This window comes from Rhynchophorus ferrugineus, unplaced genomic scaffold, assembly GCF_030347505.1.
Source record: "Rhynchophorus ferrugineus isolate W39M unplaced genomic scaffold, kcgeb_rfMv2 rfM2, whole genome shotgun sequence".
NCBI lineage: Eukaryota > Metazoa > Arthropoda > Insecta > Coleoptera > Curculionidae > Rhynchophorus > Rhynchophorus ferrugineus.
Genome location: NW_027472581.1, coordinates 87,161,998 through 87,738,713, shown reverse-complemented (window position 1 = coordinate 87,738,713; position 576,716 = coordinate 87,161,998). Strand labels below are relative to the sequence as shown.

Here is a 576,716-nt window from a genome sequence, read left to right as displayed (position 1 = left end):
AATATTAAGTTGACCTGACAAGTAAATTAGTCTATCCAATAAAATAATCAATGCACGTCATCAATCGTTATGACATTAGCAAGTCAAGTTGTTGTCACATCAAATCTGACTTTGATATTACAATATATAAATGTAAATAAAATAATGAAACAGTAATAATGTTGTAAACTATGATTTATTTTAAGATTATATTACCTTTAATATATTATAGAGAGACTGAAACTACAGCCACAATAACTTTTAGATCAGAGTTGTTTAATTATATTTAAATTGAACTCTTTTTCACATAACTAATTCACCTAACTAACAAATGTATATACGTGTAATATATGTCAGTTTCATTAGATAGCAAGTTAAGTTATTTTGATATCATCGTGTTCCTTCTTAGTTTCTTATACTGCTGCTTTTATATATTTTTCATTTGTCATATTTAGCAAACAGACAGTATCCATTCTTTTTTCATACGTTCTAACTAAATGCTTATGCATATTCCGAAAAATTACATATATCTTTATGTGCACAAGTCTTTCACACCCTACAAAAAGATTTTCTACTCTTATCCTATATTTATTTAGTTGTAAGTATCTTTAGTTGTTTCCATTCTCATCAATCTGTCTAGGTTAGTGTCAGCTCTGAATCACTATTCATGTTAATAACAACTGTTAATTTCCAATCTCTCTAGCACTTGTCCACGATTCCACCATTTGTCAGCTTCCTCTTCTGTGTAGACACAGAAGAGTACATGGAGTGTATACATGCTGTTATAGGTGTTATTGTAGATAATGATTTTTTACATATATACAAAAAGTTTTTGCTGGTATATCTTTCTGCAGCTGCATGTCCTTTGCGGTAATTCCTTGCCGTACTCCAAATCAATTTGATTGGATTGAATATGTTATGATAATGAGGAATACGTAATACTTTATGGCAATTTTGTTCATTATTATCTACAGTGTATCTTTTCAGGCCTGTTTCTAAAATGTAAATTATTTAAAACATAATTAGACATTTCATTTTCCGAGTCGCAATTGGAAATATTTCACTCTGTAGCATGGTATTTTTAAAAAGTTAATTTATCTTATGCAAGACATTCCTTTATCTATGCACTTGTCGACATCTTCAAATACTTTAACAGGTGGTTTTCAAACTAGAGCAAAGACATGTTATGGTTCATTTCCATAAGGTAATTGTTCTAGTGCTTAGAGGAATTCACTAGTTCTGCTCCAGGAACAAATCCATTCATTTTTCCAGCATGAAGAGCAATACATTTGCAATTGATGATATAAAAAATATTATACCTAACAAAACCTAATTAAATTTTATCATAAGAACATAACTTCTTCTAGGATCTAATGGGATAAAAGGCGAGATAAAATCTAAATCGTCCCTATATATTAAGCCGATTACTTTGTTATATCTAAAAGTCAATGGATTATTATTTATCTTACTTTATAATTATGTTTAAGGGTGTAGTAATTTAAACTTATTTTAATATTTTGTTGATTGTTGAAGTTTAACGGAAATTCGATTTAATTAAATGCCATTTAAGAAAGTTTGGTGAGTGTTAGTTCTTAGTTAGTTCTAGTTTAATATGTTATATGTGTATATATAGACATTTATTATTTTAATTAATATTATATATCAAATACATTTCCGATCTCGGCCACAAGGTGATCACTAGTACTACTTATTTTTCATAAGTATACAAATATAAATAACTTAATTCTAATGAATTATATTTTTTTTATCATATATTTTATTACGAAAGCAATATAATTATAATTAGAGCAAAATTATATTGGATTTCTCTATCAAATCTTGCTAATGAAATGCAAATAAATGTACAATCTTAATACAAGAAATTAAACGAACGCTTTCATTTGAATGGCTTCATTAGGAAACTATCCTTCAGGACCCTGGATTCCCAAAATACTTGACTAATTCACCAATTGATGTTATACGCCTTTAATAGTAATAGTTTGATTTAACCTAAACTATTATATCGGGGATCTTGTAATTTCAAATTAGTTTGTTCTGAACAACTTCGTAGATCAATTTCGTTTATTTAAGTAATTTCGTCGTTTAGTTAGATATTTGTTTAGTTATTAAAGTTTTTATAAGGATCAAGTCTTATCTACATTATTTTTTATAGTGCTTTAGATGCTTAGATGCGTAGATACTAGCACGTGGCATATATATAACAAATGGTTTTCACGATCTGGTAACTTTATATTAACACTTTTTCTAAACTTAGTCGGAGGATTTAAGGTTCCAGACTCAAACTGGAATGTGGAAACAATAAGTTAATTGAAAAAAAATATACAATAAAATAAATAAGTTATGATATATTTCCTACATAATTTGGACAAAGTTTTAAGGTCGTTTCAAAGGATTCGATTATTCTGAAGAATGTTCATATAGTCTTCCCTATAGTGCTTTCCAGCAACTTTAGTTATCTGGACGGGCTTATTATTACCATATTATCCTCCAAATATCACGCTACCACTACCACTATGGTTCTGCCTGTACTTCTAAAGTCCATTCAAATCTATGATTCATTCCTCCATAGGATTCTAGCCTACTCCAATCTATTTTACTTTTGAGTAATAATGAGTGTTTTTTTTGGCTGGTATGGATTCATTATTTGTATAACTATATATTAGACGGGACCAATTAAGTGAAATAATACATGTTTAAATATCATACGCATCTGAATAATTTCCTCAAGGGTAAAGGTACTTCTGTAAAGGATGTTTCTGTCCTATTATTAATAAAAATTAATTTAAAATAGCAGTTATCTTAAAACAATTGTTTATTGATGCTGGAACATATCTTAGATGCACAGTAGATAAACTGAGATATCGAAAGTCACAATCGTCATCAAAACTTATTACGTCACAAAGTCGCAATGTTGCTACATCAACATTAACTTTTAGTTAAGTTTGACTTTGACATATAACAAAATGCTAGAATAAATGGAATAATTAATCAAATAGAACTGTATTTAACATTCTAGTATATCTAATGCACATATCTTCGTCGGACTTAAACCGCAGTTAAATATACAGTCTGAATAGTTTGTAAGTTAGGGTGGTTTTATGATATTTATATTAAACTCTCTTTCACACAACCTTGAGCTGGTGGTATCTGTAATATGTATCTGTAAGTGTCTGCAATAATGTATTTAGTTATAATTGCAGAGAATACTTAGTTTGTTGTTTCTTATTTCATTGCAGTGTTTCCATCTTATGTTTCCTTGTGAAATTCTGGTGAAAATAGGTATATATTTTTTTTAATTTTTTTTTCTGCTACTACCTGTGTACACTTTTCTTGCAAATTTATGAATGCATGAATATTACATATTCTCTGTAAAAAAGGTAGTATGCATTCTTTGTTTATAAACTCTAATCAAATGTTGAAGTATATTCTGAAGACTTATACACATATCAATATTACAGTCACTGCCATAGTTACTATCAGAATCATTATTTAGTCAATCAAGTCAATTACTAAATTGTTAATTTTTAGTTTATGAAACATTTCTTCACGATTCCACTATTTCTCAATTTCTTCTTCTGCGTCTGGTGGAGTTCACTTAAACACTGAAGGTGTTATTGTACATAATGTTTTGTCCACAAATTTAAACAGTTTCTCATTGTATATCTCTCTCGACCAGTATGTGCAATATAATAATTATTTGTCACTGCCCATCAATTCAAGAGAATTAAATATAGATACGGAGGAAGACTCAGTGGCCATATGCTTCTCTGATTAATCTGAAATACTGTATATTATTTTCAGATATGTTTCCAAAAGAAGTATGTGTTTTCTCTGTGACAATTTGAAATAGTTCTGCATATTCCTGACTTGACTTTCGAACAATTGTATTAAATTATGATTATATCTAGAACACAATATCGAAAAAATTATTTACTATTTTATACAATTAATATATATTGAATTATATTAAATGCATTGGGATGCATCAGACCGCATTTTATTTCTTTTTAACTAGAATAGAATGGTTGAGAAAGGTACGATCCGATTTTAAAACAAACTTCACATTTTTTGGACGGACTATGTAGGAATAATCCCATATATAGCCCGATTTGAATTTCTAGAAATTATCGTTGATTATAAATCAGTTATACTTTTATTGGGAAATTTATTATTTAGAATAATTCAGTCAAAATACACCAAACTGTGTTTTTATAGTTCTGGCCTATTAGCGCGAATTATATAGATTCTTAGCATAGTTAGTCTACTGTGAATTTTCCACATTTTCACTAGCGTTTTCACTCAACTGGAATATCTGTCTAGATACCGCGGTTTTATCGAGCACAATAGCACCGGCGCAAAATTCGATTCTGATAGTTAAAGCGTCTAGGCGAGAAGAGTTTGCAACAAGTAACGATTTAGTAATTACCACCGATATCTGCCGGAGTTTCCACTGATTTCGAAAAATGCTTTTAGGTATTTAAATTATAACCACGTTTAGATTTTTTGCATCCTATAGCCCTGTTATTTCGTGTTTAAATAAACAAATGTGGCTACACTACAAAAACTTATGTTTGAAGGTTCTCGTGATAGTAATGCGTCACGTATATTTGTGACGTCGAAACATTGCAATGTTGCCGCATCAACTCTGAGTTTTAGTTCAGTTTGGCTTTGACATACTAGAAAATTCTCATCAAAATAAAATGATTGAACAAAAATGTTATCAAATATTATTTATTTTAACATTATAGTATATATGAAAAATACAGTTAATTATACAGCCCCAATAATTTATAGGTAAGAACTAAAACCTCTTAACACTATTGCATTAAAGAATTTTGCATATGATAAATGGACGGCGGCCGGTTGTCAGACGTACGCAAAATTATTCAAAATGTTAGTTATTATTACTACAGATTGAGAAGAACCGACGTATGTTATTTTAGGTCTTTGATTATTTTGATAAATTTGAAATAGCTCCGTAATATATGATATTACTTCGTTTGAAAATACATAAAACAATAGTCAGGGTCACAAATTGATTGCGGTTTTAATAAAATATTTCGAAAAGGAACGATATAATGGAGGCCCCTTTTGCCTATAATTTCCATTAGAGAGGTAATTATTAGTGATTATTCGTGTGGATACTGTGAATAACACTGCTTACAAAATGAAGAATAATACGTTAGATTCACCCAAGAAAACCTGTCTACATACAAAGTGGGTGATGAATCTTAACCATCTTGATATTGGCTCTATTCGGGACCAAATATACGAAATGTATAAGAACAGTAAGTACACAAACTACTATATCGATAAACATAATTTAAGAAAATTATTTTAGAGAAAATTATCTGTCTGGAAAGTATACATAAAAGAGTCAGGGTCACGCAGGGGAGTGACTTTGTGAGGGACACTCTTACAGGGTATAGGGTTTAAATGAAGACAATGACAACAAAAATTCATGGAAAATGTAAAAGTTACAATAGCATTCGTTTAGGTTTTATTGGTTATTATAGTTATTAATAACTAATTGCAGATATATTAGTGGTCGAAAAGGATTTTCCATCAAAAATTGTTTGAAAGGAAGTTTTGTCAACCATAACACTTTCGGTTAAGATGAACTCTATAAAACGTACAATGGAAGTAATTTATAAATGTTGGAATCGTGTGCATGTTTTAGACAGATTAGAAATTAACAGTTTAGTGATTGAATTGGGTAGTGAGTCGGAAAGTTAGAACTTATGAGGAGAGAATGAATAATAACTGTCTTGTAGATATGGTAAATGCATTGGACAGAATTCAGTGATTAATTTTGTGAAGGTGTACACAGATAGTAGCAGAAGAAATTAAATATACAGTGATACCAAAATGATTTGAGAAGTAAACACACCATCGAAGGAAAGAAGAACTAAACTTAAAAAGGTAAATATGTTCTCGAATGAAAGTAAAATACGTTTCTCAGATATACAATTGTAAATTAGGTGGATTAGGCCTCCAGGGGGATACCACTACATAAAGAACGCACCTAGAAACTCTGCCGCATAGGTGGTATGGAAAAGAGTTAAATGTAAACAAAACAAATCCAACCTACAAACTATTATACCTGCCTTCTTAATCGTAGTTTTAACTCCTTAGATATGTACTAGAATATATGTACTAGATGTACTATAAAATTTGTTATGTTAATGTTAAAATGTTTAGTTCAATTATTTTATTTAGATTGGAATTTTGTTGTATGTCAAAGCCGAACTGAACAATAACTCCGAGTTGATGCGGTAACATTGCAATGTGACAAATATCCATGACGCATTACTAAAAAACATTTGAATAGACTATATATAATATTAACATTATAACATCATAATGTTAAATGCATGCGCAAAATTAACTTTTTCATTAATAAACAATAAAATTTTACTTTCCATACAAAGAACTCATTAATCCCATATATTGATGCTGCATAAGGTCGACAGCATTAGGTCTGAAACAAGGCCTTTAAATTCGGCTTGATTCAGTCAGTATATTTTATAAATAATTTCCTCAAATTCAATCAATATGGAACATTGATGGATTCTTTTACTACTCAGTTTTGCAATCCTGGTAACTGCGATATTCTTCAGTTCTAACCGGCTCACTTACAAGACATTAAATATACAAAAGTATACTGAATTATAATTTAAATTAAACAATTTTAAAAATACACTTTGTTATGTTCTAGTTAGTTGAAAAATAGTGCTTATTTATTAACATTTATTTACGTTGAGTTTACTGAACTATACGAATCAATAAAAATAAACATTTTCATTAATTTTTATTTACTCTACTTACTGATTATATACTGGAATAACTTTTGTAGCTAAAACTAATAATATATTTTTGGTAAGCCACTGTTACTGACAAATAGTTCTCTCTCCTGCAGAAAACGAACATAATTGTTCACGTTAATTGCATTATAAGATACCAAGGGGCTCTACCGCTTTCCTGTTATACTCTTCGGTGTGTGGAAAACTTTTAACTGAACTTCAGAGTTCTATAGAAGACGAGTGTATATTGTTCAGCAAGAATAACCTCAGATATAGAGAGAAATTAAAATATTTCGAACGGTTCTAAAAGTGGAAATCGGTAACTGCACTATTTTTATGCCTTCTTGGTTTTGTTATATATTATTTTTCTGAGATTCGCAAATGTTTTATTACTTTAAGAACTGCATTATATTAACGCCTTTTCATATATAAAGTAAAATTTACTAATTGCATTTTAATGTGTTGTTGCCTCTTGTAACTAAAGTTTATGTTACTTTTTATATTCTAAGAGTTGAAGAAAAGAAACGTTTGGATATTAATAATTAGATGATATAGATGATGTAGGCGATATATATATATATATATATATATATATATATATATATATATATATATATATATATATATATATATTTCAATTGACCTGTTATTGTCCTTTTTGCAGAAAATCCGTCGATATAGATTTCAATACTTGCTTATTAATAGCAATTGATTGCATATTGATAATTTTGTTCCAATTAACCAATAAATTTACCAACATTTTAACATGAATTTAAATATTTGACATTTTTTTTATAGATTTTACTACCAACTGACATTTGGGGGTCAGAGGGACAGAGTGGGGTCTTTTAAAATACCCTGTTTCATGATAATAGTACTATTATTAAACACTCGAATGTACAACTATAACAGCAATATTTAATAGCTCATATTTGTCGAGAAAATTTTTATTAGTAAGTTCCAATGATACTTTCCACCTGACATGTTATATTTAACAAGAAAGCACATCAATGAAAATATGTCAAGTATGTTAAAATCTATTTCGCAAATAGTCTAAACGTTGTAAATCGAATAAGCAATTTTGGTGGGCGGAAATTGCGATCAATATCGTTCACCGAAAATAAAATGGCGTTTTAGAGAAATTACCTCATTTTATATATAAAAAAAGAGGCCGAAATTGAATTCAGCAACAATTTGATTTGGATCGGCGCATATACGGTTAGCATGCGAGGAATATTTAACTTGTGCCAACCGTCACAATACACAATACATATATTTCAGTTTACAATACAATTTTTCAATTAACTCCACACGTAAAAATCGAAAACGCCGTGAAATATACAAATATGTGTTAGAGCGATGCACTGTTACATTACGACTCAGTTATTTGCGGGATTACATCTACATACGGCAATTGTTTTATTTGAATATTTTTCTGGAGTTGGACGGACTGAACGCATTTGTTTTTGTCAATTTTTGTTTTGTTCGTACACATGCCGGCATATTTTTTAAATTAAAAGAGTTTATAAGAATGCCGCGTGCTTTTTGTTTTTTGTTAAAAATGCGAAATCAAAAAAGTTTTTATTGTTATCTTGAAGAATGTTTGTTACCATCTTTCTGAATAATTTTCTAGTTGATCTTAAACTGATGGCGTTTAGCTGGTTGTAATGAAGTTGTGGGTGTCAGAAAGCTATGAACAAAAAAAAAAACTCAAGCTCAATTTTCAATCAAATTTCAAGAATAAATTATATATTAGAATGGGCAGAAAGTAATGTCGGCTTTTCTTCTAACAGGTGGCTGTTGGGGCTTTAACCCATGATTTTGGATCACCAAATATTTCATTATATAGGATTTAAAACCTGCATCAACTCGAAGGATCAATTTGCTCTTAATAAGCTTATTTAGCTTTAGCAAATAATAAACTATTTTCTCCACTGTTTACTGTGTTACTGTTTCGCATTTTTTTACACACTACTGGTTTCATTTATGATATTTTTCTGATACTCACATAACCTAACTATTTTTTTATACATGTAGAAATTTGCATCTAATTATGTCGAATCCAAACTACTTTGAGCCATTGGAGAAAGAAATCCCTTTAAGAAATTCCAGAAAGTCCATCAAGGTATTGATCATAGATAATATCTGCGTCTCTAAATATAAAACACAACAGGCACAAAAGGCTTTACAGTTTTATATGTATCTGTAGTAATGCCTATTCCATTTTAACTTCACTCATTCATTCAACCCATATTATACGGCGTGTAATGTATAGTCTATTCTAAATCACAGTGAACTCACATCATCACAATATTTTGCTTGCTATGTATTATGTGTTATGCTTTGCAATGTAGTGCTTATCCCAAAAAAATTGTAAATTCATTTTAATAATACACATTATTTTTTCTTCTCATTTTATTCTAGTTAACAAAAGTTGTAAATGCTGTTTGATACGTCCAAACATTTAACCGAATCAGCTTATAAAATATATCTGATCGTGAAATATCTGCAATATTCTTTAAAACGTTACTAACAATTAAAGGCTGTAAACTGGAAAATGTGGCTTTGGGGTTTTGTTTGTTTTGATAACTTTCAAACAGCTGCTTAGTATTTGTGATTAATTTAATTGGAAATTTCGAAATCTAGAATCACGCCTAAAACTATACCTCATAGAAGCGTTGGGAACTATCGATTGAAAACAGCCGAAGTACTCGATAGTCGCAAAAGAGTCCAAACAGTCGATTATCAAAAAATTAATTTACTAATTGTAATTACTACTACTAATGGCAAAAACTAAAAAAACTAAAAGAGTAGGAAAAAAATAATTACTGAATACTATTAGCTTGCAATGAATCATTCTATTTTAAAGGAAGTAGCTACATTGAAAATAATATTCTATTAATTAAATAAACATTATATATAAAATATATGTGTTGTATATATCTTCGTCAAACATTGAGTTAGAACATCCAAATATAATGTTATCATGCATGAAAATAATGAGAATTGTTTTTCCTCAGCCAGTTTTATCCACTATTAAAAACCGATTAATAGCAGAGATGTTGTGTTTTATTTCGACAACGCTTGAATAGACATACATGAAGTAACTCTGCAAACATTGGGGGGACTTTCTGCGAATTTCTGAGGCATCCACCATTTATTAATATATTTATTAACACAATTTATTTATTATTATAATAATTGTTATAAAGAAGACACAAAAATTGATTGATTCCGATCTTATAACATATTATCACTGAAATTTCAAATGATTAATTAATATAATTTATATTAAATTAACCTATTAGGAAAACTTACAAGCCTACAAGCTATAATATATGTTCTATATTGAGTTTTATACTGTACTGGTTATTGCCTTATACAAGTTTAAAGATTATCTTCCAGCGTAAGCGCCGTTAAGATGTGTTACGACATATTCTAAAGTGCGTAATAAATCAAAATTAATATCACTTCTGCCGTAGAACTTTATATAGGTAAGCAGAATCCACATGCGTCGATTTGAGGGGTCTAAATATTTAATATTGCCGGAAAACATTAGATGATTTAGGGAAGTTCAGCTTAAGTAATTTAAATTAGATATTTCAATAATCCAACTTGGGTGCTAGGCTTATATGTAACCAAATATTACTTAGATGTACCCTTAAAATGAACAATTGTTTCACCTTTTATTTTCAATATTCACCTTTTATACTTTTGCTTTAAATCTCAACTTGTTTAGCATTACATACACATACTGTCATTTAAATATATAGTTTCTGTCTTGCTTTATATATGTAGAGTTAGAGTAAAATTCACCTATTTGGAAGATTTATTTTGCCAGTCCTGTTCCAGTCTCATATCTGTTAGTTTAATATCTTCCAAATATGTTATGGTGTTTAAATCATATTCAACATGTATACGTGAAATTATATCAGAAATGAGAAAATTCAAATTGTGACAATGGAGTGAATAGTTGTGGAATAATTCTAGAAACGCAGATTGCAATAGTTTTAGCACGTATGCCGAACGAAAGGCGAACGAATTTCTCACAGACGTCTGTAGCGACTTCGACATTTTCGATGGAGAACTCAACCAAAATCTCCGAAAAAGACATGGATCGAGACCCAAAATGTTCTACAATATTGGAAAGCGAGACAGTCTGAGACTTGCAGCAGCCGTGACCGATCGCCACATGCATAGGAATCTATATAGCTTGACTGGAACCGGCTATTATTTTCAACATTGGCTTGATTTACATGCTTTTGATTTAACTGTTCCTATATAAAATTATATTTAATTACAGCATTCTCCATTATATTATTTAGAGCCATATCTGCAAAACAGTTAGTAGTGATTCTTTCCTCATTCTAGGGGTGTCGTCACCGAAAAAATTATCTATATATGAAAAAATATCGATATACCGATATATTGGAGAAAAAAATCGATACAATTAAAACGTGGCTCAAAATCCTTACAATTAAGTAGCAAAATATAGACAACCTTGAGAATTAAGTACCAATTCTCCGCTCCAAGTATCCTGTTTCCAGCTCGAAGAACAATAGATCTGCGATGAATAATTAAAACATATTGTGACTAACAAAGCTTAATCAAACATCGTTCTTAATCTACATGTTCCCTTTACTTTTGTATCTTCTATATCTAGATACACAAGTTGTTTAAGTTTCATTAGACCTCTTCATACACTTTAAATGCTATGTTTCCTAAGTATATAAAGGAGCTCATATCCTTATACTTATATCCAAAAAACTACTCACTGTCTTCGGTCATGATGTTCGAATGCATTAGACAGCATTGTATCTCTTTTTAACTAGAATAAAATGAGAAATAAAAACAGTGTTTCAGTTTAAAACGAATTTAAAATTGCTATAGACAATAAGTTCTAGAGCATGATGATCCGAGTTTACTGTTATTTTAACACTGTATAAATCATGACTATAATAGTATAATCTCTAACATTTTTGTTCTTAAAAAGGGATAAAAATCTAAGTTTATTTTAAGCAATGCATCAGCAACTTATCAACGTAAGAGAAACTTAATGTGGACGAATGGGTTTCCGTAGATATTAGTGGTCGGGGCGAGGGAATCGTCTACGACCGACCTGGTCATCACTCATAGCAAAACAAAACAAAGCAATCAGTCATTCCGTTCCGGAAAATCCACCTTCCAAAGATGCGGAACGCTCACGTCTTTTAACCACCTCGGAGAGCGGACGAAAGAGGAGCCCACACGTAGAGAGTGGCGTCCAGCTGAGCAAGCGCAATAATTTAGCGCCCTATCGGGCGTCTCTGTGCACCAGTAGCATCGCGACGTCCCGATTGAGCTTTTCTCCGGATCTGATTGCGAGTTACGCTCCGGGTAACGCGCGTCTTTTTCGTTCTCGTCCGGGAATTCGGCGGAAGTTTTGCGCGGATATTGGATAGTGCTGCTTGCTGTGTTTGTTGGTGCGAACTTAACCAGAAACTTGCAGTTTTGTTGTTTTTTTTTTCATACGGAACTTATATATTTCTGTAAGTGAATTTCATTTTCAGATTTAACTAATTTATGATAATATATAATTTAACTATTTTACATTAATATATAAGCTATTTTTTCCTTTGTAAAAAAATTAATATTAAAATGAGAAAATTTACGTATTTATTTAATACACAACTGCAGAGTTTACACATTATTTTTTGTCGTACAATATTTAACGTAAAAATAACCTATAATAGCTTAGTATACAATATATACTTTCTTAAAAGCAGTTAATAAATTTTTAGTGTTTAATAATGTAAGAATATTGATAGATCAAGAATTAGTTTTAACACCAAATATTAAAAAATTGTGTTATATTATATAAATAATATTATAATAATATAATTATTCACATCTTTATTAACATTCAAATATTTATTATTAACATATATATACACATATATATATATATATATATATATATATATATATATATATATAAGCATTATATTTAAACATTACTATTATTTGCAGTACACTAGTAGGCATCAAAATAAAATAAGTATACTTATTTATTAACATAAAGCTGCTTAATTGCTAAAAAGTTAAAAAATGTTTTTATTTCACCAGTATTTTACATAACAATAAACTATAAGTAATTTAATTATATTTATGTTTTAATATTTTATGTTATGGCAGATGACTAGTGCTATAGCTATTAACGACAAACCGTACCCTACAATAATTCAAAATCAGTTTTTAAATACCAAATATTAGAAAATATATAACTTATAATGTATTCAAAACTAATTTAAATTTAAATAAACTGAATTAAATTCAATTAAGTAAATTAAAATTAATTTAAATATTATTATTTAGATATCATTATTTATTTATAAAACGATTTTGATTTGAATATATATTATTTAATTAACATAATTAAATATTATTTAACTTAATTTAAATATTATTCTGAGCTAAATTAATTTTTCTTTAAAACATCTAAAAAGCCACAATAAAAAGCGCATTGAGTTATTAACATAATTTTTAACTTTCAAGCCTAAGAAATACCAAGAAAATAGAAGAAATAGAAATAGAAATGAAAATATATTACAGAAAAATTCACCGTATATTAAAAAAATAGCATTGAATACTACCTGAGTACGCCGACATAATAGTTCTTATTAAATAGCGTTAGTAATTATTTAAAATGATTAAAGGTATTATCAAGTTATTACACTTATTTCGAAATAATGTTAATGAATGAAAAAATATATTTTTGTTTAGTGTAGTGTAGGTATTAGATCTTATACCTAAAATTAAAAATATGCCTCTATATTCAGTAGTAATGATATTGAGGCAGATTTTGCCTTAGAAATTATAGTAACACATTATTATTCGTATTAATTTCTGAGTTTTAATTGATAATTCGTTTTTTTTTGTGATATAATAAATATACAAAGAATTGAGCAAAATAGTTTTATTATACATACTTATAAATAATAAAACATATATATATATATACATATATATATATATATATATATTTATATATATAATGAATAAATCTGGTGTAACACCAGGGTATCCAATAGAATAACTATATATATACATATACATAGTAGTAGTCTCTAGATATGAAAATCTGCACCAACGTTGCAGCTTCAATTTAGTATTGTTTTAATCGATCTATAACGTGGTGAAATATCAGATCTCCTACACCTAGTTACAAATATGCTTAAAATACTAAAGAGTTAGAATGATGAAGATCTTGTGAGTTATTTTGAACTTTTCCTTGGTTAATAGTTTTAAACAATTTCTGTAGAATTTCAAAATCTAGTCTAATGTTTCTTATAATTAGTGTTGCAGCTTTTTCTTGAATAGATTCTTAGTATATTGTTTTATTGTTTGCTTGGTCAATTTTAAATGGACAGCGCTCCAAGTATTTTAAAACTTGTGGAATTATAGCTAATATGTTCAGTATTTTAAGATTCTCTGAAATACTCTAATAATAAAACGTATTTAGATTAAATTAATTTGGGAAATATGTTTCATTTTACAATATAAAAAAATGTGATTATTGAAATTATATTGTTCGTGAACAATAAACATAATAATTAGTTATTACGTAAAATTGTAAATATATTGTTAATTAAATTTATATAATTTGTTGTTAATTAAAATTATTGATGATAAACATATTTGACTAAATTAAACTAGAATTATAAATTTATCACATATAATTTTTAAACTATCAGCTTTAAAAATATTATATTCCTGCACAGTTTTTACAGTATATTATTGCTAAAATTATAAGTAAGTATAATTGAATATTATATATTATAATAGTAACACTAAAGGAATGGTAGTTTAGACAATAATGTCTCAAGGATATTACATTACTACAAAATGCTAATGTGCGTAATTAAATTAGATATTATGAGATATATATTAATTTTTAGCAAAATATTCAATAGCATATCATAATTATTCAAAATAAAATAGTAATAAATTTTAAGCTTAAGCATTAAGCTAGATTATATATTTTCATATCCATATGATTCTGAATAGAATATATATATATATATATATATATATATATATATATGTTATATACGCCCTAATCTATACTTAAATAGATATAAAATCTCAAGGTTACACGAGGAGCTCCGAAGAAGTGATACGTGACTAGATTTATAACTAACACAAAAGGTTTAATTAGACCTCAGTAGACCTGAAGTCATCAAGGAGCTTTAAAACCGGAATAAAAGTAGACAAATCTCGACGAGAATAAACAACGAAAGTCGTTTAGGGCCAAGCACCTTTGAACATCAAGTATCCATCAAAGAGAACGAAGACGTAATAGTAAAAAGTAATGTTTTACTACCGCATACAGACTCTGTTGGAATAACATGTGCCCCTAATGAGTTCCCATGTTCTATATATATCTTAGTACCATCTAAATGTGATATTTTAATAATATGAGGAAATGCATATATTTGTTAATTATTACATAATTTATTGTTGTATGATAGGCAGGTTCCAATTAAATTTTGGAGTAACAGTTTTTATTGTTAAAATTAATTATATCGTTGAATTAATAAATTGTTTAAACACTTATTCATTAAAAATGAATCCATAATACCATATTTTAAGTTAATTAAATGATTAACAATGTAATAAAAATCAATATTTTATATCATACCAATAAATTTCATTATACATAATATAGATGTGGTGAATATTCATAATTATCCACTGTTGATACTTAAAATTATTCAAATCTTTCTTCACTCGCTTAAAAAAATAAAATGGTTACAGTAAAAGAGATAATAATTGAACTTGGGACGATTTGGGTTTGTAATATACCTTTTCATCAGTTAGCCACCAAGGAGGTTCTCGTTTAAAATATATAGATAGTTTGGAATAGGAGTTTTAAGTAAATAATATGCGGGATCATACAAAAGAAATCATTTAGTTCACATATGTAACATTTTTGCACATATTTATCAACAATATTCAGTCTGTGATTAATTGTTGTCTGTGAAGAATCACTTTGCTTTTAATACATCAATTTTTTACCTTTGTATCGTAGTGTGTATCGACTAACCTACTTTTGTTACAACATCTTAAGTTTAGGTATATAACTATGAGGACCCATTAGCTCTATCTTAGTCTCTGGTGTAATAATGTGTATGTATTGACACTACTGTCTTTCACTACACTACACATTCATTAATTACAGTGTAATAATTTACTACATATGATCAAGTGGTTTCATTCTTTTGAGTCTATTCTGTTGTTATCCAAAGGTTGTGATACTTGAATATTGACATAAGTATAGAGTACCTTCTCATGTCATCTTGTAACTTTTTTGAGTTCCTGAGTGACAGTTGGTATTCGAAAGTGTCGGTGTAAATAATCAGTCCTGTAGTTTATGGGTGTATCTACAATACTTCTTAGGATTTTATTCTGATGAACGTGTCCCCATAATTAAATTCCATATGCCACTAATTTCAATACTTGCTTGTACAATAGCAATTTATTATGTACTGATAATTAAGATTTCTTATTAATCAAATGAATCAATATATTGCCCTATATTTTAACTCTAGTTTTTTTCCTGTACTTGAAATATGGGCCCGAGAGATTCTTATTAGGCGCTTCATTGTATTTTAAACAACGATATATGCCGGTGGAAATTTGATTAAAATGAACAACTGATTCCGACAATTATCTATATAAAAAGAGTTCACCAAACATTAGAAAAATTGGTGATTTTGACATCAGTTACAAAGATGCTGCACCTTGCTGTGCATATGGTAGAATGAGTAAGATGTAGTGGGTGTACCTCCTAATGTGTGTTCTAATGTAGTGTACGAGCTGCTAAAATAGAAAAAAAGTGGTTGCAGTTCGAATGGGATGATTTGCTGAGTATTCACCAGACATAGCACCTTCTGATTACCACTTATTTAGTTTGATGCATCATAGATTGACTCCAGCACGGTTAAGAAATATTGAAGCCGTATATATATAGATAGAGCTGGTTCTCTTTCAATGTATGATTTATATTTAATTTAACTTTATTTATATTTAATAAAACATATAATTTTAAAGAATTTGTTATGTATTCGTCGCAAGTGAAAAAATATTAATTTATAAAAAATATTATACATTAGTGGATGTAGATATAATTAAAATAAAACTTTGATTTTATAGTAAATGAAAATTAAGTCTTAAAGAAGAAAAATTGAAGACAAGTTCGCTCGCATTCTATTGTGCGCTAATTTATTTTCAACATTATAATTATAATATGAAGAAAACCGATTTAAAAATTAGGCAAACTCGAAGACAATGTAAGAAATACTTTTATTTCTTTGTAAATAAAATACAAATATTCAACATTATAATGGTTACTATCTTGATAATATACAAGGTATTACAACGGTGATTACATTAACAATTACGTCATCAAGAAACTCTTCAAGAGACTCTAAGAAACTATATGATTCCTGGTCAAGGCGCCGATGCGCGGATGCCGGCTTGCATCCAAAAAGTGTAGATCTCAGCATTCAGATCGCCCGGTCCTGATTAGCGAATGAGTCATCAGGTGCCCTTTTCGCAATTCCTCAGAAATGCCGTTCTATATGTTCTTACACGTTCTGTAAATGTAGTATATTTAAATTTATTTTCTAGATACGTCATTTAAATTTGTGACGTCAAAACGTCGCAATGTTGCCACATCAACACTGAGTTTTAGTTTGGCTTTAACATACAACAAAATTCTAATTTAAATAAAATAATTGTACAAAAATATTATGAAACATAATTTATTTTATCATTATAGTACATCTAAAAACTACAGTTAATTATACAGCCGCTATGGTTTATGGGTATAGTAATAATCTCTTAATTACCATTAATCTTACTATTAATTTCAAGAATTTTGCATTCGTCTGAAAACCGGAAAAGCGTTGTGTCTCTTTTTAACTAGAATAAAATGAGAAGGAAAATATTGTCTGATTCTGAAACGAATTCACAAATTGCAGGAGGCAATATTTTAAAAATCTACGAAAAAGCTTTGAATAGATTGTCGTATATTAATGAAGTGTACATGTGCATTTTACTTAAAGAGTCGTTATTCAGCACTTCTTTACGGGGGTGATAAATTGTAAAAAATAAAATCAAGGATATTTTTAATTGGCAACAAACACTTATCAGAAATACTTGGTAATATTAAATAGAATTGATAAGTATCTCTAAATTCATCGATATATATTATTAAACGATATAATAAGTGAAATTTTTAGACAGAAAGAAGAAGACAGAAGACAGAAGAAGTCTTAATATGCTTTTCATGTTATATACTGTTCTTATAACTGCTTCATTAATATAAATGATTAGATAACCATTAAAAGTGCGAAAATGAATCGCAATGTTGCCACATCAACGCTGAGTTTTAGTTCAGTTTGGCATTAACATACAACAAAATTCTAATTTAAATAAAATTATTGAACAAAAATATTATGAAACATAATTTATTTTTCATTATAGTACATCTAAAATCTACAGTTAATTATAAAGCCGCTATAGTTTATGGGTATAGTAATCTCTTAATTACTATTAAACTTACTATTAATTTCAAGAATTTTACATACGCCAGAAAACCGGAAAAGCGTTGTGTCTCTTTTTAACTGGAATAAAATGAGAAGGAAAATATTGTCTGATTCTGAAACGAATTTACAAATTGCGGGAGGCAATACGTTAAACATCTGCGAAAAAGCTTTGAATAGATTGTAGGATATTAATGAAGTGTACATGTGCATTTTACTTAAAGAGTCGTTATTCAACACTTCTTTACGGGAGTGATAAATTGGAAAAAATAAAATCAAGGATATTTTTAATTGGCAACAAACACCTATCAAAAATACTTGGTAATATTAAATAGAGTTGATAAGTATCTCTAAATTCATCCATATATATGATTAAACGATATAATAAGTGAAATTTTTAGACAGAAAGAAGAAGACAGAAGACGGAAGAAGTCTTAATATGCTTTTCATGTTATATACTGTTCTTATAACTGCTTCATTATTATAAATGGTTAGATAACCATTAAAAGTGCGAAAATGAATCGCAATGTTGCCACATCAACGCTGAGTTTTAGTTCAGTTTGGCATTAACATACAACAAAATTCTAATTTAAATAAAATAATTGAACAAACATATTATGAAACATAATTTATTTTATCGTTATAGTACATCTAAAAACTACAGTATAGTAATAATCTCTTAATTACTATTAATCTTACTATTAATTTCAAGAATTTTGCATACGTCCGAAAACCGGAAAGGCGTTGTGTCTCTTTTTAGCTAGAATAAAATGAGAAGGAAAATATTGTCTGATTCTGAAACGAATTCACAAATTGCGGGAGGCAATACTTTAAAAATCTACGAAAAAGCTTTGAATAGATTGTCGTATATTAATGAAGTGTACATGTGCATTTTACTTAAAGAGTCGTTATTCAATACTTCTTTACGGTGGTGATAAATTGGAAAAAATAAAATCAAGGTTATTTTTAATTGGCAACAAACACCTATCACAAATACTTGGTAATATTAAATAGAATTGATAAGTATCTCTAAATTCATCGGTATATATTATTAAACGATATAATAAGTGAAATCTTTAGACAGAAAGAAGAAGACAGAAGACGGAAGAAGTCTTAATATGCTTTTCATGTTATATAATGTTCTTATAACTGCTTCATTAATATAAATGATTAGATAACCATTACAAGTGCGAAAATGGATCGATAATTGGGTTGTTTCTAAACCCATATCATTCTTTTGACACAAAAAAATCCAGTATTTCCACTATTATTGTTAAAATGAGTTATAAGCGATTTTTTTTCATAAATAAATATAAATGGTCCGATAAAAATGAAATAATATTGTTCCGCTTTGATGAAAAAATAAATGGTTGAGAAATTATTTTAGCACAAAAAACGGAGACCTCTCTTTATACCAAAGTATTGTAATTTTCCGAAACACGCCTATTACCGATTTTCTGCGACGGAAAATTGCCGCTGATAAATTATTTCCAATTTCTACTTTTTTTCCAGTTTAAATATTTTATTCTGGCAGGAAATATTATGATTGGTATCGGTCCATTTATTTCGACGATCTTAAAAACAAAATATCACCCGTGTTTTTGGGGGCAATACCTGCTCGATTATTGATATAATGGAATTGCGATTTTTTGCAGGATTATTTATTCGGTATTAAATCAAAAATATTGCTTTAAACAATCTCTATGATCTGTCATTTCTAGTTTAGAGGATTTATGATCATCACACATCATTTAAAACTACATAATAGGGTCGTGAAAAAATAAGCCATGTTTTTAATTTTATTTTGTTTTTGTCAATTAAATTTTTCATTGAAATGTGCATTCAAGATCATTCTATGATGACAAGAGTCTAGAAATTATATTTAGCTCTAGGCTATGAACTATATTAGTGGGGACAATCTATTAAATAGGTTGCTATATGCTACTTGAAGCAAAATACAGTTTTTGGGTTTACCAATAATGCACATTTTTCAGTGAATATTTTTCATATTGCTTCAGTTCTCGAATTATAGAAAATAAATTCGACCACACAAAATATATTTCCTATAAACAACCAAACAAATCATTAAAATTGTTTTAATTAGTGTTAGTAATTGTGTATTGATCTTGCAATTTAGTAACAAATGAACCAATAAATAGGTCACTAGATAAAAATAACAGTTGTAGATTGTAGTGTTGTAGTTTGTTTAGCTTAAAGGTCGATTGGTATCATCATTTCTTTATTACAATTTTAATAACAAATATTGCGTTAAATAAACTCTTTAATCTATCATATTTATTTTAGAGGATTTATGTTCATCACATATCATTTAAAACTACATAATAGGGTCGTGAAAAAATAAGCCATGTTTTTAATTTTATTTTGTTTTTGTCAATTAAATTTTTCATTGAAATGTGCATTCAAGATCATTCTATGATGACAAGAGTCTAGAAATTATATTTAGCTCTTGGTTGTGAACTATATTAGTGGGGACAATCTATTAAATAGGTTGCTATATGCTACTTGAAGCAAAATACAGTTTTTGGGTTTACCAATAATGCACATTTTTCAGTGAATATTTTTCATATTGCTTCAGTTCTCGAATTATAGAAAATAAATTCGACCACACAAAATATATTTCCTATAAAGAACCAAACAAATCATTAAAATTGTTTTAGTTGGTGTTGGTTATTATGTATTGATCTTGCAACTAAGTAACAAATGAATCAATAAATAGGTCACTAGATAAAAATAACAGTTGAAGATTATAGTGTTGTAGTTTGTTTAGCTTAAAGGTCGATTGGTATCATCATTTCTTTTTAACAATTTTAATTTTAATAACAAATATTGCGTTAAATAAACTCTTTAATCTATCATATTTATTTTAGAGGATTTATGTTCATCACATATCATTTAAAACTACATAATAGTGTCGTGAAAAAATAAGCCATGCTTTTGAATTGTAATTTGTTATTGCCAATTCAATATTTCATGGAAATGTGCAATCAGGATCATTCTTTCATGTTCTTGAATTTATCAAAGTAATTTATCAAAAAGATAATTTGTAATATTTAAGCTGTTATTGATAGTTACATTACAATAAGCTATATTATTAATACTTGTTACTATTTTTTTTATACAAAATTATATCATAATCATCAACCATGCATTGTGTCCATCCAATCTTCTTAAATCATATAATTAATAAAACCAAAATACTATTTCGAAAATATCAGGTAATTTAAATTAAAAACACACAAAGAAACAAATCCCTTTTTATTTCGATATTTGTTTGCTTTAATGGGTATATATATTCACAACTCAATTTAATCAATATAAACAAAATATCACCCCCGGTTTTTTTTGGGGCAATATGGTACTATACGATTGCTGAATATAACTAAACTGCGTTTTTTGGAGGATTATCTATATTGTATGAAATCAAAAATATTGTTTTAAATAATCTCTATAATCGGTTATATATAGTTCAGATTATTTATCTTCACAAAGCCATTTAAAATTAAATAGATTGTGGAATCAACAGCGCTTTTTTATAAAATTTTATTTTATAACAATAAAAAAAAGTAAAAAACCTTCTGCATTTGAACTTATTCGTTCTATTGGAGAAGCAACTTAGTATTATTATAATAATTACAATAATATACGTGCATTTCTCGGAGTTCTTTGTGTGATAATTAATATTTTATTAAAAAATAGCTGTAGAAATGTTTAATTGAAATCGTGAATGTATAGTTCTGTATAGAAAGGAAAACAAATGCAGACGATATGCAAAGTTTGGTGAATAAAACGTGTTGGCTAAGACCTCTAATAGAACATTTCTGGTTACAAGCAGATTTTCTGTATATGATGTTAGAATTATCTGCAAGAGCTTTCTTTAACAGGAAATTCAATATATATTAATACATTTTTAATAAACGACAGAAGCTGAGTTTCTACTTGGCTTGTAGCCTTCAGTATTGGTAATGCTGGCGATAATATAGCATCAATCGGCTCGTTGTAAATAATGTCATGAGTTTAAATATTGCCATTGGAATGTATATTTGTGGTTATTTATAGATAAGGGTGTGAAATATTATTGCAAATAATTATATTAGCACATTCTGGTAATCTGCGTAGATAAATCTGAACCATAAGACTTTTTGATATGATCTAAATTTAGGCAAAAATAATCTAACACAATGATGCACTGGTCCCTAGATCCATTTGGTTACTAACATTTCTTAAGCAGAATAATTTTTCCATTATATATCTGTTTTCCCTATATTACTGTAACTTTATCGTGAAGAAAATTATTGTATATATGTTTTTTCTTTTTTTTGCAGCTGAGATATACTTTTCCTCAAAGCTGTCGCGTAATTATTTTTGGACACTACGAAAATTTTGTTCTACATTCTATGCTCTTATACTATTTATAATATTCAGATCAAAATGTCTTTGTTATCCCAAGTTGCCCGAAACTTCATAACGCCGGATTAATTGGCGCAGTGATAAAGGCGACAAGACGGTCCCGCTGCTGTTGGAATAGTCGCAGGTTCTAATCCTGCTGAGACATGGTCGTAAATTTATGTTTACGATTGTTCTAGGCAAAAGTGTAAAACCTGACAAGGAAAATGATCCCAGTCACACTAGTAAACTGGCTGGGTAAGACCGGATGTCTTCTGAGATGGTTTCTAATTTGGTCACTTGCAACAGTAGACTTAATGTTGAGGACCGTGGTTCGGAGGCCACGTTAAACTGTAGGTCTAGTCCAGATGAACCTTCGTTGGTAAAAAGGAAACTTACAATCATAACTTAAAAATAATATATATTACTACACGCAAATTCACTTAAAATAAAAATTCTTTTTTTATAAAAATAACCTACAATCTAATTTATTTTATTGATAATTAATGAAACCAATATTAAGTCCTAAAAAGAAAAATTGAAGACAAATTCGCTCGCCTTCTGCTGTACGTTAATTTATTTTCAACTATATAATTATAATATAATGAAAACCGTTTTAAAAATTACGCAAACTTGACAACAACGTCTTGTAAACAGGATATTAATCATCTGTACATGTACATTTTCCTTAAAAAGGCGTTATTCAACAATTCTTTATGGGGGTGATAAATGATCCTCTGTAGGAGAAAATAAGATCGAGGATATTTTTAATAATCTACAAACACTTATCAAAAGTACTCGCTAATATCAACGAGAATTGATTGATATTTCTCAATTCGTCGATGGATATCTGTAAAACGATATAATAAGTGATATTTTTAGGCAGAACTGGTTGGAAATTTAGATTACAACTCTGTTATTCCGGTGTTTTGCTTCTGCTTTGCTATTTGTTTAGGACTGTGTTCGTTTCTGGTTCTGTAAACATACAGGCTCCGAAAGTCTTAATAGGCTTTTCATGTTATATACTGTTTTTATATCTGCCTCATTGATATAAATTATTAGATAACCGTTAAAAGTGTTATTTGTCGATTTTTTCTTGCTCCTAATTTGTTTACATAATTTCAGTTTATCAATATGAAATCTGTAATTGGTTTGATAATAAAAATCATGGACGTTATGAAAGAATGTGAGAAAAATTCACCTGCTTCCTAGGTTCAATAATTATTTGTTAAAGTTCTGGCGAACTTTTTACTATGTTTTCATAAAAATATACTTCCTCTTCCATATTACTTAAATAAAAGTAATTAAGTGTAAACTTTTATTTATTAACTTAAGAATAACGGTTTAATGTAAGATTAGTTTCTGAAGATTTTGAATATGAACTATTGACCAAATATTGTCCTATTAGATGGTATGAAGAGGAACAAAAATCTGTCATCACATCCTGTATTTTGATTATAATATTATTTTTGTACTTTCAGATAGCTGTAAAATTGTAAGCATTGAAATGTGTGTACATATTTTCCGAATAATTGAATTTATTATGACATTTGCCGCTACAATCAAGATTACTTATGTCATGTAAATAATAATTAGTATATCATTATTTAATTTTTTAAGGTATTAGTAACTATAAATCAATTAAAATCACTGTAGGATAAGTATTCGATATATGACAGTTTTATAAGATTCTTTAAAGTAATTATTAACATTAATTATTAGTAATAATAAAGTAAATATTAAATAAAGTAATTATTACTAATTATTATGCTTTCAAATAATTTTGGTCAATTGATGATGATTTTTTTGAAGAATTTTTGTTGAATTTTAGCTTTTATATTTATTGCCTTTTAAATCGATTTTTTTAGATTTTATGGATTATGTTGTTCCGTGTAACAGTACCCTTGAAGCTTTTTATAACTGTCTTTATTGTTAAAGTATTAAAATTTTATTATTTGATTATAAACAGTGTCGCTACATCTACGAAAAATATTACTAAAATAATTATGGAACATTGTTCTTTGTGGACATCAAAATCACTACTTTTAAATGATTTAAAACAAAACCGACGATTGGTATTTAACGAAATACCATTACCACCATACCAAATTCGCTCGATCTTGAAATTTTGTTGAACTTTAGAATTATTGGTCCTAATAATTTATCCCCTAATATATTTTCGAGAAATCTTACTTATAATTATTAGAAGCACATAATTTAATACTATGTAATATTACTTTATATTACTTACATTCAAATAAATATAAATGGAAATTTATTATGTTGCATTTTCCATTTTTAATGCCATTAAATATACTGACATGTAAATAAAATATCTTTCAATGATCACAAATGAAAAATTATGCATATATATGAATATATACATACATATATGAATATTGTTTAACTTTTTATGAATTTTTTCTTTCCTTGTTTAAATGATGTTTTAATTAATACGTTTGTTAATACGTTACGTAATATAAATATAATTATAAAATACATAACTCGATATTTCTGGCATTTTAATTTCCTTTTACGTCAATAGCAGCGTCCGCCTGATATCCAGTTTGATTTAGATTCTTAGTCGTTTTGCAAACATATCGGGCGTGTTGATGCCGCCAAAGCCGTTATTCGAAATAAGCGCATGGATATGTTTGAACGGCATACGCATTTCAATTTTCATTGTAATTTTTCTTTGACGTTTCTGTCATTTTTTGAGTGGCGAATTTTTGATATTAGGGCTTTAGTGGCATTTTTGTAGCCCGTTATTTTAACTAGAAACCACTCAAACAAATACTCCGTTAATAGAATTTTATATACAGCAAGATTACCAGGTATACAGGTTTGATTTGGCTTTTTAAACAAAAGAATTAACACAGAGGGAACTGTCATACATTAAACTTGAAAAGTTTATGTTTACTTTGGTCCCAGAGGGCATTACATAGGTTAAATATAATAATAATAATAAATATAATAATAAAATAAACCCATTAATAATAATAATAACCTAATAAAAGTAATATAATTATGAAACATTTAAGTATGACTAACATATTTACAAACTATATCGAAAGTAAATTAAAAAGAGAAAACAAAGTAATTTTACAATTTTTATATATAACAAATACTAAAAATTTTAGGACTTTTATAAAATTATATTAGTTTAAATAGGAACTTATACTTATTATTGGCATGTAAGTAAGTTCTCTTTTAATGAACATGAATGAAACATTTAGCATTTTTATATTAATAACATTTCATACCAAATAAAATAAATATAATAACTTTAAGTGATAACTGATTTCCTTTTACCATATTGTAGGCTTAAATATAACACAAGACCAATATTACTAACAGTTCAATATCAAAAATGTTCCATATTTGCTCATAATTACACCTGATGATACTCTAATCTATCAAAACCAACAATATTTATTTATTATCTTCCTAATTACAATATAATTTTAATGAAGCTTTTTTATAATTTACAATTACAATATATTAGAGTCAACATTTTTGTCCGTGTATAATATAATATTAATAATACTAAGGTGTCTTATATTAAGTGTTATATATAATTTTGGCATCAAATAAAGACAACAAGATAAAGCTGCATTCTCTAATAAATTAAAATATGTCCTCAGCTTTGATAGGTTACAAGTTAAATTCGACATCATTTCCCACTGGTATTGCTACCTCCAATATTTCGAAAGAACCCGTAATAAAATACATGTTGTGTTACCTCAGTTAAATTTGAAAACGACCTCATTATAATAAATTGGCTTTAAACATTGTGTTTGCACTGAATAATTCTTTTTACAGATTCCTAACTTACTAATGTAGACATAATGACTTCTGCTGATGCAAAGGGATCTGTAAATCAGTAAGTCAGTTTCCATAATGAATGACTCACTGTTTAAATTGCAAATAATAACTGCATCTTTGTTAAACAATGGTCTTCCCCATTTGGGTTTGCAGGCACACTATTTGTCTCATTGGTCCTATTTAAGTCATTAGACTTGTTTTGATACATAAAGGGTTACCTGAAAAATGCGCCATTGTATTCGAACCACTATAACATAGAAGTTGTAGGGAATTATATTACTGCTACATGAAGCATTTTAATATTCTAACTATAGAATATATGTAATTACCAAAATTTTTCAAAAACCAGTATTTTTTCAAAGGAATAAACATAAATTTGTTTATTTTGACATTTTTTCTGAAAATTATTTTCGTCAAATTCATCATTCATGTTGATTTTATACTTCCAGCCCCCCAGCGGAAAAATAAATGTCAAACTTACGGTAACTTTTAGTGCGGTCTAGGTTTTTAGACCTTCGATTATACTCGGGAGGCGTCGGAATAAATGGGAAACATTTGGAGTGGAGATTTTACACAGAAAATAATATTCATTAATAATGTGAACATTTTAATAAATTTAATCTTTTGCTCTCGATACATTGTATTAATAATATCTTAATATTTCAAAGCCTGGACTATTTCAAGCTTTCCATAATTTTAGTAATCCATTAAGATATTAAATCAATATAGATGACCAATAGGCTATTAAATTCTGCTTCGGTTTGTGTTTATACTTCCTGGTACGGTCCTGTGTTTTCGACTTTCTGGTATCATCCATCAATCTTGATTTTCTCTCCAGTGGGTATTTACAATTGCGTGAAATTCATTCTAATTTTCGTTCGGTTTATCGCTACGTCATGTTCATCTTGATTTTGCTGTTTACACTGCCTTAATAATTCGAATTAGAATAAACAGAATTAGAGGTTGAAGGTGTAATTCTAAATTCGTCTTTAATTCATAAATACATTTTAATTTCTATTTATCATCATAATAAAGTTTGTAAAAAGATATTGGGTTCTTTCCTGTGGAAGGATTTATAAATATTTGAACTATAAGTTGAAAAAATAAGTTCATGCCCCTTTAAAATTCTTTTAAAATGTGTTAAAGCGTGAATAACAACCGGGTGTGTGTTCTAGTCATGTCAATCGTTATATGAGCAAAAGTATGTGAGAAGTTCAGCGGTTCTTTTTTTAATTTGTGAGTGTGATATTGTGTGAAGAGTGCCCATTCTCTATCAATAAAAAATCACGAGTATTGGATCCGGAATTTTATAATATATAAGATAAAATGTATGTTCGTTTCGCAGCAATTTATCATTGGTCCATATTTGCGGCGTTTTTCTTTTCAGCATTTTTAAATGACGTGTCAACCTAGGCAGTTTTTGTCTAACAGGAAATGATCTGTGATGATAAAACAGTTCGAAGTGGCATTTCATTTTTATTTAGGTATCTTTCCAAACTCATTTAAAAGTCTGGTAACAGCTGATTTACCAACTGTTAAGCTGTGTTAATGCTATTTGAGAGCTTGAGTAGGATTTTTGTCCAATAAGTTTCACAATTAATTGTCTTCGGATTTTTTTATCCTTCGGCCCCTTCTTGTTGTCACTAATCTCAAGATGCTGATTTCTAAAACGTTGAAAAGAAAACCGAGCAGTGGTATATGACGCTGCAACATCACCGTATGAATATACTTACTAGCTCAATAGTACTAAATAGAAAATTGTTTTTTATATAGAGGGTTATTAATACCATCAAATTTGACAGGTTTTAACGGATGCCTTCATTGAGATTTCGCATTTTTACCACAATATATAGTACTGATCAAAATTTTTGCAGATATGGATTCTTTATCGGAGATCTATCTCCAGATTAGTCTTACAATGTAAAATAGGTAAATATTAGATATATTTGTATGTAACGCCTTTCCTTTCTCTTGCCGTGGTATCTTTTCTGATATGAAATTATTATTTTAGGTTAATTTAAGTTATATGATCCTGTTTACTTCATCATTTTCGAATATCAACATCCTTAAAATCAAATACAAAAAAAAAGTTTAAATATTTTCAATGATTGTGCACTTTATTTTCGGAAACCAACTTTATTCATTAAACCGTATAATTCATTAATTAATGAGACCAATCAGTCATAAATCGGTCCGTGCCACGTATGCCAAACGATAGCCGGAATCAATTTAATTATTCTATTTTTAGCTTAGTGAATATCGCTCTGTTTTCGGGCCAAATATCGCGTTATTGCCCACGGAAGTGAAACTTCCGTTAAATTAAATTCGGCTTCCTTTAATGAAAAAATATCCTACCTTATGGAACTGTCGAAAAAAAAGTTAACAGCGAATTTAAAGCGATTTAATCGAAAATATTTTGCCGTTTGTTTGAATACCAGGTTCTATTTGTATTTATTATGTAAATATAGGAAAGCAACAGACAGGTGGTGTTTTACGTCTACAGGATCTTTAACTATTTAGCTTTTTGCTACTTGAATTGCTTTTGAGATTTTTTGAGGTGAAATATAAGTCATATTAGTGGCATTTTATGATTTCGTAGTCGACGTATTTGTTCACGGTGAACTTGCAATTACAATGTTCTAATTCCCCGCAACTAAGTTAATTTGGGAATTCATTTTTCTGATAGTGAAAGTTTTATTGGTTACATTCTCCACCATATTATAACCTGTCTTTCTCCTCTTCTTTTTACGATAATATATTAGGCGTTTACAGTGATATCTGGTGGTGAAAAACAGTATCAGTGAAAACAAGCTAACCTAACTGTCGATGTCGAAGTCGATGGTTTTAAAATTTTAAATATAAAATGATACATTATTTTAGCAGTATTGAATTAGTCAATGTATTCAGACGCTAATAGTGGAACCCTCATATTGCAGTTTTGTTTTAGTAGTTTAATTTGAAGAAATTTGCTGCCGAATTCTATTAAACAATTTTAGAAACGTTCGATGAAGGTGTCTCATCATATCTCAATTTTCGAATTTGTTACATTGATTTAAAATCTTAATTTGTATATAAGAATAGTAGTTACAAAGAAAGTCATGAATGACCAATAAACTCAAAGACAATGAATTGCAAGATTTGGATATTGGACAAGTTGTTTGCTAGCAAGGCAAGTTTGCAAGTTTTCTGTAGATTATTGTAATTGACAATGGGGGAGCTATCCATTTCGAAACCACAATGGAATATTCATTAGCAGCTAAAATCTGATTGTAAGTGTTACTGCATATATCTAGCGATGTTAACTAAACATATTGCAAGACATATTGTTGGAGCAAAAGACCAGCAATAGCAAGGAAAAGACACGCAGTCATTATCAGATTCATCAAGCATAATTGTTTTTGATTACAATTGTTCAGTTTAATACTGCATGTCATGGCTGGCACACCATATCGCTATGTTGTAAAAAAGATAGGAACAAGCAAAATAGAATATTCATAACCTATAAGCCATAAAAGTAACGGGTAATGAGCAGCGACTAGAATATTTGTTACCCAGAGTAGGGTCAATGAAATTAGTGCTTGACATAATAAAAATGTTTTGATTCCACGCAGTGTCAAGTTTTAGAATAGAAAGAAAACAATTTAGAAGAAAAAATGAAGTGAACAGAAGAACACAAGAAAAATTCTTCATATAAATCGTAGTTATTTTGATTACTCTTATTTATTTCAGTATATTTGTTTCTTAAAGGTATGCTGCTTCTCATTCTAATTCAATATCATTTATCAAAATAATTTCGTAACATAATAAGAAACATAAACGTAGTTTTTTCGCATGAATCTTTTAATATTTGAGAACAGAACTTATATAATGATGGAATTAGTAGTAATGCTTTATATTTATATTTTTTGCTTGAAGATAAGTGTATCACAAAATGAACATTGGAGGCCATCTAACGCAGACTCTTGTGGTTATGAAACCATTTTCTTATATATTAAAAATTAACTCGCTTTTAATTTAATTATTATAACGTGTCACGGGAGCATTAGATGCTTGCATTTACTCTCTTTGTGTTGTCACAATATATATTAACCAAAATATTTCTTGCAATTTATATTTTCCAACTAATATGGCAATATCATTTCCATTTTGCTTGACTTTCAATGAAAAATAGCTAAGCAATCAACTGCTAACCTGCATGAAAGGATTTTGAATGTTTGACCTTTGTCATTGGTATTAAACTTGTTACTTTTGAATCACTTAAATCTAAACCGACAGTTGGAATATGATGGACAGCATCATAAGTTTCTAAAAGCTTTTGGTGGGCAGATTTTTTCTTCAGAGGAGCAATTAAATTAAAAGAAGTAAATTTAATTAATACCATATGTAAAAAAATCAAACTTTCGAACGGTTTGAGATAATATTGATGAAATGTTTTCGTTTGATTTTTTATGTTAACTCAGCTCCTAGTTTACCATCACCGCTTATATTTGACATATAATTGAAGATGATTTTAATAAATGAAAACTTTTTCTACGAATAGCAGGATATATTTCAATAAAACATCTTTACTTCTTTGAACTACCACGTAGTTTCTAGCGACGTAATGTAACTCTTAATTTATAATTAGCTACTCCCGATGTCGAATTTAAATTCTCTTAAATAAATAAGCTTCATAAACTTTACCATTTCCATCTGTTTAATGTTCTTAATTAAATACCTTGTAATCTGCTTTAATAAAACATACAAAAACAGCGTCGCGGTTTTTTTTCTCTCTGGCCTCCCCATAGATGGGATAAAATATAATTAAAATTTTAAGCAGTCCCGCTCGCTGTCGCGACGTAACTTGAGCGAAAAATCAACACGAAACAATTTGTTGTCGTTAACTTAAAATTTAGCGTGTCGGTGAGTTGTGGAGTTTTTGGCGAGGTCAGTATTACAAAACATTGTGATGTCTAAAGCAGCCTGTTTGAACGTTTAACTTTTAATGAGCGTTTCCACTTGTCCAGTTTAATTACGCCATATGGACCAGACATGTTCTAACTATGGCGTACGGTGAATGAAATATGCATGAGCTATTATTCGCGTCATAATCTGGGGAAATATTCCGATTGTTTAGGGGACAATATAGTAAATTTTACCTTCTTCCTTGATAGAATATATACATTGGGTTTAGTGCATTTTCCTGCACATTACGGTAAATAATTTACATATTTCTGCAAGCAATAAGTCGTCTAAATTTTGATGGATCATGAAAGACGGGATCCTTGTGTTAATTATTGTATATTTTTATTAATAAGACCGAAGTTTGCCGCAGGATTTGTTAACTATGTATTTATACAAATCTGTCGTAACCAAATTCGCCCATACAGAAAGGAACACAACCGAAAACGATTGTCTCCAAATGGTAATTTGAGTGTTGGAAAGAGAGAAAAGTCCGCAGGAAGCCAGGAATTCATTCGCAACATTTATGTGAAATAGTACGTTACTTTGACGAGACATTTGAGAGTATTATTTCTACAAACTCATCCTCTTTTCAGCCTCTTAGCATTATAATGCTTAGATAAAATAATGTATTTTTTTCTGGCCTACTTGTAAGAATAAACATGATGACCAACTTTGAAAAACATTTTAAATTTTATTACTTCTACAAATAAATGGATTTTTGAAAGAAACATAGAATAATTGTAAAACGGTCCTAACATAATTAAAAATGATGCAAATGCGTGTGATCTAGGTGTTTTGCATTGCTTGGTCTATTTACAAGTCTTATTTATACATTATTTTCATAAAACTAGACGATATAAGTTTAAAACATAGCTGGAGTAAGGGTTTTTAAAGCAATCGTACGTAGTATAATGGAGACAAGTTGTATATTTTCGATTCAAGCGTTAGTAAAATATAGTTAAATCTTATATAGCAAAGCGAAAACCATCAGATATAGCTTCAGTAATTTATTTTCGTGGAGATTATTCTGATGTTAGTATTTACTATTTTTACAATTTTTTTATCGAGGTAATGAATATTGTTGAAACAATCTGACGATGAGTTTCATTTGTTTCACTTGTTTCATCTATTGAGTATTTCAGTAATTTTTCGTACCATTGGTAGCTCAAAAGCGATTTTGTAACTATGAAACATAAGATGAATAATTGAAATATAATAGAAAAAGAAGAAATGAAATAGTATACACATTTTCAAATGATGTAATGTGAAAATGATAGTTAACTAACGCTAACTGACGTCAATATTTCGTAATACTTTCGATGGATGTTTGAGCTATGGTGATTTTTCAGGTTTTATACTCTCTTCAATCACAGTGGTAATTTAAAAATAAATGTTTATTTGTAGTCTCTCTATCTGATATTATTATTATAAATTATAATTTTGTTATTCTTTGTAACTCTAATCATATCTATTAACTTTTCAAAACAATTAATGAGGAAACTGGCTTTCAGTGTAAAAAACAGTTGTGGCAACTTTGCGACAAAAGTAATTTTAACAATAAATTACCCGTATATTTTCTATAGATTCCTCAATACTCTAATATTTTATAACTAGCGACCCGCCCCGGCTTCGCACGGGTGCAATGCTGATACTAAATTAAATACACTACAGAAAAAATATGAACGTTGTATATAAAAACATAGCGGCCCGCTCCGACTTTGCACGGGCATAAAATATATATGCCTATGTCACTCAATGAAAACATGATTAAAATCGATCCAGTATTTTTGGTTCATTCATTACTGCCCTTGGCCTGCACGCATTAAATTTGGAGTAAAACAATTCCTCTTCCCCTATACTTACTATGAAGATTTCCTGCTATCTTTGGAATATCTAAATTCATACAATTTTTATTACATTACACATTTTTAAAAGCAAATTTTAAATTTGTAATATTTCCGAAAATATTTGTTTAATTTACATGCTGTAAGGAACCATATTGATCTATATTAATTGCACACTGTATTTAAGGTACTTAATTCGATAAGGATTAATGCCGTATTGCTTAAAATAGCTTCGTAAATAAGCCATTTTCTCACGTAAAAAGTAAACAATAAAAATGGTTAATGTGGGTTATATAAATTTTAGCGAATTATATAATTTTATAGTTTACAGTGTCTTATTTCCAGTATATTAGTATTACTAGTTTCCAATATAACCTTAAAAAGGTATACAATAGTTTATGTAATATTTTATTTACATTTTTTACAGTACCAAAATGTTGAAGATATCGAAGTAACAGCTGACTATTTTAAACTATCAGATATGAAACTAGTCATTAGGATTAAATAAAAATCAATACCCTTTTACAAAAAAAACCACAAATATAATAACAGTCAGTAAGATTCTTTAACTTTTATGTTTACTTTTAACTATTTTGATTTCATTACTCTGAATACTATGGATAATAATAATAATAATGAACTATTATATAGCACTAGTATTTATTGCAGTGTATTGTGAATTGACCAAATGTTTAGAGACAGGAATAAATTGTAGACGTATAGAGTAAAATCTGCACTATATTGTGGATGCGTCAAAACTTCATTGCCAATGCCATTGATTGTGGAGGTATAAAATATATGTGTAGTCTAAATGGTTGGCCCATTTCTTGTAAAGTTTCCTTTCCAATCTCACTAGATACTTATGTTCATCTTTATTAAGCAGCCATGCAGTCTTTGAAACCACTTGTAAAGCTTCTCCGAGCTTCCGCTATCGCTTTTTCGGACTTTATATTTTTATTATTGAGCAACAGTCAATACACGTAATCCACAAGATGGATTCCAACAAAAACATAAAATCTGCGCGTTCAATTATTTACTTTAAGTTCTGAAATAAAGGCTTCCAAGTAATTTTATGGTCGATATTTATTTAGTTCCTTGCCGATATCTTGTGATCAAAAGATTAGTCGCCCAGAGCGATGTTCATCTTTAATATCAAAATTATCGAAAAAAAAAAACAAAAACAAAATTGCTCTGTTATTGGAATAAGTGTCTTGAAGTTGATTGACATTCCGCTTCCGGAAATTTTCTCTTACTGTCTCCTGGAACTTATTGTATAACCCAATCCATTTATATAACACGGAAGTTTTGTCTGGATAATCTTAGAATTTTAATGAACCGGTATTTTGCACAGGCACGTGTCGGCAAACACTAGAATATTAACGGATGTAATGCTACTGGAACAAAATCGAGTTTTCGGATAATATTCGACTACATGAATTAATATTAATTCAAAAATTAAACAGCGATAGCATCTTAAGACCGAATAAATAATTAAATTCCGAAGCGATACTACGCGTTACAAGAAAAACAATGTTCCCTTTAAAAATTTAATTGAATTCCAACTGTGCGTTTCAAGATCAAAACATTTAACACAAATTAATATCGGGGATAAAAATTATATATTAGCGGGATTGAGTATCAGATGTTTTGTAAAACATACATTTTAGTCTGTAGATAAACCTTATAACTAGAACTAGAACTTAAATAACAGGTCAATTGAAAAGTCCCCTGCCTACCATAGTAAAACACGTTTATTGGCAATTTTTTTTATTCAACATAATTCGTACGATTAGTCCTTTGCTTCAAAATAGGCCTCAGTTTCGGCAATCACCTTTTCATTCGACGAACGTTTTGCCATCGTTTTCACTGATTTGTGACACGTTGCATTGTCTTGGTGAAGCATCACTTTCTTTTTCTTCAAATGCGGCCGTTTTTCGGTGATTTCGTCCTTGAAACGGTCCAATAATGCTATGTAATAGTCGCTGTTGATGGTCCCTCCTTTTTCAAGGTAGTCAATGAAAATTATTCCATGCGAATTCCAAAATACAGACGATATAAACTTGTCAGCTGACTGTTGTGTTTTCCCACGCTTTGGAGCTGGTTCATCGTGTGCAGTCTACTCGGATGACTGTAGATTGGACTTCGGAGTGAAATAATGAAGTCATGTTTCATCAATTGTCACATATCGATGTAAAAACTCGGGTTTATTACGCTTGATCATATTCAAACATTGCTCCGTATCATCAACTCGTCGTTGATTTTGGTCAAAAATGAGCTCGTGCAGCCCCTACTTTGTATAGAGCACATTCACGTTGTACTCGTTCAGTTGATATCTTTAGAGTGTCTGCTACTTCATTCAATTTCAATTTACGGTCATTCAATATCATTTTGTGGAATTTTTTAATGTTTTCGTCGGTAATAACTTCTTTTGGGCCTTCACTTTGTTCACCGTCTTCGGTGCTCATTTCACCACGTCTAAACTTAGCATACCAATACTTGATGGCTGATTTTCCTGGGGCAGTGTCCGGAAACTCGACATCAAGTCAAGTTTTTGCTTCAACTGTATTTTTCCTTTCAAAAAGCAATATTTTATCAACACCCGAAATTCCTTTTTATCATTTTTTTTTCACAATAACAAAAGTTGCCTCACTCAAAATGCTATAATTTACAAATTAATGTTCCGACAGTTGTCAAATTTAGTCACGTATCTTTTGAGGATTAGGGCTAACTAAAAACATTTGGATTTAATTCTAATAGCACCATCTATATGTCAGGCTGGGGACTTTTCATTTAACTTTTTATTAGTGAGTTTGGTCTTAGACTACTATAATAAGCAATAAGAAAGGGGAATGAACTTTTCGTTTGTGATCTCTTTTGTAGTCCATTTTTACATCTTAAACACCCGTTGCACGCAAATGGAGATAGAGTTTTATTGATTCTTTTTTAGGATTTTCTATTTCTTCTCCAAGCTTTAGAGTTTTATTTTTTAATCTTGGGATCCCACATTTATTCCTACCTAATTTTCTAATTGCCCTGTGAGTTTTTTAACTTCTAGTTGCGCTATTTTGAGACTGTTTTTCTCCTTGGCCGTTTTGTTAGTAATGGCGAATTTAGTTGTCCTTTTATTATATTATCCATTAATTAACTGATTAATTACTTTCTATAAAATATCGAATACGTAGATAAAGATTTTTTATTATTATTTAATAATTACATTGTTACTAGTAGTTTCCAAGTTACTTAAAATTTGTCTTTATGATCACTTAAATCTACATATATATCTAGGAGGACCCACCGGCCCCATCTCAGTCTCTGATGAAATAATGTTTATATATGTCACTGCTGTATTTTTTATTATATGCACCTCACTACTCAACAAGATCAGATGGTTTGATTCCTTTGAAGCTGTGTCGTGTTCTGGTGGTATCTAAAAGCTTAAATACTTCAATATTCTCATGATAATGGAGCTTTTCCCCATGCCCCATTGCAATTCTTTTGATTTATTGACTTATTGTGGTTATCTGAAGGTCTCGATGTAGCTAATTGGTCCTATAGTATTTGGGTGCACCCACAATGCCTCTCAGGACTTTGTTCTGAAAAAATTGTATTTCTTTATATTACTCCTTGCAAAACATCCCCATAATTGAACTCCGTATGTCTATATAGGTTTTGGTATTTGCTTATATAACAGCAATTTATTATGTACTGATAATTGTGACTATCTTCCAATTAACCAGTACATTTTCCTATATTTCAATTTCGGTACTTTTCTATTCTTCTTTATATGTTCCTTCCAGGGAAGTTTTGCATCAAGATTCATTCGAGATATTTAGCGTTGTCGCTATATGCAATGATAGTATTATTTAATCTTATAGGTGCTCGTACGGTCTGATTGTAGGTGAACTGCACATGCACATATTTACTTTCGTTAATTTTTGTTTTCCAAGCTTGTATCCAATTATTTATATTGTGACTTGCCTGTTGTAATTATCGTGAGGCTTCATCAGCAAATGTAGCCATCGTGATATTCTCCATTTGTGGTATATCACAGGTGAGGAGTGTATAAATCATTGGCCCCAGTACACTTCTTTATGGTACACATGTTTTAGCTTCTTTTATCGTAGAGTTAGCTTCTTCTTTTTTGAATGTAAACGTTATGGTTTTAATGTACGATTTTAATAGTTCGGTGTGTTGTTTTGGTAAGATTTTCTGTAATTTATGAAAAAGGTCTTCATGCCAAACTTCCAAGAACCGCCTTAGAACCAAACTGGTGTGTTTGTATTAGGTTTTTGCTCTCTATATCGATATAATCTAAGAAAACAAGCAAAAAAAATCAATAATCATATTAAGATTGATCTGTTAATAAATTATATTAACCATATTTGGATTTGAACTTAAATTATTTAGAATTTAATAACACTACATGACAATTCATGAATCAATTCCATCTTCAATCTCCATCCAGAAAACTAATTTATATTTGTCTTACATAATAGCTGCTACACGGCTTTAATTTCCAAATCAATACTAAGCTGTGAAGCAGAAAATTATTCGCAGTTCTATTTCTGGTCGAAATATTTGTCAGTATAGTTCGCCGCGGTTGTCTCATTGAAATTCCTTAAATACCCGCTGTCTATGTATATAATGTTCTGTCGGAATTAATAGAGTTTTAATTGATTTTAGTTCGGGAGATAATTAGAAATTATTATTAAATTTATATTCTAGTTAAGATTTATTTTTTTTATCAATATTTTTTATAATTTTAGTACGAATTGGTTTAAATGTAATTAAAGAGTAAATGGCATTTGAAGGAAGTAAAAAATTTGAAAAAGTACTTTATTAGTTAAATTTTGAAAAAAATGTACTGAAGGTCATCAAATGCTGTATGAAGCCTCTGGAAACCACGTTCTATCGATTTCAACATTGGTGATTTTGATAGCGAAGACAAAAGCGTCCTGGACAAACAAAAATTTTGAAGATGAGCCATTATTCGACGAAATTATTATTGGAAGTCACTATTTATTATAACTGATACGTTTGAGCTGAGAGCACTGCGCGAAAAAAGGACAGAATATGAGTAAAGATTCAACAATGTCATTCTTCAGTATGACCACGCTCGACGATATATTGCAAAATCCGTTGAAACATACTTGGAAATATTAAAGTTAAACATTTAAGTTTAAAGTGGAAGTGTTACACCATCCACTATATTCTCCAGACCTTGAACTGTCTGAGTAGTGTTTCATTTCTTGTGAAGATCTTTCTTAAAAAAACAGTTTAAACTAGTTCACTGGACTAAAGAAATTTAGTTTCTTTATATTAATGCAAAATATTCAAAAAAGGTGTAATGTTACTGAAATATTTATTGATTGAACATTGCACATTTTGTTATAATTACAAATGTCAATGTATAATATAGAAATAAAATGAATTTATCACAGATAGTGTTCCAAGTATCGTGAAAACAAGAGGAAACAATACTATTTAGTACTACTAGTAATTTATATTATGAATATTCTCAAAACAAACTAAGACATAATTTACAATGATGAAATTCAATAATTAGCAATAAGAATATTTACTGAGTACTGCATACGAATTAACAATATTTAGGTTATTGAAGCTCAAGCTGAATAATTCATGTATAATTCCGACATTTCAATGTCATTTTGCTTGACAGCAGTGATGAACCTGCTATTATTTGTATTAATAGGTAGTTAGATTCACGAGAAATTTTGTTGAGCATCGACATATATAGCTTCTTTTGGTCGGTCTATTTTGATATGTTTAAAGAATTTCTTCGACTTGCAGCTAAATAGATGAGGTAAATCACTAATATCTAAATTTATGAAATTAGGACAAGCTTTCGTTTAAAACTTCATTACCATAGAACGACACCAACGAGACTGCGTAAAGTATATGTTCATGAGGTAATTGAATGCATATATTTCATGAGAACATTATCTTTCATAGATCAGTTTGTTATATTATCGCTGTAGTCTGGATACCAGCTTTAGTTGCTCCTTCAGCAGATTTAGGTCTGGCCCAAGGACGAAGACTTTACTAAAAAATGTTATTTTTTAGACGATATTGTCTAAAGACAATCACAAACAGAAATTTACGACCATGCCCCAGCAGGATTCAAACCCGCTGATATAGTAACAGCAGAAAGACTGTCCTGTCGCCTTTACCACTGCACTAACCAAGTCGGATTTTTATTTGTTAATTCCAATTTTTATTATTTCCAACAAAAATTTGATTCTAACAAAATACTGATTATAATTAATATACTAGTTTAATTTTTTTTCTCTTTGCTTGGGCGAAATTATTTCTATTACTTGGTAAATATATTGCTTTAGTTAACATATAATTTCCTTCTCTAAAGGGGCCCCATCAAAAGAAATATAGTAGACTGTTAGCCGAATTAGAATTTGTCAGCTTTTTTAAACTAAAATTTAATTTAATTTTAAATTTTAAACAGCTGGATTTTTTCAATGCAGTTACAAATTAAATGAGTAACATTCATTCACTCAGTAAGCTAAGTAAATATATGGTATTATTCACAACATTTTGTATTAAACTGGCTAAAACAAAACATTCTGAATGAAGATTTAGATATGATACGTTTCCATATAGATTTCGAATTGATTCATTTAGAGATTTAGATTTGAGCGCAATAGACGGCTGGCAAGGTTATACCATCTGTATTTTGGGATGCGCATGAAATAATTTGAAATCTGACTGAATTTTGAAGAAATTTGACGATCTTGAAAAAGGAAGGACCATCAACAGCGACCATCAATAGCGTTATTGGACCATATTGAAGGACGAAATCGCCGAAAAATGGCCACATTTGAAGAAAAAAGAAAGTGCTGCTTCACCAAGACGATACACCGTGTCACAATTCAGTGAAAACGATGGCAAAAATACATGAATTGGGCTTCGATTTGCTTCCTCATTCACCGTATTTCCTAGATCTGGCACCTAGCAAATAGTTTCTGTTCTCAAAGCTCAAAAGAATGCTCGCTGGGAAGAATTTTTCGTCGAATGAAGAAATGATCGCCGCAACTGAGGCCCATTTTGAAGCAAACGACATATCGTACTACAAAAATTGCAGCGAAAATTTGGAGGTTGGCTATAATCAGTGTACCACCCTTGAAGGGAATTATGTTGTATATATATATATATATATATATATATATATATATTTGTTTGGTTGATGACTTATTATCCCATATTATCACATTTTACAAGATATTACATGATATATCCTTGGTCTTTTATACGTACGCGTTAACAGCCCCGTCTCGCGTAAAGCAGATAACGCTGAAGGTTGCTAATTAGTATTTTAAACGCAAAAGATTTAATTAAGCAAAATATAAGTCAAACATATCGCCGTCAACAAAGTTGCCCATACGCGCGTGACGTAATCGACCTAGTTCGGGGTGCCTTGCTGTAACACGGAGGGAAGGTCGTGCATTTTTGATATGGGGGGTATAAAGTCCATGATCCGTGTCAGTTCGGTTTCATTCAAAACTTCCCTCGCCCCCGAAAACAAGAAGTTCTGACATTTAGTTTGTTATTTTCATAACGACGTTTGAAAGGTTGCGAGCCAGTTAACGTGGCTAATTTCAATTGATGTTAAATATAGGATACGTAAATGTGTGATACTTGACCATACACCAAAAAGTATAACTTTTAGAGTAAAGAAGCAGTAGACGAAAATAATATGAAATGTGCAAATTACTATTTTCCTAATATCCGATATTATTTAATGATAAATAGGAGAAAGGAAACAAGTTTGTAGACATCAGTGGGTGGTATCTTGACTTATTTAAATTATTTACAGTTTGGGTCAATAAAATAATATACTTCTGAATGCTAACATGCAGTTTTCAATCTCAAAACTTGCTAAATCAGGATCAGGAAACTGACGGAAATATCACAGCCACCTTAACAAAGTGCAGGAAGATAGCCAAACATTTTCATGCTTGGAATGTTGAATATGAGTTTAGAATCTTACACAAAAGAGAAAGTGAGGGATGAAGATCACCCCTTAGTAATATTCAATATTGTTTTGCTAGTTAAAATAACATATTTTTTTATATAAAAGCTTATTTTATTAAGTTGTCTTATGTATGAGAACGTTTTAAACACAGAAAACTGTTTTATTCTACAACCACATGATGTTCGTTGTCGTTGCAGATGCTTGAATAGCTTACAGTTGTTGTAAAATCTATTGTACACTGTTTTTATGTCATGTCGCTTGTACCTTCGTCCGCTAGTTTGCCAGTAAGCATCTTCGAAATGGCACTGTGTCTACCAAAATTTCGGAATCATTTTCCAAATCTTGCTGACTTCAGGATCCATAAGTCCATGGCTAAGAAATTGAGGTATAACGATCCTTGTGAAAGGATTATAAACATAGAAGAGCTATTAAATTACTTTAAAAATAGTTTTATTCAAAGAAAGAAGAGTCTAAATACCTCGATGCATATCCCGGTGATAGAATAAATTAGAAATATTGTGTTAGATAAAAAGCAGAGCAGATTTGACTAAAAATCAAGAAACTGTACTGGTTAGTCGGGAGATACTCTCAACTTGGGCTAAAATTAAAGACATTCGTTTATCAGACATTGATAAAGCCAATTTGCACCTATGGAGTGCAAATATAGAGTTGCACTAAAACATCAAACCAACTAGTAATCCGACGTACCCAAAACAAAGTTCTAAGGTTAATTACCAACGAAGAGGTGCACGATAACCTCTAAATCAAATAGATATACGAAGTGATCCAAGATTTCGCCTTAAAATATGAAATAAGCTTAATAAATCACAGAGACGTGGAATCAACACAGAAGATATAAGTAAACGAAACCACACGAACTTGTATAGTGTATAAGTGTATTTTTAACTTTAGCTTAAGCAGATTAGTGTTATTCCAATTTGGAAATTACATACTGATGTATAATCCCGTACCCGCCTTGCATTTGTATTAACAGTACAACAGAACGCTAGTAATAAATTGATTTATAAATCAAGATTATACTAAGCTTATCTTATCATCTGGAGAACTAACAAAATAAGAGTATACTATGCTCGTGTATGATCAATAATTCCTTTAATTATTTCTTAAGAAGTTATGATCATTTTTATACTCTGAAGATATTATTGGTGACATGACAGTTGTTCTAAAACACAAACAACAAGACAACATATTTCTTAAAGTTGTAGAGAATAAAATATTGTTTATCACATTATTAGTTCAAGATATAAGGTCTATTTTTTACACTATAACTAAAACGAGTACATAAACATACACATTATCGTTTTCGTATATAAAATTCAAAGCCTCATAAGGTATTAAGTGCTTTAATTTAATTTGACCGGCAATTGGTATCTATTGGTAACAAAATGTAAAGTACCTATATCCATCAAGCTAACGAAAATGCTAAATCAAAAGATATTGACATATTTCTATATAAAATAATATTTTCCATTTTATTTCACTATAACTCAGTTATTCAGCGTAGACAGGCATTAGTCATGGAATACTCAAAATTGTATTTTAGTCATTCATTATTCTTGTCTGATTCAGGAACTTACGGTGATGGCTCTAACTCAATTGTCGGTTTTGGTTTAAACTATTTAAAAGTAGCGAATTTAATGTTATTGATAAAGAACACACATGAGGATTAAAAAAGTTTGAAGTCTGTAATTCATGACAAGACTTATTGCACGAAAACTCAGCTGAAATTCTCAAAAAGCAGACATAAAAGGCAGCGTTTTCTGTAGTGTACTATGACTGGCGATGAAAAGTAAATATACTGCGACAATCCCAAGTAGAAAAATTCACGGGTCAATTTAGGAGAGACATACATATTGATACAGAATCTCTTCTGTAGTACATTATGGGCTAATAAAACCGAATGAAAATTACTAGAGAAATTTACCGAACTCAATTGAACAAAAGCAACGACCCATCTCTGCAGAAAAACACCGTCAATGGAGAACAGTTATCAAAAGTCATCATGTTGCATGTTACATTTCGGACACACGTAAAAACTTGTGAAAAATTATAAAATATTATGGATGTAATATGACAAAATAAAACTATTTTATATGAATTGTTTTCTAAAATAAGTGTAATTATGGAAATGTTTGTTTCGTTGTCTATTTTAATATTTCTGCCATTATAAACGAAGGAGATTATTTTAAGTTTAAAGGCAGAATTTATATGTTTTTATTTCTTTTTTTTTGTGATATTTTAGTATCCTTTTCACCAACTAGCATATATTTTGTTTAATTTGGGCTCCGAACGGTCTTTGGTGGTCAGTGACCAACTTGATGATCATATCAGAACACATTCAGTCTTACCTAGCCTGATTGATGGCGTGGCTGGGATCAATTTCCTTGTTCAATTTTCCACTCTTGGCTAAAGACAATCACAAATGTTAAACAATCACAAACAGAAATTTACGACCATGCCCCAGCAAGATTCGAACCCGCTGCTATAGCAACAGCAGAAAGACTGTCCTGTCGCCTTTACCACTGCACTAACCAAGTTGGATTTTTATTTGTTAATTCCAGTTTTTGTTATTTCCAATAAAAAATTGATTCTAATAAACTAATGATTATAATTAATATAATAGATTGATCCTTTTTTGTTTTCTTGGGCGCAGATTTTAGAAACTATTTCTATTACTTGGTAAATATATTGCTTTAGTTAATATATAAGTTAATTCTCTAAAGTGGCCCCATGAAACGAAATATACTACACTGAACGCCGAATTCGAATTTGTCACCTTTTCTGAAGTAAAATTTAATTTAATTTTAAACTTTAAACTGCTGAATTTTATCATTGCAATTACAAATTAAATGAGTAACGTTCATTCACTCAGTAAGCTAAGTAAATATACAGTATTATTCACACATTTTGTATCAAACTGGCTAAAGCAAAACATTCTGAACATTATATTTAGATTAATTAATTTCCAACCATAATAACTGGATATATTAACACGTTTTTTTTATGATCAGACTCTTTTTTATACGAGATTAAATGTTACGTTCGTGACAAAGAATGGGATAAAACATAATTTAAACAAAAAATAAATAATGTGAAACAAGTAAACAACAATATGGTTTCGCTTGTCAGGATTCCTTGTCAAGCAAACAAAAATTTAATAACATGCCATCAAATTTTCCACTCGCCGGGACTATATACATGTAACCATATTTTTACTGCGTGTTTGTTTTTGTCATGACTAACCGATGAAGAGAAGCCCTTTCTAATATTCGGCGTTAAGAGTCGCTATATAAAAACTTGTTGTGTTTTGGGGGGTGTGGAGTACTAAGTGTACTAAGTGTACTAAGTGTGTGTACTAAGTGTGTGTACTAAAATATATAATCCAATCTTTAATTTAATAAATATGTTACTTTTTTTTATAAATTTAAGGTCTCTTTTTACCAATGTAAAAAGTACCAACCACCACGTCTAAACTTAGCATACCAATCCTTGATGGTTGATTTTCCTGGGGCAGTGTCCGGAAAGTCGGTATCAAGTCAAGTTCTTTCTTTAACTGTATTTTTGACCTTCAAAAAGCAATATTTTATCAACACGCGAAATTCCTTTTTATCCATTTTCATCACAATAACAAGAATTGCTTTACTCAAAATGCTATAATTCACAAACTAATGATCCGACAGCTGTCAACTTTATACAAGTATCTTTTGAGGGTTATGGCTAACTAAAAAACATATGGATTTAGTTCTAGTAGCGCCATCTATGTGTCAGGCCGAGGATTTTTCGATTCAGCTGTTTATAATTATCCGGTGAAAAATGGAAAGAGGAAACCTTTTTCTACTTATGCGGAAGCTTATAGCATATACTCTGTTGTCTGTAAATATTTGATTTCTTGTTGAACTGATGATTGATGATGATTTCCATAGAAGCATCATTAGAAATGCCATTAGAAAATTTGTTAAGAGTCATAAACCGAGACTTCTTACAGGGACAAACCTATTGAAGAATGGCCAGTAGTTTTAATTAAATCAAATCGTCAAAACTTATTTGTGCATCTTACATGTGCATGAGTATATATGAATGATATTTAGTTATGATAGCACTAATTGTTATAGAAAAGACATTGCTAATTTATACGTCAGGTCTCTCTATTTATCTTGAACTCGGTATAATTTCCACCCTATTTGTTTATTTGGCCCGACGCTTTGTCAACTTTGTTGTTCCCTTCATCTTCGCGCTAATAGAAAACGCTTGACGCATTATTAATGTATCTCGATATTGCCGAGCACTATTGTCCAAGATAGACACAACGGAATTTCAATTGTAAAAATAATTCTTGTTTGTTATAGAACCTTGGGTCTAAAATAAACATCAGCACCATCGGTAAATACGAAATTATCGAAGTATATTGATATTAAAAGCAAACAGTATTTCTAAATAAACAGACACTACTCTATTTAACTCTTTCACTGATATATTCGAATAATAAGGTGATAAAACTGTCATTCATAATTTACTAGCTCTTTAAATAATAAATAATAAATGTTATTTATGCAAAATTTTATTTATTATAAAATGCAACTCAGAATTTCTAAAATAAAGTGTAGTGTCTCTAATAGGAATTGATTTTTTAAATTTATTATTTAATTAAGGCATTGTTACTAGACGTTTCCGTGTAACCTACAATTTGTCTTTATGCTAACTTAAATCTAGGTATATAACTAGGAGGACCCATCGGCCCTAACTCAGTCTCTGGTGAATTAATGTTTATACATGTCACTGCTGAATTTTTTAATATATGCACGTCACTACAAAACACTACAAAAGATCAGATGGTTTGATTCTTTTGAGTGTGTGTCCTGTTCTGATGGTATCCAAAAGTTGTAATATTTCAATATTTGTATGAGAATGGAGTCTTTCCTCATGTCCTCCTTGCAGTTCTCTTGATGTCTTGACTAACTGTGAGTATCTGAAGGTCTCGATGTAGGTAATCAGTCCTATAGTATTTGGGTGCACCCACAATACCTCTCAGGACTTTATTTTGAAAAATTTGTATTTGATTATGTTACTCTTTGCAGAACATCCCTATAATTGAACTCCGTATGTCCATATAGCTTTCATTATTTGCTTATATAATAGCAATTTATTATGATTTTCTTCCAATTAGCCAATACATTTTCCTATATTTCAATTCCAGTTCTTTTCTTCTGTTCTTTATATGTTCCTTCCAGCGAAGTTTTGCATCGAAATTCTTTCCGAGATATTTAGCGTTGTTGCTATATGGAATGATAGTATTATTTAATGTTATGGAAGCTTGTACTGTCTGTTTATAGGTGAACTGCACAAGTACAGATTTACTTTCATTAATTTTTATTTTCCCAGCTTGTGTCCAATTATTTATATTGTCACTTGCGTGTTGTAATTTTCGTGAGGCTTCTTAACTATTGTCTCCCACAGCTATAATCGTAGTATCATCAGCAAATGTAGCCATCGTGATATTTTCCATTTGTGGTATATCACAAGTCTAAAGTAGATAAAGCATTGGTCCCAGTACACTTCTTTGTGGTATACCTGCCTTAGCTTCTTTTAATAATTGTTCAGTTGTTTTAAGGGGTACATTTAGTTGAATTCCTTTGTTTGAATTGAAAATGAAACACTGAATTTAAGTCACAGATATCTATTAAACATTCCCCATTTTTAACTACCGAATAATTAAAGTAACATTTCTTTTAGATAATATAAATGATAAAAAAAGGCTTGATCTCTAGTTGATAGATTGTGGAATAAATAATATGTACAGAAGGCTACCCAAAATACAATGACAAAAACCGAAGATTTTGTATTTTGTATTGTGTATTTTGCACTGAGTTTCGTTGTTAATTATTGTGAAGTAACCTAACCTAACTGTTAAGTAAAATAGTTTTGATATTTATCTGCATAAAATAACAGTTTATAACTAAACCTAGTATTATTGTGTTATGTCATTCTAGAGATCCATTAATATTGTTTGATTTCAAGAAACTTACCCAACCCATCAACCCATCAACAGCTTTAGAAACTCATTCTTATATACGGGGCTGGGTTAAAATATTTAAGATACAATACTCTACTATATATCTCTGCATAGAATAAACTATAGAAAAGAATAAACTATATTGTCTTCCTTTTCTGATGGTGATACATTCTTTTCTTGGTGGTTTAACATACATTGGTTTAAAAATATGAAAGAACAAGGGTAACTGTAGAATGTAGGGTTAAATTTTTAAAAGTTATAAAATCCAAAGAGCGCCAGCTTTATTTATTGTGGGAATGTTAGCTGACATATTTATAAGACGTCATTTTCAACGACATCGAATAGGTATCAGCATATGCCAAAATTTAATGATAATAAGAACAGAGATGAAAATGATTCTTGTTGTGATGGAAGTGATCAAGTTATTAGTAGCACATTTGTAGTAACTGATAATAATTACATTTATTTTAAATATAATATACTTATTTTATACTTATTTTATATATAAGTTATAGCTAGAATTTGTTGAGATTGATTGAAAGTCGAAGAATGTACAATTGAGAAAATCAAGGATGAAGAAATTAGACAACATTTTGCTCAGATGTAAGACTAATGTACAGTGATATTATCCAATAATTAAATTTGTTAATGAAAGTAGGCCTGGATCTAATAAGTAAAAAAAAAGAAACTATCAGCGACACAGTAGCGATGTAATGACAAGGAATTTACAATGCATTATTATGTAAGAGTATACGTAAATAATTTATTGTTTTGTAAAAATAATGATGTATTGACTGAAATTTCTTTCGGTTTAAAAGTACGATAACCCATTTATTTTAGGCTAGAAAATGTATAATGTGTTAATCGAAATCTCGAGGTAATCAATTGATTAATAGGGTTTGTGGATCAAGAATAGTAGCGATTATAGTTGATCATTTTTGAAGATTTTTAGAAGAATTTCACTGTTTTCATATACAGTGGTGGTACTTTCGCTTAATTTTAACTATATCGACTGTGTTTGATATAAACGATTTTTGTCTTTTTTTATGGTAATGTTTACATTTATGATTCTTGGAGATATTGTTAATCGTTCAAATATGTATATTAAATTAAATATAATGTTTTTATAAAAATAGAGAGGCATATAGAAATTATTTTTATTGTTTCATTTTATTCAATCATTTTTTATTTAAAATGTGTTACTTCAAAAAATTTGCAATGCTTATTTCCCTCGTTATATATAGTTTCAACATTAAATCAATTAGTTATCACATTTGTGTGTATTTGTTTATAAAAAATAATAATGATATGTAATATGATGTTTTTATCAAATTTGAATGGCTGGACATATATTAATTATATTTTTATTATTCCGTTTTATTTAATACTTTTTTAAATAAAAGATGTTTTTTCCGAAATTTTACCATTTTTGTTTACCTTCCGAATCTACTTACCTGCTTATATATACTTTCGGCATTAAATCTAATAATAAGTATAAAAAAATGTAATGTTTAAATGAAATGGAGCTCAATATACGCATGTGCCAAATATTTGCCCGGAAATATAATGTATCCTAAGATATTCCAATTTTTACCTAAACTCAGCTCAAAATCTTAATGAATTTTCAGACAGTTTAGCAATTGATTAATGACGTTTACATGCGGTGACAGCAGTTGTTAGAAAAAGTAGAAGGCATAGTACATGAGGGCCCACGGTATCGACATCCAGTTAGAATATTTACGGTTACAAGTTCTGATACAGTCAGCAAAATGTAGCATAAGTGTCCCTGGTATTACAAATAATTCATGGACGCACAATCATCAAAAAATTAGCGACACGATTAAAACTTATTTCTATCGATGGAAGATGTCTTTTTATGGAAATGAGGGTTGATAATTGGATGACTGCCAAACCAACATAGTATTTTTGATACGATATCGCCATTTTTGCAGAAATATCCGAAAAAGTTGTTAAAAAGATGATGAATATTTTTGAAAAAGCATCAAAATGCATGCCACAATAGAGCCAACATTCCAATAAAATCTTCCAATAAACAGTCAATGCACGTCATAATTTACATCGAATGTAATGTTAAATGCAGTTTTTAAAAACGTAAAATTCGTTTTAAACTCGCAGCAGATTTTTTCGTCTAATTTTACGCTAGTTAAACAGAGACAGAATACTATCCGATGCGTCGGTACATGTAACAGAAACTGTCGGACAATTAAATATATTTTTGCAACTATATATTTACTGAGTAACTATTTGAAATAATTTTCTTTAAAACTAATTTTGAGTACTGCAAGCATACACCTTAATTGCTATTTTTGTTATTGAACTTGGTGAGTCTTCTTCAACAGTGTATAATAGTATGGTGCATTATCCATAACAATAACGGTTCCTTCAAGATCTTTAAGAACTATTTTCAAGACATAGCAAAATCATGTTATAGTTTATTTCTCCATGGTAGTCACCATTCTATATCGCTCAAAGAGCTGCTTATCTCTAAGCTTTCCATAAATACTTTCCAGGCTGACAGTTTCCTCTAAAATAATTGTATTAATTTATGTTTATAATGGAAACCCTATTCATTGTTCTTCACTGCTTCGTATATGGATGCAAACTTTTCCCTGCACACAAGATTATATTCTTTTAAATTGCTGAGATATTTTAGTGACTGTATCCATACTGATATCAGTGCAGCTGTAACACGCTATTTTTCTAGCAGAAACCACAGAAACTTAATAGTAAAATCCTTACCTCCCTAAAGCATCTTACTGTTATTTTAAAACAGTGATGCCACTTCATAACCTGTAGTTATCATAACTAATATTTTGAAAAATATTGCAGACATTTGACAACCGGACAACTTTCATGGGCTGACTCGCCTACATCTTCGAACGTACTAGACAGCATTGTACCTATTTTTAACCAGAATAAAATGAAAAGGAAAACATTGTCTGATTTTGAAACGAATTTACAAATAGCGGCAGGCAATATATTAAACATCTTGGTGACATAAGATCACTATCATTTGTAACAGAATATAAAACAAGTGGCACTAAAATTCTATTACCACCAAATGTTTATTTTTTTCTGGTGTATTTAATTTCAATATTTCAAGCACCACCAAGTTTTCGCGCTTATGAAGAGTCATCAAAATGTCTCCAATACTACATCGAATATTAACCATCAAATATATTTCTCATCAAAGTTGTTGTTGTTTGTTTTTAACTCCGGTGATAAGTCTGTTACGAATCATTCGGTTATATGTTTTCGCGACCCGTCAGACTGTTTCTATTAGCGCGGACATGAAGGGAACAACGGAGTTGACAAAGCGTTATGTCAAACAAATAAATACGACGAACATTATTCGAAGCGCAAGTAAATAAAATGAAACAAAGTAAATATTGCCGTTGTCTTTCTTGCGAGCTTCCCTCGGCAAATCTAATATAAATTTCGTATTATTGCATTAGGAATAACAAGTTGGGATGTAAAACTTCGGATGATGAATTTACTTTTCGGTATTGGTATAGAATCGTTGAAGAGCAGATTCAAAAACACAACGATTTATACAGCCTATTTGTAATATAACTTGTTTCCGTTAAAATAAATTGGCTTTGAAGTATATTAAAATTTGTCGACAACACTGTCATTATGTCAAGACATATATCTATCTGGGGCAGTAAAAAAAGCTCAAGAGGCAGTAAATAAGATCTGCAAATGCGCTAAAGGCTGTAAATTACAGCTTGATAGCTTAAATCATTTGGCGGATGTACGATTTCTCAAGCAAAATCAGCGAAATTCCTTTGAAACTTGACCTAAAATCAAAGAAATTTATATGTCAGTTAATTGTAAATCTTATTCGGACTTATATTTTCAAATAAATCAACACTGCCAAGAAATTCTTCGATTAATTACCGATGATTAACGCTAATTAACTAACGAACTACTCGTTGACCACCAAATCAAAAGCATAGAAATGTATTAAAGCATGAAATGAGGTTATTAAATAAGAACATCATGAAATTGATACAGCTACAGGACAACACGCGGGAAATCAGGAGATTTCAATCTACCATGATTGAAACAAATCTCATAAACTTGTAGTTGAGAAGTGTTTACTCTTAACTTAACGCAAACGTAGTTTAAGCAATCTATTTTAATTATTTAATTATAGTTTGATAAATATGTACTGATGATCCTTTCTTATTTCGCTTGTAGATAGATGCAAGTACAACAGAGTATTTGTTATAAATTAGGTAAGTAAATTCAAATTAAGGTTGTACTAAGTTGTAATAAAAAAATTATGGTTTAATTAGAGAATACAACATAATAGTACAAAATATAAAAATATAACTGACATTTTTAGATTACTTAACTAGACTTTTTAACTCACATAATTACTTCTTAAAAATGTTTTCAGTATAATCGTTTCTAACTAATGGTAAACGTGTTATAAGAAGTTGATATTAACAATATTGATCTCATTCTCGACACAGGAGATGGGCAGATATGTCTTGTTATAATTTAATAATCTGAAATGGCGAAAATAATGCCTTAAGAAATAATAATTGGATGGGTAATACCAACATACATTATGAGTTTTTAGAAAGTATTTGCTGTACCATTCTGGCAAATTAACAGTAATTAGCATTTTTTAATCCTAATTTGCTAGAGTTTTAAAATTATAAAGTACTTGTCCTACAATAAGCATTTTGGTCTTAATATCTATGTCACTGTTTTTAATGTACACTGAGTTTTAGTTATAAATTCACCGAACTAGATCAAATTTACTCTATTTAATTTTCTGACACTGATATACAGATGAGGTTTTTGTTCATGTCTTTGGCCATAGTCCTTGATAATGTTATTGATAGTCTCTACCTTCAGGTTCTTTTAGATGCAGATTGTATTTACTTACGAGTATAAACTATTTATATCTTTTCAGTTGCTTCAGTGTTGTCCATGGTTAGAATTATAGCGTCATCTGCAAATAGAACGAACATACGAACTCTACGTTTACTGAAGGTTAACTATTTTATTATTATTTTATATTTAATTTAATAATTTAATAATTTATATTAATGCTAAACAATTTCTTTCATATTATTTCATTTATATTAATTTATATTTGTATATATATATTTATATATATATATATATATATATATATATTGTATATAATTTTGTTTAATTTTTTCAGGTTTAGAGGATCATTTCTTCTTTCTATAAATCTGCTGTAAGTATAAAAATTATTTCACAACATATGTAGAATATATTTATTTGATTATTACGTTTTTGTTTTTTTATATTCTAAGTTTTCTTTTACCAATGGTGGTTTATCTGGACTGGACCTACAGTTTAATGTGGGCTCCGAACCAAGGTCCTCGATATTAAGCCTACGAACTGGTTAGTGACAACTTAGAAATCATCCCAGAAGACATCCAGCGTGACTGGGATAATTTTCCTGTATGTAAATGCAATTATATATGCTTGTTTGAACTTATATAATATAATGATATTAAAATAATAATAGCCGGCTTGGTTGGCGCGGTGGTAAAGGTGACAGGATGGTCTGCCTACTGTTGAGATAGTTTCCTGGTTCGAGTCCTTCTGGGACATGGTTGTAAATTTATGTTTGTCATTGTTTAAGTTTAATATTTGTGATTGTCCTAGACAGGAGTGTAAAATCCGACAAGAAATATGATCCCAGTGACCCCAGTAACCAGGCTGAATGTCTTCTGGGGGGAAGATGGTCACTTGCTAGTCAGTAGGCTTAATGCCGAGGACCGTGGTTCGGAGTCCACGTTAAATAGTAGGTCCAGTCCAGATAAACCCTCGTAGGTAAAAGAAGATTTTAGGTTATAAAAAAACATTTTTTTTATAATTTGTTATTTATTTTCAAAAATATAATAATATATTTTACGAAAATATTTTCGGATAACGATGAAAATCGTATGATATATGAGATAATAAAAAACTTTTTTAACTGTACGTAAACTGACTAAAATATGCTTCTATCTGGATAGGGATTTAAATCATCGCGGAAAATAGTAATACCCTTTGGGATCGTTTGAGAGAACGTAATTTTTAAGGATTATAAATAATGGCTTATCCAGTTTACGCTCGGCGCTTCAAACCATCGGTTATGAATGTTGTGAATTAACAGTATGAATTTATTGAACATAACATCGCCTTTTTCGAAGTACGCGTGTTTGTATTGTCGCAGTTTTTTGTGACGAACGTAAGTCTTTTTACAAACTGTTTAAAATTATACAGAGGAAAGTAAGTAAATATGGGCTACCATTGTGCTTTTGGATCAAAAGTAAAAGATTATTTAAAAATAAACATTTTGTTAACGTTATATTTACCATTAAACAAAATTGGCAAATATATGCTAGATATGGAACAGTTACTTAAATGGGGTTTTAAATGATATAATAAATTCATAATTATTATCTAATAAGAAATCTGAAAACTTTGATAATTGAAAGAAGTTAATTATTTTACTTAGAAAAATCACATATCCAAGTGCCAGCTTCAAGCCCAAGCCCTGCTCAGTCACTAGGTGCTCAAAGCCCATACCTCAAGCATTTTAATAAGCCTTCTTGTGTTTTCTGAGAAAATTTTCTGGCAGAACATACATTTTGCATCTATAAAGTCATCGGTTTCTTTCGCTATTATGGCATCTGGCTTAGTGTTTGAATGCAATTCCTCTACACCTTTGCTGTCTATCACTTCATTATAGTTTTCTTATTTTTAGACTTTTTTTCTATTCTTTGAGTTAATTTCTCTTATACACCTCGGCCGAGAGTTAAAACTGTAGGCTTTCAAAGTGACGGTTTATCTTTAGGTGGTTTCTGAAATAGTGTTTTACTTGTTGTGACAGATTCGCATAATGAATAATGCAAGTTGTTACACTCTGCCGACATATATGTGAAATGAATAATTAAATAAAATATATTCCACTAAAATATTTTGAAGTGTGTATCTAACACTGTGCTCAATTTTCAATCTTGAGCATTACAAAGTCGTTCTTGCTACTTTTTGCCTGGATTTTGGAAAGTTTTTAAATATTTTATCCTCCGCCGTCCCCTATTACGTGAGCAATACAAGGTTTGTGCTGGCCGGTGTGCTCAAGAAATCAATGGACTTGCGCTCGCGGTTGTACTAATGTGTGTCGAAATGGGAATTTTGATAAAATGACGGACAAAACCATAAAAATAATAATAATCAAACTAATTTATAGGCCTGATATATAAGTTAAAAAAAATTAGATAATACTGATATTGGTTATATCTGAATTATTGAAAAATAGAGATATTTTATTATTTTAAATTGAAAGCTGATCTGTAACGAATGACAATTTGGACAGAATATCGGCCTACTGTGTGGTCCGCATAGTTCTTCTGGATTAATTAATAATATTTTTCCACGTTCGATCGCTGCAGGGTAATGGCAAAATCGACATGTAAATGAGTCCTGCATTTTTTTGATTGAACTCTAAAATAGATATTTCGGTTTTTGCATTGGAACGGTATGAAATTGAAAAATTTATTGCCAGGAAATTTTAAAACATTTATTAGATTAACGTAGAAGAACATTTAGGATTTATTTGTTAGGGCAAATATTTCGATGTGCGTCCTTCTACGTAAACATACTGAATATATAATGAAATTATAACAGATAAAAGTTAGCCAAATATATAATTACATATAAGGAGGAGAATTAAACTTTTCCAACACGGTATATATTAAATAATTTTCCTAAATTTGTTATTATTTTCATACACTTTCCTTTGAACTGATAATTTCGTCAAATAAGAACCTATAATAATTTATTTTGTGATTATTGTTAGAAAGTGTTGTAAAACAGAGATATAAATTTAACAAATACTTGTTTATTAAAATGTAAACATATTTAGGTTATTTGTTTCTTAAATAAAATATTATTATTTCTATGTACAACTCGAGCTGTATTTACTTGAGAACTGGCTTTAGTAATTTTGTAATTATGAATAAACTTGTCATTTTATTTTTTTACCCTAATAAAAATATTCAAAGTATATACAGTATAGTTAATGTGTAAAATTTATATCAAAACTTCTGGTAGGCTTTTCAACCACCGACTGGGCTTGGATTTCAAATTCTTCTACTCTAAAATTAACATTTTCTGGAGTTCTCAGATATGTGAGTTATTTCAGCTTCTTTAAAAGCTGCTGAAGTTCATAGTTTATTATTTTGGGCTTTGTTACCTTTGACAGAAAATATATGAGATGATGTCCATGATGTTTATTTTTTAAAGCCTAGAGTATGTTTGGGATCAAAAGAAAAAATTAAAGAATTTGGTGGTTCATTTTGTTCAATCAGTTTTCCGTTGCCACATTATAAAATTCTGCTGTAATATAAAGAACAAAAACAAAGAAGGACGAAATTTTAAAAACATGCAATTTCCTGTCGATTGTTTTTCGATTTCCTAGGCGACAATGATGATTATTGAAGTGACCTATTAGTGACTATGAGATTCATCTTTTAACATTAAATTAAAAATTATCACAGTATTTGAAACCTTTGAAGATTCCACTAGTTAGAATAAACCACACAGTTTATTTTAAAATTGGTAAACCAACTAAAGGTGCAGTCCGTATGAGGAAATATACGAACAAAAAATAATGATGGAAAACAAACAGCGCTTTAGGCACTGGAGTCCGCTACCTAATCTAGGTGATTTGTTAAATGTTTTAACTAAACAACAACCAAAAGCTGGACAACAACAAAATCGAACCCGCGACCTCTGTTTGGCAGCTAAACGCTTTAACCATTATCCCATAGATGTAGGATATATATTATCATATTTATCACTCTGGCTCATATATTAAAGTTCTACATTAGTCTTCATTACAATAGTAATTCCTTTTTTATTAAAAGTCGCTAGCAGCGTCTCCGTGATATAACGTTCACTGAATCTTGGAATATTTTTCAATCTAATTACAGAAACCTGCATTATAATTTAATTTTACGCTTTATTATTTCTGAAAGAGAAAAACCAACGAAACAAAATGGAAGGAAAAAAGCTCGGATAAAGACGCATAAATCAATCATGCGATGCATTAAGCAAAACCCTTAGCATCTTATAATAGATAAAGTTCTTGATCTCCTGTATTCATTTTAGTCGCCCAGCTCAGCGTATTTTCGAGGAACGAATTTAATGAATATTTTACCGTAGTCTAATTTTACACAGGGTATATTTTCATTTAGAAAGAAGTGCTTTCTCATTTACATGCTTACGAAAATAAGTGAAACTGCACATAGACGTTTATAATTATCTTAAAAGATATTATAGATGAAGATATTACAATGTCCAAAAGTGTGTTTGCCGGTTCAAAACCTTTTATTATCACTAAGATTTTGAAAAACACGATTGAACGTATCATTTGGCATTGTACCTTTTTTTAACTCGAACACAATTAGAAGGATAATGTGGTCTGGTATTAAAACTAACTTACATTATACATCTTGATGACGTGAGTTCACTGCTAGTTTGGATAGACTGTATATACTTTACATATTATGTCTTTAGTCACTTGTCTTGATATGTAATCTTATAACGAAATGCAGTTTATTTTTATATGCTTGTGAGAAGATATGACATCCATTGCATATACAGTAATATATGAGGGCTCGAATTTTCAGTTATATTATGAATGAATAGATGACAATAGTTTACTAATTTCTGTGGCGACCGCCACGACCCTTTGGGCCACCACGCATTCATCTTCAACAAGTTCAGAGGCTGGCAACGTCGATGGGTTTGTACCACGCATTTTCAGGCTATAAAAGACCATCACGACCACGTCTCGCTCTCTTTTCTTTTCTGCACCCCCATATAATACTATAATACTACCATTTCCAAAGCACTACCGTACTTCCTCTACCTAAACTAATATCCTGTCCATTCTCCAGTCGACCACATGTATCAATTATAAGTTAAAATAAACAAGTTTTATTCAAGCAGTGTTTTCAGTTCTCGTGCAAATTCCTTTCCAAAATTAGTAGTGAGTGTTGGGACAAACAATCGTATCGACAGCCACACATTTGGACCCACCGACCGACCTGACGAACATTCCTACAAGTGGTGACCCCGACGTGATAAAAGTGCCTAACAGGTAAATCAGCTCAACATAAGCTACTCGACAGGTGCTTGACACGTGCATGGAAGGACAGCACGAGGAATGTAACCCATCAATATTACATGGTCGACGATATCCCTCGAGACTAGCCTGATGGACGAAAACCACAGAAGCCCATCATGTATAACCTCAACACATGAACACCCTTGCACCACGTAATGGGACACGTAAGGCACCACACTTATAGGTACCCTCAAACAAATCGAAATGCCCCAAGACGAACGACGACCTGCTACAACTTCGATGGCAGCTGATCCCGTAAAACTCCTCGCTCAGGTTGGGATCCCCATCTCATCAGCAGTCCCTGGGCGTTCGTTTGCGTGATTGCGGGTGCATTCCGGAACCTGCACCACATAGAGGTACGTTCCACGGCAGTTCCACCAGGAGGGGAGTTATGTGGCGACCGCCACGACCCTTTAGGCCACCGCACATTCACCTACAACAAGTTCAGAGGTTGGCAACACCGGTGGATTGGTGCCATACAGTTCCAGGCTATAAAAGACCATCACGACGACATCTCGCTCTCTTTTCTTTTCTCTACCCCCTTGTAATAGTACCATTTCCAAAGCGCTACCGTACTTCCTCTGCCTAACCTAATATCCTCTTCATTTTCCGGTCGACCACATGTATCAATTATAAGTTAAAATAAACAAGTTTTATTCAAGCAGTGTTTTCAGTTCTCGTGCAAATTCCAAAATTAGTAGTGAGTGTGGGACAAACAATCGTATCGACAGCCACACATTTCGACCGACCGACCGACCTACATTCCTACATTTCTTTACAATATCTGCTTATATGTGTAAGAAAATTGGCGTCCGAATGAAATACATCAGCACCAGTTAATTATCCTAGAGATTTTATACTCTAACTTACCTAGGAACATTTTAATTCAACCATATATTATTCCAAAATTAAATTAATCACTCGCTCGGTATTCACGCACACAACTTGTCGATATAGGGAGACAGAGGGCGCAAGAAATTGCTTTTAAAATTTTTACAAATCAGCGACAAAATAAAATACGGCTTAAGCTTTAACCTAAAAGCGAATCGATATTCGCAAATTCAAGATACAGCGTCGTGTTCTGAATTTTAAAAGGATTTTAAGGCGCCGAAGGTAAAGTTGTTGACGATCTCCTCCGCAAAGGATCAGTTTATATCTTCGTATACAATTTAAATTCTCTAATAAACATTCGGAATGGAACCGAATCTGAATTTAAAACAATAATTGTCGCGCTTGTTCTCTAACAAATCGTCTTGTCATTAGCTCTGCTTGTCATATAACGTAATACTGGAAAGAAATTAAAAGTAGTATCACTTTTCATTCATGTTTTTCTAAATGAATTTATTCATAGAACTTTCAAATGCTAATTACGAAAAGGACGCCTGATTTTGTTGATCATTATTTGTCACTTTTGACTCGGTTAGTTTGGCAAAATATATATTGCTATCTAGTGCAAAAATCCAAAGTACAAATGGTGGTCAACAAGATCTACGAATGGATCTAGAGGACCTATTTCCATGTTAATTTTGCTTAGTGAGGAAATGACATAATCCTAATTATATCACTTAACATATACCTGATTGATCAAGAAAAACTGAGCCAACTGGTATTGATAAGCCTCTCTTAAAGATATGTTTTCACTATTAAAATTAAAATGCTTTTGAAGAGAGATAGTGAATATACTGAAGATACCAAAGATGTGTATGCTGTAGTATTGTCGTAGTGGAAGACATGATCTTTCTTATTTATGAATGCCATTTTGTTTTTCTCTTTTAGGATATAAAAAAGCAAAGTTTAGCGAAAATTATCAGCTGGAGTAATGAAATGAATTAATTTAGAATGCTTGTTGAATGTCCTAAGTTATATGTTATTTAGTATCTATAATATTCTATAAACTTTAAAGCAAACTTGTAAGGAAAACTGATTTTCCTATTAACATTATATATTATGAAACATATAAGGTTTAAAACACTTTCAATTTACTTGAAAACTGTCTTATTTTAACGGACATAAGTGACGTCTTGTTGAAGCGACTGTACAAGCAACTTTTGTGATATAATGTTGTACTATAAACTATCTATTTTGATAATTAAGGCAGGAGCATTAATTAAAGCCAAAATATAAATTATTAACACATCGCCTGTACTTGTAAATCCCAACGACATCAAGTTGAAGTAGTAAGTAATAAAGTATAAGAAATTATCATTATCTAAATTATCTAATCTTTAATTTCCTAATTTCCATTATAATTTTTAATTTAATTAAAATGTTATTTAAAAGTATTTTTCAAAAGAGTTAACGGTTGTTGCAGATATGGTATAATTTGTCTTGAATTGATGAATCTTGACCAATCATTTATAGATTATTATTATAAATATTATGTCAATTCAATAAGCTTTATTTTGAATAGAAAACATCTTCCAGTTTGCAAAAACACTTTTGAATTGGAAATCGTTCAGATCTTTTTTAGATCAATGCAGCATATATTGGCTGTGACGCAGTTTTGAAAAACCGAAGAAGTGCGAAAATGGTCGTTCTTTCCACCGTTATCGCCACGAAGTCAGAAAGATGAGAGAACGTCATGTAGAGTGATACGAAATATTTGTTTTAATATATGTTTTACCAGTTTTTATCAATAAGGAAATGATGATAATAATACACTAGCTCAAAATTCATAGAAATCTTAGTTTATCGCTCCAAATACTAATACTTATGCAGACTCATTGTCTCTCTAATTAATAGTTATAGACTACGAGTTAAGAACTAATTATAATATAAAGTGGAATGTACAATTAATTGATATATGTTTATTGAAGATATTTTAATAAAGGGGAAATATAATAAATTAAATAACAGGTTAATCGAAAAGTCCCCAGCCTACCATAATAAAACACATTTTCTTTATTTAACATAATTCCCTTCAAGGGTACTCAATGATTATAGCGACCCTCCAACTTTTCGATACTATTTTTGTAGTACGACTTGTTCTTTGTTTCAAAATGGGCCTCATTTTCGGCGATCATTTCTTCATTCTAGGAAAATTTATTCCCAGCGAGCATTCTTTTGAGATTTGAGAACAGGAAATAGTCGTTGCGGGCCACATTTGGAGAATACATGGTAGATAGGGAAGCAATTCGAAGCCCAATTCATGGATCTTTGCCATCGTTTTCACCGACATGTGACACGGTGGATTGTCTTGGTGAAGCAACACTTTCTTTTTCTTCAAATGCGGCCGTTTTTCGGCGATTTTATCCTTCAAACGATCCAATAACGCTATGTAATAGTCATTGTTGATGGTCCTTCCTTTTCAAAGGTAGCCAATGAAAGTTATTCCATGCGCGTCCCAGAATACAGACGCCATAAACTTGCCCGCCGTCTGTTACGTTTTCCCACGTTTTGGAGCGGATTTATCGTGTGCAGTCAGGATGACTCTCGATTAGACTTCGGAGTGAAATGATGGAGCCATGTTTTATCCATTGTCACATATCGAGTCAAAAATTCGGGCTTATTCCTCTTGATAATCTTCAAACACTGCTTCGAATCATCAACTTGTAGTTCTTTTTGGTCAAAATTGAGCTCGTCGGCACCCACTTTGCACAGAGCTTTCTCATACCCAAATATTCGTGAATGATATGATGAACAGGTTTATTTGATATCTTTAGAGTGTCTACTATTTCACTCAGTTTCAATTTACAGTCATTCAAAATCATGATGGATTTTTTAAATGTTTTCCTCGATAACAACCTCTGTTGGGCGTCCACTGCGTTCACCGTCTTCGCTCGGCAATTGGCTTAATACTGAGGATAGTGGTTGGGAACCGACGTTTATCGAGTCCAGATAATCTCTATTTGATAAAAAGGACTTCAAAAAATATATAACTGAATTTGTAAAAAAAATGTAAATCAATAAATTTCCTATAATATAAAATTTCTTCAGGGATAATCTATTATTCGCCTTGTATTTAATAAGAAGGAAGTTTTCGTCGCTTGGGAAGGCTTCATATATTGCGATATAAAATATGCAAACGATGTATCACCTAATTTCCTCAGTCACGTCATCCAACCGCGTAACTTTACGTTTTACACTTTTTTTACTCGCATTTCTTCTATCTCCCCTTCACATATATTATCAACTCTTCAGAATTAAACAAAGTATCGAAAATTACACAAACTATGGTTTCTAGTTTTGTTATATTATATCGGTTAATTAATCATGAATAATGGTATAATTATTTAGGTTTTTGCAGTATCTATCGATATAATGCAAATTTTGATTAGCCAGTTTGAATAGAAGCTGAAACAACACGTTGTTAGTTTAAATTTTTAAAGGGACGAGAACTGCCTGTGTTAACAACTGTAACTTTTAGATTAGAAATTATATAATTAATGTGTTTCATTATCGAAGACTGTAGAAGTTGTATTAATAGCTAAACGTATGTTTTTTTTTTCATTTCTCTCTTTCAGTCTCTTTCAAGAGGCATTTGTTGAAGAAAATTGCTAAAATATGTATTAGTTAATATATTTTACATGATTTTATAAAACTTTTCCCTCGTTTTGTAAAGATTTTCATACCCCATCGAAGGAACTACTTTAGTTTTATTACGTTCGATTTCTACACCCAGATAGTTAAAAACATATACCTGTTGAATTTTTACAACTCCATATATTACGCTTCGAATAATTATGATTTCTGGCTCACGCATCATTATGTTCCATCTGTAGGTATACTGGCCTATCGGTTGTTATTATTTCATCATCTGGAAAAGCTCCTACTGATAATTCTTTTTTTCTTAAATATCCGTATATATCTGTTTTGACTATTTAACACTTCTTTATTATCTCATCAATTAATATTATAATCAGGGGTCGGTCTTAAACTTTAATTTTTTCTTTGGTCTTACTTGAATTTTGAAAGTTCTTGATTTGATCTTGTTTACAAAGACGGCATTCGTGTTCACCCTGTATATATCTTGAATTATTTTGCTCACTCTCCATAGTATCCCTTTTTAGTATCTCTATTAAATATATTTTCTTAATCAAGGAAAACTAGGTCTTTAGTTCCCTTCTTTATTCATGTATTTTCTTATCAACACCTGATGTTTCTGTGATTGTAGTGTCATGCAGAAGAAACACATTAACAATGGTTTTTCTGTTGTTATTTCTCAGATCTCCATATTTTCCGATAAATGTATCTTTCTATCATTTTGCCTTATATATTTTTTATAGTCCTACCAATAAAACAGCCAATGCAATTCATAAATATTTATAATGCAACGTTGCCGCGTCAAATTTAGGTTTCCGATATTTAACAGCAGATAATAGTTAAACAGCCACCATAGTTTGTAGGTTAGATATGTTTTATTATATTTATATTAATATATAAGAACGGTGTCGATCAGTACCAAGACGAATCATTCAGAATTCATTCTATCTCTTTTTAACTAGAGTAATGCTAATTCTTAAAATGAGATAGAAAATGCTCCGGGTTTGATACTTTCGATGGTATCGATGACGTGCATTGGCTGTTTTATATCTTCTTCTGTTTATCTTTTATCTGTGTTAGATCCTCCATAATTTTTCTATTTAATTAATTAATACCATAGTAAGCATTAAATGAATTCCTTAAAATTGTAATGGTCTTTCATTATTATATTATAATATACTTTTGAATAATAAGTCAGGTGTCATGTTGTCTTCTGTTAGATCCATCTTATCCTCTAACACAATCTTTTAACGAAAAAGTTCCCAAATAAAAAAACCGTGTTCCGAAATAAGAAAACAAATAATAGTTTCCCGAAGCCTATTTTTCATCAGGGCGTCAGCGTCTTTCGGAAGGCTGCCTTGCTCTCAGACCCGATTGTTATTCAAAAAAGAAAAGGCCGAAATGGGTTTAAAAGTTTTAATACATTTTTTGAATAAATATGAGGCTCGGCCTACCATGCGGCCTGCTCTTCCAGGATCGCAACGAAAATTTCGAATGAAAAGTTATGTATTCGTCTATAGAATTATATTTATTTTTGTTTTTATCATGATTAATTTTTTTATTTTAACGGAAATAAAAGAAACATTATTGTTTATAACATAGTTGTTAAATGATTTAATTTTGCAATTAACTCTCTTAAACTTTGATAACCTTATTTATTTTTTAATACACTGTTTTTTGCTTATTAATCTATTATTACTAGTCGTTACCGACTAAGTTAAAATTTGTCTCTACAGTGACTTAACTAGGTCGATACTAGGAAGCTCAGTTAGTCCTTACTTATTTCTTATAAAATGAAATAAAAGTTGGTAGTACTTTTCAGTGTTTTTAAAATTAGTATACAATACTTACAACACACTTTACAATAGTGTACTTCACTACACAACTACACCATATCACACGATTTGGTTTTCTTGGGTCCGCGTCCTCATTCAGTGTTGGCCAAGAGTTGCAACACTTCGTTGTTTGCATAGGACTGCAGTCTTTCCTCTTTTCTTGTTGCGAATCTCCTAACTTCTTCTATGACGGATAGAATCTGAAGTATTTGGTGTATATAATTATTAAAGTAGCATCTCAGTGCATTCACAGGAATTCTCGTCCCTATAAATGAATACCGTGTGTCAATATAGGTTCTAGTATCTGCTTGTACAGCAGCAGCCTCTACTTTCTACAAAATAACTTAATTTTTTTTACTAACTTCAGGCATTTTGAACATCCTGAACATAGTTCTTTGTAGATTATTCAGCACTTGTCCAGTTACTAAATCGTAGCTTGATGATTTCTTTGATTTAATGTCACTTTTGAAATAACAAGTTTAATCGGATTATTAACACTCAGTGATCGGTAACTATCAGTAACTCAGTAACGGTTGAAACTTTGATTATTTTTCATTTTTCTCCGATATATACGTCTAAGAAATATATTTTTGATATATTTCTTAGACGTATATATCGTTCATTCACTCAATATCACTGCTGCCAGTAATATCTAAGGTTCTTGAAAAACTGCCGTTGAAAAGAATAAAACCGATCATAGAGAGAAAAAACCTAATACAAACACACCAGTTTGGGTTTATTAACAAGCACTCAACAATTGACCAGGTTCACAGAATAAGAGATGTTATTGAAAAAGCCTACGAAAGTCAAAAAGTATGCTCAGCTTATTGTTAGATGTAGCACAAGCCTTCGATAAGGTTTGGCATGAAGGCCTTGTTCATAAACTACAGAAAATGCTACCAAAATAACACACCGAACTATTGAAATCATGCATTACAACCAGAATGTTTAGAGTCAAACAAGAAGACGATTACTCTACAATAAAAGAAGCTAAAGCAGGTGTACCACAAGGAAGTGTACTTGAACCAATGCTTTATCTACTTTACAATTGTGATATACCACAAATGGAAAATATCACGATGTCTACATTTGCTGATGATACTGCGATTATAGCTGTCGGAGACAATAGTGAAGAAGCCTCACGAAAATTACAACAGGCAAATGACAATATAAATAATTGGACACAAGCTTGGAAAATAAGAATTAATGAAAGAAAATATGTACATGTGCAGTTCGCCTATAAACAGACCGTACAAGCACCAATAACATTAAATAACACTATCATTCCATATAGCAACAAAGCTAAATATCTTGGAATAAATCTCAATGCAAAACTTCACTGGAAGGAACATATAAAGAAGAAAAGAAAAGAACTGGAATTGAAATATAGGCAAATATACTGGCTAATTGGAAGAAAATCGCAATTATCAGTACAGAATAAATTGCTATTATATAAGCAAATATTGAAACCTATATGGATATACGGAGTTCAATTAAGGGGATGTTCTGCAACGAGTAACATAAATGAAATACACATTTTTTAGTCCTGAGAGGTATTGTGGGTGCACCCAAATACTATAGGACTGATTACCTACATCGCGACCTTCATATACCCACAGTCAGTCAAGAAATCAAGAGAATTGCAAGGGGCATGAGGAAAGACTCCATTCTCATACGAATATTGAAATATTGCAACTTTTGGATACCACCAGAACAGGACACAGACTCAAAAGAATCAAGCAATCTGATCTTGTGTAGTGTTGTGTGGTGAGGTGCATATATTAAAAAATTCAGCAGTGACATGTATAAACATTATTTCACCAGAGACTGAGTTAAGGCCGATGGGTCCCCCTAGTTATATATTGTAGGTTAGACGGAAATGGCTAGTAACAATGTATTATATAATTATAAAAAAAGTTACTCTATATAGGTATATATATTTTAAAATACTATATAATTTTATGTTTACAGGCCCTATTTGCTAGATATTACTAGATTAAGGAATAATTGTGGTAACTTTCAGAACTAATGACCCCTCATTTTTAAGATTCTTTCTAACGCTTGTTTTAATCGCTAATAATTAATTTAATAATTAAATTTAATCTATCTAATATGTTATCTTATGACTTTGCTTTTATAGTTGTATACTTTATAGTTATATCACATTTATCATAATTATTCAACTGTCAACATCTTATTCTAGATTACTGAGAACTTAATGGTTTATTTCTTTACGTAGACATTAGTCTGTTTTGACAAAACAAATATACGAAAGTTTTCTTAAATAAAATTGAAAGAGAAGATAATGGATATCAAGTTTTTACCTTCGGAGCAGACCGTCGACATCTCCTTGAAATCTGCTTTCAGGCTCGATTGTTATTCACTCAAGAAAAACTTGAAAATGGGCTTAAAAGTTTTAATACATTTTTTGAATAAATATGAGGGCGGACCTACTATTATGCGTGCTTTTTGGGGATTGAGTTGAAAAGTTCATACACCCTTACCCCAATAAGTAAAGATTTTCGCAAAATTCTTTTTAAAATGATCACTATTATAATCAAGCTTCAACTTTGGGAATGATTTCTTCATTTGAGCCTTTTCTTTCCCATTTACATATTTTCAAAGTTCGATATCTCTATTAACATAAATTAATATTAATTTTAAAAAATAGTCTAGTAATCTAATTTATATTTACATATATTTCAATAGACTATTCAATCATAATCAATTCAATACTTTAATACTTTCTTTATTTATATATCAAAACAATCAAATTTATATTTTATGTAAATAAACTCTGCTTTCTTAACAAGATTTGTTCTCCATAAATATTTATGTCTTGCATGCTGTCATTGCTCTCCCTTAGATTAATTTTCAGGATATATAATATATTCGGCTAGTTATAATTCTTTACTGGGATACAAGAATATAGCAATGTAAATAACAAAAGTTTTCTAGTAATTGTAATATATTCTTGGTTTATTTTTAGTTATATTTGGCAGGGTTTTGAACAAGGAAACAATGTAGCAAAATTAACATTTTTTTTGTTACCTGCGAATGACTGCAAAACTGAAAATTGTCTTTATGATGCTTTTTAGTTATAAGTAGCCATCACAAGTCAGTAAAATTTACAATTATCCATTGGTTATTACGTTATATCATGTGATAGAGCTCTACTGCGAAAAATGATATATAAATTAGAATTAATATTACATATAATGTTTTTTTACATATATATTTTAAAGTTTCTTCTTACCAACTATGGGTTTATCTGGAGTGGGCCTAAAGTTTAACGTGGGCTTTGCACCACGGTCCTCAGCATTAAGCCTACCGACTGGCAAGTGATCAACTTTAGAAATCATCCCAAAAGACATCCGGTCTTACCCAGCCTGGTTACTGGTGTGACTGGTATCATTTTCCTTGTCGGATTTTATGCTCTTGCCTAGAGCATTCACAAATTTTAAACAATCACAAACATAAATTTACGACCAAGCCACAGCAGGATTCGAACTCGCGGCTATTGCAAGAGTAAGAGGACCGTCCCATCGGCTTTACCATTGCGCCACTAAGCCGGCCATATAATGGTTTGATGGTTTAAGTTAGTAGTCTAACAAAGTACCTACATAAATAAATATTAGTTTGAAGTTGTGTATATCCTTTTTTTCGTTTCATAACTAAGCAAATCTCTGAATAATATTTACTCCGTATGATTATAAGGTGGCCCTTTCCGATTAATATGAACTAGAGCAACATTTTTGGTTTCGTAATTATTCAGATGCGAAAAAAAGTATTCGTTTTGGGTATTTTTAAATAACCAACCAATGGGCGTATATGTTATTTAGAATATAATGAAATATATAGCGCTCTTTCTATGTCCACAGTATGCATAAATGGCCACTAAATATACTGGCTGTCGAGTTAATACAACAAAAAAATGAAAATATTTAGATTTCTATACCAAGATCAACTGAGGATCAACTGAGCTCTATAACAGGATCAATAGAGAAAATACCCAAGCAGCACCAATTTGTTTATAGTAGGAATATTAGCTGCCAAATTTGTATAAAATATTTTCAACGACATCACATCAAAATCAGCATATGACAACAAAAAGCTGATCAATTCATTATTGGGGTGTGTCAATCAAAACCAAAAGTAGCAAAAATTGCGTGAACTGATAAAAATTAGACATTTACTTTAATTATGGTATAATTTAGTAGCGACGTATTTATTTTTCCATAGCTGAAACGTTGCTAGAACTTTTTGAGCGAAAGCCGAAGAAATCGAGTTCAGAATAAGAGAAAAAATATAGCATTTTGCAGGATAGTGGAGAACGATTCTTTGAGAGTTCCAAGTTTACTAATAAGCGTTGACTTTTATGAAATAAACAAAAGATATAACGTTAACTATCAATAATCTAATTGCTACTGCTCTGATGGTGGAAGAGTGAAACAAACACGAAAATAATATATTTTTATACAATTGTATGATCTAATACTTATATCTTACTAGATCTTACTCTCTCTCTCTCTCTCTCTCTCTCTCTCTATATATATATATATATATATATATATATATATATATATATATATATATATATATTAGTCTTTTGAAGGGTAATATACAATTTAAAATATTTCATAAAAAAAATAATGATAGCATTTCGTTTTACTATATTTGCTAGTCTATAAAGGAAGATAGAGGAGATATAAGGAAGTATTATCACTTATTGGTTTTTAATTTTATGTGACTACATTTGACCACCACTGAGAAATACGGCGATATGCAAAAAACTACAGTCTAAAATTTTAGTTAACACCGCCTAAAAAACAAACGGTATGTGCTTACGCAAAGCTTGACAGAAAAGCCCTCGTTCTCTGAGACTGTATTTGTTCAAATTAATAAAAGCGAGCATGTGTTAATCAGAAAATTGCTTCTAACTAATATATGTTCCTAAAAACAGTTGTATAATGCAGAAAATATTTTAAAACAATGTGTTTATAAGTACTAACTTAAATTCACAGTGCCTAAAAATTTATAACTTCATTTAATTAATTTTATTTTGTTAACACATGTTAATTCCTCCGATATTGCGCTATTCATTTTTCCGTAACTAAATTTGCGGCACTCCATTCACCGAAACCGAACCAATCGATTGATAATTCCCCCGGACGATCAATTGCATTGCTGTTTGTTCAGGAGTGAACTATTACTAATAAAGGCCAGTTCAAACTCTTGGCATAATAAGTTTTCGCGAATAAAGCTCGGAACGCATAATTTCACCACACGGCGAAATTAATGCCCGCAGAAAACAATGACGTAAATAGCCTCGCAGAAAACCCACGGGTGCTTCAATGGAAGACATAAACCATCAATAATAGACGGAAATGCTCATGGTATATGAATAGGGTGGTTTGAAGTTCAAAAGGCTTTACGATGTTACAATAAAAATATATTTTTCAAAATTTTTACTCAATAATCACAACTAATTTCATTAAACGGCCGATGTTCTTCTTCTATATGTTAATAGGCTCAGCTAACAAGTTACCTCCATTTTTGAGGAAGACGGGGGCACTTGGATGCTTGGTATTTGGCACGGTTAATGTTTACAGCGAGGAAGAATTTTTAGGAATACAATTTCTGTGCAATATGCATTACAAATAAATAAGCGTTCTGGCCGGCGCGCTATCAGCTCCACCTCTTATGCGGTAGATAATTCCTCCTTTCTGTTATACGTAAATCAACTACGGACGCGTAATTTAAAACTAAAATCTGGCTACGTTATACCTGGCTACTAATCTTGGCTTTGAAACAGTATTAAACGAACTTATATTCAATTTTAAGTTATGTTTTTTAATATTTTGTTTTACTTTCAGTTATTCTCGTTTGTTGGGATTATTAAAAAATTACGGCAAGTTTCGACAAGAAACTATCAAGAATAAAATGATCATGTAAAATTATATTTTACATTTTTGGTAGTAAAAACCTTCCTTTGTAAAAAAGAACTCCTACATATGCAAATATTTCATCCCAACATAGATATAAAAAAGTCGAGAATAATATCAATCATTTATCCTCTTTGTTTACAAGATATTTGCAATTAGGAAATTGTAGCTTTTGATTTTATTTGATGTCTGGTAAATAGAAAAGAGCTAAGAAAAGTTGTTTTTGCTTAAGAATTGGTAGTAGTTGATAGGGCTTTAAAGATTTGTTCCTTACGTGTTACTTCCCACGTGGTACACAACATAAAGTAGAAAACAGTAGATAAGCAAAAGCCACAATCCATTAGAAAGAGTGAGGCCCAAGGGTGGCAAAAATAAAGGAAGGACTATGTAATTTTGTATTAAAATGTTGGTAAAGAAATTATTCCTATATTAGCTTGATGTGTTTATTATGTTTGTAAGATATATTTTAGGTAAGACATATGCATAAAATATAAATGCCATATGAATACATAAATGAAGTAATAAAAATATGCAGCAGTTAAAATGTAACTAACTACATAATTTGCATAGATGAAAAACATATGAACAATAGTAAAAATTATGAATTACTAACACAAAATCTGTAAGATTTTAAAATAATGATAAATGTTAAAATGTTTAAGAATTAATCTTATAAAATATGAAAAGGTATGAGATTAAGAATATCATTTTATTGTTGGAATTTTGTATCAATTATTTTATTTATTTACTTTATAGGCTTTAAAAAATAATTAGTTAATTTAATAATTGTAAACACTGTGGTGCTAAATTGTACTAAAACTATATTACCTAATAGTGTTCGTTACTGTTTTAATATGCATGCTAAGGCCAAATATTAATGTAAAATAGTTTTATTCATATATTGTCTGTTTTCATATACAGACATGTATTACTTCATTTATTATTCCATATACCATTCCATGTTCATAACATAAAAGTAAAGAAAGAACATGTGTAATATTTAATACGGTTAAGTTGTTACATCATGATTAACACAATTTGTAAATTCGTTTCAGACATCATTTTTTTAATCAGACAGTATTTTCCTTCTCATTCCATTCTAGTTAAAAAGAGACACAATGCTGTCTAATTAGTTCGAACACGTAAACGAATGAGCCTGTCAAAGTTATCCGGTTATCAGACGTATGTAAAATTATTGAAAACAATAGGGATAAGAGGTTATAACTATAACCTATTAACTATTGTGGCTGTATAATTAGTGGTGGTTTTTAGATGCACTACAATGTTAAAATACCCATAACATTTTTGTTTAATTGTTTTATTTAGATTAGAAATTTGTTGTATGTCAAAGCCAAACTTGGAGTTGATGCGGCAACATTGCGACGTTTGGTGTCACACATTTAAATTACATATATACAAAATAACTTTGAATAGACTATATTTTCGCTCTTATATTGAAAAATAAGTTTTAGTAATATATCATTCTTAATTATTAACATTACTCTTATAGGATATTAATTTAATATATTGTGGTCGAATTACGACCAGAGGAAGATCACTAGTTATTATATATTATATTATTGCAAAATGTTTCCATACCACAACTGGAGTGAACTTTACATAATGTCTTAAAGGTAATATTTGCTAGTCTTAATCTTCTATTTTCATTATTTATAGTCGTGTGCTTAAATACATAAGTCGAGAGACATATTTTCGTAAAATTTCGCCCCCTAAAGCTCCCGAGAAACTTAAATTATAGCTTATTGCATACATATATGTATTTAGAATAAATTTATATCACAACATAAAGTTACACAACCGATGTGTTTAAATCGGATAGCTTTAAACCAATCCTTTTGTTAAGAGCAAGATCCGAATTAGCATTTTCTAATTAACGCGTATTGTCTTATAAAGGATATAATTTAGTAAAATATATGGACGGGTAAAGCCATAAATGAGTACGTTGGGTGCGTACAGAGACCTTTTAAATGCGTCGCCTGAATATCAGGCCTCACCTCTCCCTCTCCCCTTCCCCCTCCCACACACCGCGAACCCTCCCCCCCAGATCTAAATTCAAATCCTTGCTCGCTTGTTTACATAATGTTAGCTATACCTCTAATGTGCTTGAGCTAAATGTCATTTAGAGGTGGTTAGAGAATTATGTTAATTAATGGGAAGAAGGTGCTGCCTTAACTTATTAAGCATTAGCATATTTTTGCATCAGCGGCGAGGATAATTCGCGACACACTCGCTGTATCCGAAACGTTTAGTTGAATTTAATTGTTGAAGGCAAAATAATCACTGTTTCGTTGAGACTAATATGTGGGAAGTTAATTTTGTCAGTGGTCTTTTGAATATCACTCGCAGTGGTTTAAAAATGCTGCTTAAAACTGCTGCCTACAACTATCATCTGTTAATAAACTACTACGAGACTTTCAGCAAGCTGCGTCACTTAGTCTGGGTGTGACAGACCTGATTTCCTTGTGCTTATTTGTTTTTGCGTAAAACATTCCCGAAGCAAAAAAAAGATTGATAATTTATTTATTATTAATTACTATTAATTAATATTAAATTATAATTATTACTAATATTAATTAAGTTGACATTATAATGAAATTATTTTTTATTTGTTTCTTTGTAAATAACAAATTTTCATCGCTACTATCTAACCTGTAACTGTAATTTAAAGTGTAGTCATTATTACAATTAATACTATTAATTAATAATTATTATAATAATATTATAACTTGTAAACTAACAGAAATAAGGTGGATATTTTATCACGTATCATTTGGAGGGTAATGTAGAGAAATTTTGTGAGTTCAAATGTTAGAAAAGGGAGACTTATTGAGTGTTGTGCTTAAGTACACAAAATTAAAAAGAACTATCTATATTTTGTTATATCAATATGACAAAAATAGTATATTGCTAGAAACACTTATTTTCTGACCTTCGGGATTCCTTGAACTAACTACCTGGAAACATCCGTTGAATTAAACAAACAAAGGATGCAACACATTCACTAATTTTCAATTACATTTCTGATTATTTTGTGAAATCAAATAATTATTGATTAATAACACTATACTCACACTGTATCTGATTACTTGATAAAATGTTAAATATCAATTTATAAAAATAAATATGTAAATTTTCTTAAGACTGTTTTTAAAATGTCTTGTTATCCTTAAATTTTTTATTTGATGTTTAATGATATAAATATTTTATCAACCATATAAATATTTAATTTACATATACCATAATGTATAAATAATTAATAATATCATTTAATAGATTTAGTCATTTATGATCATAGTAAATGATACTGTGATAAATACTATGAACACCATCAACATCACTGGTTAATAAGTGGTTTACTCAGTTCTTTTTATATATACATATATTTAATTCTCCTTTTTTGCCAACGAGGGTTTATCTGGATTGGCCCTACTGTTTAACGTGGGCTTCGAACCACGGTTCCCTGCACTAAGCATACCGACTGGCAAAAAACCAACTTAGAAGACATCCGGTCTTACCCAGCTTGGTTACTGGCGTGACTGAGATCATTTTCCTTGTCGCATTTTGCACTCTTCCCTAAGGACAATCACAAATAATATAAAATCACACAGACTATCGCAAAAGTTGGTGAAACGTCCTATTGCCTTTACCACTGCGCCAACCAAGCCGGCTTTACATATTTCTGTTGTGGCCATATTAGATTAGCAGAAATGACGAATTCAGGTCATCCATACGAGGTATTTAAACTAGAAGTTGTCGATAAAAACCATGAGACAATATTGGACGGTCGGAGAATTAATGTACGTGAGGTGGCTGAGGCTATAGGCATTTCAACTGAGCTGAATCCGGAGCAATTTTACATGGATATTTGGACATGAAATCCGCGCGATGGGTGATGCGATTGCTTTGTTTGACGACATAATACCTTCTTTCATAAGAACCATTGTTTTTGAAGCAATACTTATCAATTGCTCTGCGTAGTATTTAGGTATAAAACATTGAAACTTTGTCGCGTCCAATCGTGAACTCTATAGTTAATTGTTTGTAAGATTATAGAAGTTTCATTCATATGGTCTAAATAGGTTACAAAACATTTCTGTTATGTAATAATATACAATTTATACTACTTTTATATTATAATTCAAAATAATAAATAAATTCACAGATATGCATAGAAGAATCGATTATCAAAATCTAGTTTTTATGTAGTTCAATGATATTTTAAATTCATTCTATCTTTCTATAATTTCCGTTAATATGCATTTGTCAAAAAGTGGTAAGTTTCATTTCAATGCCAAATGATTCTATTGGGGAAATTCTATTGAGGAAAATCTATTACAAGAAATTTTGCGTCCTTTTTTATCTAATTGTTTAACTATTAGCCTAAAAGGTCAACTGAACTCAAAATTCTATGAGCAATTCTTTGGATTATTCAGCAAATATGTATTCTCAGATCATTTCTTGGTGATTTTTTTGTAGTCCTACTTAAACATAGTTTAAAAAATAATATTTAACTTTTATATCCTGTATATAAAAGTACTAAGGGTAAACTTTGTCTTTAAAAGTGTGCCTTAGTAAAGAACGTAATATTTATTTTGGATTAATTATCTCTTTTCAGTAATATGATTAGATTTGGTTGGGCGATTTTCTTAGAGGACTCAGTCAGATACGCCGTGTGTGTTTTTTTGCGTCCAATTCGGCTTTAGCAATTTAGGCAAACCGTCTTAGTTATATCGATCCGCTTTTTGTGGACATGTTGTGATGGATTGTCTTTTTTTTTGACGAAAGTGAGGATTGGAGTGAGATTGGAGAACTTACTGAATATCACTCGCACCTTGCTAAAGCCTGATATATTGGGTTTTTTTTATAACAAAGCTGTAGTTATTTCCTATGCTATACCATATATGTCGCGTAATTCTTGGGTAATTGCCAATCTTCATAATATCAAAGGCATTTTTTATCAGCATATTATTTTAGGATGATTATATACAAACTTTTTAGTATCTTCTATTTTAATTTGCATACAATAACTTGAGAAATTAGAGATTTATTTTGTTATTTATTTATCAAATTGCTCACAGCTCTTCAAAATGTTCTAACCTTATATCATCAATTTATTTCACACATTTTATTGAACTACACCTTACATTTATATTATTTTGAAAACTATGAAATTTCATTCATTATTTTTCATTCTTATCTTTACTACAGTCTACAAATAAGTTCTATTTTCATATTATTTGACATACGCATCTGTTTATTCCATAGCAATCTACAAAACTAGTGTTGCTAAAGTATAACATTAAATAATGCACACTTTACATACCTATTTTTCTATTGTGTGCTGATAATTTTCTTTATTAAATATTAAATAATTATATAAAGCAATTATGGCTAATTAACAAAAACCTTAATATAATTACCAATAGACTTAAGAAATAGAATGCATGACAGATTTTTTGTAACATAAATAAGTTTTTGTGTCTTAAAATACTTACTGCATTGTTAAAAATACTGTCTATTGATATGGTTGTCTAATAAGTCACGTTCCTTTGAGATAGTTTAAATACTATTTACCTTTAAAAGCTGTATTACTCCATAATATCCTTTCATACCCATTGCATATTCAGTCATTTCAAAAGAAGCTTATGAAAATATGAAACTAATTCTAGATTTACTTAATGACAAAGAATACAACCGAAAAGTTTATGCTGGTTTAATATTTGTTTCTATATTGTTTGTACTACCGGAAGGTTTCACGAAATATTGTTTTTTTGCCCTGTTTGTGGGTCCGTACAGACACCAAAAGTCACTATGAAGTTAAAGTTTAGCCGAAAAGAACTAACTCTGTTTGTGGTAAATCAAACGTTAAATATAAACCATTTATTCCACAAGTAAATGTCATTCTTCTACTCTTAAATATAAAACTTTGTCAAGGCCATGGATAAAAATATTAATGATTTCTTTTTATTTAAAAAATGTTCTCTCTAATGTAAGAGACGCTAAATTAAAAAAAAAAGGTATTTTTGTTGCCCCACAAATAAAGTTTATTGAAAACTTCGAATGAATTCGATGAAAATGTTGCAGCAAAATAGTTAGCGGCTTGGTTATCTCTAACGAAAGTAATTCATGGATTTTTAGACAATCAAATTGTTACAGAATGACTTTTTACGAAAATCTAAAACGATGGGATGTAGAATATCCTTAAAAATATATCTCTTGTATTCCCATTTCGAGTTTTAACTCTAATCTTGAAATGAGTGACGATCAAGGTTAACGCTTTCACCAGGATATAGAACAGATAGAAGAGCGTTATCAAAAAAAATTGAATGCTTAAATGTTACTAGATTACTGGTGATTTGTAATGAAAGAGGATTCTACTGACCACAAGCGGAAACGTTAATATTTCGTCATTTTCTTTCAGAAGATATAGATTTTTGATATTGACCACTTAAACTGGAGCTATTTTGATTCATTCTCTATTTGTATGTTAATAAATTTTTAACACAGTTAATAATAAAAACAAATACATACGATTTAAAATTTTCATACTGTCTTTATTCATTTATAGTACTTTAATGTATCATAATTATATATATATATATATATATATATATATATATATATATATATATATATATATATATATATATATATATATATATATATATATAGAAAATCAGAAGACGTCTCCTCTTATCGTTCTATAAGCTTGTTAGCTGTGATCTCTAAACTATTCGAAAAATTATACATTAAGAGATTCAAAATAATCCCAGAGGAGGGAAATATTATTCCAATCAGTCATCAATTTGGCTTTCGTAATAAAAATAGAACAACTGAACAATACATAGATTAGTTAACTAAATTGACAAAAACTTAAACGATAAAAAATATTGCTCCGTTGCATTTCTCGATATTTCTCAGGGCTTCGACAAGGTGTGGCACATTGGACTGCATGTAAAATTGAAAAAGGGTTTGCCCCATATGCACCTTCATTTGCTAAAATCGTACCTCACAGACAGACATTTTATTGTCAAACAGGGTGACGAAATACACTGACCTACACCCAATATATTCGGCTATTCGGCAGGGCAGTGTTCCCAAGGCAAGTTCTTGGCCCATTGTTATATCTTATGTATAAAACTGACCTACCAACCTTAAGAAACACTACTGTTGCAATATATGCCGACGATACAGCGGTTTTATCGTCACACGAGGATCCAATAGCAGCCACAAGAAACCTCCAACTTCATCTTAACAAAGTCGAATTGTGGTTGAAAACGTGGCATATCAAAGCAAATGCGACAAAATCTACCAATGTGACATTCACCCTTTGTAGAAGAACATGTCTCTCCGTAAAAGTGAATAATCGTGAATTTCCGCAAGCAGATAACGTTAAATATCTGGGAATGCATTTCGATCGATGTTTGATATGGAAAAAACATATAGTTACAAACAGCTTGGGCTTAAACTATACCAAATGTATTGGCTGCTAGATTATGAAACCATAGTATCATTCATTAATAAGGTTTTGCTCTGTAAGTCAATACTTAAGCCCATTTGAACCTATGGTATTGAACTGTGGGGTACTACTAGCAAATCTAACATAGATGTCCGCCAGAGGTTCCAGAATAAAGTATTGCGAGTCACCGTCGATGCCCCATATTACGTGTCCAACAAACTGATTCAGCGTGATATCCCCATAGAAGACATACCGAGTGCAATTCGGAGTGTTAGTGCGAAGTACTCTGAAAGACTATTAGTCCATCCCAATGCACTTGCCAAACAGTTAAATGTGCGCGAGTATAGTGACGTGCGTAGGCTCAAACGCAAACTGCCATACGAAGTGATTAATAGACACATAGAGTGAGATTTAATAATCTCTAGATTAAGCTAGAATAGTCTTTAGAATAAGTTAGGATATACTCTTCAATAAGTTAGAATAGTATATCTAATAAGAATTAGATTATAAGTTGTACAGTGGATGTAAGTACTGAAGTAATCTTCTACATGTCAGGATAGTTATATTATATAACTGAAATCATATAGTAATACTTATTGTCCATAGGCAGATTGTTGACATTCTAGGGGATTAATAAAAAAAATTAATGTTTTAGAATATAAACAATTGTCAAACAGTGTAATGAGTTACTGAAATAGGGCCGATTGGTCCTTCTAGATATATACCTAGATTTAAGTTAATGTAAAGACAAATTATAGGTTAGTGGGAAACGACTAGTAATAATATAGTAAATTAAATTAAGACAAAACATTGATTAATTATGGGTCTTTACTTCAACAGCGTATAATTCCGTACCCTTGGTTTATTTTTTCACTCTACTAATACCAAAGTAATATCGATAGGATTCAGATTTCGTAACTCAATCTCATCGAAGAATATAATTCGAAATATCGCCGTCTAAATTACCTAAGGAGTAAATAAAAAAAGGTAATAATCTTGGTCGGTACACGTCGAGAAAAAGAAAATATGAAAATGTTGTTTTCCGAATACGGCATCCTTATCCGTTTCGGTTTTTAATCTACTTTCAATCGACTTTTTTTATTTCGAAAATTTTATGTTAATACCGTCTGAGAAAACAAGATTTCTCCAATAAAAAATATGCTTTTATAGAGCTATATAAACTTTATACGACTCCGTTTTTTTACGGCAGAATTCTATAGAATTTGTTGTAAATATAAAATATTGATAAAAAATATTTATGACTAAGCAATCTGCTTCTGAGCGAGAGATGACAGAATACGGATGTCTCCGAAAATAATTTGAAAGTCACGCTTGACTGAAAAATCCCTTAAAAAACAGGAGCGGATTTATCTGCAAGTATATTCGGAATGATCAAGATCTCTTGTCGTATAAAAAAAACGGCTCTTTGATCTCGGGCATGTTATATTGTTTTTTTGCTATACCATAAAGTTTTGAATGTTAGAAAAAATTGTGTGTATACTCTGTGAATGTGTTACAAAAATATATTTCAATAGAAAGAAAATACATTTCAGCTTTGCTTTCAGTCAGTGCTTTATATATGGTTAGTTTAAAATTATAAAACAAAAAATTACTACCAACTAATCGGTGTGAAGTCGGTATGAGCAACAAATTAGATTTGTTTTATTCGTAATTTAATTTTGTACTCGGTACCAATTTTAAAGTGATTAGTTGGTAGTAGTTATATAGAAATAATATTGATAAAAAGATAAATAGGTTTAGGTAGATATTACGCTGAATTGTGTGTATTTAATCGAATACAAAATACGTGTAATAGATAGGTAGGTAGGATAGGTAGTAGAAAAACCTTATTTATTTTTTTATTTAGTTATTACAAATATTATTATGTACATATTTTATTTTAAAACGGTTTTGAGTGTTAAAAATCCAAGTTTTATCATTTTTTTATCTTTTAGTGAGGACCTTATTTATGTTTTGAAGTCGAATGGGTAGATCAAGTAAAGGTGGATTCAGGCCCCGGGGTCCACTACCTAGCCTAAGACATTTGAAAAATATTCTAACCAAACTAGAGGAACAACAAAAAGCTGTTGCACCGCCAGTAATCGAATCCGCGACCTCCGCATGTGAACCGAACGCTTTAACCGTTACACCGTAAAATCAGCCACCTGTAATATTCCTACAACTTCTCATATATAGTTTGTACAATGCAAACAATGGTTTTTGCATTGAACGACTTCCGATTTTCCGTCACATCAGCTCAGTAAGAACATTATACGCAAATATTTAGTTATTTTTGATAAAAACTATGTGAAAATATTGTACATGCCTTTGAAATTTGAGAGTGTCTCTTGATATCCCCTTCTTCCCCCAACAGATCCTGACTTGATTCTAAAGAGACCACCTTGGAACTGCATTAGTTCGAATAAGAAAAGAATTTTGAATATCGGTTTATAATTGACGAAGAAATCGGCGAACATAAATTAACAAAAAATATACAGTCGAACATAGAACCTCCTCCTTTTTTGGAGTCGAGTAATAAGCTCAATTAATCAGATTGGATGACTATGACAAAGAGAACTTTGTGAAACCATTCAGTGTGCTGTCTAACAGACATTTAGACGAAATGGGCCTAAATCTTGATGTCACGAAACAATATATTAGTGATTTTAGGTTCCAGTGTACTAATGTTAACGAAACCCCATAATGTCGAGCAAAACTTATCATTTTCTTAGAAAAGAGTACTATTAGATTGTTATCTTAAGTGAAAGTGAATATAATTTGGACATGGAATATAAAACTATAGTTGCTTCAGCAAGGCAACAATTACGAATATATGCGAATTTATATAAGAAATATAATGTAATTCATTAATTTTTTGTAGTTATTTGTAGACATTGATATATTGACGAGTATATATCGTTTTTATAACTAATAAAAGTTCAGGTTACACATTTTTCGTTCCGTGTTTTCATCTTGTTTATAATAGTTAATTATTAATCTTATTAGGATTTATTTATTCATGTAAAATATAAACTTTAATTGTACTTTTTTTTTTGTATTGTTTTAAACTCAATTTATTTTAATTGTCTAATTAAACTAGAATCTAACTAAAAGAATTTAACCAAAAACTAAATAAAATAATATGTCTTGTTAGCTAGTAGCAACACATTTGTCCTCTTGTTTTAATTAAAATAACAAATTTTTAAATTACAGCTCTAGGTAGAATGGGCAACTTTACAAACATTACTTCTCACATTTTATTTGCTTGTCATTGCTTGTTTGGTTTGTTTATATAATGAGATATACATTTCAAAGATAGTCTTTGCGTATTTTAAAAATATTTATTTACAAAATAAGTTTTTCATTCAACATTATCAAAAAGCACCGTTTGGGAAGAATATTTCTTATTTTCCCTAATAAATGGTTTTACAGTATTATGTATCTAAAATAACCAAAAATATCGTAGATAAGACGGTAGACTGATTCGTTTCCTCACTTAAATGTTATGGTATAAAGGAAATGAAGACTTCAGAGGATTACTGTTGCCATATTTGGCTCTTTTACTTTGACAATAATTGGAATGGTCATAGATATTTGTATGATATTTTTCCTATAAGATTAATTCAATTTAAAAGAACCCCAATGACAGGATTGATTTTTATCGTGGTTCTTCCAGACATTTCACTGTAAAAGATGTACCTTCGACCAAGCTTGAGAAGAACTGAACTTTTATTGTAATTATATTGTATTTCTATTATATTCAATTATCAAAAGTTCTTTTGTAACACAAACAGTATTTTTCTATCGTAAAATGGTAGCAAGTGGCAAAACAGTATTAGAAAATAAAGTTAACAGATTAAGCAAGACAGAATAAAATAGAGAACTACAGAATAGAGAACGTAGTACCAGACATTAGGTATTGGGTATTTAAATAATAGAGGGATTGAAGCCACACTTGCTTAGTGTAACAAACATTTTATTAAAAAATTACTTGTACTTTTCAATCAAGATTAAGCACATGAGTTATATAAAACATAAGGACGTAAAATGATAATGATATTAGAGAAGAAACTTGAGTGATAGAGCAAGAAAAATGGAGTGTTATTAGAAAAAGTAGAATAGAATATTTAGAAAATAGTATCAGACGACAGATACTGTGTAATTAATTAATGAGGAGTTGGAAGACACTCTGTATAACAGATATCTTATTATAAAATTACTTGTACTTTTCAATCAATCATCAGACACAATGAGTTATATATAAACCATAAGAAGACACAATGATATCGACATAATACAACAATAAGTACATTTTTTATATAAGAAGGATGACTAAAAAAGAAATCTTTGATAACGATTTAATTTTTTTCTTCTTCGGGCGAACAAAAAAATCTCTTTTTTTTCCTTAACTTAATACCCTGCGAATCTGGATCTTTTTATATGTCCCGCCTACTGCTTAGTTGGGCCAAATTATCCACCTGTTTTTTTTTTTCGTTATTGGAGAATTTGGATCATTAGAGTTATTTAAGACATGGTCATTCGATTGATCCACTGCTATCGTTATTTCTCTTCACAACGCTCTGATTATCGTAAATTGCGAATTAGGGTGTTTTCTTAGGTTCGTTTTGTTGGAATTAAATTATTCGTTGATATTGCGTCTTTCCGTTCATATACGAAAAGCAACATTGACTCGATAACAATTCTAAGGGACTGTTTAGAAGTGTTATTTTCGATAGAAACTCAAATCAAGGAAACTATATCGATTATATTAACAATTATATATATATATATATATATATATATATATATATATATATATATATATATATAATTATAAATCAACATTAATGTTAAAAATAGGCAGAAATAGTTTTATGGTAATTATTGTTACGGATTATTAGTTTAAGCTCTGAAAGAATATTAGATAGAAGCGAACTATGGGATATTAAATTATCAAACGTATCCAAAGTTAGATTAAGAACAAACAACTTAAACCATTTACAAGATTAAGAATTTAAAAGAATTTGTTTTACAGAAATCATTGAAAACTATTACTGGATATGACAGGAAAATAATATGTAATAAACTTCAGTGCAACTGGCAAAATTTTAGTGCAACAGCCTCACGAATTGACTCTATTCTATTCGATAAATGATTAGTCCCTAAAGAACGTAATAATCTGTAATCTGGGCCATTTTCATGGTTACTTGGTCAAGGCTTTGATGGAGATAAGACTTTGAAGACATCTTTAGGAGAAAACATAAACCAATTCGCAAATTTTCAGTCGACGGATTATTCGCTGCCTCTTACGAATGTGAGAAATTCGTTCACCCTTCAATCGACAAGTCCAAGCTAAACTATAGCAATCTGAGTCTTTGAATTTGTGCGTATTATTATTTATCAAAGAAAATTCTGACAATATGCGTGTAATTTATGAATTATAGGTAAAATGTTTTAATTTAGTAACATTAACTTTGTAGAATGCCAAGAGAAAAAAGTTTATTTATGATAAATAATATAAAAGTACTGAGTACAAGTAAGTACTCCAAAGTAAAGTACTCCAACAAGTAAAAAATATGTTTAAATCTATATAAATGCCAGTGCTATGAAAATAGTATCAAAAATAATAAGACACATCCATGTTAACTGTTTTTTCCAGGTATAACAGCAAAAAGGTGAGTGGAATAGGTGAAGATTACTGAACAGCGCTTTACTTACATCGTTCTTTAGAGAGAGAATCGGTGAATTGTATGAAAAATGAGAAGAAGTAGCATGCAGCTATCGATGGACGGTACTTTGAATAAAATATATTTTACCGATTTTCCACAATAAAGCTGCATATTAAAAAAAATCCGTTAAAACTATGCATCTAATATATGGATATTTTTAAAAGGAAAGCCCAACCCTACCGTCTATTTTACTCAGAAATTGCTTCCCTTGACTACCACTTGTTCAAGTCGAGGACTCATGGTCTAACTGAATAGCACTAAACTACTACCGAGGATGATTTTTCGATAACTTGAAAATGCCAATAATTGTATCAACACGGAATACGAAAGTTGGTAGTTAGAAACGGAAAGTACTTTATATCAAATACATTATATGAATTTGCCTAAATAAAGCATCGAAACTCTCAGTTTTACACACTGTACTGGAATAAAACATTTATATTTAGCAACAAATTGAAACCTATAAAATAAAGCGAGCAGAATTTATTCGTCAAATATTTTGAGATGAAAATATCTAAAGTCGACTAAAGCGGTATCAATTTGTGATATAGTGGAAGAAACCAATTTTAGTGTAGGGTTGTAATTGGGCAAGGGCACGTTCGTAGCGTAGCACGTGTTCCTAATATACCCCATATATGGTCAGTGAAAAGCTGGAACGGTTAGCTACCCGGTATCCTTAAATTGTCCAGCTAGGACCCACATCTTTAAATTGCTTTCGCAACTGCCGCTACCATCCACCATAACAATAAATTTAATTTTACTAATTATTATAGTAAACTGGGCATTTTAAAGGTATAGGGGCTGAAAACACTATATGTAAGTTACTCATATTTTAAATAAATGTCGGCTATATAATCGAAAACTAAATATTGTATTCACCGGTTTTTACATTATCACATAATACTATTTAAATTATTTGTTTGATTCTAAAATGTTTCGGTTTAGTTCAGTCTAGTCTATTTTTATTTAAAACCTTGTAGTATACTTCCAGTAGAATCCAGATCTAAGATTTCAGACCCAAAATTAATTTAGCGTTTGATGAATGTACTACCACTGATACGCTGTGTTAGTTTGAAGGGTTTTTTTTTTATCTTCAACCTCCAGGTAAGTCCGTTGTTGTCTAGTATGGTGTTTTTTCGCAAACTATTAATTTCTTCTCCCACCAATGGCACATTTAGATTCTGGTGGTTGTCCTCCTTCTAATATAGTATGGGGTGTTAATAATGCTCTGAAGAACTATGTTTTTACAAGACTAAATCAATTTGATAATTGATTCTATTGTCAAATCACATAGTAGCAAACCGTAGGTCCACACTGTCTTCAAAATTAGTTTATTTAATAATGGTTTGTTGTAATGCACAATCAAAAAGTTTCAAAGAGTAAATAATCAAAAATAAAAAGTAAAAAATTGCATCCTGTTCGATATGCTGTATCAAAACTCTTTCACCGTTTTAAATCAAAAAATCCTTGAATGGAACCTTTTTTAAATAGTAATAAAGCTAGAAATTCCATACTCTCAGGTACAGAGGAATATATAAAGATGATCTCCACTAAGTTTGAAGCAGATTGCTATTTTGAACCTGAAATAGTGACCGTATCGTAAAAACAGAGTTTAATACAAAGTTAGAGAAAGTGTAACTCAGATTTTGGTACTTAATACTCAGATTTGTTTAATTAGCGATATCTGATTCGTACATCGGATCAATTCTGTTTCTAAGTCAACATTTTTTCAAGTTTTTTCATCTAAGCGAGCTTCTTTAGAAGCTTTAGAACTTTGCAAATCAGAGTGGTTAATTCCAGTCTTCTAGTTTTAAAAATTGATAAGTACCGAAGAGAACGTTGAAAATAGTTAATAGCTCAATTATCAATTATTTATCAATTATTTAATTATATGTATCTCAAATTGTATGCCGTGGAGCAAGAATTTATATGGAGTTAATAAAATCTGAAAAAATAACTTGTATTTTGAGAAATCCGCTTGACCACATATTTTCAATCATTTTTTCATTTTTCTAAATTTCTATAGTCTTAGTATAGTTTCACATATTTAGTCAAGGGAACATATAATTTGTGCCACTTGACTGTTTTGATAGTATCGTTAAGTATATCTAACAGTTCCTCGATAAGATGATTCCATTATTTGTCAATTTCTTCTTCAATGTATCGGATCAAGTTCATCCAAGCCGAGAGTGTTGTTAACCATTTGTGTTTCCAGCATGAACAACAGTATATAGACAATGAATTATTAATACATGATTTGACTAATAAAACCTAATCAATTGATATTCCAATGTATACCTTTGTTCATCAATTTTTGTTACCTTAAAACTATTTTAATTATCATCTTGCCCCGAGTGACCCAATGTCCCACTCTGAATTATCCGTGTCTCATTTAAATACACAAACGGAAATAATAAGTCTTCCTTGATTTTTATTATTTGTTTTTAGAAATTGTATTGCAATGTCTGAAAGCTCCATTAGACCTCGTCGTGGGTTATCTTTACCCCATATAAATTCTATATTACATCTTATCAAAGTCCCACATCCCTCAAACAGCTGAGTTTAATATTGAAAAAATTACTCGATCTTTTTATACATTTCATATATTTGATCTCTGATAGAACTAATATCAAGCTGATCTTCATTTGTCACCCGCTTCATATGAGGATGGTTTCTTTTCAGTGAATCGAAGATTATAATTTTCATTATTTGAGTTATTTTAGTGAATGTTCCCGTACAAATATTCAGTGTAAGTGTAGCCATAACACGCTGGAAAATATATTCAATAAAATCAGTAAAGCAATAAAAATGCTTACCTCTTTAAGTAACAAACAATTTTTTCAAGTTTCTATTATAGAAAACTGATTAGAGATGCAATATATTCTGTTTGGCTTCGTCGATTTCATTCAGGGTAATAATAAGCAGTGATTTGAAATTAATCTAAACAAGCGAAGCGGTGAAATAACCTACAACACCCTGTAATTGTTATAAATAATACTTTAATAATTTTGCAGACATTTGACAACCGGACGACATTCGTAGACTGATTCGGTTAACATGGTCGAACATATCAGACAGCATTTTATCTCTTTTTAACTGGAATAAAATGAGAAGGAAAATATTACAAATTGTGGCAGGCAATACATTAAATATCGTAATGAAGTTAGCTCACTGTTATTTTGAATAGACTATATATGCCATGGTTTTCATATACCTTTTTCTATCCCCTATACATTAGTGATCATAATGTGGCTTATATATAGTCACTACCTCTATAGACATTAAAGAAACTAACCAAAAAAAAGTGGAAACATATCCTTCTCGTGTTCATCTACCTCGAAAATGTGCTCTAAAAGCGAAGGCAGGCTCAAAAACAGAAAGGCAAGCGAAAACGATACTATCAAAACAGTCAAGATACGTCCTGTTTAAAGTCATTTTAAAAGATTAGATCTAAGATAAAGCGAGGGCGATACGGCTGACATTATAGGGACCATTTAATCTCTGCAAAGTACGTAAACCGTTTTACGGACTAGATTAATATCCAGATAATGCCGGCGGATAATTAAATATAAATTCAATTATATTCTTATATATTACCTTGAAAAATTGCGGCTCGCTGTGCTTCCTCCTGATTTTTCAAGTCCAAAATTTCATTCGTTATATAAATATTTTCTCTGTTCTTATAGAAAGAATTATTCAGGACCACATTTTTCTAGTTTTCGTAATACATACTTATTCAATGAAGCCAAACTATAGCTCATATGAAAGCAAAGAGTTTATATAATATATAGTTTATTCATTTGAACAATGAACTCACATCATCAATATATATTACGTCAAAATCTGTCAATTTTTAAATATAATAAAACTAAAACTATCAAAATTGTAATATAAATACACAAATGAGACAAAAATAATATTGCAAATATAATTAATTTTAACATTATAGTATATCTAATGCACATATAATCGAAGGACTTAAACTACAGTCAATTATACAGACACAATAGTTTATATGTTAGAGTTGTTTTGTAATATGTAAAGCTCTAAGCGTGCTTTTTATGTAGTGATATCCCCCTGATACCTGAGTCCACATAATTAACGATTACTTATCCTGGAAAAGTATTTTACCGACACTAGAGAGTTTAATTACCTTTTTGCGTTCAGTTCTTGTTCTCATAAATTCGAACTAAATCAACATCTATATTCTGAGCAATTACGCGAATATCAGTGAACTCTAATCTTTCGCGCTCTACATTTTTCTTATTGAGTCATTGAGTCATTGTAGCATACCAATCCTTGATGGTTGATTTTCTTGGGGCAGTGTCCGGATACTCGGCGTCAAGCCAAGTTTTTGTTTCAACTATATTCAAAAAAGCAATATTTTATCGACACGCGAAATTAATTTTTATCCATTTTTTTCACAATAACAAAAGTTGCTTCACTCAAAAAGCTATAATTCATAAACTAATAATCTGATACCTGTCAGATTTATACATGAATCTCTTGAGGGTTAGGGCTAACTAAAACCATATGGATTTAATTCTAGTAGCGCCATCTATGTGTCATGCCGGGGACTTTTCAATTTCCCTGTTTTATAAAGTGTTATTTTCTTAATTTCCTGTATTTAGTTTAGATATTTTATTAGAGTTTATACAGAAATATGGTAAAATAGTTTCGTTCTGTAGTTTCCCTTTTTTAGTTCGGATCAAGAATTTCGTCTAATTTACTAGGGCATAATTTCATAAAATCCAAAATGTCGAGCGCCCGCCGAATAAACCGAATCTTTGTTCGCGTTCAACTCAATTACAACAACTTTGGAACGCCCTATTTAAAGTTCTATTTTCGACATCTTGGGATAAGCCAGGCTAGCCACTTCCCTTCAGTAACATGTAGTCCGAATGGACAATCCGCAGGGGTTACACGACATCAAATGTAGAAATACTACGGAGAAAAGTAATAAACACGCCTGCCTGCTTGTAGCTGAATATCGTAAATGTTAACGATGCAGAGATATTTAGGAGTCGTCGTTCGTTTTTATGGGCCAAAATGAAATGTACCGATAAAATTAACAAAATTAAGATATCATCATAAATCTAGTTACGCATCTCGTGAAAGGATCCAGACAGACGTCGCTTCAGTTCCAATTCGGCTAATGTACTCTGAAGCTACGGGGGTAAGTTCGACATAGAAATATCCTTCAACAATTACCGGTTCAAGATATTTAACGAATGCAGTGTTGCCAGTTAATGAAAAAGTAATATAAAGAAGTTTGGCAACATATGGAGAAGAAAGGCATATAATGATAGACGTGGATGATATAGAGGTTAAATTACAGAATAGACAGAATTAATCTATAAATTTTTAACCAAGTTTTTTCGTTACTTTGTTTAAATATTAGTTAACATTTGTAAAGAGCATTACCAAAATACCTTAAAAAAAATCTCCGTTCTGACAACGAATAGCTAATATTCTAATTCTAACAGCTTATAGTGCTTGTTAAATTACGTTTGTGTATCGCTTGTACCTCGCATAATTTGCCTTCCATTATTTTTAAAACGATGTCCCACTATGGAATAGTTTTGCAACTTTTGGTGACTCCAGGTACCATTAGTCTACGGAATCTCAGGAATCTGCAATCCGACTTTGGTGGCCATTCACTCTGAACTACTAGCTTTTGTACAAATTTCGGTACACTATATTAATTCATAGTAACCCCAGTCCGACTCTGGTGACCTTACAGCTTGAACTGTGATGCATGTGCAGGGAATCCTCTGACTAGGGGTGTTTTTCAAAATTTCAATGTTTCTTACTTGGAATAGTCTATGGCTATGGGTCTTTGAGTAACTTCTTTCCAGCTTTTGTTACCCAGCAGCATCAGCTGAGATGCACTTGCTCAATCTCCACTAAAACACATTAAGGAATGCTTTGAGTACTTGCGGAACGATTGCCAACTCAACGTCAACCCATCTTATTTTCTTGGTAGTTAAATATTAGTTAACCTTTGTAAAAAGCATTACCAAAATACCTTAAAAAAAATCTCCGTTCTGACAACGAATAGCTAATATTCTAATTGGACAACGTGGGGCAAATTTCCCGCTACTATTTTGATTATTTATAACTTTATTCAAAAGATAAGTAAGTTTGGTTGTCATAAAAAGCTTATTAGGTCTTTAAATTTTTTCATTATTATTGAAAAATTATATCAGGTAAATCGTGACCGCGATTCCCTATATAATTTTCTACTCCTTTTAACGCATTTTTCATGACATCCTTCAACATCTAAGGCTGAATTTCTTCAATTTCGTGATAAATATTGTCTTTAAAATGTTGAATTGTTTGAGGCTTATTCGTATATACTTTTGATTAAAAAAAACCCAAAAGAAAAAGGCTGGTGCTGTCAAAAAAAGTCTTTCGTGGAAATATGTCATTCAATAATAGAATTGTTGAACGAGCTGTGTGTGCTGTGGCCCCATCCTGCTAAAACCACATGTCCAAACCACAACCAATAGTCTTTGCTCTTTCATTTCAGACACAAGAACATTTCAAATCATGCCTAACCGTTCAGCAGTAACAGTAAGAGCAGTGTCATTTTCAAAAAAATAGGAACCAATGATTTTTCCAGCACGAATACGACACTATACAGTGTTTTTAGTGGATTCAATGATATGTCATGCATTAACTGAGGATTCTGTGTTCCCCAAACCCGATTCTTCTGTTCGTTAATAACGACTACTGAGAAGACAATGGGCTTCATCGCTAATTATCAATTTAGACGCAAAACCTTCAATTGCAGTAGACAGTCTTAGGATTGCATTAGTGTACTTAACTTGTTGGTCAGGATCTGTCGGTTGGATTAATTGAATTATGTACGGAAACATTTTGAAAACAGTTTTCAAAATTCGCCTTAAACTGTTTCAACCGTCACAGAAATGTGTAACTGGGAACCACAAACTGAAGTTTCTGGGGACTTTGCAACACTATCGCGTGTCCGTTCTTTTCCAGAATGGGGCCTGTCTACTGTAGCACCGTACTCTGGAAAATTTGTATGTAAACGATAAATTGTGGTTTTTTGAGGCACTGGACGATTAAGATATTTTTGACGCAATTTTTGCTGAGTGGCAATAATGGAACGATTATGTTCAATAAATATTTTCACCATTTCTACTCGTTCTTGTGGCGTATATTTATCCATAATAAAATTTAAGCGTCTACACAACACAATGCTTAAAGCCAAACGGAGCTAAACGTCACATAACCAAGATGGCGTGCAATCAAAATGTTAGCGGGACTTTATCCCCACCCATTACCTTGTTATTGCCTTAAATATTATAAAATAAAAAACTATAAATTATAAAATTGTATGTCTATTATATGTCTATTATATGTCATACCTGTTACTATTTTGATTACAAAACCACACATTTTTCTTTATGTATTTTAATAGGTACTTAATTACTCAATAATATAAATTGCCCAAAGTATATCACAAGATTTAACATCGACAGAAACTAATCTGAAATATTTTACTTTCGGTATCTGGTAATTTTGACGAGCAAAACATGGTTACAGGTGTGGCTTACATATTTTTGGTTAATTTTAGGTCTACATTTTTTCTAGAAAAAATAGAAACAAATAATGAGAAAAGACGCTTATCAATTTAAATAAGTGTAAGGTAGAAATTGTTGGTAAAATATTACACTTTTTTATGCATAAATGGACATTTATGTTAAGTAATATTAAAGTACAACCTATTTTAAGATGATAGCAAATATTATAATGGAAATCTGATATACCTATAAACATTTCATACACCTGTCCGACTGTATAAGTATCTTTATGATACGGAATTTTTCAGGTAGTTATAATAGTTATAACACTAGGCTCCAAATTATTATATTTTTAGCATATAAATTGTTAAATAATCTCTTTAAAAACTTTAAAATTTAAACTTTTCCATTGGACAAACTGTACAGCGCATCATTCTTCAATCATTTAAAATAATTTCTGTTAAAAGAAGTAATTGGCCTATGATAAAATAGAATATATGCGTTGGTAGCAATATCATTAGTATTATTGTTACTAACTATCAAATAGTTAACTTGTTTTTATAATAGATGTCATATCAATAATTTTCACCAAAATATTTAAATGTGAAATATCATTATCACTTAGCATAATACCGATTTTTATTATAATAATATTATAATCCAATACGTATCCATTTGGCTGGTCCCTCAACAATAAGCAAGAAAAAACGTAATAATAATATTATATGACTTCTGCCGCTGACGTTTTTTGAATTAAATATGCCTTCCGAGATGGCTTCCTGCGATTCTTGACACTTCCATTCCTTTATTATTTAATCCGCATAAAATATACGCGATAAAAATGATATATTTAAACATACAAAACACTTAAATGTAATAGGGAAAAAATATATATATTGCCGTTAGAGACGTTCTCATAAAATATGTGAGTATGGAATTTGGAATCTGCTCAATTCATATAACAAAACAATTCCGCCAAAGAAAAATCGACCTCGTTTTGTCATAACTGGGAAAACACGAAAAGTTGTTGTAGAAATAAAGCAGAAAAACGTTACCGAAGCCTTAACGTAAATATTTCTTTGAAATATAACAGTTTTTGTCGTCAGACGAAATAATAATTCCAACTACAAACACTATAGGCTCTTTCTTTATTTTAATAAATTATTTATTTGGATATGTTATAAAGTAAATATAATATTCTGTAAAAATTCGAACACTTGTTAACCTAAAGTAATATTTTGTAACTTATAATATACTTATATATAAGTTTTGCGACATATTACAAGGAAACAAACAAGATGTAGTGTATAATTGAACTGAGAATAATTTCAAAATGATATGTTAATATTACTAAAACTTGTTTTGACAGTATTTTCAATAAGAAATACAGTAACAAGTGTCTGTATAGTAAAGTATATGCCAATTATCTCTATAACTAATACTCGCTAACCATTAATGAAATCTAATTTTAACGAAAATATAATAAGCAACATTAAGTTTAATTAATTACAATCACTCACTAATCATCAATTACACCTTCATGATCTCTATTATTCTGCAGGTGAAATAAGGAAAAAAGAATATATTTTCATAAAAGAGCATAGGTAAATAACTTGTGGTTTGGTAAAAATAATGATGTATTAACAGGGGACTTCTTTCAGGTGAAAAGTACGATGGTCTGCAAGATGAAGGTCTTGCTAGATTGAATGAAGATTTAAATATGGTTTCTGGAATTTTTGTAAATAATATTGGACAATATTAAACCTTTATGTAGATAAATATTCCCATGCTTCATGGACTTCTTGTGAAATTCTCATGTCACAATGTTTGTTTCCATACTCCTCGGAAACGGCTTGTCCGATTCTTATGAAATTTTTTATGCATATTCAGTAGCCCTGAGAATCGGCTAGTATATATTTTTCAAACACCTAAGTGATAAGTGGTGTCCACCACAAATATTTTTAAAAAATTTTGGATCATTTTTTTTTTAAATTTTATTATGTGGCATTAAAATACATACAACCCTAAATGTTTACTTGTCTATCACTAACTCCTGCTTTTTAATAGTCATTTTAATAATTTTATCAATTTTTATCCCTCTTCATAACATCAATTATTATCACTTGGTAACTTAACCTCTCCATGTCTCTACAGATATCACTTCTCACTCTCTATTTCTCTCAAACAATAAGCCTTCTCTCACTCGCTCTACTGTTTTCGGCTAGTATTAGTGTTTATGCGTCAAGCGTAGTAGTTAAACGTTTTTGCTATCTCAGTGTAACTCTGATTATTCATAATGTCATCATTCATGTACTCATGATTTGATTTTCAATTAACTTTATTATTAATTTATTAATAACCAATATTATTGAATATAATTTATTATTAATAACTAATAAAATTATTAAGTTTGAACGTAATTTGCAGGATCAGTTAATTAAGTGATTCACACATGAATTACATAAATCTCGAGTGGCTTGCAGAAACAGCAATTTTAGCGGCAAAAATGTGAACGTTCACATTTTGAATCTGAAGATACGAAAGTTAGTGCCAGTTATTGCCACCGCATAACTTGTAATTGAAAATGGTATTTCGCCACAGCTGTGCAACGGTACGCGAAAAACGTTGTCGGAGCCACCATTTTAAATGGCAAGCTTCGAGGTGAAAATATATTTATACCACGAATACCTATTATACCCACAGATGTGCGAATTCAATTTAAACGTATTCAATTTCCGATTAGATTGGCATTTGCTATGACTATTAATAAATCCCAATGACAAATAGGGTCTGTTTCCGGCTTAGATTTAAGCACACCATGTCTTTCACACGAACAAATTATACGTTGGATGCTCTCGAGTGGGTAAACCATCAAGTTTGTTTGTATTAGCTCAAGACGGGCTAACAAAAAATATTGTTCACGCTGTAGCATTGAGAGATTAATATTATGTAATGAATTAATGATATAAATAATTATTACTTAAAATAAATTATAATAAATTAAAAAAATTAATGTTTGGTGTTTTGTTATTTTTATATTCCCTCATTGTTCACAGCCCTCCGTGCCTTTTTCACTCCTATATCACATCCTTACACACTTCCAACAAGATAGTTTTATTTTTCTATACTAGATATTCTCTAGAAATTATTTAGATACTAAAACATCGTTTGCTGGATCAGCTAGTAATCTCTATATAAATATGGTGTGATGGGTGAACAACATTTTGTGGGTTAGACTTTATTTTCAAATGTTTCCCAATGTTTATTTACCCGGTTAACAAAATTTGAACCCCTTCAATTATTCGAAAGTGCACTTGTGAAGATAAAGGTTCATATTTCTACCTTTGCTAGTCATTACATGAGTTTCCAACATTTTCTTGACCATAGCAATATAAGCTTGGTTATTGTTCTTTAAATTAATGGAGCTATATTTTTCCACCGCGTAACGCTATGCGGTGAGAAAAACTTATTAGACTAAATAAAAGTCTTAGTTACCAAACAAAATATATGCGCTTGTCGGAAGATTGCTCGTTCCCTCAAACTATTGATCCAAATAATTGAAACTGCGCGTGCACTAAACTGAAATTACCTTCTGTTTATCATATTTTGATGGAAGTTAGTGAAGAATGTTCTGCGGCACCAACAGCAGCATATTGGTTAAGAAGAAGATATTTCAACCGAGTAATATAAATTGATTTTGACGAAATCGTTTATTAATAGGTACGCTATACCAAAAAGACATCAAAGTTGTTTTTGTTTCAATATATACATAAATTATACGGCTTTTACACAACGAACCGGGACTTATCAAAGGAACAAAAGTTTCCGAAAGTTTCCCGTAACCTGTGTCGGAAAAAATCGCATTGCCAGTCGGAATTAATGAAGGTAGCTGTTCTTTCCCATTAACACTAGCGTAAAATTAACCGGCATTGTCCCTCTTGCCGAAAGGTATCTGGTAAATATATCAACCTTATTAATTATTCAGTTTTAATTAGGGTAGTTTTGCTACGGACTAAATAGCGAATTTATTAGAAAGTTTGCGGCCAGAACGGAGCAGCGGGAGGACGGGAAAGGTTAACAGTTCTAATTATTTCAAATGGGTCTTTGATGTGGCCGAATTTATTTGTTGTTGGTGTCGCCTGAAACCCGTTCGCAAAACTGCTTGCCCTTCCAACCCATTTAACCGATTCCTGATAATATATCTATCTAATAGTTTGGTTCCATTACGGTCCTGTCGGTCGATTTATCTACGGAGGCCGATCAATACATACTAGTGTTGGAGCTGTATATGCCATAGTATATTAAATGGACACTATATATTGAGCGAATATCTATTGACGAAGAATTAAAATGTAAAGAAATGTTAAACAAACTACCCTAACTGTTAAATTGAAAGGTTTTAACATTTATCTACATAACAAGTCAATTGAAAAGTCCCCCAGCCTGACACATAGATGGCACCACTAGAATTAAATTCATAAGTTTTTTAGTTAGCCCTAACCCTTAAAAGATGCGTGTATAAATTTGACACCTGTCGGATCATTAGTTTGTGAATTATAGCATTTTGAGTGAAACAACTTTTGTTATTGTGAAAAAAAATGGATAAAAAGGAATTTTAGGTGTTGATAAAATATTTCTTTTTGAAGGGAAAAATTACAGTTGAAGTAAAATCTTGGATTGATGCCGAGTTTCCGGACACTGTCCCAGGAAAATCAAACATCAAGGATTGCTATGCTAAGTTTAGACGTGATGAAATGAGCACCGAAGACGGCGAACGCAGTGGACATCAAAAATAGTTTGTTACCGACGAAAACATTGAAAAAATCCACAAAAATGATTTTGAATGGCCGTTTATTGAAATTCAATGAATTAGTAGACACTCTAAATATATCAACTGAACGTGTACATCATATTATTCACGAGTATTTGTATTCTCTATAGTATATTTGAATTGTGTATAGTATTCTCCAAATCGTGGGGAAAAGCAACAGAAATCTCTGAAAAACGGCCGCATTTGAAAAAAAAAGTGCTGCTTCACCAAGACGATGCGCCGTGTCATAGGTCAGTAAAATAGATGGAAAAAAATCCATGAATTTGGCTTCAAATTGCTTTCTCATCCACTGAATTCTACAAATCTGGTCTCCAGCCACTATTTCCTGTTCTCAGATCTCAAAAGAATGCTTGCTAGGAAGAAATTTTCGTCGGATGAAGAGGTGATAGACTAAACTGAGATCTATTCTGAACCAAAGGACAAATCGTACTACAAAAAAGCTATCGAAAAGTTAGAGAGTCACTATAGTCAGTGTATCACCCTTGAATATTGAAAAAAATGTGTTTTGCGACGGAAGGCCGGGGACTTTTCAAAGGACCTGTTAAAATAACAGTTTTCAGAAAATGAAGAGGTATTTGATTCTGAAACTGACCCAGATGCCGCAATAGCGAAAAAAGCCCTGACTCTCTAAAAGCAAATTGTGTATTCTGCCAACAACTTTTTTCAGAAGGCATAAGAGGATACAACCCAGATAACCCATAACTCTTGGTTAAAATTTCTTAATGTGTCGGATTTGGGCACATAACAACTATGCAGCGCCAGAATTTGACACCTGGATATGCGATTTTTTTTTATTTATGTGCCCAGAGTTATTTGATTTCTTACTAGATCAGTATTATATGAATGCCATACTCTTAGAACAAACTTAACTTCATAACTTTTTAGACCATATTTATCATCTATTGTGCAATTTTGTTTAATGATCAATTTTGATAATATATTTTATATCACCCAAAATATAAAAATGTTACTCTATTATCTAAAAATATATGACTGATTACTATTACTTTAATAAAATGTTGACTTTTAAATAGATTTTGACTTTTGACCCAAAAACAAAATGGTAGCTCATATTTATTTACTTTAGAGTAGGTTTCTCCGTTAGAGCTTAGAGAACGTTCCTGGTACATGTTGCCGACATAAAAGTTCTTCTTATATGGGATTTTTATTAGGATAGATGTGCCGAGCTAACGTCAATCATTTGTATAATTCCGATATATAAAAAAGTATAAATCTGAATCTGAATGCAGCAAGAAAAACTGGGTCAACGAGATATGGGGAAACGGAGAAAGTTCGCCGGTGATATTCCGCATCTGAAATATGCATGAAATATCGAGCTCATCACATTTCCATCATCGATATACAAACACATGTCATCCGTTGAATTTGCCAAAATGGATATTTTTTTCTTTTTTAAGTTCAATAGGTACATTAAATATTTTGATGATTATAAAGATTTTAAAGATGCTTGTCATATTAAATATTCAATATAAATCATTGATTTATTATTCTAATATCTTCATACTTTATTGTGAAGAAAATAATTATGATTTTAAACACAGAAATTATTAATTTACTTGAAAAACTATTTTACTTAACGGAAGGAAGAGACCACTGATTGAAAGGAGATAAAAAATGACACTGTCGGTAAAAACAGATAGAACTTATCCCGACGGTAGATATCAAGTTTGCAACATCATTCAAAACAGATGGAGAGCCCTCAATTGCAATAGTAGTCTTATAATGTAGCCCGTTCCTAGTATAAGAATTAGCGTGGTCGTTGTTCCGCTTTGACAGCTTATAGTTTTTATTAAATTATGTTTGTGTATCGCTTGTACCTTCGCACAATTTGCCTTTCATTATCTTTGAAACGATGTCGCTCTATGGTTTAATAGTTTTGCAATTTTTGGTGACACCAGGTACCACTAGTCTACGGAATCTCAGGAATCTGCAATCCGACTTTGGTGGCCATTCACTCTGAACTACTAGCTTTTGTACAAATTTCGGTACAGTATATTAATTCATAGTAACCCCAGTCCGACTCTGGTGACCTTACAGCTTGAACTGTGATGCATGTGTATGGAATCCTCTGACTAGGGGTGCTTTTCAAAATTTTAATGTTTCTTACTTGGAATAGTCTATGGCTATGGGTCTTTGAGTAACTTCTTTCCAGCTTTTGTTACCCCGCAGCATCAGCTGAGATGCATTTGCTCAATCTCCACTAAAACACATTAAGGAATGCTTTGAGTACTTCCGGAACGATTGCCAACTCAACGTCAACCTATCTTCTTTTCTTGGTAGTTCATTTGGCTCCTGTTCAAAAGAGCACAGTAATTTTTTGCCTTCTCTTTTTTAAAGTTAGTACGTGAAGGAATGTATACATCTTCGTCTCGCTTATACTACCATTGGAAAATATAACCATATATAAATATAACTGCCCCAAGCAATTATCTCCGTCCTTTCCTCTGTCACAATTTATACAGGAAAGGATTCGTACATCTTCGTCTGACATAACAAATTGAAATAAACAAACGAACCGTGCTTTTGACCGAAAATAGTAATTACTATTTTCAGTCGCTAGATTTTTAACTATCGACTGTTTCGACTGTCGATAATTATTAGGGTTTTATTTTATTTAAGTTTACAAAAACTCATGCACATTTTACGTATGTTATCTAAGTGTTACAGTGGGGGTATGATAGTTACCCTAGACGGTCTGAAACTTAATTTTTGTAGCATTGTCCCGGAAAGGTTAAAGTAGATAATTTATTTATCAGAACTATCTAATATATTCTACTGAAATTACTAAAAACAGTAAATTATAGAACGTGTTAAATAAATTCATGCCTTTTGTACATATGGAAGAAGCTGACACAATAGGAGACAGTCCATTGGTTTCATAGAAACCGCAAATATACCTCGGGAGAATTTAATATCAGCCTACGTGCTGGTGCATTAGGGAATGATTTCCTGTTTGCCGCAAATATTTTGTTACTCCCGGAGGGCCTTCAGGAGAGCCTTTGACTTCAGACCACAATTATGTAGTGGCTACTACATCGCCAGGGTGTTTCAGCGAAAAAAATCCTCTCTTCTGGGGAATTTCGGAAATACACTTTTTAAGAGTGACCTGGAATAGAAAACAATTAACGAACTGATTTAAAGGTAACCTAATGTATATACAAAATTGAAAAATATTATACGGAATAAAAAAATGCCATAAGATATATTGAAAAAATAAAAAAAATAAGTTCCAAACAAAGGAGATTTTTTATCCGAAGTGCTGAATCACTCCCCATGGCTTCAGAATATAGGTTGCAAAACCTAAAATTTACATAATATAACATGTCAGAAGAGTAACTGTTCATTATCAAACTGTATCCTGTGATATTTTGACTGCTATTCTTACCATTTTAAATTAAAACTGCTTTAATATGTTCTGTAAAGTGAAGAAACAGTTACTTGTTTTGTCATTCCGTGTTGTTTTATCAGACTTTTAAACCAATTATTTCTTGAACACTATACATTAACATCAAAAACACACAGACTTCTCGAATGAAAAGCAAGAACGAGTTTTTTGCCTGATTATGGAAATGTTTTTGTCTTTTATCATCCATACAATATCTTCTGAGTACTTAGGATATAAATTATATGGGGCTAAATAAACCGAATGCGATAAATATTTGATAGTGAAAATATGATTTTTGGAATGATCAATAGCGAAATTTAAAATAGCCTACTGTTGCGATAGCCACGGGTTCGAATCCTGCTGGGGCATTTTCGTAAATTTACGTTTGTGATTGTTTCAAATTTGTGATTGTCCTAGGCGAGAGTGCAAAATCTGACAAGGAAAATGATCCCAGTCACGCCAGTAACCAGACTGTGTAAGACCGGATGTTTTATGGGATAATTTCTAAAGTTGGTAACTCGCCAGTCGGTAGGCTTAGTACTGAGGACCGTGGTTCGGAGCCCACGTTAAACTGTAGGTCCAGTCCAGATAAACCCATATTTGGTAAAAGGAGACTTTAAAATATATTTAAAAAAAGTAACAAAATAGTTTTTAATTTGGAACTACTTGCATTTTGCACAGACAGAAATATTAAGTAATATTTTTTACTCTTGTATTAAAGAAACATAGAGCTGAAACGGGCTTCTGAAACTATAAATAAAATAAAAGTCTATATTCAAACACGTCTAGCAAGAATATCAGGTTCTGGCACACGTAAAAGATTTTTAATTTGATCAAAATTCTGAGGAAAGAAGAATAATATTCTTAACCAAATGTCTTAATTTTAGACAATATTCATTATTTTATATCCACTGGATTTCTATTTAAGCATCTATAATAATCTTCAAGTTTTATTAACTTCATTATAAACACAATAAAGCAATTTAAATACTAGACATCCGGTCTTACCCAGCCTGGTTATACTGGAGTGACTGGGATCATTTTCCTTGTCCGATTTTATACTCTTGGCTAGGACAATATCAAATTTTAAACAATTACAAACATAAATTTACAACTGTGCCCCATCAGGACTCGAACCCGCGGCTAACGCAACAGTAGTAGGACCGTCTTATCGCCTTTACCACTGCGCCACCAAGCCGGCTAACTAATACATTATACGTAATCTTAGTATACTCCAATTATATATCAAAAGTTTTTGCAAATGTTGTAGACGTAATAAAAAAACGTATAAAAAACGTTAGCCTTTAGAAGCAGAAAATGAAGCGGCGTCATTTATGACCAGCTCTTCAGAATAAAATCACGAAAAAGTTAAAGAAATTTAACAACAAATAAAAGTGGAAATTTTCGATGCTATAGTGTTAATGAAGCGTGTTTTTCTTTAAGATTTTGAAAAAACTATCAGTATAAACTTATCTGTATAAATATACATAATATATATTGCGAATCATAATTTTAAAGAGAAACGATTATTTGTCATATTTTCGATAAATGCCAAATAAAAAAATAATTATATTGTCTTATTAAGCATAAAATTATACATGAAAAGTAATACTTTCATTAACTTATTATTAAGAGTTTAGAGTTATTTGAGAATATCCAAAAGAATTTCTACATATTAATTTTTGAGTAAAATTATTTTTATGTTTTGAATTTAAAAACTTTTAAATTGACGAAAAATAAATGACGCTATCGTATTAAATATTATATTCTATAAAATTATTGACATTTTTATTGTTATATGGCTGTTTGTTCCAGAATTATTCGGAATATTCTAAAGAAAACTATTAAAATGGAGGGTTTTAAAATGTTATACTTTTGAATTTTCTTATGTTATAGAGAAAGTAATTGCACTACATTGTCATGGGTGTATTTTTATTTATATTTCGGTGCCTGTATGCTAATTTATAGGATAGTTGATCTGATTTTAGTTGATCCCACTTTATGCATAGCAAAATGGCCTTTAATATTTCGCTTATATATATATATATATATATATATATATATATATATACATATATATATATATATATATATATATATATATATATATATATATATATATATATATATATATATATAAATTTTTGGCATCATCTATATGTTTTTGGCGACATATAGATGATGCTACTTCTTACTTTCCTAAACCTGTTTTCTATTTCCCTCGCTATTTTTACATTAGATATAATATTTTGAATGATGAGGAATCTTTTTCAGTTCGAAAAACTTGTTATTGTTGAGTTGTACAATTATCAATTGTTTTTGATATTCACACTGAATCTTATTTCCGAGTTATCTGTCAGTTAATTATGACCAAAGGTTCTGAAACTTTGGCGAGATCCCATGAGATTGGTATCACATATTTGGTTCAAATGAAACAATATTTGTCTTAACGATCCAACATAGCGTAAAAGCAACTTTCGTAAAATAACTTAAAATAGTTCATTCACTAAAACGGGTCTACTTTGTTAGTTTAGAGGGACTTATATATCACACGTGTTATCAAGAAATCTACAATTTTATGGTACAGCATTTTTCAAGTAAAGAATGTGTTAAACTCCGGGAAAAGTTTTATGAAATTTCTCCTTTTATTTTGGAAAGAATTTGCAAAGTTAGCGTACCTTGTCGCAGTAGCAGACAAAGGTGGGTCAATTTTTCTTATTCTCGAATATGAACGTGTAGAACGCGGAATAGTTTGGATATTTTTACGTTTTCTTCTGAATATTTTAATTTTCTTCAAGAACGTGGGACATAATTCTGTTTATTTCACTTATTATTCCAGAAATATTTCCGTAGAATTCGTTTACAAACTTTTCAAGTGGCATATCAGGTTTTTTTTTCATATATTAAAGTCACAACGAGGGTTTTTTGGACTGGACCTACCGTTTAACGTGGGCTGTAAGAATCACGATCATCGGAATTAAGCCTATCTACTGGCGAGTGACCTAATTAGAAATCATCCCAGAAGACTTCCGGTCTTACCCAGCCTGGTTACTGGCGTGAGTGGGATTATTTTCGATGTCGGATTTTTGCGCCTAGGACAATCGCAAACATACATTTACGAGAATGAGCCAGCAGGATTCGAACCCGCCACTATCGCCACAGTTGGTGTCGCCTTTACCATTGCGCCAACCAAGCGCCAACATTATGTTAGGTTTAGTGATAATTATAGAACGGTGTCATGAAAATAATCATAATGTCATATGATATTATAGTAAGTCATTGAACATAAATAAAAAGCAGTTGATATGTAGCAATGGATGGAATGAAACCAAACAAAAGCAACCAATACAGCTAAAAAATATTGTTGGATAACAAGGTATCGAAACATTAACATTATTGAAACATTAACATTAAAATATTAAAATAAATGTTTTCATCTTTAGATGGCAGTAAAATATTTTTTTCTTAGATATAACATAGTTATAACATTTGTCTCGATAGAACCTAGTTTTCAATAAAACATAAAATATCAAGAGAATCGTATTTTTGATTAACTAAATTTATCACGGAAAATGAAATTCTTCGTTGTGTCTATAAAAACAGTAATTTATTCAATTCCATTAAAAGCTGATGTGATTTAGCAGACGGATAGTACGGTAAAATTTACGGGCCAATATAGCCAAACTATAATATTAACCAACGTCTATATATAACTGTAAAAAATATATCAATTTTAGGTTTGTTATGTTATTTTCGCTTACGTATTATTGTTATAATAAATCTTGCAGGTATAAATAAATCTTGAGGATCGATGGACTATACCTTTATCATAGAATCCGTATGGTTTATATAAAAGCCTACATGAAATACCAGGGTAGTTTCAAAGGTTTTTGTCACATTTTTATTATATCTAAGTTCAACTAAACACCAACACTTAATAGAACTAGTATAATTATCGTATAATAGAAGTTATATTTTATAATAAATCATTTATTTCCAATTTTATAATAGCCTTCTGTTAATTAAATTTAGAATATAACCATATGGGTTAACTATTTTAGGTATTATAGCATACGTTAAAGAAATATTCCGTTCAATTTTGAAGATTTTATACCTGAAAAACAAGTTTTTACTAACTTGAAATTATAAATTTAAGAACCTATATAAGAGGTCAATTGGCAAACATTTTTTGGCAAAATTAGTTTTTTTTATTCAACATAATTCCCTTCAAGGGTGATACACTGATTATAGCGACCCTCCAACTTTTCGATATCATTTTTGTAGTACGATCTGTCCATATTCGAACTTATTCACAGAACTTGGATCGAATAGGGGAAGAACAATGTTCTCTGTTATAAAATTGACATAAGGATGTGTTTATGAAGGGGGTAGTGAAGGTCCAAGGGGAAAATTGGGGTAGATGACAAGGAGGGTATGCAACAAACCAATTCCAGCGCTGGAAAAATGTCTAGTGATCTCCAACCTGGTAATGTTGGAAATAACATAATAATAAAGTAGGTCAATGTCACATATATCTAGGCCTTAGATTAATATATTGATCGTATTTTTGTTGATATAAGAAAACAAGCCAATCCTGGCTCTGAATGAAAATTAGAATTCTTACAATGAGAAAATCAGTTTTGATAAAAGAAAGAGAAAAAAAGTTTGATAATAAAATAAATAAGGCGAAAACTGTAATGGAAGTTTTGGCGTATCAGAACTATACGGCTGTTTAAAATGAAGCTTGCCTCGTAAAAATTCGGAACGGCGCTAATACAAACAGTAAACGAGTAAAATAAAATGGCGGAACTAATGTAAGTAGGCAACTACCATTATTTTTAACACGTTCATGTACTGCTTATTGAAGAAAATGCATATATTGTAATATTCACTGCGTTTCCCATGTAGTGGTCTTGTTAATTTACCCTTTTGACTTTTGATCATTTTCTTCTTCAATCTATTTGATCTATATCACAGTTACATGTTGTTGGGCGTCAATTGTACTGCTTTTTATTATGTTTGTTGTCTTTAGATAAAAACTGCTAGTTTATACTTGATCCATTTTCTTTCAAAAGGATTTAGAGAGAATTGGACTTAAAATCAGACTGAAATTCAAATGGAAAGCTTCACTCCTCATAAATATAAATATCAGTTTTTCTTGAAAAAAATTTTGAACTCGAAAGTTTGCTTCTTATGATATTTATACAGGCATCTTATATTTAAAAACTAAATGAAAAAACTTGAAAATTTTTCAATTAATATACGTTTTGAATAATTAAAGTGTATGCTGGAGGGGACCTTTTTCGACTAATAAGCGATCTTAATTGCTTATTTAAAACGATTTTGGCAATTTCTTTTGTTCCGAACATTTTATGTCTAAGTAATAGCCATCAGCTATAGACATTTTTGGTATAATATTAGTCTTACTATTTAATTAGACTTGTTTAAGGCTATTTGGTTAGGTTGGTAGAAAAAGAATTTTTATGGGGTGAAACAGAGATTATGTTTTATAAAAAAGAAGTTTTATTATTAGTATTTATTTAAAATTTTGTGATAATAATTTTATTTGTTATGTTTATTTGAAGTACAAAATCCAATACTTCTGTTTCAAATAATGACAATTACTCCGCAGAAAGTAAAAAATAACCTGAAAAAATCAAATTGAGTTGTATTTTTTGACACTATGATTCTAAATACGGTTTGATCATGTTTGTGTCTAATAATTTTCTTTGGCATTGTGCACCTTATAACTGATAATCAGGTGATTCGACTTTTTATAATGAAAATATTTTAATGCCTGTCAAGTGATGAAATCACGGTAGAGAATGTTGTTGCACCAAAATATGAAAGTATTTGTTAACTGAAAAACTGATTACTCAATATTTCAGCAACTAAAAATATGTTTGTAGAAGCTTTTTTAACCCAATTTGCATAAATGTATGTATTTTTGAATGCTAAAACTGTATTTAAACAAGGATTTTTACTTTTACAAGGCATAATTTTTACTTTAGCATCAATATATCTGACATAATTACAAAAAAAAGGAATACCAGGTGCTTTTTTTTAGTATTTCCATTCCATTTTTTCCACAATATCGCTTAAATTGCAGTTTTTTGATGTGATGAATTTTGTTACCTGTAAAGCGGCCAACAGTAATCACCCATCTTAGTCTATTATCTATTGCATCCTTTCGTTGCATTATCGTCTCTTTTATGCTCCAAGAAATGTATACCCCTGCTCTCATACCAATTAAGTTTTCAAGAAAATATGCAAGTTTGTTTTACAGAAAGTTGATTTTAATACAGAAAAATGTTGAACTTATCGCATTCATCATAATAGCTATCATAAATTTATTGATAGAGGCCTGAAAGTACAATAGTATATATTACATTTCTTCAATAAGCAATACATTATTGTCTTTACAGATATTTTTTACACGTTTTTGAAATCACTACATAGTATAGAACAAAGTCGCCTTTTCTGTCCCTATATCTCTATGTGCGCTTAAATCTTTAAAACTACGTAACGGATTTTGATGCGGTTTTTTTCAATAGATAGAGTGATTCAAGAGGAAAGTTTATATTTATAATACATGCATAATATACTAAGGCAACATTGCTAATTTTAGAGGTTTCTGACATGATGTCGTAAATTAACCTATTTTTTAGGCTTATTTAGCAATTAGCAAAAACGCTGCCTAACCCTACGAGTTAGATCAAATTAATGTACTACAGTATTGTACACCATAAAAAGGTCTACAAAAAAGTCCGCGATGGTATATGTTTATCTTTTAGGGATAACCCACACTAACCATTTTTATTGTTTACTCTTTACGTGAGAAAATGGCTTATTATGGCGAAGCCATTTTAAGCAATACGGCATTAATCCTTATCGAATTAAGTACCTTAAATACAGTGTGCAATTAATATATATCAATATGGTTCCTTACAGCATGTAAATTAAACAAATATTTTCGGAGATATTACAAATTTAAATTTTGCGTTTAAAAATGTGTAATGTAATAAAAATTGTATGAATTTAGATATTCCAAAGATAGCAGGAAATCTTCATAGTAAGTATAGGGGAAGAGGAATTGTTTTACTCCAAATTTAATGCGTGCAGGCCAAGGGCAGTAATGAATGAACCAAAAAGACTGGATCGATTTTAATCATGTTTTCATTGAGTGACATAGGCATATATATTTTATGCCCGTGCAAAGTCGGAGCGGGCCGCTATGTTTTTATATACAACGTTCATATTTTTTCTGTAGTGTATTTAATTTAGTATCAGCATTGCACCCGTGCGAAGCCGGGGCGGGTCGCTAGTTGTTATATATATTTAAATATAGTGGGTGACAGGACTTATGCATTATTATTTTCACAGCGAAAGTAAAAATATAATACATGAATAAATAAAACTTTTTTGAGAACGTTTTTTAATATTGTCCTAATTATTCAATGTAAGTTGAAATGTTATGAAAGGGTTCTAAACAAAATGAACTATTAATATACTTTAAAAACTGTTTTATTTTACAAACAGAAGAGGGGACTGGTTTAACGGCGATCGAAACTGTGGGTAAAAGCAGACCCACCCGTCTCACTCGTTCACCACTGGATAGTTAAAAAACAGATGGACCGTGTTATAAACCATATATCCTTCTAGAGGTACTCGATATGTGTCGATTGTCTCGAAAATTATATTTTCAATGGCAAAATTTAATTGAGTAATGTTTGATTTGATTTAGTAATAACAAGGCTTGGCTTGAACTCAAATACTATCAATAATTGTTTTAAATGTGTAAAGACATTTATTTTGAAATTCAATTTTTAGGCCATTTAAAATAAATATTAATAAAACATTGGAAATAATATTGTTAACTTACGAGATTAGACAATTTAATAAACAATGATAAATTATTTAAATGAATTCGATAATTTCCGAGCAGAATATCTTCGGAAGCAAATGACTTCCGTTTAGTCCGAACAGAAGTCGGTACAATGATCACTGATGCAAAATAAACTGAGCAAAGCACCTTAAATATACAATTATCGCTTCTTATTAGCTCGGAGGGGTCGCTTTTTAATTTATTATAATTGCGAGAATACATTTCGTCGGCAACATCTGGATTTTTTCCCTTTCCCTTTCCCTATTCCTTTATTCCACCCGGACCAATTCAGGGCCGAGATTCAATCTGAATTCCTGAAGATATCTTCCCATCTTTTACATTGTTGAAATGTTAATTTTTTTAATATAGTATATTTTTAGATTCTTTCAGGATTCTAATTGCATTTTTAACTACTACGAAGACGCTGAGTTAATTTTCTGTTATTTTTTTTGCAAATTATGAAAATAAATATATTATGTATAGTTAATAGGTATCTCTTGTTGTCTTTCTAACCGAGTTTGAATTATAGGTCATAAAAATAGAATACATTACTCCACATTTATCTCCGGATTTGGCACATGAGTACATACATCTTTATATATTTAAAATTTTTATGGTGATTATTAGATTAAATGTCGAAAATATATAAATATGTAAATTTTGGAAGTAACATATTTTAGCTATAAAAGTATTGAATAAAACAAAATAATAAATATATAATTATATCTATTTCCAAACACATTTTTTTTATATGGATCAAAAGAAAATTAAAAAATACTTTTTACATTTCTGTAACAATTGTACTAAACGTAATAAAAAAATTAAGATTTTAAATGAGTGGGTCTTACATGGAAATGTGAACAAAGACCGCTTAATAGTCTTGAAGATCCCGAATACAAAAGAACAAAATAAATAAAGAAAATACAGAATTTTAATTGGCCGGTATAAAATTAACGTCTTTTGTCGTCCAAGACAAATTGACAATTTATGCTAATTGCCCGGATGACACGAGGAACAATAGGGAATCGACACAGTTTTTCAGTTGATGTTGCCAAGATTTTATTTCGTGACTTTCCTTTTGTATTTAAAATGTATTGTTGAATTGTTAAAAATGAAAAGGGGTATTTTTTCGAGGGTGCAGGAATTGGCAAGATAAAAGAAGCCTCAGAAAAAGTAGTTGTTTACGAAAATTATAACTTATAAATGAAATCTATTTATTTCTTCGCATTAATTCCATTCAATGGAATGTTCAAGATTTGATTAAATAACACCTCACATATTATGAAGAAGCTAATAGTCGATGCTTCAAAACACAGCACCTGAATAAAATGTACTTTAATTGCACCAATTTCTCTGTATAAAGCATCAAAATGTATGGTACAAAAAGGAAACTGTTGAGTTGTTTGATGTGATACATGTGCGAGAAAATAAACATGTTAATTGGGCTAAGAGCATTTCTGGGAGTTTCTAACATATGGAATACCACAAGGTTTCATATTGGGCCTCTGTCTTCCTATATTTTATACTAATGATAATGTAACATACAAGGAATAACGAAGTAAGCTTGTTCGCAGACCCTATTAAATTTTCTTTCGTTCTATTTTTATGGTAATTTTTCTATTCTATTTGCAAAACAAAACTAATGGAAGGAACTCAATATATATTTCTATTCATACTATTCTATTTCTCTATTCATACTCTTTTAGTACAACAAAATATCACCAAAGGTCACGGTTATGTATAGAGAGTAAATTGTAAACATCAACCAAATCTAACAGATAAAACATAATTTTATTGAATAAACTATATTAACAGTCTTAAAAAATAGAAAAGAACGAAAAAACACCAAAACAGTTTATATCTGATATCTTAGATCTGGACTCGATATAATAAAGAAACATATTTTTTTTTATTACTCTTCGTGAGTCCACAATCTGCCCTATTGGCAATAAGTATTTCTTCTGTTTATATTATATATACATGGCATGTAGAAAATCACTTCAATAAGCAATTTTCTATAAAGAAAAATAATGAGGAGAACATTGTTAAATAACTGTAATTAATAAGTAGTGGTAATAGGTGTGTCATTTGTTTATTGTTGTCATTTTCTAAAATAAAAAAATGTTTCTTGTAGCTGTTAACTAGTAAATAAATAGTATCACTTAATTATTTTTGATTTTTTTTTGATAACATATTTATTAGAAACCCCTAGTACAATATTAATTATAAATAAATGTATTACTACATTTAATTTTACTTGAATTAAGTCACAAACAAGACGAGTGCGAGAAAATACATCAATATGTACTCCTCAATTATAAAATTATAATAACTTAAGCTATAGCTTACACTAAAGCTATACACTTTATATAAGTTCGTATGGTTTGGTTCGCTTCAATCTTCTGACATCCTGCACGCTGTCCAGCAGCTGTATTGCTTCCACGTTAGTATGATTTAGTAATCTTCTTTCGTGTTTCAAGGCGATATCTTGGATAACTTCGTAAATCCATTTGATTTCCAGGTCATCGTGCAGTTCTTCGTTGGTTACGCAGCGATAGGCTATGGTAATCAATCGAAGAATCTTATTTTGACAGCGTTGGATGACTAGTTGATTTGAATTTTTAGTGGAACCCCATATTTGCACCTCGTAGGTCCAAACTGGCTTTATGATTGTCTTATAATCAACCTGTTTGATTTTAGATTAAGTTGAGACTATCTTCCGACTAACCAGTATTGTTGTTTTATTTTGGTTCTAATGTGTTTAGCTTTTTGAAAATTAAAACAATAAATCGATACCGTATTAGGAACTTTAAACATAATATACAACTTCTAGTTCATCAATGTATAAATAAATACTTGTAAAAGTATTCCGCCTCATTGTTCTCATAAGTAACCCGAACAATTCTCGCCGGCATTCTATTCAGAGACGTACATTCTTTATGTCCAACATCTCTGGAGAATGTGTGCGTGCGTGTATGAGAGAAAAAATGTTTCACGATGCTCAAAACGTTGAAAAATACCTGAGCTACAAAGGTAATGGAGTGAGTTTTATGTGTGCGCAATTTAGCTTGTGACAAATAACAGTAAGAAAGTAACCAACGAGGGGATACGTTTTCTCGGTTAAGGTACGGCGCAATTGTTTAGAATATCTTTCGATTTTTTTACAAGTTACAAGATAAATTTTACTTCGCACGATAGATAAGGGTATTGGAGCGACGAGCGATGAAATTTGTTTATATATTTACTCAGTCTGTATAAAAATATTCAAACATTTACGGAGTTTGTATCGATTTATTTGCTATATATTTGTTTATCTATATTACTTCTTACATGATGATTTTGTCGAGTTTTTTTGTGCGAAATTGTGAGTTAAAATATATATAGTCTTTCAATAAAACAGCCAATGCACCTCGTCACAATTTATAATTCATCGTTGCCCCATCAAATTTAAGTTTTGGTTTATTTTGACTCTTACATAACAAAATACTAATTTAGATAAAACAATGAAATAAAAATAACGTTATCAAATATAGTTTTTTTAACATTGTAGTACACCTAATGCATATATTACTGAAGGTCTTAAACTACAGTTAATTAACACAGTTTTTAGTAGTTAGGTAAACAGTGTGTATGTAAACAGAGTTGTTTTGCTTACCTATGAGATTGACACATGACAAATGTATATCTAAGTATACCTTTTTATATTTAGTTGTTTGTTTTCTTTTGTTGCCAAGTCATTTTGACATCTCTGAATTTCTTCTGGATTTCATCTGTTGATACATTTATAAAATTAGATTTAACATTTGTTCTATATTAATTATACACTAATTTTTGTTTCTGCTCTTATCATCCTGTGTTGGTAATTATCAGCATTGGGCCTTAAGAGTATAGAAAAATTTCATTCGGTCATTTTCACTATAAGATTTCTAATTGTTTCTAATCACTTATTAACGATTCCACAAACTCTCAATGTCTTTCTTTGAATGTCTGATGGGGTTTACCTAAAGCGAAGGTATTATTGTAGACTGTGCTTATTTCTGCAGGGTATCTTTTTTCAGGATTGTTTCTAAAAAAGTAAATTACATAAGAAAACATAGATGGCATCACTGGAATTAAATCCATAAGTTTTTTAGTTAGCTCTAACCCTCAAAAGATGCGTGTATAAATTTGACAGCAGTCGGATCATTAGTTTGTGAATTATAGCATTTTGAGTGAAGCAACTTTTGATTTTCTTTAAAAAAATGGATAGAAAGGAATTTCGCGTGTTGATAAAATATTCCTTTTTCAAGGGAAAAAATACAGTTGATGCAGTTTCCGGACACTGCCCCAGGAAAGTCAACCATCAAGGATTAGTATGCTAAGTTTAGACATGGTGAAATGAGTACCAAAGAGGGTGAACGCAGTGGACGCCCAAAAGAGGTTGTTAGCCGACGAAAACAGTAAATAAATCCACAAAATAATTAGGAATGACCGTAAATTGAAATTGAATGAAGTGGCAGAAACTCTAAAGATATCAACTGAACGTGTACATCATACCATTCACGAATATTTGGGTATGAGAAAGCTCTGTGCAAAGTGGGTGCGGCGCGAGCTCACTTTTGGCCAAAACAACGAGTTGATGATTCTGGGTAGTGTTTGAAGATGATCAAGCATAATAAACCCGAGTTTTTGCGTCGATATGTGACAATGGATGAAACATAGCTCCATCATTTCACTCCGAAGTCCAATCCGCTGCAAAGCGTAGAAAATGCAACAGTCGGCTGGTAAGGTTATGGCGTCTGTATTTTGGGATGCGCATGGAATAATTTTCATTAACTACTTTGAAAAAGGAAGGACCATCAACAGCGAATATTATAGCGTTATTGGACAGTTTGAATGACGAAATCATTGAAAAACGGCCGCATTTGAAGAAAAAGTTAATTCTGCTTCACCAAGATAATGCACCGTGGCAAGAAACAATGAACCGGGTTTCGAATTGCTTCCTCATCCACTATATTCTCCGAGTCTGCCCCCAGCGACTATTTCCTGTTCTCATATCTCAAAAGAAATCTCGTTGGGCAGAAATTTTAGTCGAATGAAGAGGTGATCGTCGAAACTTTGGCCTATTTTGAAGCAAACGACAAATCGAACTCCAAAAATGGCATCGAAAAGTTGGAGGTTCGCTATAATGTCGGAATTATGTTGAATAAAAAAAACTAATTTTGCCAAAATGTGTTTAACTATGCTATGCCGGCGCCTTTATTGACCTGTTAAATATTGTGCATATGCCAGGTATTTATATTATTTTGTTGATATAGCAGCATTTACATAGTACCAGCTACATTATCGAATATAAATCATCTTAGAGATTAGCATGTAGCATATTAAAACTTAATATCAAAATTACATTATCTCTCTAATCACTTTTATATAACAAAATATTTAACATAATTTATATTAGTAATAACATTTATTTCCAACACCTTAGCTACTACCGATTCCCTGAATATCTGACAAAATATTTCGGTCTATATTGCAAATATATTGTCAAGAGCCATCTAAAACTTTATTAGAGCACTGAACATCCGACCGTTATGTCTCCAGTTATTAAAACCAATATATATGTTGTTCATTTACTAAAGCTTCTCTGCCTTAGCATCCACGTCACAAACGTTTAACGATTATTAAATTGTTCTCGTTATTTCCCGCATTAAAATCCGTTAAGAGCACCTTTAAGATTATCATAAAGTTTTTCGTTTTCCATTATATCCACTTACTGTTGGAATATTTGAATATCGCGAGATAACTTTGAGCTTATACATTTGCATGTAATAGAATTGATATATTCCGGCCGTATGGCGGATTATAATATCGAATAAGGTAAATTGGAGGATGTTTTTTAAGTTTCGAGTACGGATTTTTTAATATATATTAAAATTTGTTCAGTTGAAATTGCCAATTTGTTTGAAACTCATTATTACGTCCATATTTGGAACAAAAATACGGAAAGGCATATTGTAGACTAGAAATGGGAATAATCGAGATAATTTTGCACAAAAACGTTTTAAAACAGATTTCTTCTATCCTTAAATAACATTTAGATAATATAATATAATAGCAGAAACATATAACTACATGCAATAATTTTTGCTTGCAATTTTACTACATATACACTAAGTTTTTAGTCGGTTTGGAGTTACACCGTTCGGTACTTATCAGCATGCTTTCATCAGCAGTTTTCAAAACCATCTGTGGAGAACTATGTGTTATAACAGGTCAATTGAAAAGTTCTCGGCCTACCATAGTAAACAATATTTTTTTGGAAAAATTATTTATTTTAATCAATATAATTTGAGGGTGATACACTGATTATAGCGACCCTCCAACTTTTCGATACCATTTTTGTAGTTCGATTTGCCCTTTGCTTCAAAATAGGCCGCAGTTTCGTCGATCACCTGTTCATTCGACGAAAATTTCTTCGCAGCGAGTATCCTTTTGGAATCTGAGAACAGGAAATAGTCGCTGCGGGCCATATCTGGTGAATATGGTGGATGAGGAAGCAATTTGAAGTCAAATTCATGGATTATTGCCACGGTGCATTGTCTTGGTGAAGCAGCACTTTCTTTTTCTTCAAATGTGACCCTTTTTCGGTGATTTCGTCGTTCAAATGGCCAATAGTGGTATGTAATAGTCGCTGTTGATGCTCGTTCTTTTAGTCAATGAAAATTATTCCATGGGCATCTCAAAATACAAACGCCATAACCTTTCCAGCCGTCTCTTGCATTTTCCCATGCTTTGGAGCTTGTTCATCGTGTGCAGTCCACTCGGATGACTGTCGCTTGGACTTCGGAGTGAAATGATGAAGCCATGTTTCATCCATTGTCACAAAAACTCGGGTTTATTATGCTTGATCATCTTCAAACACTGCTCCAAATCATCAACTCGTCGCTGTTTTTGGTCAAAGGTAAGTTCGCGCGGCACCCACTTTATACAGAGCTTTCTCATACCCTAATGTTCGTGTATGATATGATGTACATGTTCAGTTGATATTTTTGGAGTGTCTGCTATTTTATTCAGTTTCAATTTACGGTCTTTCACAATCATTTTGTGGATTTTTTGTATGTTTTCGTCTGTAACAACCTCTTTTGGGCGTCCATTGCGTTTACCGTCTTCGGTACTCATTTCACCACGTCTAAACTTAGTACATCAATCCTTGATGGTTGATTTTAATGGCGCAGTGTCCAGAAACTCGACATCAAGCCAAGTTTTTGCTTCAACTGTATTTGTTCTCTTCAAAAAAGCAATATTTTATCAACACGGGAAATTCCTTTTTATCCATTTCTTTTACAATAGAAAAAGTGGATTCACTCAAAATGCTACAATTCACAATATAATGATTCCACAGCTGTAAAATGTATACACGCATCTTTTGAGAATTAGGGCGAACTAAAAACATATGAATTTAATTCTAGTAACGCCATCTAGATGTTAGGCCGGGGAGTTTGCAGTTAACCTGTTAAGGAAAATAATCCGTTAATATACACATATTATGTATATCAATTCATTTGTCGATATAGATTTTAATGAGATACTTACTAAAATTACAATTAGGACTATTACCATGGTTAAGTTATGATCTACCACACATTTGGTCCACAATCCTCCGCTCGGCTTGTAATGCAAGACATATTCCTATTTGGAAGCTTGATATAGATGATAACAGATTTTCTGAATTTCATAACTGTTTACTTTTGTTAAACGCTAGATCAGAATCCTGTGAAGAATAATTAATTTTACTTGAACATTCACATCCAAAATAAAACTTTTTATGGTTTTGCAATTTATAAATAATATTTACATTAAATTCTACAAAAATAACATTATAGCAATACATCTTCTTGAGGTTATACACAAAGAATACAAGAAAATGCGCTTAAGGTTATTTTAGTGGAAGATCTCATTCTGCATTTCTGTATTTTGTGGTCCTTTGGCATATATAATATAAAGAGGCTTGGTAATGATAGGCAGATAAACTAAAGATATATTTCAAAGTTGATACAAATACATTTCCCTGAAACTATTTTAAAAATCACTGTTGGTACGGGTGTATATATATGGTAAGAAATATATATATATATATATATATATATATATATATATATATATATATATTTTCTTCTTCGTTTTCGAGAAAATAAACTCTAAATAATAATGACTAATATCAGGAGACCAAGGTACCAATCAGTTTTTCTGTAATACAGAAATCAAACGTAATTTAAATACTTATTTTGGTGAATGCCGTAAGTTTTTAATTAAATCGCCCATTATCATTAAAATATTCACTATATATTCTCGGTTTATGGGTTCCATATAACGCAAATAAATTAAATACTAAAACTCCGTAATGATTGCAATTTGAAAATAATTGTGTAGCTATCTCCGTTTCCACATTCATAAATATAGAAAATGGCAAACGCTCATGCCTCCCAGCGCACGTAATATTATATTAAATAATATTTGAACTGTTGTACTATTTGTTATCGTTTTATTTGCTCAATAGAATAAACACAATTAAATCGGTTAATTATCAGCATCAATCCACGTGACGTTTTATTAGTTGTGGTAGTTTTTGCAAATCATTGTAATATCAGGTCGTTAAATAAGCTCCCAGAGCAGCATTTATACGTTAACATTAAAAATACAGATTTGATGCAATATATTATTTTTAGGATCATAAAATTTCATTATTCATAAGGTGTTGCTGAAATCAAAAGTCCGGATTAGCTGCCTGTGAGTCTTGACTTCAATTCTTTGTTTCTCTCAAAACAGTCGGTGAACAAAATAGCAAGGGAGCTTTGCTAGACTATTTTCCAAAATATGCGTACATTTAAAAAATGCCTAATTACTTCGAGATGGATTAAATTCGCCTTTTACTCCAAGGAGGAAATACAAATGTGTGATATTTTCGTAGCCCTTTGAACCAGCTGTGTTTGAAAATACTTAATATAAAAATTTAAATGTGTAAAAAGAATTAGGTTACACGGCAAACAACTTTTTTAAAATAGACCGAAAATATTTTGAAATTCATTTAGAACAATAATTTAGCTTTATGACCAATATCTAATATCCCTGGCATTATAGCAGCATAATTAATAATTAATACACTCATTAATACACTTGGATATATGTAAATTAGTAAATTTTCCATGTTTTTAAACATTTTATTAATTTATATTATTCGATAAATTTATTCCATATATATATAGTTATTATATAAGTTGTTTAAAATAATTAGAGATATTTAACTTATATGAGAATTTGGAGCTGGAAGACTATTCTTGTTTAGTGCTTTCTACATAATAAAAATTGAGAAAAATAAAAACAAATACACCCTAATCTATATTTATTAATTCAACAAAAACTTCAACAACATAAGTAAAATAGAATTAACATAAAATAGAACATCCGATAATACTATACTGCTAAAAACAATTAGAGAATAAAAAAAAATTAAAAACTGCTTATATAGAACATTAATCCTGTTGAATCATTAAACATGTAATTTGTTATAATATTTAATTAGCCAGTCTATTAATAGAAAAATAACATTACAAGGTAATTCACCAATTAAAATATGTACACAAATACTTCAACACAAGCTAAATTTTATGATAGTATGATATTAGCATAAGGTAATACTAAATATATATAAAATAAAAATATTTCTACTAAGAAAAGTGCTTAAAAACGTGTATTGATAGAATATATGAAAATTAATATAAATATTTTAATGACTGATTTAGGTAAAATATTTTTACAAGTCAAAAAGTAGTAGCAAATAATGTAAACGTTTAAATGTACTATTAACAAAGAAGGTATTATTGGATGTGGTATTTAATTATAAATTACCTCCAACAGATGGCGCTACTACTGCTTAATAAGATTTTGGTGAGCACCATCCCCGTTAAGAGAATTTATAGGTTATAATAACTTCCTTCTGTGTACGGATGGAAAAGGAAACATGTTTTTTATTCCATTAAAATATCCTATTATATATCAGGGTGGCAAGAAACTAGAATATAATAATCTTGGTATAAATGAAGTAATTTGCAAGGCCGTTCAGTAAAATATATTGAGAATTATATAAAAATAAGGATAATTGATACAATTGTATCAATTATCGGGAAATTGTTTAGCGATTTTCACATATATACAGATACATATTTGCAAATATAAATTAAAAAAGTAAAAAATTTCAAAATACTGGATTACAATTTTTAAAATTAAATCAGTTTGCAGCTTCTTTTGATTCAAATTTGTATTAGCATCATAACGGCAAAAGTATTTTAAATAACTAATTTAACTACGGGCCTGTATAATGGCGTTTTAAAATTGTATTTATTTTCTACTGCAGACTTTTGAAATATTAATTAATATTGCATGATCTAACGAAAGCAAATATACTCAGTTAACGTCCCTACTGATGAGATATCATTTGAAATGAAGTAATGAAGTATGTTAAAAATCGGATTGTATAGGAAAAGATGAAAATTCCAGTTATCGTTCTAATTTAAGTTATATTAATATTATAGGAATTATTAATATTATAGGAACTATTAATATTATAGGAAAATATTAAAGGAGCTTTCAAGAATCAAGATGCATCATTGCATCATGCATCAGATACATCATCATTCTGATTGGAAAGTGTCTGAAGTAATTATAATTCATAAACCAGGAAATCCACTTCATAAAACACCGTTGAATCGGCCAATAACACATTTTATCGTTGAAGAAAAGTATCTTATTCTGGATTAGTTTTGCAGAATTATCGATGCCATAGAAAAATTACAAGAAAAAATTTGTTCTCCAATAATTTTAGATGTTGCTCAAGCTTTTGATGGCATAATGCGTTAGAGCATAAAATCGAAATTCCTTTCCTTGACCAATATTCAAAAAAAATAGAGGCATATATATCTTATAGATACTTCAGAGTCAAACAAGAAGATGCCTATTCTAATTTGAGAAAAACACAAGTAGGTTTGCCACAGAGAAGTGTATTGGAACGATTTCTTTATCTGATATACATTGGGGTTTAACTGGGTAACCACACTCCCCGGAATTAACTCTGGTTGGCGAGTGACCAACTTTGAAGATCATCCCAAAAGACATCCGGTTTTACGCACTCTGGTTACTGGAGTGGCTGGGATTATTTTCCTTATCGAATTTTGCACTCTTACCTAAAGACAATCTTGTTAACAAAGACACAAATAGTAAATAATTACAAACACAAGGACCATCCTCCAACAAGATTCGAACTAACGACTCTCGCAATAGTAGGAGGACCGTCCGCAGCAACTGATCACGTATGGAAATCAGTATGGGCTTGAGGTGATCAACGTTGGTTTTCTACCAGTAAAAGAAACAAAAATGTTGTAGATAGTTTCCAAAATAAGGTCCTTCAAGCTATTGTTGATGCTCCATGGTACATGCCTAATGATGATCTGTATATTGAGGTAGAAACTGCAGATAAACTTGTAAAGAAATATGCCTAAATATATGAACAGAGGCCCCACCAGCATATCAATGTCAATCTTTGCCAACTCCTAGTTAAAAAAGGCAGCTTAGTCAGAAGATTAAAAAGAGTAAAACCATTTGATATGGTTCAGTCAGGTTACAAGTTAAGCTTAGAGCACATTGACAGTGACGTAGATGTTAAGCTCAAAGGGTATATATTAATAAATAATTTCAAAACTGTAGAGAAGTAGAATAAAAACAAACAGCTTATTAGTTTTAATTTACTCGATTGCTTAAAAACATATTATATTATATATTAAATATACAAACAAAAAATCGAATTTCAAATCTTCTTATGATTATGTACCTTTTACTCACTTTATATTTATTCAGAATAGAACACGTAACAATAGAATTATATTTCAATAGAGATATATTTTAAATTAAATAAACACCTTTATCAAAGCATTTAAAAATTGTATTCATTATATATTTCCAACCACTGTAAGTTGTACTGATTTTATGTTTCCATTGTTTCAGGAATAGAAACGCGAATAGCCGCAACACACAAAAGCCTTCTTTCCAGTTTAATTCTGAGGTTATTGTTCGGGGCCGAGCCTTTAGGTGGAACGTGTTTATGCCGGATCTGTGGACAAAAAAATCCGTTGTTTCGTATTAGTGCGAAAAACGGAAAATGTGAAGCTCGTCGGCGAGAGAAAAACTAACGTTTGTCTATCGCGTCAACATGTACCTCTGGGTATTTATAAAGTGCGCTATTTTGTGCTTGACTTTACAGCTGACCAGTGGGAAAAGTGTCACGTCGAAGAGTCAACAGCAAGAAAAGTTAGAAGGTAAGTTTGAAATTGTTTTAGCGAAGTTCCATACACAAATAAGTGACAGTTTAATGCCGAAGTGTAAAATTCTGACTGCAGTAACCAAGACTATAATTTTTTAAAATCTAAAATATATAAATGCAGATACGATATTTTTTAAAGAATGGCGATAAGTTAATTTTTACGTTAACCCATATAAAAATTTTTGGAGATTATTTTCCTCTATTTAAGATTTCTTATCTCTAGTTATTAACTACAACTGTCTCCATAATTTTCCCTTATACTGTTCTTAAAGAACATTGCTAATATTTCTGGCCTACATTTGAGTAGCTTTTTGTATAACATATGGTATGTTCAAAGTTATTTTGTACCTACGTCACCTAAATTTGTGACATCAAAACATCGTTCTTGCCGCATCAACTCTGAGTTTTAGTTCAGTTTAGCTTTGATATACAACAAAATTTTAATCTGTATAGAATAATTGAACAAAATTGTTATCAAATATAATTTATTTTAACATTATAGTACATCTTAATACTGCAGTTAATTATAGAGCCACAATAGTTTAGAGGTTAGAGTTATAACCTCTTATCTCTATTGCTGTCAAGAATTTTTCATACGTCTGACAACCGGACGAGTTTGACATGCTGAACAAATTGGACAGAATTGTGTCTCTTTTTAACTAGAATAAGATGGGAAGGATATATATATATATATATATATATATATATATATATATATATATATATATATATATATATATATAGCGGCAGGCAATACATTAAACATCTTGATGACACATGTACAAATATAGATTATGCACTCTAACTGGTGCATTTCCCCATAGTCTTATAATACCGTACAGTTTTTATGTATGGTCTTAGCTTAATGGCTTTTTATCTCTTGAACCTTCAGTTCAGGCCACTGTCGTCGACCAATTTTTTTCACAGACCAGTTAATGAATTTGCTGACTGTATATATGCAAATATATACCTGAATACAAGTCTCTATGGATATCACAGCCATTTCTTGATAAATATTTTCTTTCAATATAACTAAAGTTTCACTTAACATACAGATGGAATAAATGTTTTGTAGCGCCCGCTACAACTTTTTAGGTTATCACTATTACATCTATACTACTTTCAAAGGTCAGCAACGCTGGTGGATTATTACCATACGGTTCCCGGCTATAAAATACCACCACGGCGGCGTCTCTTTCTCTTTTCTCTACCCCTTGTAACCACTTTCATAGCGCTTCCCTACTTCCTTTACCTAACCAAATGTCTTGACCATTCTCCTGTCGAACACATGTATCGTTTAAGTTCTTATGCAGTCGATGTATTCTGTTCTCGTGCGAATTCTTTCTACAAAAATAGTTGTGAGTGTTTCGACAAACAATCGCGTCAACAGTCACATATTCCGACCGATAAGATGAACATTCCTATGGTTTATTTGACAGAGTTAGTGAATTACATTCATTAAGGGGTTTTTTCAAACTAGCAGAGCAGTTATATCGATTTTCCATTTCAAGTGATTTATGTATCCATTTTTGTATTGCCCTAAAATATTCCTACAGTTAACATATTGAAGAAATCAAAAATTGTTCATAATTCAAGTTTGTGAAGTAAACAATTAAAATATTTCGTAAGATGTCGTAAAAAACTTGTGTTATACATAAAAATAAACATACATGTGCATTTCACGTATAATTATATACAAGACACAATAACAATAAATAATATTATCAGTCCATATAGTTACAACGATAAGTATCTCGGAATGAATCTTGATGGAAAATCTCGCTCGAGGGAACATGTAAAAGATGGTAAGAACTGGACGTAAGACATAGGAAAACGTATTGGTTAATTGGAAGAAAATCACAGTTATTAATACAATATAGCAAGTATTGAAGCCTATATGGACATACAAAATTCAATTATGGGGATATTCCGCAAAAAATGTTCTAAATACAATACAAACTTTTCACAACAAATTCCTGAGAAGTATTTTAGATTCACCAGGATTACAAGACTGTTTACTTACAGCGAGAACTTCACATATCATTGTCACTCAGGAAATCAAGAGATTCGGTAATCGAGAATCAGGGAGGCATAGACTTTCTTTTTATGTCAGTATCGAAGTATGATAACTCTTGAATAACACCAAAACAGGACACAGACTCCAATGAATCAAACCATTTGATCTTTTATAATGTAGTCTAGTGAGGTTTATCTGAGCTCTGTTAATACATAAACATTACTACATCAGAGACTAAGATATGGCCGATAGGTTCTCCTAGATATATAATAAGATTTAAGTTATTGCAAAAACAAATTATAGGTTAGTAGAAAACAGCTAGTAACAACGCATTAAATGAAATGGAATTTTTTAACAAAAATTGACGCAATATATATTAACAAAATTATTTTCTATTACTTTCTACCGACATGTTTTATATTTCTAATTCACATTTCATTTTCACACTTCGCGCAGCATTTATCTGACCAGATAATCAGAAGGCTCTGCGTGTGGTGAGTTCGAGGGGTGAGGTTCTGTTGTTCTTTATTCTTGGTCTTTTTTCAACAGTTTTCAATTTATTCATTTGATGTCGGTAGCCACCTTCAGTCACAGTTTAATTCAGTCTTAGTACCTTCTAACATACTACACCTTGTTGATTCTGTTATTTTCACAGCATTTCCACTTACCGCTGTTATATCGCTCATCAAAATATATGCAAGAACCTAATCTGGAGTCTTTTTGCCTTAATTGTAAGGAGAAAATATTGAAACTAGGAAAATCTATATAAGTTTCTTTTAATTTAGTATAGGGCTAGGAATTTTTAAATATATTAAAACTGAAGTTTTACTTGAAATAAGTGTCCAAAATTACATTTATATTATTTTGAAATTTCAATAACGTGTACAACTAAAACAGACATACCGCAACGTGATGATAGGATTACTAAGACTGGTAAAATATTGCTAAAATCTCTTCGTCGATCTCGTATTTGTAAAAGCAAATACTTAATAATATTTACGGAAACATTTGTGAAATGTTTTTCCTAAATTTAATTGGATATATTGAGACCAATAACCTGAGAGTTTTTTGGCCAATACGAAAACCATGAAACAGGAAGAAAATGAGATGAAACATCTTTATATAATTCTACGTGGGGTTTTTTCAAACTAGCACAGCATTTATATCGATTTCACATTTCAAGTGATTTATGTATCCATTTCTGTATTGCCCTAAAATATTCCTACAGTTAAAATATTGATAAAATAAAGACATAGTTCATAATTTAGGTTTGTGAAGTAAACAATTAAAATATTTCGAAAAATGCCGTAAAAAACTTATTATATTTTCTACAGTTTCTTAAATTACCACCAGAAATGTTGATATTAAAAGAGGATATTGACAAGGAAATGAGATATTTCCTTCTCCGAGATTTTATCTATACATCAAAAAGGTGACAAAATTTGACAAATGGTAAAACCATAGCGATTGTTCGGAAATGATGAATTGAAAACCATTTATCTCTTTTTCGTTGAAATGCATCGATACTGACCTTTTTATGTTGTCATGTGAGTAATAAATTACCGAATAAAATAAACTGAATATGCTGCAGGAAAGCATATCAACTTACAACGTCTCTTATTTCCATTTTAAACTTTATATAATTTTTTACATAGGCTACGATAATAAAAAAAATACAGGGGATGCACAAAATAATTTGAACACCATACGATATAGTACATCTTGTAGCATGTTGGCAACCGCATCCGCGTAAATAGGGCTATTTTTCAGTGTACTATACACTCTAGCTTGTAACTATTGAAACAATCAATACACAAAACATGGTCAAGCTGGTTCGAGGTGGAATAAAAAGTTAACTGACAGAGACCGACTAACATAAAAATGGAATTTCGCCAGAAAACATAAAATATTCGCGGAAAAAATGGAAACAAAACTCAACAGTAATTAAAATAGTACTGTTTTATCAATAACAATATGGCGGGAACTCCACAATACCAGATACAGCGAAAAGATGGCAGTGCGATACCCTTAATAGTGAAAGTCAACGCTAAAAATAAAACGCTATAAATAAATAGTGAAATGACCATAAAGCTTTGGCCTTTGATGATTGGAAGTATATAGTATATCCATTCGATTTAGAGGTTATGGTTCAGCTATTCGTTGTTTACACAGCGATACACTTTGGTAATTAAACGTAGAACTTCGTTTTACGATTAGTTTGATTGATGCTTTAGAGCAATGCCTTATTTGCTCCCATAGTTCCAAACTGGCTATATGATTGACTAATAAAACATTCATGCTTTCAATATTCTTTTTGGTTTTAGGTTAAATTTAGAATATCTTGCGACTAGCGAGTCTTAAAATAGTAAATGCCTACATCAGAATGATCTTAATGCTGTGAATGAAATAAGCGATGCTTAAACTGTACTGACTGGTTCCCGTCTTGTAATATTTAATAACATTTTACTTCTTGGAACGAACATGCAGAATTTTGTTGCAGTTTTTACCAATTTATAATTATACTAGCGACCCGCCCCGGCTTCGCACGGGTGTAATGCTGATACTAAATTAAATACACTACAGAAAAAATATGAACGTTGTATATAAAAACATAGCGGCCCGCTCCGACTTTGCACGGGCATAAAATATATATGCCTATGTCACTCAATGAAAACATGATTAAAATCGATCCAGTATTTTTGGTTCATTCATTACTGCCCTTGGCCTGCACGCATTAAATTTGGAGTAAAACAATTCCTCTTCCCCTATACTTACTATGAAGATTTCCTGCTATCTTTGGAATGTCTAAATTCATACAATTTTTATTACATTACACATTTTTAAACGCAAATTTTAAATTTGTAATACCTCCGAAAATATTTGTTTAATTTACATGCTGTAAGGAACCATATTGATCTATATTAATTGTACACTGTATTTAAGGTTCTTAATTCGATAAGGATTAATGCCGTATTGCTTAAAATAACTTCGTAAATAAGCCATTTTCTCACGTAAAAAGTAAACAATAAAAATGGTTAATGTGGGTTATCCCTAAAAGATAAACATATACCATCGCGGACTTTTTTGTAGACCTTTTTATGGTGTACAATACTGTAGTACATTAATTTGATCTAACTCGTAGGGTTAGGCAGCGTTTTTGCAAATTGCTAAATAAGCCTAAAAAATAGGTTAATTTACGACATCACGTTAGAAACCTCTAAAATTAGCAATGTTGTCTTAGTATATTATGCACGTATTATACATATAAACCTTCCTCTTGAATCGCTCTATCTATTGAAAAAAACCGCATCAAAATCCGTTGCGTAGTTTTAAAGATTTAAGCGCACATAGGGATATAGGGACAGAAAAGGCGACTTTGTTTTATACTATGTAGTGATGAGGGACCCTTACCCCATCTACACACATTAGGATGTCTAGATATAACAAAAAATTATTAAAATAATATATAAATAAGACCTGAATCCAAGCAAACCGTTGATTGCGGATAACGTTGCTTGACTTTAACTTTTTCTTGAGATAAGATTTTTTGTTAACAAGATATTTTCAATTTAACCTACCGCGTATGGAGATGTATGCCGAAATATTTAACTGATTCTGCTTGACGAATCGTTCAGACGCCAAGTAATATAATTAGGTTTTTGTCATTTTGCCGTCACGAAAAATTAACATCGACAGATCTGGAGGTATTAAACTGTGTTTTCCAGTTTCTAGTCTATTTGTAGATCTTGTTATATGAAACTTGTACTTTTTCTACAGCCTTATGCATACATATATATTTTGCCACGATAATGAGCATTATTTCTTTTGTTGTTGGAATATCAGTGGTATAGAACAGATACAGGAGTAGTCCCAAGACACTACACCGTTGAGCTCCAGACAGCTCCTCCACCTACTTCATGCAAGACAATGTTATTTTCAAAAATATATGATTCCCGCACTAGAAAGCGGTATTAATTTGTTCCTTTTGTAGATTAAACCGAAATGCTATACCCAGACAAGAGATTTTGCGCGCTTGAGGAATATTTTAGGACAGTCTTTATTTTCTTCGAAGGCTTTCTCAACAATCACTCTTACTCTGTGTATTTGGTCGAATGTCGAGTGTTGGTTTCGAGATCTGGAGATCTGATGTTTCTATAAATGATACGTTTCAATTCGTTTTAGCAGCAGTTCTTGAAATAATTTATTGCAGGTAGTAGCGAAATAGGCATGTAAGATCCAACTTTGCCCGTTTGTCAAGATTTGTAAGCATATTTATTCGAGAAACTTTAACGTTAAGTAGAACATGCTTCAGTCTCAAACAAGCATTTAATTTGTATATCAACATGATGATTGCTTATCGTGGCAGATATTTTAATAATCAATAGAAATAACATCAATTCCAGGAGTCTATGTAGGATAGAGTTTTTTATCAATTTCTGTGTCAACTTCTATTGGAGAAATCAGATTTCATCAGTAGCGTCGAATCCATTCATTTCAATCATTTTTAGTAGGTGGTACTAACAGCAGTCTTTTAAATCTCCGAGTTGCTTTCCAAGTAATCTAAGTAACATTTGAATGGAGCACAATTTATCGAACAATATATAAAAACTAGATAATGATTGCAGAAATATATATATATATATATATATATATATATATATATATATTCACATAAAGATAAACCTGCCATCCACTCCAGATTCATTTTCTATGGTCATTTACGAACCCGAGGAGAAATATCTCGTCTGCATATCATCCTCACTATGTCTGCGGCAAAACTTCGGGCTTTATCTGCTTTTTCCTGCTTATAAAATATCGAGGGCGAGAGGTTAAAGCAGAGAACCTGGCCGTATTTGTTGTCGCAACTATCGTCTCTTTTTCGGTATAAGAGACGAACAAATTTCGTGTGTTTATGAATAATTCAAAAAGTCGGGCCATTTCCCAGTCGTACGTCAAGCGAAACCTTTGCGCCCTCGGGAAGAAAAAATATCGAAATGGAAAATATTGGCCGCGCTCTGGGATTTACAGTTCAAGAGGTTTCCGCCAACTGAAAAAACTTCCAACGGAAGGAAACGAAATCAAGACCTTAGATCGTTTTAAATATATGTGCATTTTTTAATATAACCAAAAACACTATTTATAAATACTATTAAAATAAAATAATTAAATAAAAATGCTGTTATCAAATATAATTTATTTTAACATTATAGTAAATCTTATGCAAAGTACACAGTTATAATAGTTTGTAGGTTAGGGTTGTGTTTGATTATATTTATATTGAACTCTTCTCCATACCTCCTATGAGTGTTTGCAAGGAGTGTTTGCAGTTTTATCCCCTGGATGCCTAATCCCCCTAATCATCAATATTCAAGTAATACATATTACATTCATTAGAGAGCATATATACCTTTTACGCTTAGTTATTTCCTACAAGTTCTTTTCTCTGATTTACTAATAGATTATATTTTTAATTACCCTTAAATAGCGGTAACTATTCAGCCATATAAATAAACATGCAATAAAGAAAGCATTCACATTTAAGAAACAACATATGTTACATTATACGACTAGCAGTATTGCTAATATTCACATATGTTAGCTAAGAGATGGGTAGTTATTATAGTGATTATTTTCTACAAATTTTATTTTAAAATGATTTTTTTGTGTTAAAAATCTAAGTTTGGTTATATTTTCATATTTAGTGAGTTTCTTATTTATTTATTGAATTCGGTTCAATTTTTTTGTTAAAATATTTTATTTTTCTCTCTTTAGTGGTAGATAATTACTCAACAAATCACGCAGTTATTTTATTTAATATTAAAATGGGTTGGCCATGTAAATATGCATGTATGAGGAATAATAGGACTAAAGAAACAATTATTGAAAATAAGTAGCTCTTCAGGCCCTGGGGTCCGCTACCTAGCTTAGGTGGTTTGCAAAAGTTCTAGTTAAACAACAACAAAAAGTTATTGTCTCCGCCGGAAATTGAACCCCGACCTCCGTTTGGCAGCTAAATGTTTTAACCATTAGACCATAGAAGTAGTTTTCTACAATATTTCTACGAGGTCTTATATGCTAGAGTTAGTGCTTAAAAAGTAAACTGAATGGCTTTTGCACTGAACGACTTCCGATTTTCCGTCATATCAGCTCAGCAGTAACATTATATATAAATATCTGATTATTCTGGATAAAAAATGTATGAAAACTTTATACGTACCTTTGAAATTTAAGCGTTTCCCTAAGTATCGTAGTTGAAGTTATAAGGTCACAAACGGTGGGTTGAAGGTGCCCAAAAATCAATAACTCAAAATCTATTTTAAGAAAGAAACATTGGAGCAAAACCCCTAGTCCGTGGATTTTTAGTCGTCGATAGATATGGGTAAGTATTGGTTAGTCGATATATTGTGCATCACTACTAACAAAACAATACTTTGCGTTTGAACACTCGTAATAATGATATTGTGACGGTTTGAAATGAAGTATCCAACAAATACGAAAATGGCGATATAATACTATTCATATTGTATCATTATTTTTTGAAAATGTGTAAAGTATGATTGAAAGTTCTTATTCAACTAGAAATAATGAATTAATTCCTATTCCTTGAATATCATCCTGTGTAATAAAAATAAATAGTTAAGATATTTGAAAAGTCGTAAGCAAGCACGACACGGCTTATAAAACAAAACGTCCTAGAAAATAAGCCAAAATACGTTTTCCTAGCCTTAAAATTACTCCGGTTCCTGTAATAGATTATATTATTTTATATTACTCCCCGGGACACAGTAATAATATAAGGGAAAAATCTGGTTAGGGATATTGAAATTAATTTGCCTCGTGCTGAAGGAATTTCCCCAAGGGTTTCTGTTTAAATTCCCTGCTTAGCTGTACATTTGCAATTTGCTAGGACGTATCAATGGGCCTTTTACGAACATCTTAGAGATAATACGGCAATATCTTTACATAATTGAAATAAGTACGTAATTAGCTTTGTCCCATCAAAATAAAATCAAATTTCGAACATGTGTTAATTTTCAGAAGTTTAACCAAAGTCTTGAATCTTGTTTGAAAAATGAAATAGACCGGCTTGGTTGGCGCAGTGGTAAAGGCGACTGGACAGTCCACCTACTTGTGCGATAGTCGATTTTAGCATGGTCGTGAATTTATGTTTGTGATTGTTTAATAATTGTGATTGTCCTAGGCAAGAGTACAAAATCCGACCAGGGAAATGATCGCAGTCACTCCGGTAACCAGGCTGAATAAGGCCGGATTTCTTCTGGAATAATTTATAAGTTGGTCACTCGCCAAGCAAAAGGCTTAATGTCGAGTCCAGATAAACCCCTAGTAGGTAAAAGGAGGCTTTAATATATATTTAAAAAAATAATCTATATATTTTTTCTTGCTTGTTTACTTTGATTTAACTAATAATATTAATATATCATTTTTGAGTTCTTCTCTTTACTGTATTATGCGAACATGATTAACTTAATATATGATAAGTGATAATCTTCATATATATAAGCGTTCAAAATATGGCCTACATATTTTTACCTTAATCTCGACTATAAAATCTGCTAGAAAATATCCGTTTGGATTATATAAAAACCCTTCTTACTCGAATTTGGCTCTTTTTAACAAGCGAAAATCCTAGTCGTACTTGGTGTGGCGAAAATCGTCTTTTACCCGTCATAAAAGATGAAAGGCAGCGGTGAAACTCGCAACCTTGTGAATAATTCAGAAATGCGAGGCTTCCTCGCTATCGGGGGGTAGAAAAAATATTGAAAGGGAAAAATATCGGTCTGTCTGAGGGATGTTCGGTTAAGTAAAGCCCATCCCGACAGAGAGAGGCGAACCAATTTTCCGGGAAAAATCAAAACAAAATTTTCAGTTTTTCTTCTCTTTGAACGCATTGGTTGAAATAAAACGTTTCATGAAAAAAAATTCAATAGCTCACGGATATTATCTCGTTAATGTAAGACCATTATTTATATGTCAGGTTTGTGATTAAGTTTTAAGGTATTTGTTTATAAATTTCAGTATTAAACATAAATAGTATAAACACTTTTTCTTACTTTTCTATACAATGTATTATGTCCCTTTCATAAGTTTAGATTCAGTTAAATATTACTATATAAGGTTTGAGAGTTTTTTCTATACATTCCAGTATTGAAAATATCCTAATAAATCTATATATATATATATATATATATATATTTATATATATATATATATATATATATATATATATATATGTATATATATATATATATATATATATATATATATATATATATATATATATATATATATTTTCTCCGGTATCTATAGGGTGGGAAAAAGTCCCGCTACCAATTTGGTTCTGTGACGTTTAGCTCATTTCCGCTTTAATCTTTGTGTTGTTTAGACGTCCTACTAAATATATGTCACAAGAACGAGCAGAAATAGTGTCTGAATGCTGTCTGGTGAAATTGAAGATTTTTTGTCTAAATTGATAATGAGCGATGAAGCTTATTTTCTTCTCAGTAGCCACGTCAGTAAACAGAACAGTCGGTTTTGGAGAACACAGAATCCACAATCCACATCATTGCATCCACTAAAAACAACTGTAAGGTGTAGTATTCATGCTGGAAACATTATTGGTCCCTATTTTTTTGAAAATGATCAAGGCGTTACAGTTACTGTTACTGCTGGATGGTACCAAGACATAACACGAAATTTTCTTGTGCCTGAAATGGAAGAACAAGAACCAGAGGACATGTGACTTCAGCAAGATGGGGCCACAATATACACAGTTCGTTTAACAATTCAATTATTCAATGAAGTTTTTCCACGAAAACTAATGTTACGAAGTGGTGATTTAGCATGGCCATCCAAATCCCCGGATTTAACAGCACCAGATTTTTGCTTATGGGGTTGTCTGATGGTGAAAATCATGTCTATAAAATTCTTTTTCCATTACTGCACAGAAAAAGTAAAATCCCAAATTCTCAGGAAATAACCCTATAAAAATACTGGATCGATTAGCCTGCTCCACTGGAGCACAAGTGTGGTACAAGTGTAGTTCTTATGGTAACGTGAACACCCATCTGGAATCCGGCATCCCATTCGTGAAATATTTCACGATTATGTTCAGTATGAACTGATCTCTTGGCACCGCAACACTTAATCCGTTGACTAAAGCCCTATTATTCTCTCACCATTGGCAATAAATAAATAATGTACGGCAATCCCAGCCAACTATAATCCAGAGTCTCTGTAACCAGTATCTGCAAAAGACCATTTGATACCAGCCGAATAACATGGTTCAAACAAAAAAGCGTTACTTATTCTACGATTAATATCTTGGACTTAATATCTATCTCAGTTTTTATAATGTACGTGAGTATCAGTTTTACGTATAACTTCATTGTACTAGATAAAATGCTTTTATTTTTTTTAAGTCTTCTGACTAAGTAATCTATGAGCTGGACAACCTCATCATTGATGTGCTGATGGAGCTTCTGTTATCAAAATTCCAGAGTTGACAACCGTCAAAAGTCCATGCTAGTTTCAAAAATTGTTCGTAAAAAAAAGCATATTATATACTGAAGGGCTGTATATCTATCCAACAAACAGTAAATTTTCCCACCGGATTTTAGCATCAAGTCAGTAATATATTGGGCTCTATTTCTATACGGGACTACTAGCTGATTTATATATAGACTGGCCTGTACTTGGTTCTTTTGCTGGTTAATTCAATACGCAATGATTAATTTTGATTCATTTTGATACGCCATTTTTGTGCCCAACATTTTATTTCGGCAATAGCTGTTTGTAACTTTTCAGTTGATTTAGTGTTAACTTCAATGGCTAGAATTGCAGAGTTATAAATGTCGCAACGACATTAGGAATATTGCTAGTATATAGCAGGTATATAATTTTTCCTAGTACAATCCCCTGTGGCACTCCTGCTTTCATTTTCTTCAAATTAGAATACGCATAGAGATTCTAGTTTGACTATGAAGTATCCATCAGCTATATGTGACATTTTAATACTGATAAGAGGGAAACCCTTTAATCTTATACTTTTTTTACCCTCATGTCAAACTTTGTCGAAATCTTAGGCAATATCTACAAATATTGAAAAACAAATTTTCATTATTTATAGAGATTTTTCTACTTTGGTGATTGCATGAACGTGACCAATAGTGGAATGTATTTTTCTGAAATAAAATCGATGATCAGCTATAAGATGCTTTTCTTTTTCAAGAATTTTCAAAAGAAGATTTTCAACTAAATTGGACATTGTCGGCAATAGGAATATTGGCCGGTATGACATTATAGTTGAAGAAAAAATACGGAAGAATCAAAAAAGGCAGGATTCAATGAAAAAAAAAACCTTAGCACGTCTTTTGCCTAAAGCGCAACGGAAACAATTAATTTATGTATCTGATAATAAGATTGTATAATAATTATTTCCAATATAAAGCAACTAAATATGGAGATAAAATCGTCAAATTAGGCAGCAAAAATGTGCCACTAACGTTTTTTTAAAGCTCATAGTATTATAAATTTGTCTCTATTTTTATAACTTAAAAAATTAAAACGAATCCATACATAGCAAATTTAATGGCAACTACCATTAGACGACAGTGTAAAATCTGAGGAGAAGGAATAACCATTCCATTACGCCAGTAACCAGCTGGGTAAGACCGGATATCTTCTGGAATAGCCTGTATGTTGGTCACTATAGTTAGGCTTATTAGCGAATGCTCCAGTTCGGAGCCTGAATAATATTCAAAATATAATTTTAAAGATAATTAAATAGAATAATATATATATATATATATATAATTGAATAAAAATAAGATAAAGAAAGTAATTAAATACTTTTAATATTGTAGAACATAATTTCTTGGGAAATAAAAAAAATGGAGATAAATTCCCAATTGTTATTTTCATGGAACAGACACCTTGTCTCAAATAAAATCACGACCACGATCATTTTCAGGATGTCTATAAATAATATAAAAACAAGGGACCCTCGCCGTCATCAAGTGTCAAAACAATCCCTACGCTCGAGCGAGATATATTGAAAAAAACAATAAAACGCGCGCGGATTCGTTTCAAGGGATGTAAGTTTATAGGTGGCGTAAATACAGAATCGATTTGGCCGGAAACTTTTCTCCGATTTTAATTTTTAATGTTAAAAATAAAAGATAAAGATAAAATATCGAAAATAATTTTTTTCCAAAATTGAAATAAATGTAAACTATGTTTTCTTTGAATTTCTTCAGCTTATTTTTTAGAAATGTAAAGCGTATGATGTATAACCCTTTTAAATTTATGACATCACAACATTACATTGTTACCACATCAAATTTAAATAACTTTAGGTCTATTTTAACTCTGACAACAAAATATTAATGTTAACAAAACAATGAAACAATTATAGCACATTACACGGACTTAGACCAGTTTATTACAATAATTTTGGGTAATCCTCTTTAATAGACTTCAATATACGATTTTTTATGTCCTTTATTGACAGTTGTTTACGTACTTTGAAAAAGTAACGATATTTCTACGATAAGGAGGACAATTGAATGTCTTTTTGAATATTTTAAGGCAGAAAAAACACACAAAACTCACTCAAAATCCAAAATTTTGTCGACGATACTGTATGTTAATTAAAACTTTATGTTATTCTTAATTAACCCTGTCGGATTATATACGTTCCCAGGTGACAAAGTGTTACTTCATTACCGAAATAACAAATTGATGACACACAATTAATAATTAAATAATTTATGTACCAACGATAACGAGCAAGTATTCATATATCTAACAGTTTCATAAAGAGATATCCATAATTAAGCGTAAGGCGTATAAATATTACAAAGTTGGATAGCTGGCATTAATTCTAATTTATTAAAGGTATAATCCCGGCGAATGTGATAAAGATAAATGGACAAAGTTTTATTAAGATACTAATGTGGCACTCGAAATTACTGTGGCGGAAATTGAGAAAAACAAACAGTAATAACAGGAAGGTTGTTGCTCTATGCTGGATTATATTACGGTACATGGTTGGCATGTATGTGGATATTTGTGTTGTAAGGTATGTAATTTATCTTATTGCGAACATCAACTTTCCAATTAGCTAAACGTTATGGTATGTATTTTCTTTTTTCTATAGTAATTTCTCTAATAAACCATTCTACTACTGTTCCGGTAACGCGTTTAAAAGAATATCGGGATATAGTGAGTAATAAATAAATCGAGAGACAATGTTTAACCAGTCTTTTAGGCAGTCTCGAAAGTATTTAAAAAGTCAAACTGATCTGAATCTTGACGGTTTTGACCCTTCTCGATAAAAATGACAGTTTTCCAGTGAGTATTATTGACTTGTTGAATCTATACAGACGCTGATCATGGGATATTGGAAAATGGATTTTCAACATTAATTGTTTTTAAATAAATAACTAAATTAAATTTTAGATCTTAAAACAAAAAAAATTATTTAGTCCAATTATTAACCGACTTCAAAAAAAGCAGGAGGTTCTATATTCGGCTGTATATATTTTTTTAAAATTATTTTTTTGCTTTCTTGTATTCTAGAAATATACTGAAATTCCATAGAGGCAATCCTTATTTGCATTCATACTTTATAGAAACAAAAAATAGTAGGAAACATAAAGATATACATAATATATAACATATTATAGAGGTTCCAGTATATTACATAAAATAATAATTTGAAATAAATACATTTACTGGCAGGAAAACATGTGATGAAAATTTAATAGTAGAATAATTAAGCAAAGGACAATTCAATTTTATTTAAAAATTTAGGTAGAGAAATTATTCTAAAATTTGTAATATATATTATAGGTGAAAAATATGTATAAAATATAAAAATTAAATAAATCAGTAACTTGGTAAAGATTTTAAACCAAAGATAAAAATTATGTTATGTATGTGTATTAAATTATTATGTTAAATTAACAAAAAGATGTTTAATGATTAATAGAATAAAGTAAATAACTATATGACGATTTATTCTTTAAACCTTTTATTAATTATTTTTTCAATTTATGAATATAGATACATTACTTTAATATGGTTTACATATAATAATAAATAAAGTGTCTTATTGTGTTTGTTATTGTTTTAGTTAATATACAAATATGTATTACTTTTTTTAAGATTCCATGTTATATAGCATAAACGTAAATAAAAACTATGTATATTTATATTTCATACTCTGAAGATTTTACAGTTCTGAAAATAATCTTACTCATGATACTTTTGTTATAATGTTCAGTGATGTAGTAGTTAAATTTTATTAATACTATTTTGACCATTAAATCTAAATGGAAGTTAGATTTAATTATATTTCATTTAAAATTCGTAGCGAGTGTTACTATAATTAATGTTGTATATCAAATATTTTTCTCTTGTATTGAAAATTTTGTCAAAACAAGTGTCGAAACATAATTAATTTTATAAATTGTGGTCGAATTTCGACCAGAGAGACATCACTAGTAGACATATATTGAAATAAAAGTATACTGTGAAGGGGATCTGACAGAACTTAATCAATCTTAAACTAATATCAACTAAATTTTATTTATTATTAAGATAATAAAACTATATGTTAGATATAAGGAATATACGTATAATACTATAATAATATGCAATTTGTTACTTCAATGAAATGTGAAGCATGAACTACACACACAAACACACAATTTCAGTAAATCAAATCAACTTCCAGGAATAATAGACATAAAAGTTAAACATGGGAAAATAGGACAATGGGTGAAAGGCGTACGTCCCACATGCATTTAATTGAACCAGACCTAACAAATTGCTTACCATTCAATTTATCTTTGTTAATTCACAATACGTTACCGATATAGACCGTTGGAATGAGAATATTGACTTTCATTTATATTGACCGGCCTAAACATATTGCTTTAATTCATCGGCGACATGATATTTTTATATATTGGATATAATTGGTGATAAAAATTCGAAAAATTACTTTCTATTTTTATTTATTTTTATTTTGAATATGCATATAGGGATGCCAAATGTGTATTACAAACATTACTTAAAACAGATTCAGATAAGGGACAAATGTAGAAGTCATTACAATCACCAAGAAGTGTTTAGTTCTATTTTAGAAACCTATATATCTATACTGGATAGATATTTCGATACACATAACAGGTCAATTGAAAAGTCCCCGGCCTGACACATAGATGGCGCTACTAAAATTAAATTCATATGTTTTTTACTTAGCCCTAACCCTCAAAAGATGCGTGTATAAATTTGACAGGTGTGGGATCGTTAGTTTGTGAATTGTAGCATTTTCAGTGAAGCAACTTTTGTTATTGTGAAAAAAGTTGATAAAAAGGAATTCCGCGTCTTGATAAAATGTTGATTTTTGAAGCGAAAAAATACAGTCGAAGCAAAACTTGGCTTGATGCCGAGTTTTCGGACACTGCCCCAGGAAATTCAATCGTCAAGGATTGGTATGCTAAGTTTAGACGTGGTGAAATGAGCACCGAAGGCTGTGCAAAGTGGGTGCCGCGCCAGCTCACTTTTGATCAAAAACAACGACGAGTTGATGATTTGGAGCAGTCTTTGAAGATGATCAGGCGTAATAAACGCGAGTTTTTGATTCGATATGTGACAATGGATGAAACATGACTCCATCATATTACTCCGAAGTAAAATTGACCGAGTCATCCTAGTGGAATGAACACGATGACCCCGCTCAAAAGCGTGGGTAAACGCAACAGTCGGCTGGAAAGGTTATCGCGTCTGTATTTTGGGATGCGTATGGAATAATTGTCATTGACTACCTTGAAAAAGGAAGGACCATCATCAGCGACTATTACATAGCGTTATTGGACCGTTTGAAAGACGAAATTGGCGATAAACGGCCGCATTTGAAGAAAAACAAAGTGCTGCTTCACCAAGATAATGTACTGTGTCACAAGTCAGTGAAAATCATGGTAAAAATCCATGAATTGGGCTACGAATTGCTTCCTCATCCACCGTATTCTCCAGATCTGGACCCCAGAGACTATTTTCTGTTCTCAGATCTCAAAAGAATGATAACTTGGAAGAAATTTTCGTCGAATGAAGAGGTGATCTCCGAAACTGAGGCCTAGTTTGAAGCAAAAGACAAATCGTACTACAAAAATGGTATCGAAAAGTTGGTGTGTCGCTATAATCAGTGTATCACCCTTGAAGGGAATTATGTTGAATAAATAAAACTAATTGTGCTAAAAAATGTGTTTTACTACTTACTATGGTAGGCCGGGGACTTTTCAATTGATCTGTTAGAGACTCAGTCACAAAATAATTGAGAAGTGGTTTTAGGAAAGTTTGGCAGTAGAGAACGGAATAAAAATGATTCACGTTGATTGTAATTTGCCTTATTAAATTCTCTGGTGTGAAGGACTGTATCACAACACCATTCGAAGCATCAAGTAACATGACTAACATTGATTCAGAACGGTTTCACATCTTGGAATGGATCTCAAATTGAAGAAAAGCGATAATAGTTCCTATACTACAAGAAAAGAAAAAGTAAACATAGTAAAAAGTACACAGGTTAAATCTACTATAATTCGTCTGGAACGTGTTTATGAGGATCACACAAATTATACTCGAGAGCTCGTAAAAAAACTAGCCAGAAAGCACAGGCGAGTATTAGAAAGCCTTAGAGTGATGCCAGCAGAAACATATTAGGTGTAAAAAGCGTGCGACAGTCGTTTTTATTAATCTTCTCTCTTTGGAAGCTGAACATATTCCGCTAAAAATTATATAAACGTCTGGACTTGAGTAGATGAGAACGATTCTTGACGTTATTATCCTGTTGCAGAGATCTTCAGTCCGTGCGTTAATAATGGTTCTAGTTTCCGATTATGCGCATAGAGGAATAACTGCAGTCTTATAATGGCTGTAAGATAACGGCATTACATTAAACATTATTTGCAATCTGTTTTTATGCTGTGATTGATATTCGTGCGTAGATATAGATACATAGAGACAACGGTACAACAATTCTCGGTAAGCATGAAGAATCATAAAAAATGCATTCAAAAATGCGTATTTGCCATACTTTGGCTGTGGTAGTAAACACTGACAAACCATGGGTACCGAAATTGTTTTGTAATGCATGTAGATGACTTGACTTGATGAAAATGTATACGTTTAATTTTCGGTGTCAATATTAAGAAGAGATCAGAAATACTATGAGGATGATTGCTAATTTTTCCCGATGGATTTCATGGGTAAAAATAACACAATTTAAATCCCCTAACGTAGCGTCAGTGTCCAATCCAGTACCATGTACGGACAGTGATTCATTACCCTTTTCTCTAGCTATTTTTTCTCTAAGTGCAAAAAATGCCTTAAAAACTTCGTCTGCAATACCGACAAACGAAGAGAACCATTTCATCATGGAAGAAAATTATTTAAGTTCACAAAGTGGACTGGGTGATTTGAATTTATCGAAACAAGAAGAAAATTTGCTTACATTGCAGGAATGAAAATATCTTGACCCTAAAACCAGGTCACTTTACAGAGAAGTAGAAATCACGCAATTTTATCGTTATTTAAATACGAAAATGATATGTGTTTCTGCAATGGTATCATATTATTAGATATCATAGCTGCCATGTGATCAAAAAGAATGACGTTTCTTCATAGAAAAGTCTCCGCATTGGAAATAATAGAATATCCATTTTGATCTCTCTGGTACAAACTCTTACTTAAGATCCAATACAATGAGCTTTAATAAAATTATCATCAATAACCTGTGGTGGTCTAAGGGTTATTGGTCTATAGGTTTGGATAAAATCTGGATTAACGAGATTTTGTTACTACGGAACAGCCGTGCAGTTAATTATTATTATGTGAAAAAGATATGGCAGAGTCGTACCCATTACAAGCAAGTATAACAAAACGTCTCCTATATACCACCCTCTTGAAACTTGGCCTTATGAAGAACGAGCATTTAACTCCTTTAATTATCTCTTTAATTTTCTCTCTTTAATTATAGGAATGTAATCGGTAACTTGTTGCAAAATTACAGCATTATATTTGCAGCATACATATCCCACAAGACTTGGGAGACATAAGCGAAGGGCAAAGAGGGGTGTGATTGTAAGATATAGCAAAAATCCAATGATAATACTAAGGATTTTCGGACAAAGGCATACTGAGTGATTACTATGGGACCCTAATGCGTGAAATACATTCTAATCAGTATGAAAGACTCAGTTTAACCTGTGGTTATTTCTGAATAATACTTTTTATATTCATAAATAATAAAATAATGAATGTATTAACTATCTCCAAAATTAGAACTTATTTGGTTTGGACTAATTTATCTAATGAACAGCTTTTTTTTGCTCAGGTCGGAAACCGTGTATACTTGTGTTATTAAGTTTCTTCAGGCGTCTTAACGTAGTTACCTATGTGCGAGAGCCGATCTTAGCAAAGACGTTTTGATTTATTCACTGCACCTCAACAATCAACAACAAGCAAGTTAGATCGAAGACTTTTCAGTCCGCTCTAGTCCAGTCTAGCGATTTTTGGATAATTTCGAGAAAAAAAATCCTTTTTGCGATATTATGTTTTAATGAGAAAGACGACTAGTTAGTGAATAGCAAATTATAGCTAAAAATAGTAAGTTCCATAAAAATATGTGAATAAATTCTGGCAAATATTTTTTGTCACGTCGATCCGTCGGAAGGGCAATCAAAACCGAAAATGTCACTTTTTATAATTCGTCCTTAGATTTATTATCTCTCGCCCCGAATGATCCAAGATCAGTCCTTTTATTGGAATGTAAATGTATTCAGAAATCGTTTCACTTTGGCGCAAACTTCTCGAAGTGTAAATTTTCAAGCCGAGCTAATACTCCTATTCCCCTTTCGAAATTTTTTATTCGCTCCCGTCGCAAAAACTGCTGACTTTCCGTTGGAAATATATCGATTCTTTGAATTATTCATACATTATGAAAATCGTCTTTTGTCCTCGTCACAATACAAGGGGGCAAAACGGTCTTAATCGGAATTAAAAAAATGCAAAATAAGTAGGAATAAGTGACTGACCTAAAGTAAATCTCCGTCAATACTATATATATATATATATATATATATATATATATATATATATATATATATATATATATATATATATATATAAAGAAAATGCATCAAATACTTTTATTAAAACTCATAGAGCATCATATACTCGTTAAGCAGACATATAACAAGCAACAAATAACGTTAATATAATGGGATTAATCATTTCGCTTAATTTCATTGGTTAGTTTTAATTACCATTACAGGCACCTGTAATGGAAATATTAATTAAATATATATATATATATATATATATATATATATATATATATATATATATATATATATAATTATATTAATAAATGGTTACATTCTGTACAAATAGATGTTTAATTATTAATAAAATAAAATAAATAACTATATGATGATTTATACTTTGAACCTTTTATAAATTATTTTGTACTATATATACTATTTTGACTATTAAAGCTAAATGAAGATTAGATTTAATTATATGCCATTTAAAAAAGGTAGCGAGTGTTCCTATAATTCATGTTGTATATGAAATAGTTTTCTCTTGTATTGAAAATTTTGTCAAAATAAGTGTCTAAACATAATTAATTTTATAAATTGTGGTTGAATTTCGACCAGATAGCCATCACTAGTGGACATATATTGAAAAAAAACTATGCTGTGAAGGGGATCTGACAGTACTTAATCAATCTTAAACTAATATTAACTAAATGTTATTTATTATTAAGATAATAAAATTATATGTTAGATATAGGTAATATACATTTAATACTATAATAACAATATGCAATTTGTTACTTCAATGAAATGTGAAGCATGAACTACACACACAAACACACAATATCAGTAAATCAAATCAACTTCCAGGAATAATAGACATAAAAGTTAAACATGGGAAAATAGGACAATGGGTGAAAGGCGTAAGTCCTACATGCATTTAATTGGACCTCTTGTATTGAAAATTTTGTCAAAACAAGTGTCGAAACATAATTAATTTTATAAATTGTGGTTGAATTTCGACCTGATAGCCATCACTAGTAGACATATATTGAAAAAAAAGTATGCTGTGAAGGGTATCTGACAGAACTTAATCAATCTAAAACTAATATCAACTAAATGTTATTTATTATTAAGATATATATATATATATATATATATATATGTATATATATATATATATATATATATATATATATATATATATATATATGTAATGTATATAAATATAAAATAATTAAATGTGGATATAAAAATTGCCTGCAGTCTAATTGAAAACATAACATATCTCATAGCAAATATAATCAAAATTGTCTCTAGCTCTTTTCCTTTTTTATATATTTTTAGTGCTATCAATTCAAATAAGATGTATTAAAGTTTCTGTCTTATTGTTCCCTCACACTGAAAGTAAAGCAGCACAGCTGAAAGTCTATGTCTGCTAATATTTTACCTACTTGTTCAGCACAAAAATGTATTGAGGCAAGTTATTATTATTTTTATAATCTTATTGCGAAAATTATGGAATGGATAATTAAAACAGTTAAGTCGTATGATATGCGTCAGAATGGAGAAAACATAAAAAAGCAATACTTGAAAAAACAACAACAAAACATTAAAACATGATATATTTCAAAATTACTGCTGTGCTCTTATTATGGCAAAATCAAGGAGTTAAAAATCGGTTAATCTCAGTTAAGAATCTTGACCAGTATACATCTATTTCAAGCAAATGAACCCCATCAAAATAACAACTTTTTAAAGGATAACAAAAGCTTTTCATGTAGTATAATTACATTAAACTTCAATGTAGTTTTACCCTTGTTATTCTCTTCGAGTCGATCGGTACAGCCGATTAAAGCAAAACAACAAATAAATCTAGAATATTTAGAATTTGTGTTACATTAGTAATTCTATTGTAATAATAATTAAATTGTTGTGTTATTCTTGGTGGTCTAACATACGTTGGATTTAAAATATGGAAGAACAAGGGTAAGTGCAGAATGTAAGGTTAAGTTTTGTAAAAGTTATAAAATCCAACCAGCATCAGTTTTATTTATAGTGGGAATGTTAGCTGCCAATTTACAACACATTATTTTCAATGATCTGGAATGGGTATCAACATATGCCAAAATTTAATGATAATAAGAACAGAGAAGAAAATGATTCTTGTTGGGTTGGAAGTAGTCATTAATGAGGTTTGTCCATCAAGAACAGTAATAAAAATTGTAGTAAATGGTAATAATTAGACATTTAATTTTAGAATTTAGACATAAAATTTTATAGCTAAGATTTTGCTATAAATTGTTGATAGTTAAAGTCGAAAAATGTAAAATTCAGGGAATCTGAGAAGAAGTTAAAAAAATGCCATGATATAAACTATATCCATTAAAATACATTGCACCAATTTTTTTAAAATAAACATCTATTTTTATCTATTATTATTATTACTATTAATGTTTTAAATATTCTTACATTATTTGGATCAAATATCCATTACTTGATTAAATATAAATTTTTAATCAACCTTTATGGCCGTAATTAATTGTATTTATTTTAATATATAAAAGCCTTATTACACTATGTTGTACAAGGGTTTTACTAATCGTGATTAATTAATTTGCGGTATTACATTGCGGATATAGACTATTAATATCATTATAATTTATTTCATATTAGGTATATGGCGACTTATTGTATCATCGTTTTTATAGTGATGTTAATAACACCAAACATGGAAGGAATTTAATTTAATTATAATATTATTAACTTATTATAACAGCCTAGAGTTGGCTGGGTAATCGTTGAAAAAGTTTTTTAAATCCTTAAACATATCTGGTAGACCGATATACTACGAAGCGTGGACTTTAAAATGGTTTTGATCCATTTATATAAGATTGGATAACAAAAGAAGCTCGATAGTACTCGAAGGTTCCACATGAAAACTATAAATAAATTCTGGAATGCCCGGATTCTGTTTAATGTGCGTGGAAAAAAATATTTGCAATAATATGTGTTATTTTTATTAAAAATTAGTGAATAACTGATACTGCTGTATATCAAAATAAAAACGGTTGATTAAATAATTCTTCAAATAATCAGTTAATATCCATATTGCAAATTAATGTTTCAATCAATTATAAACTAATATCAGACGAATAAAACTACATGGCCCAATATAGCAGAAAAGCTAGAAATCAATATATTAATATAAATTACACTATACATACCACTAATACTAGATAGCATATTTTAATGCTTCTATGATTGAAAATTAATAACGTATATTATAATAGGATTAAATTTGCATGTAGTATTATGTTATATTCGATAATGGCCGATGTTTATGATTACGATCCTAGAAAACCATCAAACGAAGTAAAATCTGTAATATTTAAAGTATTCGAAAAACTCATATTAAAACAAATCATAGATAGAAAGAAATCTCAAAAAACCAAAACAGTTTAGTTTGAACAATTGATTGCATAGATAGAATACCAGACATTATTGAAAATAACGGAAACTTTTGATAATGACATAATCTGGTTCAAAGAACTCGTGCATAAACTTTATAAAATGTTATAGATTATCAACTCCTAAAATCTTATTTCACAAACAAAATCGTTAGAGTTAAAAAACAAGAAGTTTAGTTAACAATAGGAGAAACAGTAGCAGGTGTCCCACAAGACAGTGTTTTGGAACCAAATCTTTAAATTTATACATATGGTATACCACGAATAGAAAATGTTACGATAGCTGCATTTTCAAGCAAAGAAGTAAACTGAAATTGCTGTTCGAGTAATAATATAACTAAGAGGAGCCAAATATGGAGATTAAAACACAACGAGGGTAAATAAGTATATCTGGACTCCACTCCCGTGTAAACACCGAAATGCTGTAACTCTTGGGCAACACTGAAATTGCAGGCTCTAGAACTAGAACTAAAAGTGCACTAAATGGCAAAAATAGTGAAAAGTGCTATTAAACTTTTTATTATATTATACTATTTTATTAGGGACCAAGTAAGCACCAATAGGTCTTCCTTGATAAGTACCTAGTTTTAGGTTATTATAGAGATACTGTAAGTTAGTCGGTAATGATTTACAATAACATATTAATTAAATAAGTATGCTATATTTATGAATTCTTATTTGATTGCTATTAAATTTTTGTTGCAATTTCATATTTCTATTCTTTTTTAATAACGTAACTGATTTTAAAAGCACATAGTACATCGTTTTCTTTTCTTATTGTGGTATATATATATATATATATATATATATATATATATATATATATATATATATATTGTTATTTTGCTATGTCCACCATAATATAATTCATAATTTCCGTTTTTGTTTCTTGGTTACTCTGTCTTCTATGCCTTGTTCCATTCCATTCTAAATATTGTCTTTTTTTTCTTGAAACATGAAAACTATAAATATATTCTGTAATGCCCGGATTCTGTTTAATGTGTGTGGAAAAAATATATTTGCAATAATATGTGCTGTTTTTATTAAAAATTAATGAATAACTGATACTGCTGTCTATCAAAATAAAAACGGTTGATTAAATAATTCTTCAGATAATCAGTTAATATCCATATGGGAATTAATGTTTCAATCAATTATAAACTAATATCAGGCGAATCCAACTACATGGCCCAATATAGCAGAAAAGCTAGAAATCAATATATTAATATAAATTACACTATACATACCACTAATACTAGATAGCATATTTGAATACTTTTATGATTGAAAATTAATAACATATATTATAATAGAATTAAATTTGGATGTAGTATTATGTTATATTCGATAATGGCCGATGTTTATGACTACGATCCTAGAAAACTATCAAACGAAGTATAATCTGTAATATTTAAAGTATTCGAAAAACTCATATTAAAACAAATCATAGATAGAAAGAAATCTCAAAAAACCAAAACAGTTTAGTTTGAACAATTGATTGCATAGATAGAATACCAGTCATTATTGAAAATAACGGAAACTTTTGATAATGACGTAATTTGGCACAAAGAACTCGCGCATAAACTTCATAAAATGTTATAGATTGTTATCAACTCTTAAAATCTTATATCACAAACAAAATTGTTAGAGTTAAACAACAAGAAGTTTAGTTAACAATAGAAGAAACAGTAGCAGGTGTCAAAAGACAGTGTTTTGGAACCAAGTCTTTAAATTTATACATATGGTATACCACGAATAGAAAATGTTACGATAGCTGCATTTTCAAGCAAAGAAGTAAACTGAAAGTGCTATTCATGTAATAATATAAATAAGTGGATCCAAATATAGAGATTAAAACACAACGAGAGTAAATAAGTACATATTGACTCCACTCAGATATAGTAAACACCGAAATGCTGTAACTCTTGGGCAACACTGAAATTGCAGGCTCTAGAACTAGAACTACTAAGTGCTATTAGACTGAAGTGCACTAAATGGCAAAAATATTGAAAAGTGCTATTAGACTTTTTATTAGATTATACTATTTTATTAGGGACCAAGTAAGCACCAATAGGTCTTTCTTGATAAGTACCTAGTTTTAGGTTATTATAGAGATAATGTAAGTTAGTCGGTAATGATTTTCAATAACATATTAATTAAATAAGTATGCTATATTTATGAATTTCTATTTGATTGACATTACATTTTTGTTGCTCTTTCATATATTTATTCTTTTTTAGTAACGTAACTGATTTTAAAAGAACATAGTAGATCGTTTTCTTTTCTTTTTGTCGTATATATATTGTAATTTTGCTATGTCCACCATAATACTATTCATAATTTCCGTTTTTGATTCTTGGTTACTCTGTCTTCATGCCTTGTTCGATTCCATTCCAAACATATGAGAATATATATATATATATATATATATATATATATATATATATATATATATATATATATATATATATATATATATGTTTAGTTTATATAATCAATATCTTTCTATATTTATTATATTAGCAATTCTATGAAAATAAAAGTAATATTATTTAATGAATTTCGCAAATTATGCAAGATTTAATTAAAATATCATCAGAAACTTATAGTAATTGATGTCGAGGATCGAGATATTTTTATTGGATTTATATCGCATTTCGAAATATTTCATTTCGGGAAGCGGGAGAGCTTCAAAGCGAATCCATTAATTTCTTATTTAGAAAACACTCGAAATATAGAATTCTACGGACGCGAAATTTTCATTCCAGTGTTCGACGGCAAAACGCGTGGACTCTCTGAATAATTCATAAGTTTCGGAAATTACAAAATTTGTCTTTCCCTTTTTTTCAGACGCGGAAATAGGGCAGAATCGCTCTTATCCAACTAGACAATAAAATATAGGACAGTTCTTTAAATTCTTTAGCAAGTCTACGATAAAGGAAATGAACACACTCACAGCGGGGATGTGGTTCAGGTGGCGGCTAGATTAGAACAATATATTACACTCTAACTGAAAATATACAGGAGATTGAATATTAGGAAATATCATGTTGAACCAGTGTTAAAACAAATTAAATTCTTCGCGGATTCGAATTCGAACGGAATGTTATCACGTTCGTGTACCAAAAACATCCTCAAGTTGCTTCAATGGTGTTGGAGATGGAGATCTACTCCTCACTGTCTGCTAGAAAACTCCCCATAACGGTTCAATAATGTTGAGGCCTGGCGATTGAGGTGGCAAAAGGAAATGTCTAATGATGTTTTGGTGCTTCTCGAACCAAGAAACCAAGAACCAAAGAACTTCGAATTATTGATCACCCTTTTCCAAATTTATATTTTCTTCCTCTTATCTTCTCTGAGGGTTTTTTCTCGCTTGATGTTCTTCTCGCATCGATATGCAAGTGATATGTGATCTTTTCAGTTTCATAGTCATTATTTGAGAATGGCCCATGTTCGAGTTTAACAAGAAGAAACAGTAGCAGGTGTATCACAAGGCAGTGCTTTGGAGCCAATTCATTAAATCCCGTTCATAACGGTTTATTAGTGTTGAGGTTTGGCGATTGTGGTGGCAAAGAGAAATGTCTAATAATATGCTGATGCTCCTCGAACCCAGACTGAACCTTTCAAGCTCTGTGTATGGGTGTATTATCAACCTGGAGTCAGACAGTGCTTAATGGTAATATGCAAAGGTTCTTGGTATAAAACATTTTTTTTAAATTTACTCGTTAGTCCTTGAAGCAGTTAACAATTTCCATCATTATAATCATCCTTGATTTTGAGATCGATCTCCTCGAACATAATAAAATTGTACATAATAAAATAAAGATTAAAATTTTTATTGAAATGTTGGAGAAACAGCAATGATGTAAATAAAATATGTATTATTTTCTCTTTTACTTGAGTAAATTAATACATTTAAAGATATTAATCAACACATCTGTAAAATCAGGAAGATATAAGTATAATCACATATAATATATAAGTATAATAACAAATAAAGTATAATAACAAATTGACAGAAAATATATACAAACATGACCATATTTTATTCTTACCTTTACTATAACCTACAAATAAATACTGTTTCCATATTATTTAACATAAAAATATATCCTTTGATCCACAACAATCTACAAAATTAGTGTTATATAACTGTATTTTAATAATAACTAGCGACCCGCCCCGGATTCGCATGGGTGCAATGCTGATACTAAATTAAATACACTACAGAAAAAATATGAACGTTGTATATAAAAACATAGCGGCCCGCTCCGACTTTGCACGGGCATAAAATATATATGCCTATGTCACTCAATGAAAACATGATTAAAATCGATCCAGTATTTTTGGTTCATTCATTACTGCCCTTGGCCTGCACGCATTAAATTTGGAGTAAAACAATTCCTCTTCCCCTATACTTACTATGAAGATTTCCTGCTATCTTTGGAATATCTAAATTCATACAATTTTTATTACATTACACATTTTTAAACGCAAATTTTAAATTTGTAATATCTCCGAAAATATTTGTTTAATTTACATGCTGTAAGGAACCATATTGATCTATATTAATTGCACACTGTATTTAAGGTACTTAATTCGATAAGGATTAATGCCGTATTGCTTAAAATAGCTTCGTAAATAAGCCATTTTCTCACGTAAAAAGTAAACAATAAAAATGGTTAATGTGGGTTATCCCTAAAAGATAAACATATACCATCGCGGACTTTTTTGTAGACCTTTTTATGGTGTACAATACTGTAGTACATTAATTTGATCTAACTCGTAGGGTTAGGCAACGTTTTTGCTAATTGCTAAATAAGCCTAAAAAAATAGGTTAATTTACGACATCTGGTTAGAAACCTCTAAAATTAGCAACGTTGCCTTAGTATGTTATGCATGTATTATACATATATGAACCTTCCTCTTGAATCACTCTATCTATTGAAAAAAAACCGCATCAAAATCCGTTGCGTAGTTTTAAAGATTTAAGCGCACATAGGGATATAGGGACAGAAAAGGCGACTTTGTTTTATATTATGTAGTGATGATTCATACCTTATACACTTACTTTCGCATTATATGCCGCTAAGTTTCCCGTGAAATAATTTTACTACCTCAACAAAATGTAAATACAAAATTAACCTAAAAATGACTTCCAACCACAACTGTGGTAAACAACAAGGTGCATATAAAAAAGGCCGCCTACTAGTGAAACAGGCTGAGGCTTCGTCTAGCAGCCTCGGTACTTGAAACAGCATTACCCGAAACACTCGACAACGAGCCGATGGGATAACCCTCTCTTGGTTGGTGTGTTATTACCAGACATTCGATACAATGCGATATTATGTTTTGTCTCAAGTCGTAATTCTTTTCCCATAAATATCATAAATCATGCTATAAATATTACGAAAAACAGAAGAAAGAATATTACAATTTTCATAAACTTAAATTTAAACGACTTCGACAATTTTATTATCACCATTACAAGTTTTCCATATAGGATTTTGTAGACCTATCACTCATCGTTAGGTAGTTTTTGATGCACAGGCATACAATTTTTAATGTCGTTGTTGGTCAAGGCAGAAACCAATAACACTGAACCGTCGTTTTTGTGAAGATTATATAACGTGTTGTATTATTCAGCTAGTCTTCTTACAGCATGAAAATTAATTTATTAGGAAAGAATGTTTTATTTTAAAACGTTTTCCTGATTATTGGTGGTGAACCTTCGGATTTCTTTTGATGCAAGCTAACTTTACAGAGCGGGCATCTTCTGATCTAAGTTATTATATTTTTAAATTTGTGTAATTTCTCTAGTTGCTCATAGTACATGCGGTTAACAGCCAGTCTATACATGCACATGGCATACAATTTTTAATGTCGTTGTTGGTCAAGGCAGAAACCAATAACACTGAACTGTCGTTTTTGTGAAGATTATACCATTTTCTTATTATTGGTGGTGAACCTTCGGATTTCTTTTGACGTAAGCTAACTTTACTGAGCGGGCATCTTCTGATCTAAGTTATTATATTTTTAAATTTGCGTAATTTCTCTAGTTACCCAAATATAGTTAGTTTTCGGTGACAATTTGGACTGTTTAAAATTAGAGAATGGTTTCCTTAATTAGTAATCTTATTTACAGATCAAAACGTATATTTTATTTATAATGTGATGTACGATATAGCCACAATTTAATTTATTATAAATAAAAGTTTCCAATTCAACTTTAATTTCTTTATTAACTCGTAATAAAAAAAACAAATCTCTCTTTAATAGTATCAAATTCTCGTATAACATGAAATATAATACATTTTTGTAATATCTTACGCTCGATATATTGAAATCCATTTAACTAAAATATCAAGCCAACTGATATGGCTTTATATAACTGAAAATATTTAAAGAATAAAATGATTTTGATTTTAAATTATCTGTCATCGTATTATGAAAATTGACAATTCAAACAAAAACAATTTATTTATGTAAATATATTATATATAAATATAAACAAATATTTATATTAATATATGATGATTTAACGCTGTGTTTATCTATATATAATTGCTTTATAATATTTGCAAATACGAATATGAATGCTCATTTATTTAAAGTTACAGTCGATTAAGAAAAAGACAAAAAATATGTAATATTTTTATATTTTGTGGATATAATAGAACTTGAGATATTATGCTGTTTTCATTTTCTTTTTAGAATTTGAAAAGGCATCTTAAGAGCATATTCTCAAAGGATTAAGCTTTGAAAATGTGAAAGAGAAATGATTTCTTCAAATTTCTATACGGGAATTTTATTTTTCTCTGCGACAAAGAGCTAATTTTATAGGCAACAGTTTGTAACCAAATTCTAACACGAACTCCTATTTTAATATCGTTAATAAAAAAGCATTAAACATGCCGGAAAAGCCCCGAAGCGTTTGACGGAAGTTTCTAAATTATAAAAAGATCTACGGCGAAGTAGCTCTCCATTTTATGTAGAAGCACTTAAGTTTACGAGTATGTTGGTCAGCTTCTGTCGGCTAAACAAAGTCTGTTGTTCGAGTTTAATTAAATAACCATCCCATATTCTGCGAAGTTTGAAAAACTAAATTATTTTATCAATAGTTAGTATAACATTGAAGTGGACGAGGAAAGTTCAGCTTTAGAACATATTTAAAATTAATTACATCTACGATATTTTAATTTAGTAGTTTTATGAACAAAATTCATCATGTTTAAGTTTGTATGCAAAACATTGCATTTTAGTTGAAAAATATTTATATTTACTACTAGTTCTTTCTACTGTCTACATTTTATTCAGAACTGCAAATTCAAGAGGTAAAAAAATAAATTATGTATAACAAATTACTATACATTTATGATAATATGGCTACCTCTAATGTTTTCAAATATGCCTAAGCATTAATATTAAATATTTAGATATTGCTCATGTTTTCAGTGAAGTTTGGTATATGGGTTTAAAGCAAAATACTTCTTCTTGGAAAATATTCAAATGCTTTAGCCATATATAACTAGCCAATACTTCAGAGTCAAACAAGAAGGTGCTTGCTCCAGCTTGAGCAAGAAAACTTTTTAATTAAATTTTCGGACAAAAAATCAGTGCACATTGATTTCACCAACATAAGAAACAAACACAAGCAATACAGAGAAATATCTCGGCATGAATCTTAATCTTATATATAGGTGGAAGCCACATGTTCTAGACTATGAACAGAGGCCTCATCACCATATCTACGTTAAGGTTCTCTAGTAGTCTTAGTCAGAATACTAAGGACAGTGAAACCATTTAATCAACCTCGTGAAGTCTTTAACAATACTCAATGCCTATTGACATATGTATTAAATCCAAACTGTTTATCGTAGAATAAACATTTTTATAATCATAGAAAATAAGGTTACAAACAAACAGCCTTTTAGTGATAATTTACCAGATTGTTATAATAAATAATAAAACTATTCCAAAAACAGAGAAAGATGGGCTAAATAATGGTTACAACTGTGTGATTTCTAAAAATAATAAAATTACATTAAAATGGAACTAATTACCTAATGTCAAAATGGTTGGAGTTAAGATATTATTTGGAACATAAAATTGAATTTAAAGAGCCATCTTTAAACCATTCGACTAACGATCCTTAGAAAACTAGTAACTAAATATATATATATATATATATATAGAGATATATACCAACTAAGGGTTTATCTGGACTGGGCCTAAAGTTTAACGTGGGCTCCGAACCACGGTCCTCAGCATTAAGACTACAGACTGGCGAGTGACCAACTTCAGGAATCATCCCAGAAGACATCCGGTCTTACCCAGCCTGGTTACAGGCGCGACTGGGGTCATTTTCCTTCTCGGATTTTACACACTTGCCTAGAACATTCACGAAATTTAAACAATCACAAACATAAATTTACGACCATGCCCCAGCAGGATTCGAACCCGCAGCTATCGCAACAGTAGGAGGACCGTCCCATCGCATTTACCACTGCATCACCCAGCCGGCTCTAACTAAAAATTGATGCAACTGACAGGGAGATATTGAACAGCATTAATATTGCTGTTACTATTTTAGATTCTGATATTATATCAAGAAAACAGTGGTGCAATATATTTGTTAATTTAGTTGGCATATTTATTATTTCTTAAGAATTATTAACCATATATTTTGATAATTTTTTTACTTTTAAATTGCTTTTACCGAGAGAAGCTGATAAAATATATGTTAATTTACATAGGTTCTACTATTGTCTATGGCTTTTCTAGTTTTTTTTGGCAATATCGCTATAATCTGTCGAAGTGGAGTCGCAAACAGCGTGCCAGCTAAGACATGCTGTATCGATTAGAATAGGTATTCGACTCGATATCAACTAAGTTGATGGATGAATAATAAAAGTAATCGATGTTGAAAATGCAATTTGGAGTCTTCCGTGATTAACTCCAGTATATATTGAATAACTCAATAATGTTAAATGGGAACCGTTATTTTATGTAGAAAAATTTAAAAACACCTTATTAGAGAGTTGAATTTCGTTTCTTGATAGTTGTCTACATTCATATCTAGAATTTTCATCAATATATATTTGTGACTAAAATACATAGAAGGAACTAATGTAATAAAAAGCACATTTTGTTCTATGTTTCGTATAGGCTACTATTATATGTAGTATATTTTTATATAGAAAAGAAAACGGGACGCCAATTCGAAATTTTCCGAAATTTCTGTGTCAGAAAAATACTATCAAAATACCTTCTGACATGACATATAGTTAAATCGGCATTTACACCATAACATAGTTTATTTAGTAACTATATTAGAAATCCCTTAGGCTGCTACTACCATATCTAATATATAAATATCTTGCTTTAATGCCTCAAAATAATTTAATTTTCATTATATAAGTTGATATAAAGAAAGTGTTTTAATATTTTAACAATAGTAATACCGTATTAAATTTATCGGCCTTTTTCCTTTCTTTCAAGCTGTTGTGTATTAAAATTAAAGAAATGGTAATTTCGAAAACGGAATATATCTACATTTTGTTTTTGCCGGAGATAATTAAACCGTTAGATGGAGTTTTTTCATCCCTTTTATTAAAATGTTTAAAATATTAATTTCCGCTTTGGGCTAATTGCGTTTTTTCTCTTCCAGTTTGGCTTTAAAAATAGACACGATCTGAATTAATTTAAAGCGTGTTTAAACAGATGTACCAAAGCAATCCATCAAACATAAACATACTGATGATAAAACCGAAGTCACTGGGATTTAATAGAGGTAAAATGTGCCATAAATGCGAATTTAAAGGCGCTTTATTGAATCGATTTTTGCGATGAATGTTTCTTATGCAATTAATGGAACTGGTATTTGAACTGAGTCATCAATATTGATGAAAAATATACCAGTTACGTTGCGAAGACGTCAGTTTATTATTCAGAAATAGTACTTCATTAAAACGTAAGGTATAATACTAAAAGCATTCTTCTTCCTCACAGTTTTTTAAGAATTAATAGTAAATATTATTATATGTCGTCTATATTTTTACGATTTGTGGTTATCCAGCGTTATGTTTTTTTTGTTGACTGTTGGTTTTTCTTGGATCGAATAATATATACTATGTATGATACTGTCGCTGATGATATAAGAATAAGCCAAAAGTATTGAATAATGAATGTATTATGTTAATTTTCCTTCAAGAATACGTTGTTATATATAGAGAACATTTTCTGAAACATCAGTCTGTAAATTAATTTTCTGGTAGCATTTTAAAATCGATCTGAGCTAGTGATAATCAGAGGACGTCCGTATCTTGTGAGTATACCTGATGCGGCAGTACCTCAAACTTCAGCAATACCTACTATTACTTTAGAACTCTTACAACTTGCAGACCAGTGTTACTATTCAAGAGGATGACTTTGTCACTCTTTATTGCTCGTTTTTCGAGCCACAAGTTGATTCTATCAGTTGATTTAATTGACATCTGTAGAAATCTAATATCTAGTACAGTTTCAACCTATTTTAGTAGCTTTCCAAATACCATACCTTCCTGATTTTATTTTATAAGTAGACTAAGAATATTCCACATTGATGTCTATGGCATTTCTCTTTAGGACAAATTTGCAAAATTTTTGTATTTGGGATTACCTTACTAGATCCACGTTTCTTTTTATTTGTCGCACAAGCAGTGAGACGGCAACATTCACACTTTGAACGACGCAATATAGATGCAAATCCGTGCAGTAACTGTTCTTTTCCATATTGATCTGTCTACTCTTTTAAGCCTTCCTACATTTGGAAGTAAATCATTAAAAGAGAAGCTGTCTAAAAATTATTTTAAAGTTTGATCAGGATTATTGTTCAATAAATCTTGCAGTTTACTGTATTCAAACTTTTTTTAACTTCTTCAAATCAGAAGAAATTTTACTTAGTACTTTGACATTTCTCAGTTTTCTCATTCTCTCTACATAAATATCTAGACCAGATGATCAGACATTACAAATAACACTAAAAAAATAATCGAACATGTTAGAAAATGTGTTTGGTTTCGCTTTCGCCTAACGCTTATTATCGAAAACGATTGAAAATAATTTATTACCTGCGTATTCCGGAGAGTGCTTTCGCCCACTATGTAGAACGAAATCCGGTGGGGCGAACAATAAACCACTTTCCAGTCACCTTAGATATGCACATCTGCGATCTTTTTTGTTGTAAATTTATGTATACCAAAAGAAAACGGGTCTGGAAAGAGGTAAATGCGTTGGAAACTTCCTTTTTTTGCAGAGGTCAAGTTTATTTGTGTAGTTTTTTTGGTGTTATGACTGAGGGCTCAGATCAAAACAAATTTCGTCTGCTCCATTTATGCAGAGAAAAAACTCGTTAAATTGAAAAAGTCAAAGGAATTTTTCTTCTAAGGGCAAGTTTATTATCGTATGTAAAAGAACATTTAATTACGGCTTTTACAAGTAGATTGCTTTAAAGTAAACTATCTCTAGTGAATTTGTTCTTATTTCGTTTTATAGTTGAAGCATTTTTGAGAATCCAAAAATTGAAAAATTTGCTAGGTTATAGATTTCAGCGCTAAAACAAAGAGGTTTTAGGTTAATGTTATGTTTACATTATTCTTTAATTAGTTTACAAAATTATTTGTTACTAGTATAGACAATTAGCATGAATGAATTACTAGTAAAAGGTTTAATATGTAATTTAGTAACAATAATTTTATAGATTGCTAGTAACCAAGGGGTTTTTATGTCAAACAGTCAGGCATAACAAGACCACAGAAATTGTTTGAAGATTATAATAAGGGAAGAATGAAAAATAGACATATTTGTATATGTTTATACTTATAGATTGCTGATATTATAAATATTTGAAAAGATTAATGAAAGATGAAGTTGCCCAGAGGAAAAATCATGAATTCTTAAGGTAGTATAAATATAAGATCTACTTAATAGAAAGTGGATGAAATAAATTGATAACATAATATTTGTGATCTTTAATTTCTTTTATTTTATATCACTGTCTAGAGCAGATAAAAAGGCAAGATGTATTGAAATAATATATATCATACTACACATTTTATTGCAATAAATGAAATAATATAAAGAAAAAATAATTAATCTAAGTAAAATAAAAGTGAATTTTTAACCAATTATTATAATTTTAATTATTTTCACTACATTCTTTACGAGCCTACGTTTTTATATAATATTTTTAAATAGGATAATAAAATATGGTAAATTACGAGATGAATTGAATTTGGTTTACGAAATACGACCATATATTTTAATTGGTTCGCTGAAATTATTAAAGCATATGAGAGTATTTAAAATGCAAATTTGCTGCTCTTAAACTAACTAATATTCATTTTACGCTTAAATAATTATTTAATTCCTCAACATGTTCTATTACCACGCGAATTTTAATATAATAAATATAATTAAATGAATAACTTTAAATTCTTTAGATTAAACATAATTATTGATCGAATTGCAGCTGTTTTCTGTTTGAATGTTAATTTAAAAGTGATGTAATTTCGTTATATCTATAAGCTTTTTCAGCAAATTGCTGCAATATCACGTAGTTTTCGGTACTAAAATATTTCTGGTCAAAAGAGCTATATAAACATAATAGGTCAATTGAAATGTCCCCCGCCTGACATATAGATGGCGCTACTAGAATTAAATTCATATGTTTTTTAGTTAGCCCTCACCCTCAAAAGATGCCTGTATAAATTTGAGAGCTGTCGGACTCTTAGTTTGTGAATTATAGCATTTTAAGTGAACCAACTTTTGTTATTGTAAAAAAAATGGATAAAATGGAACTTCACGTGTTGGAGAGGGAAAAATATGGTTTAAGCACACTGTGTAGGGACACTGTCCCAGCAGAATCAACCATCAAGGCTTGGTATGCTGAGTTTAAACGTGGTGAAATGGGCACCGAAGGCGGTGAACGCAATGGATGCCAAAAAGAGGTTGTTACCGATGATAAGATTAAAAAAATCCACAAAATGATTTTGAATGACCGTTAATTGAAATTGAATAAAATAGCAGGCACTCTAAATATATCAACTGAACGTGTACATCATATCATTCACGAATATTTGGATAAGAGAAACCACTGTGCAAAGTGGGTGCCGCGCGCGCTCACCTTTGACCAAAAACAACAACGAGTTGGTGATTTTTTGCGAGTTTTTGCGTCCATCGTTTCACTCCGAAGTCCAAGCGACAGTCGTTCGAGTGGAGTGCACACGATGAACCCGCTCCAAAGCGTGGGAAAACGCAACAGTCAGCTGGCAAGGTTATGGCGTCTATATTTTGGGATGCGCATGGCATACTTTTCATTGACTTCCTTGAAAAAGGAAGGACTATAAACATCGACTATTACATAGCGTTATTGCACCGATTGAATAACGAAATCGCAGGCATAAAGGCCGCTTATGAAGAAAATGAGAGTGTTCTTCACCAAGTCAAGGCACCGTGTCGCAAGTCAGGGCAAAATACATGAATTGGGGTTCGAATTGCTTCCTCATCCACCGTATTCTCTAGATCTGGCCCCCAGCGACTATTTCCTGTTCACAGATCTTAAAAGAATGCTCGCTGGAAAGAAATTTTCGTCGAATGAAGACGTTATGGCCGAAACTCAGGCCTATTTTGAAGGAAAGGACAAATCGTATTACAAAAACTGTATCGAAAAGTTGGAGGGTCGCTATAATCAGTGTATTACCCTTGAGGGTACTTATGTTGAATAAAAAAAATTAATTTTGTCAAAAAAATGTATTTTACTTTGGTAGGTGGGGGACTTTTCAATTTACCTGTTATACTTCAAAATATTGTTTACATTATTTTTTAAATCGAACTGGCTGAAGCATATTTCAAGGCAAGTATTATATATACTGGACAATATCCAAAAACTTCTTTTCAAAGAGAATATGTTGTATTAACTTATATCTAATTAAAGGTGATTATTTAAAACAAACTTCCTTTCAGTTCCAGTAAATAAAAAAACCGATTTTAGGTTTATTTCATTTGAAGATATGACGAAATAGTTTTTCTGACTTAACAGACAAACTATTTCATCCTGAGAAATAAACTAGTAACTAATCGAGAAAGCTCTCTAAAATATTAATAAAATTTTTCGAGGAGGTGAAGCCTTTCCATTTTCTTTTGAAACTAAATCAGGAAAGTTCAGAAACGTAACTGGAACCTGTTTAATACATCCGGTCTATTGACATTTACTTAGTACGAGATGAGATGGCTTTAAACTTACTTTAAAATAAACTGAAAGATTTTTATTATACAAAAAAGAAAAATGAGTTATACTGCATAAACCTAAGACTTCTCTTTTAATTTACAACATGGAAAGCTGCGAATGTTTTTTGCTGTTATAGAAATATTATGAATGTCTAACAAACAATAAATCATGAAGCATTGACCAAACTATATTAATGTACCAAAACTTATATTGACAATATTTTCAATATAAGATAAAAAAATATTGATATATTGATATTTGTTCCGAACTAGAATTAGTATTGAAAATTGAAATAGGTTAGAAATCAATAACATTAACATAAAATTTACAAGAAAAATGTTAATAAGTTTTGTTAATACATCTAATATAATGATATACTATGGCTCCAGAACCTTATCAATTACTACCAGTTCTTAAGCAAGACAATTTCAATTAAAATCTAAATACCTTGTAAGCAGATGGCAGCTGATTTATGCTCTTCTGGAATTATATTAATCTACAATAGGACGAAATTTTCGCACATGTCGTGTGTTTTTTCACAGCTGAGTATACCTTCCGATAAAACAGACACATTAATTTGTTTTCTCTAGAACTAATGTAAAATATAACTTTATATTTCCATATTTTACTTAATCGTTTAATAATAGTACAACCACAAGTAATACAAAATATTAAACAACACTTCTTAATATAAAATAAAATCAGTTGGTAATACAAAATACAAAACTCAAGGATCTGGCCTGGTTGGCGCAGTGGTAAAAGCGATATAACAGTGCTGCTGTTGCGGAGGGCTGTTGGGTTCGAATCATTTCTAGGGGATGGTTGTAAACCCATGTTTTTGATGGTTTAACATTTGCGATAGTTCTTAGGCTTTTTCTTTGCCAAATCCGGCAAAGAAAATGATATTACGCCAGTTATGCCAGTAACCTGGCTGAGTAGGACTGGATAACCTCTGGGATGATTTCTAAGTTGGTTACTCGCCAATCGGTAGGCTTAATGCCGAGGACCGTGGTTGATACAAAGTAGACTTAAGATATGAAAAGAAGAAACTTAAGGACTTCTCTTTTGATTTGAAATTAATCTACCGGGATTTTGCCTTACAGCGCTGCCATACTTACGTCACAACGTACAATTGTACGTTGGTATTCGATTTACGTACAACAGAAATGAGGAATAATCTACCGTATTAATATTGGAGCTGGCAACTCAACTAATATGCCCAGCTCCAATGAAAGTAGAGGCTAATAAATTTGCATATTTTGTGTCACCGATCTAAATTTCATTTTATTGGAATTTACTTATCTGTAGGGCATATTACACAAATATTTTAGGCCTAAAATTTCTTGTTCTGTAAGTTATATCCGTGCCAAAATTTGCTTCTCGGGATATTCCCGTTTTCCTCAAAAACGGAGGCAAAATTTTCGCTAGGTTGATTAATATATAGATTTATTACAGCACTACATTGAAACCGCTAAGTAGCAAAGTTCATATATGAACAATTTATTATTATAACAGTGTAAATAATGGAAATCAAAATATTTTGAATTTCCCGCCAGGCTATCAATTTGTCTGGCCTCATTTAAACCCATTTAGGCAAACGTTTGGTAATTTATAACACCCTCTTCCAGACACCATCCCTGGGGGAGGGTGCGACTGTGACATATTAAGGCAATCCGCTGTGTTTTCTGGGGACTTTTGTGTCCAAATACAATTGAGTCCTCTGGCAAGTTCGTTAAAAAATAAACATTTTTGTTAAAAAAAGGCAACGAAAAAAAATGCTATCCATCTATCAGAATTTGTTAGAAAGGCACAAAATAGATAATAAACAACTAATTAAATTTTTTTTCTATATTTTAAAGTCTCCTTTTAACAACTAGTGATTTATCGGGACTGGACCTACAACGTATGTGGTCGTGGATGGAACTTAGAAATCATCCCAGAAGACATCTGGTCTTACCCAGCCTGGTTACTGGCGTGACTGGGATCATTTTCCTCGTCGGATTTAGCAATCTTGCCTAGGACATTCGCACATATCAAACAATCACAAAGATAAATTTACGACCATATACCACTGCGTCAATCAAGCCGGATAATTAAAGTTTTTCTTTTGATTATAAAAAATAAATCATATTAAAGACTATAAATTCCCACATTGTTTTCTTGCCCCGCCAGTGTTAACCATTAAACCATGACCAATTATATTTACGACAAACTTTATGATAAATTGTACCCAAAGAAATAATAAACACCCATAAATAACTGATTAATTTATTATTAGGACGTCATTGGCTGTGTTATAAAAAATATTGAAAAACTTCTACTTCGTCAGAAAAAAGCGAAAACTTTTAATGTAATTGACATAATTTTTCTCGTTATCTTCTTGTTATCAAAGCAACGAGATATATTAGGGACAGTTTCGAAAATATTTTCGAACTTTATTTTCAGATTATTTAGAATATTTTTGTTGGCTCAAGTAGGTAATTAATCGACGTTGTATTATGTTTTTATACTTAATTGGTTTTGTAGAATATTACGGTATGTCAGATTATTTAAATTTTATTCACGTAGTAAGCTTTATTGCTTTAGACATGCTATAATAGATTCGTGATTCCTTTAATGCCATATGAAGTTTTTAACATTTCTTTTTAACCATTAATTTTTGTTAAATTGGTTGATGATTGTAAAGACTGTAGAAGTCATCATATAGCAATATTTTCTGTTAAAATTTCATTTACACCTTCATACCTCAGCACACACGATGTGATTTTAATATAAATAAGCAGCTATTATTATAGAGTATATCGATATAATATGTTAAGCACAATAGATACCACTGCACTTGATCCACTGATACAGATAGTTTGTCTAATAATATAAACAATTACCTTAACATATTTCATTCATATTTATTCATGAATTATCTAATATTCATGTTTGAAAAGGTATCCTAATCTACTAAATTGATTTTTAAAACTCCTTTTTCCAATGATTTATATCGACTGGACATACCGTTAAACGTGGGCTCGATTCGCGGAACCTCGGTACCAACTGGACAGTGACCAACTTAGAGATCATTCTAGAAGACATCCGGTCTTACCCAGACTGATTACTGGCGTGACTGAGAAGTTTATTCCTTCTCGGATTTTACACTGTTGACTATAAATATCTTTTTTTTTATTTATTTATCTTTTTTTTTACAATTACAATCACAAACAAGTACATCCTTGTCCCAGCAGTCCTGTCGCCTTAACCACTGTGCGAGCCAAACCGGCTAATTAAAAAATCTCAGAATATTTTCAGATATTTTAAAATCTTAACATCTTAACAATATTTTTTTGAGGTTTTTGATGTTTTAGTGATATATAAAGCGTATCATCTATAAACGAAGATTTAGAAGCTTTATTCTAGAAATTAATTTAAAGTTCTTCTGAACCGATTTATTTGAAATTCGTATTCTATCTACATATAGTAAAAGCTATATATTATATTCTATCGTATATAAATGCAAAGGAACTTGAACGAGAAGGCCTTTTACTGTTTTAAAGCTGTTCCAAAAAACTATATTTTAAATATATTCTTGACCTTTCTATCAATTTCTTAAATATCCAAACATTTCTTTGATTTTAGTATGGTTGGTCCTTTTGTAAGGAGGGTCTGTTTGTTGTTGGGTTTCCCCAACACAACTGAAGCCATAGAAAGCTAATTAAATATAAGCTAACTGCGAGGCTTTTTGCAACATGTATTTTAGGTGTTAAAATATAGATGATAACGACACGTAGAATAAAAAAAATAATGAAATTTGTAGTAGTTAAAATGAAGCTAACTACATGGATAGAACACATAGGACAAATAGAAAACAACATGAATAGTAATAAAATTATACTATTGAAACTTAATGGAAATTAGATTGTTTCAATACCACTTAAAAAAGTATTGTGGGTGTTAGTTCTTGACATAGTTATTTTAATATGCTTTAATATACAGACATTTGTTATTTTAATTGATATTATGTATCAATTTCATTCTGATCTTATATTGAAAATACTGTAAAAACAAGATTTAGTAATATATAATTTTTAAATGTCTTCGAAAAAGGAGGAAATTCTATGTTATATATATTGATTGATGTATGTTCGCCGATTTCTCCGTCAATAATGGACCGATATTCAAAATTATTTTTTATTCGAAAGGGTGCCCTTCGTAGGTGATCTCGTTGGAACTAAGTAAGGATTACATGGGGAGAAGGGGGGTAAATCCAGGGAAACCCTCAAATTTCAAAGGCACGTTTTCACATATTTTTTATGAGCTGATGTGATGGATAATCGGAAGTTGTTCAGTGCAAAAGCCATTCAGTTTGCTTTTTAATCAGTAACCATAGCATACAAGGACTCATAGAAATATTGTAGGCAACTATTTCTATGGTGTAACGGTTACAACGTTTTTCCCAAAACGGAAGTCGCGGGTTCGATTCCCGGTGGGGATAATAACCTTTTGTTGTTCTAGTTTAGTTAGAATATTTGTTATATCACCAAGGTTAGGTAACGGATCCTCAGGCCTGAAATGTTCCTCATTTTTAATCAATGTTTCTTTATTCCTATGATCCCTCATTCCTATTTACCTCCTAGCCATTGTAATATTAAATAAAGTAACTGCGTAGATTATTGAGTATTTATTAAGTACATATCGCACCGACTTCAAACTGATCAGTTGATATAATATTGTAAATAGATGAATAGGTTTAGGTGGGTATTAAACTAAATTGTGTGTATATAAGAGAATATAAAATCCGTGTAGTAAATATGTTAGGTTAGATAAGGCTTTTATTATTTTTTTTACAATCTTTTGTTATTATAACGATTACTATGTACATATTATATTTTAAGACGTGTTGTTTTGTGTATAATTTTGTGTATAAATAATTTTTGAGTTATAAGAGAAACATAATTAATGTGTGATAACTAGTAAATGTCTTTTAAAGCCCATCCACGACGCTAACACCCTATATATTTCGAATTTTGCATCAACTCTGATTAAAACGAACGCGATGGAAATTCTCATAAATTCGTCCGTATTTTATCTCACCTAGAAGTGTAGCGCCCCCTTCATTACCATTTAAAATTTAAGAGGCAGCCGAGCGATGAAGTCAAGCCGCAGAGTAATCAACTGCCGACTTAAATCATCCCCCGAAACCTTACACCAAACAACATATCGGTTATACTTAAGCGCCCCGCAGCCCAGCAGGATAAATGCAATTTGTTGCCAGTAATAAACTCCCCAAATAACGAAGAACCTATGCCGGAACGAATTAACCCGAGGTTATGCTCCATAATGCAAATTCCAGTTAATTTAGTTGGGCCTCGTTTTAGAGGCCGTTTAGAGTTCTGTCTCATAATTTATAACAGAGCGTCCTCCTTTTTTATTCAAATTTCCTCAAGAATGGCGCGACTGTGACATATGAGGGCAATCCGATGCGTGTTTCCAGGAATGTGTTGTTGGTTCGGGAACAATTGAATTGTAAAGTTTCACGACTACAAATCACCGTTCATTTTTCTTCAGACTTATTTGTTTAAAGAAATGTTCCAAATATAACAGTTTTCTAATTTGAAAGTAATTCTTTCACAATTCTAAAATTACAGAATATCAAAGACGATTCTTCGAGCATTTATATTAACCCAACGATCGAAATTCGGTCACAATTTATTATGTTAATCATGCTTCTGTCATAGTGGAGTAAAGAAAGTAATTTAAAACTCATATGTTTTTACTAATGAAACTTGTTTCCAAAAGAATTTCGATATAAATTCAGAAATATTTCGATAAGTTTCTAGGCTATAAATCACTGTTCATTATTGTTCAGGCTTATTTGTTTAAATTAATGTACCAAATATAACAGCTTTCTATTTTGAAAATATTTCTTATACAATTCTAAAATTGCAGATTATTCATTGTGTCAATTTTACTTGGAGTATTTATATGAACCTAATGATCGAAATTCGGTCACAATTTATTAAATTGCTCATGCTTCTATCATAGTAGAGTAAAAAAAGTAATTTAAAACTGATATATTAATGTTAGTAAAATTTGTTTCCGGATTATTTTCAATATAAAATCAGAAACAGTTTTGACAAATAACATTAATCAAAGTAATACATGTCTGTATAATAAAACATATTAAAATATATGCAAACTATGTCTAAAACTAACACCCACTAACTTATTTCAAATGGCATTTAATTACATCTAATATTCATTAACTTTTAATAACTAACAAAATATTGACGAGTTGTACTATTGAACATTATAACAAATGTAACCTAAGTAATATTATTATGAGCTGTAACAACTCTAATTAACAAGCGTTCTTATGTTATTTTTATTTATAATTTTTATGTTATGTAAAGATAAATATGGAATGTGTGAAGAATATATGTTATTGTTTGATTTAATCGTTACACCTTAATATAGATCAATGATTTCAAATATTTACGAAATTACAGTCAATAGTTCACAATATCTTCTGTTTATACCATGTGTTCTATTTATACAATTAATAATTTGGGTTCATTTTATCTCCACATGTAAATAACTTAATTAAAGTATTCATATAATTCATCCATCTTTCATCATTCATTTCATTTTTCACATAAGAGAGATACTGAAAAACTATAAATACACCAGGATTATTTGATAAAAGTACAATTTATTTAATTTAAAAAAATGCAATGTCGTTCTTTACTTCTTTATTCCACTTTTCTTACAATTCAATTTTTTCGCGGCAGAAAATTTATTTATTTGAATTTTATGTAACATTCTGGAATGTCACTATTGCAGATAGTTCACTTTTAACTTGTCTTCTATGGCCTTCGTTGAGGTATTTAGAAGATAAAAACTCTTAGAATATCTAACATTCATTACAATATGGACTTTAACTCTTGACGCACAAGTTAATATATTTATTACCTGCAATATTTGGTTACTGTTTTGTTATGAAATGCGTATGCGTTACTCATGAAACCTGAAATGGATTATTCAGTTAAATATTGATTGATTGGGGAGATATTCAAGTTCAGAGGCAAGAAAAAACAAACAATATTCCGAAGTTTCCGAATTTCTTTTTTAAATTGTAAATATCCAAGTCTTCTTTTTACTACTTACTAGTCAAGCCCTAGAACTGAACCTACTACTTGGGGGTGGGGGAAGGGGAACGTGGTCATCGACTTCTCAGCATACTGATTGGCAAGGGATCAAGTTACAGACTAACCCAGAAGATATCCGGTCTTACTCAGCCTAATTGCTTACCTTTTAGAATCACAATTGTAGAATAACACAAACACTAAATATGAACCCAGCAGGATTCAAACTTGCGACTATCGCAATAGCAGGAGGGGCATCCTGTTGCCTTTCCGATAACTTCATTTAAATCAAAATGTAAAAGTACATTTTCTCGCAAATGATAATTTAGAAGAAAAAATATATATGACTATATTAAATATGCTGTTTACTTTATTATACACGAGACTGTAAATGGTTCCAGTGCGCCTTGATTTTATTTCTAGCCCTCGCTTTTTTAAATTTTAAATTTTACTGGCCCGTGACATTTTCAGCCTCTCTTGGTCTCCATATGGGGGGATAAAATAATAACAAGCCTCCGTATAATTTGTATATGTTGCATTATTCATTAGTTATCGAATATGTATCTAATTAAATAACATGCAATATAGCATAAATATCAAATTAATTGTTTAGTATTTTTTATGGATTTAAGCAGTCTTGGGTAGTAGATAATATTTTTTGGCCTTCTTTTTTTATCATTTGGATCCATTTTTCATTATCATTAAGATTAACATTTGAAATATCTATCGAAGTTTAGTAAATATATCATTATGTTTTAGAATGTTCCTTTAATTGTCGTAGTTATTAATAATTGTTAAAATTATTTTTTCTTCAATCTAATGTTATAGAGAAGATTTCAATATTTATCATGGTATAATATGTATATAAAATAATAATTTCCTAAAGGAATTCTACGAAAATGATATGTTTTCCAAAAAAAAAGAGAATATAATTTACTCTAATTAAACCGTTCTCGTATTTAGAAATAATTATTTCAGCGTTAACCTTGTAACTTTTGCGTAAAGTGAATGAAGTACTCAGCTAAGACAAGAAATTCAATCCAATTGATAATTTAATGAAAATATCTGCTCCAAGCTTATTAAATGAAAAAATAATATTTACGTTAAATTAAAATTTTTAGCGGGACGACAGATCCCCAAGAAATCTAATTAAGACTTGCAGCTCGCGAAATAAACACGATGATTACCCAAGGAAAAAATTCAACAAAGCTGAGAGCAGGTTAATTTCCATCGAAATGATTTTCGAATTAATTTTTTTCTTGAAAGAAATAACGTTCGGTTTGTTCAAATTGAGAATATTAATTAAATTCATGTCCATTTGTTAATTAATATAAATTTAAAATAGAACAGATCAAGGAATGAGGCCAAGAAAATAACAGCAGTGTAATGTTCTATGCTGAGTCTAAACAAAAATATTGTCCTATTGCATATTACTGTTTTGTTCATAAGTTGGTCAAGCGATATGTGATGATTAAGGATAGAAGTATATTAAGTAGAGTCCATCCAATAAAACACTCAATGCACGGTATCAAAATTTGTAATGCAACAACAAATTTGAGTTTTGATTTAAGTCAAAATACTGTGACAACAAAATACTAATGTAAATAAAACAATGAAACAAAACTAACGTTATCAAACATTAATTATTTTTTGATACTATAGGCATAGAGTAATAGAGATGCAACTCAATAGGGGACTCAGGGGCAATGTTTTGCTTTGCCCAACATCCAGAGGTCGCATTCATGGCCATTCAAGTAATTTGATTGGTTGATTTAAATCTCAATTATAGGCACCTATAAGAAAAATATTTTACTGTGAAGACATTTGATTGGCTTATTAGTAATGATTGGCACTTTAAATAGTCTTTTGTAATATAAAATCCTGGATGAAAGATCATATATATTTCAGGTATCATTAAGACAGAAAATAATTTCAAAGTATTTGCTGTCCTGTTAGACAACAAACCCGCAGAGAACCAGCAAATATTTTCATTAAATTTCCAATTGGGTTAAGACGATTCTCCTCTTTTGATTATTTCCTTTCGCCACCCTTCTGCAGGTATCCAAGATATTAAACTTAATATTGAAGGAATATGAAATTCAGATGTTATCGAAAACTCGGGCTAAGTATTTTAGCGTTCGGCATAAATTTAAATTTTATTGGCTGAAAAAGATTAGACTCTCTCTTCGGGATACTTGCGGTTCCCCAGCAAGCTTATGTCGGAAACTATCGCCGGTATTTTGTTTTAAAATTTAAATCGAATGTACCATATATGATAATATGTAGTACATATTATGTAGTATATATATATATATATATATATATATATATATATATATATATATATATACTGCATAAATTTGATGGCTGCCGGATCATTGGTTTGTGAACTATAGCAATTTGAGTGAAGCAACTTTTGTTATAGTGCAAAAAATGGATAAAATGGAATTTCGCGTGTTGACAGATTATTGCTTTTTGAAGGGAAAAAATACACTTGAAGCAAAAACTTGACTTGGTGCCGACTTTCCGGACATTGCCCGAGGAAAATCAACCATCAAGAATTGGTATGCTAAGTTTGGACGTGGTGAAATGAGCACCGAAGACGGTGAACGCAGTGGACGCCCAAAAGAGGTTGTTACCGACGAACTCATTAAGGAATCCACAAAATGATTTTGAATAACCGTAATTTAAAATTGAATGAAATAGCAGACACTCTAAAGATATCAACTGAACGTGTATATCATATCATTCAGCACTATTTGGGTATAAGGAAGCTCTGTGCAAAGTGGGTGCCGCGCGAGCTCACATTTGACCAAGGACAGCGACGAGTTGATGATTTGGAGCAGCGATTCAAGATGATAAAGCGTAATAAACTAGAATTTTTGCGTCGATATGTGACAATGGATGAAATATGGCTCCGTCATTTCACTCCGAAGTCCAATCGGCAGTCATCCGAGTAGACTGCACGCGATGAACTCGCACCAAAGCGTGGGAAATCGCAACACTCGGCAGGTAAGGTTTGCGTCTGTATTTTGGGATGCGCATGGAATCATTTTTATTAACTACCTTGAAAAATGAGAGACCATCAACAGCGACCATTACATAGCGTTATTGGACCGTTTGAAGGAGGAAATCGCCGAAAAACAGCCGCATTAAAACATAAAGAAAGTGTTGCTTCACCAAGACAATACACCGTGTCACAAGTCAGTGAAAACGATGGCAAAATAATAGAATTGGGCTTCGAAATGCTTCCTCATCCACCGTATTCTCCAGATATGCCCCCCAGAAACTATTTCTTGTTCTCAGATCTCAAGAGAATGCCCGCTGAGAAGAAATTTTCGTCGAATGAAGAGGTGATCTCCGAAACTGAGGCCTATTTTGAAGCAAAGGACAAAATCATCTGTGGATTTTTTTCGTCAATAACAACCTCTTTTGGGCATCCACTGCGTTCACCGTCTTCGGTGCTTATTTCACCACGTCTAAACTTCCTTGTTCTTGATCCTTGATGGTCGATATTTCTGGGGCAGTGTCGGGAAACTCGGCATCAAGACAAGTTCTTTAATCAACCGTATTTTTCGCTTCAAAAAGCAATATTTTATCAACACTCTAAATTCCTGTTTATATTTTTTTTTTACAATAACAAAAGTTGCTTCACTCAAAATGTTATAATTCACAAACTAATGATCCGACAGCTGTCTTATAGACGCATCTTTTGAGGGTTAGGGCTAACTAAAAACATATAGAATTCAACGTTTCAATTGACTTGTCATCTTTCAAATGAAGTGTTACAACGGGATATTCCTCTAAATCCAATAACAAGTGTAGTTTATCGTATTTGTGTGAACTACTTCGAATATTAATGTTCCAATGTGCATGCCGTTCTACTCACTAATCGGTTAATTATGCGAAGTGACAGTGAGTAGTGAGTAATAAAAGTAATAAAAAAAATTAAAAACTGATTTATTCGATTTATTGTGATGAATTTTTATAGAATAGGGGATATAATTCGGCTCTCAATACTGGGATCCTCTCTGCACCTTCAGCTAGCACAAGGAATCGATTTTCCTTTTTGTATATTGGTATATAATTTTTAATATGACTGCGAATTTTTAAAGACAATGCGGGCGAGGTATTCTAGTCGAATTTATAATCGATGGAAACCTTTGTTTGACTTTACCAAAAATTAATCAACCGTACATTTAATATTTAATTTTAATTTAGAATTGAATTTATAATAGTGGCTTAATTTTAATTAAAAAGTTTGCCGTAACCTCTGCGTTTAAATAAAATATTGTGTGAGGTATATATTTACAGATAGGTAGCTGAAATTAATACATATCGAAAACCTAATTGGGTTTATTAACAAACACTCAACAATTTACCAGGTCCGCAGAATAACAGATGTTATGGTAAAAGACTACGAAAGTCAAAAAGGATACTCAGCTATATTCTTAGATGTAGCACAAGCCTGCGATAAGGTTTGGCATGAAGGCCTTATTCATAAACTACAGAAAATGCTACCAAAACAACGCACCGAACTATTAAAATCATACATTATAACGAGAATGTTTAGTGTCAAGCAAGAAGAAGCTTACTCTATATTAAAAGGAGCTAAAGCAGGTGTACCACAGGGAAGTGTACTGGGACCAATGCTTTAGCTACTTTACACTTGTGATATACCACAAATGGAAAATATCACGATGGCTACATGTGCTGATGATACTGCGATTAAAGCTATCGGAGACAATAGTGAAGAAGTCTCACGAAAATAACAACAGGCAAGTGGCAATATAAATAATACGACACAAGCTTGGAAAATAAGAATTAATGAAAGTAAATCTGTACATGTGCAGTTCAGCTATAAACAGACCTTACAAGCAGCAATAACATTAAATAATACTATCGTTCCATATAGCAACAACGCTAAATATCTCGGAATGAATCTCGATGAAAAATTTCGCTGGAAGGAACATATAAAGAAGAAAAGAAAAGAACTGAAATTGAAATATATTAAAATGTACTGGCTAATTGGAAGGAAATCACAATTATCAGTACATAATAAATTGCTATTATATAAGCAAATATTGAAACCTATATGGACATACGGAGTTCAATTATGGGGATGTTCTGCAAAAAGTAACATTAATAAAATACACATTTTTCAGAACAAAGTCTTGAGAGGTATTGTGGATGCACCCAAATACTATAGGACTGATTACCTACATTGAGACCTTCAGATACCCACAGTCAGTCAAGAAATCAAGAGAATAGCAAGGGGGCATGAGGAAAGACTCCATTCTTATACTAGTATTGAAATATTGCAACTTTTGGATACCACCAGAACAGGACATAGACTCAAAAGAATCAAACCATCTGATCTTGTGTAGTGTTGTGTAGTGAGGTGCATATATTAAGAAATTCAGCAGTGACATGTATAAACATTATTTCACCAGAGACTGAGTTAGGGCCGACGGGTCCTCCTAGTTATATACCTAGATTTAAGTTAGCATAAAGACAAATTGTGGGTTTGGCGAAAACGACTAGTAAAAATATAATATTTAAATAATTAAAAAGAAATATATAAATTAAAAAGTTATAATAAATAAAAAAAGGCGACAGGACTGTTAACCCCTGGGACATAGTTGTATATTTATGTTTCTTATTATTTCTATTTTTGATTGAGGCTAGGTAACACTGGCTGTCTTCTGTGATAGGTTTGGAGCCGACATTAAGCCGTAGGTCTAATTCGGAGGAATTCTGATTTTTTAAAAAGAAACTCTGAAATATTTTGAAAATAAATAATAATTACAAAAGCCGACGGACAGAAAAACAAATTCAATTTATGGGAATTCTATCCATATATATTTCTAAACCGAAAAACCGTTCAAAATTCCGATGGATTTTATAGTGAAAATAGAGGAATGTAAAATAAAACGTTGCATTTTAGTATTTGTCTAGTTCGGGTGTTTGTGTTTTTATACTTATAAAGTAGAATATGTATTTTATTTTTATATGAGCCAACCTGGTTCTATAATACTAGAGGCAAATATAATTAATTTTAATATATAATAGCATTACAATATTATTTGTACATACAGTTTTGTAATATGTTCTATACTATAATCCACCTATTATTTCTGATTATGACCCTTTAACTGATACTACTTACTGTTGGTAAGGAGGGTTAGTATGACCGGCTACATCGTTAAGAAACACGAGGATCAGACAAGGACATGGCGTCATTATCAAGCTACTCAGCTCGTGATACCTGCGTTAGTTGCTTTACGGGAAAGATCAAGGTAATTGGGAGCAAGAGCAGTATGGGACAGTGTCGGCTGCAACATAATAAGGCCACGAAGAGCCGAATGAGTTATTGGCCTAAAATATCGACCAGCTCGGTAATACATTTAATAACCGATAGACGAAAAGTGGATTAATATCTCCAGTTGAGTTTGGATATAAAGTCGTGTTCTTGGTGGACATCTATTTCTCCATGAATTTGATTATTCGTGACGAACTAGGACGCATTGATTCATCTAGAATTCTCATGAGAATGTGGTTCATAAAAATGTGAGTTAGACAACATGGAATCGTGGGATTTGGGTGTTCTCGATTTTAAGACGCGAAATACTTGATGCAAGACGCTTCTTGTGGAAGAAGATTGGCTTGGGTGTTCTGTGGTTTGACTTGCAACCATCATAAATGTATCCTCTGGACTGATATGATATGCGGTGCTACCGTTGAAGAAGCAAGGTAACCACTTTCGTCTGCGTAAAAAGCTACCTTAGCTTGTAGTGTTTTAGCGATATCTGAAAGGAAAAGGTTAAGAAAAGCGAGTGCCGCCTTGTGGAATTTCTTCGTCGATGGTTTTTCGGCTTGAGAGATTATCTTTAATATTTTCTTTAAACGATCGTCCTGGCAGAAATTTTTTGATAAGAGCTGTTAGGTAATCGGGTAGACCTAATCGGATGCATTTCGCCACTAAGTCTTCGTGCCAAACCTTGTCAAAGGCTTTGGTTAGGTCCAAGAAGACCGCTCCACGTCTTTTATAGTGGATTAAAGGACAGTTGATATCTGCGGCCAGCCGATGGGACTGACAAACGACTGAGTGTTTGACGTGGAACCTGAATTGCTTATTTAGAGTGACAGAAAAAGGGATGATTTATTAAATCTACTAATGCTACTGCTGGTTTAGCTCTGTCGTGATGTGCGCTCCTTACATATCACTGGCTGACATAAATACATTGTTTCTTTTTATCAGTACATAAAATTTGAGTGACTAATTTAGGAAATTGATACACTTTTATATTCCGAAAATAAACATATTTATATGTAGACTTATAAAAGGGAACGACCGGCACTTCCCCGAAAACCCATATAAATATTATGATATTAAAGTCGCATGTTTATTCATCTCGTCATGTTTTAATAAAATTTTACATCTTAGCCTTTTATATTTTCGGGCAGGGCGAGGTGCGCACACACACACACACACACACACATATCCAAAGTATATCGGGGCCTTCGGAAAACATTTACGTTTCAGTAACACAACACAAAAGCGAAACCATCAACGTTTCCGATATCCCGCGGCACAAAAACAAATCTACCGGCAAATACCTTATCAAAACTTTTCCAAAACCATTTAGAAGGAGAACGAGCAGAGAAAAATATTCTTTCATTTGCGCTTTTTCCTATTTCATTTGCATATAAAATTTTATTCGAGGCTGTTTAACTTGCCGCTTTTGTTTTTTCAATATCCTTATTTTTATACAAGAAAAAACAGTACAGTATACGGCACAATAACGGAAATACATAAAATTTTCATACCTTGGTCCATTCAGCAAGGTTTTCTTGTTATAAAGCCTTAAAGTACGACATAACTTCGATATCCAAATTGCCTGAACCTAATACACAACTAAAAATATATAAATGACGGTGACTTCAATGAAATATATTTTTAATCTATATGAACGTTGATAAAACTGGGACTGGGAAGGATTTGAAAATGAATTCGCCAATTGCATTCAGTTCAATATATCACTCGATAAAAACTTTCTATAACAATACTGCTAATTTATACATTATAATATATTAAACTATAAAGAAAGTATTGGTAGGTAAATTAATGGTAATAGTTGGAATTTTTAGACCTATTATGTGCTTTCTGATCGTTACCAACTAACTTATAATTTCTTTTACAATAACATAAGAACTAAAAGATATATTTAGGATAAACCATAAGTCCTTAATTAGCTTCTGCTGGTATTCACGATAAAATAGTTCGATTCTTTATGTAGTATGCGTATATATGTGTCCTGCGCGTGTTTTATTCTCGATTTGCTAGACTTCAGTATTAACATGAGAGTGGAGACTCTCTTGATGTAATGGGTATCAGTCGATATCTGAAGGTCTCGGTGTAAGTAATCGTTCCTGAAGTATTTGGGTCCTATTTTATCTGCTATAGCTCCTAGGATTTTTTTCTGCGAAACATCTACATAGCTCTCAAGAACACATCGGTTTTATAAATCGCTTGCACATGGCATCACCAGCCCTGCTTTTTAATAATCATTTTAATAATTTTATAATTTTTTATCCCGCTAGATAACATCAATTATTATCACTAAAAACTAATGATATCACACAAAAAATGTGCATTCAAGCGGCATAAAGTTTCGAGGTGAAAATATATTAATACCGCGAATACCTATTATACCCACAGACGTGCCAATTCAATTTAAGCGTATTCAATATCCGATTAGATTGGCATTTGCAATAACTATTAATAAATGCCAAAGCCAAACAATGTCTGCATGTGGCTTAGACTTGAGCACACCATGTTTTTCACACGGACAATTATATTTTGCATGCTCTCGAGTGGGTAAACCATCAAGTTTGTTTGTATTAGCTAAAAACGGGCCAACAAGAAATATTGTTCACGCTGTAGCATTAAGAGATTAATATTATGTAATGAATTAATGATATAATTAATTAATAATAAATTTAAAAAATTAATGTTTGTTGATTTGTTATTTTTATATTCCCCTCTTCGTTCACAGCGCTCCGTGGCTTTCTCAAGCATATACCACATCCTTCCACACACTTCCAATAAGTTTTTTTTTTATTTTGTTTCTACACTAGAAATTCCGCCAGGGGAGCCTAGTCAGTATTATCTAGCCAATTATATAATAATTATAGAGAGAAAAAACCTAATACCAACACACCAGTTTGGGTTTATTTACAAGCACCGAACAATTGACTAGGTCCACAGATTAACAGATGTTATTGAAAAAGCCTACTAAAGTTAAAAAGTATGCTCAGCTATATGCTTAGATGTAGCACAAGCCTTCGATAAGGTTTGGCATGAAGGCCTTGTTCATAAACTAGAGAAAATGCTACCAATATAACACACCGAACTATTAAAATCATACATTACAACCAGAATGTTTAGAGTCAAACAAGAAGAAGCTTATTCTACAATAAAAGAAGCTAAAGCAGGTGTACCATAAGGAAGTGTGCTGGGACCAATGCTTTATCTACTTTACACTTGTGATATACCACAAATGGAAAATACCACGATGGCTACATTTGCTGATGATGCTGCGATTATAGCTGTGGGAAACAATAGTGAAGAAGCTTCACGAAAATTACAACAGGCAAGTGCAAAATATAAATAATTGGACACAAGCTTGGAAAATAAAAATTAATGAAAGTAAATCTATACATGTGCAGTTCACCTATAAAAAAACCGTACAAGCACCAATAACATTAAATAACACTATCATTCCATATAGCAACAACGCCAAATATCTCGAAATGAATCTAGATGCATAACTTCGCTGGAAGGAACATATAAAGAAGAAAAGGAAAGAATTGGAATTGAAATATAGGAAAATGTACTGGCTAATTGGAAGAAAATCACAATTATCAGTACATAATAAATTGCTATTATATAAGCAAATATTGGAACCTATATGGACATGCGGAGTTCAATTATGGGGATGTTCTGCAAAGAGTAACATAAACAAAATACACATTTTTCAGAACAAAGTCTTGAGAGGTATTGTGGGTGCACCCAAATACTATAGGACTGATTACCTATATTGAGACCTTCAGATACCCACAGTCAGTCAAGAAATCAAGAGAATAGCAAGAGGGTCCGAGGACAGACTCCATTCTCATACAAACATTGAAATATTGCAACTTTTGGATACCACAAGAATGGGACACAGACTCAAAAGAATCAAACCATCTGATCTTGTGTAGTGTTGTGTAGTGAGGTGCATATATTAAAATATACAGCAGTGACATGTATAAACATTATTTCAACAGAGACTGAGTTAGGGCCGATGGGCCCTCCTAGTAATATACCTAGATTTAAGTTAGCATAAAGACAAATTTTAGGTTAGACGGAAATGACTAGTAAAAATATATTAATTAAATAATAAATAAATATATATATATATATATATATATATATATATATATATATATATATTAAAGTGTCCTTTTTACCATTACCAACAACTCTGGACCGGACCTACACGTTAACATGGACTTCGAATCACGGTCCTGGGCTTAAGCGTACCAACTGGCGAATGACCAACTTAGAAATAATCCCAGAAGACATCCTTTCTTACCCAGCCTGGTTGCTTGCGTGACTGGGATCAGTTTCTTTGTACGACTTTGCACACTTACCTAGGACAATCACAAATATGAAGCAATCATTAACATAGATTTACGACCATGGCCCATCAGGATTCGAACCCGCGACTATCGCAACAGTAGGTGGACCGTCCTGTCGCCTTTACCTCTGCTCTAGCCATGCCGGCCTAAATTAGTTCTGTTGGCCAGTTTTGAAAGATAAATTAAAAGTTCCTATTTGGCATCAGTTTTATTTCATTTATAACAAGGAAATTATCACAATGCTATCTTTTAATCATGAACTAAACCCAAATTAATACAATTGTGATTAACATTCCTGTATGTCTTCGAAAGAAAATATTGATGGTGGTTTTGGCGCACGAAATGAGCAAAAAATAATTCCGGCAACCAGAAATATTTCGCGAGGCGTTCGACCGCAAATGTTTTCGAATGGAAATTCAATTTAAATACTTGGCGAGTTACGAGGCGGGGCCATGGAAAATATTTTGATTAAAATATTGAATAAATTTTCTTCGTAAAATACCCACATTAAGCAAATAAAACGTCGGCTAAAAGTCAGGATATATTTTTCGATTGTTCCAGCGAGAAGAAAATTGAGCGTAAGGTTGAGGGGGAGGGGGGTAGGATAATAATTTCAATCATTTTTAATATTTGATGAGATTGATTTTGCCAATCAAATATACCTTTTGTACGGTTCCTTATTGAAATCGCAAATTATTATTGATATTAGAATATTTAATAAGGAGTCGATGGTATAAATCAACGTCTAATTTCAACATTTCAATAATTTATCCCAAATTTATTTTGGTAATTTCCTTCCAGTTGAAAATTACCGTAATGATGTACTTTCTAATTAAAAAATATATTTTTAACAATTACCTCTATCATTATAGCAACAAAGTTTCGTAATTTATTTCTTAAATTTTATTATAAAATATAATTTTTGAATATTTTTTTTATTTAATTATTACATTGTTACTAGTCCTTTCAGACTAACCTACAATTTGTCTTTATGATACCATCGGCCCTATCTCAGTCTCTGATGAAATAATGTTTATAAATGTCACTGCTGTATTTTTTTACTATATTCGCCTCACTATATAACACTAGACATGATCAGGTGGCTTGATTCTTTAGAGTCTGTGTCTTGCTCTGGTAGTATCCAAAAATTGCAATACTTCAATATTCTCATAACGATCGAGTCTTTCCTCTTGTCCCCTTGCAAATCTCTTGATTTCTTGACTGACTGTGGGTATCTGAAGGTCTCGATATAGATAATCAGTCCTGTAGTATTTGGGTGCGCCCACAATACTTTTCAGGACTTTGCTCTGAAAAATTTGTATTTTGTTTACGTTAATCTTTGCAGAGCATCCCGATGATTGAACTCCGTATGTCCATATAGATTTCAGTATTTGCTTATATAACAGCAAGTTATTATGTACTGATAATTGTGATTTTCTTCGAATTAGCTAATATATTTTGCCATATTTCAATTCCAGTTCTTTTTTCTCATCTTTATATGTTCCTTCCAGACAAGTTTTGCATCAAAATTTATTTCGAGATATTTAGCGTTTTTGCTATATGAAATGATAGTATTATTTAATGTTATTGGTGTTTGAACGGTCTGATTATAGGTGAACTGCACATGCACAGAATTACATTCGTTAATTTTTATTTTCTAAGTTTGTGTCCAATAACTTCGATCATTTTTAATCTTTGATGAGATTGATTTTGTCAATCACATATATCTTTTGTACGGTTCTTTATTGATATCGCAAATTTTTATTGATAATATATATATATATATATATATATATATATATATATATATATATATATATATATATATATATATATATATATATATATACATTGATACAAACATATGGCAGTAGTATTCTATGATGTAGTATGCCGAGTCCTAGTGCTTGAATGATGTGAGTGATAATATTTAACGCAATTATTTTATCTTTGTGATTCTTTTAATAGTTTATATCTGCCTTTATAAACCAGATTCATTGACGAAGGTCGAATTATCCAGATTGCCTATATCAACGGCGCCCTTTAGAATGTCCCCAATACCTTATTTTTGTCTTAGTTGTGAGTATTTCCTGCATCATGCCAGTAAACATATACTATAATAGTTTAGGTGTATACAGTGCAGATTGGTGGAGATTCGCTTTATAAGAGGAAGCTATGTGTCAGCAGAGTGTACCATCTTCAGCTGGGAAAGTATTAATCATTTACTTCTTAATATATATTAATTTTTGACATTGATTCTTAACATAATCCTGATAATATGGAGACTGTTTCTGTGTGTTATTCTGTAAAATTAGAATAATTGAAACTTTATAGTATCAATTTTGACAAAATGAAAGTAACCATTGTCGGATAAAGGGTAAATTTTATATTAAAAATGCAATATCTTGAAAAATATTTGCTAAAAGAACGCTGTTGCAGCATATATACATTTACATACTTTCTAAAATTATAGTACAACAGTATTAAATTGTACAATATTAATTGTTTTAATAATCAGGGAGCACCTCGTTGTCTAAGTGTGACAACTATTGCTTAAAATTGATGGTATTGAGCAAGGAATTTTAAAATAAAGAAGAGAGTTCTATAAAACACAAGAAAATATTATTTCGGGACATAAACAAAAGAAAGTTTTTAAAATGTGCTACACTATTGGTGACTAATACCATACATTTTTATTCTGATCATCATTTTATTATCATTTTTTGATAGATAATTTGAAAAACAAGCATTTTGAAGCATTTTCGAAGATATACTTGAAAAACAAAATAGTCAAAAATAGTACAAAATAGTAATAGTAATCGTAAGACTAATAGTAAGAGTCGATTCCAATGTATGAGTACTGTAAAAGTAGTTATTTTGGCACCGAAGATAAAAAGCCTTTTGGACAAAATCAAGACGAGGATTTGAAACCAGTACTAGATAAAACCTTTAATGGCAATCGCTATTCACTAAAAATGATGAGTTCGAACCGAGATTAGCATAAGAAACGGCAGGAATACGAGCAGAGGCGCAACAATGGTACCACATGTTGCAAAATTGTTGAAAATATACTAGGAAATATTAAAATGAGACGACCTTACCCCTTCTAATTACCACTTGTTCCGACATACGAATTGTTCTTCAGCTAGTGGCGCTTCACAACTTGTGAAGATACGAAAGAATAGGTAGTTTAAGTGCGAAGTATATTCGCGAAGAAATCAGTGATATTCAACAAAGATGGGAAAAAGAAACAGCTATCGTTGGACAATATTTTGAATAAAATAAATTGTACCCATTCGTCACAATAAAGCTTCAAATGAAAAAAAAATCCTTTAACACTAATTTGTAGGCTAATAAAGAGAAAATAAAACAAATATTAAACGTGTTTCAAGTCCATTAATACTACTTCTCGGCCGATATAATAATCTTTTGGTCAGAACTGTCTCAAAGCAAAGGAAGCCGGAATTTATCAAGGCATAATCAAAAGAAACAAGAAGGGGGAAAATCTCGCGAACTTCGCTATCAAAATGTATTGCTGACAATTAGAATAAATTATAAAGAAGCCCTTTCAGCTAATAAGCGGCCGTAATTGAAAATTTAAATGTTCTTCGGCAGTTTAAGTTTCGTCCGCTATCCCTGCATTAGCCCAATTCATTCTGCGAGTCCATTCACTGTCGTTTTATTTTAAACAAACGAACGATCCGTCAAATATTTCGTTGCGTAGTATGCGTTGTCTTTGCAAGGTTTTGTGTTTAAAGCGAAAAAATATTTTCGGTTCTAATCATTTAGCTTCATATTCAAATATATATATATATATATATATATATATATATATATATATATATATATATATATATATATATATATAGCTTCTATTTAAATCCTGTTTTTATTAGACTATTTAAAAGTTAATTTTCTCTCATAATAAACAGTTATTTTTAAGACAAACTAACGAACCGAGCTCTTATAAACTTTATATGCATATTATATGATGTTTTCTGTAAACAATGTGCTCATTAAAAGTTTATTTTTTTAACAATTTTGCATTTGTAATCCTTGAAGGCAATTAGTAACTAAAATGGATATAATGTGTTTATGCAAAGAGGCTTTTAAAAGTTCACGTAACTCTTATGGCCGTGTATATATAAATTTTACTTCTATCTACATATTTCAGTACAGAAAATTCGCATTTTGCCGTTCGTAACTTTTAATCCAATCAAAACGTTTTCCATCGACTTTACTATTCAGTGCGAATAAAGCAAATAAACCCAATTCAACAATACAATGAAAACTAATACAAAAGAATAAGACTTCTAAAAGTTTCTTGTCATGACAATCATAATAAATTATATGGAAACTCAGTCAGTTATTAAGTAAATGGAATTGCTTAAACCATTCTGCATTAAATCTTCGGTCTGGTAATATATGTTATGCTCTGTCGATTCTCAGTTTAAGCTCAATATAATAATTGCCACTTATGTACTGGACGTTTCTCGGTATTTTGCTGCATTAATTGTTGAAATTTGGATCTATGTTCGAGGCTGTTTAATTTGGTTCTACTAAAATATAATAATAATACATTAGTATTTTATTGCTTATTTTTTTTAGAAACTACAGGTTTTAGAATACATTGAAAAATAATGCCGAAGGTGATTTTGTTCCCTGCACAAGTTTTTTCTCAAAAGTTTTTATTCAAGATTTTATTCTTGTTCTAGCACTTAACATCTCTTTTGATATCTCGAAAAGTAGACCACAGAAGATTCTATAAAGCTCGATAAAAATTATTTGAAAACAAAACCTGACTGATTGCTCTTGGCATTCGAGATATCATGCTTCAACCATCAATTGCTATTCATTGAGAAGCGAGTGAAGGTGAACTACATATAGAGTTAGGCAGTATTTGAATTATATGTGACTAAAGTAACTAAAGTACGTAACTGAAAAACAAATAGAAAATATGCTAATAAAGCTATTAAAGCTACTAAAGCTAATTGTTTCAATTTTAGATTACATTTAGATCAGCACTTCTAACTATGGTAAAGTTCTGCCCATTTGAATATTTGTACAATTCTGATTAGATTGGCTGCAGGATTGTAATTTGCGACATTTTACTGATATTGAATCACAACTAAAAGAAGGCTGAGAATGCTACCACTCTAGTCACAAAATGCTTTGATTATCAGAAAGTATCACAACAGATGACTGGCATGGAACTCAAAAAAGATAAGCTTTAAGAACATGAAATCATGCCTGGACTAGCAGTAGCAGCAGTGCTAGTAAAGAAGGTGGTTTTATTATTATTGCGGACAAGGACAGTGATCATACACAGACGCCAAAAATTAAATTTTGCTTTAACTTATTAATGGCTTGACTGGATTAGTTTTATTCCATTTACATAATCACCTGATTGCATTTTGTAATTTTTGTTTTGAATTCTAAACAAAAATTGTTACGGAATAACTCTATATGTTACAGGTAAACTACATACTGTATTTTGAATTTTAAATACACAACTAAAAAGTATTTTGTATTTCGTATTTTAAATATATGCTTGATTTTGTCAGAATAGGTTACTCCACAACATCTCTGCACTTGGTGCATGTGCACTCTCCTGCCTAGAATAAACCATAGAAAAGAATAAATTATATTGTCTTTTTTTTGTAATAGCGATATATTATTTTCGAGTTCATCGGTACAGCCGATCAAGCTAAAAAAAAAAAAATTTTGTATATTTACATTTTGGTTTACCTTAATAATTCTATGGTAATAATAATTAAATTGTTGTGTTATACCTGGTAGTTTAATTTATATTGGTTTTAAAATATGGAAGAACAAGGGTAAGTGCAGAATGTTAGGTTAAGTTTTTCACGAGGTAAGATAAACTGTATTAATTATTATAATAAAGTTAGCTAAAAATTTGAGATTAAGTAAATCAGAGACCAGTTTTACCCTTTTCTTCCATTTTTTCATTAACACAGAAAGAAAGTTGGCAAATAACTTAGTTAGAAAGAATACAATAGAATAGAACCCACGTAGCTGGGACTCTAAACGCAACCCGAAAAAGTTTCATAATTACACTGACAAATTGAACATAACTAAGCTGCCTTTCAACTTTAGCTAGCAGATTTCGGGATAAGCGCCTCTCCTGCTAGTCGATTTACTGTCCATTTTAATTCATGGGATGGTTCTTCGGTGGACATTAAGATAACGAAAGAAGATATATTGGGACTATGGTTATTGTATGTATTCCAAAATATAATTTAGGCGAATATATTAATTTTAATTGTATTTCTATGAAGTATTTTTTATGAAATTTCAACGGAAATCACTACATAGTATAAAACAAAGTCGCCTTTTCTGTCCCTATATCCCTATGTGCGCTTAAATCTTTAAAACTACGCAACGGATTTTGATGCGGTTTTTTTCAATAGATAGAGTGATTCAAGAGGAAGGTTTATATGTATAATACATGCATAATATACTAAGGCAACATTGCTAATTTTAGAGGTTTCTAACGTGATGTCGTAAATTAACCTATTTTTTAGGCTTATTTAGCAATTAGCAAAAACGCTGCCTAACCCTACGAGTTAGATCAAGTTAATGTACTACAGTATTATACACCATAAAAAGGTCTACAAAAAAGTTCGCGATGGTATATGTTTATCTTTTAGGGATAACCCACATTAACCATTTTTATTGTTTACTTTTTACGTGAGAAAATGGCTTATTTACGAAGCTATTTTAAGCAATACGGCATTAATCCTTATCGAATTAAGTACCTTAAATACAGTGTGCAATTAATATAGATCAATATGGTTCCTTACAGCATGTAAATTAAACAAATATTTTCGGAGATATTACAAATTTAAAATTTGCGTTTAAAAATGTGTAATGTAATAAAAATTGTATGAATTTAGATATTCCAAAGATAGCAGGAAATCTTCATAGTAAGTATAGAGGAAGAGGAATTGTTTTACTCCAAATTTAATGCGTGCAGGCCAAGGGCAGTAATGAATGAACCAAAAATACTGGATCGATTTTAATCATATTTTCATTGAGTGACATAGGCATATATATTTTATGCCCGTGCAAAGTCGGAGCGGGCCGCTATGTTTTTATATACAACGTTCATATTTTTTCTGTAGTGTATTTAATTTAGTATCAGCATTGCACCCGTGCGAAGCCGGGGCCGGTCGCTAGTATTTTTAATATATTTACTATTACAATTACTTTAATTTTATTGGTTGGATTGCTGATACCATGTACTTCTAGAATCAGTAAATGTGTCTGTTCTGGCTGGCTGGTTTCTAGTAAGTGCTCATTTAACTCGAAATTTTCCAAATTCGAGAAAAATTTTAAGGTTATATTTATGTATTAAGGATAGAATATTTTACCACATGATATTTTCAAGCAGAGAATATTACACTACTTAGTGTATACTTTCTGGTTTTTATGATATATTTCGTTATTAGACAAAAGCATGCAACGTTATTATTTGATATATCTGTCTAATTATTCTACTTACATTAACCTCAAAGCTACACAAGATATGTTGTGCCAGAATAACAAAACTTGCCGTTATTTCACGCGTTACTTCTTTTGTTTCATCAAAAAAGAATAGCGTTCATTAAAACTAGAGGACATCAGTAATTAAAGACACGATAAAAAATTTATCATATCCGCTTTATAGACCAGACCTGGCTCCATCGGTCTGGCACCTTTTCGCATCGATTCAGCACTCCGTCGTTGTAAAAGAAGCAAAAAATTGCTCAAGGAATAGTTTAGTTCAACGGAGAAGCTGTTTCTTTTAGAATGGCATCCATAAATTACTCAGAAGATATTTAATGATCAATACTTTGAGTGAATACATTTTAAATCTATGTTGTAAATAATGTGTTTTCTTCAGTAAAATAAACATGAATTGGCAACACATCTGTAACACCTAACATTTGAAATTGAAGGTCAGGATTATACTTGTATAATCATATACGTAACTGGAGGAAATAACTAATTAATTGCTATGGTCCTGTACCCTAAAACGCCCACTAATGTAGAAATAAATGGCAAAGAAACAATATGACTGTGAATATATAATTTATTGCATCCAGCGGACATTATTTGTCTGGAATCCTTTAGGAGCCAGTCTTCAATTTACCCCAATAGGGAGAACGAAAAGAACTCCCATAAAAACAAAAGAAGCACACACATTGACCCTTTTTTGTTCCAATAATTCATACGAAAGAAATATACGGCCGTCATCTGACTAAAAGATAAATTTCCGAGAATCCGAAGATTCTTGTTGAACAGCTCCAAATATTTTAATATAAGACAACCGTTTTCGCATTTTACGGCACGGAGTTCTGGCCGAACTATTTCACTATTGCGGACCTCAAATTCGACTCGACTCCGGACTCTCGACCAGGTCCAGAATTTTTAAGCAAGAAATTTTAATATTAGGAAAAAGAAAAAATAATTTTGTTATAATAGATAGTTCTATCTCTGTTAATACGTATTTAATTAGCTATTCACTGATAGTTTTTCTAAATTTTCTATATAAAGCAAATGCAACAAAATTCGTTTTCAAAAATAACAGGTCAATTGAAATGTCCTCTAAAGATGAGCAACGATGATTTTGAGTGAAGCAACTTTGGTTATTATGAAAAAAAAATGATAAAAAGAAATTTCGCGTGTTGATAAAATATTGCTATTTAAAAGGAAAATATAGTTGAAGCAAAAATTTGGCGTGAAGCCGAGTTACCGGACACTGCACCAGCAATCAATTCTCAAGGATTAGTATGCTAATTTTAGATGTAGCGAAATAAGCAACGAAGGCGTTGATCGCAGTGGATGCCAAAAAGAGGTTGTTACGGAAAACATTTACAAAATCCACAAAATGATTTTAAATGGCCGTAAATTGAAACTGAATGAAATAGCAAACACACTATAGAAATCAACTAAACGTGTATATCATATCATTCACGAATATTTGGGTATGAGAAAGCTCTGTGTAAAGTGGGTGCCGCGCGAGCTCACTTTTGACCAAAAACAACGGCGAGTTGATGATTCGGGGCAGTGTTTGAAGATGATCAAGCGTAATAAAGCCGAGTTTTTGCATCGATATGTGACAATAGATGAAACCTGGTTCCATCATTTCACTGCGATGTCCAAATCGACTGTCATCCGAGTGGACTGCACATGATGAACCCGCTCCAAAGCGTGGGAAAACGCAATAGTCGGCTGGCAAAGTTATGGGCTCTGTATTTTGGGATGCGCATGGAATAATTTTCATTCGCTACCTTGAAAAAGGAAGTTTGAAGGACGAAATTGCCAAAAAAACGGCCGCATTTAAGTTGCTGCTTCGCCAAGACAATGCAGCGTGTCACAAGTCAGTCAAAGCGATGTCAAAAATCCATGAATTGGGTTTAGAATTGCTTCCTCATCTACCGTACTCTCAAGATCTGGCTCCGAGTGACTATTTCTTGTTCTCAGATCTCAAAAGAATGCTCGCTGGGAAGAAATTTTTGCCGAATGAAGAGGTGATCAACGAAACTTATTCCTATTTTGAAGCAAAGTACCAATCTTACTACAAAAATGGTATCGAAAAGTGGAAGGCTCCCCTATAATCAGTGTATCACCCTTGAAGGGAATTATGTTGAATAAAATATGCTAATTTTGCCAAAAAAATATATTTTACTATGGTAGGCATGGGACTTTTCAATTGACCTGTTAATAAACGCGGGGATATTTTTTAATATATATCGTTGCAATGTTGTTTTGACTTTACGTAGTTATAATGTCAACAAGACAATGAAACAAAAGGAATATATAGTCTATTCAAAGTTTTTTGTACATACGTCATCAAGATGTTTAATATATTGCCTGTAAAAATTTATAAATATTACAATTAGACAATATTTTCCTTCTCATTTTGTTCTAGTTAAAAAGAGACGCAATGCTGTCAGATTAGTTCGAACACGTAAACGAATGAGCCTGTCAAAGTCATCCGGTTGTTAGACGTATGCAAAATTCTTGAGGTTAATATTAATAACTCTAACCTATAAACTATTGTGGCTGTATAATTAATTGTAGATTTTAGATGTACTATAATCTTAAAATAAATAATATTTGATAACAGTTTTGTTCAATTATTTTATTTAGATTAGAATTTCTTTTATCTCCAAGCCAAACTGAACTTGAACTCAGAGTTGATGCGGCAACATTGCGACGTTTTGATCTCACAAATATTGATGACATAGGTTCAAAACAACTTTGAACAGACTATATATATGTATATATCTATATATCTATATATATATATATATATATATATATATATATATTAATCGGCTTGGTCATTTTGCCTCCCTTCTTGAGGATAACTGGGACACCTGGAGGCCTGAAGTCTCATATGATATGATTGGTATATACATATATATATATATATATATATATATATATATATATATATATATACATATATATATATATATATATATATATATATATATATATATATATATATATATATACATATATATATATATATATATATATATATATATATACATATATATATATATATATATATATATATATATACATATATATATATATATATATATATATATATATATATATATATATATATATATATATATATATATATATATGTGTGTGTGTGTGTACATGCCTTTGAAATTCGAGGTTTTCCCTAGATTTCAAGCCCCCCTCCCTCTCGTGTCATATCCTAATTTGGTACCAATGGTACATTAAAAAAAATATACAGCCGATCATTGAACCTCCTCCTTGTTTGAAGTCGGTTAATAAAAAAAAATATGAACACTTTTTAGCAAACATATAAAAATCTCCATTATACCCTAAAGCTACGCGAACATGAAGTGATTTTTTAAATATAGCGTAAAGCATAAAACAACATTCAGTGGTTGTTCTTTGAAAAATAACTGCAATGAGAATGTACGCCGGTTAAAAATGGAGAGCCGAAACCTTGCGGCGTTCACTCTGTATTAGAAGGCCAATAAATAACGGACAAGAACATAGATAAAATAAAATTATGTTCTTTATGTCCTCTGTTCTAGTTGTTCCGGAAGAAAAATGCCGTAAAGAACGCGTTCCATGTCGGTTAACGGGCAACAAGCCAGTGGAAATGGGCTCGCGGTAAAACGTGCAACCTCGACAACGCAGACCGTTTGTTTTGCGTTCATCCAGGGCCGGATTTTTCCTTTATTGACTGCTTTAATGCTTCGTCCTCTAAAACTACTTAAGTGCGATTTATGAATGCGTTGTGTGTCGTCTACTTTGACTTTGTTTTCAAACCGTTGCTGCTCTCGATATAGCTGGTTTCAACTTTCATGGTTTACTATTTTGACCTATTTTTCTTATCTGAAAATGTAAGTTAAAGATAAGTATACCATACAAATTTTGCTTCTTACTAGTTATTTTTACAACTAAAACTAACAGGTTAATTGAAAATTTCCCGGCCTACCATAGCAAAAAACATTTTTTTGCCAAAATTAGTTTTTTTTATTCAACATAATTCCCTTCAAAGGTGATGCACTGATTACAGCAACCCTCCAACTTTTCGATACCGTTTTTGTAATACGATTTGTCCTTTGCTTCAAAATAGGCCTCAGTTTCGGCGATCACTTTTTCATTCAACGAAAATTTCTTCCCAGCGAGCATTTTCTTGAGATCTGAGAACAGGAAATAATCGTCGGGGGCCAGTTATGGAGAATACGGTGGATGAGGAAGTAAATCGAAGCCCAATTCATGGATTTTTGCCATCGTTGTCACTGACTTGTGACACGGTGCATTGTCTTGGTGATGCAACACTTTCTTTTTCTTAAAATGCGGCCGTGTTTTGGCGATTTCGTCTTTCAATCGGAAAAGTAACGCTATGTAATAGTAGCTGTTGATGGTCTTTCTTTTTCAAGGTAGTCAATGAAAATTATTCCATGGGCATCCCAAAATTCAATCTCGCCAGCCGACTCGGATTTATTATATTTATTATATTTTTAGACCACGTCTAAAGTGAGCATACCAATCCTTGATGATTGATTTTCTGGGGAAGTGTCCCGAAATTCGGCATCAAGCAAAGTTTTTGCTTCAACTGTATTTTTCCTCTTCAAAAAGTTATATTTTATCAACACGCAAAATTCCTTTTTACCCAATTTTTCAAAATAACAAAAATTCACTCAAAATGCTACAATTCACAAACAAATGATCCGGCAGCTGTCAAATTTATACACCCATCTTTTGAGAGTTAGGGCTAACTAAAAAACATATGAGTTTAATTCTAGTGGCGCCATCTATGGTGTCAGGCCGGGGACCTCTTATATAAATCAGAAATTGGTCCCGTATAGAAGTACAGGCAAATATCTTGGCATTATACTTAATATTAAATTCAAATGGAATGGTGTTTATGTCTCATGTTAAAAAAAAATTGAAAAAATTCAAGCTGAAGTACTAAAAGGGTGGTCGCTATTGGGTTGATATTCAGCACTGTCATTTTATTATAAGCTTTTACTCTATTAACAAGTTTTGAAACCAGTGTGGACTTTTATTCAACTCCGGAATTGTACCAGCCAATGAAATATAAATATCACATAGAGATTCCAAAATAAGGCACTGCAAAATATTGTTGATGCTCCATGGAACATTTGTACTAACAATCTATAAGTACCTAAAGGTATGAACTGTCAATAACGTAATTAAAGTCCATACCCAAAGACATGGACAGAAGCTTTGTTCAGTGTCTGCATTCCAATATTGAAGTTCTTCAGCTTGTACACAAGTATGGCCTAATCAGAAGATTATAGAGAGTAAAACTTCGTCTATCGTTGAATAAATACTTAGTAATTTTAAACTAGAAAATTAGGATAAAAGCAAATGGCTTATTAGTATTATTGCATAGATTGCTATAGTAAATAATTTTAAAAATTTCCTTTGTTTAATGAGTATATTTTTTGACTTACCAAATACTGTATATTGTTTTTTTAAATGGTAACAGAAAAAGATTCGTTTATTCCCTTAGTCTACTATGTGCCAACTTAATATGCATAATTTAAAACATATAGATACATTTCAATTTTACACTGTTCTTTGTTAAAATGGAATAGTACACGCTAAAAGGCAAAAAGGATTTTAATAATGTAAAATATGTTCTACGCTTCAACCAAGTTTCTTGTTTTTTTTTTAATGTTTTATTATATTTTCCATGGCCTAATTTATATGTTCGTTGCTTTCAGTTATTTCAAGCGTGTTAAAAAATAACCCAAGCAATTAAATGATATGAAACACGTTTCATAATATACTATTTTGAAATGTAAATAAACGGGAAGCGTTAAAGAAGACTAAAAGTTATTATGTAAAAAAAACGAGCCAAGAAAGAAAGGTACTAGAGAGTGCATGATTATTTCAAAATGAAATAAATCTTACAAGTTATTTTTCTTAAAGTTACTATATAATATATATATATATATATATATATATATATATATATATATATATAAGTATAACTTATAAGTGTTAGTCTTAACCTAGACTTAAGTGGCCTAATTTAGTTTTAATTAGGCAATAACTACATATAAATATTTATCCTTCACTTGTTTGGACTTGGATCTAAGCACAATTAAAAAGAACTAGCGATTTAGTTCATAAAGTAGATTTGTGGTATCTATAAAGGGGACTAATAGAATCTGCAATAAATAATATGTTATATACGTAAGTTACCTTTTACCTTAAAATATTTGAGGCCAAAACCCAATGATATTTAGAGTAAAATAAATTTATTATGGCATTTGGCAATAAAAATAGTTAAATATATGTTACATTCCCAAGATACTCTAATCTTAATTTTATTTTTACTACGAAAACAAACTTGATTGATTCGTAAAGATATTTAAAAATCTTAACCAAAGTTGCGTTAAAAGTGGATATATATATATATATATATATATATATATATATATATATATATATATATTTATCCACTTTTGTCAAGTGACAAATAATTTCCTCAATTACGTAAACAAAACTCAAATCAATTAAAATAAATCATGCAAATCAAATATTTGCTCAGTTTATAAAATAAATGTTATTTGTTCAACATATATTAGGATTATATAAATCGTGCATATTTTCAACCCACATTGATAAATAAATTAATAACAATAATATACGCGGTAAACTTCTAAAAAATAACATTTTGAATTTCAGCAATATTCCCATAACATAAATCTAATTATTGAAACGAAAGCAGAGTTACAATTCATGTAAATTGATAATTGTTTTTGTCGACGTGGTTTCCTCATATTTAATATTTTGAAACTTCGAATATTTGAAATATATCAAAAACTGGGTAAGTTCAGAATTTGCATTGTTTTCTTTGTTGCATAGCAATCATTAAATATAAATGTTAATGTATAAAGGAAATATGTAAATATGGAAATAACAAAAATGCAATTGAAAATTAAAAGAGCTATATCTAAAAACTGTTTTTTGTTGGCGAAGCTTGCTCATCCAATATTCGAAAAATATCAAAAATCGAATAAGTTCAGGGTTTGCATTGTTTTCTTTGTTGCTTAATTAAATATAATTATTAAATGTTATCAATCTGCAAGTATCAAAAATGTAATTTAAAATAAAAAAGGCTATATCTAAAAATATATTCCATATATTTTGTTACAGGAGAGAAACTTTGTTATTTCTTATTGAAAAAGTTATCCAGGTTTATTGGATATATATGCTAAGCTGGGATAATGGCGAACTTCGAAGGTCAACGATGAGTCTAGCCAACAAGTCCCTGTTTGTTCTCGGTGAATGTTTTGCTACGTGATTAAATAAATAGAATTAAATAAAAGAATAAAAACAGGACTCTGGGATATCGAACTAAATATAAGAGATAAAAATAGGAAATAAGATACACGTCGTTTGTAGATTCTACCATGCACAGTTTTGAAGAATATATTTTAAGTGTACTGACTCTATTAAAAAAGCGATGATTGGGTAAAAAGCCTATGAACTGGTACAAGCAGTAAACATTGATTGTCTTATAGAATGTAATTAATGAAAGCTATAGTATATTTTGGGGCGATATTTAAAAAAAAGTATATTTCTTAAACATTATAAAAACCATTTAATTATTTTTAATACATTTTAAATTGGTACGTAATTTTAAAGATTCAGTGTATTTTGGTACTTAACTGAAGGGTTTATTACAAATATCAATATATATTGCAAATAAATATCGATATTCTTTTTCTCCGAAGATTAATGTTAAATGATTTTGAAAAAATGTTTGTTGTGAAAAATTCTGCAGTAACTGTTTCCAATTTATTTTGGTTGTAGAAGCTCATTCTTCACTACATTTTTCGGCCCGACAAACTACATTATGTGGCAGCGAATATTATGCTTCATTTTCTACGTAGCTGCCTCCTGGGAATTTTGTAGTAGATTCAGAGATCGTCACTCACAATATGACAGATAAAACTCTTTGTCAGTCTTTCCCATCGAACAGTTAACTCACCAATCTCCAAATTGTCTGATGTTTGTTTGAGTGTTTCAGCTATATTATGATCCAACAAATTTTGCAATGCTTCACTAGGATCTCGCAGTTTTAGTAGATTGGCAAGTGCACTATTGTGCACTCAAACACTTTTCTCTATCCCATAGTTGGTTTATATATATATATATATATATATATATATATATATATATATATATATATATATATATATATATATATGTATATACATGGTTACCTAATAATAAATTGGATTTGTCCCTGATAAACCAAAGTTATTAGAGGAATATAACTCGTTTCCGAATAAGGAAAAGAAAACCGACTCACCGCTACTGTATGTATCCACCCAAGAAAGCTGTTCGATAGTAATTACTGATACAATTCAGGTTTGATCTGAAAATAGTGAATTTTCAAGTTCTTTTAGTAGTAGTTCAGTAGTAGTGATATGTGGTTACATTTAATTGAAGAAAGGAATGAGAACTAAACGGAAAAAAGGTCCTGATGCCAATTTTACTAATAAAAGTAATAGTCCCATACCTATTAGAATGATATCTAGAAGGAAGAAAATATACCAGCTAATAGGTTGCGGTCACTTACATTCTTCATCAGTAGTTATTCTACATTTTGAGAACTATAGAACTATAGAACTGAATATATATAGAATTAACGATTTCCAAAACATGTTAATAATACTAACTGAATGTTGCAATTTTCTGTCTTCTTTTTACAAATTAATTCGTTAAAGCTTATTCGACATTAAAATATTTATAAGGACATTTAATGTTCAAAGTTTAACTTTCCATAGATAAAATAAGACACGACACATATTTTCAGTTCAAAGTTTACCTTTTCGAGTTTATTCCTATTGTTTATTGATTGATCAAAGGCGGCGTTGAGTTCGATTGTATTGTTGAATATTCAGTTTAAATACCTTATCTGCTTTGGTACAATTAATTGATTATTATCTCGATACAAAGCAATCAAGGTATTTAGATACTTTATTAACGCGTGTTATAAAGAAGTGGAACAATAAATTGAAATTTTTAATAAACTATTGATGTGTCGCAACATATACAGCAGATAGCAGGTCAAATGTATTTAAGTAATAAGAGTTTGATTTAGAGAACCAATTAACACATGTACATATATTTATAATAAATTTAAAAAAATATTTCAATAGTGTTTATTATCTATATCTACATTTAGCTGGAGAAAAAATAATAATAAAAATAAGAATTTCAGTCTGCCTTAATTGTCTTTTAACATTGTTTTCCAAGAAGTAAAATATCTTCTTTTTCCGGAAGCTTGGTTAAAAGTTTGTATAACTTGCGTGTCAGTCACTACATTTCTAAATTTAATCCTATAGAATTTTATTCTTTAATTAATGGTAAAGTCCTGATCAGTGTTGCCCCACAATTTAATACGTACGAGTATCAGCTAGAGAACAAGCAATATGACAAAATCAAAAACATCTAAGGACGTACTGACAGGGATATCCGTTCCCTAATTACACTTAAGGGAACATCGCCATCTTCATCACTGGTACAAAAGACATTGTTACGACATTATCCATTAGTTTCTTGAATAAGAAGCATCAGTTGTTTTGTCCGGATTTTTTGGTAGAACAGATGGATATAGAAACTGTCAGTAAAGTAGTTTGATAAGTCTTATAATATTCTGGTCAATTGGTAGGACTAATCAGATGTTTACATTCATCCTCGCTCCTTGCTATTCTGAAGGATGATGAACCTTTTGTAAGACGATAATAATGTAGATATTAACAATATTATGTGAAATTGGTACCATAGCTCTGTTTTATTAGATAATGTGCTAACTATATATTAAATGCATATATATGTTTAAATCATGCAAAGAACATTTACGATTAAAAAATCACTGTTATACCTGAAGGACAAAGCAGATTGAAAAATAAATTCAGATAATTCAGCAATGTTTTTTTTTCTGGGAACATTTTCTAACAGAGACATGAACACTTGTTCTATTCTTTGTAAATTTTTTCTATTCTACTTCATTATAGGTTTTCATCAATATTTCTTTGAACTGTTATATTAATTTTGGTTGTGCTGATAACTTTTCACCGGATATAAATAGCAGTCAAAATTCATTTGTTGTTTTATATAGTTGTAGTTAGTCATCAGTAGTTACGGAATTTTCAGTTTCTTTCAGTTTATCATTATATACTTAGTAACTTTTTCTTTATATATCTTTTCGCTCATTGTGCGATTATTTTTCCGTTATTTTATTTAAATCCACTTATAAAAGGATTGAAATTCTTGTACTACTTTTCCGATTTAATGGTTACTATGCCTACCAAATTTCCAGTTGTTTTGTAATTTCTTCAATCTCTTCTTGGTCTGTAAGCCAACTTTTATTACACACAGCCAAGTTTTAAGTAATCGAGCATTAGAATAATAATCGAGCATAGTAATCGAGATATTGCGAATAGGCGAATATTTTACATTGAATAATCTAAAAGTAAATTGTCTTAAAACTTTAAACAGCGGTCCAATTTACAAGAAAGACCCCGAAAATTTATCACTGTCTAAATAAGATATCCTCGAAAAAATTTATGACCAGCACAAATCCAAGAGAATACGAAATATACCGGAAAAAAGGCACCTTCATATTTCCATGAAAACAAATACAAACACACATCTTTTCGGCGGCAATATTTCAATATATAGGGAACAAACAGACACGGTCGTCATCTGAGGGGAATATAAATTTTCCGGCAAGGGGAAAATTCGAGGAAAATTGTTTCCAATATTTTAATACGGAACAATAGTTTGCGGTGTCTGTCTTTTTCCCTCAATAAATATTGTGTCGTTGGTTAAACCTACCGTTGGTTAAATATACTCTCTATAATATATAATATATATAATACGTATAATACATCTAATATAAGACATGGCCTGAAAAGTCCCTGACCTAACACATAGATGGCGGTAATTTTATTACCCTTACCGCTTTTTGCAGTTTGTACTAACCTTCAAAAGAAAGCTGTTGAAATTTCACGATACTCTAATCATAAGTTTGTGAGTTGTTGTACTAAGAGTGACAGTACTTTAGGTATTTTCAAAACAATGGAACAAAAATAATTTCGAGTTTTAATTTTACACTGTTTCTAGAAGGGAAAAATACAGTCGAAGGGAAGTAGTGACTTGAGAAGTTTTATAAGGACTCCGCTCCATCAAAGACAATAAAAAACATAGGTTTGCCGACTTCAAACGTGGTTTTAGAGACACCGATGATGCAGAATGCAGTGGACGACTAAATAAGGTGGTAACACCATAAAACTTACAAAAGCCACAAAACTGTTTTGAATTATGGAAAAATAAAGTTGCGTGAGCTAACATCATAAAGATATCAAAATAATGTCTTGGTTTGTGTTGGTCAAAGAGGGTGCCGCGTTTGCTCACTCTTGACCAAAAGCAAGGACGTGTTGATGATTTTGAGCTGTGTTTGGTCATGTTTAAATGTAACAAACCGGATTTTTTTGTTGTAGATTATGTTTGTTATATTTAGAGTAAACCTGTATTTAGAGTAATCAATTTGCTATATCACCTGTACGGAGTAAATAGCCTTCCTCTTCTCATATATTCTGTGGATTCCTTCGCACGTTGGTGTACGTGGAAATGGGCGCGCGGATAGTGCGTCTAAAGAGGCAGCCTTTTGTCCCCCGCCCATCACAAATGTTTGTGTCCACATTGACGTTGTCACCTTAATTTTGAGTTTTACTAATGGCGAGGTACAACGTCGTAAGAGTAATAGGCCAACCTTAACAAGCCCTTTGAAACTAAAACTGACTTTATCTCCTCTCTTTACGCTCCTTCCCTTCGTCACCTATAGCTTTCACAGTATTGTCATTTCTCGCAAGATCACTGGATGACCCTCTCCACCTGCTCACTGTGATTACCTGCTCACTGTGAATTTTGTCACCTTGTATACTATCAATCTACCACATACTAGACGACTGTCCACGACTGCAGATTAGAGCTATGTATGGGCTGTAAAATGGAATCCCTCGATTTTTATGAGTGTGTCGGAATGGGTACGATTGTGTTTGTTGACTTGAATTTGTGTCTGTTTGTACACTGTGAAGTTGTAAAACTATTAAGTTAAAAAACTATTAAAATATGTAGCCCTACTGCTTGTGTTACTAATTTTATTTTATTTATTATTTTTTATATACATTTTGTATATCAACCCCATACTTACTAAACTTTACGTAACTTTATAGTCGTGAAATGACAACAAAGAAAAACTTCCAGGCCATTCCATTAAACTTTCTATTTCATTCCTTCAATTAAAAAAAAACTTTTGATTATCACTCAACAAATTATGTTGACAAATTATTCCATAAAATGCATGTAATAAAAAAATAATTAAGTAATATTCTATAGAATAATATAATAATATTAAGATATCAAAACCAAAAACGTATTTTTCTATAAGAACATATACTAAATAAATTTAATTTATAACGCCCATCAAATATTATTATTTATTCGACATAATAATGAAAAGCCAATAAAACGAACTCACGTTGATGAGAGAATATCACAACAACACAAAAAAGAAACGAGATAATTGAAATTTTGCCAATCGAAGTATGGTTGACGTGGTATAAAACTGGATTCCATTCAGATGCTGACAGCTGCGTTGGTTCAATTATTGATGGCCTTTCGGTAAGGAAAACAATCCCAAATAAATAGGAGAGTGCACTTTGAGTGATAGGCAGAAAATGGCGAACGAGTAGAAAATTGAATATGGCCTATATTTTTATTATAAATGACTGGTTCATTTTCTCTTAGCTATTTGATTGATTTAGATGCGTAGTTTAAATATTACAATCGGAAACATAATTAGAATATGCTGATCTTAGATAAAAATTTAAATAAAAATCATGTATATAATTTGTGTTCCTAAAGTTTGATAATTTAAGTAGTCCATGTCTATAAGGAGATTTAATTCAACAGAATTTGAAAGCATTTATCAGTGATACAAGTTATGAAATGGGAAAGGGTTTAGATTGTAAAGACTATTAATTTTCTTTAAAATCTGTTTTATTTCAAGAAAGAAGAACCACGCCATGCCGACGGTTTTTATCTATTAGGAAACAGACCAAACTATTCTCATTCACCCTCACTCACTCACTCAAAACTGTAATATATAAAAAAGTAATTTGTAGTAAATTATAGATTTATCAAGACGTTCATAGTTTCTGCCTCTTTTATTTTTGTGTAAAATACTTCTGTCTCTATTTTCTGTTCGATTATACACAATTTTTAACCGAGGGTATACAATCTTAAATAATACCAAGATGTTATCATTGGACTATGTAACAATCCCCGAGTTTTCTATAATCATATTCAAGGTGTTTAAGGGTATCACAGGTTTTCCTTTTGAATATTGAGTATTTCAGTAATACATAACCATTTTTCCTAATAAAACGTAGCTGTCATATACGTATAATTAATTAATCACTATATATGTTATCAGGCTCCATATTTAATTTTATTATGTGTCTATTAGATCATGTAATTTACAAAAGAATAGTGGTAGTTTTTATGATATAATTGTCAGTGAACCAAGAACAACATTAGAACTAAAATTGATTTCAATCTTTCAAAAAATACTGTTATAATAAAATATTTTTAACAAAAAAACTGAACCGTCTTCAAAAATAAATATAAATCTTTTAACACAAAAAACAACATTTTAATAAAATATGTACGTAATAATCATTGCAATAACTAAATAAAGATCAGTTTGAAGTCGGTACTGTGCCCAAATAATTATATTAAATTAGATTTTAATTTTATGTTTATGACACAAAAATTGTATTATTATTTTTGTATTGTGTCATTTCCATAAACATGAACTTTTTGATTGATAATTATTTAAATTGAGTTAAGTAAACAATAAGTGAATTGTATTTAAGAGAAAAAAACTGCAATATTAATACCTGAACATTTTTGCTATAGGGACTAAGTAAAGACCGATGGGTTCTCTAAGATATACATTTTGAATTGTGAAAAGGTTTTACTCAACACAAATACACTTATATACTTTAAAATTATAACATAATTATGAACAAGCCAGGCTCTTATCAGTTGCGATATATAACGCGTTATTATTTAAAGAAATGAATTATTAAAATAATCTTAAAAATATCGTGTATTTGCTTTGAGTAAAGTCACGGGTGATGCAAAATTTGACTGTTATTTAAGCATTTATTTCTCAAAGGCTTCTACCGAAAGATCTACATTTTGTATGGGAAATAAAAAAGGTAAGGATTGAGACCATATAAAGCTATTTGAAGAGCACCAGGGATGGTGGAATACACATGAATATTAATAATAGATAATAATTAAGAAGAATGTAGTTCACCATTATATCATTTGTTTAAAATAATGTTGGTTTATTAATTATTGTTTATAAATTTTAATAAATCTTAAATCAATATAGTTTTTTAAAGTTATTTTAAAGTCTCCTTTTACCAACTATGGGTTTATCTGGAACTGGACCTACAGTTTAACGTGGACTCCGAACCACGGTCCTCAACATTAATCCTACCGACTGGCGAGTGACCAACTTTAGAAATCATCCTGTCTTACACAGCCTGGTTACTGGCGTGACTGGGATCATTTTCCTTGTCGGATTTAAAACTCTTGTCTAGGACAATCACATATTTTTAAACAATCACAAACATAAATTTACGACCATGCCCCATCAGCATTCGAACCCGCTATCACAACAGTAAGAGGACCTTATCGCCTTTACCACTGCGCCACCAAGCCGGCTAAAATCAATATTATATTTAAATATAAAATTTTTGAAATTTTCTTACCTCATAAAATATAATTTACGTTAAACTGAACCAATACATCTCGCTACGAAAATATTTTTTGCCATTTGGGATAAAAACTAGACATATTGAACCACCGTGCGAGCGCTAAAATTAATGCTGTAATACATTATGATGAAAATTTCGTTAAAATGATGCGTTACACTAGCGTCACCTGTCCCATAAAGTACGAAATTACTTTATGAGCTGCACTGTGGCAAAACGTGCATTATGAAGCATGGTGGAGGTGACAATTTAACAGTCCATAAATATCTGTCATTCCGGAGGTGGCGACGTTAATTTAAAAACGCCTTTGTGCTATAAAAAGTAAATTAAGCTTCCAAGCTTTTAATTAAAATTTTTTACTCTAAGAATAATTTAGAGTTGAGAACTGTTTCACATTTAAAATCTTTTCCTAATATAATTGCTATTTCCTGTATATACATAATAGTATAAATATGTTTAAATGATTTACATCTTATTACTCGAGATGATATTGAGGAAAATTTCAAGTGATCTACTATTTTATTATTACCAAATTCGGTTATTTTTCCTCACCTGAAGTATTTACATATAAAAGGTGGCAACCAAATTTCCAAGATTCTAAAATCTAATCTTAATACACATTAGAATTTATGGTTAGGGAAAAAGAAGCTTAATGAAAAAATATTAGTCCTAAAAATAGTTTTAAATTTTTTTAAGTTTGAAGCCTTATTGACAAAAATCAGTACAATATATGTAAATTCATATATTGTCCATCGATAACGATGTATATTTTTCAAGCTATCCGCGATTCGACCAATTTTATTGTATATTTAGAAGAGCTGAACTTCTTTTCAGACAGTTCACAACTCATATGTCCGAACAAGTAGTAATCAGAAGAAGTAAGGTTTTCCCACTTTAGTATTACCAAGTATATTTAACGATCTTACAACATGTGGAAGAGGATTGCCACGCTGGTGAATTAAGTTATTGTTTCGTATCAATTGTAACTGATAGCGATCCCTATTGATGGTTTCAATGAGTAATACTTCAAACCATGATTATCAATTTTATTGTTATCCGAAACGCTTTCTGTCATCGATAACCACTTTTAAAGTGTCAAAATCAGAATTAACATGTTGAAATTGATGGACCTATAAGCTTAACATAATACTCGATGACTTTTAACCGTCTTTTCTTGAAATTGAAGTGAAGGACTTCCCAAAAATGCCATTTACTCGGTATAAATTCAGACATTTTCCATGTTTCTTTTTACACTTCTGCGAACTAACACACACAGAAAAATGTTGGTGTTCGATAGGAAGTTGGTTACAAATATACGTAAAGCAATTAATTGAACAATAACTCCCTCTGTCGTAAACTCTTTTATGTAATATATATGATTTTTTTGGCAGTTTACTTGTAAATAACAATATATTGTATACTAGCGACCCGCCCCGGCTTCGCACGGGTGCAATGCTGATACTAAATTAAATACACTACAGAAAAAATATGAACGTTGTATATAAAAACATAGCGGCCCGCTCCGACTTTGCACGGGCATAAAATATATATGCCTATGTCACTCAATGAAAATATGATTAAAATCGATCCAGTATTTTTGGTTCATTCATTACTGCCCTTGGCCTGCACGCATTAAATTTGGAGTAAAACAATTCCTCTTCCCCTATACTTACTATGAAGATTTCCTGCTATCTTTGGAATATCTAAATTCATACAATTTTTATTACATTACACATTTTTAAACGCAAATTTTAAATTTGTAATATCTCCGAAAATATTTGTTTAATTTACATGCTGTAAGGAACCATATTGATCTATATTAATTGCACACTGTATTTAAGGTACTTAATTCGATAAGGATTAATGCCGTATTGCTTAAAATAGCTTCGTAAATAAGCCATTTTCTCACGTAAAAAGTAAACAATAAAAATGGTTAATGTGGGTTATCCCTAAAAGATAAACATATACCATCGCGGACTTTTTTGTAGACCTTTTTATGGTGTACAATACTGTAGTACATTAATTTGATCTAACTCGTAGGGTTAGGCAGCGTTTTTGCTAATTGCTAAATAAGCCTAAAAAAATAGGTTAATTTACGACATCACGTTAGAAACCTCTAAAATTAGCAATGTTGCCTTAGTATATTATGCATGTATTATACATATAAACCTTCCTCTTGAATCACTCTATCTATTGAAAAAAACCGCATCAAAATCCGTTGCGTAGTTTTAAAGATTTAAGCGCACATAAGGATATAGGGACAGAAAAGGCGACTTTGTTTTATACTATGTAGTGATTAATATAGCAGAATTTTAGAACGATATTTTTTTAAGATAGTTAATGTAATAGGGTAAAAAGGTTAAAATTGTGAATGAGAAATAATAAAATACTTTTAACTGTTTTTATGATAATAATATGTAATATTTCGATTTCTCTCTCGAGTTTTGTTGAAAAATATTTTCGTCTGATAATAAATAAAGCATTTATCTTATTTAAAAAAACTCTAGTTATTGTGCGATCATTTTTAATTATGTCATGGATTACTTTTGTTTTTATGATTAGGTAAATGTTTAAATTTATTTAGTATTTATGGTTATTGTATATCTTTGTTTGTGTTTAAGTTCTACTGTTTTGTTTATATTCATTATAGTATACTATTTAAAAATAGCAATTAACATATTAAAATACGATAAAATATTCATTCCTTTTTACAGATCCACAGAACTTTTAAAATGAAATTATTAATTGCATGTTAATAGCATTCATAATTATTTCTTTACTTTTCTTTTTTAAGGTTAGTACGTGTAGGAATATATACATCTCCGTTTCGCTTATACTACCGTTGGAAAATATAAGCACATATAAAATTAACTGCTCCAAGCCATTATCTGCGTCCTTTCCAATCTCAAAATGTATACCGCAAAGGTTTCGTACAACTTCGCCTGACATCACGAATTGAGAAGAACAGTCGAACAATGTATTTTTTCAGATGTATGGTTGCATCATTGACTCCAATGTACAGTTACACAGAGGTTCTCAAAATAAGCCGAAGAGTCTTGTAAATCCATCTTGCCATGTATGCGTTTGTAGCCTTCATCGTGACCTAGAAATTAATATGGAATCACGTCTATACGGAAGCATCCAGAACTCTAAACGTAATTAGACGTCTCGAATGGAAAGAATCCTTATGATTTTATAAATGTTTGGACGCTAAGCGATTCACTGAGTTAGTTGTAGTTGTTTGTTAGTATGTTAAGTATAATTAAAGTTAATTCATATTTGTATAAAAGTTCTATTAGATAAAATTTTTAAAAAAATTGTGTCAGCGAATTTAGTAACTGCATATACAGAAAATATCTGTAAAAATAATGATTCGAATTAAGAAAATGTTACAGGAACAAAACGTCTAGAAAATGTGACACCAAACATTTAAATCTCTCTCAGGATTATACTATGAAAAGGCGTTAAAATATGTTTTTAATCTCGTAGAAGGCCGAACCAGAACCAAAACCGAATAAGAGGCCGACGTTTCAAAAGACACAATTTGGCGTGACATCAAATAATCTCTGGATCACGTCTCGGCCAGAGATGCAAAAAGCAACGCCATTAAAACCGGAACAGTAAAAGAAATCCGGCAGAAATATTTCCGTAAATTTACATATCTGGAAACAAAATAGAGCGGAGCGTCCTTTGCATATTTTTCAAATTCGTTTGGTCTTTTGCTCGTTTGTCCTTTTCGGTTTTATTGTTACTCTTAACCTGAAGTGTGGACTCGAGCGAAGGAAAAAAGCAGATTTAATATTCCAGATATTTTTGTTATTTTCGTACTTCATATTTGGCGATGTTTTTTACAAAGATGAATATTTTTAATAAATCCTCTATATTAAATATAATGTTTTGCTTACCAAGGTTTTGTGTTTTCGATATTTCTTTGCAAAATGCCAGAATATGAGCTAAAAATTGATTATTATTAAAAATATCTAAAAATAGATGAAGGAAAAAGAGATCTCCGACAACTACAATATCGGAAAAAATTGGGTTAGTACGAGACGCAATTTTTAGGTTGTTGACAAAATAATTTCGACTTTCCTTGATCGGTGATTTTGAAACCTCATATATGAAATATTATTGATTCATTGAAGCCATACTATAGGGCGTATCAGAGGTACTTGTCCGCAGAAGAAATGGAGACGGTCTCCTTACAAACTGCGTTTTTCTGAGCTAAACTAATGCCTTAAGGTGGACTCTCAATGAGAGTCCTAGTCATTAAATATACAGACTGGCGACTTAAAGACCACTCCAGAATACATCTGGTCTTACCCAGACTGATTACTTACATCTCTAAGATTGTTTTCCTTGATATTTTCTTTCTGACTGCTATTTTCTCCATAAAACTCTCTTAATGATACAAGTTGTTTCTAGTGAAACTTGTGAAACTCCTATTCCATTAAATATTTTATTAGTTTCATTGATTCAGTTTTTCTCCTAGATATCTCGAAATTATACAGTTTGACGATAAAAGTGGCATAGGGATATGGATTAATATGGCCCATATATTTTATGTAATGCTGCATCTGTTTTAAAGTTCTCTGAATGGTGAACAACTGACACGCGGAGTTTTGTTCTCTAATAGATAACAGCCCTCAATATTGTTTCGAATCGCCGTTGAACAAGTCCGCTCTTCTTTCCGGGATTTATTTTAAGTAAACCAGTTTTCGCAATTATATCCGTTTTCTGTTTTATGACTTATATCTCTGTCAATATATGTCATTATAATGTCTGAAATATATATGAATTCTTTTTTAGTAACATTAACAAAAAATCATTCAAATCCTATTGACTTGTTTCATCTGGTGGATGAATAAGAGACACATAATTTTTTTAAATTAATTAATCGTTTAAAAAAGTAACGCTTTTTTCTAGCGTTATATGTGATAGGGCATTTTATTAAATATGATTTTTTATTTACTTTTTGCAATAAACAAATGTAGAGTAGATAACAAATATATGGAACAATTTAGTTGCAATATTACAATATCTGTAATTTGTTCTTAGCTTTTGGTATTGTACTGTCGTCTAGCTCCCATCGGTATGAAGTTGAAAACGTAGCTTTGTCTCTTTCAAAACAAACTACGGAGAAAGATGTGTTGTAATTTTCAGTTTTTAAACTTCACAATTTGCTTCTTTTGCCATTAATTTCAAAAATAATTTCTGCGCAAGAGCAGAGTTCTGGAACAAATTACCTTGTGCTGTTTTTGCTTTCAAACAAATAATGTTTCACTCAAACACTATGAAAGTGACAATGACATACTTTATTAAGATTATATACTCAAAAATATAAAAAAAACACATTTATAACCTTTCAAACTCTACAAATTTTTAATCAAAAGAAATTAAATCTCTCTCCTTGCTGTTATTCCTTCGGCCCTCATTATATATATTTATATTTTGTGGGTCCAGCGAAATTAAACCTAGTTTTTACCAACAAAAAGAGAGTAAATTATAATTAACGAAATGTTGTTAGCATGTGTAGTGAATATATATAGCATTTTCTTTAAAACGAGAAGCTTTTATATACTGTACAGTAACAAAAACCAAAGCAAAAATATGCTTCTTTGTACGGTTGGTTTTTGGGAATGTTTTGAAAGAAAATTTAGTAGTTATTTTCACTTACAACGTTAACATTAAAAGGAATTCAAATTATATAATTTTGAAAAAACATTGTATTCAACAATAAAACTGTGTGAATTAATCCCAAAGGTAATAAATATTATCGAGCGGTAATAAAAAAGGTTTTTGTTGAAAACGCGATTGATAAAATGCAAATTTCGGGCCAGTAATGACGCTGTTAGGAGGATATATCGAACAGCGTTTTTTCTCTGTGCAATAACGCGGAGTTAATAGAGCGGTAAGTAAGATTGTGACATTTATATCAGATTTAAGGTTTACGGTATGCGTAAAAGCGGCGATATAATCGGTTAATGATAGGTTTTCAATCCTTGTCACGCAATTTTATTATATTTTTTTTTCAGCGATAGCATCGGCTCATTTAAAGTTACTGCTTAAGAATTAAATTGTAAATTACACGATAACGGTATTTATGACAGTACCGAAGGTTATTTATAGATCAATTTAGATTTTCTATTTATGATTCGATAACGTTAATAAGTTTCAGGTAAAAATGTTCAACAAAAAAGATGTCACCAGTTAAGTAATGTATAAATTAGATTACACATACGTGAACTACGTAACCCTTAACTATTAGTGTTTTTCTGCCAGCATCGCTTATATCCATTTTGTCTTCTTTTAGAATTTTGAATACACCCCTTTAATTTTAATTTAACGAAATTTGTTTATGAAACTCATCCATTCTCTTTATAACGCTGAGTTAATACTGACGTAAGTAATACAAACAATATCTTCATTATCCAGGAAAATCTACAGGAAATTACTTAAATGTTACTTTTAATGTTTCACTATATTATAAGAATGGCTGAAAATAAAAAAATCAATTGTTTTTGGTCTGCTAAGATATTGGTAACGGTATACAAAAACCTGCAAAGGTTTACAAATTTGCCGAATTTTCCATCTACTATTCGGTCTATTCTAAATTCAGACCAGTTACTAGACTGAGAAGAAAACTTGGCGAGGCTTCAGCATTCCTTGACCCTGTGTTTGAAGAAAAAGATGATCGACGAATGAGGGTTTAAATTCTGCGGTTTAAGTATATTTTCTTTTACCTGTTTAATTTGAAGACACCTGCTGATATAACATATACATTTTTAAAGGCATACGGGTTTGGTTATTTGTATTCGGTGAATATCTATATGATAATGTTCAAATCTAAAGCACTGCTTCACAGGTTGTATTAATCCGATGAATTACTCATGATCATGCTAAGTAGCACTTCGCTGCTTACATGAATTGTTTCTTCTTTAGATCAATTCTTGGATAATCTGATAGCACTGATAACCTGATAACCTGAAGAACGCATATTGTATAAAAGATATAGGTAACGACGAATAGCGTTTATTATGTTAATATCTTTGAATAAAGTACAATAAATTAGTAGTGAAATTACCTACAGTAAAATACAATACTTTCAACCTTTTATTTTGTATATTATTTTGATGATCTTTTGTCACTTAATTGTTAAAACCACAATTTTGTTACTCTTGAATTTACGATATTTCTGGATGAAAATTATGCTAAAATATTTTTGTAGCCCTTTCTTGAAGCCAACAACAACAAATTATCGACATCGATCACATCGATTCACAGAAATCCTGGTTTTGGCCTGCCTCTAAATATGCCTGTTGTCTACCATACTTTTGATGGATGACAGTGCCACTCTTATTGATCAAGTCTAATAGATTTTTTTAATTGCCTACCTCAATCATTTTGCGAGGTTTGAGCAGTTTTTTAAGGTATACTGAATGCTTAGAATCACCTTTTTCGTATCAATGCAAGATTTATTACCATTTGTGAAGATTCTCATCAAATTTTCCGAAATAAAAAAGAGCAAACCAATTTTATCTAAGTAAAATATTACAGATGAATATTACTTATTAAACATTCTGATATTTTCGACGAATAAATATACGCCATAAGAACAAGCAGACAGGTGACAATATTTATTGAATATAATAGTTCCATTATTGCCACTCAGCGGAAATTGCGTCAAAAATATTTAAATCGTCCAGTGTCTCACTGAACCACAATTTATCGTTTACATGCGAATTTTCGACAGTACGGTACGATAGCAGACAAGCCTCGTTCTGGAAGACAACGGATGTCTCATAACATTGAAAATGTGGCTCTGGTGCGCGATAGTGTTGCAGAGTCTCCAGAAACATCAATTCGAAGACGCCGTTCCCAGTTATACATTTCTGAACGCAGTTTAAGGCAAATTTTGAAAACTAATTTGAAAATGTTCCCCTACAAAATTCAATCTCAAATTTTCAAGTCCAAAAATTGCTACCCAGGGATCTTGATCAACGATTTAGTACAGTAATGTAATCCTAAGGCTATCTGGCGAAATTGAAGATTTTTTGTCTATATTGATAATGAGCGATGAAATCCATTTTCTTCTCAGTGGACACGTCAATAAGCAGAACAGTCGGATTTGGGAACACAGAATCATCAATTAATTCATGAAACATCATTGCATCTACTAAAAACAACTGTATACTGTGGTATTCATGCTGGAGATATCATTGATCTGCTGAACGGTACCAACACATGATTCGAAATTTTCTTGTTCCTGAAATGGAAGAGCCTGAAGAAGGACCGGAGGACATGTAATTTTAGCAAGATGGAGCCACAGTACACACACCTGGGTCAACAATTCATTTATTATTGAACGACGTTTTTCCACGAAAAGTAATTTCGTGAAGTGGCGATTTAGCATGGCCAGAAATATCTCCGGATTTAACAGCACCAACCGTTTTCTTATGGGATTTTTCAAAATCAAAAGTTTATGTGAATAAGCCCCAAATGATTCAACATCTCAAAGACAATATTCGTCACGAAATTGAAGAAATTCAGCCGCAGATGATGCAGGATGTCGAAAATTCCTTAAAAGAGCCCAAAATTGTATAGCGAATCGCGGTCACAATTTAGACTATATAATTTTTCAATCATAATAAAAAGAAATATAAAGACCAAGTAAACTTTCTATGAAAACCAAACTTACCTAACATTTCTTTGAGTAAAGTTATAGGAAATCAAAATAGGAGCGGGACTTCTTCCCTATATTCTATATAGCAGAAGAATCCTATAATAAACGTTAATAATAACTGATGGAATAATGAATAACCAATAATACTTGATCTGAAAGTTTTCAAAATTCTGAAACAAGTATTTGTAGAATAAATTTTTGGCATTTTGTTAGATAATTAAAATGTTCAAGTATATTATAAGCGTAGCAACACAATTATATTTAGATATTGGAAGTATTTTTTTAATGAGTTAATTTTTTTTGTATTTGGATGGATGTCGTTTAAAATATATTAAAAGGTAATTATTTACACTTTATACAAATTGTTTTAAGAAGATAACAGCAAAAGTTATGAATTATTTCAATCTTGGATTTATATAGCTCAAGGTACTAAATAGTCGCCTTTTACACATTGAATAACATGTGATTTATAGTCCACAGTAAAAAAGTTAATCATAATTTCTGCTATGCCGATCTACAGGAACTTATTTCATTACATTACGCATTTGTCTAAGTTTTACCCACATAACAATAGCTAAAAATATAATAAAAAAATGGAGAGAAATTTGCTCTTTATTATCATTTTTTAACCGAAGCTGAAAATATACTATGATATCTATGGGAATAACTCCTTTTTTATATTTAAGCAAGTCTTGAATACGTATGAAGCAATGTAACTAGTTTATCAAATAAATAACAAAGACGTTCATTAAATACATCAGTAGAAATAATAACATGAAATGATGGATATTCCTTAAATCTTTACCTATAAAACGTTGAATGAAATAACAATGATTTAAGATCCAGGTATCCCATACCAACAATATAATATATTTATCCCATCTAGTCCCACATATATAAAAAGAAAACGGTATCCTTAGCTTCCATTCCATATTTAGGATAAAGTCTTCTATTCTGTCCCTAAAGCCCCCTAAAAATGTAATTCATCAAATTGATGTCGGCAAACGGAAGCCACACTGTAAATTCCGAGGGAAGGGAATTTCGAGCCTGATATATTTCTTTTGTTTTTAAATAAAAAAAGCCGCCGGAGGGTTGCGGCTGTTCATTAGTCTTTCGCTGGTAGGCCATGAGGATTATATTGGAATAATATTTTCGCGCGAGAACATGGTGGTAATGGCGGAAAATTCGGTTTTGTTGGCAGACGAAGCATCATATTGGGACGTAAAGTAGATTTATTAAAAGAAATAGAGTCGAAATAGACATATTCCGGAGAAAATATTTCTTCTTTTGTCTCCCTCTTGAAGAAGTTGAACTTTTTAATATTTTTAGGTAGGCCCACATAAAATAATTTCGAATCATTTTTGTTTTTTACAGGGTTTTGCATGTTCATTACTGTTTTTTTTTCGGAAAAACTACATAATTTTCAATAAAATGATAAAATTTATGTATTCAAAGTATTGACCATTTGATTATATATATCTTGCCCATATTTGTTTATGAACCGGCGCCTTGTCTTGCGCTGAAACCACTTTACCGTGTCTTCGGGCCCATTATGGACGTTTTTCGATAACTGCATGGTTAAAATTGACTATTTATTGTCGGTACCGATCACTATTAATTGCAACATCAGGTTTCAATAGCTCGTATACACCACGCCATACTTCTACACCAGAACACACAGCATTGTCTCAAAGCCAAAACGATTTGGCCTTGAAGTTCATCGACCGGCTTCGCCAGGTAATAACCATGAATTTTTGCGCTGTGGTTTTCAAAACAAATCCATTTTTCATCACCTATCTCTAATTGATGCAGATATTTCATATGCCATTCAATTGATGTGGAGTCGCTCTTTCTATCTTTTGGATTTTTGCCCATTGCTTGTAATCGGTCGTTAATGGTTTCTTGGACAACATTTAGCGCTTCTGCAGTTAATTTTGAGTTTGGGTTTGGTCTTCATCTAATAACTCTTGCATCTTCAAAATTTTTGATATTCCAGAAGGTTCTTTGTCTAGCACGAATAATAAGACGAAGATGTCTAAATCTATGATGGTGTTACTTTTGCAAAATATAACATGTATAGTTTTAAAGCTTGATGTTAGTAGAATAAAATGACACATGTATCAAATCATGATATTGCATACTTATGCCTAGCTACATCTGTTAGGCAAACCGGTAATAACTTTCCATTATACCTGGTATTAAGAGTAAAAAATTAAATAGATGGAATCTCAATTTATTAATTTTACCTGAAACGAATTATTACAGGTGATGAAAAGTAGACCAAGCATAACAACAGTGGAGAAAATCCTGGAGAAGTCTCATAAATGATTACGAAGTATTAATGCGCTAAAAGAATTTGACTAAAGAATTTAAAATGTGGTAAGATTCTACAGAACTGATGATGTTACTAAAAAATCTCGTTAAACATCGACAAATAAGGCAAAATTATGGGTGCAAAAATATACATTATAATTATGTTTTTACAATTATAGTTTCTGGGTATCCACATCTAGTTTAAGCAAGAATATTTGACTCTAATAATAGTCAGTAAAGGAGAATACAAGATATTTATTAATTTCAAATTATTAACGGATAATAATGCACCTATAACTCTCTCTAGAAACTTTGGTTCTATGTTTTAATATTTATATTTTTTATTAAAATATAGTGTATAATTATTATGTTACATCCTGTTTCTATTCATTTATCACATATCTATTTTTATCTATAATAGAAATATTTGATTAGATTTTGATAAAAATTTCTTGACACTACATTGAACATATTATAGATGATGTTTGAACAAATCTAAGCCTTTTTCAGCTTAAGAACTAATTCTAGAATGACACTATCGTTATTTTGCCAAAAAAAGTCAAACATAGTTAATAAAAACGACGTATTTTATGAATAAATACATTTTGAAAGATATTTTTCCTCGACTTTATATATTGTTGGTGTATTGTAGACCAAATAAAATTGTAAGTTAAAAGCCCGTATCGGAAAACCTATACTATATTCATATATTGACCAGAAATACGGCCAGTGAATTGATAGAAAGTGCATTCTGCGCTTAAAATGTCATACGGACGCAAGAGTCTTATATTCTACATGTCTTAAAATGTGGTTCAAATAAAGTGAGGTTTTTCAGATAACTATACCCGGAGCCGTATATTTTGTACTAGACGGTTCAGCCAACTAAGCTGCAGGCTTTGCTTATATCGTTTTCAAAAAGGCCGTTCACTATACATTTAAATTTATTTTAAATACGAACGTAGAAAATAAATTACAGAGCTTTATAAAATTAGTTGGAATTTAAGGTATACTAGCTGGACTAGTATTGTATATGTATGCATGTAGATATGGGAAATTGCTTTATTGAATGGAGTTCAGTTATTTATTTATTTTATTTTAAAAATATGTTTTTAAATCTTCTTTTTGCCAAGTGGGTTTAAAATTAATGGGAAATCAAGTCACATCTAAATAATTGAATTTTAAAAAGGCAATCCAAAGAGATTTCATATACTTTTTTATTAAACAAACAGATTACAAATTCTCTGAAGATACTACCTTACTCTGCTACAAGTAACAACATTAAGATAACTGTAAATATATTATTAGTACATGGTAATAATATTACTGATTACTTTAAGAAACTGTGAAACAAATATATATATATATATATATATATATATATATATATATATATATATATATATATATATATATATATATATATATAGAAAAGAAAACATTTGGAACCTCATTAAAACCAATATTAAGAGAGAAGAGTGCAATATAAAAGTGAATGAACTGATTGAATGAAACGATGACCTGTAGAAAGAAATGAAAGCAGAAGTAGGAAAAACTGTAAATTCAACAGATAGTAAGCTGAACAAGGGGCCAAAATGTAACCAGGCTTAGTGGAAATCGTGAGTAATAGCAGGAAATAGAGAAAAAGAAAAATCAAAATTGAAATAAAAGTAGTATTTATTGGAAATCGGAATGGGATAAAATAAATTAAAAAAACGTTTTCCAGAAGCGCTATTATCCATTTATGTAGTGTTAAGCCAATAATTCATGTGAACAAAAATCTCTTGGATCATTGAGAATTATTCAAACTATTTTTTAATGCTATTTTCGATGTCAATTTAGTAGGAAAGTAGCAGCCGCTAGAGATTAGAATGACCCGGAAATGGGATCTGACAAAATTTTTTTTTTAAAATCGTGGAACATCAAAAAAGTATCTAAATCCATAAAAGCTCCTAGTCTATTGTATGTTCCCGTATGTATGCTATTTTATAACCTTTCATTCGTTTGTAATAATGCTATTATCACTGGGGTCTAAAAAGCAAATCGCTGTTATATTTACTAGATAGGAAACGTAACGATGAAAACAGGTGTTAAGTTCTTTAACCCTTGGAGTGGCATTTCTTGTAGGGGATAAAAACGTATTTTTTCCACGCCTCTACCCTCTTCCTTTCGACTAACATTGGTCGGTAATACGGTGTAAGTTTTATTTTTACGAACAGGAATGGCTAAATATATTTTTGTTACATTATTCGACGTAATATATGAAACAACATAAGAAGAAATATATAAATATTTTACACAGAACTTATCCAGATATTTGGCAAAGAAGCTTATATTTATTATTACTGCCTGGCATAGTTGGTTTACAGATTTAATTTATTTTATAAGAAAATGCCTTATCAGTTCGATTCGATCAACAAACATTCAAATAATAATGAATCCTTCTTATTCTGGTATAATCGAAAATGTCTTAGGAAAGTTATAGTAATCATCCTACCAGAACGCAAACGTGTCTGTCATCATAATCTTATGCTTGAGTATACCTTCAGAAAGAGTGAATAACGTACCATTTGATTATGAATTTCCAACTGGGTTTACATTTATGGCCTCAGGTTGATAGCGAGGGACTAAAGACAATTTTTCTTAAACACAGGGTACCTATTATCTCTAGCACACCGATGTATTTGAATTCACCTGTAATATCTTCTAATTTTTCCAATAGGCCCTCCTTTATAATTAGAGGAGTACCCTCAAAGTTTTTCTTTAATGTATTATATTAAAAGTTGATTTAGTTAACAGGTATCCTGTCCTTTATTCCATCTGAACCACACAATTTAAATTTCCTTATGATAAATAACATACATTCTTGTGCGGTGTTGCATATATAAGCCTAGTTGGTATCGTTTTCTTTGAAATGGAAGCTTTGTTGGTTGATTGTGTAGCAGATATTTCTCTATGACATCGCTATTTATATCTTTCCTTGCCTTTTTGAGAAACTACCTCAATTCTGCTAGAATTAGAACTTTATATCAAACAAAAAGACTGACATGAATATTTAAATATAATAATTTTTGATAATATGTAACATTATTATTATGTAAATTATTAAAGTATACTCCGCTTTTACTATAGGACATTTCAATTAATTGACGGGACATTTTGGTCACTTATTCTTGAAGTAGCATGGTTTGGAACTTGACTTTAAATCGTTTACAATTAAACGGAAAATTCCAGAAGGAAGGAAACTGCAAGAAACCTGATAACAAGCAAAAACAAGAAAAAATCAATAAGGTAACGAAATAATTGAAAGAGCCAATTAATACTGAACAAAATCAAGGAATACAAAAATGTTTAGAAAATATAATGTAAACTAATGCAACGAAATATTCTCTCTGCAAAATATCAAGAAAGATCAAAAGGCCCTAACAACACAATTCACCCATTAAAATTAACGATAAGATCTGGCCCAGGAATTTATTATTATGTAATTAATATATTGTTACTAGTCGTTTTCGTCTAACCTACAATTTATCTTTATGATAACATAAATCTAGGTATATAACTAGGAGGACCCATCGGCCCTATCTCAGTCACTGGTGAAATAATGTTTATACATGTCATTGCTGAATTTTTTAATATATGCACCTCACTACACAACACTTCACAAGATCAGATGGTTCGATTCTTTTGAGTCTGTGTCCTGTTCTGGTGGTATCTAATAGTTCTAATATTTCAATATTTGTGTGAGAATGGAGTCTTTCCTCACGCCCCCTTGCAATTCTCTTGATTTCTTGACTGACTGTGGGTATCTGAAGGTCTCGATGTAGATAATCAGTCCTATGGTATTAGGGTGCACCCACAATACCTCTCAGGATTTTGTTCTGAAAAATGTGTATCTTATTTATGTTACTGCAAAACATCCTCATAATTGAACCCCGTATGTCCATATAGGTTTCAATATTTGCTTATATAATAACAATTTATTATGTACTGATAATTATAATTTTCTTCCAATTAGCCAGTACATTTTCCTATATTTCATTTCCAGTTCTTTTCTTTTCTTCTTTGTATGTTCCTTCCAGCGTAGTTTTGCATCGATATTCATTCCGAGATATTTGGCGTTGTTGCTATATGGAATGATAATATTAGTTAATGTTATGGGTGCTTGTACGGTCTGTTTATATGTGAGCTGCACATGTACAGATTTACTTTCATTAATTCTGTTGTGATGCTGGTTCGCGGTCGACGATCATGCGGCTCATTTTCGACGGTTTCGCGGCCAGCCCTGAATGCTTTGTCCCATTTAAACACGGCAGCCTTACTCAGGCTCTCACTATCGGACTGATTTGCAAACGCAAAAAAAATTCCGTCTTTTTAACACTTTCCTAGACTAGAAAACGAATGAAAATACGTTGCGCTACGCGGTCGGCGTTTGACATTCACACATGGTCATAGCATGCGCGTGGAATATTCGCTCTCGACGAAAACTATGCTGTTCATAACACTGTTCGTAATCACATACACAAGCCACCACTTTCAAAATATACATAAACCTGTATATAAACTTCGTATATATTTATATAACTAAATGATGTTATTTTTAATAGAGTATAGGTATGTGAAATATTCATTGACTTTTTCGCACTATAATTACATTTGATAATCATTGGATTCGGTTCATTAGATAAAACATACCAGTTACAGTTCAGAATTGTTTAGCTACGCGGTAATAATTCAGCAAAATGTCAGACAGCTGTCTATCAAAACTAGAGATACCTGGAAACGGATACGGCGTCATGCCTTCGAGAAATTTCCGGTCGCTGACGGGGAATGAATTGCACAACGCCAAATCAGATGTAATCTACCTTGAATTTCGTATTACAGGATCGCACTAAGTGCCGTTGTGGCTAAACTATATAGATATAAGCACGGCTTGCGTTTTGAATACAAATATTTCAAATTGTTCGTGTCCCTGAATACGTAATGTCGTACCATGTAATACGATTTTTCTAATGTGCTATAGCGGGCTTCAGATTTGATCTGCAATTAATCGGATTCGACTGATGATGTTTCCCCAATGAGATTCTAAATATCCATAAATTTCCTTGTATTTATTATGGCCGAATCTGTCATCAATATGCACGGTACCAGTTTAATTTGTTCTTCAACAATAAATCATGTATTTGAAAGCCATAGCGTAGATTGCATTTATCACATTAATATTCAGTAGTTTACAATAATTGGAACAGGACCGTAATTAAAGTGAAGAAACAAGTTGGAAAGTACGACAGATGTAGAATGATTAGATATAATCAAAAACTAACAGTACAAGTGGGAAAAACGAACAATGAAATAATATATATGGACAAATAATACAAACCAAAAAATAAACATAAAAGTTACCAAAACTAGGGTAAGAGGAAAATGTAGGTTTACGTATAGCAGTTATACACGCGACTTAAAGTTATCCATGCGCGAAACAGTGAAATTCCAAGTTGATTCCGCAAACTTCCAACGACTGACCTTGTTATTAATTTATGGTCATCGCAAAAGCCAGACGTACTGGAAGTTGTAAATGTTTAAAATTCCTGTAAATGTATCCATTGTGGCTTTATTATTTATAATGTCTAACAACTACTTCACAAATATATTTGCGGTTTCATCTTGCTGGACAAATAATACAAACAAAAAAATAAACAGATAAGTCACTAAAACTAGTACTTATTGCTGCAAACTTATTGCTTGCAGTAATGACACAAGAGCTGGAAAACCTCGAATAACTAAAAAATGACATCATGGAATATATAAAGTAAATAAAGCCGGATATAACGAGGAACGAATTTTTAATAGGAAACACTATAAGAGAAGATCACAAGTTAATCGATTTAACAACGGCACAGACAAAGATTGTACGTAAACTATATAGACACGAACATTACTAAAACCATATATCAAATCTTACATTATTTTTGATAAATTAAGATCATAAAATAGAGACGGAATGAAAGAATCAGGGGAGGAGAAAGAGATATAAATTGAAGAAAGGATTTAAAACATAAAAAGTTAATATTAGAACAAGAAACAAAGAAAAGAAAAGGTGGTACAGAGAAAAATATTACCAAAATAAAATGGAAGTTAAATGAAATAGACCAAAGGACCAAGGGAACTCAGAACAATATTTGTGCGAGACAAGCAAAAAAATCAGATAAAGTACGTGTAGTAAGAAAGCAATAAATGTAAACTTAAAAACTTGTCCTTAAAGCAAGAGCACAGAATATATATAATAAATAAAAATCACGCCGCTAACCAGACTAGGTAATGAATATAATATAAATAAGAAATATAAGTAAATTAAGGGGATTAGGCAAATGTCGCAAAAACTAAATATAATTAAAAATCCAGTAAAATAGTCGGAATAAATAACACTTGCAATAAACAAGAGTAAGACATTTTAGTTCCTTTTTCAATGATAAAAATGGACAAGCACTAGCTCTGTATTAGAGTAGTCAAAATGAACCAACTTTTTATAACTCAGAAAGTGACCAAAGTCGAGTTGAGATGTCATGACTGAAAGTAATTGCGAATGCGAAGGATCCTGTAGTTTAGCTAAAGATTTTGGTGAATACTTGTTTTGTTCAGCGAGAAAAGCAAAAGTGTAGAGGAGATAAGTCGATAATTGAAGGTAAAGATGCATAATTCATATTTTTAATGCCAGTTAATGTTTAGTGGTAATTACTGTAAAAGTGTAGCACAATAAGGTTTTCTCATTAATAAGTTGTAAGAAGAATAATAACAAAATTCAGAAGAAAATCCTGAATTTAGTAGTCAAAGTTGTTGTACAACATAAAACATTTTTTTTGCAGAGATTAGAACCACAACTAGAGGAATAAACGGCTACATTATTAATCCCTTAAATAAAGAATCAATTTCAACCGTACAAAAGTTCCCCTTTTCCACCAAAGGGCTAAATTGTATTAATCCCGCTTCATTCTGACGTTTTAATGAAAAATCTCCGTTCGTAAAAATAACGAGGCCGTTAAATTAGTAGAAGCGGTTTCATACCACGGGCGAAGGCTTGCGTAATGGACGCTCTAACATTAAAAGAATGGAAAGAACATATAATTTATTGTTTTATAAGACGACACTAAGATGACATCATTTATAACGTTTTTGGGTTGGTAAAGTAATGAATGTTGTCGTATTGTTGCCGGGTATAAAATGTTTGTTTGGGGGCTATTTACACTTCTTCTTTGTATTAAGGAAATTACGGATCATTCCACGGACAAAAACATGGCGTTCCCTTTAAAATTAAAAACTATTTATATTGTTCAGGAATATTCATAAAAAGAACGAAAAATAGGCTTGATGACTGGATGATTGGAAGAAACGTTACGAAACAATGACGTCACTTAACATTACCTAACCATCATTTTTGTATACGAACGTTTGAACTTTTTGAAGCCAGTATTAGTTTATTTGCACTATTATTTATCGAAATAAATATGATCGAAAAATTGAACGCATAAATTTGTCCATAATTGATTTTTCGTTGGTGATTGTGCTAATGTGCATCTGTGAGTGAAATAATAATTTCCAATAAACAAGAACACTTGACACACTAGCTATTAAGTGTGGTAGAGTGTTAAACATAATAAATTATAAAATTAATAAGTGTAGATAATTAGTCAAAGCAATACCCATTTATAACACTATCGCTAGTTGGGAACTATGAGAATAGAATTATCGAAAGCAAATATCGTACCATATTTGCAAGGTATGGATCGAGGGCAAACTTACTGGAATATTTTATGATGGCCATTTTAAAACAGTGACGCAAATGTGTTGAACATGGCTACCAAAATGTTAATTTATTACAGCTGATATTAAATACAATACAGAAAAGTTAAAATGAAAGACATTTGATGACGGATCTTTGAACTGATCTAGATGATTTGATGAACTGAGAAAACCTATATTCGGTCATTTGCATTAAATTCTTTGTAATATTTGGGTAAAGGCAATTTTCATATTGTAATTTTGAAGTAGTGCCGAGCCCAAATAATACAAAAATAATATAATTTTGTGATATATACACAAAATTAAATTACGAACAAAATAAATCTAATTTGTTGTTCGGTACCGACTTCAAAGTAATCAATTGGTAGTACTTGAAATAATATTTTAAATACCTAAATAGGTTTAGATAGGTATTAAGCTAAATTGTGTGTATATAGTAGAATATAGAATACGTGTAGTAGATAGGTTATATAAGGTTTCTGTTTAATTTAATTTGGTTATTACAACAATTATTATGTACATAGTTTATTTCATAACATCATTTTAAGTGTTAAAAATCTAAATTTGATTACCTTTTACTTTTTAGTGAGTTCCCTATTTATTTTCTGAAGAATTTTTTTTTGTTTAAAAATACTTTATAATATAGTAGCTGACCCGGCAGACTTCGTACTGCCTCAATAGATAAATAAAATACTTAATAATTTGTAATTAATAAAAAAATGCTCGATATGAATGAATCTTTATAATTTTTTTTGATTAATGACACATAATGTTTCATACTTAAATAACAGAGCTTTCCTGAAATACTGGCTATTTATAATTTTTCACTTAGATATTTACAGACACACACAGTTAAGATACAGTTTGTTAATTAATTTAAAGCTTTCTTATAAGCCATATTTTTTGTTTTGTTTTATGGTGCGTAAATAAACGAAAATGACGGTTTTTCCACGCACGAACCCGCGACTTATAATTGTCCATGCGCGAAGCAGTGAAACTTCAAATTGATTTCACAATTTCCCAACGACTGACCATTTATGAATTTTTAAATTTAAAATTCCAGTAAATGTATCCACTGCAGCTTTATTATTACCAATGTCTAACAACTACTTCACAAACATATTTGCGGTTTCATCTAGCCTTGTTCAATCTAGTTACCTGCTACTTGATTTACCATTCTTATATTAAAATGGTGTCCATCTTCCCCCTGCCTGAAGTTTAAATGATATTGTAACGCATCATAAGTCCTGTGTGTTTCAGACACACGTTTTAAATCATTACTCCGACGATGAAGCACAATATCTCTAGATTGTAAATTTTCTCTCACAATGACAACAGCGTCAATGGCGGGTGAATTAAATCTCCTTGTCTTACGAACCAAAATTATCCAAATCGGTCGACCCGTTCTAGAGTTTTAGCGAGACTAACGAACAACGATTAATTTTTATATATAGATGGGAAAAATCGAAATAACATTTTAATAACATTGTGTATTCTATATAATAAATAGATAAAGTTTCGTCAAATTTACGTAAGGTGTAATATAGCCCAGAACAAGATTTAGTTCGTAATAGTACGGTATATAACCTAAAATTACACTTTTATATCATGGACGGTTCTATATAGTCTCTGCCAGAACTTATCCAATTTTTTTGGCGTACATATTCGCATCGCGTTTGTTCCATATTTTAATATCAAAAATTTCTTCTGCCTCTATCCTCTAAGGGAATCAATTTCTGCTAACACCAACGGAAGGTAATCTTTTTTCGCGGCGATTTACGTAATAAACCTCGACGCGATTTAATATATAAATTTTAACGTCGCTCGACTTTTATAAACCTGAATTCGGCGACGTAAGTTCGCCATACCATTTCGCGGACTCGTCAATCTTGCTCTTGGGCTTTGTCATGTCGGAAAACAATCTGATTTCTATTTTTAGATGCCATAACCCCCGGTAGGTTTAACAAATAACGCGGCTAAATAATATTTCTGTCGTTATCTAAATATAGCTTAGCAGGGGCTAATATTTTGTAAATAAATTGAAGTTAACACAATTGGAGAAAATCTAATATTGACTGGATGAAATAAGGTATATATAGTCTATTCAAAACAGTAGTGACACACGTGACCTGTCAATACGCCGCAGAAACTCTGAGTTTTGGTACATTTTGGCTCTGACATATAACAAAATTCTAATCTGAATAAAAAAAATTAGACAAAAATTTAATATATTTTAATTTATTTTAACATTACAGTACATCTAATGCTTATATTATCGAAGAACTTAAAAGTGCAATTAATTATACAGCCGCAATAATTTATAGGTTAGAGTTGTTTTATTATATATACATTGAACTTTTTTCCATACTGGGATAGGTAAAGTTTTAAGCGCGTTTTTTTTATATAGTGGTATCCCCCGAATACTTAATCAACTTAACTAACAATTGTATATCTGAATAATGTATTTTACTTTCATTGGAGAGCATATATATGTTTTATGCTTAGTTCTTGTTTCCTTGTAAAGTCATTACGATATTACTGTATTTCTCATTGGTTTGTCCTGTTACTGCCTGTATACATCTTTCTTGATATAACTACATTTAGTTAATTCATTCTCCTTAATGCACTTGCCATATTTAGAAAACAGTTAGAGTATTATTTCTCTCCTCATATATTTTAACTAAATGCTCATGTATATTCTGAACAATAAAAAATGCTCATAAAGCTTTCTCTAATACTCTATAATACAATTTTCTACAATTAAAGTATATTATATATATGTATAGTATACTGACTTTTAGTTGTTTCCTGTTTCATCACCCTGTCTGGGTAATTGTCAGCAATGAATCATAAACCAAGATTCATTAAGTTTTACCTCTTATCATCTTAATACCTTAACCTCTTATCTCTAATGTTTTAAATAATTTAGCATACATTGATAATCGGACGACTTTGACAGGCTAATTCGGTTATACATTCGAACATATCAGACAGCATTGTGTCTCTTTTTAACTAGAATAAAATGATAAGGAAAATATTGTCTGATTCTAAAACGAATTTACAAATTGCGACAGACAATACGATCTTGACGACGTCTATCATCAAAAAAACTTTGGATATACTATATATATACCAGCTCACTTGTAAACTCTTTGTTTTATATACCTTATCGTTAACTACACATGATTTAATGTGAGAACATGTTCCAAGAAGAACTGCTGTTTTTCCCTCGGAACATATCGCGTATCGGACAAATAGTCACGAATGTAGATTTCGAGTTGAACGATAAATTTCGGATGCATTTCCAGGCAAAACACAAAGCCACGCTTCGTCAAAGCTAATTTATCGACTAGATTTATTAGGGCATTATTCCAGCGAGTACTTGAAAACTCAGCAAACCAGAGATCAAAAGCTCTTGCCCTAGATTTATTGGTTTTCTAATGTTACTTTTGAGCTGTAAACGCTAAATGAACAAGCGATCAATAAAACAACCGATCGATAAGCTGGAGAATTTTATTAAACAGACCAATTAAGAGGACTAGAATAGGTATTTTGCATTAGTTTTATCGTTAAGTTGTTATAATGACATAAAAATGTTGAGTGCTTGTATGTATTTAGATCTACCACCTGTATCTATCAGCGAAAAATCTAAGTATCGATGTAAGCAAGTGTAAAATGCGATTTACATCTTTTTTATATTTCTTTACATAAATTAATTGTTTTCGACTTAATATTATAGAGTCATTCAGGGCAAATGGATTATATGAAACGTATGGCGTTAATACTCTATCATACTCCAATACTCAGTTTTGGTTTTAGGAACTAGAAAGTGGTGATTTTGATGCAAATGATACAACACAATGAACTGAAAAACTTTTTCAGTGAAGTTCCAGCTCAAGCTGTCAAATACGTTCCATACAACCTAGATGGAAATTTATGGAAGAAGGCTAACACACATATAAACTGAAAATTTTATTTTAAACCTTTTCTACTTCATTGTTTTATTTCTTGTAAGGTATATCTTGGGTATATTGCGATTGGCTATTATTGGATTCACTGTAACAATTCCAAGTGTAGAATGACATGGGTTAGGCCAGAAAAGCCATCGACGGTCATCATCTACTACTGTGGATAGTTATCGACGTAATAAGAACTCAAGTGACATATATTAGCAAACTACAGCATCAGCTAGCTATACATTGGAAAAATAGTAAAGGATGTACTGTTTCAGCACGTATGCGATACTTACCAGATATAGAGCTTTTTGATTTCCAGCACTTGCTATATATTTGAATCACTGATAAACTACAATGGTGGAAATGATGTGACATATCTTGATTAATAGATATATAGCATCAATTTATTTCAATAAATGCCTTACTAATACAATGATCAAATACATACCCAGTATTTCATCTTATAACTTTTTCTCAATAATTATAATCGAAGCTTTAGTTTCAAATAATTTGCAGCGAAACAGCTGACTTAAGTAATCAGGTTTTGTCCTTTCAGATGAGAAAATTTGTCATGTCTTCTTGGTAAAAGTCTAGTCTCTAGGAATCACTGGAGATATAAGGTTGTTAGAGCTGTTTAATTCCTCCATCCTATAATTTCACAATATTTTGGAAAAATTAAATCAATGCCATTCCTGTATTCGTTAAATTAAAATTTTCGTACATTTGGTTTTGGGTATCCAAACATCTAAATGTCTAAGAGGTATTGATAAACCACATTTTGGAAAATTATGAAATGGCTTTGATAATAATGCCAAATCACTCCAAAAAAGTCCGCATTATGAAGTTCTTTAAAAACATGGTGATCGATTTTTTATCCAAATGTTCAAACTGATAAATACAATTTTCTCGTCAGTACTTATAGTACTATGTATTGCCAGTAACTCTACAACTAAATTATACACTTCATAACCCTTAAGGATAATGATTTAACAAGGGAACACAACAACGAAGGAAACCAGAACTCTACGTAAAAAGTAAATATTTTGTCTAATGAAAGTAGAATACATTACTTGGGTATACAGTTATTAGACAAGCGGATTAGGACTCCTGTGGATATAAATATAATAAAACAACTGTAACCAACAAACTATTGTGGTAATATAATTAATTGTAGCTTATGTTCTTCAATAACATATGCATTAGATACTATGATGTTGAAATAAAATATATTTTATAATATCTTTGTTTCGTTACGTTTCATTTACATTAAAGTATATCATTACAAATTGAAAGCCAATGTTAGGTGCGGCAACTGTGTGATGTTTTGGCGTCATTATATTAGATTAGAATTCACTGTTTCATCGAATAGACTATAATTATAATTGTTTCCAATAAACCTTCTTAAAAATACAATTCAACAAATCTCTAGATTTCTTTGGTATTGGATTGGACATGCTCCTTATCTGGTCGAGGTCGAAGATGCCTCTGTTGAATACAGATATTCGCAAGTTCTCGAACAAATACGTCAAAAAGCTACAAATTGAGCAATTATGAAGTTCCTGCTTTATTTAACAATGTAACTGGCTTACATTTTTTGCTCACTTCTGTTTGAATTGTAATGTAAATCTCACAAAATCAGCTACAGTAAGTCTTTCACTGGAACATGGAAACAAAACGTTTCATAATAAACTTATTCGCTTTATCGTTGACAGATAATTAACGAATCCAGTGCGGGAAGCCACGTAGAAGTTTTAATTGAAACAGCGCCAATACTGCGCAAAACTTCGCGCCCTGGAAATTTAATCCTCAAGTGGTGTGTGACATTTCCAAAAACATGCGAAAGATCGAATTCAATTTTCAAACGGCTGGAGTACCGGAAGCGAAAATTAACAAAACTTTCAGCTGGAATGCGTTACCCTCTTGAAACATTTAACGAGAGGTAAGATTTGGTATCGGGGAATGATTTAGACATTCAACAACATCGAAAATCAGGCCTTAATGTTTGGGAACAGACGAGCCATCCAATGCAACTAAAACGTTATTGAGTAAGCAAGTTTTTTGTCATCGATTTATTTTTCAGTCACGTATTGTTAAATCCGGTGAGTAAGGAGGATGCTGCTGTTTTTTGCAGGTAGTATAACTTAAGTGGTGGCATAACATAAACTCGTAATTATAATAAACACTGATTGTCTAATTTTTGATACACACAGTCATATAATAGACATTCTATAATGTAAAAGCTGTAAAAATAGCATGGAAAGTGAACCTAGGCCATTCTATTAGTCCTTGCTTAACCTCTACAAAAATAAAGCTATCTTAATCATATTCTGCTGTCATCTACTATATATATTTTACTACATATGTAACTGCTTAGTGTAAATATGGTTTCGCTGCACATATTACTGAATAAGCTTCATGTTCTTTAACTGAAAATATTACGTGACTATATCTAGACAACTTCATTGTTTTTCCGATATTGTTCGTGACAATGTGCACATAAAACATTGTTGAAAACCTGTTTATACATTTTTAGGTTTGAATAGTTTTGGGCGTGATCATGGATCGTTATCATTTCAGCAGTATTTTGCAAATGTCTTAGTATCAGTTTATATGGACTACCAGTCGACGAAGTGGACAGTGTAAGAGTGAATATTGAAAAGGTGGTTGAACAATATAAGGAACTGAATAACCGGACAGGTGCTAAAATATCTACCAAGAAAGAAACTTTTGAAACTCACCGGTAGATGTAGCATTTCGATTAAAACATATCCCGAATGTTTAGAAAATTGCTATTATTAGGTACTATGATTCTATAAACTCGAAAATCAGCGAATGAAATAAAATCTTTTATACCAGACACAGAATTATAAAACCACAGAAATGATTGAAATACCCTAAGAAGTTAGAAAACGACTTTGACCAGCTATTTCTTGGACGTAGCACAAGCCTTCGATAAAGTTACACATAACAGACTCATGTGTGAACTCCATAAATTGTTACCAAACCAATACGTTGACATCTCCTATATCTCAGCCAGAATGGTTAGAATTAAACAACAAAAGGGTTACTCAACAATGAAAGAAACAAAAGCTGATGGACCCCTAAGAAGTTTTTGGGTCTTACCGGCTAGACACAAGTCACATACCACAACTAGAAAATGATGCCATGCTTACATTTGCTGACGACATTCTGATATTTGCTGCTAGAGACAGCAACGAAGAAGCAACACGCAAGAAAACTGCAACACGCAAGTTATAATATAAATAAGTATATCCATATATACATAATAAAACGATAGTAAATCAGTGTTCATACACCAATAAGTATCTTAGAATGAAACGTAATGTAAAACTTCTTTGGTAGAAGCATATCGGAAAGAAAAGAAAATATCTTGAATTAAAATACAAAAATAATGTATTGATTATTTGGAAGAAAATCTGAATAATAATTGATTCCAGAATAAGGGCGTGAGAATTATTGTGGATGCACCTAGGTACTACAAGAACAATAATGTCTGTTAAATGGGCTATCAGACAAAGGGCTGAACAAAATAGGATCAAAATAGAAAAATATATTCTCATTGGCCGGAAGATACTCCCAACTTGACCGAAAATCAAAGAGAATTGTCTAGCAGCCAATTATAATATTGTCTGGGTTTATTGGGTGCAAATATGGGGTTAAGATAAGATATCCACCAGGGTAGTAATCAAACTCTGACAAAACAAAGTTTTTCGAGTAATTACCAATGTTTATCCCTGCGTAATTGACGAAGAACTGCACAATAACCTTGAAATCAAATGGGTCTTGATACCTAACCAAGATTTTTTCATTTAATATTTCTTTTTTAACCTTATATTTACAAACCAACGAGACAAATAGCAGACTTCATAATTTCGCTGTTATATTTAACACAGACAGAGAGAACCAAACTGTCTATACATATTTAGACGAGCTGAAATTTTGCGGAATTTATTTGTGCGTCACGGGCGTATAAAACGTCTTAAGTAACGCCCACCTACTTCTTTTGACAATGCCACATAATCGCGTAATACGTCTTGCTACTTGTGGGTTTCACGTTAATTTTACATTAGATTCTGCGGTTTCGAAGTTTTGTTACCGGCATTGCTCGTAAGCCGAAGCCCTAAAGAAGATTACGGTTGAAATCGCGAACAAACCGACATTTTATTAATTATGAACCTGTACGAATTCAATATTACATCGCGCGTATACGATTAAAAGTGAGCTTCTAAAATTCCCATCTAAAAAGCAAACTTCTATATATATTAAGTATTAACGCCGTAATCCCCGTTCGAAACCTTCATCCACTACACATCCGATGAAATTATTACCTGTACAACCATCGCGTCATTAGCATAGTTCAGTCAAAATATATCATGTGTATGACGTGTTTATAAACATCAATGTTTACGATGTATTAATGGCTATATAAACCACTCCGATATAGCATGAGTGGATGAGGAAATGTACAGAAAACTTAAATATTCAAAATATTATAAATGCAGGGTTTGTTGGCCATATATTCGGGTCTTTATTCGAAAACAATTGCAAATATTCAGTGCAGCGATATCTAGTGGTCAAAATACGAAGTATTACGATAAATAACTGTTAAAAAACCTAACCTAACTGTTAAATTCGACTATTCAGTCATTTGTCTACATTAAATAAAAGTTCTCCATTTATAATCGTTAAGTTATTAAATGTATCACTACATAGTATAAAACAAAGTCGCCTTTTCTGTCCCTATATCCCTATGTGCGCTTAAATCTTTAAAACTACGCAACGGATTTTGATGCGGTTTTTTTCAATAGATAGAGTGATTCAAGAGGAAGGTTTATATGTATAATACATGCATAATATACTAAGGCAACATTGCTAATTTTAGAGGTTTCTAACGTGATGTCGTAAATTAACCTATTTTTTAGGCTTATTTAGCAATTAGCAAAAACGCTGCCTAACCCTACGAGATAGATCAAATTAATGTACTACAGTATTGTGCACTACAAAAAGGTCTACAAAAAAGTCCGCGATGGTATATGTTTATCTTTTAGGGATATCCCACATTAACCATTTTTATTGTTTACTTTTTAGGTGAGAAAATGGCTTATTTACGAAGCTATTTTAAGCAATACGGCATTAATCCTTATCGAATTAAGTACCTTAAATACAGTGTGCAATTAATATAGATCAATATGGTTCCTTACAGCATGTAAATTAAACAAATATTTTCGGAGATATTACAAATTTAAAATTTGCGTTTAAAAATGTGTAATGTAATAAAAATTGTATGAATTTAGATATTCCAAAGATAGCAGGAAATCTTCATAGTAAGTATAGGGGAAGAGGAATTGTTTTACTCCAAATTTAATGCGTGCAGGCCAAGGGCAGTAATGAATGAACCAAAAATACTGGATCGATTTTAATCATGTTTTCATTGAGTGACATAGGCATATATATTTTATGCCCGTGCAAAGTCGGAGCGGGCCGCTATGTTTTTATATACAACGTTCATATTTTTTCTGTAGTGTATTTAATTTAGTATCAGCATTGCACCCGTGCGAAGCCTGGGCGGGTCGCTAGTACTATATAAATAAGACGCTAAAAATCTTCTGTAGATGCCCAAGCAATATTTTTAGAAACTTAATTACTGTAGTGTCATATACCAATTATCGATTTTGAAGGATTTAAAAGTGACGATTGCTCGGTTTCGAATATTTTCAACATCGTGGGTTCATTGACTACTAGGAGAAAAAAAAGAGTTTTCCGTAGCGAATTTTCATTTTACTGTAATACACAATCATATAAGTAGATCACGCATACATAAAATCTGTTTAATTTACAAATTCAATGACAAATTCGCCATTATGCAGGAGCATTATTGCCATTATTCAATAGTGATTACAAATTTGTTCGTACTTATTTCATTTGGAATTCTGATAATAAAGTATCTGAACCTCTTATCGTTAATTGTGTTAGTAAGTGGTAGATTACTTTTTAAAGAGAGTTTAATTGGTCCATCTGTTCAAAGCAGAATGGGGAATTATGAAATTATGAATCTTATATAGAATATAAATAAAGATATACTAGATATCTAGATATATAGAATATATAAACTAGGGGTATATCTGGACTGGACCTAGAGTTTAACGTGGGCTTCGAACCGCGGTCCTCAGTGTTAAGCCTACCGACTGGCGAGTGACCAACTTTAGAAATCACCCCAGAAGATATCCGGTCTTACCCAGCCTGGTTACTGGCGTGACTGGGATCATTTTCCTTGTCGGATTTTACACTCTTGCGTAGGAAAATCACAAGCATAAATTTAGGACCATGCCCCAGCAGGATTCGAACTAGCGACTATCGCAACAGGACCGTCCTATCGCCTTTACCACTGCGCCACCAAGCCGGATTTTTTCAAATTTCTTGACCGGAAGACCCATTTTAATCCGACCCTAAGCAAAACAACAATTATCTGTTTAAATCCCATAGATACCTGATCGTGTTCGAATTATTCTCCAATCTCGAGCGAAAAGAGCGTGAACCGACCTTGATTGTTTTTATTCTGCCAACGTCCCGAAGCCAAATAAACGGGGAAAGAGTCTATTTTTCAAATTGTAAGATCCACCGCATTTAGACCCTTGATACCGGATTAATTAATTCGGTATTTTTCAATGTTCCCGCCGGTAGAATAAAATTAGCGAGGGATTTGCGGGTATTCGGTGTGCAAATTAGGCAACAATAAAACGGCATCCTTAAAATTAACCGGCCAGACCTCGGTCGGTCGGTCGGTCGGAGGGGGAAAAAAATAAAAAGAGAATTGACTTCGGTTTTACTTCGGCGAGCGCGCGTAAACCTTTTCGCCGCCGGGGCATTTTTTATGATTGTGTTCGGGTTCGGTTCGGGATTGTTTGAGATGGAAAAAAGTCAAATCTTATCGGACAGAACGCGGAAAAAAAGGAAGGATAAAACGGTCGCAGCGTTGGCGAATATTTTACGAGAACTTTGCACTAATTGTTTAAGTTCTTTTTCTGTACAATTAATTATACGGATTGGCGAGCACATTTTGATTAATTTGCCATAACCATAGTCTGTTCAATAAAACAGTGAACTAACGTCATTTGAATTGGTAATGTCAAAACGTCGCAATGTTGCCGCATCAACTATGAGTTTTAGTTCATTTTGGCTTTGACATATAAGCACTTCTAATGCCCATACTAATATTAAGCGCAGCTGCAGCCCGCCAAAAACATTTTCAATAAAAATCACAGCAACTTATTTTTAATTTAATGAATTTTAACGAATTTTTAACGAAGTAACCGGCTTGGAAATTTCAATAAGAGTCATAATAAGCAGCGATTTGAAATTTATCGAAACAAGCAAAGCGTCGATTTTTAACGTGTAATTATTAAAATTAATATTTTAGAGAATTTTTTAACCACTGGACGACTTTCGTGGGCTAATTTGATTAAATGTTCGAACGTATCAGACAGAACTGCATCTCGTATTAACCAGAATGAAATTAGAAGGAAAATATTGTCAGGTTGTAAAAACAATTTACAAATTGCGACAGACAATACTAAAAAAATTATATTAACAAATAATGTTAAGTAATCATCTGATGATGATGATAATGGAACAGGATTTGATTAATGTAACACTTATTTTAATGGCTTTTCGAGATTTTCTCTTCAATCCTCATATCATATTCTTTGGCCAAGAAATACAAATTTTTTTGGTTGGTCCCAAAGTTCATTTAAAATTACATAATAAATAATAAAAATTAAAAGAAAGGTTTCAATAAATTTCACTATTAAGATGATATGAAGAAAATTCCTTGCAAATATCCTCTTTGCCGAATACTTGATTTTTTTTAATTTAGTAAAAAGTGATGTTATTCCTAAAAAGTACTGATTGCTCAGCTTGATCTTATCAATAAACTGACAGTCGATGTTGAAGTATAATCCTGCGTCTTTTTCATTCTTTGACTTATTGCTTCTTTGAATGATAGTAATAGAATCATTTTCACCACAGAATTTTTTTAATACCTGAATCCAATTTCCTTGCTTTCTATTCGTTACTAATTATATTCAATGATATAAAATTGCTTGCCGATAAATACGGAGTGATATAAAATTATTTATTTGTACAAAGATATAATTATAAGGCTGTTAACTTCATTAACATTATATACAAATATATTTGTGTCGCACCTTCTTTCGTACTGTAACAGTAATAAACACAATTTAAAATGATCAATAAATTCGCTTAAAGTAAATTAATTAAGGAATAAATATTATTAATTCACTCTATATATTATTGATATAATGAAAAAATAGAAAGACGTAAAATTATGATCAGTCGTCTAGGTTAAACTATCAACGTAGAACACAATTTCAGTCGTTTGCAACTTTTGTGAATTTATTCGGTCCAAAGGGCAAGAATATATGGGCTATAATCGACTATAGCTACAATTTTTCTTTCGTCGCCATAATTTACATTATCTGCTCTACACTGCTGATATTTCAACAAAAAAAGAAACACTTCTTGGAAGTTTTGCTGACGATACAATTATTATGGCAAATGATATATCTCTGCCTAGGGCAATAGAAAAAGTGCAAGTGGCAGTCAACAAAATCTACAAATGGACGAAAGATTGGAAAATTCTACTTAATAGCACCAAAACTGTCTACGTTAATTTGGATTGAGGCGAAAAAATAAAAACTTAATTATATCACTCAATGGATGCCCGATTCCTCAAGCAGAATCAGCTAAATATCCTAAACCTTGGAATCCATCTTGACTGTAGATTAAATTGAAAGCATCACATTAGACAAAAGGCAAAACACATTAGAACGAAAATAGAGGCAAAACACATTAGAACGAAAATAGAACAACTATACTGGTTAATCGGAAGATACCCTCAACTTGATCTAAAATCAAAGAGGCTTGACCTATAATACAATTATAAACCCAATTTGGACCTATGGGGTGTAAATATGGCTTTGCATTAAAAATTCAAATCAACTAGTGATACAACGCTGTCAAAACAAGGTTCTTCGATTGATTACCAATGCCTATCGCTATGTAAGCAATGAAGAACTGTACTATGGCCTGGAAATCAAATGGATTTGCGAAGTTATCCAAGATTTCGCCTTGAAACACGAAAGAAGATTACTAAATCATACTAACGTGGAAGGAATACAACTGCTGGATAGCGCACAGGATGTCAGGAGATTGAAGAGAACAAAACCAAACAAATTTATATATACTATATATATTTAGTAAACTATAGCTATATGTTAATAATTAACAAATAATTATAATTTTATAATTGAGGAATACATACTAATGTATTTTCTCGCACTTGTCTTGCTTGTTAATTAATCCAAGTACATAGGGAAAATAGTAATAAATTAATTGTAAATTAAGTTTGTACTAAGCGTATCTAATAAAGATGTTATAAAAAATTGCCTTCTCACACAAACCTTTTCATCAAAAATCTAATTCATTAAGCTGAAAAACTACTTCGAGGCCATTGGTTTCAATAGATTCAAGGGTTTAAAAATGAAACGAGGAAAAAACTAATGTCCATTCGCATAATACAATCATAAGTTGCCCAGACAAACACATAAGTTTGAATATTCTTTTATATGGGTAAGATATAATTAATTCTCTTTAATAAAAATAATATAATATACAATAAAATATAGTTATTATATCATTAAAGCATAATGAAAGGGTGATGTGTATAAACAACAAAACACATCCGTAAAACAGATTAGATTAGTGGAAAGGTGAAACAGATTACATCAAGTCAGATAATCCCAAACGGTTCATAAACTCCGTGGGTGGATTTAACTTAATGACCCACCAACCCTAGAAAGGTAAAATTGACCCCGTACACATTAGATATTTTACTATCCCACTCAATCTGCATATCTATATTATCGCAGATTAAAACGATACGTGACATATATTGTATAATTGGATTTGAAGCAGTTTAAAATCGACGTAGTCTGCTTCTTGGTGGTAATTCAATGAGGGAAGTTCGTTAATTGGACTGGAGTTGCTAAAATCACGACTAGATTAGCAACAGTAGCGACGTAGGAATTTAAAATATCTTAAACTCAATACATGTTGTAAATTATTTTAGTTAATATAACAATTTATTTACAAAATCGTTGATGATGCATATTTTTTCTAATAATTTAGATTTCCATCGTATTATGGATATGATTGAAAAGAAAGGAAATATATTCATCTCTATTTCTAGACGTGGATGAATCCACTTATAAAGTATGAGACTAGGGCCTCGAATAAAAAATAAGAAAAATTACTAAATAAATTACTTATGACCATAGAATAGTATATAGAGTGTTAAGTTAATACATTTAATTTCTGAAATGTTTTGCGTGGTCTTGACAGGAAGATGCTACATCGCTACATTTTATTGGTTAGTTTAAATTACCATTACAGAGACCTATAAAGAAAATATTTTATTAGGAAGGCAATTTATTGATTGGTTTTACTGTCCAATTAAAATCGAATTTTTGAAAAAACGTGTAAAATGGAAATATAAATAAAAACTAATTAACTATAAATATGTAAATAAAAAATAATTAAAGGTGAATATGAAAAAACTGCAACGTCTAATTGAAAACACAACATAAATCCTAGGAAATATAATTAAAATTGTCTACAACCCATTTAGTTTTATTATATTTATTTAGTACTTTTAATTTAAATAAGATGTATTAAAGTACCTACCTTTTTATTCCATCATACTAAAAGCAGACTGGGTATGTGTCACTTAATATTTTATTTACTTATTCAATACAAAAATGTATTGAGGCAAGTTATAATTTTGTCTACAATTTTATTGTGAAAATTGCGAATAATTAAAAGCGTTAAATTGTATAATATGCGTCAGATTAGAGAAAACACGAATATATATCCCACCTATCTCGGTTAAGCGGTCTCAGGCCAAAATATTAGTTATAAGTATCTTAACAAATGCACATTTGTTTAAGGAGTTCATTCAAAACAAAAATGCTGAACGTACTGTATATCAGGCGTATGTCTATATCAATCAATAATTGGTCTCAGTGCCTACATTGGTAACATTTGAACATTGAGATAGCTACAAAAAAAATACAGCAAATACATTAATAATAACAGCTGTCAATAGCAATACTGATTAGACCAAGGAATTCCAGTGAAAATTGACACATGACACATGATACTGGATGCTAAGCTAAAGTAGAAAGAGCAAGATAAGAGAAAATCTTGATAATCTTGAAAAATACTTGATCAACAATCCAAACTGTCTCCATTATACAATCAGTTCAACATACATTTTTATTGTTTAAACAAAGTTTGAAGCCAGTATGGCTCTACGTTGTGCAAGAATGGGGTTGCATGTCGACATCCGTTAAAAATATAATTCAAATTAATCAAAAGAAAATGCTTTGGAGCATTGTTCTCCTTGATATATTAGAAAGGAACCTCGAAGTTCTTACCATGAGGTTGAATAGACAAAAACTCCTCAAACTAGTACAAATGAATTGTGCAAAAATAAGCGTTCTTTTCTAAGCATATGTAGAGGGCATACAGAGTTAACTTTTGGGTGAGTTTTGAACAAAACTTTGTGTGCTGAGTCACGAACAATATTGTAGAAGAGGTAGGCATTATCGTAGGACCATAAACATTGTAAAATAAATAATTTAGTGCATAAAATATAATCAAAATATATTCAAAATATAAATGTGGTATAAATAAGGCCAAAAAAACTTTTCAAGCGAAGTATAATCAGATATTGAATTTAAATGATTTGTAATGATGAATTCTTGGTATGTCTGGTTAACATGAAGGTAAAGTATCAAAGTATCCATGAACTTATTATGACTATATTATTATAAATTTCTATTTGGATTTTGTTCAATTATTTTTTAACATTTTCGATAAAACAGTCAGTGTAACTGTTTACTAGTTTAATTGCTTAGAAATACTAGTATTAATGTTCCTGATAGAGCACTATATTTAATGAAACACTGTTAAATATTTTCTTAATATTAGTTTTAAGCATTTACAATAAATTTTCCTAAAACTATTTAACAGTTTTCCTTCATTTTTGCATAATTTGTATCTTTTATATTAGTTGCTTAAGCAGTAACAGAAGCTATTGCCATGACCTAACTCTAGAATATACCGCAAGTTTGTACATCAAATAGCTGAAGTTTTATTATTATAGTTTCTGACGGTTCTGGAAGTTTGTCTGTTTTATAAAACTGGGCCAAGATATCCACTTATTTATACCGCATTTTGTTTTATATTAGCATATTAAGAATAATATATTACACTATATAATGAAAGTTTTCTGATTCAATATTTTTAAAACTATTTTATGTATACACAATATTGTAATTCCATCTATGAGCTTGCATTAATGTTGCCTGAATTTTCTAGCTTATAAAATAACTGAAAATAAAAATAATCTAATAAAATAATAAAGTATTTTAAATCCAAAAATGCTTTGACGTACATTGCATTATATATATTTTTTGATTTCATGGCAATATAGGTATTGTAAATTTAAGTATACAAGTGCATGTGTGTACGCAGCGAAGATTTATTCTAATAGCTGCGTAAAGAGAATAATTTTAATTTTGCTCTTTTAATACTTTGAGATATTTTAGTAATGGCATATATGTGATGACCATTATGCATATAAAAATTTGTTTTATATTTTATTAGTTTGCTTCAAATGATATAACTGTATTATTAATATATTAAATTATTGAACAATCACATATAAAGCTGTTTTTGAAAATTATCTTGTGGAATGAAGTATAAAACAGGTATTCTTGTCTAAACTAGTAAGTTTGTATGCAGTTCAGATGTTTTTTATATTCACCTGCCAAAATATGAAAACATTTATTAGAGAAAACATTATCCGTGGAAAACTATAATATTTACCTTTTGATCAGACAGTTTAATTTAGAAAAAATATATAAATAGTATAAATAAATAGTTTGAAATATAGAAATAAAATATTTCTATTTTTCAAACCCAGTGATGTATGAAGCCAATTTTTGATTCCTTGGCAGAAAATGTATATCTGTAAAAACAATCTCCTTTTTAGGGCTATCCTTTATATTCTCTACTTCTATTCGAAATTTAATTTTCCCTCAGTTTTTGCAGTCAATATTACTACACAGTTTTCTTGTCCTACTAGAGGGAGTGCATAAACTTGGACGAATGCATATTCAGCATTCATTCCATGCTGTCAGTAATATTACTTGCAAAAATGGTTCCTTTTTGTGTCACTCAGCATCATTTACGAAATAAACTCAACTTCAATTCATATGACCCTTCTGAATTGTTTTAGTAACTTTTATTCTTTTTTTATTGATCAGCATTTAATGGTATGGCAAGTATTACTATTGCCTATATACCTATCATGGTAATAACGTCTCCGGGAAATACTGTACACATTATTTTTTCTTAACTTATACATAAATATTATAACAATGCAGCAACAAACTTTATTATTATAAGAAACGAGAATTATTCTTGGCCATATTGAAAGAGTAGGTAGTTTTATTAAGTTGTGTTTTAAATCCAAATACGCATTGCTGTATATGCTAAGTATATGTACGAGTGCGTGTATTCACAGTGAAGTTTTATACTAATGGTTGATATGAGACATTTTAGAAATGACATATATATGTGTATAAAAATTTATTTTATGTTTTGTTGGTTGGCTATAAAAAATATAACGGTTTTAATATTGTAAATAATTATTGAGGAAACACAAATAAAGCTGTTTAAAGCACATTATTTTTTCCTAACTAATACATAAATATTACAACAATGCAGCAATAAACTTTATTATTATAAAAAACGGGTATCATAACAACACATTTTATATTATTTTTAAAGGAATAATGTCTGAAATTCACTTTGCTCAGTAGCTTTGAAGTTGCTACAGTCTCTTTATTTCCTAGCCACACGTATTATGCCACTGAACAAAATTTAGCAACATCACCGCTACTCTTGTTTGAATGCAGAATATAATTAATTAAGTATACATATGAATATACAAAGCAACTACATGAAATTAAATAATTCAAAATGCCCAAGGGTATTATTCATGTTCTCTAAAACTCGAATATTTCACCGTGCTTTACAAAATTAGACGCGAATTATACGACGCTAAATAAAGTTGGTCAGCTATAAATTGAAACTGATCTTCAGCGCCAAAAAAATAAGGACGGAAAGGCACTTTATTAAATTAAATTTTATTCCGGCCATTTTCCACCATCCGAATAGCAAATCCCGAAAAAATAATGCCGTGGAAGCTTAAGCGTTTATTCCAACCGGCTCCGGCCTTTCTTGGTGTTAAAACTCCCTAAAATTATTAAATATCGTGTTCCTGTTTAATTTTTACTTGTTTTACCCCGTTATAGTGAGGTTTTATGCCGCATAATACGCCGGTTATTAGAGATGCCTTATATAAATAATTTTAACTAATTAAAATGTTAATAATAAATGTTGCTCTTGTTTTAATAATAAAATACCAATTTGATAATTATATTAATTAATTAGTTGGAGTAATTTAGAAGTAAAAAATATAAAATATGTCTTCTTTTTTGTTATCTTTTCTCAATTTAAAGACCATCAAGTACAGGGTGGGCCCTTGGTGGCCAAGTTTAAAAATTAAAGACATTCTATTTATTTTATATATTTGGACTGGACCTGCTGTTTAACGTGGGCCCTGTACCACGGTTATCAGCATTAAGCCTACCGACTGGCGAGTGACCACCATAGAAATCATCCTAGAAGACATCCGGTGTTACCCAGTCTGGTTACTGGCATGACTGGGATCATTTTCCTCCCGGGATTTTACACTCTTGTCTAAGGAAAACTACAAATTTTATACAAACACAAACATAAATTTACGACCATGCCTCAGCAGGATTCGAACCCGAGAGTATCGTAACAGCTGGAGGACCGTCTTGTTGTCTTTACCGCTGCGTCAACCAAGGCGGCTCTTCCTTTCTTGATATTTTCAAAAGAAAATAAGTAATAAAAGGTAGAGATTCATTATTATCCTTCTTATATTGTAGAAGGTTTACCATAAATAAATAAAACAGGACAAATTAAAAATAGTTTAGTGGATTCAGAATAGTCTCCAGAATTTTAATTCTAGGCCCGTTTTATTGCAATGAAGGAATAATGCTTTTTCAGAAATAAAGGGACAAAACATGACAAAACTCTCTAATCTTTTAGTAATTAACTGGCAATAGAGTACCATTTTGCCTGCGGATTGTTCCCTTTTAAGTACGGCTTCAGTGAAAAGTGTCAATGTAGACATTGCGACTTTAAAATTGTCCAGTAAGAAAAACCGAAATTACTTAATCTCCAAACTATATCTACAGTACAAAGTCTAAAGTCACACATAATAGTGAAATGGTCCTATGTGTGTTGTAAACGTATTCAAAATTACTAATTTAACAACATATAATTGGAGGCGTCCCATGATATACAGTTTTTATGAAAACTTTGCAGCAAGGGTTAATTTGAAACAAATGAAACCAAATGGAGCGACTGAAAATACCGAACAGCATCCAGCAAAAGCAAAAGTCATTAATCATTAAATGTCAAACATATATTTGCGTTTGTATTTGCCGAGGTACGTTTGGGACGAAGAAATAAAAGAATTCTATATATAAACATTGCCAGTGCATTAACTCCCCTTTATTTTGATGTATTGTATTTTCCCAATATATTTGTTCATCCAACAGAAACGCGATTTAAAACGATCTGTTTTCTATTATTATTAATAAAATTAAACGTCGCTCACTAGGTAATAATTTTTAACGTTTTTTTAAGGTTTCACAGAGTAATAGAACCTTGGTATATATAATGTTTTAAGTAAATATATGCTTTATTTGAAAAATAAAACTGAGGCATATTTGATTTTAATTAAAAAAAGAGAAATTAGGAATCCGAATTTTAAAACAACAATCGCGGATGATTTTTAGTAAAACAATTGGGTTACGGTTTTTTTAAATTATGGGAAAGCTACAATTTGTTTGTACTTTCATCATTTTATTAGGACAATAACTGAAACAGGTCATTATAAAACAAGAAATTGATGTGTCAGGGTTGTCTTATACTTATGTAGGTAAGCAAATATAACTAATTTTGACCAACGTCCTAATATGCGCTATCTGTGGGAACTGTTACTTTTAGCTTATAACTGAAGAGAAACTACAGCTACAGTCGAGAAAGAACGAACCAGGAATAGTTACATAGATTAAAATCATACCATTTTCGTATGGCAGGCAAAGGGTCTCTTGAAGCAGTAAGAAAGTATGATGATGCGTAATTAAAGGACGAGGATTATTACAGTACTCAGAATTCATTAGAGAAGGGTTTTAATAAGACGGTCTAGAAGGACTACCATATGTATCAATCCCTGTAGACATTGAACATTTATATTTAATCTGTTAGAAGTTTCTACACCGGTTGAAGATAAGCGGATTTTTGAATCGCATGGTTACTGAAGACTCACAATTATGTGTTTTGGGATTTTCACACACTAAAATAGACCAATCCATACCATCCGCGGTATTCTCCATATATTAGGCCTCCTCCTGGACTCGCAGATTACTTCTTTTGAAGGTATGAAGATTTTAGTCAATTCTTGGATCCAATCAAAAGAAGATGAATTTTATCGACGCACGCTGCATTTTCTCGAGTAAATATATAATAGCTTTTGTGTAATAAAACACCCTAAAAGTTTCAAAAATTGCACTTGCATCAATATGGGTGACATTCCTAGTAATTTTTCTAGAATTGGCCAAAATTTAATAATAATCAATGATAGTCAATGAAAACGAGTATGAAACTTAGCGAGTTGTGCTTTTAATTATTTCGTTATCCTCCCTTTGGTTTGGATTTAGACCCCATCTATTTATTGATCTCAAAAGAACGATAAACCTGATGCAAATAAAGAAATTAAGAATGTGAAGTTAAACACTACTTTGAAGCATTAATTTTTGTTTTTAAAATTTTAAATCAATTTACGAATTACGAACTTTTCCGACTGCATAAGTAGAAACATCGAAATACTTCGGTATCCATCTCGATGTTAAATTGGAAAAAAAGCACAGCAGATAATATTCCAAATCAAAGAACTATATTGCTTAGTCGATTCTCCCAAATTAACCTAAAATTAGAGACTGGTTTATAATTCACTTATGAACCCTAACAGGTCAATTGAAAAGACTCCGGCCTACTATAGTCAAACATATTTTTTGGCAAAATTAGATTTCTTTAGCGACCCTTCAACGTTTCGATACCATTTTTATAGTACGATTTGTCCTTTGCTTCCAGCGAGCATTCTTTTGAGATATGAGAACAGAAAATAGTCGCTAGGGGCCAGATCTGGAGAATACGGTAGATGAGGAAGAAATTCGAAGCCTAATTCATGGATTTTTGCTATAGTTTTCACTGATTGTGACACGGTGTATTGTTTTGGTGAAGCGATACTTTCTGTTTCTTCAAATGCGGTCGTTTTTCGGTGATTTCGTTCTTCAAACCGTCCAATAACAATATCCAATAATCGCTGTTGATGGTCGACCATTTAAAGGTAGTCAATGAAAATAATTCTATGCGCATAACAAAATACACACGCTGTAATCTTGCAAGCCGACTGATGCGTTTTCCTACGCTTTGGAGTGGGTTCATCGTGTGTATTCCACTCAGATGACTGTCGATTGGACTTCGGAGTGAAATAATAGAGCCATGTTTCATCCTTTGTCACATATAGAAGCAAAAACTCGGGTTTATTACGCTTGATCATCTTCAAAAACTGCTCCGAATCAGCAATCCGTCGTTGTTTTTGGTCAAAAGTGAGCTCACTCGGCACCCACTTGGCACATAGCTTTTTCACACCCAAATATTCGTGAATGATATGATGTACACATTCAGTTGATATCTTTGATGAGTGTCTACTATTTCATTCGGTTTCAAGTTACGGTCATTCAAAATCAATTTGTGAATTTTTTAAATGTTTCCGTCGGTAACAACCTCTTTTAGGTGACCACTGCGTTGACATTCTTCGGTGCTCATTTCACCACGTCTAATCTTAGCATATCTATCCTTGATGGTTGATTTTCCTCGAGCAGTGTCCGGAAACTCGGCGTCAGGCCAAGTTTTTGCTTCAACTGTGTCTTTTACGTTCAAGAAGCAATATTTTATCAACACAAATTCCTTTTTATCCATTTTTTTCACAATAACAAAAGTTGCTTCACTTAAAAAGCTATAATTCACAAACTAATGATCCGACAGCTGCCAAATTTATACACGCGTCTTTTGAGGTTTAGTGCTGACTAAAAGACATATGGATTTAATTCTAGTAGCGCCATCTATGTGTCGGACTTTTCAATTGACTTGTTATTTGGAATTATGGAGTTGTACTGAAATATCAATCTAACTAGTTTTCCAACACTGCCAAAACCAAATTTCTCTGATTAATTGCTATTGCCTATCATTATCTAACCAAGGAAGAGCAGTGGCATTGAAATCAAATGTTTTTATGAAACTAGCCAATATTTTTATCCCTAAAGTATGGAAGTACGGTTATTAAATCATAACAACGTGGAAGGAAACGAACCTAACTATGCTTATGTATTGATGCAAGTATAACAGAATAATAGTAATAAATCATTTCTATAAAAGAAGTTTTACTCAGCAGGCAGCACTAGAAAACTACTTAATCACAGAACTTATTGAGCAGTCTTTTAAATAAAAGCTTGGCAAGAAATATTTGATTAATTTACACATTCTGATCGTCAAAATAAGGAAACAATATCGTTAAAAAGAGCATTAGAGATAAAGTTCGTCCTATTTTCCGTGAAATAAAACGGGTAGTGCGCCGTTTTCCACCATGAAAATAAAAACAGGCAATTACTTAGGCCCTTGTGAAGCATGTCCGAGATTTCCAGTACCGTTTTAAAGTTATGGCCCCATCAAATGTAATTAATGGTTATGTTTTATGCTTTTTTTTGCGGTCGCGAAATTTTAGCGACTTTATTTCGCCATAGTTAAACTAAGTAATTATTTTTAAATTCTGGAAATAAGACATTATTTTATTTTTATTCAAGTACTATAATTATAATAGCGTAGATCAGCTTTTTTAAATTCATTAAAACTAAGATGAAATTAAAATTATTATTCGATTTTTAATATAATGAGAATACGGGGGTTCACAAAATATTGATAAGAATTAAAAACTGCATAGTTATACTGACTAGTGACAGCCCTGCGGTGGAAATTCGACCACAATTTATTAAATTAATCATGTTACTAAAACTTGTTTTTACAGTATTTTCAATATAAGATCAGAAAGGTATTTGAGATATAATATTATTTAATATATTAAGAGTTTGTATACTAAAATAACTATCACGTAATTAAATCTAGTTTCCATAAAGTTTCAATAATTTACAAAGTATTTATAAGTTTAAATTTCTAGACCTACAAACATTAAACAAAGTATCATAAATAAGATTATTTTCAGAACTAAAGAGCGTCAAATATAAATACATATGATGTTTATTTACCTTCATGTTATAAACGTACATACGGAATAATAAATGAAGTAATACATGTTTATATTAAAACAGTGAATATTTGGATAAAACTATTTTGAATTTGCAATTTGAATATAGCATTATATTAAAACAATAACGAATGGAATTTAGTTATTGTTTCTTAAAATATAGAAACAACGTATTTAAAATCTTTCAATTAGCTACTGATTTTTTAAAACCTATGTTTATAAAGTAAATAATCAATATAATTCATACAAAGTTCATACAATAAAATGTCATCTAGTCTCATATCTTATAACATTAATTGTTAAACACCTTAATGTTTATAAATGCTTTGAAATGTTTGCAAATTTACGATTGATAATATCATCTATATATTAAAAATATACTATATGTGATATAACAGGTCAATTGAGAAATCTCTGGCCTGGCACGTAGATGGCGCTTCTAGAATTAGATCCATAGGTTTTTTCGTTAGCCCTAACCCTCAAAAGATGCTTGTATAAATTTGACAGCTGTCGGATTATTAGTTTGTGAATTATAGCATTTTGAGTGAAGCAACTTGTGTTATTGTGAAAAAAATCTGTAAAAAGGAATTTCACACGTCGATAAAATATTGCTTTTTGAAGGAAAAAATATAGTTGAAGTAAAAACTTGGCTTGATGCCAAGTTTCCGGACACTGCCCCAGCAAAATCAACCATCAAGAATTGGTATGCTAAGTTTAGACGTGGTGAAATGAGCACCGAAGACGGTGAACGCAGTGGACAGCCAAAAGAGATTGTTACCGACGAAAACATTAAAAAAATCTACAAAATAATTTTGAATTGCCGTAAATTTAATTGAATGAAATAGCAGACACTTTATATATATATATATATATATATATATATATATATATATATATATATATATACATATCAACTAAACTGAATGTGTAAATCATATCATTCACGAATATTTAAGTATGAGAAAGCTCTGTGCAAAGTGGGTACCGCGTGAGCTCACTTTTCACCAAAAATAACGACATGTTGATGATTCGGAGCAGTGTTTGAAGATAATCAAGAGTAATAAATCCTTTTTTTGCTTTGATATGTGACAATGGATGAAACATGGATCCATCATTTCACTCCGAAATCCATTCGACAATCATCCGAGTGGACTGCACACGAATCAGTGTATCACCCTTGAAGGGAATTATGTTGAATAAAGAAACTAATTTTGCCAAAAAAACTGTATGTACTATATTTTACTTTGGTATGGTAGGCCGGGGACTTTTCAATTGACTTGTTACATATGCAAATTATGTAGCATGTTTCATTTAAATTTCTGCATATTTTCATTATTTTATTTATGTATTCATATATTATTTATCATATATGCAGTCTATCAAAATTATTTAATATGTCAGTAATTTCTAATAATCATTATGTATTACATTAATTAATTGTATACAAATATATGTACAGCATTATATAATAAATAAATTCTAATAAAAAAAAAATGCGCACACATCAAGCAACCAGGAATAACCGTCGGATCGCTGACCATGATTGGGTTAGATCGCTGATTAACTTTTACCTTAAAATTCACATAGTTTTATCCTTGATAACTAAATATGATTAATATAATATAGAACATGAAATTGAGGGAACCTTTAAGATGGTGAAAGAAAGAGAGAGAAATGAAACCGAGGTTTTTGGAAATGACAGAATTTCTATCATATTTCTAAAGAGCGAAACATATTTATCAACTACTACGTCAACACTATCTCTTCGGTGTTTAATTGAAAATAAAATTGTATATATAGGACATACTTTTTATTATACAGATTTAGTTTCATGTGATTTTTCTAAACGTTCTCAAAGGAAACTGTATATTTTATGAATGAAAAGTATTTTTAGATGACAAATGCAGATTTTATAAATTCCCGTATATTATTTTCAGATCGAGAGTATTGGTACGAGCAGGCACGAATAGCACTCCGAAAACGACTGCAATATGCACCGGACGGAAAGAAGCCGCATGCAAAAAACGTCATCCTGTTCGTCGGTGATGGAATGGGCGTCGCCACAACTACAGCTGCGCGGATCTTAAGAGGTCAGAGGATGGGGAAAAGCGGCGAAGATCATGAGCTGGCTTGGGACTCGTTTCCGGCGGTGGCATTGGCGAAGGTTAGTGGAAGAAAATATAGTTGTGTATATATAAAACCGGGAGCTTATAGTCGAGACTCGTTCTGAAATTTTATTAGATGAAAAATGTAAATTTTTCCGCTTTAGTGGCGTTTGCCCGGTTTAAAGGGCACCCTAGCTGTCTACGATAGAGATTTCTGGAAGGAAAATATTTTCGCTTACAATTTTTAAAAGATGACGTTTTATCTAATTTAACTATTCATTTTCAAAACCGAGATTTTATTCGTTATTGTAAAGGAGTATCCTTTCTGAGAATTATTGACCATAATTAGTGAACAGACTTTACTTGAAACCTGAACGTATTTTTAACTACTTGCGATAGAATGATGACAGCATTCAACAGTCATAGGAATACTGTACTCATCCAACAAAATCAGATTAATAGATTTATAAAAAACGATCATATTTAGGCCGAGATTGATAATATATTTTATAGAATATTGAGTATAGGAAAATTAAAATATTTGTAACGAATAAATTGAACCGACTTCAAAAAACAAATAAGGTTAACTCGGTAAAAAGTAAATAATAATCAAACTTAGATGTTTAACACAACAAACCACGCTTTAAAATAAAATATGTACCTAATAATTGTTGTAATAACTAAATAAAAATAAACAGAAACCTTATTTAACTTACTACACGTAGTTTATATTCTACTATGTACACACACTTTAGCTCAATACCTACCTAAAGCTATATAACTATTTACAACACTATTTTACTACTACCAACTGATCTATTTGACGTCGGTACGAGAAAATTAGATTAGTTTTGTTCCTAATTTAATTTTGTATGTCACTAAATTATATTATTATTTTCTTATTATACATACATAAAAATATTCTGAAAAATCCAACATATAATTACTAGCAGATACGGCCACGCGTTGCTGTAGCTATTAATATATTCTGTATATATTCTATTAATCTTATATTCAAGATTATAACAAATGAGTAAATTAAAAAGTTGTTTGTTGATAATGTGTAACATTTAATTTTATAAATGAGGTAGGTAGGGTAGGTAATTCTTTATTTTTAAGAATAATATTTATTATTTTGAATTATAAACATGTTCAATTTGATGCATTTTGTATCATTGGAATACATTGGAAGAGGTCCGCTTCTTTTTTAAACTTAATAGTCAAAATGATATTGCTTCAAGAATATTTCCGGTCATCTTTTTGATGACCAAACGTGTAGCGTTGTATAATCGATGTGGATTCAAATTACGCAGAAGAATAATTGGAAAACCAATCTTCAACCGAAAATTACGTGGTAGCATTCCGTGTGTAACTAGAGAATTTAAAAATTCGCTTGAAACATTTACAAATTTTTTTTCATCAAAAACAGTATCGATTGATTTAAAAGACAGACATCAGATCTCTTGGCGACAACTGTTGTATCTGGAAGTTAACTTTTTCAACATCATCAATTTCTTCAAATTCATAAAATGTTTACAATAAATATGCAATTTAGAGAAAAAAGGTCTATTAAAAATAAAACATGCCAGTTACGATTACCAATATCAAACAAAAAACCAGATACCACAATCAACCGACTCGATAGGCAAAAAAACCAGCAGATAGCAAAAAAAAAAACAATTAACGGAGGAACATAAATGTTCATAAATCAAAGTCAATCAATGCATATTTTCGGCTTTTTAATTTAAAATGTTTTATTCGCGCGGTCAAAAATAAAACCCGTGAAATGGGATTTGCCGTCAGCGAAAAAAATGTTCATTAAATTTAAAGCCCTTTAATTTGAAGATCCTGGTTTGGTTTTTTTTTCTCTCTCGTATAAAGGGGGAAAGCTGCCAAGTATCTTTTGTGGGATAGCTGAATAAAATCGGAGCTACGATGAAAAAATTTTGATCCTATTTATTGATAAACTCGACATTTTTTTATCCGAATATTTCTCTCCGCCAGTTAATTGACAATGGCTAGAAAGTCAATGAAAAATGGGGTCTTTTTTGTTTTAGAAATGGGATTATAAATGCTCAAGATATTTTTGTGTTTCAGCGAATTTTAACAGCTTCTGTATAGGATTTGAATTATGTATATTATGTATATTAGGTGGACTTATATGATGTATATGATGTATATGATGTATATGATGTATATGATGTATATGATGTATATGATGTATATGATGTATATGATGTATATGATGTATATGATGTATATGATGTATATGATGCATATGATGTATATGATGTATATGATGTATATGATGTATATGATGTATATGATGTATATGATGTATATGATGTATATGATGTATATGATGTATATGATGTATATGATGTATATGATGTATATGATGTATTGTTTATCAAAATCTTAAATTCGTTTGACCTTTATTGTATTACAATTTTTGATTTTCCCTTTTGGGATAGTCACGGAGCAAGATCTATTCATTTGCTTGTTTACTTAAACTGTTAAGTGAAAATGGGCTTCACTCATTGAAGATAATGAGTTAGTATGTTGTATAGTTGACGTTTTTATTTGAGAGCAAATATTGAAGAGTACCACAGTTTATTTAAACCTTGTAGTAACTGAATTTTGTAAGAAAACTTTCCGAATGGAAGTAAATCAACTTTTAAACAGAAAAACACTGTTAAAATACTAAACAAAACTTTAAGGGAGCATCTTAATTCCTTTTAAATATATTTAAAATAAACCTAAGCTAACTTACAAAAATTATTAAAGAAATAATAGTACATTGAATATACTTCCTTACTATTGAACTTCGTGCTACTTTCATCTCACATATTATACGATAATGGACTATATCATTTGCAGAAAATTAAATACGTAATTTAGGGATTTTAATCCAGGATTAATCTGTGATACATCAGCGAAAATTCGGATTATTTTTCATTTAAGGCAGGCACCTATCATGGTCAGCATACCTAACCGGAAGAGAATTTAAATTGCTACGTTATTGCTTTTCGGATATTAACTCGAAACAATTACAAACAGCTGATGGAAAGTTTGCGATACTAATAGCATTTGAAATTTCATGTATATATTTCGGTATTGATTTGTTTCGTCCAAATTCTATTGAAACTGTATGATTGATGTATTCTATTGAAACCATTTCGATTGACAACTTCAAAAAATAAATATTTGATATAGTTTTTTGGTGTTTAAATAGTCATTAGTTGTTATAAAATATCTTAATTTTAATACTTTTTTTGTTGGTGTTTGAAATAATGTAGGAATTATCTCCTCTTCAATTTCCCCAACAAAGTTAACTTAATTAAAATTACATATTATATCAAGAGCTACTCATAAAAGAGACGAAATCATATATCCAAAATAAATTGAGTATAATATTAACATAACTTGGAAAGGTTTTGACAGAGTTTCAAGTCATATTCCCTTAAAACAACGTTATAAAGGAAAACTCATTATTCAACTTCCGAACATATTTAACATTAAACAAATAATTACATATCACGACCTAATTTTAGTTAATACCTTTCTTTATTTGTTTAATAAACATGAATAAATGGGAATTTTAAAAAGAGTTCATTATTATTAAAAAATTACTACTTTCCTTCTCATAAAGATTGTATACAACATCGTCTCCGAACTTCTTTACTAAATCAGCGGGAAGTTCATAACAGAAACTACGAGATGAAAAGTGTTGAAGCCAAGAAAATGTCTTTAATAAGTTTTATATTAGACAAACTTTATCTCCGTAATAGACCTTTAATATTACCTTGACTAGTTATGAATTTATTTTTTGCTTGGCATATTAAAGTAGTAAAAATATCTCTAACTATAATATTAATCATTTCTAATATCATTCTTTGGCTTAATGAAATATAAAACATGTAAATTGAAAAGTCCCAGGCCTACCATAGTAAAACACATTTTTTTGGTGAAATTACTTTTTTTTATTCAACATAATTCCCTTCAAAGGTGATACACTGATTATAGCGACCCTCCAACTTTTCGATACCATTTTTGTAGTACGATTTGTCCTTTGAACAAAGCTTCCTCATATCCAAATATTCGTGAATGACATGATGTACACGTTCAATTGATATCTTTAGAGCGTCTGATGTTTCATTCAATTTCAATGTACGGTCATTCGAAATCACTTTGTGAATTTTTTTTCGTCGGTAACAATCTCTTTTGGGCGTACACTGCGTTCACCGTCTTCAGTGCTCATTTCACCACGTCTAAACTTAGCAAACCAATCTTTGATGGTTGATTTTTGCTGGGCAGTGTCCGAAAACTCGGAATAAAGTCAAGACTTTGCTTCAACTGTATTTTTTCCCTTCAAAAAACAATGTTTTATCAATACGCGAAATTTCTTTGTATCCATTTTTTTTCACAATAACAGAAGTTGCGTCACTCAAAATGCTATAATTCACAAAAGAATAATCCGACAGCTATATTTTGAAGGTTAAGGGTAACTAAAACACATATGGATTTGATTCTAGTAGCGCCATCTATGTGCCAGTCCGTGGGCTTTCGAATTGAGCTGTTATATTGTATTTAAAATATTAATGATTTGCTGTTGTATTTGGAGAATATTATTTCAAAATAATGGACACATTAAACCTCCGCAACTGAAAATTTGATTCAACTTGGTACAAAGTTATAATTATTATAGTCCTCGACTGACTGTGTATCTCAGCATATAACCAGTTGAATTTCAATAATGCACAGTATTATAAATGTGGCAATATAGAGAAAATATTATGTTCATTGTTTTATATGTTATTTATATATTTTTATTGTATAATATAAGAGATTCTAATTTACCTAGTGCCTATTAAAGTAATTCAAAATTTAAAAAATATATATTATAGCAAGAATGAGGATTATATTTTAGGAATTTAAATAAACATATTTAATATTCTCATAAATAATTCATTATAAAAAATGTATGTATTTATATTTTTTTATAATGATATATTAAAAATACTAAAAAATTAAGAGTTTTTTTGCGTATCACTAAGTATGTATATTGTTTATATTACAGCTTGTGTTTTCTTATGGTGAAAAGAACTAAACAATATTCATCATAGAATATGAAAAGTAAACGTTCAAACTTTTTATTTTTGTATTGTTTAAACTTGCGTTATTAGGATAATTCTCTAGAATTATTTTAAATATAAAGAACCTTTAATATGTTTTATTTGATGTATTTCACAACTAACAAATTAACATGGAATGGCTTACATTTGAATGACACCGAATATTATGAAAATAGTTACAATAATTGCAAAAATCTGCACCTATTCAACGTATATAGAATATAATCATTGATACCATGGTTTTGGTTAACCTCTTATAAACAGGCAGAATTACTGAATTGGCTTGAGTGGGTACAATCCTTACGATATTAATGAGAGTTTATTAGAACGTCAGTGATACTAGGTGTGGTATCATTTATGTGTTGGAATTACTAGAGATGGTAATCGTTGATAAAATTGTAATTATATTTAAAATATTCCTACATTCTACTAAGTACCATTTTCCTGAAAATATACTTTTTAATATCACTTGGCTAATAAAGAAATGTTTCAAAATGTGATTCTTGATATATATTTTATTTTTCTCAAATATTGGAATTAATTTTGTATATGTAAATCATTAAATAATTTAGGGTACGAGCAATTGTCACCACTCGATGTCTCGAAAGTAATGGGGATTGATGGTTTATTCTAGAAATATTCTGATGAGAATTTAGATAATACCTGTCAAGGGATTTTCCAATGTATCACAGTATATATGATATCACGTGAGACAAATAGCAAATATATATTAGAACCAAAATAAAACAAGTATACTGGTTAGTCGGAACATAGTCTCACTTTGATCTAAAACCAAAGAGGTTGATCTATAATACAATTATAAAGCCAATTTGGACCTATGTAATGCAAATCTGGGGCACTAAAAATTCCAACCAACTAGTCATACAACGCTGTCAAAACAAGGTTTTTCGATTGATTACCAATGTCTATCGCTACGTAACCAAAAAAGAACTGCACGATGAACTGGAAATCAAATGGATTTGCGAAGTTATCCAAGATTTCGCCTTGAAACATGAAATAAGATTACTAAATTATACTAACGTGGAAGCAATATAACTGTTGGACAGCGCGCAGGATGTCAGGAGATTGAAGCGAACCAAACCATACGAACTTATATTAAGTGTATACCTTTAGTGTAAACTATAGCTAAAGTTATTATAATTTTATAAATGACAAATACATATTGATGTATTTTCTCCCTTGTGTATGTGTACTCGTCTTGCTTGTGTATGAATGTTGATTGCTTGTGAGTAATACATTAATTGTAAATTAAGATTGTACTAAGCGTATCTAATAAATATGTTATAAAAAAAACAGTAAATATGGTCAGTTAAAATGATTAAAGGGTTCTCGAGTGTATTCATTTTAAGTCCATTCTAATAAAAATGAGCTTCACCCAATGTTTTCAAGATGTGTAAGTTTTATCTTATGAAACAGTTTTAAACAAAACAAACTATTTTACGCAATATCTGATTTAAATGATTGATGAAAAGAAGACGCGATTGGTTGAAGGGCGATAAAAAACGACACTGAGGGTTCTCATCAATTAGAAAACAAACCCCTCCGTGTCACTGGTTCACTACTCAGGCAGTTTAAATAACAACTACAGGGATGTATGTGTGGTGCTTATTCCGTCTGGAGAGCTTACAGTTGGTGCAAAATTATATTTGAGTATCACTTATATCTCTCCCAGCAGTTTGTTTTTGAAGATCTTCGAAGAAGCACTATTTCTACCCAAGCTTCCATGGTACCACTCCAAGAAATGATCGTCCAAATTTTGGTAACTCCAGATTTGAATAGTATATGTCTAAGAAAGCCACTGAGCTACTGTAATCCGGCTTTGGTAGCTGTTCTTTGTCTTTTAAGATTCTTGGTATCAAAACTTAATTATTTCTTAATGAAAAGTAAAGTGGTCATAGCATGGAATAAAATATATTATTCTTGCAAAAAAACCTAATTTAAATCGACAGTTTTTCTACCTTAATATATATATTTTTAATGACTCGTTTATATATCAGTTTTATGATCTTTCACAAATGTAATGAGAAAATTCTCGACTAAATCGTTCTTTTTGGTTTAGTGTAGAAATTCCTCTAATGTCTCTACGTTGTTATTGGTTTGTATTTAGACATTAATCAAAAATGAAATGTCTGTACGTTTAGGAATACAAACCTACAAAAATGGAGAAAATGGATTTAAAATAGGAGGTGATGTATGTTATTTGTGTATAATATTATGAAATTAAAGTTGATTGAAGATAATAACTTTTTATTTATATTATTTTCTATTTATATTCCAAATTTATGTACAACAGTAGCAAAATAAGATAAAACAACTTTATATATATAATTAATTTATTATGTACTAGCGACCCGCCCCGGCTTCGCACGGGTGCAATGCTGATACTAAATTAAATACACTACAGAAAAAATATGAACGTTGTATATAAAAACATAGCGGCCCGCTCCGACTTTGCACGGGCATAGAATATATATGCCTATGTCACTCAATGAAAACATGATTAAAATCGATCCAGTATTTTTGGTTCATTCATTACTGCCCTTGGCCTGCACGCATTAAATTTGGAGTAAAACAATTCCTCTTCCCCTATACTTACTATGAAGATTTCCTGCTATCTTTGGAATATTTAAATTCATACAATTTTTATTACATTACACATTTTTAAACGCAAATTTTAAATTTGTAATATCTCCGAAAATATTTGTTTTATTTACATGCTGTAAGGAACCATATTGATCTATATTAATTGCACACTGTATTTAAGGTACTTAATTCGATAAGGATTAATGCCGTATTGCTTAAAATAGCTTCGTAAATAAGCCATTTTCTCACGTAAAAAGTAAACAATAAAAATGGTTAATGTGGGTTATCCCTAAAAGATAAACATATACCATCGCGGACTTTTTTGTAGACCTTTTTATGGTGTACAATACTGTAGTACATTAATTTGATCTAACTCGTAGGGTTAGGCAGCGTTTTTGCTAATTGCTAAATAAGCCTAAAAAAATAGGTTAATTTACGACATCACGTTAGAAACCTCTAAAATTAGCAATGTTGCCTTAGTAGATTATGCATGTATTATACATATAAACCTTCCTCTTGAATCACTCTATCTACTGAAAAAAACCGCATCAAAATCCGTTGCGTAGTTTTAAAGATTTAAGCGCACATAGGGATATAGGGACAGAAAAGACGACTTTATTTTATACTATGTAGTGATGATAGATGTCAATATTTCCTCAAAATATTTGCAAAATAACTTTACAACAAGTCAGCGTAAAATTGGACTTGCAAACGAGTCTGCTTATTATATTCAGCCTAAGGAAAGGTGCATAATAATTTACATATTACCGTAACTTGCGCCTCATAACTTAGTTTGACATGTCACTTTAACGGGCCGTGAAGTTTATTTACTCTATGCTGGAAATATTAAAGTAAGTAACGAACGACAAACGCTTTTATTAAAATTAAATCATATCTCACAAAAGCGGCAATTTTGTTAATTACGTCGGACAGTAAATTTTACCCTTAACAATTTCTAGCAAACAAGGTTAAATATCGATTATTGTGGTATATACTATGATGGTGAATTCATTATTTGGACTTACACTGTGACACTAAGACATCAAATAGACTAGCTAATTAATGCTGCTAAAATGATGATTTTCAATCAAGAACCGCATAATTTTTTTAATAATCAATCTCTTGGATTTTCAATAACCTGCAAGTGGGCAATAAGTATAATTATATGATTTACATTATATTATATAACTATTCTGACATGTAGAAAATAGCTTCAGTAAGTGATCTGCTGTACAACTTATAATCTAAATCTTATTATAGATACTATACTAACTTATTTTAAAGTCTATACTAACTTTTTCTAAAGACTAACTTATTCTAGAGATTATTAAATCTCACTCTATGTGTCTGTTACTCAGTTCATGTGGTAGTTTGCGTTACACTGTGGTAGTTTGTTTACACACTACACTGTCATCGCGTACATTTAACCGTTTGGCGAGTGCATTGGAATTCACTAACAGTCTTTCAGAGTACCTCATACTAACACTTCGAATCAGACTCGTTATGGGTTTTAAGGGGATATCGCGCTGAATCGATTTGTTAACGTAATATGGGGCATCAACGATGACTCGCAACACTTTATTCTGAAACTTTTGAAGGATAGCTATGTTAGATTTGCTATTTGTACCCCGTAATTAAATACTATAGGTCCAAAAGGGCCTAAGTATTGACTTATAAAACTAAACCTTGTTATCTAATAATATTTTTGATTTACGCCCTAATAGCCAATACATTTGATTTAGTTTAAGCCCAAGCTTTTTTGCGTTTTGTAACTATATGTTTTTTCCATGTCAAACGTCGATCGAAATACATTCCCAGATATTTAATGTTGTCTGCTTGTGGAAAGTTCATGACTATTCAATTTTACTGAAGGCCATATTCTTCTATAAAGCGTGATTGTCACACGGGTAGATATTGTCTCATTTGCTTAGATACGCACACATTTTCTACCACAATTCGACTTTGTTGAAATTAAGTCAGTGGTTTCTTGTGGCTGACATTGGATCCTCGTGTGATGATAAAATCGTTGTATTGTCAGCATATGTTTCAACAGTAGTGTTTATTGAGTTCGGTAGGTCAGCTGTATACAATGGATATAACAATGCGCCAAGAACACTGCCCTGCGGAACACCCGAATCAATTGGGTGTAAGTTTTTGTATTCATCAAACTGTTTGACAATAAAACGTGTTTTTTTGAGGTATGACTTCAGCAGTTGAAAGTGCGTATAGGGTAAAATGTTTTTGAATTTAACATGCAGTCCAGTGTGCTAGGCCTTGTCGTAGGCCTGAGGTATATCGAGAAGGAATCGCACAAGGACCGAAAGTAAATGGACCTACGAGGTTATTCAAGATGAATGATGCTTAATAAATCTCAGCAACATGCAACCAATTCAAATACTGTATAAGACGTAGGATATTAGAAAATTGAAGCGAAATAAGCCACACGAATTTTTATAAGCCGAATAAAGAATGTCGTTAGTTTTCCACCCTTAGTTCGATTACAGTTAGTTGGAACTTACCATTTTATAGACAATTACTTATATCATTACGAATTAATTGAAAGAACTGTAAATGAAAGGCTCTGTTCTACATATGATACTAATTGGAGACAAAGTTTGGACACCCGAAAGTTTGTGAATGGCTTGAACCTTTATCAGACGAATATGTTCAAAATATTTTATGTTTGGTGTTTGTATCTCTTCTTCGATGGTAAATTTATTGATTTCCAACATTTTGGGAGGAAGACTTTATAATCTGTGGCCATATTGTTCAGCTATCTTATTTGTTCTATTGTGTATATTTTTTCAGGTATATTCGTAAAAATGTAAATAACATAAAAAAAATTTATATCTACATTTAATTATCTTTTATTTTCATGTCTATAGTAAATTATTTTTTATTTATATATTTATATTTCATTATATATTTATTAGTATACATGCCCACCTAATAATATATTTTCTTTACGGATGTCTGTAATGGTAATTTAAATTACCCAATGAAATGTAGTGAAATGGGGTTCTCAGCACCATAACACTTACGTCTTTTCCCTAAGCTTTTTTTACAAAGCCGTTTTCCCTAACAATAACAGATACAAGAAAAGGAGGAAGTTATGCACATAGGTACATTTCGGCCATTCATTTTTATTTATATACATGTTGTCAATTTCAGAGAGGTTTCCTTCTTAATCAAAATAATTTCTCCTAATCTCTTATTATAATGTGTAAATAAAAATAACCTAATACCCATTTAAATACCTCATGATTATCACAATTTAATCGCTAACATCGGGGTAGTTTTATGAAATTTTATTAGCGTACGTTCGGTCGAATTTCTCAGACGATAAAACCGACGAATGACCTCATATGAGGGACGCTAACGCTTTTGTACCCGCGGGATTAGTCGCCGTTGTCGACAACACGGGACCGTAGTTTGCATGTGGTCAACTAGGCGCTCGTATTAAGGCCAAGTAATTGAAGTAAATAAGCGCGTACGCAGGGGGCCACAATTAACTGCAAATGCACTGGTTATGTGGCCAAGTCGACCGACAAAAAAAACCGCAATGCATTTAAATAAAACATTTCGCATGATTTACGTTACGAGGGTTTTATTAACTATTAGGATTCCTGTAAGGTTATTGTTATATAACTCTAAGATTGATTTATTTATTTCTATTATATATTAAGTTTATATTTGCTGTTCTTTATTTATCTTACAGTTGTTATGTTAATTTTGTGTGTAATAAAAACACGTTTTGTACCATATAGGTGTGTTATGTTTAGTGTCTTACTCGATCTATACTTATTTTTTGTCTTTGTTTTCTATATTGATCTGAGTTTTTCCAATTTCTGAAACATTTTTCGGGTGCAGTCCTTACTTCCTGTATTCTCTTTAACTCTCTTCAAGTTGTTACCTGTCTGTAACAACTGACTTATCTCCTTTCTATATCACTGATTCAGTATTGTGGTATTTTCTTATTTCCTTACTTCTCAACCTATCCATCTTTATTACACCCCGTACTTAAACGCCTTTATTTGTTCTATTTTTACGCTATCAATTTGGATATTGATCGACTTCGGTTTTCGACTCGAGGTCGATTCATTATCTCCTCAACGATATTTTAACAGTTTCCATATTTTTTACCATATATGTAGTCCTTATTTATTTATTTATATTTGCGAAGATATTAATAATAATGATGATATAATAAAAGATTTCTCTTAGTTGTTTAAGAATTTCCCAGGTATTTATTGTCCTATTTATTATAAACTTGATACATAGAATATGACTTCAGTAGATGATCTTCTGTGTAAAATATATTGCTTTAACTCTTGCCCATAAACGTTTCAGTTACTCCTACATTATTTCGAAATACTTAACAGTAACTCTATATTACACTATATCACTCTATATTACTTTGTTAGAGTACGGAGAATTGAACATAAGAAGCAACACTTTTTTTTGTTTTGGTATTCTTGAATGATGAGTATATTAGATTTGTTAGAAGTACTCTATAAATGGATTCCGTAGGACCAAATTGAGCTAAATATAATGAGGCACCAATTATTGGTTTGTAAAATTGTAATGTTGACAAGCTACGATTTATTATAGTTTAGTTTAATGTCAATACATTGTAATTTTATTCGTTTAACAAGATATTTAACATCATCTACGCGGGGAGGTTGGCAATTAGTAATATATATTAATGTGCATGTTATCCTAAGCAATGTAAAAGTTGTACAGTCAGATATTCTTTCATTGGCTGTAATACACCACGTTTTCAACCACAGTCCCCTTGATGCTAACGTTAAGACTTCATGAGATGCTAACACTAGACTCAATGATCTGCCTTGTTGAAAAATGTAGAAAAAAATCACAGCAAGACTGAAGAGAAATATACTATAGGTAATGTAAAGGGAACTGAATGGAAACAAACACTAAATAAATCCAGATATTTTTAAATATGTAATGTTAATTACATAAAATATTTATAAATATTTACATAAATAATTTTTTTATTCAATATTTATATGAGAAATGTCCTCAAAAATCGATTAAATGGAGAAATTAGAAGAAATATAATATAATGAAAAAAGGTGGGAGCACAGAAGCTATAAAAATTGAGAAAAGCGTTATAAAAGAGTGAGCAGAATAGATTCGAACGAGGAGGAAGTGCAACATACCTTATATTTAGCTTTAGACAAATAGTAGGAAAAGTAAAGCCTAAAAAAGGACAGATATGCTAGCATTCAGATATTTGGTCAAGGTATTTGTCAGAGTAAGAAGAAATGGTTATGATTCATAATTGAAATGATTCATATCTCTACTCCATAAGAGGAAATTTTTAGTAAGTACTCTCTCTTCTTGTCTAAGTAATCCGCTCTTTCATTTTCAATGATTCCAGAGTGAGAAGGGAGTCACATATAGGTGACAGTTTTGTCGCCCTTTTTAGAGGTTAGTTCACTCCAGCGGGTGTAGAGGTAGATATGGTTGGAGGCACTTTAAGGAGCTCATTGAATCGGAGGCGATAACTAAGTTCAACCGTCAATAAACTTGATGAGATGGGGAGCCTGAAGTGTCTTTCCGACATCACCGATGTAAATGATGTCCCACATAGTCATTGATTTTGGAACCGTCCGGGAATATGAAGAGGTGTTCAGGAGAAAAATATGGAACGCTTCACGATTTTGCTTGTCATCCTTGTGTAGTGGCCATGCTAATCTTCTCTGTATCGTTCCAATTTTAGTTCCAATTTAGATTTTAGATCAATTGAAAAGTCCGCGGCCTACCATAGCAAAACACATTTTTTTATGCAAAATTAGTGTTTTTTATTCAACATAAATCCCTTCAAGAATGATACACTGCTTATAGCGACTAACCAACTTTTCGATACCATGTTTGTAGTAAAATTTGTCCTTTGATTTAAGATAGGCCTCAGTTTCGAAGATCACCTCTTCATTCGACGAAAATTTCTCCCCAGCGAGCATTATTTTAATATTTGAGAACAAGAAATAGTCACTGGGGGCCAGATCTGGAGAATACGGAGGATGAGCAAGAAATTCGAAGGCCAATTCATGGACTTCTGACACGGTATATTGTCTTGGTGAGGAAGCACTTTCTTTTCCTTCAAATGAGGCAATTTTCGGCGATTTGAGAGTTGCGTTTTTCCACGCTTTGGAGCGGGTTCATCTTATGTGACTGTCGATTGGATTTCGGAGCCATGTTACATCCATTGTCACATGTCGACGCAAAAACTCGGGTTTATTACGTTTGATCATCTTCAAATACTGCTCCGAATCGTCAACTCGTCTTTGTTTTTGGTCAAAAGTGAGCTCGCGCGGCACTCATTTTGCATAGAACTTTAGAACCCAAATATTCGTGAATGGTATGATGTACACGTTCAGTTGATATCTTTAGAGTGTCTGTTATTTCATTTAATTTCAACTTGCGGTCATTCAAAATCATTTTGTGGATTTTTTTAATGTTTTCGTCGGCAACAACCTCTTTTGGTCATCCGCTGCGTTCACCGTCTTCGATGCTTATTTCACCACATCTAAACTTAGCATATCTTGATGGTTGATTTTCCTTTGGCAGTGTCCGGAAACTCGGCATCAAGCCAAGTTGTTTCTTCAACTGTATTTTTTTCCTCAAAAAGCAATATTTTATCGACACGCGAAATTCCTTTTTATCCATTTTTTTCACAGTAACAGAAGTGCTTCACTCGAAGTGCTATAATTGTGTTGACCTGTTAATTAAAATGTATAGATTAACTCGCTCGGCATGCTTGTAACGGCGAACAAAAAAAAACAATGCCAATTAGAGTAGTATGCTTATCATTTACAAAATTTAAAAATTATCGTTTTATTTTTTTGACCAGATCTCATATTAAAGCCTCTCTATCACCTTTTTGGCACATATATATTCCTGTAAGTTCGAAAGTGGACTTTGTCATTTTCTAAATGCTTTCCAACATTATTCCATAAAAATATCCACTTCAAGTGTCTTTATAAAGTAAATTTCTAAATACTTTCAGTTTGAAATAGATCTCATCCGGTCACAGTTTCAGGGAATTTTTTAATTACCAAACCATGTTATTTTTCCCCATTTTTTTGTCGCCGCAAGGTTAATTCGAAACAAGAAATTTTCAGAAAATGGGAAAAGTTTTCAAGTTTCTTTAAATGCGACGGGGTTTTATTCCATTTCGGGTATTTTTTTCTGTGGGGAATCAGGAGAGAACGACAGAGAGAAAAAAACGGATACGTGTTTTTCGGACATAGATCCATTAAACGCAACTTTTTTTATTCATTACATGTCGAGCACGTGACGAAACTACGAACGGGCACATTAGCATAGAGCCAACGACGGTTTAAACAAAAGATATTAAACTCGGTTTTACATCATCCGCTCCGGTGCCAGTCACAGAAATATTGCCAACTTTTTCTACGATTCGAGGCTATTAGTGTTTTTCGGGTATCGATTGAAATGCGATTTTTTATCAAAGATGATTTTTCCTATCTCTGCCATTAGGCTTGACGTTCGTATTTGCTCCATTTTGTTTATCTCGAATGTTCTCGTATTTTCTGTTGTTACGGTAAAAACTGGAATAATAAATACGAAATATAACCAGAGATATAGGCTACGATAACAACATAACTTATAAAGGACAATGTTCCCGATTATATTGTAGCTCTTATTTATTTTTCTTTAAGGTAAAAAATGTCCGTGTCTAGCAAAAGAAGAAATTTATTGACTTTTTTTAATAATTACGTATATATTTTATATAGCACAAATAATAATAAAGAGAAATAATAAAGTAACTGTTTTTATAATGTTTTTGTAAGTTGAGTACAAGGGTTTCTTTTATTCGTTATTTTTTTGTTTCATTTAGTCACTTAATTCTACACCTTCTGCAGCATTTTCAAATTGTCTACCACCAAACTGTTCACTAAAATGGAACTATAAAAAGAAACTATTTGTTAAAGACATATATATATATATATATAATGTATAATCACAAATATACTAAAATCATTGTTAATTAAATTTAGACATTTTTGCATGTTTCATGCAATAAGTGTTATTTTTTAAAATACTCCATATAGTTTATTGACATTCCATGATACTATAGTGACTAATAGTAACAGTACCAGTATAATAGTCTTTGATAAAGTATTAACAAAATATAATATTTAACAAAATATCTGCCATTGAACTAGATTCTCAAATCCTACATTTCTCAATAAGATATAGTAACGAATATGAATTTTTAAAACTTATCTACGTGGGTCCTTGGGTTATAACAGGTCAATTGAAAAGTCCCCGGCCTGACACATAGATGGTGCTATTAGAATTAAATCCATATGTTCTTCAGTTAGCCCTAACTCTCAAAAGATGCGTGTATAAATTTGACAGCTGTGGGATCATTAATTTGTATTTTTATTTGTATCTTATCTGTATTTTGGGATGCGCATGAATTCAATCAATTTTCATTGACTACCTTGAAAAAAGAAGAACTATTACATAGCGTTACTGGATCGTTTGAAGGACGATATCACCGAAAAAGGGACGCATTTGTAGAAAAAGAAAGTGCTGCTTCACCAAGACAACGTACCGTGTCAAGAATCCATGAATTGGTCCTCGAATTGCTTCCTCATCCACAGTATTCTCCACATCTGACCCCCAACGACTATTTCCTGTTCTCAGATTTCAAAAATGCTTACTGGGAAGAAATTTTCGTCGAATGAAGAGGTGATCCCCGAAATTGTGGCCTATTTTGAAGCAAAAGACAAATCGTACTACAAAAATAGTATAGAAAAGTTGGAGGATCGCTATAATCAGTGTATCACCCTCGAAAGGAATTATGTTGAAGAAGAAAGAAACTAATTTTGCCAAAAACATGTATTTTACTATGGTAAGCCTGGGTTCAATTGACTTGTTAATTACATTTCCCTTATCTCAGTGATATCCTTAAATGTGAAGTAGTAATAATATTACTACTTCAGACTACTCACTACATAGTATTGAGATAACTGTAAGTAAAGTACAAAAAGTTGTCATTATGATTACGGAGTCGACTACAATATGGCGATTGAAACAACCAGAGATATTGCGTGAACATACAATTTAAAGAAAAGCATTTCAACGACAACACTGTTTGAACTAACATAGCTAATTTATGTATGAAAACTGTGCTGAGCTTTAAAACAATGTGGGGTGCACCAATGAGAGTAAATTAATCAAATACTAATTCAGTTTAGGTCTAAAACCTTAGATCAGGATTTTAGGACTAATATGAACGAAAAATTACTTGATAGGTTACGGTTAAATGTTGTCATTGTAATATGTATGGTAATATTGAAAATGAATTTGCAGAACATGGAAAATATATACTTTTATTGCCAAGCAGTAGTTTATCGATAAATTTTATGGTGATTTATAATGTTAATCAAAATTATTTTCATTCTCGGGCAATGTAGTCATAAAAAGTATAACATAGATCTGGCTAATACTCTAGGTGTGTTAGAACTTCTTTTTTCTAATAGAGAATGTTACATAGTGCAAGAGTTTGACATTTTCGAAAGAATTTACTAATTAAATTTTTATTTGTTTCTCAAAGTGTCTTTTTTTAGAATCTGTAGTTTTATTTAGTCCACAAATCACAAATCTACAATACTAGACATGGAATAAGATACAGATACTAAGACATAACAAGTTGACTTGGTCTCAATCAATTACTCTGGTAGTATTTCTCCTTCCCTTTTGTTATTTGCCAAGTTGTACTAACATTATACTCGCATATCATAATATCGTCATGATAATTACCAGCCAACAAATATAAAATATAAAATTAATTCACAGTATTTATATTACTTGAATCATAACCAAGATATATATTTTGATGTATTTTAAATAAACCAGTTAAAAATTTACATTTCTTGTAGAAATAATTCATGGTGACGTAACTTTTATTACTATACTTGTATATACATTTCTCGTATATATGTTTGCAGTAATTTTACACGTACTTAAACAATCATAATGAACAGGGATTCTAATTACTTGAGAACTGCAAGACGAAGATTGTCTGAAAAGTTTTTCCATTAATATTAAGCAACACAAGTAATAAATTATCTTTTTGTTTAACATTTTCATGTATTCCAGACGAGACTGAGTTATTAAATCTGCTAGAAAAACTAACATACCATATATTATTGTTTAAAAAATTATAATTTATATGTTACTAGCTGACCCGGCAGACTTCCTACTGCCTCAATGGATAAATAAAAGACCTAATAATCCATAACTAATTAAAAAAATGCTCGCTAAGAACGAATTTTTATTATTATTTTCGATTAATTATACATGATGTTTCATAGTTAAAAAACAGAGTTTTCCTGAATGACTGGCTTTTTATAAAGTTTGAATTAGATATTTAGAGTCACATCGTTATGATACAGTTTGTTAATCAATTTAGAGCTTTCTGATAAACTATGTTTTTGTTTTGTTCTGTGCGTAAATAAACAAAGATGACGGTTTTCCGACGTGCGAACACGTGACCTATAGTTGTCCATGCGCGAAACAGGGAAACTCCAAGTTGATTCCGCAAACTTCCAACGACTGGCCTTGAGATTTATTTATGGTCATCGCAAAGGCCAGATGTTCTGGAAATTGTAAAAGTTTAAAATCGAATGGTAAATCCTTTGAAATCATTGGTATACGCGGGATCAAAACATCCTGTCCTTTGTATTTTCCCTTTATGATTGTTGTCTCAATGACGTTATTCATCATCTTTTTCACAGCCAGTCTTGTTCCATTGCACAGTCGAGGTTGATTAACATTACGCAGCATGATGACAACTTTGAACTTCAAATTGTGAGTTGGTAATCCAGGCAATTCCAGTGAATTTAAAAACTCCGTGGAATAGTTGACTACGTCGCCCTGTTTTATAATGGTGTCGACTGATTTGAAGGAATTATCCCGGAAGAAAATTCTGAAGACGATTCTGAAGAAGAAGATGTGAGAGACATTGAGATCCTCGACTTTTTTCCTCCTGACCATATTCTGAATGGACTACTGTAGGGTGTCTTTCATAGATCGCAAATGAAAAGGTATTCCAAATTGCTTAGTTGCTACTTACCTAGCGACCCTTCTGGTACTGTGATATTTCGTCATTTGCAGTGGTTATAGCGAAGATGGATATATCGCCACCTTTGTTAACATATTTATATATATATGAACTTTATCGACTTCATAGAGTTACAATATCTTACATTTGTGTGAGTCTCAAAAGCTTTGAATAATAGTGGCGAGCATGGCACGATCTAACGATTATTTACATCAACATTTTGTCCTCTTGCCTTCACAACTACCGATAGTCCATTGTCCGCAACTGATCGCCGACGATACAACGGGTATCCATCATTTCCCGTTATGGTTTCAGCAGTTAGGTCTCTTGGGTATGGCTTGGAACCCTTGCCGTCAACCATACAAAATGAATTGTAGTTGAAAACTCCGCAAGGTTAATGTATGATGTGTTTGGATGCAATTTTGGGTCAACTGTGGGAAAGTGGGCATGGAATTGTCCTGTATATTATGTATAGCGCCAAATAATGTCATCTGGAAACAGCTGTTATATTTCTGCGGTCTTGTCACTTAGCAGTAAAGTGTCACTATCACAAAAAATCAACAAAAAAAAGAGCACATAATTTGAAATGTCACTATCACAAAGGATCACCGAAGGAAGAAAGTCCTCGGGCACGTAGATTGTCGGATTCGATCCTCGACATCAAAGAAAAAACAAAATAGTTGTTTTTATTTAACTGCAAGCACCCTCATATTTATTCGCCTTTTAAACCTTCGCTGGACTTCCAGCCGTTCCCGGGTTTTAGCGGGACTTACGAACGATTCATTTATATATATATATATATATATATATATATATATATATATATATATATATATATATATTTGCTTTTCTAAAGTATTATTAAAACTTACGGAGGTTTCTCATGAACTGTATCAACTTCAGATCAATAAACATTTGTATCATATATTAGAAAGTTATATTTGGTCGAAGTCAGATGAAATCTTCAGCAGAGTGAGTTTATGATATTTCTGGTACTACAATCAGCCTCAAAAGAACATAGTGTCATTTAAACTACTCTTTGGTTATCTGTTGATTTTGATTAGCGTGGTACTTGTAGTTACCTATTTTATTAAAAACATGTGTTTCCACACACTATTTTCAACAAAATATTCAGCAAAATAATGGCTTTGTTCTTTCATACCTTTAATATTATTTCACTCTAATTAATAACACAACCTTAATGGTACAATATTTCAGTTTAAATCAGTTTTACGAGAAACTAATAGATCCAAAGCCTAAATATGTCGGAAATATATAGTTATATTACATCGCTAAATGCGAAATTTTGATCTCGTGTTAGACTGCTTAAGTGTTGTTAACGACATACCTTCAAACCACATACCGCTGACTGCTCCCCCATGAAACACAGAAGAATTTCTAATATAATTCCTTGCAGCCCTAACGTCGTCATATAATATATTAATATTTGCCACCGTAATAGCGTTTCCTATTAAATTTAAGACGAGATGTTGTTCATCAAAAGTAGAGAAATCTATCACGACTGTTTATTAAAATTAATTTAGTTATATGGTATCATTCTTAATGGATAAATAAATTAGTTCCATTGGCTAAAAACAGCATATTTCTCTGTACTCTTAAGGTCACAAATAAACCTATCATAATAAAATGAGGGAACAGAAAAAGCATAAATGTGTATTTGTTATAATGAATACTTAGCATATACTTTTACGGTGTCTTACCTAATTCAAACATATTTGTATCAATATATGTACCAAATAAAAATGTTTGTATCAAAAAGGGGATACTATGTTATCTAATAGGTGGTCAGGTACTTAAATAACTGACAGGACATGGTATAATAAAATAGTTAATAAAATTTATATGAACCGTAGGTCCAAGAGCGTTTTTAATCTGAATATTGCAGTTCTTAGGTTCTTGCTTTTCTCTGCTGGGATTTATGTTTGATGGTGGATGCTAAACAATATTATCAGAAAAATTCAAGGTGATATAATATATAAATTACTTTCTAATTAATTTACACATTTTTCCATAATTAACGATCTCTTATTTTGTACGGCTCGTAATTACAATTAAGGACGGCGAAGGGAAGACAAGCTAAAATTGATCGGCTAAATGGGTTGACGTGTGACGAAGGTCCTCCATTTATTTTTGGAGTCGATATTTCATTTTTTGTTTGACAAAATCTTCCTGAAATTGTCACTCAGGTGATATATTTTTCGCCACATTCTTACGAAGAGTTATTAAGTTTTTTTTAGGCGCCGATATTCTCTAATAGAAAATGAAATTGGGATTCGGCCTTCTTTTTTGACAAATACGAAAATTATCGTTTAAACTAATTATCATTTTGGAAAAAGAAAGTTAGATTTATTTGTTTGGTTGTAGATTTAATGTCTTGAGAAATTTTAGTTAAATAGAGTTCCGAAGATTACTAAGAACACATTTTCCGGGCTTCTTTTGAATCTTAATGAGAAAAAACTCACATGAATATGTTGTTCCTTTAATGCAATTTCTTGAAGTTTTATTTACATTGATAATATTTTGAGTTGGTACGTAGCCGTGGTACAAAATTCTTTTTGTTCCTAAATGTTAACTTTTTCTATGAATTGTCCTTCTTAAATGTTTAACGAGTTTTAGTTACCATTTCCGTCAGATTAACTGTACATACTAATATTCAGTGCAGCTGCAACACGCTAAAAATTATTTTCAATAAAATTCTAAACTATATATATATATATATATATATATATATATATATATATATATATATATATATATATATATATAGATCCCATGTATTTGGTTCCAAAGGTTGATCGGAATTTGTAATCTTGTTGTAATTATAATTTAAAATAGTTAATTGAGCAAAACTAAAATGTCATATATACACAGAAAAAAATGCATTAAGAACTACGGAGAACTGACAGCGATTCGCAACTGCAATAAAATCGGGAGAGTTATGGACGTTTGGTAAGTTCTGTCAATAAAAACAATCCGAGAATGGAACCGTTTCCAAAATTAATTCGTCGACAAACAAAGTTCGCGCACTAAAACACCACGTTCCGCATTAATTTCCGTACGGTGAATTAAATTCGCCCTAAACTGAGCAGAATTTACCTGTAATCGTTTTGCCTTCACTTGCAGACTTACAACATGGACGCCCAGATCGGCGAGTCGTCGGCTTGTGCAACGGCGCTCATGTGCGGCGTGAAAACGAACTTCGAGACAGTCGGCCTAGACGCCAGGGGCAAGTTCGAGAATTGCTTTTCCAGTTTTTCCTCGCGGGTGCCTTCTTTGATCGACTGGGCGCAGGAATCAGGTAACGTTCATTTTTATCAATGTTGTTACTTTTGCATGATTGAAACGCATAGAACGGGGAGCGGAATTGGATGTTTTGAAGTCGCCTTTACACTTTTTCAACGAGTATTTGATGCGTGAAATGACAATTCTTCAAATATTTATCGTAAACAATTCAAAATTCGGCTTGGTGGCGCAGTGGTAAAGGCAACAGGACGGTTGTTTAATATTTGTGATTGTACTTGGTGTAAAATCCGACAAGGAAAATTAAAATAGTCCAGTAATCAGGCTGGGTAAGACAGGATCTCTTTTGGGATAATTTCTAAGTTGGTCAGTGGTTCGGAGCCCATGTTAAATAGTATGTTCAATCCACATAAACCCATAGTTGGTAAAAGAATACTTTAACAAATGTAAAAAAAATCGAAAACCATTATTAACTTTACGAATTTAATTATTTTTCAAATCTAAGCCAACATTATTAAGTAATTTCCTAATAATTGTACCAGTCATGTTCTTAGATGTAGCACAACAACACACCGAACTACTAAAATCGTACATTACAGCCAGAATGTTTAGAATTAAACAAGAAGAAGCTTACTCTAAAAAAAAAGAAGCTAAAACAGGTGTACCATAAGGAAGTGTACATGGACCAACGCTTTATCTACACTTGTGATACACCACAAATAGAGAATATTATGATGGCTACATTTTCTGATGATACTGCGATTATAGCTGTCGGAGAGAATACTGAAGTAGCCACGAAAATTACAACAGGCAAGGGACAATATAAATAATTGGACACAAGTTCGGAAAATGAAAATTAACGAAACTAAATCTGTGCATGTGCAGTTCACCTGCAATCAGACCATGGTGCATCAGACAAGCACCATGAACCTTGAATAATACTATAACTCTACATGGCAGCAACGCTAAATATCTCGGAATTAATCTTGATGCAAAACTTCGCTAGAGGGGACATATAAAAAAGAAAAGTAAAAACTGGAATTAGAATTTAAGAAAACTGTATTGGCCAAATGGAAGAAAATCACAATTATCACTACATAATAAATTGTTATTATATAAGCAAATACTGAAACCTATATGGACATACGAAGTTCAATTAAGGTGATGTTCTGCAAAGAGTAACATAAACAAAACACAAATTTTTCAGAACAAAGTGCTGAGGGAGTATTTATAGATACCTAGAGCCAGTCAAGAAATCAAGATAATTGTAAGGAGGCATGAGAAAAGACTCCATTCTCATGAGAACATTGAAGTATTGAAACTTTTGGATACCAACAGAGCAGGATACAGATTCAAGAGAATCAAACCATCTGATCTTGTATAGCGTTATGTAGTGAGGTGCATATATTAAATCACAGCAGTGATATGTATAAACATTATTTCACCACAAACTGGCCGATGGGTCCTACTAGTTATATACCTAGATTTAAGTTATCATTAAGACAAATTATCGGTTAGTCGGAAACGACTAGTAACAATATAATAATTAAATTAAAAAAATGTTTGATACTACAGTTTAATCCAACTCTCAATAAGTTGATATAAGACATATTTTATTGGCGAAAGAATAATTCACAAAACTCTAAATTTCAATGAAATTTAAGTCGAAATTGGTGATGCCTAGTTTTTTAAAATGAAATATTCTAATTAATTAAGGTAAAAAAGAACGTGTCTAAAAATATTTAATTATTAATGAGCCTCTTCAGCTTTCTAATGAAAGACAAGTTAATTTGAATAGCGCTATTAAACGTTTTTAAAATTTTTAATGCCAAAAGGCATATAAAAAGTTAATATGAAGTTGAGTTTATTCGAAGCAGACAGTTTTTGATTTCATTAAACAAAAAAATGTTTAACTTTTTAATTTTTTAGTCAGTTAATATTATCTAAACTAGTTTATTGATGAAATCGACTAGTAAATAATTAAAATACGAACTTTATTAATGAAACTAATTACGTAAAATATGAGATTCCCTCGAAATTCTGGAATATATTGGAAATTGAGGAAGGCTGGGGATCTAAATATTTAAAATTCAATTCGTTTAGAGCACTCGACAAAGAAACTAAACAAAACTCTCTATCTATACCTCAGAGTATGATATTATAAAAATATAAAATTATTGTTTTTGTTGAGTTTTTATCGATATTATATGTTAGATTATTGTATGTAAGTTACTCATTATGTATTAATAAAACCTTTTAAATTTACCATTAAAATGTTGTTTAAAATAGGTATATTGTTTTTATATACATACAAACATTGATGTAAGCAAATATAGCAACAGCTATACAGACATGCGTACATGTACACGAACAATAAATCATCTTGATTCCATAATATTTGAAAGCAATATAACTTTACGCTAATATAGACGGAGTTAGTGAAGGATATAATGATCGATTCAGATTGTATTCAATCATCTATTATAGCGAGTAGTATTACCAATAGTCGACTAATCAACTAATCCAATTATGGCATTCGAACGCTTTGCGAGCAGATGGTGGTGTTTTGTTACTTTAAGATAGCAGTTAACAATTTGGTTTCACATAAACCTTGCGTGTCGTGTTAGGTCTGAAGGATATATCTATTTCTAATTAGTAATATGAAGTTGCGTAGATATAATTGTGGAAATGCTGAACAAATGTTAACAGTTATTAAAAATAATAACATTCAGTATCAATTTGGAAAGAATAAAAACTAAAAAATCATTAAGAGAGTAACTAATTTCCTGAAAAAAAAAACGGCGGGAAAAAGATATATTTGCCGTATTTAATCTGATAATGAATTTTGAATCATGACTAAACTAGAAGACATAGCCTTTGAAAATGCCTAATCAAATTTTTCCAAATAGTCAATACTAGCTGATAAATGTTATTCCATTTGTATGAATTCCTTCTTGTATTAATTTTCATAAAGAAAAGGCATATTTAATGGTTTGGATCTATGTTGTGTTGTAAAATTCTATTCGTCTTAATGAATGTGAATTGACAAGTGCCAGTGCAAAGCTAATTTTATATTTTAGTGCTACTGGATTGTTCTCCTCCTAATTTCGACTTTTGCTTTGTGCTTCGCTTTTTTTTGCGCGAATTTTCACTTTTGACCAAAGACAACGTTGCTGATTCGGAGCAGTGTTTGAATATGATCAAGCATAGGAAACCTGAGTTTTTGCCTCGATATGTTACAGTGAATGAAAGATAGCTCCATCATTTCACTCCGAAGTCCAATCGACAGTCATCCGAGTGGACTGCACACGATGAACCCGCTCCAAAGCATAAGAAAACGCAACAGTCGGCTGGCAGGGTTATGGCGTCTGTATTTTGGGATACGCATAGAATAATTTTCATTGAGTACCTTGAAAAAGGAAGGACCATCAATAGCGACTATTACATAGCCTTATAGGGCAGTTTGAAGGACAAAATCGCCGAAAAATGACCGCGTTTGAAGAAAAAGAAAGTGCTGCTTCGCCAAGACAATGCACCGTCTAACAAGTCAGTGAATACGATGGTAAAAATGAATTGGGCTTTGAATTGCGTCCTCATCCACCGTATTCTCTAGATCTGTCCCACAGCGACTATTTCCTGTTCTTAGATCTCAAAAGAATGCTCGCTGGTAAGACATTTTCGTCGAATGAAAAGGTGATCGCCGAAAAAATGGCCTACTTTGAAACAGAGGACGAATCGTACTACAAAAATGGTATCGAAAAGTTGGAGGGTCGCTATAATCATTGTATCACCCTTAAAGGAAATGGTGAATAAAAAGAAAAAATGGCAAAAAATTTCTTTTAGTATGGTAGGCCGGGAACTTTTCAATTGACGCGTTAAATCTGTTGGTTGAAAATGTAATAGGATTTCAAGATGGATAGAGTTAGAAATTCGGAAATCTAATAATTGCCAAGACAATATAAAACATAAATATATTAACATAAAATGACAAAATTACTTAATAATATATGCTATATATATGAATAAATGTTATATCAATCAAAATATTCTTCTTGTTACCCTATTAACATACATTACTGAACAGTCTTGAAAAATGTATTCCGTAATGCTGTTTTAATGTACTTTATTATTTACAATTATTTTAGAAACAAAATGTAAGAACAGATATTACATTCGAAAGTTTAATTTTATAATAAAAAGTGGCCAATTACTAGGTGTGTCGGTAATTACTTTCCAGTTTGGTCTCACCGATTTTACTAATCATAGGTATGTAGTAATGATTAGGATACATATGTCATTTTATTCTACTGATATTAATCTCTTTACTACAAAAGTGAAATTCGGCCAAAATCAAACCGTTATAGATTTGATTTTTTTTTCTAATGTCAAGTAACGGTCAGCATATTCCCACTACAAGAACATGTGAAAGGTAATTTCGACAATTTGAATGTGGTGATTTCAAAGTATAGGCAAAAGTAGGTCCTGGTAGACCGGAAACGCTTGAAGATACGGAACTGCAGGAATTACTGGATGAAGACACAACCGAAACTGAAAAAAAAATAGACCGAAAAGTTAACTATGAGTGACGAGAAAGATCCAAAACATGGAAAGATAGGTGCTACATGATCTAAACGACAAACATTTAGAAAATAGAAAAATCGTTAATGATATGCTGCTTTAAAGGTATAAAAGAAAGTCCGTTCTGCAACAAATAGTACCGGGTAATAATTTTTAGAGAAATAGCCCATGGTTATCACCTATCGAGGCCCATCAGCTGCAAGGTCATGCTCTGTGCCTGGTGGGGTTCGGTTAGTGTCGTATATTAAAAACTACTGAACGGGAGAAACAATTAATAGTGATCGCTGGCGATAGCAAATTACCTATTTGAACCATGCATTGATTGAAAAACTTCCACAATATTATCAGAAACATAATAAGGTGTTTCTGCAGCATAACAAAGCGCTGTTTCATACAGAAAAAGCATTTAAAAAAGGGTGTTCAAATCACTTGGATGCCAATAGTTTAGTTCAAAGAGAAACTATTTTTTGAAATGTTATTTATAATCAATATTAGAGATGGACAAAGAATTAAATGACCAATATTTTGTATAAATAAATTTGAACATTTGGTTATGCATAACATGTTTTCTTAGCAAAAATAAAACTGAAAGGTATTACCGACGCAACTCATTGAGTAGTCGGGATTCATTTTACATTTTGTAATGTAGAATATAAAGATATTTTTTAAAAAATTGAACCGAATTCAAACTATAAATAAGGAACTCACCAAAAAGTAAAAAATTATAAAACTTAGATTTTTAATACAAAAAAAATATTTAAAATAAAATATATATACATAATAATCGCTGTAATCACTAAATTAAAATAAAAATAAACCTTACTTAGCCTATCTACTGTTAGATTGGTTTTGCTCGTAACTTAATTTTGTGTATAGGTCACTAAATTATATTATTATTTTTGTATTATTTGGGATCGGCACCGACTTCAAACTGATCAGTTGGTAGAAGTAGTAGTAGGTTTTAAGCTAAATTGTGTATATAGTAAGCAGCAAAGGTTTATTTTTAGGTGAAAATACATAAGGTTTATTTTTATTTTTATTTAGTTACTACAACGATTATTATGTATATGTTTTACTTTAAAAACTTTTTTTGTGTTACAAGTCTAAGTTTGATGGAGAAATCTGCGAACATACGTTACATTAAATATATGTATATATTTTTTTCTTGAGGTTGGTTAAAAAATTATATCGCCTTGTTGTTATATGGCACACTTTCAATAAGTATTGCATTATGACAATAAAGATAAAATTTTAACAAGTCATTGATATCGAAAAAGTCGGAGCCCTAAGGGCGGACGGAGATGGCGATTACTTATCCCCTTTTTGTTTGTCGGTGCTTATCTTGGCCGTTTGCTGTTTTTGCATTAAACCGTTGATTGTATGGTCGAAGTCGAAAACCCCAATTTTCTTTTTGTCCTACATTTGATTCGTTTTTACATCTTCTGCGTATCTGTAATGTTATTGGAAATCGGATTGGATTTTTCCAATTTCCGCGTTTCAAAAAGACATCAGCATTGTTTCCCCGCACAACACGATGCCGGCCGATCAGATAATGCTTACGTATCTGTATAAAGACATCATTAACGATTGCGGACGATACACGATGCATCTGTGCAATGTTACCTAGGGCCTAAAATGTATATGACAGCTCTATTAAGATAACATCGGAAATGTAATGCAGCTACTTTGCTACGTTTCGTAGAGAAAATACATTAACCATATGATACTCTATTATCATGTATGTGTATATGTGTTAAAAATTAGTTCGTGTTCGTTCAACATAATTCCCTTCAAGGGTGATACACTGATAATAGCGACCCACCAACTTTTCTATAACATTTTGTAGTAATTTTTGTATTTTGCTTCAAAATATGCCTCAGTTTCGGCGATCACCTTTTCATTCGACGAAAATGTCTTACCAGCGAGTATGTTTTTGAAATCTGAGAACAGGGAATAGTCGCTGAGGACCAGATCTGGAGAATAAAGTGGATGGGGAAGCAATTCGAGGCACAATTCATGGATTTTTGCAGTCCTTTTCACTGACTTTTGACCCGTGCATTGTCTTGGTTAAGCAGCACTTTCTTTTTCTTTAAACGCGGCCGTTTTTCGGCGATTTCGTCCTTCAAACGGTCCAATAACGCTATGTAATAGTCGCTGTTGATGGTCCTTCCTTTTTCAAGGTAGTCAATTAAAGTTATTCCATGCGCACCCCAAAATAAAAACGCCATAACATTGCCAGCCGACTGTTGTGTCATCCCACGCTTTGGAGCGGGTTCATCTTGTGCAGTCTACTCAGATGACTGTCGGTTGGACTTCGGAGTGAAATGATGGAGCCATGTTCCATCCGTTGTCACATATCGATGCAAAAACTCGGGTTTTTTACACTTTATGATCTTCAAATACTGTTTCAAATCATAAACTCGTCGTTGTTTTTGGTCAAAAGTAAGCTCGCGCCGCACCCACTTTGCACAGAGCTTTCTCATACCCAAATATTCGTGAATGATATGACGTACACGTTCAATAAATATCTTTAGAGTATCTACTATTTCATTCAATTTCAATTTGCGCTCATTCGAAACCATTTTGTGGATTTTTTAAAATATTTTCGTCGGTGACAACCTCTTTTGTGCTTCCATTGCGTTCACCGTCTTCGCTGCTCATTTCAAAGGGAATTCGAATAAAAGAAATTCTGTGCTGTAATATTCTTGAGGAAATTCTATTGAGGAATTAACTGGAAAATTGTCGAGTATTGGAATCATATATTTTCGGAAGAATGGGATATTTTCAACACTTACACCTATTTCGGTTGTAGTGTCACAGGATGGTGTTTTGGGACCATTGCTATATCTACTCTATACCGCTGATATCCCAACAACAAAATACGAGTATTTGGAACATTTGCCGTTGCGACAGTTATCATAGCAAAAGATGTGTCTCTATCTAAGGCTATAGGAGACATATAAGCCGCGGTCAACAACATTTACAAATGGACCAGAGACTGGAAAAGATTAGAAAATACGACTTAATAGCTCCAAATAGGTCCATGTTATTTTTTTGATGCGGCGAAATGACAAAAATCTAATTATATCATTTGATGGTTGTCCAATTACCCAAACAGAATCAGCTAGATACCTCGGAATATATCTCGATGGTAGCTTAAACTGAAAACAGCATGTTAAACAAAAAGCAGAGCAGAATGCACTCAAAGTTAAACAACTATACTGGTTAATCAGAAGATGCTGTCAATTTTACCTAAAATCAAATATATTGGTTTATCAGTCAATCACCAAAATATCAAGCTAACTAGTATTTTAAAGCACCCAAAACAAAATTCCACGTTTACAATTCTTATCAACATAACCAACGAAGAGCTGCACAAGAGAAGCATTTTAATTAGGGACAAACGTATTGATGTATTAATCCCATACTCGCCTTGCTTGTGTATTAACGCAAATACAAAATAACAGCAGTAATGAATTAATTTGTAAATTCAGATTGTACTAAACATATCTAGTGTAAGATGTAATTAATTTTAAAAAATTAAAATATCTTGTCGTCCTTAGTATATAAATGAAATAAAATTAAATAAAAAAAAATCAAAATCAAAATCGAACAAGTGGAAATGCAATATCTGTATTGAAAGCTGTAAAGAAAGACTTCCCAATGCGGAGGAAAGTTCGGGCGAGGCCAAAACAGCCGAAAGAAATAAAACAAACATAACCGAATTTCCTAAAAGCATCGTTCAATTCCACTTGACGTTACTGTTAAAATGTCCGCTTTCGGGATTTGCTTAGAAACTAACGATGAAGAGTCGATTGGATGTCCTACTTGCCAACTGCGGATTCGCAGGACCCACGCCACGCTATCTCGAAATGTTCTCGTTATAATAGACATCAATGGGAAAAAACTTTCTATATCTGAATAGTTCTCGGATACTGATTTTTCGATTGAATATTAGGAACGGAATTGTAAGGACTCCGTTTCGGACGTCAATTTTTTTCTCTTTATTCGATTCCTTCCTCTTCGTTGTATTTCGCAGCTATTCACCATTTTTAATATTTAACCAACCATAAGTAATACGTCTAAATAAATGAGAAATAATAACTGAAAACAATGACGTTAAACGCCAAAATGGGGAACTAATTTCTGCCCAATAATTGTTAAAGTTGGAGAAAGACTCTTATGAAAAAAAAAGCATTGTATGGAAAACCATAGAAAAGCATTATTCCTTTAACCCATTCAAATTATTATCAAGGGCACCTCAAAAATAATATACACCATTAACTAAAGATACATATAGTCCTTCCAATAAACAGCCAAATTTAGGTCTTGGTTTATTTTAACTCTGACATAACAAAACACTGATAAATGTAAACATAATAATGTAACAAAAATAACGTTATACGAATAAATTAAAATAAAATAACGAAGAACTTAAACTACACTTAATAATACAGGCACAATAGTTTATAAGATAGAGTTATTTTACTATCTTTACATTAAACTCTTTTCAACTATAGAGTTCTAAGCTCGTTTTTTTATGTACTGGTTTTGCTCTGGAGTCCTAACCTACCTAATTAATTATAATATATCCGAGTAATGTATTTTTACTTCCATTAGAGAACATATTGACAGTTTACGTTTAGTTCCTGTTTCCTCGGTTGCAGTGTTTCCTTGTTAAAACATTTTAATATCACCGTATTTCTTCTTAGTTTCTTCTATTTCTTCTAATGTATATGCTATATCTGCAAGACTTTTCTCATAAATTCTATTTCTCATTCTCATTATATTATATTATACCGTTATTCCCTTCTCATGTATGTTCTAAACAATTACACACATATATGCACAGATATAAGTAAATTATAAAAAGCACGATAATTTAATTTATATTTACCTATTAACAAACTCATGAAAAATAATGTAACTTCATTGAATTATTAACAAATATTATTGCAAACACATCCTGATAAAATGCTACTCTAATGTTTACCTTCTTCTATGAGTATTTGTGGTCTTTACATTCTTTATTAGCATTTTGCCCAATGAGGAGTAGCCCAATGCTCCATTTTACAATAAATATCTCATCTAGATACATAAACTGAAATAATAAATCCTCCTTAATATTATTACATGATTTTAGAAATTGTATTCTTTTAAAAGCAATGTCTTGAAGATCCATTAGACCTCTTCGTGGTTTATCTCATTATGTTTTAAATGCAATATTCCTTGATATCCGACGAAGGTTCTAATGAAAGAAAATTTGGTAAACTTGCATAGAAAAGCGTAAAAACCATTTTCCTTTTACCCAGTCAGACTATTATAAATATAAAATTAGTATAAACCATAGAATGCAATCTTCCACATATAAAATTGTAATTCAGATTTGCGCGCTTGAGACGCCAGAGGGCGCATAAGGCATGACAATATAAAGGAAAATAATTTAATAAAATCAGATAACACTTATATTAAAGACAGTCTGAAACATTTTTAAATGTACAAAAAAACATTTGAAGAATTATTAAAAAAAATATGAAACATCATTATCCCAATAATATAATTTTAAATGAAAGTAATGTCATTTTGATGATGCTCCAGGCAATCGATTATATTTAAACTTAATTAAACTTAAATTTAAACTTAAGCTGAAGTAAAGTATGATTGGAAATTTTAATTACGTTAAAGGTTGTACATAATTTTGGTACCTAATAAAAAATTAAGATGCATAATCACTACATAGTATAAAACAAAGTCGCCTTTTCTGTCCCTATATCCCTATGTGCGCTTAAATCTTTAAAACTACGCAACGGATTTTGATGCGGTTTTTTTCAATAGATAGAGTGATTCAAGAGGAAGGTTCATATGTATAATACATGCATAATATACTAAGGCAACATTGCTAATTTTAGAGGTTTCTAACGTGATGTCGTAAATTAACCTATTTTTTTAGGCTTATTTAGCAATTAGCAAAAACGCTGCCTAACCCTACGAGTTAGATCAAATTAATGTACTACAGTATTGTACACCATAAAAAGGTCTACAAAAAAGTCCGCGATGGTATATGTTTATCTTTTAGGGATAACCCATATTAACCATTTTTATTGTTTACTTTTTACGTGAGAAAATGGCTTATTTACGAAGCTATTTTAAGCAATACGGCATTAATCCTTATCGAATTAAGTACCTTAAATACAGTGTGCAATTAATATAGATCAATATGGTTCCTTACAGCATGTAAATTAAACAAATATTTTCGGAGATATTACAAATTTAAAATTTGCGTTTAAAAATGTGTAATGTAATAAAAATTGTATGAATTTAGATATTCCAAAGATAGCAGGAAATTGAAAAAACCCGAAATTTCTTTTTCCCCAACTTTTATAAAAATACAAAGTAAATACATCGACAAACATTTTCTTGTTGTACCATCAATTCTAATTCAAACACTGTTAAAAGAATTGGGTAGGACTTCTACCTATGATTGAAGCACGATTCGCACATTTGTGTTAAAAGCTCCATAATATCTTGTAAAGCACAATAGATAGAGTTTCCTCGGAATAAGATTGAATTAACTTGCCATGACACGAAATGCATCGTTTAGGATATTTCAGTGTCTTAAAGTTAGCTCCAAAAAGGCAATTAAAAAGTTCATCTTCATGTTATCAGCTAAACAAGTCACGTAAACAGAAAAAAGTAAAAGAGATCGTTACCCGTAGTCATTAAGCGTTAAAGGATAAAACTTGAGCTGAGTGGATTGCCTCGGAGATAATGTTATCAGCCTGACTTAGTTTTATATGGAATATTACTTTTTGCATTTTATATTTTAGAATATATTGAATGCTAATAGACTTTTTATTTTTTATATCGAATTATTTGGATCATTTCAATTCAATATAGAAATAAATGATAACTTGATGTTATAAAATCCGCATTGTTTACTTCCATATAATATTAATTAGATTTCTCAATATATTATTTTAAGAATGCGACAAGTACATAAATAAATCATTTAGAATTAATATTGATTTCATTAATTTTTAAAAAAATTTTAATCAGTCCCGGAAAGATATATTTTAAAACATATTTTTACATTTTTACCATTAATACTATAAAATGGAAAGGATTTTTAAAAATTATTCTTCAGTTTTGGATTAAAAAACATGGATATCTATTTTATTAATATAAATATTCTATTTTTAAATTTAGATGTATAAAAATTGGTTCAATATTAACTCCAATCTCTTTAATTTTAGGCCAAGTTAACAGTATCTTCAGACTAATCAGTACAGTTGATTGATTTTAGCCTAATCTGCTCTGCTTTTTGTCAGACATGATGTTTTCAGTTTAACCTGATCACCGAGATATATTCTAAGGTATTTAGCTGATTCTGCTTGAGCAATGGAGCACCCGTCAAGTGATATAAATATGTTTTTGTATAATTTTGGCAGATTGGGAGATATTAAGCTCTATTGTCCACTCTAGTCCATTTGTAGATATTGTTGACCACTACTTATACTTTTTCTATAACCTTAGACAGAGATTAATATTTTTCCATGATTACTGTTTTATCCCAAATGTACCAAGTACTGTTTCTTTTGTTGTTGAGATATCAGCAGTATAGAGTAGATACAGGAGTAGTCTCAAGACACTACTCTGTGGAACTCCAGTATAAATAATTTTATTTGCCTCTTCATGCGTGATTCTATATTTTTTATCGAAAATAAATATTTCCCGCAGTCTACAGTAATCCTGCGATAGCAATTTACTCATTTTGTAGATTAATCTCAAATACTACAACCAATAAAAAGCTTGTTAGGCGTCCAGGAATATAGCAGCGCTGTAGTTCTTTTCCTCGAGTGCCTTTTCAATAATCGCTTTTATTCTGTGCACTTGGTTGATTGTCGAGTGGTGATTTCGAAATCAAAACTGGAAACTTGGTATTTCTATCAATAGATTAATACGTTTTAACAGCAATTCCTCAAATAATTTTAATATCGCAGGTAGTAGTGAAATAGGCCTTTAAATTAAGATATTCCGGAACAAGCTTCAGTATAAAACAGGAATTGAATATATAGGTCTACATTGTTATTGCTTTTCGGGGTAGCTCTTTTAATAACACAGGTGAAATATCATCAATTCAGGAGGATTTTTAGAATTGAGGTTGTTTTTCAATTCATATGGGAACTTCCTTTGGGGAAATCAGATTTATAGCTACATCGTGCTGATAAACAAGATTTATATCTATTGCAGACTCTATACCACTCAGTTGAAATACGTTAGCTATATATTCGGCGAATAATTCAGCATTTTAATCATTACCACGAACCCATTCATTTCAATCACTTTTAATATACGGTACTCTAAGTTGCTTCCCATACCGAGTAAACTTTGTCCACTTCCGAGTTCATATCACTTACATATTTTTCGAAGCAACTCTCTTCGACGTCATATATGTGGTGTAATGGTTGTTTTATTGGAAGGGTCATATATAAGATCGTGTTATTACTGACGACGTTGAAAAACACCAGTTGAGAAAAACAAACCAACCTATAACTATAATGATTTTACTATTATTAACAGTCTTTAATAGCTCTAAATATAAGACATATATAAAACCTTTTTTATATCGTTTTTAAATTGTTTCATATTTCTCAATAGCGCCCTTTCGAGCTTGCTATATTTAAAAATCTTCAATTATACCCCTCCGATACTAAATTGTAACAAGCACTTCAACTTTTATTTCGTCTAACGACGAGAAAAATAAATTTAAGTTCCTTTGATGGAGAAATCGAGACATTTTCCAGCGCCCCGGATTTCTAGATTGTCGAAAATACACCGCTGATTAAATTTGTCTTTCCCCCCGACGAGCTTAGACAGAAAAATAGAACATTTTGCAGCGAGGGAATGGGGTTAATTTGCCGAAATAATTCTCCGGTTCGAAAGAACAGAACATGATTTCGACAGAAATAAGTAACATGGCGGAATCGATAAATCAGTCTTTTACTCTTTTTTTTTTTAAGATCAGCTCGGAGATCCGGGCAGGCGATTTTTGTTCTATTTCTAACGTTGGTAATTAAAAGTATCTATTTTGATTCAACACTTGCAGTCATTTGGAAATTAAAGTAATTCTTAAATTAGGGTGTTGATTCTATATAGCCCGTATAATTAACCAGTAAATTACGACTCACGTCATCTAAATATATAACCATATCGTACTATACAGAGTGTGAACTTATTACACATAATACTAGAATGGTTTTGTGTATTTTTGGCAGAAAAGGCGATGGAATCGCCATTTCTTGCATTTGATTGGTTTGAAAATTTTCTCATAAAAGCATTTCATTGGTTCAGAATGCTAATCACCGTCATATGATCTACATGTATTATCAAGTGACTAATATCTCTAGTATCAGCTCCAGTATAATGCCTAATAAAAGGTATTAAAATTAAATTACAATAATTATTATATATTACTTTTTGCCTTTATCGCAAAATTTTCTTATTGTTTCTTATTGTTTTAAAATTTCAAAGTTACTAAATATTTATTCTGAGAAGTCATACCATTGATAAGAATACATAGTCATCCATATATTCTCATATTCTCCAGATATAACTCCGGATGACTATGTATTTTTATCAATGGTATGACTTCTCAGAATAAATATTTAGTAACTTCGATATTTGAAAAACAATGGTGGTTGTTGATTTTATTCCTAATAGATTCTGAAACCTTTTGAAACATTTTAAAATTATCCTTTTTAGTTAGAATTTATTAAATTTGTATTATCTTCAAGATATCACATTCACGTAAAATGTTTTAATCATGTTTTAAGCTTTCTTAGTAAGATATATGTTCGTTTTTACTTCATCATGAACAATGATAATTAGAGAATAGAGAATAAGAGATAAACACTAAATTGTTATGTATAAAACGTCAATATATTATAGTTTGTCCAAGATATTATTACCTAAACATTTAACATTTATAGGTTGGTTAGAATCACTTATTATTTTAGTTTTTAACCTTATTATATTACTACTAATTTTTTATTGTATTAATACTATTATTTATTTTACTAGAATTATTGTATTATATATAGTTACCCAACAGACGTTATGCTGCCCGAACATTCGCTTTTTGTTTTGCTTACAATGAAATAATCAAATTATGAATCTAAACCATTTTCGAATCCACATAAACATATACAAAAAAAAATCGTCAAAATCGTCATACCATTTAAAAGGAGTTCATTTTGTACACACATACAGATGCATTATGTATATACAAGATTTACTAAACAAAGGAATACTGTTGTTGGTTAGATTTCAACTAAAGAAAATTAGCTTAATTATTATCAATATTGCCAAAAATTTTTTAATTTTTTTTAAAGATAATGAAAGTAATCTCGATATTTTCCTACAGTTGTATGTAATATGCCAAACTAACTCAGATTACAATAAAAAGAAAACTGAAACCTTAACTAAAGTAAATTAAACTAATTATTACCAAAATTATCAAAGATTTTTTAAATTAATTCAAAGGAATCGAAGTAATCTCAACATATTTCTACAGTTGTATGTAATATGCTAAATGAGCTCACATAAAAGCAAACATTTTATATTTCATAAATCGAACAAAATTTACTTTCCACTTCCTAAGCGGAGGGAGAGCTTTTCAAAACTCGCGTTTTATTGTAACATTCCATATAGATACTGATTCAGATATAATGATTCATTGGCAATATAAATTGATCTTATTTCCGACGGTATTCAGTAAAGTTTAAAGGTTACATTTCGAAAATACGATTTCGTTTAATTTTCATCGTTTACATTTTCTGTCACCTACGTCGAGGCATCGCCCCGAAAGAAAAAATGAGATTCCCTAAATTTAAAACCACCGGGAGGTTTTCAAATCAGTTTTATGATGTTTAGAGTCCTTGAAAAAAAAAAAACGTATAACTTATATGAAAATATGACAATGAACATAAACTTTTATATTGTAATTAAGTTTATTAGTGTCAATTGCTATATATTATTTTTGTCTTATCGGCAATAAATATTTGTGTGACAGGTTATAAGACTAGGTTTTATAATCCCAGTTGTTCAAATTTCCCAATAATCCAAGTGTAATTCCCCAAATTGTTGAGAAAATTTAACGCATTGTCCCTCAAAATATATTTTGAGAAATAAAAACAAATCTCAACCGTTTTAATAATATTTATTTCTTATCTTTTCATAATATCGGAAGAACTGTAATATTATGAAATATGACGTTAAACTTTTTAATTATTTTTCTTGCAAGAATTTTGATTGATGGGTTAAACTTAACTCTGCCGCCCAATTTCTTAATCCCATTCCTTGTTGCCATTAAAGACACTATAGTATCAGTATTTCTTACGGACACTGTAGTATTCAGGTCTATGGTTTTATATTATCAAGGACACTAAATTTGAGGTAAGAGCATCACAATTTTCTAGTTCCTGTCAACACAGTCGCGCAGTGTTTTACGGCAAAACACTTAACCCTAGTAGCATTCACCATCAATGTTATCTTCATGAGGTTCAATGTCCTGGCCACCCACATCAGGTCATTAAGCACTGTAAATTGTTTTAGCATTAATGCTAAATTAATAACAAAATTCTATAAAAATCCAACCAATGTATATTTCCTCTAAACCTATAAATTATGTTGAGTTTCTTATGTCATAAAGATTTTAACGAAGGGAAATCCTTTGACAACTGATAACCTATGGATGAGCCATATAAAATGCAATTAGAGCTATATAATTCAACTAATTTTAATCACTAATTATTTATTAGTACGATCTACTTTTAGGGGAACACTTGTGTAGGCACTAAATTAGGATGTTTCTTATAATGGCTGTCTACGACTAACCGTAATATTGAAAAATGATTGCAAGCAAATCTTACTTATATCTGTATTAGTTTTTTTGGTAATATTGTGAGATTACATTATAGTTATTGCTTTGAACTGCTTCGTGCTGCTATGGATGCGATCCATGCTGCGTCATGCGTTCGAATCCTACTGCACATGGATGCCCTTTAAATTAATGTTAATTCAAGTATTTCAAAATTGTTTCAAAGTATTTTGCAGTGCTCTATTAGTGTGATTACTCTCATTTTAATTGGCAATGCAAAACGGCCCAATATAAATTTAAAATAAGTGCATTTTAAAAGTCTAACTTTGGTTGTTTTTTGCTTTTAAGTGGGTTCTTTATTTATTTTTTGAAGTTAGTTTAATTTATTAGTTAAAAACATTTCATATTATAAGCTGTTAAAAATGGAATTCATTTTAAAACATGTCTTAATGTCTTAGTGTTCCATTGGATTTCTTCGTGGGTTATATTTACACCATTTAAATTCTATGTTACTTATGGAAGGATAACATGCCTGAAAGAGGTACATGTCCCTAAGTTTTCTATGGATACTTCCCAGACCAACAGTTTTCTCTAACATAATTGTGTTAAATAATATTTATATAGAAAAACAACCAATGTTTTTTTTTATTTCATAAATTTAATCTCGAACAAAATAAATATTAAGATGGTGTTGTTTCATTACCCGATTTATATTATTCCGCTATTTTTGGTCACCCGCTATCAGTGTTTATAATAGTATTAAGTGCAACTGCAAATATTTCCTCAAAAGTGTATAGTGTCCATAACAAGCGTCAAAAGAACAACTGCTGGTTAATAGCCTCTGATTATTATCATAAATGTTTTTACAGATTACTTACGGATTCGGACGCATCTGCCTTCATTCTGTCTTTTTTTAACTAGAGATCTCTTTCTAACTAATACTAATTAGTAAAATGAGAAGGAACAATCCGTTCCGAGTTTAAAACAAACTTTACGTTTTACATACTGAATTTGGCAATACCCTCTGTAGCATTGATAACGTGAGGACTATATTTTTTATTTTTTATTTGCCTTATAATCTCCGTTTTTCACAGTTTATTATTTTTCTTATTGTGTGTTTTATATTATACATAATAACATTGCGGTTCAAAAATGTTATGCAAAATAAATTACAGCAACAAATTCACATAACAGCAACACCTAAAACACCCCGAACACCGAACAAGAGCTCATAAAAATACACGACCAACGATAAAAACTTTATTATATTTCAAGGGATTGGCGAAAAAAAAAACACGTCAGATTGTAATTCATAGCGGGCCTTAATAATTTAAATTCATAATGTAGAATATTTAGCATACCTACGTAATAATCTGTTTTGTGAAGGTCTCTTTTTTATTAAAGAATTATATGGCTGGGCCGATTTTCGTTTCTAACAACAAAGAATAAAGGATGTTTTCAGAGAAGAAACGGTTAACGTTTGGTTATGAAGCGGCGGACTTGGATTTATAATTCTGATTTTTTGCGCAAAATAATTAATTTCTTCCCTTTGGGATGATATCTAGGGATCTCTTCGGATTTATAAATTTTAATAACAGCACACAGGTCAATGATGAAAAATCTTCTCAATCGTTCTTGTACTATTTGATATGCTTATTCCGAAAATAATTATTAAAAAATTAAGAATTTGCCAATATATCACATTTTATTGCAATAAAATCCAGTTTAACGAAGTTAGAATTTTTGATAAGCTTTTTAGATAACCATATGCTTTTTAGTCATGCATATTAATTAATATTAATTATGATTTTATGATTAAATTTTAGTAGGGTATTCCAAAAAAAAAGTCTATTCACTCTATTATACACAGGAACTTCGGCTTTCTGATGATGGTTGGTCCAGTAGATGCCATATTGTAAAGGAATATGGTTTTTTATTGGCCTGTTTAGTCAATCTTAAGGATGATATTGTAATAGTTGTATAGCTTCGAACGAACAGCTTTGAATCATTTCCTTTTTGAAACAATTTACAAGTTAAACAATTTGGACATCTTTAACATTTTTATTATTTGATACAAGTTCACCTTATAGTTTCCAAGGTATTTGAAGAACTAGTAGTTTTGGGCTACAGTATTTAGAGTTGGTATATTTGTCAATAAAATCAGGTCTTCCTGGCGAAATGTAATATAATAATATCATAATATACAATATATAATATAATATATGATATATAGGGTTAGTCCATTTTATTTTCGATATATTTCTAAAGTTTAGTTGATTACCACAAGCTGCAACATATGTTACTTATCAATCCTTTTAATTACCACTAATATTAAGATATAGTATTCCAAGAAATTCCATTATAAATTAATAACTTATTAAGAACTTATTGCGTTAGATCAATATCTCTCTTATTTATTTAATGTAATTAATTATAATTACATTTGACATTTTTAAAAGTTTTGATATTTATAAATTTATTAATAAATTATTATTTTTTTTTTAAATATTAACATTAAGAACACTTTAATATTACATAGTTTATCCAAAGTAGCAGTAAAATCACGTCGTCTTAATTTATGGCGTCAAAATGATTTAGTATTGCCACATACAACGTTGATATTTTACAAATTTTAGCTTATTTTAGCTTCGATATATAAGAACATTCTAATATAACTAAATATAACTAAATATATTATAATAAGGAAACAAAAATTATATAAAATAAAATTTATTTTCATATTTTAGTACATTTAATGCAAATTTATCGAGAGACTTCAACCACAGTTAATGAAACAGCCACAATAGTGTGTTTGGTAGAGTGATTTTATTATATTTATATTAAACTCTTTTCCACATCACCTATGCCATACCCTGGAGGCTTAATCGATCTAACTACTAATATTCAAGTAATATATTCATTAGAAAACATATTCAGCTATATGTTTAGTTCTGGTTTCCTTCGTTACTGTGTTTTCTTGTCATTCTGGTATCACCGTGTTTCTTCTTAATTTCTTCTGTTATTATCTGTGGACATTTTTATTGATAAAATTATATGTAATCGCCGCATTTTCCCTAACGAATTTGTCATATATTCAAAATATTTTAACCATTTGGTCATTATTTATTCTAAATAATTACATACACATCTACGCACATAAATCTTCCACATTGTACAATACGATTTTTTACAGATATCCTATATTAATTATACACTTTTAATTGATTTTAGTTTTTTGGAAAATTTTATTAGTAAGTTTTATTACAGAAGATATTCTAAGAATCAAAGTGTAAACAATTTGAATTGGATATATTATTATCTTTGTGTTTTACTGTGTTCAAAATCAAAATAAAGCATTATGAATGGTGGCAAATAAAAGCAGAATTAAACTGATACAACTTATTACATTAAATATCATCAAAAAGCTTACTCTGTCAACCAATATATTCATCAAGAGCCAACATAAATAAAAATATTTAATCTCGTTTGAACTATTTAATAAATGAGAGTAAAAGGCACATTATATCGCTATAAAGTTAAAATGTATTCGATGTTAAAAGTTAATATCTGTAAAAAAATATAAATTACAAACTGTAAGGGTTCCTCAAACAGGCACATGCCCTTTCGAAACTTAAAAATAGAAGACAACGATTAATAATATTTCCAAAAACTCCATTCAAATCACGCAAAATAAATAGCATCGCGCGTTTCTTATGCTTTTCGTTCGTGTTTATTTCATCGTATTTATTAATACGAAATAAAGTCGGTCGTGAATTATAAAAGATAAATTATATTGTATCTTTCGGCTGTAGGCTGTTCCTATAATATTAATGTTGCCCTCCAAATCTATACTGGGGTAGCGAGATATTCAATAAACGCAAAAGCTTTTTCGAATATTACGCGGAAATATACTCACAGAGCCAGCGGAGAGGACATTAGCTTAATGTTCGTCGATGAACAGGTCAAGTCGGCTTCAAGCCATCTAATATTTATTATGTTCAAAAAGAACATTAGTATACATTATATTTAACCGCTTGTTCTTATTTTAAAGCATGAGGGTAAAGATCGGTCAATTCACGATACATATATTCATTGCTTTCATTTCTACACTCAGTTATAAAATAGGAAATATTACATAGAATAAGCGTCTAGTATATTTTGGATTATTTATCTGTTCAGTGGTTAAATTATCTAGTTATTTACACGTTTCTCACATTTCGAGTCGACAAGCTCTATATATCTGTAAAAATAATTAAATAGTAAGAAAGTATGTAAAACTAATATACTTTCTTCTTTTATTATTTCCTTTCGATTTATGATTATTTTTAACACTTATCCAAAGGTCAAGAAATAGCGGTTTCATTTTTAGTCTTTCTGGGTGAAAGTTATGTATATGTTGTTGTATATTTTTATGTACTATCAATATTGTTTATGCTAATTAATAACCACATAACCAATTATATCATATTGTGGTCGCAATCCCATTAAGACATTCATATGTAACCGCAACAATAAATCTATAATTAGTTATGTAGCAATATACCAGTCAAAATAAACGCATATATATGCGCCTAATATTAAACACGTCTCAATGTTCTAACATTGAGGTAACTGCAATTTACAAGATTAACGTTATATGATAACAGTAGTATAGCCTATTCAAAGTTTTTTTGTACGTACATCATAAAAATGTTCAATGTATTGCTTGCCGCAATTTGTAAAATCGTTTTAGAATCAGACAATATTTTCCTTCTCCTTTTATTCTAGTTAAAAAGAGACACAATGCTGCCTGATTAGTTTGAACTTATTATGATTGTTGATTAGGTTGTCAGACATAAGCGAAATTTTTCAAAACAATAGTGATATGAGTTTATAACTCTAACCTATAAACTATTCTGGCTGTATAATTAACTATAGTTTTTAGATGTAATATAATGTTAAATAAAATATATTTGATAACTTTTTTGTTTAATTATTTTATTTAGATTAGAATTTGTTGTATGTCCAAGCCAAACTGAAATAAAACTCAGAGATGATGGAAAAACATTGCGACATTTTGATGTCACAAATTTAAATGACATATGTACAAAATAACTTTAAACAAACTATATATTAATATTTAAATAATATGGCTCTTGCAATTTCAATGAACTAGAGCAAATGGGTTTACTTTTTTTAATATTCTGACTAAGCTGTCATTATCTAGGAGCTGGACAACCCCAATATAGATGTGCTGATGGAGCATCTGTTGATCAGCACATCATTATTTTCTTTGGGCATAGTCCTTGATAACTTTGTTTACAATTGATACATTCACGTCCATATGCAGATTGTCATTACCAGTGTACCATGGATCGTAAACAATACCTAGCGTTACATTATTTTGGAAGCTTTCTATGATATTTCTATTGACTTGGCTGGTATAGTCCCAGAGTTGAAGACCATAAGTTTTACTAATTGCACGGCTTGTTGGTGATGTACAAGCTTACTATATACTGACAGAGCTGAAATCTGCCCAATAAACAGTAAAATTGTTTACACTTTAAAATTTTAATAAAACTATAAAATTTTTAACAGTGAGTTTAACATCAAGGGTCATGTCAGGATATTTGGCTTTATTTTATTCTGTGATATTTCGCTGATTTATATATTATATATATATTATGTCTTTATGCACAGAATATTTTCTGGCCTGTGTAAGATATCGGCAATAGCTGATAAGTAACTTTTAGGTTATCTCCGATGGCAAGAATTGCAGTGCCATCTATAAATGTACCAATAATATTTTCATTGAATGTCGGCGATGTTTCCTTGTGGCACACTAGCTTGTATTTTCCTCGAGTGGCAATAGTTTTTTTTTACTCTGAAGTATGGGCCGGTTATGTTAAAATTATTAGTTTATGCTCCGTATATTAGCCGAAATGAAACATTTGTTAGGTTAATGCTTTTAATTAGTGGTTTTATCGGAACCCTAACTTAATGACATGGTAAATCTTCTTATGGGAATAAAATAAAAAAGACGCATAATTAAAAGCAATCTTCCGGTCCCCATTACCATATTAAAAATCGACTTACCCCGCTAGAAGGGGAGAGAGAGTGTTCTATAGCGGGCGGCTTATTAAATTAAAACTAGGTCTACCGAAAAAATCCCGTAAGCCGATTCGTCGACTCATTAAGCTAATGTTTCTGGTCGGTAGAGCATTTCACGGGTCCGCGTTTCCGCGCAATATTCGGAAAAGCGTCCGCTCCCATTTTTCGGGATATTTTGTTGCATCGGGAAGATGATTTATGCAGCCCGCGGCGCGGGAAAAGCGCTCTTCCTGCGAGACGTATTAAAAGTTGGTCGCCGAGCTTGCCGCATTAGGATTACTGTTGTTCGAAGATAAACATTTCGGATTCACAGAAAAATTCGTCATATGATTTACGACTTGAATAAAACCAGAAAAAATATATGTTATAGGGTGTGTCAGTAACTTATCGTCTAATTTTCTCAATTTTTCCGTGTAGAAAATCCAACCAATATTTCCCTTCTAGGTAAAAAATTAAAAGAAATGAAAGTAGCCTTTCACTCTCAAACATCATCGTCCAAACCACCTGTTCATAGCAACCGCTTGGGGAGAGTGTCTAAATTCTCAACTAACAAACAGCTGTTTGTGACGCAGAACTTTGAATGATCTTCACTAAATCTCTCCGTAGTTGGCCATCGGTTTATTATAACCAATGGTATATATCGGTATTTTATATCGGTAATTTATCATAACCAATCAAAGAATTCACAACTTCAACAGGTTTTCTTCTCTTAATTACCACATTTAAAAAATATAAAAATTCCTCATAAGCTCCATTACTGTTATCACTTTAAATTGCATGATCAGATATAATATTTTTAGACATTTTGAAAAAGTAGACTAAATATTGAAAACTCGCTTACTCATCCAGCTTTCAGGCACATAATTATCTCAATCTACTCCTTTTGAGAGTTCTTCCAAAATTGTTCTTCTAGCTCCCATTAGATAACACAAATTAACTATGTAATACGGGTTATTAAAACACTCTTTACTGTATACTTTACGCGAGCAACTATTTTTTAATTAAAAGGTAATTTTAGATTTCATTAAATTCAAGGCTCTAAAGTCCAATATCTCTAATAATACTTAATCGATTAAGTCATAATATAGTGCGTTTGAAAGGTAAAAGCCCGTAGGACATTCTAGTTATTAATAATGTAACTTATTTACTTGAATGAAAGTTATTCAGCTTTCAAAACACAGATTAGAGAAAGTAAGTTTCGCCATATTGTGTTTCTTTACTCGCGAGAAGGGAATTTGTCATCACGCCAATGTCAATTAATGATTAAAAATTGTGCCGTACTTATGGCGATTATCGCATAAAGAAGCACCAACATCACAATTGATTTATGTGTTACATTTTCATTGTTGAATGTCCTATTTCTGCACTTTCAATACTTGCAAAGTTGGCTTTAAAAGACTCTTGCGAAAAATATTTAGTTCAGCTTTTAGACCAAAGTTTTCTTCACGCGTTTATATTTTTTTATTCGGTCTCTGAAAAAGCTCTTTCCTAATAGTATATATCTTTCTTTAAAATATACTTGTGATACGCAGTTTTCATACAAAAATATCTGTAGTTCTGTAGTGATGGAATTATGGTTTTACCAGCTTAGAAAATGTTTATAGCCCAACTTCATATAATTTATAACTGTAGAACAAGGTTTACAACAAATCTGCGTTCACCAAATATAATCGAGAACTATAAATTGTACGGAAAGAACTAAACTATGAATATATTTCATTTCTAATGCAAATGTTTGATTAGGCTGGTGTACATAGGCGCTTTACTTTAAACTATTTCTGTTAATTGGTCTGCAGAGTTAGCGATGATGCTTTTATTAAATAAACATCGTTTTTAATTAGCTGTACTAGGAAAATTACAGTTTCGGAGCAGTTTAGTCTGGGTCGTTTGAAGACAAGTTAATGAATAGTTTGATATATGTTAGCAAATATTCCAGACATTTAAGACCAGGCATTAAATTTGAAATATAACTAAAATAGTGTTTAAGATACTATATTGTTTATTATTATTGCCAATTAATTTTTCTGTTGATCTTTTCCTTGTTTCCTTGTTGTTTTTAATAATCAAGGAATGAATTGAGTTTTAAAAACACGTCATATCAAACACACAATATACGTAGCAGAGTCTAATATTCTATTTTGCAGACATGTGATAACAATATCGACCGGTACCAACACAGTAACATATTCCGACTCATGAACTCCAACAAGCGAATGTATGGTTTAGTTTTAAACTTGTTTTCGTTTTGCAAATATTTCCTTCTTACGAGTTAAATCCCTATCAAAATAAAATTGTACGGCATAAAATTAATATTCTCAATAAACCCATAATAAATAAGAGCAAATACTATGAAGATTAACCATCGATCTTAGGATATTAACGAAATAAAATAATTGAAGCAAATAGTATGTATGAATAAATGATTGACCACAAAAAATTGAAAAAGGATTCTATTTCTAATTTCTAGGAACATCCTAACTGGTTCGTTCTACAAAAAAATATTATGCGGAAGTTATGATACAGGGATAAAGGTAAAGAGGAAAGAAAGAGATGGACACAATACTTATCGCGGTGATTGCATAAATAAACACCAGCACAACAACTGATTTCTGCATTTTCAATCTTAAAACTCTAATATGAGATATCCAATTTATGAACTTTCAACACTTTTAAATTGTATAGTTGGCTCCAAAAGACTTGTGAAAACTATTTAGTTCACTTCACACGGCTACATTTTTTATTCGGTCTGCGCAAATTCTCTCTCTTAATACTATATGTTTTTCTTCAAAAAATATACTTGTGATATGCAGTTTTTCACACAAAATATCTGGATTTCCACAGTGAAGGAATTCTGGATGGAATTCCACAGTGATGGAATATCCACAGAGGATAAAATCTAAAACCATAAATTTTACGAAAAGAAATCAACTACGAATATACTTCATTTCCAATGCAAATGTTTGATTAGGCTGGTGTACATAGGCGCTTTACTTGAAACTATTTCTGTTAATTGGTCTGCAGAGTTAGCGATGATGCTTTTATTAAATAAACATCGTTTTTAATTAGCTGTACTAGGAAAATTACAGTTTCGGAGCAGTTTAGACTGGGTCGTTTGAAGACAAGTTAATGAATAGTTTGATATATGTTAGCAAATATTCCAGACATTTAAGACCAGGCATTAAATTTGAAATATAACTAAAATAATGTCTAAGATACTATATTGTTTATTATTATTGCTAATTAATTTTTCTGTTGATCTTTTCCTTGTTTCCTTGTTGTTTTTAATAATCAAGGAATGAATTGAATTTTAAAAACACGTAATATCAAAAATACAATATACGTAGCAGAGTCTAATATTCTATTTTGCAGACATGTGATAACAATATCGACCAGTACCAACACAGTAACATATTACGACTCATGAACTCCAACAAGCGAATGTATGGTTTAGTTTTAAACTTGTTTTCGTTTTGCAAATATTTCCTTCTTACGAGTTAAATCCCTATCAAAATAAAATTGTACGGCATAAAATTAATATTCTCAATAAACCCATAATAAATAAGAGCAAATACTATGAAGATTAACCATCGATCTTAGGATGTTAACGAAATAAAATAATTGAAGTAAATAGTATGTATGAATAAATAATTGACCACAAAAAAATTGAAAATAGATTCTAATTCTAATTTCTAGAAATATCCAAACTGGTTCGTTCTACAAAAAAATATTATGCGGAAGTTATGATACAGGGATAAAGGTAAAGAGGAAAGAAAGAGATGGACACAATACTTATCGCGGTGATTGCATAAAGAAACACCAGCACAACAACTGATTTCTGCATTTTCAATCTTAAAACTCTAATATGAGATATCCAATTTATGAACTTTCAACACTTTTAAATTGTATAGTTGGCTCCAAAAGACTTGTGAAAACTATTTAGTTCACTTCACACGTCTATATTTTTTATTCGGTCTGCGCAAATTCTCTCTCTTAATACTATATGTTTTTCTTCAAAAAATATACTTGTGATATGCAGTTTTTCACACAAAATATCTGGATTTCCACAGCGAAGGAATTCTGGATGGAATTCCACAGTGATGGAATATCCACAGAGGATAAAATCTAAAACCATAAATTTTACGAAAAGAAATCAACTACGAATATACTTCATTTCCAATGCAAATGTTTGATTAGGCTGGTGTACATAGGCGCTTTACTTGAAACTATTTCTGTTAATTGGTCTGCAGAGTTAGCGATGATGCTTTTATTAAATAAACATCGTTTTTGATTAGCTGTACTAGGAAAATTACAGTTTCGGAGCAGTATAGTCTGTGTCGTTTGAAGACAAGTTAATGAATAGTTTGATATGTATAAGCAAATATTCCAGACATTAAATTTGAAATATAAGCAGCATTCTAATATTCTTTTTTCCAGACATGCGATAACGGTATCGACCAGTACCGACAGAGTTACATATTCGGACTCATCAGGCAGCATTGTATCCCTTTTGAAGTCCGACAAGCGAATGTGTTTGGTTTATTTTCAAAGTTGTTTTCGATTTGCATGTATGTCCTTCTTGTGAGTTAGATGTCTATCAAAATAAAAATGTACTGTATTAAATGAAAATATTTTCAATAAATCCATAATAATGAAGAGCAAATACTATGAACTTTAACCATCGATTTTAGGATATTAATTACAAAAAAACAAATGTAATATTATTCCCTGTTCTGATTCCAAAGTTGTTGAATCTTTTCGGACACAAAAAATCTTATGAATGTTTTTTATCAAAAATACCATGTGGACTGTACCTCAGTACTTCGATTTCTCATTAATATCTTTTTGAGCGGTCTTATCACATTTTCAATTATTTATTGTTCTATTTTCATTGCTATCCACTTTTCAGTTTTCTGATTCCCAACCTTCGTCGTCATTATGACGGCATACGAATTTAATTTTATTTTAATTTCATAGTATTTAAGTAGTATTACTAAAATTACCTTCTGAACATAAAGTTGCTCTATGGGTAGTATTATGCAGCCCCAAATTACTACAAACAATCAGAAACTAAAGATTATAACATTAAAATTACTTGGGTTCCATCTACTGCTTTTTATTAACACTACACTGTAACCGCTCGAATGTTGAGGAAGTCCTCTCATAACTCTTAGCAAGTGACCAAGTGGTAAAAACTTTGTTAATGATCCTCATTTCTAAGTCATGATGTATAGAGATCACTAAGTCTGAAGTACGATGGGGCGCTGACAGACCTCCTCAATGCTTTTGAAACATCTGAATGTGGACATTGATTTTCCTGGAGAAACTCGTAAAAACGTATATAAAATTATTAATATCTAAAATTTCCTTGGGAATTGGATCTATATCAAAATAAAATTTTGCAGTATAAAATGAAAATATTCTCAATAAATATATAATAATTATGAGCAAATACTATGAGGACTAACCATCGATCTTAGGATATAAACAAAATAAAATTACTCAAGTCAATAGTATGCATGAAAAAATAATTGACTACAAAAAAATTGAACAAGAAAATCGTCTCGAAGTGGAAAGGCAAAAAAGGCGAGATTTTTAAAATTAAAACAGCTGAAAGTTGCAGCTCGTACTTTATAATTTCCGAGGAAAAGAAGATTCGTCTTTATTGAAATGTAAATGGGTAATCATTCTGGATCTCGGGATGGATGGAATTTTTTAAGCGTGTTAGAAATTCTTTAATGGTTCGCGCGGCTAAGCCGGAGTGTGGAATTGAGCGTTTCGAGAAAGTTTTAAATTACTATCGAACTTTCCTAATAATGCTAAGTGTAACTCAAGGAGGTATTACAAGGAATGTGGCCGTGCTTAAGCGATAGAGCTTTATGGAATTCTAATTTCCGGAAACAACCAAGCTGTTTCGTTCCACCAAAAAAAGTACAAAAGCAAGATTAACTCTTTTTTTGCGGTTTCAAAGAAGATAAAAAGTTATATACTGAATAACTTTAATAATAAGAATATTTTTTGTATTATATTAAGTTTTTCTTGGGCATGTTTTTCAACACAAAATGGAATGGAAAGAAAAACTCGTTTTAAATTAAAACAAAGTCTTACATGACCTTTATTATATAGTACGACAAGTTTTGCTGTTTAACAAGTTCAGCAACTTTGACTACTTTGAGTTTTCCGATTCCCAGCCTTCATCACTAATCAATACTATTAAGCAGCGGTTGGATATTTACTAAAACAAGGAAAGTATCAAAACAAGGTTGCCGGTTTACAATCTTTTATTATAACTAATTTGAAGATTTGAAGAATATTGCAGATATTTGACAACCGAAGGAATTTTGCAGGCTGATTCGGTTATGTGTTCGAACTTGCCAGACCACATTTTATCTTTTTTGAACAGGAATAAGATGAGAAGGAAAATATTGTCTGGTGTTAAAACGAATTTATAAGCTGAAATAGGCAATATGTTATACATTTTGGTGACGTGAGTTCACTGCTACTTTGGATAGATTATATATATTTGACATCTCGAGATGTCTGACAAGTCAATTGAAAAGCCCGAACTACCATAGTACAACATATATTTTATTCAAAACTAGTTTTTTATTCAACATACTTCCTTTCAAGGGCGATACACTGATTATAGCGACTCTAAAACTTTTGGATACAATTTTTATAGTACGATTTGTCCTTTGCTTCAAAATAGGTCTCAGTTTCGGCGAGAATTTCTTCCCAGCGAGCATCCTTTTTAGATCTGAGGAAAGGAAATAGTGGCTGGTGGCCATATTTGGAGAATACGGTGGATGAGGAAGCAATTCGAAACCCTATTCATAGATTTTGACAATGTTTTCAGTGACTTGTGACACGGTGCATTGCCTTGGTGAAGCGGCACTTTCTTTTTCTTCAAATGCGGCCGAATTTTTGGCAATTTCGTCCTTCTAACGGTCTAGTAACGCTACGTAGTTGATGGCCATTCCTTTTTCAAGGTAGTCAATGAAAACTATTCGATACTCATCCCAAAATACAGACGCCATAACCTTGAGAGCCTACTTTTGCGTTTTTCCACGCCTTGGAGCGGCTTCATCGTGTGCAGTCCACTCGTATGACTGTCGATTGAACTTCGGAGTAAAATGATGAAGGCATGTTTCATCCATTGTCTCATATCGACGGAAAAACTCGGATTTATTAAGCTTGATAATTTTTAAACACTGCTTCAAATCATCAACTCGTCGTTGTTTTTGGTCAAAAGTGAGCTCACGCGGCACCCACTCTGCAGAGAGCTTTATCATACCCATATATTCGTGAATAATGTGATGCCCATTCAGTTGATATCTTTAAATTAACTACTAATTCATTCAGTTCCAATTTACGGTCATTCAAAATTTTTTTGTGGATTTTTTAAATGTTTTCAGCAGTAACAACCTCTTTTGGGCGTCCACTGCGTTCACCGCTTTCGATGCTCATTTCATCACGTCTAAACTAAGCATACCAATCCTTGATGGTTGATTTTCCTGGAACAGTGTCCAAAAACTCGGCATCAAGTCAAGTTTTTGCTTCAACTGTATTTGTTCCCTTAAAAAAACAATATTTTATCAACACGCGAAATTACTTTTTATCCATTATTTCCACAATAACAAAAGTTGCTTCACTCAAAATGCTATAATTCACAAACTAATGATCCAACAGCTGTCCAATTTATACACGAATCTTTTGAGGGCTAACTAAAAAACATATGGATTAAATTCTAGTAGCGCCATCTATGTGTCTGGCCGGGAACTTTTCAATTAACTTGTTGGTTTCTCTGTGGTCATAATTACGTTTATTAATGTTTAAAAATAATGAATAAAACAGCTTTTCTATTTTTTCTGCCCAGTAAACCAATTCTGTTGTCATACACCTTTATTGATTGGATTTGGAGAATTCGGGCGACTATAGTACGTCAAGCCCTTGCGAAAAAAAAAGAGACCGAACATTTTAACATGTTTGGAAAACTCCCGGGGGATTTAGATTGTCCGGGAGCCGTTCTTTTTTTTTCCTCGTCTTCGGGTACAAGATCAAGTGGGAGGGACAGGAAGAGAAGATAAAATCAAATTTTAAGACACGACCTTCGCGTTTAACTGGATATTGGCCGGAATTTAATGGGGATCAATTTTAACTAACCAATAAAATTCGTATACGTGAAATCGAAAACATGCAAATCCAAATGAAAAGCTTAATTGAAATACCGATTGATCGCGATTCGCTTTCGCATTTCAATCGAAAGTAAATTTATGCCCCAAAGATAAAGGTTAATTATATTTTTTATTGGATATTCTTTTGACGGGACTTAATTAATTTACGCGGGTAATATGTCGGACTGTTTCGATTTAAGTCTCAATCATTAACCCTCAGAGTTAATTAGAAGGAAATGTGGAATTAATTGCTTGTTCTTGTTCTTGATGTTCTTGCTGGGTGTGATTCTAAATTTTGTTGGGAGGTGACGTGAAAACAAACGTCGATATAAGTCTTGTAAATTGTTAATTTATTGGAAGGCTATGACGACAGTTTTGTTTGTTTTCTCCAATACTTGGTCTTCAATCATGATTATATGAACCAAATCTGCTACAGTATATTAGCATTTAAGATTATATTTCGTGCAGAAATGGTCTTAATAGCCACCAAAATATGACTCTGATGGTATTCTTCTTTTCAAACTTACGAAAGTTATAAAGCACTAGATAACAATAAATCACAATCGATCAATACTCTTAGAGTCAACAAAATCCTACTGCAAAGTTTTTGATAAATGGACCAATCAGATTATTGTCATCGCGCTTCCTAATAAAACAGTTATTTCGTTTACAATTTAGATAAATCTTGTAAAGCCTTCTTTCCATAAGGCAAGATAACAATGTTCGGTTATATGTTCGAACTTGTCAGACCGCATTTTATCTCTTTTGAACAGGAATAAGATGAGAAGGAAAATATTGTCCGGTGTTAAAATGAATTTATAAGCTGCAATAGGCAATATATTATTCATCTTGGTGACGTGAGTTCACTACCACTTTGGATATAATATATATAATGGACATCTCGGGACATCTTTCCAAAATTACATATAGAATTAAGTCTCTAACAGGTCAATTGAAAAGTCACTGGCCTACCATAATAAAACACAAATTTTTTAAATTAGTTTTTTAGTTCAACATAATGTCCTTCAAGGGTGATTAGATACCATCCATTAGCATTTAAGATTATGTTTCCTACAGAGATGGTCTTAATAGCCACCAAGATAAGAGTCTGCTGGTATTCTTATTTTCAAACTTACGAAAGTTATAAAACACTAGGTCAATAAATCACAATCGATCAATACTCTTAGAGTCGACAAAATCCTGCTGCAAAGTTTTTGATTAATGGACCAATCAGATCATTGTCATCGCGCTTCCTAATAAAACAGTTATTTCGTTTCCAATTTGGATAAATCTTGTAAAGCTTTATTTCTACAAGAAAAGATAACAACGTTCCTAACGGATGGTTAGGTTTTTTATGGACACTTTCGAGACTAGTAATTTTACCTGACATAATTGTATTAAATTATGTTTCTAACGGAAAATTTATTTACTGTTTTTACACATTTCATATATTTGACCTCTGATACACCTAACATCAAGCTGCTTCAGCTGCATCAGTTGCAAAAATGCTTACTTCTCGAACACATTGTACCGGCAAGAAAGGGCCTCCATTATCTCCTTCCTGATCGAAATAACTGAATAACGATGCAATCATTTTTTGACTCTGACTGTGTAACGGCTTCGACATTTTAAGCCAGAGTAGAGATAAACGGATATTTGAAATTGACTAAAACAAAGCGTCAAAACAACGTTTGTAACCTGTAATTATAATATTTCGAAGAATTTCGCAGACGTTTGACAAACGGACGACTTTTGCAGGCTGATTCGGTTACATGTTCGAACATATCAAACACCATTCTCTATCTATTTTTAAAACTAATAAAATGAGAAGGAATATATTGTCTGACTGTCAAATGAATTTACAACTTTCGACAGTCACATATAGATGACGTGCGTCTCTACTGTTTTGAATAAACTATATTTACATGCGCGTATTTATAAAATGACTATACTCATTTATGAGGTAAATTTATTGAGTTATACACTTTTCTTTATTTTAGTATCCAGTTTATGCAGACCCAGGTTTAATATAATTAATGTTATAGAAATGGAGACCTCTGTTTTATTCCTTTGTCAATCCACGTGCTTTTTATTAGTTCTAATCAATCCCGTTACACCGCTCGGAAGAACAAAAAAATAATATTAATCATGCGTCCTCCTAATAGAACGTTTACCCCAACCGAAAGCTCTCCATGCGTTTCAATTTAATTAATCTTTTTCCACGGCCTTTGTCTACAATTTTACGCTGTTAACTTTCGGTCTGCGGCTGAAAAGCTTACCGGGTAAACTTCGGCAACTTTCTGAATAATTAGATTGTTGTTAAGGAAAAATTCAGGGATGGCGAACGATATAGGCGCGGGCGTTATTTAAACTAGGTCGCCATTGGGAATATTAATTGCGTTTTCCCGTAGGAAAAGCCACGGGGATCGTGACGAACACTAGGATCACGCATGCCACTCCAGCGGCTCTATACGGGCATTCCCCATCGCGATATTGGGAGGATGATTCCAAGGTGCCACCGGCTTCGAGGAAATCATGTAAGGACCTTGCCAGACAGCTCATTGAAAATGATCCAGGAAGAAACATAAATGTAAGTCAAAGAAATATATATTTTTGCAATTAAATTTAATATAAATTTATATTGTAATTTTATAGCCAATATTAACAAAAACTATACATCACTACATAGTATAAAACAAAGTCGCCTTTTCTGTCCCTATATCCCTATATGCGCTTAAATCTTTAAAATTACGCAACGGATTTTGATGCGGTTTTTTTCAATAGATAGAGTGATTCAAGAGGAAGGTTTGTATGTATAACATATGCATAATATACTAAGGCAACATTGCTAATTTTAGAGGTTTCTAACGTGATGTCGTAAATTAACCTATTTTTTAGGCTTATTTAGCAATTAGCAAAAACGCTGCCTAACCCTACGAGGTAGATCAAATTAATGTACTACAGTATTGTACACCATAAAAAAGTCTACAAAAAAGTCCGCGATGGTATATGTTTATCTTTTAGGGATAACCCACATTAACCATTTTTATTGTTTACTTTTTACGTGAGAAAATGGCTTATTTACGAAACTATTTTAAGCAATACGGCATTAATCCTTATCGAATTAAGTACCTTAAATACAGCGTGCTATTAATATAGATCAATATGGTTCCTTACAGCATGTAAATTAAACAATTATTTTCGGAGATATTACAAATTTAAAATTTGCGTTTAAAAATGTGTAATGTAATAAAAATTGTGAATGAATTTAGATATTCCAAAGATAGCAGGAAATCTTCATAGTAAGTATAGGGGAAGAGGAATTGTTTTACTCTAAATTTAATGCGTGCAGGCCAAGGGCAGTAATGAATGAACCAAAAATGCTGGATCGATTTTAATCATGTTTTCATTGAGTGACATAGGCTTATATATTTTATGCCCGTGCAAAGTCGGAGCGGGCCGCTATGTTTTTATATACAACGTTCATATTTTTTCTGTAGTGTATTTAATTTAGTATCAGCATTGCACCCGTGCGAAGCCGGAGCGGGTCGCTAGTATTATATATATCTGGGAGACGGTGGATATAACAGGTCAAGTGAAAAGTCCCCAGCCTACCATATTAAAACATATTTTTTTGCCAAAATTAATTTTTTTTATTAAACATAATTCGCTACAAGGGTGATACACTGATTATAGCAACCCTACAACTTTTCAATACCATTTTTGTAGTATGATTTTTCCTTTGCTTCAAAATAGGCCACAGTTTTGGCGATCACCTCCTCATTCGACGAAAATTTCCTCCTAGCGAGCATTCTTTAGACATCTTATTTTGACTAAACATCTGAATTTTTAACAAATGATATTATTTATAACCTGGCAATATTGATATTGATAATATATAGCTAAATACAAATCACAACAATATATTGTATTTTCTCTTTTCCGTATAATCTAATATCATTGCTAATGTATATCTAAATAACCAGTAAAATTACGAAAGTAAAAAAATATTAACAATCCGCAACCTAAAGTTTGCGCTTAAAATTCTGAATGGGACTCAGATTTAAATTGAGTTTATAGCTCACGCCCAAAGCCCACAAATACCCGTAAAAGATTTAACGCTTTCGATGTAGAAATCTATTATATCGTCGTAAAAGACTGTTTAGCTTACATTTATATTACCCTCAGGGCCCTTTCAATTTCAATCACATACAAGACGCTGTCAAATATCACGTCTGACAAGATATATATCGGCGACGAAGAAAATGTGGCTACCATTTTAAAGTTTCTCTTAAAAAATGTGATAACAGATGCACAAATATATCATGATGGAAATTTTTTTCATTCTTATATATGTTAGCCACCATTTCAAATGAATTAAATAGATTCATGATGGCTACATATTGATAAAATCACCGAATATAATGGAATGCAAGATAATCGCAATGTACTAAGATAAGATGGCCAATTTAAAATAATTTGTAAGAAGAGCTTTAAAAATTTGAAGCTCCAAATAAGAATATCAACTTCAAGTCATCTAGTCATGATGGAGAAATGTTTGAATTTATAAAATACCGAGAAGAGACAATAATAGAAAATATATTAATATCCATCCAGGGACATCTTGGAAGAACAGAAAACTTCTTCAGTTTTGCATACTAGATATCATAGTATAACATATATAATGAGGGAATATATAGGAATAATATTACTGGGTGCAGTATATTAGATGTTAGGGGTGGTAATATCGGGAAGACTACATCAACATTTCTACGGAATACGTAACAAGAACGTAATAAGCTTGGTGGCGCAGTGGTAAAGGCAATAGGACGGTCCTCATACTGTTGTGATAGCCGTAGGTTTGAATCCTGCTGGGGCATGGTCGTAAATTTATGTTGGTGATTGTTTCAAATTTGTGATTGTCCTTGGCACGAGTGTAAAATCAGAAGAGATAGACAAGCTTTAATATCGAAGTATTAAAATAAGGAGACAGGGAATAAAATACATGTAACTTCATAAGAAAGTATTTTGTGGAAACAAAAGACTGGTCAAAAGTACATATCTATCAAAAAAGACAAAAATAAATACATCCTTATTAAACCTCTAATAAGGTCAATGACAGTAACAAAACAAGTCGAAGAAAAATTGACAATGAAAGAAAGTTATATATTTAACAACCACATAATCACTACTAAGAAGTACAGAGTGAAGTTGTGAAAATATTACGATTATAATAACAATCAACAACGCTAAATATCTCGGAATGAATCTCGATGCAAAATTTCGCAGCAAGGAACATATAAAGAAGAAAAGAAAAGAACTGGAATTGAAATATAGGAAAATGTACTGGCTAATTGGAAGAAAATAATAAATTGCTATTATATAAGCAAATATTGAAACCTATATGGACATACGGAGTTCAATTATGGGGATGTTCTGCAAAGAGTAGCATTAATAAAATACAAATTTTTCAGAACAAAGTCCTGAGAGGTATTGTGGGTGCACCCAAATATTATAGGACTGATTACCTACATCGAGACCTTCAGAGAACCACAGTCAGTTAAGAAATCAAGAGAATTGCATAAGGAAAGACTCCATTCTCATACTAATATTGAAATATTGCAACTTTTGGATACCACCAGAACAGGACACAGACTCAAAAGAACCAAACCATCCGACCTTGTATAGTGTTGTGTAGTGAGATGCATATATTAAAAAATTCAGCAGTGACATGTATAAACATTATTTCACCAGAGACTGAGTTAGGGCCGATGGGTCCTCCTAGTTATATTCCCAGATTTAAGTTAGCATAAAGACAAATTGTAGGTTAGACGGAGACGACTAGTAACAATATATTAATTAAATAATAAAAAAAATAATAACAATAGGTAGCTGATAACAGCTAAAAATATCAAGTAGTTTGATGAAGATAGAGGTAGTTGGATGAGATTTGTTTTAAATATGAATGAGATAGTATGACCTCAAATAATAGGATAAATGGGTCTGGAGGAAATATGTCAATAAATATCGCAATAACGGGGCAGAGACTCCGCACTAATAAATCTAGAAAACTTCATTAGAAACAGAATTCGTCCTTGTAGGGTCTTAAGCCAATCTCTAATTTATTCTGCAGACCTGGTAGTTATACGGGTCATCTTATCATTAACTTAAAAAACAATAAGAATGCATGTTAACTTGTTGAGTATGTATCTTTGAAATGTATCGTTTTTTAACATAATTTCCAACACGTGGCTGAATATGTTTACGCATAATTCACAAAACCCTTCAAAAAGCATGTCTCGTTAAGATAATTGTGTCGATCCTCATGTTTTCTGATAGAATTTTCCATCACATCACTCTAAATTGATGTAAATTGATTTTGTACTTCGTCGTCATTGACAACATTGGATAAAAAATTATAACATTACGTCAACACGAACTTTTATCGAATAGATGTTTTTTAAGTGGTCGCATATATTACGAAATATCCAATGTATCGAATATTTAACGCGACGATATTTTTTTTATTATTCAATATGTTCAATTTTTGTTATATTTTTGAAAGTTTGTATTTTACAGCTTCTATTTCCTTTTATATATCAGTATGTGTTTTTATTTATGTAGCAAAGTAGAGATATTTATTCCTATTTCTTAGTTACATATTTCATGGCATCACGTATTATTTTCTCATCTACAATTCGTTATCATAATTTTATGACAGTAATAGGAAAACCGAATCAAACCTATATACGAATCAATAAAAGTATTGTTAAAACTCTGGTGATTTTTTTTTGAAATTAATCTTAGTAGTCCCACAATCTACCCAAAGGGTTACATCTTTTAGTCTAAGTAGTTCACTGTCACTTCGCATATTTAGCTGATTAGCGGGTATATTAGAATGCACTGACACTTTTTCAAAATACTTCACACAGACACGTTGAATTGCACTCGTTATTGGTTCTTATCAGGTTTAAAGGCTTTTTCAGTGGTAACTCGTTATTGGTTCCAGATGAACATCGCAAAGTATCACATGCAACATAGTACGTAGCATCGACAATGGCATGAAACACTTGATTTTGGAACCGTTGTATGGTGGATATATTAGACTTGCTAGCGGTTCCCCATAGTTGGATTCTATATGACCAAATAGGCTTGAACATAGATTTATACAATAATATCTTGTTATCTAATGATAATTTGAATACGCGCCCGACAAGCGATTGCATTTGGTAGAGTTTAAAGTTAAGTTTAAACATTAAGTTTTCATATCATATATCTCAATTATATATCAACACCGGTTATCTTTATAAAATTATCTTGGCACTCGCATCACTTATCATATTGTTATTTGATGTCAATTATTGTGGACTTGCTGGAATAACATTTTGGTTTTTCACAACTTGGTGACATTAACTCTAATCAAATATTAAAGAATTCTCTTCAAACAATGTATATCAATATCAATGTATCAATGGAACTCGAATTCACAGGGCCTTTAATTGTAACAAGTGCTAATTAGAAGGAGCTATGCTTGGCGAATATGGTGGATGGGACAAAAGTATTTATTTGAAGTTTTCAATATGGAATTTCATACGATTTGGAGTATCTACTAAAATGTTTCCATTTATGTGCAGTTTGTAGTGAGTTAATAACAATCAGTGAAAGTCACATTAAAATTTCCTCAAATTTAAAAGATTAAACTATATAACTGCTTAAGCGTTGTCGCAATAAAAAGGACCGTTAGTATAAGATTGATAATATTATAGCATAAGCTGTTGTTTGGTTTATTTCCAACTTTACACTATAAATAATTGACATGTCCATAACAACTTTATCACAGTGAATTTATTAAAATTTTTATATTTAATCTAGCGAATAAGCTACCAGACTGAGGATAATTGACGCAAAAAGTTCACCAGCCTTTTGATATATGGTCTTTCTCGATCACGTTGGAATTTTTTTATGATGGTCTGACTTCAGACGCCCATTTTAAAGGTAAAAAAGGGTATAGCATACAAAAAACAACCTATTTTAATATATAAAATCAAATATAACTGGTTGATATATAAGGAGTGTGAATCAATTTTAAGGATTTTTTGGGAAAAATCAAGGTTTTATTGGAAAAAAAGAGTGCGTAGTCAATTTTCTCCATATTTCTGTCAACATATTTTAGAGATAAATATTTTGGTCATACTTTTGGAATATCACTCGATGAGCTCAAAAAATATTTTACCAGCGAGCTCTGTAATCTAGTAAATAAATTATTAAGTAAATATCAAAAATAATGTTATAGTTCCGGACTTTGAGTTATATATTTTAATGTTCAGTTTACAGAAAAATTTTACTTGTAAGATCGATCAGTCCGTGCTTTTTAAAAACTTAATACCGTGGGTTAAAACACAGGCAAGATATCTTAAACGTTTTTATTGATCTAGAGTGCTTTGAATAAGTGTGATCATACATCAAACAGCAGGTCAACTCTTTACGTAGATTATTCCCAGTCTGGTTGTTTAGTCGCTTTATTAAGCTTAAAATAACATATTTGAAGATCTCCCGAGAATTAAACTGTTAAGATACAGCTAATGATTATTATGTTTTATGTAATAAAGCCTATTTTATTGTCAATTAAATTTAATTTTAAATGATATCATAGTTATGCTTTAAATATAATCTTCAGCTTTGTTAAAAATATTATAATTCGGTACATAATATTGGTAATTATAAGTACTGGGAACTATCGACTATTTAGTAAATGACTACTTTTTACTACAGACTGTTTCAGTGGTTATTTTTGGTTCGACTGATTTTATTACTTTTTACCAGTGACTGTTTCAGTCGACTGATTTTGTTACTATTTACTATCGAATATTTCAGTCGTGTACTTTTAGTTACTATTTTTGTTTCTACTAGTTTAATTCAACTGATTTTTAACGTTCTGGCTCTGTCGTCCTAGCCGCGACATTGACTAAAATGTACCCAATTTATGCTGACATAGACTCATATATGTAATATATGTAGTTTCTTTTTGAGAGTTTGCTTGTAAATAACAATATATTGTATCTTAATATTATAGCATTTTGGTACGATATTTTTCAAGATTGTTAATGTAATAGGGTAAAATGATTAAAATTGGGAACGATAAATAGTAAAATTAACATTTTAAATTATGTCATGGCTTAGTTATTTTTCTATGATTAGGTATATGTTTAATATTTATATAGTATTTATGGTTATTGTACATCTTTAGGATTTAAGTTTAGTTTAAGTTCTATTGTATAAAATATATTCTAATGTATAAATAACAATTAACACATAAAATTGCAATAGAACGTTTATGGGGTACTATTCCATTCCATAAAAAAATTCCATTATTTTTTACAGATCTACAGAACATTCAAATATAAAAGTAATTATACTTCGATTAAAATTAAATTATAAATTGCAAATTATGTATTATTATTACTATATTCAATAATTATTTTTTCCTTATCTATTCTAAAGTTATTTCGTGAAAGAATTTATACATCTCCGTCTCGCTTATACTACCGTTGGAAAATATAAAATATAACCACATATACAATTAACTCCCCCGAGCAGTTAGTTCCGACTTTTTCTCTCTTGTTTTCACACTGTGTGACACCATTTTTCTAACCTAAATAAGATTAAGTGTTTTGAATTTCTTATTCTAATGGTCCTCTAGATTAGCCAAAAAGAACTGACTCTGTTTGTGGTAAATCAATAATATGAACCTCTTATTCCACAGGAAAGTATGATTCTTCCACCTTCACATATAAAGGTTTTATGAAAAAATAGTTTAATTAGTTTAATTTGTCAAAAAGGACTGACTTTTTTGTGGTAAATCAAATCAATATGAACCTCTTATTCCACAAGAAAATGTGATTCTTCCTCCCTCACATATGAAGATTTTATTAATAAATAGTTAAATTGGTTTAATGAAAAGTTCAAGCCATAAAATAAAGGCCATGGTTAAAATGATAACCGATTTTTGAATTTGGAAACAGTTTTTTCTAAATTAAGTGGTGATAAATTAAAAAAAGGTATTTTTGTTAGCCCACATAGAAGAAAACTTATATAAACCTATATAATAAAAAAACTTATGTAATAAAAAATTAATTCGATGAACATCTTACTGAGAAGTTAGTGGCTTGGTTATCTCTAAAGAAAACAATTAATGGATTTTTAGGCTTTAATAGTTTATCCTAAAGTTGAAAATGGCGAGTTTTAGTGAATGACCTGTGGTGGTGTGCAGAATGTCATACAGTTTTTTTCATTTTTCCCACCTAATATAGAAGTGGTGCGAGGCGAACAAAGAGAATGCTTTCACTAGGATATAAAACAGATAGAAGAGTGTAATCTAGAAAGATTGAATGCTAAAATGTTAGCAGATTACTGCTAGTTTATAATGAAAGGGAATATACTGAAAGAGAATACACTAGTGGAAAATTTAATATTTCGTTTTTTTTAGAACATATGGCTCATTTCTTGTATTGTAAGTCCCCGGCCTACCATAGGAAAACACAACATTTTCTTGGCAAAATTAGTTTTTTATTCAACATAATTCCCTTTACGGGTGATACACTAATTATAGCGACCCCCCAACTTTTTGATACCATTTTTGTAGTACGATTTGTCCCTTGTTTCAAAATAGGCCTCATTTTCAGCAATCACCTTTTTATTCGACGAAAATTGCTGTTCTACAGGTCCAGTTGACAAAAAAAATGCCGCTTTATTTAATGCTAATGATTTATTTAATAAAACAAAAAAGATTATCACACACTGCAATTATATACAGACTATCTTGCAAACAAGTTAAACATTTTTAACATTTCTGGCCAATGACGCATTGCCAAAGTTAGGAATTAATTATCAAACCCTCAGCTAATATCATCCGAAGATTAATTTGAGTAAATGCAGCCGGAACTTTTTTACGGGCTCGGGAGTCGTAAATTCGGAAAGATTTATGACGGAAAAATTCAGAAAAACTTTAGAAAAATATTATTTTGACAACGTCCCCGTCGAGACCGACCAATCTCTTCTTCATGTCCCCGACGTGTTGTTTACTTCTCAGATAATTTTATCTTGTATGTAGTTCTGTTGTTTTTATGGCCGGAAATTTATCTGAAATGTTACAAGTATTAACATATATATACAATTAGAGTTATTATTATATTTTTTTATATCTATTAGTAAAATCATCTGATGGTGTAGACGAATGAAGCACTTTTTACTTAGAATATTCTGGATTATTACATTTCAAACACAACATATTATCACTTTACACCCAACCTTTCAAAAATTAGAGTTACTTTATCATTCGCCACATACTACAAGTATGGCTTACGTTATTGCAAGTTAATTAAAGAGGCTCCTTCCAAGTATGGATTAAGAGCTACTAAAATCTTACGTCACAGATCGTCATTTTACTGTGAAACAAGGCGATGAACATACCGAATTACATGCAATATATTCAGGAGTTCCGCAAGGTAGTATACTATCGCCTGTACACAACCGAACTACCTGCAACAAAAATAACTACTCTAGCAACATACGCAGAGGACTATGGATCAGTCATTTAACTTTCAGGTTCCTTAGAAGAACATGTCCACCAGTAACTGTCAACTCCCGCAAGTAGAGGATGTTAAATACCTTGGTATGCACCTAGATCGATGCCTGATCGAAGAATATACACGCCAAACAGAAATAAAGACTTAAACTCCATCAAATGCCTTTGTCGGGCGCATATCCAAGTTATCATTAGATAACATAATATTATAGAAATCTATGCTCGAACCTATTTGGTCATATAAAATCCAACTATGGGGAACCGCTGGCAAGTCTTATACATCCATCATACAACGATTCCAAAATAAAGTGTTGCGTGCCATTGTCGATGTTCCGTACTATGTTTCAAATAAAGTGACATAACGTGATATTCCTCTAGAACCAATAACGGGTGTAAATCCACGTGTTTTAGTGAGGTACTTCGAAAGAGTCTGAGTGCATCCCAATATACTCGCCAATCAGTTAAATATGCGAAATGACAATGCAGTTCGTAGACAAAACGTCTAACCCAGACCGATCTGATTATTGGACGTGTATAGACTTTGGATTAAGTATTATATAATAAGACTAATTAAATAAAGTATTATTTTTTATGGGAGATGGGAGCTATATACTAACGAAGTGATATTCTACATGCCATGGAAATATAATATATACATAACAAATTCGTATAGCCCTGTGGGCAGATTGTAGAACTACTAAGAGTAATAAAAAAAGCTATATACTACTTGGATATATAGTCTATTCATAAAAAAATAGCAGTGAATCCACATGATTTGTATTGATGACGCAATGTTGCCACATCAGAATTTTAGTACATTTTGACTTTAGCATATAACAAAATTCTAATCTAATTAAAATAATTAAACAAAAACATTATCAAATATAATTTATTTTAACATTATAGTGCATCAAATGCATATATTATAGAAGAATTTAAAACTACAATTAATTATACAGCCACAGTAATTTACAGGTTAGAGTTGTTTTATTATATTTCCATTGAACTTTTTTCTACACTAGTATAAGTAAAGTTCTCTGCGCGTTCTTTTATGTAGTGGTATCCCAAAATTAACTATTGTATATCTGAGTGATGTATTTAACTTTCATTACAGATCATATTTGCAATTTACGCTTAGTTCTTGTTTCCTTCGATGCAATGTTTCGTTGTAAAGTTATTTTGGCGGTACTGTATTTCTTATTAGTTTACTCTGTTAATACCTGTATACAACTTTCTTGATAAAACTCTATTTAATCACCTCATTTTCTTTAATGTATTTGCCATATCTCCAAAACAGTTAGTATTATTTCTCTCCTCGTACATTTTAACCAAACGTTCGTGTATATTCTGAACAATAATACACATGCATATAAAAGTTTCACACTCTATAACACAATTCCCTACAGTTATATTAATTATATACTGACCTTTAGTTATTTCCTCTATCATCACCCTGTCTTGGATATTGCCACCATGGTATCATAAACCAATATTCATAAAGTTTTATTCAACCACTGTCACCTTCAGAAACACTACTCAAGTAACTGACTGCATTGTTTATTTCCAAATTATCAAAAACTTGGTCACAATTACACCATTTATCGATTTCTTGTTCAATGTATCTGATCGAGCCCCACACCGAAGGTGTTATTGTCGACAATGCTTCGTTCCATAAATCCAGACAGTTCTGGTTTTAATATTCTTCTCGACCTGAATTTCTATTGTAATAGGTCCTTGCAATACTCCATATCAACTCAATTGGATTAAATATGCAGTGATGGGGAGGAAGGCATGATACTCCCCTGTCATATTATTCAGCAATCAGGTCTACCATGTATCTTTTCTCAGACTTATTTCTAAAAAAGTAAATTACATAAAATCCAATTAAATATTTCATTTATATATACCAAGTAAAAATTTGAAATAGTTCATACTTTAACATGGTTTATTCAAAACTCTTTTATGTACTTTAAGACATTCCTGAATTGCAGCCTTAACCACAGCAAAAACATGTTATGGTTCATTTCACCATGGTAGTCACCCTCGGAATTACAGGAAAATACTAATTCTGCTCCAGGAAAAAAACTATTCCTATTTCCATCAATTTTTCCTGTCTTTACACTATATTTATTATCGTTTTTCCGTAAGTGACCCAATGTACCCTTCTGAAATATCCATGTTTCATCTAAATATACAAATTGATATATTAATTCTTCCTTGAATTTGTTATATATTTTAAAAATTTTTATTCTTTTAAAAGCAATGTCTGGTCCCTTGGTGGGTTTTTTTAAACCACTTAAATCCTATATTACCCAACAGTGTACGAAGGGTTCTACATCCGTCAAGTAGCTCCATATCTTTCAGCTTTTTATAGATACCTTCAAGACTTAACACTTTTCTCTAAAATAATTGTATTAAATTATGTTTCGATTGAAAAAATTATTTAGTGTTTTTATACATTTCGTATATTAGAACTCTGATACATCTAACATCAAGCTGACCTTGACTTGTCATCCGTATCGCAAAGATACGGTTTCTTTTTGGTGAATTTAAGTTTAATTATTTTTTATTCTCTGAGATTTTTAGTGACTGTATCCGGTCTTACATGCAGCATCGCAGCAGCATCGGTGCAGCTCTTACATGCTAAATAATATTTTCAATACAAATCGCGGCGATTTAAAATTTATTAAAATAAAGCGTTAACACAAGTTTGCCGGTTTATAACCCGTAATTATAATATTTAGAAGAATTTTGCAGACGTTTGACAAACGGACGACTTCTGCTGGCTCATTCGGGTACATGCTCAAACATGTCAAATAGCTCTCTATCTCTTTTTAAATACACTAACATGAGAAAGAAAATATTTTCTCTAAAACGAATCTACAACTTTCTACAGCCACATATTAATGATGTGCGTCACTACTGTTTTGAAAAGAGTTTAAGTATTAAACTGATACACAGTATCAATATTGTCTGACACCGAATCCCATCAATTGACAACGCCTAAATCGTTCACAACGAAACAGACACAAACACGATCCAAACTCCATCCCAATTTAGTGCGATGCTTAATAAACTGCTCTGATAAGCTTATTACGCTGCGGACCGCAACCAACAAATGCCAAACAATAAAGTTTGGGGCAGAGGCCTCCCCTAGTATTCAATATTCGCCACTTTAGGTGGGATGTATCCCTTAAACTGATTACAAATACTAAAACTCTATTTGCCCAACAAGTTCGAACGGTAGGGTATCGGTATTAACAACCTTTTTAGAATAAACATAATAGAAATCTCTGTCATAATCTATTGTTGCTGTCCAGACGTCTGCAATATTTGATGTTGTACGGTGTTGGCCGAGAAAAAAGGAATCGCTTAAATTAAGGGATTATCTTATAATTAACTGGCTATGGGTTTATTTAGATATGAAATAAAATACATATTTACATAGTTTATTTATAGTTTATTTTTAATAATTAACATTAATATTTTGTTCTAATCCCATACATAAAATCTTTAGAGCCTCTGGTTCAGAGAATCAGAGAATCACCCAAAGAAACTCAACAAAACACAATTGAAAGACGTTTTCAGAACTCACATTACCAATTCGAGACAGTTATTAAAAAAAGCCACGTGTAATAAATTGTGAGAATCATTAATTATTTTCTGTATCACTAACTAATTTAAAGATTCTTTTGAAGAAATGTAAAAAGACTTTAATCTGAGACCTGTTTTTATACAGTAGTTACTGCATAACTCACAGGTCAATTGAAAAGTCCCCGGCCTACCATACTAAAACACAGTTTTTTGGCAATTTTTTTTTATTCAATATAATTCCCTTCAAGGGTGATATACTGATTATAGCGACGAAAATTAAGCTGTCGAAACGGACCACTCGAACACATGTAAAAGCTATGAAAACATACTTGGAAATATTAAAGTGTTACCCCACTCACCGTATCCTCCATATCTTGTTCCTTGTGATTACTACATGTTCCGTGATATGAATAACGAGCTGCTGAATCATCAGTTTACTTATGATGATAACAAACAAAAAGAGTCCGTAAATTGCCTGCAAGATGGGAAAAAAGTATCGGCTATCGAATAACAATACTTTGAATAAAATACATTGTACCAATTTTTTTCTTTACCAATAAAACTCTCTATAACTAATTTATAATTTATTCCTCTCGTTTTTCGCTACCATTCAGTAAATTGCCTGAAAGATGGGAAAAAGTATCGGCTATCGAATAACAATACTTTGAATAAAATACATTGTACCAATTTTTCTCTTTACCAATAAAACTCTTTATAACCAATTTATAATTTCTTCCTCTCGTTTTTTCGCTTCAATTCTTTTTTCTTTTTACCAACAAAACTCTTCATAACTAATTTATAATTTCTTCCTCTCGTTTTTTCCCTTCAATTCTCAAGGTTAAACTTGCAATTACTATCCTGCCTCTAATGAGCAACAACCTAGTTGCCATTTATATTATTTTCAATGATGATTAAATTTTTCATAAAAACAATATTAATTTAAAGGGTTTACTTGATTTAAATCGAAAAACTAACTATACCGAACATAATACGACATTTCAAATATCATCCCTGGCACATAGTACAATGAAAGGCAAACAGCAAGGACAAATGATAGTAGACGGCCAACCCGGAAATCTTTTGAATATTTCGCATCTGTTTCCAAATACTTTATTTAATCCGCCACAGTTCCCGTTCCATGCAGCTTGAAATTCTAGCCAGCATTAAATATTGCAAAGTTGAAGACAACTTCTGTGAGCCAGAAAACTTTGCAAAAACGAAAAAAAATTAAAACTTTCGGTAAACAGAGTTTTCTATTTTCAGTACGGCCATGTTCTTGTAATTTCCTTCAAAACTTTTAATATTTTTTAATCTATATTATGCATTTATATATATATATATATATATATATATATATATATATAACAAAAAAGCCGACTAATTATTCAATCAGTTTTCATTGACGTTGAACTGTTGACGTTATTTTATATATATAAGGGATTGAAAAATATCATAATGTACATTACATTTGCGTCCTTTTAACTTTGTGACTATATCATTGTTTGTACTTGACGAAAAAATTGACGCAACGTAAATGTATCATTGTAGTGATTTTCAAAGTTATAATTGCCAAAACCGTTTGGTGCGAGTGCTCTTTAACATTAATTAAAAAAGAATCCAAAGGTGGAATAAATTCACGGTCACTATAGAAAACAAAACTTGTTGAAGAATTTTATGTAAAATAAAGTAGTGTAAAAAGACATAACTTGCCTATGAATGACGATGTTATTGAATACTTCAAAAACTAGAGGTAATTTGAAAAAGGGCTGCTAATTTCGATTGAATCACCAAAATTTACCTTATAATAACCTTCGACAGTTGCTGGTTGTCCGAAACCGTGTACACCCGTATAATTCTTGTTAACAAAGAGTAAGGAAGTAATAAATAAGAATATTATGTTTATAGTAGGTGGCCAGATTTATTTGGATAAATTATATTGTTTTTAAAGCGTTATCAATATCAAGATTTCTGTTTCTGTGAAGTGGCAACATAGTATACGAACGTTATTTATGACTTGTGAGACGTTACTTATTGTCCATTAGTGTGCTGCTGAGGACGCCACCTGGACCAAAACTGGTATCCTTAGCATCCAAATTTCATTACTTATAACCTATTTTTGTATCTAAAGCAATAAAGAAGCATGTAGTTCTCCATATAATAATAATTTTGCTCTATTTTGTCTACGAGTTTATATTTTTGCAATGGTTCGACGCGATTACATCAAGTTTTCAACTTTTTATGGCGGATAAGGCTCTGGATACGTCTCCAAGAAAATATAGAGGGGCACAAACATTGTTACTTCAGTCCACATATTCCCAGAGAGAGAGACAGCAGTTACTGTTGGAGTTTCAAAGTCTGTCAAGAATCACCACACCTCGATAGAAAAATAAAAGAGAAAACACCTGCCTCGGAAATCTAAAAAGAGCGTTGTTTATTTGATTGCGATAATAAATGATGAAGATGTAAAATTTTTGGCGAAGACAACGGAGGCGCTTGATTGAAGGTAATCTAATAGGACGGCGGCCTTCCAAAAATTCAGAAATATAACTGTTGTTGACTGAAGTCTTAAGTATCACTTTTTTGAACAATACAATTGGTCAATATCGATTTTCTACTGTTAATTACTTACAAGTATGCTTTTCCGACGAATGTAAAACAACCGGTTAGTATCATGTTGTAGTCTGTTATCTCAGCCAGAGGCGTGGAACATCTATACATTGTAGAAGTGACAATACCCGGGTACCAATGCAGATCAATTAATGGTTCTTTGATGATGACAACTATATTTTTATGCATGTGTAGTGACCTTGAGGCATGTCGAATTTTACATCGTGGAATAAATGTCAACAAAGTACCCAGAAATATAATCCCAGATGTTCAACAAGGGCGGGGTGCCAGTAGCGCCAACTAAAACACGATAACGAATAGCTGGCGGCAACCCCGAGACGTTTATCTGTTATTTATGTTATTGAAGGGTACTTTGATTCATCCAGTGACTGATCAACGCACAATTCAGACATACCACCATCGACTGCCCAAGCCTCGTCTACAGGTAACACTGCTGCCATCCGTTTTATCTATTTTTTATTTTCCACATTTTTATATTACTTCAATAAATAACAGGCACATAATGTAAACACCACTGTATCATTTCGTTTTACCTCCATTCACCGATCCACATCAATTTGCCCTAAATTGGTGACCCCGTCGTGATGTTTCGCGAAATTGGGTTTGGACTCGGGAATGGAGGGTACGTGCAACATGGTGTATTTTAAGTGGCCGTTATATTTTTTGTTTCAACACTTTCAATATTTTTAAAACTATTCTTCTTCGATTTTGCTTTTGTTCGTTCAGTATTACATTCATTCAAACATTTGTTCCTCATTAAATTTTATTTTAGTGCTCGAACAATGGACCTTTAATTCCATTTCATTATTTCCATTTCTTCTTTTTTAATTTTTTGTCCAAATTTTATTTCTCTCACAATCTTTTGAATGCTTAAAGTTTTTGACACCACCCTCTAATCATCAGCATTTCGACTAAACATTTCTTTCGGCGCTATGTTTAAATCATATTGTCTTCCTTCGCTGGCCGTCTCCGTCATATTGGTAGACATTTTGATTTGAAAGGCTTTGGTCAGCTTCAGTCCGATAGGGTCGTTATTTGTTTTTTCTCAATTACCGTAACGTTTGTGACTACGGATTAGTCACAGAGCGGCCCCAGATGCTAGGTACCTATTGCAGTCACCGTAGACACGTCATGTCTTCGCCGAGGTACCAGAATTGCCAACGTCTCGTCATCGAAGAAAATAAGCTACCTCGTCGTTGAACAAGCGCACCTTCCTCAGCGTCTATTACGGTAGCCCTGTACGAAAAATATCTCATTTTCAACGTCGTCGATAAACCATATTTAAGTGCCAAAACAACGGTTTCTGTACTACCGAAAGATATCAACAGCCGTACCAGATCGCAATCGTAGCAACCACAACCGTTTTTATTTAGCATATCCAAATGTTTCATGCATCATATTTTTCTTTGTTGTTTAAAATATTTGTATGTAAAATTCTGGCAGGGGAGTATGTAGCGACCTTGAGGCATGTCGAATTTTACATCGTGGAATGACTGTCAACAAAGTACCCAGAAATATAATCCCAGATGTTGAACACCGGCGGGGTACCAGCAGCGCCAACTAGAACACGATAACGAGTAGCTGTTTCATTTCGTTTTACCTCCATTCACCGATCCATATAAATTATCCCAAACATGATTCGGTTCCTTGTCATATAGCCAAAAGTAGCACTGTAAATTTAGAAGAAAAAAATGTTGAGTCCCATAGAAATATATGTGGAACACACCAAACAGGTTATTGTAAAAGAAGTGATTACTACCAAGCAGCAGTGAATTGAAACTATCCTCGACGCATAGAAGTCCTTTTTGCAGCAAAGGGCGACATCACTAAATATTTACTTTTTGTTAGAGAACTCTTTTGAATATATTTTATAAATTTTACGATACCAGTGGATTACCATATAAAAATAGCAATTGTATAACAGCCGCCCACCTAATCATTTGTTCAAGAAATCCAATTAAACTAGAAAATTAAATAATCTCAATATTGTTGATGTATATGTCTACTGTATGTTGCAAAATATTATCGTATTATACACAGCTGTTGATCGAAAATAAAGTTCGATGTTGTTCCCTTTTAATATCAGTTAAAATGTTTATAAAATTCTTTTTTCCGCCCTCATTAAAGTAATTTAATCTCGACGCGGCGTTAATCTTTTTCCGCTGATCAAAACAGGCGGGAAACACGAATTTATCAAAGGTGGTTTTTCCGTTTCTGCCTTTTATTAGTTCTGCGCTTTCCCTACCAAATTAAAGCTAAATAAATTGTAACGTTCCTTGTCGCCACTTTTAATTATAACCGAATAGGGTTTCGCTGAAATGAAGGTGTTTTCATTTTCCTGAGCTATTTGCCGTCCATGAACGCGTTTTTAAAGCATCAAATGTGTGCTTTGACTGTTTGTTTACTGTTGTGATTGCTTTAGTACACTAGATGTTACCTTCACACAGAGGCCCTTAATTTACTCTAATTATAAAAGGCTCGAACTAGTACGCATTAAGTATGTTTTTTTAATTGATTAGATTGGTTTAAGTATAGTTTTATTTATTTATTTAAATATTATAGACCCATCAGCATCCTGGACTATTTAGTGTCTGTTTACAGATATAACATGTCAATTGAAAAGTCGCCGGCCTACCACATTAAAATGCACTTTTTGGCAAAATTAGTTTTTTTATTCAACATAATTCCCTTCAAGGGTGATACACTGATTATAGCGGCCCTCCAACTTTTCAATACCATTTTTGTGGTACGATTTGTCCTTTGCTTCAAAATAGGCCTCAGTTTCATCAATTACCTTTTCATTCGACGAAAATTTCCTCCCAGCTAGTATTCCGTAGCCGCTGGGGGCCATATCTGGAGAATACGGTGGATGAAGAAGCCACTCGAAGGCCAATTCATGGATTTTTGACACGGTGCATTGTCTTGGTGAAGTAGCACTTTCTTTTTCTTCAAATGCGGCCGTTTTCGGCAATTTTATCCTTTAAATGGTCCAATAACGCTATGTAATAGTTGATGAACCTTCGTTTTCCAAGTTATCTAATGAAAATTATTCCATCTGCACAACAAAATAGAGATGACAAAACCTTGTCAGCCGAATGTTGCGTTTTCCCACGCTTTGCAGCCGGTTTATCGTGCGCAGTCTATTCGAATGACTGTCGATTGGACGTCGGAGTAAAATGATGGAGCCTTGTTTCATCCATTGTCACATATCAATGAAAAAACTCGGGTTGCTCTGCTCCGAATTATCAAGACGTAGTTGTTTTTGCGCGGCACCCACTTTGCATAGAGCTTTCTCATACCCAAATATTCGTAAATGATATGATGTACACATTCATTTAATATCTCTAGAGTGTCTGCTGTTTCATTCAATTTCAATTTACGGTCATTCAAAATCATTTATCCCTAAATCCATTATCAAAATCATCGTCCACTGCGTTCACCGTCCTCGGTGCTAATTTCACTACGTACGAAGATTATCAGGCATAATAAACCCGAGTAATTGCGCTACAGTCGACTGGCAAGGTTATGATGTCTGTATTTTGGGATGCGCATGGAATATATTTCATTGACTACCTTGAAAAGAGAAGGACCATCAACAGCGACTATTACGTAGCGTTATAGGACCGTTTTAAGGACGAAATCTCCGAAAAAAGCTGCATATGAAGAAAAACAAAGTGCTGCTTCACCGAGACAATACACCGTGCCAAAAATCCATAAATTGGGCTTTGAATTGCTTCCTCATCCGCCGTATTCTCCAAGTCTGGCTCTCAGCAACTACTTCCTGTTCTCATCTCTCAAAAGAATTCTCACTGGGAAGAAATTTTCGTTGAATTAATAGGTGATCGCCGAAACTGAAGCCTATTTTGAAGCAAAGGACAAATCGTTCTACAAGAATGGTATCGAAAAGTTGGAGGGTCGCTATAATCAGTGTATCACCCTTGAAGGGAATTATTTTATTATTCAAAAATAATTTTGCCAAAGAATTTGTTTTATTATGGTCGGTTGAGGACTTTTCAATTGAACTTTTATGGTACAAACTGTTTTTGTAAACCTTTCCATTCCGGGTCATTTATGGCCATGCACGTCGCTTGACGTAAGAACATTTTTCGAAATTATTCGGGGAATTCGGCCCGCCAAAGGACCAGTCCCGAAATTTAATTGTCTCGAGAATCTGCCACGACGCAGAGTAATCAATTTAAAGGGTCTTTAAAATAGTTATATATAGCGGCGCAGATAGTTGAGAAGTTTGAAGGAGTTGGGGTCGGTGTCAGAGGGAGAAAATTTCAGATCATAAAGAACACCTTTGGTAAACGTTAAATAGCGCTCAAACAAAGTTGGTACATATTTAGGATCAGATATAAACCCTCTTATAATGAAACACAAAGTGCGTGCACATGAAATTATAACAAATAAAAATATCGGGAAATTTTAATGGTTTATCCCTTTGGAAAAGGACAACCGACTCAACAACTTTGAAATATAATAAACAAGAGTTTCAGTTTTCTCGTATCATGATAAACTAAAGTTTAAACCATAATATTATTAACAGACAGTCTTAAGATAAGTGTGGACATCTGGTATGATACTAATTGATACCCTGATACTGATCTTGATTCTTCGAACAATCTCCATAATATATTTTGCATTGTAACGCCATAAAGTTTGAGATTAAATAAAGAAGGCGCCAAAGTATTGACAAGTGAGCAGTTTTGAAAAAGATACATTCAAAATTTTATATCTAAACAAAAGATGGTCTTCTGTATTATATATTTTAGGGACAATATTATATTTAGCTTTCCAATTCGAAATAGTAACAGTTGCAGATTATACATGAAAAATATTTTAAATACTGCCAAAGGAAAATAGCTAATCTATTAATTATTGAATGGAATATTATATGAGTCCCTAGGACACTAAAATATTTTAAATTTATTTATTTCTTAATTATCTTGCAAATGATGCTTGTTGCTGGACTGGAAATGGACTTATTTTCATTCACCCCGATTTTTATATATCAAAAGGAGCTTTTAGAGAACTTAATATCGCGGATATGTGCAAGGGCTATCCGTTTTTGAACCACCTGAATGATGATTGAGTGAAATTGATGTTTTCCAACAATATGATATCAACCATCGGTGTCTATTTGTATACCAAGTCTCCTCTTTCCTTAATTAAAATGTTTCTAATTACAGTTTCTAATGTATATTAATAGTTTGTGTATATTAAATTCTTTACTATTTTAAAACTGTTCTATTTTGAATTTAATCAATTAACAGGAATCAAATTAGTTATTTATACTAGAAGACAGATTGGCGTTAGATTAACAATCGTTCTGCAGTCCTATATGTATCATAACTGACGTCGTAAGGTCACAAAAGGTGGATTGAAGGTGCTCAAAGACCCCCTAGCCATAAACTATTACAAATAATAATCACTCAAGCTTTAAAACTACCTCTAGTGCATGGATTTCTGGCACATGCATCACAGTTTAGTGGTAGGGCTACCAAAGGTGTATTGAGGTTGCTGTGACCTAACATAGTCTATTTATATTGAGTTAGAAATTTGTAATACATGATGTACGGCTACTAAGGGAAAGGCTATGCAAAAGAGAAGGAAAGTTTAGAGAATGAAATATGACTGAAATAAAGAAGATTAAATTGCAACATTGTAATATACAATCAATATACTTGTTTTAAACAATGTGTGATATTTGGCGTAATATTCTAGAAAAAGAAAAATGAATCACCTATATGTATGTAATCGCATAATTTCAGAACCAATGTACCAAATTGGATAATTATGTTTTGGTTATGTTCATTATGATCAACACAGCGTTTGTATAAATTTAGAAGATTTAAAAAAGCTTACGGAAATATGTTTTAGTTTTAAATATTGTTTTAAAAAGCGAGTGATATCGAAGACAGTTGACAAAACATGGACAGATTGACGTTTTTCTTTAAATTTTAGCTAACCAGCCATTTTAGCAGCCATTCAAATAGTTATTCAATAGTCCATTCAAAGTTGTTTTGTACATATGTCGTCTAAATTTATGACATCAAAAGGTCGCAATGTTGCCGCATCAACTCTTAATTTCAGTTCAGTTTGGCTTTGACATACAACAAAATTCTATTATAAATAAAATAATTAAACAAAAACATTATTAAACATAATTTATTTTAACATTATAGTACATCTAAAAACTACAGTTAATTATAGAGCCAAAATAGTTTATAGGTTCGAGTTATAACTTCTTATAACCATAGCTTTTAAGAGTTTTGCTTACGTCTGACAACCAGACATCTTTGACAGGTTCATTCGTTTACGTGTTCGAACTAATCAGACAGCATTGTGTCTCTTCTAACTAAAATGAAGATATATAGTTGAAGGCAACTTTTGTTATTGTGAAAAAAATTGGATAAAATAGGAATTTCGCGTGTTGATAAAATATTGCTTTTTGAAACAATTGCTTATATATTATGGTTGGTTTTTATTCGACCTGATTATACGTGGTCCCTCTTTTGTGTCCAATTGTTTATATTTTCATTTTCCTGCTGTAATTTCCGTTTAGCTTCTTCGCTGGTACCTCTGACAGCAAGAGTTACTGTATCATCATCAAATATAGCCATCCGGAATTATTGTTGTATTTGTTATTGTGGTACACCTGGTTTAGAATTTTATTTTAAAGTTGGTTTCCTCTTATTAGACTGTTAATATTGTGGCTGTAATGTAATACTTTTAATAGTTGACTGTGTTGTTTCGGTAACATTTTCTGTAGCTTATGAACAAGGCCGTCCTGCCATACCTTATCCAATGCTTGTACTGAATAATCACTGCATAGTATAAAACAAAGCCTTTTCTGTCCCTATATCCCTATGTGCGCTTAAATCTTTAAAACTACGCAACGGATTTTGATGCTGCTTTTTTCAGTAGATAGAGTGATTCAAGAGGAAGGTTTATATATATAATACATGCATAATATACTAAGGCAACATTGCTAATTTTAGAGGTTTCTAACGTGATGTCGTAAATTAACCTATTTTTTTAGGCTTATTTAGCAATTAGCAAAAACGCTGCCTAACCCTACGAGTAAGATCAAATTAATGTACTACAGTATTGTACACCATAAAAAGGTCTACAAAAAAGTCCGCGATGGTATATGTTTATCTTTTAGGGATAACCCACATTAACCATTTTTATTGTTTACTTTTTACGTGAGAAAATGGCTTATTTACGAAGCTATTTTAAGCAATACGGCATTAATCCTTATCGAATTAAGTACCTTAAATACAGTGTGCAATTAATATAGATCAATATGGTTCCTTACAGCATGTAAATTAAACAAATATTTTCGGAGATATTACAAATTTAAAATTTGCGTTTAAAAATGTGTAATGTAATAAAAATTGTATGAATTTAGATATTCCAAAGATAGCAGGAAATCTTCATAGTAAGTGTAGGGGAAGAGGAATTGTTTTACTCCAAATTTAATGCGTGCAGGCCAAGGGCAGTAATGAATGAACCAAAAATACTGCATCGATTTTAATCATGTTTTCATTGAGTGACATAGGCATATATATTTTATGCCCGTGCAAAGTCGGAGCGGGCCGCTATGTTTTTATATACAACGTTCATATTTTTTCTGTAGTGTATTTAATTTAATATCAGCATTGCACCCGTGCGAAGCCGGGGCGGGTCGCTAGTGTTAATATAAATAGACATACCTTTTTCCTTCATAAGCATTTCATTAAATGATATCACTACAAAGAGAATAATGTTTATCATTATTTTCGTCAGGCGAAATTGCTTTCATTTAATGCTTAATAATAAAACTAAATACAGCTAATATCGTAGCACTATATGAATTGGGTTCTAAGGTAGAACGAAATTTGCCAGGTCAGCTAGTTTATCAAAGAATAAATAGAACTAAATGGTATTTTGTAAGACTTACAATAACCGCAACCTATTTTTATAATTTTAATAAAATTATAGTAACAAGAGAAAATATAAACAACAAACTATTTTATACGCTGTACATAAAACATGATTATCAATGAAACCGTAATCTAATGTCAAAGCTCAAGAACAGAAGCGAATCGCTGTCATTGCTTAACAATCTCTGCAAATGTGTCATATGCACTGAAATTAATCGAGATCGCACATGGAGTGTAATTAAGATATTGCATGCTTTACCGGTGCAAAATGAACTTATGCATATAGATATTATAATGGATCTTCACTAGATTATCGTTATTTTATTGTCGTCAATTTATATTCCTGATGTATATCGGAATTAATTACCAAGGGGTATTAATATTAAAGTTCATTACCATTAAAATAACAAATCCATAGCACACACACATTATAATTAGAAATGTGGATTTGCTTTAGGAATATTGTTTGTAGAACATTATTGGTGTTTACTGTGTAAATGATTAATTATTTTAATTAATACAGAGAACTGTTTTGAACTAGTATTATATTAAATCCTAACAATATTAGTAATTTTATTTTAATTAAATGTATTTTGTTAATTTTTTTAGATCAGGCAGTTATACTGGTAATTTTTTAACTTCAATAAGTATTTAAGGGGAAAAATAACATCTATTTCAATGCCGAATAATTGATTTTCGAATTTAGACGAAATCTTTCGTTAACCAACATTTATTGTAGATCCTATTCAAGTTGTAATTAGCCAATTATTTTGCCAACAATAATAGTATTTTTGACTAAATTATTATTGAATTCATATGAAGGTATTTCCTTATGATTATGGGTTTACGGTAATGAAGATTATGTAGTTTAAAGTGGAAGGTCGTGGATATCAACTGTTGATGTAGACGCATCATGGCTGTATCTGTAAATTATTGGGACAATTGGAGTACTGAGAGTACAGAGTGACTGTTTAGGAATATCTTAAGATTTAAGAGCTTCTAAAATTTAGAGTTGTTTCTTCTCAAATAAATGTAACAAATAATATGGAATAATGGTCTCCACTTTTACATTTCGCAAAAAAAAGAAAAACCTTGACACATTTCATATTGGAACATTCAATAACATTAAATTTACCACCAATAGATGACGGTGATAAGCATCCTAATAATACATAGCGGATAATTTATATATTAATATACTGACGTCGTCTTCTGAAATATAAACGGACAATTTTATACAGAGGAAACAGACCGTTTATTTTTGATTTGTTACACTATTAAGGTCGTGATTTGGGAAAACGAACGCCTTGAAATTACTCATAAATTGTTCGCAGTGGTGTACCTTAATTTTTCGCCAGTATCCCGAGCATTTTTATTCATTGAAATTTCTCTTCTTTCATTATTTATGACTCGGCAGTCTGTTCATTTAGAATATGTTTTACGTCGTATCCATTATGTCCTGATGATTTATAATAATAGGTTGGGGTACAATAATTTCGGGATTTCCTAGTAGATGGCTTTAAAACATTGGGAGATTATATGTATTTATCAGCGATATCGATTGGTGAACATTGGAGCTATCCATATAAAGAGCTATTAATCAACCTAAATAAATTATTATATTCTATGTTTTTAACACTTGTCTAAGGAAGGCAATATATTTTTGGCTTGTCTTTGGGATGTTGTATCATTTGGGGCTGATTTACATATACTCTTGATTTAAAAAAAACCCATAAGAAAATGACTGCTGCTGTTAAATCCGGAGATCTGGCTGACCATGCCAAATTACCACTTCGCGAAATTAGTCTTCGTGGAAAAACGTGATTCAATAATTGAATCATTGAACGAACTGTGTGTGCTCTGGTCCCATCTTGCTAAAACCACGTGTTCTCTAGTCCTGCCTCTTCCATTTCAGGCACAAGAAAATTTTAAATCTCTTGGTATCGTTTAGAAGTAACAGGAACTGCAATACCTTGGTCATTTTCAGAAAATAGGGACCAATGATGTTTCATTAATTAATTGGGGATTCTGTGTTCCTTAAACTCACTGTTCTGTTTATTGACGTGACCACTGAGAAGAAAATGGGCTTCGTTGCTCATTATCAATTTAAACGAAAAATCTTCAATTTCACCAAACAGCGTTAAGATTGCATTACTGTATCTGATCCTCTGATCAGGAGCTCTCGATGGGAATTTTTGGATTAATTGAATTTTTTACGGGGACATTTTCAAATCAGTTTTCAAAATTCGCCTTAAACTGGGTGCAGAAATGTATGTAACTGGTAACCATGCCTCCCAATTAATGTTTCTGGAGACTCTGCATCACTATCGCGCACCAGAGCCACATTTTAATCGTTATGAGACGACCGTTATCTTTCAGAACGAGGACTGTCTGTTGTTGTACTGTACTGTCGAAAATTATGTCGCTATATCGCATGTAAACGATAAATTGTAATTTTGTGAGGTACTGGACCATTGGGGTAGGTTAGGCTGAGTGATAATAATGAAACGATTATTTTCAATAAATATTGTTACTATTTCTACTCGGTCTTGTGGCGTATATTTACAATTAATTTTAGATACAGCACAATGGTTAAAACGAAACTGAGCTAAACGTCACATAACCAAGATGGTGCTTAATCAAAATAAAGGCGGGATTTTTACCCCACCTTATATTTTTCAGTTATTCCGTATACAGGGTTGTTAATCAAGAAGCACTCATTTTTGGAAGTTTGTTAATTTTGTTGTTAGAATGGAAGTAATCTTCATCCGAGGCCCATCAAGGGCTTTTAGAAACTTAAGCGATGGTACTCCGTCCTATCTAGAGACACAAAAGTTATGAAGACTTATTGGGGCGAAAACCTAATGCAACCTTTCAAAGAACACTCAGACAGCTGATCAGTTAATGAAATAACTGTTTCCAGATATTTGTATGTGTTGGAAAATATTCAAAAGGGGAAAAAATGACTAAAAATGGATCACGATTGAGGATTAGACCAGAAGTTGAAGTTGCGTGCATATATAGGATCAGAGAGGATATTAGGAGCTTCGAAAACCGAATAATACTGTTACTCATGAAATAAATTGTATGACGTATTGTTGCAATAAAAATCCAGCAATAGCGAATAACGCCATAATTTGCCAAGTTGTGAAGGATACAGTATTGTATTATTTGAATTACAACTTGTTCAGGTCGATACAGCATTATTTGGCTGGCATACGAAATACTGAAAATACTGTGAAAATGGATAAATGATTGGATAGCGGTCAAACCAACATGGTTCTTCTGACATAATAGCGTAATATTGCAAGAAAAAAATGGAGAAAAATACAAAATATTTAGTTCAATATATATAGCATTAAATTTTCGCAATAAATGACATATTTGACTGTAAATATGATCATCATAAAGCAAGAACTGACAAATTTTAATATCACAAAAAAATTATGACACAGTTTCAGTTAGTATAAATATAAATACAAGTAATTTTTACGTCACATTTATATAATAGGAATCATAGGAAATGCCCACGGCAGATTATTAATTTACCAAAAAATTCATTACCAAAACGGTAATAAATAAAATAAACCTTTTAATTAAGTTAAATATTAATTAGTTAATTTGATAAACATGAAAAAAAAGTCAAGATTTTCTAAAAGTAGTGAAACTAAATGTCAATGATTAAATTACTTATATGAATAAGCTCAACCAAAACTACCGTGGATTTTGGGCGAAATGCAATGGGGTCAATGAAACATTGTAAGAAAAACATATAATTGGTGGCTTTGTGCTGTTAAACTACAGTCAATGTGATTGTGGTCTCTAAAGTATTTAGATATATTTAACATCTGTGATATACATTACTTGAAATACTAATAAACATTTCCGAGATGAGATTAAAAACAGATTTTTTAACACGATAAACTGCTATCAACACTCCATCATACGATCCCGTATAAAATTGAACGGCTTAAACGACAGCATTATTATTTCGATCTGTCTGATAGAACTTTGTCTGGGTATATTTTCAAACATATATATATATATATATATATATATATATATATATATATATATATATATATATATATATATATATATATATATATATATATATATATATATAATATACATATATGTATATACACATATATACATATACATATATATATATATATATATATATATATATATATATATATATATATATATATATATATATATATGTATATATATACATATGCTCCAACTTTTCAATTCCATTTTTTTAGTACGATTTTTATTCGAAGAAAATTTCTTCACAGCGGGCATTCTTTTGAGATCTGATTTGAGATGAATTTCAATTTACGGTCATTCGAAATCATTTTGTGTTTTTCTTTCATGTTTTCCTCTGTAACAACCTCTTTTGTCCGTCCACTGCGTTTACCGTTTTCGGTGCTCATTTCACCAGGTCTAAACTTATCATACCAATCCTTGATGGTTGATTTTCCTGGAGCAGTGTCCGAAAACTCGGCATCAAGCCAAGTTCTTGCTTCAACTGTATTTTTTCCCTTCAAAATGCAATATTTTATCAAAACGCGAAGTTCCTTTTTATCCATTTCTTTCACAGTAACAAAAGTTGCTTCCCTCAAAATACCAATAATAATATACAAAATAACAATAATAATTCACAAACTAATGATCTGACGACTGACTTTATACACGCATCTTCTGAGGATTAGGGCTAATTAAAAAACATATGTAATTAAAGGAAATTTAAAATATATATTACTGACGATCCTAAGTAGCTATATAGCTACTTTCGCTGGTAATACTGTATGCCATGATGGGCGCATGTAAAGAACAAGAAAAAGCAGCAAAACAATTGGGAACGTTAGTAAACAAGTGTACTGTGCTAAAATATAGAAAAATATTTAGAAATGATATTAGGCACAAAGCTATGCTAGAAGACTCACGTAAGAAGATAACAAGAAACATGGATTTTAAATTTAAAAAGGTGGACTAGATTCAACATACATTAAAGTACGTCTGTATTAACAAATTAGTACATGCAGATATGGGATTGTACTAAAAAAAGCAATTTGGACATGCATCAACGGATCATATTATTGAAGAATATAAATTACAATTCACTGTGGCTTTCCAGGAATCATGTTCTCCAAAGGGATTTGGAAATGTACATCATTAACCAAACCTTTGTAAATGTATTCAAGAGTCATGTAAAAAGCGTACTGATAACGTCAATTAAGATTCTCGGCAACCAATGTCTCACATGACCTCTGAAGATGACTAAACCTGTGCTAGTATGTATCTGAATATTAGTGGAAATCACTTACTGGAACCTAAAAAAAAATAATAAGAAAATATATAGCCTATACATTTGTAGAAATTCAAAACTGAAGAACATTAATCATTCAGTAACTATTTGTGCACATTGTAATGTTTTTAATTCTTTTAATGTTTTTAGAATTTCGACCTTTTCTCTGCATTTGATACAATTTGGAACATCATAATTATAAATTATATTATCTGCTAAATTTCTCTTGTATAAATTAAATAATCTTTAAGTTGAACCAGCTAATATACCAACTGTTACTAATGTTACTTCACTCATGCAATTGAAAGAGTCACGTCACATGAAGGAGTTACATAGTAAAGTAGTAAAAACTAGTTAACAGAACAAGCAGCTAGTTGGTGCAACTAGTTGCACAATACTGTTGCTATCGTTTGTCATAAAAACTTAAATTTGACTAAAAATGTTCAATAAGGACTTAAATTCAAGGAAATAAATATACTTGCAGACGCCCTTCCCTCCAGGTTGCGTCACTGGAGCAATATATGATGACACGTTAAACAATTTTATATGCCTAACAGTATCTTGAGACTAATTAGTATCTATTATCTTCGCATCTGCTATCGGCTGGTTCAGTTTGTTTAAATTACGTGAGTTCTCAACATTTCGAAGGCGCTTTCATTCGTTAATTAATATCTCGTTATATAACGTGACATCTGGACATTTATGCTTTTATAACGTCGATCAATTCTAAGTGACGATTAATCTCGGAAATAAGGCGACGGTTTCATTAACGACGGAGGAATAATGGAGAAAAATAAGTCCTGCCAGGATCTTTTGACCTATAGGTTTATTTTTATCCACCCAATTTTCTAACATTCAAGCACAATATTTTGCAATTGTTATCAAATATTTTAGCCTTCATTTTTAGATCTAGTTAAAAGTCTGTGAATTAATCCTTAAGGATTATTTATATGTTGTCATGTTGTTTGAAAAGTATTGTCAATTATTGAAATTACCAATTTTTCAATTTTTCAATAATTTTTCACAGTTCTTGTTTAACAATATCAGAATATCCCAATTATTTACATGATAATAATAGGTATTTAAATATAAGTCATTAAAAGTCATTAAATTATTTAGATTTACAATAAACCATGCATGTGGTATCATATTTTATCAATGTAGATACTACTTTTATCAGCAAACCTAATTGTAATGCTTCATAGGAGCTCATATATATATATATATATATATATATATATATATATATATATATATATATATATATATAGGACAGATGTATTGTCCGATTTTTGTACAAAGCATCCGTCACTTGGTTCATTGATGTTAGAGGTGGAAATATACTCTTCACACTCTGGTTTAAAATTCTCATTAATTGATCAATAACGTTGAATTTTTGCGATTATGCTGGTGAAGGAAGATGTTTGATGCAACTTACATTAAGACAATTTTTTTGCGCCATATATGAGCACTTTATTATCTTCGAATAGGTGATAAGTTCTTGGTAACAATGTGCGTGCCATATTAAAAATTTTATAATTGAGGATACTACTAGTGACGTAAATGCAATAACCAGCTGAATACCACATTTTTGCTGCCCCAATCATAACGTAAGTTCTGCTGAGAGTTGGCTAATTTTGGGGTTCTTCATACATAAACCCTGTAGCTTGTAATAAATAATGTTAATATCAAGTCAACAAAGCTGAATATCAAGTTAAGTGTCTATGATTTATTATCACTGCACCACTTCTTTAGCTACTTAATCTTGGCTTGTGTTAAAGTCCCTAATATTTGGTTTCTCTACTAACAAGACATAGTGAAATATAATATATTGAACTTACATTTACAAATATCTTACTATTACATTTTCTCATAGCAGGTAATTTCCAAATTATTTGAATTATTTTAATTAAAAGATTGAAGCCAATAACAAAGAATGACGTCAGCACATTACTTTGGCTTTAACGAGAAACACTCAACTATAGACCAATTTCATATTTTGTCAATGTAGATACTACTTTTATCATCGCAAACCGAAGTGTAATGCTTCATAGGAGCTCATATAGACTTTGAATAAACGAAATGAGATGAACAGTTGACATAGACATACATATATATATTGGACAGATGTATTGTCCGATTTTTGTACAAAGCATCCGTCATTTGGTTCATTGATGTTAGAGGTGGAAATATACTCTTCACACTCTGGTTTAAAATTCTCATTAATTGATCAATAATGTTGAATTATTGCGATTATGCTGGTGAAGCAAGATGTTTGATGCAACTTACATTAAGACAATTTTTTTGCCCTACATATGAGCACTTTAATATCTTCGAATAAGTGATAAGTTCTTGGCAACAATGTGCATGTCATATTAAAAATTTTATAATTGAGGATACTGCTAGTGACGTAAATGCAATAACCAGCTGAATACCACATTTTTGCTTCCCCAATCATAACGTAAGTTCTGCTGAGAGTTGGCTAATTTTGGGGTTCTTCATACATAAACCCTATTGCTTGTAATAAATAATGCTAATATCAAGTCAATAAAGCTGAATATCAAGTTAAGTGTCTATGATTTTGATCACTGCACCACTTCTTTAGCTACTTAACCTTGGCTTGTGTTAAAGTCTCTAAAATTTGGTTTCACTAGTAACAAGACATAATGAAATATAATATATTGGACTTTCATTTACAAATATCTGATCTGATTATATGCCACACCTTACTATTACATTTTCTCATAGCAGGTAATTTCCAAATTATTTGAATTATTTTAATTAAAAGATTGAAGCCAATAACAAAGAATGACGTCAGGACATTACTTTGGCTTTAAGGACCAAAACAAACACCTATAGACCAAATTCATGGAATAATGGAAATAATTTAAAAATTCTACCATTAAAGGAGAATGAAATAAACCATACATGTGATGCCATATTTTATCAATGTAGATACTACTTTTATCATCGTCAACCTAAGTGTAATGCTTCATAGGAGCTCATACAGACTTTGAATAAACAAAATGAGAAGAACAGTTGACTAACACATACATATATATATATAGGACATTGAATTCTTACGATTATGCTGGTGAAGGAAGATGTTTGATGCAACTTACATTAAGACAATTTTTTTGCGCTACATATGAGCACTTTATTATCTTCGAATAGATGATAAGTTTTTGGTAACAATGTGCATGTCATATTAAAAATTTTATAATTGAGGATATTACTAGTGACGTAAATGCAATAACCAGCTGAATACCACATTTTTGCTGTCCCAATCATAACGTAAGTTCTGCTAAGAGTTGGCTAATTTTGGGGTTCTTCATACATAAACCCTGCCGCTTGTAATAAATAATGCTAATATCAAGTTAATATAGCTGAATATCAAGTTAAGTGTCTATGATTTATGATCACTGCACCACTTCTTTAGCTACTTAAACTTGGCTTGTGTTGTGTTAAAATCTCTAATATTTGGTTTCCCTACTAACAAGACATAATGAAATATAATATATTGGACTTTCATTTACAAATATCTGATGTGATTATATGCCACACCTTACTATTACATTTTCTCATAGCAGGTAATTTCCAAATTATTTGAATTATTTTAATTAAAAGATTGAAGCCAATAACAAAGAATGACGTCAGGACATTACTTTGGCTTTAAGGAGAAACACTCAAATATAGACCAAATTCACGGAATAATGGAAATAATTTAAAAATTCTACCATTAAAGGAGAATAAAATAAACCATACACGTAATGCCATATTTTATCAATGTAGATATTACTTTTATCATCGCAAACCTAAATGTAATGCTTCATAGGAGCTTATATCGACTTTGAATAAACAAAATGAGAAGAACAGTTGACATAGACATACATATATATATTGGACAGATGTATTGTTCGATTTTTGTACAAAGCATCCGTCACTTGGTTCATTGATGTTAGAGGTGGAAATATACTCTTCACACTCTGGTTTAAAATTCTCATTAATTGATCAATAATGTTGAATTCTTGCGATTATGCTGGTAAAGGAAGATGTTTGATGCAACTTACATTAAGACAATTTTTTTGCGCTACATATGAGCACTTTATTATCTTCGAATAAGTGATAAGTTCTTGGTAACAATGTGCATGGCATATTAAAAAATTTATAATTGAGGATACTACTAGTGACGTAAATGCTATAACCAGCTGAATACCGTATTTTTGCTGTCCCAATCATAACGTAAGTTCTGCTGAGAGTTGGCTAATTTTGGGGTTCTTCATACATAAACCCTGCAACTTGTAATAAAAAAGCCTGTAATATTTGGTTTCCCTACTAACAAGACATAATGAAATATAATATATTGAACTTACATTTACAAATATCTTACTATTACATTTTCTCATAGCAGGTAATTTCCAAATTATTTGAATTATTTTAATTAAAAGATTGAAGCCAATAACAAAGAATGACGTCGGCATATTACTTTGACTTTAAGGAGAAACACTCAACTATAGGCCAAATTCATGGAATAATGGAAATAATTTAAAAAATCTACCATTAAAGGAGAATAAAATAAACCATACATGTGATGCCATATTTTATCAATGTAGATACTACTTTTATCATCGCAAACCTAAGTGTAATACTTCACAGGAGCTGATATAGACTTTCAATAAGGTTTTTAAAAATTTTGTCATGTGCATTTTTTCATGTGCTAAGGTTTTGTCGTGGTAACTTCATTTGATTCGTAAACATCAGTAGAGTTGATTTGTCGATCGAAATGTTATTTGTGATATAAAAATATATTATTTATGATAATTATCATCATTGGATATTGGCTAGAACATAGCAAGCATCAAGAGACATTACGAAGAGTAGTGTAACAGTCAAACTAAGATTCAAAGATTGGAAGCATTGAATTGTGCCGTTTTACCACATCCAAACATTTCGCTATGTGATTCTTATTACCTAATATAGGATTACATATCAAAATATTCTAAAAAAGAGTCGTAAAACGATATATATGACATATCCGACATTGCTGAACGTTATAATAGTAAAATAGACTTTTTTGCGGCTAGAATAGCACGCATTCGAAACGGATACGTATCGGATCGTCGGCGAGCAAGTAAAATATAAATGATATAAAGTTAGCGCATAAACTTTAATAGCGCCGTACGTGAACGTGCTTAAACGAGATGATTCTGTTTGGTTTTATCTTCGCGCTGCTTTCAAACATTCCCGAATTTATTTCCGTTTTTGTGTGTCCCTATAAAGTTTTTGCACTTTTTACGGCACACGTAAAACGGCGAAACATTGCAATGGTTAACTTTGACCGCGGAACTAATCAACATTTTCCGCCGTCGAAAAACTCAGTTCGGTTTTTAGTTTATTAGTTGTAAGACCACCTGATCAAACTGCTTCATTGTCAGCTCTATGTAACTATTTGGAGGAAAGGAAGTATATAATTACGCTTGTTCTCAATAATTCTTTATTGATTTTCCACTTTCCAACCGAATATTAAGAGAAAAACGGGAAAAATATAAAACTGCTTTATTTCTCTAAACTTTAAAAAGGCTTCTGGAATTGATGATATTTCACACGGGTTTTTGAAAGAGCTGCCACGAAAAGCAAACGTCTTGTTAACATATATGTTAAATGCTTATTTGAGACTGAATCATGTTCCCTAATATTTTATGGTTATTCGAATAATTGTGCCTAAAATACCTGATAAACTAACTGACTATTAAACCATTTATCGAAATACCAGATTTCCAGATTCTATTTCAAAATCATCACTCGACAATCCACCAAGTGCACAGAGTAACAGCGTCTGGCATTTGGGATTAATCTACAGAGTGACCTTGAATTGCTACCGCTGAATTATTACCGACTGCTGGAACTATATCTGTTCGAAAAAAAAATAGAATCTTACATGAAGGCACATTTTCAACACTTCAAGCTATTTCGGCTAAAATTCCACAGGCTAGTATCTTGGGACCACTCCTGTATCTACTCTATGCTGTTGATATCCCAACAACAAAAGAAGTAGTACTTGGAACATTTGCCGACGACACAGTTATCATGACAAAAAATGTATCTCTGTCTAAGTCTGTAGATAAAGCACAACTAACCGTCAACAAGATCTACAAATAAACTACCGACTAGAAGATATACCTGAAAGGCTCCAACTCTGTCTGAAATGACAAAAAACGAATTATGTCACTTGACGGATGCCCGATTCCTCAAACAGAATCAGCTATATACCTCTGAATAGATCTGAATGGTAAGCTAAATTTATAACCAGACACCAGTGTTTTTAATCTCTGGAAAAAAATTATTTTCATCACATAGCAGAACTTTCCCTTACTGGTGAGCCACAGATTTAAAATGCATGCAACCGAAAAGTCTTCTTTTCAATCAATATACTGTAAAGATGGTTTTGGAACCACGTTTGTATTTGAATCATTTTATTTTGAAGAAGCTATGTGATTTAATATTTAATGTAAATGTTTTCATCCTTTCAATACTTTTGTACTTTTGTAGGTTGGTTTCAATTGCTGTAGTATTTTCATAGCAATATTTCCCGTTGGTTAATGAATAATTTTCGCAAAATTATGGCTCGAAATTATTTTATTTTTTGACATTTCCAAATTTTTATAAATTGTAGATATCTTCCTCAAATTGATTTACAAAATGAATAATTTTATAGTTTTTATAATTTTTATAGTTTTGCTTTGATATTATACAATTATGTATAGAAGAATATCATCCAGTGTATCAATTTCAACAGAATGGGTTCAGTGGAACAGATATATGATGTCAAACCTCTTGAATAAAGTAGTTTGAATTAAAAAACGTTTAGAGTTTCGTTTTTAGATGATTTAGATGCCTATGTCTCCGAAAGCTTTGAAAATATAGAAAAGAAAGTTTTCTTTTAATTTTTTTAGATCAGAATGCCCCTTAGTTACGCGCAAAGAAAGGAAATTATATTGAATTGGCTAATTTTTATAATGATTTAAACCAAATAAATAAAATCAATCTGTGAAACGGTAAAAAAAAATATCATAATAAATTATAATTAATCGAGAGATACGCTCGAATTTCGAATGAACGTAGAATGTTTTCACATATTTTTTACCTATAATAATCAGATATTTTTGTATAATGTTATTGCTGAGCTGATGTAACGGAAAATCGCAAGAAGTTCTGTGCAGAAGCCGTCCAGTTTGCTTTTTAAACCCTTTTCTATTTCTTCGAAGTCGGGTAAAAATTGGAATATATCATTTTTATGGTTTTTAAGATCTAAAATTTCTATTAGGAACCAAAGAAAAATGCTAGCAGAAATCTTCTCCAACAACTGGAAACTTTTGCCTCTAATCTATTTCAGAAAATAGTGGCGTCATTCGAAATCAACGGAAACTTTTTTACGCTGGAAATTGCCGACTCAGGTCGTTAGTGCAGCTGATGCCTTATTTGCGAGGGATCAAGTTAGTTAAGAGCAATCAACGGTATAAAAGCATAAATGTCCAGATGTTACGCTATATAATGGGACATTAATTTACGTTTAAGTGTTTGTCACGGAATGCAACGGACTTGGAGCTCAAATCCAATAATAGAAACCAATCGATAACTATTACAGAAAAGGACTAAATCAAACTGCTTCTTTAATTTATTTTTCCTCACTTCCAGATTTTTTTTTCATTTTGCTCATTCCATATTTTTGATGTAAGAACATTTATTACGTTTTAGCAGGTAACTTATTATTATTATTCCATTTTTTCCGTCATTTTCTACAACTTTGTCACATATTTATTTTTCTTTTCAACAATACTTAAGTCGTCTGCCATCCAGTGATCGATCCATCCTTCCTCTTCTTTCCGAAACCGTGTGCCAGCTAAGACATACTGTATTGGCCTGAATAAGCTATAATCAAAAAACTCGAAAGGTCTCATTGTCTTCGAATTTTTTGATCCATTACACAGTTCTTTGCCATTTATATTAAACGCACCAATTTTAAATGGTTGGAGAAACTTGTCAGCAATTGAAATATATACAATTAGAATATGATGAAGCAGCATGACCATAAGTTTTTGAAGGTATTTAAATAATGAATGTCGAAGCTCTATGATTAACTACTGTGAATAACTCATTGTTACCAGATGCAAAACTACCATTTTATGTAATGAAATATTAAGACTATCGAATCTAATAGCTAGGTTAGGTTAAGTTGTTTAATTTATTTATTATTTACATTTATGCCTTGGATTCGCAATAATAAATATTTGCTGATCAAAATATATTTAACCACAAACATGTAGAGAGATAAATATAAACACAAGTGAAATGCATAAATATAAACCTTATAAGTACCTTACCTAGTAAAAACCAAAAATCCAAGCTTTGGGGTAATCACAGATCTATGAAGAGTATTTCTACTTAATTTCAAGTAGATATGTCTTATCCATTATGTCATAAATATCCTAATAACAAAGAACAACAGTTTTTAGGAGATTTGCCAACAATACAGCCACTATCTTTGCTTAGGGCTGTAGTAAAATTGCAAATGGCTGTTAAACAAGATTCGCAAGTAGACTAGAAACTGTAAAACATACCATAATAACTCAAAATCTGTCGATGTCAATTTTGTACAGAGGCTAAATGGCCAAAATTATATTACTTGGCGGATGCTCGACTCTTCAACCAGAATCAGCGAAATTCCTTGGAATCCATGTCTATTGTAAGTTAAATTGGAAACACCACATTAGACAAAGGCAGAGCAGATCAGACATTCCCAATCGAAAGATACTCCCTACCTGAACCGAAATGAAATAGATTGGTTTATCACTCTATTAAAAGCTCCTTTGGTGTTCAAATATGGAAGTCCACTAAAATATCAAACCAACTAGTAATCCAACGATACGAAAACAAAGTTCTATTAATTTCCAATGCTTATGGTCACATAACTAAAATAAAGAACTTCACGACGACTTTGGTTTGGACGACAAATTGGTTTACGAAGTTATCCAATATTTAGCCACAAAACATGAAATAAGATTACTAAATCACGACATATTGAAGCGAACCAAACCGTATGAAGTTTTTAACATTAGCTTAGGCAGTCTAGTTTAATTTTAATTTGGAAAATGCATATTAATGTTCCCGCACTTAACCTACAAATACAACAAAACATTAGTAAATAGCAGTTATTTTGTAAATTAATATTTTATTAAGGATATCTAATGTAGGTAGTAAATTTAAATAAATGTCCCAAAACATATAATAAAATGGAACTTATTTACACTTGGTTAAAGGGATTTCAAATATTGTCTTGTAACTATATTCCTAAAGTTCTAATGTTTCAATAAATCTATTTTTTTCCAAGTTCAATATCAGTATTGCTGTAACTAAAAGTATTATTACAAAATCTATTCAGCATTGCTTCACATCCTATTGTTAGACAGAAAAAAAGTAGGTTAAATTTTTTTGAGCTGTTTCTTGCACTAATACGGAGCTGTTCCCAAGGTTATAAATTAAACTGATTAATTATCCACATAACAATTACTTAACAATAAATTATATTAATTAAGCACTTCGTCCGTTACACCACAGTTAATAATCCATAAGTCATAACAGTAGAGTATTTGTATTTTATAAATTAATATTTTATTAAGGATATCTAATGTAGGTAGTAAATTTAAATAAATGTCCCAAAACATATAATAAAATGGAACTTAATTACGCTTGGTTAAAGGGATTTCAAATATCGTCTTGTAACTATATTCCTAAAGTTCTAATGTTTCAATAAATCTATTTTTTCCAAGTTCAATATCAATAATGGTGTAACTAAAAGTATTATTACAAAATCTATTCAGCATTGCTTCACATCCTATTATTAGAGAGAAAAAAAGTAGGTTAAAATTTTTTAAGCTGTTTTTTGCACTAATACGGAGCTGTTCCCAAGCTTATAAATTAAACTGATTAATTATCCACATAACAATTACTTAACAATAAATTATATTAATTAAGCACTTCGTCCGTTACACCACAGTTAATAATCCATAAGTCATAACAGTGGAGTATTTGTTTTCTCGTAAAAATATAATAATATTTGAAATATTATACTTGAATGGGAAGACATTGAGAAATCGAAGACAATGAAAAGGGCTTTTCCGACGAAAAGCCACCAGAATGTTCCCATTAGCGTCGTTTCCAGCTCAACATATTTCATAATCCGATTTCGGTAACGCCAAGGAGCTCGGGGATTGTCATTCATTATGCCGTGACAAACAAATGCGTACTCCTCAGCCCGAAAGGATATTCGAAATTTTGAATGTGATATATTGAAATCGGCACGAAGGGTACAACACTATCTTTTGATCAGTTTTGGTGGTCTAGTTTATTAAAAATCGAATGTGAAAAACTGCTAAAAAATTTAGTTTTCATCGATTTTCACACCTAATTTCATAATATATTAACACGTTAATTGAAAAGTCCCTGGCCTGATACATGGATGGCGCTATTAGAACTAAATCCATATGTTTTTAAGTTAGCCCTAACCAAAAGACGCGTGTAGAAAATTGACAGTTGTCTGATTATTGGTTTGTGAATTATAGCATTTTCAGTCAAGCAACTTTTGTTATTGCGAAAAGAATGGATAAAAAATATTGGGGGATTGATATGCTAAGTTTAGAAGTGGTGAAATGAGTACCGAACACGGTGAAACGCAGTGGACGCCCAAAAGAGGTTGTTACCGACGAAAACTTTTAAAAAATTCACAAAACGATTTTGAATGACCGTAAGGAAGCTCTGTGTAAAGTGGGTGCCGCGTGAATTCACTTTTGACCAAAAACAACGATGAGTTGATTATTCGGAGCAGTATTTGAAGATGATCAAGATTAATAAACCCGAGTTTTTGCATCGATATATACCAATGGATGAAACATAGCTCCATCATTTCACTCCGAAGTCCAATCGACAGTCATTCGAGTGGACTGCACACAATGAACCCGCTCCAAAGCGTGGGAAAACGCAACAGTCGGCTGACAAGTTTATGGCGTATGTATTTTGAGATGCCCCTGGAATAATTTTCATTGACTATCTTGAAAAAGGAAGGACCATCAACAGCGACTATTACATAGAGTTATTGGGCCGTTTGAAGGACAAAATTGCCAAAAAATGATCACATTTGGATAAAAGTAAAGTGCTGCTTTACCAAGACAATGCACCGTGTCACATTCGTCATCCATCGTATTCTCCAGATCTGTCTCCAAGCAACTATTTCCTGTTCTTAATTATCAAAAGAATGCTCGCTGGGAAGAAATTTTCGTCAAATTAAGAGGTGATCGCCGAAACTGAGGCCTATTTTGAAACAAAAGGCAAATCGTACTACAAAAATGGTATGGAAATGATATCGAATAGTATGGGTATAATCAGTGTATCACCCTTGAAGGGAATTATGATGAATGAAAAAAAAATTGCCAAAAAAGTGTTTAACTACGTTAAGCCGGGGACTTTTCAATTGACATGTTATAGACTCACTATAACTACAATTTAATTAGTATGTTAAGTGATTGCTTGCACTTTAATCAGCATATCTATTGATGAAAATGTAAAGCAAAAAATGTAAAGCACTGCTAAGACAACTAGCGTAACTATTACTTTCGATAATATCGACACTTCTCGGTATAAGAAAACAGTTTTCCCTTTAGTATTATTAAATTATTCAGTAAATACAGTATATAATAATCATGGAAAGTTCACAAAGTTATTTATTCTTTTTTCTTAAGTTGTAAAGGATTTTTAAAGTGGTAGTTATAATATTTTAAAAAGTAAAAAGCTCGAGTACAACAAATTGCAAGACTAATTAGAGTAATTATAGAAAATTTTCAGACACCTTACCAGATATATTTCCAGTCATTTACATATGAGATATTGTGTAGAAAGGTGTAGTGTATAAGAAGCTATTAAGGCCCAATAAAATTGTATCGTGTAATTGTGAATTAATCGGATTTAATGATGTGATGTTGCTAAAAAGGTCAGCTATTGCAACTAATAGATGCAGTCATCATCTTGCATGACAACCTCAGCCATACGTTGTAGGAATTGTGAAGCATACAACTGACTTGTCGATGTAGCGTGGCTTATAACCTCCTACTTTTTTGAAGTCGGTTAATATTACTATATGTCGACTATATGTCGTAGTTAACAACTAGAAAAAAGAATTAGAATATACTATTTTTGGCTTCAAAACATTTCCATTGATCCAATAATGTTTCTAATGTAATCAAACAACACTACCATAAACATTGACCGATAATATTAACACGACTTTCTTAAAACTAAACCGAAGTCGAAGACAATAAGAACGATGATCAAGTGAATTTATAGAAAGCAATATCATCCCCAGTCGATCGATAATTTTTATCGGGCAATTTGTTGGAACTTTCTTGAGATATTCCGGGTCTTTTTAAACTGAACTCCATTAACTTAATGAATTCTAATAAACGGTTCGGGGCTCTTTGAAAATATTTAGGAAGTTGATGGGTTTTCAAAATATATAAGGTGCAATTTGTTAGATGCTGTCAAGAGCGCGGAATGATTGATTGCATTATTTCAGTCGCTCTATGTTAAAAAATACATAATCCGTCAGGTATTTTGTTCATAAATTAGACGACGTCTCCCCTCGAAATTAATTATTGAATTTGTCTTTTGCCATACATCAAATAATAATAAGCCCTTTTCGAATATATCAATGAATATTTTATATTGATATAATGTTTAATATGTGGAAGTAATTGTGATGGAAGGGATGCAATAATTAAACCTTTTTCCGCGGGTGATATTACGAGTTTCCTTTGTTGGCGTAATCCGATTTTAATAAAACTGATTCAAATGGATTTGATTGAAATATGGTAATTGTTTAATTAAATATATGCATGGATATGTGTTTAACTTTTTTTGTATAACAAAATGTTTTTAGGACAAATATTGCTTATATGTAATTAAATATTATTGCTAGGCCTATACGTTAGTTTTCAATGATTATTTGTTAATTTTTTGCATCGATAGTAGCTATTTTTCCCATCCTCCAGTCAATCTGTGGCTTTTACCACGAAAGAACGATTTATCTTAGTTGAGGAGAGTTATATCAGCATATAAGTTAAGGTTAAGACTTATAAACGTTAACACATGTTCGTTTGACTTGGTTTGCTTCAATCTGATTTCCGCGGCGTTATCTCTATTTATTCCACGTTTGCTATTATTTTGGAATATTTTAAGCCGAAATCTTAGAAAACCTCGTAGGTCCATTTGATTTTGAATTTATCATGCAGTTCAGGTTACCTAGTGATAAGCATGTTTTAGATTGTTCGATTACTAGTGTATTTAATGTCTTAGTGCATTTCCATGTTTGCCCTTCTTATTAAAAAAAAAAGTTTTATAATTGACTGACTAATCAGTATAGTTCTTTAATTTCGAATCTGATCTACACTAGTTTTTGTCTAACGTAATATTTTTAAATGGATAATGCAGAATTTTTGAAATATTAACCAGAACTATCTCCAGCGAATAAGGTAGATGTTGTAACAATTTATATCGTAGTTAATTAAATATAAGTGTGCATTCTTAGGCTCTGTGAAGGTGCAGCTATTAAAATATCTTGAATTAATAAATATATCAGATATATTTGCACAAATAATTACTAATAGTAGATCTAAACAATTTTTCTAGAAACATATTTTAAAGGTATCCAATGTGCCAACGTAATATCGCGGTATCAGCATTACCATACGATATCGATCAAAACAAGTAACAATCAGAAAGCGATATATTAGATATACAATAATATAACATTTATTTATCCACATTATTTAAACATTTGTAGAACAATTCAATAGAATAAAGTCTTCAAAGCTTTAAGAATAGTAAATTTGCCACTGATGACAAAAAAACATTAGAAAACCAAGAGAAGATAAGGAATTAACAATTCAAACTCTTCTAAATCAGCATGGGTGATTTATATAAAATGAAAATATCTCCATATGCCAAGTCAAAAAAAAACACGGATGCTATATAAGTTAAAATGTGATCAAATTACTTTACTACGAGACCGTTAAGCAAAAAGCTATTCATAAAGGGTATTCGTGTTACTATCAAGAGAAGAAGCATTGAACCATGGATAATGTTTTGAATAAACCAGAAAATTATAATATTTTTCCCTTATTACGGCTCCCAATAAGGCTAAAGAAAACACTAAATATTTATATTCTTATACGATTGTGAAGAAGTAATTTCAAGTCATTTCTAGACAAAGAACAATATTTAATTCAAACCTATAGAGAAAAACTTTTACATATGTTAAATGTCTTTTATTTATCCAGAGTCTGGAACGTTTTAAAATAAAGTTACTTGCGAACGTAACAGAATCGTTGTTTCGTTAAAGGTTTTTTTATCTGAATTTGTTGGCGCATAGAGACCTGGCGAACTTAACTTAAATGAGCGGATAAAACGTACCTGCTTCGCATTTTAAACCAGTTCCACTTGAAGCCTTTGTTTGGTGCTTTTTGTACTCCATTTATTGTAAATAGTCAGGGAGTTGCATGAAATAACTTAAGCTAGACACATAAATTAATTATCTTGTTTGGTATTAATGATATGTCATAAGTTGTTTGTTTGAGTCGTTTTAGGATCCTCTATTTTTTTGTTATCGAATGTATTGGTTCTGATATATTGGTATGAAGTGCTAAACTAGTCTAGAAGCTCTTTGGGAGTTTGAGCAGTAGGTCCATCCAATAAGTCTCTAATTTATTGTCTTTGAATTTATTTTAGGTTTTCAGGTCATTCTGTATCATTGATATCAAACCACCACCTTTCAGTTATTGCAGCCCTTACCGACAATTGAGATATGACGAATTAGCATCGCTAGACGTTTCTAAAAGTGTTTAATGGGCATATATCTTTAAATCAATTAACAAAATTAATTAATGCCCAAAATGAAAGAGATTTGCATAATTAATGTTTGTACATATTGAAAAACTGAATAGTAGTAAATAGAAAAGTGTTATTTTGCATGCAGGAAGATTAAAACCAACGCATTAGTAAAACAATTTAATTTAAAATTTGATTTAATAATTAGAAAGTAAAAACAATATGAATTGCGATATTTTGGTAGACGATTTTCAAAAATAGCCGCTGTTAAAATAGTTCTTTATGTGGTGAAAATAAAACACCCACCTTCAGCGAAATAATGCAATAAATTAAGCAACTTTAGCATCACACGCCAACCTAGTCGTAAATCTTATTTGGTTTGGGATATGTCTCGTAAAACTACCGTATAAACTTCAATATAACTCCGTGATGAACGTGTTAAAACGGGTGTAATTCATTTTGGGTTTATTGTTCGGTCTAGGTTTAAAATTTAATTTTTTTCGTGGCCATTATATTGTCTGGTATCAAACGTGTCGCTGAGGCTTTAATTAAGCCAATAATTTTATTGCCAATACTAAACTATAACAAAAGAAATCATTGATGCTCACTCGGTGGCATTTTTTTTGCAAATTGACTGGATCATCATATTAAGAAAATAGATTTTACAATAGATTATGTTACTGTGTATTAAGTCGTATCGGTAACTTTTACAATGAATTAGGCCTCATTAACAGACAGCAATGGAACAAAAATATTTTTCAGTGCCTTCAAAATATCCGAATGTTTACCGAATAAATCGATTTACATTTTTATCGTAGATATAGTACTAACACCGTAGATAAAGAGCGTTCTGGGGAACCAACATATTTTAGGACGAGGATTTGAAGACACTATGCGATAAAATAACCTATGGGGGTTGCTATCGACTACAACTGATTGTTTGGGATGTGCACTGGGTGAAAAACGACGGGAATACGATCAAAATCAAAAATATATTATTCTTCAACATCCCAACGTGGTCGAGCGTTGCCAAACCGGTGAAAACATACTCGGAAACATTAAAATGGGAAGTGGTCCCACATTCCCCATATTCTCCCAACCTTGCTCCTTCTGATTATCGATATATGAGTCGTGGCCTGTTTTAAAAGCGCTTCACTTCTTATGAAGATATAAAAAAAATATGGATTCGTGGTTAGCGTTAAGCAATACAACGTTTTTTCGAGATGGAATCCGTAAATTGCCTGAAAAATGAGCGAAAGTAGTGGCTTTAGGTGGAAAATACATTGTACCGATTTTTTCCATAAGGCGCAATACAGTTTCAAATTAAAAACATATTTTAAAACGAACCCTTACGCTTAATATTTTTTAAAACAAAATAAAAGTTTTCCAATATATAAAGTTCCTAATGTAAACTATTACCTCTCTTAAACTAATTTAAAAATGTATGACATTTTATGACCGATGATGATCCTAAATAGATTAATTCCTTGGAAAAGTTATTAGGATGAGGAAGGTTAAAGTTGCTAGAATTTTTTGATTATTTATAAACATATATACATTTATTATTCCAACAGCAATTAATTATGTTGCAGACTTGGTTGACGCAGTGGTAAAGGCGATGGGACTGTCCTCCAGCTGTTACTATAGTCGGGGGTTCGAATCATGCTGGGGCATGGTCGTAAATTTATGTTTGTAATTGTTTAACATTCATTGTCAATAGGCATGTTTTCTTTTTCCCTTTTTTCTTTTTTGCTTTCTTCTGGGATGATTTCTAATTTGGACACTCGCCAGTCGGTAGGCTTAATACCCAGGACCGTGGTTCAGAGCCCACGTTAAAGAGTGGGTCCAGTTGAGGTAAATCCTATTTGGTAAAAAGGAAATTTTAAAATATATATAAAAAAAATAGTGAAGTTGGGGATTACTGCATTTGGCAAAATGCAAAGATATTAGCACAGACATAGCTGTTGAATCGCGATTCATTAAAAAGAAATGCACCAAAGTGTCATTCTGGGGTGACAAATGAAACTATCGGATCCTTTAAATGTTTTTTTTATAATTAGCATGTCAGATTAATCACCCTTACCATTAACTCCTTTTTAATCATTAACTCATAGGATATCTGAAATGACCAAAGATAAATTATATAGTTAATGTCTATTCACAGCTCTCGGGAATATTTTAAATATAGTATCAAGATAAAATATACAACGTATATTTTAATCAATAGGGTTAGTTATGAAATTTATAGGGACACAAATACACATTCTTATTTTACTACATTAGTATGTAATTTTCTGGGGGCTCCTTGAACATTATTGCAATGAAATACTTTCTTTTAAATTTAATATTAAATAAAACAAAAATTCTTACCATCAACTTCATCAACTGCATGTTTGCAAATATATAGAAATGTACAACTCTAGCTAAGAAATATTAAATATGTTAAAATTGAAAAAACATAGTAAGACTGTCTCTAACTGTAATATTCAAACACAGAATTTATTATTTTAGGACAATACTACGACAAAGGCAAGTTTAATTTAAACTTTTCCTTATTGTTTCTCCAATTGTCTATTATTAGTTTTTGTTGCCTTTGTTAGATTCCCGTCTTTTTCCAACACGCAACATTGTCTCGCCGCGTTATATTTTTATGAGGAAAGCCTGATACTTTCTTGATGAACTCATTCAATTCAAACTTCTCTGTGGAAGGAACACTTCCTTATAAATTGTTTTTGTGCCTTTCTATGTTAAAAAAAGGCATGAGATCTTTCATTACATTTTAATGTTTTCAGGTCTAACCAGCCATATAAACGAAACGGTTTTATATCCAGCCTAATAAATATTCTGGTAAAACACATACTTGGTTCTAAAATATTTAGTAGCTTAAAAGCCCATACATATCCAAGAAGGTTTTTTAATTTTTTTAAATCTTTTAATGTGAATAATAAAATTCAACTGTTTGAAACAGCATTATTACATTAGTATTTATTAGATGGAAAATAATGTATATATATATATATATATATATATATAGTAACTCTCTATATCATATTCAAAATAAAGCTGCTTGAGTGAAATTTGAGGTTGAGCTCTAGGTCAGTAAATATTATTTCAGCAATATAAACTAATTAAAGGATTTATAAGTAAACCTTTAAAAGATTTACAACAGATACTGTTACGATCTCTAAATGGCTAATGGTCTATAGGGTATATTTTTAACCAACTTCACGTTGTAGTTTCTTTGATCGAACTGTGAATGAGAAATACCTTGCAGTGCCTTGAAAATATCAGAATTTGTACTGAGTATGAAACTAAAGTTTACGGCACCTATGAGTTATCGATTGTAACATATGAACACTGATTTCGACGTATTGACAGAGGTGATTTTAACACCAAAGAAAATCAGCGTTTCGGACAGCCAAATTGAAGATGAGGATTTGAAGGAATTATACTCTTAAAATGCGTTTAAATTGAACACTGCTAGATAACTTATGACTACAACTTGTTTCAACATATGGCCTGTGTGAGCAGCGCTTGACTTATAAAAACTATAAAGTAGCTACTCTCTATGCACATTACCTAGAATAAAATACATTAACTTAGCTATTTTTCACCACAAGACCTTAAATTAAAAAAAAAACCTTTAAAACTAATGTTTAGGTTATATATTTTTTCACTAAAGATAATGATCTAGCTATAACATATACTTCTAATAATTCATATTATATCATATGGAATAAAACTTGTAATATTATCCGGTTTATATCGTTCTATATATAACCATCTGAACATTAATACATCATATTCCAGAATGAGAAAGTTGTTATCACAATTCCGAATATATCAAAGGCCGAACAAATAGCGTCGCTGAAATTATGCCTGGGCCGAAATGAGGTTACACGATATATAAATACTATATCGTTGTTCCAAACAAACTAGGCCCAACTTCGATCTAAGTAACTGGTTTGGGGGGTCTGCGGTAACTTTATAACAAGAAATAAACAGTTCGAGAAACTTCCAATCACCAGATAGGTCGACATTAACGGTTATCGATAGTTTGGATTTCCTGTCAGATTTTGTTTATTATCTATAGGATGAATCAAGACAATATACAGAAATAGTATATATATAAGGAACAGGATTGAATGTCCATTGAAATATTTAGTTGAGTATTTTAATTGTATATATATATATATATATATATATATATATATATATATATATATATATATATATATATTCCAATTAAATTAATTTAAGTTAGTATAAAACTGCTCATTGGTCAATACTAAAGATCAGATTGTAATACGATTAAAGGACCTGCAGCTAGTGTTATGGTTTCGGCAGAAAAGTTGCAAGAGGTTGATTAGTATTTTTATCGACAGTAAATTTATTATTAATTATCTTTTGAAATGTATATGAATAAATTTGTTTTTAAGCAGATTCAAAACTCGAATTAGTTTTTTTCCCAATCTATTATATTAAAAGAAATTAAACAATAATTATTTTAAAATATGTAAAACAGATTTAAATATGAAAATGTATATGGTGATATAGTTGTCTAACATGTCACGTTCCTTAGTAATGGCGTGAATACTATTTACGCTTAAAGGTTGTATTACTTCTACAATAGCAACCGATATCCTTCCACACATATCCTTGCATATCCTGGTGAATGAATGTTGTTCAAACTGATGCAAGATCGTTATCAAGGAAGATGGAATTCTAAAATGTTAGTGTTCTTAAGAAGAAAAGTTAATATCTCGACATTATCTTTCAGAATATATGGTTTAGAATTGCTATTGACCACTTAAACATGAGCTATTTTGATTGATTATCTACTCGTAAATATATATTAGTATTTTTATAGAAACTTTATTATATAAGTAAATAAATATGATTTAAAATGTTCATGGTGTTTGAGTATTTTAAGTAGTGTTTAAAGAAATCCGCTTACGTTTTTGTATTCGGCAGGCACAATTTAACAAAAATCTGTTTTATTTAATGGTCTAGAATAAAAAAAAATTCACACAAATTTCAAAATTCACACAGTCTATTTATAATGAGAATGGACAAAACAAAGCTTGACGTACAAGAATAAATAATTTGCGATTTACGTCCGGTAAACGCACCTTGAGCTAATCCCACAATGAGACAAGCGGATAGCCTCCAGACCAAATAGATATTGCCCATGGGAGATTTTAGAAATAAATTACTGTAGGGAAATAGTGGTAATGTTTGGTTTCTACATCACCCGCGGGAGCACTTCAGTTAACACACATCGGACCGGAAAAAAAATCGAACGCGGCTACGGCAACCGACAGGGGAATGCATCGAAGTTGAAAAACTAAAATAAAAAACGGTTATCTCGATCAAGTTCGGACGCAGAATCAATCTCGAAAGAATAAATGAATTGTTAAGATGTCGTTGGAGGTTAGCTCTATAAAAATCCACTTTTTTTCAGACTATGATAACTCCTTCAAAAGTTCTTTGTATCTTTATATAGTATATAGATGATTTACACTATAAAATTCGGTGGTTTTTCATATTTCGTGTAACGAATCATAAAGGAAAGGTTTCACCAGGCACACCATTGCACATGAACAACATGCCACCAAGCAAATATATAAAAGGAATGCTTGTCAATGCCTAAGTATACATATAGGGAGACCCATCCCAGAAAAGACCTAAGAAAAGAAAAAAATTATTTGTTTGTTTATGAGATCATTCAGCAAAAAATTGTATGATTTATATTCGGAATACTTTTGCTCAAATGCGTACTTTTATTGTATTATTAATTACTAGTGATCGGCCTGTGGTCGAACTCCGATCACAATTTATTAAGTTAATTATGTTCCCTTCATAACAGAGTAAAGGGTATAAATTAAATATCGTATGTTTTTAAAACTTATTCTCACAATATTTTCAATATAACGTAAGAAATGTATTTGGTATATAGCATTAATTAAAATGATAAATATCTAACATATGCAAACTATTTCAAGAATTAACACCCATTAACCTTATTTGAATGGCATTTAATTAAATCCAATTTCCACTAAGTTTGAATATCAACAAACTATTGATAAGTCTAAATTTTTACCCCACTGAACATTATAACAAAATATAACAAGTACTAGAGAAGTCTATACCATAGAACTGTAACTACTTCAGAGCATCAAGTATAAATATATATGACCTTTTCTTTTATGTTATAAACATAAATAGGGAATAATAAATGAAGTAATAGATTTTTGTATATTAAAACAGATAATGAATAAAACTATTTTAAATAACATAATTTATTTAAGCATTTATTTTAAAACAATAACTAACACAATTAGGGTTTCTTTAAATTTAGAAATATAATAAAGTAATACAATTACAATCATTAAAAGAATTAGTGAGTTTTCAAAACTTAGGTCTATAGAGCAAATGATCAAAATGATTGATAAAAAAAGAAAATATTATATAGTCACATATCTTATTACATTAATCATTAAAAATCTTGATGTCAGTGCTTTAATATGTTTACAAATTTACTGTTTATAATTGATGTTTTCTGTGTTATTGAATTATGTGTTACATCTATGCAAATTATGTAGTTAGTTTCATTTTAACTCTGATGTGTATTTTCATTACTCTATTTATGTATTTATACGGTCTTATCTTTTACTAAATTTCTTATCTAAAATATGTATTGCAAATGCAATAAATACACAAGAAAATGATTAAAAGAATAATTCCTTTACCAAATTTTTCGAATAACTCGCATCGTTCTTTGCTGATTTACTTTACTCTTCCACTGTTGAATTGATCCACTGCTTTCTATTTTGTCTTCAGTCGCACCTAGAAACCAGCAACTGATAATCAAATGAAGAATTAAACTTTATGAAGCTATTTAATTATTATTATTGTCCTTTGCGACATTTAATAACTCTTGATACACAAATTTAGGTAATTATTACCTAAGATATTAGGTTAGTTCTTAGTTAAGGAATACATTTACTAAAGAGATTTGAAATCAATCCACCAACATTTACAGAAATGTCTTAATATCCCTTAGAAACACCTCCAGTATAATGATATACTACGTCTCGAAAACGTTATCTGCTACTGTCAGTCTTTAATCAAAAATATTTTTTCTTAGCTGTTGTCTGTTCACCAAACATCAAATTAAATCTAAACCTGATTTCAAAATTCTAAATGTCTTGTAAACTAAGAGGACAGAAGATTATTTTCGACGAAATTTCCGCATAGTGGGGCTTTTCTTTCACAGCTTTCGATAAAGCGGATATATTAATTTGTTCTCTATACAAAAAATATAAAATATAATTTTACGTGCTAATATTATTCTTAATTGTTTTTTGTTCAAACTGGTCATAACTCTTGATTAGTTCCAACAATATGGCTATAATCGAAAATAAGATAAATAAGGCAGACATACAAAAAACACAGCTTAAAATTAACAACCTTTGTTTAAAAATGTTTTAGTTTACTCATTTTTCGTTTAATATCTTTTCAATATCGTTATCGATTCAAAAATTGTTGCCGGTACTTTTCCGTACAACGTTGCCAGATTTTGATTTTAAGAATTGCGCTTCCATAATTACGTACAACCGAAACGACGAATAATCTCCTAGAATGTCAACAACCTGTCCATGGGCAATAAGTCTTATTATATGATTTCTGTTATATAAAATAACCATCCTGACTTATAGAAGATCACTTCAGTAAATGATCTGGTGTACAACTTAAACAAGTTATTCTAGAGATTATTAAATCTCACTCTATATGTTTGTTAATTAGTTCGTATGGTAGTTTGCGTTTGAACCCATGCACTATACTATTATCAATTTTACTGAGGGACATGTCCTTCTACAAAGGGTGAATGTCACATAGGTAGATTTTGTCTCATTTGCTTTGATACGTCACGTTTTCAACCACAATTAGACTTTGTTAAAATGAAGTTGGAGTTTTCTTATGACTGTTGTTTTATCTTCAGGTGATGATAATACCGCTATATTGTTAGCATAATTTGGAACAGGAGTGTTTTTGAGATCAGTAGGTCAGCTGTATACAATAGATATAACAATGGGCTAAGAATACCACCCTGCGGCAAACCCTAATATATTGGGTGTAGGTAAGTGTATTCGTGACTCTGTTTGTCAATAAAATGTCTGTCTGTGAGGTATGATTTTCCAATTTAACATGCAGTTCAGTGTGCCAAACCTTTTTGAAGGTTTGAGAAATATCATAAAATGCAGTGGGGCAATATCTTTTATCGTTTAAGTTTTTTTTAATTTGGTTAACTAATCTAATTCTTTGTTCTGTTGTTCCGTGTTTATTACGGAAGTCAAATTGATGGTCTGAAATAATATGTCCCTCCTCTGTGAACATTTTGAGTCTCTTAATGTATATTTTTTCGAGAAGTTTAGAGATCACAGGTAACAGGCTTATAGGACGATAAGAGGAGACGTCTTCTGATTTTTCTCAGGTTTGAGAATCATGATAATTTGAGCTACTTTCCAAGTGCTAGGAAAGTCATTAAGTCTTTGCCTGATATTAAATATGAATGTTATTAATTTGATATACTTTTATGAGAGCTAGTTTAAGATTCTTCCGGTAATTAGGTCAAAAGCAGGAGCTTTTTTAGCATGGATTTCTTCCGGTTTTGTTTGTTTTACTTACTTAATAGTAAATCTCTTATGGGATTTGTAACACGTATTAAACACAAATTTTAAGCTTTTAAAAACACTTCTTCGATGTGGGCTTTATCAGTGCCCTCGTTTTCCTCAAAAGGGGAGTGATACCTTTCGATAGGCCGACTAATGTATAAAACATATGTATTTTTTATAAATTTTAAAGTCTCCTTTTTACCAACGAGGGTTCATCTGGACTAGATCTACAGTTTAACGTAGGCTCCGAACCACGGTTCCCGGCTATTAACGACTGGCGAGTGACCAACTTGGAAATCATCCCAAAAGACATCCGATCTTACCCAGAATGGTTACTGGCGTGACTGGGATCATTGTCATTGTCCAATTTTACACTCTATCAATGACAATCACAAAAACAAGACCATGTCAAACTAGGAGGATCGTCCTGTCGCCTTTACCTCTGCACCAACCAAGCCGGTATAAAATATATTGGACAGTCACTTTCGTCATAAATTTTGAAATGTTGAAATAAACATTTATAAATGAAAGTATGATTATACTCATATTAGTAATATCTTTGCAGTCCCTACAGTGCCGGAAAAACATAATAATCAATCAATACTGAATAGGTCTCCCTCCATAAACGCCATAATCTAATCCAGACAATTATTATTTGCCGTTTCCAGCTCTACACTATTCCAAGGTTAAACCGATCCGATTCCGTTGTAAGTCAATTTAACCCACCGTTTAATTTTATTCAATAGCTCGGGAGATAAAGCAGAATCAGCACTAATGCTTATTACTGTCATCCGAAATCCAGTTACGCGACGGAACAGAGTTATTCCTCTTCAGCTCGGCTTCGCCAGAATCTAATCTAAACAGCTAAATATTCGATTAGGGTCGTAAAGATTTGTGTGTAATTTGTCAAGTAGATAAAATTTTCCCCCTTTTAAACTACACCGGCTAAGTGATGTTTGTTCCGCAATTCCTGTCGAAATATCGCGGTACTATCTGGATTATTGAACTAATGCGTCCTCCGTTCTTAACTCCGATTCTAGACTGTTCGGAAACTATACGGGACCGTTAGAATTTATTGTCATTCTAATAGATAATACGACAATGTCGAGAAGTTTAAACTAATGGGGACGTAAGTTACTAGTAAATATCAGTATAACAATCTTCAACATTTTTATACTTATTTATAGAACGTTTTTCCTTCGGAATTTTATTTCCCGCTTTTATTTTTTTTATTAAACTTGAAACCCTTCTGGATAATCTAGTTTAGAAATATATTATAACTTTATAATATATATCTTAGTTTCAAATAAATAATATTAAATAAAAAGTTTCAAAGATACTTTTTAAATAAAATTTTTCTTTTTTCCATTGAATATTCCATTGAATCCTTGAATGGGAGGGCTTGAATAATTATTGAACTTAATTTCTGAAGTAAGCTGTAATTCTCTCATCTGTTCGATCGTATTCTCCTAAATCGTAATCTCTTGAAATACTCACATTGTTAAAATTCTCTCTCCCATTTCTATAGAAAATGAGTGATATTTTGACCAGAATACCTAAGCTTTAACAATTTTTACTACAAGTGTAAATGTAAATAAAATATTTAAAAAAAAATTGAACCGACTTCAAATAAAAAGTAAAGAACCCACTAAAAATGTAAAAAATAATCAACTTTAGTATTTTAACACAGAAAAAAGCATTTAGAAATATAATAAGTACCCAACAATTACTGTAATAACTAAATAAAAATATGTATACCTTATTTAACCTGTCTACTACATGTACTTCTTATTCTACTATATACACACAATTTAGCTTAATACCTGCCTAAACATATTAATCTATTTACAATATTATTTTTACTACTACCAACTGATGACTTTGAAGTTGGTACCAAACCCAGATCGTTATATTAATTTAGATTTGCTTTGTTGGTAATTTTTTTTCATGTCACAAAATTATATTATTATTTTTGTATTGTTTGGCTTTTTCGAAATCATCGAATCCTTTCGAATCCATTCGATCAGGGAAGTGTATTGGGTTCAGTCCTTTATCTGCTGTACCCTCATATTGATTTTACCAAAAAGGAACCAAACATAAGCCAGTACATATAAAGCAAAAACAAGTAAAAATGTGAAAGATTTAAGCTGAAGTTGAAAAAAAAAATGTAATAATTATTGGATAGATATTATATATATTAAGCTTTTGCTTTCCGAACAAGTTCTGAAACCAGACTGTGGACTTCTGGTGTTCAAGTTTGATGTTGTGCCAGTCGAAGCAATACAAATATTACATTACATTTATAAACAAGGGATACGACGATGCATTATTATAACGACAATCCGTATATGGACCTGTAGAAACTGTCGATAATCTTGTTAAGGATTATGCCGAAAGGCATGAACAGAGGCTTTATCAGCATATCAGGTCTTCGGTTCCAAGATAATAATGGCTAGTCAAAGTCCTAAAAGGTAAATCCATTTGATCCAATTCAGTGCAAATATAAGCAAAACTCACTTTGCACTAAAAACTTTCTATATATTAGGCCCAAAGTGTCTATCTTAGAATAAGTACTTTCTAGTGTTAATTTACTAAGGTGCTATAACAAGAGTGAGAGCCAAAGTACACATAATACACACACACACACACACACACACACACACACATATATATATATATATATATATATATATATATATATATATATATATATATATATATATACTTATACCTCTATAGTTTTTAGTTCAATAAAAATATTGCACTAAAAGAATTATATGCCGTTACTGAAGAGTTATTACAGAGCGTTTGGAAAGTAGATCATATATTTGGAAAAATTAGTTTTTTTTAGATGTTCATTAATTATCACGGTCAGTAGACTAGGAATGCCAAAGAGTCAGACACTATATAAAGAATAGTATGTGATCATTATGCTACAGTTAACAGAGAAAACTTAGCGAGAACAAATGGAACTTCAATGTACCCGTTCTTATTTTATGGAAGATAAAAGAAAGAACTTAGGCGACATGTGTTTAAAATGACATAATCTATAATTATAAAAACAATAAAATATGCTTTAAGGCTGATTATTAAAAAAAAGATGATAGAAATATATTTCAACAAAACAAAACAAGCATCATTTACTTATGTTAACGTATCTAATATTGTATGAAATAAACAACCCGAACAAACATTAAAATAAGTTTATATTTTCCACGGTAAAATTTTAATTGCCCGCAGTCTGATTCGTAAAACTCGTTCGGTATATTTGATAAAGATTGAAATGTTGAAACAGGCGCGGTACTTTGGAACTGGGTTAATTTAATTTTATTTGGAGTTTTTCGAACTAAAATTCCTTTAATTCGTCAAACGGGTCGCAGTCTATCGGACACACCGTTGCTCGCCAACGGGCAAACATTGTTGGGAAAAATTTAAATTCGTCACATACGGCAATAAAATCCTTAAAAGGACATCGCCTGAAACGGCCGTTTAGTCCATTAGGGCGGCATAAAATAATTTAGATGGGCATTAAAAACTTTTTTTAATTTTATCATTACCTTACCCGGGGTTAGGAAGTAGAAGGGCAGGAACAGAGAACAGGGAATGTTTTCAAGCTTTGTTCGAGTACCATAGTTTTGCAATTAAAAAAAAATTATTACGTTCTTACTAGTCGTTGCCGACCAACCTAAAACTTGTCTTTATAATAACTTAAAACATAGGTATATAGTCGATGTTGCCGCATCAACTGAATTTTAGTACATTTTGACTTTCACATATAACAAAATTCTAATCAAAATAAAATAATTATACAAAAATGTTATCTAATATAATTTATTTTAACATCTAATGCATACATTATCGAAGAAGTTATAACAACAATTAATTATATAGCCACAATAAATTGTAGGTTAGAATTGTTTTATTATATTTACATTAAATTTTTTCTTACACTTGCATAGGTGGGGTTCTAGGGGAGTTTTTTTATGTATCCCACGAAGACCTTATCCATCGAATTAACAATTGCATATCTGAATAATATATTTTACTATCATTATAGAGCATATTTACCTTGTACTCTTAGTTCTTGTTTCCTTCGATGCAATGTTTTCTTGTAAAGTCATATTGACACTCCTGTGTTTCTCTTTAGTTTTCTCGATTACTGCCTGTATATATCTTTCTTTATAAAACAAGATTTAGTTTTCTTTGCATTTTCCTTAACGCATTTGCAATATTTACAAAATATGTAGTATTATTTCTCTCCTCATACATTTTAAACAAACGTTCGTGTATATTCTAAACAATAACACACATGCTCAAAAACTTTCACATTATATAACACAATTTCCTTCAGTTAAAGTACGTTAATTATATACTGACCTTTAGTTGTTTCCTCTTTCATCACCCAGTCTTGGTAATTGTCACCAATGTGTCATAAACCAACATTTATAGAGTTTTAATTAATCACTGCCACTTTCAAAAGCACTGCTCAAGTAAATAACTAAGATAAAAACTTGCTCACGATTCCACCATTTGTTAATTTCTTCTTCGATGTGTCTGATCGAGCTCACCCAAACCGAAGGTGGTATTATCGACAATGCTTCTTTCCCTAAATCCAGATAGTTCTGGTCTCATCGGATCTATCGATCTTATTTCCAAAAAATTACATAATATTCAATTAAATATTTCATTAATATTTATCGAGTAATAATTTGAACTGGTTCATTCTCCAACATGGATTCTTCGAAACTTATTTTATGTAGTTTAAGGCATTCCTTAATTTCAGTCTTTGTTGATGCACTTGTTGGGAAAATCTCCACCAGTGTACTATGATTTGGTAGTGGTTGCCTGTTCTTTGTGGAATTTTAGTGTCTGATTATACGCTTGCTACAAGATATTGAATCGAATCTGTTGATTATATATTTGACTGTACTAATGGTGTTATTTCCTTATATCGAAACTCTGGAAGGCAAATAGTTATATATACGAGAGTTGAACTAAATAATATTAGCACCTGAGATATGTATATTATTTCTTAATAAGGCACCATTTGATTTTAAATCCAATAGATAGATAGCTTCGAATAGTTTCGAAAGAATGGAGCTTCGTCCTATTCTTGTACTAAAATATACGCTAACAGCTTCAATGATACTGAAAATAGAAATCTACATTCTCTGCTCTAAAACTATACCTAATAGGTTAATTATATTGAGGTTTGGCGATTGTGCTAGCTAGCGAAGATGTTCAACTATATTTGGATTCTCAGTTAAATTTAGCTCTCTAGGACTCGCCCCTTAAATATTAAATAATTCAATTTTTTTCATTTTAAGATTATGGGATTTGCTCCCCTTTGCTATGTCTGAGGGATCACATATTTAGCCAAATGCTTATTTCAATAATCGTAGGAAAATACGTATAAAACAGAGAAATATAACTTATTAGGTGGCATGACATACTGTTAAACAAACAATTATTAGCCATTTCCGTAATTGCAATGCCAGCTATATACACTTATTCATAGAAATGATAAAAATTAAGAGAGTTTTATTGAGAACTTTTACGATTTAATTTCGATCTTATGTCATCAATTATTGTTTCATTACTTGTTTGCAGGAACTCTTGACTGAATGAGAAACAGAATTTTTTTTATCGATTCAAGATCCTTGTACCACTACAATATCTTACATCGAGTTGTTAATTATTTATTATTTTTCCAGCTTATTCCTACTCCAGCCATGTTTTCCTACAAAACGCTTTCAAGCGCGTCAAATTTAATTGTGAACTTTTTGATTGAATCGACTTGCAACGAAACTTGGATAAATATGGTTCCAATTATAACTATGGTCACGTTGCGTTAAATGCAGTTTGGAAGACGCCAGGCGCGAGACTCAACTAACAAGACGGCAAAATCAATGGCGTTTCCGGAATATCTAATAAATTCTATAGTTTAATACCAATAAGTCGAGTCTTCGTTATGAAACAGCTCCCAGCCATACCGTATTTTAGGCTGAATATTGGATCTTAAATACCGACTGATTTAGCGTTAGAATTTATGTTAACATCTTGTCAGATATTAATATCGATTGTTGTGTGTCATATGCACGCTGCTGGCTAATGGAATACAAATCCTTGAATCTGTTTCAAACGTTTTTTACTTAAAGAGCTTTACGACTTTTAGTACAACTTTAATGAAAGTTTACTATAGTCTATCAAAAATATGTTGCTGAATTTAACTTTTTTATAGAATACTTCCAGTTGATTTTGGCTTTAATACATAACAACGTTCTAATGTAAATAACACAAAAGTTACAAAATATATAATTTATTTTGAAGGAACAGTGCATCTAATGCATATATTACCGACTACAATTAATTATACAGTCACAAATATTTTGTGACTATTTCTGCGTCAAACTATTTTCCAAAACAATCTATGATACCAAGTTATGTAATTTACTTTCTTAGAGAGCATATATGTCGATTTATGTTTAGTCCCTGTTTCCGTTGCTGCTGAGTTACCTTGTCAAGCCACTCTAATATCACTGCACTTCTTATGTGATTACCTGTGTACCACTGCACTCTCCCTAATGCATTCTCCATAATTTCAGTGCGGTGTATATTTCTCCTCAACCGTTTTAACTAAATGCTCATGTATATTCTGATTGCATATCTAAGCACGTAAATCTTTTATACTCCACTATCCGATTTTCTACAGATATTCTAGATTTATTATATACTTACCTTCAGCTATTTCCACTCTTATCACCCTGGTAGTTGTCAGCATTGAATCATAATCCCACATCCAGGGTTTAATTCAATCCCAAGTCATTATTAAAGTCAATAACAACACTTTTAATTTCCAATCTAAAGCTACTTTACTGTTTCACCATTTGTCAACTTCAAGTTAATAGAAGGGTGTTATTATTGACAATTCCTCTTTCCCTATGTTCAAACAGATCTTGCTTGTATAACTTTCTCGACCTGCATTACTATTGCATCAATTCTTTACCACACCCGATCCGATAACTATTCGATCTGATTGAATATGCAGTGGTAGGGAGGAAGTCGTATATCTAAAATAGTAAATTACATAAAACCCAACTAATATCTCATTTATATTTATTAAATAACTATCTGTATATACTTCATTATCTTATATATTGCTTCTGTCTTGAGAGATTTTACTACTAATATTCAGTTCAGCTGCAATACCGCAAAAATAATTCCAATAACAACTCCAGTTACTTAGTATTTAACAATATCAATACTTGCAAAAAAATATGTACTAAAAAGCGGACGGTTTAATTAAAACTCGTAGCTTTCCATTGCTGAAAGCTGATGATCATATAAAGCTTTTCCAACCCAAAATTAAATTTAAACAAAGCAGAAATCACCATGTTCAATTTCTAACAAATTGGGAACGTACACTGGAATATATGATCTGCACAGTGGAATAGTTTTAACCATTGTTAATGGTGGTGTAAAGTAGTCAAAATTAAATTCTTCTATTTTGGTACATCAAAAGCCATACATCGTGTAAGGGGAGTCGTATTGTTATATATATTTACTCTAATTTCAATTGGGTTTTCCATCATAATACTTTTTCAACATTTTTGTGACCTTATTGTAGTATAAAATAAGAGAATAATTAACAATACTGTACACAACTAACACAAACAGTGGCACTATATAAATGTAAATATTTTTTACATTTGTAGCAGTACCCTATTAATCAGTCCTTGTTACTCATTACTTGTAAAGGATCAATGAAGGATTTCCGCTTGAAAATATATTCTAATCTAGTAAGCAATATTTCAATCCTTCAAAAATTGAAAAGCTTAGTAATTTATAAGTATTATATTACCTGACTTTCTGAAGCTTTGCTGATCATTCTTAATTTTAATACAATTGGTTTGGTTTGGTATTTCTCCTTAATTTCATCATTTTCCCTAATATATTTGTCATATATACAAAACAGTTAGTATTCCAGGTAACGAAATCCTCATGTATATCCTCAACAAGCCAACAAATAAGCTACTAAAGTTCAAGCTGCCTAAAACTTGTTCATAATTCCACCATTTGTCATTTTCTCCTTCAGTGTGTCCAATGGAATTCATCCAAACCAGTGGTATTATTGTAGGCAATGCTTCTTTCCACATATGCAAACAGTTCTTGCCTATATATCCTTCTTGACCTGCATGTCTATTGCAAAAATTCTTTTTCAATGATAAAGAGGAAAATGTAATAGTCCAGCCATATTGATCAGCCCACTTATTTGCCATGTATTATTTTCAGATTTTTTTCTAAAAAACTCTAAATAAATATATTATTTAAAAGGGAATTAAATACTTAATTTATATTCACCGAGTAATAATACCGTCGTATAGTATGGTACCGACTGGCCAGTAACCAAGTTAGAGATCATTCTAGAAGACATCCGGTCTTACCCAGCCCGGTTACTGGCGTGAATGGGATGATTATTCATTGACGGATTTTTCGTTGATGTCTATAAAGATATTTACAATTACAGTCACAAATATAAAGTGCATCCATGCCCCAGTAGGATTCGAACCCGCGAATATCGCAACAGTAGGAGGATATCCTGTTGCATTGACAACTACGCCAGCTCTGAAATATTTGTATTAAACTATGTCATTATCGAGGAAACTACTCACTATTTGTATACATTTCATAAATTTTATATCTGATAAAGCTAATATCAAGGTGATTTTCACTAGTCATCCGCTTCGTATGAGGACAGTTCTTTTCGGTGAATTAAACATTATATTTTATTTAATTTATTGAGGTATAACCGCATACACTTAATAATTAACAATGTCAATACTTGCATCTATAACGCATTGTAGTGGCAAGAGAGAGCCTTCATTATCTCGTTCGTGTTCTAAGGGCTTCGGCATTTCCATTCAAAGCAATAGTAAAGCAGCTATTTGAAATGTATCAAAACAAACAAAGCTCCGAAACCACCATTTAAATTATCATCATTAATATTTTTACCAGTCAGACGAATTCTGAGGCTGATTCGGATCAGACAACATTTCATTTTTTTACTGGAATAAAATAAAAGGGATACATTATTTGATGGTAAAAAGAGTTTCCAAATTGTGATGGGCAACACATTAAACATCTTGATGATGTGAGTTCGCTGTAATCTTGATATAAACTTTATGCCAACAAAAATTTGCAAGTATGCAAGTTGGTCTGAGAACTTGTAAGAGAACTTATATCTAGCGATTTTATTGTTGAATTCGCTATAGATACTTAACTTATGGAAACAACTAATAAACATTACTTGCGAAACTGTATAAAGTAATTAACATAACGAACGCTGTATCATCAAAACGGCCCTTTACAGGTAAACCAGTCCTAAATCGGGATTTAACCGAATTTATGGTCCACAACTGGTCCTACTCAACCAATCAATAACAATTAAAATATTCAGCATTACCTAACCGCTCTCAGGCACGCTGTTAGAAATTAGTTCCACCTATTTACAGCTCATTTAAACTTAATTTCGTGCGTAAATGGTCCATTTGCTCGTCGCGACCGAACGTTTTTAGTATTATGAAACAGGACAATTCAATGACAGACCCCAACGAACTGATAAACGATTGCTTTCAATGTACTACTTTGTTTCGCATTTGTATACATAATTAATCTGCATGATTATAGCAATATTATTGGGAATCTGCGTATTAATATATGTTTTATTTATCATATATTTATTAATATTATAATTGATGTATATCTGTGAAATATATCAATTAATCCAAAATCTGTTCAATTACCATTGCATATTACGTATGATAGTATGATAGATAATTTTCAATTAATATATAAATGGCTATAATCTGGGGTTTGTAATAGTCGAAGCCTATATATTGAAATATTAAAGCCTCAGGCATCATGCGTTCATTGTGCTAAAACTACCCACTGCCCTCTCTCCGGAGTCCACATATTTTGCCTCCTCATATATTTTACTCCATTTGATGTGATCTTACCGATATCGATATGGTCTTACTTGAAGAGTGTTTCACTCTGTTTGAAAGCATCGAAATTTGATAAACCTCGCAATACTAGCTAGTGTTGCAACTAGTAACACTATACTGCGGAAAAAATATGTTAAAAAAAATTAAGCAAGCATATTTGGGAGCTTGATATATTTTATTAACATAATATTCATCATAATATCATAATATATTAATATTACATCAGTTTACATTGCCATATATTTAGCTGCTAGTCGCTATTTCTACAAAACTCTCAACCTAAGAAGTTATTTTTTTATACAAGAATACGTTAAAGTTCTAAAAGAAAGCTAAGTTTTAATTCCGTTGTTGTTGTTGTTGCATAGAAATAGAGCAATCTTCAATGAATTATTTTTTCTTTCTTTAAATATTATCAGAATTAGGTTTATACAAAAATATGTATATATAAAAGCTTACAGAAAAGTTTTTTTTTACATTTAAATCTCATAATATGAAAAGAGTGACACAGAAAATAGCTAATACAACACTGATCGATTGACGTTATTTTTTAAATAGTTTAAATGAAAACAGTGACGAACATGTGCAACTAAACCAATACATTGAGCCATGAACAGAAAGGAAGGAAGATAAGTGTATATAAGAATATAAGTGCCGTTAGGAATAAACATCTAATACAAGATAGTTCAATATTATCAGAGTTCCACTGAAGAACCTAGAGAAGCCTTTAGAAGATACAACCTATAGAGTCATCGCGAAGTAGAGAAATATGGAGAAAACCCTTAGAAAATATAGTTAAAATCATCCTAGATTACATAGAAAAGTTAGTCGCTATTCAAATATCATAAAATTGTAAGTATGGAAATCGGTTGCCCTCTATTTGGGGTCGTGGTTTAAAATAGAAAAACGAATATTTAAAAATGTGCTGCAGTGGCTCGTGTTGTTGAGCCATACTCCGAGCCTTTGAACTATCTCCCTGTGTAACGTATTCAAAACATTTTCCTATATACGATTCCTAAATATAATGTAAGTTTTCAAATTACGTCTCTCGGAACAAAAGAAATAAAGACTCTTAAATACCAGGTTTCGAATCCAGAGGTAATACTTTCGTTTAGTGCTGGGAACTATCGACTGGTATCGACTATCAGCTGTTTAGTAATTGACTACTTTTTACTATCGACTGTTTCAGTCGCTATTTTTGGTTCGACTGATTTTATTACTTTTTACCAGTGACTGTTTCAGTCCACCGTTTTTAGTCACTATTTTCGGTTCGACTGATTTTGTTACTATTTACTATCGAGTGTTTTGAGTCGTCTACTTTTAGTTCTTCTAGTTTCATTCGACTGATTTTTAATGTTATACCTACCGAATATATGCTTACATAGATTTATATGTAATATATATAGTTTTACAATTTTTTTGGTAGTTTTCTTAATAACAATATATTGTATATTAATATAGCAACATTTTGGAACCTTATTTTTCAAGATTGTTAATGTAATAGGGTAAAAAGATTAAAATTATATCAGAGGTAAGGTAAATAGTAAAATACTTTTGACTGTTTTTATGGCAATAATAGGTAACATTTCGATTACTTTCTCCATTTTTGTTAAAATATTTCCGTTCAATAATAAACCATCATTTTTAATTATGTCATTAATAAGTTTTTTTTCAATTATTAGGCATATATTTAATTTTTATTTAGTATTTATGGTTATTGTACAATTGTGCATCTTTAGTTTTTAGGTTTTGTTTAAGTTCTGTTGTATGGTCTATATTTATTATAGTATATTATTTAAAAATAGCAATTAATATACTAAAATACGATAAAACATTTGTGGGGTATTTTCTCCATTCCATAGAAAAATTTCATTCCTTTTTATAGATCCACAGAACATTCAAATATAAAAGTAATTCTACTTCGTTTAAAATCAAAATATGAATTGCATGTTAATGTTTGTTTTAATGTTTTCCTTTTCTTTTTTAAAGTTAGTACGTGAAAGATTTTGTACATCTCTCTCCCGCCTACCGTTGAAAAAAATAAGCACATATAATGAAATGCTCCAAGTTATTATCTCCGTCCTTTCCTCTCTCCCAATTTATACAGGAAAAGGTTCGTACATCTTCGTCTGACATTACGAATTGAAAAGAAATAGTCACAAGTAATATTTTCAGTCGCTAGTTTTTTGACTATCGACTGTTTCGACTGTTTTCTGTCGATAGTTCCCAACGCTACTTTATTTGTCTTACGTCCAGACGAACAGCCACTATATTATATGCAATCATAAAGTTCCCATTTTCCATTTATCTTTATTATAGTTTTCAAATTTTGATTTTATCTTGTGATCAGCTAAGTATATAATCAGTTAGTTCAGCTAGAAATTTTTTTCGACAAAAATCTATAAAACAATAAGCCAGCACATTAAGAAAAAGCAACATATAACTCCATATAACAACATATAAAATCCTTATATAATCATTAAATATTATCTTTCTTGAAAATTTCATTATATTGACAGAATGTCAACTGGTAAGTTAAATTTTGGGCGTACGTCCAGTTATTACGTTAATTGAGGGTTTCCGCAGAGTTTAAGTGCCCAACTTAGTCTCTCGAGAACGTCTTGTTTGGCCAATTTCCTAATATATGTACACTGAGCTCCACGTTAATTAATATAAGATCTGGACTCTCTTTGTTTTATATGGCCACGTGAGCAAATTACGAAAACATATTATCTTGATAATTTGATTTAATTCCAGTGTTTAGAAGATATCTCTCCAGCATTGTTATGATTTTTATATACAAATAGCTGACCCGACAAACGTTGTTTTGCTATTTAACCACACATTATTTTTTTAAATTTATTATAAATTATTTTAAGTAAAAATTATTTATATTATTAATTCATTACAGTATTCAAGTAAATCAAGTTTATGACACCAAACCAAATAAAACGGCTTCAATTTTTCCAAAATAAACTTCTCAGGACAACTATCAACGCTCTATGGTTCTTTAGAAATGATCAAATTCACAGAGAAACTGATACCCCAAAAAATCAAGTACTTCATGTCCCACGCTTTCCATAAACAACAACTCAACATCTTCAGAGAAATTACTCATTTGCCAGTTGGTCGATATGCTGGCATTTTACACATGACTACCCAGTCGTCTGTAGAGCAAGTACGAGCAGTAATAACAGGTCAATTGAAAAGTCCCCGGCCTACCATAGTAAAACACACTTTTTTGGTAAAATAAACTTTTCTATGCCATTTTTGTAGTATGATTTGTCCTTTGCTTCAAAATAGTGCTCAGTTTCGGCGATCACCTATTCATTCGACGAAAATGTCTTCCCAGCAGGCATTCTTTTGAGATCTGTGAACAGAAAATAGTCGCAGGTGGCCAGATCTGGAGAATACGGTGGATGAGGAAGAAATTCGAAGTCCAATTCCTGGATTTTTGCCAACGTTTCCACTGACCTGTAACACGGTACATTGTCTCGGTGAAGCAGCACTTTCTTTTTCTTCAAATGCGGCCGTTTATGGCGATTTCGTCCATCAAACGGTCCAAAAGTCGCTATTGATGGTCCTTCATTTTCAAGGTAGTCAATGAAAATTATCCCAGGCGCATTCCAAAATACAGACGCCATAACCTTGACCGCCGACTGTTGCGTTTCCCCATGCTTTGGAGCGATTTCATCGTGTGCAGTTCACTTGGATGACTGTCGATGACTTCGAAGTGAAATGATGGAGCCTTGTTTCATTCATTGTCACACATCGACGCAAAAACTCGAGTTTATTGCGCTTGATCACCTTCAAACAGTGCTCCGAATCATCGACTCGTCGTTGCTTTTGTTCAAAAGTGAGCCTGCGCGGCACTTACTTTTTCATACCCAAATATTCGTGAATCATATGATGTACACTTTCAGTTGATATCTTTAGAGTGTCTGCTATTTCATTCAATCTCAATCTACGGTCATTCAAAATCATTTTGTGGATTTCTTTAATGTTTTCGTCGCTAACAACCTCTTTTGGGCGTCTACTGCGTTCACCGTCTTCGGTGCTTATTTCACCACATCTAAATTTAACATACCAATCCTTGATGGTTGATTTTCCTGGGGCAGTATTCGAAAACTCGATGTCAAGCCAATTTTTTGCTTCAACTATATTTTTTCCATTCAAAAAGCAATATTTTATCAACACCAGAAATTCCTTTTCATCAATTTTTTTTCACAATAACAAACATTGCTTCACTCAAAATGCTATAATTCACAAAGTAATGATCCGACAGCTGCTAAATTTATACACGCATCTCTTGAGTGTCAGGGGTAACTGAAAAACATATTAATTCTTGTAGCGCCATCTATGTGTCAGGCAGTTGACTTTTCAGTTGACTTGTTAAAGGAGAAAGTGGCATCTACTGTTGAAGTAATACAACTGGTCAAGCTGCAGAAGCTTTTGCTTATCTTCTTTCGAAAACTTATCTTGTAATATTTCTGTATGGCTCTGAAACTTGGACAGTGCTGCAGCCTGACATCTGTACCGATAACCTTGTTCTTCTCATCTATAGTTTCTCTGGACTGCCGGCATTATCTTAGCCTGTCCCATTAAAATCAATCAATCATTTCTTTAATTTTAATTCTATTAGTCCAAATTATATTTGAATTAACTTTTTATTTATCATTTCAATTAAATCACATTTAATTATCTTAAAGGGCAACGTTTAATTCGACGTCAGTGTCGGACCGCGCCGTAAATTCGAACGAAACGTCCGAAATTGGAAAACGAAACGATTTTGTTTATCTTTTGAACTGCTATTGGCTATGATAAAGTTTCGCAGGAACTACGTGTCAATATTTGAACTGCTTTCATGAGACTCCGGATAGTAGGAGCCAACGAGGAAAGGTCAGTAGAGTAAACAGCGGAGGATTAATTAATTGGTGTAGTTACTAAGATCAGATAATCTTATAAACCTTAAATGCCGTTCGGGGACTTATTAAAGTTGTGAAATTAAATTTTCCGGCCCGCTATTAATTTATTTATTTCTTCATTTCGCTATTATGATCTCCAATTTAACGCAAAAATGTATATGAGCTAACAAAATTCTAATAACTATTAGTTTATTGTTCTTGTTCTTATAGTATTTAAAATTACGTGCTTCTACAAGATATATAGTGTTTATGAATATTTCGAGGAGTCGTGGTTTTGAAATGATTACACTGTAAGACCCGATTTTTCTAAAACAAATAAGATTATGTGTTTTGAATTCCTTATCCCATTGTTAAAAACATTGTCTATAGATATGGTTGTCCAACACATCACATCCCTTATTAATAGTATGAATACTATTTACGCTTTAAAGTTGTATGACTCCACAATGGCTGCCTCGATCCTTCCATACCAATTGCACTTTCAGTGATTTTAAAAGAAACATATCAAAACATGAAACTAATTTAAAACTTAATTAAATTGAAAGAATACAAATGGAAAGTTTATGCTGGTTTAAAAGTCTTAGTAGTATTGTATGGGCTACTGGAGATTTCACAAAATATTGTTGTTTTCTGTTTTTGAAATAAATTTTCATCACTCGTCACAGTTCCATGCAGAAATGACTTCCGATGATGCCTTTGAATACAGAATCGATCTTCCATTTGCAAACATACTAGCCAAAGGATGAATATTCCTGAAAAAAAGCCAACTATCTTGGTTAAGTTGTTCTTACTTGGCTAATAATATATCAGCACTATTTAAGTCCTGAATTGCCTTTCACCAAAGTTTGTAGTGCATTGAAATTCAGTTAATCCTTTCTTAAAATGTTTGCATTCAGTAGATATTATTTTAGTGGAGTTAAAGCTATCAATTGTGGCTAATAAGTGATCGAAGAATAAAACTATATCGCCTATATTTCTAAAATTAAAAAATAAATATTTTATATTTTATATGATTATTTTTTTATTATTTAATTAATATATTTGTTACCAGTCGTTTCCGCCTAATCTACAATTTGCTTTATGAAAACTTAAATCTAGGTATATAACTAAAACGACCCATCGGCCCTATCTCAGTTTCTGGTCAAATAATGTTTATACATGTCACTGCTGAATCTTTTAATATATGCACCTCACTACACAAGATCAGATGGTTTGATTCTTTTGAGTCTGTGTCCAGTTCTGGTGGTATCCAAAAGCTGCAATATTTCAATATTCTCATGAGAATGGAGTCTTTCCTCATGCCCCCTTGCAATTCTCTTGATTTCTTGACTGACTGTGGATATCTGAAGGTCTCGATGTAGATAATCAGTTATATAGTATTTGTGTCCACCCACAATACCGCTCTGGATTTTGTTCTGCAAAATTTGTATTTGATTTCTGTTACTCTTTGCAGAATATCCCATAATTGAACTCCCTATGTCCATATAGGTTTCAATATTTGCCTATATAATAGCAATTTATTATGTACTGATAATTGTGATTTTCTTCCAAATAGCCAGTACATTTTCCCATATTTCAATTCCAGTTGTATTCTTTTTTTCTTTATATGTTTCTTCCAGCGAAGTTTTGCATCGAGATTCATTCCGAGATATTTAGCGTTGCTATATGAAATGATAGTATTATTTACTGTTATGGGTGCTTGTAAGGTCTGTTAATGCGTGAACCGCACATGTACATATTTACTTTCATTAATTCTTATTTTCCAAGACTGTGTCCAATTATTTATATTGTCACTTGCCTGTTGTAATTTTCGTGTGACTTCTTCACTATTGTTTCCAACAGCTATAATCGCAGTATCATCAGCAAATGTAGCCATCGCAATATTTTCCATTCGTGGTATATTACAAGTGTAGAGTAGATAAAGCATTCGTCCCAGTACACTTCCTTGTACACCTGCTTTAGATGCTTTTATTGTAGAGTAAGCTTCTTCTTGTTTGACTCCAAACGTTCTGGTTGTAATGTACGATTTTAATAGTTCGGTATGTTGTTTTGGTAGCATTTTTATAGTTTATGAGTAAGGCCTTCATGCCAAACCTTATCGAAAGCTTGTGCTACATCTAAAAATATAGCTGAGCATACTTTTTTACTTTCGTAGGCTTTTTCAATAATATCTGTTATTCTGTGGACCTGGTCAATTGTTGAGTGCTTGTTAATAAACCCTAACTAGTGTGTTGGTATTAGGTTTTTTCTCTCTATTATATGATTATTAATACCAGTAAACTTACCCCAACTAACAACAACAAAACAAGTTGTAATGATCGGAAATTTCTTTGATAGCTATTCCAATCAGTTTGGGATTTTTAACATTATCAATGATTTTTTAAAGCGAGCCAAATATGTCTTCGACTGAAAACGATTCTGCACTTCTTTATTGTTTGTACATTCGGGTACACAGCATTTCCTAGATCGAGAATCCACTTTATTTATTGTACTACTGACCTGTACTAATGAACTAATAATTTAATCTCTAGAAGCGCACCATAGAAACAAAATGAACCAATCAGATCTCTTGGAAGCTCCTAGTATAGAGATTAAAACAAGTAATAAGTTAAAAATAGCGACATGTAGATATTGGACGTCGCGAAACCCTTCTCCTAAATTTCCTATAAAGCTAAATCACTATTCCGGTGTATATAGCTTTTCATCCTCGTGTCAGTAGAATAAAATGACATATATGTCAAATCATAGCACTGTATATCCAAGCCTAGCGAGATATGTTTGGTACACCTGGTATTCGTATCTACAGCTATTGTTTCAGGTGGGATTATAGATCAGTCTCCCCAACCGCAGCTTGTGAAACATCGGAGCTATTGCACGGCAGCCATTACGTTACATAATAAAAGACAAAATTTGCAGTTCGCTAGGAAACGGTTTAGACACGTAAATATTCCGTGGCGGGGAATAATTTACGTTATACGAGACCGGATATTTTTATATTCGAATAAAATTTCCAGGCAAAGAATATCGTTTTGAAATATTTAACTGTTAACGTGGAGTTTCAAAGGGGAACCGGCGGCGCCGCCCCCACCCCCCCTCCTCCGCCCGTTCTGTCGAAAATATTTAAACGTCGAAAGCCAAGGCGCGCGAAACTTTCCCGGTTCTCGCAGGATACGAAACTCGCTGCCGGCTAAAAATAAGTAAGCAGGCGAAATTCTACCTTTTTTATGGTAATTATTTTTCTTCGAAACAAGTTTTTTTCTCTCCTTAACAGTCGGCGAACTTAAAAATATATAAGGCGGCCATGGAACGGGGTACATCCAACTTTAAATTGTGCCGATTCTAAGTGAGATTTATTTCGGTAATTTAGTTGGATGATATCAGGCTGGAATTTAACATCTCAAGCGGAACGTAACGACTGGCTTGAAGTACCAACTTAATATGGTGGTGTGGAGACATCTGGAATTTTTTTCCTTAAACGGTAAACACTCTTTTGTGATCTGAACCAAAGGGAAAAAATTATCGTAAAATAACATTTCAGCTTGTTTCCACAATTGGCATGATTACTGTAATAAAGTATCACAAAAATATAAATAAATCAATATAAAATATTGATGTATAATAATAAAATATGATAAAAATCTATCCGGTATCAATAATTTGTTTTAAATTATCTTTTTAGCAATAAAAAGAGAACATCTTTCATGGGGAAACCCGAGGGATAAGTTATTTTCAAAAATGTATATACATGCGTTTATAAATATTTGCAATACAAGGTGGGGTCCAACGTGTGTATATTAAATGTTTCTAACACTCAAGTAGAAATCCGGCACTGTTGCCATTTAAAATTAATTAACAACAGGCTTGGTGGCGCAGTGGTAAAGGCGATGGGACGGTCCTCCTACTGTTGCGATATCCGCGGGTTCGAATCCTGCTGGGGCATGGTCGTAAATTTATGTATGTGATTGTTTAAAATTTGTAAATGTTCTAGGCAAGAGTGTAAAATCCGACAAGGAAAATGATCCCAGTCACGCCAGTAACCAGGCTGGGTAAGACCGGATATCTTTTGGGATGATTTCTCAAGTTGGTCACTCGCCAGTCGGTAGGCTTAATGCTGGGGACCCTGGTTCGGAGCCCACGTTAAACTTTAGAACCACTCCAGATAAAACTATAGTTGGTAATAGGAGACTTTAAAATATATTTAAAAAAAATTAATGAACAAATTATAGGTTACTAACGTTTTTAACGTTGGGTAAGTTTTTCTCCTTGTTAATTGCTTGTCTTTTTAATTTTAGCTGATAGCCTAATATACAAATTTGAAAACATTCATAATTGTAAATAAAATAACTATAAACCCAAAAATACTTCATGGCATTGTACAAGTACATTAAAATATATGTTTATGAAAAAAATTAGCCCATTGGCTTTCGCTATTGAGTCTCTATAAACAGAACAATATATAATTTAAAAGGATTCAAAAACTTTGGTATATTTGGTAACTATGGCTCGCTACACATTTCGGTTGTTGATATAGGTTGGCAAGCCGTTAAGAGAAACAAAATGTAATTATTGAATGGTTTTGAGTTATAATTTCTGGTAAATCAAAGATGAACAACTAATAGTATAGTTCATTCAAAAATAAAAGTAATATATTAGTTTTAGAACGGCTTATATTTAGGGTGGTTTATATCGGCCACCAATAGTTTAAATTGGGATTGTCAACAGTTTAGATGGACACAAATTTAGATACACGTAAATATAAATAACAGCGAAAGGTTAAGAGTTATAGCAAATAATTATGAAATAACAAATAATGAAATGATTTTAATATATCTTTAAACTGTATAAATCATAATTCATGTATATATATATATATATATATATATATATATATATATATATATATATATATATATATATATATATATATATTAGTAAATATTGTAAAAGAAATACCTTGACATATTTGAGTCAAAATATTTTATTCACTTAAATAATTAAGAATGAATATATTCTTAATCCCTAATTATGATATAATATTATAATTAAATAAAAATGATATATAAAGGTCTTTATTACCATAGTCATAATAGATAGATTCTAAATTAATAATTTATTTAAATAAAACTTATTTTATATGCAACTAATATTCTTTTCGCAAACAAATATGCTCTAAAATGAATTTACTAATTGCGTTTAACAGTTTTATACTTATTCGTTTACATACTGGATATACTGGTTTTAGTTTCAGTTTGTTTGCAAAAATTGCAACAAGTACAAGTAACGAACTTGGCAAGAAAATTATGAAATTTTTTCCTGCATAACTGTAAAGAGTGCCCAATTATAGCACTATCGCTAGTTGGGAACTGTAAGTATAATATTATTGAAATCAAATGCCCCATATACTGTGTGTTTTATAATAAATCAAAACTGTATCAATGTCATATGCAATTGTGTTTGACACGGCTACCAAAATATTCATTTTACGTAGTTTTAAATTAACTAAATCAAATGAATATTTGATGTTTGTTCAAATATTTCAATCTTGTTGCAGCTTTGGTATAAATGCACAAATTGTTATTTAGAAGATTTTTTTAATAATAGCCTTCCAAACTTATAAGCACGCGCAACTCTATTTTACAACTTATAGTCTTCAGCAGTGTTGCTCTCAAGACAATTTTTCCATAAACATTTGATTACTTCACCAAACCATCACAAGTAATTTCTTTCGATAATTAACTTGTCTAGTAAATTATTATAATGCTCCGAGATTGACGATATTTAACTTGACCAATTTATAGGCCCCGAATGACTTCAGAAATGAGGTAAATTTACTTCCCATCCAATGTGTCTACATTTTTTAAAATTGTTCCTATGTCGCTACTGAACAGCCTACTATACCTTTTTTTACACTATAATGTTATACTAATATATATATAATGGTTTAAAGCTACACGAGTGTAACAAAATGGTGTTAAGTGAAACGAATAATTTCGGTTTCATAACAGTGCCACCAGAAGAATTGTTGGCAATTATTACCGTTTTCCTTTCACCCCCACACGGTTAGTTCAAATAGCCCGTTTTTAGATTACCTCCTTATGCAAACCAAACCAGCTGCCGTTTTGTTTTGAAATTCAAATTACACTAGATTTGTAACATGAATTTTTATACTGCCATTTGAATATTACAAAATGCGATCCCATACAAAAACATACGTCTTTAGTCATGTTTTGAATAAAACAATATCAGTTACATATTTTTCCATTGTTCTGCTTTATGTTAAATAGCCCCGTATTCGCATTTTTATTAAAATGAATGGCGTCGCACATTTTTACCACAATTTCGAAATTATATTTTTACCATCTAAATAAGGGGCTGAGTCCTTATGAATTCCCAGAAAATATTCGGGATTTTATATTAGAAACTAACTTTCATTTAAATATTTTATATATATTCTAGGTTTAATATGGAAATAATATAAGTTAGAAGCATGATATTTTAAAAAAGGTATTAAACCATTAAAGCTCGAGTTTTCAGTTTATGAAATTCATTCAACCTATGAAAGCACTAAGAAGAGCAAAAGAGGAAAATTACCTATTCGTCGCCCTAGGTTTTTTTTTATTACTCTTCGTGAGTCCACAATTTGCTCTATTGGCAATAAGTGTTTCTTATGTCTATATTATATATACATGGCATGTAGAAAATCACTTCATTAAGCAATCTTCTGTATAAAATATTATCTTAATTAATTAGTCTTATTCTAAAGCTTATTCTTAAAGTCTACATATGTCCAGTAATCAGATCAGGTGGTGTTAAACGTTTTAGTCTACGCACTTCAGTATCACGTCGCATATTTAGCTGATTAGCGAGTACATTGGGATGCACTGACACTCTTTCGAAGTACCTCACATAAACACGTTGAATTACACTCCTTATAGGTTCTAAAGGAATATCGCGTTGTATCACTTTATTTGAAATATAGTGCGGAGCATCAACAATGGCACGCAACATCTTATTTTGGAACCGTTGAATGATGGATATATTATCCCATAGTTGGAATCCATATACCAAAATGAGCTTGAGTATAGACTCACACAGCAAAACCTTGTTATCTAATGATAACTTGGATTTGCTCTCGATGAGCCAATACATTTGATATAATTTTAGTCCCAGTTGTTTCCGTTTAGAGAGTATGTGCTTCTTCCAGGTTAGGCGTCGATCCAAGTGCATACCAAGATATTTAACATGCTCTGCTTGGGGGAGTTGACGATGATTGATATTCACTGGTGCACATGTTCTTCTACGCAGGGTAAACGTTATATGCGTGGATTTTGTTTCATTGGCTTTAATGCGCCACGTCTTCAACCATAATTGTATTTGCTCCAGGTGGGTTTGTAGGTTTATTGATGCTGTGACTGGATCTTCATGGGATGCTAAGATTGCTGTATCATCTGCCTATGTTGCCACAGTAGTTATTTTTGTGGTGGGTAGATCAGCCGTATACAGAAGATACAGTACTGGACCCAGTACACTACCTTGCGGAACTCCTGAATATATTGGATTTAATTCGGTATGTTCATCGCCTTGATTTACAATAAAATGTCTATCAGTGAGATACGATTTTAGTAACTGATAGTACGGATGAGGGAGAAGTTTCTTTAGTTTAACCTGCAAGCCCGTATGCCATACTTTATCAAAAGCTTGAGATATGTCTAGAAAAGCAGCCGAACAATATCTTTCGGCATTTTTTTCAGTCAGTGTTTATTTTGTTTACAAGTCTATGTACTTGTTCTATAGTCCCATGCTTATTGCGAAAGCCAAACTGATGTTCTGGAAGCCTTAGGACTTTGAATTAACTTTGGTTTTAGCGGTATAAGTGTTATTTTTAACCGAGTTCCAAAAAGGGGGAGGTTCTATGTTCGGTTGTATATATACATTTTTTCTATGTTCGGTTGTATATATACGTATTATCCTTTTTTTGCTTCTTGATCCTGTGCTCTGTATTTGAAACAGTTTACAGTAAATATTCTCTTAATTGATACTGAATATCATATAACCAGTTATATTAGTTAGTAGAAATAAGCTTTGCTTGTAGTTGATCATGAACTTATATTTCTAGTGTAGTATTATATGGAAATCACGATGCAGTAACATATGTTATATATAAAAACTTGTGAGATTTAATTGTTGTTGAATTAATATGTTTCAAAAATTTACTTGATCCCTTAAAATTAATTACATTGCAGTAAATTGTCTTTTTCTCTCTATGAAAACGTTATCTTTTAATAATCTGTTATGTGCCTTCCTTGTTTGTTCAGCAATTTATTCAAGATCTATCACTGCATATAGACCATGAATTATAATATTTATCGGTTTAAAATTTATTGCTGACCCTCAAACCACATTCGTGTTGTAAAGTGTCTCCCTAGAAAATATGCATAAAATTACTACGAGGCAATGAAATAACTATGAGATATAATGACACGAAATAAGGTGTTTAGAATTGAACAATTTGTTTATATTAAAAAGAAGGGCCAATATTTTCTCAAGGGCATTGTCAAATTTTTCTTCTTCTTTTTATTAAAATAAAATAGTTTATAAAAAAACTTATATACCTAGGAAATTTGAAATCAAACACCTTAAATATTAATACATTTACACCAATTAGTTACCACTAAATCTATCAATATGGAAACCAATGGTGACTTAACCGTTTTATATTACGTTGAAATCATATTAATTTTAGCACGGATACGGATCCTTGATGCGGATCTTCCTCAATAAAGCAAATTTGATAGCGTTAGCATGCTAAACGCTGACAATTGATTTAGAAACTGACTTTAATCAGCCGGTGTAAATCGTCGTTAATTTAGTGACTATCAGCGATTCTGTAGTAATGGGCGGATGATTGGTATGGCTTAAGCGTCAGATTATGCTAGACGAATGACTGGGTTACAATACAGACAATGTTTAAACAAAGCAGCGTTTAAAAATCAATCTACGATTATGCTTTTAATGCAACTATTTTATCAATTTAAAACTTTGCTCATGGAAATTGTACCAGGGAAATTGTAAATAAATATAATGTAAATTATATGCAAATTTATAGAGATGTTTGAATTTATAACAATCAGAAAATTTCCATTGATTGTCAGACTGATACTGTTTTTGATTTCGTACCCTCATGATTTTAGTTAAATTATACGTAAGAAAATTTCTTTACTTTGTAAACTACTTTTATTAAAGAAAAACAAAAATTCGATTGATTCGATAACGCTTATGTCGGTTCTCTACAACTTTTTCCTGCAATGGAGACTATGGTGGTGGACAGTTTTCAGTCTGAGGAAGCGGTTTTATAATTACTTTAATAATTACCAGTCAATAACCAGGTTTTTTCTCCTCTAAATTATAGGTTCAGAAAAAAATATTGCTGGACGAGTTCCTCTTAAATAGTGGTTACATCTTCAACAAATTTAATTCAGTTTCAAGATTCATTAACAATCCTAGAAATGTTAATACACAAAGAAAACAAATATATACTGTGAATTTGTGCAGTGTTCAAATGATACTGTTATTAGTATATGCAGTACTGTAGGAAACATATGTATAACATAATTTAATATATAATGAGTCTTATCAATGGTCACAACATTTCTTTTTAAAATGGCCAATTTGGTCCGAAATTTATTTTTAAATCCATTCATAATTAATTTGGTTTTATATGCTTAGGCGTATTCTTGTTTTTATATCCAAATTGAGCTTAAGATTTATAAATGTTATGAAAACTGTTAAGAAAAAGCGAGTAGTGGACAGTAATAGATCCTAATTTATTATATGTCATAACATTGCTTGGCTATATCAATCAAGATAATATATCTAATATATGTAGGGTGTTTGTTTTGAATGGTAGCTCTTTGCATATTAAGGTAACACTCCAAACTTAAAGCCTTTTGATTAAAACATATTTACAATGATACACTATGAAATGTTTTAAGCGGTGTTTTCTAAAAGTTGAAGTAATAAGTAAAAATATATTTATTTTTTAGTTAGTATATCGTATTTAGATAAATTGTAACATAATGTAGAAAATATGTGAATCAAACTTAACCAATTTTTTTATTGCTTCCAAACTAATCCACACTTTTTCTGAATAAAAGAAATAATACATAAATTAATAACTACATAATCTTAAAGTTAATGAAATACATTTTACCAAGATCTCTGTTGAAGTTAACTTGTTACATTTTGAAAAATATGAACAATTTCAAAATTAACAGTGTCGGTCATATTTGGAGAAACAGACAACTTTTCATCTGCCCTGTTGCTATTTTATATCGATAAAAATATAGAGACTAATTTAGTGGTTTTGTCAAAATTAGTAGAGTTATTCTATTAAATATGATAATTGAAAATAGTAATACTAGTTCTTTTTTTTGAAAAATGTCTTATGTATCTAAAACAGCTTTTTTTAAAGCTTTGTTTAAACGAAATTTTAAAAAGTTTTTTTATAAATAAATTTAATTCTAAAACTGATTTAAAAGTGTCGTTTGCAGACATTTTCTGTTATTTTAAAATCAATAATCAATATCAATCAATAATCAAACCTGAAAAATCTAAACAATCTCTAACGGCAATTGAAAAATGTCCACTAAAAATATTCTTTGTCTGCTATTGAAATAGATCATCAAACTGTTAAATTCTTTTGAATATTCCTGACTTTCTAGAGAGTCAAAATAACAGTCGTTGTCTTTAGAAAACATAACTGATATCTGAGTGAACAACTAAAAGTTATTTTACCAAACATTTCGAAGTAAGCTTTTCATTATAAAAGAGTTTCGCAAATAACAAGAACAAACGGTATCGAATATCCCTATTATGGATGCATCAACATTTCCAAGCCAATTTCTGTTCTCAATTTCTGATCAATTCTCATCGAATTTGTTTTAATGGAGCATTACAATCGCTTTAGCTGCAAACAGCAGGGATCCAAGTACAAACAGCACTTGATAAATAATTAATTTCCAATTTTCCAGTCACTCGAATCCTTTTAGTGTATTGTTGTCACTTGAATGAACTTCCATTCATCATTTCGACACTGATTCACAAGTAGAAACAAGCTTAATGTATCGTCAACTCTGATTCAAATAACTGAGTCCCCAGCAATGTCGCGACATAAAATATGCTGGTCTACCTCAATAAATTGAAAGGATTTGATCGATTTTTTCAATGGTTGCCTCGCCAAGACGAATTTCCTTTTTGGCATCGAAATTTCCAGACATCACTAAACTTTTCTGTATACATTATACACTTACCAATGAATGTGAACAAAACTGTCAATAAACATTTTTATACTTAAACATTTCCCCATTTATGACAGGCACTGTACTTCTTTCAGAAAACAGGTTACCAAAATGTCTAAACTATAACATATTCTTCATACATGTTCGGGTTTATGCTACAAGATATTTACATTCCGTGATGAATACCCCAATACATTTTTTCGTATTCCGCGCGTGCTAAATAAACTCTATTATCCCCCCCTACGCTTTTTTATTTTCATCCCAATTAAATTATTCATAAATATACGGACGATAATTTATCAAATTCGGTTCCTCCTTTTCTTTGCGCCCCGGCAAATCGGCAATTTGCATTCCGCAAATGTTTCGAAAGCCACTCATGATCAGACGTCAGATAAAGTAGGGAAATTTGTGGTGTCAAGCGGTTTAAATTATAAATGCCCTGTTTTCTCCCCCGATATCGTTCGTTTGCTGAAACAAAATTTGACTGTTAATTAATTCGAACATCTCCGCGGCGAATTCACTGCTATTTAAATATTTATGGAAACATAAGGGCGGAGGGCGGAGGTGGAGACGCGATTCGCCGATGATTGGTGTCCCCAGAGAATACCCACAGTCGAAAATCAACAATGATAACTCGTTATCGATTGGAATAATTGTTCAAAATTTTTATTATTACTTAATTATTACATTGTTACTAGTTGTTTCCGACTATCCTACAATTTGATTTTATGATAACTTAACTCTAGGTATATAACTAGGAGGACCCATCGGCCCTATCTCAGTCTCTGTTGAAATAATATTTATACATGCCCCTGCTGTATTTTTTACTATATGCACTTCACTACACAACACTATACAAGATCAGATGGTTTGATTCTTTTGAGTCCTGTCCTGTTCTGATGGTATCCAAAAGTTGCAATATTATAATGTTGCATTAAAATAATAATTAATATATATATATATATATATATATATATATATATATATATATATATATATATATATATATATATATATAGAGAGAGAGAGAGAGAGAGAGAAAGAGGAGAGAGGTATTGTGGGTTCACCCAAATCAAGAGAATTATAAGGGGACATGAGGAAAGATTCCATTTTCATGAGAATGTTGAAGCAACTAGTTGAAAGACTCAAAAGAGTCAAAGCATCTGATCTTGTGTAGTGCTGTGTAGTCAGATGCATATATTAGAAAATACAGCAGTGACAGGTATAAAATTATTTCACCAGAGACTGAGATAGGGCCGATGGGTCCTCCTAGTTATATACCTAGAGTTAAGTTAGCATAAAGACAAATTGTAGGTTAGTCAGAAACGACTAAAATCAATGTAATAAATAAATAAAAAAAATACTTTGAATAAATACATTTTTCAATTTTCTTGTAGTGTTTCGGTTCTGTGTAGTTTTCGTCCCTATAATATCCGGAAATGATTTTCCGGTAAACCTGGTAAATACGTTCCCGCGGCAATTTTTCTACCTAAAAGGCACAGATTAATTATTTAAATCAACTGAAAACCGGCATATAATTAAACAACAAAAACATTCGTACATAATTAAACAAAAAGATAAATTCTCATTAAAACGAAATCTAATTTGCAGGTTTTGCTGGGCGGCGGGCGACGTCATTGGCTGCCGAAAGTTGCCCACGATCCGGAACAAACAAAAGAGGAGGGTCGCCGTCTGGATGGCCGGAATCTCATTGACGACTGGGTCCGAGACAAAAAGAAGAGGGGACTCAAAGCAGAATACGTCTGGAATAAGGGCCAGTTGGATAAAATCAACCCTAATCAGCTTGATTATATCTTAGGTAAGGTCGCCTTTTTGTTTTCCCCGGCGAACGCGAACTACTGGGACGTTACGATTCACTCCTTTTCCGAGTTTTGTTTTTACGATGTCGCATTATGATAATGCGACGCGACGTTTGATAATCGTCCCGATAATAATGTCGTATAATTAGGCGAGAGCCGTTCAATGAATTTTACGCTAACCCTCCGAATGAGCAATAATTACTTTTCCATATATTTGGCAAGAGGGTTAAAACAAACCTGTGGTGAAATTCAGCCACAATTTATTAATCATGTTTCTCTCAAAACAGAGTAAAGATGATAATTTAAGAATGATAAAAATCAATCAATGATAAAAAATGGAATTACTAAAACTTGTTGGTATAGTATTCTCAGTGTAGGATTAAGAACATATTTGACACGTAACACTAATGAAAATAATAAATATATGTACTAAAACATGTTAAAATATACATAAACTATTAAGTTTCAATTATTAAGTTTCAATTATTAAGTTTCAATAATCAACAAAGTTTTAATAAGTCTGAGTTACTGCGCCACTGAACATTTATTTATTTAATATTTTCAGAACTGTAACTTCAGATCATTACATATCACTATACATCATATTTTTAACAGATTTCAAAAAAGGACGATGGAAAAAGCCTTATGTTCGGGCTGTATATATATATATATATATATATATATATATATATATATATATATATATATATATATATATATATATATATATATATATATATATATATATATATACAGCCCGAACATATATACATATATATATCTTTTCATTCGACGAAAATTTCTTCCCAGTGAGAATTCTTTCGAGATCTGAGAACAGAAAATAGTCGATAAGGAAGCAATTCGAAGCCCAATTCATGGATTTTTGCCATCGTTTTAACTGACTTGTGACACGGTGCATTGTCTTGGTGAAGCAGCACTTTCTTTTTCTCCAAATGCGGCTCTTTTTTGGAGATTTCGTCCTTCAAACGGTCCAATAACGCTATGTAATAGTCGCTGTTGAGGGTGCTTCCTTTCTCAAGGTAGCTAATGAAAATTATTCCATGCGCATTCCAAAATACAGACGCCATAATTTTGCCAGCCGACTGTTGCGTTTTCCCATGCTTTGGAGCGGGTTCATCGTATGCAGTGCATTCAGATAACTGTCTGGACTGCGAAATGAAATGATGGAGCCATGTTTCACCATTATCGCCGATAATGAATCGATATATCGACGCAAAAACTCGGGTTTATTACGCTTGATCATCTTCAAACACTGTTCCAAATCATTAACTCCTTTTTGGTCAACAGTGAGCTCGTGCGGCACCCACTTTACACAGAGCTTTCTCATACACAAATATTCGTGAATGATATGATGTACACATTCAGATGATATCTTTAGGCTGTCTGCTATTTAATTCAGTTTCAATTTACGGTCATTCAAGATGATTTTGTGGATTTTTTAATGTTTTCGTCGGTAACAACCACTTTTGGGCATCCACGGCATTCACCAATAGGCTCCGGTGCTCGTTCCACCACGTCTAAACTTAGCATACCAATAAAATTGATGGTAGATTTTCCTGGGGCAGTATCCAGAAACTGGGCATCAAGCCAAGTTTTTGCTTCAACTGTATTTTTTCCCTTCAAAAAGCAATTTTTGAAATTTTTTTTATCCATTTTCTTCACAATAACAAAAGTTGCTTCACTCAAAATGCTATGATTCACGAACTAATGACATAATTGACAGCTGTCAAATTTAGACGCGCATCTTTCGAGAGTTAGGGCGAACTAAAAAACATATGGATTTAATTCTATAGCGCCATCTATGTGTCATGCCGGGGACTTTTCAATTGACCTGTTTCTTTTTCAATTTTTGGGCGAATTTCAAAATTCTTTTTTATTCCAAAGACTACTCTTCTGTGGTGGTACCACTGAGACCAAATCAGGAAATGTTGTGGAGAAAGGGGGGAAATCGAAAATCTTTCTTTTTTTCTTCTAAGAAAAACAATAATTACACCAACCTGATTAAAAGAATAAAATTGCATTATTCTGTGGTTACTTATTTCACTGTTCGATCTCGTCCTTGCAGATAGCTCATCTTTAGTTTGTCTTCTATGGCCTTTATTTGTCTATTGATTTCTACTTTTTCTTATGTCCCACTCATCAACAATTGTGGAATTGAAATTTTATGCAACATTCATTATAACTTTTGATGCACAAATTAACGTAATTAACGTATTTATTATCTGCAATTTTTGGTTAGTGCTGTTAGAAACCTGAAATTAATCAGAAGTCAATACCACTAAAATTTACAGAACAATCTTAACAACATTTGGAATTATCATTAGTATAATGATATACTATATTTCTAGAACCATATCAATTAGTAGCAATCTTTAAGCAAGAACAATTTTTACTTTTTTTCCTAATCAGACATTAATTAAATCAAAATCTGATTTCGAAAATGATATATTTTACGCATATAAAATGTTGTATATATTGTATATATTGTGTAATATTCATTATTTTTGTTATTCTTATATTTTGATAATATATGTTGGGATAAAATTTATATGTCGCCTTTATCTTGCACAGCTGTCCAAAAAACAATATATGTTTAGGCGACCGTATTATTCTTAAACGTTTCTTATCTAAACTTACAATAACTCTTTAATAAATTCAACAAAACTGGAATAACCGCAAGTATCACAAAATCTTAAGTAACACTACTTGAAATTAAATAACATCGTTTAATAATGTTTTAACTAATCAGTCTCGGTTTTCGCATCGTTTCAAACTTAATATAAGGATTTCGTTCTGATTCAAAATTACCTGCCAGCATATTGCAGTAAAACATTGCCAGATTTTGATTTTAGAAATTACACGTCCGTGGTTGATATACGTACAACGGAAACGACGAATAATCTGCCGTACCAGAGCATTATCTCAAGCCCACTTCCTTCATTAACTCACTCACACTCGAACTAATTCATTAGATGCCCAATGAGTTCCTGATTCTGACTGTTTAATACCCTTGGTAATTTCAATAATTTGAGGAATTATGCAGACATAGAATATGGTCAACTAGTACTAATATAAATTCGAATTTTATAGGCTGATTCGGTTAGAGAGGATTTTATCTTTTTTTAACTATTATAAAAAGAGAAGGAAAAATCCGCTCGGGGTTTAAAATAAATGTTGCATTTTTACAAACTGTAATTGGTGACGTATATGCATTGGTTATTTTAATGGACGTTCTATAATTACTGTTTATACTTTTTACGAACTTTCACTAAGATCTGTCGCTGATCAAAATACATGCAATCTCGCAATAATATTGACATACGAACTTGACATTAATACAATAAGATATCTAACACTATCGAGCGAACCCGACTTATACCCAAGAGGTCTAGTTATTTGTGGATATAGTATATTCGACATAAAAAAAGAAGAAAAAATATAATCCCAATGATGGATGCTTCAAGTTATTCGGAAGTCTCTGTGGATGGCAATATGTTTGAGTTTGGTCAAATTTTCATTTGTATTCCGAACGCGGGCATCGAGTCAGAACACTGAAATATCGATCTGATATTACGGGAAAATATAACCGAAATGAAAACGGCGATTGGTCATTTCTGTCAGGACAAAAAGTGCCAGAATCAGTTGTAAAAAAAAATGAAGAATGGTAGTCGTATATAGTATTTATTTTTTCGATACTAAACTTTGTATGATTGAACCAGTCCCAATATCGACAAAAAATCGAGAAAAATTAGTTTAATTTAATAAAATCTCCCTCAAGTATTATGTATTTGAACAGATATAGCAATCTAAACAGATATTTCAAAATCTAGAATTGATAGCATAACCAGATATTTAAGTTCTTCGTAAATATTCTTTTTCCAGTTAACGTCAACTAAGCCAGCTTGGTTAAGGCAGAGGTTAAGTGACGGGCTGGTCTTCCTACTCTTGGGATAATCGCAGGTTCGAATCCTGCCGGGGCATAGTCATTAATTCATGTTTCTGATTGTTTATAATTATTATTGTCCAAAAGGCAACAGTAAATTCCGACAAGAATGATCCCAATTAAGACAGTAACTAAGCTGGGTAAGACCGGATATCTTCTTTAATTCTTAATCCGGTTCAATGCCGAGGACCGTGGTTCGGCACCTTAAGCTGTAGGTCCAGTCCAGATAAATCCCAGTTGGTATAATGGCGACACTAAAATATAACAAAAAAAAACTAGAATAATATTGCAGATTACTTTTCTTCAATCCGAAAAATAATTTTTGCTATAGTGGGAACTATACTTAGTTAGAATTAGTGTACATTAACGAGTGTTGTAATTTTATGAAATTGAAATGCTTATGATCAAATTTTTTTAAGAAACCTTTTTTTTGTTTGTTGAATTGCGGAAAAAATCTCTATTGAAGAATTTCAAATCAGACATTCCCTATCTAATCTGATAAGAATGATATCGTTCTGAATATGTAGGTATAGTTACACATCCATCAGAAGTGGAGTAGAGAGGATTTTGTAGAATTGTCGTAATACCAATCCACCAATCGATCCTTTACAAAAGAAATATAAATAATTTTATGAATTACTACAAAATTACGACCATCAATAAGTAATTAACTACATGAGCAGCTTTTGAGAACCCAGAATTTATGATATATATCTCCACTCCTGTTCTTGTCCATGGATTTGTTGAATTACGGAAACGGTTTCTGGTGAAGAATCTCATATCAGATATTCGCCATCTAATTTGATAAGAATGATACCGCCCCGAATATAGAGTTACTGAGGACTTTGTAGGAGAATCATATTACCAAGCCATTAATCCATCTTTTATAAAAGAAATATAAATAATTTAATGAAATATTACCAAATTGTCACCACTAATAAGTAACTAACCAAATAAGCAGCTTTATTAATCACACAATGTATGATATATATCACCACTCCTTTTTCTGCCGATCTATTTATTGAATTGTGAAAACGATTTCTGATGAAGAATTTCAAATCAGACATTCTCTGCCTAATCTGATAAGGGTGTCGGTCTAAATACATAAATACAGTTACGCTTACAGAAGTGGTTTACAGTGGACCTTATAGGAATACCAATAATACCAATCCATCTTTTACAAAAGAAACCTCAATAGTTTAACGGCTCATCAAGATTAGAACAGAAGTATGGGCTGCAAATTTTTTAGAAGCCTTAACAGGGGAGAATACAGACAGACTCCTCGGATTTCTACAAGAAAACGATTATCGCCATAAAATCTAGCCTATGGCAAGTCTAGTGTCACTGACTAAATTACCATTACAATATCGGTATGGGTACTGATGTGTGCTGTCTGAAGAAAACCTCTACTTCGTTATGGTTGTGTTTGTCGTCCTGTATTTGGGTTCATTTTTAAATTGTATATACACTATTTATACTTTTATCCTCTCTGTTTGTGTTATTAATTTTATTTATTTATTAATTTGTTATTTTATAAATGCACTTTATATCTGTCCCCTTTATATCAACACCGTGCTGTTGTAGAGTCGCGGAATGAAATTAACTATATTAAGGGGGTCACTAATTATATTTCGGGAATAGGAGCAAAAAAAAATAAAACTGCGAATATATTTTTACTGTTTTTCAAAGTACTCGCCACGATAATCGATAAACTTTTACATACGCTTAAACCAATTTTCAAAGCATTTATTCCATTCCGAATGAGGTACCTTCAAAACATGATTTTTTAAATCGTTGACCACGCAGTTTATTCTTCACAAATAGAAACAAAAATAAGTCATAGAGTGCGAAATTAAGGCTGCACGGCAGATGGCCCATCAATTCGATGTTTTGAGTGCTCAAATAGCCTCTTGTTTGAGCCGATGTGTGAGAGCTCGCATTGTCATAATGTAGAATCTTATTTCACAAAAGACTTCTGACAATCAAATGGTTGTGTACCAATCAGAATTTACTGTTCTACGATATTCTAGAGGAACTGTCGCAATATGACCACTTTTCCCGAAGAAACAGGCCACCATTTTCTTTGAAGTGTTTCGTGCGCGAACAACTTTTGTTGGATTTGGTTCATCTTGGAACACCCATACAGTCGACTGCTGCTTACTTTCGGGCTCATACGAATATATCCATGATTCATCACCTGTCACGACTTTATGAACGTCTTTGGAAGCACCGCGATTGAATTTTTAAGCATTTCTTTGCATAAATCGACACGAGCCTTTTTTTGAGTGATTGTTCAATTGCGTGAGATCCAATGCAAACGTAAGTTTCGCACAGCTAAAATCGCATATGTGTTGGTGGAACTAATGCGAGGGATGCCTCAATCTCACAATAGATGACATGACGGTCTTATTTAATCATTTCGCACACAGCGTCGATGTTTTCTGGCACAACAGCCATTTCTGAACGACCCTCACAAAACTCGTTGAACAGCAAACCTCGACCACGATTGAATTCACTAAATCAGCGATACACGGTGGCTTTTGATGGAGCTTCATCGCCAAAAGTCAAATTAGGTTGATTGATGCACCATTTTTTGCCGAGACGAAACTTTCAACTGAATATAAAATAAACAAATAGCGTCCATGCGACAAAATGTTTTTACGATGGAACCGTCAGATGGATTCACATGACAACAGTATTACCAATTCGCGAAATATAAATAGTGACCCCGTAGCTTTTAAGAACGTAAAAATTATGATACACCTCTCCACTCCTTTTCTTGCTTATATATTTATCGAGTTGTGGAAAAGATTTCTGGTGAAGAATCCCAAATCAGACATTCCCCATCTAATCTGATAAGAATGATACCGCCCCAAATATATAGGTAAGCTCGTTTCTATCAAAATGTAAATCTATACGCGTACAAAAGGATCGGGAAACAAAAATACCTTTTAAATTTATTACGCGGGGCGGTAGATTACATGACATTTTCGAATATGTTAGGGAAAAGAAGTACTTAGGGGCTCCTTTATGTTGTAAAGAAGTGTCACATTTTTTTTCTCTCGGTTGGAAGGGTCGCAGGAGCGGAATTTTATCAATTCCGGACCGACCTGAATATTATAATTTATTGTGGGCCCGCTTTTCACGGCTGTTTCATTTTAACATATTTGGATAATATTGTGTGTTATAGGGAGGGCTTTATTAAAAGCTCCGATGATATTGCATTAATTTTAAGATCGGGAAGCCTGGATTAAGGGTTCGTTTATTTATAACTCGCGGGTAATGACGAGAGAGCCTTGAGCAATGCATCTCTTTTATTTGTTCCTTTGTTGAAAATCGCTTACTAAGAAAACTTTATTTGAGTGATAGGAAGGGCTAAAGTCAGCTAAATTTGGAGGTAGCTATCGACGTTGAAGAACCAGCTGTACCGGAAAGTCATTATCGGTTTTCCTAACAGATGTGGCTAGGCAGGTATACTTATATAAAATGTCATGTTTCTTCTCTGAAAACCCATGCTCGCGGCACGCATTACTTTTTTTTAATCAAGAGGAACAAGCCCCTAAAAGTCATCGTGTGTCTGTGGAAATTTACGATGCGTATGCTCTAACCTTAAAAACACGTGAAGCGTGCTTTGGAGAATTCAAAAGTGGTAATTTCGATGTGCAAGACAAAGAACGTTTTAATAGGCCAAATGAGTTTGAAATTATGAGACTACAGTGAGTTATTGGATGAGAACCCAACCCAAACTCAAAAACAACTAGCATAAGCGTTAAATGTGATCTAAGAAACTATTACGAACAATGGGGAACCATCTGAATAATGGGAATATGGGTACTCCATTAACTGAAACTCCTTCAAAAGAATGACCGGAGATCATCTCTGAATCGAATAGTGATGGGTGATGAATAGTGTATTTATCTTCAAACCCATAAGTGCAAGAAATCATTGTTATCAACTGGGGAAATCGGTTTATCGACTCGCTCTTTGTTTGGTGGGACCAGACTGGTTTACTGTATCACGAACTGTTGAAACCTGGTGAAATAGTTGATAATGATCGCTACTGATAAAAAATGATCAACTAGATACATGAATTAATCGAAAACCGTCGTGAAAGTGTCCGATGGCACGGTAAAGTGCACAATAATGCGCCGTCTCATACAGAAAATCTGTCTAGGAAACGTTGAAAGCACTTAGATGGGACATACTGTTGTATCTTCAGTACTTCTCAGACCAGGACACGTGCTTGCAGAGCAGCCCTTCCCCAATTTCAAGGAAAATGGCTCGATGAATGGTTTTGTTTAAAGAACAAACAGTATTTGGGATGGTAACCATAAATTTCCTGAAAGATGGGCAAGCAAAGAAGAGCGTGGGATCCCTCATTGTTCACAAATTGCGTTTCTAATCACATTCAAGATCTTACCGATAGGTTTTGTATTTGTACCGGGTCAAAGCTTGAGCTTTGAGCTATGAAAATTCTATCTCTTCATTTGATGATAATATCTTACTACGAAAAGTTTAACATATTTAACGGTCTCGACGTTTAAATAATTCCTGCTCTTATTCTCTGCCAACAAGCTATGTCTGCAAGCGCGTAATATTAACATAGGTCTAAAAAACGTCCCAGATAGGTCGGTAGTTCCTTTCCTGAAGAAAACACGTCATTTAAATAGATAGTATGGACCATTGAACCCAGTTGGACCCAATAATATCTGGAGAGTACGGCGAGTGCGTTAACCATTTTAACTTTCCATCCAAGTCGTTTAAACACTTTCACACATACTACAAAATCATATCATCTCTTTGAGCATGTTGTGAACAATGCATAAGTGGTCAGAAATACATTTAAAAATTACTGCAAAATGCCGTTACAAACAATATAAAAATTTAAACACGCACTTAATTTTTCCGTCTAATTTTACACTAGATAAAAATAGGCAGAATGCTGGCAAATATCGGAACATGTAACCGAATCATAAATCTATAGTCTGCAAAATTCGATTCATGTTGATACTGGTCGATCCTGTTGTAAAATATTTACAAAGTTCTTTGAAACATTAGTGATAATAATAAGAGGTGACAAACCGGGAAGGCGATGTGCTAGTGTAGTAGAGTCCATAGTCGCAAAACAGTCGAAACAGTCGGTAGTCAAACAACTAACTACTGAAAATAGTAATTAGTATTTTCAGTCAAATGCACGGTTCGACTGTTTTGTTCAATTCATGATGTCTGACAAAAATTTACGAACCCTTTCCTGTATGAATTGTGAGAGAGGAAAGGACGTATATAATTGCTTGGAGCAGTTGATTTTATATGTACATATTACTTCACGTACTAACTTTTGAAAAAGAAAAGGAAAAATATAATGACAAAATACTATTAACATGCAATTAGTAATTTCATTTTAAATGAAGTTGAATTACTTTTATATTTGAGTGTTCTGTTGATCTATAAAAAAAAAATTGAATTTTTGTATGGAATGGAATAATACCCCCCAAATGTTTTATCATATTTTAATACGTTAATTGCTATTTTAAAATAATATACTATAATAAAAATGGACAATACAATAGAATTTAAACAAGACCTAAAATCTAACGATGTACAATAACCATAAATACTAAATAAATATTAAACGTATACCTAATCATAGAAAACGGACCAATTCATGAAATAATTGAAAATGATCGCACAATAATAACTAGAGCATTTTTGAAAAACATTTATTTAGTTATTATTGAACGGAAATATGTTTTAACAAAAATCGAAAGAGTAGTCGAACAGTCAAAAGTATTTTACTATTTATCATTCACAATTTTAATATTTTTACCCCATTACGTTAAAAATCTTGAAAAATATCGTTCCAAAATGCTGCTATATTAATATACAATACATTGTTATTTATAAGTAACACCAAGAATAGTAACTGAAAGTATACGACTGAAACAGTCGATAGTAAAAAGTAGTCAATTACTAAACAGTCGATAGTCGATTTCAGTCGATAGCTCTCAACACTAGTCAAAACTGTCAAATCGTATAGTTAAGTTAGATTATTACCAATATATATGTCGTTAATCAAACAGTTAGTAGTATTTCACCACTGTAATTATGGTAGACATCCCTGTTAGCATATAGAAACCCTGGTTGTTAAAAGGAGTCTCTAAAATTTATTTAGTTTTTTGTTGTAACTAAATAAAATTACACTATAAATAATTTAGTAGCGCTTGGCATAAAATAAATCAAACCGTTTTAATGAAAAATCCCCGCCTAGAATAGTTGACATTTACCTTCAAAAAAAAGTTCCTTATTGAGGTTACGCTGACGCCACACCATCGCCAAAGTATCGATGGCTCCCCCGTGAATTTTCTTTCAAAGCCCAGGGCGACAGGCCCGGTTATTTTGTCATATCACCACAACCCAGCAAAAAAGTTCCGCCCTAATTTGCTTGTGGGCAATTTTTATTCGCGTGTTTCCGTCCTGATATAACGCAGTTTGAAACGGTGGATTATAAAAACCATTTTTTTTCTCTACACCTTTTCATACCTTTTTTAATCTTTTCAGACAGAAAATAATTTATTCCCAGCCGGGTTGTGAATAAACTGAATGGTGAAAACAGACGCGTCGTGTTGTTTATGATGTTTGTTGTTTGAATTATTATAAACAAATTACGAGACAATTAGCAGAGGAGTTGGACAATCATTCACACTTATTTCGTTATACAAATCTTAGTTAGTTTTAAGTATTTTTATTTTTTGGTTATATTTATCTTGACTAGCGACCCGCCCCGGCTTCACACGGGTGCAATGCTGATACTAAATTAAATACACTACAGAAAAAATATGAACGTTGTATATAAAAACATAGCGGCCCGCTCCGACTTTGCACGGGCATAAAATATATATGCCTATGTCACTCAATGAAAACATGATTAAAATCGATCCAGTATTTTTGGTTCATTCATTACTGCCCTTGGCCTGCACGCATTAAATTAGGAGTAAAACAATTCCTCTTTCCCTATAATTACTATGAAGATTTCCTGCTATCTTTGGAATATCTAAATTCATACAATTTTTATTACATTACACATTTTTAAACGCAAATTTTAAATTTGTAATATCTCCAAAAATATTTGTTTAATTTACATGCTGTAAGGAACCATATTGATCTATATTAATTGCACACTATATTTAAGGTACTTAATTCGATAAGGATTAATGCCGTATTGCTTAAAATAGCTTCGTAAATAAGCCATTTTCTCACGTAAAAAGTAAACAATAAAAATGGTTAATGTGGGTTATCCCTAAAAGATAAACATATACCATCGCGGACTTTTTTGTAGACCTTTTTATGGTGTACAATACTGTAGTACATTAATTTAATCTAACTCGTAGGGTTAGGCAGTGTTTTTACTAATTGCTAAATAAGCCTAAAAAAATAGGTTAATTTACGATATCACGTTAGAAACCTCTAAAATTAGCAATGTTGCCTTAGTATATTATGCATGTATTATACATATAAACCTTCCTCTTGAATCACCCTATCTACTGAAAAAAACCGCATCAAAATCCGTTGCGTAGTTTTAAAGATTTAAGCGCACATAGGGATATAGGGACAGAAAAGGCGACTTTGTTTTATACTATGTAGTAATGACTCAGAACAGCACTTTGTCACGTTAAGTTACTACAATATTTCTATTATTGCAGTAATATGTGACACATCTGGTAAGTTTTTCAACTGATTTTGTCAAAATTAACATGATATTATTGTAGTAAATACATTCAATGAATCCCAGTACTTATTAGTTACACGGTGTTGAATCTGGCCAATAGACTGGATTTTTCAATGATAGACAATTTAATTATAATATGTTTTTAAAATAAAAAAAATCGTGCTAATAATGATGTTGACTATTTGGCTGTATAAAAGAGTTATAACATGTAAAATTTATTTAAAAAGAAACTATTATTATATAAAATAAATATACTATGCAAGCCGGGTTGGTGGCGCATTTGTAAGGGCGATGGGACGGTCGTCCTATTGTTGCGATAGCCGCGGGTTCGAATCCTGCTGGGGCATGGTCGTAAATGTATGTTTGCGATTATTTAAAATTTGTGAATGTTCTAGGCAAGAGTGTAAAATACGACAAGGTAAATGATACCAGTCACGCCAGCAACCAGGCTAGGTAAGACCGACCGGATGTCTCTTCTGGGATGATTTCTAAAGTTGGTCGCTCGCCAGTCGGTAGCCTTAATGCTGAGGGCCGTGCTTCGGAGCCCACGTTAAACCTTAGGCCCATAGCATAAACCCATAGTTGGTAAAAGAAAACTTCAAAATATATATAAAAAAATACGATACATATACAAATTGTTTAAATAAAGTAATAACCAATTAACATATAAAACGAGATAAAACATAAATAAATAGTATATTATTATACATTATATTATAATTTGATATTAAAGTGTACCATATATAACACAGTGGACAAATATAAAGATAACTATAGACAAAATATTAAAAAAACTATAAGATAAAAGAGTATACAAAGGAATGTTATTGTAAAAATCATTGTTCATATTTCTGAATATTTTAATATATTCCGACAAAACCAGTAGATAAATTATAACGTAAAGATTATAATGATAAAATCGAATTAAATAAGAGATAACTTGGATTAAACAGAATATTGTAAATGGATTTCATGTAAATAATTGAAAAATTGGTGTTTTGTAGTAAAGAGGGCTTCGAGATCTCTGGATGTATTATGCTTATCTTGAACAGATCTTAGAACTTCACATTATAACAAAACATGTCGGACCGTGTTTACTAGTCCACAATGATCACACAAATGAGGAACATCGCCAATCATAAGATAGTAGTGTGAGAGCCGACAATGTCCGACGATTAACCTGTTTATACCTTTAATAGACAATGTTGAAGAAGCAAAAAAATGTTTCTTAATGAACCATATAACCTGTTCCGGCCAATTGAGCAAAATTATTTATATTATTTGAAATTACAGGATATAGGTCTAAATAAAAGGGAATACTTAGAGTGAGTTATTTACTTGCAGTCTGTTATCTCAATACTTTCTATGCCCATATGACTGATGCTTCTTCAATTATCAAAATAGAGGTGCGGGAATCAGTACAAATTACCCGGCCCAACCTCGAGTACAATCTGTAGAACCTTCCAGGTAGCTGTTTTAGAGGACCCATAAAGAGCTGGGCCTACTCCATCGGATGACTTGGAACCATCCGTGTATCAAGCTTGATATCTTTGATATAACCAAAGAAGATGACCAAACAGGCCTTTGAAGATGCTGGGACCAAAATTACCCTTGATGTGATGCGTTAGGTATCTATTTGTGGCCGCTGATTGAAAAATCCATGCTGGACGTAATCTGAAACTGGAGCCATCAAGTTTATCTATATCCAGGTCGATCACTTCTCCAATCTTACATTTCTACATGACGAGAAGCCAAATTTGTTGCGATAACATTGAGACGTGCTGACTCTATATATTTAGATGGCATGGCTATTTCATAGAACGGACTGTATAGCTGTGATAAATTGTCATTGAATCTCTTTCGGAATAGTGATGTCCAAATATCCTGTGTCCCATATTTCGAAAATATTGCACCTATTTGTTAGCAATAAATGCTAAATTATTAAACAAATATTAAACAACCTGAAAGAGAATCTTTACAAACAGATTGTTCAATATTTGTTTAATTTTTGATCTCCAAAAACATGTATTTTAATATATAATAAACACACACGCTAATATTTTATATCATCAATATCTAATATAGTATAAATGGGTTTTTATATAACATAATATAATCATTTACCCAGCCTGGGTCTATAATAAAATTAATTTAACATATAACCTCAAATTTATAATATGTATGAAACGCTGCAAAATTCCATTTAAATACGTTCCGGTGGCCAAAAAAAGAGCCGAAACCTGCATTGATGCATATAAAAAATAAACCTTCCGCTGTTATTTTTTATATTTTAAATATAAACCTGCATTTATATATAACCGCAATACAGTTATTTATTTTATAAATAACCGAACATCATTACAATTACTTTAAAATATTGGTGAATGCAATGTTGTTAATTTTTTTGTTTACGTTTGTGTTAATTTTTTATAACAAATTTTTTTGTATCAAAACTCTTTTAGTTACCTAGAGTACAAACAAGATTCAGTTAGATTCTTAGAGCGAAATAAAATCGTTTTTAAATAAAGTGAACAGTCAGTAGTAGTTGCAATATCACTGTAAATAAATAAATAGGTTTAGGTAGGTATTAAGCTAAATTGTGTGTAAATAGTAGAATATAAAATTCTTGCAGTAGATAGGTCAAATAAGGTTTTAGATTATTTTTATTTAGTTATTATGTACAAATTTTATTTTAAAATATTTTTTTTGTGTTAAAAATCTAACTTTGATTTAGTTAGTTCCTTATTTATTCTTTATAGTTGGTTCAATTTTTTCGTTAAAAATATTTTATTTTTCTCCTTTAGTGTTAAATATTTACTCAATAAATTAAGCAGTTATTTTATTAAGCATTACATGCAGACGCCAAGGATATGTGCAGTCCGTATGAGGAAAAATAGGAATAAAGAAACAATGATTGAAAATAAGGAACACTTCAGGCTCCGGGGTCCGCTACCTAAACTAGGTTATTTGACAAATGTTCCAACCAAACTAGAACAATAACAAAAAGTTGTTGCCCTTCTGGGAATGGAACCTGCGGTCTAAGCGTGTGAGATGAACGTTCTAACCACTGCTCTTATAATATGGTTATTGTCTAAAATGAAAACTGAAAGGCTTTTGCATTGAACGACTTTCGGTTTTCTGTTTTATCACTCCAGCAATAACATTATACACGAATATCTGATTGTATTAGATAAAAAATATATATATACTCTTGAAACATGCCTTTGAAACTTGAGGGCTTTGCTCGATCCCATCTGATCCTGACCTGGCTGCAATAGGGCCACCTTGGAAGTGCACACTTTCAAATAAAAGAATAATTTTGAAAATCGGTCGGTCCATAATGGACGGAGTAATCGGCAAATATACATTAAAAAATATATACAGTCGAACATAAAACCACCCCCTTTTCTTGAAGTCGGTTAATAAACGTCCAATTTCAGAAAAATTAGCAGATGCAAGCTCGCAAGCTGTTAAAAAATAATTGGTAAAATATATTATTTTAAAATTATATATTAAAATACACCTAACTCTATTTGAATAGAAAAGTCAATCAATGCTTGGTAAAACTAACGAAAACGTGGTTCTGAAATAGACGCTACAATTTATCGCAAAATGGAATGTCCGCCTGATATATGGATAATAATGAAGCTTTGAACCGTGCAATGGATATTAATTATGTGACTGGCCTAATTACACAATGCGTTCGGATATTGTTCTATTATTTACAAGCTCTGTTGTATTTTTAAACATGCCCCTCATCCACACGTTCAATCAGTTAAATATAAAGGGAGAAAATATTAGTTTAGTATTAATTGTATAATAAAACAATTATCATAAATTAATTAACTGTTATTGGATAACTGTTACAGTTACTGATATTAATCTTGAATTGTTTGTACAATTATAGTAAACTAAAATTATTAAAACATAAACTCAAACTTTTATGTAAATAAAATAAATAACAGTCTGCCAAAGAATGTCTAGGACATTTTAGGTATTGTGACGTAATCTTTAAGTGTCTCGGTGAGTTGAATCTGAATCTGAATCTGATGAAAGTGATATCATTTTTGTCGCGGTATGCGTAAAGCGCATACTGGAGTGTGAAGGACGACACGTTTCCTCTCAATTTGTGTGTCATATTGGCATTATAGCGATACCGTGCCGAAATAACTCCTTCTACCTTGACCAATCATGTGCTGCAGTATCCCCAGGGTGGTCTCTTGGGACCACTCCTGTATCTGCTCTGTTGCGTACTGCTGATATCACAACAACACAAGAAACAGTACTTGAAACATTTGCCGACTGTAGAAGACTGTAGCAAAATACGAGTAGCAGTTAAAGAGATTTACAAATGGACCAGAGACAAAGGATAAACTTAATAGCTCCAAGTCTGTTCATATTAATCTTGCATTGCTGCGAAATGAGGAAAACTTGACGAGTGCCCAATTCCTCAAGCAGAATCAACTACATACTTCGACACACATCCCGATAATAGGCTACGTTGAAATCATCATGTTAGACGAAAAGCAAAGCAGATTAGATTCAAAGTCAAACAACTGTACCGGTTCAATGGAAGATACTCTCAACTTGACCTAAAATCAAAAAGATTGATTTATCAGCCAATTATAAGGCGAAATGGAACTTATAGGGTGAAAATATGAGGTCGCACTAAAACATCAAAGCAACTAGTAATCTAAAGTACACAAAACAACGTTCTTAATTTCCAATGCTTATCGCTAAGTAACGAACGAAGAGCTGTACTAAGATAGAAATCAAACGAATATATCAAGTGATTCAAGATTTAGCCATAAGACATGAAATAAGGTTACTAAATCGTATCAACGTGAAAACAATAAAACAATTGGACAACACGTAGGAAATCAGAATATGAAGCGAACCAAATTACACGAAATTGTTTAGTGTACAAATCTATTCTTCATTTTATTCTATTTTAATTTAAGAAATACATACTGGTGTATTAATCCCGTACTCAACAGTATGGTACAGCAGAACAGTAGTAAAAAATTAATTTGTAAATTAAGATTTTATTGAGCATATCTAATGAAAGATCAGCCCATATAGTTGCCAGCATTTGTGGATTTTGCGAAATTGTAACCTTATCATCTTTTTACATATTTTAAAGTCTCCTTTTACCAACTATGGGTTTATCTGGACTGGATCTATTGTTAACGTGGGCTCCCAACCAACCAACTTAGAAATCATCCCAGAAGACATCCGGTCTTACCCAGCCTGGTTACTGGCGTGTCTGGGATGCTTTTCCCTGTCGGATTTTACACTCTTGCCTAGGACAATCACAAATATTAAAAAATAACAAACATAAATTTACGACCATGCCAAAGCAGGATTCGATCACGCGGCTATCGCAACAGTAGGAGGGCCGTCCTGTTGTCTTTACTACTGCGCCACCAAGACGGCTTTATCAATGTTTGATCCAGGACTATTTACTTCTCATACCACATGGGTCATATCAGCTTGATAACGAATAATGTTAGATTAGGTGTTTATATATTTATTTTGTCAGGGTTATCCTAAGGATAATATATATAATTACACTCCTAAAGTGTTTAACTTTACCACGAAACCTTTGATATATCTTTTTAGGGTAGAAACTCGTGGAAACATCTCGATTAGTCAAAAAACAGGTGCATTCTGATATATTTTCTCATGATGCGTTACCAAATTTTAAAGCAAATTTATTGATAAAAATTTGAACTAGTAATTATACATGCCAATTTATTTAATCAATCTCCTTTGCTACTTTTATTTCTTCTATTTCACTATAAAATTTAGTAACCTTATTTTATATCTTATGGCGAAATATTGAATCACTTCGTATATTCGTTTGATTTCTACCTTATCGTACAGCTCTTCGTTTGTCAAGCAGCGATAAGCACTTAATAATCATATAAACATACAATATATAATGAAGTATCATGTGACAAGTTTTATGGAGATAACGGTCATAAATCGCCATTTCTGTTTAATAGTAAAGTAGTTTCCAATATTGCATAAATAACAGTAATGAAGCTTTGAACTGTGGAATGAGCGTTAATTATGACTGCGACCAATTTAAAATACTGGCTTCAAATTATGCGTACAATTTGAGTGTATAAATCGTCGGTTTTGCCACTTTGCAGGTTGGTTATGCTTTTAAAACAACGGGAATATTCCTATTTATAGATCTCCAAATTTACTGTTCTAACTACACGTTGAAATATGTTAGTATCCAAGCTTTTTATTGCAGTTTATATATATATATATATATATATATATATATATATAAGTATATATATATATATATATATATATATATATATATAAGTATATATATATATATATATATATATATATATATATATATATATATACTTATTGATCGTTTCTATTAATAGAGAATAGTCAGCAAGAATCAAAATTCCGGATAGTCACGTAAAATATATTTAAATATCTTAAATCAATGATCTAAATTATTATTCTGAGAAAATATACACCATTACATCTACAATAAAGTAGATAGCATTTGAATAACACTAAAATGCCACATACTAAATCCCCATTTTTAGAATCAAGGGGTTAAACTACTTTGGAGCGTTGAACAATAATTTTTTTGAGGCATTTTTTCTCAGAATCAGAAAGACTACAGGAACTTAATTGTATGCTAAATGTTAAGGCATACTTTGCAGATATCTGAAATATTTTCGGGTATATATAATATACAAAAAGTTTACAAGAACATATATTTATCCGAGAAACAATGAACTTGGAACAAGTTTGCATTTGTTTGGAGAAACATTTTTTGAAAATATATGCTTACTATTTGAACAAAATCAAAATATATATTGAAAATAAATAATTTTATTCCTCACTTATATTAAAATCCATTGATTTTAAATTTTTTTATATTTCTACTAATTAACATTATGCTGACTTAACTAAACCCAAAATATGAAAATACATTAATATAATAATATAAAAAAACCAATATATCACAGACTCAGTTATACAACAATATATAAAGAAGAAATTAAAGATGCAAAGGAATATAATACTGTTAAAATTTAAACATTTACAGAGTACATGATTAAAAAATACATAGACCTTATCCTGAATTAAATAAATGTGACTTAGAACTGAAATAAAAGACGAATTTTTCATTTCGAAGGAAAGTAATGCCTTGAGTTAAAAGCGAGCTCGAGGGTTAGAACCCAAATTAACATGTATTTACATTAATTAACGTTCTTTATAATTAACTACGAAGTAATAAAAGAGTTCATTTTGTTACATATTTTTATACAAATTAATTGAAAGTTTTAAAAGACGAATATTTCAAATTTTTGTCATATTATATCATAATTGTATCAAATTTAACTGAATAATTAATAATAATTTAAACAAACACCAATTTATTCATATATATCGTATATAATGGCGAAACATATGATAAGTTTTGTGGAGACAAAGGTCATAAATCGCTATTTCTGTATAATAGTAAAGTAGTTTCCAATATTGCATAAATAACAGTAATGAAGCTTTTTATAATTTAGAATTTAGAAGACCAATTTAAAATAGTTGCTTCAAATTATATGTACAATTTGCCTGTATAAATCATCGGTTTTGCCACTTTGCAGGTTGGCCATCCTATTAAAACAACGGGAATATTTCTATTTATAGATCTCCACATTTACTATTCTGACTACACGTTGAAATATGTTAGTATCTAAGCTTTTTATTGCAGTTTATATATATACTTATTGATCGTTTCTATTAATAGAGAATAGTCAGTAAGCATTAAAATTCTAGCCAGTCACGTAACATATATTTAAATATCTTAAATCAATGATCTAAATTATTATTCTGAGAAAATATAAACCATTACATCTACCATAAAGTAGACAGCATTTGAATAACACTAAAATGCCACATACTAAATCCCCATTTTTAGAATCAAGGGGTTAAACTACTTTGGAATCTTGAACAATAATTTTTTTTGAGGCATTTTTTCTCAGAATTAGAAAGACTACGGGTTAGAACCCAAATTAACATGTATTTACATTAATTAACATTGTTTATAATTAACTACAAAGTAACAAAAGAGTTCATTTTGTTATTTACTTTTATACAAAATAATAATATATTTCAAATTTTTATTAGATAAATACAAATTGTGTAAATAATTTTAAAAATATGAATATATGACTTGTAATTCAGGCAGTACTTTTATATACACTGAAATTGGGCATTAATACATTTTTATCAGCTTCAAAGATTTAATATTTCAGATTACGAATTATTTATTAATTGTTCAGCAAGTACAATTTGACAAAAAAACCGCTTTTTTAAGGTTATAGAATAACAAAAATCATCACAGAGGATTATCACAATTAAACTGTTGACTAACCAGGATCATTTAAGATGTTTAGGTCTTTAATAGTAGTTCAAACACAGAAAAAACAACTTCGGTTTTTTAATGGAACTCGAAAGAAATTTTGTGTTAATGATGGAACAAATTTGGCAAAATTATCGATACCGACATTACAGGGTTACTCAATAACGTGGACTGGGGGGACGTTCCTTTCAAATGAAATAGTTCAGAAGATGTTAGACTTAATTGGGAAGAAAACCTTTTCCAGGGGAAACCTCTTAAAGGCAAATCATTAAATAAGTTTAATGGCGTGTAAAAGTTAGTATGGTGCCCAATTAAATCTTAATGAGATTTTGCTTAGGCCTTTGTTATCAATATGAAATCTCGGCCTTCTTCTCGAATTTATTGAGAAACAAAAAACGTTAGAGTTTAATCGTTTATTATGAATTCTTATAATTATTAAGCTATCCGATATTGTATGAGTACATTTTAATGATTAGTCAGATGGAATTATTATTCAGAAAGAGTAATTTAAATACGCTAGAATTAGTACACCATTATGTATTTCCGTAGCTCAAAAACATTCAGATATTAATGTAACTCCAAAGGTTCCTAAAAAAATTGGATATTAATATAATATAACACATTCTTTCACAAGGCTGAGGTCCTACATATGTTTGGTGCTTGCATAAACTTTGATCAGTAATATATATTATTAAAAATGCGAAGTATCGAATAATTTAACATGTCGCTACTTAAAGTAACAACTCGCCAGAAGTATTATAGAGATCTACAGTAATCTAAATTGCATTTTACTGATATACTGAATACTATTTTGTTTTTTGATCTACTGTCTAAAGTTATCAAACACATTTAGAAGCTTATGGTCATAGTTTTCCGTTCTATCTTCAGTATCTTTGGATTGATTTGGATTTCAATGATTTATAAGTTGATATTACCATATCAGTGATAAAGAACGACCCGAAGGAAAAAAAATAAGTTCAAAGACAATAGAAAGATTTGTTGAGAGCAAAATTCAGCTTAAAATTTCAAAGAACTTCCTTCCAAATGTTTATATTCGATGGAAACGACCCTAAGGGAGGGAATATTGACATGACTTATCCAATTGCATCAACATCATGGCTTCATTGTTCACTGGCAAAGGGAATAGAAAAGAAATGCTGAAAAACAAATTCAACAAAAAAATTAATTTATATATGTTGATTTCAATACATTTTTCTAAATAGATGTACTTTTAAAAGGAAAAAAATATTTATAAGGAAGAAATTGTTATCCTAACATATATGTATCAGTTTTCAATGACATAATATGAAAAAATTTATTATAAGATGGTATTTATTTTATAAGTTGTCTAGCCCCCAGAGAGTAGTGGATGAGTAGCCTACTTGGAAGCATCGATAAATTATTATGAAAAATAAAAATTTTAATTTTGTTTTATCAATTATACCCACCGGAACTCACCGAAGGATCTTAAATAAATCTACTTCTGGTTAAAGTGTTTTTCTTGTATTTTTCACAAAATAAGAAGTGGTACGTTTCTAAACCATCTGAAAAGGACTAATATTGGTTTTGTTTCCAATTAGTACAAAGAGCTTGCATTGGAAGATTGCTGAATATATAGTAATAACGAAATTTTTTATTTTTATTACAGAATATTACGAGTTTCTGAACATCGAAATTCATATCAGTTTCAAAATACAATCTTCAATTTCTTTAATAGAATATTTGCGAACAACTTTAGTGAAGGAAAACCTTATTGCTTGAAATCTATAAAAAAACTTTCAATAAAAGTTTAGTTCAATTCATTTAAAATTAAAATTAAACTATCAGACAAAGATCAGTTTCCAATAGCAAACTATTTTTTATCATTTATTCTTCAAATTTGTCTAGAAAACAATGTAATTTAATTATAATAACTTTCCAGTAAACAAACCAAACTACCCTAGATAATAGCCGAACTTTTATAATCAAAAGTCAAATAGACGCAATGGAAAAGTTAAACCGGACTGTAAAATACATTTTAGTTTTCATCTCTGCCATTATCGTCTCTTTATAATCCGAATTCTTTAAGCGTGAATCAAAGGATTTTACGACAATTAGATCCAGTTTTGTCACAGAGATTTTAGATCTTTATTTAGTATAGTATAATTGCTAATTTCTTAGAGTTAGACTATTTATTTGTTCTTACTACGGGTTATAACTAATTGTTCTATTTCATAAATGAATTATTTCAATCTTATAATTGTTGCAAAATAATTTTCAATGTTTGATTCTCATAAATTATTTTGTGAAGTCAATAAAATTAAACTTGTAACTTGTATCTCGTGTATAATATTATATAACAATTCGTCCGCTAAGAATGCTATCGAAATATTAAAACTTATTTATTTATGCTTATAAGCTTGCTTTTCATTGTTTTGTACGATTAATAAATATCAATGAAAAAACCACTGATCCCAGTACTTTATACAGATACTATTAGCAAAATCCCAGTACTGTGAATGAGTTTTGGGGTAAATGGTATAAATTGAGAACGGTAGATTATTCGCCGTTTTTGTTGTACGTAAATTGACTATGAACGTGCAATTTTACGTTGTGATGTAAATTTGACAGCGCCATTTTAAATCTGTTAGGTTTTCCATTGTTTATGATATTTGAAATGATATTAACAAGGAGTGATGTGCGGTTATTTCCCTATTGCTGGAGAATTCTTGGGGAAACTATTGCAGAGTTACCGTGGTTTTCTATCGTAATGCTATCTACAAGGGTTAGAATCCAATGAAATATTACATAAAATGAAAGGTTGAAATAAATAAATTTACAGACAGGAAATAAATTGCCTGTTAAGGTTTTAAAGATTGAATAGTGCACTAAAAAAGCTAATAGAAATAACTATTTTAACAAATAATCCCATTTTTCTTTTATTTATTGTTTTTCATTATGTCTTTTAGATGAAAAATATGTCTATAAGAAAAAATTATGTTAATATAAATATAATGTAATGAAAATATGTAGATAAAATGAAAGTGACTTTAGAATTTGTCTAGATGAGACTCATGGGACTAATGAAGCTAATTATGAATTATTATTAGTAAATATTTTAAAGTAATTATAAATATTAATATGTTTATGTATTAATGCAATAAAATATGTAACTATATGACAGTTCATTCTTTGAATCCCTTATCAATTATTTTACTTATTTACTTTATAACAGTTCAATTGAAAAGTTTAAGGCCTACCATAGTAAAGTACGTTTTTTTGGCGAAATTAGTTTTATTATTCAACATTATTCTCTTCAAGGGTAATATGCTGATTGTAGTGATTCTCCAACTTTTCGATACCATTTTTGTAGTACGATTGGTCCTTTGCTTCAAAATTGCTCTCAGTTTCTTTTGAGACCTGCGAACAGGAAGTGGTCGCTAGTTAGCAGATCTATAGGATACGGTGGATGAGGAAGAAATTCGAAGCACAATTCATGAATTTTTTGTCATCATTTTTACTGACTTGTGACACGGTGCATTGTCTTGGTGAAGGAGCACTTTCTTCTTCTTCAAATGCGGCCGTTTTCCGGAGATTTCGTCCTTCAAACGCTCCACTAACGCTATCTAATAGTCGCTATTGATGGTCCTTCCTTTTTCAAGGCAGTTAATGCAAATTATTCCATGCTTATCCCAAAATACAGACGCCATAACCTTGCCAGCCGATTGTGGCGTTTTCCCACGCTTTGGAGCTGTTTCATCGTGTGCAGTCTACTCGGATGACTGGACTTCGGAGTGAAATCATGGAGATATTTTTCGTCCATTGTCACATATCAACGCAAAAACTCGAGTTTATTACGCTTGATCATCTTCAAACACTGCTGCAAATCATCAACTCGTCGTTGTTTTTGGCCAAAAGGAGCTCGCGAGGATTGTGTAAAATTCTAGATATGGATTAAATACTAGTAGGGCCATCTATGTGTCAAGCCGTAGTCTTTTCAATTGGCCTGTTAGACCTAAGTATATAGCAGTCCATAGTTCATTTAATGATTATATATACATTACTTTAATATAATTCCTATATTGCAAAAAATAAAGTACTTAACTGTGTTCGTTATTGTTTTAGTTAATATACAAGTACGTATTACTTCATTTAATATTCCATGTTTTTGATTCTAACATACATCTCAATAAAAATGGAATATAATTATATTTAATTCTCTGAAGTTGTTGCAGTTCTGAAAATAATCTTACTCCTGATACTTGATATAATTTTCGGTGAGGTAGTAATTTAAACTTATCAATACTTTGTAGATTACTAAAACTTAATGGAAATTAATTAAATTTAATTAAATGGCATTTAAAAAATATTAGTGATTGTTAGTTCTTGAGATAGCATGTTTCTTGCATGTATAATAATATAGAGTCATTTGCTACTGTAATTATGTTATATGTTATTATATTATATAGTCAATTTTTTTCTGATCTTATATTGAAAATATAGTTAAAACAAATTTGAATTATTTTAACATTCTTAAGTTATCTTAAGAGTAAGTTATGTATCTTAAGTTATTCTATTTACTCTATTTTCAGGGAAACATGTTTAACTCTATAAATTGTTATTAAATTATAATTAATATACTTGTTATACATAAATATTTATCATATTTATTAAATTGTTTTCGAATTTCGACGACAAGGCTATCACTAGTACATATTAAGGGAGAAATGTTTATTACAAGATAGATGTGACCTATACAAATCGGTACCGAGAAAATGTGTTCTCTAGGTTTCAAGAAAGTCTCTTTGTAATCCATGGGAAGGGTGGAAAGTATAGGTAGTTCCGTTAAACTACAGAACCATTCACGGATCGGTAACAATATTATTTTTTATCATATTGCAATTAAGTTCAGAAAATCTGATAATAAAATTTACTTAATTCTTATCTGAAAGTAATAGTTTATCATCCTAAGACCACGCTATTAGTGTAAAGCACGATTTATCAATCTATTGTCTGCCAATATCGAAAGCGATCGGCTATAGACAATCGACTTAGGGTGTCGTACATGACGTTTTACAAGGGATTAGTGCTGTTATAATAGGAAGAATGCATGCAAGTTTCCCTCCTATCCGGAAACCGTTAATTAAATATGAAGAGATTGAATTACTTACTGTTAATTGGATAATAGACCGTGTTCGTGTATCTATTTGATGGAAGGGATTGACATGAGTTAATTCCGCGTTAAATATTAATTAAGTCGGACTTGGGGCTTAAAATTATATCGAAATTAATATTTTCGCATTTACGGCGAAATTACCGAGATAAATCTAATAGGATTTTAGCAAATTTCGCTCATATTAAGATATTTTTTTAGGAATACTCTTATACTATGCAAAAGTACCGATAATTCATCTAAAGAGTGTCAATAGAGAAAAATATAAAAGATATTATCTTAAATTTCGCATTACCGGTATAATTTCTATGGTAAAATTACAAAGTTAAAACCAAGATCAGACCAAGTTCGTCTAAGAACGTGAGATATGTGGAAAGAAAACTTAAATTTTTAGAAAACCTCTCCTTTTTGGCGTCTCCTTTTATTAAAACATTGCTATAGGTTTAACAGGATTTATATTATTAAAAATATTATTCCCCAAATCTACTATAATAATACACTATAATATAATAATACTAATTCAGTCAATACACTATTGACGAAGTTTACAATTTTCATTTGCGCTCCATAAAATTGAACAAGGCAACAAAAGAGCTGAAAGAGTTAATAAATAAGGAACAGAATCAAGGAATTCAAAACTAATTAGAAAACTTAATGCCAACTGATGCAGCGGAATATTTTCTCTGGAAAGTAACAAAAAAATTAATAACATTCATACTTAATACCATGCTAAGACTTAATTACTTTCCTTGCACTTGGAAAGGGTCTCAAATGATTATGATTCTTAAACCTGGGAAAAAATCTGAAGACGCCCCCTCTAATCGTCCCATAAGCCTGTTACCTTTGATCTCTAAATAATCGCAAACGAGAGAATATTATTCCAGACCATCAATATGACTTCAGTAATAAACACGAAACATTAGAACAAATACATAGATTAGTCAAACAACTTAACAAAAACTTAAACGATAGAAAATATAGCTTCGCTGTATTTATCGACATTACTCAGGTCTTCGACAAAGTGCGGCACACTGGACTGCAAGTTAAATTGAAAAGGCTTCACGTCACTTTCAACTACTGTGACCTACACCCAATATATTCGGGTCTTCCGCAGGGCAGTGTTCTTTTTCCATTGTTATATCTATTGTATACAGCCGATATATCGATCTTAGGAAACGCTACTGTTGCAACATATTCTAACGATACACAGGTTTTATCATCACACTAGGATTCAATATTAGCTACAAGAAACCTCCAACTTCATCTTAACAAAGTCGAATTGTGGTTAAAAACGTGGCATATTAAAGCAAATGAGACAAAATCTACCCATGTGACATTCACCTTTTTTAGAAGAACATGTCCCTCAGAAGAATCGAATAAGCTTGAACTTCGGCAAGCAGACAGCGTTGAATATCTGAGAATAGTTTTTAAAATAAGTTAGAATAATATCCAGAAAAAGATTTAGATTATAAGTTGTACAGTAGATCACTTACTGGGGTGATCTTTTACATGTCAGGATAAATATATTATATAAATTAAATCATATAATAATACTTATTGCCCACGGGCAGATTGCTGACGTTCTAGGAGATTAATAATATTTAAAAAGATGCTCTCTTTGATCTGGATCTATATAACTTTTGGAACTGTTCATTGTGTCGTTGTTACTTAATTTCTGTGTTTATTAATATTAAATGTTTTAACTATGTCAATGCCTATTTGGCTTTCTACACTTTATCTTCAGTACTTTTTACATATAACTAAGAAAACTATATTTATTGTACCAGGGGTACTGCATATTTTTAGTATTTTTTGTAAGAATATTATATATTTGTTTTTAGTGTTAAGGTATTTTTATTGTACTTCAATAAACAAATATTCTGAGAGATACTGATTCGCTTGAACTATTACAAAACAGTTTGAATTTTATTTATTTACTAATTTAATTACTAATTGAATTCCACAGATACAAGAGATAAAGTGTAGTGAGATAAAGTGTGACAAGGTGACGGTACGATCTCTAAATTATGGGTAAATAGGTTAAAATAAAGGATGTCTGTTATATAAGGCACAATATTATTTTCTGTGTACCTAATCTACTTTAAAGAAAGAAGATTTTATGTTAATTATAAAAAATGTAGAAGAATCTGACACGTTAAAATAATATAGCCATGAATTTATAGCTTTTTTGAACTTATTGCATTTATTGAATAATTACATGCTGTTATTTTCCCTTTTTTCTTTTCAAAATTATTTCGAAATCAAAGATTGATACAAAAGGCTCTTCATATTACATTTTTTATATTATAATGGACGAAAAATATACCAAAATTTAATTTTAACTTGGGTCTCAATTGAAATATTGGGCTCTCTTTTTAATTCCCTAAAATTTATTCTATTTACGTTAAATTCTCGAAATACACGTATAATTTTCAACAACTGGCAACGTTGGAAAATCAAATCGTTCTGCGCACGCCGGGATTTTCCAGAATTAGACCCTTGTTTGAATATTAGTGTATTAAAAAATGTTAAAAACTACATTTCATGAAGGTTTCGAATTAAATCTGTTATTGCCGGGGAGTAAATAAAGAATAGGGTAAATAAAATAATACCAAAACCTTCAGGTATCATATGCTCGTATATCATAAGAAAATTAATTTAATTTCGTTGCTCATTAAATAATAAAGGTTTAATCAAGAAAAAGCCATTTATTCCCATTACAAGTGATACAGTTTTAATACCAACGATAATAATCTTTACGGTCCTTGTGACACGAAACTAGATATATCTCTCCTTGGGCCGGCAAAGTGGTAAAACAGACCTAATAGTCCGGGGCAGGGGACGGCCTTACCCCTCTGGTTTTTATATAGTTTTAATAGGCGATTGTAAGGGTAGTTTCCGGTAAATTTTTATTTCTTTCGACGTTTTTATTGTGCAAATAAATAAATAAATCGCTTTTCGTTTAGCTTGGGGGCGATTTATTCATGTTTATGGTGCCTTTTATGCTCTTTATAAATATGAGTGGGTGTGTTTGTGTGTGTGTGTGTGTACGCGCGGTCCTGGGATCTGTTTTATCTGACGCTGATCCCATATTTTGAATTTCATATATTGAAATGGATGGACGTAAACGCTTTGAAATAAAATTATGCCGAATAAATAACAGATGTGAATAAAGCATATTAAAGAATATGAATGAACAGATTATTCTGCTGGTATGAATTTACTTTTTAATATATTTCAAAATCTCGTTTCACGTAATTTATTTTATTTATTTATTTATTTATTTATTTTTGCAGCTTATCAGCCTGTTGGGCTATTTAGGGTTATTTACAATGTAGTATTTAATTTAAATATGATAACAGGTCAATTGAAAAGTCCGCGGCCTGACACATAGATGGCGCTACTCGAATTAAATCCATATGTTTTTTCGTTAGCCCTAACCCTCCAAAGATGCGCGTATAAATTTGACAGAGGTGAGATCATTAGTTTGTGAATTATAGCATTTTGGGTGAAGCAACTTTTGTTATTGTGAAAAAAATAGATGAAAAGAAATTTCGCGTGTTGATAAAATATTATAAGTATATAAGAATATAAATATATCGTTTCTCAGTTAATAATCACATCGTCCGAATGAATCCGAGCGTAAATGTGGACAGGGACAACCTCGTTTATTGAATTCATAGCAATAACTTGTAGGAATGTTCGTCGGGTCGGTCAGTCGGTTGAAATGTGTGGCTGCCGCGGCGATTATTTATCAGAACACTCACTACTATTTTTGGAAGGTATTTGCACAGGAACTAAAAACACTGGTTGAATCAAAGTTGTTTATTCTAACTTACGGTTGATACATGTGGTCGATGGGAGAATGGACAGGATGTTAGGTTAAGGTGAAGGAAGTACGGTAGCGCTGTGGAAGTGGTACTGTTACAGGGGGACGGTGATAAGAAAAAAGAGCGAGACGTCGTCGTGATGGCCTTTTATACTCCAGAATTGCCAACCTTTGTAGCCTAAAGGGTCGTGGCGGTCGCCACAAACTAATAATAATGGACATAATACAGGATCCTGATGCACTCCATTCGTCTGGTGGTAAGACGATGATATCACAACATTCACAATCCCCCGCAAACATCTAGCAGCCAAAAAAGAAGTAATAATTAAATAAATTTTCCCGTTTATTTTCTAGTCCAACAACTGTCTTTGGATGTTACTTATGTTACCGGTATCAAAGGCCCTTTCCAAATCAAGGAAGACAGCAGTCGCGTATTGTCCTAAGTTGCAGGCTTCTCAAATATTCTCCTGAAAGCCGATCTGATGATCGAGTGTTGAATATCCCCTTAAGAAGCCCAGCTAAATGCGCTTCACTACCTTGCACATATGGCTGGTTAGTGTAATGGGTTTATGGCTAGTGATTGTGTGTAAAAATGTGGAACTCTTCACGATTTTGCGCGACATCCTTGCACAGAGGCCATACTAATCTTTTGTGTAGCGTTCCAATTTGAGTATATATACCGCCGAAGCGTGTACATCAATTTATTAGAAAATATTACAAGCAAGATATAGTAATATATGTTCTTAAACTTTGGACATATAGTATTGAATGTTCCTTCCAAAATTAACTTTATTTAGATTCAAGAAAATTTGAAGATATTGCTTTAGTTGCTTTCATGACTTCTGATCTATTTTTCATTTTAAAATGGCTTTTATTGAGGAGAATTAGTATAACTAATAATAATGGAAAAATGTTCTATACTTTTCAAAGTTTTCCTCATATATCTGGTGAAATAGCGATACTGTGTAGAAAAAACGATGTTGGTTTGATGGCGATTAATCTTTACACTTCTGCACTATTAAAACTACTACAACAAAACAATTCTTCTTTACCTGGCAGCCAATGTAACCGTAATGTTGAAACTGTTTTAGTCGATTCGTGTCTAAGCTTATTTTTCCTTCTTTTTGATCTTTCCCATCCCATTCGTAAATTTTAAGAGTAGCTCATCTTTAGTTTGCCTTCTATGGAAATCGTGAGTTTACTGCTTTCTACTTTGTCTTGTGTTCCAAGTGGGAACAAACAGCTTATCAACAAATAAGGAATTCAAATTATATGAAGCTAATTTATAGTAATTGATATTTTTTGCAACATTCATTTTAACTCTTATACACAAATTAATGCATTTATTACCTACAATTTGGTTAGTACTTTGTTAGGAAATACATGCATTATTTATATTTGAAATAAATTAGAGGTCAATATCATTAAAATTTACTGAAAAATCTTAATAACCTTTAGAACTACCTTTAGTACAATTGTTTGCTGTGATTCGAGAAAAAAATCAATTACCAATGTCACTGGATATATTTACTTATGTAAGTCTAAACACTTTGTAAACTAAGAGCGCAGTCAGTTCCGTGCTAGCTCTCGAAGAGAACGGTCGTGTCCGGTCCGCCGAACCTACCTGCGCTTCCGAGAATTACCCGAAACATTCCCTAAGACGGTCGACCCGTTATCACGTTTCACCAGTGCCTACGTAAAAAAAAAAAAGCGTCTGTAAGCGCCGAAAAGGCGTTTTTACAGACAAGGCAATGGCGTCATGTACGTCAGAGCCGACGTCGCCTCCTGAACATAATCCCAGTGTTTCAAATTCAAATGGACCATCTTCAGAAGACAGCCGAGAAGTGCTTATAACGGAATTGAGAAAACAGAACGAAGACCTGCGAAAGCAGATAGCTGACCTTAAAACGTTCGCAAAAGCCCAAACAGACGCCCTGAACAAACAGACGGAAAAGCTGGAAAAGAGCGAAAAGGCTTCCGAAGAGCTCAAGGAAGAAATAAAAACTCTCACAGCTACGATAACACAATTCATGAAGCATCAAAGAGATGCCATGGAAGTAAAGATTCCCGCTGCCATAGAAATTCAGTCCCAGACACCAGCTAAACCGACACAACACTTAGACCAAACTGAAGACTCAGAAGACGGTTTCACCTTGGTGGGAAAAAGGAAAAGAGGGCCCGTCACTCCACCTCAGGAAAGCCAGCTGCCGAAGGCCGGCAACAAGGGAAAACAGGCTCCCAAATCACAACCCAATCCGGTAGCCAAGCCAGCCACTAAATCTACCCAATCGAAAGCCAAGGCTAACGTACAGCCTTCGATTACAAAATTTGCCACCAGACCAGTGCAAAACAAGCCGACCACCAAGACGGCCCCACAGCCAGTACCGAAACAAGTTACCACAAGACCAACCCAAGACCAGCCTGCGCAGGTAAGTAGCCAGGTCACTAAACAAGTCTTAACCTCCACAGCAAAAACAGTGCCAACCGTTTCGGCGACTGTCTCTCAAAGTCCCCCAAAGGAAAAAATTCCGCCTATAGTGCTCCGTGATAAGAAGAGGTTCATGGAGCTCATTAGAATTACTAAGGCACAATCAATAGACATTATAACCCGAAATAAAAAGGACGGCATTTTCTTATTCGTCGCCACAAGCGACAATTACCGTAAACTTACTACCCTGCTCGAGGAAAGGAATTACCCTTACCATTCCTTCTGTCATCCGGAGGAGAGAGCATTCCGGGTAATAATAAAAAACATCCCAGAATCACTCTGCATTGACGAAGTACGTGAACTTCTCTTTGATCAAGGCTTCCATCCCAAATTTGTGCAAAGATGGAAATTAAAATCCGGGATAGAACTACCAATTGTTCAGGTAGTTGTCCCTCGCGAAGAGCGACAGATCATATATATGACCAAACTCGGCGTCATCACAGTGAAGGTCGAGGTCCAGAGAGGAAACGGCCAGCCAGTGCAGTGCTTCAACTGCCAGCTTTTCGGGCACTCCAGCTCATATTGCCGAGCCCCCCCACGGTGCGTCAAATGTGCCGGGCATCACGACACTAGATCCTGTACCAAAATCCCAGATGCACCTCCAAAGTGCAGCAACTGCGGTGAAACTCATACCGCAAACTTCAGCGGTTGCACCTGCCGTCCTGCTCCAAGAAAACCAAAAATTCCGACCGAAACCAGACCTCCACAAGGTTCTGCATGGAGTAACCAAGGTGGCAGAAAGCTAGCCCAAAAATTAGCCAGCGCTACCCAGCCTGCTCCAACTCAAACTCCTGCTCCAACCAATACACCGGACCTTAACTCCACAATGCAGGCGTTTACTGACCCGCAGGCTTTCCTACAAGTGATCGCCCTGGCTCACCAACTTGCTCGTCTTTTTCCAAATGTCGCCGCCTAAGCGGCAACACTTACCTGTCTCTATAACTTTCAGCAGCCTTTAACTCTTCGAAATGGCTGTTCCGAAATCTCTTATACTGATGACATGGAATGCAAATAGCTTACGCGGAAAGCAAGCGGAATTGGAGGACGTCATAACATTCTATGACGTCGACATCGTGCTCATCCAGGAAACTTTCCTGAAACCTTCGCATCGTCTCTCTTTCGAACACTTTTTTGTCTACAGAAACGATAGAACTCCGGGTCGAGGCGGTGGAACCGCCATTCTCGTCAGAAAAGGAGTCAAACACGAGCTCCTTCCATCGTTATCAGTAAACAACTTCGAAACAACCTCCATTAAAATCGATATCCAAGAACGTCCCTTCGTGATTACATCCCTGTACAGGAAATCTTCTGCATTCAACTATGCCGAATACCGATCATTCGTCGAAGGAAAATTTCCGAAAATAATAGGTGGCGACTTCAACGCCCACCACCCCACCTGGGGGTGTTCCAGAGCGAATCCCGCAGGTAACGCCATCGTAGCTCTAAGTGCAGATCTGGGCTACGGTCTTGCCTTGCCAGATGAACCCACCCATCACCCTAGTACAGTCTCTCAAGGCGCAGCAAGAATCCTAGATTTCTTTATTCTTCAAGACGTAAATCGCGATTCCGAAGTTCGAGTCCTTGACGAACTAGACTCTGATCATCGTCCGATCCTTCTCAAACTCGGAAACTGCGCCACCACTCAAGTCCCACTAACAAGATTCAGGAAAAAAACCGACTGGAAAAACTACCAATCTCTTCTCCTGAAATCCGATCCAATTCCGAAAATTAACACACCAGAACACCTCGAGGAAGCCGTACTCAAGCTAACTCGCGATATTCAGTCTGCTCACGAATCTTCCACAGTCAAAATTTCATCACAACCCCAGCCGTGGAAAAACAATCTTCCCGCTTCTCTTAAACGTGAAATTCGCATCAAAAACGGTTTATGCAGATTAGCTCGATTCACCCTTGATGCTGCAGACAAAAGGGAGGCGAACAGAGCATGCAAGAGGGTAAGGGCGGCCGTCTCGACTTGGCGAGCAATGAAATGGAACTCATTTCTCGCGGACCAAAGGCTGGATGGCCCCCCTTCCTTCTGGCGTGTCTCCAAATGCCTCGTGGGGAAGACGCACAATGTCATCCCTCCCCTGAAGTCAGCGGTTACAGGAAATTTTGCAGTCACTGACCAAGAAAAAGTCGAGCTCCTTGCAGAGACCTACGAAGCTCAAATGAAATGCCTCCCACCCGCACAGAACACTAAAACTAAAGACATTGACACTGTCATCAACGAATCCAACTCCGTCAAAAGACCAGTAACCCCCGCCTTTCTTCTCAACCATTTTGTATCTCCAAAGTCTCTACAGACTATGATCGGCAAACTTCAAACCAAAAAATCTCCAGGTTTCGATGGAATATCGATTACCCAGTTAAAAAAGCTCCCGCATAAGCAACTCGCAGAACTGGCAAACATTATTAACTCCATCATGAGACTGCAACACTTCCCGGCGTCTTGGAAACACGCACATATAGCGGTTATACCCAAGAAAGGAGCAAAATCATCTCCATCTGATTACAGGCCTATCAGCCTTCTCAGCGCCATTTCGAAGCTTGCCGAGAGGGCAATACTCTACGCTCTCAACTCTTTCACAAAGGAAAACAACATCATTCCAGATGAACAATTCGGCTTTCGCGCTCACCACTCATCCGTCCATCAAGCTTCCCGTCTGGCTGCACACATCCATCATGCTCTTGACCAACGTAAAAAGCTTGGAGCAGTTCTTCTGGACCTAACCAAAGCCTTCGACAAGGTCTGGCACGACGGATTGTTCGCAAAGTGCGTGCGGTTAGGCCTCCCAGAAGACCTAACCGCTCTCATCAAGTCCTATCTCTCGGACAGATCTTTCCAGGTCAAGATCAGGGCGTCACTTTCCAGTCGTAAACAAATCGATGCTGGCGTACCTCAAGGTTCCCCGCTGGCCCCAGCCTTATTTAATCTCTTTATTTCAGATATGCCGAGAAAAGAGCATATTGACGTCGCCTTTTACGCTGACGACACTGCTTTCTTCACGGCCGCCAGGTTCGAAGTTACAATTCATGAGCGTTTACAGAAGCAGCTCGATCATGCGGTCAAGTGGTTCAAATTCTGGAGGTTGCAAATCAACCCCCTGAAAACCCAGGCCATCATTTTCCACAAGAAGCGTTACGCACTGCGCGTCTCGCAACTTAAGATCGACACCGCAATAATTCCATGGCTGGATAACGTCACGTACCTAGGTCTTCACTTCGACCGGCGGTTCGGTTGGCATTCCCAAATCCAGAAAGCAATCCAAAAAGGTTCGGGGATAGCAAACCTGCTATCTCCTCTGATCTGCCCTTCTAGCAGGCTTCCCATCTCCATCAAATGCTTATTTTACAAGATGTTAATTCGGTCCGTACTCCTCTACGGATCTAATGTCTACTTCAAGTTTGTTACACCCAACCAGGTCAAACGGCTTCAAGTTTTCCAAAATAAGCTCCTCAGGAGAATATTAAACGCTCCATGGTTTGTCAGAAATAATCAAATCCATAGGGAAACTGACACTCCAGAAATCAAGCACTTCATATCTCAATCATTCCACAAACAACAACTCAGCTCAAGTTCTTCTGAAAACGCGCTTGTTCGCGAGCTGGTCGACATGCTGGGAGCTTAGCACCGCGTCACCGCTAAGCTCTCCCCCTTTTCCAGGCTGAAACGACCTCATCCGTCGCTACAGTCATAACTTTTGCCCCCATACAACAGTACCCAGTTGTGTGTTAACTCAGGTTCGCGAATCAATAGAATCGCCGGGCTCTCGTGCCCAATAACGGCTGCCCGATCAGCGGGTGCCATATCCCCAAATTTAATGCAGTAGCAGTAGTGATCCACAGGGGTCAACTGTGAGGAGGTTTCGGTTTAGTGTATTGGTAAGCCCAGAGGCAGTCCCACATAACCCGGTCCAACTTGTCACTCCAGGGCAAGTCTCCGCGACCAGGTATGCGTCATGCATTCCACCGCCTGGTTTTTAGGCCAGAACAAAAAAAAAAAAAAAAAAAAAAAAAAAAAAAAAGAGCGCAGTCGATTCTTGTTCGAAAATAACAACTAAAATAATTGTTTACATATCTTATGTCATTCCTGGTGGCTTTATTTGGGCGTATTTCATATTATTGGAATTTACTTATTTGCATCGTATATTATGCTTTAAAAGTGCTAAATTTCGATCCTCTAGGTGACTGTTATCTTCAAAAATGGATAGCAGTTGAAATAAGCAATGACTGATGACTAACAATCTCTGAGGACAGAACAACTTTACTTCACTGTAATCTGGTTAAGAGACACTAAAATAAATATCGTGTATTATTTATATTTGATATTTATGGGTAAACAGAATTAAATGAGGACAATGTCCTACAAATCTTTGAATAAGTGATCTTAACAAATGTTATACTTGTCACCTATAAACATAACTTTAAAAGACAAAAGATATTGCAGTATTTATGTTAGAAATATTACTTGCAAGGTACAGATAATAGATTCGATTTTAACAAAATATAAAATAAAATAGAGTGTATATCCTACACGTAAAGTATATAAAATGATATTTATTTATACAGTCCATCAAAACCAAGTTTTTAATTAATAATGAGAAAAAACGGTCGGTAAAAGTACAGGCGATATCCTAAAAATGTCTACCAAAACTATATAAATCGTTTTTGTCGAACCTAAATTCCACTTTACGAACTTTGCGGGCCTAAATCTTGTTTCGTGTTGCCAAAGACAAAACGGTCGCTATCTCGAGCGATAAAAGTCTCCTTCGACATCAAAAGAATCAAATTACACGTTTCGTTTTAAGATAAAGATTCGATTATAAACACCGAATTTTATCCTTATATTTTCTCGAAATTTTTCCTATTATTTTGGAAAAGCCTGATTTTACTGAAAACTCCCCAATTAATTAATTAAATTAACACATGACTCATATAAAGGTTATAAAAAAATATTTGTTCTTTTCTTAAACTTTTTAAATTTATTAATGTATTAATTAAACTGTAGTGATCACACTCTGGTAAATATTCGACCACAATTTATAAAGTTAATCATTTTTCTCTTATAATAAACTAAAGACAATAACTTAAATATGATATGTTAATATCACTAAAACTCGTTGTAACAATATTTTCAATATAAGATCAGAAATACATTTTCTTTATATTTAAGAACAAACAGGCACTAACTTTTTAATAGTCTTTTAATTAAATCTAATTTCCACTAAATTTTAATAATCAACCAAGTATTAATACGTTAAAATCGCATCACTGAACACAATAACGAGAGTATCGTGAGTAAGATTATTGTCACAACTGCAGCAACTTCAGAGCATCAGAGTTTCAGAGCAATATGAGTATATATGATATTTATTTACTTTTATGTTATAATTTTAAGCATGAAATATTAAAGAAAGTAATACATCATTTTTATATTCATTAAAACAATACCGAACACAATTAGGCACTATATTTTTTATCATAGAAATTACATTAAAATAATATAATTATAATCATTAAATGAACTATTAGCTTCCCTTAGATCTATAAAGTATATAACTAAAATAATTGATAAAAGGTTAAAAGAATAAATTGTCATATAGTTACACATTTTAGTCCATCATTCATTAAACATTTTAATTTTTATCATTGGTTTAAAATATTTACCAAATTACTATTAATAATTTATAATTTCTCCTATTTATCCCTTGTGTTCCATTTAGTTAGTTTCTCTTTATCTACATAATTTCATTACTTCATTTTTGTATTAATATAATTTGTATATTTTATACACATTTTTCATCTGACGTGTATATATATATATATATATATATATATATATATATATATATATATATATATATATATATATATATATATATATATATATATATATATATATAATCAATAAATTTAACAAAAAACCGGGCATATTGTATAAAAGAAACATATTTTACAATATTCTGGAATCTTACCATTACAGATCAAATTTAATTTAACTTCTATGGCTTTTACTAATTTACTGCTCCCTACCTTGTCTTGTATCCCACGTAGGGAATAAAATCTCTTCAACAAATGATAAATTAAAACATGTATTTTAACTCTTGTGCATCAATTAATTAATTAAAGTTTTTATTACTTACAAATTGTTGCTATATTTGGTCACGGCTTTGTTAGGATATGGCTTTGCTAATGAAACTTGAAATGGATTAGAAGTTAATATCAATGAATTTACAGACAAATCTGAAATTTTACAATTACCTCTAGTACGTAATATAACTTAACATTATGCCTTAGTGTGATTGAAAGAAAAACTCTTTTTTGTAACTACTTTTTTTGTTCATTATATTTGCACATTTATTTTTACTCATAATGAATACCATTAGATAAGTGTGATAATATATATACATATATATATATATATATATATATATATATATATATATATATATATATATTTTATAATACAGTTTAACGTGGGCTCCGAACCACGGTCCTCGACGAGTGTCCTCCCGACTGACGAGCGATCAACTTAGAAATCATGCCAGAGGCCATCCAGTCTTACCCAGCCTGGTTACTGGCGTGACTGGGATCATTTTCCTTGTCGTATTTTACTTTCTTGCCTGGGACAATTACAAATATAAAACAATAACAACCATAAATTGATCTTGATCCCGCGACTCTCGCAACTGGTGGGCCGTCCTGTCGCCCTTACCACTGCGCCATCAAGCCAGCTATTTTCATATTTAATGCACCTCTCGTTGAGTTAGTATTTGTTTCAATAGAGCTTGATTTTCTTCGATTTCAGCAACAATTGGCAAACGAAAATTCCCTTATTAAAATACTCGATCCTATTGAGCTTCTTTTAGTGACCAATCTTATAGAAATAATCCTAAACTGTTATATGTTGGGAAATTAAGTAGCGATGTAGAGAAATAAAACATATTACTATATCTCAATATGTTTAAGAATATCATAGAACGGCTAAGTTAAACCTAAAATAATTTTCCCTTAACCTAAATAACAAAATAAAGAATATATAACTAGAAAGGCAATAATACGGATGTTTGAGTAGACCATTTTAAAAAATGAAGCAATATTAGCTGATAATTCAAACTCAGTTTAGGAAATCGAAAACAAGGATTACTTTTTCGTTCACTACAAAATGTTACATATAAAGGTACTTTTTTGTTAACCTAAAATAAACTAAATTATCTATTATCCAATTGAATTCCTTCAATACTAGTATATTGATACTAGAAGAGTATATTGAATATTAATACCATACCGACTGAAATACCTACGGTGCAGCCAGAACTCTAGTAATAATCTAATGTACTTTTGTCATTAAAGATCCCTCAATCGCGTGTTTCTACGGCATTATATCATGTGAGATTAAGCCAGCTGAATATCGTTTACAGTCCATGTTACAAGCCTCAAAACAAGAATGCTTAATGGATGTAAACACGATGGCAAACAAGCCGATGCTGTGTTCATATTACATATAGTAAATACGACTCCGATAGTTGAGTGTTCTATCTGTAGACCGCTAGATAAGTTATGCGCTTCTCCTTTTGTTTCATAATTTAGTTTTGGAGTGTTTGGTGGCTATGTAAATTTGCATAAAACAATGTCTATACAATGGTTATATTATGTTTATCAGTTAATATCAAAATCCCAATATATATTTAATAAAATTCAATTATTATATTATCACTGATTGGGAAATAACTCATTAACAGGTCTTTTATTCAACATAACTCCCTTCAAGGGTGATACTCTAATTATAGCGACCCTCCAGCTTTTCGATACCATTTTTGTAGTACGATTTGTCCTTTGCTTTAAAATAGGCTTCAGTGTCGTTATTCGACTCAGCTCTTCATTCGACGAAAATTTCTTCCCAGCGAGCATTTTTTGAGATCTGAGAACAGAAAATAGTCGCTAGGAGCCAGATCTGGAGAATACGATAGATGAGGAAGCAATTCGAAATCCAATTCATGTATTTTTGACACGGTGCATTGTTTTGGTGAAGCAGCATTTTCTCTTTCTTCAAATGCTGCCGTTTTTCAGCGATTCCGTCCTTCAAGCGGCCCAATAACGCTATGTCATAGTCGCTGATGATGGTCGTTCCATTTTCAAGGTAGTCAATGAAAATTATTCAATACGCATCCCAGAATACAAACGCCATAACCTTGCCAACCGACTGTTCGGATGACTGTCGATTGGACTTCGGAGTGAAATGATGGAGCCATGTTTTATCTATTGTCACATATTGATGCAAGAACTCGGGTTTATTACCACTGATCATCTTCAAACGCTGCTCCGAATGCTGTAATAAATTCGCCGTAAATATAACAAAACGAGTCAGCGTTTCGTTTACAATTTCTGAAAGTAATTTTAACGCAAATACAGACTGTTGTGTACATATTAGCAACGCTAGAAACACTACCCCCCGCCCTCTTAGGGCACTTTCGACAGCGACAGCGCGTAAATACGGACGTTAATTGGAAGTGAAAGTAAAAATCGCTATAACTTTTTTGAAAGTAAATATTTTCAGTTGTCAATCACATTTTTCATATAATATTACTTACACATATCAGAATATATTAACTAAAACCTATGCGTAAAATATTTAAATTTGTTTGTAGACCTGTTTTATCATTCCATCTACTCTTGAAATAATAGTTCATCTATTTTTTTAATCCTTTTTTGGTGGTCACGGCATTGGTATTTATTCTGCATATTTATTGAATTATAACTGAATAATTATATTACCTAGACCTCCTCACATCAACAAAAGTTGGATATATATGTTTTGCCTCTATTGGTGAACGACATGATGAATGACACATTAAGCTGCAGTTAATGTTAAAATGTAAAATGAGTTTCCATACGTCAAAAGCAGGAAAATTTGATAGAGCTAACGGATATTACACAGCAATCGGTTTATCAAATTCTATATCCTATGCCAACGTGATAATGACACACTATTATTAAGAACAATTGCACAATTATGGTCATAAAGACAATCATGAAATATATATTCACATAGAAGCTACATTCAATGTTCTAACAATTAACAAATGATTAATTTATATTTTAATAATGAGATAATGAAGTAAATAAATTTATTATTCGGTATTTATTATCGGATCATTACTCAGTATACATCAATAAATACGACGATACAATATTGAAATACGTGAGCCTGGAGAAACTTTAGTTCAGAGTTAATGTAGCTTAAGATGTCTATTGTTTATCCCTCGTATTATCCCGGGGTAAGCATTTAATTATTTGCACAGATGAAAGCGTCATCCATATATCTAATTCGGTATGTATACGTGGTAAATGTATTCCATTATAGTGCACCGGCTTCAATTTACTACCAATTAAGGCGCTTTAGTTTGAAGAAAGATGATTGTTTTTTTATGATTTGTACAGATTTTTGTTATTTATAGTTTTAGTTGTGTTAAATGGATTTTATTTTGGTTATATTCAATATAGGAGTGTATTGTGTACTTTATATTGTGGTGTACAATAAGTTTGCCGGTAAAAAACAAAATAACCAGAAAAAGAAATGTAAAAAAATTAACTTATCGTTATGGAAATTTTTATTTAAGGCATACATTATATCAATGTCATAGTTGTTTAAAAACTGCTTCTTCTTAATTGAGTTATATTTTACGAAAATAACTCCTTTTTTTTATAGTATTCCGCTGGTAGTGTTTGTTCAAAATTTGTATTTAACCAGGTTATTTTGATTAGGTTCTTATGTATAAACGAAGATTATGACCTTTTGTATTAGTAGCATATAGATGATTATTTGCAGACAAATTGATATTTATTTATTTAAATTTCATTTAACACTTAAAATATTCTGTTTTTTTCAGTTTTTGTTTTTTTCATAAGTTTTTGTCATAAATGAAAGATAGTTATTACAGAAAAACGGAGACAACATAGGATGGAGATAAATTTAAAACAGTAGGATAATTCTTAAGATAAACTATTTTTGCATAGGCATTCATTAAAATTCAAACACTATATGTTAATTAACAATAAAGAGCAGGTTTAAAACAGATACGGAGCAGCCATAGCCATCTTCAGTCACAAAATCATGCTGATTTGATTGAAAAGTTTACCAACTCTACTAAATTGAACGAAATCAAATATATCAAATGATTTTCTGTTAAAATCTATAATTGCCAATGTAGAGCAGATCTACTCTGACAATACATAGTAAAAACAGGCATATGTTATTCGAAGAAACTAGCGACCACAAAGGACCACAAAGAGGTCACAAACGTATGTCCTTTGTTGTATATATATATATATATATATATATATATATATATATACTAGCGACCCGCCCCGGCTTCGCACGGGTGCAATGCTGATACTAAATTAAATACACTACAGAAAAAATATGAACGTTGTACGTAAAAACATAGCGGCCCGCTCCGACTTTGCACGGGCATAAAATATATATGCCTATGTCACTCAATGAAAACATGATTAAAATCGATCCAGTATTTTTGGTTCATTCATTACTGCCCTTGGCCTGCACGCATTAAATTTGGAGTAAAACAATTCCTCTTCCCCTATACTTACTATGAAGATTTCCTGCTATCTTTGGAATATCTAAATTCAGACAATTTTTATTACATTACACATTTTTAAACGCAAATTTTAAATTTGTAATATCTCCGAAAATATTTGTTTAATTTACATGCTGTAAGGAACCATATTGATCTATATTAATTGCACACTGTATTTAAGGTACTTAATTCGATAAGGATTAATGCCGTATTGCTTAAAATAGCTTCTTAAATAAGCCATTTTCTCACGTAAAAAGTAAACAATAAAAATGGTTAATGTGGGTTATCCCTAAAAGATAAACATATACCATCGCGGACTTTTTCGTAGACCTTTTTATGGTGTACAATACTGTAGTACATTAATTTGATCTAACTCGTAGGGTTAGGCAGCGTTTTTGCTAATTGCTAAATAAGCCTAAAAAATAGGTTAATTTACGACATCACGTTAAAAACCTCTAAAATTAGCAATGTTGCCTTAGTATATTATGCATGTATTATACATATAAACCTTCCTCTTGAATCACTCTATCTATTGAAAAAATCCACATCAAAATCTGTTGCGTAGTTTTAAAGATTTAAGCGCACATAGGGATATAGGGACAGAAAAGGCGACTTTGTTTTATACTATGTAGTAATGACTCAGAACAGCACTTTGTCACGTTACGTTACTACAATATTTCTATTATTGCAGTAATATGTGGCACATCAAGTTTTTCAACTGATTTTGTCAAAATTAACATGATATTATTGTAGTAAATACATTCAATGAATCCCAGTACTTATTATGTAGTAATAAGTAGTATGTAGTGATTAAACAATTTGAATAAAGGCCTATTACAGAAAAAGTTAGCAACAACAATTTTCTTACCTAAAAATAAGGGCCCTCTATTTTTATATATTCAGTTCAAATTAGAACAAAACCTGCTGGGTTGATTAAGCTGTTCAGGTATCATCTGCGGGCTGGATAAGACCCAATGCCTTCTAGGATGATCTCTAAGTTAGTCAGTCACAAGCCGATAGGTCTAATGCCGAAGACCGTGATTCGGAGTGGATTAAGTAGTTGGTAAGAAGCTAAAATATTAAAAACTGCCTAGATGAATCATTACAGATTCAATTTCGCTACAAGAGCTGCAACTATATGGAAAAAAGTTGTAGAAAATATTGTCATATATTCACCTTCTTCAATTGTTTAAATATATATTTATTTAAACCAATAATGACAAGATTTCATTTCTAATAATATTTTTTACCCATTCCTACCTCTCTTTACGAAAGACGACACACCTCAAATGCAATTTTTCTTTCTTTCAGGATTGTTTTCCTATTCTCATATGGATTTCGAGGCTGATAGAGATCCGGGACCATCGGGAGATCCCTCATTGGCGGATATGACACGATCTGCGCTCTCCATTCTCCTGAAAAATCCCAAGGGTTTTCTTCTGGTTGTTGAAGGTTAGTGTTTGATTAAATTTTATTTTAATATTATATTAGAAGGAGGTCGTATTCCGGTTGCGTGCCGGTTTGGCGATAATGTGGCCCATCCCTTCCCCACTCATCCACCCTCAGGGGAGCATAAAGGAAGTTATGCTTAAAGTGATTTTATTACGGGCTGTCAAGGAATCGGAACAGAGATGGAATGGGAATATATAATGCGGATAATGACATACAAATTCCTTAATTTTCAGATATTCCGATAAATATGTAGGTGTTACTTTTGGTACATCTTCACTGATCTTAAAAATTATAGCTTTAGTTGCTAGGAATGTTGAAGACAAAATTTTTTTAAGATCTGTTATTAATATAAACCTATTTCTAAAAGTGTTATTTTAAATTAATAGAGAACTTTGTTTTATGAGCTTTATATAAAACTATTATGGTATGTGTTAAAATACACATTCTTTTGGTATTTTTATTTAAAAGGTTTTGATACATTTTAATAGAAATATTGACGCCAAAATAACTGCGATTAAAAAAAAATTGTCTGAATCATTTCGAAAATTTTAATAAGAATGATATTTTTTTAAAGCTCTATCCCCAAGAAATATACTGTATAGAATAACTAACATGATTACTGTATCACCGGATATTATGTTTAAAACATAATTTTTTAATTATCTTAAAGAAAATATAAGTTTTATGAACTTTTAGTCATTCTAAGAAACAAAATTTATATTAATTGACTTGTTAGTAAGGTATAATGAATCCAGTTGTTATAATTTTCATAACCAGATCATCTCCATAATCAATATACTTTATTGAAAATATCACTCAATCATAAATATTGGACAATAGACTTTGGCTAATTAACCAAAACAATAACTAACTAATAATTTGGCTAATAACACCAAAAAGTTTAATATAATATAAAGCGAAGTATAACAGCAAAAGAAAGTATTATAAAATTAAATGAAAATTCTAAAAACAATTTTACTAAAAGATTATTCTTAGTTTTGATAGAATCCAGATCATACAAAAGCAATTTTCTAAACGTTGCATATTGCTTAAGCATTCCACCTTTTTACAAATTGGAGCAACGAAATTATACTGTAATTTAATCGCCATTAGACGAAGAAAATTCTCCGAGCCATTCTGTCGATTTTGTCTCGAAAAAGGTGTCCCGGCTAGACCAACAATTTTGCGTCCTAATAAGATGTAAAGTTCCATGAATATGAAATGAGTTGTCAGATATTTCATTTGGATGAATTATTCTAAAATGATTACGAATTATTTCAACTCTGTTTTTGGCTAATATTGTTGGAATATATTAGTAAAAACAACTAAATTGTCCGAAAATTATAACTACAATAGTATGATTTCATAAATCATTATATGCTGAATTAACGACTAATTAACTAAAATAACAAAATTAAAAAAGTATCGATTAGCTCTTATTTTAGGTATGTAAGTTCCGCTTTATATATTTGCTGTATTCACGTTTTAATTTTGAAAAAAGATGGTATTTGGATGATTAAATATAACAATACAACTAATTGAGCTTTTTGAACGTCATAAAGGTGATACTGTTGTAGTAATGGTAAGCTTCATGATACTGTTGTTGTACTTGGTGCAGAATATCACATTATGGCAATGTATGAATGCAATCATGTTCAAAAATCATTTTATATTTTCTATATTCACGTTTTAATTTTGAAAAAAAAAAAGATTTTTGAACGATTAAATATAAAAATACAAGTAATTGGGCACTTTGAACTTTATAAAAATGAAACAGTTGTAATAGCAACTATAGTAGTTGTACTTGGTGCAGAATATCGTATTATGGGAATATATAAGCTCAATGATGTTAAAATTCTCAACGATATAGAGTAAAATAATATGCTGCAAACTCTTAATCTATCTGATGTTCTCTGATAACATCATACACACAGATATTGAGGCTTCTACCATTGTTCATAACATAATACGTATAACAGAGCCACATCGTTCGAGAATTATTGAACAAATTATAGACATCTTCACAACTAACGGATCGCCCGCTATTGTAAATCTCAACGGGACCCAGCTGGAGCAAGTGCAGGAATTCAAATATATAGAATCAATAATACAGAAGAGCATGCCAAGCTGCAGCAGTCTTTATTACATCTCTAAAACGGTGTATGCCGAACCTTCTGCAAATCATTACCTATACCTATATCCGAAACTATATGAAATGGTATTTGATCTAATGTATTTAGTTTAAGATGCTATTGGTTGAAAAGTAGACCTCTTGAATTTGTTTGATCTTATTTTGGTATGACTAGTAAAAGTAATGGACTCCACACATATATTGCAATTCATATCTATTCTATATATTACGAGATTGAAAGATACAAACTGATCAAATGCTTTCATGGATTCACAGCTTAAGAAAGGAGTTGTAGGAATATTCGTCTGGTCGGTCGGTCAGAATGTGTGACTGATGATGCGATTGTTTGTCCCAACACTCACTACTATTTTGTGGAAGGAATTTTCATGGGAACAGAAAACACTGGTGGAATAAAAACTTGTTTAAACATACTATTGTTTAAGCACAATATAATATGAAGTATACTTGGAAATATATAATATTTGAGCATAATTCATAGTAGACTATGCCTGAGCTAGATTAAATTCAGGTACTTTTTAATATCTATGCTTATTTTTCTGTCTACTAGAACTTGTTTTGAAGAAACTGGTCTGGCGTGCGTTACATGAATATGAATAATATTAAATAATAATTTGTTAATATGAATGTGAATTTGATCTTTTTAAAGAGAATATGTGTTTTGTGAGGCTATAGAAAAGTAATAATTAACACGGTTAAATGTTTGACTATGCAGCTAATTTAATATCGTATTTAATATTTAACTAAATATATACAATATTATATTAAAACTGGCTGACCCAGAAAACGTCGTTTTCACATGTAAATAATTTATACAGAATTTCTAGTATAAAAAAACTAACTAGCTTATTAGAAGTGTGTAAGGATGGAGTTCTGTGAACGATTAGGGAATATAAAAATAATAAGACAGAAAACATTAATGTTTTTAATTTATTATAATTTATTTTAAGTAATAATTGTTTATGTCATTAATTCATTACATAAAATTAATCTCTTAATGCTACAGCGTGAACAATATTTTTTGTTATCCAGTCTTTGTTTTGTTCTTGACGCAATTGAGCCATTCTCACACGCGTTCGAGTTTGTTCTTCCTGAACTTGGTCTTCTATTCTTTGGGCTATTTCGAATACTTATAGATTTATTTGTATCATGGCTCAAATTAGTCCCTTTGCGTTTTGTTAGCATTATTTACTGTACCATACAAAACACACATAAATAGAACTGAATGAATTATTTAGTGATGAAAATTGTTATATTAATAATTTGTTTTATCTTTGATTATATTAAATATACATGTAAATATTAGATAATCTCACGAAAGCGAAAAATTTTATTTTTTAAGTTAGAGCTTTTATAAGTAAACACAAAAAAATACCCATATCTAACAAAAAAATCTAGCTTTCACCAAATTCGTTTTTCAGCATTCCCAGTAATATGTTCAATAATAAGAAAAGCAATAATAGGGAAGAATAATTTTTGATTTTATAATAAACGTATTAAAATAATTTATACTTACAACACTATAGCCGCTGTTTGCGGGAACTCCTGACATGTGTTGAGTATTTTAGAGGGTTTGTAAATCACTTAAATAACTAACCGTTAAATAACTAACTATTAATAAATAAATAATAAAGTTACTTGCGAATACATTTGATATGAGAGTTACACTGAGATAGCAAAAATATTTAACTACTGCGCTTGACGCCTAAACACTAATAATAGCCGAAAACTGTAGAGGAAGTGAGAGAAGGATTATTGTTTGAGAAAAATAGGAGAGCATCTTTGTTGTCATCTTTACTCCGTGCTGTTTACTGGGTGAGAACACCGGTAGACACATGGAGGGGATATCTTACCAAGTGATAATAATTGATGTTATCGAGCGGGATAATAAATGATAAAATTATTGGAATGACTATTAAAAAGCAGGGGTTGGTGATAGAAATTTGTAAATTTATGGTTGTATGTATTTTTTAATGCTACATAATTAAAAAAAATTAATCCAAAAAAAAAAAAATTGGGACGGTCACCCTTATCACATAGGACTTATCAGGCACTTAGCTGAAAAATAGATAGTAGCTGATTCTCAGACCTACTGAATATGCATAAAAAATGTATAAGAATCGGTTCGGAGGACCATGGGAACGAACATTGTAACATGAAAATTTAACTTGTATCAAAGGGTTTCCGAAGTTTTGGTGTACACAAATTCCAATAATCGACGACTGAGAACCTAATCTAATACCACTGTTTCTTATTTTAAATTTAGTAGCCCAGGTGAATTCTCAATAACTTCAGTCGTCCTTCTGTTGGTGTCACACCCTTGAACTGTGATGCTTGTGCCAAGAATTCACAGACTATTAGTGTTTTTCAAAGTACGGTTGTTTTCTAACTCTAACAGTTGATAGCTAGGAGATCCTGAGTACTGTAAATCCACTTTTTTTGACTTTACAAATTGAATTGTGCTAGTTTTGCTCAAGTTACGCTAAACTATGTCAACAAATGATTCGAGTAACTTCAGAACGATTGGCAATCTACCTAGGATGTTAAACCTAGCTTATTTTTTCGTGATAATTAACCGTATTTAATGAACAAAATTAACGATATTAACTCTATAACAGTTAACTATAACCTATTAGATTCATTTTTAATATTGTACTGTAAAGACAGAGGCAAATACATCGGCGAAAACACATGCCATTTAAACTGTAAAATCCATTCTCCAGATTCGTCGGATTCGGAAAAACGACGATTTCTTTTTAGTAAATGCGGTGCATATGCACACACGCAAACGAAGAGCTAAAGAATCTGAAAAATCAATGCGGTCTTTTCGCTAAAACAGGCATTCTCGCGAATGGGAAAAATCCGTTGTCATCGACAATAACATATGTTGAAAAGCTGTTTCTTATCGATGGATCTAACGAAAACTATTTTTTAACGAGATTACGAGTAGAGTATCCGATGTTTTATTTCAAATTAATAAATATCCGTTCAGTTTTTTTTATTTTATGGAAATGAAACGACTAAATATTTGTGTTTTGGGATATTTACCTCTATACACAAATTTTTATGTTTCAATATAAAATGTACAAGAGTTCTATATAAAATTTCTTGTTCAATTATTTTTTGCGTTTGTTATTTATTACGAGGGCAGTTCGAGAAGTCAGTGATTTTAAATACATCATTGCTAACCTCAATTCCCATCTATTAATAACCCCTGAAATATATTCAGCTAATTGCGTCATATAGTATTTTTAACCATTAACAGCAGCCAACATCTCGAATTTTAATAAATATGGAACAAATTCGTTGCTAATCATCCAATAACGATAAACACAGTGGATATATAGTAATAACAATTTTCAAGGACATTCAGGTCATCAAAACGAGGCTGTGATCTCTGAAAATGAGATATATTACTTGATATTTTTCAGTTGAATAGGCCTCCAGAGGATGTCACTATATAAACACTCAAACTATGTACTTAGATGGTTTAGAAAAGAGCTCAATGTAAATATTGTAAACCTATTCTAACCTATAAAAAATTGTGGCTGTAATTTAATTCTTTGTAATTATAGAAGTACTATTTATTTCCTTATTATATTTGTTAGGGGTTTATTCCGGTTCTTATTAATAGATTGTTTTAAAATCGCTTTAGTAATACGTATTCTTTGAAGTCATCGTTACATTAAAGGAATAACACATTTGAAAGGTAACTGTCCGTAGAATATTCTAACAAGCCTACGGAAAAGTCCCCGGTCTTATACATAAATGGCGCTACTAGAATTAAATCTATATGTTTTTTAGTTAGCCCGAACCCTCAAAATATTCGTATATAAATTTAACCGCGGTTGGATCATTAGTTTTTGAATTATAGCATTTTGAGTGAAGCAACTTTTGTTGTTGTGAAAAAAATTGATAAAAAGGAATTTCGAGTGTTGATAAAATATTGCTTTTTGAAGGGAACAATACAGTTGAAGCAAAAATTGGCTTGATGCCAGGTGGCTGAATACTGTCCCAGAAAAATCAACTATCAAGGATTGGTGTGCAAAGTTTAGACATGGGTGAGACGAGCACCGAAGACTTACTGTTACCGACGAAAACATTTTAAAAATTCAAAAAATTATTTTGAATGACCGTAAAGTGAAATTGAATGAAATAGCAGACACTCTAAATATATCAACTGAACGTATACATCATATTATTCGCGAATATTTGAGTATGAGAAAGCTCTGTGCAAAGTGGGTGCCCCGCGAGTTCATTTTTGACCAAAAACAGCGACGAGTTGATGATTTGGTGCAGTGTTTAAAGATGATCAAGCGTAATAAACCCGAGATGCATCGATATGTGACAATGGACGAAACACGGTTCCATCATTTCACTCCAAAGTCCAGTCGACAGTCATCCGAGTGGACCGCACACGATAAACCTGCTCAAAGTATGGGAAGACACAAAAGTCGTTGGACAAAGTCATGGCGTCTGTATTTTCGAGAGCGCATGGAATAATTATCATTGACAACCTTGAAAAAGGAAGATCCATCAACAGCGATTATTACATAGCGTTATTGGACTGTTTGAAGGACGAAATCTCCGGAAAACGGCCGTATTTGAAGTAAAATATAGTACTGCTTCACCAAGACAATGCACCGTGTCACAAATCAGTGAAAACGATGACAAAACTCCATGAGTTGGGCTACGAAATTCTTCGAATCATCCATCGTATTCTCCAGATCTGGCTTCCATTAACCCTTTCCTATTCTTAGATCTCAAAAGAATACTCTCTGGGAAGACATTTTTGTCGAATGAAGAGATGATCGCCGAAACTGAGGCCTATTTTGCAGCAAATGACATATCATACTACAAAAATGGTATCGAAAAGTTGGAGGGTCGCTATAATCAGTGCATCACCCTTGAAGGGAATTATGTTGAACAAAAAAAAAATTTTGACAAAAAGTGTGTTTACTATAGTAGGCCCGGGACTTAACAATTGACATTAGAAATAATGATTGAAAAATCAATATCATATATCGACTGAAAATTATTTAGTATATGTTAAGAAAATATACGTAAATTAACTTCTTTATTTATACCTCTATATTAATGGAATTTTAGCTTGTTTTGTGTATGTTAGAATTTTAACATTTCGGTTTCCCCAACATAGTAAATCAGGTTAGATTAGTTTGGCCTAGTTTAGAAAACAAACGGTATTTTAGCCACCCCATCGTTTACCGAAAACTGTTTCATTAAATATTAATAAGAAACACGAGTATATAGGCCTCCCCTAAATTACTTAAAGTACCTCTCCATTTTACTTATTATCAGCTATAACAGCATCATAAGATAGAGAGCCGTATGAACTAACACTAATATCAATAAAGTTGAGTATTAAATGTACTAAAATCATTACAACGTCTGGCAAAACAGTAAGATGTGACTTCTTTAAATCTTTAGAGTAATATTAAAATTATTAATAATATCAGGTCAATTGAAAAGTCACCCGGTCTACCATAGTAAAACATATTTTTTTGTCAAAATCAGTTTCTTTTATTCAACTCAATTCCCCTAAAGGATGATACACTGATTATAGTGACCCTCCAACTTTTCGATACCATTGCTGTAGTACGATTTGTCCTTTGCTTCAAAATGGGCCTCCGTTTCGCCGATCACCTCTTCATTCGGCGAAAATTTCTTCCCATCGGGCATTCTTTTGAGATCTGAGATGGGGAAATAGTCGCTTGGAGCCACATCTGGGAAATGCCGTGGATGATGAAGCAATTCGAAGCCCAATTCATGGATTGTTGCCATCGTTTTCACGGGCTTGTGACACGGTGCATTGCCTTGGTGAAGCAGCTTAGTGAAGTTTTGTCGAGATCTTTTATATTTCTTAGTGACAGATAATGTTTCTGTTTCACATAACGTAGATTTACGAACTGTTTCAAATAGACTATTAAAGGACATTTTTTCGCCTTTCTTCTGATATTCTATTTTCAGATGCTGATTATTGAGCACTATACACATGAACTAGCAGTTTACGGCAATGACACGTTTTTAAGAATGAAGTTTCTGATCTCTGGAATTATCTATTTATCATCCGCCAATGGGTAGTTGATGATATTTTTCTAATAGATATAATTAAAATATAATAAAAATATTTTAAAATATTTTATTAATAAAAATATAAAAATATTATAATGATCTGTTATGGCTTAATTATATTTAATATTATCTATTGTTATCTATAAATGTCAGTGCTTGTGAAATATTTGCTTATTTATACATTTTCCTTCTTCTAAATTTCCTATGATCTTAATTGGAAGCAATTTCTGCGGATATCAGATGGGATTCTGCCGAAAATCATTGTATATGTTTAGGTATCATATCAAACGTCTATTTTTCATTATAGGTAATAAGCAAATATCTTCTAAGAACAATGGTACCAAAATTAACCAACCTCTAAGTTTATCCATATTTTTCTTTCATTAAACAGGGAAATCAAATTATGTCAGTAATTGTTAACCACATCTGTATCTGTTGTATCTGTTGTAGCAGAAAAATTTGGCGTAGATATTCAACAAGCCTCAACGGCTTTTACATCAACTTGCGGCTTGGATTAATACATCAAAGATTAAGATTTGAATCAAAATAGATAATTGTCCCAAACAGATTATGGATTACTACCAAAAACGAAAGTTATGAAAAAATTTAAAAATATCGAATATCACACAACAAAATTGTGTTAAACAATATAACAGAGAGATTAAAAACAGATATAATGAAAGTCGAAGAACATAAATATATTACTCATTCTTTTGAATAAAGTATTGTGATGATTAACTACCTCAATAGTTTCTCATACGTAGTATTATTCAGAAGAACAAGTTAATCGTAAAGGCCTATGTGGAGAGACTCCACTTTATGATAATACAACAGTGATTCAACTCTTGGACTGTCCTTGAGAAAGACATAATTTTAAAAGCATCAAAGTATTAGTATTTAACAGAAATAAACAACACTGCTAACCGTGGTTATTCTTTAATATGAAAAATATATGTTTATAGTATTTTCTATATCTAAATATAAATTATTTTGCTATTTGAAATAATGTGTATTAATAAATTCTAATAAAACAACATCTTCAATTAGTTAATATTTTTATTACAAATTGTCTGTTACATCAGAGGTAAACATTAAGAACACAGGTAGGATCAGGTACAATCAGAGCATTAATATAAACAATATCGTTCAAAAATAAAATATATACAATAATATGATTGCATTTGCAATGAGTCAATACTCGTAAGTATAAGACTTTGTTACAAAAATTCTAGCCTTATGGATTGCTAATATTTAGGATTTGTTTTCACTATTGAAGTCATTTCTCCAATCTTTTTATTCATATTGCCACCTTCATGGAAGGTAAATGTTCCTTTTTCCGCACTATATAAATCAATGATAGTTTCTCCTATTAGCTTTAATTCCGGAGGATTCCGATAATGTGTAGAGGCAAAAGCTCCGCCCAATTTCGATGACAACAGAAACCGAATGGAATATAATTCCGCTTTTATCAAAAAGCTAGCTGGAAGGTCTATAAACTCATAGGGGCCGAAGAACTCAATGAATAACGCTATGTTCATACGAGCGATGTTTGTGGCTAACACAGTATCACGGTTTTTCAACAACAAAAGATAATATGTCGAATAAGGCGGTACTATTTCAGGATGTTCGACTATCTTAATGTGAAACTTTATGTCCTCAAACGAAATGTCCGCCTTTAGGTAACTTCTACCATTTGACTGTAACCGTTTTGATGATATTAGTTGTTCCGTAAGAACACGCAATCTCTCAAACTCCAAATGAACTGGAGTACCAATAAAGTATTTAATATGTTGAAAACAATGCTCGATAGAATGTCTAATTTTCACTAAATTATTTTCTAATGAAGCTTTGTCGATATTGTCTTTTGTAACACGCTGGCATCTTGGCAGGATTATGTTTTCATGATGAGAGAGAACAGCATCGCTTGATTCTTCTTTTCCGACGGTATGAAATGTGGAACCCTTACTCTTAGAATTATCTTTAGATATCACTGCAGATCTTTTATATTTCTTAGCGACAGATATTATTTCTGTTTCACATGACGGTGACTTTCCCACTGTTTCAAATAGACTACTAAAGTATCTTTTTTCTCCTTTCTTCCGATGTTCCATTTTCAGATGCTGATACAACACTAAACAATAAACACAGCAACAGTGACAGAGTGAGAACACTGAAACTAACAGTATATGGCAATCGCACGTTTAAGAATGAAGTCTCTAATCACTGGAATTCTCTATTTATAATCCTCCAGTGAATAGTTTATGATATATCCTAATTGGGGCAATTAAATTATAATACCTCCAAATAGAAAAATAAATAAAATAGTATGTTAAATTATTTTATACCTGACTTTTACAACTACTTCTTTCAATAAACATAAAAAACATATTATAAACCACTGTTAACGCTTAATTATATTTAATATTACCTATTTTAATATATAAATGTAGGTGCTTGTGAAATATTTACTTAATTACTCATTTTCTTTCTATTAAATTTCTTTTGATCTTAATTGGAAGCAATTTCCGAGGATGTCAGTTGAGATTCTGCCGAAATTCATTGTATAAATTTAGCTTTTATATCAAGCGTCAATTTTTCTTCATAGGTAATAAGCAAATGAGTTCTAAGAACAATGGTGCCAAAATGAACAACTAAGTTTATCCACGTTAATCTTTCAATAAACAGGGAAATAAAATTATGACAGTAATTGTTAACTACATCTGTATCTGTTGTATCTGTGGTAGCTGAAAAATTTAGCGTAGATATTCAACAAGCCTCAACGGCTTTTACATCAATTTGCGGCTTGGATTAATACACCAAAGATTAAGAGTTCAATCAAATTAGATAATTGTTCCAAACAGATTATGGATTACTACCAAAAACGAAAGTTATGAAAAAATTTAAAAATATCGAATATCACACAACAAAATTGTGTTAAACAATATAATAGAGAGATTAAAAACAGTTATAATGAATGTCGAAGAGCATAAATATATTACTCATTCTTTTGAATAAAGTACTGTAATGATTAACTACCTCGATAGTTTCTTATACCTAGTCTTATTCAGAAGAACAAGTTAATCGTAAAGACCTAGGAGGAGAGACTCCACTTTATGATAGTACTACAGTGTTGCAACTCTTGGACTGCCCTTGAGTAAAACATAGTTTTAAAAGCATCAATATATTGGATGTAATGCTGCAGTGAAATGTATTTAACAGAAATAAAACAACAGTAGTAACAGTGGTTCTTCTGTAATATGAAAAATATATGTGGATAGTATTTCCTATATCTAAATATAAACTAATTTGCTATTCGGAATAATGTGTATTAATAATCGCTAATAAAACCTATTCAATTAGTACATTTTTTTATTAAATATTGTCTGTTACATCAGAGGTAAACATTAAGAACACAGGTAGGATCAGGTACAATCAGAGCATTAATATAAACAATATCGTTCAAAAATAAAATAATATGATTGCATTTGCAATGATGTATTGACTCGTAAGTATAAGACTTTGTTACAAAAATTCTAGCTTTATGGATTGCTAATATTTAGGATTTGTTTTCACTATTGAAGTCATTTCTCCAATCTTTTTATTCATATTGCCACCTTCATGGAAGGTAAATGTTCCTTTTTCCGCACTATATAAATCAATGATAGTTTCTCCTATTAGCTTTAATTCCGGAGGATTCCGATAATGTGTAGAGGCAAAAGCTCCGCCTAATTTCGATGACAACAGAAACCGAATGGAATATAATTCCGCTTTTATCAAAAAGCTAGCTGGAAGGTCTATAAACTCATAGGGGCCGAAGAACTCAATGAATAACGCTATGTTCATACGAGCGATGTTTGTGGCTAACACAGTATCACGGTTTTTCAACAACAAAAGATAATATGTCGAATAAGGCGGTACTATTTCAGGATGTTCGACTATCTTAATGTGAAACTTTATGTCCTCAAACGAAATGTCCGCCTTTAGGTAACTTCTACAATTTGACTGTAACCGTTTTGATGATATTAGTTGTTCCGTAAGAACACGCAATCTCTCAAACTCCAAATGAACTGGAGTACCAATAAAGTATTTAATATGTTGAAAACAATGCTCGATAGAATGTCTAATTTTCACTAAATTATTTTCTAATGAAGCTTTGTCGATATTGTCTTTTGTAACACGCTGGCATCTCGGCAGGATTATGTTTTCATGATGAGAGAGAACAGCATCGCTTGATTCTTCTTTTCCGACGGTATGAAATGTGGAACCCTTACCCTTAGAATTATCTTTAGATATCACTGCAGATCTTTTATATTTCTTAGCGACAGATATTATTTCTGTTTCACATGACGGTGACTTTCCCACTGTTTCAAATAGACTACTAAAGTATCTTTTTTCTCCTTTCTTCCGATGTTCCATTTTCAGATGCTGATACAACACTAAACAATAAACACAGCAACAGTGACAGAGTGAGAACACTGAAACTAACAGTATATGGCAATCGCACGTTTAAGAATGAAGTCTCTGATCACTGGAATTCTCTATTTATAATCCTCCAGTGAATAGTTTATGATATATCCTAATTGGGGCAATTAAATTATAATACCTCCAAATAGAAAAATAAATAAAATAGTATGTTAAATTATTTTATACCTGACTTTTACAACTACTTCTTTCAATAAACATAAAAAACATATTATAAACCACTGTTATCGCTTAATTATATTTAATATTACCTATTTTAATATATAAATGTAGGTGCTTGTGAAATATTTACTTAATTACTCATTTTCTTTCTATTAAATTTCTTTTGATCTTAAGTGGAGACAATTTCCGAGGATGTCAGTTGAGATTCTGCCGAAATTCATTGTATAAATTTAGCTTTTATATCAAGCGTCAATTTTTCTTCATAGGTAATAAGCAAATGAGTTCTAAGAACAATGGTACCAAAATGAACAACTAAGTTTATCCACGTTAATCTTTCAATAAACAGGGAAATAAAATTATGACAGTAATTGTCAACTACATCTGTATCTGTTGTATCTGTTGTAGCAGAAAAATTTAGCGTAGATATTCAACAAGCCTCAACGGCTTTTACATCCATTTGCGGCTTGGATTAATACAACAAAGATTAAGAGTTTATTCAAATTAGATAATTGTTCCAAATAGATTATGGATTACTACCAAAAACGAAAGTTATGAAAAAATTAAAAAATATCTAATATCACACAACAAAATTGTGTTAAACAATATAATAGAGAGATTAAAAACAGTTATAATGAATGTCGAAGAACATAAATATATTACTCATTCCTTTAAATAAAGTACTGTAATGATTAACTACCTCGATAGTTTCTTATAGCTAGTCTTATTCAGAAGAACAAGTTAATCGTAAAGACCTATGTGGAGAGACTCCACTTTATGATAGTACTACAGTGTTGCAACTCTTGGACTGCCCTTGAGTAAAACATAGTTTTAAAAGCATCAATATATTAGATATAATACTGCAGTGAAATATATTTAACAGAAATAAAACAACAGTAGTAACAGTGGTTCTTCTGTAATATGAAAAATATATGTGGATAGTATTTCCTATATCTAAATATATACTAATTTGCTATTCGGAATAATGTGTATTAATAATTGCTAATAAAACCTATTCAATTAGTACATTTTTTTATTAAATATTGTCTGTTACATCAGAGATAAACATTAAGAACACAGGTAGGATCAGGTACAATCAGAGCATTAATATAAACAATATCGTTCAAAAATAAAATATATACAATAATATGATTGCTTTTGCAATGATGTATTGACTCGTAAGTATAAGACTTTGTTACAAAAATTCTAGCCTTATGGATTGCTAATATTTAGGATTTGTTTTCACTATTGAAGTCATTTCTCCAATCTTTTTATTCATATTGCCACCTTCATGGAAGGTAAATGTTCCTTTTTCCGCACTATATAAATCAATGATAGTTTCTCCTATTAGCTTTAATTCCGGAGGATTCCGATAATGTGTAGAGGCAAAAGCTCCGCCTAATTTCGATGACAACAGAAACCGAATGGAATATAATTCCGCTTTTATCAAAAAGCTAGCTGGAAGGTCTATAAACTCATAGGGGCCGAAGAACTCAATGAATAACGCTATGTTCATACGAGCGAGCATAAAAAACATATTATAAAAAAATGTTATCGCTTAATTATATTTAATATTACCTATTTTAATATATAAATGTAGGTGCTTGTGAAATATTTACTTAATTACTCATTTTCTTTCTATTAAATTTCTTTTGATCTTAATTGGAAGCAATTTCCGAGGATGTCAGTTGAGATTCTGCCGAAAGTTATTTTATACGTTTAGCTTTTATATCAAACGTCTATTGTACTTTATAGGTAATAAGCAAATGACTTCTAAGAACAATGTTAGCAAAATGAACATCTAAATTTATCCTCATTGTTCTTTCTTTAAATAGAGAAATTCAATTATGTCAGTAATTGTTAGCCACATCCATATCTGTTGTATCTATTGTAGCAGAAAAACTTTACGTAGGTATTCAACAAGCCTTACCTGCTTTCACATCCTACAGCGGCCTGGAATAGTACACCAAGGATTAAGATTTGAATCAAAAAGGATAATTGTCCAAACAGTTTATGAAAATGGTAGAACGCAAGGAAAGTTTCGATAAAATTGCAACAAAACGAATACCGGAAGAAGAAATTATCTTGGACAATATATCAGAGAGAATAAAAGAGATATATTGGATGTAGAAAAATACGTTCATCGATTGAATCAACAATTGACCAGCTGCATAGACTACAGAGAATTAAAAATCTGCTCAGCTATATTCTTAGATGTAGCTCAGGCCTCTGGTACGGTTTGGCATGGGATATTGCATGTTTGACATCCACAAACTGTAAAAAATATTACCAAATTAGAAAATTGAACTTCGAAACTCTCACACTCAGAATATTTGGAGACCAGAGGAATCAAGAGGAGACCTTTTATAGATCAAAATATAATATGCGATATAATACAAAATTTGGTGCGAGTAGTGATATAAATAATTGATCCTAGAATAAGTCAAGAATTCAATCAAGGAATAATAGTTAACCAAAACAAATATATATCTATTGAATTTATCAATAATCAAACTGCACATAAACAGTAACAATCAATAACACTGTCATCCGATGAAGCAACAACACCAAGTACCTTGAGATGAACTTCGATATTAAACTTACTAAAAAAGCATAGTAAAAAACAATTTTCTCAGAATGGAGTATTAGAAAGATTAACTACTCTCCAGTTAATACCGCAATGTTACAACTCTTGAATAATGCTCCAGCAGGGCACTGTGTATTTATCAAAAATTCCAACAGTATTAATTTGTGAATCACTACATAGTATAAAACAAAGTCGATTTTTCTGTCCCTATATCCCTATGTGCGCTTAAATCTTTAAAACTACGCAACGGATTTTGATGCGGTTTTTTTCAATAGATAGAGTGATTCAAGAGGAAGGTTTATATGTATAATACATGCATAATATACTAAGGCAACATTGCTAATTTTAGAGGTTTCTAACGTGATGTCGTAAATTAACCTATTTTTTTAGGCTAATTTAGCAATTAGCAAAAACGCTGCCTAACCCTACGAGTTAGATCAAATTAATGTACTACAGTATTGTACACCATAAAAAGGTCTACAAAAAAGTCCGCAACGGTATATGTTTATCTTTTAGGGATAACCCACATTAACCATTTTTATTGTTTACTTTTTACGTGAGAAAATGGCTTATTTACGAAGCTATTTTAAGCAATACGGCATTAATCCTTATCGAATTAAGTACCTTAAATACAGTGTGCAATTAATATAGATCAATATGGTTCCTTACAGCATGTAAATTAAACAAATATTTTCGGAGATATTACAAATTTAAAATTTGCGTTTAAAAATGTGTAATGTAATAAAAATTGTATGAATTTAGATATTCCAAAGATAGCAGGAAATCTTCATAGTAAGTATAGGGGAAGAGGAATTGTTTTACTCCAAATTTAATGCGTGCAGGCCAAGGGCAGTAATGAATGAACCAAAAATACTGGATCGATTTTAATCATGTTTTCATTGAGTGACATAGGCATATATATTTTATGCCCGTACAAAGTCGGAGCGGGCCGCTATGTTTTTATATACAACGTTCATATTTTTTCTGTAGTGTATTTAATTTAGTATCAGCATTGCACCCGTGCGAAGCCGGAGCGGGTCGCTAGTACTATTATAATAGGCACTAAGTAAGGTCTGAATCTGTTTTATTTTATTGTTTGGAAAAACATATTGTAGGTTTGTCGATAAAGACTAGTTACAATCTTATATCTTATATTGATCTATGTAATAAATTAGTTGCTGTTGGTTAGTCTCGCTAAAACTCGAGAACGGTTGGACCGATGTAGCTAATTTAGATTTTAAAATATTTGTGGGAATCCAGGTAAGGTTTATATGATGAGAAATACGGAACAATTGCTAGGAGAGCAGTAATAAAAACGATTTATTTTTCCCATAAATATTATTACTATCACTGTCATCACTAGTTTCACTTTGATAAAAGATCGGTTGGTTGTCAAATATTTATGGCTGTACTTTCAAAAATATTCGTGAACATCAAACACAATAATAGTGATAATTGTTCATCAGTATTGTTAGGTATTAAAATGCAGCGAGAGTCTACTGGGTTTTGTTTTGTCGGTGGAAATGTAAAATTGCCACCATTCATTCAGTATATAAATTAAAAATCATCGTGGATCAGTGATTCGACTACTTTCGGCTCTATTCGTATATTGGTCTACGCAATATACCCCAGGCAAGCCGAAATTCCAAAAGTCGATGTTGCCAAATTTGTATGGATGTAATTAAATTTAGAAAAATCATTTGTTTAACAGGACCTTCTGATATTAACTTTTATATTTCGCCTTGAAACAAAAAATAAAAGTAGATTAGATACGTTTTTTACTATTTAGTACAACATATATTTCTTATAGCTGCAAGCTAAGCATTCCAAATCAGAAATGGCGATAAACGGTATTGCTCTGATTTGACGTTGGAAATTTAAACAAATAATCTATTACTATTAAAGCGTTTGATATGTTTTTTTAAAGTTATATTGTGACGTTACTTTTTTACTTAAATTACTTAAATTTTGCAGTTAAAGTAAATTAATATTTCAGGTTTGTACTTTAGTACATACTTAGTATCAAGAGAGAGAAATATTTCATCATGAGCTTGCTGCACAACTAAAACCGATGACAAGAAGGATCATCTGCCATTTCTGTATCTCCAATTTAATGATTTTAGTATCCATACATATTGAATTTCGGAAGCATATCTGTCGGATCCATAATATAGATGTTAAACAACCTAATCTATAATTTAAGAATTCGTAAGGCTCTGAAGCCAGGAATTTTTAAGTTGGAAGCCACAGGACGATAAAGAAAAAAACATGTTAAAAAATATAAGTATTTCTCAGAAAACAAGAAGTTAAAATGTTTATATACGACTGTATAAGGAGTTATTAATCAAGGTAATATTTTCCATAAAATTATCGATCTGATTATTATCTCTCGAATGAATTTTATGTAGAATACGATAAGTCAAAAAGATTTACTAGCAAAAAATCCATTTGAGTCTGTCTATATAATTTTTTTTCTTGAAAATGTTATAAGAGTAATATTCTACAATTGAATATTGACAAGGTTATAAGGAATATACTTAAGCAATTTCAATTAATCAAGTTTATAGGCATTGCAGAAGTGCAGGAAAATATTGCATACCATTAATCCTGAAAAGGTAACTATCTAAGAAAAGATTGTACTTGCTGCAGTATGACTTGTTGATAAAGAAGAGTAATCTGCCAAAATATTAAACAAGAGAAAAGAAAGTAGGCCTTAGAAGAAATAAAAGAAATTACTTGAAAGCACATATGCTAAAAGAAAAACACAAAATATTAACTTCATTGAGTTTTTAGGTACTTGAGTCCTTGATTTCATTAAATATGGTTGTGGTTCTTTAGTGGGTAAGCACTTTTTCCATGAAATTAGAATTCCATGAAATTAGATTACTTATTCTAAATGTATTCTGCAATAATTTAATAAAAAAATTATATAACTCGCTCGCTTCAAACCAACTTACATAATTTCGATTGGTTTCAGGTCCACTGGGCGCAAATTGTATACCGCTAATTCACAATCTATTCCACTCTGTATTCCCTCTGACGGCAGAAATTGAACTAGACGCGTTTAATTTGTACCGGCGTGTTCCGGATAAAGGGAAAATATTTTATCTAGCAGCTCAGAAAATTTTCCAGGTCTCATTTGATATTCATAGAACGTTCGCCTACTTTATTATGATATTTTGCTTAAGATAGAATCGTCTGGTCTAGTATCAGATACCAATCGTTTTCGCGGGAATCGCCTCCTGCATATATTTTCTTGCAGGAACTCTATTTAATTTACAATTTAATTATGTTTAGATTTATTATCCAAATTGAGTTCTTCCTTGGGCTTTTTCTAAGAGTAAGTGTTCTATATTTCAAACTTGTTTTCATGCAATTATTTACTCTTTGATATTTTTATTTTTTATACATTATTAGATGTTCAAATCTATAGCAAATTTAACTGACATTGAAAACTGACTTTGAAAAAATATATAATCTCCATTCGACATATTCACGGTTGGACCAAAATGTGAATGAATACTTATTTATTGGCCACTTTTGATACTAGGTTGTTGAGCCAATTTTTTTATCGTGGCTGTAATTCTTCGTGGAATCGGTTTATAGAATTTTTAAACAGTTTCCAGCGGAATACTGTCCCTTTTTGCATCCCAAAGCATCTTCCGTCAATTGCTTTAATGATTTTGGAGATGAAAATCTACTCCCCATTATCTGATATAAAGTTCCACACCATCATTCATAACACGCTCTTCCAATCATCAACGATTGGCTTTCATTATAAATAGTTTCGCAATTGCAGGTCATTCATAAAAATGTTAGCTCTGTGGAGTTCCCACTATGCTGTTTTTACTTTGTTGTATTACTCAAATATTACTGCAAAAACTACCAAGAGACTTGAATACTGCAGATGACTGCACAAGGCCTAAAAAAGACACAGACTCAAAAGAATGGAACCATTTGATTTTCTGTAATATAGTGTCTTCGGGTACATTTAATAGGACACAGAAATGGTGTTATATAAACATTATTACGCAAGATATTTTTTCTTTTAATTGATATCTCACGCCATCTCTTCCGCAATAATTGTGTTATTCGATTTGGTCCCATAATGTCACTAAATACTCGTCGTTCAACTATATTAGAATAATTTTGATTATAATTATACTGAATGGACCTTTATTTGGCACTAATCTATTGTAAATACTACAAAATTCTTGCTTTAAATGCATTTATGTAATTATCTATTTAGTGTAAGAGTCTATTACGCAGATTTTACGTGATATATCAAAGTTCAAGGATTGAGTAAAGCCATATTGTCTATACATTTTTAAACTCTATTATGACCAATGTCCAGAATTAAATCAATTAAATCCCATGATGAAGCTAGAGTGGTTCTATGTTATGATGGTATTATAATTAACTCTAATTCTCGTTTATTGAATGCGTCGATACAATTTAAACAGTTGGGTAGTTACATTAAGTAAAATTAAAATAAGCACCGAAGATTATCTTAGTTAATTCTATCTGTTGTTAATTGTTGTTTTCACTATAATCCTCAACCTAATAACATTGTAGTAGTCACGCACGGTAGCTGAGGCCGGGTGGCTATTCTTTTCCACATAAAATCTGGTGGGTTATGAGAATCGCTGCAGTTGCTAAGTACCTTTCTCTATCGGCGAGACCAATACTATAGAGTGAGTGGGTTTGTGTCAAACTGCAGCATATTAGGGTGTGTAATATCGTTTAGAAGTAGGTATGAATTGTAGTTGATATAACTTTTAATAAAAGCTCATTTAATTATGGAAAGCTATGAACAAAAATAAGAACGTTTAGGAAATCTGTTAAAGGAAGTTGTATACTGTTCGTTCAGCCCTGTGAAGGAAAACAGCTAGAGGATGACGAATGGGATAAGGATGAACAGAATTTTCAACCAACAGTAAATCATGAGAGTGAATCCGAGCAAAAGATTTCGGATACTGATGAAACAAATGTTGGTGCAAGTACTACGCTATATTTCATAGGTAAATATTAATGGCAAATGTTTATGCATGTTCTACAAAAATTGGTCATTTATGTTAGTAAAGATGGGAAAAGGTAACGGCGGAAATAGTCTTCAAAGCCAAAAACCGTTAGGACAAGAATTGAAAATATTAGAGTATGGTTACCAAGACAGGAAACAAAGTTATTGGAGAAACCTATAGAAATATGGGACTATTTTGTATACTACACAATTCTCCATATTGTTTTAGAGAATACTAATTGATATATCGTTTCTGTCAAGGAAAACTGCTCACCCAAAAGGGATACTAATCCTACGGATATCCTTGCCATCCTTGCTTAGCTTGGAACTATCTGCAGCAGAATAAATCGACTGAAGTGTTCGGATCTTTGGAGGAGAGATATAATATTTACTTTTGTAATAGTTACTGCTAATAATAAAACCCAAAATGTGTTTCGAAGAGAGTTTCTGCGAAAAATGGCTAGTGGATTAATAATTCCACACCTACGTAGACGAGTAGCCATGTTGCGAGTTGTGATGGGGATAGATCAGAATGAAAGACAAATCTGGAAGATACTTCTTTTGTGACTATAAAAAAAATAAGAAAACACGATTTTCGTGCTGCAAATGTAACATTTATGTTTGGAGCATATTACTGCGTGTTTTTTATCTTGCTTAAATTCCTTGCATTTTCAAGTAGCTCTATTCATGCATTGGTTATAACAACTTTTGTTTATAGTTCCATTACAATCTCATACTAAAATTGATTAAAAATTTTGAGATTTTCCACATGGTCATAGAGACCTGTTTTAATATAAAAACTTGTATGACTTTATTTTACCATATGTGTTTATAACATAAAAGGAAAGAAAAGTTATGTATACTTTTATTTAATGCTCTGAAGTTATGACAGCTATGACAATACTTATGATACTGTTCTTATAATGCTTATGGTGTCGTAATTTACACTTCTTAATACTTTGTAGATTACTGGAGGTAAAGAAAGATAGATTTAATTAAATGCAATAAAAAAACAGTGTTATTTCTTGAGATAGTTTGCAATTTTTTAATAATCTCATAGAACCTTAACAATCTGACTGAGGGCAATAAGTATTATCATATGATTTACGTTGGATAATATAACTATTCCGACATGTAGAAGATCGGTTCAGTAAGTGATCTATTGTACAACTTCTAATCTAAATCTTATTCTAGGTAAATATTAAATTTACTTAGAATTTTTATTCTAGGTAAATAAAATTCAATTTTAAATATAGACTATTCTAACTTTCAAAGTCTATTAAATCTCACTCTATGTGTCTATTAACCACGTTATTAATGACAATTTAGATATACGCCCTATAAGCCAATAAATTTGGTTTAGTTAAAGTTGAGCTGTTTGCGTTTTGAAAAACATATGAATGAACACGTGAATGTTTTTTTCCAGTTTGCAAATATTTTATGTTTCATTATACAGATATTTATTATTTTAATTAATGTATTGTATCAAATACGTTTCTAATCTTATTTTGAAAATACTGTGAAAACAAGTTTTAGTAACATATCGTTTTTATGTTAGTCCTCTTGCTCTATTATGACGGAAACATAATTAAATGAATACGTTGTGGTCGAATGTCGATCACAGAGATACCACTAGAGTTTTTAATACATGTTATTTGTGCACCCTATAAAATAATATTTAACGAAATATAGATAACTGCTACTACACAAAGATTAATTTTTTTATTGTGTAATTAATATATTGTTACTAATCCTTTCCGTCTAACCTACAATTTGTCTTTATGCTAACTTAAATCTAGGTATATAAGTAGGAGGATCCATCGGCCCCAACTCAGTCTCTGATGAAATAATGTTTATACATGTCACTACTGAATTTTTTAATATATGCACCACTAAACAACACTACACAAGATCAGATGGTTTGATTCTTTTGAGTCTGTGTCCTGTTCTGGTCGTATCCAAAAGTAGCAATATTTCAATACTAGCGACCCGCCCCGGCTTCGCACGGGTGCAATGCTGATACTAAATTAAATACACTACAGAAAAAATATGAACGTTGTATATAAAAACATAGCGGCCCGCTCCGACTTTGCACGGACATAAAATATATATGCCTATGTCACTCAATGAAAACATGATTAAAATCGATCCAGTATTTTTGGTTCATTCATTACTGCCCTTGGCCTACACGCATTAAATTTGGAGTAAAACAATTCCTCTTCCCCTATACTTACTATGAAGATTACCTGCTATCTTTGGAATATCTAAATTCATACAATTTTTATTACATTACACATTTTTAAACGCAAATTTTAAATTTGTAATATCTCCGAAAATATTTGTTTAATTTACATGCTGTAAGGAATCATATTGATCTATATTAATTACACACTGTATTTAAGGTACTTAATTCGATAAGGATTAATGCCGTATTGCTTAAAATAGCTCACGTAAAAAGTAAACAATAAAAATGGTTAATGTGGGTTATCCCTAAAAGATAAACATATACCATCGCGGACTTTTTTGTAGATCTTTTTATGGTGTACAATACTGTAGTACATTAATTTGATCTAACTCGTAGGGTTAGGCAGCGTTTTTGCTAATTGCTAAATAAGCCTAAAAAAATATATTAATTTACGACATCACGTTAGAAACCTCTAAAATTAGCAATGTTGCCTTAGTATATTATGCATGTATTATACATATAAACCTTCCTCTTGAATCACTCTATCTATTGAAAAAAACCGCATCAAAATCCGTTCCGTAGTTTTAAAGATTTAAGCGCACATAGGGATATAGGGACAGAAAAGGCGACTTTGTTTTATACTATGTAGTGATTAGTATGAGAATGGAGTCTTTCCTCATGCCCCCTTACAATTCTCTTGATTTCTTGACTCACTGTGGGTATCTGGAGGTCTCGATGTAGGTAATCAGTCCTATAGTATTTGGGTGCATCCAATACCTCTCAAGATTTTGTTCTCAAAAAATTGTATTTTATTAATGTTGCTCTTTGAAGAACATCCCCATAAATGAAGTCCGTATGTCCATATAGGTTTCAATATTTGCTTATATAATAGCAACTTATTATGTACTGATAATTGCGATTTTCTTCCAATTAGCCAGTACATTTTCCTATATTTCAATTCCAGTTCTTTTCTTTTCTTCTTTATATGTTCCTTCCAGCAAGGTTTTGTATCGAGAACTACATAGAGATGATTAATATTCAGAAAATATTTACGATACAAAGCACTGCGAGATGTGAAGATGTACACAATAGGAAGTCGTTAAAACTTGAGAGTCAGCCGTATGGACGATTTATCACAAACTTGCTAAATTACATTCCCATTTTCCATGCATATCCCATCTTAGCGCCGTTCGATTAATCATGCTGAACTCCCGAAGCAGATGTATCGGGAGCAGTCTTAAAACTAATTAACGGACGATCGTAGATTTCCACCTCTCTAATAAGGACGCTAAATCATGTTGATCGAATCCGGTTAGGTGAGCGATGCACCATTTATTTCTGTGGTTTCTTGGCGATATACGATCCAGCCGGAGCGTGTTCGTTTCGCGATACCGCCATTGATTCTTGCAGTTTCACATTTGGCCGAGGTGAAGTAATGGGAAGATATATTAAACCAAGTTGGGAAAATACCTTAATTTACGATTTTAACCATAAAATATATAGGTTATTTATCTCTATATTAATAATTGCTATTTTAGTTTTATTGGTGGTTCATTATTAATTTTCAGAACAAAGGTGTATTGAAAAAGGTGTGGAGAATTACAGCGATGGCTCCTTCACCATATCCCAAAGGTTCGCTTTAAATGTTTTGATACGGTTATTATAACTCCATTAATAGGCCATCAAGGTTACACTGTGTTAGTTGTACTTTAAAATACGTACTTGTTGTTAATTAAAATACTACTGATCGTCCTATGGCTATGAAATTCGACCAAAATGCATTAAATTAATCATGACTCTTACAATAAAGAAAAAGGACTAATTTGAAAATGAGATCTTACTAAAATTGGTTACAGTATTTTGAATATACAATCAGAAATGCATTTGATACATAAAATTAATTAAACATACTTAAAATATATGCATGTTATCTCAAGAACTAACATTCAGTAAATTTTTTTAAATTAACTTTAATTAAATCCACAAACTATTGATATGTGTAAATTACAATGCCATGTATCATCAGTAAGATTAGTCTCAAACAACTTCAGAGTATCAGATATAAACATACATGTTCTTACCTTTTTTTATGTTATGGATATAAGTATGGAACAAGAAGTAATATAGTCTATTCAAAGTTTATTTGTATATGCATCGTCGAAATTTCTGACGTCAAAACGTCGTAATGTCCCGCATCAACTCTGAGTTTTAGTTCAGTTTGGCTTTCACACATCCAACAAAATTCTATAAAAAGTTTAATTATTCTTAAATAAAATGATTGAACAAAATTGTTACAAAATATAATTTATTTTAACATTATTGTACATCTAAAAACTATCGTTAATTATACAGCCACCATAGTTTATAGGTTAGAGTTATAATCTCTTATCAATATTGGTTTCAAGCGTGTTGCATACGTCTTACAACTGAACGACTTTGACAGACTCATTCGTTTACGTGTTACAGCTAATCAGACAGCATTGTGTCTCTTTTTATAACTAGAATAAAATGAGAAGTAAAATATTGTCCGATTCTAAACTAATATACAAATTGCGGCAGGCATTACATTAAACATATTAGTGAAGCATATACAAATAAACTTTGAATAGACTATACATGTGTGTTACACAGAGAAAATATTTTGTTTATTAATTACATCTTACATTCGATATACTTAGTACATTCTTAATTCACAATTTAATTTACTACGACTGTTCTGTTGTATTTGAATTAATATATAAGCAAGGCGTGTATGGGATTAATACATCAGCATGTATTTTTCAAATTAGAATAATATTATCTACTTAGCTAAAGTTAAAAATACACTTATACACTAAACTATTTCCTGTAGTTTGGTTCACTTCTGATTTCTTGCTTGTTGTCCAGTAGCTGTATTGCTTCCATGTTGCTGTGACTTAGCAACCTTGTTTCATTTTTTAGGGCGAAATCTTGGATCCCTTCGTGTGTCCATTTGATTCCGAGATCATAGTGCAACTCTTCGCTGATTACGTAGCGATAAGCATTGATAATTGATCCTAGAACTTTGTTGGATTACTAGTTGGTTAGATATTTTAATGCAACCAAAATATTTGCATCACATAGATAACACCAAATAGGCTTTATGATTGACTTACAAACCAATCTCTTCGAATATAGAACAAGTTGTCTTCCGACTAACCGGTAGAGTTGCTTGACTTTGAGTTTAATTTCCATCGAGATATAATCCGAGGTAGTAAGCTGATTCTGCTTCAGGAATCCGGCATCTGTCAAGTGATATAATTAGGGTTTTACCATTTCACCACAACGCAAATTTAACATGTCTCTATTTCATTAGTGTCTTGTTGGCCACTACTTGCATTTGTTCTATAGCCTTTGATCTTTTGCCATTATAACTGTGTCATCAGAAAATGTTCCATATACTGTTTCTTTTGTTGTTGGGATATCTATATATACACTACCTTGTGAAACTCCTACCGAAATATGTTTAATTATTGAAAATGCCTATTCATGCGAGACTATAAATTTTCTTTCGAAAACATATGATTCCAACAATCGACAGTAATTTCGCGGTAACAATTTATTCATTTTATAGATTAATACCTCATTTTTTCAATAATTTCAGATGTGGTTGAGATTTTTGGCTGAACTTCACGTGGAGCCGTTTAGTTATGTGGAAATTAGTTTATCGTCTGATATGTTGGTTTGTTTATTATATATTTATATCACATTTATTTGCGACATCAGTAAATACTCGAAACGCTTTTGCGTTAGTTCGGAATATTTACAAAAACCAATATTTAAGATATTGATGCTCTAAAAGCATAACAAATTATGTGTGTCTTTGAGGGAAGAGCTAGACGGAATACGTTAACATTTGACACCCTTAAAAGACATCCATTGGTGTAAATAAACAGAAACAGTTCGAGAAGCATATAGGTCTTGGAAAGCCTGATGTCATGTAAATGGTATTCAGCTTACTTTCTCTGTACGAGGTACCCAAAATAGGAGCAATAAAGTATAAAATACGATGAATCCATCTAATTAAAAATAACCTTCACAAAATTAAACTCGAATTTATATACAATATTTACGCGCTATCTTAACAACATAGTCTACAAAAATCATACAGCAGAAAAGCAATCATATAATGTTCGGTAATACAGAATATTTAAATAATCATTCAAAGGAGCGCAGAGTCGCAAAGACAGTGTGAAGGTTATCATTATTAATCGTTATACCCGTCTATTCTTTGTGGTTTAGGATTTAGTGAAAAGAAAATCTAGTAACATACAGCTAGTCTACAACAAAAGAACCTCTCAACTCGCTCTCGTATATTGCTAAAAATAAGTGAGAATTATATGGAATAATGAAAGATACTTCCAGTATGTACATATTATCTATTCAAAGTTATTTTGTACATACGTCATCAAAATGTTTAATGTATTGCCTGTCGCAATTTGTAAATTCGTTTTGGAATAAGACGGTATTTTCATTTTCATTTTATTCTAGTTAGAAATAGACACAATGCTAACTGGTTAGTTCGAACATGTAAACGAATGAGCCTGTCAAAGTCGTGCAGTTATCAGACGTGTGCAAAATTCTTGAAAGCAATAGTGATAAGAGGTTATAACTCAAACCTATAAACTATTGTGTCTCTATAATTAACTGTAGTTTTTAGATGTATTGTAATGTTAAAATAAAATATATTTGATAACATTTTTGTTCAATTATATTATTTAGATTTGAATTTTGTAGTATGTCAAAGCCAAACTGAACTAAAACTCAGTGTTGATACGGCAATAACGCGAGGTTTTGATTTCACAAATTTAAACGACGTATTTAGAAAACAACTTTGAACCGACTATATATTTTCTAATACATAAATAGTTTAAGGAAAATAATAATAATTCATTTCTAGTTTTAACATCTATTCTTATATTCCGATAAATCTAATACATTACTATGTACAAAAATAGAATTGGAAAACATTTTCAGGTAAATGAGACAGCTTTTTTAGAAGAAAAAAAGTCATTTCCCTTGAACGCGAAAATATTTCTTCCTATTACAAGAATAAACGATTATTAATACCTTTCCATTTGGGTATACGTTCTGATTAGAAAATTTATGGAAGCCGAAGGTAAGCCGGAGGAAAAGGCGAGAATCTATCCGGCGTCCAAAGGTCTCCAGGTTATCGTAGGCCCGGCTTACGTTTCCACGGTCTGTGTCGGTTCTATTGAATTTCCTCACTTGCCCTTTGTGAATCTTTTTCTGAAGCATCATTAATATTTTTTTATATTAAAGTAGGAACGTTTTTCTTTTCTCCCCTGGCAGGTTCACGACAGATTTATAATGTAATCTTTGTAGCTGAGTTCATTTGTTCACAGAAAAAAAACAAATTAAGAAAATTATACCAGAGAATATTTAATAAATTGCTGCTGAACGCGGTTTTTTATAATCTGCTGTGAATATGCGGTAATTTGATACTCATTTATCTCTTTTTTTATAGCTAGTATTACTGTTAAATTTACGCGATTACTGACATATTTGGATTCATAATTCATTCATAATTATAATTTCATAATGACGGAATTTATATTTATACGCGGCTTGTCCTGGAAATTATCTAAATCTTATGTAAAATATAGACTATAGCTTGTATTATTATAACATTTACAATATATAATATAAATATACATTTATATTGCTCAAATACGAATATATCTAGGCCCTTTCTTGTATTTCCTTTTCATTCTTTCTGTAAAGTTTCTTGCATTGCTGCATTTGCTCTGAAGTGACTAACAGAAAACAGCAATTCATGTTGAAATTCACTGTTCTTAGTATCGTTTCTCCATCACTTTTATATCTTATTGATACTGTCCTTTAACTTGTTCGCTGAAATCATCTAGATATTCAGGAAATAATCAATATTATCGCACAATAAGTGAACTTTTTGAACTTGCAAATTGCTAATTCAATGTCGTACTTCCAAACAAAATATTGCAAAAATAATAATACAAATATTAATTTTAGATTGAACAAAAATTAGGTAAAAATTTGTACTGCAAAGTATGTTTTTATAATTTTAAATAAATTATTGATTGTCCTTAATTCATACAGAAGATACACACATAAGGTGTAATAGTTTTTGTATTTATGTTACAAATAGTTTTGCAGAATGTAATGGCATATAAAATAGCAAAGATCAAATTATCAAAATGTATCACTACATAATTAGGATTGCTCGAAACATAACTGATAAATGGTATACTTATAGGTCTACAAAAAAGAAACTACTAGTTATAAAATATTCATGAAATATTGTGTAACTTTTATTTTCTAGTATGGACAATAATATTTACACAACCTTAACAATTCCCAAGCAGGTGACCAATACATCTACAAACATTAATTCTTGATGCTCTTTAATCAACAAATAGTCGAATTAAATCAGCTTCCACATCCTGGTTGTTGATTTAACTGATGCCACTGTATCAATAACGGAAAAATAACGACTATTGAGAAAAAAAATTGTCATAGTATTATGATTTTCTGTAGAGAGCATAAAATGAAGTGGACGAAATAGATTTGAGTAATAAGTTGCCTGCCTGCATTTTACGAGGGTCACTATTTATATTTCGAGAATTGGAAACACTCTTGTCATTTGTGTCAATCTGATTGTTCCAACGTGAAGTTTGACATTTTTGACGATATCGATTGGTGCAAAGAAATGTTTAAGAAATTCAATCGCGGTGCTTCGATAGACGTTTATGAAATCGTGGCAGGTGATGAATCATGGATATATGCGTATGAGCCCGAAAGTAAACAGCAGTCAATAGTATGGGTGTTCCAAAATGCACCAATTCCATCAAAAATTGTTCGCGCACGAAGCACTTTAAAGAAAATAGTGACTTGTTTCTTCGGGAAAACTGGTCATACTGCAGCAGTTCCTCTGAAGGACCGTAGACCAGTATATTCTAATTGGTACACAACCATGTTTGCCAGAAGTCTTCGGTGAATTTTTGTCTCTTGTTTGTCTTCGGGAAAACAACCAAGGGACGCCAGATTCTTCTTCATCATGACAATGCGAGCTCTCACACATCGGCTCAAACAAGAGACTATTAGAGCACTCAAAACATCGAATTGATGGGCCATCCGCCGTACAGCCCTGATTTGGCACCCAATGACTTCTTTTTGTTCCCATCCGTGAAGAATGAACTGTGTGATTAACGATTTTTATCGCCCGAAGAAGCTTTAGAAGCTTTCAAAAATCATGTTTTGAAGATGCCTCATACGGAATAGAATAAATGCTTTGAAAATTGGTTTAAGCGTATGCAAAAGTATATTGTGACAATGTGGTGTAAAGGATGATCGTGGCGAGTACTTTGAAAAACAATAAAAATATATTCGCATCTTAACTATTGGTTTTTTTCCTATTCCCGAAATATAAATAGTGACCCTCGTACTTGTTAATACTTTCTATTACTTGATTGAATTTTATCGCTTGACTTAGAATTCGTTTGTTGAGAAGTTCTTACAATTCCTGTCTATTACTTCCTTTAAATTAAAGTTGCATAGTTTTAATATCAGCATCTTCTTGTTTCAGGAGGTCGTATAGACCACGCTCACCATTACAACAACGCTTACCGCGCCCTGGACGAGACATTAGCAATGGAAACGGCTTTACTGGCCGCGCTGGCTCTGGTGAATCCCACGGAGACGTTGATAGTGGTAACGTCCGACCATTCCCACGTGCTGACAATGGGCGGACAGGCAACTCCTAGAGGACACCCTATACTCGGTGAGTTCGCCTCTTAATAAACCGAGATGCATCTTTCAAGCTGGGAATTGCATCGTGTCACAACTTTAATGCAATTTGCCGACGAGCAGGATCTCTTATACAGGTGGTCGGGTTTTATTAGCGTTAGCGTAAAGCCACCATTAATTACGGTTATAAAACTTTCTACGTGCAAGAATGGTTAAATCTGATATATTATTAACACTGGTCGGCACGAGTGTTCTCCTTTAATAGTTAGTTTTAATTTATTTGCTGAAATTTTTATTTAACCATCAATACTTGTATAATGAGCAATATTATGCAGCACTAAATCACTACAAATAAATAAAAATTGAAATACCTGGTGCGTAATCAAGGTTTTTACACTTATATTAACGTCAACTCAAGCACTACTTTTGCACTAACACCACACATCAGTTCAAACGGCTTGGTCCTCTTCTGTCGCCTTCTCCAATCGTATATTTATGCCTCTGGATCAGTGGTTTAGTACCGAGGATTATAGTTTTTCTTTACAAATCTCAATGGAGGTCATAATTTCTGCCACTCCACACGGCATTGACAGAATACCTCAATATTTAGTTCTGAAGCCGCTGAATTTTGTCCAGATTAACAGGTTATTTGAAAAGTCCCCGACCTGACACATAGATGGCGCTACTAGAATTAAATCCATATATGATTTTTAGTTAGCCCTAAGACTCAAAAGATGCGTGTATAAATTTGACAGCTGTCGGTTCATTAGTTTGTAAATTATAGTATCTTGAGTGAAGCAATATTTGTTATTGCGAAAAAAATGGATAAAAAGGAATTTCGCGTGTTGATAAAATATTGCTTTTTGAAGGGATGTTTAGACGTGCTGAAATGAGCACCGAAGACGGTGAACGCACTGGACGCCCAAAAGAGGTTGTTACAGACGAAAACATTTAAAAAATTCACAAAAAGATTTTGAACGACCGTAAATTGAAACTGAATAAAATAGCAGACACAAAGATATAAGCTGAACGTGTATCATATCATTCATGAATATTTGGGCATGAGAATATGCTCTGTGCAAATTGGGTGCCGCGCGCGCTCAGTTTTGACCAAAAACAACGACGAGTTGATGATTCGAAGTAGTGTTTCAAGATGATTAAGCGTAATAAATCCGAGTTCTTGTATCGATATGTGACAATGGATGAACTATGGCTCCATAATTTCACTCCAAAGTCCAATCGACAGTCATCCGAGTGGACTGGACACGATGAACACGCTGCAAAGCGTTGCTAAAGGCAACAGTCGGCTGGCAAGATTATAGCATCTGTATTTTGGGACACGCATGGAATAACTTTCATTGACTACCTTGAAAGAGGCAGGACCATCAGCAGTGACTATTACATAGAGTTATTTGACCGTTTGAAGGACGAAATCGCTGGAAATCGGCCGCATTTGAAGAAAAAGAAACTAACGGTTCACCGAGATAATGCACCGTGTCAGAAATCCATGAATTGGGCTTTGAATTGCTTCCTCATCCACCGTATTCTCCAGATCTGGCCCCCAGAGTCTATTTCTTATTCTCAGATCTCAAAGAATGCTCCCTGGGAAAAAAGTACGCCGAAGAGGGAGGTAATCGACGATACTGAGGCCTATTTTGAACCAAAGGACAAATGGTATTACAAAAATGGCATCGAAAAGTTGGCGGGCCGCTATAATCAGTGTATTACCATTGAAGGTAATTATGTTGAATAAAAACAATCATTTTGCCAAAAATTGGCTTTTACTATGGTAGGCCGGTAATTTTTGAATTGACGTGTTAATTTTCTTGACAATGTGAATGCTATATATATAGGATTAAAGACTTGCTTATATAGCAGCACGCTATTGTATGTCGATAGAGCAGTACATTTTCCAAAATAGCCAATACATTTGTCCAATTTTTATATCCAGTTCTTCATATGAGCACTTTGTACGGCACAGCTTCGCCTCCCTATATACTTTATACTTTTATCCCATGGTTCATGGATATTGTTTATTCTGATAATTATCTATTGATTTCTTTAATTTTTTAAAACTGATGTGGTCAGATTTAGTTACATTTGAAATCTCCATTGCCTAGCCTAATTGTTAATTTTGTTTACAGAGGTTTTCAAATTCATTGCTGTCTCCTGATTTATCTATTACCTAACTTAATTAACACGACATATTCTTCAGGCTCTAGATATTGTTGTATCATTTCTATTTGCAATCAGTGGCTAATGGAATATGAATACTATTACTCAATCTTCATTTAGACATTGAAAAAAGAGATAATAACGTCGGCATAATTTTTTAAAAAGCATTGCATGCATAAAAGCTTATCATAGAATCTATCATCGAAGAATATCAATCAAAAACTTAACAACATTTACGACGAGAAGTTGCAGTCTTTTTCAGTCGAGAAAAAATAGTCAAACCTTTTAATTTATCAAAACTTTTAGTGTATTAGAATTCGTTACCTTTATTTTATTGGTAAAATTTGTCACAATAAACCAAAAAAAGTACAAAAGTGAAAAACAAGAAGTTGATTGTAGAGACCAATAAGGAGGTGAAGTGGTACTGACTAGATGTAGGGAATATTTAAATTTTTTCAAAATAACCCCCGGGAATTTCCAAAAAATTCTGGGAAGTATTTCTCGTTCTTTATCAATTTTTATTTTCAGTATAAAAATTGATTTGGAATACAATATCTTATACTCCATGCTCATGTTTAAATAGATTACAATATGGAGAATCAATGTAGCAGGGAAGCGTTTTTGCATATGTTTTAGTTAACTGAGCTTTAATTATTCACGTTGGTGCCGTGGAGCCTCCAATGTAATTCAATAGTTTCCGTAACTTCCTACTAACAGTAGTTACAAGACCTCTAAACCGAATATTTCCGTTTCAGGACCGGATAGTAAAGTTTCCGACGTAGATGGTCAGCCGTACACAACGATTCTGTATGGCAACGGTCCAGGTTTCGCAACGCCCAGGATCGTCCCCATGAATACGACATCGGCCGTTGAAGATAGGAATCAGGTACACGGTGCCGCTGTGCCCAGACAATGGGGCACGCACGGTGGCGAGGACGTGCCCGTTTATGCCTTGGGTCCTCTAGCAACCACCCTTTTTACAGGTAATGTCTCTTTCTTAATATCGATTTCAGATTCTGGATCAACGAAAATCTTTGGAACTCAAAATTATATTTATAAACCGAATATACACATTATAAATTACTAAGAAAATATTTCGGATTTGTCGCGTGACACGCGCATTTTACACGAACATTCAACAGCATAAAGTTTATGCTGGTATATGGGGATATATTAACAAGTCAATTAAAAAGTATCCGGCTTGACATATAGATGGCGCTACTAGAATTAAATCCATATGTTTTGTAGTTAGCCATACACTTCAAAACATGCGTGTATAAATATAACATCTCTCGGATCATTAGTTTGTGAATTATAGCTCTTTGATTGAAGGAACTTTTCTTATTGGAACAAAATGGATAAAAAGTAATTTCGCGTGTTGATAAAATATTGATTTTTGAAGGAAAAAAAATACAGTTGAAGCAAAACTTGGCTTGATGCCGAGTTTCCGGACACTACCCCAGAAAAATCAACCATCACGGATTGGTATGCTAAGTTTAGACTTGGTGAAATGAGCACCCAAGAAGGTGAACGCAGTGAACGCATAAAAGAGGTTTTTACTGACGAAAACATTAAAAAAATCCACAAAATGATTTTATATGACCGTAAATTGAAATTGAATGAAATATCAGACACTATAAAGATATCAAATGAAGGTGTACATCATATCATTTACGAATATTTGGGTATGAGAAAGCTCTGTGCAAAGTAGGTGCCGCGCGAGCTCACTTTTGACCAAATTCAACGACGAGATGATGAGATAATTTGGAGCAGTGTGTGAAGATGATCAGAAATAATAAACCCGAGTTTTTGCGTCGATATGTGACAGTGGATAAAACATGGCTACATCACTTCACTCCGAAGTCCAAGCGACAGTCATCCGAATGGACTGCAAATGATGAACCCGCTCCAAAGCGTGGGAAAACGAAACAGTAAGCTGGCAAGGTTATGATGGCATCTGTATTTTGGGATCCGCATAGAATAATGTTCATTGACTACCTTGAAAACGGAAGGACCATCAACAGTGATATTACATAGTGTTATTGTATCGTTTGAAGGACGAGATTGCAAGAAACGGCCGCATTTACAGAAAAATAGTGCTACTTCACAAGACGATGCACCGTGTCACAAGTCGGTGACTTTGAATTGACCAGTTAGAACTATATATCAATAAACGAGAAATGTGAAATGTGTCCTTCACGTAATTCATAAATATAAACTTTAACTTTTTAACTAACTGTTGGTGATTTCATTATAATTATGGTGATGTTGTTCTACACACTACCGTAAGATAGTTAAGCAAAGGAAATATCTGAAACGATTCTTTCATTTAAAATTCGAAATAATTATATTGTTACAACAAAGTGACAAGGAATATATTCAAATGTTCTCCGATAAATGATGGACATTGGCGGCTTTTTTTGACTGATATTGTCCTGAAGTTTAAAAATCTTAATTTGATGAGTTGTAATATGATTTTCCACAAATGAGGCCCCAGCAAAGGTCCTGCTTTCCAATTTTCCAATCGTTTCAGCTATGCAACCAGAGGTATACAATGGCGATAGTACTTATCAAGATATAGTTTCTACTTGAAGGAATTAAAATCATAAATAAAAAAAAAGATTTACTAATGCGAAAGGTATTAAGGGTTGTTTTATCCTTGTATAAAAACTTTGGGATCTTGAAGAAAATGATATGATTTTACTTAGGACCATTGCTCCTTCACATTGTAAAACCTAGCTAATATACACCTATTGATAACAAAAATCATTAAGAAAATAATTAACAACCTCTTATTTTTAACATTCACTTTTTTTATAAAGAATTTCTATTTATCAGCACACATCAGGTGTCAATTCAATTATATTTTGAAATTATTACATAATTCATGAGTTTATAAATATGTTGGATTGACATATAAATGTTATATTAACGTAGTGAGTGCTATATATATTATTCATTGTAATAATTTGCATATTTCTCATGTATTAAATTTGTTTTCTCTCCCAACAGCATGCAGATCAGATATAAACTGCCTCATTTAACTGGTAAACCCAGTAACTTGCGTGATAAGTATTCTAAACGGAGCTTATCGCTTCGAACCCCCTGTAAATTGCCTTGAAAGCTTCAATTTATTACATATAGATTGATAGATGTCGATGTTATGAAAGGAATATACGATTATATATTCCTTCCATATATATCGCAAAATAAATATAACTTTTCATTTACCAAAAAAATAATAGTACAATATTCAAATTATTTTTTATAAAGCCTCTAAAAAAATGCCTATATATTCAGCAATATTTTATATAGGATGAAAATGTTTTTACTTGATTAAAGCATATTTCAGTTCTGATGGAAAAAAGTTTTTTATTTAACAATTTAATATAGGAAAATATATTAAACTGAATCCAAATAAAATCAGATTTTATTACAGGCTAGATTAAAATTGGATATATTAATTTGATTTTATAGAAAACAATAAATTGTTTTTGAGTTAATTTACGTGGAATTTTCTGCCTCAATCAAGCTTAGGATATTGATATATTTAATTTAACTTTTGTAATACAAACAGTTTGTTCATGATCATTATTTATAATGATATGTCTAAATTAAAGGGTGAAAATTATCGGATTTTAGTCTATATTGTATACTACCTAAATTTAGTCAGTTATATTCCAGTTATATCAGTAACCAAACTGGGTAAAACACGCTTTTTGTGAGATGTCTTTTATAGTTACTTAATGTCCACTTGAGGGCTGTAGGTCCAATCTAAGTAAATTCTAATGGCTACAAGATTGACTCTGAACAATACAAGATGGATGTTATCATAATTTAATCATATAATTTAAGTGTTGAACAACTAAAATGCTATTAGCCCAAATCTGCATTTTAAGTAGAAATCCTATAACAAAAATTAAGAAATATATAACATATTTTTTATAAAGAATAATTTATATTTATTAGAAAAATATTGCAAAAAATTCTAAAGAGATTTTTAATATTATTCTCCTCCACCAACGAGAGTTTATCAGGACAGGACCTAACATGTTAATTGAAAAGTTCACGGCATACCACAGTAAAACACATATTTTTGGTAAAATTAATTTTGTTATTCAACATAATTCTTCGACGAAAATTTCTTCTCAGATTTGCTGCTCATTTTGCTTTTGAAATTGCTGCCATGGATTTTTGCCATCGTTTTCTTGTCACACGGTGTATTGTGAAGCACCACTTTCTTTTTCTTCAAACGCGGCCGTTTTTCGGCGATTTCGTCCTTCAAACGGTCCAATAACGCCATGTAATAGTCGCCGTTAACAATCCTTCCTTTTTCAAGGTAGTCGATAAAAATTATTCCATGCGCATCCCAAAATACAGACGCCATAACCTTGCCAGCCGACTGTTGACTTTTCCCATGCTTTGGTGCGGGTTCGTCGTGTGCAGTGCACACGGATGACTGTCGAGTGGTCTTCGGAGTGAAACGATAGATCCATGTTTCATCCATTGTCCCGTATCGACACAAAAACTCGAGTTTATTACTCTTGATCATCTTCAAACACTGCTCCGAATCGTCAACTCGTCGTTGTTTTTGGTCAAAAGTGAGCTCGCGCAGAACCCATCTTGCACAGAGCTTTCTCATCCCCAAATATTCGTTAATGATATGATGTCCACATTCAGTTGATATCTTTAGAGTATCTGCTATTTCATTCAATTTAAATTTACAGACATTCAAAATCATTTTGTGGATTTTTTAAATGTTTTCGCCGATAATAACCTTTCACCACGTCTAAACTGAGTATACCAATCCTTGATGGCTGATATTCCTGGGACAGTGTCCGGAAACTCGGCATCATGCCAAGTTTTTGTTTCAACTGTATTTTGTCCCTTCAAAAAGCAATACTTTACCAACACGCGAAATTCCTTTTTAACCATTTTGTTCACAATAACAAAAGTTGATTCACTCAAAATGCTATAATTCACAAACTATGTTTTGAGGGTTAGGGCTAACTAAAAAACATATGATCTATATAATATAATATTGGTAGCGCCATCTATGTATCAGGTCGAGGACTTTTCAATTGTGACTTGTAAAATAAATGACTCCAATACCGTATATTTTATAAAAACCGAATGACTTAGCATGTAATAAACTCTAAAAGAAACCCACAATAAATTAACAAAGTTCCGATATTATTATCTAAAATTTCAGTTTATTTGTATACGAACTACATTCATTTGAAATGGATCGGCCCTTTTTAAGTTAATTGGCCTTTTTTAACGCCATCTATCTGAATGATTAACGCCTTGATTAGTAGAGAAACATGCTACGGAATACCGTATGTTACCTAGCTGTATTTTATGGCTTCAAGCAGCCCGTTTGGTTTCCCAGACCTGTTTAGGGCTAATGTAACTAAAGATAAACGAGCATCCGAGGCTAGTTTTAAGATGCGCATACTTGAGGCGGGATCTGTTTATGTTAAATTATATCATACGTAACGATGTACGTTATTACCGTATCTCCTATGGAACTAGCCATTTTCGTTGCATAAAAATTATTCTCGCCTTCCGGATTTGCATGATCTCAGAGCGATTTCTTCATAGAAGTCTCAAATTTTAATCAATTGCATATAGTCTGTCCAATAAAACAGACAATGCACGTCCTCAAAATGTTTATTTTGGTTGACATAACAAAAAACTAATATAAATAAACTGGTGAAAGAAAAATAATGTAATGAAATATAATTCATTAGAAAATTATAGGATATAGATAATTAGTTGTTGGTTGAAGTTTTTCCACACTACTATGCTGAAGTTCCAATTTTTCCTTTATGTAGTGGCACTCGCAGGAAGCCTAATCTACCTAATTTACAAATGTAACAGTTTAATTGAAAAGTCCCATACCTGACACATAGATGGCGCTACTAGAATTAAATTCATATGTTTTTTAGTTAGCACTAACCTTCAAAAGATGCGTGTATAAAGTTGATAGCTATCGGACCATTAGTTTGTGAATTATAGAATTTTGAGTGAAGCAACTTTTGTTATTGTGAAAAAAAATGGATAAAAAGGAATTTCTCGTGTTTATAAAATATTGCTTTTTGAAGGGAAAAATACAGTTGAAGTAAAAACTTAGTTTGATGCCGAGATTCCAGGCACTGCCCCATGAAAATCAACCATCAAGGATTGGTATGCTTAGTTTAGACGTGGTGAAATGAGCACCGAAGTCGGTGAACATTTAAAATATCCACAAAATGATTTTAAATGACAGTAAATTGAAACTGAATGAAATAGCAACACTCACTTGACAGTCATCCGAGTGGAGTGCACACGATGAACCTGCTCCAAAGTGTGGGAAAACGCAACAGTCGACCGGCAAGGTTATGGCCTCTGTATTTTGGGATGCGCATAAAATAATTTTCATTGACTACCTTGAAGAAGGAAGGACCATCAACAGCAACTATTGCATAGCGTTACTGGATCGTTTGAAAGACGAAATCGCCAAAAAACGGCCGCGTTTAAAGAAAAAGTAAGTGTTGCTTCACCAAGACAATGCACCGTGTCACATGTCAGTGAAAACGATAGCAAAAATGAATGAATTGGAGTTCGAGTTGCTTCCTCATCCACCGTATTCTTCCACCAGATCTCACCCCAGCGATTATATCCTGTTCTCAGATCTCAAAAGAAGGCCCGCTGAGAAGAAATTTTCGTTTTATGAAGAGGTGAACGCCGAAACCGAAGCCTATTTTGAATTAATTGAAGTACCAAAATGGTATCGAAAAGTTGGAGGGTCGCTATAATCTGTGTATTACCCTTGAAGGGAATTATGTTGACTAAAAAAGACTAATTTTGCCAAAAAATGTGTTTTACTGTGGAAATCCAGGGACCTTTCGACTGACATGTTATATCCGAGTAATCCATTTTTATTTCATTACAGAGTTAACCAGGTATCTTCAAAATTTAATTTTAATTTTGCAGTTTTGTTGGCACATTTTCCACCAGTATTCTATGGTACGGAGAATTGTCCATCACTATTAATTGTCACACATTGTTACAGATAGGCTATTATTTTTCAAATACGCTGTAATACGACTACCAAATACATCGCTCTAGAAATTAAAAAAGTCTATTAAGAAAAAAAAATTCTAGTATATTTTATGGATACTGCAGAAAACCTGAAGAAGACTAACGCAGATATATTTTTAGGTTAGAATTGAATTTTTTAGAATTTACTAATTTTGATTTTTACTCTGTTTCAATGTATTTAAAATCTAATAACGGTAAACACCTTTATATGTCGCTATATTCTTAATAACAAGGCTTGACCCACAAAATAACTATTACTGGAATTTTATAGCACGTACTCTGTTTGTCTTTGTGGGAATTTTAATGGATATGTAGACACATCGACCAATCTCCGATCCATTTCGGATTGCTGATTTGGGACATCCATTAGGTGAGTGGGGAAATAAAAAAAGGCGGAAAAAGCTGGATATTTATCAACCAACGTCAGGAAAGGTCTATCATTAGCTTTAATTAAGTTCGTAGACGTTTGTTTTGGACAGTAAATATTCATTAGTCCACTTGCGGTGGGATGTTACTTCTTCGGGTGTATTATTATTAATTAACAAAATATTCTTCATTGATATTATATCGCTATATAATAGGGAATGCAGCAAAAGATTTTTAATTATTGTTCTTTCAAAATATATTCGATTTTTTCAATATCTCCAAATGTTATAAAAGACTCAAATTAAACATCTATTTCTTACAACACCCTATACTAGGTTATCTAATAAGTTTTGTCGTTTGAGAAAAACATTGATTTTTCGAAATAAGTTTTTAAAGATATGAAAACGGCCATAAGTCAGTGGCAACTAAATCGAAAGTACATAATGGACGTTGCAGTAATTTTGTTTTTTTGTCGTATATAGTTTATGAGCCATATAGTGGAGTACACTGGGTAGAGAAAAATTGATCTTTTTCTTCTGGTAATCAGGTATTTATATTCTGCTGAAGCATTTTAAATTCTGAGGCATAAACAAAATCACTTTTAAATATGTAAAAATTTGAAAATAAGGATAGAGTTTAATTTTTTCATAGTATACATAGAAACATAAACGTTGGAATAATTTAGCTGAAAAATATTATTTTATTTTAAAACTGAAGGACCACAACATATTTCCAGCTGAAATATTTAAATATAAAATATTTTATATTGCAAAAAATGAATTAAATAGACCACATTTTCCTTGGCCCTGTGCGCTATGATATGAGCCAGTATTTGCTATGATGACACGAACACTGTCCAAACCATAACCTATATCTTCTGTATATAGACCAATGATACAAATATACGGAAAATTACAAATATACTTGAATAAGTTGTAGTAATACATAAATATTGAAAGTTTTTGATATAATGTAGTATATAGTTAATAAAAAAGCCTATTAGTTGACAAAAACAAATTGCTTCTTGTATTTTTTCTTAAAATATATGAACACTAGAACTTTATGAATATATAATGTACAAATATATGGCCTTCTTTTCATAAAAATCTAAAAAAATATTTCTTTCTTTTCGTACGTTACGGCGTGGGGCCTTTTTTTCTATCGGGTATATCTGCAATGCGTAACCGGATCCTCTTTGTTGATTTTTTGGCGGTACGAGGAAATATATTTTCGTTTTTGGAATACTGATTCAGAACATCCATTAGGTAAGGGATACAATTTTAAAAATCAAACAAAAAGAACGGATATTAATCAAGCAACGGCGGAAGGCGCCGTATCGTTAGGATTAATTCGTTATTTATGGATGTTTCCTCTTGGAAAAATATTCATTAGTACTTTTATTGTGCTAAATATCCGACGGCGATATTTTTATTTACATGGCATCATTACTGGTGTTCATAATGATGTTTCCTGTTTGTTGCAGCATTAAGTATTTTGATTTTAAATTACTACATATATATCTTTCTTAAATAATTACAACAAAGCGAATGTGAACAATATATTCAGAAAACACCTATAAATGGCAAAAAATAAACAGGTAAAGTGGCTTTTAATAATCGCCGGTTTAAAAACTGGCGATTCTCGCGGGTTCGAATCCTGTTGGGGCATGGCCGTTACAGTTTTCATAGACAGCCTTCCCACGAGGCAATATAAATAATTGGACACATGCTTGGAAAATAAGAATTAATGAAAGTAAATCTGTACATGTACAGTTCACCTATAAACAGACCGTACAAGCACCCATCACATTAAATAATACTATCATTCCATATAGCAACTGGAACAGCGCTGGAAGGAATATATAGAGAAGAAAAGAAAAGAACTGGAAATATAAGAAAATGTACAAGCTAATTGGAAAAAAAATCACAAATATCAGTACATAATAAAGCTATTATATAAGCAATTACTGAAACCTATATGGACATACGGAGTTCAATAATGGTGATGTTCTGAAAAGAGTAACATAAATAAAATACAAATTTCTCAGAACAAAGTCCTGAGAGGTATTGTGGGTGCACCCAAATACTATAGAACTGATTATCTACATCGAGACATTCAGATACCCACGGTCAGTCAAGAAATCAAGAGAATTGCAAGGGGCTATGAGGAAAACTCCATTCTCACGCAAATATTGAAATATTGTAACTAATGGATACCACCAAAATAGGACACAGACTCAAAAGAATCAAACCATCTGATCTTGTGTAGTGATATGCAGTGAGGTGCATATATTAAAAAATTGTATAAACATTATTTCACCAGAGACTGAGATAGGGCCGACGAGTCCTGCTAGTTATATACCTAGATTTAAGTTATCCTAAAGACAAATTGTACGTGAGACGGAAAGGACTAGTAACAATATATTAATTAGATAATAAAAAAATGGACAGTCTTCTCAACCACCACTAAGAACTCGAGGGAGGAACTTTAGAGATAAACACAAGAGGCAACGAGAATCAGAATTGACCAAATAATTATCAAAATCAGAACTAACACTAAGAAGAGAGTCTGTCTCCATAATTGGTAGTATTATCAGAAATAGAGTTAACTACAGAATATTAAATTAGAATATGCTATCACAAAGCTATTTGTGAAATAATTGACTAAAGAACTGGCAAAATTAATATGAAAGTGTTACAGAACCAAGACCAGAAGCAGTAAAGTTGTTACCGAATTAGTCAAGGAACATAAATTAAGAAACAGTCATGAGAATCAAGATTTAATCTGAATTAAGAAGAAAGAAAAGGTCTCAAGAATGGAAGGCAAGAATCAAGAACAGAAGAATTATATGTCGTGTGTATAATAATTAATTGGGTCCGATAACGAAATCAGTACATAAATTACGTTTTTGTAAGTCATTTCCATCCAACTCATAATTCTTCCACCATTACGTATGGATTTAACATGTGTAATAATATATATATATATATATATATATATATATATATATATATATATATATTTGTATTATTCATTTAAATAAACAAAATCGTCTTTGAGTGAAAATAAATTGTATTAGATTTACTACATTGTTTTCGTTCCTTAACAAATCAACATAAGCATTATATATTAAATAATATATTAAAAGACATTACAGATCCACGATCGTTAGTACATATAATGATTAATTCCATAGTTCAATTATGTTTATGGCATCATTAAAAATACAAAGTTAGTACAGAGCTGTTTAACCGTTTCTTGACTCCGTCATTCATTAAATAAAGAAAACAGACTTGATATAGACATTAGGAAAATTCAAACGGTTCATTCTCTTCCAACGCACCCCATTCACTTTAACGCCCCTATTCCGAGGAACTTCCAATATCAATAAAGAGGGAAGTTGGACGGTTTTTGATGCCGTAGAATCTAATAGAGTGCCTCTTTGTGCCGCACTGTTATCGAATATTTATTGGCGGCATAATCTCTTTATAAATACGAAATATCAAACCATTATAACTATAGAGGATTTCGGATGATAAGATTAGATAAAGTCGAATATATGAATAGAAATGATATGCTTTATGGATGTAGATACGATTATGGAACGAACTAAACCGATTTTGTCGGCGGTTTTTGTTGAACGTCGATGATTGGATTGGAAATGGTTATGTCATATTACACATCTACCGATAAACATTGATATAATGTTGAGAAAATTAAAATTGTTTGAATTAAAATGTCATATAGAGTAGAAACAATAAAATTATCGACTAACGCCATCAACCTTTATAGCGTCGGGAACTATCGACTGAAAACAGTCGAAACAGTCGATAGTCGTAAAACACTCGAAGAAGTCAATAGTCAAAAAACTAAGGACTGAAAATAGTAAGCACGGTTCGACTGTTTTTTTTTTTCAATTTTTGATGTCAGACGAAGATGTACGAGTTCTTTCGTGTATAAATTGTGAGAGAGGAAAGGACGGGGATAAATGCTTGGAGCAGTTAATTTTATATGTGCTTATATTTTCCAACAGTATCATCACCATAAGTTTCTAAATTTGTTTAATGGACACTAGCAGATTTCTTTAAAAACAGTTAGGTTGGGTTGTTTTACAGTTCTTTATAATAATAATTTTTAACAATATATACGACTGATCCAAATACATTCAAACACCAAAAACAATCGATTCTAATTTCATCTTAGTCCAATATAATTTTGGTTACTATGCGTAGAAATATCTGGAAAATTATATTCTATACATGAGTAGTTTCAGTCCAGTTGTATTCATACGATATTGTTAAACGAATATAACAGTAAAGTTAATATTAACTTGTACACTTTACCTTTTGTTCTAATAATTGATACATAATCTCCGAACCAACTGAACCATAAATAGTTCGACTCGAAACTAGGGTCTTTCCGAGATAGGGTAATGGACTTACCAACTAACTATGGCTGGTCAGCTGAAAGCCACTTTAAGTTTGGTCATTGATGCAGAAATTTTCAATTTCAAGCTGTAAGATTATATAAACTGAATATTTACAACTTCGGGATTAGTTTCCGTGCAATTGTAAATAGCGAAACAAAATAATATAAAAAAATTGACTCGTATACAGATTTTCAAAGTTTTATTTGGTATTTTAAAGGTTACGAAGCTTAAAACTGTACAAACAGTATTAAAAGTTCTTCTGTTGTATATTTCTCAGTTCTTATTTATTATTCTTTTTTAAGAACTAGGAGATATATAGATGAAGAACTAATTAATTACAAACGTCTGTATAATTTTAATATTTGTCTCATTAATATGTCATTAAAATTGAACTATGTTAGACCCTATAAATATTTGGTATTTGGTATTTTTAATATGAAATGCACATGTCCCACAAAATATCGTTTTAAATATTTAGGATATCGTTTAAATGTGTCCCTTTACTGTCTCATGACATTGGGATATCTTACAAGACATTTGAAATATATATTCCTTTGTGTATATTTTTATATTCTGTTGTCATTGGTCAAACAAAAACATGCATAGACTAGTGGTTAAGGGTGAATTCGAATAAAATAAAAATGTTGTAAGCGAATATTTTCTATATTAGAGAAAGAAATATTAGGGTTGATGAAATTTATAGGATGTGGAAATAAATGTTCAGTACTTCTGTAATTTTTACGCTTTTCTTCTAGGAGCTTTTTTCTATAAGCATCCTTCGGAGAAACAGGTGGACACGTTTCACTTTAAAAACCTATATATCATTTTTATCAAGGTCAATACCAAAAAAACCTACATGCTGATCTACAGGAAAACCAAGAATATAACTTATTATTGGTTTCGTGTTAAAAATGCAGAACTAATTATGAATAATCCAGCTGTAGAAGCTTGAACAATCGAAATAACTCTTCACAACTTATATAATTACAATATTTCCATAAATAAAATAAACTTTCTAAAAGTAATCTAGATCTGCACCTTTCACTAATAAAAGAAGTTACAAAATTAACCAGCAAGTGAAACTGAAGAAATATATTTAGGTAAAGATGAGTTCCAAGATTTTCTGACCAATAAAAAATGGATTAAATAGATAGACTAATTATCTACTGAGACGTTATTGGTGGGCGCTTAATATAGTTACATATCTTCCATGACTAAAATTAACAGCATGATTAGAAGATCCATTTACTTTTCTTCATGTTCTGTTCCACCCTTTGTAGGGTGAAGACGTAAATACGAAAGAAGAGAACATCTCTCTCCGGAAATCATATCCAAGACTAATCCTTAACTGATATATTGAAAATTCAATATATCAGTTAAGGATTAGTCTTGGATATGATTTCCGAACAGAGATGTTGTCTTCTTTCGTTATAAATTAAAGAGGCGAGACTAATGTCTACCAACATTTAGATTAATCTCATCCAGGGTTCACGTTATTCCTTTTAAAATTACAGAAAACTACGAAAATAGGTGGAACGTCCCGAATAAATTGAAAGCATTTTTTTACTGCGCTGGCTCCGGTTATTTCCTGGTTACTGAACGTTTCGCGCAGTTTCGAAATCTCCTGGGCCGCGGAGAGGAAGTGGCTGGCCTAGGCTAGCGAGAGGAAATCTAAAAATGCGAGTTAATTTTAAAGTAAACGCAGCTGCGGCCGCCGGGAATAGTAGAGATGTCGCGTGTGAATTTATAGATGAAGAGGAATCTCCCGTATTTTTCTTTTCAACATTGAGTTTGTCCAATGAAATTCCAACGAAGGTGGGCTTTATTGCCCTCTATTTTTAGTTCATCAATTATTTTAATTTTGGAATTTCGGAATTTCTGGTAGATTTATCGATGTTACAGCTAACTTGTTATTACTATTCAGAAGTAACTCGAGTTAATACAGTATTTCATTATATATATTTTATATAATTTATCTTAAATTACAGTATATTTTACAATTGCCTAAAGGAAAAATATATTTGTACGCAAAACTTGCTACATAACTAATTGATATAATTTGTTACAGGTACATTCGACCAAAGCTACATTCCTCATGCCATCGCGTATTCCGCTTGCCTGGGCGAACATCGATTAAGATGCCAAGGTCTGGACAACTACACTCTACCTCCCATGCAAAATTGTGTCAGTTCTGAAGTGTCTAGTGTCTCCGCCGGTGGACAACCGGTGGTAATTGCGTCCAGTGTCATGGCCGACGACGGTACTCGAGTCAAATCCAGTGGCGTTACGTTCGGCATCGACATGATGATACTGATCGCGTGTCTCATAGCCGTTACGTAATATAATGAGCAAGCCAACACGGAGAACAGGGTGACTCTACCAAATAACTAGTGTAGACAAAATTTCTGTATATAAACGGTTTTGGTGTTTATATCCTTAAAACTAACGAGATTTGAAGCAAAAGTGTATATAGTAGGTGTATTTCTGACGCCAGGACCAAAAGATGAACGATAATATGTATATAATATGTACATAATCTATTGAAAGTATATAATATCTTAGCGAATGTTATCTCTTAGGCTTTAATTTATTATAATAGTGAAACCGACACACCTCTTTTATAGGATACATTAAAAATCATCGTGGTCCGGAAGATTGAATATACAGCATCGGCGCGCGCGTCCCCACTGTTAGAGATATTTGAATATTCTCAGTATTATTGGGGACGTCGTCTTATTTATGACCAAACTTCTATCGGCATAACATTAGTCTTCAAGGCGTAAAATTTTCTCTGTATATTTTTTTAAATAAAAGGCAATGTTCATAGGTCTTATATTAATCTATATATACCATAGGTATAAATATATATAGTAAATATGAAGAGAACACTATGATGTTATATTGATTTACGAAATATTTTATAGGAGGTAAAAAGAAAAATACAGTAATATTAAAATTTTAATTATAAATTAAAAGATATAAACAATGAACCTTAACTATGCCATAAACCATTTACTAAAGTACCACATATAAAATTTTATAACAACTTCCTTGTAGATATATGCCTTTATACTTCTCACGCTATTTACTATTTAATTACAATACAATAAAATTTGCAATAGAACATTTTTCCCAATAAATGCAAGGTAAATATATTTCATAGCTTAGCTTCTAAAGAAAACACCACCATATTTAATGAAATCAAGTACTTAAAAACTCAAAGATGTTAATATTTTGTGTATTGTTTTAGTATATGTATATATATATATATATATATATATATATATATATATATATATATATATATATATATATATATATATACATATATATATATATATATATATATATATATATATATATATATATATATTCCTTATATACCTTTCAAGAATTTTCTTTTATTTCTTCTTAGGTCTGCTTTACTCTTCTTTGATGCTTTGGCAGATTACTCTTCCTTATCAGCAAAGCATTTAGCTATCGCAAGTACAATCCTTTCCTAAATAGTTACCTTTTCAGAAGTAATGGTATGCAATCTTTTCCTGCACTTCTGCAGTTTCTATAAAATAATATAAAATATAATAATAATACCCTATTACCTTGTCAGAATTAATTTGTATATTATTTTTCCGGGATTCATATTGGCTACTTGTATTTGTTTCAATCTCAACTTTCGACTCAAATTAATTTTTTGCCCGTAACTTTTCTTGCCTTATCGTACCCTACCTAAAATTCATTCGTAAGATAATAATCACATCGATAGTTTTATATAAAATATTACCTTGATAATAACTCTTTATATAGTGGTAAGCTTCTTGGCTACTTCAAATGTATTAACTTCCTGTTTTCTGAAACATTATTTGATCAATAATATTTTTTTCTTTATTGTCCTGTGGCTTCCAACTTTCAAAGCCTTATAAGTTCTTAAAATATAGATTAGATTGCTTAATGTCTATATTATGGATCCGTCAAAGATGCTGCCCAAATTCAGTATGTATGGTTACTAAGTTGAGGTACGACTTTAAGTTAAGAACAAAAGGAAGGCAGATGATTCTTCTTGTCATCGGATTTAGTTGTGCGGCAAGCTCATGGTGAAATGCATATGTCTGTTTCTTTGTCTTACTACTAAGTATGTCGTATTACAAACTTGACATATTAATATACTTTCACTGCAAAATTTAAGTCATTTAATTAATTTATCCTATTTGTAACAACTGAAACTAAACCTACCTTTGAGTCTCCATATTTGTAATCATGTTATAACGCTGAATGTTAAACTAAAAGGCCTTCTTTTTAAGTTAAAAGGAAAGTCAGAATATAAGTTTATAAAAAGCCATATCAAACGCTTTAATTGTGAAACAAAAAAGGCCCAACATTAAACGAGAATAATAGCATTTATAGCCATTTCTATTGAACACTTAGCTTACAGTTCCCGGCAGTGTTGTCAAATTTAAAGGCAAGAATTATATATACTACTAAATAGTAAAAAACGTATCTATCCTATTATTATTTCTGGTTTCAAAATAAAATATAAAAGTTAATTTCAGAAAAATCTTGTTAAATACATGATTTTTCTAAATTAAAGTACATCCATAAAGCAAATAGCCTAACGGTAAATTTGGCAACATAGACTATTTAGTATTTCGCCTTGCAGCGGGAACTTTTGCCGACCAATATACGAATAGTTCCGAAAGTAGCCGAATCTCTGGACCACGATGATTTGTAATGTATACTCTCTTATTTAAACTTTAAAAAAACACTAGCAATTTAGTTTAATTGAGGACACTAGTCAACATGGGAGCATTTATTGTCGTAGTTCACTTTTTCGCTTTTGCCTTTTCTTTGAAAAAATTATTTATTAAAAAACAAAAATATATTTTGAAACTTCTGGGTGATAAACTGCAGGATACCTCCCTTTAATTACTCGCTAACATCCATATCAGAAAGATGTTCTTCTTCTTCATGCGATGATGATCAAGACAAACACACGATTTACATACAAGTTGTGCTTCAAGGCAAGAAGCACGTTTTACTGGCGCCACCACAACTACCTTAGTTGGAAGTTTACATACTTCAGTAACATTTTGCCAAATCGTAGGTCTGACAGACCATTAGAATCTGGAGAAGTGTGAAACTAAACAAGATCATTCTCGATTTAAACGGTGGGTATTAAAACCACTTCATTACTAAAAGATATCCGGTAAATTTATATTAAAATCGTATGAAAACTAACCACAAAATGTTTCACAATTAACAATGTCCCCCTAAAAACACCATAAATAGAAGGCCGTTAAAAACAGATATTATAACAATATCAAACGCTAAGAAAGGAACAATATCATATTAAAAATATATTTAAAATTAGTTTATTCTAATATACCAAAGTGAATTAACAGCAAAAACTCCTGTTGACCAGTGTAATATTATTGGAGAAATATCACTCCTGAATTTCTAAACAACAACCAATTGTTATTATATAAATAAATGTGGTCTAACTATCTTTTTTTACACCGTATTGATATATACTTGACGAAAAGTTGTCTAAGGATTATTAAGCATATTCTAAGTCCATTAATGACTGTAAGACTTTCCAAATTGGGTCATTACAGTAATACTGACACAATTCTTTTTGAGTTTATTAGAGTAGCACTAAAATGAGGTCACTATTAACGTATTTTAATACTGTTTGTTTCTAGGTATGTCCTTGTAAGAAGAACACTTTACTTTTCTTAAAAGAACACATTTCATATCCACATTGTTCATGTTACAGGTTATAAATAATTGGTATAAATAAATTATATGTAAAGTAATTGGCTTTTATTTCATTAATACTACATTTTACGTCTTAATTATAAATTGACAGTTTAATATGAAATTTCTCACAGGTTCATTAAAAAGTAATCATAATATTTGGAAAATAGCATTATGCTGTTTGTAGACAGAAGTTTTTTAAGTTGACAGTTGACAGTGGAACTTCGAATATTTTTATAGTATATTACAAATAAAAAGTTTAAATAAAACAATTTGTGATCTAAAAAAACAACATTAATATATTAACTAAGTATCAAAAAAGAAAGAAACAAAAACTAAGAAAAAAACATATATAATGTAATAATAATGGTTTTATATTTTGCAAGGTGTATTTCTTAATGAATTCAGAAGTCCTGAGTTATTTGTGTCTTAGTGACTGTCTTTGAAGTGTCAACATTGTTGACGAGTTCGAATAACATCTCAAAAAACCAAACAATATCATGGTATTGCTTTGCCATCGATTTTTTAATATTTTGGATCTTTCCCATTATATGTACAGATCTAGAAATAGTTGATTAATTAATAGCTAAACTAACACTTTCAAATCTTTTAAATCGAAACCGTTAATTGGAATACGATGGGGCACTACCAACATAAGTTTTAAAATTATTTCTTTCTTCGACAGTAAATTTTTTCAAATTTATTGAACAAATTGAAAATGGTTCAAAAAGTAGAGTATATTGAATATAAACTTTTGTCAATCCATAAATGGCGTGTGTATATACTGAGTAACTCAATAATACTGAACGAATAACTGTTACTCTATGTTTATATAGAGAAATGGCAAAACTCACAATTGATATGATTAAAAATCCGAACAAAATACAAGTTTCTAATAGATAATTGATTATAATACTAAAAAATGATTTTATTATGTACATTAATTATTGAAGGTATTCTTATTAACCTAGAATTTTGCTTTAACAGTTTCGATAAAGCGTAGTTCTCGCTAGATTTAAGACCTCCGGATTATGTTACCTTTCCAATTTTGAAAGAAATAGCTTCGTTAATGATATATTTTTGGCAAAAACTACGAGATAAAGTTCGCAGAAAATAGATCCCTAGGATTCTTCAGTAACAAAGCGATTGAATACTGAAAGAAATTATTTTTTTCCAGTTTTTAAACTATGTGGTACTATGTAATTTCTAATTGATGGTTTTATAATGGTTTTATATTTTTCAAGGAGTATTTCTTAATGAATTCAGAGAGCCTGAGTTGTTTGTATATTAGTTAATATCTTTGAAGGGTCACATTGTTGGCGAGTCCGAATAACATCTCAAGAAATCAAACAATATCAAGGTATTGCTTTGCCATCGATTTTTTAATATTTTAGATCTTTCCGATTATATGTTCAGATCTGGAAATAGTTGATTAATTAACAGTAACACAACAATCCGATCGAAATACATACAAGTATCTAATAGACAAATGATTATAATGCCATAAAATTATTTTATTATGTACATTAATTATTGAAGGTAACATGTAACTTGAAAAGTCCCCGGGATCACACATAGATGGCGCTACTAGAATAAAATCCATATGTTTTGTAGTTAGCCCTAACCCTCAAAAGATGCGTGCATAAATTTGATAGATGTCGGATCATTAGTTTGTGAATTATAGCATTTTGAGTGAAGCAACTTTTGTTATAGTGAAAAAAATTGATAAAAAGAATTTCGTATGTTGATAAAATATTGCTTTTTGAAGAGAAAAAATACAGCTGAAGCAAGAACTCTAGTATCCAGACACTGCCCCGGGAAAACCACGTGGCGAAATGAGCACCGAAGACGGTGAACGAAGTGGACGCCCAAAAGAGGTTGTTACCGACGAAAACATTTAAAAAATCCACAAAATGATTTTGAATTGCCATAAATTGAAATTGAATAAAATAGCTGACACTCTAAAGATATCAACTGAACGTGTACATCATATCATTCACGAATATTTGGGTATGACGAAGCTGTGTGAAAAGTGGACGCAGCGCGAGTTCGCTTTTGACCAACAACAACCACAACTTGATAATTCGGAGCAGTGTTTGAAGATAATCAAGCATACTAAACGCGAATTTTTGCATCGATATTTGACAACAGATGAAACATGGCTCCATCATTTTACTCCGAAATTCAATCGACAGTCATCCGAGTGAACTGCGTACGATGAATCCCCTCCATAGCGTGGGAAAACGCAACAGTCGGCTGACAAGGTTATGGCGTCCGTATTTTGGGATGCACATGGAATAATTTTCATTGACTACCTTGAAAAAGGAATGACCATCAACAGCGACTATTACATTACGTTAATGGACCGTTTGAAGGACGAAATTGCCGAAAAACGGCCGCATTTCAAGGAAAAGAAAGTGCTGCTTCATCAAGACCATGCAGCGTGTCACAAGTCAGTGGAAACGATGGCAAATTCCATGAATTAGGCTTCGAATTGCTTCCTCATCCACCGTATTCTCCAGATCTGGCCCCCAGCGACTATTTCCTTGTCTCGGATCTCAAAAGAATATGAAGCAAAGGACAAATAACAGTAATACAAAAATGGTATCGAAAAGTTTGAGGGTCGCCATAATCAGTATATCACCCGTGAAGGGAATTATGTTGAATAAAAAAACTAATTTTTCCGAAAAAATTTGTTTTACTATGGTAGACCGGGGACTTTTCAATTGAGCTCTTAATATATTTTAAATTATTTATATATTTATAATTTTTAATATACGTTGCGCTATTATGTCGACGTTTATTCAAACATTTCATTTAAACATCGCTTAGGTTTAACATTACGTATTAACCCCGATAAGGACACTTACAAAATAGGAATGTAAAAAAGGTCCTTTTAATAAAGCCCCAGCCGGTCTGATGCCTACATTTTGATGATCTGACGCCGTTTATTGTTCGAATTCGACCTTCAGGAGAACAAAAGCTTTTTCCTCTTTCGACCAATTATTTGCCGCACACTTATGGACGTACGGACAGGGAAATAATTCAACAATGATCCTACGTTTTTGCAGTCATTGTTCTAGAAGAACGCAGAAATTAATAAAATTCATGAGTGTGTTGTAGCATATTCATGAATACTGTGTAACAAGCACATGGTCATACATTTATTTTGGGCATTAATGCTTTTATTTAAAATATTTTAACATTGTTTGGTTTTAGATAATATACGGCTACAGAAAATCCGATAATTGGGAAGATAAGTAAACTATGAAAATAAGTTAATTACAAAGTACTATATAGTTTTCAATAAGTTATATTAAGAAAAGATATTTTAAGGCAGAAAAAAAAGTAGAAGTCAGAGTTTACTTTGAAAGCTTATTTGAGATATAGACTGATGTTAAAGATTCGTTCGTTAAACAAACGTTCTTTATTTGAACAAATTCTTTTAAAAGTTACTTTACAGTATGTCTTTTAAAGGACATATCCAATATACGTTTTCAGTGCGTACATTGTCCTAACAGGTCACTAATTTCAGTAATTCAGATTTCCTACAATTCTTTTTACGAATAAAAATTGATGCATTTAGATAGATTCTTCTTCTTAATCCTTAGGAAATTGTTGACAAACTTATTGAACGATGAGAGAGATGACGCAGTTCCATTAAGTTGTATATACCAAATTTGGGGTAATGGTGATAATATTTATTACTGTAGATTACGAAATTGTTGATAACGAATTTGTAATCAATCAGAAAATATAAAAAAATTGCAGATGAAAATACATATAAATCATATTCAACAGATATTGTATATTATGTTTACCATCATCTATTTAAGTATCAGGATCTAATAAGCTTCATGATGCGAATTTAATTGTTGGACTAATTAGGATCCTTCATTGAGAAAAGAGAAGACTTTTTTTCATACTTAATTCCATTTTCTGTATCTAAGATTGTATATAATACAACTACAATTTCAAGAAAATTGTTTCAATATAGTTCAAAGGATTTGTCAAAGTATTTTCACATAATCAATATTATAGATAGAGAAATTTTGAGTTATTTTAGCAATTTGACTAATTTTGCAGATATTTAGTAACATGGTCCATCAGTACAAACCCAAATCGAATTTTATAGGTTAGTTCGAGTACATGTTCCGACGCATCGAACCGCGTTATATGTTTTTAACTATAATAAAAATGACGAGAAAATTAACCTATAGCTGACATGTATGAAAAATATATTAAGTTCGCCAAAAGTAACAAGCATATGAATCTTTGTCGATAGGCTTGGATCGCATAAAATGTTTAGAATTTGCTATAATTCGTCACTGAAAATGGTCGTTACGCCCAAGTTGCAATCATTTTAAAGAAAGGAAAGAAACTTTATAATAAAACACGCTTTAAATTCATAACAACATTCAGACAAAAACACAATCCGACATTATATTCATCATGAACTCTCGATGCTGCTGATTAGCAGATTAAGATGTGGCAATTATCAGTACTTTGACTTATAACCAGTTTTTAGGACAAATAGTGTTGAACGAAAAACGACGATTATCTTTTCTGATTGATTTAATTGACATTGATGGTTTTATAAATCCCATTCGGACTTACAGGGTTCAAATATGGGATTGCATTAACATATCAAACCTACTAGTAATCCAACCCGCCCAAACAAAGCTTTATCATTAATTATCAATGCTTATTGCTGCATAACCAACGAAGAGCTGCACGATAAGCTCGAAATCAAATATATATACAAAGTGATCTAAGATTTCGCCCTAAAATATGAGATAAGATTACTGAATCACAGCAGCGTAAAAGCATTACAGCTACTAAGCAACACGCAAGATATGAGATGTTTGAAGTGAACCAAATCACTCGAACTTCTAGAATGAATAAGTTTTTCATCTTAACATTAGCTTAAGTTCTCTAATTTAATGTTGATTTAGGAAATACATGCTGACCTATTTATCCCATACTTGTTTTGCATGTATATCAATGCAAGTACAATACAATACTGTTGCTTAAATGGTACAATATCATTAGGAAAACCACACTATTAGAGCCCCAACCTTGAAGACTTAAATTTGTAACGACTACGAACCATCGTCTCCAATCCGGAATCCCATAGTTCAAATCTTCGCCATTTTTGAAGAAACCTTAGCTGATATTTATATTTGAGGAGGTACGCTAGCCTAGAAATTATTTTATTTCAGACTTGACCTTTAAAACTTAACCCTTCAGTAACATGCAATTAACGCTTAAGAAGAAACTTTAAATGAGGTTTTCTCGAGGCGGTTGATATGATATCTCAAGTTCTACCAAGCGATTTACATGAAATCTGAGCGTAAGTTTTTTTTATGAATTGTTCTATCATATCAAAATGAAAATAAATCGGAAATTCGAATGTTTACTTATTTAAAAGTATCAAAGTCCAGTTGAAAGCTTATAATGCGAAGCAGATATTCCGTCACTCGAATTACGGAGAAAGCTCTTGATCCTAAATTATGCAAGTTCCCTCAAATTCCATCCAGAATTTAACTAATTCACCACCTTTCTCCCACAGACTGGATCAATATAAAGAAAAGGCACATAAGGCATTCATCAGTCTTCCGGAGGATATGCAATTGAAAGATGATTACGATCCCAGATGCGAACAACTGAATCACTACTATACCACCATGGTAGTTCTCAAAAATACACACAGATTTTTCTATGAAAGCTCTACATAAGGAAACTAGTCCCACTACAATAAAAAGGCTCTTCCGACAGATAATTGAAGAGAATTATCCGAATCATCTTATCATCTACACAGATGGTTCAAAACGAGAAGACTTTGTGGGTGCCGCTCACACTTCTAGCCTACTGCAGAGACACTTTTGGCTTCCATTACTAACCAGCGTTTCCTCCGCGGAGCTTCTGGCTATCTATTTGGCCTTATCTGCCTTAGAAGAATCATTGATTAACGGATCGATACTAATCGCATCGGATTATATGAGTTCCCTAGACAGCCTAAGATCGGCAAGGATAGTCCACCCTCTGGTCACATACATTAGAGAGCTAGACACAAAGTTACATAACTTTGGGACCCCTCTCATAGGGGAATACCCGGTAGTGAAAGAGCCGAGCTCCTGGCAAGCAAGGAAGAGGAGTCAACCAAGTTAAATAAGTTATTTAGCACAGATGCTAAAACTTACATGAAAACCCTCTGTATGTAGTTAACCTAACTGGATTCGGACCTACTCTCAAAAAATAACAAATATGGGAAATCAAGAAAATATTTTATCAATCTATTGTCAGAAACATGGTGATCTGAGGCGACAACTAAAAATGCCAAACATTGCAACATTGGAGTAATTGGCTCAAGCTGAGCAGCTGAACCCGCTAATTAGCTACCTGGAGACCGCCGACACGCTGCATCACTTTTAACATCCATTAAGAAAACGACTATTTTAAATATTTTATTATCTAACTTATATATGATGTTAAAGTTTCTATGGTACTTAATGTCTCATAACTCATTGTAATCCACCCTAAATAGCCCAAGAGGCTGACGGGTTAAACGAACAAATTAAAGAAAAAATTTATCCCATAGTTTAGTACAAATAAAAACAAATCTGATAGAGCCATTGTTTTCAAGATAAATTTTAAAGCTAAAGATCAAGATCGTCGGTGTTTTGTTCGATTGACGCGGTTGGTTAACTTCGATCGACGAAGAATTTCAAAAATCGCGGCAAGTAAAATAAATCGTGCGAGATATTAAGGCCGCCAAGGGAAGACGGAATTCTTTGTGGAAGTTTTCGGGTGGAAGAGGTGTGAGACACCGACACGGATTCGACGACAACTTCGGGGCACTTTTAAAAGCGAATCAAAGTTTGAAAAGGCTTGCATTGCCGCTGTCATATCCAAAGCGACAGATTGAACACAGATTTTCTGATTAATGTTGACAGTAACGGAAACTTTGAACGGCCGAATTAAATGTTATACCGGAATGCGGTTGGCGTTAATAAATCGCTAGTTTTTTCCAAGTATAACGATGTGAATCGGTATGGATTGCAAAATTATACTAGAGCTGTGAATTAGTTTTAATAATTATTGATATTACTGGTAGATTTATCATATTATCTTCCTGTTTTAATAACCATAAGTAACTGGAATTAACAACTCAATTGAAAAGTCCCCGGCCTACCATAGTAAAATATATTTTTGGCAAAATTAGTTTTTTTTATTCAACATAATACCCTTCAAGGGTGATTATAGTGACCCTCCAACTTTTCGATACCATTTTTGTGGTACGATTTTGTGGCGATCACCTCTTCATTCGAAAAAAAATTCTTCCCAGCGAGCATTCTTTTAAGAACTGAGAATCCAGATCTGGAGAATACGGTGGATGAGGAAACAATTCGAAGCCCAATTTATTTTTCAGCGATTCCTTCAAACGGTCCACTAACGCTATGTAATATATCGCTGTATGTAATATGTAATAGTCGCTGTTGATGGTCGTCCCTTTTTCAAGGTACTCAATAAAAAGTATTCCATGCGCATCCCAAAATACAGACTCTAACCTTGCCAGCCGACTGTTGCGTTTTCCCATCCTTTGAAGCGGGTTCATCGAGTGCAGTCCATTCGGATGACTGTCTATTGGATTTAGGAGTGAAATGATGGCGCCATGTTTCATCCATTGTCACATATAGATGCAAAAACTCGACTTTATTATGCTTGATAATCTTTAAACAATGCTCTGAATCATCAACTCGTAGTTATTTTTGGTCAAAAGTGATTTCGAGCGGTATCCACTTTACACGGAGCTTTCTGATACCCAAATACTAGTGAATGATATAATATACACGTTCAGTTGATATCTTTAGAGTGTTTTCTATTTCATTCAATTTCAATTTATGGTCATTCAAAATCATTTTGTGGATTTTTTAAATGTTTTCGTCGGTAACAACCTCTTTTGGGCATCCACTGCGTTCATCGTCTTCGGTGTTCATTTCAATACGTCTAAACTTAGGATATCAATCCCTGACGGTTGATTTTCCTGGGGCAGTATCCGGAAATGGGGCATCGAGCAAAGTTTTTGCTTCAACTATATTTTTCCCTTCAAAAATTTCGAGTTGTTGTTAAGTATTTTTCGCACCTAAGGCGATATTTCACTATCAAAATGCGAATATTTTAGATATAAACATGCACTCAGGTTGAAATTCTACTTGCCCTTTACTACTCTTACCTTTTTGAATCTTTGTTTGTATTTTCTTCATAATAACTTTGGGCCTAGAATAGTTTGCCATATTTTAGACCTCAGAATAATTGAGTATATGGGACGTTTATAATGGGACAACATCACTGAATAGATAGATATTAGGAGATAAGATATTCATTCGCAATAATCCGACAGGAGATGTAAATGAAATGACCTACTGAATATCACGATATGGGCATGCCTCCAGCATGGTTAACTGCAGGAAGTACTTGGGTGCCCCTACATAAACCCAACCGTTTATAAGAAACAATGTAAAAGATGACTCATCCGACTATACCACAATCTTCCAATCATGGCATTAGAAACCAGGGCATTAGTTATCGCATTTGCTAAACGATAAGGAAATGAAAAAGTTAGTTTTACTACATAAAACAATGACTAAAAAGAAACATAATTCACATAAACTTTATATTCCGTGGAGTATTGTGTAGATACATTTCTTTAATAAAATTAAACTATGCACTAATGTGTACAGTACTGAAACATACAGAAGTTACAATCAGATATAAATATATACAAAAATGTGTTACTGGAGAATCGCCTACAATTTCGCAAGAAGAGGGCAAGAGGGAACCACAGCTAGCCATTATATATAGTTCATTGGCTAGGTATAGGGCACTGACCTCAGTACAAGATGTTCAAGACAAAGGATTAGTTATCATCCGATTCAATGAGGTCCTCAAAGTGCTTCCAACCATATATACCTCTATATCCGCTAGGAATGCTCATCCGTGAACTAATCTCTAAATTGGAAAGGAGCGACTAAACTATCACCTTTATGTGGCTCCCTTCTCAGTCTGGGATTATTAACAATTAAACAGCAGATTACTTCACCAAGAAGAGGGAGGGATCATTTACTGAAAATTTTCTGTTCTGGAGCAGACAAATGAAGCATCACTTTACTAGAATCTTTAGACATCTAGGCCAACCCAGAGAGGATCTTTTAGAAAACTACAAGCTTGTGGAACTGAAAATAGTATATTATCGAGACCTTAATACCGCTAACATCAGCAGGTGCAACTAAAGATTATTCTCGGGTCTCAGAATTGGTCACTGCAAACTGACCTATGAATTCCTCATTAAGGGAAGAAGTCCACCACTGTGCGTCGAATGTGGTTCCTCACTGTCAACCAAACACATGTTAATCGAATTCCGCGGGTACGACTCGCAAAGCCTGTTGGTCAACCTGGGAGGGACGATGGACCAGTGTCTTAGGTTGGAGAACTTGGACAAGCTGATTAATTTTCTAACCGTAACAGCACTACAAGAGTCCCGGATGCTGATGGGTCTATAATATACAAATAAATAAATACATTATATATAGCTCAGATAAAATGATTTACTAATTTCTTATAAATAGTGATTTTCTTGTTTTCGCTAAATATTTGAAAACTATCCAAATGCGCACATAACACTGAATTCTATAACGGTGAATAGTGAATACAGTATATTTTTAAAATAAAATCTTATTTGAAACAACAAACTCTGTGCCGTATTCATGAACAATAGAAAAATATATCAGAGGATCCGTCTCTCTTAAAGTTATTTGGTTAAATCAAAACAGGAAGCTAAAAATTGTGTCTGTATCCAGTTCGAACTCAACTAAGAGATTGTTTTTCTGGAATACACATGGAGTTTGGGCTAGTAATATAATAACTGAAATTACTACTCTGATTTCAGAACAACAGTTCTTGATAACGCTTCAAAAAGTCGCTAAAACCGATAAAAAATTAATTATTTCGTCAGCCAGTTTATCCACCAGATTTATCTCCTTTTGATAACTGAATAACTGAAACAATTTTCATCAAACAAACATGTAATAACAGACATAGAGTACAGTGATGAAATCCATTGGAATAAAAGCTCTTTTTTATTTCAATGAAGCTTTATTTGGCACTTTAATGGAACTATTTTCACAATTTAAGTCATTTTTCTGAGAAATATTAACCGTAATACCTGGTATAATCAAGACGATGGGACAAGAGTTAACTAACTAAGAGCAAACTTTGCTTTGTGTTGTTTTTCCCGAAATGTATAACTTCTATTTCTGTAACGATACTAATTTGTAGATATAGGGCTTAAAATAAGTAGGAAGCTCTCTCTGACTGCTTCTGGTTCTAATTTCGTTATCGCCGAAATTATAAGTTGTACCTTCGAGTCTGGCGCGCTCTAATACATCCCCTGATAAAACCTGATAATTACTTGGACGGATTAAAACAAATAGTTGTTCAGCTTCTCCTTAATACCCGCCCCCGCCAAGCGCAAGAGGCCATTCTCCTCGGAGCGTTTCTTTTCGCGGGAATTCACCATCGTATTGCAATTTAGATTCAAAGGAAATGCGCGTGGTTCCAAACAAAGGGAAATATCCTTTTATGTTATTTCGCCGCTTTGTATCCTCGTCGTCGGGACGTATTATTTTATTTAAATCTTGATTAGAACCGTTTCGCTGAATAATTGAAGCAAATTTATGTCCGCACGCCCTCGACGGGAGTAAAAGAATATTTCGAAAGTCGCTCCGCGATTCTGTTTAACTAGTTTTTCTCTCTGTTTGTACGGTTCATCATGCGGTATTTTAATTAGTAGGCTTTCTGCAAACTCCAAAGAAGAGTGATGAATTATTACCAAACCGTTTCGGTTACACGAGAACGTAATGTGGATATTCTTTTCTACTATGATGAAAAATATAGTTCTTTCAATAAAACAGTGCTCTATTGACTTCATCTAAATTGATGACGCCAATACGACACAATATTTCCGCATTAATTTTTAGTTCATTTTATCTCCGATATAACAAAATTCTAATCTAAATAAAACAGTGAAAGAAATAAGTTATCAAGCATTATTTATTTTAAGATTATAATACATCTAATGCATATATTTTATTTTCAAAGGAATTAAACTACAATTAATTATACAGTCAACATAGTTTGTAGGATAGGGTTATGTTTTATTATAACTACATTGAACTCTACTCCACACTACCTATAAGATAAAATAATAGGCGCGTTTCTTTATACAGTAGTATCTCCTGGGGGCATAATCCACGTAACAAATGAACTATCCAAGTAATGTTTTTTACTTTCATTAGAGAACATATTTTCCTTTTACGTTTAGTTCTTGTTTCCTTCGCTATAGTTTTTCCTTGTAAAGCCATTTTGATATTACTGTATATCTCCTTAATTTATGCTGTTACTACCTGTATATACGTCTTTCTCGAGAAAACTAGATCAAATCGCTGCAATATCCCTAATGCTTCTGCCAAATCGGCAAAAGAGTTGGTATTATTTCACGCCTGATACATTTTAACCAAATGCTCATATATATTCTGAAGAATTACACACATATCTATGCATTTAAATATTTCACACTCTACAATACAATTTCCTACAGTTATTGTATATTAATTATATACTCACCTTTAGTTGTTTAACCATCACCCCGTCTTGGAAGTTGTCAGCATTGAACCAAAATCCGTTATTCACAAAGTTTCATTCAAACGACTACCTAAGCTGTTCTACAAATTCCAATCGATCAATTATTGGTGAATGATTCATGATCATTTATCAATTTCCTGTTCAATGTGACTTATCGAGTTCATCCAGCCATAAAGGTGCTATTAACTATACCTTTTTCCAGCATGAGGAACAATATATCTGCGATGAATTATTAATAAAAGTTGCGACTAATCAAACTTAGTCAGTTCTAACTTGAGCGATTACATTTTTCTGCCAGCTTATTGTCTTAACACTATCCTTATTATCTTACCATGAGTGACCCAATATCCCATTCTGAAATACCTATATATCATCTAAATACACAAAAATAATACGACGACAACAAATAATACGTCTTAGCGATTTATTAACAAGTCAATTGAAAAGTCCCCGACCTGACACATAGATGGCGGTACGATAATTATATCCATATGTTTTTCAGTTAGCCCAAACATTTAAAAGATGCATGTATAAATTTGACAGCTTTCAGATTATTAGTTTGTGATTTATAGCATTTTGAGTGAAGCAACTTTTGTTACTGTGAAAAAAAATGGATAAAAAGAATTTCGCGTGTTGATAAAATATTGCTTTTTGATAGGAAAAAATACAGTTGAAGCTAAAACTTGGCTTGATGCCGAGTTTCCGGACACCGCCCTAGGAAAATAAATCATCAAGGATTGGTATGCTAAGTTTAGACGTGGTAAAATGAGCATCGAAGGCGGTGAACACAGGGGACGCCCAAAAAAAGTTTTTTACCGTTGAAAACATTTAAAAAATCTACAAAATGACTCTAAATTACCGTAAATGTAGATTTAATGAAGTAGTACTCTAAATATATCAACTGAATATGTACATCATCTCATTCACGAATAATTGTGTATGATAAAGCTCTGTGCAAACTGGGTGCGAGTTCAGTTTTGACCAAAAACTATGACGATGATGACACCGAATGAAACATGGATCCATCATTTCACTCCGAAGTCCAATCGATGGTCACCCGAATAGACGGCGCACGATGAATCCGCTCCAAAGCGTGGGAAAACGCAACAGTCGGCTGGCAAGATTATGGGGTCTGCATTTTTGGGATGCGCATGGAATAATTTTCACTGGCTACCTTGAAAAAGCAAGGACCATCAACAGCGACTATTACATAGCGTTATTAGACCACTTGAAGGATGAAATAGAAAAAGAAGAAAAATATGAAGAAAAAGAATGTGCTGCTTCACCAAGACAATGCACCATGTCACAAGTCACCGTATTCTCCACATCTGGCCCCAGCAACTATTTCCTGTTCTCAGAAATGAAAAGAATGCTCGCTGGCAAGAAATGATCGTCGAATGGAGAGGTGATCGCCAAAACTGATGCCTATTTTGAAGCAAAGGACAAATCGTACTACAAAAATGGTATCGAAAAGTTGGAGAGCCGCTATAATCAATGTATCACCCTTGAAGGGACTTATGTTGAATAAAAAAAGACTAATTTTGCCAAAAAATGTGTTTTTCTATGGTAGGCCAGGGACTTTTCAATTGACCTGTTATTTAGTTTTAAAAATTGTATTATTTTAAAAGCTGGGGGTTAACCCAACAGAGTATTAAGGGATGTTATAGATCCCCCAATTAGCTACATATTTCTATGCTTTCTAAGGATACTTTCCCGATAATCAATTTCCTCTGAAATAATTGTATTAAATTAAGTTTATATTAAAAAAATTGATGGACCTAACTTCAAACTGATCTTGATTCGCCCCCCACTTAGTAGGATGATGGTTTATTTGTGGCGAATCCAAGATTATATTTGTCATTTTTTTGGATATTTTAGTGACCGTTCCCATACTTATATTTACTGCAGCTGCAACACGCTAACATGTTTTCAAATTGCACCAACTTATTAATTAACAGTAAAAATGCTTATCTTTCTAACGAATTACTGTCAAGAGGGGGCCTCCATTATTTCGTTCCTGTTCGAAGTAACCGATTCCAGACTTGCGAACACAAACATATGGAATTTGAGGTTTTATTTACATTTATTGTGGTAGGCCCTATTATTTCGGTTAATTTTATTTCAATGATAGATGAAGAAGTTGTAAGTTTAGCGCTTCAGTTATGGTGATATTTTATTTTCTAGATAGAGACAATCGCAACGAATGCTTCAAAATATAGAAGGACAGAGAAGGAGAAGACTAATCCGATAGAAAGCATAACAATTGGCTATATATTGTAATTGATGCGTTTTGAATTTTCGTTCTGTCGCTCTATTTATTAATATATTAATACTAGTCGATGCCGACTATCTTATAATTTCTTTCTAGAGTGTCTTAAAATAAGTACTAATCCAACATATCCATTAGCCCTTACTTATTGCCTAATAAAATAAAGTAAAACAAACATTAGTGGTGCTTTTAAACATTTTTAATAAACAATTACACAAGATCATCCGGTTTGCTTCTCTTGAGTCTAAATCCTACTTCAGCGTTGTCTAAGAATTGCAGCGGTTCTGTTATCATGGCAGTTGTATCATTTCCCACATGTTGTTGCTAATTTATTATTTTCATATATGATACCAGGAATGTGATGGTTTCGGTGTAAGTAATTATTCCTATAGTATGCATCCACAATATATAATTGATAATTGAATAGCTACATATAAACGCTTAAATAGAAACTTCTATCCGATAGAAGTACTTACTTGCAAAGTTCACAGTGTGAACGACATGTTTTCGAAAAGTATTCAAGTGCTGCTTGAAATATAGGACAAAGTAATTTACGATCATGAATAATACATATAACAAAACGTGAACTTTAGGAACAATTCTTAGGAGAAAACAACAAAACCATATGCTATTTATGAGATTCTTAATAATACGGATTTGACTGGAATGCTTTTTAAACCTAGAAGATCCCTTTAAATCTGCATGATGGAACATAAAATCAATGGAAATCCCATTAATAAAATGCCCCGATTCGTCGAGAAAAAGTTGTATTATTATGTAAATTGTAGTACAAGTTCTTAAAAGGGCCTTCGGGACTTTCTTCCGAATTTAATTCGGGAAACTAAGAGGCAGCGATTTGCCGTTAAATTTAAATAAGTATCTTTATAAGCAGAATACGTAAATAACGTACAATTACTTAATTTTTATTTACTGTCAGCTATTTTGAAAATTACTGTTATTTAGGTCAAATGTTTTCATTAAAAAATTATTTATAATAATTATAATCAACACAAATTGATTGAAAATTTGAACGTTGAACTTGATGAAAAAATTTAAATGAATTACAAATTGATCATTTTTTTTATACCATCTTTATTAGATACGCTTAGTACAATCTTAATTATTATTATTATTACAATTAATTTATTACTACTTTTCCTATGTGCTTGGATTAATTAACAAGCAAGACGAGTGCGAGAAAATACATCAGTATGTACTCCTCAATTATAAAATTATAATTATTTATTAATTATTAACTTATAGCTATAGTTTACACTAATAGTACACACTAAATGTTCACACAAGTTCTTATGATTTTGTTCGTTTCAATCTCCTGACATCCTATGCGCTGTCCAGCAGTTGTATTGCTTCCACGTTAGTATGATTTAGTAATCTTCTTTCGTGTTTCAAGGCGAAATCCTGCACAACTTCGCAAATCCATTTGATTTTCAGGTCATCGTTCAGTTCTTCATTGTATAGCGATAGGCATTGGTAATCAATCGAAGAACTTTTTTTTGACAGCGCTGTATGACTAACTGATTTGAATTTTTAGTGCAACCCCATATTTGCACCCCATATGTCCAAATTGGCTTTATAATTGTATTATAGATCAACCTCTTTGATTTTAGATAAAGTTGAGAGTATCTTCCGACTAACCAGTATAGTTGTTTTATTTTGGTTCTAATGTGTTTTGCTTCTTGTGTAACGTGATGCACAAATTGATCATGTGTAATATAATTTATAATATTTCAGTTACAAACAAAGTTAAAATCACTTTTTTATATAGTAAACAATTTAGTTTCTTCACAGAATGAGATTTATCAAACTATTATTATTCATAGTTTGTTTTAAGTTTCTTTGTCCACTTAACTGAAGAACTGACGCAAAAAGAATAGGACTATATTTTGATATATAACAGGACGAATATCACAGTTATGTCTAATTCAATAAACGTCGCACTACAAGTTCTTTTACCTATATACACAGCCCGTAGCAAATCCTGATCCCCTCTTTTTATAATGAAAAAATGGTGATATAAATAATTTTTTAACGATTATAATATATGCCAGATTTCATAGATTGGATTGGATTGCATATTTTCATTGTCTTTTGATATAAAATGTTTTTTATCACCCAAACAAACATTAAATTCAGAACTTCGGCAACATTATCAACAAACAAGCAGGACAGCCACAAACATGAAGGATATTTTTAAAGAAAGAAACAGACTGTTGTAAACAAAAACTATGTAATAGTAATTTTCATGATATCATTTTATGTATGTAATGTAATTTTAGTTCAAGACTCTTTTTTATTGCGTGTTATCTTAATTGTGAAAAATTATTCATCATTTGTTTACTAATAATAATAATAATAATAATAATAATTTTTCGTTTAAACAATAAAGTTGGCGGAAGTAAAACGAAAATATAGTTGTAAAAATATATTAACGTTTATCAAACTGACACATTCTTCTTATTCCTGTAATTCTCTAATTTATGAGTGTCCCTATTACTTCTTTGTCTTCACATCTCTAAAAAGTTGTTTGGATTGCTAAGAGAAGTAGAAGTTTGCAGAAGCTAAGTCTGGCGAATAAGCTGGGAATTGATATAAGTTTGCCTTTTAATTTCATTAGAAAAGATGTTTTTGTGACCTTAGAGAATATTTCTAATAGACATATTGTTCATTATTATGTGCCATATTATATTAAATTATATTATATAAAAACCATTATTTTTGCCTCGGAAGTAATGAAATCATGATATTAAAACGGGTCAAAGTGAAATTTTTAGTTAATTCGTGTAGAATATAGGAGTTCATTTTCATCGCACTGAAACGTCTTGATTATTCATTAACTGCTAAACAGTTTGAAAGTTTTTTGAGAGTTTGAAATAGGTTTTTGCCCATAAGTCTTGCAATTCAATATGTTCGAGCTTTTTCGGTCTACCAGGTCTTTTTTGACATTGACGTCCAAATATCTATTTTTAAATAACTGAAACCAAAGTAAACAATTGGGATATGATAGAGCATCCTCCTCATAAGACTGTTAAACTATTTAATAGGCACTAGACCATCCCATCATTAGCGTGTGTGTATACCAACAGAATCATACTATTTGAAAAACCTACACTTTCCATAAAATCAACAAACTTCACAGTTTCATTGGACCGAAAGTTGTTTAAATGGAAGCTTCACATGTTCATCAATAGACCTTGTTGATCAAAATACATGCAGGCAGATAGTATGATAGATAACTATGAGTAAAAGCTATACAAAAATTAATTAGTATATAATATTATACAATAAATCTGCGGTTATAATTTTGAATTAGATCTAATAACCGCGACTATATTTTACAAATATGTTTTATAAACCAATTTTCCATGCTTATTAATTATCATAAAATTCACAATCAATAGGATTGTTGATGGGTCGTTTTTAAATGCATATTTCCATTTGACCTGCGTTCAATATGATAAATTTACGCGATACATAAACCTAACGCATCTAATTTTAACGAATTATATCGAACGAGTTTTATTACATGGATATTAATATACAATATCAAATTACATCCTAATATAATTGTTAGTTCGATGGATTGTTGAAATAGCTTACTAGCAGAGATACTTTAATACAGTAAATGAAAATCGTTAATTAAATGTATTCATTTGTTAAATGGAAAATAAATAATGAAATTTTTATGTCTTTTTATGCATCAATAATAGGATGGTGAATACATTTTGAAGAATTATTAGTTAAACAGTTTTTAAAATTTTGTTAAGTGGTCTAAAGAAGAACAAATTTTGGGTATATATAAGACATACATTTTATTCCAAATATTATAGTTTCAATATAGAAACTTATTAAATTTGAAGGTTGTGGCTTGAGTACGTGATGGTTGGGTCCCTTGCGAATAGTGTGTCATAGTTTTCGTCGGGATGCATGTTTCACACGCGTGCTACGACCATGAGTGAACGTCAAGTGCCCACCGCCGTAGCGTAACGTATTGTTATTAGTTTTTTTAGTGTGGGAAGGCGTTAAAAAGACGTAAATTTTTCTGCATTTGAGAAATCACCTCGGTAGTGAGTGCCTGAATAGGGCTGCCGTGTTGAAATTGGCCAAAGCGTTCAAGGATGGCCGCGAAACCGTCGAGAATGAGCCTCATTATCGTCGACCGCGAACCAGCGTCACACTAAACAAATTCGCCGCGTAGAACAACTCATTTTGGAAGGCCGTAGGATGAATGTTCGAGACACTCCAGCTGAACTTGGCATCAGTATTGGTAGTGTAGAGTCTATCATCTACGAACACCTCCAATATCGCAAAATGACGGCGCGATTGGTTCGTAAACTGTTGAACTTCGAGCAAAAAGTTACGCGGTTGAAAGTTTGTCGCCGTTTGCTGACGCGATACGAGGAGGAGGGTTTGTCTATGACACAGAAAGATGTCACCTAATGACTGGAGGAAGAAGGAGGAAAGGACGCCAGTCAAAACGAAGACAACCAAGTCCGAGGGTAAGGTTCCATGTACGGTATTCTGGGACCGGCGGGGCATGTTTTACGTCGATTTCCTGCGCACCCAGAGTATCACTAGTACTGCATACTACTCTAACCTTCTGAAAACACACGTGAAACCCGCTTATCACTCGAAACGGATGAGCATTCCAGCACTAAGTGGGATTCTTCTCCGGGATAACGCGCGCCCTCATACAGCGCGTCTCACGCTCGATACAATATCTGAATTAGCGTGGTAGGTACTGAAACACCCCTTTACTGTCCGGATTTATCACCCCACGACTACCGCATGTTTGGATCACTGAAAAAAGCCCTCGGAGGTTAAAGATTCGACACCGACAACGAGGTAGAGGATTTCTTGCGCACATGACTGTCCGAGTTGCCCAAGGAATTCTTCGATACCGGCATCAAAAAACTTGAGATGAACGAAGTGATGAAACAAAAATTAATTTTGTCCACTGAGCAAAACCATTCCTCGAGCTATTCTTCGAAACAGGCGGTACTGGTCTGCAAGCGCGTATTCCATTGATGTGAAAAGTTGATACTCAGACGAGACAAGATCTGAAGGACACGCTGAGTATTATATATGGCTCATCCTAATGATTTCAATGTTTCCTTGACTTGAACGTTTTACTGTACGACTTTATAGTGTTTTTGGGCCCATTTTGGGCGTTTATGCAAGGCGGGTAGTGATCACTATTAACTATTTCATCAGGTTTCAATCGTTTGTAATACAGCATGTCACTTTAGTCATTCCAAACACTGAGCATTGTCTTGCAGCCAAGATTATTTGGCACTGCAGTCGATTAGGTCGCTTAGCCAGGTGATAACCATGATTTCTTGTGCTTAGGCTTGTAAAAATAAATCAATTTTTCATCACGCGTCACTATTCAACGCAGAAATAACTCCGATCATATCTTTGACGCAGCATTTCACAGACGATTATTCAATTGATGTGGCACCCATCGTTTCATCTTTTAAATTGTTCCCTATGTTCATAATCGGTTGATAATCTCATGAATTTCCTAACCTTAGGAACCTTATGAATAATATTGCATATTTTCCTTCCGATATAAATGTTTTTATTCCTACAAAGGTTAAAGTCAGAACTTCTGCAATATCTTCAACAGGTAAACGTTAGAGACGTCCGCCTTAAGTATTTATAAACAAGTACAGAAATTAAGTCTATATTCTCTAATCGTTCGATTTGATTGACGTCTGATCTATATCTACAGTTTTAAAACAATATTCTTCAAGAATGAAAACGACTGTTATAAACAAGATGATCACCAACAGATCCATATTTAGTAAAAAAATTTTTGTTAGGATGAACTGAAAGTATCAAAAGATTGTTGTAAAAGCTCATTTATTTAATTCACAGTACAATTAATAGTTCCTTATTTAAAAATAGTTATTCTAATAACAAATTATAGTTTATAGGTAACTAATCCGAAACAACTGACGTGTTAATGGTTTTTAATCCGGTGTATTTTCCATTATTAACTTGATTCAATGAAAATTAGGAGGAGCGTACGTGCCACGCCGCAAATTCGTTTCGTAATTTGCTTTCCGATAATAGGAAAACAAACAGCGCTATTTGTCCGTAGTCTTTCGTAATTTTCCCGCTGCAAATGTTTGTTTGTTAATCAGTTCATGTGTGCTTTCAATCTGAATTCGAAACGTTTTATGGTGTTGTGCACTTATAAACATTCATAATCAAAACCTAATATTGTCTCTTGGATGCTAGTCCATTATTAACATAACTTTAATTATTTAGTAATAGGTTTGTAACCAATGTGAATGATGGGTTAGATTGTCGTGAAAAAGTAGTTCATCACGTTAAATGCATTCAGTGCAACACTCAGACTAGTGTCATCTAGATTTATGTTACCGCATTTAACATTAACTTTTAGTTTATTTTGGTTTCCTTCCTCCACATGTTATAGAATATTATTCATTTTAGCATTATCGTATATCTAATGTATATATTATCGAAGGACTAAAACTACAATTAATTATATAGGCACAATTGTAGATTTCTCCATGGCAGTCACTGTAGGGCTTGGAGGAAAACGCTAACACTGCTCAAGAAATAAAAGTATTCGTGTTCCTAGCGAATTGTTAAAAAAATATGATGACTAACAAAAAATAATCAAATGTTTACTAACTTTTAGCTTTTTCAACAACAACTTTTATTGGCTTCGCGCTATTTTTATTAACGTCTTGCCAAGGATGGCCTATCGTTCCATTTTCAAATATGTAAGCCTATACATTTATTAGAATAAAAAATATGTAGAAGTTCTGTTTTCTTTGTGGGTTATATTTTCACTGCTTAAATCCTTTGTTTCCTATGAGTGTATGAAGGGATGCCTTACATCCCTCAAAGAGCTACATATCCCTATGTTTTCTATGGACTACTTCCTAGAGTAACAGTTATTTCTGAAACAATAGTAATAAATTAGATTTATCACATGTTATTAAATATAATTCATTTTAGCATTATCGTATATCTAATGTATATATTATCGAAGGACTAAAACTACAATTAATTATACAGGCACAATTTTGGATTTCTCCATGGCAGTCGCTGTAGGGCTTGGAGGAAAATGCTAACACTGCTCAAGAAATAAAACTATTGGTGTTCCTAACGAATTGTTAAAAAAATATGATGACTAACAAAAAATAATCAAATGTTTATTAACTTTTAGCTTTTCCTACAACAACTTTTATTGGCTTTGCACTATTTTTATAAACGTCTAGCCAAGGATGGCCTATCGTTCCATTTTCAAATATGTAAGCCTCTACACATATTAGAATAAAAAATATGTAGAAGTTCTGTTCTCTTCGTGGGTTATATTTCCACTGTTTAAATCCTTTGTTTCCTGCGAGTGTATGAAGGGATGCCTTACATCCCTCAAAGAGCTACATATCCCTATGTTTTCTATGGACTTCTTCCCAGAGTAACAGTTATTTCTGAAACAATAGTAATAAATTAGATTTATCACATGTTATAAAATATAATTCATTTTAGCATTATCGTATATCTAATGTATATATTATCGAAGGACTAAAACTACAATTAATTATACAGGCACAATTGTAGATTTCTCCATGGCAATCGCTGTAGGGCTTGGAGGAAAACGCTAACACTGCTCAAGAAATAAAACTATTCATGCTCCTAGCGAATTGTTAAAAAAATATGATGACTAACAAAAAATAATCAAATGTTTACTAACTTTTAGCTTTTTCAACAACAACTTTTGTTGTCTTTGCACTATTTTTATAAGCGTCTTGCCAAGGATGGCCTATCTTTCCATTTTCAAATATGTAAGCCTATACACATATTAGAATAAAAAATATGTAGAAGTTCTGTTCTCTTTGTGGGTTATATTTCCACTGTTTAAATCCTTTGTTTCGTACGAGTGTGTGAAGCCTTACATCCCTCAAAGAGCTACATAACCATATGTTTTCTATGGACTTCTTCCTAGAGTAACAGTTATTTCTGAAACAATAGTAATAAATTAGATTTATCATAATGTATATATTATCGAAGGACTAAAACTACAAGTAATTATACAGGCACAATTGTTGATTTCTCCATGGCAGTCGCTGTAGGGCTTGGAGGAAAACGCTAACACTGCTCAAGAAATAAAACTATTCATGCTCCTAGCGAATTGTTAAAAAAATATGATGACTAACAAAAAATAATCAAATGTTTACTAACTTTTAGCTTTTCCTACAACAACTTTTATTGGCTTTGAACTATTTTTATGAGCGTCTTGCCAAGGATGGCTTATCGTTCCATTTTCAAATATGTAAGCCTACACACATATTAGAATAAAAAATATGTAGAAGTTCTCTTCACTTTGTGGGTTATACTTCCACTATTTAAATCCTTTGTTTCCTGCGAGTGTATGAAGGGATGCCTTACATCCCTCAAAGAGCTACATATCTCTATGTTTTCTATGGACTTCTTCCTAGAGTAACAGTTATTTCTGAAACAATAGTAATAAATTAGATTTATCACATGTTATCATTATCGTATATCTAATGTGTATATTATCGAAGGACTAAAACTACAATTAATTATACAGGCACAATTGTATATTTCTCCATGGCAGTCGCTGTAGGGCTTGGAGGAAAACACTGTTCAAGAAATAAAACTATTCATGCTCCTAGCGAATTGTTAAAAAAATATGATGACTAACAAAAAATAATCAAATGTTTACGAACTTTTAGCTTTTTCAACAATAACTTTTGTTGTCTTTGCACTATTTTTATAAGCGTCTTGCCAAGGATGGTCTATCGTTCCATTTTCAAATATGTAAGCCTATACACATATTAGAATAAAAAATATGTAGAAGTTCTGTTTTCTTTATGGGTTATATTTCCACTGTTTAAATCCTTTGTTTCCTAAGAGTGTATGAAGGGATGCCTTACATCCCTCAAAGAGCTACATATCCCTATGTTTTCTATGGACTTCTTCCTAGAGTAACAGTTATTTCTGAAACAATAGTAATAAATGAGATTTATCACATGTTATAAAATATAATTCATTTTAGCATTATCGTATATCTAATGTATATATTATCGAGGGACTAAAACTACAATTAATTATACAGGCACAATTGTAGATTTCTCCATGGCAGTCGCTGTAGGGCTTGGAGGAAAACACTGTTCAAGAAATAAAACTATTCATGCTCCTAGCGAATTGTTAAAAAAATATGATGACTAACAAAAAATAATCAAATGTTTACGAACTTTTAGCTTTTTCAACAATAACTTTTGTTGTCTTTGCACTATTTTTATAAGCGTCTTGCCAAGGATGGTCTATCGTTCCATTTTCAAATATGTAAGCCTATACACATATTAGAATAAAAAATATGTAGAAGTTCTGTTTTCTTTATGGGTTATATTTCCACTGTTTAAATCCTTTGTTTCCTAAGAGTGTATGAAGGGATGCCTTACATCCCTCAAAGAGCTACATATCCCTATGTTTTCTATGGACTTCTTCCTAGAGTAACAGTTATTTCTGAAACAATAGTAATAAATGAGATTTATCACATGTTATAAAATATAATTCATTTTAGCATTATCGTATATCTAATGTATATATTATCGAAGGACTAAAACTACAATTAATTATACAGGCACAATTGTAGATTTCTCCATGGCAATCGCTGTAGGGCTTGGAGGAAAACGCTAACACTACTCAAGAAATAAAACTATTCATGCTCCTAGCGAATTGTTAAAAGAATATGATGATTAACAAAAAATAATCAAATGTTTACTAACTTTTAGCTTTTTCAACAACAACTTTTGTTGTCTTTGCACTATTTTTATATGCGTCTTGCCAAGGATGGCCTATCTTTCCATTTTCAAATATGTAAGCCTATACACATATTTGAATAAAAAATATGTAGAAGTTCTGTTTTCTTTGTGGGTTATATTTTCACTGTTTAAATCCTTTGTTTCCTACGAGTGTATAAAGGGATGCCTTACATCCCTCAAAGAGCTACATATCCCTATGTTTATTATTATGTTAAACAATAGTAATAAATTAGTATTATCATATGTTATAAAATATAATTCATTTTAGCATTATCGTATATCTAATGTATATATTATCGAAGGACTAAAACTACAATTAATTATACAGGCACAATTGTAGATTTCTCCATGGCAGTCACTGTAGGGCCTGGAGGAAAACGCTAACACTGCTCAAGAAATAAATCTATTCGTGCTCCTAGCGAATTGTTAAAAAAATGTGATGACTAACAAAAAATAATCAAATGTTTACTAACTTTTAGCTTTTTCAACAACAACTTTTGTTGTCTTTGCACTATTTTTATAAGCGTCTTGCCAAGGATGGCCTATCTTTCCATTTTCAAATATGTAAGCCTATACACATATTAGAATAAAAAATATGTAGAAGTTCTGTTTTCTTTGTGGGTTATATTTCCACTGTTTAAATCCTTTGTTTCCTACGAGTGTATAAAGGGATGCCTTACATCCCTCAAAGAGCTACATATCCCTATGTTTTCTATGGACTTCTTCCTAGAGTAACAGTTATTTCTGAAACAATTGTAATAAGTTAGATTTATATTGAAAATAATACTGACTCTATTTATATATCTCATAAATTAAATATCGAATAGAACTAACATACAAGGTACATAGTCTGTTTCTTTTCAATTGATCCGATATTATATTGTTTTCCTTTTCCAGTGATTCTAATGCTAATATTCAGGGCAGCTGAAATACGGCAAAATATTTTTTTATAAACACTTCATCAACTATTTAATAGTATCACTTTTCTGATTAGAAATAACCGCATTACCTCGTTCGTGTAATAACTAGTATTTTGTAACGTGGTAATGGCTAGAGGCTGTAATTGCCGATGTTATTGGCTAGAGACATAGTCTGTTTCCGGCTGACTATCTATTGACTTCGATATGTTCAATGGGGGAAATAAATAGCAGCGATTTGAAATTTATAAAAACAATCAAGCTTTTTAACGAGAATAAAATGACAAGGAATATATTATTTGATACATAAACGAATTTACATTACAAACTGCAATAGACAATACACTATAAATCTTGATGTGAATTCTTTGCTATTTTGGATAAACTATAGTTTCATCACTATGGAAAAGACTTTGGATTGGCATTTTTACGCCCACTAGTACAGGCACCAATGTTGGTTCGATGAAATAAAACTTGTTTAATAGGTGGTTTTGAGATATTTTGTGGTAGTCAATCTAGTATATCTAAGATGCCAGTGAATCTTCTAAAATGTAATTAGTAATTGGTCTTAAAGATTGTTTTAAAAGAAAAATAAATATGCCCTTCTCTCTAGACGTAGGGCATGTCTTAATAATCAATAAATATCTATAAAGCGACTTTAAGCAACTAGTGATAAAATAATAGACTGGCCAATTAATGAAGCATAAAATTCATTGGGCTGAAATCTCTAATTATCAGCAAGAATAAAGCTAAATATTATGGCATGATCATGACACATTTATACTTACATTTCATTACATATATTTCGACGCCTTAAATATGTTTGAATTTGCACCCAGAAAATCGCGTTTGCTGGAAATTTTACTTTTTTACTTCAATTTCCTTCACCTGAGGATGAACCATGCTCCATCGATTTCAACATGTGAATACTGGATTCAACATTTTAAAAGTGGTGATTTTGACTTTTTTGAAAGATAAAGAACTTTCTAGACAGCCAAAAAGAATTGAAGGATGATTGGTGTGAAACGCCAGGCAAATAAGAAGAATATGCTAAATCAAGGGATACTGGAAGTCATGTAGTAACATTTGAAATGCTGCTTGAATGACAATATTGGAAAGGTTTTTTTACATCGCATTTATCGCATCGAAATATAAGTGTATAGCAACTAATTTAGCGAAGTAAATTGATGGTCAGTTCTAATAACAGGTCAATTGAAAAGCCTCCAGCCTACCATAGTAAAACACATTTTTTTGCAATTTTTTTTTATTCAGCACAATTCCCTTCAAGGTTGATACGCTGATTATAGCGACCCTCCAACTTTTCGATACCATTTTTGTAGTACGATTTGGCCCTTGCTTCAAAATAGGACTCAGTTTCGGCAATCACCTCTTCATTCGACGAAAATTTCTTTTATTCGACCATTCTTTTAAGATTGAGAACAGAAAATATGATGAAATCGATGGTCGCAGGTCTGGAGAATACAGTGGATTAAGAAGCAATGCGAAGCCCAATTCATGGATTTTTGCCGTCGTTTTCACTGGCTTGGTGACACGGTATATTGTCTTCGTGAAGCAGCATTTTCTTTTTCTTCAAATGCGACCGTTTTTCGGTGATTTCGTCCTTCAAATTGTCCAATAATGCTATGTAATAGTTGCTGTTGATGGTACTTCTTTTTTTAATGCAGTCAATGAAGATTATACCAAACGAATGCCAAAATACAGACGTTATAACCTTGCCAGTCGACTGTTTCCCAAGCTTTGGAGCGGGTGCATCGTGTGCATTCCACTCGGATGAGTGTCGATTGGACTTCGGACTGAAATGATGGAGCAAGATTTCATTCATTGTCACATATCGACCCAAAAATTCGGGTTTATTACGCTCGATAATCTTCAAATACTGCTCCGAATCATCAACTCGTCGTTGTTTTTGGTCAAAAGTGTGCTCGCGCGGCACCCACCTTGATCTCAGAGCACACTCATTCTCACTGAGAGCTTTCTCATACCTAAATATTCGTGAATGATATGATCAACACGTTCAGTTGATATTTTTAATTAATATTAATTAAATTTTTTAAATGTTTTCGTCGGTAACAACCTCTTTTGGGCACCCACTGCGTTCACCGTCTTCGGTGCTCATTTCACCACGTCTTAACTTAGCATACCAACACTTGATGTTTGATTTTCCTGGAGCAGTATCCGGAAACTCAGTATCAAGTCAAGTTTTTGCTTCAACTGTATTTTTTCCTTTCAAAAAGTAATATTTTATCAACATGCGAAATTAATTTTCATCAATTTTTCCACAATAACAATACTAATGATCAAACTAATGATCCGACAGCTGTCAAACTTATACACGCATCTTTTGACGGTTAGGGCTAACTGAGCAAAATATGGATTTAATTATAGTAACGCCATCTATATGTCAGGCCGGTGACTTTTCAATTGACTTATTATAGATCTTTTTAATACTAGAAACATATTTTCCGCAACTAAGTGATATATTTGCCACAATTTATAAATTTTCATAGTTGAGTTTATAATTTTAGACTTATCGTTACTTGAGGCTAAATTCTGATGACGTTAACATTATATTATCAACAGGATATCGCCTAACTTTCAGTTCTGTTGAATATTGTTATGTAACATCTGTAATATTCTTTAATACCATGCATGCATCGCTACAAATTCATTTCGCAATTTGCCTCCTGATAATGGGAAAATGAACACCGGCTCTGTACCTCGCCTTTTCTAATTTTCCGACGGCATATGTTTGTTAATCAGTTCAGCCACTACTAAAATCTCACTGTTATGCGATTTGTGATAGAGTACGCGTATAAAGGCCTGTAATTCGAACGTAATTGCGTCGCTCTTGTATTATCTTCAATGCTAGTTTAATCAGAAACATATCGAATATTATAGTAAGTAATGAGAATAATACATATCTTTTTAATTACCATCTATCATTATAATGAGTTGTGAAAAGTTTTTTTTTGTTACCCAAAACGCCTTTCACATAATCATTTATTCCCATAAACACACATTAAATTTGAAACGTCATGTTAGTCAAAGATCAGAGCAGATAAAACTCAGTAGTAACAACTGTACTGGTTTGTCGGAAGATACTCTCAACTTGACTTAAAATCAGTCAATCAGTTTATCTGTCAATCAGAAAGTCAATTTGGACTAATGAGGTGCAAAATTGGGGTAGTACTAAACCATCCAATGCTGCCAAAACAAAGTTCTTCGATTAATTAATTAATAGTGTATTGCTATGTAAACAATAAAGAACTGCTTTAAAATTGACCTTGAAATCAACTATATTTACATAGTTATACAAGATCTCATCTTAAACCGTGAAATAAACTTACTAAATAACAGCAATTGTGAAAACAATACAGCTACTAAACATCCAGAAAATCATAAGATTGAAGCAAACGAAACGACATAAACTTAATCTGCGAAGCACATGCTGATGTGTTTATTCCGTTGTCGTCTTTTTTGTGTATTGGTTCAATTTTGTTTTTAAAGTTTTCCTCAATTTTAAGATCAAAAAACGAATATGACGAAAATGACTTTCTTGAATCTTTGTATTTAAATCGCAGTTACTTTGGAAAAAGTAACCGAATGATGCTACGATATGCTATGCTATGATATCTAGATGGGTTGTTGCGTTTAAATGCTCTATAATATAACTTCATATTACTAAAGATATCCGACTGAAGTGCTCCCTTAGAGACTGCTGAAATCACATTTCACCAACCGAATATTTTAAAGGACATAAATGACAAAAATATAAATATACTAAAAGTGCAATTCTTCAAGTCTCATTCTTCATTCTTTCAAGTCTAGAAACTTTAAATATCTGCGATGTAACATATTTATGGTTATTGCAGGATTCCATCTTCCTTGATAACGCTCTTCTACTTGTTTTTTTTATCTTCGCGAAAGCATTCACTTTATTTGTTCATCTTGTTTTACATTTTTGTAACAAGTCACTAAAAGCTAGGCAAATTCAGATTTAAGATATCTTAAAACACCATGAATTACTTTCTTTAGAGATAACGAGTTTATCGTTTTTATAATTTTTCTTATTTGACAGCCCACAGAAATGCTTAATTTAGTATCACCTAATTTAATTTAGAAAAAACAGTTTTCATATACAAAAGTCCTTTATCATTTTTATCACTGGTCTTGTTTTTTTCAACAAAATTTTTCAGGGGAAGGTGGAAAAATAATATGTTGTTAAGTGATAAGAAGTTTATATTTAACGTTTGATTTACCACAAAGTCAGTTCATTTTAACCAATTTTTAACTTCATAGTATGTTTTGTGTGTTTGTACTATCCCACAAACAGGGAAAATATATAACAATATTTCGTGAACCCTCCCTGAGTTCCAAGCAATATAGCAACAACTCTTAAATCAGCATTAACTTTCCAGTTGTATTCTTTGTATTTGTCTCAGTCGTCAATTAAATTCATGTTTTCATAAGTTTCCTTTAAATCACTGAATATGCAATAGGGATGGAAGGATACCATCTGCCATTGTGGTGTAAAACAGCTTTTAAGCGCAAATAATATTCACATTATCATTAACGAACGTGAGGTGTTAGTCAACCATATCTATACAATGTTTTAACTATATAATAGGGACTTCAAAACATCTAATCTTATTTATGTTAGAAAAACTGTGATTCATATGGTAGTTATTTTAATGTTATAGTGGGTAGAAATATTATAATGAACATGCTGATCGAGTAGGTTATACACTAAAGACCTGTTTGGACTTGTAGAAAGAAGCATTGTCTGTCAGACACACAGAAAAAAAATTGACAAATGATGGAAATTAAGAATTTTGTAATTAATTTTACAGTGATGCTTATAGTGAAAATAACAATGACTGTAACTTTTATATATACATGAGTTTTGGTCGGAATATAAAAGGAGTGTATATATAATTTTTTACAAATTATTTGTCATGCTTTAAGAGGAATTCAATGGTTAATTCAAAACATATAGAACAAATCAGTAGAATTTATATGAAAGAAAAATATGCACAGATAACGCAATAAACAAAAATAAGCAGAAATATATCCATATCAAAATAACGATATAAAAACGTGATAAACCTGTTTCCACTAGAAAACAAGAACTAAACGTAAAAAGTAAATATGATCTCCAACCAAAATGAAATACGTTGCTTGGATATTAAATTGTTAAAAAGGTGCATTGAGCTTTCAGAGCATTTCACTACCATAAGAGTATCTCCTAAACCTCTTATTCATAGGTTGTGTGAAAAATAGTTCAATGTAAATATAATAAAATACATCTAACCTATGAATTATTGTGGCTATACAATTACGTTTGGTTTAAATCCTTCGATAATATATACATTAGATATATTATAATGTTTAAATTAATTATAATTAACATTTTATAACATTATAATTGTATTATTATAAACAATATGTAACTATGACGTTTAAAAGTCGTTATAATGTTATTAATTTCGATGGCGTGAGTTTCTTATTTTGATCGGACTATATCAAACATTGTCGCCATAGTATAAAGTCAAAAATATATACCAAACGTAAACTAATAAAAAATAATACTTATTCCGCAAGAGAATATGTTGCTTCACTACATAGTATAAAACAAAGTCGCCTTTTCTGTCCCTATATCCCTATGTGCGCTTAAATCTCTAAAACTACGCAACGGATTTTGATGCGGTTTTTTTCAATAGATAGAGTAATTCAAGAGGAAGGTTCATATGTATAATACATGCATAATATACTAACGCAACATTGCTAATTTTAGAGGTTTCTAACGTGATGTCGTAAATTAACCTATTTTTTTAGGCTTATTTAGCAATTAGCAAAAACGCTGCCTAACCCTACGAGTTAGATCAAATTAATGTACTACAGTATTGTACACCATAAAAAGGTCTACAAAAAAGTCCGCGATGGTATATGTTTATCTTTTAGGGATAACCCACATTAACCATTTTTATTGTTTACTTTTTACGTCAGAAAATGGCTTATTTACGAAGCTATTTTAAGCAATACGGCATTAATCCTTATCGAATTAAGTACCTTAAATACAGTGTGCAATTAATATAGATCAATATGGTTCCTTACAGCATGTAAATTAAACAAATATTTTCGGAGATATTACAAATTTAAAATTTGCGTTTAAAAATGTGTAATGTAATAAAAATTGTATGAATTTAGATATTCCAAAGATAGCAGGAAATCTTCATAGTAAGTATAGGGGAAGAGGAATTGTTTTACTCCAAATTTAATGCGTGCAGGCCAAGGGCAGTAATGAATGAACGAAAAATACTGGATCGATTTTAATCATGTTTTCATTGAGTGACATAGGCATATATATTTTATGCCCGTGCAAAGTCGGAGCGGGCCGCTATGTTTTTATATACAACGTTCATATTTTTTCTGTAGTGTATTTAATTTAGTATCAGCATTGCACCCGTGCGAAGCCGGGGCGGGTCGCTAGTACTATAAAATGTATCGAATATATTTTTACATTTTTCTTATTTTACCAAATGTTCCTAATCAATCTCGTATTTTTCACCCCGAAGCAAAAACGAACTGTCAATATCGGGTAATACGACGAAAGAATTAGAAACACTTCAGTAATATTTCAGCTTTAATTGGCTGCCAACAGATACCCCAAGGAAATTGGCTGAAAAAAAAAAGAACGAAGACGGGCGTATATTGCCGCGAACCATATTGACGCAATCCAAAGATTGTATAAAAAGATCCGTTTGAACTCGTGACATGTTTAGATCCCGTTGCCCTCAACAGAATATATTCGTTTTTATTTTATTATTGTTGCTGCGCCCCGTTCCTGATAAAAAAATATTTGCTTGTTTTCGCTTTTTATTTAAAGCCAAACAGTATAAGAGCTTTTGTTGTTTTTTCTTCCTCGTCCTATAGAAAGTTTGAAAAACAGATTCAAGACCTTCTTTCTAAAGAGGATTCCGAATAAAAACAGGATATTATAGGCCTTTATATTTAACTCTTGTATCTCAATGTATGGCAATTTATGTTATATATTGACGGAAATGTTTCCCCGTCTAACTGATAAAGTAACTTTCTTTGAGCTCTCTTTTGTCAATATATTATTGTAGGATATAGTAATCCAATAACACTGTGTAAAAACGGAAATATTTCAGCATGAAAAAAATTACTTTTCCAAGTATGAGTCTCTTGATGATAAAACATCATGATAAAACTTCTATTTATAGCAGTCTTTATTTCCTTGTAAAGTTTCACATTAGCAGAAACAGCGATATCTGATATGATGCAAATGAAGTGAAATGTTTATAAATTAAAATATTATTTTATATGCTCGTGGCGATGTACTATATATTATATCCGCAGAATGAATTACTCGGTATGAAAATAAACGTTTATTGTCATCACAAAAACGTTTGTCGTAATGAGTGTCAAAATCACTACGTAAACTAGAATTATTTTGTAATGAGTTTGACTGAAGAAGAGAAAGAAGTTGTAATTTTTGTTGTTGTTTCCAGATTGAAGCATACAAGATATAAAATATGATTTGCCTTCTATTTGGTCCAATCAGTAATAAGTTATTTTACCAAGTAATATTGCACTAGAAAATTTACAAACTATATCTTTGATATGATTTTCAGGGTACTGGAAATTATAAAAATTTAAACATATTTTTCATTCATAGTACTTAGCAGTCTTTTTCAATATATTACTTACCGAAACTACGCCATATTATTCAATGTTTTCATATTATTTAATATAAATTAACTTGTATTCCTTAGAAATCTTAAAGATTAGTCTACTAAATTATAATATTTCACCTATAATTCGTACATTACGCGCGTATTCTCTGCTGCTAAGTTTCTCAGATATGTAATAAAAATATTATATAAATTAATACAAGATAAATGCAAATATAAAATTAACAAAACATGTCACCTAACCACTACTCTCATAAAGAACAACGCGTGAGACATAAAGTTAGTTAATACACAGTAAATAAATCTGTTATAAATCCTCTAATGGATGCATGAAAGTTTAGAGACCTGTTATAATCTTAAAATTAATATATTTGATCTCTCAAGTTAAAAAGCATCAAAAATATGTTTGTTTTTTTTTTGTACCGTGAAAACTTATTTTGCTTGTCCTGTAATTAATATATATCTTAAGAAAGGCTTTCTTCTAATTTTTTATCACCAAAATGTATCGCTAAATTCGTCTGTCTGAAAGAATACAAAGAATATAAAGGAACATTTTGGTTGCATATATTTTTCTAGCTATTTTATAACAGATCAATTGAAAAGTCCCCGGCCTACTACAGTAAAACAAATTTTTATGGCCAAATTATTTTTTTTATTCAACATAATTCCTTTCAAAGGTGATACACTGATTATAGCGATCCTCCAACTTTTCCATACCATTTTTGTACGATTTGTGCTTTGCTCAAAAATAGGCCTCAGTTTCGGCGATCGCCTCTTCATTCGACGAACATTTCTTTCCAGCGAGCACTCTTTGATATATGTAGAATACGGTGGATGAGGAAGCAATTCGAAGCCCAATGGATTTTTGACACGGTACATTATCTTGGTGAAGCAGCACTTTCTTCTTAAAATGCTGCCATTTTTCGGCGATTTCCTCCTTCAAATGGTCCAATAACGCTATGTAATAGTCGCTGATAATGGTCCTTCCTTTTCCAAGTATTCCATGCGCATACCAAAATACAGACGCCATAACATTGTCAGCCGATTGTAGCACTTTCCCATGCTTTGGAGCGGCTTCATCGTGTGCAGTCCACTCTAATGGCTGTCGATTGGACTTAGGAGTGAAAGGATGGAGCCACGTTTCATCCATTGTCACATATCGATGCAAAAACTGAGGTTTAATAAGCTTGATCACCTTCAAATACTGCTTCGAATCATCAACTCGTCGTTGTTTTTGGTCAAAAGTGAGCTCGCGCGACACCCACTTTGCACAGAGCTTTCTTAAACCCAAATATTCGTGAATGATATGATGTACAGGTTCAGTTAATGTCTTTAGAGTGTCTGCTATTTTATTCAGTTTTAATTTACGGCTTTGGCTCAAAATTATTTTGTGGATATTTTAATCATTTCGTCGGTAACAACCTCTTTTGGGCGTCCACTGCGTTCATCGTCTTCGGTGCTCTTTTCACGACGTCTAAACTTAGCGAACACAAACCTCGATTGTTGATTTTAGCGAAGGTTTTGCTGGCTACTATATCTTTTCCTTCAAAAATGCAATATTTTTTTAACACGCGAAATTACTCTTTATCCATTTTTTTCACAATAAGAAAAGTTGCTTCACTCAAAATTCTATAATTCAGAAATTAATGAACCAACAGTTGTCAAATTTTTACACACATCTTTTGAGGATTAGGGGTAATTAAAAAACATATAGCTTTAATTCTAGTAGTGCCATCTATATGCCAGGCCGGGGACTTTTGACCTAATTATCTATTGACCTTTCTAACTATCTATAACTCTATGTACTAATAGGTAACAAGTGTTTGTATTTGTACTTGTATTTGTATTTAGTCGATTAAAATTAAGTCTTTGTTAGTACATTTTTTCGATAAAATATCAATGTTTAACCGATACACCAAAAACCTTCTTTTAATTATTTTGAAATTAGCCTCACTAAAAGCACATTATCTCATTATCTGATGATCGAAATATATATATCGAATGAAATTTATTAATAATGAAATATTCAATTAGTTATTTACATTTAGATCATGTATTTTACATTATGCTGAAATAATTCAGATAATAGGTTCAAACGTAATTAATTTTATTGAATATTGAAAGTTCTGCAGCAAGCTAATTGAATGGAAATAGGAAAACAATGGCTCTTTGTTATTTTGTGGTGCTGTAGCTTCATTGTTGCCGTTTTATCAAAAAATACATTTCATATGATGTATCTGCAAATTTTACTTCAATTATTGATACAAGCGGAATTTAGACATTTTATTTTTATAGATTATGATATTAAATAAATATAAAATTAATTATATTGCTGAGTAAATTGATATATTTTAGTATCGCAGTAACTCCAGTAATTAACAGTAATAATCAAACTGAAGTGTATTGCACTAGGGTTGATTTTTATATTTCGGGATTTGATGTCGACAACAATTGATTCAAAAAAAGTGGTTTAATTCTCCACATTTGCAAATAGTCAAAAATATATACCAACAATTGATATTATTTACGTTTTGCGTAATATATTGACGTTAGCATAAGTTAATTTGTGCATCAAGAATTGAAATTAATGCTATATCTTCATAGAATTTTAATTCTTCATTTGTGGGCGAGTTTTTTGTTCCCAGATAGGACGGACGTAAGACCTGGTAGAAAGTACTAGATAAACGAAAGTCATAGAAGGCAAAATAAAGATGACCTGTCTGCAAGAGTGTCTTCGAAGTGTGGAATAATTAAGCAAAGGATGATTCAATTTTCTTTAAAAACTTAGGTATTGAAATTATTCTTTTGATCAGCCTGAAGTATTTATTGCTTTTGCATTATATACTTAAAGTAAGAAATATGGATAAAAACTAAAGACTGTATCAATACATAAATGAAGTAATAAAAATATGCGTGGGACAAATAGAAATAAATATGAATTATTAACTATAAATTTACAAACTGTAAATTTATAAACATTTAAATACATTGATAAACATTAAATCGTTTAACGACTAATGGTATAAGATATGCAAATATATGACGTGTTGTTATTTGAACTTTGTATCAATTATTTTGACTATTATTACCTAATTGTGTTCACTATTATTTCAATAGATATTCTGAAGTCAAATATATTTAGTCAATAGTCAGTTTCAAAATAGTCTTATTCATATATTTTCTGTTAAATATACAAATATATATTATTTATTTTATTATGTCATATTTATGTCCATAAGAGTAAGTAAAGAAAGAACATGTATACTTATATTTGATGCTCTGAAGTTGTTACACTTCCGAAAATAATCTTACTTGTTATTTTCAACTTTCATCATTTCTATGTTAATATCAATTCATATTTCAGTAAATTGTTCCCCTTATTATCTCTGATTAACATTCAATTAACTATAAATACCCACAAAATAAGATTTTTAAGTGACTCCTTATATTTACCCCTCAAAAAAATCTCGATAAAAAGCGCCCTTTATCAATTTTCGATTTTTAGAGGACGGAAAAAAGTGGAGGGGCCCAAAAACCAACCCTCAATAAATCAGAAAAATCTATTCCGTTATTTAGCCGCGCCGTAAAGCCGGAAGATTTGCCGCCTTTCTGGACAAGTTAAATAGACGGAATGTGTTAGAAAAGATGTCTGAAATAAGACAGTATTCGAACCGTGAAATGGAACTAAATAGACGTAATACCGTGCCAGAGATAGCCTGTAGAGCGTTAGATTGGAGGGGCCGGATATTTTAGATGTCGAAATAAATATGGGAAACGGTCGCTTTATGCTGCCCTTAAAGTTTGATTGGGTTTTAAAGGAGTGTAATATACTGTTATTTACAGGTTGTAATGTATGGGAGAAGGGCCTGTATAATGTTCACACCTTTGACTTAATTATATCTTTTGTATTACGGCGGCTCCTGATTTAAAGGTGTTTTGCAATGTTTGATAAAGTTACCTAGTTTTTCTATTCTGTCTTCTCTTTCTTTATATATATATATATATATATATATATATATATATATATATATATATATATATTAAAGTCCCCTTTTACCAACTATGGGTTTATCTAGACTGAGCTTAAAGTTTAACGTGGGCTCCAAACCACGTTCTTCACGTAAAACTATTTAAAAAATGTCTCATTCCACTGGCTTTTTTTATTAAATTAACAAAGTAAAAAAATTATAACCTGAATTAAAAGGATTATTTAATGATATGCCTGAAAATAAAAATATATTAAAAAGTATAACCCAAAGATTGAAATGGAAAATATTAATTGTTGGTAATTGTTGGAAAATATTAATTGTTATAGGTTTTATCAAACAGATAATAAACTGGTATCATTAACCAAAACTGTACTCCGTCAATAGCTTTTCAAATATATGTATCCTGAGTCTAGTTTCGAAGATACTTTAATGTTCAAAATAACTTCCATTCATCTAAAGAATTGGAAAAGCATATTAGAGAAAACGCACAGCAGATCAAACGCAAATCCAAAGAAGTGACCTGGTTAGGCCGAAAATACTCCTAACTTGACTTAAAATCAAAGGAAATAGCTATCTAGCCAATGAAGAACTGCACAGTGACCTCAAAATAAAAAAGGTAACTATAACACAGCAATGTGGAAGCAATACGTCAAGGAAATCAGAAGATTGAAGCGAACTAAACCTCACGAACTTGTATACTGTTATAAGTGTTACTGTTTATTTTGGCTTAATTAGTCTTATTTGCTTTACAGAAACAATTAATAGAACAGAACAATTATAATAAATGTAATATGTAATATGTAAAAAAAATCATTGCCTAACAAAATGAAGAAAATCAACTAACTAACTTTGAATTTTCTACATCGTTCATGTATCTTGGTTTTTGCCACAGACCATTCTTTATAAATCTTCTGCAATATATCCTTAGCGAGAAAAGAAATGTTTAAAAAATGTTTATTGTAATAATATTGTGTTTCTAAATTCTAGAGACCACAAAAACCGAGAACTAAATATAAACACATTAGGGGGTGGTGAAGGTAATATTCATCAAGCTGCTCGCGTCGCCGCAACAATTCACCAGAATTAAGAGAAGATAGAAAACCTGGAAAACTGGATCTTTTTAGATATTTACAAAGCTTTCGATCAAGCATGGCACCATGGTCAAATATTCAAAGCAAAACAGCTTGGTTCACCAAATGACCGAATCTCCCTGATAGGGTAATACTTGGACGGTAGGTTCTTTCAAATGAGGATCGGTGACGCAGTCTCTTTCCGAAAACAGATTTCCGCAGGAGTCCCGCAAGGTGTTCCATTAGCCTCTGCCCCGTTGAACTTTTACATGGCTGATTTAATACTCTACAAACATTCCCATACAGCATTTTATGCAGATGATACAGCCTTCCTCACAACCGGTTACAGTTCCGACTCTATTCGCGACAGACTCTAACTCTAACTGTACCAGGGGATGGCGTGGTACAAATTCTGGCGGCTGCAGATAAACCCGAGCAAAACTCCGGCTATTTTGTTCTACCGCAAGAACGAGTTCCGCGCTTATCGCCTTGAAATCGATAAATTCCCTATCCTCTGGCTCCAGAAAGTATCATACCTCGGTCTCCAGTTCGACCACAGGTTCCAATGGTCAGCCCAAATCCAGCACGTTATCTGCAAAGGCAATGGCGTGTACAGTTTTCTCTTCCCACTCCTCTGCAGAAAAAATAAACTCCCAATCCCCCAGAAAGCGACTCTGTATAAAATGCTAGTCCATCCGGTCTGCCTCTACGGAGCACAGGTGTGGTACATCCAAAAAAGTTGGCGTGTTACGCAATGCCCCATGGTATATGAGGAACGTCAACCATCAGGCATCTCGTTCATGAAGAGTTTCACGGACATGCTCAGTGTAAGATTCTCCCTAGGCGCCTTAGAACATGACAACACCTTGATAAATTCTACATCTACAAACCTCAGTAGATAATCAACCACTACAATCTCAGTCGTAACCCAGAGTCTCTGTCGCCCGTAAAACATTTCACTATCCAGAACCCGAAGCGATATCAGCAAAAGTCCATTTGGTCATTTTGGAATAAGCGGAAAAAAGGTGAAGGTACTGAAATTACGCATCAACTCCTCACTAAACTACTAATTTTTTATATTTATTTATTATTAGTTAAGGACTCAGAAGCCTCTCGGACTTTTTGGGTCAACGTTTACATAATTTCTTTACAAAATCGTTTTACAACAACGCCAAGGTACAATAATTGTACAATTAATTTGTACTACTAGTATAAAGAAAATATATTAAGCTTATATTAACTTTAACTGCTAGTCAATCCGCGATATTTATAAAATATTTTAAATATGGCAACTATCTCCGAAACAACTTTCCTCGAAGTTTTAACGGAAAATTATTTAATTTCTGAATCTGAATTTAATTTAGTTTCGTAACAATCAGTTATTTGCAACTAGATCGTCGTTTTGTGAAATTGGCTGAAGCTGGAATATTGATCCTGAGAAGTTAAGAAATGTATGAAAATCGATGTAAAATGTAAAAAATATGTATTCATTCAGTGAGATTTTTACATCCAAATTCTTAAATTTCAAAATACATAGAAATATACCATATCTGTATCATTATTATTTTTTAATACAAAGAAAACTACATTTATTATTTATTTATTTATAATTTTAAAAGCTCATCAGCCTCTTGGGTTAATTAAGGTCGAGTTGCAATGTAGTTTTTAAATAAAGTATGCAAAATAATGACATTTAAGTTAAAGTAATAAACAATACAAATAGGAATAGAGGAGAATCGCAGTAGCTGTATCAATCCCGCGGCCGTTAAAATGTTGATAACCATATCTAAATGCTTGGGTGGGACCGCTTGTATCTCTACTGTATTTGAAATTCATCACATTGTGGAGGGTCTCTTCCTATTAACAAATGCTCATGAGTTAGTCTGCTATGTAATATTCGGAAGCGGATCAAGGATGCTCAGTTGGAGTTGGAAGTTGGAAAGTTATTAATATAAGGAGATTGATGAAAAACCCTCTTGATCTCCCACAACTTGTTATTTTCCATAAGGAGATCCCCATTTATTTGATCAAGTTTTGTGTATAGACTCTCTATGTGTATTTTAGCGTCTTCCTTACTAAACAGAACGTTTAGTTTAATTGAATCTTGTTTTCTGCTCGCCAGATAGTGAGCTCTTTCGTTACCGGAAATGTCCCTGTAAGAGTCCCTTACTACCCTCCCCTCTAGTGCTGTATGTAGCTTTCTGATAGCTATGACTAGAGGGTGGACTGTCTTTACTAAAATTAGAAGATTCAAAGAACTTATTGAGTTCGATATTATAAGTATTGATGCGCCTATTAATGCCTTATCCATAGCAGATAGGGCCTTGTAAATGGCCAAAAGCTCCGCAGAAGAAATGCTAGTAATAGTAGGAAGCCAAACAATGAAAGAATACTGAAAAAGTCAACAGTATTGAGTTTACTTGCTCAGTTTATTTCCCTTATAGAGAATCCTACATGACAATTGATATAATAGTATAGGAAGTACATGATTAAATGGTCTTAAACAGTTATTACATATAAATAAAGTAAGTAGTAAATGATATAGTGAATTTATTTTATATATATATGATATAATATGGAATAAATATATGAGCTGGGATTTTATCATTTTTATTTCTCACATATTATTTCAAGAAAATTGAAGGGAGCTGTCAGGGAATTTCATCACCTTCATATTAGATTCAGTACAGAATCTCATAAGTATATCCATGATAAATGACACAGCGCGAATCTATCACGTTCCGTTCAAAATCTTCGTCCCAACCTAACTAATGTCTCCTTATATTTACGGATACAAATAGCGTCTGTTTATGTCTCGTAACGTATATATTTTTGACGCTTAATAAATTCGATAAAATTTTATTTTTGTTAGAATTTTACTATTATAGTTATACAGCGACTAATTAACTTCATTGAAACTAAAATCCGAAATTGATTGAGCTTTTTCAATGATTGTTAGCAAGTCTGATAATATCTAATAATGAGACTTTTTTATTTTTCTCTCTCTACTTATGTAAGCTCATATTATTCAGCTACTGTCGACGTAGGTAGTTAGAAAGTAGTTGGAGAATATAAGTTAGAAATTCCTACAAAACATTGATAGAAGTGTAGCTTGGTTTAACTTCAGTTCAAGACATAATTAAAACAACGACATGATTGAAAAAACAACAAATCAGTAGCCTAAGTACAATCTATATAATTAGTATATATTATTTAGCAAGCATCTGTAATTGAAAAACTGTATAAAGATTTAACAGCTAGTCTATATAGAAAACTGTATATGTGCAACCATCTTGTTCATCCTGTGTATCTCCCTTTTATTTTCTATGAATCATGAAAGTTTCATTTATCCTTATCCCTATAAGATGTTATTAAAACTAAACTTAATTAAGTTCTACTCCTAAATCTACCATGCACTTCGATTTTTATTCCACGATGATTACTTGATCGAATGATTTGCTCTAACAATTTTACTAGTTAAATTCACACTAATTAGAGACTGGATAGTGTAGTTCAGTAGCTTGATACCTGTCAGATTCCTCAAAGAACCAGCAAAATACTTCGGTAGTCTTCTCGATGGTAGGTAAAATGGAAATATCACGTTAGACAGCAAGCAAAACAGACCTCAATCAAAATTCAAGAATTATACTGTTTAACCGGATTACTCTCAAGTTGACCTAAGGTCAAAGAAATTGGTTTATCATTGAATCTCTTAAGAAACTCTTAATAGGAAATCAAAAGATTGAAGCGAACCATACCACACGAACTTTTATACTATATAATTGTTAGGTTTGACTCTAATTTTATTTTATTTGGAAAATACATTCTGATATATTCATCTGGCATTCGTTTTGCTTGTATGTTATTCTAATGTAAAATATAACAAAAATATCGCATTGACTATGATAGGTACCATAGATTTAACAATTCAAAACTTATTTCAATAAAATAATTTTGAAGTAAATTAAATGCATTTGTTTTAATTCCTAAACATTGTATAAATAATATAGTGAGCAGTATATTTCACTGATATCTATGAACCGAAATATTTTGATAATATTATTGTCGAAATGGTCTAAGGAGAATTTTAAATAGAAAGCAGATACTCTAACAGCTCGAGTAATATGTCAAAATGCTGGGGTTATTTACCTCTTCAACTTACATGAGAATAAGTCGAGTTTAACAACAGTGCGAAATTTAATTCATAGTTTGCAGCTGGTCCTTTTATATATGACTTCAGTTTAGAAGTGTTTATTTTTAAAAATAGGATAATTTTCATACAAAATCATCATATAAAAATAATAGTCCAATTATTTCAGCTGCAAGTACATTTTTTCGCTTCCATAATGTTAATAATATTTCTACATATGAACATGATACGCTATATGTCTATATGAAAATCGACCATTCAGATGTTTATTATTATTAAAGACATGAAAATAATTCATAGATAAAACGAAATTACTTTTTGGTCAGCCTTATTTAGTCATAATGAGAGAGTGTATTAAAACAAAACTGAAAAATAAAACCAGTAAACAAACTTTGGCTTTATTATGATGTTTATAAAACCTGATTTTGAAACAATATTATTGCAATAGAAGTCGTTTCAACTCTCCTTTCAGTTGAATAAAAATGTTCGAGAACGGGATCAAAGATAACAAGCTGATATAAAAACCATAAAACAGATATTCTTTTTATTACAATTTTTTCGATTTTCGTCACGATTTTTCTATATTATCCACGATTGAGTAGTTACCGTATCATCATATGCCCGTGGAAAATCCTTAAATATAAGACACTCACGTCTTTATTCGACACGCAGAATATTTTCATCACCCTAATAATATATTCCGCTGGAAGTCTTCGTTTATCCTAAATGGCGACAATGAAATGTATCGAATAAAAAGTCGAAAATATGTAATATTCGTATAATATAAGGAATATATATAACTATAAAAAATCATACAAAAAAAAACACCGAATTTCTTCTATTATAAAATGTGTAGAGTCACGGCAGTGATACACATTACTGATTTTCGTTTCTACGCAATAAATATTACATGTCTTAGAGAAATACTGTAACACCTACCATATACTCCTGACATTACTCCTTGCGATTATTATTAATTTTTATATTTTTATATTCCTTTGGTGGGCAGAAGATTTTATTCTGATGAGAAGGGCAAAATTGCTTTTACTGTTTAAAAAACAAACGCTTCCATTCCTTTACTACCCACCATTTTATTTAAAAAACATTAAATGCGAAAAATTTAGCTTTTGGATGTTGTTATTTTATTAAAGAGACCGAAACCTTACTAAGTAATGAGTTACCATATCGATAAATTTAATAAGTAGAATAAATAACATTTCAGATTTAGAGATGTACAGTCTTGGTGAAAGATACCTCTTAGCTCTATATTAGCTGATAGTTTCCTAATTGTAAATTACCTATATGTTCTGTATTAGATTTTAATTTAGCTACTAATATATTAATGTCATGTCAATGTACATAATTTAAGGGGAGTTTTGCTAAAGAACTCAACAAATGACATTTGGAGTAAGTTACTGGAATTGTTTAAGATAATACTCAATAATCACTTTATTTATATTACATATATTATTTATATTTATTATTACAGTAAAGTTAATTAACTGTTACATCAAACACATGGTGTGTGAAGAACAAAAATGTTTGTAGATAATGTATATTTTTTATCAACATTATTTTTACGGTGGCTCTGGAATGTAAATGGATTTTTATACTTCTATTATTCGCATAAAAGGGTGATAACAACTAAAAATAATTCAGTGAAAATGTTAGGGAAGAACTACTTGTCATAAGGTTATTCTCTATTCCAACGGCTTTACGTAAACACAAAAGAATTTGGCGTAACGAAGATGAACCACATTACTGCTTCCTAAAAGGAATTGGGGAATTTTAGTATTATAGTTATACAGCGACTAATTAACTCCATTGAAACTAAAATCCGAAATTGATTGAGCTGTTTCAATGATTGTTAGCAAGTCTGATAATATCTAACAATCAGACTTTTTTATTTCTCTCCCTCTACTTATGTAAGCTCATATTATTCAGCTACTGTCGACGTAGGTAGTTAGAAAGTAGTTGGAGAATCTAGATTAGAAACTCCTACAAAACATTGACAGAAGTTCAGCTTGGCTTAACTTCAGTTCAAGACATAATTCAAACAACGACATGATTAAAAAAACAACAAAACAGTAGCCTAAGTACAATCTATATAATTAGTATATATTATTTAGAAAGCATTGTAATTGAAAAACTGTATAAAGATTTAACAGCTAGTCTATATAGAAAACTGTATATGTGCATCCATTTTGTTCATCCTGTGTATCTTCCTTTTATTTACTATGGATAATGAAAGTTTCATTTATCCTTATCCCCATTAAATGTTATTAAAACTACATCTACTACTAAATCTACCATGCACTTCAATTTTTATTCCACGATGATTACTTGATCACACTAAATTGACTAGAGCCTGGATAGTATAGTTCAGTAACTTGATACCTGTCAGATTCCTCAAAGAATCAGCAAAATACCTCGGTAGTCTTCTCGATGGTAGGTAAAATGGAAATATCACGTTAGACAGCCAGCAAAATAGAGCTCACTCAAAATTCAAGAATTATACTGTTTAGCCGGATTACTCTAAAGTTGACCTAAGGTCAAAGAAATTGGTTAATCAGTGAATCTCTTAAGAAACTCTTAATAGGAAATCAAAAGATTGAAGCGAACCATACCACACGAACTTTTATACTGTATAATTGTTAGGTTTGACTCTAAATTACCTATATATTCTGTATTAGATTTTAATTTAGCTACTAATATATTAGTGTCTCCAATGTACATAATTTAATGGGAGTTTTGCTAAGGAACTCAACAAATGACATTTGGAGTAAGTTACTGGAATTGTTTAAGATAATACTCAATAATCACTTTATACAATGAATTTAATTAACTGTTACATCAAACACATGGTGTGTGAAGAACAAAAATGTTTGTAGATAATGTATATTTTTTATCAACATTATTTTTACGGTGGCTCTAGAATGTAAATGGATTTTTGTACTTCTATTATTCGCATAAAAGGGTGATAACAATTAAAAATAATTCAGTGAAAATGTTATTGAAGAAATACTTGTCATAAGTATCATATGTTATTCTCTATTCCAACAGCTTTACATAAACACAAAACAATTTGGCGTAAGGGAGATGAACCACATTACTGCTTCCTACAAGGAATTGGAGATTGGTTTTCCCTTAATTGCGTTTTGAGTGTATGTTGTTGTAGTGATGGATGAGATGGTAAAAGAAAAAACCAAATAACCAGGAAAATGTAAGGGATCTATCCATCAGGCATGTAAAATTAATACAGCAAAGCTACTTTGATTTTTTGTCATTATATGTCAAATTTAAACAAGATACCACAAAACAGGAACAGTACTGGTACTGCACATGCCTATTTTTAAAACAGAAAACAACAGAATCGATAGAAAGTTGGTTTAACATTTACCTAACGATTTCGAACACTAAAATAATTCCTTTCCAACACTGTATTTTATTTAAACTATTAGCTGTTATAATTTGCAGAGAATGGATAGTTGTAGCAGATAGAACTCGGTAGGTAAGTTATTTTTAAAAATCAACTACATTTATACTCAAATTAAATAATAAAGGATACTAGAGTTATGTTAAAAATAAAACACTTACAGCCTTATAGTCAAAAAACATACAAAAAAAACGATCCAACTAGAAGAACAGACTAATATTAGTGTTAACTCTAATTTTAATAGAATTTCTTAAACAAAGCCTATTATAATAGAGTTATGTGTAATATGTTTGAGATTAATTTTATCACACCTAAAGGATATCCCTAAAAGTAAGACGAAAAAGTATTATATAGTGTAAATATAAATAAAATAAGGACAACGAAATACGGAAGATGATGTTTTAAAATGAAAATATAATCATTTTATCACATTCGTATTATATATACCTTCCCAAATCCCGTCATTTTACATTTTATAAATTACGCAGTGGAGATGTTTGGCGAGACAGACAAAAGCGACGTAAATAAGTAATGCCTACGTAAATTTAGGCGTACAAATGGCACCGGTTAAATCGGTGTACGTCATCTGGTAAAAAATATTATTCCATAAATATTTTTCGTCGCCGAAACGTCTTAACACAGACTGTGAACTGTTGTGCAGCGTAATTTATGCCGGTAGAAAACGGAGAGGTGAAGGTAGTTGATTTAGGCTGAATTTTGATCCGTCGTTTTAATATCTACATGTTTTCATGGCGTGAATGTTGCCAAAATGGTTGATACGAAAATAAAATACGGTCTCACTGACATATTGAGTTAAAAACAGCTGTACTAGTGAGTAATTATTCTAGACGATGTATTTGCAATTGCAATACCAGCGAGCTATCGACCAGTTGATGTGGCAACGTTGCGACGTTTTGATGTCACAAATTTGATGAATGATGAAGACATGTAAAAAATAACTATAGTATATCCAAAGTTGCTGGGAACATACGGCATCAATATGTTTAATATATGGCTTGCTGCAATTTGCAATTCGTTTTATAATCATACATTATTTTCCTTATCATTTTATTCTAGTTAAAAAGAGACACAATGTTGTCCGATAAATTCGAACACGTAAACCAACTAACCTGTTCAAAATTATCCAGTTGTCAAACGTATGGAAAATTCTGCAAAATATTAGTTTTAATTATTACAGGTTATAAGCCAGAATACGTTTTAGCCTTCCTTAGATTTTTTAAAAATGCCAAAACCAATAGATAGTCACGGACAGAAACTGATTGCGTCTTTAATTAGTTATTTCGATCGGGAATGGAGGCCGCATTTTGTCATTAAATTCCGTTAAGGAGACAAATATTAATGATATTAAATATTATAAGTTGCTGCAGTTTTATTAATAATGTTTTTTAAATCGTCGCTGCTGCACAAAATGACGAACAATATGTCAGATTCATATAAGAAAAGAAAACTAGTATATTTACGCAATCAATTTTTTTGATGTATACATAATTAGATAACAATGTTTCATAGAAAAGTCTGGAAAGTATGCATAAAACAGTTAGGGACTTGCAGCTTTTTGAGGGATGTAAGACATCCTTTCATACACTCTTACAGGGCATAAGATTTAAATGGAACTTCGAAGATGTCTAATGGAACTTACAGGCCTTGCCATGAAAATAATTCAATTCTTAGAAATATATAATAAATTTAAGAAACATAGGTTAGGTGACTTTGTGAATCTTGAGGAGACAAAAAAGACAACAAAATAGATGGAAAAAGGTAAAAGTTGGAATAACATTTGGTTAGGTTTTGTTGATCATAATGTTTTTAAATAATTAATGGGATAGGTAATAAGAATGGTTTACTCCTTGAGCGAAATTAGTGTTTTCCTTCAAGTCTAAGAGCGACTACCATAGAGATATGAAACATGGCATGTTTTTGCTGTGATTTGAAAATTAATTGTTAATGAACCTGGAGGTACCATCATTTATTGTAATGGGCAATGTTCCATATCCTAGCCCACTGGTGGAAAAAATCCCAACAATAACATCAACAGACTGTTATGAAGGAATGGTTTTCAAAACATAGATTAAGTTTTCAAGAGACTATGCTAAAACTGAACTATTTCAAATTGTTACAAGGTAAAAAATTGATTTAATTTTTTAAATGCGCTTTTGTAATTTAGTTTGTTTAGATATAAGCCCGATAAAAAATACACAGTAGATCATACATCTGAACAATATGTAATCACAAAGTATTACGATGGAGTAACCATATCACTATATATTCAATCCTAAAGAATTATTACTCTAGACATGCTGACCAAGAAAGATATTCAATCAAGGAAGTTCTAGACAGATTGGAAATTAACAGCCTAGTGATTTACTTGACATCGCTAAACGCACACATAAACACTTGACATGGAGACAGACCATCGAAGAAACCAAGAACTAAACGTAGAACAGTAAATATGCTCTCTAAATGAAGTAAATTCCTAAACTATTATTTCTATGTTTATTTCTATTTATCACAAATAGATAAAATGGTTTAGGTAGGTAGCTAAATTGTGTATATATAGTAAAATATTAAATACGTAGTACGTAGGGAGTAAGTTAAATAAGGTTTTTGATTCTTTCTATTCACTTATTGCAACGATTGTTATGTCCATATTTTATTTTAAAATGTTTTGTTTGTGTTAAAATTCTAGGTTTGATTAATTGATTTGATTTTTTAATTTTTTATAAGCTCTTTATTTTTTGAAGTCGGTTCAATTTTTTTGTTAAAAATATTTTATTTTTCTCCTTTTAGTGTTAAATATTTACTCAATAAATTACGCAGTTATTTTATTTAATATTCAAAGGGGTTGAATTATAAACATAAAGCCAATCATAAAGCCAATTTGGACCTATGGGGTGCAAATATGGGGTTGCACTAAAAATTCAAATCAACTAGTCATCTAACGCTGCCAAAACAAGGTTCTTCGATTGACTACCAATGCTTGTCGCTACGTAACGAAGAACTGCACGATGCACGATAAACTATAGCTTAAGTTGTTATAATTTTATAACTGAGGAATACATCAATATGTAAATATGTGCAAACTTGCTAGGTGCACTTGATATTTGAGAATATCCCTCGATTCTCCCCACCCCCTTCCCACAACAGATCCTGATTTGGTTCCAATGGGACCACCTCGGAAGTGCACTCTTTCTAATAAAAATATAGTTTTGAAAATCGGCCCACAATTGACGGAGAGATGTTGAATATCTGATAATTGTTCCCTTGTATCAGTAATACGTTTTTTTACAGTTTTATATTATATTAAATAAAAATTATAATTGCGATTGTTTATGATATAAGATTGTTCAAACGCAAGCTGCGAGAAAGGAACATATTCGGGGATGAATTCAGATGATTCCAAGCCAGTTAAAAGGGATCTAAAGTATAAAGCACAAGCGCATCGAAAACATATTCTTTGATGAAAACCTTAAACCAAAATATATAAAACCTGAAACCAAATTAAAAATATTTAACAACTTTATAGATGACCGTAATATAAATAATGATCAAGATAACGTGCAATGCCGTATTTAAAATAATATCTCAATTTATATACAGATTCAGTTACATATTCATCCGAGCCAGTCCGTCATTATTCATATCTCTTCCCTGCTTCGACAGTAAAAAAAAAGATAATTTTACATCGTCATATTCTAAATTTGTCTGATGGCAGCCGTTTTGTTATACTAAAAGTGATTATGTTAAGCGACAGTCCCGATGTAACATTATTTATGGTTATTTCTGCGCGTTTTCCGAGGGGTAATACGTCGAACAAAATAAATCATCGCACATTAACCGTTATTGATTTAGGCGATGTGCTCGAATTTTTACCCAATATAGCGGCGAACGCAATACGTAATCTGAAATTCCGACAATCCAAACAAGTGTGGAAGGATTCGTTATTCTGTTTTTCAATAAACGCCGGCTTCCTTTTTTGTTGTTGTTGGCTTGTGAACTATACTTTTCATTAACCTTTTATCGTATCATATTAGATAGGCTGGGCAAAAATCAATAGTTTGTTATAATTTGAAGTCTGGACAGGAACTACTGCTTAACGTGGAGTTAAGTTTGAAATATAGTCCACGTCACTAGGTTAATCAACCGTCTGACAAGTGATGTTGCAATGTCATATTATCTTGGATGAGCTCTTAATTTATACTTCAGTTATTCAATCAGGAGCATTAACTAGGTAGTAAAACAGATCAACATCCATATATAGCAGAATAAAAAATATTGAAGCCGACTTAGTGGCGCAGTGGTAAAGGCGAAAGGATGGTTCTCCTACTGTTGCGATAGCCGCGCTTTCGAATCCTGCTAGGGCATGGTCGTAAATTTATTTTTGTGTTTGACCCCAGTCACGCCAGTAACCAGGCTGGGTAAGACCGGATGCCTTCTGGGATGATTTCTAAAGTTGGTCACTCGCCAGTCGGTAGGCTTAATGCTGAGGACCGTGGTTCGGAGCCCACGTTAAACTGTAGCTCCAGTCCAGTTAAACCCATAGTTGGTAAAAGGAGACTTTAAAATATAATTTAAAACAATATTGATACTTATTTTTAACAATATGGACATTTTTTGCACCCTTCGTAGTTTTCTCTGTGGATTGAAAATTGAAAATACAATTGTCTATTTTAGAACTATAGATATTTCTTCAAAGAGTATAGAAAAATATCAACAAAAATATCGATATATTGGCCGAAAATATATAATGGTTTTCTTTCACAATTTGCTAAGCTAGCATTTTAATGACATATAGTTCTTATATACCTTTATATACAGCTAATTTTCGTATATCTCTGTATTACATTTATATGAATTCTAATATTTAATACCTCAATAATTTTTTATTTTCCTTTATTTTTTTATATACTAATACTCTTACTTATTTATATTTTCACGTAATTTTATGTCTTTTTTTCGTGGCTTAAACTATATTATATCAAGCTCAAAAAAAAAAAACAGAAAAGGCTGACGAATCCACAACAAATATTAATAAATAGGTAATAATATTCACTACGTATTTAAACATTATACCCAACTTTCCATAAATGAGACTATCTTCCATAACAAAAAATATGAATGAAACAATGTAATATCACTAATAATGTTGAATGAGGCACTCAAAATCGCATTTTAGTTAACAAACACACCACTCAACATTATTTGTACTAACTGTTCTTTAAATAAAAGTTCTAGAGACGAATTATGTATTTAAATATATTTTAGTTATTGGTGACCTAAACCAATAGTTTTCCATTTAGTTTTATTGAATTAATCAATTTTTACATACTCTCTTGATGGAATGCTCAAAATCGCATTTTCAATATTAATAACACTCTGTGACATTTTTTTGTTCTACTACATTAAGAAACGGCTCTTTTTCAAATTGTACCTGCATAACACAAAAATTTAAACGGATTTTTGTAACACGTACCATTTTAAAGTTAGAAAAAATAAAAGTAATATAAATAAATAAAGACGTTATTAAAATTTTAAATAATATTTATCTATATATATTATTAATTTTATAAAAAAATAATAATATGTATTTACAAATGGGCAATGAATCTAATTAGCTTAGATTTAAGTGGTCAATAAAAAAAATCAGCCATATTTTCTGAAATAAATGACGAAATATTGACTTTTGCCACTAAGAACAGTAGAATCCTTTTATTACAAACCCTTCATTTTCGAAAAAATCGAAACAGGAATGCAAGAAATATATTTCAAAGACATTCTGCACTGCATCATTTTAATTTTTTGTAGCAAGTCAATCATACAACTCGATAATATTGTCCAAATATTCATGAATTAAATTTTTCAAAGATAACCAAGTCGCTAACGCTTTTGTTGTAATATCTCCATCGAATTCATTGATATGTATAAGTTTTCTTATTTGGGCCAACAGAAATGCCTTCTTTTAATTTAGCACTAATTACTTTAGAGAAAACAGTTTTCAAATACAAAAATCCTTTACCATTTTTATCCATGGCCTTGACAACATTTTTTATTAAACCAAGTTTTATATATAAGGGTAGAAAAATCACATTTTCACGTGCAATAGGAGGTTCATATTTAACTTTTGATTTATCACAAAGAAAGTCAGTTCCTTTTGGTCAATCCTTAACTTCATAGTGGCTTTTGTTACCGCTATTGTCCCTCAAACAGAGAAAACAACAATATTTCCGTGAAACTTCCCAGTAGTCCAAGAAATATTGTAAGAACTTTTAGGTCAACACAAACTTTCCAGTTGAATTCGTTGTATTTGGTCAGGTCTAAAATTAGTTATATATTTTCATACGTTTCTTTTAAAATCACCGAATGTGCAATAGGTATGAAAATGTTAGATAACCATGTCACTAAATAATATTTTTAACAACGGAATAAGGAATTCAAAACATGTAATCTTATTTATGTTAGAAAAAATGCATCACACAGTGTTATTTTTGTTTTTTTTTTATTTGAAGAAATTTGCTCCTAAAACCCACAAAATAATTTGTGAAACTTATAACGATGCTGCTCCGTCATATCCCAAAAGTCTGTTTCCGTTTAAATGATTTCAAGGTGGTGATTTTGAGGCTAGTAACAAAAGACTGTCTGTAGCAATTAAATGTGAAGACATTTGCGTTGTTGATGTGAATTCGAAGACTTAATTGACCAAAAAAACAGCAGCCCAAATTGTTGAATAGTAGAGTATTGTCATTATAATACCAAGTACACAAAATAAGGTTTAATCCAGTAGAGATTTACATATTCATTTATAGTTCCTAGTCATTTATAGTCATAAAGTCTTGCTGTGAATATGATATGATCAGAAAGGCGAAGAGTGTTACAATCTACTAAAATAGAATGAAATTGTTACCTGTGGATATCTACTGACATTGAGCATTGAAACACTTGAACAATTAAAAGTGTGAGTAGAGCAAACTGAATATTTCGATACAAGAGCCTGATATTGCCTATTTAACATATTCAAACAAAAGACTAAATTAAAAATAATATAGTACACCATATGTATTATAACATCAATTGTAAAGTCTCCGGCACGACACATAGATGCGCTACTAGAATTAAGTCCATATATTTTTTAGTTAGCCTTAACCATTAAAAGATGCGTGTATAAAAAAGATGGGCTCCATCATTCACTTCAAAGTCCAATCTACAGTCATCCGAGTGGAATGCACATGACGAACCCGCTCTAAAGCGTGGGAAAACGCAACAGCCGTTTGGCAAGGTTATGGCGTCTGTATATTGGGGTGCGCATGGAATAATTTTCATTGTCTACTTTGAAAAAGGAAGGACCATCAACAGCGGTTTGAAGGAGGAAATCGCAGAAAAACCGCCGCATTTGAAGAAAAAAAGTGCTACTTCACCAATACAAGGCACCGTGTCAGATGTCAGTGAAAACGATGGCAAAATCCATGAATTGAGGTTCGAATTGCTTCTTCATCATCCGTATTCTCCAGATCTGGTTCCCAACGACTTTTTCCTGTTTTTAGATCTCAAAAGAATGCTCGCTGGGAAGAAATGTTCGTCGAAGAGATAATCGCCGAAACTAAGGCCTATTTTGAAGCAAATTACAAATCGTACTACAAAAATGGTATCGAAAAGTTAGAGGCTCGTATAGAGTACCACTCTTGAAGGGAATTATGTTAAATAAAAAAAAACTAGTATTGCCAAAAAATGTGTTTTACTATAGTAGACCGAGAGGAAAAAACAAATCTTGAGACCCACGTTTGAGTCGAATACATATAGACATTCCTAGACCTATTAGACATACATATCATCTATATTAGAATGATACATACTTCATCTTTAATCCTGAAGTGGCATAGAGACAACAGTAGGAGGATTTATACGAGATGGACCCTAACATATAGTTGATAGAATTTTATCAGAATTTTGTAATATCGATCGCACCAAATCGCTAAACTGAGAGTAGAAAACAAATCTTGAGACACACGTTTGAGTTGAATACATATAGTCATTATTCTCTATACTAAAATAATATATACTTCATCTCTAATCTCGATGTGGCATAGAGACAACAGTAGGAGAGTTTATACGAGATGGACCCTAGCATAGATTAATATAATTTTATCAGAATTTTGTAATATCTCTAATCTCTAATCAACATCTCTAATCTCGAAGTGCATAGAGAGAACAGTAGGAGAGTTTATACGAGATGAGCGCTAGCATAGACTAATAGAATTTTATCAGAATTTTGTAATACCTCTATTTTCTAATCGACATCTCTAATCTCGAAGTGGCATAGAGACAACAGTAGGAAAGTATATACGAGATGGACCCTAACATATAGTTGATAGAATTTTATCAGAATTTTGTAATATCGATCGCACCAAATCGCTAAACTGAGAGTAGAAAACAAATCTTGAGACACACGTCTTCATCTCTAATCTCGATGTGGCATAGAGACAACAGTAGGAGAGTTTATACGAGATGAACCCTAACATAGATTAATATAATTTTATCAAAATTTTGTAATATCTCTAATCTCTAATCAACATCTCTAATCTCGAAGTGCATAGAGAGAACAGTAGGAGAGTTTATACGAGATGAGCGCTAGCATAGACTAATAGAATTTTATCAGAATTTTGTAATACCTCTATTTTCTAATCGACATCTCTAATCTCGAAGTGGCATAGAGACAACAGTAGGAAAGTATATACGAGATGGACCCTAACATATAGTTGATAGAATTTTATCAGAATTTTGTAATATCGATCGCACCAAATCGCTAAACTGAGAGTAGAAAACAAATCTTGAGACACACGTTTGAGTTGAATACATATAGTCATTATTCTCTATACTAAAATAATATATACTTCATCTCTAATCTCGATGTGGCATAGAGACAACAGTAGGAGAGTTTATACGAGATGAACCCTAACATAGATTAATATAATTTTATCAAAATTTTGTAATATCTCTAATCTCTAATCAACATCTCTAATCTCGAAGTGCATAGAGAGAACAGTAGGAGAGTTTATACGAGATGAGCGCTAGCATAGACTAATAGAATTTTATCAGAATTTTGTAATACCTCTATTTTCTAATCGACATCTCTAATCTCGAAGTGGCATAGAGACAACAGTAGGAAAGTATATACGAGATGGACCCTAACATATAGTTGATAGAATTTTATCAGAATTTTGTAATATCGATCGCACCAAATCGCTAAACTGAGAGTAGAAAACAAATCTTGAGACACACGTCTTCATCTCTAATCTCGATGTGGCATAGAGACAACAGTAGGAGAGTTTATACGAGATGAACCCTAACATAGATTAATATAATTTTATCAAAATTTTGTAATATCTCTAATCTCTAATCAACATCTCTAATCTCGAAGTGCATAGAGAGAACAGTAGGAGAGTTTATACGAGATGAGCGCTAGCATAGACTAATAGAATTTTATCAGAATTTTGTAATACCTCTATTTTCTAATCGACATCTCTAATCTCGAAGTGGCATAGAGACAACAGTAGGAAAGTATATACGAGATGGACCCTAACATATAGTTGATAGAATTTTATCAGAATTTTGTAATATCGATCGCACCAAATCGCTAATCTCTATACTAAAATAATATATACTTCATCTCTAATCTCGAAGTGGCATAGAGACAACAGTAGGAGAGTTTATACGAGATGGACCCTAGCATAGATTAATATAATTTTATCAGAATTTTGTAATATCTCTAATCTCTAATCAACATCTCTACTCTCGAAGTGCATAGAGAGAACAGTAGGAAAGTTTATACGAGATGAGCGCTAGCATAGACTAATAGAAATTTATCAGAATTTTGTAATACCTCTATTTTCTAATCGACATCTCTAATCTCGAAGTGGCATAGAGACAACAGTAGGAAAGTATATACGAGATGAATCCTAACATAGATTGATAGAATTTTTTCAGAATTTCGTAATATCCACCGCACTAAATCGCTAAACTGAGAGGAGAAAACAAATCTTGAGACACACGTCTTCATCTCTAATCTCGAAGTGGCATAGAGACAACAGTAGGAGAGTTTATACGAGATGGACCCTAGCATAGATTAATATAATTTTATCAGAATTTTGTAATATCTCTAATCTCTAATCAACATCTCTACTCTCGAAGTGCATAGAGAGAACAGTAGGAAAGTTTATACGAGATGAGCGCTAGCATAGACTAATAGAAATTTATCAGAATTTTGTAATACCTCTATTTTCTAATCGACATCTCTAATCTCGAAGTGGCATAGAGACAACAGTAGGAAAGTATATACGAGATGAATCCTAACATAGATTGATAGAATTTTATCAGAATTTCGTAATATCGACCGCACTAAATCGCTAAACTGAGAGGAGAAAACAAATCTTGAGACACACGTCTTCATCTCTAATCTCGAAGTGGCATAGAGACAACAGTAGGAGAGTTTATACGAGATGGACCCTAGCATAGATTAATATAATTTTATCAGAATTTTGTAATATCTCTAATCTCTAATCAACATCTCTACTCTCGAAGTGCATAGAGAGAACAGTAGGAAAGTTTATACGAGATGAGCGCTAGCATAGACTAATAGAAATTTATCAGAATTTTGTAATACCTCTATTTTCTAATCGACATCTCTAATCTCGAAGTGGCATAGAGACAACAGTAGGAAAGTATATACGAGATGAATCCTAACATAGATTGATAGAATTTTATCAGAATTTCGTAATATCGACCGCACTAAATCGCTAAACTGAGAGGAGAAAACAAATCTTGAGACACACGTTTGAGTTGAATATATATAGTCATTATTCTCTATATTAAAATAATATATACTTCATAGCTAATCTCGAAGTGGCATAGAGACAACAGTAGGAGAGTTTATACGAGATGGACCCTAACATAGATTAATATAATTTTATCAGAATTTTGTAATATCTCTAATCTCTAATCAACATCTCTAATCTCGAAGTGCATAGAGAGAACAGTAGGAGAGTTTATACGAGATGAGCGCTAGCATAGACTAATAGAATTTTATCAGAATTTTGTAATACCTCTATTTTCTAATCGACATCTCTAATCTCGAAGTGGCATAGAGACAACAGTAGGAAAGTATATACGAGATGAATCCTAACATAGATTGATAGAATTTTATCAGAATTTCGTAATATCGACCGCACTAAATCGCTAAACTGAGAGGAGAAAACCAATCTTGAGACACACGTTTGAGTTGAATATATATAGTCATTATTCTCTATATTAAAATAATATATACTTCATAGCTAATCTCGAAGTGGCATAGAGACAACAGTAGGAGAGTTTATACGAGATGGACCCTAACATAGATTAATATAATTTTATCAGAATTTTGTAATATCTCTAATCTCTAATCAACATCTCTAATCTCGAAGTGCATAGAGAGAACAGTAGGAGAGTTTATACGAGATGAGCGCTAGCATAGACTAATAGAATTTTATCAGAATTTTGTAATACCTCTATTTTCTAATCGACATCTCTAATCTCGAAGTGGCATAGAGACAACAGTAGGAAAGTATATACGAGATGAATCCTAACATAGATTGATAGAATTTTATCAGAATTTCGTAATATCGACCGCACTAAATCGCTAAACTGAGAGGAGAAAACAAATCTTGAGACACACGTTTGAGTTGAATATATATAGTCATTATTCTCTATATTAAAATAATATATACTTCATAGCTAATCTCGAAGTGGCATAGAGACAACAGTAGGAGAGTTTATACGAGATGGACCCTAACATAGATTAATATAATTTTATCAGAATTTTGTAATATCTCTAATCTCTAATCAACATCTCTAATCTCGAAGTGCATAGAGAGAACAGTAGGAGAGTTTATACGAGATGAGCGCTAGCATAGACTAATAGAATTTTATCAGAATTTTGTAATACCTCTATTTTCTAATCGACATCTCTAATCTCGAAGTGGCATAGAGACAACAGTAGGAAAGTATATACGAGATGAATCCTAACATAGATTGATAGAATTTTATCAGAATTTCGTAATATCGACCGCACTAAATCGCTAAACTGAGAGGAGAAAACAAATCTTGAGACACACGTTTGAGTTGAATATATATAGTCATTATTCTCTATATTAAAATAATATATACTTCATAGCTAATCTCGAAGTGGCATAGAGACAACAGTAGGAGAGTTTATACGAGATGGACCCTAACATAGATTAATATAATTTTATCAGAATTTTGTAATATCTCTAATCTCTAATCAACATCTCTAATCTCGAAGTGCATAGAGAGAACAGTAGGAGAGTTTATACGAGATGAGCGCTAGCATAGACTAATAGAATTTTATCAGAATTTTGTAATACCTCTATTTTCTAATCGACATCTCTAATCTCGAAGTGGCATAGAGACAACACTAGGAAAGTATATACGAGATGAATCCTAACATAGATTGATAGAATTTTATCAGAATTTCGTAATATCGACCGCACTAAATCGCTAAACTGAGAGGAGAAAACAAATCTTGAGACACACGTTTGAGTTGAATATATATAGTCATTATTCTCTATATTAAAATAATATATACTTCATAGCTAATCTCGAAGTGGCATAGAGACAACAGTAGGAGAGTTTATACGAGATGGACCCTAACATAGATTAATATAATTTTATCAGAATTTTGTAATATCTCTAATCTCTAATCAACATCTCTAATCTCGAAGTGCATAGAGAGAACAGTAGGAGAGTTTATACGAGATGAGCGCTAGCATAGACTAATAGAATTTTATCAGAATTTTGTAATACCTCTATTTTCTAATCGACATCTCTAATCTCGAAGTGGCATAGAGACAACAGTAGGAAAGTATATACGAGATGAATCCTAACATAGATTGATAGAATTTTATCAGAATTTCGTAATATCGACCGCACTAAATCGCTAAACTGAGAGGAGAAAACAAATCTTGAGACACACGTTTGAGTTGAATACATATAGTCATTATTCTCTATCCTAAAATAATATTTACTTCATAGCTAATCTCGAAGTGGCATAGAGACAACAGTAGGAGAGTTTATACGAGATGGACCCTAACATAGATTAATATAATTTTATCATAATTTTATAATATCTCTAATCTCTAATCAACATCTCTAATCTCGAAGTGCATAGAGAGAACAGTAGGAGAGTTTATACGAGATGAGCGCTAGCATAGACTAATAGAATTTTATCAGAATTTTGTAATACCTCTATTTTCTAATCGACATCTCTAATCCCGAAGTGGCATAGAGACAACAGCAGGAAAGTATATACGAGATGAATCCTAACATAGGTTAATAGAATTTTATCAGAATTTTGTAATATCGACCGCACCAAACCACTAAATCGAGAGGGGGAAACAAATCTTGAGGCACACTTTGAGTCGAATACATCTGAGAAGCCGCGACGTCAGAAATAATTTAACTAAAAGGCAGGTCCCTTGTCAAAGCGGCATTAATGGCCAATTAATTAGTCAGCGTTTGATATATCGTCTCGTTGTTGTTAAAATGGATTTGTCACAGAAAGGTGCGATTTGCGGGGGCGATTCCTGATAATCAAGAAACTTTGTTATAAATCACATAGTTTAACCGAGCCGTGATATCGACCATAGTTTGAACGGTTTTAATGTATTACTCGTTCGGAAATTTATGACGAACTTTGAGAGGATATTGAAATTTAATCTTTAGAGTGAATTCATTTGATGTATTTAAGTTATGTTTTAGATAAATGTTATGCTGCTGCTTTATTATTAATAGCGATTGCCCTGTGGTCAATATTTGACCGCAATTTATTGAGTTAATCAGGTTTCTCTCATAATACAATGTCGATAATAACTTATAAATAATATGATAATGTTACTAAAACTTATTTTGATAATATTTTCAATATTAGATTAGAAATAACAGATTAATTGAAAAGTCTAACATAGTAAAACACATTTTTTTGGAAAAATTAGTTTTTTTATAACATAATTTCCTTCAAGAGTGATACACTGATTATAGCGACCCTCCAACTTTTCGATGCCATTTTTGAAGTACGATTTGCCCTTTGCTTTAAAATATGCCGTTCGACGATCACCTCTTCATTCTTCCCGGTGAGAATTCTTTTGAGATCTGAGAAGAGGTAATAATCGCTCGGGGCCAGATCTGGAGAATACGGTGGATGGATTTTTGCCATCGTTTTCACTGACTTGTAACACGTTGCATTGTCCTGGTGAAGCAGCCCTTTCTTTTTCTTCAAATGCGGCCGTATTTCGGCAATTTCGTCCTTCAAACGCTCCAATAACGCTACGTAATAGTCGCTGTTGATGGTCCTTCCTTTTTCAAGCTAGTCAACGAAAATTATTCCATGTACCTCCCGAAACACAGACGCCATAACCTTGCCAGCCGACTGTTGCGTTTTCCTACGCATTGGAGCGGGTTTATCATGTGCAGTTCACGGGGATGACTGTCGATTGGACTTGGGAATGAAATGATAGAGCCATGTTTCATCCATTGTTACTTATCGACGCAAAAACTCGGGTTTATTACGGTTGATCATCTTCAAACACTGCTCCGAATCATCAACTCGTCGTTGTTTTTGGTTAAAAATGAGCTTGCGCGGCATCCACTTTGCACACAGCTTTCTCATACCTAAATATTCATGGATAATATGATGTACATGTTCAGTTAGAATCTTAGATTTCGATATACGTTCATTCAAAATCATTTCGTGGATTTTTTAAATGTTTTCGTCAGTAACAACCTCTTTTGGGCGTCCACTGCATTCACCGTCTTCGGTGCTCATTTCATCACCTCTCAACTTAGCATACCAATCCTTGAAGGTTGATTTTCTTGGGGCAGTGTCCGGATACTCGGCGTCAAGCCAAGTTCTTGCTTCTACTGTATTTTTTCCCTTCAAAAATCATTATTTGATCAACAGACGAAATTCCTTTTTATCCATTTTTTTTCACAATAACAAAAGTTGCTTAACTCAAAATGCTATAATTCACAAACTAATAACTCGACAGCTGTTAAATTTATACTCGCCAACAACAACCCTCAAAGCATGGTTAGGGCTGACTAAAACAAATATGGATTTGAATCTAGTAGCGCCATCTATGTGTCAGGCCGGGGACTTTTCAATTCACCCTGATTGATTGTTATTTACAAATTACTCTTTATAATTCATAATTTCTTCTATTTGTTCCCTGTATTCCATTTTATTACTTATACAATTAGTTTCAATTTATCTACATATTTCCATTAGTTCATTTATGTATTAATATAATGTGTGTCTTTTATATATACATTTCACCTAAAATATATGTTAATAATCAATAAAATTAATAAAAACCAGGCTTACTTGATAAAAAAAAATAATTGCTTTATCTACATTTTCAAATAAAATTGCATCGTTCATTACTTATTTAATCCATTATTAAATTCAATCTTTAAAGGAGTATCTGTTATATATTTTCCTATCAGTAAATTTATATATTTCAAACTATCCTTTTCTGCAATACACTGGACTCTCACTATTACAGATAACTTTAATTTGTCTTCAATGGCTTTTCATTAATATTTTGCCTCCTACTCTGTTAATCTACTGCATCTTTACCTTGTGTCCCACACGAGGACTGAAAGCTCACCAACAAATGAAAAATTAAAACATTAATTTTTACTCTTGATGCACAAATTAATGTATTTGTGACCTGCAACATTTGGTTGCGGCTTTGTTACGAAAGGTATTTGCTAATGGAACTTTACATGTTTACCGAATGTTTTAAAAGATATTTAAATCTAGTGATTTATAACAGTCATATTAAACATATTTCAGTCAAAATGAAATGAGGCAATGCAGATTTGTCGAAAATTGTGGTCGTATTTATATTGTTGAGCACTTGATTGAACTCCAGTACCAAAGTTGATGTACACATTTCCATTCTTGAAAATTCGATGCTGAAGATGTACCTCTCCTTGATCTGATAGAGATTCTTAACTACATAATCTCCCCACATAAAACAGCTATGAACTATTTGCATAAGACGGGTAGCAAATCAAGCTCGATAATTGGATTCCACATGTATCAAAAGTGGAAAATTTAATGGACCAATTATCAATTTGTGAATCGCTGCTAAAATACATGAGAATAGAGATATTTTTCAAAGCCAATAACTACAGGTAATGAAAAGTGCAATAATATGTGAAAATAATCACAACCCAAACCCGGAACAGCTTCAGAAACGTCTACATGAGCCACATTGACGCCAAAAAATGTGACGCTATGTATTTGCTGAAATTAAAATTAGATTTGCTCATCATGAACTGGTCAAGCTATTAATTCGACTCTCTGATATCAACATCTTATAGTTTTGGCATAAATTATAACAAAAAATACAAGAATTAATCATCAGACCATCAGACAGTCAGAATAGCAAGACCATCGCCCACGTCAACAATCCATAAATTGCGTGACTCAACAAAAATTGATGGAGATGGACTAAGAATTCTTAATTAATCCACTGTATAGCCTCAAACGTCGCCTCCTTCACCTACCATAGCATCTTAATGGTGTAAATTAACTTAATTATCAATACAATGATACAGTGGAATTAATATAGTACTAATATTTTTTATTAAAAACAGTTCTTAAAATTGTTATGTCACATTGTAAAATTTTTAAAAACACCTAGCTGAGCACACTGTAGACGAAAATGATTAATAGTTATTGTGAATGAAAATTTACTTGAATATATTTATAATTAAATATTTAAATTCCGGATAATTTTAGCACGACATCATACTCGATGATCGATCAAAATCTTGTACGTAATAAAAAAATCCCGACGACAATTTTTTTTATATCAATTTATTAACATCAGCATCAATTTATTTTCCTAAATATGGAAAAAATTACCTAATAATCTCAAAGCATTACTTACCTTTTCCGCGGTATATTAAAGCTCGTTTAATATGCATTGTGGACGCCCACTCGCCTTCTTACCTTCTCTATCTCTCCCTCTGTGTCTCTCTCTCCCTCTCTTTCTTTTCTTCGTTCACGTCGCCCCGATATTCTACTTTTCAACACTTTTTCCCTCTTGCCTGTTCACGTTTACTTCGGAAAGCAAAAGTAAATCTATCTTAATCTTTTCCATTTTAGCGGATCCAACTTAATTCCTCATTTATTACCTTGACGTATCGTGTCTGTTATATCTCGAGTGGAATCAATAAAGACAGATAATTCTTATTAGATTCCCACGTATCTTCGTAATTTTGTTTCATGCAAACAGCGACAATAAGGTATAATGAGCTGATGCTAAATATTCGTTTATATTTGTGTATTTGTAGACATTTCCTACATATTGCCAACTTTTTACGAAAGTTTGAATGAAGCTATAAAAACGTATAAAATAAAGTTATTGAGGATGTTATTCGATAAAAAATTACAGTCTTAGTTTCGCTATCAGATTTGAGCAGTATTTCAGTTACTTGTAATTTAAACTTGATTGAATCGAACACACAAATACAAATTTTATTGATGCTTTCCATTCTTACATGCTATACAAATATAAAAATGTGTTCATCAATATAACACAAGTTTATGCTCATCAGATTCTGTGGCAGGTTTTATAATTTTTACACTGGACTGTATTTTGCCATTTGTATTTTAAATTTTTAAATTTAGATTCTATACTAAATGCGACAAATATGAACCAAAATAACTTTTTTTATCTTTTCCTAAACGTACATGTTCATATAAATGTAAATTCATACAGTAATATGTATACTGTGTTAATCAATGACCACTTTGCCTCTATCCCAGTAAAACCTGAATTCCGATAAGACGACTTTTGAGATTTTTGCTGCGGAAACCTTAGGCTAATGATTTTGGAGTATTGCCAGACAGCACAAATATTATTAAATTATTATTATAGTATTTAAATACTCAAATGTATCTATTTACTTTCGATGTAACTGTAATTTGTTCTGTCTGGCATCGGCATTTTTTTTTTGATTTATAATATCTTATCACTGTTGTTTTGAAGAATTTTGCATACGTTTGGGAACCGGACGATTTTGACAGGTTGGTTCGTCTAAGTATTCGATCTTATCAGACAGCTTTGTATCCCTTTCTAACTTGAATAAAATGAATGGGAAAATATTGTCTGATTCTAAGACGAAGTTACAAATTGCCGTAGGTAATACATTGAACATATTGATGACGTATGTTCGCAGCAACTTTGGATAGACTATAAATCAAATTAACTTATGATGTTATGATATTTTAATTTAAATACAAAATTTACGATTATATTTGCGGCGAATAACCTCATCAATATCTGTTTGTAACGCTTCAGATGCAAATATCTGCAGAAAATAGCAAGCAGTATACTTATATTTGTTGATATAAAATCCGGCTTACCTTATATAATACACATAAAATCTATTTGCCTAGGAAAACCACCTATTTCGCCATAAATATGCGCAATCGAAACTAAATTACTCATTAATTCGATTTGGTTTATTTACGTAGACGTTTTGCATTCGTATTACGTATACCATAACACAACTAAAGCACAATATTTGCTGTTGATTCTGGTGGAGTTTGTGTTTCGGGCACATAGAGGCGGAGGAAGGGCGGATTTAAATACGCAGCAGAACAAAGTGTAAGCAAAACAAAACTCGCAAACGCCGTTATTGAATATCGGCCCGTTCGGTTTATACGCCAGATACAAGTTAAATTAACAGAAACTAATTGATTGTGTGTTTCAACTCTATTATTGGGGCCACCTTCACTGGATTATTTGTTCGGTTCCATATCTGCAAATATGTATTCTTTCCAATACGATCTTAAAATGTTGGGGTTGGAAAATGTTTATAACGTTTTTTAGTAAAATTCGATATAAATCGCTTGTTAATTCCGTAGTTAATTGACATATTCAATTGTTTTATATTTTATATGCCCACATGTTAGTTTTAAGGGATTTTTATTTATGTTGAAGCTTTATTATGAAGAACAGGTTTATTTTATTCAAAGTTTTGTCAATCGATAGCTACTACATTTTTGGATTTTGGCATCAACAGGTAGTAATCAGAAGGATACTGTCTGTCTATGGTATAAAACTCGTTCGGTACCACTACACATTTTAATATTTCAAAGTATGTTTTCTTCTTGCGTCTTAGACTGATCGTCATCGAGTATAATTGCTTTGAATTTTTTTTGGCTGTCCAGAAAGATCAATAGCTTCGATATCAAAATCATCATTTTTAAAACGACGAAACCAGTATTCATATATTGAAATCGATGGAGAATGGTTGTCATAGCTTCACACAATGCAAATATTTTTGTTCACACGTTGACGAAATACCGTTCAGTGAGATTTCAATATGAAGTAGGTTACAAATTTATCCGATTCGATATATAGTAACACCATCTGTTGTAAACACTTTAAAATTAATTTATAGCCCCGATATAAGATAATATACGTTACTGTATACAAATATGATAATATATGAATAACCAATTCTTATATAAAATAGTATATAACTAAAATTCTGCAATTTAATGAGCATATTTTAATTTTTAGATCAAAAGGACGTTATTGATATAAACTATGTGGCAAAAGAAACTTCAACAAACATTCTTACATAATTGTTGTACTTACATATTGTTACATAATTGTTACAAAGTCGCTGTTTTGAAATTAATTGTACCTAATATTTGGTTCTAGTTCTGGACTACATTTTAGAAGGAATCTGTCGTAATTTTTTCTCATTTCAAAATATATATTATTGCTATATATAATATATATTATATATGTTATTAATATATATTTTTCATAGTTTTTATGTATTTTCAAGAATAAAGGAAACATTATGGAATGTGGAATGTCAATTGGTTGATAATATATATGTATGAGAGCTCATTATCTTATTGTGAGGTAAATAAATTAATATATTATATATACATACATGTATATATATATATATATATATATATATATATATACATATATATATATACATATATATATATACATATATATATATACATATATATATATATATATTGGACATTTACTCTAAGGTATTTGCTGTATTTTTACAAATTAACATTAAAATTTCACCTCAATCTCATGTCCAACTAAAGGTTAATATTTACCTTTAAAACTAATTGAATTAGAAATAATTATAAAGGTTATTCAATTTTTTCTGCATATTGCCTTCGATAAGGTCTGACACGACTTGAACAATTGTTAAAATCTTATATCAACAAAGATCAATATACATAATTATGATCGATAAAGGCTGGTGTACAATAGGACAGTGTTCAGGATCCATTTCCGTATCTCCTATTTATTTCCTATGATTTACCAGTAATAGAAAAAACTACAATAGCCACATGTGTTCGCAGACGACACATGTGTACTGACAGTTGGTAAAACGGCACAAGAAAATAACGAAAAGTTCCAGGAGGCATTAAGTCAAATCAATACATGGAGGAAAACCTGACGCATTAGACTTAATGACAGTAAATTAGTGCTTGTCAATTTTACCAATAAACTCACTGTTAAAATGCCAATAATTATTAACATTCACATTATTCCATAAGCAAACATAACTAAGTACCTAGGCATGAACCGAAGTTACGATGGAAACAGATTAAGAAGGAAAGAGAAGAGTTGAATCTCAGATATAAAAAATTATATTCGTTATTAGGTAGACACTCTGAACTATCAATTCTAAATAAGTTGATGATACACAAACAGGTACTAAAGCCTATGTGGACATACGGCCTACAAACTTTGGTGGTGTGCCTATGTAAACAATGAAGAAATCACTCGAAAATTCTAGAACAAGGTAATAAGTGGTATTGTCAATGCCCCTTGGTATCTAAGAAACAGCGACCTACACAGAGACCTGGAAGTAGAGGTGGTGGCAGACGATATAAGACATTTTGCAAAGAAGCATGAAGAACTCCTTAATAATCACGAGAGCGCGGAAATAATACACCTGCCTGTTCAAAGAATAGTGAGAAGACTTAAAAGGAGCGAACCTCTTGAGCTAGTGAAGTACAGTGGGTTAAAAGTAGACCACAGCGCGTGTTGTGTGGTGTAACCACGAGTGAACAAAACTGAGGAAACGCCAGTAGGTCTAAGTCGGTAAAAGACTTTAGAAGATTTTAAACGGAAAATATTGCTCGTTATTTTTATTCTAGATTATTTGTAATTAAAAATGGATAAAGAAATTATCTTCTTATTAAATTCACCGAACCGACCAATTTCACTCGGTGGTTTTATCTTTATCGTTATCGTTATCCCTTGCCAACATCGGTAACGTTCAAATTATGCATATGTTTTCGTATGGTTATGAAACAATTCCCGAATCGTTGGATATGGCCGGATTCTTTAAATGCAATTTTCGAACGCATTAACTCCCGGGCAACATCGTGACTGCCGTCCATTACATTTCGAATTTTTTGCTTATCTATATTAATAGCTCCCCAAGGAGATCTACTTTCAAAAACTTTGTCATAACCATTATCATTAGATCCCCCTCCGGTCGTATTAAGTTTATACGGATGTGAGTTTAATGTCCCAAATAAAATGATAATAGAAACGTATGGTATATAATAATATGTACGGTATAACAGCTCATGATGTATTGCATCTATATTTTATATAGTTTTATTGTATCATGAATGATTTTCTTACACTATAGGCCTTGTAATAATATGCGCTTCATTTTAATTAATTCTCTCACTTAATTACTTGATTATTTGTTTTGAATTCCATATTTCGTTGTTTCATTATTGTTTTTTCGACGGCTACATTTGCTGATGATACTGCGATTATAGCTGTCGGAGACAATAGTGAAGAAGCCTCACGAAAATTACAACAGGCAAGTGACAATAAAAATAATTGGACACAATCTTGGCAAATAACAATTAATGATAGTAAAACTGTACATGTGCAGTTTACCTATAAACAGACCGTACAAGCACCCATAACATTAAATAATACTATCATTCCATATAACGACAACGCTAAATATCTCGAAATGAATCTCAATGCAAAACTTCGCTGGAAGGGACATATGAAGAAGAAAAGAAAAGAACTGGAATTGAATATATAGGAAAATGTACTGGCTAATTGGAAGAAAATCACAATTACCAGTACATAATAAATTGCTATTATATAAGCAAATATTGAAACCTATATGGGCATATGGAGTTCAATTATGGGGATGTTCTGCAAAGAGTAACATAAATAAATTACAAATTTTTCAGAACAAAGTCCTGAGAGGTACTGTGGGTGCACCCAAATACTATAGGATTGATTATCTACTTCGAAACCTTCAGATACCCACAGTCAGTCAAGAAATCAAGAGAATTGCAATGGGGCATGAGGAAAGACTCCATTCACACTAATATTGAAATATTACAACTATTGGATACCACCAGAATAGGACACAGACTCAAAAATATCAAACCTTCTGATCTTGTTTAGTGATGTGTAGTGAGGTGCATATATTAAAAAATTCAGCAGTGACATGTATGTATAAACATTATTTCACCACAGACTGGGATAGGGCCGATGGGTCCTCCTAGTTATATACCTAGATTTAAGTTATCATAAAGACAAATTGTAGGTTAGACAGAAACGACTATTAAGAATATATTAATTAAATAAATAACAATATTGTTGTGTTTTGATATAGTTGCTTAATGTGACACATTACTTAGTAATAGTGTGAATAATATTTACGCTTGAATCAGTTCAAAATCATGTCCTGAGACTGACTCTTGGAGCATATAAATCTAGCCCAGTTATTAGTCTACAATGTCTTGCTGGCATTCAACTGCTTAAATATAGACGATTCATGCTAATTCTTAGAGCTGCTTACAGATTTTGCTTCATACCAACAAGCAACAAAATAATAAATCTGTCCATTAGGAGACCCATCACACCCTCATTCATAAACATTCATCCATACTATCGGCAGAATTAACAGCTATCTGGAAGGCTCTACTGATTATCCTGGAGGTAGAGTCCGACGATTGGTTGATTTATACTGATTCTTTGAGATCTATCCTGGCAATTGAAAATTTTTAGACACCCTACTATCGTTCGCATCTATAATATCTATCACAATATTTTTGAACAGAAAAGTTCCTCCGTTGTGTGATTATTGTAGAGTAATACTAATGTAATTAATGTAGTATAAATACAGTCCGACATGTAATACAATAAAGTGAGGCTCCACGGTCTATTCGAGATAGACATAACATATGTTACCTAGAAATCTGCTACTCTTTTTGCTTCAAACCACATCGATAAAATATTTGATTACTTACATGAAATTAATTTACAATATTCTATTTAATTTCTGATCTCATATTTTATTTTATTATGAAGAAACCAAAATATTTTATATTTATAAACTTTACGTTATATTCTATCTACAGATTTGGTCTCAATATATTAATATATTATGTATTATGAATTATATTTTCCTTTAGAATTCATTTTCTTTTAGAATATATGGCTCATTTTTTCTATTGACCACTTAAACCTGATCTATTTTGATTTCATATCTATTTTTAAGTACATATTACTGTATTTTTTATAAAATTAATAATATGAATAAATAAATGTAATTCAAATTTTTCATACTGTCTTTATCTATTTATAGTAATTTAGTTTATCATAATTTTAAAATGATACGTGTGACAAAAAATTCGTTTAAGTTGTTTTGCTAACAATTCGTACAATTTGATAAAAAATCATTCGTTTTATTTATTTTTATAGAACAAAAATTTTCATACAGTAATATTGTTACCTCTTTATTTAATTTAGCGAATCAGCTGTTGAATTCTAGAGAAAATGTCATCACGGCAATTGATATATTAATTTATTTGTAGTCCTAACCTAAGAAATAATTTTCCCACTAGTATAATTATTGATTTCACACATATTAAAGTAGTTAAAGTAGTACTTAGATATATTGCCATTAGCACAATAAAAAAATATATATCCAATGTTTCATGCACTTCACAACTCCTAACCTTTTCAAATGCCTTGGTTTTGTTTTATGTCTTGTAAATATTTTAGTTGTCTTTTAGCTGGTCTTTATATGTTAGCATGAAAAATCTCTTTAAGTAGGTCAGAAAATATTGTAGTGATGATTCTAGATTTTTGGCTTTCTTCTTGTTCTTCGATATGTCAGATTCTTAAATAAAATTGTTCGTCTACTTAACTCAACATTTAAGGCTCGCTCTGGTTCAAACATTTTGATCTTAAAATCTTTATATTGAAAACATTTTCATGCAGATAGAATAACATTCTTGGTACAAAGATAGATACTATATAGGTCGAATGATTTTATATTGGAGAATATTGGTATTTGATTGAAAATGTATTTATATTTTCTTCTTGTTTTCATAAGCAAAACTAATTAGATAGTTTAGAGCTGACTTTGGTCGTAAAAATGAATTTGTAGAATAGACCTGTCTATGAAGATGGCATACAAGATAAATAATTGCTAGAATCAATGGGGTACAAATCCTTTCAACTGTCATTCATTTCATAATATTTAGCTTCCTCAGATTTCTTGCTCTTTCCATACCTCAAAAACTTCTCTCACAGAGTTATCGTTAGAAGAATAATATATAGATTTAACACTGCAATGATGGGATCTATAGATTGGATGATCATTTGAATAAAAGTAGTTGTTAAGGGAAAAATCACATATGCAAATATAAACCTTCATTTCTACTTCAGATCTGCGAAATTATTGAAGAACATATATGACTATAACTTATTAAAATATACCATCTAACGTTCAGTTTTGTAATTCATTATGTTGCCGTTACAAACCGTGCTTATATACGTATTTCACCAAACTTGTTGACTATTCCAGCACGATTCGGTAAAACAGAAAGCCGGTCTAATTTACAAGCAATTTCCCATGCCTTTAAGCAAATGTCGTTTATCTCTTTAGTATTATTCCGCCGATTTTCTTAAGAAGATTTACGTTGGTGCATATTCCCGAAACTGTATGAACAGATGGCAGATTTAGCATTATTTGGTAAGATTTCCGCTGACTCATAATAAAGAATAATTTAGGAAATATATTTTTTAATAATAAGGAAATTGTATTAAATTATGTAATAATGTTTACTGTTAAAAATAGCGTTTTATTTAAAAAACACAATAACTTCTTACCTTTTAATGCTGCTGAAGTTTTTGAAACTGGTCATTCGTTGCTATAAGACAATTATGCTAATGATGGACATAATAATATCTTTGCCCTTAGCCTAAAAAATGCGTGTATAAATTTGACAGCTATTACAAACTATTGATCCGAGTTTGTGAATTTTACCATTTTGAGTCAAGCACCTTTTGTTCTTGTGAATAAAATTTTGGAAAAGTAATTTCGTGTGTTGATAAAATTATTGCTTTTTGAAGGAAAAAATACAGTTGAAGTAAAAGATCATCGCCGAACCTCTCTCCTATTTTGAAACTCTTTGTATACTCTGGTACCGAAAAGTTGGAGGGTCGCTATAATCAATGTATCACCCTTGAAGGGAATTATGTTAAAAAAAACTAATTTTGCCAAAAAAATGTGCTTTACTACAGTAGGCCGGCGACTTTTCAATTGACCTGTCAGATATGAAAATTTTTGCTACATACGCATTGATACGTACCAAAATCCTTTTATCTGACTTCTAAAATTAAGAGCCGGAGACAATATTAAAACCGGATAAATCAAACGCTTGGGTGTATCTGGTTTCAAGGACGGTGTTTCCCTCACAGATCTAGATAGAGAAGGGCGAACACAACGCGTGGAAGGGTGAAAGAATTTATGGCCCGTCTCAGATCGTATCTCTTCTCCACTTTCGCTTTTTTTATTTATTTGTGTTTTGTATCGTTGCAACGTCCGACGAAATGTTTAGCTAACGTTAATTGAACCGAAAATACAGCTCGAGATACGATATCTCTTCGTGAGTATCCAGTTACTTTAAAGTGAATCATTTTACTTAAATTGTCTCTGGATTTTTGGCATTAACAAAAATCTAGTTAGTTTATATATGATTGTTTTGGTTCTTTTTTTATGATTTATTTTCAGTTATTATTCCGTAATTCATATCAACATCCTAGATGCCAATATAAAATTTTACTAATTACAGTCTATGCGTGCTAATTTTTGCTTAAAAATAAATATCACAAGGAAAAATTATTATTAGCTCTTATTTTTGCGTATACGATAGAGAGGGTGGAAAAAATAATATGAACATCTAACATTGAAGACGATGACATATGTGTTAAATGGTAACATTGCATATGTGGCGATCGCCACGACCCTTTAGGTCACCACGAATACATCAACAAGTACAAAGGTTGGCAACGACGGTGAATTGGTACCATGCGGTTCCAGGGTATAAAAGACCATCACGACGACGTCTCGCTCTCTTTTCTTTTCACCGTCCCCTTGTAACAGTACCACTTCCACAGCGCTGCCGTACTTCCTCTACTTAACCTAATATCCTGTCAATTCTCCCATCGACTACATGTATCAATCGTAAGTTAAAATAAACAACTTTGATTCAACCAGTGTTTTTAGTTCCCGTGCAAATTCCTTCCAGGAATAGTGGTGAGTGTTCTGAAGGATAATCGCAGCGGCAGCCACACATTTCGACCGACTGACCGACCCGACGAACATTCCTACAATTGGTGACCCCGACGTGATCAAAGTGCCTAACAGGTAAATCAACTCAACATAAGCCACTCGACAGGTGCTTGACACGTGCATGGAAGGATAGCACGAGGAACGGAACCCATCAACATCACGTGGTCGACGATATCCCACGAGACTAGCCTGATGGACGAAAACCACAGAAGCCCATCATGTATACCAGCAACACATGAACACCCACGCACCACGAAACGGGACACGTAACATAGGTACCCTCCAACAAAGCTAAACGCCCCAAGACGAACGACGTCCTGCTACAACTCCGATGGCAGCTGATCCCGTGAAACTCCTCGCTCAGGTTGGGATCCCCATCATATCAGCAGTCCCCGGGCGTTTGTTTGCGTGATTGCGGGTGCACTCCGGAACTTGCACCACATAGAGGTACGTTCCACTAGGAGGAAAGTTATGTGGCGATCGCCACGACCCTTTAGGCCACCACGAATACATCAACAAGTACAAAGGTTGGCAACGACGGTGAATTGATACCATGCGGTTCGAGGGTATAAAAGACCATCACGCCGACGTCTCGCTCTCTTTTCTTTTCACCGTCCCCTTGTAACAGTACCACTTCCACAGCGCTACCGTACTTCCTCTACTTAACCTAATATCCTGTCAATTCTCCCATCGACCACATGTATCAATCGTAAGTTAAAATAAACCACTTTGATTCAACCAGTGTTTTTAGTTCCCGTGCAAATTCCTTCCAAAAATAGTAGTGAGTGTTCTGACAAATAATCGCAGCGGCAGCCACATATTTCGACCGAGTGACCGACCCGACGAACATTCCTACACATATTTAAACCTAGCGACATCTGTTTAAAAAACTGGTAATGACTTTCCGGTACACCTGGTAATACAATCAATAGAAATGTAAAAACAAATATTATCTAGAGTGTTACAAATACGTGAACAAAAAATGTCTCATGCAATTAACAGGAAACATATAAGCGGTGGACTACATCGGCAATAAAGCGTCCACGTGAAATAAATTACCTATGCACGAAAAGTGGACACCGGTATAAACTAAAATCAACTAACGACCAAATGATGTGAATATTTATGTAGTCCCCAGCGATGTCTGTGTCTCTGCACTATAATAAAACGGTTCGCCGTAATTAATTCTCCAGTTTATTTGGAATCATACTGCATTAGAAATACGGGTTTTTTAACTTTTGTTCAATATTCACAAAAAAATACGAAGGTGAATTTAGAGTTACTGATGATATTGCATTCAAATTCGCTCAAAATTATTATTATACGAGATAATACATTTAAAAAAAAGTTCAGCGATATAACAATATTTTCTCATAACCGTTTCTTCTTCCTGTTTCACAATTTTACACAGTGCTATAACTTTGTAATTTTTGTTATTGACTTCGTTCACGTTTTTAGCGAAATTGATTGAGGTGCTGGATGACGATATAATGACATCGTTGGATGTTCTCTGGAGGAAAACTCAACGCATAGCTTCCAAGATATAGGCTATCGACATTTTTCATTTTAGGCTCTTAGGAAATATATTTCCACATAGGCCCAAATTGCAGTTTTTCTAGATTTTTATTAGTCCTAAATATAAAGTAAACAAAATGCTACAAAAGCAAGAGTATCTATCTGCTTTATACTAGAAGCTATATTACTAAACTAAAATCAAAAACAATAACTGCACTAGTAGGTGGTTATTGCCAGTGTATGCATCTATGAGGAAATCTCAAGCAGTCAATGATAAAATAACATTCACGACAAAACAATTAAAAATAAAATAATGAAGATATGATATGATAAATGATAAATGATAACTGGAAAGGTGCAAATTTGAATCTAAACAGTTATTTTGTATGATATTTAAATAGTTCTTAATATCTATGATGGTATGATGGTATGGTATGATATTGGATGATTTAGAATCAAGTGCTAAATCCAACATGGTAATAATGGCTTGATATAAATATGAATATATTTTAGCTAACAAAATGCTACCAGACAATATCGAAAAACAAAAGTTCATTAAAAAACAACACAAAGTAGGTGATGTCTAGTTAGTGTTCATTTGTAGGCTGAAATAGACCGTACATTGAGAACTTGTATAAGAATGTGCGAGAGAAACAGAAGTTTCTACTCTTTTATTGTAATTCCTATCACCAAAGTTGTAATTTCATCAAAATATATCCTCTTCTACCCAAAATAAAAGAAAATCATTAAGTAAAAATTATCTCTTCCTTAAATACGATATATTTAATAATTTTCATAATTTTCCCAATATTTCAGGCAACATAACACCCCTGTGTATTTATTTATTGAATGTTAAAGTACGAATATAAGTAGTTGTACCTATAAGAAATATAAAATTATATATCTTAACCAACAATCAAATATTTTTAATGGTTAAACAGACAAAATTATAGCTCGACATACATTCACTAAAATAACCCAAGCCTCCAACAATAATCGATAAATTAATTATTTTTTTTGGGTAGATTACTTAGGACCTTTAGTTTCCATTAATGTTTTATTAATGTAATTTTAAAGCTCTCGAACGGCATTACAGTAATTACCCCGAAAGTTCTGTAAAACTTTTCGAAACTAAAATATATTCGGCTTTAAAATTTAATTTGTTATAGCACTTTTCAAGGTCGTCTTTGATTGACTTTATCTTCGTAGCTGAGGTTATGGTTTACTTACAATTTTAAGAAATTAAATCTTTATTTATGTTAATAAAATTTTATCTGTCAATGTTAATGAATTTCTTTCTATAGACAACAGGCAAAGTAGAAAAAAGTTGTAATAAATTAATATATACTTAATATTTTAATATTTTACTGAGTGTGCCGAATGTATGATGTTATATGAAAAAAAGGTATTCATGTTTTGAATTTTACCCACTGAGCATATTATTGAACCACTAAAGCTAATAAACATATATATTATTCTTAGAATAAAGAATATATTTTATTAGAAAAGCAGAACATGTATATTATATTTTTGAATAGTGATTAAAACATATTTCCGTTCAATAATAAATAAAGCATTTGTTTTATTTAAAAAAGTATACTAGTTATTGTGCGATCATTTTTAATTATGTCACGGATTGGTTTTTTCATTGATTAGGTATATGTTTAATTTGTATTTAGTATTTATGGTTATCGTATATCTTAAGGTTCAAGACTCTGTTTAAGTTTTATTGTATTATCTATATTTATTATAGTATGTTGTTTGAAAATAGCAACATATTAAAGATCCACAGAATTTTCAGTAAAATATTAATATATAATAATAGAATATATAAAAGTAATTCTACTTCCTTTAAAATTAATTTATTAGTAACATTCAGTAATTCTTTTTTTCCTTTCATTTTTTAAAGTTATGCTGCGTACAAACCGGGACAACGAATGCCAACAAATGCGATTCGGCATTGGATACCGAATATTCGTTGGCCTTCGATGAAACGAATCATCGTTTCGATTTCAAACGTACTGCATTCATTGTTAGGAGCAAACGTAACGACTATTTTCAGTCTGAGCCAAAAATAAACATAACTACGTTTTCTTTCCCTTTACAAAGATTTTGCTCATTAAATACTGAAAAGCGTTATATAGCAACTATCAGACAATTACCAAATATACAACCTGAACAATGGTTCGACTCATTTCTCTCTTCCCTTTTGTCATATGTACGTAGCTCATTAGCTACGCATATATTATTTATAGTCAACTTCAACATTAAAGAAAGGAACGAGCCGTTTTTTCAAATATTCTCAGCAAAAGTAAATATGATGCTAATGGCCAAACGGTTCCCTTCTTTTCCCTTGTCGAAGGAAAAAAAATCTGTGAATTTTCATGACATGTTACAATTCCTAAATTACAAAGATTGGGGATTTTTTCTTCTACCGTCGCTGAATACTAAGCGGGATGGCGAAACTGAAACTTTTCCGTATTCAAAAGTTTCCAGTAATACAATTCTATCGGTTGAATAAGTAATGCTGTTTTTAGTTTCGTTTTGATTTCTATGTTGTTTTGTAGCCTATTTAATTTAATCACTGCTCGATGTTTAAACATATGTATTGTTATTGTTTATTTAAATATAAATAAATTATACTCACAACCGTTTAAATGTTTGGAAAGAATAAGGTAATTTGTAAATCAGACTTGTTAGGATCTATTACACTCAAGTGTTAATCAAATTCTATACTAGCACTTATTTAAAATAAAATATTTTTAACAAAAAAATTGAACCGACGTCAAAAAATAAATAAGAGAGTCACTAAAGACTAAAAAATTACAAACTTAGACTTTTAACACAAAAAAACATTTTAAAATAAAACATGTACATAATAATCTTTGGAATAACTAAATAAAGATAAACAAAAACCTTATTTAACATAACATATATACTAATAGTATTTTATATTCTATTATATACACACAATTTAGCTTAATACCCATCTAAGCTACCTTGGCGTCGAGGCCGAACTTCGATCAAATAGATTCAGTCCAGAAATAATCATATTTTTTTGGAGTACTTTCTTATTTACCATTTTTCAATTATTATTTGAAAGAGACGATCAAAATTAATTTGAATAATCTTGTCGCCATTTAAAAACTCTACAACTATTAATAACTTTATATAATTAGTACAGAGATAGCAGGAGTTTTGTTCCCATGTTCCGGTATTTTTAACTGGAATAAAGTTTGGGACGCTCGGAGTAAAAAAGGCCAAGGAAAAAAGTCTAGTTTTCATCAGGGATACATCCTCTCGTAGGCAAACAAAATAAAAGTGAAAAGTTGGTTGACGTGGAAAACCGTCCTGAAAATTTAAAATTAAATTGACAGACAAGGCATAAAACTTTGTTGTAAGCGTAGAATTATTAAACAATGCCCTTTTCGTCCATGCAAATTATCTATTTACCTTCTAGCTTACAAGAAGATTCGCCTTTCTACTCTTCTCTTTTATTAAATAAATTAGTTTTAATATTGAGTATTGCTACTTTAAATTTCAAAATACTTATTTATGTTCAATAATATTTAATGTACTTTTTTTTCATAACTCTATAACTTAGTTTTGAGACACGTCTAGAGTCAATTCATTCAGGACAGCAAAACAGTCAATAGTTTCGAACGCTATTTATTTGGTTCAGTTTGAGATTGTGGTTCCGCATATTCTTGCACTCTAGACATTCAGCTATATGTTTCCGTTATGTTCTGAGAAAAGCATTAGATGAATCGCAGTCATAACATTTTTCAAACCGAATTAGAGTTTTTCGAGATTTTCAATCGAAAATAACTTTAAAATAAAAATTGTTTGATGTAATAGTTTTGTTTTCTATCAAAAATTCATCATCATCACGAATGATTATTACTGTTGATATTTTATAAGAAACTGTGTATATCAGTATGAGGAATATGTTAACGTGTATTTTATGCCGATAAATAATAGTTTCTGATGTCACATGTCGAAATATAAGGGGCAAATTTCGGATTCAATAGTTATGTAAATTACCGCGTACGTGGTTATTTTTTCATCAATTAATTGAAACCTTTGTGAGTGAGATTAGATTCCTCTATGTTCTCAACTTAATTAAACATAACCGTGTTATGTACGGATTCGTTAGCGACTGGATTAGTCGAAGTAGTTTTATGCAAATAGAATCTATCGAGCAAAAGTAGCAAAGGTTCGAGTTGCTATTCTGATTATGTCTTAAGGAAAAATCCACCCAGGTCTAAGAGAAAATAAATTGTTTCTTGGTCCTTTTATTTTAGCAAATATTCTTTTTCTAAGGCTGGTTAAGTTAATTGGAATTAATCATTACTATTTCATCTTAAGTGTTTCATTTGTAATTCTGCAAACTTATACGGTACAGACTGTAATAAAATTCCCTATTGCTCGTTGTTTATAAGTCAAAGCTCCAATCGTTATTACAAGTGATTATTTTTCCCCGTATATCTTTTTTACCATATTTTTATCGTTTTTTGTTACATCCTTCTGATTTGTAGTAACTATATATTTTCTATCTTTTTTGCTCCCCTTCAAATATACCCAGATTTTTATTTCATTCATTCTCTTATTTATAGATCTTTTTAGGTCTCTTATTTATTGCTTAGTTTATATATTCTCTTTCATTGCTCCGTTTGCATAGAATATTGTGTGTAATTGAGGAAGCCTATGAAGATGAATTTACGTACAGCTATATTGTTTAATATAGCACAAACCTTTGATAATTTATCCTCAATGGAATAATTTATACGACTAATATATTTTGTTATTAAAGTTAATCCACAATTCTAATAAACGAGTGTTCTTTTGAATTGTTTTATACTTTACTAAATGAATTCACAGAATTTAAATATTCAGCAATGACTAATAATAACTGTTAATTCCCCAATATGACATACACGACATTAAAGCAACAGAATATTAAACAAGTTCGCAGTATATTAATGAAAAATAGTTTGGTTTAATGGGTGCAATTAATATATTTCGCAGCATATTTTCCAATACCGACGACAATGTTTTATTATAATCGTTATTGCAGTTTGGCTGTATTATTTGGCGTAAATAATTGTTATATTGATAAACGTTTTCGCGCTTGTATTATCATTATATTCGTTATGTGATTTTAGCGATCCAACTTTATATTAAACCACTACATCAAATATTAAACGATACGACTCTTAATGTATAATAAATTAGAGTGCTAATTGCAGTTTCTTGATATTTTTCGAAATGTTTCATTATATTTTGTAATATATTAACTTTTCTGACTGGTTTTTGATACTATATTGTACTTGTTGTTTTGTAGTAGTAAATTAATAAACACTGAAAACTAACAAAAGTAAATAATATGAATGTAGGATATATAAGGAATATAAAATAAATTTATAGAAATAATTATAGAAATTCATAGAAATACTGAACCTTGAAATAGTGAGACTTGAACTTTATACAATGTATTTTATTGAAGGTATATCATTAGTTGCGCTTCTGTTTCATCTTACTCCATTTATTTTAAAATATTGCAAGAAACTCCCTTTAATTTATCGTAAGAATTACTTCATTATATTTTTACTTCTATAAGATACTATATTTACTATATAAGATTTTTCATGATGATTTAGTTTCATTTGTACTTTCAATTCACCTCCGGCCTTCCGTGATATTTTTGCCATTTTACATGAACAATACATTTTGTTTTAAAAGCAAATACAAAAAACAATTCTCTGCTATTGAATTTAGTTAAAATGAAATACATGTTTTTGCCTTGTTAACTATTTATTTATTAAGTTATGTATATTAATTTTGTTCACAAGTTATATCTGATCAAAATAGCTTTAATTTTATCAAAAAGCAATGGAATGTTTCATAATACTGCTAGATCTTAATTCAATTGTATTTTCTACGTTAGATTTTAAATTATCTCTACATGTACTAAGAATAGATATTTATTTAACTATAATATGGTTATAAAGCCCAAAGGGCATATTCAATAAATCTTTATTAAATGGTTATAAAATTAAAAACTGTCGTTGCTTTAAATGTCAACAATAAAAGATCTCTGGGGGAATATTGCAATTCAATTGATACAAGCCATTGGCTCAATTAGAAGCGTAAAGCCAGCTAAGGTTTAATAATTAATGAAGACCTTAATGTTAGTCCATGAACTTAAGGGAAATAATTAATAATTGATATAAATAATTAATATATCAATATTGTGCATTTGCAGTACATCCACAAAGATCCTTTAAATAATGGTTATTATGTCTAACCACTGGATGCCTATTTCAAAAATATATTAAATAAAAATAATGTACATATTTGAATTTGAGTGATATGTCTTTGAAGGAAAATTATACTATTAATTGGGTCTAATTTTTTCCTGAAAATGATATATAATTCAGAAATACATTTTCTGTCTTGTTAACTGTTCGCTTATTATGTTATGTATATTAATTTTGTTCAGAACTTATATTTGACCAAAATTTGATCAATCTAAAAGTGATAATAGATATTTAGTCTCCTGCTGGACTACCCCTGTTGATATAACAACTAAGATACCTTGAAATATTGATCATTAAGTTGGTTTTTCTTTAAATATCATAGTAGCAGCATTCCAACTGTAATTGCCCTTATTTATTGTATAAAAATTATTATGAATTTATTTAGAATAAAAAGTTTATTACTATATGTTATAATGGAAATATTTGACAAGGAAAATTTTTCTATCAATACATCAGAAATATTACCTTCCAAATATGATTAAACAACACCTGTGAATGAACCCCTGTGAGTGCTACTGTTGGTGCCATCTTAACTCATGTATATTTTAGTATTTATTGAAGCCTGTATTCGACAAATATGTTATAATCGTCATAATAGGCATCATTAAATAAATTTTCCAACTCTATATAGATTGGCTCTACATATTATTAAAAACTGCAGAAAAAACTTACTGACTTACTTACTGAAAAAATTTGTATTAAACATTACATTGGATGCTGCTGACAAAACTACGTTTAATAGAATTAGTAATCAGACGAATCAAAAGATCAAAGAATATAAACAAAATTGCTTTCAAAAGTATTTAAGTGAATTAAGCCCACAAGCAGACAAAGATTATTCGCTATGGAAAGCAACTCGAAGATTTAAAAGACCAATTATTCGAGTACCGCCAATTAAAAATGATCGAAATGAATGGGATCGACGCGACAATGACGAAGCTGAATTGTTCGCACAATACTTAGGTAACATTTTTCGGCCTAATGATATAGAATCTACCATGGATACATCTCCTATTTATCAACCCGATGTTGATCTAAATTTAATTTCTCCACTGGAAGTTGCCACTGAAATTGATAACCTCAATCCTAAAAAGGCACCTGGCATAGATGACATTTCACCTGGATTACTGAAAGAACTGCCACGAAAAGCAATAATCATGTTGACATATATATTTAGTGCTTGTTTAAGGTTGAAGCATGTCCCGGAATGCTTTAAAGTTGCACAAATAATTATGCTCAAAAAACCTGACAAACCTGCGGAACAAGTGGAATCTTACAGGCCTATTTCGCTACTACCTGCAATATCAAAGCTATTTGAGAAGCTGATATATAAACGTGTTAAACATTAGGTAACAATACCAGATTTCCAGTTTGGTTTTCAAAATCACCATTCAACTATCGATCAAGTGCACAGAGTAACTGCGGCTATTGAAAGAACGTTTGAAGAAAAGAAATACTGCCCTGCAATATTCCTGGATGTCTCACAAGCTTTTGATCGGGTTTGGCATTTGGGATTAATCTGTAAGATGAGCAAATTGTTACCGCGTAACTATTGTCAATTGCTGGAGTCATATTTATTTGGAAGAAAATTTAGAGTATCGCACGAAATGGCGTTCTCGACTTTTAAAAATATCTCGGCTGGTGTTCCACAAGGCAGCCTCTTAGGACCTCTCCTGTATCTGCTCTACACTGCTGACATTCCAACAACAAAAGAAACACTTCTTGGAACCTTTGCTGATGACACAGTTATTATGGCAAAATATATATCTCTGCCTAGGGCAATAGAAAAAGTGCAAGTGGCAGTCAACAAAATCTACAAATGGACAAAAGACTGGAAAATTTAACTTAATAGCTCCAAATCTGTCCACGTTAATTTTGCATTAAGTAGAAATAATAAAAACTTAATTATGTCACTCAATGGATGCCCGATTCCTCAAGCAGAATCAGCAAAATACCTTTGAATCCATCTTGACGGAAGTTAAATTGGAAGCATCACGTTAGACAAAAAGCAAAACACATTAGAACCAAAATAAAACAACTATACTGGTTAGTCGGAAAATACTCTCAACTTGATCTAAAATCAAAGAGGTTAATCTATAATTCAATTATAAAGCCAATTTGGACCTATGGGGTGCACATATGGGGTTGCACTAAAAATGCAAATCAGTTAGTCATACAGCGCTGTCAAAACAAGATTCTTCGATTGATTACCAATGCCTATCGCTATGTAACCAATGAAGAACTGCACGATGACCTGGAAATCAAATGGATTTGCGAAGTTGTGCAGGATTTCGCCTTGAAACACGAAAGAAGATTACTAAATCATTCTAACGTGGAAGCAATACAACTGCTGGATAGCGCACAGGATGTCAGGAGATTGAAACGAACAAAACCATACGAAGTTGTGTGAACATTTAGTGTGTATTATTAGTGTCAACTATAGCTATAAGTTAATAATTAATAAATAATTATAATTTTATAATTGAGGAATACATACTGATGTATTTTCTCGTACTCATCTTGCTTGTTAATTGATCCAAGCACATAGGAAAAGTAGTAATAAATTAATTGTAATAATTATAATTAAGATTGTACTAAACGTATCTAAAAAAGATGTTATAAAAAAATTACATTGGAGTCCTTAGCGATACACGAGTAAGATTTTAGATTAGTGCAGTATATAAGTATCGGAGCCATATATATATAAACATATAGCTTCCAGATGGACTATATTAGGAAAGTTGGTATTTTCTTCACTAACTCTTAACCCATATAGTTTAGCTATACAAACAGTCTCCTCAAATGACATTATAAAATGATTAACATCAAATGACGGAATCCCTGAATTTATGAATATTTGGTGGACTGATATATTTTTATCACCAATTACTATGAAAATCATAAAAATGTACCTTTCATAAAATGTAATTTCATGAGCGAGAACTTAAAAAATGGATTGTTAAGCCTATAACATAAAAACAGCGATAGATTGCCTAATGTAAATATGATGTTGACTAAAAAGTATTGGCAATCAATGTAACATCCCCTTCCTAACGTCGATGGGTTCCCTTAAAGACTTAACGAAGCTACAAACAAAATTTGAAAATCCGTCTGCATACAGGCGAGGCCGCAAACGAGGCACAAACGTTCAATTTTGGTCTATATAGCGACGAAAAGCAAATAGAATTCCTCGTCAACAATAAATTTCCCTTACGAAAGGAAGCGCCTTCACAGTAGATAAGACATTTTATTATGTTTCGATATTTTAGAAATAAATTGAAATGGGACAGTGCCGAATTCTTTTTTCAAGTAGTTTGGTGTATTTGTTTCAATTTTTCAGGGGTATAAACAAAATATAACAAATAGTTGTTTATACGGAAATAAAACAAATATAATTATTCAGCTTTCAGTTTGCGTAAAAACTCATGTTTATTAAATTTGTGACCTTATATTTATTACTTTAAGTATTCAATAATTCGAGATTTTGAATAAATGTCTTATATATATTCCTGTGAATAAGCTTATTGCTTTGGAACAACTTTTACACACATTTCAGTGCTTATTTCACCAAAAATACGGATTGTGTTTAGCTTCAAGACACTAATTATAAGCAAATCAGATTTTGATTGGTATATATTATATTGCTATAAAGTAATGATATATTTTAGAACGAAACAAATCACTGAATTGATGTATTCCATTATTTGTAAAATTCTTGTATTCGAACTGTTTTGGTCCTCAAAGCTATTTTTTACCATTCACATTTAAACCGACATATTTAGATCTTTAAAATTGAAATGTGCAATTGACATATAAGGGAGAAGTACAACAGTAAGTTTCTAAAAATTCTTGTGCACTTCGGCAGCTGATCTCTTGAAATAAAGCAATAAAATTAAGGAATGTTCAAAATGCAATTTCGGCTGGTTCAACGATTAGACTATATACTGAACAAGTCAATAAAATATTTTCATATAAAGAAATTTCATTATCATTAAACTGAACAGTTGGTTTAGGTACTTTAACAGTTGTTTAAATCAATTTCATTATATAATATACAATATATACGATAAAATTTCAACATAATATATATATATATATATATATATATATATATATATATATATATATATATATATATATATATTCTCATCATTTCATTCAATTAGAAGCATCTATTAGCCATATCATTAGTTTATGTTTCACACCATATTCAACATGATATCAACTTCGCAAAAGATAACGGTTTAAAGGTTGGACGTTTACGTTTGTGAACCTCAATACTGACAATTTGAATCTATACCTTGTTGGGCAAGCAAGAATATTTATTTATACCGCAGAATAGAATAATCATTGGTGTTAATTACTGTTTTCTTTTTCCTTCTATTCCTGTTTAAACCGCCATATTTAGATCTTTAAAATTGAAATGTGCAATTGACATATAAGGGAGAAGTACAACAGTAAGTTTCTAAAAATTCTTGTGCACTTCGGCAGCTGATCTCTTGAAATAAAGCAATAAAATTAAGGAATGTTCAAAATACAATTTCGGCTGGTTCAACGATTAGACTATATACTGAACAAGTCAATAAAATATTTTCATATAAAGAAATTTCAGTATCATTAAACTGAATAGTTGGTTTAGGTACTTTAACATTTGTTTGAAATAATTTCATTATATAATATACAATATATAAGATACAATACAACAATATATATTTCAAAATAATATATATATATATATATATATATATATATATATATTCTATTATATATATATATATATATATATATATATATATATATATAAAGAAATTTCAGTACCATTAAACTGAACAGTTGGTTTAGGTACTTTAACAGTAGTTTAAATCAATTTCAATATATAATATACAATATATACAATACAATTTCAACAACAGAAGCGTCTATTAGCCATATTATTAGTTTATGTTTCACACCATATTCAACATGATATCAACTTCGCAAAATATAATGGTTTAAAGGTTGGATGTTAACGTTTGTGAACCTCAATACTGACAATTTGAATCTATATCTTGTTGGGTAAGCAAGAATATTTATTTATACCACAGAATGGAATAATCATTGGTGTTAATTATAATTTTCTTTTTCCTTCTGTTCCTGTCCATGACAACCGCATTTTTTCATGTGTTGACAAATGGCTTTTAAAATATCTGTAACTTATTTAAACTCTAATTTATTAATAGTAAGCAAAAGACTTGCGTCAGCATGTGATTCAGTTTCAGACACCTTAACTGATATTTTAAGAAATTTATTGACTTTATATAGGACATAGGATATAATTGGAATGTTATTCTTACTAGTTCATCTCTAAATTTAATATTTCTATACCAGCCATTGGATTTCGGTGAATTAAATACCAATAATAGCAGATAAATTTGCACTATATTCACTTTTTAAAAGTTACATTGTCTTTTTCGGTCAAATTTCCAACGAAGCTGGAATAGTTTTTATTGCGTGGATGTACTGCACTAAATTTCTACAATTGTAAATATATTTCCGGCTGTAATTCACAGTCTCCGGATAAAACGCCCTTTTGCATCCAGTCGAGTAAGAGGAATGCAAAAATGGGTCAAAGTGTTACTTGGGTTGAAGTGGAAATATCTTGCGAAACTGTTTGCTTGTAACGTGGCTCAAAACTGATAAAGAAAACCTTGCAAAAAGTTTACGTCAAAATTTATGATGTTCTCACATATTTATTGAAATCTATGTCCTATATTTAAACTTACCAGTATTTAATTTAGTATTTAAATCCATTACTATTTATTATACAATATTATTATACAATATTTATTATATATATTTTATTTATTATACATATCATACTAAATTACTTTAATTGGTCGTAAATTGCATCTACTTCTCTTACTAAACTTTAAGTTACTTACACTTAATTAAAGAATACTCAAGAAATCAGCTGAGAAATTTGCCTTTCTTAAAACTTAATCTTGTAAGATTGAACCTTCATATTATTTGAAGTCATTTCGTAACAATGACATTTCTTCAAATACAATACATCACGCCACCTTCCAAATAATATCGCAGAGTTAAAAATTAAACTTCTAAACTTAATTCTTTAAGCCAATTCGAGAATTTAATATAATTAGAGCGAGAACATGTACAAGGGGTTTTTGTATATTTTGCTATTGAAAACCATAAAATCAAATGTAGGTTATTCAGACTAACACAGGCGCAAATTCTATATTTTAAATACATTTGAGATTAATGTTTACATGCACAATTAAATTGAAAATTAAAATTAGGACAAGTAATTTATGACTGTTTTGCCTGCTCGGACAATAATACCTAATAAATATTTCAGCTGTGAACTATAACTCCTTTTCGAATACGATCTGCTTGATAAATAGATTTACAAAAATAAGTGTATCAGAAAAACGGGGGGTAAACTTGGCAACTGCTACTATCGTAAAGAAGTTGAGGAAATTCCGCATATTCGAACCGTCAGACTTTATGATTTTCCCTTATTTTATTGCGTCATTGCAGTATAATTGTGGTATTTAGAAAAAATTATTTCATTGTAAGGAATATATTATAGTAATAATATAAGACATTTAACCATGCTATCAATAATTTTTCTATTTTCTGTATAATGAATTATTAATAGTATGTATAAAGATATTATATTTGTAACTTATTCTGTATGAAATAGGGTAACTATAACTCCGACAAACTAAAATTTGTACTTCATAATAAGTTACAAAATACAACTATTATATACACGCCACAAAATATACATATTTCAAAGAAGGTGCGATAACAATATTAATAGTTTCACATTCCTCAGAGCGTTGAATGTGTAAGAGCTTTTACGTGTATACGAGAAAGGATAGGTCAATAGAAAGGTCTATTAATTGTGCTAGTTGATTGGATCTGGATTACATGCGAAACCATAGTGGTAGTGTTTTGTTCTAATCTTCTCTAAGTCCAGCATTGATAGAGCTGTTATATGAATCAGTCAATAATAAAATAACGTTTAGAAATCATCATATATCATTGGTCTTTGAATAGAATTTATATACATAACTCAAAACCTAAACATTTTAGTAGGAATGTATATTCATACGAAGGCTTATACAAATTATATACTATATTGTTTAAAATATACTCATATTGACGCCCTAATAGGTTTTTTTGTGAGAATAATTGACATAAAAATTTTACACATATGACAATTTAGGCATAAAATATACTGAATCTTTTTAAGTACCCAATTTTAAAAAGAGTTGTTAAATAATTTTACTTGGTCAGTCCCATTTTTTTTCAATAGAAGATATTTATAAACTAGTCCTTTGCAGGTATAATAGAATATTTTTAACAAAATCTTCGAACCGACAAAAATAAATAAAGAACTCACTAAAACTTTAAAAATTATCAAACTTAGATGTTTAACGCAAAAAAAGCAATTTAAAATAAGATATGTACCTAATAATCGTTGTGGTAACTAAATTAAAATAAGCAAAAACCTTATATAACCTATCTACTACACGTATTTTATATTCTACTATATACACACAATTTAGCTTAATACCTATCTAAACCTCTTTATCTATTTGCAATATTATTTTAACTACTACCAACTGATCACTTAGAAGTCGGTGCCGAACCCAAAGAGTTACATTAATTTATATTTATTTTGTTGGTAATTTAATTATTTGTATACGTCAGAAAATTATATTATCATTTTTGTGTTTCTTGGGGTTGGCACCGACTTCAAACTGATCAACTGCGCATAATTCCTTTGCAAGATGCTGTTTTGAAATATTTGAGGTATGACAAAAAATTAATTATAAAACGAGTAAAGGAAGTAAGTAAAGTACTTACTTCTTCTATACTTCTTACTTACTTTGAGTAAAGTCTTAAACGAATATAAGAGAAGGACGTATCTATATAAAATGTTATTGCATGATTAATTATATTAATACTGTCTAAAAACTGAAAGAAATTTAAAAGGTAAAAGCAAACAAAGGAATAAATTCGTTTAATTTTTATCATTAACACCAAAATATACCTTATCTAATTATCAACAAATAAAATTATCATACATATAAATATTTTTGTTTAAAAAATCAAAAATCATCTTCCTGCTGAATCACCCTGTACATATATTGGAAAATATATCGTGCAAAATGCCTATAAAAAGAAAGAACTGAATTTGAACGACAGTTATGGAATAAAATTGCAAAAGTTTCCCATATTCAATATCGAATTTTATGACCTTATTTTATTTTATAGACCATCTGACCATAATTTAAAGTTTTTAAAACTCTTTTGTGCCTTAGTCGAAGTATATATATATATATATATATATATATATATATATATATATATATATATACATATATAATTGATAAAGTAAAGAAATTCTTACCACCAAAACTTGCATCCCACTAAGGTTATTTCAAATTAATTACGGAAGAAGATTGGATAGTGAGATTTTATCAACAAAAATACCTTAAATAAAATTAGAAACTTCTTAAAGATTTTTTGATAGATAAAAGAGGAAATTTTCCAAAGTATCTTAATGTAACGTAAAACTACTTAGGTATAATGGCTGGAAGTTTTCTTTTTAATTTTTAAGCTGTTTCGCTTTTGTGTATATTTATGAAGTATATTAAGTTAGATGAAGTGTGCGATATAATGGTTTAAAAGGTCCAAGAGATGCTTTGCTTTATTATTTTATGATAGTTCTGGAAAGTCCTTTTATCTTTGTTAACTATTTAGTACCTTATTAAGTATTTAATTTCTTTTATATTCTTCAGTGCGCAAACGTAACAGCTTATAGTCCCATAACATCTAAAAAGTCTGTTTCCCATCCAGGGGTATAGTAGAAAAAAATTCTACAATTTTAATTTTACTCATTATTAGCAGACACACTATTACTGATATATTCCTACATTGAATTACACGTTTACTTACACCATCTTTTTTTTCTAACTTTTATTAAATATTCCAGTCGAAATAACTTCAAACGATTTTTGTATCTTTGTAAATATATCGTGATTTTGAATAAGAATACATTGAAATTAAATAATTTATTTCCATGGATCTGATGTTTTTTATTCAGTTCATATATTAAAAAATACTTAATCCTTCTTAAACATAGTTATAAACGTTATTAGAAAAATGCTACTTTAAAAACATTTATAAGAAAAACTGAATAATTTATATATATCTTTTTACAAGTAAGAAACTTTTTATCAAAAATTTACAATATTTCCATTTTCTCTTCACTATCGTCACAAAGAAGTTCGTTGCGAAAAGGAGCCATGTGCATTCATCTACATTTCTCAATTATTGTTTGAAATTTGCTTTAAGTGACTTTACTTGATTAGGTATTTGCTATTATATTTTACATAATATAATAATAAATACGTTAACTATGATGGTACCGGTTAGTGTTCCCCATGTTTTGCTCATGCATAAGTACTCATATTATCGATGTTAATTCACATGGACTTAGATTTTCTCTCTCTAAAATAATTAGCAATTTTAATGGTAATTTTAAACGATGTGAAAATCCTTATCGAGTCGTTCTTAAATTGAATGCAGAAGATATAAACTATTTAATAATTACTATATAATTTAATCTTCCCTAAGAGAAAACAAGTGCTCTAAATAATATCGCTCATATCAGATACTAGGACTCGGCTTACTACATTATAGAATACTACTGCTATATGTTTGTATCCAATTAACATACCATTTATTTTTATTATACATTTCTAGTTATATATGTCAGGATACATTACTCCAGAAATATCTCCGCATTTGGCGCATGCGCACTCTCCTAAATAGAATAAACCATAGAATAGAATAAACTATATGGTTTTCCTTTTCTATTGGCAGTAAATCCTCTTCAAGTCATTCGGTACAGTCGATCAAGTCAAAACAACATAATAATCTAGAGTATTTAAATTTTGCGTTACATTAATAATTCTATAGTTATAATAATTAAATTATTGTGTTCTTCTTGGTGGTTTAACATACATTGATTTCAAAATATGGAAGAACAAGGGAAGTGCAGAATATAAGCCTAAATTTATAAAAGGTATAAAATCGAAACAGCATGAGTTTTATTTATAACTGTAATGTTAGCTGCCAAATTTATAACACATCATATTCTACGACATCGAATAGGTACAAACATATGCCAAAATTTAATGATAACAAGAAGGGAGAAAAAAATGATTCTTGTTATGTTGGTAGTCAAGTCATTAATGAAGCCTATCCATCAAAAATAGTAGCAAAATTGTAGTAACTGGTAATAATTAGACCTTTGTTTTAAACATATTATATTTTAGTAACGATTTTAAATTTAATTTTTTAGGTATGATGTAGTTAGAAATTGGAGAGCATTTTGCTAAGATGTAAGAACACTGTACAGTTATACTATGAAGTAATTAAATTTGCTAACAAAGGTAGACCTGTATCAAATAAACAAAATATAAAATTATCAACGACACCCTAATGATCTAATGATAAGGAAAACACAATGTGTAAATATATAAGAGTATATATATTATTGTTTTTTAAAATAACCATGTATTAACTGAACTCATTTTAGGCTAGTTAATGTAAATTATGTTAATCGAAAGCTCGAGATAGTCAATTCATTAATGAGGTTTGTGGATCAAGAATAGTAGCGATTATAGTTGATCATATTCTGAGATTTTTAGGAGAATTTCACTGTTTTCATATGTAGTGGTGGCTTTTTCGTTTAGTTTTAACGATATCGGCTGGGTTTAATCTCAACGATTTTGGTCTTTTTCATGGTAATGTATATTTATATGGTTCTTGGAGTTCTTGTCAATTTTTCAAATATGTAAATCAATTTAAATATGGTGTTTTTATAAAAAATAGGACGTTTGTTGTCATATGTATCATTTTATTTAATAATATTTATAAAATTTGTTATTTCTAAAATATTACCATTTTTATTTACCTTCTAAACCTATTTACCTATATATATTTTCGACATAAAATCTAATAATCACAATACAAAAATGTGAGTAAATAAAGCTGTATGCACGCATGCGCCAAACTCATTCTCAGAGATCATTCTCTGTTTTAAAATTAATTGGAGCTTAATCTGCGCATGCTCCAAATCCGGAACCTAAAAAGTCCGAGAGGCTGACGGGTCTTTAATTAATTTAAAAAAAATTGGTTGGAAACATATTAGTCTTACTTCGTAAAATAATATCGTTATGTTTATTGTAAGCTCTGTTCCAATAATTTCGAAAATCAAATCGATCTCCAAATAAAGTTATTGCTACAGAAGCTTTTAATAAAGCTTCTGTATATATGAATATCAAATTATGACAATTTGTGCCATAACGCCCTAATATTTCTGGCGGAATAATTATTTATCGGCAAAGTTTCTTAGGAAAGTTTGCCCGAGCCAGTTATCGTAGGTTTTCCCCTAGTGGTTTCTAAAAGTAAACTTGAGACAAGAAACAAATAAATCTCAGAAAAAAATATTACGAAGAATAAAAACATGGAAAGGGCGTGTGCATGCCCGCCCAGCTCCAAAATAGTATTAAATAAGGGAAATCCCATAAAAAACAGATATGTATGAAGAGATTCGATATATGGTACAATAGTCAGAAGTATTATATATAATATTTCACTCTGCCAGTTCTCAGTTATTTTAGTTTAAGCCAAACAAATATTATAACAAAAAAATCACACAAAACAATCACTACACAAAATAATCTTGTTTGTTCTCGAAAAATAAAACAGATCTCATTTATATTGTCAGTACTTATAAACTTCCATATAAACATTTCTCAAATATGCGCTCTATTGTTTGTGACAATTTATGACAGACGCTTTATGAATTTATGAATTATTGACATCTGTCAAAACGGCGCAACGTTGCCGCAATTATTAACGTTGACATTTTACACATTCTAGTTTATTTTAGCTTCGATATACAACAACATTCTAATATAAATAAAATAATGAAACATAAACGTTATAAAATATAATTTATTTTAACATTACCGTACATCTAATGCTTATCGAAGGTCTTAAACTACAGTTAATTAAACAGCCACAATACTTTGTAGGTTATGGTTATGTTTTACTAAATTTACATTGAACTCTTTTTTAAACAACTTATGGCATCCCATGAAGACTTAATTCACCTAACTAAATTAATAATTGTACATACAGTAATATATTTTATTTTCATTACAGAACATATTTATCTTTTTATGATTAGTTCATATTTCATTCGTTACTGTCTTTTCTGGTCAAATCATTCTGATAACTATATCTGTGAACAAGTAATGAAGTATATTGAACAAGATCAGTATATACCTAAGTTTTCTATAGATACTTTCCATACTAATAGTTATTTCTGAAATATTGTATTAAATTGTTTTTACATTAAAGACCTACTCGTCGTTCAAGAACACGTCTAGTGTAACAGTGTTTAATCTTAACTTTACCTAAGTTTAATTTAATTTTAATTTGGAAAAGATATAGTGATGTGACTGATTCGACTTGGTTGTACATTGATGTAAACACAACAAAACAATAGTATCAATTTTATTCATTAAGGTTATACTAAGCATATCTAGTGTAAAATGTAATTAATTAAAAAAGATAATAATTTTAAAGATTTTTAATTATTAGCCAGTTAATGTTTTTTTTAATTTTACATATTTAAGATGTTTTTGGTTTGTGGAAAAAAACTGCTGAAAATTGTATAATTAATAACTTTCAATAACCAAATTAAAGTTTGCTGTTGAATCTAACTTAATATGCATTAAACTGGAAGAAAGTTGTTACACGAATGCTAAGCAGCGGAATTATTTAGTTGAAATAGGTAAGTTTAAAGCCTTCATCTTAAATGTATAAATCGTAAAACCGTTTAATTAATGTCGGTAATACCATAAAGTGTCGGCGAAGTTACCTAAAATTTTCATTCGTAAAATTTACTGTTTTATAATTGGCAAACAACGGCGCCAGATTTGATGTAGCAGGCAATAAAATATCACATTACCACCAATAAGGTTTCATAGTCGGTAATCTTTTGCGTCATTTCGGGAAATACGACTGCTTCCCTCCTCTACGCCAGACTTTTCGATGGGAACTGTAAATATAATAGTGGCTTAGATAATGTAATGTCTTATTCCTTGTCTTAGAACACTAAAGATTATAGATGTTCAGTCATATTATTTTTTTAAATATATTAATAATAATAAAAGAAAAACAAATATGATCTGAAGTTTTCCTAAGCGTAGCACAAGTCTCCGATATAGTTTGGCACCAGGACTTGATATAAAAATTAAACAAAATGTTGCCATATAACAGATTAACATCATATATCTCCAATAGACTTTTCAGAATTACACATGAAGACAAATGTTCTTAACTAACAGAAATACAAGCGTCAAGAAGTCTATTAAATATTTAATATATTGCCTGCTGCATTTTGTAAATTCATTTCAGAATTAAACAATATTTTCCTTATCATTTAATTCTAGTTAAAAAGAGACATAATGCTCTCTGATAAGCCCGAACGTGAAACCGAACTAGCCTGTCAAAGTTGTCCGGTTGACAAACGTACGCAAAATTATTCAAAATATTATAATTACGGGTTATAAACCGGCAAACGTTGTTTTAATGCTTTGTTTTAACAAATTCGACGAGATTTTTATGGCAAATATTTTTAGCATGTTGCAGCTGCACTGAATATTAGTATGGGTACTGTCTCTAAAATATCTGAAAGAAAATAAAAACAATTAAATTTACCAAAAAGAAACCGCCTTTATGCCAAACGGGTGATACATTAAGATCGGCTTGATGTTAGCTGTATCAGAGTTCAAATATACGAAATGTATAAAAACAATAAGTAGTTTTTTCCATAGGTAGTTCCACCAGTCTGGAAATAAATGGTGCTATAGTAACATTTGTAAATAGTGTCAAATACATAGGCTTCTCACTACACGTCAAGTTAAAATGGAACGGTCATATCAAAGATAAATTAGCATTATTAAAAATAGAATAAAAACAGCTGTATGGTCCCCTTTGAAGAAAACCAAAAATGCTAATTCATAATAAGATATTGATATTGGCAATATAAAGAAAATCAATATAAAATCAAATATTCGAGAGCAATATATTGCAAGATAACGCAGTGGACGTACCTTCGTATGAACGCAATGAAGATTTGCATCGTGACCTGGAAATTCCTACAGTCAAGGAAGAAATTAAAAGACTAAGACTCCGCCTACATTTAAACCCAGAGAAGCTTCAGCTACTGAATGGGCGACGCTCTGTTCACAGACTAAAGAGGACTAAACTTGTGTGATATTGCGCGGTTAATGGGGTGTAAGGTGTGAGAAACGAACTATGTTTTGTCACTGGACAAAAAATATAATGTGTGAGTTGTAATAATAATTATTAGCAGTAAATAAATGGTTGGTCTACCTACATGAAATGATTTAATCAAACTATGTAACATCGATCAGAATGAGCAATTATAGAAAATAAGCAATATTATGTTGTAAAATGCATACTTTTTAACCCGTTTTCATAGCACTTTAGAAAGACAAAAATATATACTTATTATGTTTTTCGGTGTATACATTTCATGTCGTATAATATTTTAATAAAGTCATCACATTTCCTAATTACATTTTACCTTTTATTAAATTTTGCAGAAATATTCACCAAATGAATAATAATTGGACATCTTAAGATTTTAGAAACATTACTTTAAATGTAAAAGGTGTCACGAAAAGTACGCCAAATTTGAAATGATTGCTATTTTTGCGTGGGCAAATCTTGGCAAACCAAAAGAAGCAGTTTTTATAGGGATGTTATTGCCTCCCTTTCATTTCATGCTCTCTGCTTTCACTGCAGAATGCTATTTAAAAAATTATATAATAATGAATAGTCTTTTGAAAAAAAATTATAAAGTTGAGATGAAAATGAATTCTGACAAAACCATTTTTGCTATTTTGGAGCAGAGAAATTACTGGGCCTCATTGCTTAAAAAAATAGGGCCCTTCAAATATTATAACTGAGTTTTTCACTATTATAATTTGTTGCTACTGATATGGACCTGTATTTACACAATCTCCAGCATATTGAAGCCATAGAATATATCAAGAGCCCCTTAATGAATTACGACTATATTTGTCAAAAGTGATCAGGGAATTTTTTATTATTGTACTGTTATATAACAAGAGAATAAAGATTATTATAGTAACGCAGACGCTGGTGCAATAAAATATATTGAAAATAATAATAGATTATTATTATAAACAGTTAATTATTATGCAAATAATCCAGTATATATCGCTAGATACTCAAAAGTATACTGCACTGGTAACCTGATCTTATCTGAATTTTTAAACCCATCTGGCCAAAAATTTTATAGTTTACAAGTTTGGAAATAATTCTGAAACAAAATTGTTTGCAAAAAAAAACAACTTTTCAGGATTTCCAATGCATTCTGTTTATTTACCATCTCAAGTTACTGAACACAACTATGGTCTTATTGCAGAACTATATGTATCATACCAATCAATAGAACACTCATTCTATGGTTCTAGTAGTCCCTTAATTCCATTCATATTTGCCACTTAATTAAAACAACTATTAATGAAAACTCTAGCATACCACTGACGAGATAATTAAGCAAATAGACTACAACAGTAAAACCTAACGGAATACAAAAAATATCTACAACAAAAAGTTCTGCAAAAGACTGTTGCCAATTAATTGCAACTTAAGAGAGCAATTGCCAATTGAGCTATCAACAATCAACAACTTTTATTGCATTGTGCTTAGCAACTATGCACACAGCATTTGCAGCTGAAACTTTTTCAGGAATATTGCTCCCAATTATATACTATCAATTGTCAAATTATTATATAATCAATCAAATATAAATATGAAAATATTGTTGGAGATGTTTTAAAATTTTAATTGTATTATATATATTATTAAAAATTAATTAATATTCATGTATGTATCTAATATATAAAATATTTCTGTATGCTACATGATATACCACTCAAATTTACACTTGTAATATTGAAAGAAAGACCTTATTATTACATTTTACGATAATAACGTTCAAAAATAGAAAAACGTCTTCATCTTCGCTGATGGCAAAGTACGGCCTAAACCTTTTTTGCGAATAATAAAAACGGGAATAAAAACTTTTTGTAGCACTTCCACAATTTTATGCCATATAAAAATGTTAAGAGTATTTTACTATAATGCCTTCCATTTCTTAAGTGGAACTAAAAACAATATAATAAAAAAGGGCTGCTTTACTTTTATCGATAACAAAATAATTTTATATTACATTTTTTTTGCTGAAGCGTATATAGGTCGGCATGTTATCTTATATCTTTTCACTATTGGTCAAATAATTATAATATATTTTATATATGTAATATTCTAGTTTTTTAATAATATTAGGTTTGTGTTATTCGTTAACATTTGTTGCTGTAAATATTTAAAATAATATAAATGTTCTAATTATTTATTGCCATAACTTAGCATTTTTTCAATATACTGAAAGAATAGATGGTCATTGAATTTTCTGTACTTTATATATTGATTTTTTTCCCAAATCACGACTAAATCACCACTCAATTATAAAAAAAAGTCCAGAAAACATCCAGTTTTATCAAACCTGATTACTGGCATACTGTGATTTTGTAGATTTGCTAATAGGCAATCACAATTATAAACAGTCAAGATGCATACAGGTAGTAATACTACTACGTATTATCGACTAGATGTGAAAAACACTTGCTAATAAATGAAATATTCAATAATAATGAAGAATTACCGTCTTTTCATTGTTTTATTTCATTTCATTGTCGTCCATTGAATACAGAACAATAATTTTGATACAAAACATTTCTGATATCTTTATTAGAACATTATTTGCATCAAACATACCCGTGTTGTGATATGATTTAACCATTTTTTCCCAGCTCATGATGATCAAGAGTTTTCCTTTCGAAACAAATATTTAGCACTGAACCTTCTTGGTATCAATGCGGACTTTGCAGCTGCTTGTTAAGCTTCTTCTAGGTTCGATCACTATCTTTCGGCCTCTAATTATTCATACGTATTTTATGACCGATGTTTGAGCTAGGACAAGTTTCCTATTAAATTGGAAACGAAAATTAGCAAAGATTATCACATGATATTTTAGATAATTTTCCATTATGCTCAAAAATGCTCAATAACTTCAGAATAAGGAAACGAATAATAATATCTTTATATTTGGAATTTGAAATGCGTTTTTCTATATTCCAATTCGCATTACAAGAAATATGCGACTTTAAAGTCATTTATTAGAAAAAACTGATTGCAGAAAATAATTTTATAAATTTAATGCCAGTTAATAGGTTTTTGTTCAGTTTACAAGAACTTCCCTGACTCATAATAAACTAATATGAATTTAATCAGCAGTATTTTCATTTCCTCAATTTTTCGGTCACACAAATTTAATATATTTCGAAAGCAGCACTTCTTTTCACTCTAATTTTGCTTTTGAGAAGTTTGATTAAAATTATTCTTTTAAAAATTTATAGAGTTTCCGTTTATTAACAAGCAATTACAACTGACCAGGTGCATGGAGTACTATATGCAATTGAAAAGGCTTATAAAAATAAAAAGGTATGTAAAGGTAGATGTAGCATAAGACTTCGATAAGGTATGGCACGACGGGCTTGTTCATAACCTACAGAAAATGTTACCGAAACAACAGAGTGAACTATTAAAACCTTATATTGCAGTTTGAATATTTCAACAAGAGGAACTCTACTCCACAATAAAAGAAGCCAAAGTAAATGAACCACACGGAAGTGTATTGGGGATATTTTTTTATGTGTTCCAAAAATGTGGTACACCCAAAAATTAAAATATAACAATGGTTACATTTACTAATGATACTGATTTTTGCTGTTCGATAAAATAGCGCAAAAGACAAAAAAAGAGGCAATGTAAATAATGCCAAATGGACCCAAGCTTGTAAAATAAATTAATAAAAGTAAATCTCTTCATGGGCAGTTTACATAAAGTCAGACCTCACAAGCACCGATAACAATAAAAAATACTATTATAACACCAAAGCTAAATATCTCGGAATGAACCTTGATGCAAAACTTCGCACAAGGAAGGAACACCTAAAAAGAAAAAGGAATGTATTGAAGTTCAAATACCAGAAGATATATTGAATTCCTAGAAGAAAATCAAAATTATTAATACATAATAAAAAGCTATTATACAAACAGAAATTAAAACCTAAAGGGAATTAACGGAATTCAATTATAGGGATATTCCGCTAAAAGTAATATGGATACAAGTTTTCCTGAACAGTGTCCTGAGAAGTATTGCAAGTGGACCTTATAGGACTATACTACTATATTATATGGATACTATAGGACCGACTATTTAAACCCAGATCGTCAGGTACCGTCACTAAAATTAAAAAATTTTAAAAATATCATAGAAATATGAGGAGAGACTTCATTTTCATGTCATTTCAGTATTAGTATTACAGCTCTTTGATGACACAAGAGTACGACACAAACTCAACAGAATTCAACCATTTGATTTCGAGTAGTGTACTGTAGTGGAGTGTATTCAATAGAAAAACAGCAGTGTTAACACTTAAACATTATTACACCAAAGACTAAGATAGGCAGATCGCTTCTCCAGTCTTCCTAGTTTAGTATACCTAGATTTCAATTATAAGCCGATATATTGACACTTTTGATAATTTTTCAAGCACATTAAGAAACCTTTTAATTATTTTTTAAAACCTTAAAAATTGAGACTTACGTTAAATGTTTAGTGTATTTTGATATATGGTTTTGAATGTTAATTCAAAATATCGCTATTTTTTATATATTTAAAGAATATCGATATTTCTTGAACTGATATATCAATATTTCTATTTTCTCTTATAAATATTTATTTTGTTTTGTAAAATAGGGACATATCTCCTGTCTCCTACGGCTGACCTTCATAGTCGATGGGTCCTCCTATATATGTACTTAGATTTAAGTCACTGTAAAGATAAACTGTAGATTAGTGGCTAACGACTAGTAGCAATGAAATAAATACATTTTAAATAATATACTTAAAACATAATAGAAAAAGTAGAATACTTTCTTAATAACGAAAGAGTTCATTCAGAGCGAATATTAATTAATAAACAACACAACTGTTGCGATGCAACATATTTTGAGGTATTTGTGAAATAGTGTTACTAAAACCACAAGATAAAATAAAAAAGCTTGCATTAATTTTTAAACAAAGATATTTGTTATTTATACGGTTATCGTCCCCATTTGTTCCGGGAATGTCTCCATTCCCTTCATTCTTATTCGTCGCCGGCCACACGGAGCCAATTAATATTTCATCGCGCGAACGCACAAAAGCCAAAAGCATATTTCAACATTAGGTCAACGTAATCCGAAACATAAAAGTAAATCGTCCGCCGGTGGCCTTCCAACTCAACACATGGCCGTTCTCGTATTTTTTACCCCGACCCTCCCTCTCTCCCCCGCCTCTCCACGACAAGAAATTTAGAGCGCAAAGACCGTCTATTAGCGCGGACCCTTTCCGGAATATACTGCTCTCAAATGATCTCAAATTTCCTCGATTTTCCGGGAGAAAATGCCCGGATCGTTCCCTATTCGGCGGGGAGCCCCGAATGTGGGAAATAAGGTCGGTGTCATCAGTTAGAGGGTGGACAAGAATTCGTTACGTGGACAAGTTAAGGGCTATTTAACGCAATCAGCTGCATATGAGAAAGGGCGAGAAATAAATAGGAGGGACTAAAAGCACCGAGGTTTATTACGTAAGAAGATTGCTTCGTAAAAAATTGCCTATACGTAGCGATCATTAACTTTCTTTATTGCGGTTTTATCTCTATTTTACCGATTTCGATTCTTGAGTTTGCATGATAGGAATTGGCGTTCGAATAAAGTCTGAGAGATTGAAAATATACTAGGTGTCTTAAAACAAATACCTTTCTATGGCGATGGCGAATATAACAATAATCATCAATCAATAATAATACTCGCATAGTCAGCATAGCGCGAACGAATAAAACCTGTTAAAGAATAAAATCTTTCAAGTCCTGGTGAATATAGACTTGTGTCGTACTGTACAAAGATATTTTGTATATTTTAATAACATTCAGTGATGATAAGCTTTTTATTTTTATTGTTTGGAAAGCTGACAAACTCCAGCACTATTTTTGTAGGTGATCACTATTCCTTCTTTACTAGTACTGTTACTTCTGTTATACCAAGGCATTATTTCATGTTCTTTTGTAACTTGTCTTTAAGGTAGGCATTATTTTGTTGTGAAACTTTCTAGAAATCAATGCATTTTCCGAATACTACAAAATTCCAATTCCAAATGCTTCAGTTGATTTAATCTACATAGACGTTTAATTTAATTACATTTAATTTTATTATTACATTTAATTATGTAGAAAAATGCCACAGTCACAGTTGATACCCTGAATGAAATATCACGCTCTAGCAATTGATATTCAGTTCCTGAGGCCGAGACAGTATTCAGTTTATAAAATTTTTATATAATTTTTATCAAATATTTGAACTGAATGATTAATGTATTTATGTTCAAATGTAATATAAAGCTATATGTATTTGAAATACTAACTACAAAATAACTCTGTGTCAGGTAATTGAGAAATACTTTGACAAAAAATATGCATTTGTACTTCACGTATTTTAATTACAAGTCATTCAAATACTTTCCAATTCTGCAGATAGACATATTTTGTAGCTTTATACCATCTGTACTTTCTCACTTACAATTTCTCTTTAGATAATGTTAAATATGATGTGGCTTATAAAGTAATAAATTACAAATATGAAAAGGGTATTTTCTGTAGCTTGAGTAATTTTGGCATTTAAAACTTTGGTAGTTTTTAACGAGCCATAATTTCCTGCAAAGTTAATTTCTGAAGACGTTGGATAAGCATTAACGAAAAGACATCCATTCGTGGTTGTCATAATAAGTTTTGAATCAGTAGAAGGAATATCCTGCTATATTATCAATTATAGTATAATGAAGCAACATATTTGTAATTTTACGTGCATTTCCTTACACCTAGCTAGTTTTAAATTCGCAAAATAAACATTGAGCATTATTATGTCCAAAATAACGATGTTTTTTCCATTATCGTCTTTTTTACGGATAATATACAATTTTGTTTAGTTCATAAAATCTCAATTCATAGACGTGCATTAACATGAGTGACCTGGTGTTTCAATAGAACCTATTGTGAAGTGACCACTAAAAATATTTAATATTGTATGTAATACAATTAAATAACAAATTTGGAATAAAACCGTTTCATCCTTTTTGACTATGTGTTACATTCACATATAATTAGTTAAAAGTATCCAATTTCTATAATTTACTGATTTCATTCATCTATAATTTACTGATATCAAAAGATACTAATCTATGTTTCCTATTATTTCACATGTAACTACTTATAATTAAACCCTTAAGTAAAATGATATTGTCAAATTAACTGTGTAACCCGTTACGCGAGGTGCTTTCATCAAATATCCCGGTAGTTTACAAATTTCAAAAGCTAATGTATTTGTTTGGCACACTACCAAAGCAAACCAGAAAATAATGAAGATTGCAAATGAATGCATGTTTGATAAATTAAGCTTACGGCATATTTGTAAACTGTAAATTCCCTATATGATATTATAATTAACACCTAGGTCATATATAAAATAATAATGTCATATGTCATAATAAAGTTAATGAGAAACATGAATATGATATAAATACTTTGGACAAAGAAAAATTTAGGACAAGGAAATTTTATTTTAATTTATAAATATTAAACACAAATTACACATTAGCTAATTATTTTTAAAGAAAAATATCTAAGTAAACCGTAAATAGTTAACAAACTAACGAAAATCCACCCAAGTTATTATGGATATTATAAAATGTTAAAACAAAGTATCTTTAAGAGCTTTCAAACCATTAGATCCAAGTTAATAAACTCCATAAATATAGATAAAAAAGTGAACCAGCTTAAAAATTAAAACAAAAACTTATTCCATTATACCTAAGTAGTTTTACGTTGTATTAAGGTACTTTGGAACATTTCCTCTTTTATCTATCAAAAAAAAATCTTTAAAAACTTTCTAATTTCATTTAATGTACTTAGTTTTGCCGATAAAATCTCACCATCCAATCATCTTACCGTAATTAATCGAAAAGAATCTCCGTGCGATGTATGTTTTCTCAGTAAAAAGTTCTTTGTTTTGGTTATAGACAGAGATTAAACTAATGGCAAGGCTTTGTTTAGTGTCAGTTTAATAGAAATTTCAAGCTAGTTCTGTTTGTAGCAACAATTTTCAATATATATCTTAAGAAAGTTTGAGGTATAACTTTCTTCCTTATAAACAACTTAGTTTTTCTCTTAGTATGTGTTCTATTCCTTTGTATTATATTTAAATTGGAAGTGATAACAACAATTGTGATTCTCAAATGATAGAGCCCTATTAGCAGTGAATAGAAATAAATAATGTCGAAGCAACCAACAATAGAACAATAGATTGAATTAAATACTAAAAAGTAGAACTAAACAACCTCAAATCTGTTCTCATAAAAATGTAGGTTCAGTAACATACAAGAGCAATGCAGAATATTTAGTTATGAACGTCTGAATGTCAAATTAAAACAAAAACTTCCTCCAATTATACCTAAGTAGTTTTACGTTGTGTTAAGGTACCATGGAACATTTCCTCTTTTATCTATCAAAAAAAAATCTTTAAAAACTTTCTAATTTCATTTAATGTACTTAGTTTTGCCGATAAAATCTCACCATCCAATCATCTTACCGTAATTAATCGAAAAGAATCTCCGTGCGATGTATGTTTTCTCAGTAAAAAGTTCTTTGTTTTGGTTATAGACATAGATTAAACTAATGGCGAGGCTTTGTTTAGTGTCAGTTTAATTAAAATATAAAGTTAGTTCTGTTTGTAGCAACAATTTTTAATATATATCTTAAGAAAATTTGAGATATAACTTTCTTATTTATAAACAACCCAATTTTTCTCTTAGTATGTGCTCCATACCTGTGTATTATATTTAAATTTGAAGTGATAACAACAATTGTGATTCTCAAATGATAGAGCAGTGAATAGAAATAAATAATGTTGAAGCAACCTAAAATAAAATAATAGATTGGATGAAATAATAAAAAGGAGAACTAAACAACCTCAAATCTGTTCTCATAAAAATGTAGTTTCAGTAACATATAAGAGAAATGCCGAATATTTAGTTGTGAACTTCTGAATGTCAAATTAAAACAAAAACTTCCTCCCATTATACCTAAGTAGATTTAAGTTGTATTAAGGTACCATGGAACATTTCCTCTTTTATCTATCAAAAACAATCTTTAAAAACTTTCTAATTTCATTTAATGTACTTAGTTTTGCCGATAAAATCTCACCATCCAATCATCTTACCGTAATTAATCGAAAAGAATCTCCGTGCGATGTATGTTTTCTCAGTAAGAAGTTCTTTGTTTTGGTTATAGACAGAGATTAAACTAATGGCGAGGCTTTGTTTAGTGTCAGTTTAATCGAAATTTCAAGTTAGTTCTGTTTGTAGCAACAATTTTCAATATATATCTTAAGAAAGTTTGAGATATAACTTTCTTATTTATAAACAACCTAGTTTTTCTATTAGTATGTGCTCTACACCTGTGTATTATATTTAAATTGGAAGTGATAACAACAATTGTGATTCTCAAATGATAGAGCCCTATAGCAGTGAATAGAAATAAATAATGTTCAAGAAACCAACAATAAAATAATAGATTGTATGAAATAATAAAAAGTAGAACTAAACAACCTCAAATATGTTCTTATAAAAATGTAGGTTCTGTAACATATAAGAGCAATACCGAATATTTAGTTATGAATGTCTGAATGTCAAATTAAAACAGAAAGAACATGTTAAAAATATATTAGCCGAACTTATAGTAAAACATTATTGGAATTTTCCAAGAAAATTGGAGTTTCGATTAGATAGGAAAGCGGTTTCATACTACCATTAGTACAAAGCATAGAGAATTGCATAGAGATTTAACTTAAATACGCGAAACCGAGGAAATGATTTGTGTGGTCCCGCCACACAGACTAGTTTTTTGATTAGTACATTTGATTTGTCCTGCAGAGGCATTTGATTGGCTCATTTTCGTAACAAGATTTTAATTAATCTTCCACTGTTTGTTTCATTGTATTAATAATGCCATTTGGTGTACCTGATATAGGGTACGTACAGCATTTTTGTGCCTTAATAAATATCCGTTTAACATTTTTCAGGATGTCATAGCAAAAGTAATTATAATTTACCAGTACATATTTGTGTTGAACAAGTAAATAAAATGTTAATAGATACAGACTTAGCCTGCGTTTAGAATGAAGGAACCAAAAAATAGGAACTTAATTGTTTATATAATACACCTTATATAAACTGATAGCACGAAAGATATATGAAACAAGGGAAAAGGCGTTATAGACAATTTTTATTATATTTGCCAGGAGATAGGTTGTGTTCTTATTAAGAAGTCGGTACAGGCAACAAATTAGATCTGTTTTGTTCGTAATTTAATTTTGCGTATATGACACAAAATTGTATTATAATTTTTATATTGTTTGGGTTCGTCACCGACTGAATTTAATCAGTTGGTAGTAGTTAAAATAATATAGTAAATAAATAAATAGCTTTAGGCAGGTATTAAGCTTAATTGTATATATGTAGTAGAATATAAAATACGAGTAGTAGATATGTTAAATAAGGTTTCTGTTTATATTTAGTTAGTTATTGCAATGATTATAATATACACATTTTATTTTAAAACGTGTCTTTTCTTTGTGTTAAAAGTTTTATTAAATCTTATAAAGTGTTATTATTTTTTACTTATTAGTGATTTTCTTATTTACTCCATTTTTTTTAAATATTTTATTTTTCTATTTTTGGTGTTAGATATTTACTCAATAAATTAGTTAGTTATTTTTTTAAGTATTACAATGTGTAGACCAAGTAAAAGTGCATCCCGTACGAGAAAAAATAGGAATAAAGAAACTATGATTCATATAAGGTGTGCTTCAGGCCCCCGGGGTCCCCAATCTAGTTTAGATTATTTGACAAATGTTCTAACCAAAGTAGAATAACAACAAAAAGTTATTGCCCCCTCCGAAAATCGAATCCCACGTATAAGCTGAATGCTCTAACCACTACAAAATAGAGGTAGTTTCCTGCAATATTTCTGCGGCTTCTCATATGGTATGGTTATTGCTTAAAAAGCAAGCTGAACTGCTTTTATACTGAACGACTCTAGTAAGCAAACGCTTACTAAAACGCCTCAAAGAATTCTGAAAATTATAGGGTTTAGGTCCCTGCAATCATCATCAGCCACCGATAGAACTTCAAAGTATATAATTAGTTGGCTGTACGTCAGCATAATATTGAAAGAAATATCATCCTAACCGTTGAGGATTTGCTTCTTCCATCACATCAGCTCAGCAATATCGTTATAAACAAATCTGATTATTTTAGATATGCGGAAACATTGTACGTGAGGGTTTCCGTCACTTTTCCTGGATTCCAAAATTATATCCTGACTTTGTTCCAACGGAACGACCTCAGAAGTGTCCTCTTTCGAATAAAAAAGGAATTTTGAAAATCGGTCCCCAATTGACG

The 576,716-nt window shown here is 31.4% G+C and overlaps 1 protein-coding gene and 2 non-coding genes across 3 annotated transcripts; 1 reads left to right on the top strand and 2 right to left on the bottom strand.

Annotated features, from left to right (window-relative positions):
* Positions 1–118,738: 118,738 nt before the first annotated feature.
* LOC143190789 (alkaline phosphatase) lies at positions 118,739–468,620 on the top strand. The gene is made up of 9 exons (XM_076395357.1): positions 118,739–119,132; positions 241,584–241,810; positions 263,760–263,934; positions 297,005–297,183; positions 377,091–377,298; positions 420,775–420,915; positions 451,194–451,388; positions 454,285–454,512; positions 467,479–468,620. The coding sequence occupies exons 1-9, from the start codon at positions 119,027–119,029 to the stop codon at positions 467,748–467,750; spliced, it is 1,731 nt and encodes a 576-aa protein (XP_076251472.1). The 5' UTR covers positions 118,739–119,026; the 3' UTR covers positions 467,751–468,620.
* On the bottom strand, positions 255,154–255,256 carry LOC143192102 (U6 spliceosomal RNA). The gene has a single exon (XR_013004725.1). It is a non-coding gene; the product is annotated as a U6 spliceosomal RNA (small nuclear RNA).
* On the bottom strand, positions 406,966–407,070 carry LOC143192112 (U6 spliceosomal RNA). The gene has a single exon (XR_013004734.1). It is a non-coding gene; the product is annotated as a U6 spliceosomal RNA (small nuclear RNA).
* Positions 468,621–576,716: the final 108,096 nt, after the last annotated feature.

Excerpts from the sequence above, each read along its gene's own strand:
- LOC143190789 (XM_076395357.1), top strand. The coding sequence starts at position 119,027 with ATGTACCTCTGGGTATTTATAAAGTGCGCTATTTTGTGCTTGACTTTA. Across the intron at positions 119,133-241,583 it reads ACAGCAAGAAAAGTTAGAAG|ATCGAGAGTATTGGTACGAG; the intron begins GTAAGTTTGAAA and ends TATTATTTTCAG. Across the intron at positions 263,935-297,004 it reads CGACTGGGCGCAGGAATCAG|GAAAAGCCACGGGGATCGTG; the intron begins GTAACGTTCATT and ends GTTTTCCCGTAG.